Below are 457,257 nucleotides of genomic sequence, written 5' to 3'. Positions count from 1 at the left end.
GTTCAAGCAGTACCACCTATACCATCATATCATTCTCTGAGTGCCAATTTAACTAAAATTATGTCTTCTAGTAAGAGAAGTAAGAAAATTCAGAAAGATCACCAAATAAGTAGTGTTTTGGGGGAGGGCACGTGTAGTATTAATAGCATAGAAGATACTAACTGTGGCACAGATTTTTTTTCTTTTTCTTTTCTTTTCTTTTTTTTTTTTTAAGATGGAGTCTCACACTGTTGCCCAGACTGGAGTGTGATGGCTTGATCTCGGCTCACTGCAACCTCCACCTCCCGGGTTCAAGCCATTCTCCTGTCTCCACCTCCCAAGTAGCTGGGATCACAGGCACCCGCCACCACACTTGACTAATTTTTTGTATTTTTAGTAGAGGCAGAGTTTCACTATGTTGATCAGGCTGGTCTGGAACTCCTGACCTTGTGATCTGGCCACCTCGGCCTCCGAAAGTGCTGGAATTACAGGCATGAGCCACCATGCCCGGCCTCAATATGAGAATTTGAGGTATTTCAGAGAAAAGCATCACCAGGATTAGAAATTTAAGTTACATCAATTGAAAATATGAAAGGATTTAAGATTATGACCCTGAAAGAAAAGATTCAAGTTACTAGCAATCATATTCGGTTATTTAAGGGTTATCCTTAGAGCCCTGGAGTTGGGACATGCTGAAAGATTTAATAAGAAGAAAGGAGACTTTAATAGCATTGGGAGAAACTGACATTAGACCCTGAAGACTTTCTTGATTATAAAGTTATTGAATTATAACAAGTCACTAAGCAAAGCATGCTTACAAAACTGTACCTCAACTACTTGCTTAATTTACCTTAATGTTTAGAATATTCTAGACCAACTGGCCAAGAAAACTGGATCTGAGATCCTTCTGGTTGTTTATTGTGAAGTTCTGCATGGAAATAAAAAATATGCAGTTGTATTCCATTAGGATATTGTTTTTGGTAGTAGATTCTTTTTTGTTTGTTTGTTTGTTTGTTTTTCTTCTGTATTTCTACAATTTATTTGAGGTTTAAAAAAATAGCCATCTACTAGTTTGGGCTGACGACATAAACTCTCTGAACCTCATTTTTTTCAATGGTTATAATAATTCCTGCATCATAAGTTGGCTTTATAATCAAATATGATAATGAAAGTAATGTTTTGAAAAAGATAATTGTTGTTAAAATAAGCCTCCTACAAGTTTATATTATGGATTTCTATAGTTTTATTGCTGTATTGGGTTGCCTTTTTCCAAAGTGGCTGAAAGATGAAGAACATGCTTGCTTTTTATTGTTAGTTTTTTTACTTGTACAGTCGACTCTTGAACAACCCAGGTTTAAACTGCTCATGTCCACTCATGTGCAGATTCTTTTTTCAATGAAAGTTATACCACATATGCGTGCCTCTCCTGCCTTCCCTTCCACCTCCTTTACTTTTTCTCCTTCTGTCACCCCTGTGACAGCAAGACCAATCCCTCCTTTTCTTCCTCCCACTCAACCTACTCAATGTGAAGACAATGAGGATGAAGACCTTTTTGATGATCCACTTCCACTCAATGAACAAGTGAATATATTTTCTTTTCCTCATGATTTTATTAATAACATTCTATTTTTCTCTAGCTTACTTCCTTGTAAGGATACAGTCTATAATACATATAATGTACAAAATATGTGTTAATCAACTATTTGTTATTGGTAAGGTGTCATTAGTAGGCTATCAGTAGTTAAGATTTGGGAAATCAAAAGTTATATTTAAATTTTCAATTGTTCAGGGTTGGTACCCCTAACCCCCTGAGTTGTCAAAAAGACAACTAAATTTAATTTAATTTAAAAAGGCAATTTAAATTATTTTTTCTTTTGATAAGTTGAATGAATATACTAGTGAAACTTAACATTATTTAGCATGTCTTAAGGAACTAATTCACCATTAGAAGTGAACATAAGTATTCATACCAGAGGGTTTCAGGGACCCAGCCCGAACTCAGTGAGTCATACATTCTAAGGGTGGAATCCAGGGATTGTAGTTTGTAAAATCTCCACAAACAAAATGCATGTCCCCAAATGTGAGAATTCCTGACCCAAGAGTTAAATTTATTGCCTTTCTTCTGAAGCCAGATATGCCAGTCATGTCTGCATATTTAGACCTCAGGATGATTTTAGCTAATGATTGTTGTATTACCCTGTTCTCACATTGCTATACCTGAGACTGGCCGGGTGTGGTGGCTCATGCCTGTAATCCCAGCACTTTGGGAGGCCGAGGCAGGCGGATCACAAGGTCAGGAGATCGAGACCATCCTGGCTAACACAGTGAAACCTCATCTCTACTAAAAATACAAAAAAATTAGCCAGGCATGGTGGCAGGCACCTGTAGTCCCAGCTACTCAGGAGGCTGAGGCTGGGTGTGAACCTGGGAGGCGGAGCTTGCAGTGAGAAGAGATCGTGCCACTGCACTCCAGCCTGGGTGACAGAGTGAGACTCCTTCTCAAAATAAATAAATAAATAAATAAATAAATAAATAAATAATAAATACCTTAGACTGGGTAATTTATAAAGAAAAGAAATTTAATTGGCTCACTGTTCCACAGGCTGTATAGGAAGCATGGCTGGGGAGGCCTCAGGAAACTTACAATCATGGCAGAAGGCAAAGGGGAAGCAAGCATACCTTCACATGGTCAGTGGGAGAGAGAGAGTGAAGAGGGAAGTGCTACACACTTTTAAACAACCAGATCTCATGAGAACTTACTATCAGGAGAACAGCAAGGGGGAAATCCACCTCCATGACCCAATCACCTCCCACCAGGTCCCTCCCCCAACATTGGGGATTACAAGTCAACATGAAATTTGGGTGGGGACACAGAGCCAAGCATAGCAATTGTCGTCTTCACTCCCCAGCTTTCAGGGAGACTTCAGGAAGTTAATGTCCTTTGCCAACTTGTGAGCTGGCTACTCTGGCTAGCTACTCCTCCAAATTCAAAAGCGCGGATAGATTTTTGGGTCTTCTAGAGATTGCAGAGCCTAAACTTTAGGATGACCTTGGAATTTATCATCTATTTCTGAGTGATAGATGTGCTAATTATGCTAGAATAAGAATTGTGCTGGGATAATGAGTGCAAACTATGTCTGCTTGGAACAAACAAGGAGATATGGTCAGCCTGCTGAATTTAGAGCATGCTTTCTGGAATCATTCTGGAAGCGTCAGAAAGATCTTAACAAAACCTCGGTAACTGAGGAGATATACTCAATCAATCTCCTTGCGCCCCCCCAGATTTTGACTCACAGTCGAAAAAGAGGCCTTAGGATGATTTGAAGGGAGGATCCAGAGGGGTCCCAAAATTCAGACTGCTAGTCCTGGGAAGAAGAAAAATATCTTCTTCCCCGAGGACCCCCCTTTCACCATCTTGTTAAGCCCCGTGTTTTCAAACAACCAAAAAGTGTCATAAGGCAAAGTGTGCCCTGGGGCACCTAAGCTTTTTTTTTTTAATTTTTGAATTTTTGTGGGTGTATAATAGGTGTATACATTTACGGGGTACGTGAGATATTTTGATACAGGCATATAATGCTTAATAATCACATCAGGGTAAATGGGGTATCCATCACACCTGTTTCAAATCTGCAGCTGGCCTTTGGATATAGCCCCAAATCGCAGAGCTCCTCCCGTTCTATTTTTTGCTTTGTTGACTACTTTTCTCCTTTCTCAGCACTCCTCTGAAAAATCTCAAATGTTTTACAGGCCTAATATAATGAATCTTCCCAGATTCTTCCACTTTTTCCACACCTTTGTAGTATAGCATTGCCTTAACCTCTTGTTTCCAATCCTTCCTATCTGTTGACATTTCCATCTGTTTACTGTCCTCTTTTCCACATTATTCTTTCTATCTGATGCCATAACAGGACGCTTGACTAGAGGAAGGCCAAAATTAACATATGAGGACCTTATTGAAAGATGAAGAGATAAATATGGCTGGCGGAAAAGGAAAGTGATAGTTGAAAACTCTTATCTAGTTTAAAAGATCTTTTGGAAATAGGAGTAAACCTCTCAGTTTCAGATAAAAAAGCAGAGGAACAACATTTGAATCTCAGTGTTATTTTTGAAAATGTACGGATTTGTGGTGTGTGTTTGTCACACCACACACTTTATCTTTCCTAAATCCCGAGAGCAATCAAGAGATTGTGAATAGGCAAAATCCATCCAAACATTTATTTTTGATCATTTAGTATCAGCAACAGAGGCAAGAATGAAACACAAAGCCTAAGAGAACATGTCTTAGAATTGTATTTAAGAACCAAACACTAAGAGGGAGAATGTTCAATGTTCTCTCACATTTCATCTTCATGAAATTTGTTGTTTAAGTTGTTTTACTACAACTGTCTTAACCTTTTCATATGTATATATTTTCATTCCCTGCTGCAGTTCACTGTCTTACAAGGTAAACACATTATTGCTTCTCTCTTTCATAAACCATGAACTTCCTCTCCATTTCTAGAGATCAGAAAACTAAACTGCCTTTATTTGTAATTCATTTCTGAACTCTCACTAAAGCATGAACCCCTGTACATTATCACAACGCTAAACTCCTTGCAAATTACTTCCCTCCTTTTGCCTAAAAAAAAAAATGAAGAGTCTTAGACAAATAAGGTTAGCATTTCTAGAGGAGTGGCATGAACATTTCAAATAATAAAACTTGAAGGCAGGAAAGGTCATGCCACTGTGGATATCTTTGCCTATATAAAACATTTGCCATTTTTCAAGCTTTTTCATAAACTTAGCTGAGTTAGGGGCAAATTCTTGTCCTTTTCTAGGTAAAAGGGAATGATCACATTAAAATCATAAAGAATTCCATAATATGAGTTTTCCTTTTCAGGATTATTGAAGTTTGAAATAATGAATTCCAAAATTAAGGGTGCAAATTCTTAGAAAACCAAACCAAACTAAAAATAATGGAAACAAAGAAGAAGTTTATCACACATTACAGCAAGTCAGTTCTTCATTTTAGCAATTTCATTCCCCTGAACTTTATGATTTTACATAAATTACATATCTAGTAAAAGTAAAATTATTCATCTGAGAAAGAATTGCATAAAATATGACTACTTTACTGAACTAAATGTGGATGTTCAAAGTTTGACCAGATCTTTTACTAAATTGATTAATATTTTGAAACCCTACGACTATGAAAGCTTTTCTAGGAAAAAGTTTATATAGTAAAATACTTAGTAAAAACAAACAAATAAACAAAACCTCCGACCTTTGGAATTACCAAGAAAAAGATATTCAAGATATTGGCATATCCTGTAAAACATACCTGGGAATTTAATAATGTTTTACTTCTTAGCTTATTAGCTCCACTTCAATTAACAGTGATTGAAATACACTCTACCCTTTTCTTCAATAAACTTTTAATTCATTCACAAATACAATGGGCCTCTCCCTGGAATGAGACCTTTCATTTTTTAAAAAGCCCGCTTGACCTGTAAGAGTTTTCAATTAATCAAAGAAACAAAACAAAATGTGAAATACGCACCAATGAACTTAGGCTCCTTTAGCATTCCCTTAGAATAAACATTGTCACTTATCACAGACAGTCCTACAAATCCTTGGAATTCTCATAAAGTGAAGATTCCAAAATGTAATTGCCCTCTTAACCGACAGTTAACAAATCCATTAAAAAGTTAACTGGCTACCATACCAAAAACAGAGAGAGAGAGAAATTGGAGTGAGAAGCATAAGATTTGGAAGAAGTCAGACTGCTTTGCCTCTCTATCCCTTCTGTTTATAAGAAAGGAATAGTTGTTAATGAAGATCAGACCAAGTTAGAAACCAACATCTCTTGTTTGCAGGGTCAAACAACTCATGGGCCTTTAAATATTTAAAAAACAAAACAAGTTGCACAATCAATGTTTTGCTTTAAGTAATCTACTTAAATAATCTCAGAGCTGTTTCAGATTTCATTCCTAGAAATAAAATGAAATCCAGAAACATAAATATTCATCAAACAGCTTGATATGTTTGTAACATATATATACACTAAGAAAAAATAAGCACACATACAGCTGTCTTCCTTTCAATGTTTTAAGATTATACGCACCTGAATGATTAAACTAGAAGTGTTATACATCTGTTTTGATAGAATATGAAATAAAATCTTTACATATCCTTCAAGCATTTGAGAATACTGATATAGAAATTAATAAAGAAAAGCTTCAATCTCCTCAAACATCAGTAAGTCATCATTTTAAAGGTGCTACATACTTTCCATGGAGAGTTAACAGGGGAGACAAGAAGGCTCTCTCGGACCATGGAAGCCAGTAGAATGAAAACAGAGCAAGGTGAATGAGAAACCCATGCTTGGCTCTTTTAACCACATTACTTATCACAATAATGAAATTCTATCAAAAGCAGTGGTCAGGACGATGTATTACATGGCCAAATCATGAAGCATTGTTACCATCAGTACCCAAAGGCCTCAAGATTCTGGCCACCTCACAGATCAGCTTAACATTTGTCCTACTTGGTTACTAATGCCTCTGCACGACAGCAACTATGTTTACAACATAGCAGTGCTCCTTTGTTCTAGATATACTGTCAGCATGCTTGCCATTTGAAGCAATATTTTTTAACTCATGAAGTTGACATCTTTGCTCAGTTTAGGTTTGTGGGCTGAGCCACAGGACCTTTCTTCCGGATGACCGAACACCATGCCTGTGGCTGGCCACATACGTATTTTAATCATTGTGTTCAAATAAAGCTGGGAGCACACAGATGGCTTGAGACCCGGGACCAGATGTGCCTCCTTACTCTGAAATCTCTGCTGCAGTCCTTCTCCCTTGGCTTTCAATATTAATCTTCATGCAAGTCTAACTTAGCTGTTTCAAAGATGCAAGAGTACAAAGGTGTCTTTCTCCTTTACCTTGTGCCCATCCACCTTTTAACCAAGGACTGACAGAGATGACTTCCTGCAGTGAAAGGGGGTTCAAAGTGCAAATTGCTTTCAGTGAGCTAGCATTACTTTTTTCTTTCTTTCTTTTTTCTTTTTTTTTTTTTTTTTTTTAAGACAGGGTCTCACTCTGTTGCCCAGGCTGGAGTGTAGTCTGCAAATGCGGCTCATTGTAGCTTCGACCTCCTGGGCTCAAGGGATCCTCCTGCCTCAGCTTCCCAAGTAGCTGAGGCATGACTACAGGCATGCGCCACCATGCCTGGCTAATTTTTAGAAGTTTTTTTTTTTTTGTAGAGGCCGGATGTGGTGCCTCATGCCTGTAATCCCAGCACTTTGGAATGCAGAGGTGGGTGGATCGCTTGAGCTCAGGATTTCGATACTAGCCTGAGCAACGTGGTGAAACCCCATCTCTGCCAAAAATACAAAAAATTCACCAGACTTGGTGGTGCGTGCCTGTGGTCCCAGCTATTCGGGAGGCTGAGGTGGAAGCATCGCTTGAGCCTGGGAAGCAGAGGTTGCTGTGAGCCGAGATTGTGCCACTGCATTCCAGCCTGGGGGACAGAATGGGAGCCAGTCTCAAAAAAAAATTTTTTTTTCTTTGCAGAGATGGGGTCTCACTCTGTTGCTCAGGCTTAGTATTTTAATTCACACTACAATATAAAGAATCCTTTCAGTGCCTGAAACGTTAATAGGTAGAATTTGTGCAGGCATTGTAAGAAGCGCTTCATAATTACCTCACTCACTAACCATCCCCAAGAAACTGTAATTATCCCCATTATATAGTTAGGGACAATGAGGTTTAGGGGAGGTTAAGTAACTTGTCCAAGGTTGATATAGGATAGAGCCCAGCCTCACTCATATGCTTATAATTCTTTATTTTACCACCTCTTTTACTGTTTCCCTAAATGCCACCATCTCCTGCCTCATCCTCTGTCCTGTGAGAATCATCTATGAGCTCCATTCAGAATCTTTTTACTTTACACTTCGCTCTAGAAGATCAATTTCTTTCCTTTATTTACAGGTTCTTAACCTAGGATCTAAGAAAGAACCTTTAGGAGAGGAGCCTTGGGAGAGACAAATGACTTGAAGTTGTTCATTTTCATGTGTATGAACAGAAGTGCATTTTTCAGGAAGAGGAGTTCCCACGGTTTTCATCAGGTTCTCAAGGAATCTGCGACTGCAAAATATTAAACCCGCGACTTGATTCAATTTTCAGGGCAGAGAGGTAAGAGAGAATAAATCTGCCTGGAAAGTGGATTCTTGGTGAAATCAAAGTAGCACAAGTACAATTCACCGTGAACTCCACAAATCTGTTCTGAATTTTTCTAGAGGATCTGTTGTCAAAGCTTTGCCTAGTGCCCTCAGTTTAGCTCTACACATCTCAGGTGTGATCAGGAGCATGTCAGGTATGATACAACCTGTGGCAGGTATGTGAGGAGTGGGGATGGTAGAGCACGTAGGGGTATTTTTGATGTTTCTTTGGAAAAGGGATCTTAATTTCAGACTTGACTGCGAGGGCTACAGTGCCCCTGAGGCTCCATCCTGCTCAGTAAGAAGTTGAGGGAAGTAGAAAAGATGGTGACAGTAATGGTAGAGAGTGTCTGTGAGCTACAGCCTCCTCAGATCTCTAAAGATGTATTCAATAGCCTCAGTGTTTATGATGCAGTTCACCTGGTCAAACAGGACAAAATTACACACAGCTCTCAGATGAGGCCAGACTATTTTGATCATCATTAGCATGTTACAAGAATTGAACATAAGTGAGATCTAATGAAATTTAAGGAAGGTATTCTGTGGTGGGTGAATAAGTAGGAATGATTTCAGAGAAAAACTATACTTTTCAAAACAAAAACACTCAAATGCAAGGAAAAGAAAGATCAATGACTAATGAAGGAAATCCTAGTTTTAACTACTATTCGGATTTTTATAGTTAAAATTGTTACCACTTGATCTTGTACTTTCTCATTGTTAGAAAGCACAGTTAAATTTATAAGAAAAATAATTTCCCTCCACCGGGCATGATGGCTCATGCCTGTAATCCCAGCTACTTGAGAGGCTGAGGCAGGAGGATCACTGGAGGTCAGGAGTTCAAGACCAGCCTGGGCAACAGGGTGAGCACCACCCCCTCAAAAAATAAATACACAAAAAATAATTTCTTTCTGAAAAATAGTGGCTGTTGTTCTGGGGGTGGCAATGGCAGAGAGGTGGAGAGTGGAATGAATTAGATGTGATGGTATTTTTTTCTACTTAAAGAAAAAGGACAGATCTAAGGTGGTTTAACACATGTAACTAAGGTCTGAAGGACCTGTACCCAAAATGTCAATAAACATTGCAGAACTTTACCAGAGGAGGCTATTTCTGGCAGCTGAGCTGGATCCAAGTTGCTAGTCCCAAGCAGAAGGAGATCAAATCAGGAGGAGCCAGTGTGTACAATTAAAATTCCTGGAAAAAAAGAAAGACAAAAAGGAACCAGGAGCCCATGTATGGGGTATCTTTTGTGCCTATCTGTAGGGCAGGCAACATGGAGCAGGAAGTTAAACTGAAAGGTAGATCTTGGTTACAAGCTGAAAAGAATCTCCAGGACTAAGCTAATGAAGATGTAACCACCCAGTGGGTTCATTTTGCTTGCTGCCCAGACAGAGCCCATTTATTAAGACAGGGGAATTGCAATAGAGAAAGAGTAATTCACTCAGAGCTAGCTAAAAAGAGACTGGAGTTTTATTATTACTCAAATCAGTCTCCTTGAAAATTTGGAAACTAGAGTTTTTCAAGGATAATTTGGAAGGTAGGGGACCTGGGAGTGGGGAAATGATGATTGGTTGGGTTGGAGACGAAATCACAGGGAAGCTGTCCTCTTGAACTGAATCAGTTCCTGGGTGGGGGTCACAAGGCCGGTTGTCAAGTTTGAGTGGAGTCATCTGCCATCAGAAATGCAAAAACCTGAAAAGATGTCTCAGGCCGGGTGTGGTGGCTCACGCCTGTAATCCCAGCACTTTAGGAGGCCGAGGCGGGTGGATCACAAGGTCAGGAGATCGAAACCACCCTGGCTAACATGGTGGAACCCCGTCTCTACAAAAAATTAGCTGGGCGTGCTGGTGGGCACCTGTAGTCCCAGCTACTCGGCAGGCTGAGGCAGGAGAATGGCGTGAACCCAGGAGGCAGAGCTTGCAGTGAGCCGAGATCGCACCACTGCACTCCATTCTGGGTGACAGAGTGAGACTCTGCCTCAAAAAAAAAAAAAAAGAAAAGACATCTCAAAAGGCCAACCTTAGGTTCTACAAATAGTGATGTTATCCACAGGAGTAATTGGGGAATTTGCAAATCTTGTGGCCTCTGGAATAATTGTTGGTAATTATTTCACTACACCTACATATTAGTAGAATTCAGGCCCCTCTTATCTTCTTAGCTTAGTGGACTTTCATTAGTTTTACAAGGGCAGTGTAGCTTGGGGGAAGGACTATTATCATTTAACTATAAACTGAATTTCTCCCAAAGTTAGCTTGGCCAATGCTCAGGAATGATGGAAGACAGCCAGGAGTTGAGGCTAGAAGCAAGATGGAGTCCGCCATGTCAGATTTCTCTTACTGTCATAATTTTGCAAAGGTGGTTTCAAAGATATGTAGCACATGAGAGATATTATACTACAAGTTACTTTTAAACCTTGGCTGGGGCAACAAGACAACAGGAAACTGTAGTTTTAGCCCTTGGTTATATATGGTTTACATTACCAAATTCTCTGTGCACACAAAAGTCATACAAACTCATGGTAAAATGTGTTTTCTAGTGTGTACAAAACTATACAGAATTATATAACCTCTGGATACAATCTGTAACCTAAAAGTCTACATGACTCTTCCCATAATCCAAGTAATTTTCCCAGAGGCAACCAGTGTTAATAATTTTATGTGATGGGTGAATTTATGAAATTGTGCACCACACACATACACATATGCACACGATTTTTTTTCAGATCCATGTATGTATCTTATGACTCAAAGTGTATCGCCGTCTCCTCACCTTTTCAATTCATAATAGATCTGCTTCATTCAACTAAAGGCTGCACATTATTTTGAAGTATCAAATACTGTAATTTATCCCATCCTATCTTTAGCAGAAACCTCTCAGAGGCCATTCATTCATTCATTGGATTTTGGACATCACTATCAACATGGCCCCATGTCAAACATCTGATTATGAAGATGTAAGTTACATATACTTTATGCTCAAGGCTTAAAATCAAACAAAGCAGATAAGATTTAATTGTATTAGTATAGTTGTGAAATGTAAGGCAGTTTAAAGCCACCTTAAATTCTTTCTGCTCTAAAGCAGAAAGTGTTAGTAGGAAAGGAGTAAATAAACAAATAAATAACCAATTTGCAGCACCAGATAAATGTTTCCTGGGGAGCGTAAACAAAGAGTCACAGGAGTTTAGAGGCACTGGAGCTGGTTTCCAGCGGGGCTTCCCTGCCCCTGCCCTGCAGCACCACCAGATCAATCTTCCTGCCACAGCGCTTTGATCATGTCACCGCTCTACTCAGAAAACTTCCATGACCCTCTGTGGCCTGGCGTCTTTTCCCATCTGCTATGGAAGGTATTTCATCCATGTTATTTCATCCATGACACTGTCCCATTAGAATTGTGACATGGTTGAAAGCCCTGGAGTTGTTATTACCAGACCTGTGTGTGAATTCTGCTTCTGTTACTTTTTAGCTGAGTGAGCTGGGGCAATCCTTGTAACTTTCCCAGATTTAGCTTCTTCATTTGTCAACTGTTGATATTGTCCATATCATGGGTTTGGCATAAAATTAAATGAGATAATATGGGTGAAAGTTCTTTGTTAACTGTAAAGTGTCTTGTGAGCACATGCACATATGATATACACCTTTACAAAGGCACTCAGTAATCACCTATTTATAAATATGGCTAGTGCTTTCCTGTAAAATATGCCTGTAAGTCATTATACACCGCCGCCCACCTTGGAGTGGGATATTTGTTTTGGGACTCTGAGGGATGAAAGGAATTTGAGAAGAAAATGGGAGAAAGGCATTTCAGTCTCACAGAGTGGCATGAGAATATGTTAAGAGGTTTTAAGGCCTACAGTGTATTTGGGGAACAGCAAATCATCTGCTTTGCTCAAGTGCAAGGTATACCCAGAGAAAAATCTGGAGCTCACCTTGGAAAGAACTGGAATCAAATGTGAAGGCTCCCAAAGGCTGGGCCAGGAGGTCTGCGCTCAGGCAATAGGAGTCATGGGAGGTTTTTGAGCAGAGAAATAATTTCTCAGTCTTCTAAGGGATGGATTGATAGGAAGATGGTTAGAGGTGAAGAGGGTGCCTGGGAGGCTGTGGCTAGGGCAGGTGTCAAAAGATCAGTTGCTGAGGCCACATTCTGACCAAGGAAATGGAAAGGCATAAAGATAAGTTAGTGAGATTGTTGTGAAATCATTGGCTGGATTTTTGTGTGTGTGTGTGGTCCATGACTGAACCCTGGGGAAGAGGAATAAAGACAGATCGAAGAGGTTTTAAGCTTGATGGTGATCTTGGGTTGGAGAAAATTAGCCTATTGAGGACCAGAGAACATGAAGGTGATGTGTGTGTGGGGTTATTTATTTGCCTGGGATGTGGTGGTAATGGAAGAGAAAATAGAAAATGTAGCCAGCAGTGATACCTGAACTAGCTAGGGAGGCAGCAGCCTAGGGGTGGGACAGTGCCTCCAGTTGCTCACAAACCTCACTGATTCCAAAGCTGGACTGAGACATTCTCTAGGAATACAAAGTGCACCCAGAAAATTAATAGTAAAAACTAGACTTGGGGAAAGTCTGAAATTTTTTTTTTTTTTTTTTTTTTTTTTTGAGATGGAGTCTTGCTCTCTCGCCCAGACTGGAGTGCAGTGGCGAGATCCCGGCTCACTGCAAGCTCTGCCTCCTGGGTTCACACCATTCTCCTGCCTCAGCCTCCCCAGTAGCTGGGACTACAGGCACCCGTCACCATGCCTGGCTAACATTTTTTGGTATTTTTAGTAGAGACGGGGTTTCACCGTGTTAGCCAGGATGGTCTCGATCTTCTGACCTCGTGATCCGCCCACCTTGGCCTCCCAAAGTGCTGGGATTACAGGCATGAAATCTTAAGGGAACAGTTTTCAATAACCCACTTATTGGAAACAACAGACTTGTTAATTATAATTTATTCTCAAATTCCTTTTCAATTCATGAGTTTCCTTCAAAGGATTTGGCTTAGTAACTTTGTTAGCCACGTTTCAATGACCATATAGCCTGAAAAGGGATCCAGATGTGTTTCTTTACAAATAGTCTTCAATTCATTTAACCAGTTCAAACTCACTTTGATTTCTAATATGTTTGAATAAATAAGGCTGTGCTGCAAAGCTAATCTGTTTCCTGAGGATTTGAGAAATAACTTGGAAATCAACTATAAAGCACTATTCTCAGGAAAAACCCAATACTTTGCAGCCAGATGTCTGTCAAGGCCCTATAACTGAGAAAAAGCCTTCACTGGAATTATTCACCAAAGGAAATAAGAATTTCTCCCAATTGTCAAAACTAATAAAAACTTCTTTATGTGGGTTTGCTCCATTTCATCTTATGATCTACTATTACCTATACTGAAAGCAGTAACAAAATATAGTTCACTGTAAAAATAAAAGTAATTTGAGTATAAATGAGAACTTGTAATGGAAATAGATTCTCACATAGGGACAATAACTGGCATCGGGAAACTCAGTGGTATAAATCCCAGACTTAAAAAATATACAATTTTATATTGTCTTATTTATTACAAATTTGTACACAGTTTAAGAGAAGTATTTTAAAGGACTTAGATTTTTGTTGCAACCTTTAAAGTTAAAATTATATCGTTGAACCTTCTTGAAAAGTTACCAAGATAATTATAAATAACAGTTCAAAAATCTTAATACATTATACAATTGGGAGTGGTTATTAGATTCAAAAGCAGCGAGCATCTGTTGAGGGTAGGAAAAGCACTTTGGAAAAAATCCCTCCACACATGTAATGGAGTGTCAAGAAATTGATAGTCTTTTTGACCGGTTCATTTTCTAGCACCCACGGAGACTAATACCTGTCTTTTTTTTTTTAAGAAAAAGGAAAAAAAAATGTTCTCTGTAGAAGCCTAGTGAGGCCTGCTGAGGATATAGAAACATTGGAATGAGTGTGTGGCAAACGAATAAGAGCCATAGAGGTCTCTATCCTTATTCCATATGGTCTGAAGTGAGTCTGATGGGATTTCAGATTGTGACCAGAGATAGCAGAGGACTGTCCAAAGCTCCTGAATGAAAACTTCAGACTTCTGAATCAAAACCTCAAATTCAGGTCAAGTTTGCTGAGAAGTTTTTGCTGAGGCTCATGAACCTCTCCGTGACCTGCCTCAAGTCCTACACTAGATAAGGGAACATTTCAAATAAACCTGAGATGAATTATGGCTTAAGGTGGAAATCAAGTGAAATCCAGTTTCATCTGTGTTTCAGTTTAAATTTAGAATGAGGATCCACATAAACCAGAAATGTGTGCCATCTCCCAGCCTCTCATGAACCTCACAGAAACAGAAAACACTAAAGCTAATGAATGGCAGCTCAAGGTAATGAGCTTTTTTTAACAGACATGCTTTCAATGTACACAAACATGTAAATCAGCAGCTACATTGCTTCATTGAAATGTAGGCTTCAGGATTCTGAACCTATGGGTATCTGACATAGTACCTCATCCTATCCTGAAATAATTGCTGGTAGCTTGGAACAAAGCTAAGCATGCTGGGTAGTTACTCTTTATAACCCTCTGGCTGGCAGGATGCACAGACTGTCATTGCATGGATAGAGAAATCAAGGGGGCCAAGATCATGTGTTACTGATTGTAAGGCCCAGGGTCACATAACCACATAGGGAATTTAAGCATGGTAAATGAGTAAAGGCTGCCTATTCCTTGGCCCTCACCCTGTCTGCCCTGCCTATGCTGTCTCTTTAAAAAAATGAAGATGATATGATTTTATAACCATTAACAATGTATTGAGTCCCCCAGAGAAGGAAGGACTAAATTTGGGGAGGAGACTGGCTGTTGGAAAGATAATTTCCCCTGGAGAGGCAAGAGAAGCCTTAGCTCTGGCACAGAAACGGGAGGGAAGCAGAGTAGGGGAAGGCCACCGTGGGGCAGAGGAAACTCAGAAGAGCTCAGTGAGCATCAGCCACTGTGTGTGTTGTATGTGCATGTACACAAGCGTGCATACGTGCATGTGTGCATAGCAAGTTTGAAGACAGGAAAGCTCCCACATTGCTGAGACAGAGATAGGGAGAGAATGAATTATAGCAGCTGTAACAACTGCCCTCAGTACAGTTCAGGAGTCACTTGAGATTTCGTTGTGGATGGAAAGGGAGTTGGAGGAAATTGGGGTTTCAGCAGTGGCACAACTGCTGGTCCCTGAAATCAGCCACAGATCCTTATTTCATTGCCCTCATGTCACATGTATGCTTAGCTTTTTACCCCCTCATGCTAAGTGGCTTGGCCAACACCCAGAGCCTATTTGCAATATGCACCCCTCTCTCCCACCTACCCAGTACTTTATGTTTCATTAAGACAAGATTTGTGAGAATTTGAACATGGGCAGGGCTAGAGACTAGCTTGTATGATTTAAGAATTACTGTATAATAAGGCTGTAGATCAAATGCTTACATGTGAAGGAAGTGTTAAGTATCGCAGAAATATAGACAAATATTTGATACTTTTATTAAATTCTTTCCTACTTGCAGATCTCTTAAGGCCTTTTTTTGAATAAAACAGTCTTGCCAATTCTAAATAGAATGTGTGCTTGAAAAACATGGAAATATTTTACCTGTTTGGAGATGACTCCTCACTTTACACTCTTTCTCCTCCCTTCTTTTCTTATGCCTTTCCCTTTCCTCTGCCCTAAATGAAGTTGTCCAATTTGGGAAGTTTTTTTTTCCTTGTTTCAATCCATAAAACATACTGCCGTTTGCTGACTTTTGGGTTTCATTTTGCATTCCTGTATAAATAATTAATTAAACCATGTCTCCAATGTATAAGAACTTCAATGAAATCAACAAATTGATCTTGCTTCAATATAAAGGTAGAGGCAGGTTCTCATATATCTATTTTCAGGTGGGTGGCTTAGATTCCCTTTCACTTTAGCGGAATACTCCTAATACTGTCTAATGTGTTCGAACTCTAGAGTGGGGAGACAAACAAAGGAACTTGATTTATCTTAAGGTAGGTTAATTTCTGTAAGAATGAATCATTATAAATTAGAAATGGATTGAAATAAAATGAAAACTGGGTGCTAATTTAAACATAGGCTCATGTTGCATGAGACAGCTGCTGAAGACCTTTAAATGGTCCAGCACGTCCCTTAAAAACATTGAGATCTGCCTACAAACACTGCCTGAGTCTTTGCAGAGCACTGTGTGGGTAATCTTGAGAAGACACTAACACTCAGGCTTGGAATAACCCCAGCCTTAATCCCTAGCCTTCTACCTCATTCCCACTATTTTCTTGTATTGGGCCATTCTCATATTGCCATAAAGAAATACCTGAGACTGGATAATTCATGAAGAAAAGAGGTTTAATTGGCTCATGGTTTTATAGGCTGTACAGGAAGCATCTTGCTGGCATCTTCTTGGCTTCTGGTGAGGCCTTAGGAAACTTACAATCATGGCGGAAGGTGAAGGGGGAACAAGAACATCACATGGTCAGAGCAGGAGCAAGGGAGAGAGGGGGAAGTGCCACACACTTTTAAATGACCAGATCTCACAGGAACTCACTTACTATCATGAGAATAGCACCAAGAGGGATGGTGCTGAACCATTCATGAGGGTTCTGCCCCATGATCCAGTAACCTCCTACCAGGCCCTACCTCCAACATTGGGGATTACGTTTCAATGAGATTTGGGAAGAGACACACACCTAAACTATATCATCCCTGCATGCAGTGGAAATTGAATAAAGGCTATATCGTCAATTCTAGAATGTGCTTCCTCTTTCCCATTTTAACTTCTCTGAAATTGTATAGTCAATGACATCTTCCAATCACTGTTGGGCAGGTGGAAGTCCTGACACAATTGTCATTGCTTCTGTTCACACAACCTGGAATTATGCTGATGCTCTGTAAGCATGACTGGATCACTGCAACCCTTCAACATTTTAGTCAGAAAACAGTTAAAAGATAATTTGAGGAAGAAATATAAATTCTGGCTTTTGTCTGAAAACCTTCCCTTGAGGTCTGGTGGGATCAAGGAATTACAGCATTTGCAGAAACAGATGGCTAGGAGTTGAAAGACATTCCCACAGAAAACAGTGGAGCACTATTGTGCTGCAAATACAACATTTTTGATAGCACAGAGAACAATATTGTGTGGGTTGAAAATCCTGAATCAGGAGTGACGCCACCAACATGGTGCAATAGAAGCTCCTGACTCTCCTACCACCCATAGATCCATCAAATAAACATCCATTCACAGATAAATTCCCTCTGAGAGAAAATCAGAGACCAACTGAGAGACTCCTACCCACCATGCAACTAAGGAAACATCCACACTGAAGGGGTAGGAAAAGCTGAGGCACACTTAGGCATGAACCCCACACCAGCCGGGCTCTGCTCCATAAATTGGGAAAGAAATCTCAAACAACCAGTTTCCCTCCGAGGAAAGGAGGATCTGGACCTCACATACAGGACTGTAATGCTGTTTCCCCACAGTTTGACTCAATTCACCAACTATGGGAGTGGAAGGGATTAGACACGTGCTAGTTCTCTCTAGACTACATGAAAAAAAGTGGTGGTTTTATAAGAGTGAGTCTGCTCTTCCAAGGACTACATCCCTCTGGGAGCAGTGCAGAGTAGGAGCTTAAAAAACCATAGCCCTCACTGGGCACAGTGGCTCACACCTGTAATCCCAGCACTTTGGGAGGCTGAGGCAGGTGGATCACTCAAGGTCAGGAGTTTGAGACCTGCCTGACCAACATGGTGAAACCCCATCTCTACTAAAAATATAAAAGCTGGCCGGGCGTGGTGGTGCATGCCTATAGTCCCAGCTACTCGGGAGGCTGAGGCAGAAGAATCCCTTTAACCTCAGAGGCGGAGGTTGCAGTGAGCCGAGATTGAGCCACTGCCCTCCAGCCTGGACGATAGAGCGAGACTCTGTCTCAAAACAAAAAAACAAACCATAGCCCTCTGTTTCAGCCTAGAAGGGGTATAAAAAACATTTCTTTATAAAAAGTATTTCTCTAGTGGCTGTATAGTGACCTGGCTTCTAACTAACTTGCATCAGGGAGTTAAACAGACAGTCAATTTTTTTTTTCTTTTTTTGAGACAGGTTCTTTCTCTGTCGCCCAAGCTGGAGTGCAGTGGTACAATCTGGGCCCACTGCAGCCTCAACTTCCTGGGCTCATGCGATTCCCCTGCCTTGGCTTCTCAAGTAGCTGGGACCATAGGCACACACTACCACACTGCTAAATTTTTTTTATTTTCAGTAGAGACGAGGAGGTCTTGCTATGTTGCCCAGGCTGGTCTTGAACTCCTGTGCTCAAGCAATCCTCCAGCTTTGGCCTCTCAAAGTGCTGGGATTACAGGCGTGAGCCACCCCTTCTAGCCTTAGACAGTCAATTTTTAACCCACCACCAGTCTGGGAGGAGTTTTGCACTCACCCCAAGGACCCTAACTCTTACAATATCCACTTAAGGGACTGCATTCTAAATCTCTTAGCTCAGGGAGCTGAACGACTGGCATACACGTGTTTTTCTAAACTGCAGGGGGAAAATAAAAGGTTGTTTTATATGGGCATGCAAGCTCTTTAAAGGATTCCACACCCCTGGGAATAATGCCATTAAGGAACTTAAAAACACAGCCATTTCCCTCTGGAAGGGGTTTATGAAACACCCCTCCAGAGGCTGCTTGGTGGTCTGACTTCTAACTTGTATTGGGGAGTTAAATGGATAGTTAGTTATTAACCTGCTGTCAGCCTGGGAAAAATGTGCACTCACACTGAGATCCCTAACTTTTATACTATCCACCTAAGAAATGGCATCCTAAATCTCCAAACTGAAAGAAGAGACTGGCATACACATCTCTCCAGACTGCAGGGAAAAAGTCACATTTTAAAATGGGAGTACAATCACTTCCAGCGTCTTTATCCCCCTAGAGTGGTACAGAGAAAGGGCTTTAAAAACTCAACCCGGGTCAGGTGCAGTGGCTCACGCCTGTAATCCCAGCACTTTGGGAGGCCGAGGCGGGTGGATCACTTGAGGTCAGGAGTTAGAGACCAGCATGGCCAACATAGTAAAACTTCGTCTCTACCAAAAATATAAAAATTAGCTGGGCTTGGTGGCGCATGCCTATAGTTCCAGCTGCTCTGGAGGCTAAGGCAGGAGAATTGCTTGAATCTGGGAGGCAGAGGTTGCAGTGAGCTGAGATCACACCACTGCACTCCAGTCTGGGTGAGAATAAGACCCTGTCTCAAAAAATAAATAATAAATAATAAATAATAAATTAAAAAATAAATAAAACTCTGTCCCATGCAGTGTCTCACGCCTGTAATCCCAGCATTTTGGGAGCTGAGGTGGGCGGATCACCTGAGGTCAGGAGTTTGAGACCAGCCTAACCAACATGGTGAAACCCCATCTCTACTAAAAATACAAAAATTAGCCGGGCGTGCTGGCTCATTCCTGTAATCCCAGCTACTTGGGAGGCTGAGGCAGGAGAATCACTTGAATGGGGGAGGCAGAGTTGCAGTGAGCCTAGATTGTGCCACTGCCCTCCAGCCTGGGCGACAGAGCAAGACTCCGACTCAAAAAAATAAAAAATAAATAAATAAATAAATACAACGCAACCCCTTGTTTCTCTCCAGAAGGGATTTAAGACACACATCAAAAGCCCCAATAGTTTTTTTTTTGTCTTTATTTTTTCTTCCTTTTTGTGGAGAATGGGGTCTCACTATATTGCCCAGGCAGGTCTCGAACTCCTGGGCTCAAGCTATCCTCCCACCTCTGCCTCCCTGAGAGCTGGGATTATAGGCATGAACCACCGCACCTGGCAAAAGCCCCAATTGTTAAGCTACCTCCTGAAAGACTCCTTCTTAAACCTAGTAAATATGGGAACAGAAGGGACTAGTCATATCCAAGTCTCCCTTGATCACAGAACAAACCAATGGTTTTAAACAGGTGTCCAACCACTTCTAGAGGTTATACTCCTTTGGAACAGTGCAGAAAAAGGTTCAGAATGTGCAGCTCTAACTTTCTCTCTGGAAGGAATGTGTAACACACATTCCCAGTGGCTACTTGGTCAACTGGTCTCCAGTGAACATGCATCAGGGAGCTAATGGATCAAACAAACAACAACCCTTTAGTAGCCAGAGCCAGAGCTTGATATTTCACAAGACCTCCCCTGGCTCACCCCAGAGATAAATCTGTGCCTGTATATTCTTCCTAGAAAGAGTTCAACCATGCACCAAATCTCACAACTCCCACAGCTCCCATCTAAGAGACTGTCTGCTTAACAACCTAGCCATGGAAATTGAGAGTGCTTTGTAATTTTGAGTGACTCAAGATTATAGAAATCAAACAGGTAGATGTATAACAGGCACACTCCTAGCAGCTATCCCTCCAGGATCAGAAGGTGCAGCCTGAATTGTGAGTACAGCATTTTCCACAGATCCTCTTCCCAGCTTAATGCAGAGAGATAAACACCTTCACCCAGCCCCATCATGAAGATAGAAAGAACTGAAAGACACATCCAACACACCAACCTTTTCAGCTACAACTAAAAAGCCTGGCTTCTATCATACTAGTCTCAGGGTACTGATGACTTGGCATATCCTAAGCTCTAGAAGCCACCAAAAACAGAGATAGCACCCTGGACAAACACAGATTTGAGAGGCACCTTAAAAAACTTTGACTGCGGCCGGGTACAGTGGCTCATGCCTGTAATCCCAGCACTTTGGGAGGCCGAGGTGGGTGGATCACGAGGTCAAGAGATCGAGACCACCCTGGCCAACATGGTGAAACCCTGTCTTTACTAAAAAAAATACAAAAATTAGCTAATTAGCTGGGTGTGGTGGCACGCACCTGTAGTCCCAGCTACTCGGGAGGCTGAGGCAGAAGAACCCAGGAGGCTGAGGTTGCAGTGAGCCTAGATTGTGCCACTGCACTCCAGCCTGGTGACAGGGCGAGACTCCATCTCAAAAAAAAAAAAAATCTTTGGCTGCATATATTGGTGAAAACCTTCTACACAAGGCTAGTCTAACAAGGTGAAGAGAGGTAGTTATCTTATTTAATGTACAGAAACTAACACAGAGAGTCAAGAAAAATGAAGAAATGGGGGAATATATTCCAAACAAAAGAATAAAATAAACCTCCAGAAACTGACTCAAATTAAATGAAATTCTGTGATTTAACTAACAGGAAATTAAAGATAATAGTCATAAAGATGCTAAAGGAGGTCAAGACAGCAATGCAAGAATAAGCTGAGACCTTCAACAAAAACAGTACCAAAAGAAAACAGTAGATATGAAGAATGCTATAACTAAACTGAAAAAGTTGGCAGAGGAGTCCAACAATAGTCTAGATCAAGCAGAAGAAAGGGTCCTTTATTTTAAGACATATCTCTAGAAATCCCCCATTCTGAGGAGAAAAACAATGGAAAAAACATGAATATAGCTTAAGAGACTTACGAGAAACTATCATACGGAACAACTTACACGGTATTGACATGCCAGAAGGAAGAAAAAGAGAGGAAAGGACAGAAAATATAATCAAAGAAATAATGGCGGAAAACTTCTCAAGTCTGGAAAAGTAATTAGGAAACCACATTTAGGAAGCTGAAAGCACACCAAGTAAGATCCCAAAGAGACTCACACCACTATACATCATAGTCAAATTGTCAAAAGTTAAAGACAAAGAGGGAATATTGAAAGCAGAAAGAGAAAAGTAAATTGTCACATATAGGGGAATTCTCATAAGACTATCCGCATCCTTCTCAGCAGAAGCCTTGCAATGTAGAAGGGAGTAGGAGCATATATTCAAAATCCTGAAAGAAAAAGCCTTCAACCAAGAATACTATACCCAGCAATGCTGTCTTTCAAAAATACAGGGGTGAAAAAGACTTTCTTAGACAAACAATAGCTGAGAGAATTTATCACCACAGGACCTGTATTATAAAACATTCTAAAGGAAGTTCTCTAAGCAGAAGGAAGAGGATGCTAATGAGTCACATAAAAATATGTGAAATTATACAACTCACTCAAATTCAAAACACTCTGATACTGCAACAATGGTGGCTAAATCAATAATATCTCAGTATAAAGGTCAAAAGGCAAAACTATTAAAAAATAACTAAAGCTACAGCAATTTTCTAAGGGATACATATTTTAAAAATATAGAAACTATGACATTAAAAACATAAAACATGGGAGGAAGGGAAGTAAAAGTAGAGTGTGTATGCAATCAAAATTTAGCTATTATCTGCTTAAATTAACCTGTTATAAGATATTTTACGTGAGCCTCAGGGTAACTACAAAGCAAAAACAAGCCTAAAATTGATACATGAAAGATATAAAGAAAAGAACCAAGGCATACCACTAACAAAGATATCAAACCATAAATAAAGCAAGCAAGAGAGGGAGAAAGGAACAAAGAATCAACAAAACAAATAGAGACAACTAACGAAATGATAGGATTGAGCACATACCTATCAGTAATTACCTTGAATATAAATTGATTAAATTTTCTAATGAAAAGATATAGAGTGGCTGAATAAATAAAAAAAACAAGACCCAACTCTATGCTACCTACAAAAGACTTACCTTACCGTAAGGACACACATAGACTGAAAATGAAAGGATGGAAAAAAATATTTCATGAAAATGGAAATCAAAAGAGAGCAGGAGTAACTATACTTACATCAGATAAAACAGACTTTAAGTCAAAAACTGTAAAAAGAGACAAGATAATTCTATAACGGTAAAGAAGACTATTCAGCAAGAGGATATAATGATTATAAATATATATGCACCCAAAACTAGAGTATCTAAATTTATAAAGCAACTATTAGTACATCAAAAGAAAAAGATATACTGCCATATATTAATAGTAGGGGACTTCAAAACTCTACATTCAGCAATGGACAGATTATCCAATCAGAAAATCAACACAGAAACCTCAGAGTTAAACTAAATTCTAGACTAAATAGACCTAACATTTATAGAACATTTCATCCAACAGTTGCAGAATACACCTTCTTCTCATCAGCAAATGGACCATTTTCTAAAATAAACCATCTGTTAGGCTAAAAATAAGTCTCAATAACTGTTTTATTCTTTTCTTAGAGGTGAGGTCTTGCTATGTTGCTTAGGCTGACCTCAAAACTCCAGGGCTCAATCTATCCTCCTGCCACAGTCTCCGGTAGTCTGCCGTAGCTGGGAGGACAGGTACATGCCAGCACATCTGGCTTTCAATACGTTTAAAAAAAATCAAAATAATATAAAATATCTTTTTTTTCACTACAATGGAATAAAACTAGAGATCAATAACAAGAGGAACTTTGGAAACTGTATAAATACATGGAAATGTAACAACATGCTCCTAAATGATCAATGGGTCAATGAAGACATTTAGAAGAAAATTAACCCTTTTCCCATTTGTGGGGAGAATTCTTGCCCATCGCACTTGCAGTTGCATTGTTTACCCCAAGATAACGCTGCCACAAAATATCTCACTTTTATTATTATTTTCACATATATCAACTTTGGAAACAAAGTCATTATTCTATTTATAGCATTCTGTTTTTAGTAGTGGTTTTACATTTACAAAATATAGTGGTTCTCAATCACTGAAAATGTCAAATCCTAGGAAACGTAGCATTCCTATGTGATGCTAACATAGTTCTTGAACAGTTGTTGGCCAAAGATTCATTTGATGAATCCAAGTTTTTGAAAATAGATGATTCTGATGATCCTGACGATTCTGATGTTAGTTCTGTTTAGAAATAACTCTAAGAACAGTTTTTACATTTTATTTTTACATTGAAAAATCAGTCAAATTTGCTTTGGCCTCAAAGAGCATGTTTATGTAAAATTAAATGAATGCTAGCCGTGAGCTGCACTTTTTTTTTTTTCTAAACGGGAAAAGGGTTAAAATTTTTGAAACAAATGAAAATGGAAACACAATATACCAAAATCTATGGGATACAGCAAAAGCAGTATTAAGATGGAAGTTTATACCAAAAACTGCCTACACCAAAAAAATAAATAAATAAATAAATAAATAAATAAATAAATAAAAAAGATTTCAAAAAACCTAACAATGCACCTCAGGGAACTAGAAAAGCAAGAACAAACCAAGAAAAAAGCATTTGATAAAATTCAACATTCTTTCATAAAAAAACTTTCAACAAATTAGGTATAGAAGAAATGTAACAACGACGCCACATGTGACAATGCACATTAACATCATACCGAATGGGGGAAAGTTGAAAGAATTTCTTCTAAGACATGGAACAAGATTAGGATGCCCACTTTCACCACTGTTATTCAACATAATACTGAAAGTCCTAGCCAGAGCAATTAAGCAAGAGAAAGAAATTAAAGGCATCCAAATTGGAAAGGAGGAAGGCAGATTGTCCCTGTTTGCAAACAGCAAGATCTTATATTTAGAAAAACTTAAAGACTCCACTGAAAAACTGTTAGAACTGATAGATTCAGAAAAGTTGCAGGATACAAAATCTACAAAATCAACATACAAATGCGGTAGTTTTTTTTTTTTTCTGTGTGTGTCTGTGTGTAGTGTGTGTGGGTGTGTGTGTGACTGAGTTTTGCTCTTGTTGCCCAGGCTGGAGTGCAACGGCGCGATCTCGGCTCACCACAACCTCTGCCTCCCAGGTTCAAGCTATTCTCCTGCCTCAGCCTCCCGAGTAGCTGGGACTACAGGCATGTGCCACCACACCCGGCTAATTTTGTATTTTTAGTAGAGACAGGGTTTCGCCATGTTGGTCAGGCAGGTCTCAAACTCCCGACCTCAGGTGATCCGCCCACCTTGGCCTCCCAAAGTGCTGGGATTACAGGCATGAGCCACTGTGCCTGGCCCAAATGCAGTAGTGTTTCTATACACCAATAGCAAATAATCTGAAAAAGAAATCAAGAAAACAATCCCATTTACAGTAGCTACAAAAAACAGTACCTAGGAATAATTTTAACCAAGGAGATGAAAGATCTCTACAATGAAAACTATAGTACATTAGTGAAATAAATTGAAGAGAATGCACATACACACACACACACACACACACACACACACACACACAATGGAAAGATATCCATGTTCATGGATTTAAAGAATTAATATCCTTAAAATGTTGACACTACTGAAAGTGATCTACAGATTTAATGCTATTCATGTCAAAATACCAATGACATTCTTCACTGAAATAGAAAAAGCAAGCTTAAAATTTATGCAGAACCAAAAAGACCCTGAATAGCCAAAGCAGTCCTGAACAAACAGAAAAAAAGTGGAGGCATCAAACGGTCTGACTTCAAAATATACCACAAAGCTGCAGTAACCAAAACAGACACATAGAGAAAAGGAACAAAATAGAGAACCCAGAAATAAATCCATGTATTTACAGCCAAGTGATTTTTGACAAAGGTGCCAAGAACACACAATGTGGTAAAAAATATCTCTTCAATAAATGATGCTGGGAAAACTGAATCTTCTTATGCACAAGAAGGAAACTAGACCATTTTCTTTTACCATATATAAAAATCAACTCAAAATGTATTAAAGACTTCAATGTAAGGCTTGAAACTATAAAACTACTAGAAGAAAATTTAGAGTTAAATTAGTCAGGACATTGGTCTAGGCAAAGATTTTTCTGGATTAGACCTCAAAAGTACAGGCAAAAAACACCCAAAAATAGACAAATGGGATAAATGGGATTATATCAAACTAAAAATCTTCTACACAGCAAAGGAAACAATCAATAGAGTGAAGAGATAACCTACAGAATTGGATAAACTATTTGCAAACTATCCATCCAACAAAGGATTCATATCCAGAATATAGAAAGACCTTAAACAACTCAATAGCAAAGAAATATATATATATATATATATATTTGAGAAATATCTATTCAGATCATTAACCCATTTGAAAATAATGTGGTAGTTGTATTTTTAGTTTTTTGAGGAAACTTCCTAATAAAAAATCTATTTTAAAATGGGCAAATGATCTAAATAGATATTTCTCAAAAAAAGACCATAGATAAAAGACAATATCCAAAAGACATATCCAAAAGACAATAAATGACCAATGTTGGTAAGAATTGGAAGAAAGAGGAATTCTTATACACTGTTGGTGGGAATGTAAATTGGTACAGCCATTATGGAAAACAGTATGAAGTTTCCTCAATAAACTAAAAATAGAACTACCATATGATCCAGCAATCCCACTACTGAGTGTTTATCCAAAGGAAAGGAAATTAGTATGTTGAAGAGATATCTCCACTCCCATGTTAATTGCATCACTATTCACAATAGCCAAGATATGGAATCAACCTACATGTCCATCAATGGATGAATGGATAAAGAAAATATGGTATATATACACAATGGAATATTATTCAACCATAAAAGTATGAAATCCTGTCATTTGTGGTGATATGGATGAGACTGGAAGACATTATATCAAGTGAAAGAAGCCAAGATCAGAAAGACAAATACCACATGTTGTCACTAATATGTGGGAGATTAAAAAGTTGATCTCATAAAATTAGAAAGTACAAGGCCTGGCACAGTGGCCCATGCCTGTAATCCCAGCACTTTGGGAGGCTGAGGTGGGCAGATCAGGAGGTCAGGAGTTCGAGACCAACCTGGCCAATATGGAGAAACCCTGTCTCTACTAAAAAAATACAAAAATTAGCCAGGCATGGTGGTGCACACCTGTAATCCCAGCTACTTGGGAGGCTGAGGCAGGAGAATCGCTGGAACCCAGGAGGCAGAGGTTGCAGTGAACTGAGATAGCGCCACTGCACTTCAGCCTGGGTGACAAAGTGAGACTCCGTCTCAAAAAAAGAAAAAAAAAAAGTAGAGAGTAGAGAGTAAAATAGTGGTTACCAAAGGCTGGGAAGGGTAGATGGGAGGATTGAGAAAGAGGTTAGTTAACAGGTACTAACATTATAGTTAGGTAGGAAGTTATACCTTAGGTAGTTAGGTAGGAAGAATAAGTTCTACTGTACTGTGGCACAGCAGGGTGACTATAGTTAATAATAAGGTATATCTCAGAATAGCTAAAAGAGAGGATGTTTAATTGTTCCTGATATAAAGTAATGACAAATGTTTGGGGTGATGGATATGCTGATTCCCCCAAACTGATCTTTATCCATCATACTGATGTATTAAAATATCACTTATACTTCACATTTATGCACAATTATTATGTGTCAGTTTAAAAATCTGAATAAAAAATGACTAGGAAGAGTTAAATTATGAATAAAATAGCTTTAGGAATAGCTTAGTCTATTTATTTTGTTTGTATTTCCCTTTTTACCTATGTACAAGAGTGATACATGATAAAGAAATATCTATGTCTCAGTAAGCTTAAAGGAATTCTTTCACTAAGTACAAAATAAAAATTCTAAGTTAAAAAAAGCCTTGTGTCATTTAATTGGCATACTTTTCTCTTTTTATTATATCTATGGATGAGTCTTATAAGCAGCATTATCTTGGGCTTGATAAAATACAATCACAGTTGCACTCTTTGCAGAGGGGAAGAAAAAAGGAGAGGGAGTAAATAAAGATTGAGAGAGCAAGAAAGGAGAGATTTTTCTATGACTTTTCTGCTTGCCGCTATTTAGAAGTTCACAGCTGAAACTAGCCAATGGTTGTATCTAAAAATAGCAGAATAGTACATTACATGGTATAATAATTAAAACCAATGTGAGAAACATCTTCAAAGTAAGAAAATATAAGTAGAAGGCAAACGAATGATATTTATTTTATGACCTTTTAGTTGACTGCTACCATTTGGTGTTCCTGCAATGTGTTTCTTGGCAATTTGCAAGTGTGGGCTAATGAACATTTGAAACTGATGCTGATGGTTGTTTTTTCCACTTACGCTTTCCATTCTTACGAAAACCTAAGCCAACCAGTGCCTCTTTAAAGACTGAGTCAAGCTACTGAATGTTGGGAAATAACTGTAGTCCTCTGCTTCTGCCACTAGACAGTGTTCTCTCTCTATGTTCAATGCACTGACAATACTGTACTTCCTTAAATCAGAGAAACTGGCTATTCATTAGAAGAGGTAGCCCTTTAAATAACTGTAAACACTATACATAAATGGACTAGCTAATATTTACTACAGATCCTATCTATGTTGTTGTCAGTGTTTTAAGTGCTTGTCTCCCCTGGATTTGTTCCAAGAGTAAGAGAGAGGAGATTCCCAGGAGGAACATTGCATTCTATGGCAAACTATTTTTTCTTGGGAAATGAATGATCTAAATTGAATGAATTTATTGACTGTTTAAACTGTAGGCATTAGCTCCCCAACTCACATCACAGAAATCTGAAAGCAGAACTCTTGTTTCCTGGGAGGATGGAAAAACAGAACAGAAATGGAGCTTATACATTTTTTTTTTTTTTAGATGGAATCTGGCTCTGTTGCCCAGGCTGAAGTGCATTGGCACAATCTCTGCTCACTGCAACCTCCGCCTCCCGGGTTCAAGCAATTCTCCTGTCTCAGCTTCCCGAATAGCTGGGACTACAGGTATGTGCCACCAAGCCTCGCTAATTTTTGTATTTTTAGTAGAGATGTGGTTTCACCATGTTGGCCAGGCTGGTCTCGAACTCCTGACCTCATGATCCGCCCACCTCAGCCTCCCAAAATAGTGGGATTATAGGCGTTAGCCACCACGCCCGGCCACTTATAGATTTTTTTTAAGCAAACAATTGACACATAAGCAAACAATTGACACACAGTTATAAATAGAGGTAGTGAGGTGTAGTGAACAGAACAAGGCTTTGATGTCAGACCTGGGTCAGCACCAAAATTGTGTGGTCTTGGGCAACTTACCTAAACCCTCAGTCTTAGTTACCTAATCTGTTTGTTGTGTGGGAAGATTGCATGAGATAATTAATTATTGGTTCATAGTAGAAGCTCAGTAAATATTCATCTCTTTGGAAGACAGTGACTATTGGTATCATTAATTTTATAAACTACCTGTCCTTAAAATGTGTGATGTTATAAATAATGCTGCAATGAACATCTTTGTGCACAAATTTTTGTCAAATTCTTCACTTTTTTTTCTTAGAATTTGTTCTTGAAACTTTTCCATGAAATCACAAGGTCAAGGGTGTAAACACTCTCTTTTGTTTTGTTTTGTTTTGTTTTGTTTTGTTTAGACAGAGTCTGCTCTGTTGCCCAGGCTGGAGTGTAGTGGCATGATTTAGGCTCACTGAAAGCTCTGCCTTCTGGGTTCAAACAATTCTCCCTGCCTCAGCCTCCCACATAGCTGGGATTACAGGCATGTGCCACCACACCTGGCTAATTTTTTTATTTAGTAGAGACGGGGTTTCACCATGTTGGCCAGGCTGGTCTCGAACTCCTGACCTCAAGTGATTCCCCTGCCTTGGCCTTTCAAAGTGCTGGGATTACAAGTGTGAGCCACCACGCCCGGCCTGGATATAAACATTTTTTTTCAAATTTTAATACATTAAAGCCTTTCGAGAAAGGTTGCATCCTTTCATTGAATAAGAGAATATCTTTCTCATCTATGCCTCATAGGCATTATGTTTAATTTTGCTTGCTTGATAGTCAGTACCTTTTATTTTAATTTTGCTTTAATTAGTCCTTTTAGATTACTAATGAAATTGACCTTTATTATTCCTTAATAATTTGTATTATGATTTTTCATAAAATATTAATTTGTGGTATTTATTTCTTATTATGTTTTTACACATATTAAGTGTAAAACTTATTAAGTTTTTACACTGATTATGAATCAACTACATCTTCCATTGATCTCTTTCTAATCTTGTATTAATGTCATATTATTTTAATTATCACAGCTTTATGTTTGAGTACAGTTTTAAAAGCCTTAAGTCAGCCGGGCGCAGTGGATCACGCCTGTAATCCCAGCACGTTGGGAGGCCGAGGCGGGCGGATCACAAGGTCAGGAGATCTAGACCATCCTGGCTAACATGGTGAAACCCTGTCTCTACTAAAAATACAAAAAAATTAGCCGGGTGTGGTTGCGGGCGCCTGTAGTCCCAGCTACTCAGGAGGCTGAGGCAGGAGGATGGCGTGAACCCGGGAGGTGGAGCTTGCAGTGAGCCGAGATCGTGCCACTGCACTCCAGCCTGGGCGTCAGAGTGAGACTCTGTCTCAAAAAAAAAAAAAAAAACCTTAAATCACTGAGTGCTCAAAAATAGCAAGGCATCATAGGATTCTGGGGAGAAAGCATCAAGAGAAAAAAGAATTAGTGACACCAACACAAAGATAAAATGTTGGGAAGCCTCAATAAACTTCTCCATGGCTTGCATAAACCTGGAAGTAAGATTTGAAAACCTTCTTAAATCCATTATGGATCACGATAGAGAAAGAAAGACAGATGGAGAGAAAGATAGTTTTTTCTCTATGTCCTGATCAGCTATAATGACCAGATGCCAGATGACAAGTGGATCCCATTGTATATACATTCATTGTGATTTTTTATTCACCTGCAAATCTGATCATGTCACTGCTGTTTGGAACTTTTCAGTCATCTACCATTAGATGAAGAGTAAAATCTAAATGTGATTTACAAAGCACTGAATGACTTGGATCCTGCTTGTCTATCTAGTCTTGTCTCCCTCCAAGCCTCTGCCCAGGAGAGGAGAGGACCTGGATTTCCCTTGGTCTCCATGCCCACCCCTGCTCTAGTGCCTCTGTAGCTCTGGCTGCGGCCTCACTCACCCTTTTTCCATTCTCTTGATTTTTTTTGTCCAACAAATCCCCATAGTCCTTCAAGTTTCAGTTCAAATAGAAACTTCTTAATCAAGTCATCCCAGGCTCTCCTAGGTGTTCTGTTTCATACTGTCTACATCCCTCCATCATAGACAGCAATTGTTTCATTTCAAGTGTGTGTACTCCAGAGAGGGAAGGACCAGGTTGTTTCATCTTTGAATCTCTGGCATCTAGCATGGTTCCTGGCACAGAGTCAATGATTAATAAAAGGTTTATAAATAAATAATGAGGCAAGAATTAGATCTCAGATGCAATGTAACATGTATAACCACATTTTCCCCTGCCCTGAGGAATACTCCAGGGTTAGAAAGCAAACACAACATGGCAAACATTTCCCAATATAATCTTTTACTTTCTTTTCATTTGTTCTTTGCTACTGCAAGAAGGGCATATTTGAAGATTTTTCTTCACCTATCTTCACACATCTTATTGATGTGAAATAATCATAAAGCTCTTTTTGTAGAGGAAGTATATGGCTGGGATAAACATGGCAAATCCAAAGAAGACCAGAGATATATCCCTGAACAAGCACCACAATCATCCAAAAAAGAGAACTCTCACAAATCCACCCATTCATCAAAAACACAAGTAAGACAAAAACTATCAGTACTCTCTAACCACAGAACTAAATTATAAACTTCCAGCTGCCAAGCATCACTTCAGATAATCCTCTTCTTTCTGGCCTTTCTGAAGCTTTTACACACATCTCAATTTTCGTGCTAAAAAATAAGGTATATCTGAAGTCTATAGCTGAGTATCAACCCCCACTGGCCTCAAAGTCCAGTGGTTCTGGGGAGAATCCCTGGGAAGTGGGCTAGACAGGAAGCAGAGCTACCTCTCACTTCCACAAGTTGTAATAGCCTTCTAGATCATGTCTGTGGTCAATGACTGGCCAGAACTGGCCAGCCTCCAACAGGCTTGTTTAGACTACTTGATGAGTTGACACAAGGAACGACTCTTTCCAGTGCTATTAGTGTCTGAACATTAACAAGCAATAGTGTTCAGTGAGACTATTAAAGAGAAAAGGCATTTTAATCTTTGTTTTGGAAGTGAGCCCTCCAAACAAACCCGTGGTGAGGGAGCCCTTGTGAGCCAGTTTCTGGATGGCAGCAGAGGATGGCAGGGCTTGGGCTGAGTCATCATAGGGATACTCTGCTCATAGCCAGAATAACTGGGAGGGACAGCAGGGAAGGGACACCCCCATTCCATACCCTTAGAGAAAGAAAATGCTAAGTACACCATGTGATGAATTTTCAGCACTCTGTCAGCAATACTATACATTTAAATTCCAAGCAAATGGTTTGCAAAGGACTCCCTTACCATCACTAACTGCAAAGTAAACAAATCTCAAGGAGAGAGGGTTTCTCACCTTACAAAACGTCCATTGGAATTTAGAGACTGCAGGATGGTCTGGCAGAATTTAGAATTATGGTTCTGGGAACTGGTGCGGTTCCCAGGTATGTCACTCTGTCAATGACAATCTCAATGGAAAGTGTAGAGACAGTGGCAAGAATGTGACATATGAGGCTGGATCTGTCATCAAGAGTGACCATTCCAAGCCAAAACAAAGGCAAGTGGTTCACACACAAAGAAGAAATGTGTGTTCATCATTGTTTCTCTTCTCTTGTTTTGTTTTGTTTTTGTCAACAAACATGAAAACAGATAATCATAAAACTTACAGTTTAGAAAGTTCTTAGAAATCTTTTGCTCAAAGATCCATCTCTTTTACATATTATTAAGTTGTGGTTGGGGGTGGGCGGCAGATAATGAAGGCTCCAATTGTAGTTTTCAACATATAGCAATAACTGTCTAAGTTTTTTCCCTGAGGAGTTATAAACCAGACTGAGGAAAGTTAAATCTCTCAGCATTCATGAGCATGAATCAAGAATAGTTGGTAGGGCCAACTTACCAAATCAAGTACATACTGAGTTTATGGAGTATGCAACAGTGTTTATTGTTAATCATTCTTCTGCACTGTTTGCAAAAAGCAAGAAATTTTTGAATGTTCCACAAAATCTGTTTTCTTCTAACTATTCAGCTAACTGGGTCCATCATTAATTTGATTTACATAGCAGAGGCTGAAATGAAAAGCAAAGTTTTAAGTACAGTCTATCACCCACATTTAATAAAAATGTTTTAAAATGGGAGTGAGTGACAAATAAGTAAAACTATCATATATTCAAGTTAAAGAGGAAGGGAAATTGGACCTGCCTGTCCTTTCATCCTCCCCATCTACTACTGAGAACGATATAAATAGTGGATTGTGAAAGCCCAAATAGTAATCTTATAGAGATTTCTGATCTTGGAGAACAAAAAAGAGGAAGAAATGGTTGCATCCTCAATTATATTAGTGATTACAACTGGCGACGGCAAGCCTGTTGCAAATATTTCTATTTTGACATTAGGAATAATAGAAGAGATACCTGGTGTCTGTTTTTCTATTTTCAAGATAAGGAAGTGGATATGTGATGACTTAAGGTTATCAAAAAGGTAGTCATAACTGCTTTTTGCTTTACTTATCTGTATTTCTCAGGCATTCAGATTTTAGAAAGTTGGCAATTATTAGTGTAATTACCTCTATCTTATTCCCAGTTTAAAACTAGAACTTCAAGCCACCAGCCTGCTATTTAAGTCATGTGTTTATCACTGTGGTAGGTTGAATAATAACCCCCAACAAGTGACCTGGGTCTTGATCCCTGGAACCTGTGAAAGTTACCTTGTATGATAAAAAGAACTTTGCAGATGGGATTAAGTTTAGTTTCTTGAGATGGGGAGGTTATCCTGGATTATCCTGATGGGCCCTAAATGAAATCACAAATATTCTTTTAAAAGGGAGATTTGGCTGGGGGCAGTGGTTCACATCTGTAATCCCAGTCCTTTGGGAGGCCGAGGTGGGTGGATCTTCTGAGGTCAGGAGTTTGAGACCAGCCTGGCCAACATGGTAAAACGCTGTCTCTACTAAAAATACAAAAAATATACCAAAAATTAGCCTGGCGTGGTGGTGCATGCCTGTAATTCCAGCTGCTAGGGAGGCTGAGGCAGAAGAATTGATTGAACCTGGGAGGCGGAGTTTGCAGTGATCTAAGATTGTGCCACTGCACCCCAGCCTGGGTGACAGAGCAAGACTCTATCAAAACAAATAAATAAATAGAGGGAGATTTGACGAGAGACAGAAGAAAAGGCAATGAAACAAGATGCTACGCTGTTGGCTCTGAAGATGGAGGAAAAGTTCATGAGCCAAGGGAAGCAAGGAGAGCAACTCCAGCAGCTGGAACAGGCAGGCAGACGGTTCTTCCCTCCAGCCTCCAGAAGGTATGCAGTCCTGCTGACATCGTGGCTTAAACCTGGTCAAAGTATTTTGGACTTCTGGCCTCCAGAACTGTACAAAAATAAATTTCTGATGTTTTAAGTGACCCGATTTGTGAGAATTTGTTACAGCAGCCACAGGAAACTAATATAATTAGCTTTCTTTTAACTGGCTTGGTATCACTCATAAAATTAAGTTTTCTTTTTTTCTTAGAGATATGCAAGTGTGAGAAATCTGGACTTCATAAGAAGTTATGTCATAATGCAGCACATTAAATTGAGGCACTCTGTTCCTTTTAAATCAGTCATATTGGGAAGGATACTTTGGCTCAACTATTTTTTGGCTGGCAATTTGTAGCTTGTATCATATAAATCAAAGAGGATATATGATATAGTTTGGATGTGTGTCCCCACCCAAATCTCATAATGAAATGTAACTCCCAGTGTTGGAGGTGGGACATGGTGGGAGATGATGTGATCATAAGGGAGATCCCTCATGAATGGTTTAGCACCACCCACCTTGGTACTGTCTTTGTCTAGTGAGTGAGTTCTGTGAGATCTGGTTGTTTAGAAGTGTGTAGCACCTCCTCGGTCTTGATCTTGCTCTTGCTCTTGCTCCTGCCTCCATCATGCGAGACACCTGCTCTCCCCTTGCTTTCCACCATGATTGGAAGCTTCTGAGGCCTCTCCAGAAGCAGATGCCACTATGCTTCCTATACAACCTGCAGAACCGTAAGCCAATTAAACCTCTTTTCTTTATAATTACCCAGTCTCAGATATTTCCTTATAGCCCTGTGAGAATGGAGTAGTGCAATATATTTAAAAGATTAGTATATTCTTGACAAAATTTTTATTACTCAATATTTAAAGTTTGCCAGTTTGGAGACTGGGCAGTGGCTCACACCTATAATCCCAGCACTTTGTGAAGCTGAGGTGGTCAGATCACTTGAGCCCAGAAGTTCAAGGCCAGCCTAAGCAACGTGGTGAAAGCCTGTCTCTACAAAAGATACAAAATTTAGCCAGGAGCAGTGGCATGTGCCTGTAGTCCCAGCTACTCAGGAGGCTGAGGTGGGATGATCGCTTGAGCCTGGGAGGTGGAGGTTGCAGTGAGCCAAGATGGCACTCCTGCATTTTAGCCTGGGTGGCAGAGTGATATTGTCTCATATACATACATACAAATTTCCTGCTTAAACTGATTGTTCTTTTAAAACAAGTTAGTCTTTCTAGGATACTTTTCCCCACTTCCACCCAAGAAATTAAATGAAGCAGTGGTGGCAATCTATGTTAAAATGTTTGTCCTTTAAACTGTTTTCAAAAGTCTCTAGAGGCCGGACATGGTGGTTCACACCTGTTATCCCAGCCCTTTGGGAGGTTGAGGTGGATGATTGCTTAAGACCAGGAGTCCAAGACCAGCCTGGGCAACATAGCATAACCCCATCTCTACAAAAAAAATTTTAAAAATTAGCCAGGTGAGGTGGTGCACACCTATAGTTGGGAGGCTGAGGCAGAAGGATTGCTTGAGCCCAGCGGGAGTTTGAGGCTGCAGTGTGTTATGATTGCACCACTGCACCCACTCTGGGTGACAGAGAGATACCCCATCCCTTAAAAAAAATTCCTTTGAGATGGTTGCATTGTAAACATCTGAAACTCCATGGGACCATTAAGGATATAACTAGTGAGGAAGTGATTCTTGACAGAAGCATTGTAGAAAGATGAGACCATTGATGTACACATCTAATTACCAAGCCTCTTTTGGAGTATAGACCCTCTCCCTTACACACTGATATTTAGGTATGACACCTTTATGAAAATACCTTCCCTACCCTCTACTCTACTCAATTCCCAAATTGCAAAACAAAGAAGTGGAGATTGTTGAAGGAAAAAGAGCACATCCTACTCATACACTAATTTCAGGGAAAAGGATTCGATGCTCCAAATGGATGATATGTTTGTTGTCTGGTCTTAGTAGCAGAAGAGAGACCAAAACCCAAGTCTCCTCACTCCCATTCCAGCACCTTTCCCACTTGTTAATTGCTATTTTCCCCCTTCCTAATCTTCAACAGAACTTATTTTACTTCAGAGGGGAAATTAGATTGTAAGTATCTTTTAGAACCACAGGCTTTAAAAAAAATCTTAGATACAATCTACTGAAGTCTCCCAATTTCCTGAGCCAGGCAAGTTGCTCAGCTTCACACAGGTCACCAATGGCAGCAGGAAGCTTGGATTACACATCTCTGTCTCTCATTTTCCTACATGTGATAATCTCTCAGGTTCATTTCTTTTCCTCATTCCTCTCCCTTCCAATGATCTGAGGCAATCTTCAATGCCTAAAATTGAGCCTCTTGCTCTATAATCTTCTGTAAGGCTCTTCTGCCCTCCTAACAGGACAGCCTAATTCCCCTGGCCCACATCCTGACCAGAGAGTAGTGAAATAGGGATTGCTCATTCTTCTAGGAGTCTCTTCCCTCTGAGTAGAAATAAGATCTTGAACACATCAGAGGGTTCTTCACCAGGGATTTGGGGGTAGAGATACAATTTTCCTGTAATTCATGGGAACTGTACATGCATTCGTTGTTTGGAACTTTTAACATCAATTTCCCAAGAGCCCTCCAGCTATCTATGGGCCTCTGTGCACAGTGGCTTGGAAAGGCTAACACAATTACCTCATGACTACACTCTCTGAATTATTTCTCTGTGAAGCCCTCTCTCTTCAAGACTGAAAACTATCTGAAGTCCTAAATTATGCCTTCACTGCTTATCAGATTTTCATCTCATATGATCTTATTAACTCATCCAACACACATTAATTAGTACCCACTATGCCAGACAGTGTGCCAGCTACCAGAGAGACAGTGTTAAATGAAGCAGACGTGGCTCTTGCCCTCACGGAGCTTACCGTCTTTTCTTCTTGTCAAATTTAACTTCCCTATCACCACTAGTTAGCAAATATCCAGTGTTATGAATGTAGTTTTTCTTTCTATCCAAAGACACACCAGCTTCTAAATAAGTTGGTAAAATAATTCATGGTCTCTACATACAAAGAGTTGCTGAGTTTGTTGAGCTTGGAATCTCATATATAGAGAGCGTTATTTCTTTTTCTTCCTTATTAAATTTATAATTATTCTTTTAGCCTCTCTATCCCATAGCCACCTTGCTACTAGTTCATCCTTATAGTTACCTCCCAAATAATTCTTCAGCTGAGTGCACTTCAAAGCCCAAGGATAAAACTCTTGGGAGTGTTTTATGCATGGGTACTCTCCTGCTTTGTCCAACTTGGTCAGGAGTTTATGAGGATGGGTCTATGAGATTTCAAGATGAGCTAGATAGGAAATGAGAGAACTGCATAATTTTCCTTATTTGGTTTGCTGCCGAAGGCTATGTCATCAAGTCAGTGTAACAGTGGACATTTATTGAACACCTCCTTTGCGGTAGATACTGTGCTGAACACAGGAGTTCAGGAGATGTATACTTTATGTCCACAAGGAGCTCAGAGAACATGAATTTAACCAGTCCTTGCAAGATAATATGATTTATTTCCTCTTAATTAGTGTAATTCAAGCGGATGATAAATTAGATCACATGCACATGTGAAACTGTAAGCAATTGGCTCTTTATGCTTGGTAGATTGCAAGAAGGCCCACATTGGCAAGGTCCAAATGTTGGCAGCTGGTTATCCAGCTCATTGCTATGCCATTTGTTATTTCTTCTCTTGGTGATAAGTGTTGCTCGGGACCAATGATCATCTGTGCTTTTCTGCTATGTTCATTGGTAGTAATTGAATAAATGAACATGATATGGAGGGAAAAGGATTGGTTTTAGGGGTCAGAAGATCTATGTTATAACCCCAGCTCTGCTACTTGCTAGCTGTGTAACTTTAGATACATTTTAAAATTTCTTACTATCTTCATCTGTAAAAATGGAGATAAGGATATCTCTTCATAGTGCTTTTTAAAAAGGATCAAATAGAATAACACATGAAAAGCAGCTTCAGCAAAACCTGGGCACCATTGCCCTAGGCAGAACATAATAGTGCTCTTTTGGAACTAGGTCACCACCATAGACTGAGATTCTTTAGAGAGAGCTGATATTTCAGCTCGTGGACACTGGTAGGGCTGTGCTTGGTTTTTATGACTGGGATCATTTTGATTAGCTGGTGCTTACACTAGACCAATGGTAAAATATTTTGAATTTCACTCTTGCCTTGCAGGAAACTCTTTTCAGGGTAAAAGTTGTTAGTGTGTTAGATCTAGGGCAGTTGAAACAACCCTATAAAATCCAATGCTTCAGCTGGGAGCAGTGGCTCACGCCTGCAATCCTAGCATGTTGGGAGGCCGAGGCAGGCGAATAATGAGGTCAGGAGTTCGAGACCAGCCTGGCCAACATGGTGAAAACCCGTTTCTACTGAAAATGCCAAAAAAAAAAAAAAAAAAAAAATTAGCTGGGCCCGTGGTGGTGCGTGGCTATAATCCTAGCTACTCGGGAGGCTGAGGCAGGAGAATCGCTTGAACCCAGGAGGCAGAGGTTGCGGTAAGCAGAGATTACATCATTGCAGTCCAGCCTGGGTGACAGAGCAAGACTCTGTCTCAAAAACAAAACAGAACAAAAACAAAAACAGAAACAAAAAATCCAATGCTTCCTTTTTACAACAATACCTTTTATTATCCTAAAATATAATTCATAGATAATGCAACCTACTTACATATACCACCTAACTGTTATATAAAGGCCAACTAAGGAAAAGTAATTTATAACAAGAATCATACATGCCTCAATATGAATATATGGGCGTCAAGACACTGAAAGACATAATAAAGTGATTATATGCTTACACTTATTTATAATGAATAAATGGGAGTTAAGGTCAGCAGCCATTCTGCAAAAGTTGCTGGGAAAATTCAAGAGGAAAAGTACAAATTGATATAAGAATAAAAACTAGTGTTGGGATAAGTAATGACAGGCTATACATTTTTGTATATAATAATATAAAGAGGAAACTCATTTTAAGTATAGGAAAATGTCAGCCGGGCATGGTGGCTCACGCCCATAATTCCAGCACTTCGGGAGCCCGAGGAGGGTGGATCATGAGGTCAGGAGTTCAAGATCAGCCTGGTGAAGATGGTGAAACCCCGTCTGTACTAAAAATACAAAACTTAGCTGGGCATGGTGGTGGGCGCTTGTAATCCCAGCTACTCAGGAGGCTATGGCAGAGAATTACTTGAAACCGAGAGGTGGAGGTTGTAGTGAGCTGAGATCGCGCCACTGCACTCCAGCCTGGGCAACAGAGCGAGACTCTGTCTCAAAAAAAAAAGAAAATGTCAAGAAGAAATCGAGTCAAATTGTAGAACATGAAGTCCAATATTCTTGTAAATGAACTATTTTTTTAAAGTTTTATCTTATTTTTAATTGACACATAATAGTTGTACATATTTATGGGGTACAATGGGATGTTTGAATACATGTATACATTGTGTAATAATCAAAATTATGGTAATTAGCAAATCCATTATCTCAAACACATTATTTCTCTGTGGTGAGAACATTCAGAATCCTCGCTTCTAGCTACTTTGAAATGCGCCATAATACATTATTGTTAACTATAGTCACCCTACTGTGCAATAGAACACCAGAACTTATTCCTCCTATTTAATTGTAGCTTTGTACTTATTGATAAACCTCTCTGTCTCCCCTCTATTCCTACCCTTCCCAACCTCTAAGAACTACTATTCTATTCTCTATTTCTATGGGATCAACTTTTTAAGATTCCACGTATGAGTGAGATTATGCAGTATTTGTCTTTCTGTGTCTGGCTTTTTTCACTTAACACAATGTCCTCCAGATTCATCCATGTTGTCACAAAAGAGGATTTCATTCTTTTTAATGGCTGAATAGTATTCCGTTGTGTATATATACCACATTTTCTTTATTCATTCATCCATTGATGCACACTAAGAATGATTCCATAACTTGGCTACTGTTAATAGTGCTGCAGTTAACATGGAAGTACAGATATCTCTTCAACATATTGATTTCCTTTCCTTTGGATATATATCCAGTAGTGGGATTTCCAGATCATATGGTAGTTCTATTTTTAGTTTTTCGAGGAACCTCTACACTGTTTTCTATAATGGCTATATTAATTTACATTCCTACCAACAGAGTGTAAGAATCCCCTTTTCTTCACATCCTTGTCAACACTTGTTATCTTTTGTCTTTGATAATAGTCATTCTAACTAGAGTGAGGTGATCTCACTGTAGGTTTGATTTGCATTTCCATGATAAATAGTGATGTCGAGCATTTTTTCATATACCTGTTGGCCATTTGTATGCCTTCTTTTCAGAAATGACTATTGAGATTTTTTGCCCATTTTTTATCAGGTTTTTGGGGTTCTTTCTCTCTCTCTCTCTTTTTCCTTCTTTTTTTTTTTTTTCTTTTTTTTTGGCTATTGAATTATTTGAGTTTGCTGGGCCCTGCTTATAAATGTAATGTCAAAACAATTCCCAATGTTATGACATGGATTAGGATAATGACTAAATATCAAAGAAACTTCTATCTCCTATATGGTAAGAAGATAGAATTCCTTATAATTCATTTTCTGTTATTTTAAAAGTCCTTGGAGACTATATCTTTTGATAGGCAATGAGAAATAGAAGGTAGTTTGGGAAAAGAAATTGTAGTTCAAGAGGTTGTAGAAAAGTAGTGTGGTACACCGTAAGATTAAAAATAGCGAGCAACCCTCAAAATTGGCAAATACTATCAAAATGTAATTTTCACAATCACATCACATATTTCTTATTATTCTGCCTCAAAATTTTGATTATAAAATATAATCAGCATTATTAATAAATCTCAATTTGATTTGTGTGTTTTATATGTGTTTGCTAATATGATAATATTTCATGCTAAGTCCATTAAAGGAAGTCTCAGATTTTTTTTTTTTTTTTTTTGAGATGGAGTCTTGCTCTGTCGCCCAGGCTGGAGTGCAGTGGCGCAATCTCAGCTCACTGCAAGCTCCGCCGCCGGGTTCACACCATTCTCCTGCCTTAGCCTCCCGAGTAGCTAGGACTACAGGAACCCGCCACCACACCCGGCTAATTTTTTGTATTTTTAGTAGAGATGGGGTTCACCGTGTTATCCAGGATGGTCTTGAGTCTCAGATCTTGTTTATTGTGATTTTCCGTGACATCTCTAGATTCAGACTGAAACAATTTTGTTGTCCAGCAATTCAAGACTTTAAGCAGTGTGGAAATTGGTGGCCCAATTTTTCAAAATGACAACCAACTCTTACAAATGTTCTCAACAGAACGAAGTGATTTTTGGTCAGTTGTCTTCCTGAAAATTATGTGTCTATTAAAACTACTAAAAAAAACCTTTGTGTCTGTATATAAAGTAGCATTTGGTTTCAGGCTGAGATAATTATAAACAAATTTCTCACTTACATGACTATTTTCTGGGGTATTTAAAAGCTGTCCAAGCGGTCTGAGACTTCTTCACTGAGTGCTTCTTCCCCGCACCATAGGACATCTGGTATTCTTGCTCCATCGAATGCTAGAAGTATCCCCAATAACTGTGAAAACAGAAAATACTCCCACAAATTTCCAAAAAGGCCTCTAGGGGGAGGTACTATCTCTGCTGAGAAACAATGATCCAGATCCATGACCTTGCACTAGCAACAAAGACCATTCTCATCTAGCCTCTGAACACAAACTTTCTCCATTGTTTCTATGTTGCAATGTATAGGCAATTCTACAAGTGATCATTCCAGTTTTAATGGCAAAAGAACTATCGAAAAACTAAACTATTTCTTAAGGTAACTCTTGACTAGAAGTCTAGTCTGTTAAGACCTTGTTGTTACTATACATATATGTATGTATATGTGTATGTGTGTATATATATGTATGTGTATATGTGCATGTGTGTGTATATGTGTGTGTGGGTGTGTGTGTGTGTATATGATGGGATCTTGCTTTGTCCCCTAGGCTGGAGTGTAGTGGCATGATCATAGCTCACTGCTGCTTCGAATTCCTGGGCTCAAGGGATCCTCCCACCTCAGCCTTCTGAGTAGCTGGGAACCACAGGTGCGAACCACCATGCCCAACTAATTTTTTTATTTTTTTGTAGAGACAAGGTCTTACTATGTTGCCCAGGCTGGTCTTGAACTCCTGGGCTCAAGTGATCCTCCCACCTCAGCCTCCCAAAGTGCTGAGAATATAGGCATGACCACTGTGCCTGGTTCCTATTGTTATTCTGTACTCATAACACAACGGTTGTAACCCAGGGAGAGAGTTTTCCTTGTTGTATGTCTGTGCATGGGCACCACTGGAGAGATATGAGGGCAATAACCTGTTGAGGTCAGGGACTTGCCTCTTTCATGTCTCCATTTTCCCCTTCCTTCCTTCCTTCCTTCTTTCCTTCTTTCCTTCCTTCCTTCCTTCTTTCTTTCTTTTTTTTTTCAGAGTCTCACTCTGTCACCCAGGCTGGAGTTCAGTGGTGCAATCTTGGCTCACTGCAACCTCTACCTCCCAAGTTCAAGCGATTCTCCTGCCTCAGCCTCCCAGGTAGCTGGAACTACAGGCACAGGCCACCATGCCCGTGTCCGGCTAATTTTTGTATTTTTAGTAGAGACGCAGTTTCACCATGTTGGTCAGGCTGGTCTCAAACTCCTGACCTCGTGATCTGCCTGCCTTGGCCTCCCAAAGTGCTGGGATTACAGGCATGAGTCACCGCACCCGGTCTATGTCTCCATTTTCTAGGGCAGTGCCTGGTGCATATTTGCTGCTGCCATTCATTTCTGTTGGGTAAAGGTTGAAAGAGGCATGCTGACACACAGGTCGTGATGCAGGGTAGAGGAAAAGGGGATGGAGTCAGAGGTTAGCACTATATTCACTCTTTAGGGAGGATGGCCATTTGTAGAAACTGGTGACTGAGGGGCACACCAGGCTCAATCACAATCCTGGAGGAGGCTGTTAGCCCAGAAGGTGTGTGAGGTAGGTTGAAAGAGAATGGAGTTAGGAAGAGATGGCGTTCTCAAGGCTGGGGGAGCACAGTAACCAGGAGTCTTGGGAAGCCATGTAGGAGAGCAGGGAAACTGCTCTACTGATTCAAGCCTCCATAGCTAGTTTGAGACCCAAGTACGGGACTGTTTAGGGGGGCCTCAATAATAAAGTACAGTGCAGTCGTACTGGCATCACATTGGAGTTTAAGAAAATGCTTTAGATCTCAAGGAGATCTGAGGAAGGAAGCAGGACCCCAGGCTGGAAACTGCAGAACAGAATCGAAGGTAGTATCCCAGTGCTATGGCCTGAATAGGGATACAGGGACTAGGTATGGAATGAGTTGTGCAGGGGGATGATATGACCAACCAAGGGCCTTAGTCTCAAGTCTCAGATATGGCTGACAGCAAGTGGGATTTCAAGGGTAATGTCGTGGGACAGAGCCTATCATTTGGGCCCCTTGAGTGGGAAGAAAGGATGAATTCCAATGAAAGAGAACCTGAGGCTGTTTAAGAAATCTAGGGTTGATCTGGAAAGTAGGGTCAGGCTGGGCTCAGTTTTGAAGGACTGGATAAAGCAGAAGGAAGGGAAGTAAGCCAGGTGGGTGGTAGAAGTGAGGTGGGATAGACAGCAACATTTATTAAGTATAAAATTGGCTTGGGTGATATATTTTGACCTATAATGTACGATGAGGTGCTTGAATTATGATTAATTTTTACTATATAAGTAAATCACAGGAACTTACTAAGAAAGGTCTAATTCTTAGTGTCCCAACCAGAGGGCAAGCAGACCAAAAATTTCAGGTTTATTTCCAGTAACTAAAATGTTGGGGAATGGTCTAAAATGTTCCAGATGGAATGTAACTTGAAGTGGGAAGCAGGAAGTAGGGAGAAGTGTGTGCCGTTTCTCACCTTGACTTTACATCTGTTATTACTTTCTTATTTCCCTGAAATACTAGGCTTGTCTCCATAAAAAACAATTCCTCACGCATACTAGCTCCTCTCACCTCCCCTCCCATAACAAAAAGAAGGCAATGGTATAAATGTGAGGCCCTTTTGTTTCTCAACCTATCAATAGGATTGACTGTAATTGAACATCAGTTATCTTAAATTTCAATATTGCCATCTCCTCAAAAAAGTAATGACTGCTTATGTAGAAACAAATATCACATCACTGCTTAATGCCAGGGTTTGATGACAGGGCACTTCACTACAAACGAAAATCTCAGCATAACATTTTTGATGTTGTGGAAGTCTCAAAATTCTTGGTACATATCACTCCTGAGTAGGGTCCGTTGGGGACCACAACTTGTCTACAAAATCAGGCAGAAGTCACTATTTCAATCTGACATTTTTTTATAGATTGAAACAAAGAATGAAAGAAAATTGTTAAAAGACTAGACAGTAAACCAAGTAGATGAAATTTAATTCAAGATACCTGTCTCAAGGTCTAGGAAGACATGCTTGCTCAAGAATATCATAACACTTTTGTTGGTTCAAGTGTGGATTAGATTAAGAAGCAATAAATTTAGATTCTGGGGGTGTTTAGAAAGCAAGGATGAGATTTCCCACAGTGATACTTCATGGTGATCAAATAGCTGTGGACAAGGATCTATGACAAAATGCTGTGAACCTAATACAATAGCTGCTAAGGGCCAGAACTGTGCACTTGAATGCTAACTAGTGAAACATTGCTGTCACTCTATGAGTATCACTTCTCACTGTTTCCCAGACATCCCTCCCCCCGTTTTTAAAGTAAGTTTACAGTCAGGTTAACCTATAGTACCAAGAAAGCCTTCCACACTTAACAAGAACCATGACTAAAAAGTCAGTAAAAAGATACTAACCAGGTTAGATAAATTAAGATCATCATTACTATTTTGCAAGTAGAATGTTTCTCTTTCCCTTACCTAGAACCCCTTCTAAACACCCTCTACTGATCTAAACAACATGCCTCAAGGCCCAGTGTAAGTCATTTATCATCCCAGTCCCTGAACCTCACCGATTGCCTCCTACAGTCCTGATAGTCTCAACCGCATAATTCAACATGCACTTCTTTGTGTGTGGGTTTTTTTTTTTGTCTTGCTATCGTTTCCAGTATTAATCTTGCCTCCTCCACCAGTGCAAATATTCCCTTAAGGCAAACTTCATGTGGTAAGCATCTTTTGCATTCAACTGGTACAGAAATGAATTACTATTTTTGGCAAAATGACTTTACAATTCACAAAGCACTTTCCCATATATCCTCATTTAATCCTCATGATAATTCGGTGAGGATGATACTATCATTACCCCCATTTTACAGACCAGGAAATAGGCTCACACAGGTCAAATTATTTGCCTAGGATCACACCCTCAGAGAATATGGGACTAATATCCAACTCAGCATTCCAGGATTCTAAATCCTTGGCAATTTTCACTATATAGTCAGCCTCTTCCTAATAGGTTGCTCAGTGGACCTACAATTACTTTGCAGGTTAATTCTGTTTATAAGCGGGGTAGTTATGTTTATGATTGTTGTGTCATACAGGATAGAATCCGGTCTGAAAATTCAAATGTTTTAAAGGTTTATGTAAGAGCTTTAAGCACATCAGTATTGTAGGAAGAGATTGAAGTGAACTCCATTTTCCATTTGCATTGTTGACTGAAACATGTAGTTTTAGACATATGAAATATTTATATACTTAATATGAAATATGAAAATAATATAATATAGCTTTCATTTATTCATTCTACTACTGTGGAATATTCCTTTGTGTGACTAATTCCAAATTTATATATCCTCTCTATAAATAAATGTCTGTTAGTGGACATTTAGGTGACTTCCAGTCTTCCACAATGATAAACACTACTGCTCTAGATAAGCTTATATATGTCTCCCATGCACACATGCTAGAATTTCTCTAGCGTCTGTATCTTGGAGTGAAATGGTTGGGTCATTAGGCACAAGTATCTTTGACCAAGATAAGAGTTTCCATAGTTTCCTCACTAACATTTGTGTTATCATCTTTCAAAAATGTTTCCAGAATGATAGATATGAAATGGTACCTTCTTGTAGTTTAAATTTGCATTTTTCTAATTACTAATAATGTTGAGCATCTTTTCATATGTTTATCAAGCATTCCCATTTTATCGTCTCTGAAATTTGTTTATAGTCTGTATTCATTTTTCATTGGTTTGCTTGAGTTTTTCTTATTGATTTGGGAAGTTCTCCATAGACTGTGGATATGAATATTTTGTCAGTTATATGCATCGCTAATGTGCTCTTCCAATCTGTGCTATCTTTTTATTTCAATGATTTATTTTGGTCACAGTTTTAAATTTTAATATAGTCACTCATTAATCTTGTTTTCTTTATGATTTTGATTTCAGTTTATATCTCAAGATATCTTAAGATATTCTTCCAAAGTGAGGTCATAAGGATGAGGTCATAGTGTGTTATGTAAATATATTTACCCAAAAGTTTTGGTGCTTTTTTTTTTTCCATGTTTAGTTTTTTTTTTTTTTTTTTTGAGATGGAGTCTCACTCTGTCACCCAGGCTGGAGTGCAGAGTGCAATGGCACGATCTCAGCTCACTGCCACCTCCACCTCCTGTGTTCAAACGATTCTCTTGCCTCAGCCTCCCAAGTGGCTGGGATTACAGACACGCGCCACAATGTCCAGCTTATTTTTGTATTTTTAGTGGAGATGGGGTTTTACCATGTTGGCCAGGCTGGTCTCAAACTCCTGACCTCAAGTGATCTGCCCATCTTGGCCTCCCAAAGTGCTGGGATTATAGGGATGAGCCACTGTGTGGGCCTCATGTTTACTTTTTCATTCCACCTCAATTTTTTATAAGTATAATGTTCAGCAGGGATATACTTTATTTTTTCATTTGAAATACCAGTTGTCTCAGTACTACTTGTTAAATAATTCATCACTTGGCATTGATCTTTAGTGCCATTTCAACAAGTCTCCATGTAGGCATGTGTTTGTTTCTGGACTCCTTGCTTTGTCTCATTAATTTAGTTATTTATCCCTGTACTAATAACTATGTAACTTCTTATTGTTTTCCAAAAAGTTCCTTACTCTTGAAAATCACTGTGCTTCTGGCTGTTTGTTCTAGGTAAAATTTAGGATCAGTTTGTTAAGTTTCAGAAAAAATCCTGTTGGATGTTGATTATAATTGCATTGAATGTATAGATGTAATATCACCATATTAGAGAAAATTCAAACATGCACATATATGTATACATATATATGTGCATATGTGTATTTATTATTTATTTCCCACTAGAAAGTAACCTCCCTGAGAATAGGGACTTTGCCTGTTTTGTTCACTGCTATGATGATGATATTTATAAAAGTGCCTGGCACATAGTAAGTACTTAATAGGTATTTGTAGAATAAATGAATGAATAAATATAGGTGCATTTTCTTGTATTTTTTATAACTGTACTTTAAGTAGTTTTAAAACCATTATCAGAAAAGCTATACATTATTTTATTCCATGTAGATTTATGAAAAATAAGACGTTATGCTAAGGAAGCGTTTCCCATAGTATGTTACACAGATAGTAGACTAGCAGGTTGCTGTGGGAAAAGAAAGCTCAGTGGGCAAACATGTTTGGCAAATGCCTCATCCAATACTCCTCTCTTAGAGTTACCATGTACATTAGAATATTAAAGTTTCTGAGAAGTCTCGTAGTAAGAAAACTAGTACAACTTTTTCCAAAAATCATGTGATCCTCCTACCCTTTAAAAAAAAATAACAATCCTGCTTTTATACCAAATACAAATGCTGTTCTAAAGAACAAATTCTACTATATCTGGGAAAGTATGGAATTGAAAAATATTTGAAAATGTAAAATTATTTAAATATCTTCTCCCATGCAATTTAACATTTCCTGGGGTAATGCTGTATGCTATAGAAAAGATTAATTCATGGACTGACACATCCCTTGAGAAATGTCCATCTTTAATAATTCTTTTTTCCTGCTATTATTATTATTTTGAGATAATTTCTCTCTCTGTTGCCCAGGCTGGAATGCAGTGGCATTATCACATCTCACTGCAGCCCTGAAATCCCCGCTCAAGCCATCCTTCCACCTCAGCCTCCTGTGTAGCTGGGACCACAGGTGTACGCCACCACAACTGGTGAATTTTTATATTTTTTGTAGAGATGGGGATCTCTCTATGTTGCCCAGGCTGATCTTGAACTCCTGGGCTCAAGAGATCCTCCCACCTCAGCCTCCCAAAGTGCTGGGATTACAGGTGTGAGCCACCACGCCTGGCCTCCTGCTATCATTAAATAAAGTAGAAATGATTTGTTGCTGCTAACTTCCAAATTTCTATTAGTTCATGGGAGTAAAATTTACGCAGAATAAATATATTTATAAATATCAGTTTTCTTTTTTTTATTCCTGAAAGAGTACAAATTTGTAGACATGACCTTATCTTTGTGTGTCTTTGTTATTACACTGGTGTTGGCACGGCAGTCAAGCTATCCCTGAGATTTGGCTCTCTTTTCTTGCCCTTTGATTCCACCAGAACACGTCAGCTACCCTGACATTGACACTGGGTAACCCATCTTTAATTTCTGCTTAAGGGATGGGGTGGCCCTTTCCAAGCGCGAATTTTTTTTTTTGTCAACTTTTATTTTAAGTTCCAGAGTACATGTGCAGGATGCAGAAGTTTGTTACATAGGTAAACGTGTGCCGTGGTGGTTTGCTGCGCAGATCAACCCATCACCTAGGTGTTAAGTCCAGCATCCATTAGCTTTTCTTCCTGATGTTCTCCCTCCCTCTAGCCTCAACAGGCCCCAGTGTGTGTTGTTCCCCTCCCTGCATCCATGTGTTCTCATCGTTCAGCTTCCACTTATAAGTGAGAACATGTGGTGTTTGATTTTCTCTTCCTGCGTTAGTTTGCTGAGGATAACGGCTTCCAGCTCCATCTATTTTCCTGCCAAGGACAAATCTTATTCCTTTTCAAGGCTGCATAGTATTCCATAGTGTATACATACCACATTTTCTTTATCCAGTCTGTCATTAATGAGCATTGGGTTGATTCCATATCTTTGCTATTGTGAGTAGTGCTGCAATGAACATATGCGTTCATGTATCTTTATAATAGAATGTTTTAAATTTCTTTTGGTATATACCCAGTAATGGGATGGCTAGGTTAAATGGTATTTCTGGTTCTAGGTATTTGAGGAATCACCACACTGTCTTCCACAATGGTTGAACTAATTTACATTCCCACCGACAGTGTAAAAGCATTCCTTTTTCTCCACAACTTCTCCAGCATTTGTTGTTTCTTGACTTTTTAATAACTGCCATTCTGACTGGTGTGAGATGGCATCTCGTTGTGGTTTTGATTTGCATTTCTCTAATGATCAGTGATGTTGTGCTTTTTTCCATGTTCATTAGCTGCATGAATGTCTTCTTCTGAGAAGTGTCTGTTCATGTCCCAAGGGGGATATCTTAAGAAAACTTTGCACAGCAGTGGAAACATTTTTACATTTTTTCCAAATAATAAAGTAAGATTGTATGCTATTTTAAATTAATAGTATATCTTTCAAGGGAGCTCTTTCTGATATCTCTTTACATGATAATAACAAAAATAGTTCGCCCCCAATTGTGCTTTATGTGTAGAATCATCTTCTTGCTGAAGATGCTTTATTCAGTTGTTTTCCAAAGCTATAACCTGGAAGAGCTTAAGCTGAAGCCTCATGTGTACTTAATACAATTTTAAGCATAGTGAAATACAGATATAGATATGCATGTTGTAGGAACATAGTTATCTATTCTACTTATCAGGAGTTGCCCAGGAGGGCAGTTCTCATCATTCAGGAATAAGTTAATCAGATTTGAGGCCTTAGTAGCAAAATGATTATATTGCATATCCAGCTGTATAGTGACAGATAGACAAGACAGATGGATGTAGGTACAGATATATTTAGAGTATATAGCATATTCAGATGTAAATATAGATGATGCAAATATAGACACGGACACACATCAGCATTATATAGATGTTTATTTTCTATTTTAACACATGCGTTTAGGACAACTTAACAACAGGAGATCATTACTTTCATCTTTGAATGATTCCAATATTTTCCTCTTCCAAAATATATTTTGGCTGTTATATAAATGAAACCCAAGGAATGGTTAGGATTTACATTAAGATTACAGACTTCTTCCCATATACTCTAACTTGAGTTATGCATTTAGAGAATACTGATTTGGAAGGCTTCTCAAGGGTTTGTGCCCTACTGGCTCCCCAGTCTGGAGTGTTCTTTTCACAGAGCTCTAAGTTGCGTTCACTAATATCATGCCAAGCTCTGCATTAATTTCATCTACTCAGAGAGGGCTTCCTGACCACTCTGTCAGAAAGAGCAGACCCACTCCCAGCCCTTCTCCTCATCATTTTCTAATATTCTGCTTTGTTTTATTCCTTATATTTTGTCATTACTGATTTTTTCTTTCTTTCTCTTTCTCATTCTTTCTTTTTCTTCCCTCTCTCCCGTCCTTCTATTATTTCTCCCTCCCTCCCTCCCTCCCTCCTTCCTTCCTTCCTTCCTTCTTTATTTTTTCAGCTGTCTCTGTCTCTAAAGGACTGGAACTTCATTTGCTTGTTATGGTATTTTTAGTGCCTAGAATATTGCCTGGCACAGAATAAGTGTTCAAAATATCTTTGTTACATGAGCAAGTGAATGAATGAATGAATGAATGAAATCCATTCAATTTAACTCATCAGATAATGCTGCATGAAAGTCTTGTGACCCTCCATAGAAATAAGAAAAACACATTTTTTGAAGTCCAAGTATGTTGTGGGCATTGTGCTAGGAAAGGCTGGAAAATTATTTCACACAGTAACATGTGAAATGGACCTATTGTCATATTTCTTGAACAGAGTTTAATTTCTATGTTCGGCCCTTATACTGTTGGGCAGTGAAAAGTCGATCTTAATCTGTTTAGGATTCCATTCTGTTCTCTTTAGGGTCGTGCCTACATTTTCAAGCTTGGTGTATGTGAGTGGGAAGGAAGGGTTCTGGTGCTGCCAGGCCATGCTGGTGTCTGATGTAGCATCCTAGTTCCTCTCTGGTCCTTGGTCATTGGTCCACACAGGTTTCTTCAGTGTGGCTCTCTCAACTAATTCCTGAGAATCTGAGAAATGGGTGGCTGCCTCAAAGGCCAGGCTGAGACATCAGTAACTCTGCTTTCTTGCCTCTTTGAGACCCATGAGATCATTTTGCAGCATCTGAGTAGAAAAGATAGTTTAAAGACAGGACTTAAGGGAATATTTAGAAAACATACAGGAAAATGTGCTGTATCTAGAGCTCTAGAGGTGGTCCAGAGGTAGGATGACAGAATAGTATCATGGGAACCAAAGGAAGAAAGGATTTTATAAAAGAGAGATGTCAACAGCATCAAACACCAACAGAAACCGACTGGAATGGAGTAAAAGAGGCATTAGTGTCATGTCTACAAATGCCTAAACAATGATAACTTTTTTAGAAAAAAGGAGTAAAAGGAAAGATCTGCTAATATATGGTACAGCATAGACAAACTGACTTATTTATTTGTACATTTTTTCTTATTGAACAGTTTTGTGGTTTTCTTATAGAAACCCAATGAATGGTCAGGAATGACTTTTCCACTTTTCCATTGTAAGATCACTGGTCACTGGCTCTGCTTCCTCAGTTTTTAATTTAATGAACTTGGCACAATTCAAAAACAGTTAATAGTTCATCCTTAGATTTGTGCAGTTTCTCAAATGGCAATGACCTTTTGCTATGGTCAGTTTCTCATTTTCTTTCTGCCCATCCCCCAAAGGAAAAGGTTTTGTAGAGGCATTACACAGAACAGCTGCTTGGAACATGCATAGGCCAGTTTACATTAGGCTGTTTTTTCTTGAGAAAGTCATAGTTTAAACAAATGGTTGTGTCTATTTTAATCATTTTTGCCCTCTTTTGAAGTGTTTTTTCAAACAGAAGTTTTTTTTTAGAATAGAGTTTTGCATTATAAATTAGTCTGCTCTGTCATGTCCCTTTTAAACACAGCTGTTACTACAATGTAAACAGAGTTTTTAAAATGTAGATAAACAGTTACAAGAGGAAGAGTTTCAAGTGTTTTTAACACATGGTCAGTTTTTGCTTACTTGAATTCTGTGGTTTGAAAGTTGAATTCGAAATACACTTTTGATTTCACAGATGTCAAGCTATTCAATACAGCTGTTCATGGATGCCCAATTTTAATTTCACAGCTGGCACAGTTTTGACAATATCACATTTTTGAAGTCATATCAGTAGTAAACCTAGGATGAATATGGAAATTCTACAATGGTACACTACAATACTCCTTTGAGGCATAAATGTTGAATGTAAAAACTATCTAGTAGGCCTAAGCTAAATTATAAAACAGTTTTTCATGGTCATCCACCATATTTGCTATGAAATACACAGCAAATTTCAGTATCTTCATAGAAGGTACAGTTATAATCCCAAGAAGAGAAACAAGAGAATACTAATTCTTTAGTGTAATAATCTTATATTTTAAGAATTTATGCCAAAGTACCCACCTTAAAAAGTTAAAAATTACACATTATTTGGATGTAAAGCTTTTGACTGATCTAAGTTTGTTGTTTTGACAAAATTCAAACAAATGAACTTAAATATAGCATCTGTGTCATTTTCCATCAGCATAAAATGCAAGCACTAGACATAAGTACACAAGAATCACAAGCATTTGGAACTGGCAGAGTATTAAAACTAGAGCATTTCAATGTTTTTTGGGGGAAATGTAACAATATATTTGAAATGTATACTTCCATGATCTATCTAAAAATCTACTATCAAAAATATTATAATGGATGATTAAAGGTATCACTGTTTAAATTATTATCCAGAAATTCCCAAGTCGTTGTTTACCTGTGACTTCTATTACTTGAGTAATAAATTTTGGGACCACATAATTTTAGATAATTATTTAGCAAATGTTCTTTTAGCAAATGCCACATAAAGTAAAAATGAATGTAAAATTAAATTCTATCTAAAAAACAGTTTAGTTAGAAAATACCATCACTGAAATGTCCAAGAAAAACATACACAATTTCTATCCATATTGTTCCCAAACCACCAGGCCTGAGTTATGGATCTTAAGGAGGAAGCCATCTTACCAAACCTAATTACTCTGTGTTTGGCTTGGATAAATGGTTAACTGATTATTTAGTTATATCACACAACCCAACATGACCTCATTTTCAATAAAAACATATGATTTGATCCAGAGCTTTCCACAGTACTTCATAATTAGACACCTTATCCATCAGGCTGCAAGAAAACCCTGGTAAAGAGTAAAACAAGAATTTTCATGTGTTAAGTTATACACCAGAGGGAGTCCCATGAATATAATACAAACATACTGACATTGCCAAGGAAAAGTCAATTAAAAATTATATGCACTCTAAGAGTTACAAAGCTCAAAATGTGTTGTGTAATTCAGGCTGAATAGCCCTTGAGTATAAGCATTCATGAAAATTAGGCTTTATTTATTAATGTTTTTATCTCTAGGAGTTCCTAAGAACTTTCCTAAGTGAATTTTAGAACTGATGTTAAAAGTATAAACCACATTTTCTTCATCAGAATTTCAGATATGTTTGTAGGTATGAACACACATACTATATACTTATAAGTAATGCCATATTTAGAATCTTTAAATTTTTCCTAAAACATGATCATATATCTGATCTTTTAATGTACATAAATACTCTTTCAAGCTAAATTGAGTTAACTCCCTTAAATAAAAAATAATCTGAATTTCTTCCAAAAACTCACCTCTTATATTTATTCAGTGTGATGGCTGTCCCTCATACCTCTCTGAGTCATGTACATAAAGCCTGTACATGAAACCAGGATAATTTGCTTCTGTTTCTGCCAATTTTTTTCCCTTGGATTTCTCTTTCTTGTTGAGCCTTTACTGTACAATTGACATGGAGAATCTTGCCAAATACAAGTAACAGTAACTCTATAGGCTTCCATGGTTACAGTCCCCAAAGAGCTTTGAATAACACTTGAAAATTTAAGACCAAGGAAACCATTAATATCTTTGTAGGCTCTTCATTTACTTATTTATGTTTTTAAAAACAAGTTTCACTGGGTTTTATTTCACTTATTACTTCAACCCATTGATATAATTAGTATTAAACATGTCAAGTGTTATTTTATTAACATAATGCAAAAGGAATCTTCCAACCTATAAGCCATTTTTTTAATCTGTTAAGGGGAAAGAATTAGTGAAACCTTGGTAAAGAGTAAAACAAGAATTTTTCAAGTGCTTGAAAATTTTAGACAAGGTGTTAAATTGCCGCTGAAAATATAGAACCTCCTGGGCTGACAACTACTATTCTTTTGGAGATGCTAACTTACTGGTGGGCTTCCCTGTTTCTTTTAAATATTCTTAATGTGATACTGGAAGGGGCTGTCCCAAGGTCAGACATTGAAATGTAAAGTTGTGAGGTGATGACTGAAGTGGGAATATTATGAAATCTTCACCCTATATTATTTTAGTATAGCACAGCCTTAGGCAAATATAATCACTTCCACCAGATACTAATTCCTATTTTTGTGAAGAAAGTCCAGGATAACTCAAGGAAGGAGAACCTCTAGGGAATGCAATCTGGAAAGTGTTCTTTCCCCTGCCACTTCCCTGCATTCCTGACCAGCTCTCTCTTGCCCCAGTCTCCGCCCTAAATGGCCCCATTGTCCTTTCACTTACGCAGGTTAGCTGCCTCCAGTAGCTTTGCCCAACATCACCTAGGGACCTTCCTATTCCTTCCTCCAATTCTTTTCATCCCCCACTCCCCACAATCAATGTATTTTCTGGAGATTGGTCGGGTTGCCCTATCTTCTTGAAGGAAAACATCGGATTCCTGCCCACTCCTACCCTCCATGGAACTTTGTGGCATGGTACAAATTCCATGGTAGTGATGGCATTCTGGCCAAAGGATGAAATAATTTACACTTTCATGAAATAAAATCCAAATGTCCCTGGCATACAACCTCAGCTCAGAATGTTTATCTGCCCCATCCACCACATCATCTCCACCAGGCAGCTAAATAATTAAAATGATAATTTTCTTTTTTTATTTTATTTTTATTTTATTTTTTGAGATGGAGTCTTACTCTGTTGTCCAGGCTGGAGTGCAGTGGCGCGATCTTGGCTCACTGCAACCTCTGCCTCCCGAGTTCAAGCGTTCAAGCAATTCTCATCCTTCAGCCTCCCTGAGTAGCTGGGATTACAGGCACCCGCCACCACACCCAGCTAATTTTTGTATTTTTAGTAGAGACAGGGCTTCGCCATGTTGGCAGTGGCTTTAAGTGACAGGAAAAAAAAATCTAATTCAATCTTGCTTAAGCAACAAGAGAAATTTATTTGTTCAGGCAATTGAAAAGCTTAGGAGTAGGCTAACTTCAAGTGTGACTTGATTTAGGGACTTGAGTGTTGTTATCGAGATCCTTGATGCCTAGTTTTGCCTTTCCTTCTTTTAACTTCGGACTCCAGGGACACATATTCCCAGATGCAAGTTGAGAGGAAAACTCTATGTTTCTTCCTGGTGATTCTCACCAAAGTCCCAGAATTCATTCTTAATGGATCAATTTGAGGCAAGTGCATATTTGTGAGTTAATAACTATAATTCAGGGAGCAACAGTGCTATTGACTGGCCAGTCTTGGATCATAAGCTCCAATCCTGGAGTTGGGAAGAGAGGCCATCTAATCACGCAGTCTGATAGATGATGAAACATGGTCCCCCAAAGCAAGTTCTGGCACTGTTTCCAAATAAAGGGAGGATGAATGTTGGGCAGTATGATCTTCTCAACTCTAAGTAAAGACACAAAGCATCACAACCTGCTCTCAAGGTGGGCTTACATTTGGCACCAGGAAAATGAGGCCATGTTGAAAGAATATAAAAATCAGGTCTTATGCTTCAGTTGCATGCTTTAATGTCTAGGTGTATTTTAAATATTTCAGCAATATTTGCTGTTCCAAATCAATTCCTTCTCTTGAATTTCCCAATTCTGTAAATAAAAACACCACTCTCCTAACTTCTTAGGCTCAAATGATCCAAGGCCAGGCCTGTGGTGAAGAATGAGGTGAGGCACTTGCCTAAGATGCAAAATTTAGAGTGAACTCAGTGTGGTTGGCTAAAAATCAGCACATTCTCCCACCAGATAGCCACATCCTGATTCCTGGAACCTGTGAATGTTACCTTCTATGACAAGGCATTTGCAGATATGATTAAATTGAACGTCTTGAGATGGGGAGATTATCCTGGAGGAAGAGGGCAGGCCCCTACATGCAATCACAAGTGTCACGATAAGAGTGAGTCAGGAAAGCTTTCATTCTATTTTGTAGAATGGAGGCTACCTCAATTCATTAAAAAAAAAAAAAGTGAGTCAGAGAGAAACTTTACACAGACAGAAGAGGAGAAAGTAATGTGACCACAGCGACAGAGATTGAAGTGATGGAGGAATGCTGACAGCCACCAGAAGCTGGGAGAGGCAAGGAAAGCATCCTCTCCTAGAGCCTTCCAAGGGAGCGTGGCCCTGCCAACACCTTGATTTCAGACTTCTGGCATCCAGAATTGTGACACAGAATCCATTGCTGCTGTTTTAACCCACTAAATTTGTAACAATTTGTTAAAGCAGTCACTGGAAATGAATACACTCAGTAATCGCGATAAATATTTTAATGCAATTTTTTCATTATTTATTTTTGTAACTTTTATTTTAAGTTCAGGGATACATGTGCAGGATGTGCAGGTTTGGTACATAGGTAAACATGTGCCATGGGGGTTTGTTATACAGATTATTTCATCACCCAGGTATTAAGTCTAGTAGCTATAATTTTTCCTGATCCTCTCCCTCCTCCCACTCTCCACCCTCCGATAGGCCCCAGTGTGTGTTGTTCCTCTCTATGTATTCATGTGTTCTCATCATTTATCTTTCACTTATACTTTAGAACATGTGGTCTTTGGTTTTCTGTTCCTGCATTCGTTTGCTAAGGATAATGTACAATATTTATTTTCAAAAGTCAAAATTAATGCAAAAAATCCATGATGAACAAAATAGCAAAATTTTAAATGAAGACAGACTATCTCAAAGTAATTCTTTTTAAAAATAATGTTGACTTTTATTATAGATTAAGGGGTACATGTGCAAGTTTGTTATATGTGTATATTGAATGATGCTGAGGTTTGGAGTGCAAGTGATCCCATTCCCCATAGTACACAATAGGTGGTTTTTCAGTCCATGTCCCCACCCTCCCTACCCCATCTGTCTCCTGGTTTCCAGTGTCTCCCACTGTTTCCAGTGTCTCCTGTTCCCATCTTTATGTCTACGTGTATTTCATTGAAAATATACAGTATTTGGTTTTCTGCTCTTGCATGAATTCACTTAAGATAATGGCTTCCAGCTCCATCCATGTTGCTGCAAAGAACATAATTTTGTTCTTTTGTTTGGCTGTGTAGTATTCTATGGTATATATGTACCACATTTTCATTATCCAATCCACTGTTGAAGGGTACCTAGGTTGATTCTGTGTCTTTGCTGTTGTGAATAGTGCTGCAGTGAACATATAAGTGTATGTGTCTTTTTGATAGAATGAATTCTTTTCCTGCGGGTATGTATCTAGTAGTGGGGTTGCTGGGTCAAATGGTAGTTCTGTCGCAAGTTCTTTTCTCAAAGTAATTCTTAATTTTGTTTGCTTCCTTACTCCCCACAGCTAGTCAGCTGATTGGTGCTGTGGTTTGAGCACTGTAATTTCTCTTGACTTTCTCTTTTACTTATCTTTCCACTGGGGCCACTTTTCCAGTTCAGATGCTCGTGATTCCTCACGATTATGACTTCAGCAAACAGTAATCTACTTCGCCTGTCTCTATTCTCTCCTCCCTTCCAACCCATCTCATTACAGATAGGTTTTTCCTAAAACATATTTTGAGTCATGTCATTCTGTTGTTCAAAAGTCTTTAATGGATTCTCAAGGCCCTTGGGAATCTGGCTACAGCTTTCCAGTCTCATGTACCATTTTTCCTTTTCACATAGTCTTAGTTATGCAAATAGGTACTGCTCTTCTCTAGCCCTGCAGGATGTGCTGGGGGACAGCAGGACAGATTACACTTATGTAGCATGTGTCTTCTTCTCCTATAGGGAGATGAAGGGAAATATCTTTACATATTAGTCAGACTTTTCTGAGTTTGTATTTTGCCAAGTGCCAGATACTCCCTATGTAAATGAAATTATACCCTGTGTTATGCAGAATCATTTCCAGTTAAACAACTTTGATTCTTCATATTGCATCCCAGGATATTACATGGTCATACATGTTTTTGTCTTCTTTTGGTCTCTGGGTAGAGTCTCACAAATTTTGATTTTTCATTAATCTTTCTACTGAATTTCATTACTGTCCCCTCAACACTGGGGTTTATAGCAGCCTTAACCTCACCTTATAGCCTACGGTGAATCAAACTTCTCAAAAGACAAGTAGGAAGATTGCTAAGGTCTTCGTCGTGGAGGAAGGTGCAATGTCTGAGAGCTTCAGTCTCTGAGATTCCATTTCACATCCTGGTGTGGATAACGATTTGTTCAGTGAAGGAAGAAGAGGCACTTCAGCTCTTTTGAACTTTCTGTTTCCACTTGGAAAATCCTCAGCATTTTGGGGGTCTTCTTCTCTTTCTCTTTCCTCCATACAAAAACCCTTAAGAAGCAGGCCTGGATATGGAGTGACACAGGTATTAGGTTGGTAGTTGTTAGCGACAGGGGGCAGGAAAAGATAGAAAGGGAACAGTAGTGGAGCCAGGAATAAGGAAAACATAATGGAGGCAATTGTTCCATTTATATTTCCTTTCAATGTAATCTTAATCCTTGGTTAGAGCTTAATACATATTTGGTGAGTTAAGGCTTATATTTATTGCAGTCTCTTTCGCTTTGCAGTGGAGCATCAGTAACAAGAAGAAAATATGAATAATATGCAGACTTTCTTCTCAACAGCTGAGAATATGTTTTTCGGACTATTTCATTTGGAGAGAGAGGAAACAAAATTCCACATTCATAGCAACCTGACCCCTGGGCAAACAGGAACAAGCACAACATAATGTGCAGTAAGCTGGAGCTCCAGCACCGGCTGGCAGCGTTCACACCACAGAACGCCCTCCACTCTGCTTCCTGGGCCTTCGTGGGAGAATTCTCACACGGGAACATTTGCATAACCAACAGGAAAGGAAGCCATTGCCTAATAACTTCACAAAACATAGAATACCAACCTGGAGACTTGGCTTATTGGGAGGTCAATGTTTCGGCATCAAGCACAGCTCCTGCCGGCTATGTGTTATGATGTAGTGTGGACATCTGTTGTTTTTGTCTTCCCGACATCCAGCTTCTCTTCTTATGGTAACAGCACATCCATTTCCATTTGGGAAATCACTCAGTCACTATCGCACAACAGTATTGGCAGGACCAATATTTGACTATCTAAAGAGTGAGAATGAGACCCAAACTGAGACTCTCATATTTTTTTTTCTCCTGGGAATGTGACTGTCGAGTGGAGTGACACAATGAAGAAAAAGGACCAGAGTGAATTCATCCTGACTCTGGTGCCCTTACAATGGCTCATTAACACTTGTTACCTAAATATCCAGAGCCTGCCCTTTTTAAAGCCTGGGGTGGCAGTCTCCTTAATTCTGGGAACAACTTAAAACCCTTCTAAGAATCCCTTTGTTGATTAAATTAGCCAGAGTCAGTTTCCTTAGCTGACAACTGAAGAGCCTGAGGAAGTCATCACAGGACAAAAGTCAAGACACCTGGATTCCAGGCTGGACCCTGTCCTAAACCAGCTTATGAACTCAGAGGGGTCCCTTAATTTTTTGAGCCTCAGTTTCTAGGATTAGATGACTCTAAGGTCTTTTTATTTATAGTGTTCTGGAATTCTAGGTTAAAAAAAAAAACCTGTCTTCATAGAGTTGTATTCATTTGTAAACATAATTTATTGAGTTCCTGTCGCACTGGTCATTGGGATACATAAGTGAACTTGGGGTACAGAGGCTGTAATCTAGTAATAAAATAATTATAGACAGAGAGAAATGCTTAGGAAACAGCAAACAAGTTGAGATAGAGAATCAGTGGGGATGATCAGGTCTGAGAGCATGGCCCAGGAAGCCTCTCTCTGTGGTGGTGAATTGGGATGGAAACTAAAAGATAAGAATGAGTCAGCCACGTCATGAAGGGCAGGGGAAACTCATTCTAGGCAGAGAGAACAACAGTTGCTCAGGCCTGGAGTTAAGAAAGGGGCTAGATTCCAGAGCACAGTGAGGAGTGGAGGGGATGGTAGAAAAGAGGCTGTCAAAGGAGGGAGACCAAGAGCTTGCAGGATCGTGTGGGCCAAGGAAAGTGTGTCAGTCCATTTTCACACTGCCATAAAGACATACCTGGGACTGATAATTTATAAAGAAAAGAGGTTTAATTGACTCACAGTTCCACATGGCTGGGGAGGCCTCAGGAAATTTACAATCATGGAAGAAGGAGAAGCAGGCACCTTCTTCACAGGGTGGTGGGAGGGAGAAAAGTGCAAGCACGGGAAGTGCCAGACTCTTATAAAACCATCAGATCTTGTGAGAACTCACTCACTATCATGAGAACAGCATGGGGGAAACCACCTCCATGATCCAATCACCTAACACTGGGTCCCTTCCTTGACAGGTGGAGATTATAAAGATTACAATTTAAGATGAGATTTGAGTGGGAACACAGCCGAACCATATCAGAAAGTAATTTAAATTTTGTTCTTTTTGTTTGCTTGTTTGTTTTGGGGACAGGATCTCACTCAGTTGCCCAGGCTGAAGTGTAGTGGTGTGATTTTGGCTCACTGCAGCCTTGACCGCCTGGGCTAAAGCTATCCTCCCACTTCAGCCTCCCAAGTAGCTTGGACTACAGGAGCATGCCTCCATGCCCAACTCATTTTTGTATTTTTTTGTAGAGACGGAGTTTTGCCACGTTGCCCAGGCTGGTCTCAAACTTTTTGACTCAAGCCATCTGCTCGCCTCAGCTCCCTGAAGTGCTGGGATTACAGGTGTAAGCCACTGCATCTGGCTAAATTTTATTCTAAAAGATTCAATGTATACATTAAGAGAAGCTCTCTAGATGGTCTGTGAGGTTTAGAATGCCATGGGAGGGTAGAAAGACTATGTAGAGTTATAGCAATAGTCTAGCTGAGAGAAGATTGTGGCTTAGACTAAAAAGGTGTCAGTGCAGGATGGAGGGTGATGCAACCATGTGTTGATTAATGACCATGCTACATTCTGAGAAATGTATTATAGGAAATTTTGTCATTGTGCAATCTTTTCATTATGAAAATATCATAGACTTTACTTACACAAACATATATAGATGGTAGAGCCTACTACACACCTAGGCTACATGATATGGCCTGTTGCTCGTAGGCTACCAACCTGTACAACATGTTACTGTACTGAATACGGCAGGCAATTGTACCACAATGGTAAGTATTCGTGTATCTAAACAGAGAAAATGTATAGTAAAATTATAATATCATAATATTTTGTAACCAGCATCATATATGTGGTGCATCATTGACCAAAATGTCATTATGTGGTGCATGACTGTAGGTGGATTTGACATGATTTTGAAAGCAGTGCCAAGAGGACTTGGTAGCATTGGGTTAGGGAAGAGAGAGGAAAGTAAGATGAGCCTTAAATGTTTGGTTTAACCATGTAGGTGGAGATGGTACCCTTTATTAAAATACAGGAGTCAGGGGAGCAAGAGGTGTGTTGTACATAGTGATGAGAGAGGGTAAGAAGATATTAATTTCATCTGTATTAAAAGTTTGATATCCTTATTAGATCTCCAAGGGGCATGGAGATACTACATAAGAAGTTGAGTATGAATATCTGGAGCTCAAGGAAGGAGGCATGGCTGGAGATAAATATTTGAGAATCAACAGCATCAAGATAGTATTCAAAGGCATGAGAATAGATGTAATTCATTAGAGAGGGAACATAAATACAGAGGAGGGCTGAAGACCAAGACCTGAGGCTCTCCAGCATCAGAGGCCAAGTAGCAAATACGATTCCAGCCAGGAAGACTGGGAATCAAGGCCAGTAAGGGAGAAAAAAACCCCAAGAGAGTATGGTATGATTGATGCCAAGTGTGGGGAGTGTTTCATGAAGGAGGGAGTAGCCAACTGTGTTCAGTTCTTCCAAACATTCTGGAAGTGGGGTTTAGCAACATGGAAGCCATTGCAACTGTGACCAGAGCAGTTTCAGTAGGGTGGTGGTGACAGAAGCCAGAAAGGAACACATTGAAGAGCAAGTGAATGAGAGGTGACTCGGGTGCTGACAGCATGAGGTGTGAAGTCTGGAGAAATTTTGCTCTGAAAGGATCAGAGAAATGGGCCATGGTGGAACAGTTGAATACAGGGTCATGAAAGGATGATGCTAACATAGCCCTGTGGGAACGACTCAGTAGAGAATAAGAGATTGCTGATGCACAGAAGCCAGAATAGCTGGCAAAGAATTGTCCCTGGGAGGGCACTTAAGCATAAATGAAGGGACTTGTTAACCTTTTTGATATAGAGATGATTCTTCTACTGTAAAAGCAGGGAATATGCATACAAGGTCAGATAAATTGGTAAATGTGTAGGTTGGAATGTAGGGCAGGGATCCCCAATCCCCGGGCCTTGGACAGGTATCAGTTTGTGGTGTGTTAGGAAGCGGGCCACACAACAGAAGGTGAGCAGCAGGCAGGTGAGTGTTCCAGACTGAGCTCCGCCTCCTGTCAGATCAGCAGCAGCATTTGATTCTTATAGAAGCACGACCTCTATTGTGAACTGCACATGTGAGGGATCTAGGTTGTGCACCCCTTATGAGAATCTAATGCCTGATGATCTGAGGTGGAACAGTTTCATCCCATAACCATCCCCTCCCACCCTCACATCTGTGGAAAAATTATCTTCCATGAAACTGGTTCCTGGTGCCAAAAAGGTTGGGGACCAAAAAGGTTTGTAGGGATTTCCTTTTTCTCAGTAAAGATGAGACATGACCAATGCCTCAGGCAGGGAAAGTTTGAGGCAGCAGGAGTAAGTATTATATGGTAACCTGAAGAGTGAGAAAGCAAATTACTGAGGGAATGAGTTAGAACCGTTGGGCAGTAATAACAGACTTTTGGGATTTGGGGTCATGATTCTGAAATAGACCCTGTTGTGATATCTCATCCAGCAGCATAGCAGCATGGGTCCATGCACAGAGATGGAGGAGACTTGGGCTTAATTGAGGTTGGTTTTTTTGTTCTTCTTTGTTTTGTTTTGTTTTGCTTTAACCAGAAGAGTATGATGGGGGAGTGAGAAAGAAGGGAGCTGCGGGTGGGTGTTTACGATGATGCACAATGAAGTCTAAGCTGAGTAAATAAGGGAAGTGCAGACACGAGAGGCCATGAAGAATGTGACGGTTGTAGGATAAATGAACAGTGAATCAGAGGTGGGGCACTGACGGAGAAAATTGCTGTAATGAGAGGCATACCAATAAGTGAGGTGCAAGGTTAGGAGGTGGGATTCAGGGAATGAGTTTTGAAATCAAGATTTTGGAAGAGGCATGTTGGGCTAATGGATGTGTGTTAAGGACTGAAGTGGAGCAGACAAGCAGGATGAAAGTACTGTAGAGAGAAAGAGGCAGACCATCCCCTATTTTTTAATCTCTTCACATACCTTGTGCTGCCTGATTTTGAGTCAAATCCAACTGGTCAAATTTAGGCCTACTTTGCAAAACCCAAAGAGGTTAATCCAAATCTAACATGGGTCTGAAAGTGTCAGATTAAGATGATACTGGCTGCATTCAGATAGGAATGCATTTTGCTGCCAATAATAGAAAACTCAACCAACAGTGGCTTGAACAAGTAAATGATTATTTTTCTCATACGATAAGAAGTTCAGAGAGCGGCAACTATTGGCCCTGGCTAAGAACCTCTACAATGTGAAGGCCAGGTCTGTGATTCTTTTGGCTTTTTTCTCTTGGTCACGTGGTGGCTGTTGGATCTTCATGTATTACAACTTCCGGGCCAGCTTTCTGCTAAGACCAGGTGGAATCATTTCAGACTCTGGGAAAAGGATGGGAGAAAAGAATCAACTCGGGCAGTCAGCAAGGTCTATAACTCATTATTGGGTTCCTGACCCACTCCTGGTTGAAATAAGGAAACTTTCCCTGGAATCGTTGAATGAGTTCAAAGGAATAGGAAACTAAAAGTGTTTTTAATCCTTCATCAGCTGTTTTCCTTCCCTCATAATCCCTCCTCCCCAAAAGATTTATATATAAGTATGCAAACCAGATTAGTCGGAAACCTGTAATGTGGTTATCTTTGGGCAAATAAACTGCTCTATGCTTACTGTTGAAATTCTAGATATAAATGTAGAACTACAGACAGTCAAAGAAATTTGGGTTTCACCTATGAGGATTTTCAGGCCACTTCTGAAGCCTCACTTTAGGCAACCTTCTCCCACCATCCATAAGTCCTAAAGAATATCAAGTTTCTTATTGGAAGCAGATGGGATGCTTTCAGGAGTTGCCACTTCTATGTCAATGACTTAAGATTTAAGTGATTGGGGCATTTGTGGACATTCTAAAATGGATGAAGGGCTAATGAATGAAAGTTAATTAAAATAGCATACATACAATCGTAACCACTCAACTTTAGAGGAATCTTTATCTATTTTTAATTCTTCTAATCTGGCTTATCTAAAGAAAAAAAATCCTAGCTAGATATCTTCTCTCTGTATTGTTGTTTGATCTTTGACATTTATTGTTTTAGAAATATTTGATTTTACTATATTATATTTTATCATATTTCTGAATTCTTTACTGCTTTATGACTTCATGATAATCCATTATGTACATTTATTATTGTTAAATTTCACAGTCAAATTACCAAGGTGTGTGCCTTCTGCTGAGAGGATGGCATTCAGGTTCCTGCACATCTTTTGTTAGTGGTTGCTATGTATAAAATCTACTCTGCATGGAATTTTTTTTTAAAGCATAGATAACTCTTAAAATTGAATCCATGAGAAAGATCAGAATAGCAAAGAGACCTGTTCCAGTACAGGGGTTTAAATAACTGTTAATCTATGGTTTCACCAAAGTGGATTTCTCAGTGACTCTACACTTTTGCTGTTGACACTATCCTGATCAGGTCACCTTGTTATAGTCACTTTAGAAAGTGCTCTTTTTTTTTTCTTTTTTGGCCAGAGTGTTGCTCTGTCACCCAGGCTGGAGTGCAATGGCATGATCTCGACTCACTGCAACCTCTGCCTCCTGGGTTCAAGCGATTCTCCTGCCTCAGCCTCCCGAATAGCTATGACTACAGGCACCCACCACCACGCCTAGCTAGTTTTTTGTATTTTTGGTAGAGACGGGTTTCACTGTGTTAGCCAGGATGGTCTCGATCTCCTGACCTCGTGATCCGCCCGCCTCAGCCTCCCAAAGTGCTGGGATTACAGGTGTGAGCCACCGCGCCCAGCCGACTAGAAAGTGCTTTTAAATGTCAATTGCCTTCCTATCTTAACTATATCCACACTTTCTTTCTTTCTTTTTTTTTTTTTTTTTGAGATGGAGTCTCGCACTGTCACCCAGCTGGTGTGCAGTGGCATGATCTCAGCTTGCTGCAACCTCTGCCTCCCAGGTTCAAGTGATTCTCCTGCTTCAGCCTCCCAAGTAGCTGGGATTACAGGCATCCACCACTACAGCTGGCTAATTTTTTGTATTTTTAGTAGAGATGGGGTTTCACTATGTTGGCCAGCCTGGTCTCAAACTCTTGACTTCGTGATCTGCCCACCTTGGCCTCCCAAAGTGCTGGGATTACAGGTGTGAGCCACCATGCCCGGCCTATATCCTCACTTTCTATTCCAGAAAAAATAAAATAAAATAAATAAGGAAAGCCATAAAACAATAGGCAAGTTTAATATAAAATTTATATTTGAGACCTTAATGTTGACCAGTGGAGGCTCTAATTATTTTTATTTTTCTGTATCTACAGTGAAAGGGGAAACTTCTCTGATTTATGCTGTCCTTAGCTTACTAACACTGCAATCTCGAGACACCATAGATCGGTGTACCATCTGTAGTCATGGTCATAAATAATGGCAAAATCTGAAATTGCTGAATATATGCCCATAATTTCATTTTTGATCTCTCTTTTGTTAAAAATATGAATGACCACATCTACTTTATTCACCGTCATTCTAAAGGAAACTAAAAGACTTCAAGGAGCTTATGGAATAATGGAATAACCCATCATGTGGGTAGGATTTATAAGCTAATATGGAAATTCCCCATGAGCATTCAGAAAGACTCATATTCCTATTCATTGCTGTGTGTCTAGTCTTACGATACTGGAACGAGTTTAAATTTTCTTTCTATCCAAAGTTGCAATGGACAATTTTCATGCCGGTTTGAAATACCATCGACTTCTCCTTCTCTCATAGTTACCTTTATTTTTAACTATAAGAACTGACTTAGTGGCTCCAGATGTTGTTGAGAGAAGGGGGATTCAGGTTTTGAGGTAGAGCAGAGATATGGATGGTGTTTCAAAAATAAAAAAGATAGACATTGATATATAACAGAATGAAATATACTGAGCACCTATTTGAGGAAAGATACTGTGCTAAACACTGGTGACACCGCACAAGACAAACTCTTCTTGCTTCTTACAGCTCATCATCTATTGAACACTTTCCCAAGACTTGGGAGAATTAGGAAGGTGTAGGAAGGAAGAGAAAAGATTAGAGCCTAATGAATGAAAGAATTTTTGATGTTGCTTTTCTTTTCTTTTGATTAAAGGAATTGCAAAGGTTACCACACTTAGTAGATCAACAAGAAAACCACATTTTTAAAGTACTAATTGCTCTATACAGGATGCAGGTGTCTTTAACCAAGTCTTTGGACTACTAGAAACAGTTATCACCCTAGAAGACTAACAGATCCCGCTTTGTTGACAAACCATTAGAACGATTACCAGGTGTTTAGTGCTGTCTTTGACTTGAGCAGTTCAAAACCTAGCAGACGCAGGAAAGTGTTAATAGCTCTCTTCCCACGCTTGGTTGGCATGCCAGCTTGGGAGGCAAAAGATTCTTAGCCTTTCCATTCATGTTAATTCAATTCAATAATGTTCAATTCATTTAAAATGAATTAAGACATGACTTTGCTTTAGGTGTTTGGAAACTACTTCATACCCGGTCTATCCACTAAATCTAGGTCTAGCCAACTTCCTATTGGGCTTTTCCACATGGCTACCTCACAGGCTATCTCACCTAAAACTCAACATGTCCAAAGTTTGCTTCCACACACACTGCTTGTTCTGTGTTCCTTTCCTTATCTCAGAAAGTAGAACACTGTCACTGCAGATAACCAAGCTGAAAAATGAGCATCTCCTTCTCCTTCAACCCCTTATCAATCCATGCATCCATTCACTTAGTAAACATTTCCTGAGGAGGTATTATTCTAGCCCCTGGGATGTAGCAGTGCATAAAACAGATGGAATTCCCTACACTCTCGGAGCTTAATTCTAATTGGAGGCAGACAATAAACACAGGAAATAATGTAAGAAATGGATAAAATTGGTGGAGAAAATAAAGTAGTATAGTAAGAAGGATGGGGAGTATTGACTTAAAAAATTTAAAAATAGCTAGTCAGGTGGGTTTAAGAAAAAATTTGAAAATGATAAGGAACAATATTACGGGAATATCTAGAGGAGAAGCATTACTGAGAGAGGGTGTGGTGGAGCCAAAGACCCCAAGGCAGGACCAAACGTGGAGTGTTTGAGGAACAGTCGGGAGAGCAGATGGCTGGAGCTGTGAGCAAAACGTGAGGCGGGAGATGAATTGGAGACTGGATCATGCAGGACCTCGCAGGCCACTGTAAGGACTTAGATGTTTACTTCAAGTGAAGGGGGAAGTCATTGATGAGGCTTCAGTAGAGGAATAGAACATGATCTGTATACATTTTAAATAAATCATTCTGTGGTAGTTGATGATAACACATTGAATTAAAATTGAGTGGACATTGAATCCACCGTGAGAGTCAGGAGAAGGAGGAGGAGGAGAAGGAGGGCAGCAGGAAAGGGTAGAAGAGAAGAAAGGGAAAAATAAGGAAGGCGATTTTTTACTAAAACGTCTGTTACAAAATAGGAGTGAGAATATTTTAAAGTCATGATTTTGCAACTTCCAGTATAATAAATAATCTAGAAAAGGTTATTAGTAGATAGCAAAACCATTGGGTAAAAGATCGTGGATATTTGAAAGGTGTCAAAGTATCACCCCATGAATTTCTTACTAATTACAAAGAGGAAAATTTATCTTCCCAATGGAGAACTCTGGTGAGTTGATTCATTAGTCAGGTGATCAAACAGCATCATAAGCATTAGGACAACCTGACATTATGTGCCTCTTGATCTGATGCAATATGAATTATACAACATAATATATGAGGAAACTGACAAATTCAGAAAGTGTGGGATATTCTATATGAAAAAGTACATGTCATTTAAAAAGAAGAAAGATTATTCTAGATTAAGAAAGACTAAAAATATACAACAATCAAATGTGATCAAATTGCATTTGATTGGATCTTGGATCAGAAAAAGAAGCTGCAAAAGACATTTTATATTGTATTGTTCTTTCAAGTTTTCTGTATGCTCGAAAAGCTTCAAATAACAGGTTGGCGGGGGTGTTGCATCATTCTGGCTGCTGTGTAGAGAATAGACTGCAAGGGCCAGGGAGCAGCAGGTAGACAGGTTAGGAGCCTATTATACTAATCCAGGAGTAAGATGGTGGTAGCTTTGATTAGAGTGGTAGTGGTGGAGGTGGGAAGAAGGGATCTGATTCTTTGTAGATTTTAAAGTTAAAACCAAGGGCATGTGCTGATGGACTGAATGTGAAATATATATATATAAATGTATATGTGTGTATATATGTATATATGTGTGTATATATGTATATACGTATATATACACATATATATATACATATATATACACATATATATACACACACACACATAGGAGTCACCATTACATCAAAGTTTCAGATGTAAGCAATTGAAAGTGGAGTTGCTACTAACAAAAATGGAGAAGACTGAAGGTAAGCCAAGTTTCAGGGAAGGTCTCCCATTCAGATTGGGTTATAGTATGTTGAATAGCTCTGCTAAACATCCAAATAGAGGTGTTGCATAGACTGTTGAATATTCAAGTCTAGAGTTCAGAGATGCCTGGGCTGGAGATATAAATTTGAGTGTCATCCTGAAATTGGTTGTGATTGCAAGGAAGTGTGTGTTTCCAGAGAAAAGAGGAGAACCAAGGATTCTGCCTTTGGGGTGGTGATGGGGGTTGGGCTCCAACATTAAGAGTCTGATTGCCAGGACTCTAAACCACAGTCCAGGATTCATTGCCAGGTCCTATTAGTTCTAGCTCTATGCCCACTGATCTTGCTTTCATTCTGGCTGTACCCCATCTGCCTCTTGGATGACGATGATAGGCTCCTAACTGGTCTGCCTTCCACATCTTACTTTGCCCTCATCTAATTTCTCCTCAACTCTGGTGCAAAAGGTCTCATTTCACCCCTCTGTGGAAACAATTCAGGGCTCCTCCTGGATCTCAGGATAAAGCCCAAACTCTGTAGCTTGGCACACAGGTTCTTTAAGATCTAGCTCTTGACTGCTCTTTCCAATCTTATCCCTTATACTCTCCCTACAAATTCCCATAATCTGAACTTCAGTCACACTGGGCTATCTAAATAAGTACCACTATCTCCATAAGTGGAATACAAGGTAGACATCCTGTAAGTATTTGTTGAATAAATAAATAAATAAATAAATGTTCACTTTTAGAATGCTGAAATTGAGGTCAGTGGCATGTCTTTAATCTGGAAAAAACAAACCCATATGTTTATTGTATCCCTACTTAGACCAAAAAAGGGGCACTGTAGGTCTCTAAAAATAGGAGTTGCAAACTAGTCTAGACCAGTTTAATTATAATTCTGCAAAAAGCTGGGAAGAGGTGACTTCAGAAATGTACATTTCAAAGCACTGGTTACATGTTTCCGGTGTTACTCGCTCCATATTAAAACTCTGAGCAGCTGGGTGCCACATTACTGAATTTTAAAAGCTGCACTTCGGTGATCCATAGCAAAAGAGCCTATGAGTCAGGTGATGATCCATTCATCAGTCATAGGAAACATGAGGCACTGAAAATTTAATACAAAACCCCAAACCCACAAAAACTATCCACAGTTTCCTAACACAGGGGATGTGACTCATATCTCAGCAGGGGTACACATACCTTATTATAGTCACAAAAGAAAATGTTTCTCAAACAAAATTTTCCCCCCAACATCATTTGCACAGGGCAGTAATTTGGTGAAAATCTTTTGAAACTTACAAAGTAATTTATTTCTTTGTGGTTGGCCCATATTGCTATGCTTGGTTCTTACCACAATGACTCTTAATTTAGGGAACAAAATGATGGCAATTAATCCTTTAACTATATTCAGCTGAATCCAGAGTCAAATTGAGAAGGGATGGAAAGAAAAAGCCCTTGGTTGACCTAACCTCTGGACCTCCCAGAAAGTGCTCCCACACTCTAGGGATGCCCCCACCAATACCCAGAGAGAAGAGGTCCTGAGCCGGCCATCCCAGTCTCAAGTGGATTCCCATTAATGCACTGCTTTTCTTGATGATAGATAGGGAGGAGGAGAAAAGGAAGGGGTGTTGCTAATAGAGAGACATCACAAAATACATGTTTAGTACTAATCTGAATGTATAGGAGAGAACTTTTTCTTAAATACATCTTTAAAGTTGCGGTGCAGATTTGATGATTTTGTTCATAAAGGACAAGAGAAATAAATGAGTGAGTAGCATAGAGACCTCACTTACATGTCCACTCAGTTATTCAGCAATAATTAATTACATGTCTATTATGTGCCAGAGATTTCATAACAAATGGACTAGAACATGAGCCATGCCCTAGAGAAATCTCCTATCTAGTGTACATGAGACAGCCCTATAATCAAGAAATTATAGTGATATGATAGAATATTCATGCAGGAGCCTTACAAAAACATACAGTGTAAAAGTATCTAACTCTGCCCAAAGGTTAGGAGGGTCCAATCTGTAGGCAATTTTTGTAAGTTGAGTCTTGCAGCATAAATCTTGAGTTGTCTTAGAATACAAAACAGAGAAAGGAATTCGAGGCAGGGAGAACAATATATGCAAAAGTCGGGAGATAAAATGGCATAAATTGAATTCCACATACCAGATTCAGGGGTTTCAGAATATATTTGATACTGACTTCTTTTGACTGAACATTCTTTGAAGGTGTTTTGAGGCTGAGGTTATGAAAACAAACCTTCAAATGGGAACAGTAACATTAATGCATTTTTGTAAAAAAATGTTTTCTGAAGCAATTTTTCTTAAATCTTGATTGGTTTCTTGAACAGTTTAACAATTTCCAGTTTTTCCTTTTAAAATTTTATTTAAATTTTCATTGGGATCAATTCTTTCTTCTCTGGGTAAACATTTACAAAATTTGATTCATCAGTCAGTTTTCTGATCCTAATGATTCACAGATTGCAGTTTTTGCTAGTAAGAGTTGTGTGAGGGGAAAGTGGGAACAATTATTTCAATAAATTCAATATCCCAGGGACAAATTTTATAATTCTAAGTCTTACGGAGTATCACTTTAACTGTTGTTGATTTTAATTTGTGGTATTTCTTTTAATAATATTCATTAAAATTGAGTAAAAGATAGATAGCCATTTTTTAGTTAATCAGCCAGTCAGACTGAGAGAAGTTCTCTTGAATAGTCCGGAATTGCACTGTTATATTTTTCTTCTAGTTTTTTGATAAGCCTGTGTTCACTAACTGTCTTTGCTACTGCAATAGCAAATGATAAATGTTGTAAACAAAATGTCCTGCTTCAGATAGAGCCCATCCACGATGAGTCACATCCCTGCTTCTACCTATCAGATTAACCCCACAGACCAACTACAAAACACCAGTGTGCTTTTTGGAAATGCTAGGATCTCCCAGAACGTAGTCACTCAATTAAACAGCGTATACTGCTAGCAAAAGGATTCTTTAAGACCATATCAGTGACGATTTAGTCTTGAACTCGGCATTTCATTCTTCCTTGGTTCTCTGGATTCCATCCGTAAGCTCCAGGTGCCATTTGAATCAGTACCTTTCTGTGTTGAATGTATCTGTGTCAAGTTCAATTCTTCCTTATCATCTGCTTTGTTCAGGCTGTTTTCGTTGATTGATTTCTTAGGCCTCAACGTTTCCAGCTGTACTACTTTTCTGTACAATTTATGCTCCTCGGAAGTTATACAGAATTTATGATTTTTAAAACCTGAGATATATCTGCTTTTTATTTTCTCATCATTTCAACAATTATCACCTTTGTATATGATTAAATCTTCATAAACAGGGTCTTCTAACATCAAGCACCCTGATTAGTTATTTAGTCATTTCAAAAGGTTTTTAGTCAAGTATCCTTCTTTAATATGTATTGGTAACTCCTAAAACAGAGATTCAACATGTTAGGATTTTTGTAGGATGGGATATATTTGTACTTCTTTTTACTAGAGAATCAGGTCTAGTGTTTGAAGTCCAGTTCATTATATTTGCAGGCCAGGCGCAGTGGCTCACGCCTATAATCCCAGCACTTTGAGAGGCCAAGGTGGGCAGACAGCTTGAGCCCAAGAGTTTGAGACCAGCCCGAGCAACACAGCAAAACCTCATCTCTACAAAAAACACAAAAATTGGCCGGGCATGGTGGGGCATGCCTGTAGTGCCAGCTAGTTGGGAGAGTGAGGTGGGGAAGATCGCCAGAGCCTGGGAGGTTGAAGCTACAGTGAACTGTGATCACACTCCTGCACGCCAGATTGAGCAACACAGTGAGACCCTGTCTCAAACAAACAAACAATCCTCACCTGCAAATTATTTTCAGTTACAATCCTTGACATAAGTATATTCTCATGCCTCTATGTCAGTGTCATACAAGGAGAATCCATTAGGATTTTTCCCCTGATTAAATTTCAAGGTAAGTCTTGCCATCTCTTGCTTTTTCAGATATTGCTGCTTTCTTGCACACCCCATGCAAAGTATGATTGTCTTGAGACTGCTGGCCTCTGATTCAGAAAGAGTTCAGAGTTTACAGTTAATTAACCTGACAAAAGCACCTCGTACAACTTCCTTTTCACAAAACAACTCGAACTTCCATCTTCAAAGCATTAGACTTTATCTAAACGGTCTCAAAATCCTTAGGAAGGAAAAAGGAGAAAAGAAACTAGTTGATACTTCTCCAAATAACCCTGCATGGCCATATCTACAGTCTTTTAAAAGCATTTCCTAATCAAAGAGCTAGAGGCTTGCTCAGAGTCTTTAATATTGATTAGAAATTTAAATATTGAGATTTTTCAGAATATCCTTACAGTTTGAATTGGCACCTGGATTTTCAGTGTTGTGTGCTCTGATTTTGCCATGGGTGGAGGGGATTCTCAATGATTATTCTCCTGCATACACACATCAGGAGTTTCTGCAATGATGATCTTAGCATTATATAGACATTCACAACCACCACCACCCCAATTGTGTATGTGTGTGTGTGTTGGAAGAGGGAGTATGGTGTATTGGAGAGAAACAGAGATGGTTTTTATAGTCACCTGTTTTGTGTTGTGTTGCGACTGGCTGAGCCAGTAACTTGGCTGTCTACAATTCATCTTTTATCTGCAAGGCTCTGTAGTGCAACAACAAGAATATTTGCAGTTCATGTGCATATGACTTTGAGTGGGGGAAGGCGTAGCATGCAGTCACCATTTATAGCATTAGCAGTTATACTCTACAAGTGATTGCAGCATACAATGAAATAGCATTTTGATGATAACTCAATTTCCATTGATTGTTGAAGATTCAGTGATTATCTGACTCCAGTGAAACAAGAAATACTTCTATCTAAAGTCAGTTTAGTCAAGTTGTCTGCAACTTGACTGCAACAGACATTTAACAGTCCACTTAACAGCAGCAATTTCTGAACAAAGATATTTTTCAAAGGAGAAAAGGAGCAAACTGCTTATTGCAGGCTCAGGCAAAGGCCAGTTATTTTGTTTTTTAAAATATACTTTTAATTTTAGAATAATTTTACAGAAAAATTTATAGAAAAAATTGCAAAGGCAGTACAAGTAGTTTCCATATGCCCCACACCATTTCCCCTATTGTTAAAATCTTACAATAGTGCCATACATTTGTCCCAATTAATTAAACAAAACATATGCATTATTATTACTTAAAGTCCATACTTTTTTCAGCATTCCTCAGTTTTCCCCTAATATCCTTTTTCTTGTCCAGGATGCTATCCGGTATACCACATTACATATAATTGATAAGAAGACTTTTTCCCCATCTGGCTTTTGGACTTGTGTGAGTTGTTGTTACTATCTTATGACCATAAGGAAAAGAACCTGGCACCAAAGTCGACATGCTGAGAACGGCAGGAAAGAATCTAGGTTTTAATATGCTGTAGATCTCTGGGCCCACCAACAGTGGAATCAACCTTTCTCTGGACATCTTGATATGTGAACAATAAACCTCTAATTTAAAAATTATTTGAATTACTTGCAACCAAGACCATCCTAGTATGTTAGTATATAAAGATAACAATGATTAACTAAATGCATCTTCAGAAAGTACAGTTAAGTGCTATTGTGAAAAGGGCACTGGAATCGGAGTCAGGGCAGGTATGTTTGAGCTTGCACAACTACAACTACCTACAGGCTCTATGATATTGACCAAATGACTCTCTGCAATTTTCTCATTTTTTTCTTCTTCTTCCTCCTCTCTCTCTCCTTTTTTTTGGGGGGAGGGTCTCACTCTATGGCCCAGGCTGGAGTACAGTTGCACTATCACAGCTCACTGCAGCCTTACCCTCCCCAGGCTCAAATGATCCTCCCACCTCAGCCTCCTGAATAGCTGGGGCCACAGGCACACGCCACCACGCCCGGCTAATTTTTGTATTTTTTGTAGAAATAGGGCTTTGCCATGTTGCCCAGGCTGGTCTTGAACTCCTGAACTCAAGTGATCCACCTGCCTCGGCCTCCCAAAGCGCTGGGATTACAGGTGTGAGGCACCACGCCTGGCCAGGTTTTCTCATTTCTAAAATAAATATTTGAACAGACTGATCTCTGAGGCCTCTATCAGTTCTAGAATACATGTTTCTTGAATAGATCTAGACCAATCTCTTCTGTTACATGTAAGTAAGGAAAAGCTCAGAGACTTAAAACTTGCCCAAGTTCTTCAATAGATGGTACCAAAACCCTGTTTCTGATTTCTTGACTATCAGTCAAGCACAATCTTTTATGTATGCCTCCCCTTGAAGGTGTTTATTGGAACATCTGCGATTCGCACAAAGCTGTAAATTATTTTAGAGATTGTATTACTCAGGGTTCTTTGGTCTTAATGGACAGAAATCCAACTGAAACTAACTCAAGCCAAAAGGGAATTTATTGGTTGACATGCTGGGAGGTCTTAGGATTAATTTGGCTTCACGTATGGTTGGTTCCTGGGAGTTCAAACAACGCTTGCAGGTCTCCCTTTCTCTCTCTCTCTCTCGCTTTTTTTTTTTTTTTTTTTTTTTTTTGAGACACAGTCTTGCTCTGTTGCCCAGACTGGAGTGCAGTGGCACAATCACGACTCACTGCAGCCTCAACCTCCTGGGCTCAAGAGATCCTCCTGCCTCAGCCTCCCGAGTAGCTAGGACTACAGGCATATGCCACTACGTCTGGTTAATTTTTGTGTTTTTTGTAGAGATGAGGTTTTGCCATGTTGCCCAGGCTGGTCTCGAACTCTTGGGCTCAAGTGATCTGCCTGCCTCAGCCTCCCAAAGTGCTGGGATTACAAGTGTGAGCCACCATGCCTTGCCTCCTTCTTTTTTTCTGGGTGTCAGTTTCACTTTTAGTCAAGATCTCTCCACATAGCGGGTAAGATGATTGTTCTCAATTTCAGGCTTACATTGTTCTCACAGATGATGATCTTAGAGGAATCACCTTCCTTATAAGGGACATGTGTTGGTTGCTAAACAAACTTTGGGAAGAAGACCCATATCTTTTCTAATTTATATGATGGGGAAGTGGGGTGCAATTTCATCCTCTCACCTAGGGAGGTTGGAATGAGTTCTCACATTGGCGAAACAATTCCATTCCCCTGCCCACAACTACTGATTTAGGGAAGGGCCATTTCAGAGGCCTTCACAAGGAAGGTAGGGATTCAAAATTAAAAGGCCTATAACATTAACAAAAATTATAATATTAAAAAACTTATATGGCCTATCAGTTGCTTTATAAGGGAGCCAGTAGTAATAAAAATACCAATTTATGCCCCTCCAGATAAACAACATAAATCAATTCAGTAAAAGAAATTTACGAGATAGGGCTTTGACACCTATGCTTTGAAAATTTTGAAAGTTATTGAACAATTTCCCACTGGCTTGATTTTTTTTCTATACCTTGGAGCTCAAGTCACAGCTAATGACCTTAATGATTTTGAATAGCTCTTACTGTGATTTAAAAGCAGAGGCTCTCAACCTTGAGCCTACCTCAGAAGGTACCAAACTTGAGCCTACCTGGAGGGCTTGTTAAGTACATACAGCCTGTTGAACTCTTCTCTCAAAGTTTTTGATTCAGTAAGTCTGGGGTGGGGCTTGAGACTGCATTCTAACAAGTTTCCAAAGACCTTGCTGATGGTCTAGGGACCACACTTTGAGAATCACTGTGCTAGAGCATTCATGGGGGTTCTTATATGCACATCATTAAAATTATTACAGAACAGGAATCTTGTAAATACAAGGAATCATATTCATCATTACAATGAAAGAACACTCATATTTCTTATTCATTCTAGGCAAAGAATAAAAGTTAAAAAGTAAATTAGGTGTCATCTCGGAATTGGAGTTTTGAGAGAGGCTTTCCATTTGAACCTATCAAATGGGCAGTTTGGAAGTGGCCTGCCACTCAAGAGGCACATTCTAGCCTTTCTTCTTTGGGATTTAGTTGATTCCCCAACTTTTAGTTCAGGTGGAACCTTGCTGTGATGCTTTTGTAATTTAGGTTGAAATTTCAACCTTCCAAACACTTTGTGATTAAAGGACCTAGATGTTTGGATAATAAATCCAAGTCCTCTGGTGATTATTGGTCTTTTGCCTAAGTCCAAATGGCCTTATTCTTCAAAGAACTTGGTTCAAGCTATATGTAAAGCCCTTTTTGCCATCCAGTGGTCGTGTCCACTACAGCTTTGGCAACTGTATCTTTCTCCCTGACCCCCACTCCTGTTCTTATCATTTTACTCCTATATCCCCCAAATCTCTGTTTCTGGTTACTGTCTCCAAAGGACAAAGAAGTTGAATTTCCCTAAGCATTAGTGTTTATACAATTTAGGAGTCAACGTGATTTTTCAATCAAATCTTTACTTCCTCACTCAAAAGCCCACATTGGCTCCCTAATGCCAATCATATCAAATCTATCCTATTCTGCCTGAGTTTAAAAGCAATAATTTCTGTAGGTATGACATCTAGCATGCTGTGGATTTTTATAAGCTCCTTTTCGTATAGACACCAGGACTTATATTATCAAATACCTGGGTGGCCAGCCTGGCTTAGCATCCCTCTTGAGCTAAAAGCTGAATAATTTGAGAAAAGAGATCAATGGGAGGTCTCTAGCATAAAACCAAAGCTGACAACCATTTCCTCAAAAAGTCTTGATTATTTTATATCCACAAGGAACTGGCTACATTCTGTAATCTCTTTGCTTGAGTGACAGTGTTCCACTCCAACTAATAGGGGTGCATCTCTTAACTGGTAATAAATGAGTGGGAGTTACACAAAGACAAGTGGTACTCTAGTACATCCGATCTTGTGATTGTCAACATCTATGGTTATTCAGTTCAATGTTGAATTCAATTTATGTTGAATCACTTCAGGAAATCCAGAGAGTCCTCATTACACATGGTGAGTGTGTTTCCTCAAGGAGGTACAGTACTTGGCATCTCTTAGATGACTGTGACTCACTGCTTCGTCTGGCTGCTATACAAGTACGTATTGTTTCATTGAATAAGAGGGTAAAAAGTCACATAAAACATTGCATACTACAAACGGCCAGGGAATAATTTGACTTGCCTTGGTGCAACTTAATTTACACATTGGACTTCTAGAAAAAAAGACTGTTCCATAAATACAACTTCATCTGGGCACATGAACCATGAATGGCTTTGATTATTTTTGTTGTTGTTGAATTCTCCTTGCCATTTTTTGGATTATAATATTTTTTCAGACAGACTAAAGCTACTTTCAGGCAGGGAGAAAATTAAATAATATGAAAATAAGATAAAAGGGGCTTGTAGTAAGCAAAGTAGATGAGTAAGGCAAGTAATATAGGTTTTTCTCAGACTTTGAAAACATTACCATTTATTCTCAACCCTGGTGAATATAACTTCCTTCATCGTACGGCTGAAGTTTTTTAATTAAACTTCTGATTAGTAGCCATATTTAAGGTTTGACATGTTGTCTCCAGAAAGGAAATATAATGAACTTGTTTTACAAGCTCAGGTCACACCCAGGGGATATTGCTTTAAATAGAAGAAGCATGCTGGTTTTGCAAAGTATGCTTGTTCTGTATGATGTCAATATCCCTGGAATTTTACATATATGAGAATGTTTAGATAAATACTGTATATACAGAGATTCTAATTTGAGCACTTCTTTTCTTTTCTCTCTCTCTCTTTTTCTTTTTTTTTTTTTTTTTGAGACAGGACCTCACTCTGTTGCCCAGGCTGGAGTGCAGTGGCACCTTTACAGCTCACTGCAGCCTTGACTTCCTGGGCTCAAGCCATGTTCCCGCCTCAGCCTCCCGAGTAGCTGGGACTACAGGCAAGCACCACTATGCTGAGATAATTATTAAATTTTTTGTAGAGATGAAGTCTCACTATATTGCCCAGGCTGGTCTCAAACTTATGGGCTCAAACAATCCTCCCATCTCGGCTTCTCAAAGTGCTGGGATTGTAGGCGTGAGCCACCACGTCCAGCTGAGCATTTTTTTGGTGAAGGAAAAAACTAGATGACAACTAGAATATTATCTGGATATTTCCAAACATGACATGAGTTGCCCTGAAATATCCAGCTAAGTGATGCTGGAGTGTCTTCTGAGAGGCTACCTGAATTATTTGGAACATTTACAAGTGAATAGCGGATATGGCTATACATAGACTTAGTCTGTGTTTGTTTCCGCACAGAACCAAAATTAAGGAAAGGGGACAGTCACAAAACACATTCTAGAGCTCCTCTTGCTTCCCCCATAGCTTCCCTATGCTTCCCTGAGGCAAAGAAAACCTCGTTGTCAAACAGGATTCCACTACTGGGCTGAGTTGTAGGTACAAATTTCAGTCCTTTATTTCTTACACATTGCAAACTTTGTTTTCTGTATTTCAGTTTTTACTTTTTAAAACTTTCTATACATCAATGAATTGCATCCTCCAGCTCCTTTTCTGATTTAAAGGTTGACTGGGGTTGTGCTGTGGTCTCACCTAGTGCTGTTTTCTGAGATACCCTTTGGGTTGGAGATTGTCCCAGCTTGCATTGTCCCATCAGTTGTCTTCCTGTACCATGCTGAGAGTAGTGCAATCTTTGGTGAGCGCCAGGCCTTGGACCCAGCTCCGCTGGAGCATCTCATGGCCATTTTCCTTTATCTTCTGCCGTGTCCTTCAGATGGTGCAAGGAAAGAGCAGAAACCCACCCTTCTCCCCTTGAGTCGAAAAATGACTTCTAGGCTGGTCAATAGCACAGGCTGCTGCACGACGGGATTGTAATGGCTTCTGCGAGCATGCGTGTTCCTGAAAGGGAGCCAGGAAAAGGCGCCTTAGAGATGTTCTAAAAGCAGAGCACCTCTATAAGATCAAGCTTCATCCCCAATTAAACGCTGACCGCAGTTGGTTAGCTCACTATGCTGTGCGGCTGCTGAAGAGATGAGCTTGGCCAGGTTAAAGGTCACATGACCTGAGTATGGCCCAGATGAACCAGGTATGCAACCACAGGCAAAACCTAAGTGCATAGAGGGAGGCTAGTGGACTGATTTTTTTTTTTCCTGAAATTGTCCATTTAATATTTTCAGACTGTGGTTGACCGTGGGTAACTAAAACTGCAGAAAGGCAACTACTATATATCTATGAATTCAATCATCATGGACATCTAAAATAAATGGTGTATTTCTCTATTTACTTATGGAAAAAGATTTCCAAGATCATAATCCTTTATTTTTCAAAAAAAGCAAAATGCATTATTTGTATATAATATAGTAGAGTACCATTTTGTTTTACTCATATATCCATGTAATAACATATATTGAATGCCACTTATTTCCCACATTTTATATATTTTTCTGAAACATATAAATACATAAAGTTATCCTGTTTATTTTGAAAGATATGTTTTATAAGAAGTTTATAAAAACAAAGGAGAAAGCTATAGAAATATTTCATCTATGTGAAATTTTAAACATATAATAAATGTATTTTCTGTTAAACACCAAGTAATAAACACCTTCTTTTCTACTGATGTTGTTCAATAAAGGTACTTGGGAGTTAAACTCTGTGTCTTTCTATAAATTGAAAATGTCTGTATTTTAAACTTTTAGTAAATATCATTTAGTGGAATATAAGATCCTCATTTTGAAATTGTTTTGTAGGTTTTTTTCTTTCTTTCTTTCTTTCTTTTTTTTATTATTGGACTGAATTAAGAAGTGGATACCAGGGAGGCCGTGGTGGGGAAAATGGCGGCCGAGAAGAGGGGAGAGAAGCAGCCTGAAAAGTCGCAGCGAGCTGGAGCTACCGGAGGACCTGAGGAAGAAGCAGAAAAACCTGTGAAAGCTAAAACTGTTTCTTCCAGTAATGGAGGGGAAAGTTCCAGTCGCAGCTCTGAGAAGCGATCAGTGAAGAAGCTGCAGACCTCCCAACAAAGCCTACAAAGATCTCCAACTTTGGATTTGCGTTAGGTAGACGACAAAGAAAGCGTCAGCCATATCCATCAAACTTGGATCAAGTAAGCCTAAAGAAACTGTTCCAACTCTTGGCTCCAAAAATTTTCAGTAGCAGCAGCTCTTAATGAAGATGAAGATGGATACACCAACATCAGCTGGACCGAACTCCTTCAATAAAGGAAAGCATGGGTTTTCTGATAACCAGAAACTATGGGGGCAAAATATAAAATCTCATCTTGGAAATGTCCATGACCAAGACAATTAAATGATGTTTTGAAATTGGGGTGTGGGATGGGTGTAAAGTTAAAAGGAACAGTTTCTCTTTTTAAAGAATGGTATAAGACTATCTTTGGAGCCGCTTTTTTTTTCTTTTTCATTTTTTTAAAAGATTGAGTGGTACACTAATAAATGAGAGTTTGAAATTAGAGGTAATTTATGTTTTGTCTACAGATTTCAAGACATTTGCTAATTTTGTAGTTTCATGTGATTAGTTTCCAAAGGTTACAGATAATAAATAAATCAGAAATGGTATCTTTTTAAGAATTGCATTTTTTTTTAGACACAACTATTAGCACATTAAGAGGGAAACAAAAAGTTATTGTTTGTTTAAAACTGCAAGCACTTACTCTCTTAACTCCCTTATTACCTAAACTTGTCTGGCTCCCAGGAACAGCCTTATAGAGAGGAGTATTGTATTGGGAGGAAAATGCTACTGAACTATTGACTGAAAGTAAATTTAGATAAAATTAAAATATAGCTTTTTTTCCTTATAGGCATTTGTTTTGTTTCAAATCATCATAAATTAGGTATTGCATTGCTGTCAGTGGATACAGACGCGTAGCTCTTAAAAGAATTTTTTAAAAATGTAAACTGTTGAATATTTGAAATAGCCCACTTCACCTTAATGGGTCTTGTCTATCTTCATTAGTCCTCAAAGAAAAACCATTTGCTACAAAAGTAAATCAGTATTTTCAATTTGCTTCTCTTGTTTTTTGTTTATTAGCTAGTTCCTGTAAGCATTTTCACCAGAACTTGACACAAATCATAAGGAGGCGGTTTTTTAAAATACAAGCCACCACCAAAAATTTAAATGTACATATTGCTTAAGTATTTGGCTGTTTTTATTTTTTACAAGGTATAAACACCAAAAAAAAATTTAACATTGTATGAAGATGGAAAACAAGAAGATGCACTTTCTGTAACTTTGTCTAAGGATTTAATATGAAATCCAATTTGAATTGAACTTAACTACTGGCTTTCTTACTAGTAAAATTATATGGTTTATTTTAAATGTATACATATTGACCAATGGCCTCTCAAAAAGCACATTTTAGATACTGAAATAGAAGGAAAGGAAATGCATCTTCAAACATTTTTTGGAATCTTACCACATATACCTTGTTAGATTTGTGTATTGTAGGGTGTTTGTTTTTGTATTTTTGTATTGTATATGAACTTTAAAAAAAAAGTAACAAGCACATCTTTAAAAGCATTGTCACAGACAAAAGAAACATACAGTATAAAAATTTCCTTGAAAACTCCTACAGTATTGTATTTGGAGGCAGCTTCAGACTGTTTTATTGGTGGTAACTGCTTGCTGAGCTCTTTTAATCGGTAATAACTCTAGAGAAGCAGCCTGTGTATATTCCTAACACTTTGTTCACTAGCATTTAAGTTTAGAATAGGCCCCTAGTAAAACAATGGAAATATATATAGAACTCTTAGTTCTTATATGATTTCATTATATCAAGATGCATGAATTTAACTTACTTTAATGAGGCAAACTATCCATTTTTGTCCATTTTCTTGTTAAAGCAACATAGCTCTCCTACATATTCTTTTCTTGACCCAAATGAAATATTAACCTAAGGTCAAGCTGGGAGAGAGAAACGACTGAGATGAATGTCTTTACCAAAATACCAATAAATTTGTCAAATTCAAACTCAAACTCAAAAAAAAAAAAAAAGGTGGATTCACATGGCAGGATCCAGGATCCAATCAGTTTGAGCTCTGGCATCACCCCATGGCAGGATCCAGTCAGGTCATGCTTCTGGCATCACCTCATTGCAAGATCCAGTCAGATCATGCCTCATTACCCTATGCTTATAAAACCTGACCCAGCCCTTTGCTCAGACAGACACTGCTTTGGGAACTATCTCTTGTGTTCTCCTTACTTGTTACAAGTAATAAAATTGTCTTGCAAAGAAAAAGAAAAAGAAAACTGTCTTCCTAGCCTGGATAAAATCTTTCTCTCTTCAAACTCTCTCCTCTGGCATGTGCTTAGGCTTTTAGGAATAAAACCCAGGAAGTCCTGTCTCAGACCTCCCATAAGACAAGGGAGCCCAGGGTCTTCTATCTGCTTGAATGCAGGCAGAGAAAATACAAAATATCTCAAAATGTTATCGTGTCACAAATGTTGTCTTGCTTTTGGACTCTTTAGTTCCTGGGTCTGGACCATGGTAAATCTGATTTCCACAACATGACATAGATGCAAAGTGCTTGTGGTAGTTTGAAATCCAGCTTACTATAATGTTGATTAAGAAACATGAGTCTCATCTCCACACAACTGTTAGAATGACTATTATCAAAAAGACGAATGATAATAAGTATTGGCAAGAGGTAGAGAAGGGGAACTCTTGCACACTTGTGGTAAGACTATTAATTAGTATGGCCATTATGAAAAACAGTATGAAGTTTCCTCAAAAAACTAAAAATAGAATTACCATATGATCCAGCAATCCCACTACTGGGTGTGTATCCAAATAAAATAAAATCAGTATGTCAAAGAGATATCTGCACTCCCATGTCCACTGCAGCATTATTCACAATAGCCAAGGCATGGAATCCATCTAAGTGCCCTTCAGTGGAAAAAATGGATAAAGTAAGTGTGGAATATATACACAATGGGACACTCTTCAGCCTTTAAAAAGAAGAAAATCCTGTTATTTGCACAACATGAGTAAACCTGGTGGACATTATGTTAAGTGAAATAGGCCAGGAACAGAAAGACAAATACTACATGATTTCACTTATATGTGAAAAAAGTTGATCTCATAGAAGTAAAGAGTAGAATGGTGGTTACCAGAGGCTGGATGGGGGCAGTTGGAATTGGGGAGATGTTCGTCAAAGGATATACAATTTCAGTTAGACAAGAGGAATAAGTTCAAGAGACCTATTGTACAACTTGGTGATAATAGTTAATAATAACGTATACTTGAAAATTGCTAAGACAGTAGATGTAAATGTAGTAGTAAAATGTTCTCACCATAAAAAATAAGTTTGTGAGGTCACGCATATGTTAATTAGCTTGATTTAGATATTACACAATGTATACATATTTTAAGACATCATGCTGTACACCATAATATATACAATTTTTATTTGTCAATTAAAACATTTTTTAAAAAACACATGAATCTCATGGTACATGGACTTGCATTAAAGATTGGGGTTCAAATTCTGCCCCTTACTACTTACCTAGCATGGTAAGTAACGATCTTGGTGTTTTGCCTTTTCTTTCCTTTGCCCCATCTCTCTACTGCTATTTAGTTGAGACCTCCATCATCTTTCACCAAGATCAACATAACAGTCTCCTAACTGGTCTCTCTGTCTCCAATCTTACCCTCTACAGTCTGTCATCAATCCTAATGATAAATGGAAATGTGGTCATCCAAAGTCCTCCATCAAAACCCTTCAGTGACTCCCCATTGGCCAGAGGGCAAAGTTGGAGCTTCAAAGCAATGATTCATAGTTAATTCAATGATCTTTGTAATCCTTTATGATCAGTTTCCTCTTTTCACTCAGTGGCAGATACTTGTAGTTGTCCTCAAATTTCATACTCTCATTTTTCTTTATTAATATAACCACACATTTTTAACTGAGCTCATTGATCATCATAACAGAGTCTATTGAAAGTCCTCAGCAGGCGGTGTGACGATGTGACCAGCTCTGGCCAAGGAGCTGTAGGCAGAAGTGTCTTGCAGCAGCTCCTGTAAATCTTAAAAGACAGCTGGTGCGTGTCTTTTTTCCTTTTTTTTTCCCTTCCCCCTTCCTGCTGCGCTGAATATGGATATGGTGAGTGAATCTAGAGCAGCCATTTGGAGGTATGAAGAGATCTTGGAAATAGAGGCCATGTGTGTTGAAACAAGACCGAACAACTCCAAGTTCCTGAAGACTTCATTTCACCAACCCAGAACCTCCTTGATCATCACAGGTGAACTTATTCCTAAAGCAAACACTCTCATTTTCCTTCCTTCTCTACTTTACAACCATGCTGAACTGCTTGTTATTCCTTGAACTGATCACACAGTTCCGTGCTTCTGTGCCTTACCTCTTGCTGCTCCTCCACCTTATGCTTTGTCTTTCTAGCAAATTCTTTCTTATTAAGATCTACCTTGATTGCGCCACCGCACTCCAGCCTGGGCGACAGACTGAGACTCCATCTCAAAAAAAAAAACAACAACAATCCTACCTCTAGGGTTTCCAGCTTTGAGAAGACTACTCACTCACAGCCAGGCAAATTTGGTGATTCTTTCCATTTTCCATCATTGTATCTAGTCCATCTGCCTAACCTAATACTGATCACATGCCTATGTTTTGTTTACCTATGTGTTCTACATAATAGATGGTGAACTTCTACAGGCCATGCTTATTTTTTTTTTCATCTCTACATTTCTATTGCCCAGAACAAAATTGGGTCCCAAAGAATAGGGTGGCACAAATGAACAATTGAATAAAATTCTCTGAGTTTCTATTATTTCCTCCTCTGTAAAATCGAGTCATAATAATTCCCATTCTAGAGATTTTTGAGAGTCACATGAGAAGAGAATGAGAAGGTTCTCTGTAAACGTAACACATTATCAAGAAAACCAAGGCATTGTGTGTTTATCCAAATTTCTGTTATCTGGTCAATAACCTTAGACAAATATGTTTTCTATAGAATCCAGAGTTACTGATCTGTTTTATATCTACACGAAATGGAAACAAAGGATGAATTGGAAACAGGACACACTTCTGATCTTAGGCATGTACAAATTAGTAATATAACCAAGAGTTCTTAAGGTCAATTTAATTTTTATTGCTAGGTACTTGAATATATTTGAGTGCAACTATTCTACAAACCCTTAGCTCCAGGTAACCTCTTCAGCCACTGGACAAACATAGCTCCATTTAATGTAGTTGTACTTAAAACAAAAGTGATATGTATCAAGCTGATTCCACTTGCCGAAATCACTTCTAGCTCGTAGAATAGGTGTAAGAGCCAAGGGCTCAAGACATTCACTTTTTCTTCAAGTCAGCTGCTTTAAGAGAACACAGGATGGTCAGAGCTGGAGCTAGAGAAGCGGCAGGGTGTGCTCTTGTTTCTGCTGTATTAACCTAAGCAGCCAGGGAACTCTGGACATCCTTTAGAGAAAGTGCGACCAATGGAGCAATAGGCCTGCTCAGAGCATGCTGACTTCTCTCTTGGGACTAATTCTCTCTTCTGTTCTACGCTCTACACCCTCATGAAGTCATCCACCAGAGCCATCATGTGCTTGCATCCTGCTGTGTTCCTTCAACCAACTGCTGACTCTAGATCCTTGCTTTAGTCCTTTAACACTTTCCAGCACCAAGATCTCATGCCTGGGAGTCTAAAAGCACCACCCCCGCTTTTTTCTTTTTTTTTTTTTAAATAGCAATCAATTTGCTCCCACCACTCCCAGGGAATCCAGTCTCATTTTTGCCTGCATTTTCCTGTCTGGGGGTGGTGATGGTGGTGAGAGGGTGGAGGATAGTTTTAATGTCACCTCTTACATTATGAATCAGTGACATAAGCTTTTAAAGCCAAAAGTATTCGTAAGATCTCCTTTTAAAACGATAGAGGATTTAACTACCTTCACTCTCCTATTTAAACTGATTTCAGAAGGAAATGTAGGGTTGAAAATGAAGTTTGGGCTCTTCTCCTCTGTATATTTGCAAATGCACAAAGCTGGGTCTGTTATGTCCTGTCTGAAAGGCTATCTATTTGTACAGCTTTATGCATCTCTTCACAGAACACCCATGAAGTCACAGCTCATATTTCTGCTTTAAATATTCGATCTTTTGGCTTTAAACACCCATAAGGGTTATTTGTCAAAACGGATCTTAAACCTCGCCCCACAGCTCTGCAGCAGATCTTTAAAGTCATGCTGTTGGGGTGGGAAGGAAAGGATGGGGGAGACGGGGAAAGTCAGCCATTCAGCAAGCATTTATGGAGTGCCAAGTACGTGCAGAGCATATGGTATCTAGTAATAGGTGCTGTGAGAGAGAGAAAAAAGACATGGAGTACATGTTCTTGCTCTCAAGATGGAGACAGAAACATGAGCCCTGTTAGTTCAGTCCTAGATCTAGACACTTTAACCTTGTTTTCTAAAGATGTTTGCATGAACAGCAAAAGCCAGCAACCTCAGGCATGTAAGAACATGTTAGCAGCAGTGGTGTATGTGTGTGTGTGTGTGTGTGTGTGTGTGTGTGTGTGTGTGTGTCAGAGAGAGCGAGAGAAAGCATATGTTGGTATAGGGATAGGATTAGGATGGGGGCGAAGAAGAAAGAGTCATGCTTTATATAGAAGGTCCTTTCTTGATGTGTTTTCTCAATCATCTTCTGACCCAAGATGCCTTCCCTTAGCTTTCTGAGACCGCAGTAGCGAGTTCCCATGGCCCTTTTTTATAGCAACGCACTTGTAAGGGAGGAGACCACCCTTCATATTGTCTTATGTCCAATTTCTGCCTCCAAAGAAAGAGAAGTAAAAACTAAAAGGCAGAAATGAAATCCACAAGCAGATAGCATGGCGCCACACCCTGGGCCCTGTAGTTAAAGATCGACCCCTGACCTAATCGGTTATGTTATCTATAGATTACATACATTGTATAGAAAAGCACTGTGAAAATCCGTGTCCTATTCTGTTCTGTTCTAATTACTGGTGCATGCAGCCCCCAGTCACGTACCTCCTGCTTGCTCAATCGATCACAACCCTCTCAAGTGGACCCCCTTAGAGTTGTGAGCCCTTAAAAGGGACAGGAATTGCTCACTTGGGGAGCTCGGCTCTTGAGACAGGAATCTTGACAGTGCTCCGGGACAAATAAACCGCTTCCTTCTTTAACTCGGTGTCTGAGGGGTTTTGTCTGTGGCTTGTCCTGCTACACTTGCCCCCAGCACTTTCCTGACCCTTGGGATCCAGCTTGTTTTTCCAGATTTGTGTTTGTTTTGGTCTTCTTTGAAGGCAAACTTTCTTTATTGTGCCTAACCATTTATTTCTGCCACATACCTCTTTGGTTCTTATATTAGTCTGTTTTCACACTGCTATAAAGAACTGCCCGAGAATGGGTAATTTATAAATGAAGGAGGTTTAATTGATTCACAGTTCTGCATGGCTGGGAGGTCTCAGGAAATGTACAATCATGGTGGCAGGTGAAGGGGAAGCAAGGCACCTTCTTCACAAGATGGCAGGAAGGAGAAGTGCCAAGCGAAGGAAGAAGAACCATTTATAAAACCATCAGATCTCATGAGAACTCACTCACTATCATGAGAACAGCATAGGGGAAACCACCCCCATGATCCAATTACCTCCACTTGGTCACTCCCTTGACACATGGGGATTATGGGGATTAAAATTTTAAATGAGATTTGGGTGAGGACACAAAGCCTAACCCTTATCAGTTCTGAACTATGCTGTGGCTAGACACTTGGAAGGACACCTGTCATGTGTGGGCTGTGTGGGCCCAGGAGGGCTGTCCCCATGTGCTTAAGCAGGTGTGGCCTCCCTTAGCAGATGTGGGCCCCCAGGAGGCCCTACTAATCTGGTTCTTATGCTGTGAGTGACAACTTAGATACCACTGTAAGGTACTCTCAAATCCTTATGGAGGTGGAGTCAGACAAGCTTGGATTTAAATCCCACTCCCACTATTAGCTATACTATAAAAACTTAGAAAACTACATCGAGCCTCAGTTTCTTCATGTGTCCAGCGGAAATTCTCCCATAGTGTTATTATGATAGTTAAATGAATTAATGCATATAAAGGGCTTAACATAGTACTTGGTACATAGTAAGCACTCAATGAATGTTAGTATTATAATATAAATATAGTTTTCATTAGTATTCATGCATTTACTTTGAGACTTTTCTTTGTGGCCTAAGATATATTCGTTCCGTCCTACAAAGTATATGACTAAGAGAAAAACAGGAAATGTGACTTACTCCATCCATTAAACAAGCTTTTTTAAAGTGCTGACTGCATTTCCAAGTACTGTATTAGGTCTCTCCCTCCACCTCCCTTCATCCTTCCACAAACACTTATTGTGTGCCTATGAGGCACCAGGCATCGCACTGGATTCTAGGAACTAGTGGTGAAATAGACATATACGTTTCCTTCCATCACAGAGCTTATGCTCCAGGGAGAAAGACGATATTACATAAGTAAACCCAGGTATAGAACCAGGGATAAATTCTAGGTGCTACAGGTAGTGCTCATGGAACATGGAGACCTGCAGGGTCAGGGAGACCAGTGTGTTATGAATTTCTATTTATGAAGCTAATTTTCAAAAGGGTAAGTTACTTGGCTGCCATTAGGTCAATAACATTTTTTTATTATGTTGCTGCGAGGCATGGCTGACATTTTCGAAGGATATATAAATCAAACCCATGATTTTCCAACTCTGTATTTTAAGTGGCAAAATGTCTCTAAATTAGAAAATTTGAATATTATGCTTATTGACAAAAAGACATATAAAGTATCAAAACTTAAAAGAATGAGTTCACAGGTACAACCTCGTATGTGCTTTACCAAAACTTAACAGAGCATGCTTTTTATTAATACTTCTATTCTGAACTTAGTCACCAAGTCCAGACTTAACTAGATTATTTCTTTGTACATCACCTTGCATTAACTAAGACAAAAGCCAGAATATAAATGTGGTTCTAAAACTTCTCAAATTATATCTGTAACATCTTTTCTGCAGCCAATAGCTTCAACGCCATTATAGAGGGGTCAAAGGGATGGAGAACTCTATGTTTATTGATAGCCAATTATGTGTGAGTGCCAAATGTAATCTCATTTAATTCTCACAGGAGCCCTGTAAAATAGGTCTTATTTTTATCTCTTTTTACATATTAGAAAATTCAGGCCCAGAGAATTTGAAAAAATTTATTCAAGTTTGCACACAGGGCTCATATTCAAAGCTGAGACTACCTGATTCCAAATGGTAGTACCATTTGAAGTGGTATTCCCAATTGGGCATGAATGATCTATTTGCAGAAGGGCAAAGGAGTTTATTTCCATGCATGCGTGGTACATTTTAATTCACATAATCATGAGACAAGTTTAGATAACATGGCAAAACCCCTGTCTCTACAAAAAATACAAAAATTAGGCATGGTGGTGTGTGCCTGTGGTCCCAGTTACTGGGGAGGCTGAGGTGGGAGGATCACTTGAGCCCAGGAAGTCAAGGCTGCAGTGAGCCATGATTACACCACTACCCAGCCTGGGCAACAAAGTGAGACCCTGTTTCAAATAAGTAAACTAACTAACTAAATAAATAAATCACTGCAAATCTAAGCAGTCATATGATAATTACAGTTTAGCACATAAAAACCCCATTGTAGTCCGTATGTCACAAGTTGTGTGCAATTTATCCTGGGCTCTAAGACTCCCTTCTTAGAGCCCTTAAATCTATTTTTAAAATTCTTTCCATATACTACAGTTAAAGATAACAGGACAATGAAGGGCATTCAACATGTGACAAACAGGAAAAAATAATATATGTTCACTTTTTCTAAGATTATAATTTTACTTTACTTATTAAAAGCTCTCTTTTCAGCACAGTAAACTTGCCAAATTGGGCCTCATTCAGTGTTCCTAAAGTGGAACTAATCCATCTTCTTTCAGGACTAGGTTAATCTTGCCTCTTTCCTATTGCTTTCCATGGGATCATCTGTTTCCCCAAGCACCTGGGGTCAAATCTTTGTAGCCATCTTTGACTCCTCTCTCCTCATTCTCCTACATTCAGGCAAGCATCATTAAGAAAGAGAATGCCAGCCTGAACAACATGGTGAAAACCCATCTCTACCAAAAAAATACAAAAATTAGCCAGGTGTGGGAGTGCATGCCTGTGGTCCCACATACTCAGGAGGCTGAGGTAGGAGGATCACATGAGACTGGCCTCCATATATCAAGTGTCAGTTTACGTTCACTTTTTCATTTGTTCCAATCTTCATAGCAGCCACCCTAAAGTATTTGTTATCAATTCCATTTGTTTTCAATTCCATTGGTAGACGAGGAAACAACCTCAGAGAAGTCAGAAGCTGATAATTAATGAAGTGATTTGAACCTGGGCCTTTATATACTATAAAATACTATTCATTTTTCCTACATCATTGATCTTCTACTCATCTATTTCCTTTCATTACTCATGAACTCACCTTGAGTCTGACTTGCATTTTGTAAATGCTCAAATGAGTGCTACAGCTTGCTAGCCATTTTTCTTTCCCCAACTTCCATCCTAACTCTATGCCTTAAGCCAGATTTGTCTTCCCAACCATTCATCTTTCTCCACTACCTAATACAGTAGTTCTCAAGCTACTAAAAATCAAATAATAGTGATGTGTCACTGATTTACATAAAAAAGTTTATTTCTTTAAATTATGTTCTATTTTAAACATCTCTCCCTTTTTTTTCTTGAACTACTTATCCTGACCACAAGCTAATGTGAGTATATATGTTTATTTCATATTGCCTGCAAATAGTACTATGGCTTCTAAGACACTGTTGTGTCAATTTGAGAATCACAGCCCTAGATGATAAGGGCTGAAATGACATTCAGCTGCCTCTAAATCATTCCCTGTTTCCTACTACTCTTCAATCCAGCATGCTTCCTTGGCTGCCCAGGGCTGAAGTTCCTAGCCCAATACCTGGCACCCAGGAGGATTCACTCACTGCTTGTTGCCCATCGTTCCACTCATTACTCATGAAGCGTACTTTGCTACGGTCCATTCCTCTGCTTTGCTCATATAGTGACCCTTGGTCCCAACTTCTCTCTTTCCTCTCCTTTTTTTCCTCTCTTCCCCCTCCTGTTTTAAAAGATCATAGTTAATATTTGTTGAATGCTTCTAATGCTCTAGACATTTCCCAAGGGCATTGCATGTATTGACTCAGCTAAGCGTCTCAAAACTCTTCTGTTGTGAGTATTTGCAGGACCTTTTTTCCTGACCTCAGTTTCTGAATTTGCAAAATAGAGATTAAAATAATACTCACCTAATAAGATTGTTATGAGGGTTAAGTGAGTAAATACACAAAGTTCCTAGGATGTGATACACATTTGATAAGTATTAGTCATTATTTTTATTAAGCCACGTTATACTTTTGGAGCTTTAAGTTCGTGTTGATTAACAACTTGGAAGTAGCCAGTGCAGCTATTCAGGACTCAGCCATGTCTCCAGAGTCCAAACTCTCAAACACTGGGCTCCACCACCTCCTTTTTCCCTTTTTCCAACTCATTCAAATAACCCTCCCCCTCTAGAAAGCTTTGGCCACTCATTTGTGTTCCTAATATACCCTTTGAATATTCTGTGGTGTATAGCAGAGTGCTACACTCATATAGATAGTCCCTTACCTTCAGATAAGACTTCTAATTATTATGAAATAATCTCCATCTTTGTTTCAATTGTATTAACAATTGAGAATAGACCTGTGCTAGTGACATAATTTTCCCATTTCCTACTTGTATTGGGGACTGCCAAGACCATCCCCAGGGTCAATAATTAGCGAGGAAGACTTACAGAACTCAGCACAGAGTCCTAGTCAGGGCTAAGAGTTATTATAGCAAAAGGATACAAAGCAAAATCAGCAAAAGGAAAAGGTGCATGGGGCAAAATCTGGATGAAACGAGACATAAGCTTCCAAGAGTCCTCTCCCATCGGAGTCACACAGGATGCGATAAATTCCTGCAGCAACAAGTTCTGACAACAGGTATGAAATGTTGTTCACCAGGGAAGCTCATTAGAGATTCAGTGCCCAGTGCTTTTACTGGGGGCTGATTACACAGGCACTCTCTGCCTAGCATGTAATAAAATTCCAGACTGGGGATTCCTTTCCTTATTCCTTTTGGGAATCATGAAAGCAGGTGTCCAGCATGAACCACATTGCTTGTACAAACAGTTTAAGCACAGTGAGCCCTCTTATCACTTCTGGGGATAATGAAAACCCTCCTGTGATGGTTAATTTTATGTATTCACTTGGAGGGGGGTTTGGGATGAGATTAACATTTAAATCAGTGAATTTTGAATAAGGAGACTGCCCTCCAATATGTGGATTGGCCTCCTTCAATCAGTTGAAGGCCTGAATAGAACAAAAATACTGGCATCCCGGAACAAAAGAGAATTCTTAGCAGGCCACCTGTGGACTGAATTGGCTCTCCTGGGTCTCTACCTGCCAGTCTTTATTTTTATTTTTTATTTTTTATTTTATTCATTTATTTATTTCTTGACACAGTCTCACTCTGTTGCCCAGCCTGGAGTACAGTGGTGTGATCCCGGCTCACTGCAACCTCTGCCTCCCAGTTTCAAGCAATTCTCATGCCTCAGCCTCCCGAGTAGCTGGGACTATAGGCGTGAACCACCATGCCCAGATAGTTTTTGTATTTTTAGTAGAGATGGGATTTCACCATGCTGGCCAGGCTGGCCTTGAACTCCTGGCCTCAAGCGATCTGCCCACCTCGGCCTCCCAAAGTGCTGGGATTACAGACATGAGCCACCACATCTGACCACCCCAGCCTTTACACTGGAAATGCACTATCTACTCTTCTAGATCTCAAGCCTGTCAGCCCACCCTGTGTATTTTGGACTTATCATCATTGGCTTATAATCATGTGAGCCAAATCCTTATAATAAGTCTCTCTCTCTTTTGTATATGTATATACACATATATGTGTATATGTGTATATACATATATGTGTGTATGTGTATACACATATATATACACAAATATACACATATATTTACAAATGTATATAAATATACATTTGTATATTTGAATACACACATATACACATATATACATTTGTATATTTGTGTACACATATATATACATATATGTGAGTATATGTATATGTGTATACAAATATGCACATATATTTGTATATGTATATGTATATACACATATACATATCCTATTGGTTTTGTTTCTCTGGGGAACCCTAACTAATACGCCCCTCAAAATCCAAGTTGCTAGATGCCAGTCAAGGATCAACCTTGCAAGCAGGTCTTCCTAAGGCTAGCAGTCTCTGGCCTACTTTGTTAACCTTTTCTGTACACTACTAATTTTTATAGCAGTAGAAGCCATATGACAATAATGCCATGGAGCAGCAGAGCCTGTGAATAATCAAAAACTATGAGGTGGAGAGAAAGTCAGTAGAGAGAAGTTGGCTGGTAGTGACAGAAAAGTAAAAGCAACAGGCCCAGAGCCCTGGAGTGAAGGCTGCATTGTAAGAGGGGAGCATCCAAGGAGGAACAAGGGGAAGTCTGTGGCAGGGGAGAAGTTTGGGCAAGTCACTAGATGCTCCTTTACCCCACAAGACCTGACCATGTAATTGTGGTTGTGGTAGATTAAAGGTGTCTGGAAATTCTTTGCCACTCTTTACATAATGATATGGGATCTGTTTCCCCTCTCCTTGAATCTGGGTTGGCCTATGACTTGCTGTAACCAACAGAATGCTGCAGAAGTGACACTGTGGCTGTTTGAGACATGAACCTTAAGAAAACCTGGCAGTTTCTGCTTTTGTACTCTTGGGAGCCCGGGGTCCCCAGGTAATGGTAGTCGGCTGCACTGCTGGAGAAACCACTGAGAGAGAGTGAGAGAGAGGGAGGGAGAGACGTCGGACCAGCCCCAGCTGTTTCAGCCATCCCAGCTGTGGTGACATGCATGGGAATGAAGTCATTCTGTATTATTTGAGAGTTAGCCTAGTTGAGACTCTACATAATGCCACCTGCATGAGTGATTCCACGCAAGACCAGCAGCAGCATTGCTGCTGAGCTCCACCAAGATTACAGATTTCATGAACAAATAATAAAATGTTGTGGCTTTAAATCACAGACTTTTGGGGTGGCTTCTTTCCTAGCAATAGATAACTAATATGGTGAAGCAGCCGGAACTATCTGAGGACAGTGGCTTCATTGTAATAGTGAAGCACAGGAGTAGAAAGCAAGAGATGTCTGTAGCCGGGGCAGCAGGATGACTCTGTGACAGTCGACACAATATTTTATTTTCCTTCCAGTTTCCACTGTTTCACAATACTGACATGTGTCACTTTACAAAGAAAACAATCTGTACCCTTCTGAATTAGGCTTTACACTAGAATCTTTTCCAGACCTTCCCAACCCTCAAACCGAAGTTTGTGAACAGTGGAATGAGTTCCCACACACAATGAGTCATGTTTGTCTTCTGAGTGCCGATTGCCTTAGTGGAGACCTTAGATCATCAAATCGCATGCCCTGAAGCTTGTTTCTTCATGCAGGGAGCCAAAATCCATTGTATAACCTCATCTCCGGCAAAGATTCTCAACATGCGCCTGACTATGTATGTGCAAGATGCCAAATCAGTGAGTCCAAAAATGTAACAATTATCCCTGAAACCAGTCTGACCAATTTTATGGACAGAATTAATGGGTCATTTTGTGGTAGCAGAAACTGGACCTATGACCAATTGTTTCTAATATTTTTATGTATCTTTTATGGATGAGGAAACCAAGGGCAGGGGTGAGGGGAGAGAGAGAGCGCTCATGAATTATCAGAGCCATTGAACAAGTCAATATCGAAGGCAGGGACATCACCCATGGCTCCCAAATCTCCTTCAGGGCTTTCTCCACTATTGGCAGCATTAGTTTTCATTGGATGTATGTATATTGCTCTGCTGGAGAGGGCATAGTTACAGCCCTGCTTTTTTGTGTTTTTTTTTTTTTAACCTTAAGTAAAACATTTTTCTCCTTTGTGATATCACAGTTTTACCCCGGACACTTGGTTAGTTTCTTATGGGCAGTCTCAGTCATCTCTTTAAAAAAAAAATTCAGAAGTAAGCTCCCAAAAGATCATGTGTTGAGAAAGAACATTTAAACCTAGCCAGTAGGGTGGGAGGGAAGGAAGGGGAGAGTGTGGAGAGGCTCTCCCTGCTGATAATCTTGGAAGAAAGAATTACCTGACTTAGAAATGTGATATTTTTCTAGGCCACCTCGTTTCTTCTGATTAAAAATAACCACTTTCCATTATGTACATATAAGAGAAAAATGAATGAAAACATAGCTAGGAAGTAGCCTAGAATGATAAATCAGGGAGAGTATAATCTACACGTGCATATTCAGTCAGTAAACACTCAGTATTTATAGCATATGGAGAACTCATTCATTCATTCATTCATTCACTCACGTATCACCTGTCCATTGATCTGTTTACTTAACAAACATTGACTGAACACCTACTACAGGCAATGTCCTACAGAGACACGTAAGGTAAAGACCATATTTCCTGCTCTCCAGGGATTGCTTTTATAGTCTCATAAAGGAGATAAGACAAGACAAGAACACAAAGAACTATGATCAAGGTAATAAATGAGTAAGCACCATAGGAGAGAAAAATAAAGTGAGATGAAAGTTCAGAAAAGGGAGACATCATTTCTGGCCAAAGGAAATATAGAGTAGAAAGATTTCTTAAAAGTATAATCTATCACCCTGCAACTCCTAGTTTAAAAGCCTCACATAGTTATTAGCTCTGTGACCTTGGGCAAATCATAAATTTTCTGCTTCTTAGTTTGCTTATCTTTTAAAAGAAAGGGTTGGACTAAATGATCTTGAAGGTCCTTTCCGCTCTAAAGTACTGGGATACATAATTTTTCATGCGAAGACCCAGCTAAATATGTGACAAACTATTCTTTATACAACTAGAGTAACTCTTTAAACCTAAATAAGATCATGTTACCCATGGCTTAAAAACCTTTCATGGCTACATTTCAAAGAAAACCCAGACTTTTCAGATGGCCCTCAAGGTCCCGCAGCATCTGGCCCCACGCTCTCCAACCTCATCTTCCCATGTCCTCCTCTTACCCCGCTCTCTCCAACCTCATCCTCCCCATGTCCTCCTCCTACTGCTGCTCTTGCACTGCCAGGTCTTCTTTGCCACTCCCCTGAATGCACTGGTTAGGATCTTCACACAGGCTGTTTCCTCCGCAAGAAACGCTTTTCCTCTTCTCTTAAAAAAAATACATGTATGTGTGCGTGTGTGTGTGCATGTGTATGTGTGAGTAAAATTTTTATAAAAGGAATAAAAAATACAGTTTTAAAAAGTCAGATGATACTACCACAGGATTATAACCCAAACCCATAAGGTTGGCGCACCCGGAAGGAGAAGAAATCTTATGTTTCAATATCTACACTTGTGCTCAGACCCTTTTCTTTTGCACCTCCACTTCTTCTGGGGCCGGCATCCTGGTTGTGGAGCCACTCCAGTTCAACTTCTCCACAGAATAGTAAGATTCTGGCATCCTGGCAGGGTGAGGAGGAACACTTGCCTGGACCTGGGTAGAGGAGAGGGAAGAGAGGGTCCAGGGGTTTAAATGTGCTTTATACTGACTTTCAAACCATTCTCCTCATTCCTCCCCAGAACTCCACCCTTATCTTCCACAGACCAGGCACCATCAATGGCTGAGACTTACTAGGGGGGTTAGATGCTGTGACTTGGCTCCTTTGACATTGGCATCCAGTTTGCTCACACTTGGTATACAGCATTCTTACTTTTGCTCACTCCTCCTTCCACTTTTTATCTTCCAAAAATATGTTCACTCTTTGCAGTCACAATTCTCTCTCTCATCACCTGTTGTCTTTGTCCTTCTGAGTTTCTATCTCATTAGTTCCTTTTATACTCAATTTTAGAAAGGTCTGTGGAAAGGTTAAGAAAGAATGTCTTGTGTCTTCCATGTTTAACTGAAATGCCTCTTCCTTTATCTCATTTTAAAGCTTTTCATTCTTTTAGTATCAGCTTAAATTTGCTATCAGACTTCACTGACCGAACCATGTCTAAATAGATCCTCCTGGGATCATCTATGAGAGCATACTGTGTTTTACTTTCATAACATTTCTTATAATTTTAAGCTATCCTTATTTGTTGAGTTGTTAACTTTAAATAAATTTATTTATTACCTCATTTAAGGTCTGTTGCTCCCACTAGAATGCACACTCAGGGAAGGCAGGGACTGTGTCTGTTTTCTTCAGTCAATTTATGCTGAGTGCTTAGCACAGTGCCTCACCGTGACAGATGCTCAAGAATTCTGATTGATGAATATTGACAAACAAGGGAACCAAATCTTAGACTCCACTGACAGCACCTCCAGGGCAACAGCAGACTTGAAAGAAAAAAGACAAAGATGAGCAGACTGCACACAAGCGTGAATTCTCGACCCAGACTTTGTCCAAATCCCAGAACTACCACTTGCCTAGTGTGTAACCTTGCAGATAAATTGCATAAAAATGGAGAATGGAGATAATAATGGTACATCTACCTTATGAGGCTATTATAAAAGTTAGAATTAGTCAGTAGAGGTAGAGCACATAAAACAATGGCAAGCACGTAGTGCTCCATCAGTTTTGGCTGTTAGGTGTTAGAATACTTGGCTTGGGGTGGGGGTCTTGTTTTGGAGAGGAGCCTCCTTCCAAGTTTTGCTCTGAAAACTTAAAGCTAAACTTCCGTATATTACACACATGTTGGTATTGTTTGCCTGAAATGTTTAGAACTTTTTACTTCTGGATTCTACTTATGTTTTCACTGTGTTCATACTTATGTTGAGTAATTTGTAAGGTGTTTGGGAGTTCTGATAAAGCAGGGCCCCTTAGGCTATCCCCAAACAGAAGACTTCTCCATGGGAATGAGGCATGTCAGGGAAGATAGGGTGAAGGATTATAGAAAGGAGATAACTTGGCAGGCTTAAAAGAATGGAAGGTTTGGAAGGAGTGGGATGTGGAGGTGGAGAAAGGGGGTTTGGACACCAGACAGAATTTGGTTGAGATGCCAGTTCTACCATGACTAACTACATGACCATGAGCAATTTGCTAGACCTCTTGGTGCCTTCACTTCCTTAGCTATAGTAAATATTACATGAGATGATATACACAGAAAATGTAGGCCAGTACCTGGTATGGAGGAAAATACTCTAGTACTTAAATTATCATTGTTAGGAGTAGTCAAGCTTCTGCCACCTCTGAATCTGACTGGCAATGTGGCCTTGGAATATTCACTTTCCTTTTCTATGTCCAAGATGCTCATCTATGAAATAAAGGTTCTCTTTCTATTTCTTTGCCTCTCGTAAGTCAGAATTCTGCCAAGGGCTATCTTTGGAGACCTCCCCCTGACCACCCCCAGCAACACCCAACCACACAGACACAAGCTCCTGGTATCTTAGGTCTTTTCCATATTTTGCTAGAACAGTATTTCCATATTTTTGTCTGCTGCTGTACAAAGTTAAACTACATTACAGTGCAAAGGGTCAGCAGAAGCCAGTCTCCAAGATGGCCTTTGTTGATCCCCATCTCCTGGTATTCACACCCTTGTGTTGTCCGCTCACACAATGAATGGAGCTGAATAGTGTAACAAATACAATTTTTCAGAAATGACAGTGAAATTTCTGAGACTAGGTGGTGAAAGACATTGAGGCTTCCACCTTACTTCTTGGATCCCTCACTCTTGAGGAAGCCAGCTGCCATGTTATAAGGACACTCAAGCAGCCCTGTGGAGTGGTCCATGTAGTGAGGAACCTGGTCAACAACCAGCACTAACTTGCCAGATGTGAGAGTGAGCCTGGGCCACCCAGCTAAGCCACTCCCAGAACCTAACCCTCAGAAGTATAATATGTGTATCATCTGTGTGTGATAATACATGCTTATTGTTGTTTTAATCCTTTATGTTTTAGAATGATTTGTTATGCAGCAACAGATAACTGATACAGGGTTTCCTGGGAACATGCTATGCACTGTTGAGTCCAAGTGCAGGCCTTCTGGCTAATCTTGGCCCTGGTGGGAACTCTATGAACCTTTCCAAAATGTCACTAATTTCTCCTCCCTTTTAGGTAGCAGACCTCTTTCTCAGATCATAACACTTTGGATTACAGTTCCCTTTTGTTATTCTGAGTTGCTGTTGTTTTTTTCTTTCCAAGTCTTATTCTGAGATTTCTTAAATACCAAAGCCTGCTCCAGAGCCTGACAAGTTTCAAGGCCCTTCCCTTGCACAGTGATTTTCCAAGGCCCTCAGAGGGGCTCATGCAATGTGTTCACCTGATCACATGGATAATAAAATTTGTGAAAAGCAATATTTAACTATAATCAGTTAAGATCACTGTCTCTCTACTTCAACTTCCACTCTGTCTTACTCTCCCTAACATTCAGTGGTACTGGAGTGGCCATGGGCATTTTTAGCATACAGCTAAGGGGAAGTTTACTTTAATTTAGGCCTAGTGGGATGTACTTTTGTGGTTCACAGGCACTTTTTTGTGTGTAGGATTAAGCTATTTCTATCCTTCTCAGTGTTCAAATGGTTTCCAGCAACATTCCTACCACCTACTTTGCTGACACAAAGGTGCATAAACAGAAGTCCTATGGTAAGTATATATCTTGTACCATATCAGCCTGGGACCAGGAGTATAGGGACTGGGGAGGAGAAACAAGGTTTGAAATACACAAAGCCAGAAGCTAGTCTGTGAAAGTTCTTCCAATCTTCAGATATGTAGAGTGACTAGATCTATACCTAGTCAACACCAACAAAAATTACAAAAAAAAAAATCCAAGTTGTAATCATTCATGCCAGAATAAAGAATGAATTATTGTTCTGTTCACTGTATAGATAACTACATTACAAAGTCATTTTCCTGTAAAGAAGTGAATGGCCAATAAATGCACAATCAAAAAAAATTTAGCAAAATAAGTATAAAAGCGCATCAAGCAGTAATAGGGGTATGCCAGGCAGTTAATTAGAGCAGCCGCTATATTTTTTTCTGGATTTTGTCAGATTTGGGGTATTTGTCAGCTTTTAAAAATGTGTAATGGATTGTGATTTCTCTTTCTACAGTAACACACACTTTCAAACCTGATTTTGTATTTATAATTTGGTCATGAACATGGGATTTTGCCCATCAAACCTGGCCCTGTTCCTGCTGTGTCCCACTTAGCTCTAGATCCCTGTAGGAAGGATTCCTTCTTTTCTATGCTCCCTGACTCTGGCTTTGGATTTGCGCTGAGCTGCTCTTCTCTCGCCACTCACCCAGCCCTTGTTCCCAGCCAGTCTCATAGGAACTTCTGACTCCTCTTAGTCCTGAACCCTTCGTTTTCTGGGTGCACGCTTCCATCTTGATTAGCAAGTATAGCATTCTCTCTCATTGAAGCCCAGTTTATTTTTGAAGGCTTCATATTCTTTTTCTCCGACAGAAGGTAATGGCAACCCCAACTCATCCCCTAACAAGGAGGATCCTTCCAAGCTGCTGTTTATTTCACCTGCCTCATGACTACCATTACCCTGCCAGCCCCATGAGAGCAAGAAACACATCCATCTCCCTCAGTCATGCTTAGAACACTGCCGGCACACAATGAATGTTTGTTAAAGAAATAAATAGGTATATAAATTAATATCTATTGCCATAAAGATGAATTTTATGTGAGCAATCATAACTCAAAATTATAATTCAAATTCTAGCTCATAGTTCAAAATGTAGCTCCAACTAGGCAAATTGCCCCCTAATTCATAAGCTTTAGGGGAAAGAATATGTTTTCACCATAGAGATATCCTCTTTGCTTTTACATTGTTGAGACTTATCCTTAAGTTTTCTTCTCCTTTTTTTCCCTACCTTTTCCCCAGCCTCCCACTCCCACGTAACACACACACACACACACACACACACACACACCCCGAAATTGGTTGTGAATTGCTGGAGGCTTATGGTCAGAGTTATTTAATTTACCACTTAATTTTGTTGGCCTAGTGGCTGGCCAAGTAAAATCTGGCAATTTGGTGAGAACAGAGGAAATTCTGCAGTTAGCGATAAGCAATGCCCTTGTGAAGGTAGGAGAGGTCCTGTTCCAGCTGACAGTTTGCAGAAGATGAGAAACACTATCCTTAAAATGGGCCTCAGGAGAGAAAATGCATGTCTAGGAATAAATCTGTTAGTTTTCTCGTTGGTTAACAGGAAGGATGCCTTATTTTCCCAGTAATAATACATTTCCTTCATTGACATAAGCGACCTCTAGTTTTATTTCCTCGCAAACTAGATTATAACCCTCTAAAATGAAACACCTCACCCCATGATATTTCCTGGAATGGAGTGGAAAGCTGTTGTATTTGCCTGTCTAGTATCCATTACTTGTTATTCTGATAACAGTCCACTGGGTTTATGGTGGTGGGCGCTCACTCCATGCCTGGATCCTTGGGTAGGCTCAAGACTCAAGCTATGTCAGACATTTTTGCCCCAGAACTAAAACTTGGCAAAGTGCCAAAAAGTGAAAATTGGTGCACTTCTTTTATCCTAACCTCAGTGGCCTCAGGAAAATGTCCCATTTGTTCCTGGCCCAACTTCCTTGAAGCTACTCAAGTTCCTATACTAAGACCTGGTACTTGTGTTTTCACCTCTGTTCTATGTGTTAGTTCTAAACCTTTTTTTCTGTTCTTTTCTTCTCTTCTTAAGTGTCTAGAGGTGAGTTTCTCTTGTCTGCAATCAAAGAACCTAGCAGATACAGTAATAGATTAAATGGGCCTGAGTTGTGAAGAAGACCAAAATCTGGGACCAGACTCAATTATAATTGCACAGCAGGGAAAATTTGTTTCTCTAACTTTCCATTTCTTTTCCATTTTTGCCTTGCTTTGAAGCCAAAAATTCCTATCACCATACCACCACCTCCACAAACACTCAATGCCATGGCACCCTCTCCACTTTCCTAATAACACCTAGTCTCTGAAAAAGCACTGATCCTAGTCATCGTTTATTTGGTCGATCCTTTTTGAGCACCTATTATATGTCAGTTATTGTTCTAGGTTCTTGGAATATGTCAGCAAAACCCCTGTTGCAGTGGGGCTTATATTCTTATGGTCGAGGATAGACAATAATCAAGTAAACAAATAAATCAACAAAATAACTGGGGACAGTGATAAGTAGTATGAAAGGTGATGTGATAGAGATGACTGGGTGGTCAGGGAAGACTTCTTTGAAAAGTGGACATATAAGTTGAGACACAGATCATTTGTGGAGACCAACCATCTCAAAATATGACCGGTGGGGGAGGAAAGCTCTCTAGGCAAATAAAACAGCAAGAGATCAGGGACATATGCAGGGCATATTCATGGGCCAGATCATGCTGGGTTTTGTAGACCATGGCAAGAAGTTTGGATTTTATCCTCATTGTCATATAAAGCATTAGAGAGGAGTGACATGATATATATTTTTAAAAGATCACTGATTACATCATAAATAATCAATTGTCAAACAGAAACCAGATGAGAGGTTGTCACAGGAGATAATGGGACTTGGGCAAGAGTGGAGGTGGAGAGAAGTGAGATGATATACAACATATTTTGGACATGGAGATGCATGTGCTGGAATAGGAGGAGTGATGGCCCCATTTGCTGAGATAAGGACAATTAAAAAGGTAGTGGTGTGATGGAGGAGGAAGAATCCTGAGTTTTGTTTCGATTATGTTAAGTTTGAGATTGTTCATCAGATATCCAAGGGGAACTGTCTGGAGTCCTGTTGAAGAGTCAGGACTGATGTAAAGTTAGGAGTCATTAGCATATAGATGGTGTTTAAGGCTTGAATAAAATATCTAAGGAAAAAATATAAGGAGGAGAGAGGGCTCAGACTAAGCCCTGGGGCAGTTGACTATTAAGAAATTGAGCCATTATTAATAAATAAATAAATTTTATTAATACACTTTTCAATGTTCTTAATCAAGATCTTAAGCCAGATCTTTGACTTTGGATGAGTTCACAAACTAGCATAGTATTCTAAGGCATTTATTCATTTATTTTTTAAAGGTAGGATATTCCTCAGAAGAAATCTTAGGGCTAAATCTAACAGCTGAAATTGGGAGTACTCTGGTTGGGGTGTCAGGGGGTGGAGGCTGTTCCCAAGCCCTGCCCTGTTAGGGCCCCTCCACCACCCCCTTTCCATGAGTTATACTTGAAATGTTCTCTGGCTGCAGACCCTTCGTGAATCTCTATGGCTACATGTGGAACAGAGGGAAAAATCCCTCACCTCCTTCAAGTCTCTGCTCAAATGTCAACTTTTGGTAAGATCTACCCTGTACCCCTTTTTTACACTACAGAAAAACTGTAGCCTGTCACTGTCCCCACCTTAGTCCTCCTAATTCTTTTAGCCTGATTTTGTATAAAGCGTATATCAGATACTAACATACAATATGTTTTGCTTACTATTTTTTCTTTTTAAAGAAAAATATGTTGTCAGAGCATAAGCTCCATACAGGCAGCATTTTTATTTTCTGAACATTGATGTGTTTCCCTCACTTATAAATACTGTAGTGCCTGGCACATAGTAGCACTCAATAAATAGTCCTTAATGGATGAATGAACTAATGTTACAAAAGGAGTAGTTACTTAGTGGACACAGCATTTATGAATCCCTCAAGTATTTACTGAGTATCTAAATAACCTAAACTGTACTAGATTATACAAGAAAACCAAAGGCATTCAGAAAATTAAATTTTAAATAAAGCTTTGTCTTAATCTAGGCATCTTGGAGAATTCAATAGTTTAATTTCCAATTTTAGAGAAAAGTAACAATTTCTTTCTATTTTAATTTTCACAAGTAGTAGGTTGGAATACTAGGCTCAATTCTCCGTGCTCACCCTATAAAAGCATTTGCATCCACACGCCTTGTCATATAACTGCAGTGCTTCTGTACAGCGGACAAGGCATTCATCTCTGCCGTTGGGCTTTGCCATGTGACTTTTTCTGGCCAATGGGATGTGAGCAGATGTGTTCTGAACAGAGGCTTCATGGCACTTGCATGGTCCGGTTTGCGCTCTTGGGCATTTGCCATCTGCCATGAAACAAGCAAGTCCCAGTCAGCTACCAGAGTGAGAAATTAGGTAGAGCAAACCTGAACTCACCTAGAGCCTGCCAATGCACAGATCCTTAGCCAAAAAGTGAAACTTTATTGTTGAACCCACTAAGATTTCATAGTTGTTTGCTACCCAGAATTAGTATAGCCCAAATCTGACTAATGTAGCCACAAATAAACATAACTAACTTATTAATAGTAACTCTCCTACCTGGAATTTAATATAGAAAGAAAATTTCACCTTTCATTAAAATTAAAGTTAAAAATAAAAGGCATTTCATGGTTTTTCTAAAGCTTCCTTGAAAGTGAGCACATTAAAATATGAAAAGTGAGGTATATTTCCTAAGACAAACATGATTTAAGGCGCTGTTCTAATGAAGGTGAAATGTCTGGCAGTGAAAGAGCACAGGAGTAGGAGCAGAAAGTGTGTCCTAGCTAGATTTTATGCCCTGTCTTCCCCTGGGTGAGCCACCAAAAATCAAGAAATCCCTGGACATTCCTACATCTAGAACATGAGGACATCGCAGCAGATGGTTGCTAAGGTAGCTTTCTGCTCTAACATCTGATTTGCCATTTTCATGTAGAATTAGAATAAAAATTATCTCATAGCAATAGAAGAAAAGTACTCACTGATGGATGGAAACAAGAATTTTAAAAATATCCCATGGAATTGAATTATTCTATTGTACATAGAATTTAAAAGCAAATGAAAAGAAGGACAGCCTCAAATCAAATCACGTCAAAAGGATAAAACTCTTATAAGGCAGCTTATTCTACAGAATGGCTTGTGGCCATTTTTCTTTGATAAGAAAATAAGTGGAGAAACAGTGTCATCTTTATTTTTTATTTATTTATTTTTACTTACATTTATGTTTATTTAGGACTAAAGAGGGTTATGGAGATTATGGGGGAGCTGAAAACCTCATGGTGTTGGCTTCTGTTTTTTTTCTAATTTCAGTTTATATTTTAGATACAGGGGGTACACATGCAGGTTTGTTACATGTGAATATTGCACCATGCTGAGGTTTGGAGTACAGCCCCCATCACCAAGGTAGTGAACATAGTGCCTGATAGGTAGTTTTTCAACCCATGCCCCCCTCCCAGTAGTCCCTAGTGTCTATCGCTCCCATTTTATGTCCATATGTTCTCAATGTTTAGCTCCTAATGTAAGTGAGAACATGTGGTATTTGGCTTTCTATTCCTTCGTGAATTCACTTAGTACTATGGTCTCCAACTGCATCCACGTTGCTGAAAAGGACATGATTTCATTCTTTTTGTATGGCTTTGTAGCATTTCATGGTGTATATGTGCCACATTTTCTTAATCCAATCTACCGGTGATGGGCACCTGGGTTGATTCCAATGTCTTTGTTATTGTGGATAGTGCAGTGATAAACATACAAGGGTATGTGTCTTCTTGGTAGAATGATTTATTTTCCTTTGGTTACATACCCAGTATCAAAGTATCATTTTTATTAATAAGAATACAATTTAAAAAATAACAAGTCACTGGAAAGTAAATTTGTTGAAAGTTATTCTCATCCAACTTTTACGTAGCAAACGCATGGATCAAGTGTCTGGGTTGCTGTCTGTATTATCCATATTCACTATTCTTAGAACTGCTTCTGTAAAACTGATGTACTAGCCTCTCCAAGCTTTGCTCCAGGTTACAGCCTGCTTCTTTAGGCAGGAACGGAGTTGTAGAAATGGTTGCTCTCTGAAAGACAAACTTTATGGGAGGAATTCCTTTTTAGTGTCTTTTTTTAACTCCTCTTCAAGAAAAATGATCTGTCTTGGTAACATGTCTTGTCTTTTCCTGATCACTTTTTGCAATGTGCCTTCCCCTAGCAATCTGCTACAGCAATCAGCTTTTTCTGCGAAGGAGCCCTGTCATCTCTCAAGGCAGGGAGAATCATCAATGGCATCTCACTTCAACAAATTAGCCACAGTGTTTACACTGCAAGTCCTGGAGGCTGAGCTTTCTTGCATTTCAAGAAATTCCCAGGATTCTAATGTTTTTTCCAAGTGAGAATGTTTTGATCCAATGCATTTTACTTCTCTGGCTTAACATACATTATTCTATGGGCACCTACTGAATGCTTTAAGCCAAACTCTTAGAAATATTAATGCACATACACACATACACTGTTGATGCAAATAAAAAAGGCAGTGTGCTGCAGGAGAGAGAAACTGATTTGAAAGTTAGGAAACTTAGAGATTTACATTCTAGTTCTAGTTCAGGTAAGCCAATCATTAACTGTGTGACTTTAGGCATATCACTTCCCCTAAGATTCTCTTTCCTCCATTGTAAAATGAAAAACAAAGGGCTTGGGTTAGATTAATCCTAATAACTACTCCAGCGCTAGCATTCTATAACTTTAGGCTTCTAATTGGTAGCTAGATAGGGATAAATTGTTAAGGCAAGGCGGTGGAAGCCATTGTGCATAAGTCCTGTGATCAGCTTTTACCCCAAGCAGAAGCTGTAACTTGTCAGGGGCTTATTAAAAGAAGGGCAGCCCTGAAAGACTCACAAAACCCTTGCCTCAATTCTCACACAATATTATTAATATGGCTACAAAATAGTGGTATCACAAGGCGGCTTCAACTGCTGCCACTACTATATTTTATTAGTTGTATTGGTCCTCATGCAGAGCCCAAGGGTCTGAGCATTTGAAGAGCTCATATTATAGGGCTGAGGCTAAGGGAAGAATAATAATAATTAAAAAAAAAAACATAGTCAGGGGTGACCTAAGTAACTTCCTGAAGTTCCTTTCAGGCCCATGAGTTAATGTATAGGAAGAACAAGCTTATTAATCAAAAAACACTGATCTGCTCAATGTCTAATTATACCTGTCACTGTTGTTGCCCACACTTCAGGCCTGATATGTTTCTTCACTGAAGTCACGTGGCTGTATTTTCAGACCAGTTTCTAGTTGCTCTGTGTATTTTCTGTGTGACACATCTCTTCCATGTGACAGTTGAAAATTGTCCAGAGAAACACCAAAACCCCGCTATAGAACAACCCTGCAACCCAGAGACCATACAACCCCTTTCTCTTCTCCTCCCCCGCCCAGAGCCTCCTGTTAAATTTCCAGCCATCTCTCAAGGCCAAGCTCAAACCCTTCCTCCTCCGAGAAGCCTTTCTTGATCCTCTCCCCATCAGTCTTAATCCCTCCATTTCTTATACTCCCCAAGCACTTTGTACCTCTATTATTTTAGCACTTACTTACCAAAGTCTGTCTTACATTAAAGTTATTTTGTGCATATGTTTTTGCCATGACATTTCAAGCTTTTAGAGGGAAGAAACAAGTCTTATTTTTCCTTTCTATTGCCTGCAACATTCAGGAAAAGGGTTTGCTCATAGTAGACACTTAAAATTGTTCCATGAAGCGTGAAAGTAGAAAATGAGTGAAGCGAGAACCATGTCTTATTCATTCTTTCATTTTCACATTTTATTACAAAATGCTTTTTATGTAGTAAAATTCTTAAAATTGTTGGATCACTTATAAATGCATTAAATAATGTAAAAATACTAAAGTAGAAAACTAATTAGCCTTGTAATTTGCTCATATTGCCATTAAAATAAATTTAGTTTATTTAATCAATGTCAAGAATGAAATTTGCCAGTAATATTCCTTTAGAAGTAAATGCTCCTTTCATTCACCCAATGAATTTATTTATAACGAGTCTCTGCACACTTTAATTTGGAAGGAATGCATATATTTAATGAAACACTCAGAGTATTTAATTAATCATTTACAACAAGTCATAAAAGACATGAAAAACCATCTTTCCATTTATATGACTATTTCCTAGTATAACAAACTTTTCCAGTACTACTCAAAGCAAAGCTACAGTAATTTCTGTTACAGTATTTTACATTTTTCAATTTCACGATCTCCTTATTCTTTTTCTCCTTTCTTTTTTCTCCCTGCTCGATCAATTAAACCAAATTATAGGTTGCTAAAGTGATCTTGGTCTATCTCTGCCCCTTCCTTCACTAAAACTAATGTCAGAGGATCCTTCACATATACTTCTTAAAATTCTCAAAAATGTTCTTTTTTAGTTTGAGCTTTACATACTTGTAGAAAATTGCAATGTCTTGCCAGTTTTCACACTTCTTTTCTATTCTGGGTTCTGTGCAGTACCCTAAAATTCAAACCTCTTTGGATGACCTATGTCCTTTGGACAAGGTTAAGCAAGAAATGTTCTCATTCTCTCTCTTTTTGTTTGTTTGTTTGCTTGTTTGTTTGTTTTGAGACAGAGTCTCACTCTGTCACCCAGGCTGGAGTGCTGTGGTGTGATCTCTGCTAACTGCAACCTCCACACCCCGGGTTCAAGTGATTCTCGTGCCTCACCCTCCCTAGTAGCTGGAATTATAGGCATACACCACCATGCCTGGCTAATTTTTGTATTTTTAGTAGAGACAGAATTTTGGCATGTTGACCAGACTGGTCTTGAATTCCCAATCCAAGTGATCTGCCTGCCTCAGCCTCCCAAAGTGTTGGGATTACAGGTGTGAGCCACCACAGCTAGCTGAAAATGGCCTCATTCTCTAGGACAATTATGCATTGTCTTTCCTTACAGCAGGGCTATTATAAAATGCTGAAGTTAGTTTGATATTACCTAGTGCTTAATCTAATACTAATATAGAAGAGTTTCATTGGAGGAGGGATCCATTTTGTTTTAGACAAAAGACAAACATACTACATATACTACAAATTTCTGAGAATGACCATTCATTCAGAAAATAGTTGCTTGCCATTTATAGAGCAACTATTTTAAGGTAGGTGCTACTCTAAAAGGGCTTACAGTCTTGGGGAGAGATACGATCATCAAATTTTACAATACAATACTGTTAATGCTATCATAGAAGTGCATGCTAGAAATAGGGAAACAGGGATGAAAGTTAAAATAATCTATGGAATGTGAGCACATCTCACTCAGTCGCTGAGGGTGAAGTGCAGTGGTGTGAACATGGCTCACTGCTGTCTTAACCTCTTTGACTCAAGCGATCCTTTTGCCTCAGCCTCCTGAGTAGTTGGGACCACAGGTGCGTGCCACCACGCCTGGCTAATTTTTTTTTTTTTTAATAGAGACAGGGTCTCATTCACTATGTTGCCCAGGTTTGTATGAAGTTTTACAGAAAATTAATACAAACAGAAATCAGACCTTTAAGAGTTGAGAGTAAGTAGGAGAGTTAGGACTTGTACTTACTTAGCTATTATATAGTATAGAACCCATTGAGTACCAGAAGAAACATACAGTCATATTGTAGGGAGGATGCTTTCACATGGAGACAGGAGGGCAGCTTTCAAGGAAGAAGTGGAATTTGAGTTTAACCATGAAAGCTGAGTAAAGTAGAGAAGCATTAAGATGGGAGGGAAAGAGAGAAAAGAGGGAGTAGTAGTCTTGATGACAGCAAGATAACACACATGACCTTGTCCTGCTCTTCATTTTCCCAAGCAGGCACCAGATACTATAATGTTGCTTTTTGCTTTTAACAATGGTCTGTGCTACCAAATGTGCATGACCTAACCAGCCGTTGATTTCTCCTCTTTGACCTCCTCATCTGCTACCAATTGTGAGAAAACTTGCATTGGAGATAGAGCTTTTTTGTAGTCCTATTTAATAGCCAGGGAATAGAGAATGGCACCACCTGAGTGACTTGCTCATATTTTTCTATAAACTTATATCTCATGTTGTTTATCATAATTAAACAGCAAATGCACCAGGAAGGATCACTGTTTTACAAAAGAATCTCTATATTCTTGGCTCTTGCTCCTTCAAAAAAAGAAAGAGAAAGAAAAGAGAAGAGAAGAGAAGGAAGGAAGGAGAAAAGGGAAGGAAGGAAGGAAAAAGAAAAGAAAAGAAAGGAAAAGAAAAGGAAAGAAAGAAAGAGAGAGAGAGGAGGGAGGGATGGAAAGAAAGAGAGAGAAAGAAAAGGAAGGAAGGAAGGAAGGAAGGCAGGCAGGCAAGCAAGAAAGAAAGAAAGAAAAAAGGGAGGGAGGGAGGAAGGGAGAGGAAAGGAAAGAAAGGCGGCCTGGGTGTGGTGGCTCATGCCTGTAATCTCAGCACTTTGGGAGGGTGAGGTGGGTGGCCTTCTGAACTTTCAGAAGTTCACTTCCTCAGTCATACAAGCCACATTTCAAGTGCTCAACAGCTACACGTATCCAGTGGTTACCCTATTGGGCAGCGCAAATATGGAACACTTCTGACATCAGGGAAAGTTCTACTGAACAGTGTTGCTCTAGAGTCACTGTGCCCAGTTAGCGACCTTGGGCAAATTACTGTGTGCCTCAGTTTCCTCATCTGCAAATAGGGATAATAAAATGACTTATTTCACAGGATTCTATGAGGATTGAATGTGTTAATATTTGTAAAGAGCTTAGAACAGTGCACAGCACATGGTAAGCCCTATAAAGCATATGTTAAACAAATAAAAACACATTTTACGTATCTGAAATATGGCAGTCAAGTCCAAACAACATCCAACATGAATAAAAGGAGGTGGGGTGGGGAAGCAATTCCTATTGTTTCCCACCAGCTGAGGTTCTCTTCCCACCTCTTCCCTCAACCTCTACTCATGTTTGTTTTGTTCAGCTGGAAAGACCACCAAGCAGGAGCTCTTCTCTATTGCACAGTGAGTGCTTGATAAATATTTATACTAGAAATAATAATGATGTATATGGAAAAGAATCGTTCCATCATCTTGGAATTGTAGCCACTGCCAAGAAGTAGATGACTTCAAGCAACTCGGCTGTGCTCCATGGCAGATTAGGAGAGGAAGTGAAAAACTCAACTTGTTTGGGGATTTATGATGAGAAATAGTTCTAGTAACCAAAGTCTCTTGGATCCAACCCAGGCTGGTAATCCCACTTGGATACATATTTGGGTGTTTTATCATAAATACAAAAGAAAAAAAGTCTCTTTGCCTGAGATACTCTAAGTGTGTGTTGTTGAATGGAATTCTTCCTCACCTCCCACCCCATGGGAATGATGGACAGATTGTGAATAGAGAAACTGATGTCATTGGGGTAGATGTCCAAACTACAGACATAAACTTCTTCCTGCCTAGGCACTTTCTGTATCTGTGCAGACTATAAAATGCACCAATAACAGGCATATCCCTCTTTATCAAATAACAACTTGCTTTCTCTCATGCCATTTCCTATGCCAAGTTTGCCTTTTTTTCCACCACTTCCTACCATTCAAATTCTCTCCATCCTTCTAGGTCTTTGTAAAATATCCTTCCCTCTAGGAGGGCTTCTCTGATCAATCCCAACTGGGCATACGCACATCCTCTTTTGAAATCCTTGTGCCATTAACAAATTGCCACCATATATAATAGCCGCGTGCTTGCATGTTTATTTCTCCTATTGATCTAATGTGTTTTTCATCCTCTGCCTCTAGCACTGTATTTTTAACTTAGCAACAGTTGCTCAAAGTCTCAGATGGCTAGCTGCCTACTCCAACATCCCTTTCTTTCTTTTTATTTAGAAACAGAGCCCTGATTTTTAGCTGGACCTCTCTGCAGATTTTTTAAATTTTGTGTACATTCAACAGGTAAAAAATTGTGAGACTCCTTCACAGGTAGATGTGCCAATTTGTCTAAGTTCTTGACCAATAAGATAAAAGCAGAACTATAATATGAAACTTCCTGTAAGTCTGCATTTAAGGGAGGAGGCATGCCAGTATTTCCTCCTTCCTCGCTCTCTGCTGTTTAGAATGCAGATGTAATGGCTGGAGTTCTGGCAATTATATCAGACCAAGAGATGGGAGTAAGATGCTGAGATGGGAGTCTCAGCAAAGCCAGAAGCCTTGGTCCCCAAAGTCTCTGTGGAGTCACCATTCCAACTCCGGACTGCCTACTTCTAGGCTTATTTTGCATACATGAGAAACATATTCTTCTATCTTGTCTAAACCACACTTGTTGTTGTTTTCTGTGTTGTGTACAACTGAACTTAATCCTAAAGCATGCATTCAACAATTATTTTTATTAATTTATATAATTATATGATTATATTCACTTTCTGCTTCATAATAACTTTTATCTAGATTTTAAAATCGATTTAGTTTTAATTAATAAGTTTCATTTTTTACAAGTTTTAGGCTCACAATAAAATTGAGCAGAAAGTACAGTTTCCACATAACCATCCCCCAACACACACCCAGCCCCTTCCACCACCAACATGTCACAGTATGTTTTGTTACAACTGATGAAGTAATATTGATGCCTCATGTTCAACCAAAGTCCACAGTTTACATTACAGTTCGCTCTTTGTGACCAAAGCCCACAGTTTACATATGGTTCACTGTTTGTGTTGTACAGTCTGTGGGCTTTGACAGATCTATCATGCCATGTAGCTACCCTTTCAGTGTCATTCAATATAGTTCCATTGGCTTAAAAATCCCGTGTTCCATCTATTAATTCCTCCTTCCATCTTCCCAAAACCCTGGCAAACACTGATCCTTTACTGTCTGCATAATTTTACCTCCCCAGAATGTCTTATAGTTGGAATCATACAGTCTGTAGCCTTTTCAGATTGGCTTCTTGCACTTAGTAATATGCCTTTATGCTTCCTCCGTTTCTTTTTTGTGGCTTAATAGCTCTTTTTCTTTTTTAAGTGCTCAATACTATTCCACTGTATGAATATACTACAGTTTATTTATCCATTCACCTATTGACGGACACCTTGGTGGCTTCTAAGTTTTGGCAATTATGAATAAAGCTGCTATAAACTTTTGTGCAGAGGTTTCTGGGTGGACCTAAGTTTTCAACTCATTTGGGAGAATATCAAGGAGCATGATTGCAGAATGATATGATAAAAGTGTGTTTAGATTTGTAAAAAACTGCCAAACTGTTTTCCACAGTGGTCGAACCATTTTACATTTTCACCAGCAATGAAGGAGGGTTCCTGTTGCTCTACCATTTGGTACTGTCAGCGTTTTGGATATTAGCCGTCCTAATAGGTATGTAGCCGTTATCTCCTTGTTGTTTTAATTTGCAATTCCCTAATGATGAATAATGCAGAGCATCTTTTTATAATCAATTCAAATAATCATTCCTTCTTACAATGTTGTGAGGGAAGGTTGACATTCTTACCACTTCTACCTGGAAGTAGAGGACTAAGAGACTCAGAAAGCTTCCTGATTTGTTTACAATCTTTATAGGTAGGGAATGATAAATCACAGTTAGACTTCTCAGCTAATGGAGGCTTCATTGTTGAACCACCAAGGGTTGCTCCCTCTGTTTGATGGGGACGAGAAACTTCCCCAACATTCTGAGTGGTGACTATGTTTGGCCACGCCTGTGTCATACAGAAAAAAAGCGGCATTTGGTAAATCACCACCTGAAATGAAAGAGCAGTCACCAAGCAGTACACACCGGCTGCCAGAAGCACGTCAGTCTGGGCGGAACCACTCTGGCTCCTTTTCAGGCAAACCTCCTTTCCTCGATCTGAGAAACAAAAGCAAAAAAGCCTCCAGATGAAAACCAAAAACCAAAACACACAACACCGCGTCACACCAAGTCCCTCCCACAAGAAACACCATTTAGAGCAGACCCTCACAGCATTGCAAACAGCATTTTTCTGGCAATTTTTTTCCTCTTACACATTTCAGCTATGAATGCTAAATTCTTGTCCTCCAGAACAATGGAATTTCCTATACATTATTTTCAGTACTAAAATCTGAATTCCTTGGTTACTCATCAGCTCTGATTCTGGGCTTTGAGCTCAGGATGGTCGGGTTGAAGGGCACAGCAAACCACCATGGCACATATACCTGTGTAACAAACTTGCACATTCTGCACATGTATCCCAGAACTTAAAGTATAATACACTTTTTTTTTTTTAAAAATCTAACAGATGTAAAAGAAAAAAGTATCTTCAAATTAGCTAAGTTATAAAATATGACACACATCATAATTCCCTGCTCATGTATAATGAAAATTCTTCAAGAAGGGAAATTAGGATGGAAACGTTTGAAATAAAGAAATTTTAAAAATGAATGTGTTTCCATAGAGCAGGATTTTTCCTAGCCTTTTGAGTTGTACCATTTCCAGTCACTCGATAGTATTGGATTTGTAGTTTAGGATATGCAGACTAGAAGATATGCCAGTCTGGGAAGGCACTTAAGTTATCAGAGGATGTGAAATTTAGGCAGTGATGGTGGGGGAGGGGAGATGGTTAGATTCCTTTGGAGCTTAACAAAATTTCTGCTTATTCAATAAAGTCGTATTTTTCGATAAAGTCCTAACATTCCAAACATACATTTTTGGCACTGCTCTCAGATTATCAGCCAGCTTTCTTTTTATTGCTTTACCATATTGAAGAATTAAGTAACATCAGAATTGGAAAATGAAAAGGTAAAGAGGTTTTCTGAAGCCAAAATAAGACACAAAGAAAAGGGTAAGATTGTGGGAAATGAGAAAAAGAGGGAAGGAAACCTTGTGTGGAATTTGGAGCAAAATCCTCCTTTTCTTTCTCATGTTGAATTGCAACCTCCAGGATTGCTGCCTCCTTAGTAATGATGAGCATGTTCATGGCCTTAGGCTCTGCCAGTATTAGCCAATGAATTCTCAGACAACCATCAAGGAAGCCCTGGTTCGCTATTTTTTCCAAGAGAAATATGCCAGTGTACATCAGGGAATATCAGTGATTCGATATGACCAGAAGTCACAGGCCGTGTGTTTCTTTGGGGTTCTGTGCTCTATTGGAACACATAGCCACATTTTCACTGGGTGTATTTAATAGTTAGAAGGCTTTGGGCTGTAACAGAATATCCATCTAAAAGTGGCTTCAAGAAATCAACAGGCTCATGGTCTCAGGGTTGTTGTAGTGGCTCAGGGATGTCATTATGAACTCAAGATTTTTCTCCCCTTCCATCTTGTCAATGATACCATGGTGCCTTTGATCCTCAAGTTTGTCATCTCATGGTCACAAAATAATTGCCACAGTATGAAATGCCACATTCTTTCCCCACTATGTCAAGGAGAGAGAAGGGATAGCCAGAAAAACAAACAAGCAAGCAAGCAAACAAACAAACAAACAGAAAACACAACTCTCCTCCCATATTTCTCTCCTTTTATCCAAAAAGGAAAATATTTCCTAGCATCCTCCAAGCCAGAAGTGGCCACAACTGAGTCACATAGTCAATTCTAGGTGCAAGATAAGGCTGCAAAACTAGATGCCTGTTTGGAATTTTAAGTTTTATAGGCCGGGTGCAGTGGTACATGCCTGTAATTCCGGCACTTTGGGAGGCTGAGGCGGGAGAATCACTTGAGGTCTGGAGTTTGAGACCAGCCTGGCCAACATGGCAAAACCCATGTCTCCTAAAAATACAAAAATTATCTGGTCATGGGTGACACGCACCTGTAATCCTAGCTACTTGAGAGACTGAGGTGGGAGAATCACTTGAACCCGGGAGGCTGTGGTTGCAGTGAGCCGAGATTGTGCCACAGCACTTCAGCCTGGGCAACAGAGCAAGAGTTCATCTCAAAAAAAAAAAAAAAAAAGTTTTATAATGAGAAGTGGTCTATGCTAGGGAGGAAGGGATAAGAGAATGGAGTAGTCAATTTTGTATAGACAACCATTGCCACAAGTTCAGAAACATTGCTAAGAACCAACAGGAAAAATCCTTCCTGAAGCAAATGATATTTAGGGTTCATATTGGAAATCAGGGCTGTTCCCCAACCAAAGAATTCATAGTTGAAGAAAGGGTCAACTCAAATCCTATAATGAAAAAAGTCCACAATCTCTGATCTGATTGCTTTTGTAATCTTAATGCAGGAAATCATAGCACTGCTTATACAATGAAAGACTAACTTTTTGTACCATGGGGCTGATATTGCTATTCCTCTTGTTGCCTGTCTCCCATAGTTCTGTTTCTTAATTCTTCTAGTCCCAGATGGGATTCACTCTATAAAACTTAGCTCCCGTTGATTCCCTGAGGCCCAAATGCTTTTCACTGAACCATTAGAGTTGAATATTTTTACAAAATTTCCCATGGGGAGATGGCGGGTGAGAACCCATCCAGCCCAATAAAATCTGCCATCCCCTCTTCCAGGGCCTTCAATCATCACCAAGCTCAGAATACTGCAGCTCAGAAACACATTTTATTTGTACGTTTAAGGTAAAATGAGTATTTTGAAATTGCCAGTACTTCAAGACTGGATTCATCCTTGCTCAAAAGTCTCAACTAATTAAGAAGATCTTACCTTACTTGGTTCTATTCTTTTTATTTGCTTGAGCAATGTGTTTGTTGAGAATTTTAAATGCTAGGAATGCAAATATTCTTAGTTCTCATAAAATGATCTTCTCTTAATAAAAGAACAGAGGGATCACCCGCAAAACAAAATACTTAGTCTAGGTTCAACTTGAAGAATTGAAAATATTTGTGTTATCTTGGTTTTCAATAGGAGTTGCCCTGTGGGATCAAATCGCTATTTGTCAGGGCTAATATCCCCACCTACTGTTTAGCCAGAATCAGATGTACCAGAGAAAAGGAAAAGGAAAATAAAGAGGGAAAGTCAAGCCTATTGCAACTGGCTCATTCTGTAATATCCCACGCTGGATTGCGAGGTGGGAATTCCTTTTGCCCCTCCTTCCACATGTGATCAATTTACATCCTGGAACATGAGACTTCATTTCCTCGTATCTTTTTTGTTTTAGCTCACATAGCTTTAAATGTTAGTCATGCTCATAAAATTATCTAATCCTTCCTCAAATCCAACTCTACCCTGCCTCAGCAGCTCCCCATGGTAGTAAATGTCACAGGTTGACTATGCTGGTGGGTTGAATAGAAGTGGGTTGATTTGCACCTCTCTTTCTTCTATTTATATTTTCTACCTTCCAGGTGCAATGAATGTGTCCTGCTCTTACTTGGGATAGGTTCAAAAATAAATGCAATTGAAAAAAAATCTCCTGGGGCCAGGCGTGGTGGCTCACGCCTGTAATCCTAGCACTTTGGGAGGCCGAAGTGGGCAGATCATGAAGTCAAGAGATCGAGACTATCCTGGCCAACATGGTGAAACCTCATCTCTCCTAAAAATACAAAAAATTAGCTGAGTATGGTGGCACATGTCTGTAATCCCAGCTACTCGGGAGGCTGAGGCAGGAGAATGGCTTGAACCCGGGAGGCAGAGGTTGCAGTGAGCCAAGATCGTGCCACTGCACTCCAGCCTGGGTGACAGGGCTCAGACTCCGTCTAAACAAACAAAAAAAATCTCCTGGAAGTCCCATTTGATCTTGGTTACATGAGCTTACTAGAGAATTTTGTTGTTCCCAACATTAGCTGAGAAATGTACTCTAAGAAGTGAATAGACTAAAGTGGAACCAGGGTGCAGTGGAGAACGAGAGCTGTTATCTAGAAAACCTTTCTCAGGCATGTTTCAGCACACTCTGCTCCTGACGATGGCTCTATCATCAAAGAATTCTGTGGTCAGGTGTATGGGATATGCTGCATAGGCTCCCTATGAGCCTCCAAATTGTAAGTTAAAGGCTCTGAGAGCTTGGCAGTAAGTAGAAGACTCCTGGTCACATTTGTTTAACCCAGTGTTTCCCAAACTCATTTGGCCTTGGAACTCTATTTCTTGGGACATTTATTAGCTGCTGGTGGAACCAGTGTTCAAAAAATTACTCCCTAGACAATTTAGGCAAAACATCTTTTCTATAAATAATTTAGTCATTAGTCACTCTTATAGTAGTTATGCCTAAAGGCAAAGAGTACAGTATTTGGAGTCAGAAAATTTTGGTTCTAGCTTAGGTCAAAGAATGTAACAACTCTAAGTCCAGTTTCTTAAATTGTGACACAAAGATAGACTCATCAAGGTTTCTTAGAGAATTGAATAAGGTAGGGAAGCAAATGATTTGGGAGAACAGTAAAATATTAGGCAAATTCAAAAATTATATTCCATTGGTTTGACACTTAAAATATGTTATCTTGAATTCTTTTACTATTTGTATAATTTTCTGTTGTTAGTTGGGATAGGGTTACTACAAGAATAAATAGCCTTCAAATCTCAATGCTTTTATGTAATAAGAGTCTTATCTTTCTCACTGACCCTGTTCATTTCAGATGTTTCTGTTCAGATAATTCTCTTGAGTGGTTCCTCTCTAAGCAGAAGCTCAGGGACCCAGGTTCTTTCCATCTTGTGGCTCTACCATACTGTGGCTTCAAGTTCACCCTGGCACTATCCAGCCAGCAGACAGCAGGGGAAGCAAGAATTGATAAAGGAATATGTAAAATGATTTGGGGTCTGGAAGTGGTGCACACCACATCTGCTTCCATTTTGCTTGTCAGAACCAGTCATGTAACCCTTCCTCAATGCAAGAGGCCTTGGTATTCCTATGTTCCAGGAGGAAATGAAATAGCTGCATAAACACAAAGCATTGCCTCGGGCACAGGGCCTAATTCCCAACCAGTCTATAAACCCCTCCATTCCTAACATGCGAACCTTAGCTCCCAGTTAATGTTAATAATGAAACAAGTTAAGCAAGTTTTTCTTCTTGCATTGTTTACAATGACCTCAATCAGTTAACTTTTGGGACAAAGAGCTTCCAAGCCACTATGCACAATTACAGAGAAAATATAGGGAAGATACTCTCGTGGAAATGCAGTCTGATGAGGGAGAGAGAACCCACATAAATATATCTAAACACCAACTACAGTCTCTGCCAAATATTTGAAACCAACTGCAGCTGTGCAGAGGAAACATAAATCTGTAGAGAGTGAAAAAGGAAATAAAGGAAGTGGATAAGCTGGAGGTCTGAATTAATTGGAGCCAGAAGGAGATCATCTGAGAAGGCTAAACTTCATCCATTATTTTTCAACAGCATGTAATTTTCCTAATTACAAAAGGTACAAAATTTAGGATGCACAGAAAAATACAAAACATTTTAAAAATCTTCATAATCCCAGTACCCATCTATACTCCATATACCTTTTCTCTGTTGAGATAATTATAATCTACTTTTTGATGTAGGTTCTTCAAATCTCTTTTCTATGCATATACTTTCCCTCTCAGATTTGATGCTCTGCAGGTTTTATGTTTTTTTTTAATACTCACTAATACAATCTTGATATTTCCCAACATTCAGAACATGACTTATAATTGGTTGCATAGTCAACCATGGTTGGGCATAAATTGTTTCCAACTTTTTACTCTTATAAAAATGGTACATAAACATCTCTTCACAACCATCTTTTTTACATATCTCTGATTATTTTGTGCTCCAAAAGAATTGTAATCATGGGGACTAACATGTGTTGAATTTTATAATGTGTTTACTCTGAACTAAGTTCTTTATATGCAATATCTTATTTAATTCTCAGAACAACTGTTATACCAGTACTATTAATATTGTATTCATATTCTAGGTGAGGAAACAACGATTTAGGGAGGTTACATAGCTTGCCCAACATGACACAGCTAGTAAATGGAATAACTGGGATTTGAACCAGAACTGACTGACTTCAGAATCCAAGTTCCATCCATTGTAGAATACTCCACCCCAGGAGTCCACTTAAATTCTCACTAGCAGATTAACCTCCAGGGAAAGTTGACAGAGTAATGGATATGGCTCAAGATGGGGCATGTATAATCAGGAAGAGTGGTTTATGTGATACTTAGAGAAGAGAGTGGGTAGAGTTTTATGAGGGATATTAACTTTTGCCAGGTTGAAGTTAAAAAATATGAGCTAGTATGTCTAGAGTGATAAAATCATTTCAAATGAGGATCTCCAAGCCAAAGTTCAGGAGTGTTTAAAAATTATTTAAAGAGAATGGGAGTGCCTGTCCAGTTGTATAAAAGGGAGTGATGTCAAAACAATGCTTGAAAAAGATGTACTTTGTTTCATTCTTTGATTTAGGAAACTGGCCTTTGCCTTGTGGAATGAGATAAGATCGAAGTTTCAGAGACCTTTGGGGAGACCTTTTGTCACAATTTTCCTCCAGTCTGACATGTTCTCTGTGGGAATGCAACTCTCTTCACAGTAGCTGTAGAATTTGAAGGGAGCCTGAAAGGCATGACCTTGGAAGCCTCTTCCATTTCTAGTCTCCATGCACAGCCACTTCCCTGAGTGCATTCCAAATCCCAGATGGAGTCAGGGTACGAGCGTTTGCTGACAAGAGATAAGAATGTTGACCAGAGAACGTTAGGGCAGAGTATAGCATGGCGGTTATGAGCACAAGTTCTATCCCCACACTACCTGGGTTCACATGGTAGCCCCAACACTTACTAGCCATGTGACTTCAGACAAATTACTTATCCTTTCTGTGTCTTAGTTTCCTCATCTACACAATGGGATAATAATAATAATACTAATACCTACTTTATAGAGTCATTGTGAAGATTAAATGAGTTACAATGAGTCAAAAATGCTAGCTATTATTATCTCTGCAAGGTAAAGGGTTATTGCCAGATAATTTTTGCAGTTAGTCCTATATTTCAGCTCTTGAAACACTGTAGGTCTTCCATAGATGTGTATGGATTCAAACTGAGAGTCCAATTCTTAAATCAGTTAACTCATGTCCCCAAGTAACAACTTCTGTTTATTACATATCCTAAACATAAGTTCACAGAGTACCTGCTAAAACTTTCCTTTTCTCTTCTGAACTTTCTAGAGGTCATCACTGCCACTTTGTGAACAACACAAAGAAGTCTCAGACCAATATCTCTTCCTATCTCCTTTCTTGTGTGTGCCTCAATTTCCTCATTTCCTCATTGTTCACTGCTAAGTTAATCTCTGCATGCACATACATGCACACAATTTTAACTTCTTTTCTCTTTTCCTTTTATCCCATTTCTTGTCTTCTTTTCCTAATAGTGGTGGAAGTTGAGCAGGGGCCAAGGCTTTTCTCTCTGTTTCCTCCTTTAGTCATAAGTAAGCAGATGAAATTAAGTATCATCTATTTTTAGAGTTTCCAAAGTACGTCAAAGCCTTCTACAGAAATGACATAAAAGTCTCCAACTACTATCTCAAGTATCTATAATCGAAACTGGTTTTCCTGATGTCAGCATCTAAAACAGCCTCTAAATCAATCAGTTACTTTTGAGCCAGTTAACTAATAATAACAAAATTAAAATAATAATTTTTAAGTGCACAATAGGCTGCTACACTATGGGTTAAATAGCACTTAAAGGGTGGCCTGGGAACTAACTCCTATGGGTAGCACTGTTTTTATGGGAAAATACACTCCAAATTCCAGACAACTCATTTATCCACTAACTTTTGGAATATGACCCTTTAGTAAGTTGGAGACTGACTAAAAATACCTAATATTTTGGTGAATTTTTTATCAATGCATTAAAAATACATTCTTATGTTTTATCTTAATAAATTGAAGCAAATTCTAGCCTACTTTTCCATAAGAATTGCTTTCCTGACCTCAGAAGCATAATTGAAAGAGGGCTTGTGGATTTTCTGCAAAGAAAGGGCCTGGCTATTTTAATTAGCTTAACGTATGTAAGATCAATTATTTTGAGACAGTAGACAAACAAAATCATTCATAAGGTTGGCAGGTTTGTGCAAATGATTTCACAAGGGTAAATCATTTTCAGGTTACATAGGACAGATGTGTGCAGTGTATGTGAGAATGTTTGGAAAATATTTTGGATGCTTTTCAAAGGCATACACTACATGTGGAATTAACTGAAATTGGTTTCTTTAATTATTTCTTTCTTACCCACACAATAATGATGGGTTCCTACTTACAGGGTGATGTGACATTTATATGCCTAGAAGTTTCCTTTCCTTTTGACCATTTTTTAAAAGATGCAATATTTTTCCTTCAACATTAGAAGTTGGGTCCCCTGTAAGGCCTTATACAAGAGAATGAGAGTTGAAGAAATACATTTATGGTGGATAGGCTGTTTGAAACTCATTTTAGCTAAAACAGAAAAACTGCAGCTTGTGGAGTGGCAAGGGCCCAGAATTGGCCAGAAGTCATGAATTTTGGCTCTAACTCCTGAATTGAGTGGCTTTGAGCAAGTCACTTACCTCAGAGCCTCATTATTTTTATCTACACAATCAGGGGTTTGGCATCTATGACTTGAAATTCCTTTCCAGCACTATGTTTTGTTTCTGTGGTTGGTAACAATGTAAGAATTTTGGGGGACGCATTCTTCCAAACTCTTGTTTTTCCACTCACATCATTTCAGTAGAGAGCTGACTGCCAATATCACAATAACTTTTTTTTCGATTCATATCAACTTTAAAATGTGTTTTTAAAAATGGCAAGTTAGGTGTCTGTGAATAACAACTGATATTTTCCAGAATTTTTCCTTCCTTCCTTCCTTCCTTCTTTCCCTTCCTCCTTCCCTCCCTTCCTCCCTCCCTCCCTCCCTTCCTTCTTTGAAAGCCTTTTAAGAGGTGAACACAACAGTTTTGGCTTGGGACACAGCTCTGCGGGTCAGGATCTAACAAAGGGAAATCCCCGATGTGCTGGAACCTTACAGCTCCAGGAACCGGCTGTTTATGAAAGCTGAAGTACCGCTAGAGTGAGCAAAGAAGCCACTTGTGATTCCAGCCAATTGTCCCCAGTCCAGACCATTCAGAGGAAAGAGTTCTGCCGGTCTTCTGCATCCAGTTGCCAAAACCCAGGAGGTGCAGCACCTGCTTAGGAAAGCCATAGTGCATGGGGAAATGACCGCTGAGGGGGCCACACTTTCCCTTTTGCATTGGCAAAACTGTTGCTTTCTTACCTTTTAATACTCTTTCTCCGGATTTTGAGAATCCGACTATTTAAAGATTGCTTTCATACATTTAGTTTCTGCCCCACCCCACTACAGCCCCCTTAGGTTTCTTAACTTTTAAGACTTATGATAAATGAGGGTGGGACTGGGTGGGGAATGGGGTAGATGGGAGGGCTGGGAGGACTGGGAGAGTTGGAGTGGGGGATGGAAGATAAGGGTAGGGTGGAGCAGGAAGGGAAGGGTGGAGACGAAGGAATGAAAAAATGAATAACCCAGTGAAGCAAATGAATGGAGCAGCAGCCAAATAAGCAAACAAAACAAACATTTATTGACCGTCTGTCACTTGCTAGGTGTTGTGATAGACAGCAGGCAAATAGCTATGAGCCATGCAGCCAGGTCCTTGCCTTGTGAAATTTACAGTCCAAAGTGGGCGGATATCAAACAAATAATTAAGCAAATACTTTAATACTTACAACTGTGACACAATTGCCATGAAGAAATATAAGGGGCCCTCGCCCTAGTCCAGGAGGTGAGGAGGACGATGTTCAAGCTGGATTATTTCCATGCCATTTTCCAAATTGAAATCTCAAAGTAAATTATATTGCAATATGATGTATGTTTTTTCCAAGTGAAACCCAAGCACACATCCTGCTCTGCCCCACCCTCCGCCCCCACACGGGAAGCTCTCGGGATCAGCCTGGGTGTTCTGTGGTTCTGACGCCATCCTGAGAGCTCCACTGCCACACTCCTTCCCCTGCCTCCTAAATTCGATGTGGAGCGCCACCTAGAGTTTGGCTGACACATTCCCATAACCATAGGGTACAAGGATACTTTGAAATCTAGGATATTTGCTAAGTTTTGAAAATTGAATAAATAAATAATCCATTGGAAAAAATGAATAGCGAGTGAATGAGCAAAGCAGCAGGCAAATATACAAACAGGACAAACACTTTCATTCACTGTCATTGTCATCCAGCGTGAATTCAAAAGACTCCAAGTTTTCTAAAAAGAATGGCTTTCTCTAGGAGCTTTCCAAGATTTGTTTTGCAAAGCTGCCAAGGAGAATACTAGACAATGAATCGGAAGTAGCAAGTCTCACGGTGATATCCAAAGTGTTTTTCATCCAAACCTCAGAGCAAGAAGGTTCCAGGAAGATGCCTAAGTCAAATTAAGATGTTAAGTCAAATTTACCTCGTTCTAATAACTACCCAATAATTTATTGAACAGTCTATATTACTGAAATACCTATGGCATTAAGATAGAACCAACTGTTGTGATTTATGGAGTAGGCTAACATTGCAGCTGTTAAGGAAATGAAAAAATGTATGGGATCTGTCATTTTTAAATCACCTTTAAACAAGATATCCAGCTCTGTAACCACATTCCAATTAGTCTTACAAGAAAAGCCAAGCACAGTTACATTTCAAAAATGTTATCGCATATATAAAGAAGGAACTTATCTTTCTCTCTTACATTAGCCCTACTTTTCTCTACCAAAAACTTGCCCCAGAGAAAAACATATTCAGGTAAAGAAAAGTCATATCCATCCCCTCCATTCATTAATTTCATTTAACCAACATTTGTCGATCACCTCCGGTGGTACTACAGAGATGTTGGGATATCCTGCTTCATGATCTAGTTGGAGTAGATAGCAGATGCCAAGAAAGTGGACATGACAAAACTATGCTATTTCTAAATGCTATCTAGAAATAAGGAGAAGCACAAGGTGTCAAGGGCACTGCTGAGAGGCTCCTGACCAATTTGGAGCAGTCGGACAAGGCGTCTCCTGGATTACAGTGCTGTGTCTTCAAGTATCAACTTCCCGGAAGGCTAAGTTAAACAAAAGAAACTTACAAACCCAGAATGGTGAAGATATCACTTCTACTGAAAACTTTTCCATCTGAGATACAGTGATCTGGGCCAAAAGAACATAATGAAAATGAATAATTCTGAAATATAAGATCCAGGAGTATTGAAACGATTTTGATCTTGTCTGTCCTGTAGTGCTATCACTCTCCATATTGTCCAGCATATAATAGGTATTCAATAAAGATTTGTTGAAAGCTGGACAAATGCTGAACAGAAACCCCAATATGCATAGTAAAAAAACAAATCAGTCGATGTATATTTCAGTCATCTGTAGTTTAGTGACAGATGGTTTATCCACATGTTTTCTGAAAAGCCTTCAATGGTTATTTTATACTCCACCAAATTTCAGTGCTTCTGCCTATTTTTAAGTTGCCTACCTCAACCCAGTTCCTTTCTGTGTCTCCAAATGTGTTTCCTCCTACTCTTCAACATGAACTGCCTTTGCCATTCATGTTGGTTTGTTTATGGTCCCACCAACACTATGTGCATTCCTATTTGCAAAAATCCACTGTTTTGATTTCCCTCACCTAGCTGCATCCTCCTCTCCTCTTCTCCTCCATCCTTTCTCCAGATCTATGGAAATTCTCCCCATTCTTCAAGAACCATCTTGAGCTCACATTGCTTTCTCTGACTAATCCATTCTCTCTCAAATTCATATAAACTCTACAGTTTATGCCATATTAATGAACCTTCATTACATAACCCTCTTACATCATTCATTTTTATGTATGTTAGTCTTATTTTATTAACTAAACCCTAAACTCCTAAAAGGTTATGGTTCATGCCTTATTCTTCATCTATATCAAATACCCACTTGGCTGGCAAAGAGATTCTGAAATGAGGCAGTGGTGGAAGATAAGAGTGGAAGAAAAACTGGGTCTAAATCATGGAAAACCTTGAATGCTGTATCAAAAGATTGTCATTAGCCTTAAGGCAGAAATAAGATTGTGTTCCTCCACCATGTCAGTCAGAAGAAAGGAAAGCCTTTCCAAGAAACGTCCTTCTCCATAGTTACTTCACCATTATTGGTCAAGTACCAATCACTAGTTATAAAGACAAAGTATGGAGAAGGAAAAATTTAGTAAATACCTTCTCTGAGTTTTCAGCATCTTGATTTCCATGTTTCATAGAGTTTTCTGAAAGTGACTGTGTGTGTTAGGTAAGTAGTTAACTGAATATTCTGCACTTAATTTCTCCAGTCTCCATTATTTCAAAAGATTGGGTCTGCTGGTCTTCATGAGATTTCAAAGATCTTTGTTCCACCCAAGGTATGGAGAGAGTTGACAGGGCTGGTGATTCTGCTCTTGACAGAAATGGGCAGAGCAAGTGTCTAGGTCATTTGGGAGAAGTGATAAAATAATTAAAAATAAAATTAAATAATGGGCTAATAGAATTGTTTGTTTAATGAAGTCTTCTCTAGGGAGGCAAAAATTTCAGTAAGAACTTAATTAAAAAGAAAATTTTAAAACTTCATAGGTAAATGCTTTTGGTAAAAGCCCTCTTCTGTGTGGAGCAATGCCATAAACCAAAACTGCATCTTTGAATCCAGATAATTTAAATGAGCAAAACCTAAAAAAACATGTATTTACCAATTATCTGGTTTTTGCATTCAAACATTTAGGCTGAAAGAGCAATGTTTCATTTTTCCTCTAAAATGTGGGATTTTTTTCCTAAACTAGCTTAATAACTATGTCAGAAAGCCATCAAACCTCATTATTTATATTATAGATTTTGTAATTACAAATTTACCTACTCACGAAAATGTATTTGTAATTCTAAAATGAGTACTCTGAGAACTTTCTCAGTTATTCACAGACATGCACAGAATGACAAAAAAATTGAGCCACCCAACATTCATACTCCCAGCTGTGATTAAACAAGGTGACACTCTGCCTTCAATGTTTTAGCTTCCATACTATAAAGAAGTGTCATTTTCGTCACCTATTTAGTGTCAAATTTTTGCATTTTTGTGTTTTTTATTGATGATTTTGCTGTTCTAAATGGTCCCCAAATATCTGGTATTCCTAAGTGCAAGAAGGCTGTGATGCACTTTATGAAGAAAATATGTGCATTAGATAAGCTATGTTCAGGCATGAGTTACAGTGGTGTTGGCCATGAGTTCAATGTTAATGAATCAACAGTATGTATTAAATAAGGTGTCTTTAAACAGAAACACACACAAAGCAAAATTATACACTGATTGGCAGAAAAAAATGTGATCGGCAACTTGCAGGAACTTAACCCTGTCTTTTCTCTAGGAGCAGTGGTTCAGTACTCACTAATTCAGCGTTAATGATAACTTTGTAGAACATAGCTTCTGTGAATAGCAAAAAATTGCCTGCATATGAATTAAAAAGCTCCATAATTCATTTCCCATGATCAGGACTGAACATTGGGCAAACATTCCACACTAATGTAATGTAGTGCCAGAGCCTTCAGTTTTGATGTCAAACAGATTTGGAGTTGAATTTCAGATTGTCTATTCACTAACTGAGAGACTTTATACAAATCTCTCTACCTTTCTAAGGCTACATTTCAAAGTTATTGAGATAATTAAATGGAATGATGTGTATAGTGCCTAGCATATAGTAAGCCCTTGCTAGAGTGTTGCTACTGATTGCTCTACTTTATCTTTCAAGTAGTGCAATCTCTATCTCAATGGCTCATGACCTTATAAGGATGAGAATGACTTTCTATTGACAGTACTCATCCCCTGCAGTGGGCTCACAGAGTCCTTCTTACATAGAATTGTATGTTGAGAGCCAGACAGGAAGCTGGGAAACCAATTTTCAAGTTACCTGCTTACGGTTTTAACCTACTCCCAGACAATTTTGGCCTCAAAGGGAAATCTCTAAAATTTAATCATGCTTTTATCACTGGGAAAATTCACCTCCAGTTAGCATTTGTCCTTTACCTTGTTATTCTAAAAGAATGATGACTCCCCCTGAGCCTTGAGTTCTATTTGCAAAGTACCTCTTCTCTCATCTTACCTCAATCATGGGTAGTTGCCAGGAAAGGAAAGGAAAAGAAAACCCATCCCACCTCACTTGCTTTTCAGAAAGTTACCATTTTATCATTTTTTAAAATCTTGCTTTCTCCTCTCTTACCTGGTACAATGGATTATCATTTCTTGTTGGAGGTGGGGAGGGGAGAGATTAAGTAGACCCTGAGAACAAGGAGAAATATCACATATAGTCCCAGAATCTTTACTGATTGAACATTGCTGGGGATATTAATCGTGAGGGCTTATTTTCCAAAGAACATCAGAGCACATCTGGAAATTAAATAAAAATAATAAGAGGGTTTAAATCAACAGACATTTTACAGAGAATTCCTCAGGACAATTAATAAGATGCTGCCCACAGAGGCACAGAGAAACTTTGATTCTGTTGTGCCTAAACAAGCCTTAAAAAATAAGTATCAAAATCCCCCTCAAGTAGTTTGGTTTTTATTAACTGCCCTCTCTTAAGGAGCTCCATGTACAGAACTGGAATCTGCCTTCTTTGTGTTTGTTTCATTTGATTTCTTTTTGCCCACATTGAATGGATAGGTGGCTATTTCTAAGGGATCTTTTTGACAGTACAAAATTATGACAGCCTAAGCTAGGCTGAGCCCCAAGGAAGGAGACTATTTGCTTGGGGAGGCAAGGAAGTGAAGACCACATCCCTTGTGAGAAATTAATTAGGTGAATCTCTTCAAAGATCCAAAGTCAAAATTGAGTCTGGACTAGGCTTTCCCATGACAAGAGGGAGGAATTTATTTGGAGATCTTCTTTATCAGCAAGATGGTTGTTAGACAGTGCAAAGGCAGAGAAAGGAAGTGACTTCAACCTCTTCCTTATCTGTAAAAAGCAATGATTACTCCCTGTGGTTGGGTACAGCCTGCCTTTCAAGGACTGTGGAGTTGGGCCAAATCAAGGCAAGAGTAGGAAAAGAGCCAAGTCTGGACTCCACAGCCCCTTCACTCCTCTCCTCCTCCTTTGTTGTGTCTCCTCATCCTGCTGCCCTCCAGGTACCCAAGAACCTCTGACACCTTACCAAATGCTCTGGGTCCCCCAGCCCCATTTGAGCAACTTAACCTGGGTCTTAAGAGTTGAATTGATTCTCACAAAATTCCCGTGTTGAAGTCCTAACCCCTAGTACCTCAGCATGTCACCTCAGCATGTCACCTTATTTTGGATATAGGGTTTTTGCAGAGGTCATCAAGTTAAAATGAAATCATTAGGATAGGCCCTAATCCAATATGGCTTGTGTCTTTATAAAAATTAGAGGCAGAAACTTATACAGGGTTCAGAACACCAATGTAAACATGAAGACAGCTATCAACAAGTCAAGAAGAGAACCTTGGAACAGATCCTTCCTTCACTACACTCAGAAGGAACCAACTCTGCTAATACCTTGACTTCAGACTTCTAACCTCTAGAACTGTGAAACACTAAATTTCTATTGTGTAAGCCACTCAGTTGGTGGTCCTTTGTTATGGCAGCCCTGACCAACTATTATACTACTGAGCTATATAGCTCTTTTTGCTGTGCATTTGGTTTCTAAAGTGTGAAGCTCCAACCTAAGGGAGACTTGGAATTCTTGCCAGCTTGCTAAGATTTATATAGTCATGTGATCCTTAATTTAGAGCCATGTAAATATGCCGTGAGGATAACACATATAGATTGCTCAATGATTGTCCTTTGCATTCCTTTCTAGATTTAACTCTCTCTCTCACTCTCCCTCCTCTCTCTTTCTCTTTCTCTCTATCTCTGTTTCTCCTCACCCTATTCTAGCTGTACTGAGTACTGATCTACTCATTTCCTGGAGGGAAACCTGTCCTCTCACTACAGAACCTTTGCATATGCTCTTCTCTCTACCTTAAAATACCCCCACATATACCAAGTTCTGGCCAACTGCCACTTACACCTTAGTCACGAAGATGTGCTAAGTTGCCACATGTTTGCGGAAGTTGTTGCTGAACTCTGCCAAGATTTAGCTAGATGCCCTTCCTATGTGACCACACAGCACCATGTCTCACTTTTTTTTATATCAACAAAAAATCTTTGTTGATCACCTGTTTACTTGGTTACTTCACCCATTAGACCAGGGGAAGGGCTATTCTATCTTTAATCTCATGTTTGCAGCACCAGGCTCAGTGGGTAAAATGAAATTCATTTTCAGACATTACAATAATGCATCAAAACTTTTTGTTCTTATGAATTTCTTTTCTTTTCTTTTTTTTATGGAGTCTCGCTCTGTTGCCCAGACTGGAGTACAGTGGCACAATCTCGGCTCACTGCAACCTCCACCTCCCAGGTTCAAGTGATTCTTGTGCCTCAGCCTCTATAGTAGCTGGGATTACAGACACACACCACCACACCTGTCTAATTTTTGTTTATTTAGTAGAGATGAGGTTTCACCATGTTGGCCAGGCTGGTATTGAACTCCTGGCATCAAGTGATCCACCCACCTTGGCCTCCCAAAGTGCTGGGATTAAAGGTGTGAGCCACCATGCCCGGTAAATTTTCTTAATCAATAGATATGAAATGACTATATTGGGAAACCTCAGATTTTTTACTTTGAAAAGTGGTCCCCATCCTCAAAGGTTTGGAAACCATTGCTCTAACACAGAGGTCCCATAGATGCAGTCTAAGGGCCTAATCCAGCCTGCAGAAAGGTTGGTTTAGCCAGCCCAAGGCTGCAGGTGTCTCTGGATGTGAACACCTCTCCCTGGGTGGTGTGGGCTCTGCAGGCACCACAGGCTTCCCATCCCCCCTGTCTTGCACTCACGCCTTTGCTCATCAGTGCTACCTATCTGGTCCCTGAGCACTGGTTCTTTAAAAACGTTTCCCTCTTTGCCCCTGAGTTTTCATCGGAATTTACTTTCCTGAGGGTCTCCTTTCCCAAATGTGTTAATCTAAATTCTAAACAAAGGTTTAACTGGCTGACTCTTTTAGAGAAAATTCATATTTTATCCAGATCTGTGAGGGGGATTATTTGAGGTACATGTGGGCAGGGAATTGTTTTTTCTATAACCCTACAAAACAAAACTCTCAAAGGAAGGTTAACTGGTTACTCTTGGAGTTTCACCTTGTCTGGTAAAAGGTATACAAGGCCTGAAAACAGATACCTAACTGTGATCAAACTTTGCTTTCCTTCCCTGGGACCTGCTGGAGACACTAACAAGCAGAGGAACACTCAAATCCCAGGGAAGTTGAAGGGACGGAAGTGGTGGGGGGATGGGGAGAAGTAGGGAGTGCGGGGAAAGGTAAGAAGCGGGAGTGGGCGGGAAGTGGGTTGTAGGGGGGCATTGCAGCAAGGGCCACATAATCCCCTGTCAGAATTGTCCATCTCTAGGCAACAGGTTATCAAATCATCGACAGTGACATATGAAATACTGCTTTATTAATGTTCTTTCTTATCTGTAAACAGCTTCAGAAAGTGAAAAGGTAGTTTCATCTTGGAACATATTCCGATCATTCTGAGTTCACGCTACGTTAGGGTTTAAATAAATCAAATTGCTTGGTGGATTTATTTTGGAGACTCTCAAGAAAAAAGCAATGTACTATGTAGCTCAGGCTGACAACCAGGACGTGGTGATACAGTGCCCTTCCAGGTGGGGAAGTCCCCACAAGTAGAATCTGTCTGCTTATGGGTGAATTATCTCTTTTGTTCTCCTTACCCCTCCCCCCACCCCACTCCCCACTCCCCTTCCAGATAAACTTCCCAGAGGGACACCTTTAGTGTTCTCTGAAAGCTCCAGTTCAAATGCCAAGTACAGCTTCCCTCTCTCTCTTTTTAAAAATACCCTCTCACTTTTTTAAATCCCTTTTATGATCCTGTTTTCGAGGCTGACACAGCCTGTTTTCTGTCCATAGTTACCCTTTCTTTCCTCCCCTTTTGCCAGTTTTTAGTCCAATATGCCGATTGTCCTACACTTCCATGACTTCAGACCTTAAACATTTCAACCAACAGTGGAGAATTCTGTAGAGCGCTTTCTGAAAAACTTAGTCTATAATCTCCTCCCTTCCCCCATCCAGCTCACTGGGGCAGCGATTTCCTCAAAGAATTCCAACAAATTAGTTAGGCACGACTCCCCTTCCTGAAGTGATGTTAGCTGTCTTTAATCAAGCTTGCTTTTCCAACTGTTCCCCATTTGATACCTTAAAGTAGTTACAGAGTTTTTCCCTCTAACTAAAGCTACACTGACCAGCTTATCCTCTTACTCCCAGCATACCCACAAATATTGATAATATTTTGAAGAGAGGCTGTGGGTAATGAAGAGGGAAAGACTTCTTTAAGTCTTTTAACTTATCCTATTCTTTTCATAGACAGAGATGTTTTTTAAGCCCAAAGGTAAATGTTTAAAATCAGAATCCCAGAGAAAGGCATCTTAAAATCAGCCCTGGTGCCTTAAAAAATGTTACTACTTCTTCTATACATTGGAACAAATGTTTAAAGTAAGACCATCTTAATTTTTTTTAATGCCAATGGCATGAAGTTCCTACACTAATCATGCCTGGTATTTACTTGGTGTTTGCAGTGCCAAATCTCAACTTCTGAAGTCAAGAGGCTAAGTTATAAATACCCACCATTAGATAGCCATAAAATATTTGCCTGAAGGCTTTGATAGTTTAAAGCTCTCCATTATACATATATACAGATATGTATATTCTTGCAGATATGTATATTTTAAGATACATATGTATCTTCACAACACCTCATGTGTGGTCATGATATCCATCGCATAAACTTCTGCATTTTCCAAACCCTGGGATACAATTTCAAGCCATATATAAACTGACTTTATACTGCACACATGCACTGCACTGGGCCCTACCATGAAGATGGCATCATTATTTCTGTCTGATTCATGGTCCAAATCCAGGAGATGGTCTCAAGAAAAAGGCCTTTTAGGACCAGGCTTCCAACTTGAAACTCTCCATGGGAATTTCCAGAATAACTCTGATAGTTCAAGGGGAAAAAAAGTGAAGAAGGACTGAAAACCAGAACCAAAACCGAACAAAAGGAGCAGCATTAAAAAGTTATGTGATGAAGTGGGATGCTGTAAACTTTTTATTATGACTTGTTTGGAAAGAGCTTGCTTAACAAATGCAGTCATCCTTTATTCAAATGCACAGCAATAAAAGTTTTTATAGTCCACTATCACATGCCATAATGTGTACGAAATGGCTAAGCCCAGTCAGATCTTGGAAAAGAATGTTTTCTTTGCTCTTCTAGGAAAGTTTGCCTTGTAAAACAAAAAAAAAGTGAAGGAAGAAAGAAACTTCTACAGAGTTATGGGGATGGGGAATTGTCTGGAAATTATATCAATTGAGGAATGAGTACAGAGAAGGGACCCATCTCCTTACCTGGAAAAGAGAAAACTAATGAGGGAAATGAGAACTGTTTTCACATATTTTAAGGGAAATTACATAGAAGAGTTATTGATTGTAGAGTTATGATGTGAACTTATAAAGGACAGAACTAAGGCCAATGGGTAAACATTGGGGTGAAAGAACAGAGGTAGACTTGACTTTATAATAAAGAACCTTCTGACATGATGGCTTCTCAACAAAGGAACGATCTGCATTGAAAATTACTGAGTTCTCCATGCCTAGGTCAATTACCATCCAATTGTTACACACGTAGGGGATTCTTGCAACAGGTGGACTCTGAATGAGTTGGCCTCTATGATACCTCCCATGTCTAGATGTCTATGATTCCAAGATCTGCTTAAAATTCCAAATTGGTAATTGGAGACATTTCAAATCTCCTGTGAATCAGTATGCATCTGAATAGGATTTTCATTAAAAAAAAAATTAAAATTTAAAAATCTGTTCTCATTGTCTAGTGTTCCTTAAGAAGAAAGGCATTTATTTTTTAAAGTAGGAAATGTCAGAAGCAAAGGCTTTCAAAAGACTCAAGTTTGGAGCACAGGGTTTTTCTGTTGTTTATTCATATAACCCGTGTTGTCAAATGTTTTCAGGTTGGGAGTCACAGTATGTCGAAAGGCTGTGGGGCAATTGCAAAAGATTTAAAGAAATCAGAGTTGTCAGAATCTGAACAGAAATTTGATGTAAAATGCATTAGTAGATGCTTTTCCTTCCACAGGATCACCTCCGATTCCCCTTTTTCCAGATCACAGATCTGCCAAAGGCCCCTTTTTCTTTGACACCACCCTTTCTTCATGTTCACTTTCTGTGCCTCCTAGGTCTGTTCTTGTCTCCCTTAGCATATTTTCCTTCTGAAGCAAAACAGAGGAAAGCTATTCCTACAGCTCTCCCGTTAGTGGGAGAGACCAAACAGGCTCTCTGAAGGGATAAAGGATGAGAAAGTCAGAGAATTACTGAGCTAGTCTCATTATCTCACTCTTTATTTATTGTCAAACTTGCCAAAAAAATTGCCCAGGAACAGATTTCCTTCCCTATTATTTAAGCTGATTCTCTCTTTCTTCTACTCTCTTGCCAAACTTACTTCATGATATGAGAGATGGAAGAGGGCAGTGTAATAAGACCAGGATGAATTTCATCCTTATTTAGTACCTCTCATTCCTCAGAGTCCCCAGAGGCCTGGCAATCTATATTTCATGCCCTTCTCCTTCACTGCAGAAAGCTGGCCTCAATGCTGTGAAGCGGATGCCCAATGAAAGCAAAGTTAAGCTCTGTTCAAGTCTGACCATTACTTCCATTATGCATGAGCATTTCCATGACGCTCTATATTGGTCAATGTTATATTACTCAGTCTATAGGGGAGTGAAAGGAGTGTATTAGTAAATGGTATTTCCACACACTTCCCTCTCTTAACTTCTTTTTTGGGTTTCCTTTTCGGGTTCTGAATTTTCCCTCTCACATAGAATTCTTCTTGTTTAGTTCCATCAGAATCCCTTTCAGGAAGAAATTCTATGAAGACAGCATCCATTTTACAATGCACAAAGCAGGTGGCACACAGTGAAGTTTTCCTTTAAGTTTTTCATTAAATAGAAACACACTATGAAATAAAAACATTAAATACAAACAGTACATCACCCTACCTTAAAGGAAAATATATCTTATTTACCAAGTGGAGGAAAGAGGGACATAGTAACCACACCAGTTTAACCACTATCTATGAAAACATTAAAATAACTGATACATAAAGTATGTGCTTTATAGGTATCACCTGTTTTACATTTATTTTATTTTATTTATTTATTTTTTTATTTTTTGAGACAGAGTCTCACTCTGTTGCCCAGGCTAGAGTGCAGTGGCGTGATCTTAGTTTACTGCAACCTCCGCCTCCCCGATTCAAGCAATTCTCGTGCCTCAGCCTTCCGAGTAGCTGGGGTATAGGAGCACGCCACCACGCCCAGCTACTTTTTTGTATTTTTAGTAGAGACAGGGTTTCACCATGTTGGCCAGGCTGATCTCGAACTCCCGACCTTAGGTGATCTGCCCACCTCTGCCTCCCAAAGTGTTGGGATTACGGGTGTGAGCCACTGCGCCTGGCCTGTTTTACATTTAATATCTCATTTATTTCTCACGACCATGGTATTTCTTATCATGATAGAGAAAAACAAAACTTAACAGAGAGTAAGCAAGATTTGTTCAAGGTCATGCCAATTCTTTAAGTGATTTGAGTGCACATGATTCTGACTTGAGAATCAATTCTCGGAACCACCATTTCCCGTTCTTCCTCCCATATTTTTTCAAGGGCGAATATGAGAAAGAGGCCATTTCCACTTCGAGTAGATTCTTCTACCTGTGTCTATCTCTATTTTGGGTAAATGCAACTGTTCTCTGGTTCTGGCCCTTGGGTGAACCCCCAGGCATTTGGAGCTCTTCATTAAGGGGTGACTCCTGGCCTTCGACATCTTCATCCAAGCTTCACTCCATTTCCACTGCTCTTCTCAGGCCAAACATCTCTGAAGGGTCTGTGATTGAACTTGGGGGTGGTGGGGGTAGGGACAGCGCAGTACAAGCATACGCTTCTCACTGAAAGGGCAGCTGTCCACTGAGTTCACACAGTAACTTGAGTAGGTGTGTTACTTAATACGCCACAAGAAAATGCCCACCCTGAGATTCTGAAATTGTGGTTTTAATAGGCCTCCTGCTGCTGCTCGGCTGCCTTCCAAAGGCCTGTTGAATTGCTTCCTCTGCAAGCAGGACCTTCTGTCAGAGACTCTGGGGGGACTGTGGTTGTGGATCTGTGGTGAGAGGTGACAGGTGGCCACTCTGCAATTGTGGGATGTTAAAATGAATACTAAAACCTTTTTTCCAAAGGGTGACTAGAGACTAGGTAAAGAAAGAATGGCTATTTGGTACTGTGCCCCCAAGTTTCTGTGCCTCTGGAGAAGGTGTGCTGGCTCCTGCCCAGCTTTCCACACTCAGAGACCTAAATCCTCCCAAGACTCATTCTGGGAAGATCTTGGCATGAGGACACACTGGCTATGCCCAGGCTGGGCCTTCCCAGAGGTTTGCTTAGCTGGGACCCCTCACCCAACTAAGCCTCCCCACCTGTGTCAAGGAGGTGGCTCCTAAAAGAGCATAACTACCATTTTTGCAGAGGATCGTGCCTTTTTTTCCTCCTCAAGAATAGCAAGGAACTACTACAAATGGCCTCAGACATGGTAATTTAAGAGGCAATAGGCCTTTTTATTTTTGACCCAAGGCAGAGCAAACTTCATTTAATGACTAGGAGTTTTTAACAGCTTACCAAATGAATTTTTCCCCACTATGGAACAGTGGAAGTTGAGAAGTTCCTCAGCCCACGGAAAGTTCCTCAGCCCACAGGAAGGGCTTGGTACATGAACTCTATCAAACGTGCTCTGAAATGGGATGAGTTGAATCCAATTCATCTCCTAGAGACAGGGCATGGGCCATTTTTGGAAGCATTGTTTGTTGTAGAGAAGTGAGAAATGTTTTGAGAGTCCAACTAAGATATGTGTCATATGTTTTATATCAATGGCTATGCTTTTTTTTTTTTTTTAATCAGGTTTCTGTTGTTGAAACTTTTCTAGAAGTATCTGCTCCTTAGGCCTGAGCTGTGTTGCTTTATTACTGCTCTGATCTGTCAGGGTATTCCTGGGAGACTGTGCAGCTTTTCCTAAAATCAGGAATTCATTGTATAGACTCTGTTTTTCAAATACTTTCTTAAAGACTGAAAGCCAGGCTCAGCCTCTTATCTTTGGAATTAGCATCTATTAGCACTACTCTGTCATGGTACACAAATGTCACTCTTTTTGGTTGTCCAATAAACATCAGAACTTCTTACCCATATTTGAAGACTTCCACGCTTTAGGATTCTTGGTGGAAGCTCATGTTATCAACTAGTACAGAAGCTAAAAATGCTGCATACATACTTATTGTTTCCCAAATTTCTCTAGAGCTAGGCGCGAGCATGTGGCCCAGGTTCCCCAGTAATATGTACCTTTGCATACTTGGAATCTAGAAGTCATGATGCAAGAAGCTCGCATTGCAAGGAAGACTCTGGTAGTGGTGGCAGCTGCCCATAGAATCTAGGGATCATAAGCAGCTATGATGTCCTCACCAGAAAGGTTCTGCAATTTGATTCTGAGCATTGTTCCTGGCTATAGAGTTCAGAATCTTCTCTAAGGCACCTGGCAATTCCACGAGCTACTCAAAAGCCTTTTAAGAGCCGGATATGGTGGCTCTTGCCTGTAATCCTAGCACTTTGGGAGGCTGAGCCCAAGGGTTTGAGACCAGCCTAAGCAACATAGTGAGATCCAGCTCTAGAATAAATTTAAAAATTAGCCAGGTGTGGGGGTGTGTGCTTGTAGTCCCAGCGACTTGGGAGGCTGAGGAAGGGGGATCACTTGAGCCCAGGAGTTTGAGGCTGCAGCGAGCTATGATTGTACTACTGCACTCCAGCCTGCGTGACAGAGTGAGACTGTTTCTCAAAAAAAAAGTGGGGGCCTTTTAATAATTTTTTTCCTTAGAATGGCTGTCTGCTGTTTACAACTAAATATTTTCACTTAAAACAGTAGAAATAAGTTTTAAATAGGTAGAAGTTCCAATTTTTTGATAACAAAATCATCTTAAATTATAAAACTGTACACTAATGTGGCTCAGAGTCTTTGAACTTGAGAGTGCATTATGAATATAAATACACATATATTTACATATTCATGCAGAAATATGTATAGAAACATAAACATGTACACATGTATATGTATGTGTGTGCATGTCCAAGTCACACAATTCAATATGTCACATTAGAATTGGAAGTCAGTGGCTTCCAATGCCAAACTTTAAATTCTCTTCTGTAGTTGTTAGGTCACCTGCCTTCTCCACAGTCAATTGCTTTCTGTTCACTCCCTCTTTATTGAAAGAATGTACTTTATTTTTATCAAGCTGAACAGTGTTCTCCTCCTTTCCCAACCAATTTCAGCTGAGCTAATCACTGACACAAACTGAACTAAGACCAGTGTGGGCTATTCACCCACACCAGCCATGGAGTAGCATTCATTTTGAAGCAGAAACACTAAACATTAAGTGAAATGTGCAGTTGTTAAAAGGGAAGTGTGTGCCATATACCCTCAGGGACATGTGCTGTACTTAAGGAAATCTGGAGGCTCTGAAAACCTGGTTCACAAAGCGCACACACTTTTCTACAACAAGAAATCTAATAATGCAGAGAAAACTGAAGGAAACTTCCCTGGAATCTCCACGTAACTAAGTGCTTTCCAAAGCTCTTAGCCAAAGCATGAGAATGTTTTCTAAGTTTTCCCCCTTATAGATTATAGCATTTAATCTTCGCAGTGACTCTGGAGGGCGAACTAAGGCAGGCACTACTACCTCCATCTTAAAGATGGAGAAACCAAGGCCAAGGTCAACAGTAAACTAATGGCTCAGCCAGGACTAAACCTATGAATTTCTGGGTCCTAATTCATTGCTTTTCCCCCTTCACCATGCCATTTCTCAATGTTTCAGGGGTGGTTTTCTTGTTTCCTTCTTTTGGATGGAACTGTGTGTGTGTGTGTGTGTGTGTGTGTGTGTGTGTATTTATATTTGTATAAATATATATTTATATTATACATTTTAATATTTTGTTAAAATATATAAATGTACAAAATATATAAAATACTATATGATGAAGGACTTTCAGTCAAAGGTAAAGATCAAGAAATTGCTTATGTGTTCATCTTCAGAAAAGAGTGAGTAACTAGTGGCCTTTAGATGAGCCAACCGCAAGCCTGGACTCATCTTTGACATCTCCTGCTTCCCTCCATAATGACCGTCGTTGCTCCTCTTGCCCAAGGTAATCCCCGTTCATTCTCCATTGTTCAGCTTAAACATATCTCCTCCTGGGAAGCCTCCTCTGATCCCCCTGTTTAGGGCAAGGTCCTTTCATTATATGTGCTCTTAATAGTGTATTCCTTTCTCACTTTTTCATTCATTACATATGAGTTAGCATAACTACCTCTTTTTTGAAACAAGATTTTACTCTGTTGCCCAGGCTGGAGTGCAGTGGCACAATCATGGTTCACTGTTGCGTCTACTTCCTGGGCTCAGGTGATTCTTCCATCTCAGCCTCACAGGTACTACAGACATGCACCACCATGCCCAGCTACTTTTTTTAAAATTATTTTTTGTAGAGACAGGGTTTTGGCATGTTGCCCAGGCTGGTCTTGAATTCCTGGGCCTAAGTGTTCTGCCTGCCTTGGCCTCCCAAATTGCTGGGATTACAGTCATGAGCCACTGTGCTTGGCTGACTACCTCTTTAGTATCTGTTTTTGCATATAATTATATCCCAGAACCTAGCCCAGACACAGAGTGGGTTCTCACTCAATCTTTGCTGAAGGATGGCGTGAGAGCACAGGAGGAGGCACTTATCCATAGCAGGTGGCTCTCCTCAGTCAGTACAGTGCAGCAGGTAAGATGGGTTCTGTAGTTAGAATACCTGAGTTTGAATCCTGGCTCTGAGACCTCCTGGCTCTGTGACTAAGCAAGTTGCCTGAACTCTCTGTATTCAGTGGCCTCATCCAATAAAATGGTGATAATATAATTACTTACCACACAGAGCTATTTGAGAACCAAATGAGCTTATATATGTAAAGTACTTAGGACATTGCCTGTTATGTAATAAATGTTTACTAAATATTAACAGTGATTCCTTTTCATAACTAGATGGAGAAAATGGGTGTGGGTAAAGTCAGATTTATAGGTTCAGTGATGGGAAGATAGAGACTTCCCTCTTCTGGCCAAATTAGAACAAGATTGAGAGAAAGTTTGAGTGTCAGAGAGGAGAAGAGAGTGATTCAATTGAGGCTGCTGCACAGAAATCCTGAATATGTCAGTTCTGTCATGGAACTGCCTCTCACCACTTTTCCAGGCCTTCAATTCAGGCTTTCAGAGCCGGCTTGCCTCCACACAGGATGAGCAATCAGAGAAGTTTTGCTAATTCTCAGGAGTTGAAAGGTCAAAAGCCTAATGCATCTAGTACCTCAGAGCAATAACCTAGTCTGCAACACCAAGGCCTGAGAGTTTAATGTGAATTTGGAATGCACCAGGTGCACAATTAGGAAATAGCTTTTGTATTCTGGAAGAATCTATCCCTTTTGCAGTAGTTCTTAGTTTCTTGGAAGTTCTGAGATTTTATTGTATCCTTGGAGTGATCAACTCTGTTTCCTTAATGTGTGCAACGGCAGACATCCATCTGTTGGGACAGTCGACCTAACCTGTCACTGGGTGATGGATGTTTTCCTATTACTCTGCTGAAGAGCATTAAGTTAAAGCCTTTACTTTAGCTCCACAGATAGTTGAGACAACAGATGGCCTTTTTTTTTTTTTTTCAATTCTGGGGAATTGCTGCAATAGGAGGTTCAGAAGAGTGGCTTCCATTTGCTGATGGCTTAAAATAGACTAGGCAAATAAAGAACTATTAGTGTTATGTATTCCAGGAAGGATAGTAGCTAATGAGAGTGGAGCTGGAGGAAAGGAGGGAAAACTTGGTCTAGTTGCCTTCCTGACCTTGCAGGATGCAGTAAATTTAGGGTACAGTGTAGATGAGGGGAGCCAGAGAAGTTTTGAAGCAGTCAAGTTCTATCTATAATGCTCACACATTGAATATCTTTCTGGAGACAAAAGTGTCTCTTAATCAAACAAATACAACTAGAAGACAGACAATGCAAATCCATCCTCGAAAATTACTTGTATACTTCAATGAATACTTTAAAAATACTGGAGCCTGTATTTTTTTAATGACAGTTTGGAGGTATACACACTAGATTGAAATCATTTGTCCCATTTTATGAGATTTCTATGATCAGGTGAGGCCTTCAAATTATCTTGAAGCAAGCAAACTAAGGTATCTTCGATAGATGTAGAGTTTGCTTTTGATCATCTAGAGGACTCAAACATTCACCATGAGAAGTATTCTGTTTCAGGCTGGACATGGTGGCTCATGTCTGTAATCCCAGCACTTTGGTAGGCTGAGGCGATCAGATCAGCTGAGGTCAGGAGTTCGAGACCAGCCTGGCCAACATGGTGAAACCCTGTCTTTACTAAAAATACAAAATTTAACCGGGTGTGGTGGCAGGTGCTTGTAATCCCAGCTACTTGGGAGGCTGAGGCAGGAGAATTGCTTGAACCCAGGAGGCAGAGGTTGCAGTGAGCCGAGGTTGTACCACTGCACTCTAGCCTGGGCGACAGAGACACTGTGTCTCAAAAAATAAAAAAAATAAAAAAAAGAAGAATTCTGTTTTACGTAATAGTAGAATATTGATAAACTAATGGGATTATTGGCCGTATGCTGACTAACTGAAAGCAGTCATTATTCAGAGCTATAACCTCATGAAAGGAATGAAAAGCCTAGTTTGGAAGCTTGCTATTTATATTGCACTGTAGAAACCTTGCTGCCATCTTTTTTTTTTTTTTTTTTTTTTTTTTTTTTTTTTTTTTTGAGACGGAGTCTCGCTCTGTCGCCCAGGCTGGAGTGCAGTGGCGGGATCTCGGCTCACTGCAAGCTCCGCCTCCCGGGTTCACGCCATTCTCCTGCCTCAGCCTCCCAAGTAGCTGGGACTACAGGCGCCCGCCACTACGCCCGGCTAATTTTTTGTATTTTTAGTAGAGACGGGGTTTCACCGTTTTAGCCGGGATGGTCTCGATCTCCTGACCTCGTGATCCGCCCGCCTTAGGAACTTCTCAGATGGCAAGTTGCAGGATGGTCTCAAGCAAAATGTGCCCATTGCTTGAATGGGATTTGAAATTTGTAATGTCTCATAAAAGACAGTGAAACTAGCTTATGATACATGTTAGAAATTAAAGAGACAGCTTCTTACAAAATGCTCTCAACCACATGCACGTAGAGAGCCCTTACTAATCCCCAGGGTAGGAATTGCAGACTGTAATATCTCTAGCTTATCCAGCTATACCAGCCATCCTCCAGTGGCAGAGAATTACTCTATAATCCGCTCACAGATTAAGGATGTAAAGTGTAAAGGCTTTTAGCAGATGCTTTGGATCTTGAAGGCATATGTTGTTTATACTTCTTTTAAAGAAATCTCCAAAACTACTGTAGAATTTGAAATTATCTGGCATTTGGGAATTTCGGTTATCTTTTTTCATGTGAAAGTAAAACCAAGAGCTGGGTCATAAAAATACAGCCCAGTGCAAGATGGTCAGCAGTATACACAATAGAACTTAAATTCACTTAACATGCATGCAAGGTGAGCATGATCATCTGTGGATGACAATAAGGGATGCCAGCTCCATGTGTGGTGTCTTAGTAGGCAAAGTAACACTTCACAGTCTTTTCTATCAAAGAACTTAGACTTCAAGATAAAACACCACCATAACAGTGAATGCTGCTGGAAGGATGTGGTGAATGTGTTCTTTGATTTTATGCCTAGAATGTGGTAGGCACCCTGGTAAGCACCTGGAATACACACAACTTCATGGAGTGAATGTCCAAAAAATTGATTCCCATTTAAACAGCCTGGATGTCAAGAACTACAATATACCCTCCCTCCTAATCTCCAAAAAATGTAAGGTTCACAGGAGGAAACCATGGTCATTCTATTTAGATTTAGTCATTATATTCACTCACCAGAAATCTAGAAATGCACCTTTTGCTCTCGTGAGGTAAATGGAAAGATTTGAATATCTATTTAAGCAAAATGAATCAGTTACGTTTTTGGTTGCAATCATCAGAAAGAGATTCTGGTTAACCTAAGCAGAGGAAGGGATTTAATGGAAAGACATGGGGAAGCTAGATGAATTGAGGAAAAATTTAAACCAGTACTCAGAAAGGATACGAACCAGAAAGTCTTCAGAGGCCTGCATTGCAGGAACAAATGGTGCATATGGTCAGAACATCTTCAATAGAATATTTTTTTTTCTTTTGAGACAGGGTCTCACTTTGCGGCCCAGGCTGGAGTGCAGTGGTGCAAACACAGCTCTGCAGCCTTGACCTCCCAGGCTCAAGCGATTCACCCACCTCAGTCTCCTAAGTAGTTGAGACTACAGGAGTGTGCCACCACACCAGGCTAATTTTTGTATTAGTATTATTATTATTTTTTTTGTAGAGACAGGGTTTTGCCATGTTGCCTAGGCTAGTCTTGAACTCCTGGGCTCAAGCGATCCACCCACCTGGTCTCCCAAAGTGCTGGGATTACAGGTGGGAACCACCGCACCTGGTTGAATAATTTTTTTTTTTTGGTTCAGCTCTTTAATACTTACTTGTAAAACTGAAAAGGAAGATGCTCCCTGAACACTGCAGATCAAATAATAGAAGTTTTTGTTGGTGGTGGTTGTTTTTTTGTTTCCTAGAAGTTGTGGACACAATGTTGCTAGTATTTCATTAATAATGGCCAATCAGCCCCACACTTGATGTAAACTGAGGGCTGGGAGAGAACATTGTTTTCAATTAACATTCACATAGACCAAACATGAAAACAAATCCTCGACTTCAATTTCTGTTAAACCATAAAATAAAGGCCAGAATTTTAGGTTCACAAGAGGATTGTAGATTTTTTTAATTATAGATTTTAAAAATCTACAATCATATTTATTTACAGCTGGGAACTGTTTTCTGGGATGTCTTCCTGCCTAGTTAATGCACTTCTTCCACATGATAAAGGCCAATGGGAGAACCCATTAGCTCTGCTTGGCTCTTGGAAGTCCATATTTATTGAGGCCTTTGAGAGAGCTCAATATATAATAACTCTATTCCTCGCTAAGCTCTGAAGCAATTGAGAAATAAGACAAAATAGCAAACGAAGGCAAAAATTCCTCCCTGTTTAATGACAAAAGTGATTTAGGAGATTGCAGCTTGAATCTGTGGGGGCAAGTTCTTAATATTGAACACCAGAATCACAGACTTACCGAGTCATCTAATCATAACGGTCTAATCAGTTCAGACAGCATCTAATCATGTCTGTCTTCTCCACTATTTGGAAAAGGCGGACTATTCCTGTAAAAAAAAAAAAAAAAGTTATCAAAGAGGAACAGAGAAGAATACTTACAGCCCAAAGTCAGGTTGTTCCAAAGAGAAAGGTAGGAGGGAGGAGAGCTGTTTCTGTTTCCAAACTCATTAATCAGATAACTCAGTGCACTTCTCCTGGGAAGGAGTTATTAGGAATATGGGGAATGACCTAGTAATGGGTATTCCTCAGTAGAGATTAAACGTTATACCCTCCAACAAGACCCTAAAGTGCAAAGTCTACAGAGAGACAGGTAATCCCTTCCTGCCTGCCTAAAACCAGAGTTCAGAGTTCTGGTTTTCTTCTTGAGGACACAGCTCTTCTGATGAAAAACACAAGGAATGTTCACTTTTTCCAAGTAAGACTATGTCTACCTATACTGTGGCCTTAAGGTATAACTTTTGTCCCATGGAACTATCACCTAGAGTAAGGATAGTGTTTTGTTGTTTTTATCTCTCCTGTTGCAAGTGTATCCAATAGATATATTTTCTACTTCATTGGTTTTCTACCTACTTTTTTTTTATTTCAATAGGACTTTGGGGAACACGTGGTGTTTAGTTACATGAATAAGTTCTTTAGTGGTGATTTTTGAGATTTTGATGCACCCATCACCTGAGCAGTGTACACTGTACCCAATGTGTAGTTTATTAACCCTTACCCCACTCCCATTGTTCCCCCCAAGTTCCCAAAGTCCATTGTATCATTTTTATGCCTTTGCATCTGCATAGCTTAGCTCCCACTTATGAGTGAGAACATATGATGTTTGGTTTTCCATTCCTGAGTTACTTCACTCAGAATAATGATCTCCAATTCCATCCAGGCTGCTGCAAATGCCGTTATTTCATTCCTTTTTATGGCTGAGTAGTATTCTGGGGTATATATACCAAGTTTTCTTTATCCACTCAGTGACTGATGGGCATTTGGGCTGGTTCTATATTTTTGCAATTGTGAATTATGCTGCTATAAACATGCGTGTCCAAGTATCTTTTTCATATAATGAGTTCTTTTCCTCTGGGTAGATCCCCAGGAGTGGGATTGCTGGATCAAATGGTAGATGTACTCTTAGTTCTTTGAGGAATCTCCACACTGTTTTCCATAGTGGTTGTACTAGTTTACATTCCTGCCAGCAGTGTAAAAGTGTTCCCTTTTCAAAACATCCATGCCAACATCTTTTATTTTTTATTTTTTGTTTATAGCCATTTTTGCAGGGGTAAGGTGGTGTCACACTGTGGTTTTGATTTCCCTGATAATTAATGATGTTGAGCACTTTTTCATGTTTGTTGACTGTTTGTAGGTCTTCTTTTGAGAACTGCCTATTCATGTCCCTAGCCCGCTTTCTGATGGGATTGTTTTTGTTTTTCTCTTGCTGATTTGTTTGAGTTCCTTGTAGATTCTGGATATTAGTCCTTTGTTGGATGTATAGATTGTGAAGATTTTCTCCCACTCTGTGGGTTGACCATTAACTCTGCTGATTATTTCCTTTGCTGTGCAGAAGCTTTTTAGTTTAATTCACATCTCTTTATCTTTGTTTTTATTGTGCTTGCTTTTGGGTTCTTGGTCATGAATTCTTTGCCTAAGCCAATGTCTAGCAGAGTTTTTCCAAAGTTGTCTTCTAAAATTTTTATGGTTTCAGATCTTAGTTTTAAGTCTTTGACCCATTGAGTTGATTTTTGTACAAAGTGAGAAATAAGGATCCAGTTTCACTCTTCTACACGTGACTTGCCAGTGATCCCAGCACCATTCGTTGAACAGGGTGTCCTTTCCCCGCTTTATATATTTTCTTTTGCTTTGTCAAAGATCAGTTGACTTAAGTATTTGGCTTTATTTCTGGGTTCTCTGTTCTGTTCCGTTGGTCCATATGCCTGTTTTTATACCGGTACCATGATGTCTGGCCTTATAGTATAGTTTGAAGTTGGGTAATGTGATGCCTCCAGATTTGTTCTTTTTGCTTAGTCTTGCTTTGGCTATGTGGGCTCTTTTTCAGTTTCATATGAATTTTAGGATTGTTTTATCTAGTTCTGTGAAGAACAATGGTGGTATTTTGATGGGAATTGCATTAAATTTGTAGATTGCTTTTGGCAGTATGGTCATTTTTACAATATTGAATCTACCCATCCATGAGCATGGGATGTGTTTCCATTTGTTTGTTTTGTCTATGATTTCTTTCAGCAGTGTTTTGCAGTTTTCTTTGCAGAGGTCTTTCACCTCCTTGCTTAAGTGTACCTTAAAGTAATAAAAGCCACCTATGACAAACCCACAGCCAACATTAATACTGATGGGGAAGAGTTAAAGGTATTCCCCCTGAGAAGTGGAACAAGACAAGGATGCCCACTTTCACCACTTCAGTTCATCATGCTACTGGAAGTCCTAGCCAGAGCAATCAGACAAGAGAAAGAAATAAACGGCATCCAAATTGGTAAAGAGGAAGTCAAACTGTCACTGTTTGGTGATGACATGATCATATACCTAGAAAACCCTACAGACTCATCCAAAAAGCTCCCAGAACTGGTAAATGAGTTCAGCAAAGTACCAAGATACAAAATGAATGTACACAAAGCAGTAACCCTGCTATACACCAACAGCGACCAAGCTGAGAATTAAATCAATAACTCAACCCCTTTTGCAACAGCTGAAAAAAAAACCTTTGGTTTTTCTATTTTTAATCTGACTCAATCCAATTTGCGAGCAACCAACATGTATTTTCTGTCTTATATAGGGCTCCTTAATACTTTTTAATATTTTATTTTATAGTTTTTTAAAAACAGCTTTATTGAGGTATAAATATGAATGGTAAACTGGTACAATTTGTACAATTTGACAAATGTGTAAGCCCATGAAACCATTGCCACAACCATGATAGTGAATATCAATTGAAGATGAAAGATCAATATTTCCCCCCTGCCTTTTTGTAATCCCTCCTTCCTATTCTTCCTACCCACTCCTCCCAGGCAATCACTGACCCACTTTCTATTACAATAGATGTGTTTACTTAGTACTCTTTTTGGTTTAGCTTCTTTCACTCTGCATGATTATTTTGAGATTTATCTCAAAATTATTGTGTGTAAAAATAATTCATTCCTTTAAATTACTATCATTTCATACAATAGATATAGCACAATACATTTACCTATTTATGGACATTTGGTTGTCTCAAATAAAGCAGCTATGAACATTCATATATGCATCATTGTATGGATGTACGCTTTCTTTTCTCTTGAGTAAATATCTAGGGTACAATGTTTGGATAATATAGGAGGTTTATATTGAACTTTTAAAGACATTGCCAAACTATTTTCCAAATTGGTAATAACAATAATATATGAGAGCTCCAGTTCCTCTATATCTTCATTAGTTGATATGGTTAGTCTTTTTAAATTTTAGCCTTTCTAATTGGTTAACAGTGGCATCTTACTGTGGTTTTAATGTTCATTTTCTTAACAAAATGTGTCTATTCATTATTCATATACAGATTGAATATCCCTTATCTAAAATCCTTGGGATCAGAAGTGTTTTGTAATTCAGATTTAAAAAAAAAATTCTGGAATATTTGCATATACATAATAAGATACCTTGGGAATGAAACACAAGTCTAAACATGAAATTTATTTATGTTTCATATACACTTTATACACATAGCCCAAAGGCAATTTTTTATAATATTTTAAATTTCAGGTCAGATGTGGAATAGTTGTGCTCAAAAAGTTTCAAATTTTGGAGCATTTCAAATTTCAGACTTTCAGATTAGGGATGCTCAACCTGGATCTTCTTTGGGAAAGAATCTGCTCAAATATGTCTCCCATTTTTTTAAAGTGAGTTTTTAGTTGGGTTGTTTGGTTTTTATCATTGAGTTTTGAGAGTTTAAAAAATATATTCTAGAATATAAATCCTTTCTGAGATAAATGCTTTACAAATATTTTCTCCCATTTGGTGGTTTGTGACTTAATTAATGTCTTTCAAAGAGCATAGGTTTTAATGTTGATATTTTTAACGGTTCATCATTTCATGTTTTTCTTTTGTGTATCACGCATTTTATGTTGTATCTAAAATATCTGTGTCTATGTCTTATATCTTTATAGTCTGAGGTTTACATTTAGGTCTATGATCCATTTTGAGTTAATTTCTTTATATAACTATAGGTATTGATCCAAGTTCTCTATTATTTTGCAAAAGTTTTTCAGCATCATTTGTAAAAAGACTATTCTTTCTACCCTGAATTGTCTTTGTACCTTTGTTGAATATTACTTGTCCATATGTGTGGTACCCATATATCCATTGGTTGTCGTATGTATGGATCTGTTTCTGCACTGCCTATTCTGTTCCATTGATTAATTTGTCCATATTTACACCAATGCCAAAGCGTCCTGATTACCTTTATAATAAGTCTATATAAACACTATATAATAACTCTTTATAATAAAACAGTATAAGTCTTCTGATCTCGTTTTTCTTTTCTCAAGATGATTTGGCTATTCTAACTTCTTTGCATTTTGATATGAATTTTAGTATCAGTCTTTTGACTATTACCAAAAACAAAGCCTAAGATTTTATTGAGTATTTCATTGAAGCTACAGATCAATTTGGGTAGAATTGGCATCTAATAATATTAAACCTTAAGGCCCATGAACAAGGTATGTCTCTCTGTTGTTTAGGTCATAGTTCATTTTCCTCAGCAATATTTTATAGTTTTCATGTACAAGTCTTGTCCATCTTTTGTCAGATTTATTCCTAATTATTTTATATTTTAATGTTATCTCCAATATTGGGTTGGTCTAAAAGTAATTGCAGTTTTTACCATTACTTTTAATGTATTTTAATAGCATTTTTTACATTTCAATTTCCAAGTGCTAATATGTAGAAATACAATTGATTTTGGCATTGATCTTGTACTCTTCAAACTTGCTAAATTTACTTATTGGTTCTAGGGATTGTTGTAGATTCCATCAGATTTCCTACATAAACAATCACGCACTCCGCAAATAAAAACAATTTTGCTTTATCTTTCTTAACTTAAATGCAATTTTTTGCCTTATTGCTCTAATTAAACCTCTAGCACGGTGTTGAATAGTAGTACATCTTTTTCTTCCTTAATTTAGGAAAAAATCTTTGTATTTTTCACAATTAAGTATTATGTTTCCTCTAGGTTTTTCTTAGATACCTTTTATCAGATTGAGTGGAAGTTCTATTTCTGGTTAGCTGAGAGTTGTTTTTTTTTTTTTTTTTTTTTTTAGTTAGGAACAGATGTTTGATTTTGTCAAATGCTCTTTCTGCATCTGTCTTAGTCTGTTTTTCTGCTGCTGTAAGAGAATACCACAGACTAGATATTTTGCATAGAAAAAATGTATTTCTTAAAGTTCTGGAGACTGAGAATTCCAAGATTAAGGGGCTGCGTCTGGTGACAGCCTTCTTGCTCCATAATAATGGCAAAAAGATCACACGGTGCGAGAAAGTGCTGGCTTAGATCTCTCTTCCCTTCCTTATAAAGCCACTAATTATACCATGGGCACCCCACCCTCATGACCTCATCTAATCCTAATTACCTCGCAAAGACTCCACCTCTGAATACCATCGACATATAAATTCGTGTATTAACTTTTCAACACATGAACTTTTGGAGGATACATTCAAATCATAGCAGCATCTATTCAGATAATGATATAGTTTTTATATTTTCATGTGTTAATAGGATATATTACTTTGATTGATTTTTAATAGTAAGCCAAACTTTCATTCCCAAAATAAACCCTATTTGGTCAGGATGTATTATCCTTTTCATATATTCTTGGATTCAATTTTCTAAAATATGGTTCCAATTTTTGTGTCTATGTTCCTGAGGAATATTGTTCCGTTATTTTCTAATCTTATAATGTTTTTGTTTGGTTTTGGTATCAGGATAATAGTAACCTCACAAAATAAGATGGGAAGTATTTCATTCTCTTCAATTTTCTGTAAGAGTTTGTGTAAGATTAGTATTATATGTTCCCTAAATATTTGGGAGAATTCATTAGTGATGCCATCTAAGCCTGAAATTTTTTTTTTTTTTTTTTTTTTTTTTTTTTTGAGACGGAGTCTCGCTCTGTCGCCCAGGCTGGAGTGCAGTGGCGGGATCTCGGCTCACTGCAAGCTCTGCCTCCCGGGTTCACGCCATTCTCCTGCCTCAGCCTCCCAAGTAGCTGGGACTACAGGCGCCCGCTACTACGCCCGGCTAATTTTTTGTATTTTTAGTAGAGACGGGGTTTCACCGTTTTAGCCGGGATGGTCTCGATCTCCTGACCTCGTGATCCGCTCGCCTCAGCCTCCCAAAGTGCTGGGATTACAGGCGTGAGCCACCGCGCCCGGCCGAAATTTTTTATATTAAGGAATTATAAGTTCAATTTTTAATAAGTATAAAGCTAATCAAGTTTTCTAGTTCTTCTTTTGTGCACTTTGACACTTTGTATCTTTTTTATGTCATAGACTTCACAGCACATTGCTATAATTTTGTTTAAATAATCAAATATCTTTTTAAGAATTTAAATTTAAGAACATAAATCAAGTATAGTTTTCCATAGTTCCCATTTATGGTTCTCCTTGTTTTTTTAAGTAGATTCAGATTTTCATCTGGTACCATTTTTCTTCTACTTGAAGGGCTTCTTTTAACATTTCTTGTATTGAGGTGCTATTGGTGATCAATTATTTCAGCTTTTGTATGACTGAAAGAGTTTTTATTTCACTGAATATAGATGATAGTTATTTTTCCTTCTAAATATGTTGATCCACTGTCTTTCGCTTGCATAGTTTCAGATGAGGAATTTGCTGGCTGTCATATCTTTGTTCCTCTTATGTAATACATGTTCTTTCTCTGGCTACTTTTAAGATTTTCTATTTATCATTGCTTTGGAGAAATTTGATTATTATATTCCTTGGTGTAATTTTCTTTATGTTTCTTGTAATTAGAGTTCTTTGGGGTTGTTGGATCTGTGGGTTTATAGATATCATCAAATTTGGAAATTTCCAGCTATATAATGTCAATTTTTTTGCCTTCTCCCTACTGTCTTACATGTATATTATTACATGTATATTAATGATGTAATGTATATTATGTAATGTATGATGTAGTGTAATGTATATTACATGTACATTAATGAGTATCTCATTACATATTAGCCTGATAAAATTTGTCTCACAACTACTGAAGCTCTTATAATTATTTTAAAATATTTTTATTTCCTCTTTGTGTTTTGTCTTGAGTAGCTTCTATTGATGTTTTCAAGTTTGCTAATCTTTTATTCTGTAATGTTTTAACTGCTATAAATCCCATCTAGTGTATTTTTCATCTCAGACATTATAGTTTTTAGCTCTCGCTGTTTGATTTTTTTTGTATTTTTATAACATACTCTATATTTTTTTTAGCTTTTGGAATACTGTTAAATTAACTTTTCAAATGTCTGTGTTTAATAATGCTAACATCTGTGTCAGTTCTGGGTAGATTTCAATTGATTGATTATTCTCTTCATTATGGGTCTTATTTTTTCTGCTTCTTAGAATGTCTGGCACTCTTTTATTGGTTGCCAGACACTGTGAATATTACCTTGTTGGGTCCTGGATATTTTTGTGTACCTATAAATATTCTTGAGCTTTGTTCTGGGATATAGTTAAGTTCCTTGGAAACATTTTGATCCTTTTGAGTCTTGCTTTTTAAGATTTGTTTGGCTGGACCATGGCAGCATTTAGTCTGGTAATTTATTCCCTAGTACTGAGACAGGACCTTTCTAACTACTCTACCCAATGCTCCATAAATTACAAGATTTTTCAGTCTGGCTATTGGGAACAGACCCCATTCCCAGCCTTTTAACTGCTGAATATTTTTTATCTAATAGTTTCTCCAGCGTTGGACCATTTTCTCACATACATGTTTTAATCAGCACTCTGCTGAATACTCAAAGGGAATCCTCTGAGGATCTCCAGAGTTACTCACTCCTGTATCCCAACTACTCTGTCCTACACACTGTAGCTACCTTTGCAGTTGTTTGAGTCAGAGAGCTGAATCTGATCCCTGTTATTCCATCTTGGCTACAAGTAGAAGTCAATCATTTATTTTTAAATGAAATTTAAAGAAAATTGGCAAGATATGTACAAAAACTCCCATATCTCCTTACCCAAAGTTCCCAATTATTAACATTTTACCCCTTTCCTCCATCTCTCTCTCTCTCTCTCAAAATTTACATTATTCTGTTATAAACCATTTAAGCAGTAATTGCAGACCTGATGATTAATCACTCCCAATTCCTCCAGTGTATATTTCTCCAAAACAAATACATTCTCCTACATAACCACCTTACAACCCTCCAAATTAAGAAATCAACATTGATATAACACTGCTATCTAATTAACAGAACACTCTCAAGTTTTTCCAACTGTCCCAATAATATCTCTTTATTTTCTTGTCCAGGAGTCAACCCAGGATCATGCATTGCATTTAATTGTCATAGATTTTTAAATCTTCTTCATTCTGGAACAGTTCTTCAATCTTTCTATCTCTTCATTCTGTAGATATTCCTCTACCTAAGTTTATCTGATGATTCCTCATGTCCAGAATCAGGCCATTACTACTTTGCAGGAATGCTCTGATGCTGTACTTTACTTGGGCTATCACATCAAGAGACACATGAGGCCAATCTCTCCCTCCAATAGTGAAGTTGCTGTTCACTGGATCAAATTGACATCTACTAAGTTTCTCCATCATAAACTCAATGTTTTCCCTCTTCATAAGTATTTGGCAGGGAGATACTTTGATACTATGCCAATATTCAGCTCCCAATCAAACCTCCACCTTCCACATTCAACATTATTGATGGCTCACATTGAATTTCATGGAACCTGGACTTAACCCATATGCACTTAGTTTTCCAAAGGCATCGGCAACTATGATCAGCTGTTCCAGCTGTAACAGTCCTAATCTCCACTGCGGATCCATATATTTTTTTTAATTCCATAGTTTAGAGAAGCAGTTATATCCATCTAACCATCCAACCATATATAATTCATTCACTCATTCATTCATTAAACAAAAATTGTTGATATATCTACCATGTGCCAGGCACTGGAAATATAAAAAAAATAAGATGTCCAGGCGTGGTGGCTCACACCTGCAATCCCAGTACTTTGGGAGGCCAAGGCAGGCGGATTACCTGAGGTCAGGAGTTCAAGACCAGCCTGGCCAACATGGTGAAACCCCGTCTCTACTAAAAATACAAAAATTAGCCAGGCATGGTGGCAGATGCCTATAATTCCAGCTACTCAGGAGGAAGCTGAGGCAGGAGAATCGCTTGAACTCAGGGGGTGGAGGTTGCAGTGAGCCGAGATGGCACTACTTCACTCTAGCCTGGGGGAAAGAGCAAGACAAAAAATAAAATAAAATAATAAAAAAAAATAAGATACACTAATTGTACCTAATACAGTCCTAGCTTTAGTAGGGAAAAATGGCATGTCAACTAGTAATTACAATTTAATATGATTACAACAATATAATGCATTATTAAATATATGGAGTATCAAAAAAGCTTTATTAGCATATAAAAGGTTTCCTAAAGAGGTAATATTGGAGCTAGGTTCTTTAAGGTGAGTTATTTGTCTTTGGGTGGAAGTGAGGGGAGAGTAAGGATGTTTGAGATGGGAGAAAGAGGGAGGGCGGCAAGAAGGTAAGAGAAGAGAGACTGGTGATGGGGAGGGAGAAACAGAATGGAAAATTGTAGGTGGGCCAGGTCGGTGTGGGACAAATTGTTTTGATCATGCTTAGTAGTCCAGTTTTTATTCACTAGCGGTTCCCACTAAAAGTACAGATTCCTGGGACTCATCCTGAAGTTATTGAGTTAGAATCCCTGAGGAGGATCTGGGAATCTGTATTTTAACAAACATCTCAAGTTTATGAATCACTGCCATAAGCCAAAGAATATTTCAAATGCTTTAAAACAAAAGTGAAATAATCAGGTTTGTGTTTTTAAAAGCTCACAAAGGGACTTGTGGAGGATGACTTCGAAAGGGAGGCAGGTAGACACAACCATCTGTGTCCTCAGTCAGAGCACTCTACCAGTTATTGGCAACACACAGACTTCTAAATCCTATCTTTTCTGGAGCTTAAGTGATCTTAGCTGAATTTAAGGCATTTGTGGAGAGGATTTGATCCAAGCTACCAGCATTGTGTCTTGTGTTTCTGAATTGTTCAGGCTGTAAAGAAGATCCAGACCACTAAGATGCTCCAAAGTAGATTGTTAGAAGACACTAGCCGACAAGATCTGCCAAGAGTCTCATTGTTGAACATGTTCAACAGTTGAACTCTATGTTCAATAAGAGAAATTGTGGTGAATATGGTTGATTGGCACTCAATACCTATTCTACCCTCCTTTTAGTGCAGTGGCTTTTAAACTTTTTAAATAACTCAACCCACAGTAAGAAAAACATCTGATATTGCAATCCAGTATACACATATGTGTACTACAAAATAGTACTTGTGCTTACTGAGTTCATGATTTCTGATATTTTCTATTCTGTTCTATTTTCTTTCTTTTAATGTTCTCATGATCTGCTAATGATGGGTTCTGATCCCAAATTTGAAAGCCATTGCCGTGATGTGCAATGAAGACTACTTTTTCTCACACATTTCAGCTAAAGTCCCAGATGTATTTAGGCTTTGCAAACCAAATATCCTCATATTGCTTTTGCCATTTCTGCTGGCAGGTGTGTTATAAAGGTGTTTGGTCTTCTTGGCAATGTCAGCAGAGATTTGGTTGCTAGCATAGGTACCTTGCATGGGTATTTAGGAGAAAGGCAATGGACATCCATTTTTGCTAGTGCAGTTTGTGTCAGGAACAGAATGGTTCTGGAGTATGTAGCATTAGTGGCTTCATAATCCTGATACCTTTTAATCAGGAGGTTCTCTGATTGCAGTGGCTTTGTGATCAAGGCAGTGGCAATGTGGTGCTGGAGCCTGAGGAGCCCTGATCCTAGAGTGGCAGCAGCTCCCTTGGTTTCCAGTACTGTGTGTAACTGGGCAGGGCAAAGGAAGGTAACCAAAAGCTCACTCTATAGGCTGTGTTGTCTCTCCTTCCAAAAATTCTTTATGCCACTTAAAAACCTATAGTAAATCGCTACCTGCCTAAATTAGCTAGAGAGTATTCTGTTCTCTGCAACAGAACCCTAGACACAGAATAACCAGTCCTGCTGAATTACCAGTGAAGTACCAGCCGAGGGGGCTCAGGACTTGCTTAAGCCTTTATTCAGCAGAACTTATCTGGGTCTAGCCACAAAAATGAAGGAAGGACAACTGTGTCTAACAGCATGGGTCAATCTTAGAACCATAAGGTAGAGCAAAAATAGCAAAACACACAGTATATGGTTCTGTTTATATAAGGTTTTTTCTAAAACATGCAAATTAAACTATATTGCATAGTGATAGATCTAAAAAGAAAAGAAATATTTAACATTGATATGGTTTGGCTGTGTTCCCTACCCACAATCTCATCTTGAAGTTTAATCCCCGTAATCCCCACATGTCAAGGGAGAGACCAGGTGGAGGTAATTGAATCATGGGGGTGGTTTCCCCCATGCTGTTCTTGTGATAGTGAGAGAGTTCTCATGATATATGATGGTTTTACGTGTTTGGCAAGTTCCTCCTTTGCCCATTTTTCTGTCTCCTGCTGCCCTGTGAAGAAGGACATGTTTGCTTCCCCATCCACCATGATTTTAAGTTTCCTGAGGCCTCCCCAGCCATGAACTGTGCCATTGAACTGTGAGTCCATTAAACCTCTTTCCTTTATAAATTACCCAGTCTCACGTAGTATCTTTATAGCAATGTGAGAATGGACTAATACAACCATAAAATTCAGGATATGGGGCATGTGATTGGTAAGGTCATGGAAAGACTTCAGAGATGACTATGTTCTATTCTTGACCTAAATGGTCATTTCACAGGAGCTTGGTTTATGTACTTTTCTGTATGTGCATTCTATTTTACATTCTCTGTCACACACACAAAAGATTAAAAACTACAACAGAAAACAAAAATTTTAATTTGGATTCATACAACTTTGGAATTAAAAAATAATCTATGATCATCTGGTTCATCTACTCACCAGGTGTTTGACTCTTCCTACAGCCTTTGCATGGATGATTGTCTGTCCTCTGTTGGGCCCCTTCTGAAGAGTTGGAGTTGGGTAAGTGTCACTCATGAGAGCAGGAACACAATCAGGCAAACCACAGGTGAGCCTTCTAGCTTTATTTTCATGTAACTATGATTGTCCACTCTCTTCCTTCAACCAACCTGCTGTCAGGTCACTGCAGACCGTATTTAAAGAACTCAAAATGATCACAAACCTAATATTAAACCTTAGCACCCTAAGAATATAACTTCTCTCACCCTGACCCTTAGGTTATAGAACCTTTTTCATTTAGCAGGAGGATATCTATTTGTTATTTGTTGTTGTTGCTTGCAAGACACAAGTAAGACAGCAGTGATTAATATAACAGCAGAAAAAGAGATCCAAACCACATGGGTTATCTTCAAATATAAATCACTTTCTTTTTCAAATGGGCTGATAAGGTTTAGGGAAAGGTATTGGGAAAATAGAAATGAGGGACGGGGTGAAAGAAGACCCTACTTTTTGTGTAGCCTCCTTTCATGATATCTTAGAGCTCTCCAGAGTGACCTGAATTTAATAAGGGACACGTGGTCTAGATCTAAAAGTTCATTCAATAGAGGAAAATTCACAAACTGCAGCTCTGCTTCTCCGGTTTTCAAAGAAAGAAAAGGTTGGTTTTCTTCTGGGACTAATGTTGGTAAGATTAAATGTTAATGCTTGGAACATTTTCCAGTAAAAGGTGCTGTGTAAACTTCAAATAATACACTTGTTTTGCAGGTTAAACTTTTTGTTTTTACAGAGACGTAGCATTTCAGGAGAACTTTTCCAAAAGCTGTTTACTTTTTCCTGGTGCTTCTTAATACTTGAAAGATTTTTCTGCTAATTAAAGATTCCCAAATAAGTGGCATGATACAAAAGGATAATGTATCTTCTGTTTGTCCAGTTAAATATTGGCTGAATGAATCACAATGAACAAATGAATAAATGTATAAAAGAATAAGTAGCCATGTGGAATTAGGTGGTTCTTTTTGAAATATACAAAAGTTACATATTTTTATGGGGATGATTTCTGAGAATTACAGGTGATGATTTGATTATAACAAAAGACAAAACTAAATAAGTAGAGCTGCCTTTCTACTCCATGCAGAAAAACAAAAGTTGAAAAATGAAGCAATTATCTGGATAGTTCAGACAAAAAACTAACTATAGAGGGAACGAGGCCCTTTTTCGTGGCCCAGATTCATTTGAGCCATCCAATAACATGACCCACTATAGTGGAATTTGGCATTAAGCAGGCTTGTCTTGGCTCCTGTCCAGTGGGGTTTAGTTACTGAATTCCTTAAAGGACATTGTTCAAACATGGTCTCCCATGTAACTCGGTTCTAAGGCGTGAGCTGCAAGAACCCTGACATCACCATGTGACTCCAGGTCATTATTTCATTGGATCAAATTATCCAGAAAAACACTATCATTCCAGTTTACCTTTCTGGGTTAGGCAAACATAAAATGAATTGTCCAAGATTTGCTACATAACAATTACATGGAAATAACTAAAAGCTTTGCCTGCAAAGTGTATTAGTAAATATGATCCTGATTCCTGGATTCTGCAAATAGAAGCAAATTGGTATCTGCTAATTCTTCACTCACCACACCTGCCTTCTATAATCTTGGTTTCTCTGAACGCATATTTGGTTACTGAAATAATTGTGTTGATTTGATGAATGATAGAAATCACAACAGTTAAATTGCCTACCACTCCAACTGTCTGTCATGACTCTAACTTCCTCTCTGAACTCTTGTTTACCAATTCAAGAAAATGCAAGGATGTTTTGCAGAGGGTAAGCATATTGCAGAAATAGCAATGATGGTCTTTTACTTGCTTCCTCAGGACTGCCACAGCTTTGCTGGCCATGCCTGAGCAAGGTTTTTTATAAAACAACCTGGGACTGGGCATTCTGCCCATGCACACACCTGGCAAATCATAGCCTTCCCTCCTTGGGAACTCAGATGCACACTGGGTTCCCGTTTTCTTTGACTGCAAAACAGACAAGGACCAGCTGGTTAGTGCTGACAGGGTTCACACTACTGATGGGAACACTACTTAAGTGTCCTGCATTTGCTCATTATTTATCAATGGGGAGATATTTTTCTGGAGAAAAGCAAGTCCTTTGTCTTCTATAGAGCGGAAAGTCTGTTATTCCGATGGGAGATGACCTAGGAAGGAAAAGTTGATCATTCATTTCCCATGTGTAAAGTCCCAAGTGTAATTCCCATGTGTGAGATTTTATTTTAAAGATTTGAGTTCTAATATAAGAAATTAATTGTGGCCCTAGAAATACCAGATTCTCAACTTTTTTCTGTAGCAATATAATTTTTAATAGCCGAGTATGTCATTTTTCATTTACCAGGTTGCTTTTATCACTAATTTGAAGCATATATGATTGTTATAAGTATTATTAATTACTTGTATATAACTTTACACTGAAAATAACTTCTGACATCATTGGCCTCAAGACATCCAATAATGCCATGCCATGTTTAATGTGTGAGTATAGAGATAACACGTTCCTGTATGGGTGTGCAAACCTCATGTGAGCCTGGGGACTCTGAGAGATAGAAAAGTGGAGAATCAGGCACTTGGCTGATGAAGGGGTAAGGAAGGAACCTCTAATGCCTGTCCTGTTCTCTCCTCACTATTCCACCTATTTTCCAACATTGTGTGGGACAACATAGAAAAAAAATTAAAAATAAAAATTTCTACACCTTTACCTGAAATTTAAAACTCCCAAGCTTTTATTCTCTCCCTCCTCCAACTCTTCTGTTTTTTTTTTATCTCTACTTCTCTGTCTCCACCTCCTCCTCTTCTCTCCTTCTCTTGTTTTGCTCTTTTTAGTCTTGTTAGATCAAATATCAGGTTCTCTTTTGTCTTTATTACTCTGCTTAACATTGAATATTCATATTCATTCAAGTAAGCTCATTTTTGCATGTTTCCCAACCAAGAAACTAACAGAACATAATAGAAATGTAACTGATACTAAGCTATTGTCCTGGAAGCAGATCTCATTACAATTATATGTAAGAGATATTTAAAAATAGCTCTAAACCAGGAGGCATATTTATGGTCTTCTGAAGACGAACAGACTTATTTATAGGTGAAGAGTCATTCCATAAGATAAGCTAAAATTAATCATACCACTGAATTTTCAAAGAGGTTAGAGTCCAAATTAAATATAGAAGGGCAAACCAGTTTCTTCCTCTTATGTATTTTAATGAAGACTAGAGAGACTGGAGAAATATTTATATTCTTTTATTCATATTTTCAGGATTGCCTCATGTCTCAATTTTTTTCCCCCAAATCTCCCCCTTAAGTGAGGGTACTTCAAAGTGAATATGGGGATTCTCAACTCCTCATATCTTTTTGTTTAAAAAGGAAGAATTAATGGGACTAAAAATTTAAAACAACAGATGTACTAAACGTGTGATTACTGCTGTGAATAAGACATATGGGGGAGTCCCACTCCCTGTGGTTGAGGGCTGTGGTGGAGGTCTGATTCCATCCCAGAGGAGCTGAGCCTCAAGCCGCCACTAGGAAAGGACCGCTGATTTCCCTCAGCGTGAAGGAGATAAGGAGCCATTGCTGTCTAAACATAGCTATCTAACCGCTTGTGGTTAACAGGAGACCCTGCTAAGAATTTGGGGTAATTCAGTTAAGAATGACTATTGGAATGTGCTGTGTGGTAAGGGAGAAAATCTACTTCCAACTGACTTGCCACGTGACTCTGATGGAATTCAAGGGCAGAGAGGAACCAACTCTTCTAGACTCCTCTGCCGATGGCAACATGGTGAAGTGAGCTGCACTCCAGAATCCAGGGTCACAACAGTTCCAGTTGTGCTTAAATGCTATCTCTTCCATTCTGGCCCCAGATTTTTTTTTCTGTCTCTCGACAGAGCTACATAGCTGAGTCATGACGCCTTGAGTGAGAAAACAGCGTCTTCAGACAGTGCCTGAGATAAGAAAAAAAGTGAAGTAGAGTCCCCAGAACAGTGGTGTGTATGTTGATATCACTGAGTTATGGACTATTTCCTTTTAGCCAGTTTCAAAAGATGACTTAGATGACTTTCTCCATATGCAATTAATTCCACATATAACTACAAGAAACTGCATATTTTAGAACAGTTGTGTCATCAGTATGAATGTTTAAACAATCTCTGTGGTCTCTTTCCCACAAACTGATTTAACATGTATATAAAGAGGCTTTGGAATGAGCACTTTACATTTGCTTCTCAAACTTCAGCGTCTGTTTTCAGTAAATATTGAAGATGAAACTTGCCTCATTCATGCCTGGAGCACTGGCCAGTTACAACAAAGGAATGCGGTTGCTGGGCTTCTCATGAATAAAATTCTCCAGTTGTGAACCTAGCCTTTCTCAGGCCATGTCAACAGCAAAACAACAGAATGGATGTGGAATAAAGCATTGGTGGTCAGTCTGTTGAGCTGGCTACAGATTATCCTAATTAATATCCCAATGGTGGGAGTAACACAGACCCACGTTCAAATTCTGCCTCTATCATTTATAGGTGGGGTGCCCATGTATTTGAGTTTGCCCAGGGTGGTTTCAGCTCACTCTTACTGCTCTGGTGTAATTATTGATAGCAATTCCTTCCTATTTCAGATGTGTCCCAGTGTGAGCTATAATACATATGCTCACCCTACTCATAGCAACACCCCGCTGACTTCTCTGTGTCCCTGCTTTTTACGGGTACAGGAGTATGTGTTGGGGTTCTATTCTAGAGGCCCATTTCATATGACAAAGTCATCAAAACTGATTATAAAATAACTTAATTAAAACAAACTACATATGTGGTATAACAATTTATTAAAATATTAAGGTATGGTTTTTCTCCTCACACATTTTTTTCCTTCTTCGCTGATTTTAAGCAGGAACCTGTTCCTTGTATGCTCCTTTGCCTCAGGGACTTTTTGCAGGATGGAAGGGGAAAGCCCCTGAAGTCCTCCGTGACTATTTTTGTCTTTTGTAAAAGCCTAAGACCCTTGAAGAGATAATGTTAAGTGCCCCAGACTCCAAAAAAGAGAGGCAAAGTCACTGGAGGGCAAAGCGAGGCAAGAGAAGCTCTTTTGCCTAATAGGATAGAGAAGGAAGGCTGAAGACCCCTCTAAGAAAGCGAGCAGAAGAGCTGCTAACTAAACCCATTAGTTTTAGGATCAGCTTTATAATTTGCAAGGCCCAGTGCAAAATGAAACTGTGGAAACTTTTGTCCAAATTTCAGGACTTCAATAGAAGAGCATTAAAACAAACTCAGGGTTTTTCTGAGCAGGGGACCCTGTGAGACTACCCATGTCACTTGTGAATAAAGCTATCCCTTCCCAGAGGAGATGGCTCCTCAGGGCATCTAGAGGGAGGCACTTTCCTCAAAGCCTTCTAACCACAAATTGGCACCACCAAAATTCTGGGCCCACTGTGGGCTTCACAGTGGGATGCCAGTGATACCTTGAAAAATTGGAGGTTAGAGCTCCTTCCTCAATTGTCCTTATCCCGAGCAAGCTTTCCAGGTAGTGGTATGGTTTTGGGAAGGAGAGGGGGCCCTCAAAAGGATGAGGTAGATGTTTTTGCCATCTTTTAAGGATGGAGGCTGAGAGTCAGAAAATTAAATTGATTTAAAGAAATGAGGAAATTGATATGTTTTGAACACTTCAGTTTGTAGACTAAAATTTATTCAACGTATGCTTTTATAAATATTTAAGCATATAAAACCAAATGTTTAATATAAGATCCACATTGTAAATATTCCTTTGAGAGTATTTTTCTGCATGGACTGGAATGGCTGAGCTTCTTAAAATATAAGTCCATGAAATGGAAGGAAAGATGCCTGCTTTTCCTTCACTACTGCAAGGACCCTTGATCTCCATTTAAAATTCAGATTGTCACAAACATTTTTCTTGTCCATTTCATGTGCAAAAATGCTCTAAGAGTCATTGAATGGTAGGTTCTGTGAGATGAGAAATTTCCACGGCTTTGGTAACTGATTATAAATTTGAGCATCTCATTTAGGAGGGAGTAAATGTTTTTTTTAAAAGTCACAATTCTCTGTAATAGTGTGATATTTGAGCAAGTTCCTTAACCTGCTATATAGCGTTCTTATCTGTAAAATGAGGATCATACCTCTTGGGTTGTTGTGAGGACTAATGAGGTGACATACACTCTACCTGGCATACTAAATGGTGGATCCAGGACCTGACTCTGCTATGTTAGTCATATAATGGGGACACAATTTCTAGTTCATGGTTACCTCAAGCTGCTGCTGCTGCTGCTGCTGCTTCTGCTGCTGCTGCTTCCTCTTCTTCTTCTTCTTCTTCTTCCTCTTCCTCTTCCTCTTCTTCTTCTTCCTCCTCCTCCTCCTCCCCCTCCTCCTCCTCCCCTCCTCCTCCTCCTCGTCCTCCTCCTCCTCCTTATTCTTCTTCTTCTTCTTCTTTGGTTGTAAATAAGAGAACCCCCAACCACCATGAAGTGCTGGAGGTTTTTTTTGTTGTTTTAACACTAAGGTAAATTGCCTTGTCTGCAAAAGGACAAGCTAACGCCAATCTCCTTAGATGCCCATGGACCATGGAACAGATTACTTCATGCTGCTGTCAACCACCCCTGGCCTTGGGCATATATTGAATCATTGGGGATTACAATCAAAAAGGACCAGAGAGATCATTGCCTTCACTGGTCTTTGAAGTGCATACCTGGGAAGGGCTCTGTGGAGGTGATTTAGGGACTTTGCAGGGAGCCCAAGGGGCCTCCTAGCATATGTGGTCCCAGACATCTACTTCCCACTTTGCCAGAGGAAACGCCAGAGGTATCTGTTTTATATATTGGCCATCTAAGTAAGGTTTTAACAAAAGGGCTCTGCAGCCATGAACATTTGAAAATCATGGATCTGATCCAACCTTGTAATTTTAGAGTTGATGACATTTCGAAGTAGAAGACTAAGTGTCTTAACCAATATCACACAGCTAGTTAGTGGCAGAGCCAGGAGTAACCGAAGGTCAACTCCCAGTCCTGAACAGTTTTCCATCTAGCAGACTGCCTTTTGCTGAAAGATGAAGCTAAAATCGCAGATGTTGCAGGGTCAAGATTAACACCTTACAAATCAGATGTACAAAAACAGTAGCTTATTTATTTTCTGTAACTGATTTAATCTTGCTCTGAAGCTCTCATTTCCACCAATGGTGGAAATAAACTTGCTAAGTTACAGTCTCTTCCAGGGTGGAAAAAAAGGGGAAGAGGGCTTCCTTCACTCAATTTGATGCTGAAACTCCCTATCAGAGTCTATTCTCTACTTTCTATAGATCTCCCCTTCCCTCCTTCTTCCCAAAACAGTGTGTAAGTAATGGAGAAATTATGGATCTGTTAGTCTCAATCTCCTTTCTCAATGAAAGGAGTCTCAATCCAGACCCCAAGACAGGGTTCCTGGACCTCAAGCAAGAGAGAATTCAGGGTGAGTCCATACAGTAAAGTGAAAGCAAGTTTATTAAGAAAGTAAAGGAACAAAAGAATGGCTACTCTATAGCCAGAGCAGTGGTATAAGCTGCTCAATTGAGTATACTTAGAGTTATTTCTTGATTATTTGATAAACAAGGGGTGGATTATTCATGAGTTTTCCAGGAAGGGGTCAGAGATTTCCCGAAACTGAGGGTCCCTCTCCTTTTTAGATTATGTAGGGTAAATTCCGAATGTTACCATGGCATTCGTAAACTGTCCTGGTGCTGGTGAGAGTGTCTTTTAGCAAGCTAGTGCATTATAGTTAACGTATAATGAGTAATGTAGATGACCAGAGGTCACTTTCATCACCATCTTGGTTTTAGTGGGATTTGGCCGGCTTCTTTACCACATCCTGTTTTATCAGCAGGGTCTTTGCGACCTGTGTCTTGTGCCAACCTCCTATCTCATCCTGTGACTAAGAATGCCTGACCTCCTGGGAATGCAGCCCAGTAGGTCTCAGCCTTATTTTACCCAGCCTCTATTCAAGATGGAGTCGCTCTGGTTCAAATGCCTCTGTCAGGTTCTCATGGAGGCAGGAGGAGGGCTGTATAAACTTGCAGGTTGTCTTTCTCTGCAGGTTGCTGCTGCTGTGCAGCTGAGGTACAATCCCTCTCGTTCTTTGGGCATCAGCCTCTGTTCTCCCTACATGTGCTGTGTAAGTGTCTGCAGCTGGTGTAGTTTGTGGTCTGTTCTCTCAGCATGGGCAATCTATGGTGATAGCTCCCATGAAGCTAGGCCATCTCTCCCTGGGAAAATTCTAACCAGGGTACTGGTGCCATGGGAAGGCCATCTTCAGAACAGAACTGGCTGCTGTTTAGGGAAGCTTCTCTTTATCAGGCACCTAAGCAACTGAAAATTAACTAGAATGCTATACATTCTTTCCTTAACGTTTTCTTGAAGTAGAAAATTAAAAGCAGACAAATAATTATTTTGAAAAGTAAGTCTTCTTGTTAAAGACAGCAGAGTAAAAACACTTATGCCATTCCCCTTTCTAAAAATCCAATGAAAACAATAAATGGAACAAAAATAGAAGGACAAAACATCTCCCTATCATGAATGAAGTGAGGAAACAGCTATAATCCCAAACCACAAACTCTGAAGTATACCTGCCAAATATTGTGAGCATGGATGGAGATAAGGGAGACCCTTAATGCTGACAAATGCCTCTTTGGATCTCAAACAGGATATATATTTCTCTAAAATTAAGTGAGGTAAGCTAGAAAAGTCAAGCCAATTGTTCCTTGATTAGAGAGAAGGGCTTGAAGGGCGTGAATAAGACCAGGGGAGAACAGAGACTGTCCTTAGACATATACTGAGTTTGAGATGCTACAGATTATTCAATTTCTCCTTTGTACTTTTCTGAATTTTTTGAGTTTTTTTATGAATACTTTTTGCTGAAACAGTAGTCATTTTAATAATCACTAAATGCTAAACAACCACCCCCACCCCCCACCAAAAAAAGTAACAACTGGTTTTGTTAACTGTGCAGAAGGGTTAAAGGATAATAGCTACATTGGAAATCTTAGAGAAGGATAGCCTTTATTATAAAACCCTAATAGGCTATAGAGTATAAAAAGATAAATCAGACCAGAGTCTGGAAGAAGGGGGAAGAATAAACTGAAGGCCAAATTGTTCTGCATTTAAATATGGGCTCAAGTAGTAGGACTTGGCTGAGTTTATTACTCTCAAGAGTCAAACAGAAAGAGAAGGAGTGAGGAAACCAAGAAACAGTGGGGGTCAGGCTGGGAGTAGAGGAAGTACTAGAACTTGGGTTGGCAGAGTTCATCTTTGTAGTTCAAGAAGTCTGAAGTTTTACAGTTATTTGCATCACCTGGATAGAAGACTTTCTTGGCTTGCAAAGCTTTCTGCCACATCCATAAAGATCTTGTTTTTATTTACTTGTTTGTTTTCTTTATTTCTTTATTTCATGAGGCTGAATAGAAATGAAGGAAACCAAAGGAATAAGACAGCACTTGTGGGTAGGAAATGATAACAGAAGTCTGAGCTCTGAATCAGAGCTAATTAGGGAAGCCATGAGCAACTCCCATCTTCACCCCCAACCCATCCTTTCCCTATTCCAGACTCCTTCCCTATACTGCAAAGGGGTTTGAGCCACTTGAATCTGCACTTCAGCTGACCTCTAGATTAACTGCACTATAAGCTTTAGGTTGGGAAGGGGAAGGACAGCGCCGTTTTGACTGAGTCCAGCTAAAGGTCATTGCAAGGAACAGAGAAGAAGAGGCAGTGCAGGGAGTTCAACATGGCTTCTGTTCACAGGTGACCACTCTCCAGGTGAGGCCACCTGTATCCTATCTACCCACCCACTCTCACCCTTTCTAGACCACTTCCTTTCTCCCAGTTCATCAATCACAAGTAAAAAAAAAAAAAAAAATCCAACATGTGAGAAAGAGGATAACACAATGATTCTTACTGGTATTTGGAGACCTCCAAGGTCTCAGTCCTTGCTAAGATACCTGAGCAATGTTTTAAGTCCAGAACACATTCCTTCTCATTTTGAGGTCTTTGTTCTTCTGACAAATCTTCTGTCTTAAATAGTAACGGTAATGCTAATTGTTAAAAAAAACTATTGCTACTAAAAGCCCAAAGCTCAAAGACAAGCTATCTCCCAACACCCACTCCCCATTATGCAAATGTAAAGAAGAAACGGGATAACCAAGAATTTTTTTTAAACTTTCAGTTTAAAACATAGAAGAATGGGAAACACTCAACAGTTGTGAATGAGTAGCAAATAGCAAACCTTGGTGTATAGGGATAGCAATGAGACTTACTTGGTTGGTGATTCTAGAAGCTGCTCTCTGGGATGATCTCCTTGTTAATGATCCCCTATGGATTCATCTTTGATGGGCAATAAAGAATTGCTTTCTTGAGGGACGCACAGCTTCCTCAGACCTCTTCATGCTACTGCAGGTCTAGAGGCCTGGAATTTGTTTTAAAAATAAAAATTATACACTGTTTTCAGGCAGGCTTGAGGTGTCTTTGACAATGTGGTTTCCTAAAAATCTTAGTTGGCTTCTGTTCTATTTGCTTCCTATCAATTGCATATGTGTGTAGACACAGCCAAAGATGCTGTGTCCACAGTCTTTAAACCTGAAGATCCTTCCCCCTTTACTTCCAACATCACTGATCTATCCTTTTCTAGTTCTTCTTCAATGGCTACTTCTTTGAGACAATTTGAAATCATAGCTTCTCATGGGAAACACTCCCCTGAATCTGAACTTTTTTAATGGGTCCAAGGTGTCTTGCAGATAATCCTTAAATAATGGGAGAGGGCCCAGTGGGCATGCCTTACAAAATGATAGTAATAATAATAATGATAATAATAATGGGAGAAGGACTTAGGGTCTTTCTGGCTAAGGTTGCTACTTTGAAGTCACTATTTCTGCTTCTTTGGTGCAGATAAAGAAGCAGTTGGCCTTGTCAGTGTTTCAGTGCTCCATGTCATGGAGCTTCTCTCCATATTGGGTTGTGGCCACAGTCAAATAACACCTGCCTTGGGAAGGTAGTATTGGCAAGTTGTACCATATATAGTACTTTGTACATAACAAAATACATTTTGCCTTCTGTCTTCCTGCCTGCATTGAGCCCAATTCTGCATTTTTGATTCTTATAGATTTTAGATTGACCCTACTTTCATGGATGAAATTAATTAGTCTCTTTTCTTTCTTCCTTTTTTTCCCCTTTAGTTGCAAACTATAGAAACCATTTGGGCTGGTTTGAGCATAAAAGGAAATTACTGGGAGTTATTAGGTGCTCGGTGATTCATTGGGAGGTCTGGCAAAAAAGAAGCTCAAGGCTAAGCTCATAGGAACACAGCCCGGCATCTCACACAGAAGTGGCTTGATGAGGATTCTACTGCCTCCACAGCTCCTGCCATCATCTTCATCTGCACCATAGATGCTCAGAACCCAGTCTGTGTCTGCATGTTGCTGACTTCCAAATGAGAGCTTCATGAGAGTGTATTTGGTTGGTAGAACATAGGTCCCAGACCTTCTCCCTGGGAGCTGGAAGAGATGCTGGGAAATTCTGCCCTGGAAAAATAAAACTCACAATGTGGGAAACAAAGAAAATGTACAGCAGGGGTTTAACAGAATGACAGGTATCTGCTAAAGAAAATATTGATTTTTTTTAAAAAAAAAAAAGACAATTTTCCCTTTAGAGCCCCAGAAAGATTCAGGCCTTAGAGGCACTAAGTACTATAGAAAATGAGGCTGAAGCATGGGGCTGAAACTTGGTTTGGTTGAAGGTCTCTGGAAGGCAGAGCAGTTTAACCTCTAGGTTCCCTCATCCACCCCCATACAGCCAGACAATTATCCCTCCACCCTTCTGTTCTCCTCCCCTCTTCCCTTAGAAAACTTGAAGTTTATTCTCTAGAGAAGTTCCAGGCTCAGTGACACCAGGCCAAGGTGCTGGACTGAAAACAATTAGATTAAGTTAAAATCTGCTTGATAAGTGTACAAGTAATCTATTTTCAAAACCTAAGAGATGTTGTCAGCTATCTCTAACTATATGCCAGCAGTAGGCCTTCTAGGAAACTGTACTATGATTCCAGGAAACTCGATTGTGGGCTGGGGAAGGACAATAAAGTGGATTGTATGATCATCTGCTTCTGTTACTGGAAAGGGATCCTGATCCAGACCCCAAGAGAGGGTTCTTGGATCTTGTGCAAGAAAGAATTCAGGAGTCCATAAAGTGAAAGCAAGTTTATCAGAGAAGTAAAGAAACAAAAGGATGGCTACCCCATAGACAGAGAGCCCTGAGGGCTGCTGGTTGGACATTTTTATGGTTATTTCTTGATCATATGCTAAACAAGGGGTAGATTATTCATAAGTTTTCTGGGAAAGGGGAGGTTCCCAAAACTGAGGGTTCCTCCCCTTTTTAGACCATATAAGGTAACTTGGGTGTTGCCATGGCATTTGTAAACTGTCATGGCACTGCTGAGAGTGTCTATTAGCCTGCTAATGCATTATAATTAACGTACAATGAGCAGTGAGGATGACCAGAGGTCACTTTCATCACCATCTTGGTTTTGGCCGGCTTCTTTATGGCATCCTGTTTTATCACCAGGGTCTTTATGACCCGTATCTTGTGATATCAATCCTGCCGACCTCCTATCTCATCCTGTGGCTAAGAATGTCTAACCTCCTGGGAATGCTGCCCAGCAGGTCTCATTCTCATTTTACCGAGCCCCTACTCAAGATGGAGTCGCTCTGGTTTGAACGCCTCTGACACTTCCACTCTCAAGGAATGGTGTTTTTATTCTCTTCTCCCCAGAATGTACTTCTGGTCTGTCCCGCTGTTCCATTCCACAGCATTTTAGGAGGTTCTCAAGAGTGTCCTAAACAAGCAGAGAAGAATGGTGAGACTTACCCATTCCTAGTTTAAGAAATGAGTGAAATGGGGTCTGAGTTATATCACAGGTGAGCTAGACATCCTCGAAATAAAGAGCCAGAGTATCAGGCAAACCTTCTAATAGCTAAAATGAGCGTACTTCTATTCCTAGCTACAGTTTAGACTCCTGTGGTACAGTTGGCTTTCCCAGGCTCCCGGCGTCCATGCTGTCTCGGCGCTATCTCGCAGCCTGACGCCACGCGCCATCTGCTGGCCTTGAGCTGCATAGCTCTAGAGTAACTTCAGAGGCCACGGGGGAACAAAGAGCACTCGCCTACTTGACTGAGCTCCGACAGGCCGTCCCTCTGCTTCAGGTGTAGGCGTGAACAAGTCCAGACCACTACCTTAACAGGTATGAGGAAAATGAAGACTCTCCTATTTTGGCACGTATCTCAAAATTGTCATCATTCACTTAAAGTGCATAACCACAGAGACCTTCCTACTTATTTTCTCTGGTGTTTTGAAGTTTTGTCATGGGAAGAAAATAGCGCTTCTAGAAACATGAACTAGACTAATTACTAATGGATTCTTTCTCTTACATTTTGTACAGTGGAATAAGGGCTATTAATTCATTAAGCAGTTGGCTTGGAACCTTCTCTGACGACTCTTTGCAAAGAGAGAGAGGTCTAGAAGACTTGTGGGAAGGGAGGAAGTGGTGGTACCTGATATTTTCCAATTTTCCGCAGGTCACTGATGGGAACTTTGACCAGCATCCTTGTTCCTCCCTCAACTTATGGTCACCCTAAAAAAGCTAAGGCATAGATTTCAAATTCTGGAGCCAGTTTTTGTATTTAGGTCTCCAAGTACAGAGAGAAACTGGCAGACAGGGGTGGAGAAGTATTGAGAACGAATTCGGACACCCTGAAAGCGGAGTTCTAGATCCAGTGTTGCCAGCAACGAGCCAAGAGACCTTTCTTCACAAGTTGATTTACCTTTCCATGTTTCAGTTTTCTCATAATTCCTGCCCTTATTCCCTTCTCACCACCCCTGATCCCCTCCCCTTTCCTGATTGGGTAACAGGACAGGAAGCAGCAGAGCATTCTATGAAGCTTCCTCCTCAACGTCCTAGAGTAGCGGGTCTCAGTCTTCACTACACAGTCAAGTCCCATGGTGCATTTTTCAAACTTGCATACCTGGCCCTTCCTGTGCTGAATTCTGGTCTGCCCATAATTTGCTCCCTCCTTTCTCACTGTTTTCCTTTCTCCCTTCCTTGTTTTCTTTCCTATCCCTTGCTGTCTCTGTTAGAACTTCTTTTTCCTGGTATCTAGCCAATCTCTTAACCCTGTTTTACTTTACTGTCCTAAGATGCTGTCTTCTCATGCCTACATGTACTTTCTTTAAAAAAAAAACTGTTTAAAAAACATTGTGTGGGAGGAGCCAAGATGGCCAAATAGGAACAGCTCCAGCCTACAGCTCCCAGCGTGAGCGATGCAGAAGATGGGTGATTTCTGCATTTCCATCTGAGGTACCAGGTTCATCTCACTAGGGAGTGCCAGACAGTGGGCACAGGTCAGTGGGTGCACGCACCATGCGCGAGCCGAAGCAGGGCGAGGCTTTGCCTCTCTCAGGAAGCCCAAGGGGTCAGGGAGTTCCCTTTCCTAGTCAAAGAAAGTGGTGACAGACGGCACCTGGAAAATCGGGTCACTCCCGAATACTGCGCTTTTCCAACGGGCTTAAAAACTGGCGCACCGGGCCGGGCGCGGTGGCTCACGCCTGTAATCCCAGCACTTTGGGAGGCCGAGGCGGGCGGATCACGAGGTCAGGAGATCGAGACCATCCCGGCTAAAATGGTGAAACCCCGTCTCTACTAAAAATACAAAAAATTAGCCGGGCGTAGTGGCGGGCGCCTGTAGTCCCAGCTACTTGGGAGGCTGAGGCAGGAGAATGGCGTGAACCTGGGAGGCAGAGCTTGCAGTGAGCCGAGATCCCGCCACTGCACTCCAGCCTGGGCGACAGAGCGAGACTCCATCTCAAAAAAAAAAAAAAACAAACAACAAAAAAAAAAAAACGGCGCACCAGGAGATTATATCCTGCATCTGGCTCAGAGGGTCCTACGCCCACGGAGTCTCACTGATTGCTAGCACAGCAGTCTGAGATCAAACTGCAAGGTGGCAGCGAGGCTGGGGGAGGGGCACCCACCATTGCCCAGGCTTGCTTAGGTAAACAAAGCAGCCTGGAAGCTCGAACTGGGTGGAGCCCACCACAGCTCAAGGAGGCCTGCCTGCCTCTGTAGGCTCCACCTCTGGGGGCAGGGCACAGACAAACAAAAAGCAGTAACCTCTGCAGACTTAAATGTCCCTGTCTGACAGCTTTGAAGAGAGCAGTGGTTCTCCCAGCACAGGCAGACTGCCTCCTCAAGTGGGTCCCTGACCCCTGACCCCCGAGCAGCCTAACTGGGAGGCACCCCCCAGCAGGGGCAGACTGACACCTCACCCGGCTGGGTACTCCAACAGACCTGCAGCTGAGGGTCCTGTCTGTTAGAAGGAAAACTAACAAACAGAAAGGACATCCACACCAAAAACCCATCTGTACATCACCATCATCAAAGACCAAAAGTAGATAAAACCACAAAGATGGGGAAAAAACAGAGCAGAAAAACTGGAAACTCTAAAAAGCAGAGCACCTCTCCTCCTCCAAAGGAACGCAGTTCCTCACCAGCAATGGAACAAAGCTGGATGGAGAATGACTTTGACGAGCTGAGAGAAGAAGGCTTCAGACAATCAAATTACTCCGAGCTACGGGAGGACATTCAAACCAAAGGCAAAGAAGTTGAACATTTTGAAAAAAATTTAGAAGAATGTATAACTACAATAAACAATACAGAGAAGTGCTTAAAGGAGCTGATGGAGCTGAAAACCAAGGCTCGAGAACTATGTGAAGAATGCAGAAGCCTCAGGAGCTGATGTGATCAACTGGAAGAAAGGGTATCAGCGATGGAAGATGAAATGAATGAAATGAAGTGAGAAGGGAAGTTTAGAGAAAAAAGAATAAAAAGGAAGAAGCAAAGCCTCCAAGAAATATGGGACTATGTGAAAAGACCAAATCTACGTCTGATTGGTGTACCTGAAAGTGACAGGGAGAATGGAACCAAGTTGGAAAACACTCTGCAGGATATTATCCAGGAGAACTTCCCCAATCTAGCAAGGCAGGCCAACATTCAGATTCAGGAAATACAGAGAATGCCACAAAGATACTCCTTGAGAAGAGCAACACCAAGACACATAATTGTCAGATTCACCAAAGTTGAAATGAAGGAAAAAATGTTAAGGGCAGCCAGAGAGAAAGGTCGGGTTACCCTCAAAGGGAAGCCCATCAGACTAACAGCGGATCTCTCAGCAGAAACTCTACAAGCCAGAAGAGAGTGGGGGCCAATATTCAACATTCTTAAAGAAAAGAATTTTCAACCCAGAATTCCATATCCAGCCAAACTAAGCTTCATAAGTGAAGGAGAAATAAAATCCTTTACAGACAAGCAAATGCTGAGAGATTTTGTCACCACCAGGCCTGCCCTAAAAGAGCTCCTGAAGGAAGCACTAAATATGGAAAGGAAAAACCGGTACCAGCCGCTGCAAAATCATGCCAAAATGTAAAGACCATCGAGACTAGGAAGAAACTGCATCAACTAACGAGCAAACTAACCAGCTAACATCATAATGACAGGATCAAATTCACACATAACAATATTAACTTTAAATGTAAATGGACCGAATGCTCCAATTAAAAGACACAGACTGGCAAATTGGATAAAGAGTCAAGACCCATCAGTGTGCTGTATTCAGGAAACCCATCTCACGGGCAGAGACACACATAGGCTCAAAATAAAAGGATGGAGGAAGATCTACCAAGCAAATGGAAAACAAAAAAAGGCAAGGGTTGCAATCCTAGTCTCTGATAAAACAGACTTTAAACCAACAAAGATCAAAAGAGACAAAGAAGGCCATTACTTAATGGTAAAGGGATCAATTCAACAAGAAGAGCTAACTATCCTAAATATATATGCACCCAATACAGGAGCACCCAGATTCATAAAGCAAGTCCTGAGTGACCTACAAAGAGACTTAGACTCCCACACATTAATAATGGGAGACTTTAACACCCCACTGTCAACATTAGACAAATCAACGAGACAGAAAGTCAACAAGGATACCCAGGAATTGAACTCAGCTCTGCACCAAGCGGACCTAATACACATCTACAGAACTCTCCACCCCAAATCAACAGAATAAACATTTTTTTCAGCACCACACCACACCTATTCCAAAATTGACCACATAGTTGGAAGTAAAGCTCTCCTCAGCAAATGTAAAAGAACAGAAATTATAACAAACTATCTCTCAGACCACAGTGCAATCAAACTAGAACTCAGGATTAAGAATCTCACTCAAAACCGCTCAACTACATGGAAACTGAACAACCTGCTCCTGAATGACTACTGGATACATAACGAAATGAAGGCAGAAATAAAGATGTTCTTTGAAGCCAATGAGAACAAAGACACAACATACCAGAATCTCTGGGACACATTCAAAGCAGTGTGTAGAGGGAAATTTATAGCACTAAATGCCCACAAGAGAAAGCAGGAAAGATCCAAAATTGACACCCTAACATCACAATTAAAAGAACTAGAAAAGCAAGAGCAAACACATTCAAAAGCTAGCAGAAGGCAAGAAATAACTAAAATCAGAGCAGAACTGAAGGAAATAGAGACACAAAAAACCCTTCAAAAAATTAATGAATCCAGGAGCTGGTTTTTTGAAAGGATCAACAAAATTGATCCTTTGCTAGCAAGACTAGCAAAGAAAAAAAGAGAGAAGAATCAAATAGACACAATAAAAAATGATAAAGGGGATATCACCACCGATCCCACAGAAATACAAACTACCATCAGAGAATACTACAAACACCTCTATGCAAATAAACTAGAAAATCTAGAAGAAATGGATAAATTCCTCGACACATACACTCTCCCAAGACTAAACCAGGAAGAAGTTGAATCTCTGAATAGACCAATAACAGGAGCTGAAATTGTGGCAATAATCAATAGCTTACCAACAAAAAAGAGTCCAGGACCAGATGGATTCACAGCCGAATTCTACCACAGGTACAAGGAGGAACTGGTACCATTCCTTCTGAAACTATTCCAATCAATAGAAAAAGAGGGAATCCTCCCTAACTCATTTTATAAGGCCAGCATCATCCTGATACCAAAGCCTGGCAGAGACACAACAAAAAAGGAGAATTTTAGACAAATATCCTTGATGAAATTGATGCAAAAATCCTCAATAAAATACTGGCAAACCAAATCCAGCAGCACATCAAAAAGCTTATCCACCATGATCAAGTGGGCTTCATCCCTGAGATGCAAGGCTGGTTCAATATATGCAAATCAATAAATGTAATCCAGCATATAAACAGAACCAAAGACAAAAACCACATGATTATCTCAATAGATGCAGAAAAGGCCTTTGACAAAATTCAATGGCCCTTCATGCTAAAAACTCTCAATAAATTAGGTATTGATGGGACATATCTCAAAATAATAAGAGCTATCTATGACAAACCCACAGCCAATATCATACTGAATGGGCAAAAACTGGAAGCATTCCCTTTGAAAACTGGCACAAGACAGGGATGCCCTCTCTCACCACTCCTATTCAACATAGTATTGGAAGTTCTGGCCAGGGCAATCAGACAGGAGAAGGAAATAAAGGGTATTCAATTAGGAAAAGATGAAGTCAAATTGTCCCTGTTTGCAGACGACATGATTGTATATCTAGAAAACCCCATTGTCTCAGCCCAAAATCTCCTTAAGCTGATAGGCAACTTCAGCAAAGTCTCAGGATACAAAATCAATGTACAAAAATCACAAACATTCTTATACACCAATAACAGACAAACAGAGAGCCAAATCATGAGTGAACTCCCATTCACAATTGCTTCAAAGAGAATAAAATACCTAGGAATCCAACTTACAAGGGATGTGAAGGACCTCTTCAAGGAGAACTACAAACCACTGCTCAGTGAAATAAAAGAGGATACAAACAAATGGAAGAACATTCCATGCTCATGGGTAGGAAGAATCAATATCGTGAAAATGGCCATACTGCCCAAGGTAATTTACAGATTCAATGCCATCCCCATCAAGCTACCAATGACTTTCTTCACAGAATTGGAAAAAACTACTTTAAAGTTCATATGGAACCAAAAAAGAGCCCGCATCGCCAAGTCAATCCTAAGCCAAAAGAACAAAGCTGGAGGCATCACACTACCTGACTTCAAACTATACTACAAGGCTACAGTAACCAAAACAGCATGGTACTGGTACCAAAACAGAGATATAGATCAATGGAACAGAACAGAGCCCTCAGAAATAACGCCGCATATCTACAACTATCTGATCTTTGACAAACCTGAGAAAAACAAGCAATGGGGAAAGGATTCCCTATTTAATAAATGGTGCTGGGAAAACTGGCTAGCCATATGTAGAAAGCTGAAACTGGATCCCTTCCTTACACCTTATACAAAAATCCATTCAAGATGGATTAAAGACTTAAACGTTAGACCTAAAACCATAAAAACCCTAGAAGAAAACCTAGGCATTACCATTCAGGACATAGGCATGGGCAAGGACTTCATGTCTAAAACACCAAAAGCAATGGCAACAAAAGCCAAAATTGACAAATGGGATCTCATTAAACTAAAGAGCTTCTGCACAGCAAAAGAAACTACCATCAGAGTGAACAGGCAACCTACAAAATGGGAAAAAATTTTCGCAACCTACTCATCTGACAAAGGGCTAATTAATATCCAGAATCTACAAAGAACTAAAACAAATTTACAAGAAAAAAACAAACAAACCCATCAAAAAGTGGGCAAAGGACATGAACAGACACTTCTCAAAAGAAGTCATTTATACAGCCAAAAAACACATGAAAAAATGCTCACCATCACTGGTCATCAGAGAAATGCAAATCAAAACCACAATGAGATACCATTTCACACCAGTTAGAATGGCAATCATTCAAAAGTCAGGAAACAACAGGTGCTGGAGAGGATGTGGAGAAATAGGAACACTTTTAACACTGTTGGTGGGACTGTAAACTAGTTCAACCATTGTGGAAGTCAGTGTGGCGATTCCTCAGGGATCTAGGACTAGAAATACCATTTGACCCAGCCATCCCATTACTGGGTATATACCCAAAGGACTATAAGTCATGCTGCTATAAAGACACATGCACACGTATGTTTATTGTGGCATTATTCACAGTAGCAAAGACTTGGAACCAACCCAAATGTCCAACAATGATAGACTGGATTAAGAAAATGTGGCACATATACACCATGGAATACTATGCAGCCATAAAAAATGATGAGTTCATGTCCTTTGTAGGGACATGGATGAAATTGGAAATCATCATTCTCAGTAAACTATCGCAAGAACAAAAAACCAAACACCGCATATTCTCACTCATAGGTGGGAATTGAACAATGAGAACACATGGACACAGGAAGGGGAACATCACACTCTGGGGACTGTTGTAGGGTGGGGGGAGCGGGGAGGGATAGCATTGGGAGATATACCTAATGCTAGATGACGAGTTAGTGGGTGCATCACACCAACATGGCACGTGTATACATATGTAACTAACCTGCACGTTGTGCACATGTACCCTAAAACTTAAAGTATAAAAAAAAAATTGTGTGTATGACTGGCTGGGCTCACTGAAAAAATGTTGGAATATATTGTAAAGCACATAATGAAGATGATGATGATGACGATGATGAGCTATGGTTTACAGAGCACTCTCTTTTTGCCAGGCAATGTTGAAAGTCACTTCACGTGTATTCATTCATATAACACCCTGCCAACTCCATGAGGTAGAGACTATTATTATTTCTATCTTGCAGGTAATGAAATGGAGGCACAGAGATGTAACATAAAAATGAAAGCTAAAAATTACCCATAATGCCATGCTGAGAATTCAAACCCACCTAGCATCCCTATTTCTAAATGAATGGTATGACTCTTCCTTCATGCATACATTTATTCATTCAAAAACCACTTATGCCACAACTCTACATTGCCCTGGGGCCAGTTGTGGGGATCAAAGGACCCTTTCCAATAACTGCATTTGAAATGTGGCCTTTTGTCACTGAAGGCAGAAGGAACATCTGGTCAGTGGAAGGAGAACTTTGGCTGACCCTGATATGCATCTCTATAGGTGAAGATAAAATTCACCACTATCCTACATCCTTACTTCCATATCCAGCCATATGACAAAAATTCAAAAAAGGACTCAAGGTCTTGCCAAGAATGGGCTGTCCAGTGATGGCAGCAACCATAACACACACACACACACACACACACACACACACACACTGCATGTTTAATATCATGGAAAAATGCTTATGATGTATTAAAGGAGAAAAGAAGTCAACAAGACAGAAGGTGCAGTGTGACAGCAAACATTATAAAAAAGCCCAGGATCGGTGGGTGGGGAAGTGCAGGGGCAAATGCACCAAAAAATAATTTAAAAAAAAATGAGTGATTCTGCCTAAAGAAAGCTGATAGATTTTCTTTTTTGAAAAAATTACCTAAATTTCTGCAATGAAGATGCATTACTCATATGTTTAGGAAAAAATATTTAATCATGTTATATTGTTAAAAAAAAGTTGCACAAATTGTTTAGGAGTTAATGTCAACAAATTATATTCATGTGAAATTCAGAGTTTCTGATTATATTTTAAAAGGGAAGAAAACTAATATTTATTGGCTAAGCATTTTCCTTTTTTTTTTTTTTTTTTTGAGACAGAGTCTCACTCAGTCACCCAGGCTGGAATACAGTGGCATGATCTTGGCTCACTGCAACCTCCACCTCCTGGGCTCAAGTGATTCTTCTGCCTCAGCCTCCCGAGTAAGTGGGATTACAGGCACTCACCACTATGCCCAACTAATTTTTTTATATTAAATATTTTTACTAGAGACAGGGTTTCCCCATGTTGGCCAGGCTGGTCTCGAAATCCTGACTTCAAGTGATCTGACCACCTGGCCTCCTAAAGTGCTGGAATTACAGGAGTGAGCCACCCCACCCAGCCTGACTAAACATTTTCTCCTACATTATTTTATGCAAGTTTCAGGGCAATCTTGTTCAATTGTTTTGGGGACAGTAAGTAATGTACCCAAGGTCACTCAGCTGAAAAGGGTCAGAATGCCCAATTCCAGTCAACTCCCAAACTCAGACTCTGTTATCCAGGCCAATGGTGTTTCCCCATTTTATTTTTTAATCTGAGCATAATATACTTTCATCTGTAGCAGTGGCTTTTTTTAAGTAATGTTGGAGGCTAAGGGGTGGGGAGGGAGGCAGGAGGTGCATATCAGGGTCAGCCAAAGGCCCCCAGGTGATCCAGATATGCTCTTACTCTGCCCCCAGCCTCTCTAAGAGTGTAGTATTATCATCAGAGTACTGATGGCCTGCAAATTTGACAACTTGATTTCCAGGGTACTGGCAATGCCCATCATGCCAGCAAAATACCTCCCCAGAGACACTCTTTGGCTCAAGGTTCTTTGTGCAAATGTCTATGAACATAAAAATGCCTTAAACCACATCACTCCTGAATATAAATAAGTTTGTCAACTTATCTCCCAAGTAGTGAAAGAGAATGACTATTGAACATCCAGAGGAAGATAGATACTGTGAAACGCAAGAAGGACATTGAAAAGCTACTAGAATCTACACGTCCTTCTTCACGGTCCTGCCAATGGCTGGACTTGATTATAATATTTAGGTTTCGATGTTTATATCCTGTCAAGGGAAAGTAGAATATCACATTCTATCAAGTCACTTGAAAAGAACCACTGATTTACAACTCCAAGGCACTAACAGAGTGTTTGATTTAAAGGAGTGTGTCTATGTAACTGGAATAAACACACCACACTCCAGAAAGTCTACAGATAGCTTCTCTCTGAGTAAATGGCAGAGAAGAACTAAGACATGTTTATATTCCTTCCCTTCCCTAAGGGTTATCAGGACCTTTTTCATCACCTTGGATGGAGAACAAATGATCAAAAGATGGATGACCCCACGTCCCTTCCATATCTCCTTCTTGGTATGCCAAAAGGCTTTCCAGCAACACAGGGCAAGCTAATTATTTTCTTCTAATCAATCAGCTATTTTAATGATGTGTGACACTCCAGATCTATCAGTACCATTAAGATAATGTCTGTTCTGTTAGGCAGCAGCTAGTTTATAGACAACTCACTAGCCAACCTGGACCTTTAAAAACTTTAAACTCATGTTCATCTGAGTATGTACTCCAAGGCCTCAAAGGAAAATCAGGCCCGGAGGCAGCATCTGTGTGGCCGTGACTCAAGGATTATTACTAAATGCAGGACTGCTCCAAAGGCCTCCCTCAGGATTTGAAGTTCCCACTGGTTCCACTGAATTTTTTCTTGACCTTCAGGAGAAGTAGCTGTTATTGTTATTATTTTTTAAATTTGTCCCTGAGCATTGGGTAGGCGTTGCCTTCCATTCCACAGGACCTCAGAAACTGTTGTCCGAACAGCTGCTTTTCAGCAGCTTGCAAAGAGATAGAAAGATCTGGAATGTTGCTGGGGTGTCCCAGTCCTCTCCTTGGGGAGAGGGATGAAATGGACAGGAGAACATGAGGGTCCTTGGGAGGCAGGTCAAGAGAGAGAATGTTAAAAAAAAGTTGAGAAGTCTGGCAGAAATGTGGACCTAAGTTAATTAAAAGACATTCAGTTTTGATGCTCACATTGCCTTCGAAGATGTAGAGCTTTCCTCTCAGACTCTCTGTACCTGGCAGGGAACAGTGCCTCATTTTCAAGGGCCCGAGTTCCCGACCATGAGCTAAACAGAATCCAATGGTGGCCACTGCGGGGAAGGAAACGTGGTGAGAAAGGGCCTGACAGGCTGTGGGCTGCTGCTGCTCCTCCTTCTTCTCCTCCTCACTTTCTCTGCTGCTTGGGCGCCTCTAGCTGCCCCACGCAATCAACTGGCAAGCTCACAGGTCTCTGTCTTACTGGCTGACAGTGACCCTGAACAGATGTTTCACCTGAAGCCTTTACATCCCTCTCCCATTAGGCAGTAACTGTACTAGGGCCATAGGGAGAGGGGCGCTGGTCTGCTTGGCCACTGCTGGAAGCAGCTTTTGTTCTGGATGGTTTCAGCTTGAAAATCTGCCTGAAGAGTGCTTTCCTTTCAAAGGATGGGGAAATCCTATTTTGGCCGGGGCACAAGCTGCCTTCACTTCTGAGTGGGGCAGGTGGCGGGGAGGGAGCATCCCATGCTTCCTGTTCACAGACCATCCTTTGTTCAGCAGGAGGAACCAAGGGCAGGCATCGCCACCAAGGAGTGGCCAGCTTTCCCTGGCCCTTCTCTATGACATGTATAAAATCTGTAGGCTCCCTACGCATGTGTATATCATGTGAATATCATGTTCTGCACTAGGGCTGAAAATGGAAAGAGGAATGAGATAAGCTTTTTGTCCTCAGAGAGTTCACAATGAAAGGGAAGGAGTACAGGAAGATACACACATAATTACAAAACAGAGGTCTATGTGATAGTGTGAAGACACAAAAGAGAGAATATAAGAGAAGACTTCACAGAAGGAGAAAGTGTGGTGTTGGTTCTGGAAGCAGAATCAGTAGGAATTTGGAGATCAGCCAAGGGGAAAAGGCAGCCCAGATAGAAGCAACTGCATGTGGAAAAGCAGGGAGGTGTGGGGAAGTTATGCCCTATGCAATCATCCCTGCTTTCTGTAAGAAAAATTAAGGAGAAAGTCAAACTTGTATTTATTCCTTTAATATTTTTTTACATCATCTTAAATTTCAAGTGCAAGGGTGTGGTGAGTAACCATAGATTTACCCTACCTGGATCTTGCAGTTTATTCCAAGAGACAGACAAACAAATAAACAGGTGCATGCATTACAACCCGGGACAGGTGCTTTGAAGTAGGCAACCAGAGTTCTGTAATAGAGAACAGAGGAGGGTTTGCCCCAGTCAGGATGCTAGCGAGGCCTCTTGGAGTTGAGGGGAAGGATCAGCTATGGAAGAGCCTTTCTGTCTAAAGAAACAGCCCCTATGCTATGGTCCTGAGGCAGAAAGAAGCTTGGAAAGTTTGGGGGGATAAGAAAAGGCCAGTGTGGTTGGAGGTATAGAGTAAGAGGTTACATATAGGAGATATCTTTGATGAGATGTTAGGGACCAGATCATGAAGGGACTTCTAGGTCAAGGCAAAGGGTCTGGGGTTTCTTCCAAGTGCAAAGAGAAGATGTGGAATAGTTTTAAACAGGAAAGAGACATAATCTGAATTTATCTGAAAAAATGAAAACTGCTGGCTTTTGTATGGAGAATGCATTTGAGGAAATCTAGAGAAAAAAATTAGATCAATAAAGAGGACTTTGCCCGTATCCTAGGTAAGAGCTGATGGTGGCTCCACCAATGGTAGCAGCAATGGAAATGTATGAAATGAATGGGTTTATGATATTAATTTGTCATTCCGGTTCTGTTTCTGGTGTCACAATACTTTCTGTTTTTTGGATGTCATAATTTAAGCACCTCAGAGAGTAACACATCACTCATCTTTATTCTTCTACAGTAACAAGTACTTGACACATGTCCTTGGTCTAGAAAGGATGGAGGAGCCACAGACAGCTGAGGTGCAGGCTCCAGCTCAATGGCCTGTCATTACAAGAGGCTCTTGGAGTTTCTGATCTTCTTCGCCTCTCTCTATGCCCAACCCTGTCTAGAGTGCACCTCAGCATGATTTTAGAAAACAGCATGGAGAAAGAGAAGTTGAGGCCAGTCTTTCTCCTCCGATCACCAAGTATCTATTAAAAGCCATTCCCTCCATAGAGCCTTTTCTTGCTTCCTGAGATCTCATAGAGGATGCTCCTGGGACCAACCTGCTCCAGGCATTTCTGCAGGTGGTCAGTGCTGGGCTGTTACATTGTCTTCTCTCCATCCTTGACCTTGAAGCCTTTCAGATTATCCTCCAAGCACTGCTCCAAAAGCCCAAGAGTGCATACCAAAGGGGATCAAAAACACTCAGGGTGGTTTATAATTTATAATCTAGCTCCTTCCAAAACTCTCGAGGGAAGCCTTAGCCATCCTCAGGTTCCTAACTCACTCCTAAGAAAGTCTCCACACAACCTCCCCTTTTGATAAATATGACGATTTAATTTATGTCATGTTCTCTTTGATCCAACTTCATTAATCTTTCATTACACTTTGCAATGAATGGAAGACAATTGTGCGTGTGTGTGTGTGTGATCTTCAGTATATAGAAAACATTAGCATTTATAAAGCACTTTCCCATGCATTTTCTCATTTAGTCCTTGCTACAACCCCATTTTACGGGTGAAAAAATGACTCTCAGAGAGACAAAGTTATTTGGTTATCAGCATACAACTTATAAATTCCAAGAAAGTAGAGGCTGTGTCTGCATTGTTCTTCATTATATCTCCAGAGTCTGGCACAGTGTCTGACACATAGTAGACATTTGATAAGTATTTGTTGAGATAATTAACAAATGAATTAATGATGCCTTGACACAGCTGGGATTAAAATTCTAAATTCTAACCTCTGTATCCACCATGTATTGATTCCCTCTGATAAAACAGTGGGTCTACCTACAGAAATCAGAATAAATGAATTATTCAACTCTGTCTTGTTGTTTAGAAACATTTTTATGTTACACACATCAAAGCCATACCATGTATTAGTAACTCTACCCATTTAGTAATTTGTAGATTGAATGAGGCCAGGCAGAGAGGAATTCCCAGCCTGTGGGTGTCTGACTGTGCTCTGGCTTCAAGTCCCTTTGTGGCACGACACATCCCTTCTCCCAACTCCAGCCCAAAAAATATGCATGTGTGCTCACATAGTTTTCAACACCATTTTATGCAGTGCACAGTCAGACTCCCTGCTCAAGTTCAAGATTGTCTTTGGGGGCTTTTTTGCCAAAAGTAGTGTTTTAATGCATAGTAAGGGGCCAGGTTCAGTGGTTTATGCCTATAATCCCAGGGCTTTGGGAGGCCAAGGTGGGAAGATTGCTTGAGCCCAGGAGTTTGAGACCAGCCTGGGCAATATAGTGAGACCTGTCTCTACAAAAAATAAAAAAAAATAGCTGGGCATGGTGATGTACACCTACAGTCCTAGCTCCTTGGGAGGCTGTGGCAGGAGGATCATTTGAGCCCAGGAGTTCAAGGTTGCAGTGAACTGTGATTGCACCACGGCTCTCCAGCCTTAATGACAGAATGAGACCTTGTCTCAAAAAAAAAAAAAAAAAAAAAAGCATAGTAAGGGCCTCTGATAAACTAATGTCACCATAATGTTCACAGCCAGTGCTAGCTTTCCAAAAGGAAGAAAGAAAGGAAGGAGAGACGGGTTCATAAAAAGTGGTACTCTTTATTGCATCAGTAGAGGAACAGGCAGGTCACCCTTCTACTCAAGAAACCTCAGAGAAGCTGCTGCTTAGTTGACTAGTTTTTCATTTATTTCTGTAGAATGAGAGAAGGTTGATTGTACATTAAATCCTTGCTGACCTGTGGCTAGGAGCTGAGTAGGCTGACACATTGCATCAAGTCTTGGTTATTCATGTAAATATAATCTACTTAATGATTGATTTATCCTCAGAGAATTTTGAGTCCCAGGCCATTTTTTTTCTTGCCCCTTTCCCCCACTAATATTCTTGGTAAATAAAAATAGAGTGGTTTTATAAACACTCTTTTAATAAACCCCAGAAATTGAGCCAAGACTAGCATCTACAATCCCACTTTCGGGAACAGGCCCCCTTTCCTCAGATCATTATTCCTTGTGAAAATACCACATTCAGTTAAACAGACTTGCTGGTGTGGTCAAATAAAATGGTAAAACAGAAAATAAAAAACCTTTTGTATGTAGGAATGAATGAAGTAAAATAATTCTCCTGCCAGCTCAAATACATCTAAACATCTCTGGAGTTCCATGACCTTCAAAATAAAGATGAATTTGTGAAGATTAGCAGTGACAGCCATGGGAAGGAGAGAAGGATAGCAGAGCCCAGCCAAGCCTTTAATGAGGAAAAAAGAATTCAACCATTGAGAAGTCAGAGGCCCCAAATCCTGCATATAGCAACTGAATATAATATAAGCTTCCCATATCCTGCTTGTTACCACTGTGCCCTCACTTTAGAAAGGCCATATTTCTAAAACAGAATGAAAATCTTATGCTATCCATATATAAAACATATTTTTTAAGTTTTGAAAGAAAATATATGACACACATATAATAAAATACATTTAACAAAATTATGTATATTAAAATATGTGTTAACATATACCTATATATAGGACACATATATAACCTAATAAAATATATTTAACAAAATTATATCTATTAAAATATATGTTAACATATGCCTATATACATAAAATGTATTAACAAAAAAGTTTAATATGTAGGCAAGCTGAAAATAAGATAATGATGGCAAAAACATATTTAATGCTTGCTATGTGTCAGGCACCATCCTCAGTATTTCGCCTATATTAACTTACTTGAGCCCCACAACTCCATGAGAAAGTTATTACCATAGTTTTATAGTTGAGAAAACTGAGGCATAGAGATATTCAGCAACTTCCCCAAAGTTATACAGCTAGTAAGTGGCAGAGCTGTTTATTTTAATTCCAAGTGGTCAGAATATAGATTCTAGGCTTTTAATCATTACTCAAAGAGCTCAAAATGGAAGTTGAAAATAAAATTTCTTATAGTCATGTTGGAACTGGAATACTCCTAGGGCTTAAGGAAGTGTCAGCTATGCAGGACTGATGTTGAAAGCACATACCCCATGTGTGCTGCAAAGCTAGATCCTAAATTCTGCCTAAATCCAGGTGCTGGGAAGTTCTGTCTTGATAAAACACTAGGAAAACTCTATCCACCAGGTCAGGTATGTGGCACTGCAGAAGAGGGGAAAGTCACTTATGAGAAACAGAAACCCCAAGAGCACTCTGTTCAATGGCAGGTTACATATTCATGCTACCTATATAATACAATAATGAGAAATTAACATAAAAACTGGTCCGCAAGCAAACTTTGGACCTCTTCAAAGAGATGCCCCCTATGAAAAATAGCACTCCCTGAATATGAGCTCAGAAGCACATAAGAAAACAAACTTCCATGAAAGACTCTGAGCAAATGCACAAGAATAGAAATAGTTGAGAAATCAGAAAGAGATTTTTAATATGCATTTAAAAAATATTCAACAGAAAAAGAAAGAAATGTGCAAAAAATTCTTTGAAAAAAAGGGAGATTTTTTTTAAATGGCAAATATAGGTTCTAGTAATGAAAAATATATTCACTAAAAATACTTTAGAGCCTGAATATATGAGTAAAACAGCAAAGTGACCTCCTGACATTTACCTCTAATTTACTAACTTTCCCTCAGGGAAACACTTTTCAAAGAGATAAAGACATTAAGCATATAAAAGAGAAGATAAAAAGATATGGAGATAGAATGAACAACCCAACATGTGGGCAAGAGGTATTTTTAGACAATGGTAGAAATATTTTCAAACTTAAAGAAAATTATAAATCCTTAAGTTGAAAAAGAACATGGAATCCGCAAATGATAATTAAACACAAATCTGAACCTAAACACATATCACTGAAACCACACTACATGAAAATAAAGATAAATATTACCAGAAAGAAAAGACAAATTACCTTTAAAGGAAAGATAATTAGATTATTAACAGATGACTTCTCATAAGCAACAATGGATTCCAGAAGACAATGGAATAATATCTTCTCTGTGCTTATGGGATATGATTATTATTTTAGCTTTTTATAATCTGTTAAAGTTTCACTCTTAAATGATACAAAAATAAAGATATGTTCAGACTTCCAAAAAACTAAAAATGTTTACTACTAAGGCCTTCATGGAAAGAAATACCAAAGGATATATTTTAGCAGGAACAAAATTTAACCCAGAAAAAAAGAATGAAGTGCAAGAAGCATTGATGAAAAAAGAAACATATGGAGAAATTTAGGTAAGCATTGTTGGTGGAAATGCAATGCCCTATCAGCAATAATACAGATGAGGGAGAGTCAATTTGGTCTTAAGAAGTCCTGAGGTACTTGTCTAATTCAGAGGAAAAAGAGACATTGACAAACTTCACACTGAAAATTATGTCATAAATGTAACAGGGTAAAATATGCTAATTGAAAACAATAGTATTTTCTAGTCTGTTAACCAATCATTTCTGAATCCTTTGAGATATTTTTAAAAAATATGGATTTCCATCCCCCTAGATGGTTCTCATTAAGTGTATTTTGAGTAAGCCTCTGCTTCTGTTATTTTTTACTCCACAACCCACACCCACTAATTTTGCTGAGCAGTCATAGTTGTGACAAACTCGGTCAGTGGGGCACACATCTGGGTTCTTCCTCCTTGGGTCTCCAAGATGCAGGGACAAGCTGTAAGCCAGAACACTCTGTAGAAACCAGTGCGCCATAAGGAGAAGCTCCCTGGGCAAGTGTCCTGAGTTCGTAACAGGGAAAGTCTTTTTATTCTCCCTGGCACTTAATGTTTTTTCAGGTGATAGGTTTGAGGAGGTAATTTAGTAGATCCCAATAATCGGAAACAAATTGTTTTGAAGTGACGATTTAAATTGGGTATTGGCAGGAATTAAATATTTAGGCATAATGAGTATAATTGAGTATCAGGAAGTGTTTTTTACAATGATGTAATAACTGTTGGCATTCTGTGTGTAATAGCAGGAAGGTTTAAGTGTTTGAAGTGTTTGAACAGCCACTGCTTGTGAGAAAGTGCTTTTAGAAAATATGTAAAAGTTATTAGCTCCCTTTTTAGCCTGTGTGAGAAGCAAAAGTCAATGCCTGAAAGTCCCACGAAAATACAGCTTGGCTCTGACTAAAATTCTATGTCACTTACTGGATCCTTGAGTAAAAGTCTCATGACCTATTTATAAAGAATTTCAATTGGTGGGGCCCAACTTCCCCAAACTCAGCAATAGATGCCCTACAAATGAAGAGGCATGCAAGGCCTACATGAAAATGCAAATCCACTTCTTTTTTTATACTGGTATACTGAATTTGGGAGATTTTTTAAAGTGTTTAGTGTGTTATACTAAAGCCCTCCCTCTTTATTTGAAGACCTTGGAGTATGGAGCAGTTGGAATTTAGAAACCATGACCTTTGCCTATAGGGTTGAGATTAGAGAAGAATGACCCCTCAGTTCTTCCCATTGTAAGCAACCCTAAAAAAGCAAAGTCCTGCCAATTCAATCACAATGTATTGCTATTACTACTATGAGTGTTTCTGCTCTCACCAGACTCTGAATACCTCAAGAGTGGGAGATTGGTCTTGCCAATCAGAGAAGCTCCAGGGCTAGCCTAGTGCCTGGCACATGGTGAGTACCCAATAAATTTATGTTTTTGAGTGAGAGTGAATGAATGAAGCCCCCAGGTCAATGTGCTTATCGTTATCTCAGAAAAAAAAAATTATTTCCTCTCCTCTTTAGTAACCTTCTGCCCTGTGTAGCTTGGGCTAGTTCAGGACTTGGTTCATATAGATCTGTGCTTTCCAATATGGTAGCCACATTTGGCTATTTATACTTAAATTAATTAAAATTAAATAAAACTTCAGTTCCTCATCACACTAAACACAGTTTAAGAGCTAATAGCCACATGTAACTAATGGCTACCTGTATCCAACAGCATAGCTATAGAACATTTCCATTATTGCAAAAAGTTCTATTAGATAGGGCTAGTAAGACTCCTAACTGAGACCCCTGGAGCTCTTCACCCATCTCTGACTCTACTAGTTATTAATTGTATGACTGGGTGAATCACTCAACTTCACATGTGCGAGCTGTTCCCTCTGCCTGAAGCACTCTTCCTGCCTGTGGTATCCTAGTTAATTACTTCTCATCTTTTAAGTCTCAGCCCAATCATTATATCCCCAACTAGGTCAAGGCCTTTCATAGTACCTTGTCCAATTCCTTGTCAAGGTTGACATTTTATGTATTTTTATGTGACTACTTGATTAATATCTGTCTCTCAGATCAAATTGTTAAGTTTGGAAGGACAGGAGCATGTCTGGTTTTGTCCAGCATTGTATCTCCAATGCCTAGCAGAGTAAGTGGCATGTAGTGAGGGCACAATATTTATTGTACAAATCAATGAATAAGCCATCAGTGTCTTTGCCACAGCCACTGCAAGTGATTGGTGCTCTGCTGGACTGATACTCAGCTGAGACACTCAGGTAAGGTCACATATTTTTCACAGGATCGTCCTTTCAATTGCTCTCAATGTTCATTACCTTTCCTTTTTGCTTATGTTAAATATTCCTAACAGCACTCCTGCTGGTTCACCAGCACGGTTAAGACTTTCAAAGTGAATAAATTGACCGTGCCAGTTGAACATTCACAAAGTTGGAGATGAGCACAGCATTCCATTTAGGCTTTGAAACAGACACTATTAACCTTTGTATCTAGAAGCCACTCATCCAAACTCTTCATCAAGTCAGAAACCTGACACTGATATCCTGAATGGTTTTCTGGAAACTCCCTACTTCCAGGGTTTAACATCCAGCCCCACTCTCAGGATTATATATGGGAAGTTAGAAAACATATACGTCAATGCTCAAAAATTCTATTAATAGCCACATTTCTTCCAAGTGCCCCAGAGGTTTGCAACTGTCTGAGCAATCCTGAACATCATCCTAAGTCTCTTGTTTTAGTGGAAACTACAGGAAATGGGGGTAGTTCCAGCTGAATGTCCCCTCAAGTGTTCAGGTCTGCACATACCACAACCGCTGAGTACAGGCAGACCAAAACAGCAACAGAAAGGTCCGCCCACTTGAGCTCCTGTGAGCCTTCACGTCTGAGTTCATGTGGCTCTCACTCAGAAGCGGAAGTGGAAAACCAAATAAAGTCAACTCCATGGAGGTCCTGGGGACTTAACACTGAGCAGCCACACGAATACCAGAGTGATGCATCATGATTCATGTTATTACAATAAATGCCTAAGAAAGAAATAAGGATTTGGCACTTAGTATAAAGCATTGGCAAGACAGCTCAAAGTTTTCTGCCTGTTGTAAAGCATAGCCTGGGACATTTTCTTTCATTGAGCAATATGCATTAGCAATGTTATCTAGGGTAGTAAAGGAGTTACTCATAAAGCTTTATTAAGTGATGTCAAGACTCCTTCCTCCCTGCGTTCTTTTCTTCTCTGGGACAGGCTATAGAAAAGACATTAAGTTTTTATTTTCATTTTTTTCCCAGTGTGTCTATGCCAGCCTGATATTAGAGGATGAAACACATACCTAAAGGATTAACAATCTAGAAATCACCTTTCCCAAAGTGATTCACATTGGGAAAGAAGTGCTGAAAAGCAAAACAGGTACCCTCTTGACTTAATACTGTTCATATTAACAGAATAGGCTCTGTAAAATACAGAAACAAGTCACGTCAGAGAGCATTCTTTACAGCAACATTTAGGGAATAATGGGGAAAAAACGAACTCCAGCTAGTTCTCTAGGTCTTCATGAGCAATGGAAAGGGTGTGATGCCTCACCAGGAAAGGGTTTTTTTTTACTTAGAAAAACAAAATAATTAAACTTTCATCTCCACGGTGGCTCAGCCAGCTGGTGGTGGCCCAGCAAACACATCCATGCTGGTGCATTTATGATGGACATATCATTGCTGCCAAATCAACTGTGTGATGACTTGTGTCACTCTTCAAGGCAGCTGACATACATAGGGAAGGTGTAGGCTATTTATCTTATACACAGAGTGAACACCTCCCTTGTGGATGGCCTGATGGGGTGTATTCTTGGTTTAGAATCAAAGACTTGAAAGGGACCTTGGGAAAAATTCATCTTCTTTTCTCCCTTCTAATGTGAGAGTTGCCTAGACAGCATCTCCCACAGTTTTGCCGATCTACATTCTCAATCAACATGAGTCAGAGGAGAGATCAAGGAGAAGAGGAACATATTTGGAGGGCAATGGCTGTCCACTGCAAAGAAAGGCCTTCCACCTTCTCTCCCCAGGGTTCCCCACTTCCTCATGGTCTTGCCTGCTTCTAGGTTTTTGCATGTGCGGTTCTTTCTACTTAAGACCCACTCCACCTCCAATTCATCAACATCCTTGCCTGGCTAATTCCTACTTTCCTTGTAGGCCATCCCTTCTGCCAAGAAGCCCTCTCTGACTTGGCAAGATTAGTTCAGGTGCTGCCACTCCTCTGACTCTTCCCACTAGGGTGACCAACTGTCTGTTTGCTTGGGACAGAAAGACTTCCTGGAATGTGGGCTTTTAGTGTTAAAATCAAGATAGTCCTGGACAAATCAGAACAGTCACCCCACCTCCCGTGTTCCCTGTGCTTACCTTCCTCAGACTTAGCATCTTCTATTGTCACTGCCAGTTTGCTTTTAGAACTTTAGACTGTCAGTTCTCTGAGGGCAAGGATGGTGCCATTCATCTCTGTAATCCTGCTAGCAAAGGTCTGACACATGAACAAGTAACCAAAAGCCACAACTGCAATAGCTCCTCAGTGCTAGATGAATGAATGAATGAATGAATGAATGAATGAATGAATGTAAAATCCACATCTTTTTCCAAGAGGTCTCTCATTCCTGCTTCTTGCCTTTGCAGTCCTTCCTTAAATGCAGGCATGGCTCCTAAGATGTGCTGTGGTACCTCCCCAGCCAGCACCCAGAACAGCTCATGTGCGCTTGCCAGAGGCTCCTACATATAAATAAGGCACTCTTCTTCCCTACTCCCAGCCATCATTTACCCGTAGTTACTAGCATAAAACTAAGGCCTAGGAAACATTTTTATTATTGCTCATTTCTTTGGCTACCATTAATTGAGAGTGTATGTGTCAAGGACTATGCTAGGTCCTGTCATTCATTTTTAGATACAATACACCATTTTCCAGATAAGGACTCTGTAGCTCAGAGAGTTAAACAACTTGCTCAAGGTCCCAGTGTAATAGAAGATATGGTTACAGGTGACCGGGGCTAGAACCCAAGCCGAAACTTGACTCTGAGCTTATGCTTTTAGCCACTACCCTCTACCGCCAGATGCTTCCTGTAGCTCTGTGGGGAGTCAGTCCAGGGAAGACTTTTCTGTCCAGTCCACAGCACGGTAAATTGAGGCAAGGGAAACACAGGGCCTGTTTCTTCGTCCCTTGTCCATTACCTAGACTGTGCCTGGCCCCTTTTGGTTGAAAGGAAGCATGGTTCAGAAGAGTGTACCACTGAACTTCAGGGAAGCCTGACGCAGAGGTCTTTTGAGAGAACTGAATAAACAGCTGATAAAACAGGAAGGCTCTCAACCCTTTTATCTGATGATAACTTCGAAGCTGCGATGGAGCAAGGGTAGTCCTTCTGACCAAGGTAGCAAAGCCAGACAGTGGCACCGACAGGCCTGCAGCCCTAATCCCCTGACTTCCTGCCCATGTTTTCTCCCCACTTTCTACCCCCATTCTACGACTATAAAAAACACACAAGGCTCTCTTTACCACATTCCTCAGGTTTTAAAGCCACTGCTCCCGCTGTCCTGCCTCCCCACTCCTAATACTTTTTTCTTTCTTTTTAACATTTGAGGAAGAAAATGTTATGGTTAACTGCATTTGAATTCCACAATGTCACTGTAACATGTAATAAATACCTTTTATTATTTATTACCAAAATGCTTAGGGGCTGTGGAAGACTAAAGGCTATTCTGTTCTTTCTGATGCAGCTCTAACAAGTATATTCCAGTTACTTGGGGGAGGGGGCACAGCGGGCTTGGTAATTTAATCTTCTCAATGCCACAGGCCATGTCTCCGTGATTCTGCTAGAATTGTATGTGACTGGAAGATTTGTTTTAGCTCAATCTTTGCAGCCTTGAGGATGGCGGGTTCTCAAAAACACCTATCCAGCCCAGCAGCACTACCTGAATGAGCAAGGGGGAAACCCAATGAGCAAGGGTCTGGGTCGCCCCAGAATCCACAGCAATCAGACAATTCTGTCTTAGGGTAAGGGCTGCAGAAAGCACTGCACATTCAGAGTTAGCTGGGCAAACTCACTTTGGGGATATTTTTGGCACTTTTAAAAACGGTGGCTAAAACGACCCAGAGACTATGAGCCCTCCACACCCCACCCCCCATAGCTTTTCATACCTGCAACCCAGGAATTTTGCTTGCACTAAAAAGGCATCTTCCAAGAGGACCTATGAACTTAAAACAAATGCTGTTTAATTTGCCATTCATTAGGGGTGTATCTGGATTGATTTATTGCACCCTTCTGACCCCATGTCTTTGGAACAGCATTCCTTCACGATTACACAGGGAAAGGACTCAGGCAGGACTTCCAAGGATAAGCGTAGAAGGCCACAATAATACTTCAGATTGCTGTGTATCGGGTAGCCCGAAGGAAATGCTTCGCCCAATTCAACGCACAATGCGAATGAGCCAAAAAAGTTTGTAAATTTTTTGACCCAGGTTTCTCGAGCCTTTCCTAAGGGATGTGGCCAGCACAGACGACTATTATCCAGATTATGGGCTTTTGAGTACTTCCACATTCAGGATATTCTGAGAATGTCTAACCACACACAATTGATCACAGAAATTGCAATCCCTTTTGATCCTGAGGAAGGAGGAAGTGAGCTCTTCCTGGTAACTACCCAGCAGCAGCAGAGACAGGAGGAGGGAGGGAGAGAGAGAGAAAGAGAGAGAGAGAGAGAGAGAGTGTGGGGAGGAGGGAGAAATGCACCAGGGAGAAAATACATTTCTACTGGCAGCTCAATACGCCAGTGGTAATCAGAAAATGAGAAAAACTTTGTAAAGCTCTCAGAAGAGCCAGGCTACAACAATTGCCCTTTAGAAATGAGATCAATGGCCTCTCTTGTGGGTGGCACAAGTATAATTACAGCAATTAAGAGAAAAGACTACAGTCTATTTTTTTTTTTTTTTTTGCTCTTAATGTATAAACAAGCAATTCCGGCACTTGTAAGCCAAAAAGAATTGGTACATGGCTTAATACTATCTACTACTATGACTCTCCTTGCTTTAATTGGCTTCCAGGAAAATTTCATGAGCCTTTGTGGTTGTGGTTTAGTTAAATACACACATTTACCTAGAGGCAGGCTGGGGGAGGAGAGCAGAGTGCTTTCACTGACTATCCAACTCCCAGCAGACCAGTTAGCCCCCAGGCTGCCCGATCAGAGTCCGTGAGGCTGGGAGGAGAGGGATCCTGGCTGAGGGCCTGTGCTCCTGTACTTCCCGTGATGCCTTGAATACTGTGTTCCCCTTGGAGCAGCCATAATTTCATGTGACCTCTACGTCCTACATTCCTCTCCCAGTCTCCCTTCCTCCTACCCCTAAATGGCTTGTGTTGGGGTGTCTAGCAAGCATCCAACTCTTGTTTTGTTTTTCCACTGAAGCCCAATGGCCATAGAAGAAGTAAAGAGGAGTCTGAGGCAGTGGATGAGCTGGAAAGTTTCTCATTTTTTGTGGTTGGGGGCTACTAGGAAGCCCCTCTCAGCTCCAGCCTCCTCACCCAGTGGCTAACATTCTACTATTTGTGAGTGGCTTCCCTAAGGATTGCTTAGGATTTATTGGTGCAGTTAAATAAATGAATCCCTGGCTATCCACCATGGAACGCAGCTACATGGAACTGCTGCTGTGAAAAGAGCTTGATTGCAAATCAAGGCCTGCAAATTCTCTAGAGGATGACTTCTGACCTCTCCCTGAAGAATTTGGTGCATGCTTCATAGTCTAGCTGTAACTCAGGTCATCCTAAACATAGTCTCTGCACATAGTGACAATCCATCCAGCTATTTTCTCATGATGCAATAACGGACCAGCAGACAGAAATTTAATTTTATTGATAGAAATTTATTTCTTTTGTTTAAGAATTGCCTTACATTGCATTTTTGAAATGCAAATGCCTTTGCTTTCCTATTTTGGTGCCCATGCAAAATAAGAGGAACTTTTCTCAAGATGAGGCTGATAGGGGAAATGTCCCTGGCTAGGTTGGGAGACCTGAGCCCTCCTACCACCTCTGTGGCTGTTTGGTTAGGGAACCAAGAAGCTGCCTATGTGGGCTTTCTCATCATCTTGTACTCCTAGGGCAGCTCTTTCTTGCTTATCCAGGCTGTCTTTCTTACTGAATTTTTACAGGAAGCTCTCACTACTCCCTCATACTCTCACAAAGCTCACCTAATGGTCCTCTTGATGATTCAAAAGAGGCTAGAGCTGGTCAGGAACAGCTGGTATAGGATGGTGGACAGAGTGATCCCTGGCCAGCTCTCTGGCATGAGTTGAGGGCCAAGTCAGTATGACCCACCAGAAGGTTCAGCAGGGAGGGCTGAACTGAAAGCCTGAGCTAACCCAGGGTAAGGGGCTGAGCTAGCATTTCAGAGGAAAGAGAAACCAGAGGCCTAGTAGGAACTGGGAGTCACCCAGTGCAAGAGAATTATGGTGGTTTTTCCCTCTATACCATCCATGAATGCTTAGGTGGCACTGTGGCCCACCAGCTCATTCTGGCCCATTTCACAGTTGTCACCAATCTTCAAAGATGACTCAATATGGTGGTAGATGGGGTAGGAGGGAGTTGAAGAGTATGGGCTCTACATGCTTCCAACTGCCCCATCCTAAGCTCCTACCCTATTCCTTCTATCTTTTCTGGCTGGCCTCACCCTCAAACTCTTCTGCCATTCAGGCCCCTTTTGACTTCATAATTTTTGCTCTGCATCATTTGATTGAGAAGTCTTAACATCTTTGGTTATTCAGTGTCCTTTCTCCATACAACCTTCCTAGGTCTATGATCTTGGAAAGGTCCTTAACCTTTCTCTGCATTTGTAAATGGTGCTAATTACACAACCTCCTTTGCTGGGTTGCTGTGGAATTAAATTAAGAATATGAAATGAAATTATACACATATGTATATATATTTTTTAATTTTTATTTATTTATTTTTTGAGATAAAGTCTCACTCTGTCGCCCAGGCTGGAGTGCAGTGGTGTGGTCTCAGCTCACTGCAACCTCTGCCTCCTGGGTTCAACTGATTCTTCTGCCTCAGCCTCCCGAGTAGCTGGGATTACAGGCGCATGTCACCACAGCTGGCTAATTTTTGTATTTTTGGTGGAGATAGGGTTTTGCCATGTTGGTCAGACTGGTCTCAAACTCCTGACCCCAAGTGATCCACTCACCTCGGCTCCTCAAAGTGCTGGGACTACAATTGTGAGCCACCACATCCAGCCATATATATATATATATATATATCTTTAATAGCTACTGAATACCTAGCTGCTATTAGAATTATTAGAATTAATATTAACAAACACTGTACTATGTCTTTTTGTTCATTTCCTCTGAAAATAACACATTTGTGTAAAGGTGCCAAAGATGTGCCCAAGGACCATCCTTTTCTTTAAAATTTATTTAGCAGCCAGGTGTGGTGGTTCATGCCTGTAATCCCAGCACTTTGGGAGGCTGAGGTGGGTGGATCACAAGGTCAGGAGACTGAGACCATCCTGGTCAACATGATGAAACCCTGTCTCTACTAAAATACAAAAAATTAGCCTGGCACGGTGGTGTGTGCCTGTAGTCCCAGCTACTTGGGAGGCTGAGGCAGGGGAATCGCTTGAATCCGGGAGGCAGAGGCTGCAGTGAGCCGAGACCACGCCACTTCACTCCAGCCTGGTGACAGAACGAGACTCGATCTCAAAAAACAAAAAAAAAGTTATTTAGCAAATCTGCCTTGATTTATGTCAGGCACCACCTCTAGGAATTACAGTCTAAGCCATTCACTTAAGTTTCTAGCTGACTGCTGGCATTCACTTAGCACAAAGTGCAACAGAGAAGATTCCAGGAATGCATCGTAAGAGACTGCTCATGTACCCAGTGACAGACCTAGCAGAGGGGAACGCATTTCTGACAGTGGTTCCACCAAGTAGTAGGAAGAAAAAGAGATGGAAATAACAGAAGAAAAGCAGCAGAAAATTGCAGAAAAGGCTTAGAAAAACATGTGGAGAGTGGCTTTAGAGGGGGTTGGGATCTTGGAAACCACATGAAGGATTATCCTGCAGGACTGGCCCTGAGGGCCCCTGGTGAGGAATGGAAAAGCCTGAATGGAAGGACTCTGCCTTCGGAGCTTGCTCTGAGATCTGGTGTGGAGTTTGGTGACCCCTGGAGCACAGGATAAACTTTTGGCTTCAAGTCAACCTGCACTTCATTGGACAGAGGAATACTTAAAACTAAGTGACAGGACAAAGCTATTTAGTGTCAGATTTTTGCCAGATCTTTCCATCTTGAAGCTTAAATTCAAGCCAGGGCCAGAAAGAAAGACTCGCTGTAGGGTGAATGTGGCGCAATGAGGGAGTAGGAGCTTGGGAGTTTCACCACCAATTCACCATGGGACAATGAACCTCTTGGAGAGCCTATTAATGATGACAAAGCTAGAGAGAAAAATCTTTAGCACCCATTAAAAGCAGGGCCATTCCAAATGGTTTATGACAATTTTTCTGGGAAAATAATGTACAATTGAAATAACATGAGAATCAATGAGAAAATGCATAAGTACACAAGACTCCCCTCCATCCCCAACACCCTATAATGTCATATCACATCACAGAAAAGAAAATAGAAAGAAAAATGTGTCTCTGGAGAGTTTAGCAAATCTCAAGCCTATTTGTCCCAGGAAGAAAATGTTTACATTGTATATCCAAAGCGCCATATTAGGAAATTGCTTTCTGCAAGGTTTTTCTCAAATGGGTAATGGGCAAATGGATCCAAAATGATTACAAAAAAAATTATTTCTGTGGTTATTCAAAGCCTTTTTACAACTCTCAGTTCCCATCTCAATGTGCAGGCAAGGGTGGGGTGTCTGAATAATGCTCGCTCTTCATGGGAAAAAGAAGGCAGGAAAGGTCCTGGGACTCTAGTGATATCTGTGGAAGGGTTCCAGCCCCTCTGAGGAAAAATCAAGCCACCCAGCAGGGGACATGCAGGGAGAAAGAGGCCTTTTGATGCTGGCCTAAATAAGTTGACTGGCAGAGAATTGGCCAAGGTCCTGGGTCCCTGCTCAGTGAGAAGCTCTACTCAGCACAGAGACCTTCCAATGAATATCTCGATGACCAGCAGTGTAAATGATGAGAAGGTTCTCTGGGGCACTTTGCTGGGTTTGAATTTCACCTCTACCACACATTAGCTGCATTGCCTCTGGTGAATTACTAAACCTCAGTTTCCTCAAATGTAAAATAGAGATAATGGGCCAAACACGGTCGCTCATGCCTGTAATCCCAGCACTTTGGGAGGCCGAAGAGGGTGGATCACCTGAGCTCAGGAGTTCGTGACCAGCCTGGGTGACATGGCGCCTCATTTCTACTAAAAATACAAAAATTAGCCAGCTGTCATGGTGCACGCCTGTAATCCCAGCTACTGGGGTGACTGAGTCGGGAGAATCACTTGAACCCAGGAGTTGGAGGATGCAGTAAGCTGATGTCATACCACTGCACTCCAGCCTAGGTGACAGAGTAAGACCCTGTCTCAAAACAAACAAACAAATAAAAAACACACACACACACAAAACACGGAGATAATGGTGCCTACCATTAATACACTTAATAAATATGAAGCAATTATGACTAGCACCTATAACAATGACTTGCCCATAATAAGTGCTCCATAAATGTTAACTATTCTTGCTATTTTTATTAGCTTGGGTTGCCGTAACAAAATACCATAGACTCAGCGGCTTAAGCAACAGAGATTTATTTTCTTACAGTTCTGGAAGCTAGAAGTCCTAGATAAAGGTGCTGACAAATTTAGTTCTTGGTGAGGGCTTCCTGGCTGGCAGACAGACATCATCTCAGCTATGTTCCTTGGTGTGTTTGTGCCTAGAGAGAGTGATCTCTCTATTCTTATAAGGACACTAATCCTATTGGATCAGGGCCCCACCCCTTATGACTTCATTTAGTCATAATTATTTCCTTAAAGTTCCCATCTCTAAATACAGCCACATTTGAGATTAAACCTTCTTCCAGTATATGAATTTTGGAAGGACACAACATTTAATAACACTGATATTATTTTTATTATTGAGATTAGTATTATTCTTACAAAAGTGTACTTGTCTTGTCTTCAAAGATGTCCCAAAGTATGTGTTTAAAAATCTTGGGTTGGGTGAGCCCATTGCAAAACTGTGTAGTAGGTGAAGAGGGCTTCTGCATTCCCTGGGTTGGGCCAAGTTCAATTAGCCATCAGAGACACTTGACCAGACTGTCAAATATCTTTAAGCCTCTAATGGCCCAGAATGTTCCCTCCTGCCTGCCTACAAAACCAACAACTACTACCACACACAAATACACCTCAGCCTCTGAGGCCTTTGGTTTATTCCTGCTCCTGATCTTACTGACTATGGGATACAAGGTATTAGGAAACTTGTCTTTATGGGACAATCCACATTACCGTGGTTAAAGGCTTCTGCATGTACAAACATCTCCTACCTTTTAGGCCTCAACAAGACAGAGGGGAAGGACTGGTCTACCTCATGGCTCTCAGGCTCCATGCTATATGGAGCATGTTTATGGCTGCTTTCTCTGGGCTTACCAATTTCTCCCCTATTGATAGAGAATACATCTGGAAGGTCAGGGCCAAACTCCTTAGCATCCCAAGATCCTTTACAGTCAAGTCTCTGCTTAAGTCTTCTGGTTCATTACCCACTAGTCCTCCCCACAGACATGCCTTGCTCCTCTACACTCAGGACACCTTGCACGCCGTGCTGCTTATATCCAGAAGGCTCTTCCCACACTCCTCTTCCTGGCAAGTTCCACTGAAAAGCCACATCTTTGGTGTACTTTCCTACACTTCCTTTGGTAGAATTAGATGTGCGCTTTGCTCCCATAACACTTATTATTAACCTGTGTGACCATCTTCCCAATCAGATCACTTCTTGATGCTGTCCTCAAATCCCTACCAATAAAAACTGTGAATGTAATAGATGCTTGTTAGGGATGAATTCTTTTAAATTAGCTTTTAAATTCTGGAGAAGCTCCTGGCTTTTGTGAATGGTGCCCACTGGAGGTGTATGGTGCTCAGCCTGTGTGGCCATTTGCAGTAGCTCATTGGGTGAGGCTTTCCTGATACCTACAATGATGCAGGCGGTACCCCTGCTTTCTGTAAGCGAGATCTCTGCAGACAACATGCAACCCTTTCATAACAACATTTTAGCTCTCACTTTTAAGTGACATGACATTTTAATGACTATAGGCTTAATTCAGTCTAATTAGGTTTATTCTCTTTCTCTGTTAAGTATTTCATTTTGAAAGTCTTCTGCTCACTCATTGACTTATTCCAATTCCAAGTAACTTTGTTCCCCTACACTCTCCACCTTTTGTGAGGAGAGGGAGAATTTTTCCTTTATAAATGAGTATGAACCTTGATTATTCATTCATGCTCTAGTGAGTCACAAATGAGTTCAGTTTGATCAGGTGAATCTTTTGCTACTTTGAGTCCATTCATTCATTTAGAAAACCCAAATACATCTGTGCTGGGGACTGGGCCAGAGATGAAGACATCTTCTCCCTGCGGTTTTCCTTCTGGCTGCCTGGCCCCTCCGTTCCTTCAGGGCAGCTGGCTCACCAGTTCCTAGATCTGGGAGGGAACCTATTTCAGCATTAGCAAAGGGAGATATCTCATCAGAAGGAACTCTCAGGAGCATGGTATTTTTACCTTAGGCTGAGCTGATACCCTGTTTACAGAAGCAACACTGAGCTGCAGTCAAAAGCAGTGTTTTCTGATAAAAAAAGAGAACATATAAGTCAGAGGAACAGAAATGTTAGGGACAATCAAGCCATAATTGTGCACAGCCTCTGGTCCCCTCTAGGGAGGCCATATATCTCTCTTCAAGCCGAAAGCTCCTAGTACAGTGCAGACCATGATGCCTTTTGGGAGAAACACTGATGAAATCACCCAATGCAAGGTGCCCAGCCAGCATTCCAGTCATTGTTGCTGCCTAACAAATCAGCCCAAAGCTTGGTGGTTTAAAAGTTGTTACACTGTCTCTCTAGGTTCTAGGCTCAGCTAGATGGTTCTCACGCAGGCTTACTCATGCAGTTCAATGGCTGCTAAAGCTGGAGTCATCTCAAAACCATTTCACTCATAAGTCTTGGGTTGATGCTGGCTATTGACTGAGACCCCAACTGGGGGTGTCAGCTGAGTACCTACACATGGCCTTTCCATGTGGCCAGGGCTTCCTCATAGCTTAGTGGCTGGGGTCCAAGAGGGAGCATCTCATGAGGACCAGGTGGAAGCTGGATCACCTTTTATGACTCAAACTCAAAATTCACATAGAGTCACCCCTACCACATGCTATTAGTCAGCCAGATTCAAGGGGAGGGTACATAGACCTACGTCATGGGAGCAATCAAAGAATTTGTAGACATTTTAAAACCACCAAAGCTAAGCAGAGGAAATCATTAAGATATCATGGGATGACTATGACCAAGTGAGGAACTTTTGTCTAATTGGTAAAATAAAACCAAAACACACGCTTGGAACAGAGGTTGCAGATTTTAATGTGTTACATCTGTTGCCCTTAATTCTAGAAGGTTAGAACAATGGGATGACTACTGGCCTGGAAAGTAGATTATTTTCATTCCAACACCACTGTTTGCATTTACCATTATTAGTTGAACTTGGGCAAGTTACTTAACAGCTATGAATCTCAATTTCTTTATCTCTTTGATGAGGATAATAATACTGTCTATCTTGTGTGGGTCATGGATATTTACAAGAAAGCAATGAGATAAAGAATGCAAAAGAAGATTGAAAACGATGATTTCTAATTAACATAAGGAATCTAAAATATTTTAGGAATTTTATTCTTACCCATCCTAGGCCTTGGTCTTTACAACAAAAAAAAAGTCTGTGATAATGACGTGTTGGAATAGGTTAGTTTCTCAAACTTGGTGATCTAAGGACACATTTCAAGAGAAGAATAATTTTCATAGACTCCTGAAAATACATCTGTGGGCACTGAAGGCTCCATGGATCCTAGTTGGACAAACAGTGACTTGAGGAACTTTTGCCAAGAAATGTCTCTCAATTGTAAATCATTAGTGCAAACAAGAGGATCTTTTTTTCTCCTTTATAACCAGTAAAATACGTTTTAGATTATAATCAAAATGAAAACCACAAAATTAAAAGACAATTACTCTAGAGCTCTGTGACCCTGGAGAATATGTCTGTGAACCTGGACCAGATGATATTTCAGATGCTGTCCATTTTGCTGCATAAGTCTGTGGTTTTGTAGGGTGATTCACAGAGCTGGCTTTTCCGCTAAGACATAAGTTCCTGGAGAGAAAGGATGTGTCCCAGAACTCTTTGAATCTTTCAAGGCATTTTGCATATAAGATGTTCTCAGTAATTTTTGATTGAAAGGAAATATAAATGGAGAATGGCAATGAAAATAATAAATAGGATAATATATGGACTTTTAAATTCCATCTTTCTCCCAAGCTAGTGCTTTAATATTGGCCCCACCCCCAATCCAGCTCTTCAGTGGAGAATGCCAGCAGTCTTGCTCTGAATTGGCTGTTTCAGGATCTATAAGGCTGGTGCAACCCATTAATGGCAAAAACCACAATAACTTTTGCACCAACCTAATAATTCGCTCAATGATAGTGTGTTGCATCCAATCCAGTTGACACTAGTAGAAAGTGCTTTAAACAAAACTGATTGGAGGGAGAATTCAAAACACAAAATCTTGCTCTTGGCCATCAGGTCCTGCATGATCTGGGCTCTCCCTGTCTCTTGAGCCCCACCTGAACCCACTTTGCCTCACCCCTGCTGTTCCCTCTGTCCAGAAGACAGTTACCCCCAGCTCTTTGCTTGCATATTTCCTATCTATCTACCAGGCCTCTGTTTCAATGTCTCTTCCTTGCATCCTGAGCTCCTCAATCTAAGTGAGGCCCCCTATTGTATGTAGTCCCTCTTAGAACCCTATATCTCTCATTTACATGCACTTATTTATATTAGTTTTGGGATTTGTTCAATTTCTGTTTTCCCCACTAGACTGTAATCTTCATGAGGGCAGGAATGAAGTCTATTTTGCTCAGGATTGTCTTCCTAACAGGTACTAGCATAGTACCTGGCATAAAACAGGCATCTAAATGAATATTTGGTGAATGCATATGTCAAACAACAAAAGAGGAAATTATTAAAGCATTGCATGTTTGTGCAGCACTGTGTTAGTCGTAAGAAATTGGTAAGTTTCTCAGTCTTTTGAAGGAAAAGAAAAAAGCTTCTCTAAAACTAGGATTTCTCTTTTAAAACCAGCAGTCCAGCCTCTGTTGCCTGTCAAGCAAGTCTGTGTAGGCCAGATTGATTCAAACCAGATCTACTTCCAGGCCCTGTTTCACACCGTTTCCAATAGGATATGAATCAGACAAGATACCATCAACCAAGCATTCAGTCAGGAAACAGGGCCCTGGTCAGACTTTTGGGGTGACCTGCCTTACACGGCCAGGATCCAGCTCTAGTGACAGCATCTATTATAATGCTGAGGAATGGGAACACACTAAAAACTCACAAAGTGTGCTTTGGAGCCAGGCGGCCGGCAGCCATGGGAAGCGTGCTAAGTGTGGAAATTCCTTCAAGCCTTTCAAGCAACTCAAAGTCATAAGCTAAGGAGAGATTTCAAAACTCCAAAGAGAAATTCCACTTTCCTTTTCCTCAGCTCCAGTCTTTCCATTCCAAACACGAGTCCTGCTGGTTTGAGCCACTTCATGAATGTGGGATTGTTAGGGTCGTTGCAGAGACTTGCCACTATTTTTCTTAGGTTAAAAAAAAAAACAAAAAAACAATTTGGCATACATGTTCTCTTTCATTTGCCCTGAAGAAATCAATATCCCAGTCTGGGGTTACCAGCTGTGGTTCACATATACCCTGAGGCACAGCTGCTTTATTTTATAGCTGCCGACATTCTTCTCCAGAGGCCCCAACCCTCTCTCTGGTCCAAGCTCAAAGATGGGCTTATTATGTAGCCAGTGCTTTGACGAGGTCCTTCCTTATGAGCGGTTACAAGGACTTACCGTAAGAACCCAATTCCCACCTCCCACCTCCACTCACTTTTCCCTGTCTGCCCTGAAGCCATTCTAAAGAGGCAGAATGCTATCTATTTTGCTTTAAAAATTCAAGGAAATTAAATTTGATTTCCTTACTGGCTCCACCAATTGCTAACTATGGGTTTGGAGAGAAGTTATTTTTCTCTCAAGGCCTCAATTTCTTTACCATAAAATGGAAATAGTCATTGTACATACTTCATAGGGCTGTCATAAGATAAAAAGCCATGCTGCAAGAAAAGTGCTCAGTACAATATGGTAGAATAAAGATGGTCACCAATTCTTTTTCGCCTTTTTCATTGAGGGGTAAAGTCTTATTCCTCTCTCTTTGATTATGGACTCGTCTTGATGACTTGCCTGATATGTAGATGTGGTGCAATTGATATTCTGAGACAGCCAAGGTTAGGCCATAAGAAACCTTCCAGCTTCTGCCCAGTCGATTGGAGCCCTCATTCTGAGGAAGTCAGCTGCCACGTGAGAAGTCCAGCTACCCAGAGACCGCTGTGCTGGAGAAGCCCCAGTTAGCCACATGGACAGGCAGTGTGGAGAAAGAAAGGAGCCTGGCTTTTCCAGCTCTTCCAGCCCAGCACCGGGCATATGAAGGAAGAACGTTCATTTCATTTCCAGAAGATATACCTTGCAGAAGAATCAAGGAGCCCAGGGAACATCCAGAACCAAGACCCCAGGGACATGGCCCTAAGGAAGCCATCCCAGCCATCTCCAGACATTCGAGTCACCCAGCTGAGGCCCCAGTCAATGTGGAGCAGGGACAAGAATTGTGAAGCTGTCCCTGTAGTGCCATGCCCAAATTTCTTACCCACTTAGTGTAGTTTCATGTCACTGAGTTTTGGAGTGGTTTGTTATGCAGCAATAGAAAGCTAGAACACACAGTAAACCCCCAACAAGTGGTCATTATTACTTAATAAAATTATTATTATCAGCATTTGCGGGAGATGTCATGAATGCTCCATTAAATTCCCAGCTTTGCTAACTGCAAGACACAGGCTTGTTGAGGGCACGTGGGGTCAGGAGGATTATAAAGCCACAGAAGATCTCAGTATTCTGCACTGGGCTTGGCATTTCACAGATGCTCAATAAAACACCATTCTTTCATAAATGGGTAAGTATCATTGATCATGAATTCAAAATGTCATTATTTCATGAAAGAGTGACAGACATCATATATCTTGATATGGTTTGTATCTGTGTCCCCACTCAACTCTCATATTGAAATATAATCCCCAATGCTGGTGGGAGGTGATTGGATCATGTGGGTGGTTTCTCATAGTTTAACACCATCTCTCCTTGGTGCTGTCGTCCCGATAGTGAGTTCTCATGAGATCTGGTTATTTAAAAGTGTGTGGCACCTCCCCAGTCTCTCTTTTGCTCTTGCTCTGGCCATGTGAAGTGCTGGCTCTCTCTTTACCTTCTGCTGTGATTATAATTTTCCTGAGGCCTTCCCAGAAGCCAAACAGCTATCAGCATCATGTTTCCTGTACAGCCTGCAGAACCGTGAGCCAATTAAATATCTTTTCTTTATAAATTACCCAGTCTCAGGTATTTCTTTATAGCAGTGGGAAAACAGACTCATCATTTTGGAATATCAATTTTACTTCAAGATTATTTTTTCTATCTAACAGATTTTATAATGCAATAGAATATAAAAGTCTTTAAGATAAAACATGAGACTGCCAAAAATTACCTGGCAGGTTGGCCATTCAGGTTCTGAAGCTGCTCTGTATGGTTATGATTTCCCTCTTCCCTGCCATTGGCAGTAGCTATGTAATTTATTCATTTAATAAATAGTTGAGTGCTTACTCTGTGCCAGGCACTATTGTGAATGCTGGAGATAGAGTAGTGAGCAAACAAAAAGTACCTGTCTTTTAGAGCTAGCATTCTAGATGGGGGAGACAGTGAACAACAACAAAAAAATCAGGTAAGTGTGTGATTTTGAGTGCTCTGGAGAAACATAGAGCAAGGGGAGAAGGATACAAAGTGCTAAGAAGGGGTAAGGATTTGCTGTTGTTAAAGGATGGAGAGCAAAACCCTCCTAGGTAAGATGATATTTGCGCAGAGACTCAGGAGGCCTGGGAGTGAGTCACATAGCTTGACTGAAGTGGGTGCAGAGCACAGGGCACAGCACTGTGAAGCCTATGCAAGGAACAGGCAGGGGATAGGCAGGGGATCACTGTGCCTGCAGTTATGAGCATCTCAGGGAATTGCAGGGGAAGAAGGCCAGAGAAGTGGTTGGGCTGGGGGCAGGCCTTAGAGCCCCTTATTTTGGGCCATTGTAAAGACTTTGGCTTTTATTGAGAGAGAAGTGGCGAACCACTGGAGGGTTCCCAGTGGAGAAACAATGTGAATTGATTTTCATTTTAAGGGAGTCCCTCTGGCTGCTGGGTGGAGAATAAACTGGTGGGAGTTGGACAAATGCAGAAAGAAGGAGAGAGGTTGGGAAGCTATTGCTGTTGGGAAGCTGGTGGAAGGGGATGGTGACTTGATGAGGAAAAAGCTGAGGAACAAAGCTCTGGAAAATAAGAGCCCCCACTCCGACTCTGAGTGTGGCGAAACCAAAGGAGGAATCTCCATCTCTGCAGTGCCCGCCTCCTTGGAGTCTTACCTAAAATTAGAAAAGCAGCAACAGTGTAGACATTTCCGATCCCTTGGCGGGTCCACCAGAACTAAGTCACACATGCATGCATGATTTCAGCACTCCTGATTCTCACCATCTTTGAGGGAGATACTGGCATAATTGATTTTTATTCGTAGCCGGTCAAACACTGTTCACATGCCAGAGAGGATAGTTCCTTTCAACGGCATCCCAGGAGGCTCCACTATTTCCAACCATGTTACTATCATTCAAAACATGTTGGCCATACAACCTCTTTTGAAATTGCCCTCAGGACTTGCATGTAAGCCTCAAAGGGAAACCAGTCACATTGCTGTATAAATGGCACTTTGTTTTTTTTTTTTTTTTTTTTGAAGAAAATAAAAAATATTTTCAGGGAAATTAAAGCAAAAACTAGTAGAATCTTCATTTTCCTAAGATACTTTGAGAATGCAAAAGTAATAGCCAACATTTATTGAGCATTTACTATGTACCAAGCACTCTTCTAATTGTCTTACATGAATCAACTCATTTAAACCTCATTACAACCCAATGAAGTAGGTCCTGTTATTACCCCTATTTTATTTTTTATTTTTTAATTTAATTTTAAGTTCCGGGATACATATGTAGGACGTGCAGGTTGGTTACGTAGATAAATGTGCACCATGGTGGTTTGTTGCACAGATCAACCCATCACCTAGGTATTAAGCCCCTTATGCATTAGCTATTTATCTTGATGCTCTCTCTTCCCCATCCCCCACTGCCTGCCCCCCACAGGCCCCAGTGTGTGTTGCTCCCCCTCCCTGAATGACACCTTTTTTGACTCAACAGGATTCTACAGCTTTGTCACTCATCTCTCTTCTGAGACGCAGCTCCTTTTGGCTTTTTAGTGTTTCCATTTGCTGCAGAAGCTTTCTCTTCTGTTTTTCATTTTAGCACATCCGTACGTATTTTTAGATTTTTGAAAGTTTCAAAGAATTGAGGTATTTATCTCCCTAGCACCTAGTACAGTACCTAGCATAAAACAGGCATCTAAACAAATTCCTGGTGGATACATGAAACAAGCGAACGGGGATTTTTTTGCAGCACTGTGCTAGCTTTTAAAAATTAAGTTGAATCATCTGGACAAACTCTGGGATAATTGGCTGGCCAGAAAGGGAAGAGAGAAGATAGAGCTAGTGGGAAATGTGGTACAGACAGATGAAAAGGAAGAGTACTGAAGTCTCTGTCCCCTTGGGCCTGTGGTAAAATGTAGTCTCACTTAATGCTAAGAACAAATTAATTGACTGCCTCCTGCTGGGTGAGGTTTAGCTGGAGAGAGAATAAAGAAAGAAAGAATGGTAGGATTGTCATTTCTGGCTGGTGGTTAGATGGATAGGCTGTTCCAAAGGCCAAGCTTCAGTGCCTAGTAACAGTTACATACCAAAGGGGCTGCTTGGAGGCATGTCAGTGGTGGCAGCACCAGTGACTCAACCATGCAGGCACAGGGCTGGTAGAACAGGGTATAGGGTGTTTTGGTCTTCTATCCTTACATCACAAACTACTCCAAAACTTAGTGGCTTAAAACAGCCATATATTATTTCTCATGTTTTGAGAGGCCTACTAGACTCAACTGGGTGGCTCTTACTTGGGTTCTCTCATGCTGGAGTTATCTGACAGCTCAACGGACTGGGCATGCAAAATGGCTCATTCACATGGCTACAACTGATACAGGCTGTTGGCTGTAAGTTCAGCTGGGGGCTGTCAACTGGAGGGCTTCCTTCTGGCCCCTTGCCATGTCTTAAGTTTTTCATAGTTCGGTGGCTGGGTTCCTAGGAGAAGTATCAAGATTGAGTGATCCAAGATATAGGAAGTAGAAGCTGCTAGTCCTCTTAAAGGAAAGGCAAAGAATTGTCCCTTTTGCTATATTCTATTGGTCAAAACTATCACAGGTCAGCCCAGATTTTAGCAGATGGAAGATAGACTTCACTTCTTAATTGGGGTGGGGCGGGGGGCAGTGGAAAGAGCATAGAGGGAGGGAAGAAATTGACGCCAGCCTGCTTTGAAGACAAACTACCACATGGGTTGTCTCCAGAAAGTACCACCTTGATACAGCAAGGGTCCCACTGAATGGACTGAAACTGACTGCCAGAAAATGGAATAGTTATGAAGAAAAATTAATACATAAATTTAAATAAGCCCATTTGTTAAAAACAAAAAAACTCAAATCTGCCTTCTCTCCTTCCCAATGTTGCTCCCCACTCCCCAAACATACACCTGGAGGCAGAATGAGGTAGGTCAGAATTCCAGCAAACCAGCTGGTGGAGCTGAGCTGGAAGTAATGGACTTATGTCATTGTCTTATTATTTGACTATTCCCTCAGGCTGGTATAGCCTGGAAAATTACTTGCTGCACATAAGAATGCAGACTTAAAGGACTACGATTTACCATCATCAAGGCAATTCAAAAGAATGTACTAGAGGTTTGAAGACAATTTCCAGAGAGACATGCATTCTCAGAATGTTTTCAGTAATGTCAAAATCATTGGAATAAGGGGCTGAACTCCTCCCTGGGGGACCATGCTCATTAAGATGTATGTGCTCAGGACTGTTAAAATTCCAACTCATTACCTGATAGTTGTACCTTATGCACTTGGATACCTCTAAAATGCTTCTGGCCCTTCCATTTCAGTTATAACAACCAACTGACAGTCTCCTATACCTTTGAGAGGCCTTAACAGAATATTGCTTTAGCAAAGTTATAAAGGAAAAGGACAAAACTCAAGAAGTAAGTACTATTGATAATCCTTTCTGTTCATTTTCTTTGAAGTAATCTAGGATGCATGCGGAATGAATTCTTCCCAGCTTTGGGGTCAGTGCTCAAGTCTTCATTCATTCTTTTTTCTCATTAATTTGAACATTCCATCCGTGAAAAAAGATAATTCAATCTCAAGAACAATTCCAGAGCCGAAGCCAACAGTGTCTTGGAGGCAATGTCAACCAACATTCATTAATAACTAACATTTGTTCTTCAGGCTGTAACCCAAGCATCCCTTCCACTGGATGCTTCCTCTAATCCCTCTTTCCTGTGGTGGAGTCAAATCATTCCCATCACCATGCTCCCTTTCCTCTTCTATGAAATCATTTAACTCTTCCCTCACCCCCAACTTCTCTCTCCCTAAATTTTGAGCAGCTTGAGGTCAGGGACTATATTGCATTTATCTTTGATGCCAAGTTGGGCCTGCAGTCATAAAGGCTCAACTAGAGATTGAGGACCCATTTCCAAAATGTCACGTTCATATGACTGCCGAGTTGATACTGAATGCTGACAGAAGGCCTCAGGTCCTCAACAAATCGACTTCTCCATAGACAGCTTGAGTGTCCTTACAGCATGGCAGCTGGCTTTTCCCAAAGTGAGTCATGTGTAAAAACAAGGCAAGCGTCACAAAGTCTTTTATGACCCAGCCTCGCAAGTTTTTTCATCATTTCTGAGATATCATATTGGTGACATCCCTGTTCAGCGTGGGAACAGACTATGCAAGGAAAGACTCTTTGTGGACTAATTTGGAGGCTGGACACCAAAGGTGGCATAATTTTCAAGAGCCATTTATGGTAAAAGTTTGTTAGCGGAACAGACAAGTTTCCTGCTTTTATAGAGCTCATGTTCAAGGTGAGAGGAGACAAAAACAACGAAGCGAATTAGTTGAGAATTTCTTCCAGTGTTGAATGTTCTAAAGAAAACTAAGCAGGTAAGGTGAGGTGAACAAGGGTACTATTCTGTAATGGATGGTCAGGGAAGGCCTCTCGGGGAAGGTGACATGAATTAGGATATGAATGAAGAGAAAAGATTAGTCCTGCAAAGATTCAGGAAAGAGTGTCCCAGACAGGAGGAAGAAGAGCCAAGGTCCTGAGCATGTATGATGTATTCAAGGAATGGGCAAAGTAGCAGGCTAAGCACAGAAGAAAGTAGTAGGAAACAAAGTCAGGGGTGTGGCAGGGGCCAGAACAAAGAAGCTTGTAGGACAGAGTAAAGAATTTGGACTGTATTCTAAGCGTATTGAGAAGCCATTGGATAGTGTTAAGCACGTAAATGACATGATCTGATTTACATTTTCTATAAACCACTTTAAGAGGGAGATCCTTTATGAGGCAATTGTAATAATTCTACAAGACATTAGTTTGCACTAGGACTGCAGCAGAAGTGATGGGAAGGTGGTAAAATCAGCACATATTTTATGCTGGATTCCTAGACGCATCCAAGATTGAGTGATCCAGGAAGTAGAAGCTGCCAGTCCTCTTAAAGGAAAGGCACAGAATTGGTACAATGTATCTTTTGCTATATTCTGTTGGTCAAAGCAATTACAGGTCAGTCCAGATTTTAGCAGATGGAAGATAGACTTTACTTCTTAATGGGGGGTAGTGGGTTGTGGAAAGAGCATAGAGGATGGTTGTAACAGAGAAGAATCAATGATAAATCTACAGTTTTTAATTCGACAAATAGGATGGTGCTGCCATTTACAAAATGGGAAAGACTGGTAGATTATCAAGTTTTGAGAGGGGAAAATCAAGAGTTCTCTTTTGGACATGCTGATTGGAGGTGCCTATAGGTTATCTAGGTGAAGTCAAGTAAGATGTGAGATAGATCTGTATAGAGAACAGAGGACATAATCTAAGCCTGGTGTGCATCTTCATGTGCACAAATTAAGAGAAATCTTGGTTGTATGATTTCAGAAGAGAGAGAGTGCATATTCCCACTGGGCATATTATGAAGGATTCATGGAGGAGGTGGTGGCATTGGGGCTACCCTTTCAAAGGGAATTTGCCAGTGGGAATCATGGAGGAAAGTTTAAAGACCAGAGGAACAATTTTCAGGGAAGTAAGAAGGCCAGTTAGGAGACTTACAGTAGTGGATTTGAGGGCTGATAATGGAAGGGACAGTGATGGACAGCTGGAATGAGAAGGAAAACATATATTCCATGCACCTTACAAAGGCAGTTGAAAATAACATGAAAGTTGATTAGGCTGAAAAGAAGAGGGAAGAATCAAAGAAGACAGAAGCTTTGAAGTGAAGAACAGTGTTATGTTAGGGAGATGATTTGGGTTTTTTTTTCTGTGGAGGGAAGGGATGAGGAGAAGAAGTGGCTGGGGAAAATGAGGAGTCTACAATGCCAGCAAGATACCGAAATGGAAATGCCCACTTCTGCTACTCCAGAAACAGGATTGGAAATACAAGCTAGGGCTTTTGCTACCTGAAAATGTTCCTGAAGGTTAGAGGAAAAGACATGGTTAAGAGAGGAAGAGAAGAAGAATAGCGCTTCCCTAGGCTAGTTCAGGTGGGCACGGCCAGTCACTCAACTCCACAGACCACAGGCAGCTCTCAAGGCTGATCCTTTTGGCTCTCTACTCCCTGGGGCTCATGACTCACTTATTCTCTCTTAGCACATAGAAGGTGCTCAATATGGAATAAATTTCCGTGAGAAGTGACTATCATTCTGCAGCTGCAACTGACACTGGCGTCCCCTATATTCTGCTGTGGCTTCTACCATTGTCACTCCTGAAGCTGGGCAGCTCCTTGCTACTCCTGGAGACCCCAGCATTGCCCTTTGCACTCCTCGGAGGCTTCTCCTTCTATCATTGCTGCTTCTCACAGGGGGTATGGATTCTCTCTGAGCTGCCTCCCCCTGCCTGGGTGGGGGTGGAGATGCTAGCTGTTTAATTTAGACCCTAACTCTCTCTCATCTTTTGTGGTTTGTTACTTGTCCTAGTCCTCTATGCATTGGGCATGTGGGGGCAAGAAGGGGGCTCCACAAGTTAAGTTGAAGGAGAGAGGCCTAATGTCATGCTGGGCACACTGGGCACCTTGGTTCCTCCCCAGGTACATTAAAATGAGGCATGTGCATTAAATGTTTATGTTTGGGTGGGGAAGATTTATCCTTAGCAACCCCACACATTTCTCTTACTTACATAAAAATGAAAAAGAAAATGCTTTAGCAGGAAACTACCCCTCAGCGTCAAAAGATACTGGAGTGAATAAGACAAATTCATGGAATGTTTTACTTTAGGGAGTTGGTCTGGGCATTAAGATATTGCAGCCCCTGCCTCAGACATGGGTTAGCTCCTCAACAGACATGACTTGTTATAATGTAGTATCTGTCACAGTGTGACTTGATTTGCCCCTGGGAAAGTGACTGGACTGTCACATCACACCCTACAAGTTAAAACTGCTCATGTTTCTTGGTTCTGACCCAGGGCCAGTGAAGCCTTCCTTTTCAGCAACGTCAAGATGGGAGTTTGAGGGATCGCTCTGTCCTTTCTCATGAATTCCCATGTCAGTTTCCTCAGGGGACAAAGCAAAGGCTTTGTATGAGTTGCTGTTTAGGTTCTAGTCCCTAAGCATGTCCCGCTCCTCATTTTTTCTTCCTGTTGGACTGCTGTGCAAGCCGTCTACTGTGAGCCTTATCAGATGATGCATCTCTGTTTTTAGTTCTGCAGAACAACTTGTCCTCCTCTCCAACAGCATCTGAGCATTCAAATCAGGGGGGCAAAAACGTATCTTTCCCATTTTTGTTTTGAGACATCAGGGACTTGCGTTCTTTAGTGAATTCTCCTGCATCTTGCATGACCAAGTCCTCACTGGTAAGCTCCACTTTCTGTTTTTCCTCAGGCCTCACAACTCCTGCTCCCTCTCCTGTAGTCAAAGGTTAATATCCAGTTCTCTGGGAAAGAAAAATGCCATCTTTCCCTGCTCACCACTCTGTGTTAAGTTTCTGAGCAGAGTTGGGCCAGATCCCATCCACAATAAGGGGAGATGGAGGAACCCTGTAATAGTTTGCTGGAATTGCCATAACAAAGTACAACCAACCAAGTGACCCAAACAACCGAAATTTATTTCACACAGTTCTGGAAGCTGGAAATCTGAGTTCAAGATGTTGGCAAGGTTGGTTCCTTCCGAAGGGAAGGATCTGTTCCAGGACTGTTTTTGGCTTATGGATGGACATCTTCTCTCTTCACACTCTCTTCCCTCTGTCTATGCCTCTGTGTCCAAATTCCTACTCCTCATAAGGACACTAGTCACACTGGATTAGAACCCACCCTAATGAGCCCTAAGCCCTTACTTTAACTTAATTACCTTTTTAAAGGCAATTACAAATACAGCCACAATGTGAGATACTAGGGGTTAAGATCTCAGCAGATGAATTTTTTGTAAGGGGATGGGAAGGGGTACAATCCATGCATAACAGATCCACACTAGACTCTTGAGGCTGGATCTGGGGCCAGGCTGAGTGAGCCCTGCTTTAGCAATGACCCCATCTCCGAAGCCTACAGTTCATGCCCCTACTGCTCTCCTGCTGCCACAGCAACTTCTTGCACCCACTTGCCTGTCCAGGAGTTGCCTTCCCACTGGGGAAAAGCTCATGACGCTTGTGCCTCTTTCAACTCTGAAAGGTGGATTATGTCTCAAATCCCTGGGATAATTACCGCTCCTTTACAGTCATTGGAGGAAGAAGTAAAAAAGGTGAGAAAAAGCCCATGAAAGGGCATGATGTCACATCTCTTCTGGGCTGTTCTTTCTTTTTTACTTACTCATTGGACTACACTGAAGACAGGGGGTGACAGCATGTGGCTTGTGCCTTTTGCCTGAGTTCAAATCCCCTTCTTAATGAAGCCGTCCCTGTCTATCTCCCACCCACACTCCCACCCTGGCAGAAAAATCCACTTTCTCCTCTGGATTCTTGCATTCCTTATACATGCATTTACTTGAACACTGACCATATCACTATGATGATTTATGTATCTGTCTATCAGTGTACACCTTGTCCGTGAGAAGAACAATCTCTGTGTCCCTGGCATCAAGCACCCATGACACATTTATCCAATGTTGAATGACTAAGAGTGAACAATGGTCCGTGTATCTAAGAAGGTGTTAGTACTAATACAGTACAGCCGTGGTAGAAAGCCCAGTCACTATGTGTGTAACTTCGGGTCCTCCAAGAAGCAGACACCAAGACAGGGATTTAGACACATAAGAGGTTTACTGAGGGAAGTGTATGTGGGAGAGAAAAGGTTGAAAGGAAGATGAGCAGAATACACAGGGAGAGGGAGGGGAGGACAGAAGGGGAACAAGGTAGGAGAAAGTCGCAGGCTGTAGCACAATTCCCAGGAGCTGCTGCCAGGCTGATGGGAAGTCTTTGAGCTAAAGTCGTTGCTGGAGGAGTCCTAGCTCTCAATGAATGAGCTTGTGTTGGCATCCATACCACGCTCCATCAATGGCCTGGAGCAGCCCACAGGAAGCATGGCCTTGGGTCAAGCAGAGTAACATGGTGAGAATGTGGATGTGAACTTAGAGTTTGGCATCTGGGGTAATCAGCCAGCTACTCTCCATCACTCTCCCTGAAGCAAGGGGTCTGAGTGTTACCAATTCATGGCAGCCACAGTACAGAATACTAATAATAGCAATAATTAATAATAATAATTAGCACTTACCAATATGATGCTACGTGTTTTCTATGTATGATCTCATCACCGCTCACAACAACACTAAGAGGTAACCCATTTGACAAATAAGGAAATGCAAGCATAAGGGTTTCTCCCTCCAGAGCTCTCTCCACTGAGCTGGCCAGAACCCAGTTGGCATCCATGTCACTCAGCTATCTGATGCCAGGAATAAACAGGGGATGGCAAATGCCTACTGTCAGCCTCAGCCTGCCGCCAGCAGCAACTCAGTGGCTCTGCTAGCCTCTGGACTCACACCACCCTTCCATGGCTCAGCGTAGGCCTGAGCCTGTGCCTACATCCTTGCGCACATTTTGTGCGGTCCTCAGAAATGTGCCTTCTGAGGTCCGCCGATAGGGAGAGTGTGCGCTGCTGCCTGCGCTAACAGGATTGAGCTTTATATGACAGGAAGACTAATATGGGCCCTGAGCCATGTGCTGCTGGAGAGGAGTGTGGATGCTCTTTGTTAAGCTCCTGGGGTCTGGAAGGAAGCAGCTATGCTCTTGTTTAATTCCATATGAGCAGCTTTTTTATTTTTACAAATAGTCCTCTTGCTGTTAGGGAGTGAGTGAGCGACATAAATCATCATCATGTATTTGGCAGCCAGGATTTCTTGGGCATGGTCCTCATTAAAGTCTTTAGTTGCAGGGTTCCTGGAGAACTTCCTTTGATATCTAAAAACATCAAACTGAAAAGGCCGTGGTTATGAGGAGGAGGAGGAGGAGGAGGAGGAGGAGGAAAGGGGGTGGAGAAGAGGGGGCGGAAGCTCACGAGGACCCCAGAATTGCTATTGGGAAACAGCAAGGCAAAACTAGGACTATTATTCACAGTTACAAAAAAAAAAAAAAATCAGGAGCAGGAGCAGCAGGAGCTATAAAACCACCCTGCTGAACAGAATCCAATATGCCGAGACAAAGAGAGAAAGCGGCACAGGCCAGGCGGGAAGGGTGGGTTCTTTAGGTGATTCACAAAAAAGGGAAAGTTCTCTGAGCCTTTCCCTCCCCAGACCTCAGCCCAGCAGGCCCTGGCCGTCAATGAACTAACCTTTTCCTAAGGCCTTGTCTCCCTGCTGGGCGGGAATCCAATCCCCGGGCAAAGGTCACTGAAAATACCATCACGCTGTTGGCAGTGGCTGTTCATTCACAAAATGAGCCCCTTTGTGATAAAAGCGGGGAGAGCAGACCCGAGGCTTGTGTGCATTCCAAGCCGATGGAGGAGAGCTGCCAACGCGCTCGTCAGTGGGAGCACATGCGGCTCACTTTACACGATTGATGTGGCCCTGCAGAACCATGTACATCGAATTCCTATAAATCAAATCGCATTTTAAATGCACCAGGGGAGCCGGCCATTTAAAGGAACCCTGCAGTGAATCCTTTTGAAAAGTGAAAAATCACTGCTGAATTGATCTATTTTGCCACGAAGTAACAAATATTTACTGAGTGCTTATAATGTACCATGCAAAGTACTAGGCGCGGTGAGCGTTTCTTAAAATGGAGTGTCCCTGAGCCAGGGAAGAGCCCTTGGAGAGGGTTGTTTTGGGTTTTGGTTAAACCAGGATGAGCTAAGTACAGAAGCAGGAGGAGAGACTCCAGCTGGAGCCATATCCTCATGTCACGGCTAAAGGATCCACCAGTTGGTCTCCCTCTGGATAACCAGGCGATATTTCTCATTCATGATGACAAGCAATGCTTAGTGTCTTTTTAAGATCCGAAGGAGGTTATGGCCAGAGGCCCAGGGAAAAGGCCAGGCCCTCCTACCAGGGCATACAACCTGAGTCAGTGTCTGAATCAATATCCACCAGTACTGGCAATCAACTCTTTCTGTGGTTCTTTCTAGGAAACTCACTGCCAAGCTTATTCTTTCTGGGCTCCTATATATTGTTTGGTATACATAGAAAGAGATTTGCATATAACTTGAGTTAATCATATCTGCAAGACATATATAAGTTGTAGCCTCTAACATTTGGGAAATGCATCGTGCTTGAAAACACCTTCAAAAGAGACCCTAAGATAATTGAGGCTGTGGAAAAACAAAACCAAACAAAAGCATTTTCCTGGAATGAACCTGGGCAGACTCAGGTATGAGACTGCCAGCATTGGAATCCCAGATCTATCATGTTATTATATGACCTCAAGTAAGTTATTTATCAGCTTCATATTTTAGTTTGCTTACCTGTAAGATGGGGATAAATAATAGAACCTACCTCAGAAAATATTTGTAAGGATTAAATCAAAAGTGATTTTACGTCTAAAGGCTTAGTACATGCTCAATAAATGTTCATTATCATGACTTTGTAGTTCATTTAAAAAGTAAAACCCTAGGCATACGCTGCATAGTTTTAGAAGTCTGACTGTTTGGTAGGAGCTGGTTGTCAATTGGATGAAGCATCATAAAGGAGGGACAATACGTGCACTAAAATGTTGCCATTGTTTGACTTTATATGTCTCCAAAGGAAAATGAACTCTGTGCAATCCAAGCAGTGTTTTTGCAGACACTATTTAGAGAAGCATCTTTGGCATTTAGAATGGAAAAGGGATCTTTTAAAAAGATCACCTGGTCTAAACTCTTAACTTCATAATGAGGAAAAACAAAACAAAACAAAAAAACCAGAAGTAAGAGATTTAGCCAGGGTATACATCTTGGCTAAAATAATAATAATAATAATGTCTATGACCTTCCAATCCAGGATGCTTCCTGGTTTTAAAAAGGGTTTTCTCCAAAGCTAGAATAAGATGCAATGTGCTTCATCAGATCACCTTTCTTTCCTTTGGTAAGTATCTAGGTTATGAGTAGAAACTGTCAACAATCCCTCTAGATACAATCGGTGGGCAGGGCAGGAAATAATATACTGTCTCCAGGAAGAGAGAGAAAATAGATAGGTAACAGGTTTCGTGATAGGGTTCTTGTTTTTAGGGGTGAAAGTTTGTTTCAAAGTTCTAAGGAGAACTTTGATGTTAACAGTCCTCATCTGACAAAATCGGTAAAGAATACAATGAGATGTTGGTGTTCCGCTGACACAGTGTTGGTGTTTCCCACACATGGAGGAAACTTGTCGCTGGACAAACGTAGATAACATTCAAGGCACCACCCCACCCAGCCAGGAATCAGAGCAGGACAACCGGCAACAGCACACCAGTTCTACTCACATGGACCATTACAGAGGGGGGATTGTTACTACTCAACCTGAACCTCTTACCATGAGCAGAGAAGATTTAGTGGCAATAAATCCACATTGGCCAAGCAATTGTGGATTTATCATGAACAGAAAGAATTTTTTTTTTTTTTTTTTTTACCTATAGCAACTCTGTAGGCTGCACATGCTCCCCAGATGCCGTCTTCTTAAATGTTCTTTATTAAAACAGAATGTACTGAGATAATGTCTCTTGGAAACCTCTCAGGCAAAGCACAGATCGCAGGGAATTCCCAGAGACCTTCCCTTGCATCTGGATTGAATCCACGATGCCTTGAGGAATCTCCCTTCCTCTCCAGGTCTTCTAAAACATGTCATCCCCAGCACTGAAGCAGAGACTTGAGCTCATTTATAACCAATGACAAGGTCATCTCTGGGCTGGGGCTCCCACCCGCATTTTCTTCCAGAGCATGCCTCCATCTGAAAGTCTTTCTCATCCAACGCCCCATGAGCTCCATTGGAAAAGTGTCCCAGCTACATTTAACTGTGCTTGAAAGTTAAAGTCACAGCATTCAAGGTACAGTCAGCCCACCACATTCACGTGTTCCCTATCTGCAGATTCAACCAATTGCAGATGGAAAATATTCATAAACAAAAAAAGCAAAACAATAAAAAATACAAATAAAAACAATATAACACAACAATTACTTTACATAGCATTCACGAGATGATTTAACGTATACTGGAGGATGTGCCTAGGTGATATGGAAATACTGCACCATTTTGTATCTGGGACTTGAACATCTACAGATTTTGGTATCTGCAGGGTGTCCTGGAACCAATCCTCTGCAGATACTGAGGGGCGACTGCATACACCAAATTGAACAATAGACAAAATGATGTCTCCAGTCAAAATAGAAAAAAACAAGGCTTGGACAACCCGGCCCCAGAGCCAGACAAAATCAGAATACAGATGCCAACATGAAGAGTTAGACTGGCAAAAAGTGCAATTCAAAAGTATAAGTGACAAAAATTCAAAGGCAGTTGGAAATGCTGCAGAAGGCAAGGAAGAAAGCAGTGCATCTTCCCTCGTGGGGGCACTAGGAGGTGACCAGCATAAGAGTTGAGACAGAGAAATAACTGAACTGAGTTTATCTCCCTCTGCAGAATAACCCATGTGGGAAGCTTGAAAAGTGAGAAAAGGCTGAGGAAAGCAGCTATGTATCGGATGGATGTGCTGTGTCAGGGAGACACTGTTGGAGAGTGAAAAATGTGGCTGTGAAATTCTTAGGGTTGATATTCAAAGAATGAAAATCATAGGCCAAGCTCCAGAGGGATATGTCTGACCTTGGTACTAGCAGGAAGCAGGAGAGCAAATCTTGCTGAGGTGCCCAGAGGAATCCTAACTTCCCGCAGAAGCATGAATGTCCATGGATTGAATGCCAGACTCTACATCCGAAGAAAACCAGACCCAGACCTACACTGGATGGCCACGTGGCACTTCTCTATGTTTTTGCCTTTGTCTCCACCCTGCCCTTTGGAAAGTCAAGGAGCGCAATGGCCAAGTGACCAGGGACTCGGTGCCTCCTTGCAGAAGACAGTGACCCAGTGGAGAAAAACAAATCATAAGGCTCTCAAATCCTAAGAAGGGGCTTTGATGTCAAACGGATGGATGCAATGCAGGGAGGAGATGAAAATGAGGAGAACATCTGGAAACATCAGTGGACCACAAGCTTTTGAAAAGTAAAGGTGGTGTCTTTCTCATTTTCATATACCTTTGCCTCTCCTGGCTTTCCTGCTTTGCGAGGAGCTGCTAAATCTAATGTCATGGAGGGACACTGTATATGGGTCTTGTCTAGGGTTGGAAGTTATTTTTGCATTTACCAGTCAGTGGCTTCAGGCAAGCCTGTTTGAATCTGTGTTTCAACTTTCTCATCTGCAAGGTAAAAAACCATGTCCACTGCACAGAGGTGTGGTGGGAATGATAAGTAAAGACTTTTATTTATAGTGTTGGCTCATTGCCTGGCACAGATAAAACTCGACATCCTCTTTCTCTTCATCATTGCCATCTTCCTCCTAGTTCTCCCTCAAGCCCATCATGGATATGTGTTTCAGGCAGGAACTGATATTTCTACCCAAGAAGAGGGGCAAGCAATGTCTTCCGCCTATTCCTTATGTAATAACAGCAATAATGACTAAGTACCTGTGTGTCTGCTCTGCTGAGTTCTAGAAGGAACTCCTCCCAGACTGCTAATGTGTGAAATTGCCACCCCATCTCCCCACTCTTGCCTTGCCCTCTCTCTGTGCAGTGTTCTGTGCAGTTGCCTGGGAACCCTGCCCCTGTCTACACACACCAGGACAGGCAGAGAAGGCGAAGGAAAGAAAGAGCAGGAAAGTACCAAAAAGTGTAATCCCCGACACCAGCCTTTTCCACCCTCATGGCAGAGGCTCTCATCTCTACAGCCCAGGCCTCAGCTTCCCTCATGGCCCCTTGATTCCGGCACACCCCACCCACTCCTGTGAGGAAACACCAGAAAGAAAATCGAGTCTGGGTTTTCCCCAACCAGTCTTGTAGGCGACTTCAGGCCTTCACATCTCCAGAGTGCCATTATTATCTCTAGGGGAGTAATTCTCCTTGCCTAGGTGGTCTAAGGGAAAAAGGAGGAAACAGGGTGAAGGGGAAGGCTTCTTATGCCTTGCCTGTTTCCTGTTTTTGTTGAGATACAGACCCTTAGAAAGCCTCCCTGTGCTCAGGGAGGTGAGAATATGAGACTGACTTCTGTTTCCCCTCCTCTCAGAGTGCGGCGAGGCCATGTCGAGGATGCCTGTCCGAAGCAACAGGTGGAGGCTGTGTAAAGAGGAGCAGGCAGTTCATTCCTTGTGGTTCCAAGGGGAAAGGGGAGCTGAAGGCTAGGGCTGAAGCAGGGAATTCGCATTAATGAGGTTCTCCTCACCCCTCCCGACCAGCTTTGTCCTGTTGGCATTCTTACCCAAATCCCTCAGAGTCTGGGCTCGTGGCTCCTGAGCTGGCAGAGCCCCCAGGCTGACTGTGCCGCTAGAAGCATCACGAAAACAGAGAGAAAGTGCTTGTCTCGCTGTCTGGGCCAAGGCTGGAAGGCAGTGTAGGGCTGGGGAGGAGGGATTATGGGTCGCCTTCTGCCCAGGCTGAACTCAGGAAGGTATTTGCCAAGGCGATGCTGGGAGTCATGGTAATCAGGCTCCATAGCCTAGATCCTGAGAGCACCAGCCTGGAAACCCAAGCATGCTTGACACAGCACATGCTCTTGAGATCAAAGAAAACCCAGAAATCTGTGAAAGGGCATGTTTTCTATCCTGTTGATTCTAGTGACTTAATCAGATGGAGAGGAGGACCAATCCACAGAGTTTTAGGAAAACAAAGACTCAAGGGAGGAATGCCTCTTATAAGAGTTTGACATAGCCACAGTTATACTTCCAAGAATCTCTCCTAAGTCAATAATCAGAAATGCATAAAAATGAATATAAAAGATCATCCACAGACCATTGTCTAAAGAGAGAAAAACTGGAAGCAACCTAGTTTATCAATGGGGCAGGATCAGGTTAGTCTTGGTATGTTTGAACAATGAGGCATTATTCAGTCAATCTGCAGAAAAATGTTTAATAACACAGAGAAATGCCTAGAATGTATTAATAAAAAGTAGGATACAAAGCTATATGTTTAGTATGATCTCAATTATGTAGATATTTACACGTAAAAGACCAGAAAAAAATACAGGAAAATATTCACAGTGATTTTCTCTGGGGCATATGGATTAGGACTGATTTTTTTCATCTTTATATGATCCTGTATTTTAAGATTTCCTATGATTAGCACATTTAATTTTTCCAATTATAAATGTGTTTTAATTTCTAATTAAATAATGATAAAATTTTTTTAAGACTGAGAAAAGTCCCTTTTTGATGACCAGATGGGGCTTCATTATTTCTTCCTTCAATGACCAATCTGCCAAGAAAACAGGGGCAAGTCATTGAACTCCCTCTGTAAAAATAAACAGCATTGGCTTTAAATTTTGTAACTTAATTACTTTTAAGGTCTGTATCTGAGTTCTGCTGCCATGAGAAAACCCCGTGATTTCCACCCCCTACAAAGAGTTAGCACTGAGGTCATTTCTAAACCTCCTTTATCCAGGTACTTGGACAGCTGAGGTCATGTGAGTATTAATATTTATCTGAAGTTATGTGACTTCCAGAGAAAGTGCTAAGAGCACCTCTGCAACCTTGAGAAACTCCCTTTGGGCATCAGGACAGCCTCTGTCAGTAAACAGCATGCTCTTCAGGAAACCAGCAGTTCCAGAACTCTGAAGGACCCCAGCATTGATACCAACAGCAGACACTATTCGTGCTTCTTTTTTCAATCTGAAAGGACCAAGATTGTTATTATTTTTAAATCCCTCTCTCCTTTCTTTGTCCTGGCCCTTCTTAGGGCCACCTCACCTACCTCCTTCCAATGTGGTACCAGTAAAATATAGATCTCCAGATAAATTTGAGTTTCAGATGAACAATGAGTAAAATTTTTGGTATAAGTATGTCTCAAACATTGCTTGGGACATACTAAAAATTATTCACTGATTATTTAAATTCAGGTTTAACTGGTGTCGTGTATTTTATTTGCTCAACCTGGCAAGCTTCCTCCCCGACAACCTCCTGCCCCCAGACCCTGCTCCCACCCCCATGCCACTCTTGCCATTCTCTAATGTTGAGAAATCACAAGAATAAAATTAAAACCCTTAAGGAAACCAACCAGTTGCCTTATAAACAAAAGAAGACAAAAAATCCCTTTGCTAATCAGGAACTCCCATGACTAGGTATTCAAAACTTTAGACTTCAAGAAGAGGGAGAAATAAGTTCTCACTGGGTCCCTTCTAACAGCTGAAATTACCATTAACATTATTTTGAAAAAAAAAAAGAGTTAGAACCATTCTTTAAAACAACATTAAACAGTGTTGTGATCCAAGCTGGCACATTTTGGATTGCTTTGAATTAATTCTTCTTTTATTAGAGCTGCTTCCCAGCATACAGTTTAGGAATAACCAGTTCTTGCTCACCTGTGCTGCTAAGCGCTAATGCGTCAGCACAGGTATTTCTGCCACAGGACTGACAATAGCCATCCCAGACCACTGATGAGTTTTCTTGCAAAATAGGTAGGCCTGTTCCTGATAAATACTGTTGTTGTTGTTCTTGTTATTAGTAATAATGACATTTTTATCACCTCATGTATGTAAGGCTGTAACAAATCTTCCAGTTACTCTGCACCAAATACACTGGGTTCTTTATAAGTTTTCATTGGACTGAAGAGACTGAACAATGTCACCCGGCCATCCTACTGCCTCTGGAAAGACTGCATTCAAGTCATGCCAGCATGACTTGAGTCTCCTTAGCTGTGCTTTAGTCTCCTCAGTTGTGAAAAGGTCATGGTGAGGATGACATGAGTTAATGTATGTAAATTTCTTAGGACAGCGCCTGGCACAAAGATGAGGTCCACAAGGGTTAGTGATTATTAATATCATCCTTTTACATTACTCTTATAGATTGTCTCAACGTTTCAGAAAACAATACATCAATGTGTATCAAAAATCTTAAAGCTGTTCTTACCATTTGACACAATTATTTATAATTTTGAGAAATCTACCCTAAGAAAATAATTGGAGATGCAGCCACACAGATAGGTACGAAGAAATTTGCCAGACGATATTATTTTTTTGTGGCCAGACACTGGTAGCAGCCTAGAGTTTAACACCAGGGAATGATCAAATAAACAGCGGTATATCAATATGATAGACTATTTGCACAGACATGAAATACCATGTTTTTAAGGAATACTTATTTAATGTCATGGGAAATAATTAGGATTAACTAGAAAAAAAGGATAATAAAAATAGTTTCGTTTCATCCCATAACCTACAGTGACAGACCCTGGTTATGACTACAAGGCAAGAACTATTAGCTATGTCTTTGTTTTTTAGATTGAGTTATACTCAAGATAAGGGGCAGAATCCTTGGCAAATTACATATGTGTATTGAGTCTAATGGAGCAGACAGGAGAAGCACAGATGACTACAAGGACACTAACACGTTCACAAGTCCAAGAGAGGTAACAAGTCAAATGGTGTAGACAGATGGCTAATGGATTTTCCCCGATGCACTGCTCCAATTCAATGAGAATCATTGCCTGCACAATGTGTTCAAAGTGACTCTGAGACTCTGTCCCTGTTCATGAGAAAATGCACTGTGTTCAATTAGTAATGTCTGCTGTGGACTCAGAAGAATGTGCTGGCAACAGGTACATTGTGTATTTGCCATCCTTGGCACTAATGATAATGGCAGCTAAGGAATCAAAGAAAGGTGAATTTATCCAAGAAAGATCTCAAGGAAGATTCCAGATTCTTCATGAAATTAGTCTAGAACCTTTAATTGTAAATATATAACATGTCACACGGAACATGAGCAAATGATTGATTACATTAGGAAGAAAAGCTGGAGACCACGTAGGTTAGCCTGGAGACAGAGAACAGGTGTATAGAACACATTATTCACCACGTTTGTTGGGAAGTCATGAAAAGCCAAGGTTTGGGGAAATCTTTGTCAGGACCAAGGAGAGTGCTGGTAGCAGGAGTCAAGACAAGGACAATTGAACTTTATCTCTTTTAATAATCTCAACTCCTTCGTATGGTAGAAAATGTAGTCCTTATTGTACCAAGAGGAAACCAAGGCACAAAGATTTTAGGGTCACACAGCTAGAAATGTGCAGAGCTCTCTTTAATCACAGGTAGGTCAGATGACAACGACTGGAGTTTTTCTAAGCCTCCACCCACTTCTGTCTGACAATAAGGCACGGCCCACTACCCCTGGATTATGGGAGGATTTTGCCATAGGATAAAATCCAAGGCAGAAACCAGATATCTAAATATTCCTAGTTTGACTATTTCTCTAATTTGCTCTCAACACTATATTTTCTTATCAATGTTATCTGATTTGGCTAAATCAATTAATGATCAATTAATAAGTTTTTAATAGCCACTGAAATAAACAGTGATCTCATTGAATCTTCACAACCATCCTAGACAGAATGCCTAAGAGCACAATGATGGTGGAGAATACCCGGTTTTGTCCACCAAGGTGGGAGGTGAGGTATGTACTGAGAAGGTCAGAGAGAATCCTCCATGCCCGCAGGTACTAAACAAGCCCAGGGTAGACCTGAGGACCTGGCCCAGCTCTAGCTTTTCTCAGTGTGGACTCAGCAGCAGGGTTGCCAAAGGCCAAATCAGATTCAGTAAACACAGACTTCTGCGAAGCAAGTGCTCTTGCTTTCACTCAGTGTCAGCTGGGGGCTGCGTGTGCCTTGAGTACTAAAAAGTTCTGCAGAGAGGCCAAGTGCAGAAATCTGTGCCTGAGATTTTCTGCTTTTACAAGAAGAATGAGCATATGGGGCGCTCAGCCAAGGTCAACCTGGAATTGGAAGGCTGAGTCCAGGCTCAGAGGAGCCAGAGCCAAGGTGGAAAGCTCCAGGCGCTGGGAGGGCAGGGACAGGGGGCTGGAGTAGAAGGCCAAGTGCAGGAATGTTTATTGAAAAGAACCCAGCCCTCACACCTCAGGGATTTGGGAACTGGCCGTCTGCACTTGAGAGCCCTGCCAGATGAGTTCAGCCATTTCCACTTCATAAACGTCTTGGTGCAAAAATGAATGGCAAACCAAGCCATGAATGTGATTTCTAAAAGAAGATTATTGAAAAAAAATCATTCTGCTTTTTCAACTCTCTCTTCTGGTGGTCAGGAGGAGGAAAGGAGGGAGAAAAGTCTCTGGACACTTGCAGACATCCCCATCAGATTCCACAAACTACTATGCAGAACAAGGGAGTGTCATATCTTCTAAGATTTCTCACCAGAAGGAAAAGGCTAAAATCTGAGCCTAAATGAACCTGAGTATGCATCTGGTTGCCAGGAGAGAGCAGCAGGGATAGGAAAGAGGAAGAGCCATCCCTTTGTGAGCCCAAAACAACATGACCCCCAATTGCCCCCGGGTGACAGAACTTCAAGGCTTACATTAGACAAGCAGCTCGGGGAAGAGACATACTGATTACATATCTAATTTTCTGTCACTATCTGCATGACATCACATATGTCACTGTGGTTTTCCAGATTACTCTCGACCCTGTAAAGAAATATTTTCCCTGATGACTCAGTTTGAATTTTTTGTTGGCACGGGTTTCACTTCCTTACTTCCTGTTGGTCTCACTCCTTAGATCTTTGTTGGGGTCTTCAGTGCCTCCCAAACCCCCAATCTACAGGAATTTTTCCAGACTGCAGAGTCTTCTGGCATTTCTCCCTCCTGATCACTCAAAATGATATAAAGCCTCACCAAATGATCTGGCATTGCTGCTTCTGGAGATAGCTATAGCCGAGCTCCCCACACCGCAACCCCTTGATCTTTTTCACTGTGTTCAAAACTAGGCTGAAGTGAAATCATCACAACTGCTCTTTCAAGCTTAAGGAATTTGATAAATGAAGTTGTGTGGGGTCCTGGCAGGCAATACACTTGAGCAAAGCACAGTGATCATCTGCGGACCACTCTTTATCCCTTTATTGTAGACATGTATTCAAGTTAAAATTGCTTTGTTAAACTTTTTTGTGTGTCTCTCTTTTTATATTTCAGCTTTATACAATTATTCCCAAATCTTCTAAACTGACAGTGAGGGAGAGTAATTTGAAAGGACTGCTCAACTCAACGTCATTTGAAGATTTGCACCACAGCTGCATTTTTCCAATTTCCTGGCATCTATTCTGCTCTCCTGGACTTTTCAAAAACAATTGTAAGTGGATGAATAAATATAATAACTGATTCCATTGATACTCTTAGACCATCCTTTGGACTTTCTGCTTTTGGACATTTTACAGTTTAAAATTTATTTATCATCTATCGATGTTTCCCAAAGAAGGACTCAAAGTACACATTGTCAAAGATCTCATGGATCTAATTAAGGACAGGGAACAGGTACAGAATCATACATTGTCTCTACACAGAGGGGATAATTTCTGAAGGAAAGAAGAAAGTAAATTCCTTAATCACCCTTATGATTATAACTACACAATTGAATTTGTTTACTTCATCAGCTTTGGGAATAAAGTAAGGTCCTACACTTTTCAATTTTTCAAAGAAAATGTCCTGTCTTGTTATCAAGAGAGCAAATTTTCTTTTTCCCTCCCTGGGATCCTTTCCCCTCTTGTGATAAATACAACCACTGATGGTAGGTCTGATCCTAACTATCCCAGAGAATTCAGTTTAATCAGCAGAGGAGATTTCGGCTCCTGTACTGTGGGCGGCATCTTCCGGCCTCGCGTCATCCCTGGCGGGCCAGCAGCTTTGCTGCACTCAGTGCCTCAGACATGCATTGTCAACTCCAGTGGAACTGGAGCTGGGTTCTGACACTACCTGCAAAGGTCTGAGGACTCAAGTTCTTCCTTTATAAGCCAAAACCCCTTTCCTTCTGCCATCAGAAATGCTACTTCATTGGATCGGATTTTCACTGAATTAACAGGTTAATTTGGGGAGAATTGATATCTTTTCATATTGAGTCTTCCCATCAAAGAACATGATATGCTTCTGACTTTATTCAGGATTTCTAGCATGTCCTTTAGTTATAATTTTCTTCATATAGGCCTTACCTATTTATTGCTAGATTTGTTGCTATGTACTTTAGAGTTTTTGTTCCTTCTGTGAATAGAGCCTTACTTTCCTTTATTTTCTAATTGAGCATCACTATATACCCCAGATAGCATATATCTGACTACCTTGATGAACTATTTTGCTGGCTCTAAAGGTTTTTTCACTTGCACTTCTTGTGTTTTCCAGATAGATAATGTGCTATTTCCAATAAGCATACATTTCCATTTCTTATATTGTTGCAATGGCTAGGACCTTCACCATAATGTTGCATGATAGCAGCGTAGCTGATATTGCCTTATTTTCACTTTAGGGGTCTGCTTTAGTATTTCACCAGTACACATAGTTTTTATTGTGGTTTTATTGTAGCTACCCTTTATGGAGTTTGAGAGAGAGAGAGAAGTCTTTTTAATCCCAAGTTTGCTAAGATTTCTTACTAGGAAAGATGTTGAATTTTATCAAATGCAAAATCTCATGAAACACAGGGCTTTCATAACGACTCTTGGTAATTCAGAATAAACCTCATTTTGGCCACAGTTTTTTATGCTTTTGCAACCTTTCCAAAATAACTGATATCACAGCAAAATATCAAAATATCTGTAAATAAGTGTACTTCTTGGGAAAAGTGGACCTTTTTCTTATCATGATGGAATTCTGTTTTCAGAGTTTTTAGTGGGGCATGATGCATAAGGAGTGTGACTTATTGTTCTAGATGAAATCCATAACAACAAAATAATATAATATAAAAATATCAAAATCGTGAGTACTAAAACCATTATAGATATCATTTCATGCTCTGATGAAGAGAAGGGCACTTCAAATCCTGCATCTATAAAGCTAATCAATTCCCCTCAATCTGAGTCTTAAAATACTTTTTCCCTTCACAATATAATTTGTCTCTCTCCAACTCCTAACTCCTCAGACCTAGTCTCAGAAAAAGGACCAGCTAGAAAGAAAGATTGTAGTTCTCCTCCATACCCAGGAATCATACTTCACTTAAAACAAACAGTTGGTAAAACTCCAGACCCAAAAGGGATGGAACACTCAACAGCTTCGCCTTTCATGTGGAGAAGAGGGAAATAGGCTGTTGTAGAATGGGGACCAATATTAGCCGATGTCTGGAAATGTCAAAACGATTAGCATGAAATACTAAACTCATGTGAAATCAGGGCTCTAATGGTGTAACTCCTGAATGCTCTCTGTACCATATTGCACACCAGGATTAAGAAAACAGTCCTTGAGTGTTTCACAATAGTGCCCTCTTCACAGCTGACCTTGTGTGCTTTCCAAAGTCCTTAATTCTGCCACTTTCAGCATCCCTGTCTCTGTGGATTTATGATGTGTCACCAATATTATTACTTTCCCTGTTTCCACCCCTTCCACCCCAAATATCGTAGGCATTTTAAGTAACACATTTCCACAGAAGGGCGCTGAAAAGTCAAGAAGCAGAATTTCTCAGCAAGAAGAGCTTGTAGGTAAAGGGGCTCCTCCTCACCCTCTGGCTGGCACTCAGGGGGCTTTGTAGACTATAGGGAAAAATGGAGTAGAGTGAACAAAGACATCCCAAGGGAGACAAAGACACTTAAGGGAGGAGATTGCCCCCCACCATTTCCCAACTTGGTGAGTGCCAACCAGCTCTGGCAGCAAGAGAGCTCCTTGAATTTTGTACACATGATTCCCTTAGCAAGCAAACCAGTGCTCTAACTTCTGGGCCTGTGGGATACCTGGTAGCATGGAAGAGGATTTGTTCATCTGTGCCATCACCAAATCAACCTGTGCAGTGGAGAACCAGCCAGTCCTTCTAGTCCACCATCACCTTTGTGAGAAGTCAAAAACTGACCGATTATGAAATGACTTTCCATGAAAAATTTCCGTTGACCCTTTTGGGAAAGAACTGCTATCGTCATTCTTATCTCTCTCGGATTATATAAATGTGGGGGCTCTTTTTACTCTCTGGATATAAAATAAGTACTTTTTGACTGACTGATTATTCCTCCCTTGCTGATAATGCAAAGTAAAAGTAGGTCAAATGACTGCTGGGCTAATATCCTGCTGTAACCTGATAGATAATCTCAACCAGAAACTCTCTCAATTCTGCATCAGGTTGTGGCCCTTGTGGTGGATGCTAGGGTGCCCAAGCTAGGTCACCAGCCCCTTCAGGACCAAGGCTTTCAGTCCGTCTGCTTCCAGGAGTGTTGATTGCAACATCTCACAGCTGTGTTTCTAAGAATTGCCTTCTGCTGAAGGAAGCTGCCTTGTCCGAGTCTGCAATGTCTCACTGGGGCCAGCTGATATCCAATGCCTGGCCAATGGGGTGGGTACAAAGGTCTGGCTTCCTCATCTCTATGAGGACAAGTCTGAAGGGCCAGTTCAGTTCCAGAATTCCCCATGGGATCCACTGAGGCCTCTGGTGCAAAATGTGTTGCAATTTAGCTTCTCCCTTTGCCCCATTCTGCTTCTTTCACTTGCTCACAGATATTGGTCCTGCAACTGCATGCAAATTTCCATCTCAGAATGGATGCTCCAGGGTACTAAGCATAAACCCCTTCCTCCTCCTGTTGTTTGGTTTCCAATTTCCTGTCTGTTACTCCTTCTTCTTATAACAGATATCTCTATCTATACATACCTATATATCTTGTGTGTGTTTGAATTGCAGGAGTTGCAGGGACATACAGATCCCTTTCATATTTAGTCAATATCCAGTCCAATCAGGGACTGTTTCCAATGATAAAAATCTGACCTGAGATGGCTTAACAGAAAGGCTCACAGACTGGGAAAGCCCAAGAAATAGTCTGGCTTTAGCAGCAGTTTGATCAGGCATTCAAATGATGTCACTGTGACTTATTTCTGTCTCTCTATTTCTTAGTCTGTCACTGCCCTGTTGGCTGAATTCTAAAAGAGCCTGTATCAGTTATCTATTGTCACAATAATGCTGCCTAATCAGCAACCACAAAAATATCAGACGCATTCAACAATGAGCATATATTTCCCATACATCTGCCAGACAGCTGATGTCAACTGGGCTTACTCGACCCTATGGGAGGGCTGGCACGGTGAGACTCTGCTTCACATGAGCACGGAGTGGCTCTGCTTCACATGAGGCTCTTGCTAAGCTTGGCTCCTCAAGGTAGGTTGGGAATTCATCTTAAGGTCTGGCTGACAGGGCAGGAGCTACCCTGAGAGACTCTTCTCATAGCCACCGTAGAAGCTCAAAGAGCAAGCCCAATGGCACCAGCACATTTCACGCTTCTGTTGCGTTACGTCTGCTGGCATCTCATTACCCAATGCAAGTTACATGGATGAACCCAAATTTAGGGACTACTCAGATAGCAAGTCACATGGCCAAGCCCAACATCAGGGCAGTCAAGAGGAAGTGGGTGGGGGGAGGAAGGTAAATATGTAAACAATCATCAAACCTAACAGAGTCCTTCTCCCATTACAGTCCCAAAAGACACAATGTCCTCAGCATTTACCTCTTCCTAACTTCAGGTCTGAGGAGATGAATGCCTGTCTCAAGCCCCAGCCAAAGTCTCCTTGCTCCTCACTGGCCCTGGTACATCCTCAGCCCTCCCTGCACCAATCACTGTGACAAACGGGATCACAGGCACTGACTCCCCAGGCACTGACCAGAGCTGGGGAGGTGGATCACCTCATTCAGATGGCATGGGTTAAATTCCACAGATGAGTCAGAACACAGTTACCAGAATGACAGCCAACACATCTTGGGCTGCAAGAAACCACACGTGTCCACAGTAGAGACCTCATTCTGCCTGCCCCCAACCCTCAGTTCCCCTTCTGCTCTGAATGCTGGAGCTGTTTCTCATTGGCTTGTGTTCATAACACTTCCATTCTTCCCTCGGGGTCTGCCCAGGAGAACCTTGTTGGGACTCCGGGCGCCCGGGCTTAGCCTCCTTGGTGCTTGCCTCTCAGGTTGCCCTCCTCAAATATTCCCGAAATTTCTCTTTCTCTTAGCGTTTTTTCTCCAGATGGCCAATCTCAGGGCATGGATTTCTCTATGGGCCCCTAACCTGGCTCTGCCCCCTGGGGTCAGAGAGCTCGCTGACATCAACCATCTCTTCCCTGCATCATATTGACACCCAGGCACACTCCAGCCTCCCTGACACCCAGGTCTCTGGACTTTTGGCTGCCCTGGGGCCTCGTCCAGGTCTGTTTTATGGGAGAGGGATTTATTTCCTTGATGTTTTAGGGTGGGAAAAGACTTGCTTCCTGGAGATGTGCCAAGAAGGAGGCGATCCACCCAGGAAACAAACAAGAACCTTTTCTCTGTAGTCTTCCCTGCTTCCCCATGTCAAACACTCCCTGCTCCCCCTGAGTAAAAGGAAAGCTGTCAGGATCAAAGGCCTGTATTTGTGATAAACTGCTGCTGGCTGGACTCAAACAGGAAGGACTGTAAGCACTTTAACTCCTTGTTACCCACTGTGTGCTGGCTGCACTCATAAGACTTCTGAAATCACATTTCAATAAATGAAACATCTTTTTATAAGCAGAGAGCCATGCCAATTGGAAGGTTTGAAAGAATGATTAAGGACTCCAAGGGCAACAAACTGCCTTGGAGTATTTCTTGATCTCCTCTGTTGCTTTATAATAGATGATCTAATATATTTGCCCCAGAAGAGAGAAAAGACTAAGAACATGGGTCCTGGAGGCACTCCTTAGCTAGGAGACCTTAACTAAGCAGTAGCCTCTCTCTACCTCTGTTTCTTCATCTGTAAGTTAGAGCTAAGAATTATAGGGCTCATGGTGTAGTTGGGAAGAAAAAGTGAGATACTTTATATGACACATTTACCCCAGTGTCTGGCATATAATACAAAAGTGTCATTAGCTTTCACTGTGGTTATCATCATTACCATTTTCATTATTCCAAAGGAGAAGAGTGGGCAACACCAGGCTTGCTCCCTCCCTTCAAATGCAAAAATGACAAGATGTGCCCAGCATAATCAGGAATCACACAGGCTCAGAGCCCAGGGGCCTTCAGGTTCTATTACATTAGCATGTGACAGGAGCTTTGCTATGCCTCCCAAGACAATAAAATGTGATCATTTTCCGAGGGAAGAATGAGTTACAGCCTAAGATTACTAAGCAATCATGCAGGCAGAACTGGGAGGAAGACTACACCATGGATCAGCCTCAGAACTCTTGTTCCCTAAGTACCTTCTAAGGACTCTGGCTTCATGATACAGCCATGAACAAGAGGGGTTTGCAATTGAATGGAAGAGACAAATACCATAGATACATTGCTAACTCTATGTCTGTCCTGAGGGCTACAGAAATATAAATCAACACTCTGGAAGGATTTTGCAACTCTGCACTTGCTTATGGGTACTTGAAATTCTTCATTGCAGAACTCATTTTACATTACTGCTAACTCAGGGCAGAGTTAAGTAGTTGAGAAAGCACCCAGTGTTTTTGAAATCCTAAATTGTTCCATTAAATTATAAATAAGGATAAGATGAAACTTTGGTAGTTTAGCCCTGGCAACTTCCAAGACATTTCACTTCTTGTCAAATAAATTTTTTTAATTTACTTCCATGGGGTTCCAGCCATTAAACCTTTCTGATACCACCACCATCATTCAATCTCTGAGTCTGGAACTGTTACGAACCATAACACACCAAATGAGGACAGCCACAGTGTCTGAGGAAACCACAGTGAACCACATGTCACTTGTGGTTATTTTCCTAGAGCCAAATTAAGGAGAAACAGGATGGTTTCAAGAAACAAACTGTTAAATTTATGGAGTGAAAAAATATCTTACTTTTAATTATAGTCTAGACTGCCTATCTTGGCAACCATCTCCCCCAACAGAGAGTAATTTGCTGAATGTGGGGTCAGTAAGACAGCAACAAATGAGAGACCACTTGTCTTAGCACCCTGTGAGAAACCCACTTCCTCTCCACTTGCTGAACAAGCCAAGTAGATAGAAAATTAATGAAGGGCAAAATATTGAGATAAGACTCTTATCTAGAAATCCAGTAGAAATGGCAAAATGGCAATAATAGTACTTCAGATTCTTTACTTATTCCTATGATATTTATTTATTTATTTAACTTTTATTTTAAGTTTGGGGTACAAGTGCAGGTTTGTTACATAACTAAACTTGTTTCCTTACTTACTTATGGGGGTTTGTTGTACAGATTATTTCATCACCCTGATATTAAGCCTAGTATGTCCCTATAATATTTAAGTGAAAGTGAGAACTGCCATCATGACTGGACTTAAAATACTGTCAATTGGAATAACATTCTTTGTTGATTGTAAGAAAACCGCTATACTTAAGATCCTCCAATTCTCTCTTGCACCGACCAATTTTAAAATGTTAAAGCATAAAGGGAGTTGATCTATTCAAAGAATTCTGGCAGAAAGTCAGATTCAAAAAACATTGGACACTTCAGCTTTGAGAAATGTAGGCATTGATGAAGAGAAGTAACACAGCTATCAAGAGAGTCTTTCCTCACTAAAAGGCTGGAGGAGGAAGAGGAAACAGAATAAGAAGAAAAAGAGAAAAGGGAGGGGCAACAGAAGAAAAGGGGTGATGAGGAAGGAGAAAACAAGGATTCAAACAGATTAATAATAAAACCACAAAACACCTTTTTAAAATTAATTAATTAATTAAATTGACAAATTATAATTGTATATATTTATGGGGTATAATGTGATGTTTTGATATATATAAAATTATAGAAAGATTAAATCAAAACTATTGAACATATCTATCACCATGACACTTTATCATTTTCTTGTGGTGAGAACATTTAACATCTATTACCGATTTTGAAATATATAATTATTATAAACATGGTCACCATGCTGTACAGTAGATCTCTCTAAAACTTATTCTTCCTGTCTATCTGAAACTTTGTACCCTCTGACCAGCCTCTCCCCTTTTCCCATACCTCCTCAACCCAGAGCCTCTATGAACCACCATTCTACAGTCTGTCTCTGTGAGATCAACTCTTTTAAATTCTACATATAAGTGAAAGCATACAGTATTTGTCTTTCTGTGCAGAGATTACTTCATTTAGCATAATGCCCTCCAGTTTCATCCATGTTGTAAATGGCAGGATTTCCTTCTTTTTAAAGGTTGTATAATATTCCATTGTGTATATATTCCACATTTTCTTCTTTTATTCATCCATTAATGAACACTCGGGTTGCTTCCATATCTTGGCTATTTTGAATAATGTTGAAATGAACATGGAAGTGGAGATATCTCTTCAACATATTGATTTCAATTCCTTTGGGTATGTACCCACACAAAGCACTTCATTTTAATCCATTTTCTTCTATTGTGAAGTTTTTCCTGTTGCCACTAAAACATCCTCTTACAAAGAAAGACCCATGATTTAGAGAGAAAAAAATGAGTAGTAATTTACAATTCAAGGATAATTGAAGGAACATTGATTTGATACCTGCCAGACAGCCATTCAATGCCACAGTGGCAAAAGATAAGACATCTGGTAAGACCCAAAGCTCTTCATTGGTTGCATGGACCCTAAGTGAAAGAGAGCTGTGGTCAGACCTGCCACTAACTTTTTGCAGCCCTGAAGAAAGATAGAGGCACTTATACCTTATAAATAAATATTTTAAAGTTTTAAATCAAGCTCACAGACTCTTACATAAAATAATTTTCTGTTTCACAAATTTATTTCCATAACATTTGACAAATATTGCTTCATAAGAACAAAATTTTAAAATATGGGTAAATATATTTTTTTATGATGAAAAGTCAGTACAATAGCAAAAGAGTAAATTTTTTTGTTATTGGTCAGGTATGGGTATTCTATTGGTGGCCAATGATTTTAAGGTGCATAATAAAATGAAAACATACATAATTCATAATTTATTATGTATGAATTTCATAAAATTGATGGTCTTTACCTTTAAGTAAAATCTGTGTTCAATTGATAGTAATGATATGAAGGATTAAAATATAAGTAAAATCATGTTCAACATCTAGAAAATTTGGACTTTTTCATCAAAATGTATATTAAAGTAAATGTTAAATATAATTCAAATTATCTTTAATTTATAAATTCAAAAGTCACCATTGACATCCAATATTATCTCTTAAATTTAAAAAGCAAAATATAAATTATAATTGATAATAAAGTTTTAAATCATACTTATTTGAGAAAAGCTGAGTTTTTATCTAACTTTTTGAAAATCTTTTTAAAAGCAATTTTCTTAAGCCAGGTGCAGTGGCACACACCTGTAATCCCAGCTACTTGCGAGACTGAGACTGAGTCAGGAGGATCACATAAGCCCAGGAGTTGAGGGCTGCAGTACATTATGATTGTGCTTGTATACAGCCACTGCACTCCAGCCTGGGTAACATAGTGAGATTCCATCTCTAAAAAAAACAAAAATTAAAAAACAACCCACTTTATTGAGATATAAATGATATACAAAACTGCACATATGTAATATATACAGTTGGATGAGCTCAGACATATGCACATGCCCAGGAAATCATCACCATAATCAAGGCAATAAACATATTCATCACCTTTAAAAGTTTCCTTGTGCCCTTTTATTCATTTTTTATTTTGCTTGTTTTTTGTTTTTGTGGTAAGAACACTTCATGTGAGGTCTACATTCTTAACATATTTTAAGAACACAGTACAGTATTGTTAACTGTGGGCACTATGCTTACAGCAGATCTTTAGAACTCATTTATCTTGTATAAAGGAAACTTTATACCCATTAAACAACTCCCCATTCCCCACCTCCACTCCCTACCCCTGGCAATCACCATTCTATTGTCTGCTTCTATGAACTTGATTGTTTTAGATACCTCATATAAGTGGGATCATGCAGTATTTGTCCTTTTGTGACTGGCTTATTTTACTTAGCATAATGCCCTCCAGTTCATGCATGTTGTTGCACATGGCAGGATTTCCCTTTGAATGATATTCTATTGTATGTATATACCACACTTTGTTTATCCATTCATTCACTGATAGAGATTTACGCTGCTTCTATGTCTTTGCTACTGTGAATAATGCTGCATAAACATGGGAGTTCAGATAGTTATTTCAATTAGTTTAGATATATACCCAGAAGAGGGATTGCTGGACAATATGGTAGTTCTAAGTTTAATTTTTTTAGAAACCCCCATAGTGTTTTCCATAGGGGCTATATCATTTTACATTCCACCAACAGCGCACAAGCGTTCCAATTTCTCCACATCCTCTTCAACACTTGTTATCTGTTGTTTTGTCTTGTTTGATCATGGCCATGCTGAGAGGTGTGAGGTGATCTCTTATTGTGGTTTTGATTGGCAATTATCTGAGGGTGGGTGATGTTGAGTAACTTTTTGAAAATCTTAAACCTTATTCAACACTTTTCTAAAAGTAAAATTAATTTTATTAGTTTTATTAGCTAAAACCAATTTTAGCTAATATAGTGTCAATTAATTGCCAATGTAAATAATTAGAGTTTTGTTTTGTGCATTTCAAGTCAAGACATAATACATACAAATTCAACAGAAATATGCATTGTTTAATGGCATAAAATATTCCTCAGCCACCATGTGTAACTGTTGTGAATACACAAAAACTTATAAGCACTTGTGGAACCACCTTTTAGGACACAAAATGAGGCAAGTAAATGGACCCTCAGGGCTATGAAAATGACTTTTCATTAGTCGTAATCAATAGATTATAAATGCATAATCTATTGCACTCATGCCAAGAAAGAAGGATTTGAAAAGTTAGTGAAAATTGTGTTCTCCCTAACCTGGGTGCCACTGCCTCACTCCTTCCTTCATTCAGATGCAGTGTCACCTTCAATCTCAGAAGTAGAAGGAAACACAGACCTTCACAGCATTTGAACCATCAATCATTGTTCACAACAAAGGGAAAAAAATATAGAGAATCCATTTCCTGGGTCCTGAACAGATCATGAGAACAGAATTTGTTTGGGGTGGCAGGTTGTATTGTCAAATACTCAGCATCAGATTCCAAGAGACCAAAGTGCACAGTTATTTGTGATATGTTGGGGCTTCCAAAACCCAGAGCAGGATCATCTTGCCTGGGTATAAGGAAGGTATCAGTTGTGGTTCAACCTCAAGGCAAAACAAAGGAAATTTAGGTTGGATTGTAAAATTGCATATGCTCTATCTATTCTTTTATAGTTCTTTAGACTTTGTTTTTACCTATATATTTTTCCCTACATAATTCTTGCAGTGAATAGTTAATACATGAAATTATGACCACCCAGCATGGAACCTTGGGCCAGTCACTTTTTCTTCTGTTTTCCCATCTGTAAATGGAGACAGATAAACTAACTATATAATTTTTGTCTTAACATTACTAGCTTTTGAGTTGCTATCTTCTTGCTTAATAAGAAGGAAGTTTTAGTGGCGGAAAAGCAAGGGGCTGTAAAGTCAATGAGACCTCATTAGCTCTGTGATTTGCAGCAAGTTATCTCATCTTTCTGGACCTCAGATTTCATAAAATAGAGAAATTTATGACTGCCTTAGAGGATAGTGTTCAGGACTAAATGAAGTAATACGTACTAAGTGCCAAGCAGAGTGCTGTATGCACCAGCAATGTATAGCAAAGCTCACATTTGGAAGAGAAAGCAAGGAGAAATGTGTGCATGTGTTTATGTATGTGTGCACGGTATGCGCATGCCTGTACATACACATTTATTGGAAACACTGAGGACATACAGCATGGGATCTGGGGTGGGAGTGGTGGGGAGTGGCTTGGAACTCATGGAGCTAAATAAGAATTTGCTGATTTCAGAACCTCATTTTGTATTTGGAGAAAATCTCTCTAGAAATTATGGGAGGAACATCTATGTTTCTGAGTAAACTTTTTTTATTGAAATGTAACATGCACGCAGAGAAGTTAACAATTCATAAGCATAAGCATGCAGTTCAAAACATTTTCACTGAGTGAGCACACCTGTCTCAGTTCATTTTGTGCTGCTATAAGAGAATACCACAGACTGGTTAATTCAGAATGAATAGAAATTTATTGGCTCACAGTTCTGGAGGCCAGGAAATCCAAGATTGAGGGGCAGCATCTGGTGAGGTCCTTCTTGCTACACCATCCAAACATGCAATGACAAAGAGGGTAGGGAGAGAGAAAGGGATTTAACTCACTTTTTTTTTTTTAATTTGAGGCACAGTCTCACTCTGTTGCCCAGGTTAGAGTGAAATGATGCAATGATGAATCACTGCAACCTCTGCCCCTGGCTCAAGGGCTCCTTCTGCCTCAGCCTCCCAAGTATCTGGGACTACAGGTGCATGCCATGATGCCCAGATAATTTTTGTATTTTTTTGTAGAGATGGGGTTTTTTTATGTTGCCCAGAGCTCAAGCAATCCACCCACCTTGGCCTCCCAAAGTGCTGGGATTACAGGCATGAGCCATGGTGCAGAGCCACTCCTTTTAATAACAAAACATGCCCTAAACAACAGGATTAATTCATTCATGAGGGTGGAGCCCTCATGTCCTAAATCACTTTTCATTTGGACACACCTTCCAACACTATTGCATTGTGGGTGACATTTCTAATGAACACTTTTGGGGCAACATTTAAACCATAGCAACACCCATGCAACCAGCATCTAATAAAAAAATAGAACATTTTCAGCACTTACACAAGCTCCCCTTGTGACCCCTCCTACCTAGTCACCGACCACTGCAACAGCCCATGTCAAAGCTAACCTCTGATCTGATTTCTATCTCAAAGATTAGCCTATTTTTGAACCTTATATAAGGGAATTGTATAGTATGCACTCTTTTGTGCTTGGCCTGTTTCTCTGAATATTATGTTTCTGAGGTTTATCCATGTTGTTGCGTACAGTTGTAGTTTTTTCATGCTCAGTGTTATATAGTATTTCAGTGTATGAATATCTCTCTATTATATTTATATATAATAATATATAATATAGAGATACATAATAGAGAGATATTCACACACTGAAACATATATATCCCTATATCTCATTCCTCTCTTGTGACTAGAAACATTTTAGTATATATCTTTTGGTGAACGTGCTTGGGGTACACACCTAACAGTGTAGTTGAGTTATAGGGTATGCATGTATTCAACTACTACATATACTGCTGAACAGTTTTCCAAAGTGGCTACCAATTTACACTCCCACCAGCAGCATGGGGAAGTTCAAGGACCTAATTTTAAGATTCTAACTGAGAAAAGGACACCTTTGCTTCTTGTGCTGTTGGTTTTGGTGTTGAATTATAAGTGACTTTTCTTTCATTTCTCCATTTGGCTCTCTATGCCATGTGAAAACACACAAAGCCCTCCCTACAAACCTTCCCACATCCTCTGTTGCAGTGTTTGCCATTGAGTGTGTTTGTGGCAGTGGGCAGGGGAGAGGGGTCCCTCTCCACTTTCCTAAAGTTGAAAGTCCTCTTTGGTGACTGTATTAGTCCATTTTCATGCTGTATTAGTCTGGTGGCCTGTATTAGTCCATTTTCATGCTGCTGATAAAGACATACCTGAGAATGGGTAATTTATAAAGAAAAAGAGGTTTAATGGACTCACAGTTCCACACAGCTGGGAAGGTCTCACAGTCATGGCAGAAGGCAAAAGGAACATCTTTTTCAGATAAACAAACAAACAGAGGATTTACCTTCAAAAGACATTGACCAAAGAAACTTCTAAAGAATGAATGAACTTCAGGAGTAAGAAAATGATCTCAAAAGAAAGACTGAAGAAACAGGAGAGAATTGTGAGCAAAGAAATTAGCAAACATGTAGGCAAGTTGTCATTATCTTTATGTGTAGTTAGTATAATAGTGTTTATTTTGTGAGGGGGAAAAATAACGGAACTAAAAGTGTATTACAAAAATATCCAAGTTGGGAGGAGGATGCTCAATGCTAAAGTACACTAAGTTTGTTGAGTTGCTCCAGATATTGAAAAACCCAGATATTGTTAAGTTCATTACACGTAATAAATTCCAATGGCAACATTTTAAAAAGAGAGGTTATGGCTTTCTAACTAGTAGGACACAATAAGTGAAAAAGCAAAGAAAATCGATTTTTCCAAAAGCATAGCAAAAGCAGAAAAATATAAAGCACAAAGTAAGATAGTTTAAATGAATTTAAATATACCAATAGTCCTAATATTTATACATATATTAACTCAAAAGAGATTCTGAAAATTGATTTAAAAAAAGAACAGTCCCCCTACCTACTATTTAAAAGAGACTTACTAAAATATAAACTAATGGCAAGATTCAATGTAAAAGGTATGTTGAAAAAAAAATATGCCAACCTCTATCCATGTTCATGGGTTGGAAGAATTAATATTGTTAAAATGTCCATGCCACCCGATATCATTTGGCTCTGTGTCCCCACCAAAATCTCACATTGAATTATGATCTTCAGTGTTGGAGGAGGGGCCTGCTGGGAGGTGATTGGAATATGGGGGTGGATATCCCCCTTGCTGTTGCATGATAGTGAGTGAGTTCTCATGAGGTCTGGTTGTTTAAAAGTGTAGTGCTTCCCCCCTTCACTCTCTCTCTCTCTCCTACTCTGCCATGTGAAGATGTGCCTGCTTCCCCTTCACCCTCTGCCATGATTATAAGTTCCCTGAGATCTCCCAGGCATGCCTCCTGTACAGCCTGCAGAACTGTGAGTCAATTAAACCTCTTTTCTTCATAAATTACCCAGTCTCAAGTAGTTCTTTATAACATTGTGAGAATGGACTAATACAGAAAATTGGTACCAGAGGTGGGGTATTGCTATAAAGATACCTGAAAATGTGGAAGCAGCTTTGCAACTGGGTAGTAGGTAGAAGTTAGAATGGTTTGGAGGGCTTAGAAGAAGACAGGAAGATGTGAGAAAGTTGAGAAATTCTTAGACACTTATTGAATGGTTTTGGCCAAAATGCTGATAGTGATATGGACAATGAAGTCCAGGCTGAGGTGGTCTCAGATGGAGATGAGGAACTTATTGGGAACTAAAGTAAAGGTCACTTTTGGTTATGCTTTAGCAAAGAAACTGGTGGCATTGTGCCCCTGCTCTAGAGATCCCTGGAACTTTGAACTTGAGAGAGATTATTTATGGTATCCGGTGGGAGAAATTTCTAAGCAGAAAAGTGGTCACGATGGGCCTGGCTGCTTCTAAAAGCCTATGCTCATTTGCATAAGCAAAAAATTAAAAATGACCTGAAACTAGAACTTGTATTTTTTTTTTTTTTTTGAGACAGAGTCTTACTTTTTGCCTAGGCCAGAGTGCAATGGCATGATCTTGGCTCACTGCAAGCTCTGCCTCCTGTGTTCATGCCATTCTCCTGCCTCAGCCTCCTGAGTAGCTGGGATTACAGGCACCTGCCACTGCGCCTGGCTAAGTTTTTGTATTTTTAGTAGAGACGAGGTTTCACCGTGTTAACCAGGAAGGTCTCGATCTCCTGACCTCGTGATCCACCCGCCTCGGCCTCCCAAACTGCTGGGATTACAGGCGTTAGCCACCGCGCCTGGCCTAGAACTTGTATTTAAAAGGTAAACAGAGCATAGAAGTTTGGAAAATTTGCAGCCCAACCATGCAATGGAAAAGGAAAACCCATTTTCTGGGGAGGAATTCAAGGCTGCAGAAATTTGCATAAGTAAAGAAGAGCTGAATGTTATTAGCCAAGACAATGGAGGAAACGCCTCTGCGGTATTTCCAAGATCTTCACGGCAGCCCCTCCCATCACAGGCCTGGAGGCCCAGGAGGGAAAAATGGTTTCCTGGGCCAGGTGCAGGACCCTGATGTTCTATGCAGCCTTGGGACATGGTGCCCTTTGTCCCAGCTGCTACAGCTCCAGCTGTAGTTAAAAGGGGCCAAAGTATAGCTCAGGTTGTTGCTTCAGAGGGTGCAAGCCCCAAGCCTTGGTGGCTTCCACATGGTGTTGGGTCTGTGAATGTGCAGAAGGCAAGAGTTGAGGCTTGGGAGCCTCCACCTAGATTTCAGAGGATGTATGGAAACATCTGGATGTCCAAGCAGAAGTCTGCTGCAGGGTTGGAGCCCTCATGGAAAACCTCTACTAGGGCACTGCAGAGGGGAAATGTGGGGTTGAAACCCCAATGCAGAATCTCCATTGGGCCACTGTCTAGTGGGTCTGTGAGAAGAGAGCCACCATCCTGAGACCCCAGAATGGTAGATCCACTGACAGCTTGCACCATGCACCTGGAAAAGTCACAGGCACTCAATGCCAGCCTGTGAAAGCAGCTGTGAGGGCTGTAACCTGTACAGCCACAGGGGCAGAGCTGCCCAAGGCCTTGGGAGCCCACCTTTGCATCAGTGTCTCCTGAATGTGAGACACTGAGTCAAAGGAGATTATTTTGGAGCATTAAGATTTAATGACTGCCCCACTGGGTTTTAGACTTGCATAGGGCCATTAGCCCCTTTGTTTTGGCCAATTCACCCCTTTTAGAATGAGAGCATTTACCCAATGCTTGTACCCCCATTGTATTTTGGAAGTAACTAACTTGTTTTTGATTTTACAGGCTCAGAGACAGAAGGGACTTGCCTTGTCTCAGATGAGACTTTGGACTTGGACTTTTGAGTTAATTCTGGAATGAGTTAAGATTTTGGGAAGGCATGATTGTGTTTTGAGATGTGAGAAGGACATGAGATTTGGGAGAAGCCAGGAGCACGATGATATGGTTTGGCTCTATATGTCCCTTCCCAAATCTCATGTTGAATTATGATCTTCAATGTTGGAGGAGGGGACTGCTGGGAGGTGATTGGATCGTGGAGGCAGATTTCCCCCTTGTTATTCTCATGATAGTGAGTGAATACTCATGAGATCTGGTTGTTCAAAAGTGTGTAGCACTTCCCCTTCACTCTCTGTCTCCTGCTCCACCATGTAAAGGTTGTGCCTGCTTCCTCTTCACCTTCTGCTATGATTATAATTTTTCTGAGGCCTCCCAGGCTGTATTAGTCCATTTTCACACTGCTATAAAGAAATACCTGAGACTGGGTAATTTATAAAGGCCAGTACCAGTCTGTGGCCTGGAAGGTCGGGACCCCTATACTAGAAGATATGTAAAAGAAAAGAAAGTTTTATATAAGGTTGTATGTTGCAACGAAAAAATGGAAACAATCCAAATGTCCATTGACAGAAAAATAAATTTAAAAATTGTGGTTGGTGGGGCACAGTAGCTCATGCCTGTAATGCTGGCATTTTGGAAGGCCAAGGTAGAAGGATTGCTTGAGGCCAGGCATTCAAGACCAACCTGGCAAACATAGTGAGACTCCATCTCTAAAAAGCAAATTGTGGCACAGTAGCCACACAAAGAAATAGCACACAGTAGTAAAATGAATGAAATATGGTTGGAAACAAGAAGATAAATGAAACAGAAAATATTTAGTGAAAAATAACAAGTCACAGACAACACAGCATGATACCATTTTTATAAAGCACAAAATTAAACAAAGCTACATAATATATTGTTTATGGTTACTTATATATGTGATACAACAATTTACTATTTTTAGAAAATAAAATAAGATGGCAAAAAATACAAAATTCAGACTTGGAGTTACCAGTTGGAGCAGGAAAATGAAGGCAGAGGAGAAGAGTCCATACATAAAATTCATAAGTATTAGTATTGCTCTAATTCTTAAATTGGGTGATGGGTTAAAATGCTCATCTTAATATTATGCTCCAAAACTTATGTATGTATTACATTATTTGTATTAAATATTACCTTATAAATTATACTAATCCTGTATAAAGAAAAGTGAGATTCCTGAGTCCTCCTCCCTGCCTGCTGTAATCGAGTGACTTGCCCACCTCCAGCCTCACCAATGTAGGTGAAAGGAGCAGTTGTACCAGGGAAACTCTAGACTCAGGGACAGCAAGAGATTGGAGAAAAACTACATCACCACAGAGGAAAACAATAACAAACTGTTTCCCAAAATAGTTGTACCAGTTTATACTCCTGTCAAAGTAAAAACAATCAAACATGTGGAGTCACACAAAAAAGAAAAAAAAAAGGAGGAGGAAGAGAAAGAGGAGGAGGAAGAGAAAGAGAAGAGGAAGGAGGAGAGGAAGGAGGACCGCTTCTACCATGAAACCCATGGGTCAGCAAACTTCCATCAGACATAATTGACAGTTTGATGTTTCCCTGTTACTGGAACTGGACAGCCAAGGACCAGTAGGATCTTGGGGAACATCTCCTCATAGAAGACGTGGGCCTATGCAAATTGAAAAGGCACTCAAAGAAACACAATGCAGAGTGGAGAAATAAAACATTTTTAAATTATCATGAATTTTCTTAGAAAAATGAGAAAATAACATTCATTTTCTTTTTTTTTTTATTTGACAGAGTCTCGCTCTGTCACCCGGGCTGGAGTGCATCGGTGTGATCTTGGCTCACTGCAACCTCCGCCTCCCGGGTTCAAGCGATTCTCCTGCCTCAGCCTCCTGAGTAGCTGGGACTACAGGCACATGCTACCATGCCTGGCTAATTTTTGTATTTTCTTGTAGAGACAGGGTTTCATCATGTTGGCCATCTACAAACCCTGTCTTGTAGAGACAGGGTTTCATCAGTTGGTCTTGAACTCCTGGCCTCAAGTAACCCATTTACCTCAGCGTCCCAAAGTGCTGGGATTACAGGCATGAGCCAAACAAAAATATCATTTTCTTAATAAGAAAAGGATGTAAAAATGGAGCAATGAGGGAACAACAGCTCTTGGAAATGAGGGGAGAATATATGAAAGATATATATATATTACATATGTATATGAATGATAGGTGTAAAAAATTTTAAGTAAAATGGTTGTAAAATAATGAGCGAGAATTTCCTAGAAAGGAAATAAAAAGAATGATGTGATGGAAATGCAATGAAAATTAAAAAATTAAATCAGTCCTGGAAATATAACATCTGACTAATAGAAATTACAACAATAAAGAACAGAGAAAACAAAGGATAATGACAAAAACATAATATGAGAACATTTCTCAGAATGGAAGGACACATATCTCTGATTGAAAATCCTACCAAGTGCTTGGCAAAATGAATGGGAAAAAGCCTTCACTGGTCATATCATCTTTTCCAAACTCTTACAAAGGATCAGACTCTCCAGTGGATATCTCAACAGTAACCCTGGAAAATACAAGTCAGTAGAGCAATGCCTCAAAATTTGAAGGGAAAAATGATTTCCATTTTGGAACTCTATACTCTGTGGAAATACTAATAAAGTGTGAGAGCAGGATAGACTTATTTTCAAACATACCAAATTACAAAACTTTTAACCCTGCATGTGCCTTTTCATAGGAAACCAGACAGGATGTACTGTACTGAAAAGAAGGCATAAATGAAGGCATTTGGTAACAAAGGACCCAGCACAGGAGAAAGGTGAAAAGAATGCTTAGGACAATGGCAAAACAAGGATCCAGGGCATCATCTATACAGAGGATCTAGGAAGCAACCAGTACAAACTGGAGCACAGAATTGTGAAGTGTGTGTGTGTGTGTGTGTGTGTGTTTGTGTGTGTGAGAGAGACCTCAGGATGGGTATTTCTTGGAATAAAATGTAACTAGTATATTTTCTGACATATTTGGGAAAGTAGAAAAATGTTTTAGAAGTTATTTTACAAAGCTATCTGCTATGATTTGAATGCTCGCATTCCCTCCAAAAGTTATGTTGAAACTTAATCCCCAAGGCAACAGTGGTAAGAGCTAGGGCCTTAAGGGGGGTGATTAAGTCATGAGGGCTCTACCTTCATAGATAAGATTAGTGCCTTATAAAAGGGTTGGAGGGAACTAGGTAGGCCCCTTTTTGCCCTTCTGCTCTTCTACTATATAAGAACACACTATTCAACCCAGCTAAAGGACACAGCAACAAGGCACCATCTTGGAAGCAACGATTGGGTCCTCAACACAAGTGAGAACTGCTGGTGCCTTGATCTTGTACTTCCAGCTTCTAGAACTGTGAGAAATAAATTTCTGTTCTTTATAACTTACCCAGTCTCAAGTATTTTGTTAAAGCAATACAAACAACTAAGACAATGTCAGAAGATGTAGAAAAGCTTAACTAGAGAATCAATGAAAGAAGTAGTTTCATTGTTTACCTATGAAGAGAGAGTGACATGGGAACCAAGGCTCAGTAGTTGGAGTAAGGATGTTATCCAACAGGCCCTGCCTAAATTCCCACAGTACTTGTGTATTTAGGGGCACTATTAAAATGCAAATTATATCTTGGAGATATTATGATCACCTCTGTTGTTAAGCTCAATAAGTTCATATTAGAAGCCCAGAATAGCACAAATACACATGACATTGTATCGGGAGGTAGGGAAAACTTTAAAACTAATTATAACAACTTTTATCTAAAATAAGAAAAATTAAATAAAATATGCTTTGCCAGTATAGGTAGTCATCACTTTGCATGATTCCATTATGCACAAATTTTAGTTACAGCTTTATTAAATAATACTAGTCTACTAGCAACACAGCTCAAATTTCAATTACCACAGTAGATTAACTGTGAGCAACCTCATAAGGTATTAACAAATAGGAAAATGCAGCAAAGAAATGAAAAGTGATAATGCTGGAAATGAAATAGAATCCAACATAAATGGCATTATAGAAGAAACAGGGGACCATGGATGTCCACACTGCCACCCTTTGAGACACTCTAGGTTTGCAGCCAGAGAATGTAGTGAAGGCAAACTTATTGACATAAATGAGGAAAGTGGAGGTGATGAAAAGGATAAAAATGCCTCAGAAGAAGTGACACTGGCAAAAGAAAATAAAAAGTCTCCTTAGAGCACCTCTTGGAGATACTTCACAACATTGAAAGGTAAAGTGTTGGAAGTGGACCAAAAGTAGAAAGGATATGACCATTCACCCAGGCATAGAAAAGATGGTCTCTCTGCAACTGCTTTTCCTGCCCCAGGGACAGTAACTACCATAATCTGAAAAGAAGACGGTGGCAATATCAAATAAAAATGGATGGATGCAATCCCAAGCAAAAGGTGTTATCTGTGAATATTCAAAGAATAGAATTGCAAGTCAGGGCACATTCAACAGACTGGGGTGGCCCCTGGTGGGTCCAAAGAACAAAGGAGAAGGTTGAGCTTTTGTAAGGAGAGAGAAAAACTACATAAATTGTCTTGAAAGAAAGTTTGTTAACACTTGTGGCTATGCCTGAGCTGGGGAGCTCTGGTTGGCCAGTGGTGGCAGTTACTACCACAGTAAAACTAGTTTTGGTCTGGTGTGGTGGCTCATGCCTGTAATCCCAGCACTTTGGGAGGCTGAGGTAGTAGAATCTCTTGAAGCCAGGAGTTCAAGACCAGCTTGGGCAGCACAGTGAGACACCGTCTCTTAAAAAAAAAATTAAAGAATTAAAAAATTAGCTGGGAATGATGGCACGCGCCTGAAGTCCCAGCTACAGGTGAGGCTGAGGTGAGAGGATCACTTCAGCTTGGCAGGTTAAGGCTGCAGTGAGCAGTGATCATGCCACTGCACTTAGCCTGGGCAACAGAGAGAGACCCTGTGAAAAAAAAAAAAGAAAAGAAGAAAAAGAAAGAAGAAAGAAAGAAGGAAAGAAGGAAAGAAAGAAGAAAGAAAGAAAGAAAGAAAGAAAGAAAGAAAGAAAGAAAGAAAGAAAGAAAGAAAGAAAGAAAGAAAGAAAAAAACTAGTCTTGAAGTCACAACAGGTTGTTTCAATTGAAGTGGTCCCCTTGTAACCTGCATGTTTTTTTCAAGGCCTCTTGACTCTATTTTAGTTGGATGTGACAGTAATGCCTCCACTTTGTATAATAAATTTTCACAATGGTCACAAACTAAAATGTATTTACTGAAAGTAAATGCAATTGGAAGATGCAGACACAGCATGGTGAAGATGTGAAGAAGCAAGTATTCCAACAAATTATATAGTGCAGAAATTTCCTTTACAGTTGCATTAAGAGTAGATGTTTCTAGCACATCTTGGCTTATGGTATTTGCTGCATTTGTTTCAATAATGCATAACTTTTTTGTGTGAGCCAATAAAGAAAAGATGGAAATAATCAATTTAATAAACATAATGCTTTATGGCAAACTCTGTTAGGTGTGGCCACCAGTGAGGGGGCTGCCTTGGCTGGAGTGTTGGGGAAAAGAATGTTCCATGAGATTCCAGATTCCACAAGATTCCAGAATCCATTCTTTCCAGATTCCATGAGAAGGTTCTGGAAAGGGTGCTGCATGTGAAAATCATCCAGTGCTTTATTTATTTGTAGACAAATGCTCAGCTGAGGGATTGAGGCCAGAAGTGCTACTGTGTATGGTTAATTTTAGAAATATAGGTCATGGAAATACAGTCAAATCTTTATAATACCTTGCAGTGAGATAAATAATAGCTATGAAAATATTTTATACTTGCCAGCTATTTCATGGAAGGGTTATCATTCATCAAGATGAGTTCTTTTTAAGAGTTCCAAGAAAATATTTTATACTTACTGGGCCTATTTCATGAAAGGGCTAACAATCATAAAAATGAGTTCCAAGTTAAAATTTAAAATTTAAATTTAAAAAGTTTAAAAGTTGCAAATTTTCCAACATTTTCTGTGATGACAAGCATCTGCCAGTAGTGTGCTATTTAAAAATTATCTTTGAAAAATACATTCAATCCATTCCTTTCAGGTAAAAATGCCATCTCAACAATGAATAATTGCCGCTGCTTTTTTTTTTTTTAAAGAAAATCAGATCTGGAGAAAATATTTTGAACATGAATGTTTGGAACTGTTTCCATTGTGTGATTTTTTATTGAAGAAAAAGATGTTTGTGTCTTACCTTAAAGAATCTCATGTTTGGGCCTTACCTTAAAGAATCTTATGTTTGCGTCTTACCTTAAAGAATCTTTCATAGCTTCATGCTCAAAAAACTTGAGATCAGAATTTTAAAACCTGGTTTTAATGGTGTTCAATGGCATTTGAAAATTTTTCAAGTATTTAAAAAATACCTTTGAATAATTGTCAGTCATACTTATTGACATCTGAGAATATGAAGATCTGCTAGCCAAAATTCCACATACACCATTGTACGCCAGCATTTGAGATTAAAAAATGAATATCATGATCTGTAAGCAAGCCTGTCATGCACCTTTCCATGTGGGACATTGTTGTAGAATGCAGTTTTCAGTTATGTCAGCCACTTCAGCAAATATTAAGATAAATCGAATTTAGATTCAGACCTTTAAACACTGTTTCATAAATTCTTAAACCCAGGTTTTAAAAAATAATAATGTACTCAAATCACACTGCTGTCATTAAAGATATTATTAACATCTTTTTATTTTAGTAAAGGTAAACATCTTTATGCCATCTTAAATAACATTAAAATTACTTTAAAATTCATGTTTTAAAATTTTTTTCTCATCTTTTAAAATTGTTCACTTTTGCATGTATTTTAGAATTGAATACTATATTACTTTAGTGGTGAACATACATAATTTAAAAGTGAATGTACATATTAGCTGGACATGCTAACATTTTTTATTTATATAGAGGTGTAGGACCAAAAAGTTTGGAGACCTCCATTTAAGAGTATAGGCGTTATAGTCAAATGTCTTTGCCGGATGCTTTCTAGATACATAATTATGGTGAAGTTATTTGCTTCCTTGTGCCTCTATTTCCTCATCAGCAAAATAGGGATAATAATATTACCTACCACAGGGGTTACAAACCAAATGTCTACAGGAGATAGGTAGGTTTTTTTAAAAAAAGTCCTGTGGCCTTCATACTGTATATTTATTTTTCCATTTTGGTAGAAGCAGGGATACAAAATATTTGCATATTTTAAGAAACAATGAAACTGTGCAGATATAAAGGCAAATGGGAGCCCATGGGAAATGGCAAGGCTTGTGGCAAAATGGAAATGTCATCCTCACCTCAAGTGTGCAGCTGCCACTTGGCACTACCTGGAAGCTGCCCAGAACTGCCAGATTCCCTCTGTATTCCAAATAATCAAAAAAGTGGGGTTTTGATGTGAGATCTCCTGGTTTTTAAATATTGGCAAAAAGATGTACTAACAGAAAGTCAAATATCACATGCTCTCACTTATAAGTGGGAGCTAAACAATGTGTACACGTGAACATAGAGAATGGAGTAATAGATGCTGCAGACTCAGGCATGTGGGAGGGTGAGAGGCAGGTGAGGGATGAGAAATTACCTGTGGGGCACGATGGACACTATAGATGACGTTTACACTAAAAACCCAGACTTTGCCACTATGCAATATATCCAAGTAACAAAACTACCCTTGTACCCTTTAAATCTATTTTTAAACATATGTTTTTAAGAAGATTCAGGCAAAGAAAGCTTGCATTAAACCTCCGGTCTGTGACTTCTGTGTTGCCCAGAAGACTAAATGAGATCATGAATGTTAGTATGGGTCTAGCCTTTAATAAACGCTGGGGGTAGGTGGTAGCTATTTTCTAGCAGATTAAGCTTCTAGTTCTCTGCGCATTGCTCAGAGAACAGATCTACATGGGGTATTACAAGAAAGGATAGGATAAGGCAAAGAAAATGAGAGAAAAGAGAAGTGAAAATGAATTTCACCAGCTATTTTGCTTAGAATGGATTCTAATTACCTTTTGTTCCAGATATTGATTTATTCAAAGTGTTTTTCCTCAACAGGAGCTCCAAATCTGGTGAGGGAGACAATTATTCGAAGTGATGAACTCTAGAATCAAGACCTGAACAAGTGAGAGTGGGAATACAGTCACTTAATGATGATACATTCTGAGAAATGTGTTAGGTGATTTTGTTGTTGTGCAAACATGATAGAGTATACTCAACAAACCTAGATGGTATAGCCTACTGCACACCTAGGCTATTTAGTATAACTCATTGCTCCTAGGCTACAAGCCTGTTCAGCATGTTACTGTACTGAATACTGCAGGCAATTGTGACACAGTGGTATTTTTGTATCACAACATACCTAAACATAGAAAAGTAACGTGCTGTGCTATAACTACTACAACATCAATAGGCAATGGGAATTTTTCAGCTCCATTATAATCTTAAGGGACTATGGTCACATATGAGGTCCGTCATTGACTGAAATGTTATTGTGCATCACGTGACTGTACATTTACGCCAGAGAAGGAAAGGAAATTGGCAATATACGGCATGAAAGAGATGCTATTGGAGTCTGGATTTGAGGGATCCTTGAAGCCTATGAATCAAAAAAGGCAAAAGGACATTTCAGGCAGAAAGCATTATATAAAAGGATGTGCCACCTTCTGTGCGTAGTAAGAGTCTTCAGTGAGGAAGAAGTGGTGAGAGAGGAGCCAGGACAGACAGGTTGTAGCCAGACTGTGAAGGGCCTCTGTAGACTCAACTACAGTTTGTCTGCACCACGTCCTACAGTGGATGCCAGGTGCCCAGATTTATAATTTCAAAAGGTCACTGGCTTCATTGTGGCGGCTGGGAGGAGGGGAGAGAGCACAGAGACAGGAAGCCAGTTTGGCAATGCTGCAGAGGTCCAGATAAGCTCATGATAGTCTGCCCTGAGAAGAGGGAGTAGAACAGAGGTATAAGCAGGTACGAAGGACCTTACAGAGTCTGCTTTCTTCTTAGATGTGGGATGCAAAAATGGAAGAAATGGCACGGAAGCCTCTCCCTAAGTTCCTCCTCCTCCTCCTCTTCCTTTGGTTGTCTCTCTCTGTATATATACATACAAGGTATGCTTGTATGTATGTATGTATGTATGTGTGTGTATATATGTATAGGTGTCCATAGACAAACACACATACATATATATATACACATACATGTATGTATACACACACATACATACATACAGGCATACCTTGAAGATATGCTATGTGTTCAGTTACAGATCATGGCAAGGAAGTAAATATTTCAGTAAAGCAAGTCACACAAATTTTTTGGCTTCCCAGTACATATAAAAGTTATTTTTATACTATTGTGTAGTCTAGTAAGCCTACAATAGCATTATGTCTAAACATCGTACAAACCTTACTTAAAAATACTTTATTGCTAAAAAATGCTAATGATCATCTGAGCCTTCAATGAGTCATAATTTTTTTTGCTGATGGAGGATCTTACCTCAATGTTGATGGCTGCTGACTGACCGGGGTGGTCGTAGCTAAAGGTGGGAGTAGCCATGGCAATTTCTGAAAATAAGACAGTGGTGAAGTTTGCTGCATTGATTGACTCCTCCTTTCATGAACAATTTCTCTGTAGCATGCGATGCTGTTTGATAGCATTTTACTCATAGTACAACTTCTTTCAAAACTGGAGTTAGTACTCTCAAATCCCACTGCTGCTTTATCAACTAAGTTTATATAATATTCTTTTGTTGTTGGTGTCATTTTAGTATTTTTAATTTTTGCTCTTTTTCCTATCTATGTAATTCCTTGTAAAAGTTTATGTAATGTTCTAAATCCTATATTGTAATTTCAATAATGTTCACAGCCTCATCCCTGGGAGTAGATGCCATCTCAAGAAACCACTTTTCGCGCTGGATGCAGTAGATCAGGCCTGTAATCCCAGCCCTTTGGGAGGCAAGATGGGAGGGTAGCTTGAGCCCAGAAGTTTGAGACCAACCTAGGCAACATAGCAAGAGCCTGTCTCAAAAAACAAACAAACAAACAACAACAACAAAAAATCACTTTCTTTGTCATTTGTAAGAAGCAACTCCTCCTCTGTTCAAGCTTTATCATGAGATTGTAGCAATTCAGTCACATCTTCAGACTTCACTTCTAATTCTAGTTCTCTTGCTATTTCCACCACCACCGTAATCTGCAGTTACTTCCTCCACTAAAGTCTTGAACCCCTTAAAATCATCCATGAAGGTTGAAATGAACTTCTTTCAAATTCTTGTTAATGTTGACATTTTAACTTTCTCTCATGAGTCATGAATATTCTTAATGGCATCTCAAATGGTGAATCCTTTCCAGAAGGTTTTCAATTTACTTTGCCCAGATCCACCAGAGGACTCACCGTCTATGTCAGCTATAGCCCTACAAAATGTATTTCTTAAATAAAAAGACTTAAAAAATTACTCTTTGATCCACGGGCTTCAGAGTGGATGTTGTATTAGTAGGCATGAAAACAACATTCATCTCCTTGTATATCTCCATCAGAGCTCTTGGGTAACCAGGTACATTGTCAGTAAGCAGAACTATTTTGAAAGGATCATTTTTCTGAGTAGTAGATTTCAACTGCAGGCTTAAAATACTCTGTAAACCATGATGTAAAGAGATATGCTGTTATCCAGGCTTTGTTGTTTCATTTATGGAAAACAGGCAGAGTAGTTTCAGCATAATTCTTCAGGGTCCTAGGATTTTCAGAATGATAAATAAGCACTGGCTTCAACTTAAAGCCACCGGCTACAGTAGACCCTAACAAGAAAGTCAGCCTGTCCTTTGAAGCTTTGAAGCCAGGCATTCACTTCTCCTCTCTAGTGATGAAAATCCTAGGTAGCATCATCTTCCAATAGAAGGCTGTTTCATTTACACTGAAAGTCTTTTTTGGTGTAGCCACTTTCATTAATTCCCTTGGCTGGATCATCTGGATAACTTGCAGCTTCCCCATCAGCACTTGCAGCTTCACCTTGCATTTTTACATTATAGCACTATTATATTACACCTGGCACTCAAACCTTATGAACTACCCTTTGCTAGCTTCGAACTTTTCTTTTGTGGCTTCTTCACCTCTTTCAGCCTTAATATAATTGAAGAGAGTCAGGGTCTTGCTCTGGATTAGGCTTTGGCTTAAAGAAATGTTGTGGCTGGTTTGATCTTCTATCTAGATGACTCAAACTTTCTCTGTATCAGCAATAAAGCTGTTTTGCTTTCTTATCATTCATGCATTCCCTGGAGTAGCACTTTTAATTTCCTACAAGAACTTTTTCTTTGCATTCACAACTTGGTTAACTGTTTGGTGCAAGTGAACTAGCTTTAAGCCTGTCTTGGCTTTCGACCTGCCTTCCTCACTAAACTTAATCATTTCTAGCTTTTGATTTAAAGTGAGAGACATGTGACTCTTCCTTTCACTTGGACACCTAGAGGGCATTGTAGGGTTATTCATTGGCCTAATTTCAATATTGTTGTGTCTCAAGAAATAGGGAGGCACAAGGAGAGGGAGAGGGACAGAGAAATGACTTGTTATTGGAGCAGTCAGAAAACATACAACATTTATTAAGTTTGCCATTTATATAGACTCAGTTGGTGGTGCCCCAAAACAATTATGAGAGTAAGATCAAAGATTACTAAATCACAGATTGCCATAACAGATGTAATAATAAACACTAAAAAGTTTGAAATATAGCAAGAATCACCAAAATGTGACACAGAGACATGAAGTGAGCACATGCTGCTGGAAAAATGGCACCAAAAACTTGCTTAATGCAGGGTGGCCGTAAACCTTTAATTTGTAAAAAATGCACTATATGTGGATCACAATAAAGTGAAGCACAGTAAGATGAAGTGTGCCTGGATATATATACATACATGTTTTAAGACACATATATATATATATATGTCTTAAAAGGAGAGGGGGGAAGCAAATGGAAAAAAGCATCTTATGAGATGATCTTAGACAACAACTACTTATCAAAATAATCAGAAATGTGTTTGAAAAAGTTACAGATCACACCCCAATTGTTTCTCTGAACCACCTTGTTTTCGTCTCTCCTATGTGAAAGACTACGTAGTTTTCAAGACCCAGCTGCACTTTCATCTCTAAGTGAAGTTCCTTGACTGCCACTCTCCCTGCTTCATCCCTTTTCTAGGGGAGGATAATTCATCCTTCTCCCAGTTGAGTTTTCATTACATTTTATTCACACTTCTGCATAACCCTATGCAACATGCCAGTATTATGCATAATTAGCTGCAGGTCTGTTTTTCCAGCTAATTGCATGACGCAGGGAGTCTTATTCAGTTTGGGGTTTCCTGTGCCAAGCATGGTACCTGGTACCCTAGTACGTGCTCAATAAATCATGCTGAATGGATGAACTCCATATACTAGAGGGATAGGCTGGAAACAGAGATGGTAGTTGGCTTTGTTTGTAATTTTTATTGTTGTTGTTCTTTGTTTTGTTTTGATGCTGTTGGTTAGTAAGGTAAAGTTTGTGATAGTACCTAGCAGGGTAAAGATTTAGCATTTGTAAAATTTTGACATGATCTGCAATCCATATTAGAATTCTGGGATTTGGTAGTGAGGAAAAAACACTGAGGAGATTTGAAGAGATCTCTGTTTCTTCCCTAAAGTTTCCCTGTCTTTTCCCTAAGGGCATAAATAGAAGCCTTGGGCATAAAGAATCAGGAACCCCACTGGCCATGTGTGGGCAAAAGGCCCCTCCTATGTAATTGGATGTAAAAAAAGAAAATCTCTTTTAGACAGGCACAGGGTTTTGGCTGAAGTTCAGCGACATACCTATTCTAAGCTGAATTCGGGTATAGCCCTAATAATTACAGTTACTCTTTAGAGAAAGAGCCCAAGAGGTTTACCTGGAGATTTTTTCCAGATGTAAGCAGGTATGCGAGAAGCCAGTAATAAAGATGTAAACCGGATGAGGCCATTTTGTGCCCCATAGTCTTTCCTCCAATCGTTCGAATGCTAGGAGATGTTCCCCAGCAATCATAAGGATGATGCAACACAGCCGTCTAACAAACACCAGATGCCTGAATAGCCTTATAAGCTCTGGTGTTAAAGAGAAGGGGGGTAAAACCCCAAGTTTGAATGCCTCTGCAGTTATCAATCTGTCATGAATTGTAATCAAACAGAAACAAACCTCTTTATTCCATCAGTTCCTGGGATAGGTCCATCATGTGTCCTGCAGACATGCTCTGAGTGTGGTGAGAGCCCTCACGAACCTGTCCTCCTTCTTCACCCTCCCATGGTAGACTCTGACTTAGTGACATTGGTAAAGCCACCCCACCCCCACCACCTGGGCTTTATATCTTTTTGGATGAGAAAGGATGAGCTGGATCAGCTATGCCAGAAACTGAATATTTTGGTTAAATGCATCTTTAGTATCACCTCTATTCTTTCTTTTTTCTATATGAATCCAGAATAGGACTTTTTTTGCTGTGGTAGTTAAAATTCTTAGGAGTGTTACTTGGGTGATGGATGCACTAAAATCTGAGAATTTGCCACCATAGAATTCATCCGTGTTAGCAAAAACCACTGGTACCCCAAAAGCTATTGAAGTAAAAAAATTGTTTTAATTAAAAAAAAAAGAATTATTAGGAGTGTTAAAGTTAGCCCTTTGAAGAAAAATATGAAACTTTCTGTCACCAAAGTGTAAGAAAATCAAGACGTACGAAGGCTTAATTAGGCCTCTCTGAAATAACACAGTCACAATGCAGAATGTGTTTCGGAAGTGTGAATTGCAGTTAACTTGAAACAAATAAGAAATGCTATATACATTTTTCCCCCAGGTTCAAACCCACCACAGCTGAACACTATCCAAGTAGCCAGTGTCCTACATGGGAGGCAGCCCAGAGTGGAGCTAGGGGCTCAGTGTTTGAAGTCACAGGAACTTGGATTTCAATTTTAGCTTGGCCATGGACTAGCTATGTAATTTGTCTTAATTTTTTGAGCTGTTAGCACTATCATCTGTAAAATGAGGATAAGACTACCTACCTCACAGTAGAAATAATGGATCAAGTGCCTGACTTATTGACAGAGGTTATTCAATCCACAGTATCATTAAGGTAAAAAGAAATCCTGTGGTGGGATTGAAGGCCATGGGAATAAAGTTCAGGCAACTGCAACTTAACAATTATGACTCTCTCCTGGGCTGTATTTATACATAAAACCTCTTTTACTTTGCTTTCTAGTTATTTACGCTTCTATACCTTGCCCATGTCGGGGCTGTGCTGAACTAAGCACTTATTAATTTCTGACTGACTTTCCCTTCTGCTTATTCCAGAAAATTTGTCTGGTTCCATGATAATAAGGGTGAGTGAGTATATGCTTACTGGGAATAGCAGGGTAGACACTGCAGGGAGGAGCGTTGAAAACCTTGAAATAAGAATGAGGCTCCTTGGCTGGGCATGGTGGCTCACACCTGTAATCTTAGCACTGTGGGAGGGCGAGGTGAATAGATCACATAAGGTCAGGGGTTCAAGACCAGCCTGGCCAAGATGGTGAAACCCCATCTCTACTAAAAATACAAAAATTAGCCAGGTATGGTGGTGCCCACCTGTAATCCCAGCTACTCAGGAGGCTGAGGTGGGAGGATCGCTTCAACCTGGGAAGCAGAGGTTGCAGTGAGCTGAGATCATGCCACTGCACTCCAGCCTGGGCAACAGAGCAGTGAGACTCCAAAAAAAAAAAAAAAAATAGAGAAAGAAAGAAAGAAACTAACTCCCTGGCATTCATAATCTGACAAGTTGGTATGGTTTTGTAATCAACTAAAAATTAGGAAAATCTCATGTGGGCTAGGAATCTGATTTGGCTACCAAATTTCAGGTCACCATGGTTTTATTTCATGATGGTTCCATAAAAGCTCTTTACACCCACAGGACAGCCTTTCAGGTGTTTTGGGCAAGGGGTGTCAGAGCTGCCTCATTCAGAGCTTACAGTCATTTTTGGGCCAATTCCTCCTAGACTGGCCCACAAGACTGACCTCTTGGGAGTAAGTGTATGGGAAGCATTCTTGCCAGAATATTCTTCTATGGCAGAGGGCTTTTTCAGGTAAAAAATCATCAAAATATGGTGAAATTTCAATCTGCTGTGTAAAGAACCATGAGCTCTGGTTTGAAACCTGTATGGGGTGCTAGTAAGCTTGTCCCAAACACAGTTTTTAAATTCAACCTTTTTCGAATGTCAGTATCTTCCAAAAGTCGTTTTGTTGTTAAGATCTAGGTAACAGCAGTTTTCTGACAAAAAGAAAGAGTTGAAGATTTGGGTACATGGCACCTTTGAAGAAATATCTTAAATGGTTAAAAAAAATGATGATAATTTTGAAAGGAAGTATAAGAAAATAGAAGAGATGAGAAAGGTGATATGTAAATTTATACACTGAAGTCTGCTCTCTAATTCTTGGAATTACTGTGATGAACCCTGCCATGGACATCCTGTGGTCTAGAAAGGCACTGGGAAGCACCACTGGGCAGCCCAGGCTCAGTCCAGAAATGCTAATAGGAATTAAAGTGGTGCTAGTGAATGAGGACAGACTAGTCCTCCTGGACAAGACAAATGGGCAGTGAGGGACGAGAAGCGCTACAAGGCATGACATTTTGGAAAAACTATCCACCCACCCCTATAGAAAGAAAAGGACTGATGAAAAAAAAGTCGTTTTCGAGGGTCAGATATAAATGCTTTTAAAATTAATACTAATTGAAGTTTTCTCACTAAAAGTTCCAAGGCAGTGGTTAAGCACAAGAATCACATGGAGGGCTTTCTAAAATGCAGATTGCTAAGGCCCCAGCCCAGAACTTTTGATTAACTTGTATTTCTGGCAAGTTCCCAGGTGATGCTGATACCTCAGTGTCTGAGGACTACACTATGAAAAGCAGTGCTCTAAGGTATACTACATAAAGTTGCTGGCCTGTGAATTTTAAGATACCAGGAGTATGACTTAAAGAATTGGCTGAAGAACAAAAGTCTTCATCATCCCACTTCTGCCTCCTAAAGTAAATAAATCAACAATACAAAACAACTCAACATTTCAACAACAAATAATACAATACCAAAACTTATCTGTAGAGATGGCTTTTATCAGTGAAATCATCTGTAAGCAGTGGAAAGCTCCTAATATACTTCCACAGAGAACAACCCTCAATGATAGTGTAAGTTTCCTGTCAAATTTTTTAACAGAAGCCAAGGCATCAGCGTGGTATCATTCCTGCATTTTTACCCACAGAGTTTTATGGTGGAACTCCCAAATCCATATTTTAAGCAAGAAACATACACAAGCTGCTGAAGATTTTGCTGAGGTGAGGTGAAGGTTGAGTAATTCTGCAAATGTTTCCCTTTCCTCCAGTCTTTCAGATCCCTGGAGGCCTCTCCCAGGGCCTGTGGTGTGGAGAGTTGGACTTGACCCTACTGTAAGAGACCCAACTTCCAAAGACTGCATCAGATGAAAGGCTCTCCATATAGACTACAGACTTGTCAGCTGGTTAAGGAGGCAAACAGAACAGTCTGCTACAAACTCCAGTCCATGTATCTGTGCTGAAAATAAAAGGAGTCTTCAGGAATCAAAGAAGAAAATATTTTTATAAAGAAATTTTATTGCATAATTCTTGTATACAATAAACATAGGAAAAGGGTTTTTAATGAAAATTCATGTCATTTTTCAAAAGTGTTGAACTGTCTGGAGAAAAATTATTACAAAGCTATCTAAGGCAAAAATAATATTTAACCATCTAAACAAAAGATAATCCCCTTTACCATTTGTTTTGTATTTAAAGCAAGACATTTTAAACACAAGTAATACGGAGAAGTTTTCAAATTGCTACGTCATTTGCATTAAGAATTTAAATGCATCTAAGAAGTGAAGAGTTTAAACACATGGGAATGTTCTCTAGTAACAGATATTGCTGCTTTCTTCAGATCCATTCTGCTTGAATGTAAGGCTATACTTTTTGCACACCAACAGAATTCTGCATCTTCTAATGGTACAGTAAGAGCTGGAGTGCAGAGAGGGAAAGTCCCATGCACTTCCTATGTTAAATGGCATAACTCCCACAGATCACATACACCTTGCCATATTGACTCAGTTCATTGCACTCCATATCCTGCAAAAATAAATCTAGTGCTTGACAGCTGACATTATTGCTCACTGACGTTTTAGTAATATATTTCTTTCACATAAGACAGAAATATACTGAAATTTGATACCACTTAAACCCAAAAGCAATCTGGAATTAAACCACATGCATACACCCCACTTTTTTTCAATAGATGTTGCATTTTTCTTAAAGTCGATCCTGGAAAATGTGGTAGAAGAAAAACTGGCTTTCCTTGAAACAAAGACTAAGGATTAGAAAAAGAGGGGCTTTTTTTTGAGTGAAATGTTAAGCCCTACGATATAAATGAAGGAACAATGACAATCCAGTCTCTGTGGAGAGGGAAGAGGCCTCTCACTGATCCTCCTTGTCTACCTCAACACTGTGGCCCGCGTCCCACGGACCCCAGGGGAGGCTATCCTACAGAGCTGGAGCAGCCGAGAGGTGCTGTGTGTGCCTCTGAAGGATGGGCTGGAGGCTGTGGCAAAGCCCTGAGAGACCTATTTCTTTGGCCACCCCAACGTGGAATCCTGGGGTCACTGGGAAATACTAGGGCTTTCTCTGTGAGATTGGGAAAGACTTCTAGGATGGTCTGGACGCTGATGGCTGAGGTCTGGTCTTAAATTTTACACGTCATTTCTAGAGAGACGTGAAGCCTACGAATTCCAGAGTGAACCCAGGGCCTGGGGTGAAATGTCTTGGAACCTGAGGGAACATCTGGATGCTCAGATAGAAACCTCTTATCTGAGCATCCAGATAAGACCAGAGCTCATCTGGAATCAAGTGTACATGACTATAAAGAGTCCACCGGGATGTCAGGCTTCTTAGAGAGGTGCTTGTAGAGAGAGACATGTAGGAATGTGGACATGGCCACACTGACGCTGTTTGTCACAGATTTTCATTCTAATTTCTTGTTGTTTCTTTAAAATTGTCAAATGTCCCTCTTTCTTTTTTTTCTCTTAGTGCTTACAAGGAAAGCTGTCAGTCTTCATAAACTTTCAAAGAGTTACAAAAATACGTATTTTTTAAACTACAATTCAAGATTAGCATCCAAACCTACAAACATGATGTACATTCGTCACACACCATACAACCTTCACACCTGGCTACAGCAATGTTGACTTACATCACCATTGTTTATACTTGTGAAAACTTTATTGTGCACAGTGACATCCATTCCGCCAGACTTAATGTTATAAAGCAGCTGAGCAGAGCTTCTCAAAGTAAAACTAGCCGTGTTGCTACAAAGGGAAATTCTGGCTCTTGGCCCAACTGTTTCCATACCAATCAGCTAAGTCAGCCTCCTCTCTGCTTCTTTCCATTTCAAATGCCTGGGCTTTGGCCTTTGAGGCAATTAGAACCAGATCAGTTTAATTTTACAACACTGATCTCAACTGTATAGCAATATAGTGAATTTGCCCTGAGAGTATCAATACATTTTACAAATATTATGAGTCCCAGTTTATGCATGAAGAAATAGGCACAGAGAGGCTACATGGCTTGTCCTTTGTCACACAGAAGATTATGTTGAGTATGAAACTTGAGCTTCCGTTTTAGCTTTCCATGTGAATGCCCATGTCTCTCCAGAGGTCACCTGGAGCTCTGTGCACAAGGGCCACCCCACTTGGATTCTGTTTGTTACTTGTACTGCCCTGTCAGTTTTTCTGCCCAGCACTGAATTTTTCAGTACCCAAGACTTCATCCTTGATCTTCTCTGCTCTCTCTCATTCCTGCTGCCTTGATGAAGTGTGTTGCCCCTAATATTTTATTTTACACAGTGGAATTTGTGCCCTTCCAGCTGCAGCTGCTTTTAGGTGTGGAGAGAAGGACTTATAAAAAGGCGATGGACAGGCGTTCTTCTTTTTGAATTTTAGACCAAGTGGGGCTCAATATTTTACAGTTGTCTTACATTTGAATGCTGCTTTCTTTTTCTTTTCTTTTTTGACAGGATCTCACTCTGTTCAGGCTGGAGTGCAGTGGTATGAGCTCAGCTCACTGCAACCTCCGCCTCCCAAGTTCAAGCGATTCTCCTGACTGAGCCTCAGGAGTAGCTGGGACTACATGCATGCGCCACCATGCCCAGCTAGTTCTTATATTGTTATTATTATTATTTTTTGAGATGGAGTGTCACATTGTCATGTAGGCTGGAGTGCAGTGGCATGATCTCGGCTAACTGCAAGCTCCGCCTTCCGGGTTCACGCCATTCTCCTGCCTCAGCCTCCTGAGTAGCTGGGACTACAGGTGCCCACCACCACGCCTGGCTAATTTTTCGTATTTTTAGTAGAGACGGGGTTTCACCATGTTAGCCAGGATGGTCTCCATCTCCTGACCTCGTGATCCACCCGCCTTGGCCTCCCAAAGTGCTGGGATCACAGGCGTGAGCCATTGCACTGGGCCTCCAATGCTTTCGATGGAAAATAAAATAAAATAAAGGCCTAACAGTGTGGTAATGTTTACTTCTCTGCCACAACACTCAGTATGCCCCTTTGGATCTGGCAACAATTTAACATAAGGAAAGACTTTAGACCTTCACACCCTTTCAGTGAGAAAAAAAAAAATGACCTTAGCTCAAACTTTCCACAAAGCTGAACAGTCTCATTAAAACATCACTCCAACCTTATCTTAGGTGGGTCTGTGCAAAGGCCTCAAGGCCATGTGTCTTGCAGGTCTCCATGCCCTGCACTGCCCAGCTCTGGTCTCTACACTGCAGAGGAGATCTCTATTTTCATGTTTGAAGACCATGAACCCTCTGCTTCTGAATCAAAGGGGGAAAAACTGCAAAAGAAGCCATGTGCTCAAAGAAAAGAATGCCAAAGGGTATAAGTGGCTTGTGAAGAAGTTTCACAAAGCTGTCTCCATTTGCTAAAGCTATAAACAGTTCTTGATCTAGTCAATTGCAAAATACATGGATGGCCAGGGCTTCTGTTTAAGCAAAAGAAGAAAAAATATCAATAGCACAAAACTGCCCTTATAGTTTTTGAAAAAATATATCTATTAAGATAACAATTTTGATTTTTTTAATAAGCTGTGCATTAAGTACACTTTGTTTCCATCACTCTCCATTACTCTAGAGCTCCGCTTTGTCTGCCTGGGCCGGGCTGGCGACCCCACTGCCTCCCTCGGCGGTGCCACTGCTATCCGCAGGTGTAAAAGACAAGGCAGCCGAATTTATGCAGTATCTTTTCCCAGTTGGACGAGGCCCATCATCAAAAATGTGCCCAAGGTGAGCACCACACTGAAAGAGAAGAACAAAACGTCAGGGAAAAGCATGTACAAAGCAGGCTTTGAGAGGAATTCACATTAAGCAGTTTAAATGGATGACCAGCCTGTAGAGAAATGAAGGAAACCATCGTGGATGATTTCTAATCCGCCTGTCAATAGCCGCAAAGATGGTTTCTGGCAGGCTTTGCGCCACATGCTGAGAACAAAAAACACTAGAATTGTGCATATCAGAAATCATTTAGGAGCCACGTATTTTTTGATCTGTGAAGTCTCTCAGCCAGCTGAAAAATGACTGCAGTAATTTTATGAATCAAGTTGACCCTTGATCTTCCCTTGTAAGAAACATGGCAGCATAAAATCTTTCCCCCGGCATTACTTTTGGCTTTGGATGGGTGGGTTTCAGATATGCAGAAGTCCACTGAAAAGATACTGTTTAACTGGCCATGACAGAGGTGATGTTTGCTTTCATGGGCAGTAAAACTTAACATCAGACAAGTATTGGATGTTCTTGGAACCCAGCGAAGCAATGGCAAGGCTCAATAGATTTATGTCACAGTCACCAGGGCTGCAAATGTAGCAAAAGGAAACATCTCTAGCACACACAATTGTTTTTTTCCTGGCTTCCAACAAGTAGTGTCATGCTGGCTTCTTTATCCAAATGAACTCTAATATAAAGAAAAGCAATAAGCTGTTTAGCTAAAATCAATTTTACTGACTATTCAAAAAGCTGGGGAAGAAGAGACCTAAGGTCTAGACAGAGGCAGAAGGAACATCATGTTGGTGTTTGAGAGAAATAAAGCCCAGAGAAAGTTTCTCCAAAAAGGCTGGCTCAGTGAACACCCCTACACTAACTGCGTTGATGCTGGGTACAGCTCCAGGAGATGAAGGTACATGTCACACTTAGATATCTACTGCCCTTTTCCATCAGGGATGGGGCGAACGAGATGGAGACACTGGTGCACCATATTCAAGCAGGCTGTGAAAATCCATCATTTATCATGGATCAAAGAAACCAAAGCCTGGGGTAAATGACTTCCATTCATTCGTTTATTAATGGAGTGCCTGCTATATGCCAGGCACTGTTTTAGACTCTGGAGTACAGGCAACAATCCCTGGCCTCATAGAGCTTACATTCTAGTGGGAGAGACAGACAGTACACAAGAAAACAAGTGAACTATAAAGCATGGAAGGTAGAAAGCAATGCTAAGGGAGCAAAAAAGGAAGGTGATATGAAATGTTAGATAGGGTGGTCAGAAGAGGCCTACCTGGGGTGACTTTGGAATAAGGACCTGGAAGAAGTGTATCTCTAGGGGAGGGCATTTCGAGAAGAGGGAAGAGTCAAGATTTAGGTAAGAGTATGAGAGAAAAAGCATATCAATGATTTGTTAATTCTCACTGTGCTGATTTGGTGTATAAAACACTTATAAGTTTCAAGGAAAGAGTATGAATTCACAAGGGACTGGGGATGAGACACCAAATGGAGATGAAGAGAGAAAAATGAGAGAAAGTGCTCATTACAATGAAAAGCACTAGAATCTTAGTTTCCCTGTTGAACATGCTAAGCTCAATTCTCAAGTATTCCCTAGTTATTAATAAATAGCAGAAATAGCAACTTTGACTGTATGGCACTTCCATGTTAAAAGTGCATTCTCATTTCACTGCCAGCAAACTCTGTCAGTTTATTAAAGAGCTAAAAATGAACCCTGAACTGATTTGATCTATTGCCTAGAAAATATGAAACAGGCCTAAAAAACAAATCTTGTATTATTTTACCACATTCGATGCAGGTTTAGGTAATATCAAGGCTGACAGGTCAGACTGCTTTTCCTTTCTATAAACAATTGATGCCAAATTTTTAGGCATCCACAGCTAAGATGAACCAGTAAAAATACATATGCTTGCCCAACGGACACAGGAAACACCCATTTCTGCCTACCAAAATAGTCAAGGTGCTGTCCAACAGGAACCAGTGCTCTCAGTGACCAGTGTGTGTGCACAATTACTGATCTCAGATGCAGCTCCAGCACTTGGATCACTTGGCATTTAAGAGATGAAGTTTTCATATACCTAAAAGCCTTAGGGGTGTGTGTGTGTGTGTTTAATGAGAGAATGCAGCTATCTGGGAAAAATAAATGATATTGCCTTTGCTAATAATCTCTTGAGCATCTTTAGAAAATATTTCTATTTATTCTACACCAAAAATAAAGCATAGTGAGGATATATTTGAAGGTGTTTAAGAATGAGTTATATGGTCTTAATTTCCCAAATCATATTTTAAAAATCCAAATTACAGTAATTGAATCTGTTGAACTGGGTGAGTTTTCAACCTGTAGTTTCATTTGCTAATCTGGTACTAGTATTCTGGTTAAATAGAAAGGAAAACACTGATTCTAGGTGTGTCCCTAATCCAAGGCAAAAAAAAAAAAAAAAAGTGAGGAAGAGAAATTATAGTTAGAAAAAGACTATGAAAACTATTTGCTAACAAATATATGGGTTGAGGATGGGGGTAGAAAAATCCTCAGAAACGGTTTGAGTCCCCTGAAAATGATAGTTATGGCTTCATTATACTTGCCACAGGGTGTTCTGGAAGAGTCATAGCAGCCTTAGGTTACTAAGGGAAGAGCATCATCTCAAAACATAGAAAGGTGTTCATCTGTATCTGTGGCACCACATACATCCCCGCCCCACTGCCGGCAAAGCCATTTGTCTGAGGGAAGCCTAACCACGCAGTGCCATTCGAGCCTCCTCCCAGGTAAACCTAGTCTCCCAGAAAGGACTGTTACCCGGTTTCTTTGAAAAGCGCACAAGCCTTGAAGGCTCCTCCCTGAGAGTACGCGCACGGAGCCCATTCTTTGCAGCTTCTAGCCTTGGGAAAGCTGGGAGGATAAATGGAAGTTGCCAGAGGAGCATTGTTTCTTTAGCTGCCTGCAAGCTCTGCCTCCCAGGCCCCAGCCAACTGGCAATGTGTTGGGGTTTCTCAGTACACCTGGTTGTAACTGAAACAAACTGGTTGCTCGATGAAGAAATCTCTGAGACCTGCTGTTAATGATTTATTTCAGGATAGAATCTTTAGTGTGCATTTTGAATGTTGTTTTTAATGGTTATGTGTTTCTTTATTTCACAGGTAAATGTACCTGAATATACTGGTCTTCATTCTGAAGAGCATCAGATGATTGTTCAAAAGAAAAAATTTGAATTCTCACAACAATCCTTTATCACCTAAGCCTCCCACTCAGAAAAGCTGGCAGCTAAAGAACCTGCAGAGAACCAAGGGAAAGGACCCCCTAAAATAAGTGTTTGAGCATCAAGTTTAACATAATTCCTTAAAATCTGACTGCAGTTCTCAATTGTATACATAAGAAACACAAATAGTGTATTCAACACAGTTACATTTTTCTGCACTGATGTATTTCCCACTGTCTTAGAGGTTTTTCTCCTAGCTATTCCTAGGATGTTTGGGCTTTATTATTGTCATTTTCTCTTAAGTGTTTGATCTATGAAATGAAGCATTTTCAAAGCAGGGCTTTTACACTTGGACACATGGGGCAGGATGGGAAAAGTTTTAAGAAGAAAAGCAATTTACTTTGCCAGTAGTATTCTGTTTTCTCCCACTGTTATTGAAGACACTTGTGTGTAAGTGGGGGCTTTTTTTCCTCTGTGCTTGTGATATTAATCTTTTGCCAAGGAAATGACTGTGAAGTCACCAGTTTAGCATTATGATTTTACTGAAAGATCAAGAAAAAGAGAGATGGGCTGTGAGTCTGAAGCCCTATTGTAACACATGTGTATCTTTAATCATCAGCAATATGTGAGTTGTCATCTGTAGAAGATTAATAAGGTTTGGGGTTTTTACCAAAAACTGCTTAACTTTTGAAAAATACTTTCTATTGGTGCATATTTACCTTTCTGTTGATTTGGCTGACTTAGAACAAATTAATAATGATCTTAAACAAACTTAAGGGACTATACCATAGACTCAAGCAGTAATAGCAGCACTCATAAATAGACTCCAACGTGGGTAAATTCAGAGATCTGATGGTTTCCTTAAAAAAATATTACAAAAAGTTAAGTGATTTATTAGTCTCCCATTTGCTCCAGCTGGAGGATTTTGATCTGAAGAAGGAAGAATTCCCCAAGTATTCTAGAAGGAACTTACTTCACTGAACTGCAGGTTAAACTGTGGAAATCTTACTTCTTTGCACTGAATTTAAACTCCTGACAAAGCGTTGCTTAACAGGCTGGGGTTGGAGGATTAGGGAGAGGCTGTTGAATAATTATTCATAGTAGTCAGTGAAACTGGAATAGAAGCAATGTATTTTATCACTAGTTGAAAATATAAATTAAATCAAGGAAAATTCTTTATAGCTGAAAATTGTTACAAGATGGCTGCAGCTGGAGGGAAAATACATGTGCCCACCAAAGCGAGTAAATTTAAGATGAAGATCCTCTTTGGAAGAGATAACTGAAATGTAATTCCTCAATTCAGTAGGTGGAATAACAAAAGAGAACAAGTAAAATTGCAACAGAAATCAGAATATAACAGGGTACCCATAAGCAACAATTATAATGAAGACAGTGAAGAATCTCTCCGACCCTTGCTTGTTTTCAGTGCTGTCAATGCAAAGATTAGGCAGTGTGCTGTTTCCTACACAACAATTCTTTTAGAAGAACCTCACTGCAACACTTCTAGAAAAAGTGGTGATAGGACTGAACCAATCTGAACTCTCTCAGTAAATCTTTACTAAAAACATTATCTGAGAAGTCACTGGACACATGGACAAACCTCTTTACAATGTACTGTAAAGCGGTGGTAGGCTATTGGCTCCCAATGAGTCTACAATTCCTATGCAAATATGAGGCCTAATTCACTGTATGCATGGTGTCATCCCTACCACAATTTTTTTTAAAAAAGGATCCTAAGCACTGAAGTGAGAATTAGGTAGGAACCAAAAGAACAATGAAATATTGCCATATTGCCAAACTGCTGATCAGGTTGAGTTGATTCAGGTTTTGTCCATGAAGGCTCAGTTCATTTGTAGAAGTTGGCAGTTAAAGGTTCTTCGTATTTAGATATTCCATCTTTACCAAAAGGAAAGAAATACACCACATAACACATCCGACTGAAAATGTCTACAACACACTAAAAGCATCTAATAGATTTTTTATAACACAAACCATATTGAGGCAACTCAGTCCAGAGAAAAGACAAGCCACGTAAATTAAGAATACAACAAGAATTTTAGAAAGAGAGCAAACCAGAATAGTTTCCCACATTATCTCACCAGCAAAATAATAATAATAATAATAAAATAAAACTCTTAAAAAATGGGAGAAGCTGGCTGCATAAATGTCTTCTTTTGAGAAGTGTCTGTTCATATCCTTCACCCACTTTTTGATGGGTTTGTTTTTTTTTTTCTTGTAAATTTGTTTAATTTCTTTGTAGATTCTGGATATTAGCCATTTGTCAGATGGATAGATTGCAAAAATTTTCTCTCATTCTGTAGGTTGCCTGTTTAGTCTGATGATAGTTTCTTTTGTTGTGCAAAAGCTCTTTAGTTTAATTAGATTCCATTTGTCAATTACACCATGGAATACTATGCAGCCATAAAAAAGGATGAGTTCATGTCCTTTGCAGGGACATGGATGAAGCTGGAAACCATCATTCTCAGCAAACTAACACAGGAACAGAAAACCAAACACCACATGTTCTCACTCATAAGTGGGAGTGGAACAATGAGAACACATGGACACAGGGAGGGGAACATCACACACCAGGACCTGTCAGGTGATTGGGGGCTAGGGGAGGGATAGCATTAGGAGAAATACCTAATGCAGATGATGGGTTGATGGGTGCAGCAAACCACCATGGCACGTGTATACCTATGTAACAAACCTGCACGTTCTGCACATGTTTCCCAGAACTTAAAGCATAATAAAAAATAATAAAATAAAATAAAATAAACGGGAGAAGTTCTGAGCAGAAGAAGAGACTACATGAACTGAAAAACTGTAAGGTAAAAGAAGATAAACAGATAATGAAAAAATAGTGCTAAAAATGAGAAACTAGGAAGTAAAATACAAGTGACTGCTCTAGCATGGGAACTACTAAATCTTTTATTTTATCAAGTCAAGGTAAAAAAAGATGCCTGAGAAAAAGGAAAATTTTAAAAAAAGAAAGAAAATTATAAAACAAAAGGAAAATAAACGTGAATGGAACACACAAATAAAAGACAGAGAAATTGAAATGAAAGATACCCAGTCCACTTGAATTCAGTACGCTGTTTTTGTGCTTAGGTGGCAGACACCCCCTCCTCCATCCACAAGGGCAAGGGTGTGGCACACATACCATTCGTTAGTGCTGGAACCTCATTCTCTCCTGCATAGAACTTACTTTACTCCAAAGCGTGTATTTTCATACATGCCTTAGCGGAACAAATTCCTCTCCCTCTTTTCTTTAAATTTAAGAGTTCTATTTAAGAAAGAGTCAAACACTTTCTAAATATGAAAAGTGAAGGCTGTGGAAAAAGAAGCCAAAAGGGAGCAGGTCAGTGTTGGTTCATCACACAACTGTTAGGAAAGAACAGGAACAGTCACCTTGGGCTTTAACTGAGGGGCCAACAGCTATGCTTGGTTTAGCCTGACTTCTTTTAGGAATGTTGCCTAATTTTGGCATTGTTTGTGGGTTTCATTTCTCTTTGGTCACTGTAGGACATCTTCATAATGATCTTTCCTAGACTACTACTGATGTTATCTATGTGACTGGCACAGAGAAAGAAAGAAGCTTATTCCAACAGTGAATTATAAGAATTTGTCACAAAGAGGTTAGAAAGTAGGGCCATAAGTAAAGTTAATATCTTATGCTTCATTTTTCTGTGCCTTTTAAATTTAGTTTTCATAAGATTCAATGTTTGAAAATGGGTTCTGAGTGAAAACGAGTTAAAACGATCACGTAACAGCATTTGTAGCTTGAAAAAGAAAATAAAAGAAACAACGATTAGTCTTAAAAGAGGTTTACTAAATACTGTGTACCTAAGTTACAAATTAATGTAAGCCATCCTACTTATAGTTTACCTTTTTGTGACAGTTATAAAATCATCAATCAAATTTAATTGAATTTAAAACTAAATTGCAGGCTGGGCACGGTGGCTCATGCCTGTAATCCCAGCACTTTAGGAGGCTGAGGCAGGTGGATCACTTGAGCTCGGGAGTTCAAGACCAGTGGGGCAACATGGTGAAACCCTATCTCTACCAAAAATACAAAAAATTATCTGGATGTGGTGGTGTGTACCTATGGTCCCAGCTACTTGGGAGGTTGAGGTGAGAGGATTGCTTGAGCTCGGCGGGTGGAGGTTGCCGTGAGCCAAGATCATGCCACCACACTCCAGCCTTGGCAACAGAGTAAGATCCCATTTCAAAAACAAAAAAAACCCCAAACTATATCGCATTAAGCCAACTGCTGGAAAATCATGAGATTTTTAAATTTTAATGACTCTTTTCAACCTGTCTATCTATCTGGGCACCATAAAGAGCTCTGGAGAGTACCCCAATTCAAGTCTCAGCTCTGCCACTTAAATCCACATAAGCTGACCCAAGTTTAATTGCTCTCTTTGTGCCTCAGTTTCCTCAACTGTAAAATAACAGAGAGAAAAAAGGACCTACCTCAGAAGGTTATGGTGAGCACTAACCAGAGGAGCTTTTAAAAATGCTGCTCCCCACACTAAACCTGTCCAATTACATTAGACCCTCTGTGGGTGAAACCCAGCACCAGAAAGTTCCACTATCACCATCAGAGACTCCACTCTGAGAAACAAGAGTGAGCTGAAAATGTGATTCAGATAAAATATGAAGTCTAATTTTCAAGAGAGAGAGTAGTCCTCACACTTGAAGGACAGGAGACTTGCCAGTCTTTTTTTTTTTTTTTTTAATAAAAACAAAAATTCATCAGAAGGTTAGGTTCAAACTAACCTCCCTCCCTACTTGGTAGTAAATATGCCACCTACTCCCTAAACATTTTGTGCCTGGTGGAGGGGGTTAAAGAAAAATGGATAAAGGGCAGGTAAAGAATGCTGAGGGAGGCCCATATGGCAATCACTTTGCTATTACAGCTGCCTGATCATGCTCCTGTACCTCTGATATGTCCAACAGATTCCCCAACAAAATACCCTGTGGTGTCAATAACTTTCAATGCCACAATATTGCAGACTTTACATTTCACTTATTTAAAGCAGGTTGAAAGAACAAGATTGCCTTCCATAGAATATGCAGCTGCTCTTATTCCATGTAGATGGAGATTCTATGTCTCTGTGTTTAAGCACAAAATACCCACAAGTTCAAGTCTCTCGATTGTGGGTGTCAGATTAACTATTTTTGCCTCCTCCTCAACACATGCTCATTTGCTTCCTTAGAGCCAGCATTAATTTGGTTAAAGCAGATGGACAGAACTAATTAGGAAATTATTGGAAATGAGGATGTCTGTATATCAGGAGAAGCAGAAAAGGAATTACCTTATCTCATGTAGCCAACCTACCACTGAACTTTCACTTCCTACAGCCTCTCTTCAACCACCTTCCTCACACCCACCTAAGAAAAGCCATTTCTGAGGTCTTCCTTGATTGTGTTTGGATCACTGCCAGTAGAGGCATTCTGACTGAACAGTGGGTACACAGAACTGCAAGGAGAGGGAGATTATCAAAATATCAGGTTATTCAAAGCCACATAATGAAATCTTCATATGCCCCAAGAACAGCCCACTCTTCAATTTACTGAGCCAATTGAAGATGATATTTTTCCTACCAATGATTTTGTTTAATAGTGGTGAAGCCAATAACTGACATTTTATTTATTTATTTATTTATTTATTTATTTATTTATTTAATTTATGAGACAGGGTCTTGCTCTGTCTCCCAGGCTAGACTACAGTGGCATGATCACAGCTCACTGCAGCCTCGACCTCCTGGGCTCCAGTGATTCTCCTGCTTCAGCCCCCCTGAGTAGCTAGAACTACAGGCATATGCTACCATGCCCTGCTAAGTTTTAAAATATTTTCTGTAGAGACGAGGTCTCACTAGGTTGCCCGGACTCGTCTTGAACTTCTGGCCTCAAGTGATCCTCCCCACTTGGCCCTCTCAAAGTATGGGATTACAGGCTTGAGCTATCATGCCGACCTTAACATTCCACTAGACTTGCTAAACACCTGAACATAGGCATCCATCGGACTTCATATAAACTTCGTCATGCTTGTCTGTCCTTCTTGTGACCAGTCGCTTGGCCTTAGTTGCTATATTTAGCACAACCAGGAGTCCTGAAAGCAATGTATTGGGTTTTCAGAAAGGATGAACTCACCTGAGAGCAGCTTGTTTCCACCCTGTGCATCCCATAGGAAAAGTCATCTGTGAATGTGATTGCCTCAGAATTGATCACATCGTGGAATGAAGGCCAACCTGGGACACAGCAGGCACAAGAATCAAAGCAGAGAGGAGAGATACACAGCCTTGGGTTAGAATGCATTTTAAAGAAATACTAAGCAAATAATGAAAATCCTTAGTGTATGTTTAACTTTTCAACCTGAAAAAAGAAAGGTCAAAAGCTGAAGGAAAATATATTTTGCAAGAGTACAGTTATTTTTTAACCCTTTCCTCATATTCAGATTACAGTTGCATTAGGGTTTGGTGCTTCATGAGACATTCTTAGACCATCCAATAGTTTTCTAGAGTATCCTTGAACTTAGAAGGCTCTCTCTCACCACTCTTTCTCTTGTCTTCAGAGTCACTCAGCATGGCCCTGAAGCACTATGAATCTTCCATTACGATGTTTTCCAAAACACAATCAATTGGTCTGGCTGTTAACTTTTCAACTATTCCATGCCTCCTTAGAAAGCAAGCTTTTTCAGTACCTAGTTTGGATAGTTAAAATTTTGTTTAACAAAACGACTATCCTGTTGTCACCATCCTCATCTAATTTCCTGGAAAAAGGGTTATCTGGAAATCATAGCATCTATCTATTTTTATGGGCAAGAAGCTTGTTCACTTCATAAGAGACTCATAGAGCATCAGTCCTCAGACATCTCTGGGCAGCACCTTATCTCAAAGAGCATCTAGTTCAAAGTTTTATTTATTCTAGTGATTTTAAAAATATATGCACACTTTAAGAAACTTGATGGTAAATGGATCATAGGATTGTACAAATGTTTTGAGTGTACAGTCAGGTTTTATGTTCAGTACTTATGGGCATGTTTTTATGTTTCCCCAAAATATGTCTGGAGTTACTGAGCTGAAGCCTGAATCCCCAAAATGATGAAAGAGGGGCGATGTTGCTGAAGTGCTGGTGCAATTTTTTTTTCTTTTTCACAAGTCACATTTACTTCTGCAGAAAGGAAGAAGCCCGTTAAGAACCTGGTGCTTTGTGTTAATACACCTATTGAAAGAAAACAGAATGCAAACTTCAACAACATGATTTTTAGTTTCAAACAAAACAGATTAGGCCAAATCCCCAAAGCTCCCTCATCCTCCACGATGCAAGAGTATAGTATTGATAGTCAGTGCTAGATTTAACACCAAGAGTGTTAACACCTTCTAATTCCTTGATTTGAGCTCAAAATTGCTACAAAGCACCAGGAAAACCTTAAACTTCCAGACTATAACCTTTCACAAAAATTAATTATGCTGAGACATACTAGCATTCTTAAGAAAATGAATTTCTTCCCATTTTCTAAATTCTGAAGAGAATTTGAATATATTCTAGGCTATAATATTTGGTTTACAATGGTTACTTGACACATTTAGGGGTTCTTCTTTGTTAATAATAGAAGTGCCAATTGCTAGTGAAAACAGGTTTAATGGTGATATTTGAGGACATTGAAAAATAAAGTCATTTATCTATGAAAAGAAAGAAAATATTCTGTATTTTCCTTTTTAACCTTCAAGGGCATAACTCATTTAATTGCAATTTAAGGCAACTGATATTGTGGGAGGGACACACTTGATTTAGTAGTAAACAGGTTTAGGAGTTTCATTGTTGTATTAAATTTACCATAAAGCTACCTTACCCCAGCACCACATAGTCCTATTTCTAGAGTTCAAAATAGGTATGGAGAAATAGATATACACATGTATATATTTTTCCTTTATGCTACATTGCATCTTATATTTATTTATCTTGTTCTAGGCATCACCCTGGATTTGTAATTTATTTTCATGCTTTCCTCCCTTACTAGTTAGTGAACACCTTGAAGGCAGAGTCTAAATTCATTGACCTGAGTATTCTCATTGCCTAACACAGTGTCCAGTACAAAGGCACAACTCAAATGTTTCTTAAACTGATTTCCAGTTAGCCTTAAATAAGCAAATGAGATAAACAATTACAGCACATCAGAGAGTTCCACAAGAAAGAGAGAGAATAAAATCATACTCCTTACAGACTAATTTAGGAAATATCAATGCTAGTTTCTCACTGCACTGTCCAACGTGGCTCAATCACTGTGATTACGCCTCTTTATGTGGGGGAGAGGTTTACTTCTTGTGTATTTAGGAGAGGAGAAACATGAAGTTCATAGAGTTCACTCATTTTACAGGGTTTTGGGGGTGGGAGGGAACAGAAGGATAAGTTACTTGCCAAGGTTACACAGGCAGTAAGTAGCAAAGCCAAAACTAGGATATGAATATTCTGACTTTAGGACTCTCTTCTTATGTTCCACTTTCTTCCTCAATTTTTTTCTACCTGAATTAGATATGCACAGGATTTTCCAGAAAACTATATTGAAGAATAGAGCAGGATGAGGGAGGTTGAAACAGAGTGCAGGTCTCAAAAGATTTCAGTGTTTCTGGGAAACTGTTGATGCTTGAATAGTTTGTTGTTTACCATGGCATTATTTAAACATTAGAAGAGACAGTCAAAAATAAAAATAAAAATAAATAAAGATATTTCAAAACTCCCCAAAACTCACAATGTCTCTTTGCCCTGTAGAAGAGATGGCAGTTTTCAAAATGGAATATTCAATATGTCAACCCAAATCCTGATTAGTGGAGATGGACACGAAAAACCACGCTGGAGACTGTAACTCACTGTGGTGGAACGCATTTCAAAAGAGAATCATGGCTAACTTTGGCCAATAAGGTTAACAAAGGAGAATGCTGAGTTGCTTTGCTAGACTTCTCAGAAAAAGTGACATTCTATACAAAGAGTACATCAGAAAGGTAAGTACTTAATGACAATCAAACTAAGAAGGACCTTCCCCCAGTAATAAACTGCCTTATGGCAGAGAAGCCACAGTGATGACAGCACTTTGAAAGCGGAATTCCCTCATCATGTGAAAGTATTTAAAGAAGGAACTCTTCACTGCTGTAAAAATCCTCAAAGGAAACCTTGCCCCAACTCCTAATAATAAGGAAAGTGCTTCAAAGGGTAATAGGCAGAGACTAAAGCAATCTGCGTCTTGTTGAGAAAATTATCTTGAGTAAAAGGGTGGGGGAAGGGGAGTGTGTTTATGTCAGTTTTGACATTAAAGAAAGATCATCCATCCTCCTTTCTCTAGGATTTTCCTTTTGGTCTTCTAACAAAACATTATTTGTTTTGGATGCATTCCATGCACTTTTTAAAAGAAAAGTCATGTGAAAACCTGTATAAACAGACTCAGTTCACCCCACCCCCAATACATCCCTTAGTTTCTATTTGATGAGATTGGATTAGGCCTATTATCATTTCATTTCAAAGAATATAAACTGTACTTTTTAGATATTAGCCTATTATTATCAAGGATGCCTTATTTTCAATAAATAGTTTCACCCTTCAAAGAATTACCATCTCCAGATAGCAAATAAATATATGTAGTACAACTGAAGCAGGCAAGTTGAAATATGGCTGTTCTGCCTCAATTTTATTCACCCATCAGGCCACATTCATCTGCAGATATAACGTCATACTACTCATGTCATGTGAAGCAACTCCAGAATATGCTCATTTTCATCTCAAATATAAGAGAAAGTGATCCAGATTAGTTGTTGTAGCGTCTTTGGTGCTTGCTATATCATCTACACTAGAATGGATTTTTTTTTTAGATTGCAGCATAAATAATCATTCCCCCTCCAACCCATAATGTAGCTTAATAAATCTGTTTCAAGTCTACTTGAGCCCATAATTGAATAATGGCATAGCTCTCCACAAGTAGTATTCTGTTGACAAATTCTAAATGTTTCATGCCAACTGCCTCATAAGTAAAACTTTCTTAGCTCTCCATCCCAATCAATTCCACCTTCTTTAAAAAAATCTGTGAAACATGTTGTTAAAGTTAGCAACAGAGTGTAAACAAGTTGAAGCCAATTCTATCTGTACCATATCTAGAAAATGTGGCCCTCATTGTCCTATTCTTAATTTAACAAGAATTGCTATACAGCTTCCACTTCCCCTAATCCTTCCCCACCCTAAAATAAAAATTAGAAACCTTGCTAGTCAGCTACATGACTCATCAACAGAACCCAGCAGAAACTACTCATGAATGAGAACTTATTGAATTGAAAGGTAATTACACATGTTTTGTTATTTTCAAATGTAAAGTAAGTTTGAACGCAATGAATCCCACTGGGTTTGGGTGATGGGTCAATAATGATGATACATATTTTAGCACAGTTTTGGTGAGACAAGCTGGAGGTACAGGTCTTTATTTGTGTGTGTATCAGTCCTCACAGCTCTCTAATTCCAAGGCCATATTTCAAAATTTGTAGTATTCAGATTATTTGTAGCTGGAATCTGCTAACCTCACTGACCACAATTTACCTTATTACCTAATTCAAAATAAATAATCCAACTCTCTATGTAGTCCCCCTGCTAACAAGAATTGTTTGAAACTTAGAGTCCTGACTCTTGCCAAATTATTTAATATTCACTCTGGGGGGGTGGATCATGAGGTCAGGAGGTCAAGACCATCCTGGCTAATACAATGAAACCCCGCCTCTACAAAAAAAAAAAAAATACAAAAAAATTAGCCAGGCGTGGTGGGGGCTGCCTGTAGTCCCAGCTACTCGGGAGGCTGAGGCAGGAGAATGGCATGAACCCAGGAAGTGGAGCTTGCAGTGAGCCGAGATCGCACCACTGCACTCCAGCCTGGGCAACAGAGCAAGACTCCGTCTCAAAAAATAAAATAAAATATTCACTTAACTGATGCTTCAGGTATAAAGTCTATCTCATTTAAAAAATGATTCTTTAATCCCCTTCAAAGACCCATTTGGTTGCAATATAGTCTTCCAAAAATTTAAGTGGCAATCAACCAAATATGGGCATGTGGTAGAAAATCAAACAAGATGGCTCATAATGAGACATTCCCTGTCAATTCTTCCATACCCACAGGAAACCATGATAAATAGATTTTCTGTTTCTTTAAAAATGTGCTTATGCTGCTGTCTCTTGATTATTTCATTTTAAACCTGTGCTGTCCAATACAGTAGTTATCAGTCATGTTATTGTTTAAATTTGAATTAATTAAAATTAAATAAAATTACAGTTTCTCAGTCACACTAGCCACATTTCAAGTTCTCAGCAGTTACAAGTAGCTAATGGCGACCATATTAGACAGCACAGATATACATATGGAACATTTCCACCAAGATTTCCACAGACATAGAACATTTCCATCCTTGCACAGTGCTGTTTTAGACATTATAAATTCATTTCTTCTTATGAAAGATTAAGATTTAGTACTTATACCTACATAATCTCCCCTCCATTCCCCTTTCCAATCTTTTAATACTCAGGTTATTTTTAATTTCTTTAAAACCTAATTGGGTAATGTCTGCCTCTTGAACTAGAATGTAAGTAAAAATAAAAGCAGGGAGTTTGTTTCATTTACCATTGTACTGGCAACAAACTAAAAAAGTGCCTGCTACATAAAAGGTGTTCCAAAAAAACTATCTCATAAATGAAAAATCGAATGCATGAATATCTAGCTTAAGTAGATATTTAGTAGCTTAAGATAATACCATTCAGCTCCCCACTCTGTAAGACAGCCTTAGCACCCTCATCTTCCCTCCACCTATCCTTTGCCCCACTCCAGTGACCAACCATAATTAAGTCTTCTGTGCTTTTCTATAGATTCTAAGAGCTGAAAACTAATAAACATTATTTGTGTTATTCTGCCAAATCCTTACTGCAACAAGTAATCCTAGGAGACCGAAAATCAAATTGATTTTCCATTTTTTATACAGCAACACTTGTTAAAAGGCATGCCACACTTCTTTTTATTTTTGTTTGGATTATGACTTTATTACACAACTGTACAAACTTCTGTATTCAAAATTTTACTTTTTGAGTTTTTAATGACAAACATTTCAAGCATATGCAAAAGTATACAAATAATGGACTAGGTATCCACAATTTAACAGATGTTCACTGCCCAGGTTTCACAGATACTACCTTGTTTTCTATATTGGCTTCAGGTTTCTTTCTCCCCATCTTTCTCTAACGATTACAGCAGATCTGCCTCTAACCTTGTTCCCTACTCTTATGCCTCCTAGTACTCCAAAGACAATTACTCACCTACCATTCCGACAGTTATTTTGATTAATCTTCTACACATGTCTATATCCAGAAACAAAATATACCATTTTAAATGTTCAGAATTTTATATAAATGACATTGCATTGTAGGTATTTTTTTGGCAACTTATTTTTTCACATTATTCTTACCTCTGGCTTTCTTGGTAACAGTATCATCTTATTTTATAAACAAAGTATCTTTTCAAATATTTCTGAGAATATTAACTAGAGAGTTGTTTTATTTTAGTTTTTCTATGATTCCCTAAAATATCTCTGCTCCTTCTGGGAAATTGTTCTCTTTATCTTGATTTTTAAATTTCAAGCTCTTAGTTTCCTTCATCTGTCTTTGGGGATCTTTGATCAACAGTTCCTATTTAAACATGGAGGCCAAGGTCAGTTATCCTACACATCTGATGGAGGTTTTCTCTGCCATTAGATGTAGTATGGGTTTGTATCCTTAGCAAGCCTTTCCTCTGAATATAAAAGCTGCCTGGGAACTCCAGGACTGCTGTCATCACTTGCTGATGGACAAGGCTTCATCCTGGCGTTCCCTGAATACCTCAATGGGGAATGGTTTACTCTGGAATATCAACACCTCAATAGCAACCCCAATTATCCCAGACAAGCTGTTTAATATCTTAAGAGAGCAGTCTTCCAGGCTTGTTTTCTTGTGGGTAACTAATGATCTGTCATTCTAAATATGAAGATAAGGAAAATGTAAAACTAGTCTAGTTGTTATTTAGACTTTCAGTTAAGCACCTCGTTGTCAGGTCCCCATTTTGCTCTTGTCAATTCTGAGTTCTGAGCCTTTTTGTAATTCTGCTGGGCATCGGCAACAACTCTTGTACATATTTTGGGCTGCAACTTTCTTTAATTGGTCACACCCATTAATGCATTTCCACCCATTTTTTTTTTCTTGGGAAAACTTTGAGCTTCCTTTTCTAAAGGCTCCCTACCCCACTCCAATTCTCTTTGCAATGGATTTCTTCTACTTTTACTCCTCCTACTCCTCCTCTTCTTTTTCTTACTCTCATTTTAAAGATATCTCTTGGGAGAGAGGGGAAACAAACATGTATGCTCAGTTTATCATCTTGAATAAGAAGGCAAGATTTTTTTTTTAATAAACTGCAGACTTTAGTCTCTTCATCTAATATTTCATTTGAAGAAGCAACAAATTTGACGCATCATAATTTTTCTACTAACTACAATTACATTTTAAAAATCTTGATTAAAAATATCAAAATCAGTGTAAGTTTTAGCCGCTTTAACTGGCTCAGATTTAACTCTGTGGCTAAAAACGGATTATGGGTTAGCTGTATGAGATTAACACAAACTTTTATGACATCTGCAATGGCATCTGAGTTAGAATTGGTAGGTCAGAATGGTCTCTTCATTGCCTACTTAAGTGGAAAGGAATTTCTTAGACCACTTTTCAAGTTTATATTTGCTTTGTATTGTTTGAGAATTTCTGTATTTCTTCCCTCCTGCCATTGCAAATATAAGGATGTGTCCCCCATATGCTGATGACATGATTTCATTACTTCAAACCAACAATAGTCTCAAGAAGCAAACTAGTTCAGTCCAGACAAAGAGTAAACATGACAAAAAGAAAATCATTAGTTTTGGCAAACATTCTCCCATGCTTCATTCAGCTTTATTAAGAGGTACCTGAAATAAAAATGATATTTAAAATATTTATCTTGGCTGGGCATGGTGGCTCACACCTCTAATCCCAGCACTTTGGGAGGCTGAGGCAGGTGGATCACCTAAGGTCAGGAGTTCGAGACCAGCCTGGGCAACATGGTGAAACCCATCTTTACTAAAAATACAGAAATTAGCCGGGCATGGTGGTGCATGCCTCTAGTCCCAGCTACCCTGGAGGCTGAGGTGGGAGAATCGCTTGAACCTTGGAGGTGGCAGTTGCAGTGAGCCAAGATTGTGTCACTGCATTCCAGCCTGGGCGACAGAGTGAGACTCTGTCTCAAAAAAAAAAAAAATTATATATATGTGTCTTGAAAAGTAGGGAATTTACAATATACATGAAATTAGCATAAACCTATAGACTCTAAAAATTCATGCAGATAAAAATGCAAATAAAATTTAAATACAATATACTATTCAAAAATTAACTTTATTTTGGTTACCAGTTATCCTGCTTTCTCATCTAGCTGTCCAGGAACCCAGTAGTTGTAAATGGTGGTGGCACTGCTGCCAGGGGCATTCTAGATAAAATGATGATTGGGGGCCACCTGAAGGCTTTTAAGCAGCCTAGTAACATGATCAAATTTGTATTTTAGAAAAATGGTTCTGAAAGCAGACTGGAGGGATTCGGGATAAGAGGGAACATGGAAACGTATATATCAGATGAGAGACTGTACTGGAACAGAAATAATGAAGCTTTAATGGGACTGGGAAGCAGGGGAGAGTTTATAGAGCAATCAAGAGAGCAAAGTTTACTGATTTTGGTGATTGCAGTACATGCAGGGCAGTGAAGAAGGGCAGGATCACATTATTACTAGGTTTCCAGCTTGTGTGACTAGCTGAATCATGCTAGAGATACATTTTTACAGAGAAAATAACAAAATCAGTTTCTTGTGGATCTAGGAGACAAAGGAATATGTGGGCTCAGAAATGAGAGCCAAGCTCAAGATGCAGATTGGAAAGTCATCACAACATAAAAGACAGTAAGGTCCTGGATAAGGATATGTAGGAGGGATGAATATAAACGGAGAGGAGAACCAGGCAGGTATTTAAATGTTAAGCAAAAGAATAAGAGTCAGTAGAGGAAAAGAAAAGAGCATTTCCAGAAATAGGAAGAGGACAAGGGAATCAGGACAGAGTCTGAAAAAGGAGAAAATTGCTTAAGGATGGAGGACAGACAGCAGTCACATAATCTAGAGAAAGGACAAGTTAAGTAAGACCTGAGAGACACTGCAGATTTCAACAATGAGTATTAGATTGGAAAGCATAGTGAAGAAGACAGTGAACAGAGACTACTCTTTTACAACCTGCAGGGAAGGAAGGCTACAGGAAGAACACAATGAGGTTTATTTTAAGATATTTGGAATCAAGGTCCCTATCACTCATCCCATCTTTCTCTGTTTTCTGAAGTGTTCAAATGTTACAATATTACTTTCCTAATGGAATTTTTGCAATAAAATTAGTGATATAAAAATATTTAGACATGTTAAAAAAAACTTAAGCATTACTCAAATGCTCCAAAGGATACTGAACAGAAGCCATATTTGAAGAAAGACTACAAGAATCTTTTTGATTTTTATTTTATTTTTAATTTGTTTGTTGTTGTTCCTAATTATCTTGTGGTCCACCAAACTGAGAGTCAATGGCTGTAATGCCTTAAATGACCATTGTAATCTGTTTTGCTTTTTGACACAAAGTAGGTGCTCAATCAATATGGCTGGAGCTTTAATTCTAGGTCAGGTTCCCAGGTCAAACATGTTTGCAGCACCCAGTAGTACTTTCTTTCCAAGCCATGTATCATGGTTTGCAATTATTTATTTATATGGGTAATTTTTGATTAATGTTTGCTTCTTTCACTAAGTACTATGAGACCATGATTACTTTATTAACTACTACAACTTCAACACCAAGCTCATGGAAATATTTCTTAAATGAATTATAAAGAAAATATCACATATTTCATTATTTACATTATATTTACAATATATGACTGAATTAAAAGGTAATAACTTCCACTTAGAGCAGTCAAAATTACAGAGACAGAAAGTAGAATGATAGTTGCCAGGGGATGGTGGGAAGATGGAAAGGAGCATTATTATTTAGGGGTCCAGAGTTTCCTTTTTACAGGATGAAAAGAGTTCTGAAGTTGGATGGTGGTGATGGTTGCACAACAATGTGAATGTATTTCATACCACTGAACTGTACACTGAAAAACAGTTAACATGCTAATTTTCTTATGTGTATTTCACCACAATAAAAAATCAGAAAAAAAAAATGATGATGACTGCCTATAAGCCAGGATAGAGAACCCTCCCCGGGAACTGAATCAGTGAGCTCCTTGATCTTGGACTTCCCAGCCTCCAGAACTCAGTGAAGTAAATTTATTTTGTTTAAGCACGCACACACAAAAAGATAATCACTTAGCCTGAATATGGCTATCACTGGGTCAAGTGGAAAAACATTTTTAAAAATAGGCAAAGAATTTCTACTGTTTTGCTTTAGACATTTTTTTTACAAATATCAAATTTATCATGTTTACTTTTCCTGCCTATCAAAAATAGTGCATTTCTTCAAAAAATTATTAACAAGTTCAGATGTACAAACGGTGTAGCCTTATCACCCATAATCATTTCAGGCATTTGAATCTGTTTGAGGACAATATGACTAAGGCTGTCAAGAACACTGAGGTGTCCTTGGGCACTGTGAACATCTGGTATCTATTCTCTTTGGAGATTAATAATGTAGCTGTACTGCAGCAAGCTTTACTAATTCCTTTGAGCCCTGCACAACATTTTTAAATGGTTCCAAACACACAGGATCTCTAATTGGTATGGATTTCATCCACAGTTTTCTTGCAATCTCAAAATGTCTCGGCAACTCCTAAGCAGGAATTGACAGGGGCCAGCTTCCCTATTTCCCTTTGTGAAGGCAGCTATTAATAATATTTTTTCAGGTTCAATAAAATTACTGAACTCAAACCATTTCAACCAAAAACCTGGAGAGGGAGATTTTATTTTCCCTGGCCTGAACACTGTCTCTTGCTACTTTAAATCACAGTTAATGTTTTTAAAAATACATCTTACACAGAAGTCAGTTGTAGACCTTTAGCATCAAAGGACCTGAGCTACATCACATGTAACAGCCTGATCTTTAGCCATAATTTCTAAGTGCCATTAAAAAATGTCTCTCAAAATGGTTTCAAATTTAGTGTTGACCTAGTAACCTTGATCCAAAAACATTCAACTTTAGATGATTATTTTATTTTGCTTCCAAAAGCTCTTCAGTCCAGTGAGGCATCCATTAGGAAGCTTCACAAGGAGTTTGAAGTTTGCTTAGAATTTATTAGCTACATCAGACAGGAAGATGGTGATGTGGGTTGCTTGCTGAGCAAAGATTATTTACTGTGCTTAACTGACCTTAAAAATACCAAGTGAGATATAGGATGGGGAAATTCAAAGAAATACAGATTCTACTCCCAGCAACATGCAATTCAGACTAAAAATGAAATAATGATCCATTCAACTGCAGTTCTCAATTAGGGCTATTCACTACAAAGCATTATTTGGGACTCTAAGACAAACTATTACTTACATTTTTTGGTTGGGTACTTATCAAAAATGTCAGAGTAATTCCTCTCATAAATATATGTACCTGATGAAAATGTAAGATTACTTCTGAGGGGCAGTTAAGTCTCAACATTCTTTCCCTTATCTAAATTTTCTCCTGACATTTTTCTCTAACTGAAACCTCTCCAACTTCTGAATAGGCTTTAGATCTTTATTCTATTATATATATTTTAAGTGCTAAACCTGAATTTCCCTGTTTTCATAAATCTTCTATGATCATTCACTGATCTACAACACCTTTTTATGATATGTCAAAACTTAGTCCACCTACTAAAATTTAAATTCTGAAAACCATTCTTGAAAATACAGTTTTCAACTATCTTTAGAAACAGAACAGATTGCTCAGAAAAGCTATTAAGAACAAATATTTTAGGACAAAATAATTACTTAGAATTGTTTATATGACAAATGGTGTTTTGCCTTTGTGGCAGGCAGATACATGGCAAAATTGAAGCAATTTAGCAAATACTGTACATTCCCTAATATATTAAATTTGTTTAATAGATTACATCGAAAAGGCATGAAGGAACCTTCATCGAACCAAAGCATACTCTATTACCACCCCTTCTTTTTAAAATCCTTTAGGGAAATCTTTGCCAACCCCCAATGCTCTATTTTGTCACATATGTATCACTTTCTAATATATCATAACTGTTTATTATGCTTTTTGTCTCCTGTCTTTATTTTCCCAGCTAGAATGTAAGCTCCAGGAAGGGAAAGATAATTGTTTTGTTCCCAGTGTATTCCAAACTCCTCAAATACATTTTGGTTGAATGAATTTTCTATATACGTTCCTGTTACTCTGGAAATCTGGAATTTAAAGACAATAGTAGCTTTGGTTTTAAAATACACAGATACAAGTCTTTGTAGCCGAATTAGTTACAGAGTCTCCAGGTAACTTATTAATATTTGTTGAAGAGTTTAGCACCTGATGACAGTCTTCTCTAAATCCCAAACAACTGCCTACATTCCAGGAAACCTCATTGAAGGTAACCTACTTACCACTCCTCATATTGACAGCTCTAGGAGCACCTCAGAGAACTACAACTAAGTTCATAGAGCCGGGGTCCTGCATCAAGACCTGTAGGTACAAGGAGCCCTTGCAATTTGATGGTTTCAATGGCTTTAAAACTGACCACTGACAAGCTTAAAATGCATTAAAATTAGATGTCATCACATGAAGAGTGTTGAATCTCAGACGGATAAATTTGGCAAAGACACTATGGTACTGTAGTCATATTTAATGTGTCCACCGGACCTCTGTTACCAAAAAAAAATGAAATTCAATAAAGGTCCAAGCATACCCATAATATAATCCATGACCTACACTTTGACATATTATTTTGTCAGTTGGGCAGTAATATTTAAGTCTTACTCCACTAAATGGTAAATGATTAACAGGCAAAAGATATAGCTCCTTAGTACTGAGTAGGCACTAAATAGATAACTTGTTAAATAAGTGAGCCAACCTGGGGCTGAAGAAAATATTAACAAAAATTGTGAAAATGTTATTACAATCAATCAATGTATATATTTCAGATATTTGTAATAAACATCACCTCTCAAGTATTTATTACTACTTATGTCACTAGACCAGAGTAATCCATAGGTTACTATTTCTTGGTAGTATACTGTGGGCACCTATGAAATCTCTGTTGGGTGGCACAAAAGTTTGGAAGCCTTAGTCAGCATCCACAAACATAAAGCACTGTAGCACTATTATAGCATTATATAGTCTTTTGATATTTGGCTTCCTTTTAGTGTTTAAAAAATTACAAAAGTCTCAGGAAGGTATTATTAAATTCTTATGCATTGTTATTTGTAATGGCTGTTTCACACAATTAAGAAGAAATTGTTTTCTTCTTAATTTTCTTAATTGATAACAGTTTTCTTCTTAATTGATAACAGTTCTTTGTAAATTACAGATATTAATTACTAACATCTGCATTATAATTATTCTTCTATATCTATTGTTACTGTATTTGACTTTGCTTTTGATTATTTTATTCAAATATGCCTGTCCTTTTTTTTGCGGTTTCTGGGCTACCAGACTTAGTTAAAAAGAGTTCCTCCCCCTGAATTATACATACAGTATCCTATATTTTCATATAGGATGTTTGTTTTGCATTCAGATCTTAATCAGGAATTTCACTAAGTATATGCTATAGTATTATAATTTTATTTTCTTCTAAACAGAATACCAATCGGGCTACCAATAAGTTTTAAACTGTTCATTTTTGATTGAGTTGAAATACCATGTTTATAAACTGTCGTTTACACTGTTGTCTACGAGTCTGCTCTACTAATCTATTTGTCTATCCCTATGCCAATGTAAGTTTATTATGGTGGCTTCACAGACTGGTCTTATATCAGGAAAGGCAAGTATCTACCACTGTATTTCTTTTTTGTAAATATCATAAATATTTCTGCTCTAGGTTTTTTTCTTTAACCAGGTTTATTATGAGTTAATCTATTTTTTTGATCTTTCAAAAAACCATCTTTGGATTCACTTATTCTTTCTACTCGTTTGATGTTTTCTGTTTCATTAGTTTTAGCTTTTATCTTTATTCCCATCTTCCTAGCATTTTTATTGTTCTTTTTATAAAGTTCCTTTATTTTTCATCTTTTTTCTATAATAATGAAGGTATTCAAGATTACAACATTTCCTTTAAGTTTAATGTTTATTGTACCCCATAGAGTTAGATATTTATCTCTAGTTTCATTGGATTATTATAAAAATATGGGCTATACGAAATCTCTACTTTCTAAAATTTAAGATTTTCCTTGTAGCCACATACATGATATATCATCTTCTAATGTTCCATGAGAATACAAAATTATATTTCTTATTTGAAAGATGTTTTTTATTTGAAAGATACTTCATCTATTAAAAAAAGTTGATTGTACTATTGGGTTATCCTCTATCCTTATTTAGTTTGACTACACATATGTCTCAATCTGAGAGAGAGATCAAAGTTATCCACCGTAACTATGTATTTTTAAATCAAGTTTTCTTTCATTTCTAAGATTCTTATTCATATATTTATTATTTATGTTAATTTATTCCTGTAGGTTTATGATTGCTTTGTACTCTTCATGAATAGTACCTTTTTATTATCATATAATTCCCCTTTATCCTCTGTACTTTTTAGCTTAATTTTCACTCCGTCTGATATTAATATTGCCATTTCTGCTTTCTGTTTTGTTTGCCTTGGCCTAGTATGTTTTAACCATAAAGCTTTCTTTATACTTTGTTTGCTTCTTGTAAGTAGCAAATAACTAGAACTTAACTCAATCTCTGACAATCTGTCTTGTAATGGGAGAATTCAGTTCATTCATATTTGACTTAACAAGAGACATACCTATTTTCCTTTCATTTTTCCTTATATTTGTCCATTTTATGTTGTGCTTGTCCCCCTTTTTCTGCTATTCAGATGAAATTCCTATTCATTCCATTCTTGCCCATTATTACAGGATTTTCCTTTGTGTGTGTGTGTGCTCACAAACAAAGAATTATCTGCTGTTATTGGAAAATCAGATACCATTTCCTCCATAAAGACCCATTGTCTTCCATATCAAGATGCTATATCCTCCCTTTTCTGCTTCCCTTTCCTCCCACCCAAGTAAAATAAAGCCTTTGGAAAACTCTCATTTTCCTCCACTCTGCCTTCCTCTCCTGTAGATGTTATCTGTAGATGTTATCCTGTTGTCTTTCTATTTTCCAGGATTGCAGATGAGAAACTGAATGCTAACCTAACACTTCTATTGTAAATTTGGAAGGTTATAAGATTTTGTGTTTATCCTTAAAGTTCGGGAGTATCATCTTGCTAGGCTTTACCTTCCTCATTAATCCTATGTAGAATTTAGTGAGCCTATTCAGTCTGTAGACTTGAGTTCCTCTATAGGTCCCCCAAAAAAGTTTTGATTATTTGCATGTTAAGCCTCCTGGATCTATCTTCCAAGTCTCTTAATTTTTCTTTCAAGATTTATACCTCTTTGTGTTTTTGCTCTGTGCTTTGAGATATTCTTCCATTTGATCTTCTAGGCAACAAATTTTGGTCTCAGCAGTGGCTTCCTTCAACTCACCTACTGAATTGTTTAGGTGGGAAATCATGATCTTTTCAAATCTCCAAAACACTTTTTGGGGACTAGACATGAATTCCCTTAATTGTATCAGAAAGAATTTTTCAGCTGCAAGAAATAAATAACACAAATAAAAGTGCCTTACACAATAAAGGAATTATTGTTTCACATAACAAGGAATCTATATTTAAGTGGTTCCATGTTGGTCAAGTCAGTGGCATAATTATCTCATCAGGGACAATGTCTGCCCTCCTCACAATGTCAGTGATATCCCCCTCATGGTCACACAACGGCTACAGTAATTCCAGACACCACAGGCAGACAAAACAACATCTAGTGAAAAAGGGAGCACTTCAGCCAGTGTGTCTCATTTTGTTAGTTAGCAAAACTTCTAGCAAAAATCTCTCAGATCCAACTGATCAGGAATGGAGCATCTGTCCAACTGAAATCAACCACTGACAAGGGAAATGGAATTTTATGATTGGCTTAGATCAATTATTATTCATTCACCTGGGGAATATTCACTTCTGCCCTGGCAAAAGGGATGAGTATAACTGGATTAGGCAAACAGTGTCATGACAGCTGGCTTTTTTTTTTCTTGGTTTAGTTGTCGTCTGTCTACTGTAGGCACTCTGTTTTATCAGATATGTGTCTATTTGTTCAGACTGATCCTGTCTCACTGCAGGACTCACTTAGATATGTTGTTATTTTTCTTTTTTGTCTCACTTGGGTTCAGGCCTGGTTATTAATATAATCCAAAAGCTGGTAGTCCTACAGGTAGTGAAAATCCAGACACAGATGAACTACCAGATCTTGCTGAGAGAATAAGAGGATAAAGAATAAGAAAAAGCCTCCTGTATCCAAAATTCCTGTCACGAACAGTGATGCAGCTCAGATGTTTAGCCGCTTCTTAGTCTCCGGGAGCAAGAAGGCTGAGTACACTTAGAAGTGGCTATGCCGATCTCTACTCTTGAAGTCCATAAATCTCCTTAAGTCAAACTCCTTCCATGATCTGTCACATTCAAAATCCTGCCATCATGCTTTTTGACACTGCTCTCTGGCCCCTTAGTCCACGGGGCAAAAACTTTACTCAAGTTGTCCATACCAAAATTACTGTCACTATTTAGCTCAAGAGGTTCAGAAAAACTGGAATAGAAAGTATAAGGCCACACACAGGACCATCTCCAATGAGTATTATTGTTATTATTTGTGATGTTATGCTAAGTGCTTTACATTTATTGTCGTATATATTGTGTACACATCCTATTTATTCCCATTTTACAGGTAAAGAAACTGGGGTTTAGAGATTATTATGTACCTTTCACAAGGCCACTTTACTGTGCACCGTTAAGTGAAGTTGGCATGTAAATCCAAGATTGTCTCCAAAATTCTTTCTTCTAAATCCTACACCAAACAATCTCTGTGGCAGCTCAGAGAGTTGACAAGTTGAGACAGTCTATTACAGAATATAACTAGTGATGAACAGAAATAAAATAGTAAGAAGCTAGAAACATTTCTGAAAGCTAGAAAAGTTCACATTCTACCAGATGATTAATGATTTTTGTAAATTTTCTTCTCAATAAACAACATTATGTAATGAAATCCTGAATTGCTTAATGTTCAGTGAATTAAAAAACTCTAGAAATGATGAAATGATGCTATAACACCCAAATCAGGGTTTCTTGAATTTTTATTGTTGTTCCAGACCCTTTGGAAGTCTGGCAAAGCCTACAGGAAAATGTTTCTAAATGCATGAGAACAAATATATGGGATTACAATGGAAAAATGATCTTTAAATACTGCTATCAAAATACTGAAAAAAAACAAATGCGTTATATAGTAAATATGTGCTTCTTTATTAACACATTACATAACAAGCTTTAATGGTGGATCTACTAATTATCATAATTTGGAAGTAGTAATTAGTGTAAATGTTATTTTGAGATATCTGTGATGACTGTATTATGATATGAAAACATTTGTGGTTTCTATTGGTGACAAACTTATAGGTACTTCTGTGGGTTATCTGTAACATATATCATAATTCAAGGAAATTGTGATTAGTGAAAATAAAATACGGATTTTTTTCCCATCGAAATTCATGGATCTTCTAAGTTTAATTCAAGGACCCCAGGTTAAGAACTCCTTATCTAAAGCCTATGCCTGAATATTCCAGGGACACTATATTGAAACTTCTCATTCCTACCTGGGGTGTACTACCATGACTTTTCCTAGAATATAATCATTTTTCACTATCTAACTTTTCTAAGTAGGATGTATTAAATGGAAAAAGCATGGAAGATACAGTTTAATTGTATGCCACATCTATTATTGAAAAAATGGACAAAATATCTGGACTCTCCCTAGAAAAAAATTAATCCAAATACATATACCAAGCTTCAGGGTTCACAGACCTTGGGTTACTAACTCTAGCCTTATCTTTTATTGCTACTTTGATAAATTCCTTTCTTATGAGAAATGAATGTCAAGACCTTTACCTTTCAGAGTAGAAGAAATGTTGCCTCCAAGTCTATCAAATCTTTCCTAGAAATCTCCACAAAATGTTATCAAAATCTTTCAAAGTGCTTTATAGAAAATATAACCTGAATCTGGGTCATCAGTGTAGTGTAACATTATACTGCTGTGAACAAACAGGTGTACAAATTTTAAGAAACTTGATGTACTACTCTTTGTTCAAAATCAATATTGCTCAGACTATAGCTCTGACAAAATATTATGACCAAATCTGAATTTAACATCAGAGAGACACGTGGAGAAGCTGGCAAAGATTCAGAAAACAATCACAAATATAATAAAGCATTAAAAACATCCCTATAGAAATGGCTAAATAAACTAGCAACTAGGATTACGTAGCCTGGCAGAGAAAATACTAAAGAGTAAACTCAAAACAGTCTTGAAACATATGAAAAACATTTTAAAATATAGATTTGATCTTGGCCAAAAGATGGAAAAGCAACAAAAAATTTTAAACAAGGTGCAATGAGTCAGAAAGAGATCTTTACCACCTCTTATACAACAAAAGAAATGGGCTTCAAATTACAAATCAGGGACTTGACTTACATATATGTTCCTGTCTCTTAATTATGGCATCACAACTCTTTCAGTTACCAATATTCAAAGCACATATGTGGTACTCCTATATCCACTTAGTCATTAAGTGCCGTGGAGTCTACCTCTAATTTCCATCCCTTCCTCTCCATTCCACAGCCACCATCAAAACTTGGAGCCTCACCATTTTCTGTGTAGATAACATCTAACTGGTCTCCCAGACACAAGATTCTCACTGCCTAAATCGATCCCGGCTCTACTATGCATGAGCAATGAAATTTCTGGCAAGATACTTAGGATGTGATTTACTCATCTGTGATTTTACAAAGCTGTTACAAAGACCAAATGATATAATTATATCAGTGCATTTAAAATAGCTAATCACCACACAAATGTAAGGAATTTACATGATAGTAACCTCCAGATGGAAACAATCTTTAAGAGCCTCCTATTTACTATCTCATTAATGGAAGGAAAATAGAGTATTTTGAGGAAATCTTCATTGTTGCATCCATATGCCAAGCTCCTTCCCACCTTCTTCCGTCATTCATGTTCCTTCACTGGACTGGAATTTTTACAACTCCAAGTCCCAACGCTTATTAATATCTTTTTCAAGTCCCATCTGTTCACTGAAGCTTTCCATAAATATTCTTCACTATTTCTGAATGGCTATGACACCTATCAACACCTATTATACAATAAAACTTACTTGGTGATAGTTCATATTATTGTCTGTTGTCTTACCATGTTAGACTTATCTTCTCAACTAGATATTAAACTGCCTGCACCCTGGGTGGACAAAGTGATCTAAAGGATATTCTAGAACAGAGGTAGACGGGCAGATCTCAGCCAAATCCTATAGGAGACAGACACCAGAGTTGGGGCAGAAGGATCAAAGGAGGAATGCCAATTCCAAAGGAGCTGGACTGAAATTAGGGGGTTGAGTCAAGAACTTGAAATGAAATGTAGACATAGATGTGTAGGTCTAGCTCCTAGGTGTGGATACAAAGCAGACAGTAAGATTCTACTTGTCTAATTTTCAAAAAAAGAAAAAATGGAGAAAGGACGGACCCCATACACTAAATGAGGAGCCCTTAAGCCAAAAGATTCCAGAAAAGACTGCTGCAAGGGTAATTTGTTCACACTTAGAAAAGTAAGCACCTCAAAGTGCAAAGACTCTCCACCACTGAGGATTTCAAAAGAATATGCCAAGATCTTTGAAAATAAAGGAAGAGATCAAGTACTCCCTGCAGATCAGGTGGTTCAGAAAACCTGAACTGCCACATCTAGTGAGGCACCAGAGATATACAAGTGGAATGGGTCGTCTCTTATTGGGCTGCAGGATAGGAAGCTAAGAGAGAATCTTGGAGACATGCAAAATATAAACCCAAATAGCAACCCTGGGGAAGGGAGCAGTGTAGAGACTTAAAGATTTCCCTAAGCAGAAACTAAATGAAACAAAATGAATTTTTGAAAAGACAAATATTTTCTCAGTCCTGAAAGCTAGGAAAGCTATCAATATCATACAACAACCTTGGAGAAAGACCATCACAGTGAAGCAGGAGGGTGATGAAATTCAGAAAGGCCAGAGTGATAATTCCCAGGTCTGTGGGCCATGGTGTAAAGTATCTCCCTCACACCATTCTGTGCATGATGGTGTGAGGTACTGCAGAAGACTGAGACCAGAAGAACTACTGAAATTTGACATTAGAAAATTGTGGTTGCACTGAATACCATGGACAATTAAAAAAATTTTTTTTTAATTCTAAGAGGAACTTGGAGAAAAAAGATGAAGTTTTTTTCTGGAAGTTTTATCCCAGAAAACAGAAAAGAAATCAAACCACAAATACTTCACACTCTAAAGAAAATTTTAACAGAATATGACTCCATAAGAAATTTTAAAGAAAGATAAATTTGTAACAGAAGAAACTAAAATGAAAAGAGTCAAGGAAAAAAATACCTTTTGGCTACTATGAATAATGCTGCTATAAACACTGGAGAAAAAATACTTGTTTGAGTCTCTGCTTTCAATTCTTTTGGATATATAACTACAAGTGGAATTGCTGGATTATATGGTAATTCTATGTTTAATTTTTTGAGGAACTGACATATTGTTTTCACATTAAGTGTACCATTTTACATTCCCACTAGTATAAGATTCCAATTTTTCTACATCCTCTCCAACACTTATTATTTTGTTGTTTTTTAATAATAGCTATCCTAAGGGACTCAGAATATATTTTTAATGAGTCACTGACAAATTCACAAATCCCTTTATCTCAGATTTACTCATAAAAGGATTAGAGGTACAATATTTGTCTGGAGAAAGACCTTTTCCACTGCATAAAAACGCTCACATTGGCTATCTAACATGTGGCCCCAGCATCATTAGCAACATACTCAAAGCAATTAAGCCAACAGGCTTGAACCACTGCTTCTCTGACTGGTACAGATCTGTCTCTAACTGCTTTAAGAACTAACTATTCTAACTAATGGAAAAAAACATCTGTAAAAAAAAAAGCTACAAATGGGGATGGCGGGGGATGGGGAGACAGGCTGTAATGCCAGATATCTTTGTTCCTATCTTCATCTGCTAAAAAGGTGAGTCAATCCATTTACCTTAGTCAGGATTAGAAGAGCTAGGAGGGGATATAGATAAAGAAGGAAATTAATTGCTTTAATTGTCAGCTTGTGTTAACATATATATCTCTAAATCCCCATTTCAACTCTTATTTTTTGTGGAACCATCAAGCTTTTCCCCCCTTTTAAAATTTTGGAATCCATTCATCTTTCCTTGCCACAAAACAGTCCTGTGCCAGAATCTGGTTCTTTTCTCAAGGGTATAACATTTCAGCTTGTTATAAACAGCATATGGATATAGATTATGTAATGATAATGTGTGCTACATTCCAAGGACTTACATTTTCTGCATATATGTGAATAGCAAGTAATTTTGCATTGATTTTTTTCTACTCTCAAAATAATATACTAATCAACTAAAACATTAACTTGGTGTATTCCTTTGTGTTTTATAGACAGAATCCCTTCTTTTATTGATTTAAAAGTTTAAAAAAGTTATGTGTTGAAGGAGCCATAATACAAATAATATATAACTACCTAGCTTTTGGGGTAAAATTTTAGATTTGTTCTTAAAGAAACCAAAGATACTGAAGTCCAGTGAAAGATTTCCTAATAACCAACTTCCGAATAATTTGTTAGTGTCAATATTCTACTAGCCTTACATTTTGTGTTTGTCCCATGCTGTTTGAATGTAGCCAAATAGCACATCCAGACTTAGACTTCAGTCTCTTCTGTGCATACTCAGCTACTGCCATTTATAAACAGAAGAGTTAGGCATTATCTTTTAAAACACACAAAGACTTGTGCATGCAGATGAAGCTCTGCACATAAGCGGAGTGTGTATTATAATAATCACTAAGAATTTCTGAAACTCGCATGTCAAAAAGTATCATGTTCACTTCCCAGGATTTTTCAAATAGGAACACACAATGGTTCTGGCTTTCCACTATAACCTGACTTTCACCTCCTTCAAAAAGAACTTTAAAAAAAGAAGAAGAAGAAAAAAGTAAAAGGATATCTGAAGACATTTCTCATCGATAGCTACATGGTCCAGTATATTTGTAATTCTATCCCCTTTTCCTTTATACCAAACGAGTGATGAAAACCTGACAGGAAAGGCAAGAAACATACTAACATTAAATCGCTGGGATGTATTCACAGAAATAGACAGAAACGGGCCTAAGTAGGCACAAAAAAATTAATGCTGGAAACTGTATAGGCAGCAAGTGAAAACCTCTCTGTCATGACAGGAGGAGGTTAAAAAGTTTAAGAAAATTTCTGAATAAAATTACTAAGACTAAAGCAATGAAAGAGATTGATTTTTCAATTTTCTTGAAAAACAGGAGTCAACCTGTGACCCAGCTCCCCAGGTATTACATGCAGGCCTCAGGAATACAGTCATTTAGGAAGTAACTGCTTCAAAGAGTCCAGCTAAAACTACAAAGACGTGAAATTCCAATCAGACACCAGAAATTCTTTGGGGAATAAAAGAATTTTATGACTCATAAGATGAAAATCTCCTGAATACTCACTAAAGTAATCTAATGAAGTATTGTCACTAGGAAAGGAGTTTGATGAATTTATGTGTTATGTAGGCAAATTTTAAGCAAAACAAGAAATTGAGCAAACTTGAACTTGTATTCATTTCTAAGTTTTCCTCTCAGGGTAAAACTAACTTTAAGGGCACCAGACTTGCCTGTATGAAGTGGCATTCTGTAGGATGTCACATTTTTAACTTCTAGGATTCTAAGCAAAATTTCACATCCATTTTTAAAAACTAGAACAGGTCAGCTTAGGAGTAGGTCCAGGATTCAAATGTGAGTCATTTTGAAGGTTCTTAGTCTTCAAATTTAATACAATTTGAAAGAAGCTATAAGAATTGAAGGCAAAGGCTTAAGACAGATGCCAACGTAATAAGAAAGAAGGAGGTCAAGTTTTTCCTGAGGAAATTAACAAACAACAAAAACTAGAGATGCGATCATTTTCTTGACTTTCAGATGATGCTTAAGCATAGGAGAAAATCAACACCAAGGAGGCTACCCTGACCTTACTACTTTTTCCATTTATTTTTAACTTAATTCCAATTCAAAATTTTGCCTGTTCTATATGAAATTCTTTTCTAGTAACAGGCTGTAAAAATACAGCAAGCAATGAAAGCCCTCTGTTTAATCTTTCCCAGGGACAAACAGAGTATAATGTACAATATGTATTATAACTATGTGTTAGATTGCAAATTACTCTTATTTAATTTAGTCTAGTGCTTAGCTTCACCTCTGAAATATCAGTCTGCATCCTTCTATTTTGGTTTGATTCTATAGTCCACTTAAAACAGTAAATGTTTACATTAAAAGGACAAGAGAATGTGTGATGTATTTTAACTGTCAGAAGTGTTGTGAACAGCAGCAGCTGGAAGAAGAATGTGTCGTCCACTTCACTGTTACCCTGAAGCCTTTTAGATTCTTCAAACCAGCACTTACATCCTTCAGTGCTCAGGAAAGAAGGAAGGAAGGAACAAAGAAAGAAGGAAGGAAGGAAAGCAGGCAATTCAATTGTCATCTCTGAAAAAAAAATGTAGTAAAATTTCTAGAATTTACATGTGATCTTTGCATTGGATTCTACACTAACTTTCTGCTAGTGCAGGGACTGAACTGGTCACTGGAAATGGAGCTCTTCTTTCATTATTTTAGGTTGCTGGATCATACTGAGATAAAAACCAGAAGCAAATGAAACAAGCTCTAAGCTTTACTTAGAGGTCTGTATGAACTGTGCATATCCAGTTCCTCTGCAATCATCATTCACATCATCCTGAATTCATTATGATATAGCTGTTGTTAAAGGCCTACTCATAAGACCAAACACTGAAAACAATTTCCTTCCTTTAATATTTCCAGATCTGGTAAAATCCCACTAATAAAACTGGAGAGAAATGTATGACACTCTTACTCTTATTGCAGTGGGCCCAGTGGGAACATGGCTGGAGAGAAATGAAGCCTAAGGATATGCTGGAGGATAAGGACAAAATATGCAGAATTTGATTTCAGGCTTGACACATTCAGTTCAAGAAATATTTGAAGGTGGACAAAAACCTGCATGATCCAACTCCTGCCTACCTCTCCAAACACATCTCAAACCACTCTTCCCCTTGTGCTTCAACCACACTGGTCTTCTCTTGGTTGCCGTAACATATCAAATACTTGCTTTCTCTTCTGCTTTGAACACTCCCCCAAGCTCTTTGTGTGGTTGTATTCTCATACTTTCGACCTTGGCTCAGATATCACCTCCTCAGTAGGCTTTCCCTGAAATGCCTATTTAAATGAGCGTCTCCCTCCACCTACCACCATCATTCCCTATCATGGGATCAACAATATCAAAGGGTTAAATAGATCCTTTCTATTTCCTGCATAGCTCCTATCAAATATCATCCCATTTATTTGTTTCCTTGTTTAGTAACTCCTTAATAGCAGGAGCCCTGTCTGTTTGCCACTGTATCTCCTGTCCCTAAGGCAGTAGATATTGACTTAATGGATGTGTTTAAAACTATACTAGAGGCCAAGGGTAAAACAAGAGGCAACCATACAGTCCCACCCTCAAAAAAATTATAAAGACAATAGAGACTGGTAAGTAATCATAAGAGAGCTGTTTTACAAGGGGCATATAATTCTAGTAGAAAGAAACCCCATGTCTATCTTATGGGGAAAAAAAGGATATTCCAAGGGAGGACACCCCATATGTAGGGGCACGAAACAACAATAACAGCACAATGCATTCTGGGGAATTAGTTTAGCGTTTTCTAAAATACCAATTGCTAAAGATGGGGGTGGGAAGTAGAGAAATTGAACATAGACAGAGAAAGGTCTAGGTCATGAAAGCCTTTGATTGCATGCAAAGGGAGGGATATTTCATCCCATAGTCAATTAGAAGCCCTTGGAAAAACTCTGGGCAGAGGGGTTACATGATTAGATTTGCTAGTGCCAATAATGTCGTACTCCTGTTTGTAAACTTATTTTAAAAACTCACTTAATTAAGGAAGGGCCTGAGTCTATGCTGTACCATATATACTCAATGCCCAGTCCATTAGAGCAAGTGTTGAATTGGTGTTTAAAAGAATAAATGAATAATAGGGATGTAACCACAATGGCAGAGTAGGAGATATCAGCTTTCTCCCTTTAGCACCCCCAAAATAAACATAGACAGCTATCTCCAAACAAAATAACCCCAGAGAGTCCCCAAGATCCTATTTAAGATTTTGCAACAATACAGTGGAGCAAAAAAAAAATATACACACAGAAAATAAATAACTGGTAAGATCAGTATACCTGAGATGCCAGGATATTGCCCAGAACAAAGAAGAATAGCAGAGGTTGTCTGAATCAGCCATGTGGTGAAAACCACCATGGTCCTCAGCAGCCTGCTCTGCAGATGACAACAATATCTTTTGCCACTGAAATAACAAACCATTATTCTTCACAGGGAACCCCAGAGAGGAAGACACAGCTACACACACCTCACCAACCCAAGAAGTGGCCACTGTTGAGCTGCTTTGGGAAAGAAGCCACCAACTCTCCAAATCCCCTAAGTGCCTCAACTCTGGACACCTCTTGAGTCCTCACACTCTAGACCTGGGTCCTGTGGCTGCACTGGGTTTGTCCACATTTCAGACACTGGAGCATTTCAGACACTGGAGCTTACTAGCAAGCTAATTTGTACTCCAGAACCTAGAGTTAAGCTCTTGCTGTGCATGGCTGCACTCCAGGCACCAGCTCAGCCACCACAGTGAGCTAGGCCCTGCTCTGACTCCAAAACCACTGTAACTACACACATTTGTGCTCTAGTTTTTGACTCCCCGGCTACTTTACAAGAATCTGAGCTTTACATACTGTTATCAGTGTGGCAGTGAGAGTGCCTGCACACTGGACACTAGTGCCATTACACCCCAGAGCCCAGAGCCATATTCCTTCCTTTTGTGCCTGTGCTTCAGGCCTCAGCTCCATGGCTGCTCCATGGGCACCACTCATCAGACACTAGTGCCACACCAAACTGCGAGTGGGCCTGCAAGCCAAATCCAGTGCCAAAAGAAATCCCCTCAGCCACAACTTCCTCAGTGAAAGAAAAAGAAATCAGGAGGCCCTTAGCTGCCATTATCATAGAAAACTCAGAAACCCTCACTGCCACTGTGGACAATCCTCACTGCCACTGCCACTATGGACACAGAAAACCCAGAAACCCTCACTGCCACTGTGGTATCAGCTGCTGAGTATCACTGCAATCTCCATCAACAATGACCTCAGCTGACAGAGCTGCAGAGACATACACAGCTGCACCTTCACTGGTGCTAGAATTGCTACATCCCCCACCCAGCAAGTTCCCTGGAAGCCCCCAATAAAAGAAGGACTTTCCACAGCAAAGCTAGCCCATAAAATCTAGAAGAGGTGACTGTTCCACCAAATGTGCAAAGATTAACATAAGGCAACAAGAAACATAAAAAACCAGGGAGACATACCACTACCAAGAGAACACAATAATTTCCCAGTAGGTGACCCTAAAGAAATGGAGATATGCAAACTGCCTGACAAAGAATTCAAAACAATTGTTTTAGGAAAGCTCAGCAAACTTCAATACAATATAGAGAAATAATTCCATAAGATTAGGAAAACACTGTAAGACCAAAACAAGAACTTTAACAAAGATTAAAATTATATTTAAAAAAGAAATTAGGGAGCCAAAAAATACAAGGAATGAAATTTAAAACCCATAGAGAAGTAAAAAGAACTGATTAAGCAGAAGAAAGAATCTATGAACTCAAAGACAAGTTATCTTAAAAAATACAGTCAGAGAGAATAAAAGAAAAAGAATGAAAAGGAATAAAACCTTAAGGGATTTATCAGATAGCATCAGAAGAGCAAATATTCATGCTATAGGATTTGGGGGAGAATAAAGAGACAAAGAGCCAGAAAGCTTATTTAAAGAAATAATAGCAGAAATCTTTCCAAATCTAGGGAAAGATACAAATATCCAGGTATAGGAAGGTAATAAATATCATCAATCAGATTCAATCCAAGTAAGACTACAGCAAGACATACTATAATCAAACTGTCAAAAATTAAAGACAGAGAGAATTCTGAAAACAGCCAGAGGAAAGAAGCAATCACATTTAAGGGAGTTCAAATAAGGCTAGCAGTATACTTCTCAGCAGGAACCTTACAGGCCAGGAAAGAGTGGGGTGATATAAGTGCAGGGGGAGGACGGGACTGCCAACCAAGAATGCCCAGGAAATCTGTCCATCAGAAGTAAAGAAGAGATAAACACTTTCCTAGATAAGCAAAAGCTAAGTGAGTTCAACATCACCAGACCCTCTTAAAAGAAATGTTAAAGGAAATACTTTAAACTTAAAAAACAGACAAAAAATAGTAACATAAAAACACTAGAGGCTGGGCGCAGTGGCTCACACCTGTAATCCCAACACTTTGGGAGGCTGAGGCGGGCGGGCAGATTGCTTGTGTTCAGGAGTTCAAGACCAGCTTGGCCAACATGGTGAAACCCCCTCTCTACTAAAAATAGAAAAAATTAGCCAGGCGTGGTGGCACATGCCTGTGGTCCCAGCTACTCAGGAGGCTGAGGCAGAAGAATTGCTTGAACCTGGGAGGTGGAGGTTTCAGTGAGCCAAGATCACACCACTGCACTCCAGCCTGGGCAACAGAGCAAGACTCCATCTCAAAAAACTAAAACAAAAATTACAGTATGAAACTCACAGATAAAAGTAATTACATCCTCAAATTCAGGATACTTTTATAATGTAATGATGGTGTAGAAATCCTTTAAATTTTTAGTATGAAAGTTAAAAGACAAAACTATTAAAAATAATAGCTACAATAATTTGCTGAGGGATATACAAAAAAAAAGATGTAAACTGTAACAGCAAAAGTATAAAATGTGAGAGAGATGGGTGAGGCAAAAGTGTAGGATTTTGTAATACAATCAAAGTTAACTTGTTATCAGCCTTAAAATAGCCTATTATGACTATAATATGTTTTATATAAGTCTCATAGTAGTCATAAAACAAAAAGCTACAGTAGATATACAAAAGATAGAGAGTGAGAAATCAAAAATACCACTAGAGAAAATGATCCACTTACAAAGGAAAGTCATAAAAGAGAAAGGAAAAAATGAATCTACAAAACAACCAGAAAATAATTTTTAATGCCACTAATGAGGCCAAACCTATCAATAATTACCTTGAATGTAAATGAACCAACTTCTCCAATCAAAAGACAGATTGGCTAAATGAATAAAAACACAAGACCCAACTATATTCTGCCTACAAGAGACTTACTTCACCTATAAGGACACATATAAATTAAGAATAAAAGCATGGAAAAAGATATTCCATGTAAATAGAAACCAAGAGAGTATGTGTAGCTATATTTATATCAGATAAAATGGATTAAAAGTCAAAAACTGTAAAATGAGACAAAGAAGGCCATTATATAACGATAAAGCAGTCAATTCTTCAAGAGCATATAACTACTGTAAATATATATAATATACATATAAAACCAAAACCAGAGGACCTAAATATATATATATAGCAAATATTGAGATATATATATATATATAAAGCAAATATTGATACAAATGAAGGGAGAGATAGACTATAATAGAATAATAACAAAGAGTTTCAATATTTTCACTTTCAATAGTGGACAGATAATCCAGACAGAAAGTCAATAAGGAAACACCGGACTTGAACTACACTTCATACCAAACAGACCTAACAGACATGTACAAAACGTTCTATCCAACAGCAGCAGAATACATATTCTCTTCAAGCACAAGCGGAACATTCTCCAGGACAGATCATATGTTAGGCTACAAAACACAACTTAACAAATTTAAGAAAACTGAAATTGTATCAGGCATCTTTTCCAACCACTATAATATGAAACCAAAAATCAATAATAGGAGGAACTTCAGAAAATTCACACATGTGAAGAAGTTAAACACATGCTCTTAAACAACCAAAAGGTCAAAGAAGAAATTAAAAGAAAAATTTAAAAATATCTCGAAATACACAAAAATAGAAACACAACATCCTGACACTTATCGGATGCAGCAAAATCACTTCTAAAAGGAAAGTTCTTAGCAATAACTGCCTCCATCAAAAAAGAAGAAAGATCTCAAATAAACAGCCTAACGTTACATCTCAAGGAACTAGAAAACAAACAAACTAGGCAAAAAGATAGCAGGAAGAAGAAAATAATAAAAATCAGAGCAGAAATAAATAGAGACTAGACAAAAAAGAAAAGTTCAATGAAACCAAGTTGGTTTTTTAAAAAGGTAAAACAAGATCAACAAACCCTTAGGTAGATCAGGGAAAAAAAAAAGACAACAAAATCAGAAATGAAAAAGGAGGTATTACACAAATAGCACTCAAATACAAATGATCATGAGTCTACTATGAACAGTTATATGCCAAAAAATTGGATGACCTAGAAGAAATGAATAAATTCCTAGACACATACATCATACTAAGACTCAATCATGAGGTAAAAGAAAATGTGAAGAGACCAATCACAAGGAAGGACATTGAATAAGTAATAAAATGTCTCCCATCAAATAAAATCCCAGGATCTAATTGCTTCACTACTGAATTCTACCAACCTTTTAAAGAAGTACTAATAACAATCCTTCTCAAACTCTTCCAAAGAATTGAAGAGATGGGAATACATTTAAACATATTTATGAGGCCAGCATTACTCTGATACCAAAGCCAGACAAGACATTACAAGAAAAGAAACTATAGGCCAATATCCCTGATGAATATAGATATACAAATTCTAAACAAAATATTAGAAAACTAAATTCAACAACACATTAAAAGAATGATTCATCATGACCAAGTGAGATTTTGAGGTGCGAGGATGGTTCAACATAACCAAAACAATAATATGATATACCACATTAACAGAATGAAGGACAAGAACCATATGATCATCTCAATAGAAGTAGAAAAGGCATGGAACAAAATTCAACATCCTTTCATGATAAAAGCTCTCAACAAATTAGGTATAGTAGGAATGTGCCTCAACACAATAAAGGCCATATATGACAAGCTTACAGCTAAAATCAAACTCAAAAGTGAAAAGTTCTTTCTAAGATCTGAAACAAGACAAGGGTGCCTACTCTCACTACTTCTATTCAATATTGTACTAAAAGTCCCAGTCAGAGCAATTAGGCAAAAAGATGAAAAATAAAATACACCCAAATTGGAAAGGCAGAAGTTTAACTGTCCCTGTTTGCAGATGAAATAATCCTATATATAGAAGACCCACCAGGCACTGTGGCTCATGCCTGTAATCCCAGCACTTTGGGAGGCTGAGGAAGGCAGATCACCTGAGGTCAGGAGTTTGAGACAAGCCTGGTCAACATGGTGAAACCCCATCTCTACTAAAAATACAAAATTAGTCAGGCATGGTGGCACACACCTGTAATCCCAGCTACTCAGGAAGCCAAGGCAAGAGAATCACTTGAACCCAGGTGGCAGAGGTTGCAGTGAGCCAAGATTGCACCATTGCACTCCAGCCTGGGCAACAAGAGTGAGACTCTGTCTCAAAAAAAAAAAAAAAAAAGAAAACCCTAAAGATGCCACCAAAAACCTGTTAAAACTAATAAATTCAGTAAAGTGGGTGGATACAAAATCAACATACGAAACTCAGTTACATTTCTATACACTAATAATGAACCACTCAAAAAAGAAAGCAAGAAAACTATTCCATTTACAATAACAAATAAAATACTTAGAAATAAATTTAACAATGGAGGTGAAAGATCTGTACCCTGAAAACTATAAAACATTGATTTAAAATATTGAAGAAACAAATAAACAGAAAGATATCCTATGTTCACGGATTAAAAGAATTAATATTGTTCAAATATTCATACTACCCACAGCCATCTACAGACTTAATGCAATCACCATCAAAATTTCAATAATAATTTAATTATACATTTAAAAATACCTAAAAGGGTATAATTGGATTGTTTCTAACACAAAGGATAAATGCATGAGGTGATGGATACCCCATTTACCCTGATGTGATTATCACACATTGTATGCCTACATAAAAATATCCCATATACCCCATAAATAAATAAATAAATATATATATATATATATATATATATATATATATATATATATACTATGTACTCCCAAAAATTAAAAATTAAACATTTTCAGGTCCTAAATATCTTTGTTAATTTTCTACCTCGATTATCTGTCTAATACTGGCAATGAAGTGCTGAAGTCTTACCCTACTATTGTGTGGGAGTCTAAGTCTCTTTGTAGGTCTCTAAGGACTTGCTTTATGAATCTGGGTGCTCCTGGGTTGGGTGCATATATATTTGGAATAGTTAGGTCTTATTGAATTGAGCCCTTTGCCATTATGTAATGCCCTTCTTTGTCTTTTTTGATCTTTGTTGGTTTAAAGTTTGTTTTGTCTAAAAATAGGATTGCAACCCCTGCTTTTTTCCGATTTCCATTTGCTTGGTAGGTTTTCCTCCATCCCTTTATTTTGAGCCTATGCATGTCGTTGCATGTTAGATGGGTCTCTTGAAGAAAGCATACCATTGAGTCTTGTTTCTTTATCCAGCTTGCCATTCTGTGCCTTTTAAATGGGAAATTTAGCCTGTTTACATTCAAGGTTAGTGTTGACATGTGTGGATTTGATCCTGTCATTGTGTTGTTAACTGCTTATTATGCCAACTTGTTTGTGTGGTTGCCCTGTAGTGTCACTAGTCTGTGTACTTAAATGTGTTTTTGCATCAGCTGGTAATGGTCTTTCCTTTCCATATTTAGTGCTCCTTTCAGGATCTCTTATAAGGCAGGTCTGGAGGTAAAAAAACTTCCTCAGCATTTGCTTCTCTGAAAAAGATCTTATTTCTCCTTCACTGAAGAAGCTTAGTTTAGCTGGATATAAAATTAAGTGTAAAACCCAAAACTATAAAAACCCTGCAAGACAACGTAGGCAATACCATTCTGGACATAGAAACTGCCAAAAATTTCATGATGAAGATGCCAAATGCAATCACAACAAAAGCAAAAACTGACAAATGAGATCTAATTAAACTTAAGAGCTTCTGCACAGCAAAAGAAACTATCAACAGAGTAAACAGATAACCTACAGAGTGGGAGAAAATATTTGCAAACTATGCATCTGACAAAGGCCCAATAGCCAGCACCTGTAAGAAACTTAAACAAATGTACAAGAAAAAAACAAACAACCACATTAAAAAGTGGGCAAAGGATATGAACAGACACTTTTCAAAAGAAGACATGTATGTGGTCAACAAGCATGAAAAAAAGGTCAATAGTGCTGATCATTAGAGAAATGCAAATCAAAACCACAATGAGATACCACCTCACATGAGTCAGAAAGGACATTATTTAAAAGTTAAAATATAACATGCTGGCAAGGTTGCAGAAAAAAAGGAATGCTTATACACTGTTGGTGAGAGTGTAAAAGAGTTTAACCATTGTGGAAAGCAGTGTGGCAATGCCTTAAAGAGCTAAAAGTGGAACTACCATTACACCCAGCAGTTTCACTACTGATATACCAAAGGAATATAAATCATTCCACCATAAAGACACATGCACACTAATGTTCACTGCAGCACTATTCACAATAGCAAAGACACTGAATCAGCCTAAATGCCCATCATTGGTAGATTGGATAAAGAAAATGCGGCACATATATTCCATGGAATACTATGAAGCCATAAGAAAACAAGACCATGTCATATGCAGAAACATGGATGGAGCTGGAGGCCATTATCCTTAGCACACAAGAACAGAAAACCAAATACTGCACGTTCTCACTTATAAGTGGGAGCTAAATGATGAGAACACAAGAACACAAAGAGAGAAACAACAGACACTGGGGCCTACTTGAGGGAGCAGGGCAGGAGGAGGGAAAGGATCAGGAAAAATCACTATTGGGCACTAGGCTTAGTACCTGGGTGACAAAATACTCTGTACAGCAAGCCCCTGTGACATGAGTTTACCTATATAACAAACCTTCAAGTGTACCCCCAAACTTAAATAAAAGTTTTTTTAATTAAAAATTTAAAAAAATAAAGATTTTTAACAATTCCAGTGACATATTAAACAGAAATAGAAAAAAAAAATCTTAAAACTTGCATGAAACCACAAGTGACTCCCATATAGCCAGACCAATCATAAGGAAAAAAAAAATAGCTGAAGGCATCACATTACCAGATTTTAAAATCTGCTACAAAGCAAGAGTAAACAAAACAGCATGGTACTGGCATAAAAACACACACATAGACCAATGGAATAAAATAGAAAGTCCAAGTTTATGCTCAATTTATTTTTGAAAAAGATGCCAAGAACACACAATGAGGAAAGGATATTCTCTTCAGTGGTGCTGAGAAAACTAGATATCCACATTCAGAAGAATAAAATTAGAGCCTCATCTCACACCATACAAAACTCAAGGTTATCAGCAAAGCCTGAGTCCTCTCTTCCCGCTCTCTTCCCCAGACAGCATGAGCTTCACCACTCGCTCCACCTTGTCCACCAACTACCTACCCATCCCTGGGCTCCATCCAGGTGCCCAGCTATGGCACCTGGCTGGTCAGCAGCACAACCAACGTCTATGCAGGCACTGGGGGCTCTGGTTCCCGGATCTCCATGTCCTGCTCCACCAGCTTCCGGGGCTGCTTGGGGTCCAGGGGCCTGGCCGGAGGGATGGCTAGGGGTCTGGCAGGAATGGGAGGCATCCAGAATGAGAAGGAGACCATGCAAAGCCTGAAGACCGCCTGGCCTACTACCTGGACAGAGTGAGGAGCCCAGAGACCAAGAACTGGAAGGTGGAGAGTAAAATCTGGGAGCACCTGGAGAAGACAGGACCCCAGGTCAGAGACTGGGTCCATTATTTCAAGACCATCGAGGACCTGAGGGCTCATATCTTCACAAATACTGTGGACAATGTCCACATTGTTCTGCAGATCGACAATGCCCATCTTGCTGCTGATGCCTTTAGAGTCAAGTATGACACAGAGCTGGCCATGCGCCAGTCTGTGGAGAGCGACATCTATGGGCTCTGCAAGGTCATTGATGACACCAGTGTCACTCAGCTGCAGCTGAAGACAGAGATCGAGACTCTCAAGGAGGAGCTGCTCTTAATGAAGAAGAACCATGAAGAGGAAGTAAAAGGCCTACAAGCCCAGATTGTCAGCTCTGGTTTGATCTTGGAGGTAGATGCCCCCAAATCTCAGGACCTTGCCAAGATCATGGCAGACATCTGGGCCCAATATGACGAGCTGGCTCGGAAGAACTGAGAAGGGCTGGACAAATACTGGTCTCAGCAGATTAAGGAGAGTACCACAGTGGTCACCATGCAGTTGGCCAAGGTTGGAGCTGTTGAGATGATGCTCTCAACAGATGAGCTGTAACATACAGCCCAGTCCTCGGAGACTGACCTGGACTCCATGAGAAATCTGAAGGCCAGCTTGGAGAACAGCCTGAGGGAGGTGGAGGCCTGGTACACCCTGCAGATGGAGCAACTCAACGGGATCCTGCTGCACCTGGAGTTGGAGTTGACACAGACCCGGGCAGAGGGGCAGCACCAGGCCCAGGAGTAGGAGGCCCTGCTGAACATTAAGGTCAAGCTGGAGGCTGAGATTGCCATGTATCACTGCCTGCCAGAAGACATCAAGGACTTCAGTCTTGGTGATGCCTTGGACAGCAGTAACTCCATGCAAACCATCCAAAAGACCACCACCCGCCAGACAGTGGATGGCAAAGTGGTGTCTGAGATCAATGACACCAAAGTTCTGAGACATTAAGCCAGCAGAAGCAGGGTACTCTCTGGGGAGCTGGAAGCCAATAAAAAGTTCAGAGGTTAAAAAAAAAAAACTCAAAATGGATTAGAGATGTAAAAATAAGATCTGAAACTGTAAAACTACGAGAACAAAACAGGGAAAAGCTCCATGACATTGATCTGGGCAATAATTTTTTTGGATATAACTCCAAAAACACAAGCAACAAAGGCAAAAATAGATAGCATTATATCAACTAAAAAGTTTCTGCACAGCAAAGGAAACAACAAAGAGACAACCTATAGGATAGAAGAAAATCTTTGCAAACCTCACATCTGATAAGAGTGTAATATACGAAACATAACATAAGGAACTCCAACAAGTCAATAATAAGATAACAAATAACCCAATTTAAAAACGGGCAAAGGACTTGATAGATAACTTCCCAAAACCCTGTTTCTACTAAAAATACAAAAATTAGCTGGGTGTGGTGACTTGCTCCTGTAATCCCACCTATTTGGGAGGCTGAGGGAGGAGAATCACTTGAACCTGGGAGGCAGAGGCTGCAGTGAGCCAGGATCATGCCATTGCACTCCAGCCTGGGTGACAAGAGCAAAACTCCGTCCCAAGATCCAGTGAAGACGTGGAGAAAAGGGAACCTTTGTACACTGTTGGGGAGAATGTAAATTAGCACAGCCATTATGATAAAAAATTGAAAACAGATCTACCATATGATCCAGCAACCCACTACTGAGTACATATCCAAAGGAAATGAAATCAGTCTGTTGAGATATCTGCACTCCCATGTTTATTGCAGCATTATTCACAATAACTAAGATGTGGGAATCAACCTAAATGTCCATCAGTAGATAAATGGATAGAGAATGTGGTATATAATCACACAAGGAAATGCTATTCATCCTTTATAAAGAAGAAAATCCTGTCATTTGAACAACTTAGAAGAACCTGAAGGATGTTATGTTAATTGAAACAAGCCAGGCACAGAAAGACAAATACCACATGATCTAACTTATATATGGAATCTAATAAATTTCAACTCACAAAAACAGAGTAGAATGGTGGTTACCAAGGGTAAGAGGAAGGAGTTTGGGGAGATGTTGGTCAAAGACACAAAATTTCAGTTAGGAGAAATAAGTTCAAGAGACCTATTGTACATCATGGTGACTACAGTAAATAACAACCTATGGTATGCTTGAGAATTGCTAAGAGAGTAGATTTTAAGTATTTTCACCAAAATAATAAATATGTGAGGTAATGCATATGTTAAAAATAGTTTGATTTAGCCATTCCACAACACATACCTATATCAGAACACCATGTTGTACACCATAATTATATACAATTTTTACTTGTCAGTTAAAAAAGGAAATTAACAAAATAAAATAAGCTATTTTAATCTATTATCTTCTTATTAACACAGTAAAGGTTAGAGATAGAGTTCTCAAGGACTATTCCTCATTTTCCTACCTGCTAATGTCATTAATTCCCTTAATGAGGGGCAAACACCAATTAGACTAAGTATTATAGGACAAATATCTGAGGCAGAGGTAAAATACTGATTACAATTCATAATAAAAATAAATAAACCATGATCTTATAGTTGAACAAATGTGTCTTGATTTGGAAAGTAGTAAAGAGGGTCTTCTAGAATCAGAAAGTAAACTAGAATCTATTAAAAAGGACACAGTACTTTTTCATTTTATTAAAGAAAGAGGTACATTGTGTCTGTAGTGCTTGTGTTGTCTGAGCAGGGGATAAAATGGATCATATATGTGACTTCACCAATACAAACCAAGATGTACTGAAACCCAAGCAGGGCCAAAATAGAAAGAGAATCCAAGGCTACACACTATCGAGTTGGCAATAGAAGGGCAACTGTAGGCCTTCACGTTTCCCCACCAGTACATATTCCTATCATAAGTGTCACAAAGGATTACATGCTAAGTAACAACAGTTAGGTCAACTATGGACTGCATATATGATGGTGGTACCGTAATATTATAATGGATCTGAAAAAGTCCTACACCTAGTGACATCTTAGCCATTGTAACGTCTTAGTGCAATGCATTACCTTTTCTATGTTTAGATCTGTTCAGATACATAAAGACTTAACCAGTTACAACTGCCTACAGTGTTCAGTACGGTAACATGTTGTGGAGGTTAGTAGCCTAAAAGCAATAGGCTATACCACAGAGCCCAGGTGTGTAGTAGGCTATCCCATCTAGGTTTGTATATGCTCTCCAATGTTCACACAATGACAAAATCACCTAATGAGAGACTTCTTCAGACGTACTCCCATCATTAAGCAACACATCTATACATTGTTACATGGGATCACAAAGATTCCTGCAGTACCTAATGGATAGGTGTTTTTCAAATTCCAGGACTCTGTTTAGAACGAGGAGATAGAATCACAACCAGGGTAAGTCTTCCTGTGTTCTGAGCAGTGGAGAAGAGATGTATGTACACAGGCAAGAATGATATGGAGCTAGCAATTAATGGGGAACATTTCCCCAGGTGTTGATTTAGAAATGGGAAAAAACAAAGGCAAAGTTGTACCAAAGGATTGGCTTCCTTTAAGATGTATCCAAGTTGACTAAGACAACAAGCAAACCATTTGTAAGATGCCTCTGGGCTGCTTCATGCCTTATCCTCTGTAACTGTTGACTCACTTTGTATATATAGTGAACTTTGTCCACCTCCCTGGAGATCCCACCTTACCCAAGCACACACACAAATAGTGCTAGATTTTGACTTGGCATTGCTCTCTGGACTTTGATCTGGTGGCCAGGGATGCAATCCTTAGGTGTTGGTCTTAGAGTTTGCAAACCACAACTTGGCACTATAAGCCTGCCAGGGGCAGAAGTGAGGGTTAAATCCATCAGTCTTTTAAGGTCATGAAAGGCAGTTGATCTAGGATGGGGCTGGTAAACCCTTCCAGGGACTATTCAGTCTACCTTTCTTTCAGTCTAATTTTTGGACCAGAAAACAGAAGAGAATCACACCCTTGACACAATGGTAGAAGCATATTGAGTATACAACCTTATATTTTACCAGTTCAACAAATGCTTATTCCAATTTCCCTAAATTCTCTTGTAAGACCAGCAGAAATTTCATTTACCAGTTCAACAAATGCTTATTCCAATTTCCCTAAATTCTCTTGTAAGACCAGCAGAAATTTCAATCTTGTGCCTCAGGACCTACACAGTCTGAAACAGTGTTGATCAGGACCCTAACCCAGGTGCTATCTATGGGATATATGAATCTGTCCTTCCTGTAGGTTGCTAGCTACAAACTTCAAGAGTCTATGGCCTTCTGTCAAACATCTCTCAAAACTCCAGACAGCCATCTGAGGCTGCTGTCAGAACAGGTGGAGAGACTCTAAATCAGCTTTCTCATAGCTCATGGAAAGAAATTCCTCTCCTGAGAAACCAGGAAATTCAGTAAAATTGCAATGACCTCACTTGGAAGCAGAGGGGTTTGGTCAAATTATAAAGCATCCTAAAGAGTATGAGCTTACCACTTTTGCTTGGAAGATACTGTTGTCTTCTTGAATTTCCTCCTATCTCACAGCTACTCCCTCCCTGTATCCTTTGCTGGTTCCTCCTCTTTCCCCAACTTCTAAATATTGCAATGCCCCCAGGCTGACTCTGATCCTGATCTCTAACAAAAGCCTTTCCCCAGTGGTTATCTTAGTCACTCTCAGGGCTTTATATATCACCTGTATATCTTATGACTCTCAAATTTTTATCTCTAATTTTCTCTTCTAAACTCCAACATTTATATAACATTTCCATGGGGATGACTTATAAGCACCTCTAAATTAATATGTTCAAAACTGAATTACTGATTTCCCTCACCACTCCCCCAGGCCCCACCTGAACTTATTCTACCTGAAATCTTCCTCATTTTAATTGCTGCAATTTCATATTTCTGGTTGCTGAGGCCAGAAACCTTGAGGTTTTCCTTGACTCCTTTCTCACACAACTCATTTCCTATTGGGAAATACTATTGGCTCCATGTTTAAATTACAGTCACATGTTGCTTACGGATGGGGATGTGTTCTGAGAAATGTGCTGTTAGCCTATTTTGTTGTTATATAAATGTCACAGAGTAAATTTACATAAACATAGACGGTATACCTGCTACACACCTCGACTACATGCTATCGCCCATTGCTCCTAGGCTACAAACCTGCACGGCATGTTGCTGTACTGAATACGGTAGGTGATTGTAGCACAATCATAAGTATTTGTGTATCTAAACATATCTAAACATAGAAAAAGTAAAGCAAAAATATGATATTATAATCTTATGGGACCACCATTGTTATATGTGGTCCAGTCATTGACTGAAATGTGATTATGAGATGCATGACTGTCTATCTGGAAATCTACCATACCTCATTCCTATAGCTGCTACCATCTGATGTGAGCTACCATTCTCCCCAGGCCGTATTACTGTAACAGCCTTCTAATTATTCTCTATGCTTTCATATGTAGCTCTCTATAGCCTATTCTGTATATAACAGCCAAAGTGAGCTTTTAAAGATAGAAGTCATACCATGTCACTCCTCTATTCAAAACCATCTGGTGGTTTCCTGTTTTACTCAGAGTAAAATCCAATGTGTTCACAGTGGCCTAAAATGCCCTACAGGACCTGACCTTCATTTCCTCTATGACCTCCTGCTACCCTCCTCCACCTCCCTCAACTACAGCAATACTGGCCTGCTTCTCTGTTCTTCTTAAAAACCAGGTATACATTTATCATAAGGCCTTTGTACCATTTTCCCCCAGAATATCTACATTGTCAGCTTCCCTTTCTTCTGCATATGTTTGCTTACATGTCTTCTTCTCCCTGAGACCTACTCTGACCTATTGAAACTGTGACTGTACCCCTGTCTTCCCTAGCATTCCCAATCCCCCTTACTCTGCTGGGTTTTTTTAATAGCAGTTACCTCCTAATATGTTGTAAAATGTAGATATTTAGTATGCATTTCTTTAATTGTCTGCCTGTCTCCTGCCCCCAACTAGAATTTAAGATCCACAAGTGAGGAGATTTTTGTCTGTTTTGTTTACTAACGTACATCAAGCACCAATAACAGTGATTGTCACATAGTAAAGCACTGAAAAAATATTTAGGATTACTGAATGAGGGATGAAATTAATCTATGAAGAAAGACTAGAGTTCATGGAGCAAAAGAAGAGAATAAGCTAAAACAGGAACGAGAACATCTCAGAGCCAAAGAACAGTACTAAAAAGTTATCCCAAGTTATATCCTTTACTGAGGGCTGTCAGGCAACAACTAATCAGGCATTTGCTTTTATCATAGGAGGCCAGGCAACCAAGCAAAGAAGGATGCTGACCTCAAGAGTATTTATGACAAAGCACCTACTATCTGCTAGATATTCATGGAGTTAGCATAAAGATGATGGAAGCAAATATCTTGGCCTTTCCACATAAGAGATATATGCCACTAAACACTGGTAGCTTAAGCCTGCCTTTTCTCTCAGTCAGGAGATGGGTTCATCTTAATACCTTATGTACATTCTGACCTTTTAGCAATTTGAAGAGACACTGTTGACATAGGGTAAGCACTAATTACCAAGAGGTGAGTGTAGGATTTCTTAAGAACAACTGATATGGTTTGGCTCTGTGTCTGCATCCAAATCTCATCGTGAATTGTAATCGCCATCATCCCCACGTGTCAAGGGAGGGACCAGATGGAGTTAACTGAATCGTGGGGGCAGTTTCGCCCATGCTGTTCTCATAATAGCAAGTGAGTTCTCAGAGATCTGATGGTTTTATAAAGTGCTCTTCCCCCCTCACTCGGCACTTCTCCTTCCTGCCACCTTGCAAAGAAAGTGCCTTGCTTCCCCTTTACCTTCCGCCATGATTGAAGGTTCCTGAGGCCTCCCCAGCCATGCTAAACTGTGAGCCAATTAAACCTCTTTCCTTTATAAATTACCCAGTTTTGGACAGTTCTTTATAGCAGCATGAGAATGGACTAATAGAACAACTTACCATAGAGACTGCCAAACCATACACCTCTCAAAGAGTGGGAAAGAAAATTACTAGGTTGGTGCTAAAGTAATTGCGTTTTTGCCATTCTTTCAATGGCAAAAACCACAACTACTTTTGCACCAACCTAATAGTATTATCCAGGGGGTACAATGATCAATGTAATTACACAGAGCTAGCTGTATTTTTAATATGTTGTTTAATAAGAAAGATGCAGCTATTAAAACATCATTTTCAATCTTAACTATTGAGCCCAACTTAACTATGATGGTCTTGAGTTCCTTTGAATACAGCACACAATTTGAAAGTCCACAACAGGCATGTGGCAGGACACCTCCTGAAGGGGATAGGTGAAGGAGAAATAAAGTAACTACTTATTCTTCTATTAGGGCCATAAGATGGGAATATACGTAACACTGCAAGTACCAGGGTGGTTGTTTTTGCACATTTTCAGTGAAAGCAACCTTAATTTTTTTAATAGCTTCAGTGTCTAATAAGATGGCTCTTGTTTAAAGGAAATCTGTCAAGTTATTGAATAGGAAAATCTTGAACTGGCTTAACCATGTAAAGAAATAACTATGAAATTAAAAATAAAGTTAAAATAAAAAGGGCTTGAAATTGAGTGAAAACATGACTATAGTCATAGGAAGTGCGGTCTCATGAACACAGCCCTGGATTCTTCAATAGGTTCTCCCACATGAGATCTTGAGTAAGCTATATGCTGCCTGTCTAAGCTTATTATTTATAAAATGAGAGTGTTGTACTATATGATCTTTTATGTTCCTTTTTCAAGCACTAGCATTCTGTTCCTGTAAAAACAAATAATGAAAAATCACATCCTATGTTTTTTATATACATATAAATCTAAATATTAAATAAATCTATATAAAAACATAAGTATATAGTATAAATTTATAGTCATATTACACATATTATATTTTAGTATATATTAAATATAAATATACTGTATATATATTATAAATCTAGCTTAATTCTGCATTAATAGACTGAGTAGCAATACAACAGTGATTCTATCTTACTTCTATTTCATCAATAACCAATGTTTTTTTGCCTTCCATAAGGCATGAATGATTGAATGCCTGAAAACTACAAACAGCTTATAAAGAGAATTTCATGAGGATTTAACCGTTTGCTAATCTAACGATCATAAAGATATGGTGATTATTGCAAGTTTTTCAAAGGTAAAAGAGTACAAATTTTACATTCCTTTCTACTTGTGAGGTTTTAAAAAGGAGATCTGAGTATAATGGGTAGCATATGTACAAAAGTTGCACTGGTGGTCATAGGAAGGACATATTTTATTCAACCACAGAATAGACAGATATGTAAAACATATAAAAAGTAACAACACAAGTAAGACTTCCCCATGGAAGGCTCACATTCCCATTCCTCTAAACTTTTGGAAGAGAAAAATGTCACTAATCAAAAAAATAAGTAAGGTCTTCATGGCATATTCAGAGCTGGAAACACCCGTTTATTCACTTGATGTATGTCCCACTTCAATAATTGCCACTGTTATATAAGTAGGAAAAGAAACTTAGTTAAAGTATACACTGAATCTGAAAACAGGCCTCTATTTACTGAGCTTTATTTACATATTTGAAAAGTATACCTAAATGAAAACCTACACAAAGAGTATTCAACACATTCCCAAGACATTAAACAAAATGAGAATAAGATTATATATCAAATACGCTACCCCATAAAAGGGTGGGGGTGGGGTAGTTTCACAGAGGGAAAGGTACATGTGAAAAGGCCAGAGAGGGCAGCAAATATAACTTACATATTCATTAATTTCACATCATTCCCTTTATTTCTGCTTTGGTCACTGTTTAAAAATATACAAACAGTAACAGCCAGAAATGATTGAGTGTTTACTAAATTATGACAGATATTATGCTAAACCTTTTAAGTAATCTCTCTCAACAACCCCATGAAGTTGGCACTATTGTTTTATATCAGTTTTAGCAAGAGCTAAAAGTTATTAAGCAATTTCCCAAGATTACACAATGAGCAAGTTGCTGAGCTGGGGTTTCTTTTTTGAGACAGAGTCTCACTCTGTCACCCAGGCTGGAGTGTAGTGGAGCGATCTTAGCTCACTGCAGCCTCAACCTCCTAGGCTCCAGCAAGCCTCCCACCTCAGCCCCCCAAGTAGCTGTGACTATAGGTGCATGCCACGACACTCAGCTAATTTTTTGTATTTTTTTGTAGAGACAGGGTTTCACTCTGTTGTCCAGGCTGGCCTCAAGTGATCCGCCTGCCTCGGCCTCCCAAAGTGCTGGAATTATAGGCATGAGCCACCACACCTGGCCTGTGCTAGAGTTTGAATACAAAGTCCATGCTCCTAACCATTTCCCTAACAAAATGCCAACAAGCATTGATCTGGTGCCAAACAGAAAACAACATAAATAAATCTAAAAACATATCAACCAGATAAAATAAGATGATCTAATATCCTTAATATATAAAGCAATCTTACAAAGCAATAAAGTACATAAATACCCCAATAGAAAAATACACAAATGACATAAACTGGCAATACATGAAATAAAAAAAGTTGAATAATTACATTATAAAATTTAAACTCAATAATTAAATAATGCAATTAAAACATAAATGACAAACTAGGTTTCAAATACAACACGCCAGATATCATAAAGAATGAAAATATTCAATATTGAAAAAAGAGGGAATGGAAAAATTGAAACACCCATAAAATCCAGATGGAAGTTAAATCAGCACAAATTTTCTGGAAAAGAATTTGGCAACAATTACCAAAAGTGTTTATAACAAGGCATGGAAGTACTCATTACCACTCCTGTTCTGATTCTAAGCATTCTGTTTCTTAAAAATCAGAATATAAAGCTCAAGTAGATGACTTACTAAGGAACAGCTATGATAAATAAAACTCATAAAAGTTATTTTTATAATAAATCTAGATAACTCTTGATAATATGGCTTTGAAGTATAATGTAACACATAAAAAGGATTGTATAGATGGATGAGGTATTTTGTTAAGAAAAAAATTACTAATAATCTGGAAGCAAATTCTCAATTATTTTAAAGAACCTGAAAAGGCAAAAGAGAGGAAAAGGTAAAATTATACAGTCATAATGCCACATAATGACATTTCAGTCAACAACTGGAACCACATATACAACAGTGGTCCCCTAAGATTATAATGCCATATTTTGACTATACTTTATCTATATAAGTGTATCTTGTGTATCTATATAAGTATAGATACACAAATACTTAACACTGTGCTACAATTTCCTACAGTATTCAATACAGTAATATGGTATACAGATTTGTAGCCTAGGAGCAATAGACTATATTACATAGCCTAGGTGTGTAGTAGGCTACACAATCTAGGTTTAAGTATACTCTATGATGTTTGCACAATGACAAAATTGCCTAACAACGTGTTTCTCAGAATGTATTCTGATGATTAAATTATTCATGACAGTGTGTATGTGTATGTGTGTGTGTGTATATACACACACAAACACACACACACGTATATAGATATATAGGTATAATATGTATTTTGTGTATATATATATATAATATATTGCTGTAATTAACAGATTGCTGGAGGTTCAGTGTGAGCAAGTTTAAGAGTTTAAAACTCCAGAGAGGCCCATTTTTGGAAGGAAGGGACACACTTTCATATGTTTTACCTCTAGAAGCCCTACCAGGTTGTCACAGTGAAGATCACAGAAAAGTCCGCTTGTGATTCCAGCAGGGGGAAGGGGAAAGTAGCCATTTTTAAATACACCCAGATGATTGTGTTATTTTTAACAAGGCCTGCCCTCATGAGAAAGTATTTTACCAGAGCCTAATCAATTTGTCATTTATTAGAGCCTAATCAATCTCAGAGAAAGAAAATACCCAACTCCAGCCCACTCCAGCCTTCTCTGTTGGGGAAGGGAAATAACCAATTCTGGCCCTTTCTAGCTTTGTTGTCTCATCAAATGGGGAAGGGTGAGACTGAGAAGTCACAGCCCAAGGGCGCAGGCTCACTGAAAGTCGGAGACCTAATTGTGGGTCTATAGAATGCACTCCCCGTCCCCATATCTTACCACAAGATCAGAAGGGCTCCTGTATAATAACAAAAGATTACAACCGAAAGAACTACACATCTCAAACCATATTTAAGAAGTCTCTAGCCACAGAAAATAGTAAATGCAGTCTACCTCCTAGTCAGATAAACATGAAACTTCACACTAAAGGCCTACTACCTCAGTTCCTTTTATCCAGTATATCAAATTCAGCTTTCAACAACAAAAAAGATAAGGCCGGTGGCTCACGCCTGTAATCCCAGCACTTTGGGAGGCTGAGGTGGGTGGATCACGAGGTCAGGAGTTCGAGACCAGCCTGGCCAATATGGTGAAATCCCATCTCAACTAAAAGTACAAAAATTAGCTGGGCATAGTGGCAGGCATCTGTAATCCCAGCTACTTGGGAGGCTGAGTCAGGAGAATTGCTTCAACCGGGGAGGTGGAGGTTGCAGTGAGCTGAGATCGCACCATTGCACTCCAGCCTGGGTGACAGAGTAAGACACCATCTTAAAAAAACAAAAAGCCATACTAGAAGACAAAAGCACATTTTGAAGAGATAGAGCAAGCATCAGAACCAGACTCAGATAGGACAGAGATTTTCTAATAATCAGACCAGGAATTTAAAACAACTATAGTTAACATGCTCTAATGGAAAAAAAAAAAGCAACGTTGCAAGAACAGATGATAATGTAAGCAAAGCAATGGAAACTCTAAGAAAGAATCAAAGAAAAATGCCAGAAGTCAAAAGCACTATGGCAAAAATGAAGAGTCCTTTTTATGCGCTCATCAACAGACTAGACACAACTGAGGAAAGAATCTGGGAGTTTAAAGAAAGGTCAATAGAAACCTCCAAAACAATAAATGCAAAGGGAAAAAAGTGAAAAAGACAGAACAGAATATCTAAGAACTGTGGGATAATTTTAAAGGGGTGTCACATTTATTTAATAGGAATAGCAGAAGGAGAAGACAAAAAGGAACAGAGAAAATGTTTAAAGTAATAATGGCTGAGGATTTTCCAAAATTAATGACAGACACCAAACCATATATCCAGGAAGCTCAGAGAATACCAAGAAGGATAAATACCAAAAAAATCTATGTCTGGCAATATCGTATTCAAATTGCAGAAATCCAAGACAGAGAAATTTTTGAAAGAAGCTAGAAGGGAAAAAACACTTTACCTACAGCTGGAACAAGGATAAGAATTGCGTCAGACTTCTCCTCAAAAACCATACAATGAAGAGAGCAGAGTGAAATATTTAAAGTGTTAAAAGAAAAAAAAAAAACATACCAGGACAGAATACTGTACTCTGAAAGATTTTAAATTGAGAAAAAATGTGAGAAAGTAATAAAGACTTTCTTAGACCAAAAAAAAAAATTGCGGTTTTTCAAAACCATTTATTGAAAAGACTGTCCTTTCCCATTGTGTGTTTTTGGCATCTATGTCAAAAGTCAATAGACTATAAATGCATAGATTTAGTTCTGGACTCTCTACACTGCTCCATTGGCCTATGTGTCTGTTTTTATGCTAGTACTATGATGTTTTGATTAGTATAGTGTCTTAGCCCATTCCCACTGCTATAACAAAATATCTTAGACCAGATAATTTTATAAAGAACAGAAATTAATTTCTCACAGTTCTGGAGGCTGGGAAGTCCAAGATCAAGGCACTGGCAGATTCAATTTCTAATGACGGCTGGCTCTCTCTGCTTCCAAGATAGTGCCTCGGGTGCCAGGTCCTCACACAGTGTAACACAAAAAGGCAAAATGGACCTAGCTAGTTCCCTCTAATTCTTGTATAAGGCATTAATCCTACACTTGAAGGCAGAGCTTCCTAAATGACCCCAGCTCTTAACATTATGGCATTGGAGATAAAGTTTCAACATAAATATTGGGGAGGACACAAACATTCAAACCATAGCATAGATTTGTAGTAAATTTTGAAACCAGGTGGTGTGATGCTGCAATCTTTGTTCCTTTTGCTCAAGATTGCTTTGGTTATTCAGGGTCTCTTGTGCTTCCATATAAATTTTAAGGTTATTTTTTCTATTTCTGTGAAAAATGTTATTTGGATTTTGAAAGACATTGCATTGACTCTGTAGATAGTTTTGGGTATACAGACATTTTAACAGTATTAATTCTTCCAACCCATGAACACAGGATATTTTTCTATCTAATTGTTCTTCAATTCCTTTCATGAACGTTTTATAGTTTTCAGTGCACAGACCTTTCACTTCTTTAGTTAAATTTATTCCTAAGTATTTTAGCTTTTTAGTAGCTATGGCAAATGGGATAGTTTTCTTGATTTCTTTTTGGATAGTTTGTTGTTAGATTATAGCCATGTGGCAGAATGAAACTGGACTCATCTCACACCATATGCAAAAACTAACTCAGACTGGATTAAAGACTTAAATGTAAAACTTGAAACTGTAAAACTACTTGAATAAAACACAGAGAGAAAGCTCGATGACACTTATCTGGACAGTGTGTTTTGGATATGACTCCAAAAACACAGGCAACAAAAGAAAAATAAACAAATGGGATCACATCAAACTAAAAAGCTCCTGCACAGAAAAGAAAGCAATCAACAGAGTGAAGAGACAACCTATAGAACAAGAGAAAATATTTACAAATTTTATATCTGATAAGAAGTTAATATCAAAAATATATAAAAAACTCAAATAAGAAAATAAATAACCCAATTTAAAAATGAGCAAAAGACATGAATAGATATTTCTCAAATGTAGACATACAAATGGCCAACAAATATATGAAAAAAATGCTCAACATCACTAATCATCAGGAAAATGCAAACCCAAACCACAAAGAGATATCATCTCATACCTGCTAGGATGGCTATTATCAAGAAGGTGAAAGATAAAAGTGTTGGTAAGAATGTGGAGAGAAGGGAACACGGTACACTGTTGGTGGGAATTAGTATAGACCTTACAGAAAACAGTATTGAGGTTCCCCTAAAAATAAAAAACAACTACCATATGATCCAGAAATCCCACTACTGGGGTATGTATCCAAAAAATATGAAGTCAGTATGTTGAAGAGATAGTTGCACCTCTAGGTACACTACAGCATTACTCATAATAGCCAAGATATGGAATGGAATTATATTGTTCTCTTTCAATGAATGACTGGATAAGGAATATGTGGTGTATATATATATATCATATATGATATATATATATATGATAGAATACTATTCGGCCTTAAAAAAGAAAGAAACTCTGTCATTAGGGACAACAACATAGACGAACCTAGAGGACATTATGTAAACTTAAGCCAGGAATGGAAAGACAAATACTGCATGATCTCACTTATATGTGGAATCTTAAAAAGTTGAGTTTATAGAAGTTAAGTAAGCCAGGTATGGTGGCTCATGCCTGTAATCCCTGTACTTTGGGAGGCTGAGGCAGGCAGATCACTTGAGGTCATGAGTTCAAGACTAGCCTGGTCAACATGGTGAAACCCATCTCTACGAAAAATACAAAAAAATTAGCCAGGCATGGTGGCGCACACCTGTAATCCCAGCGACTTGGGAGGCTGAAGCAGGAGAATTGCTTGAACCCAGGAGGCTTTCAGTGAGCCAAGACTGCACCACTGCACTCCAGCCTGGGCAACAGACTGAGACTCTGTCTAAAAAAAAAAAAAAAGTTGAGTAGAAGGTTAGTTATCAGGGGCTGGTAGTCAGGGGTTGGGAGGAATTGGGGAAATGTTGGGCAAAGTATACAAAATTTCAGTTATACAGAAATAACAAGTTCTAGAGCTCTATTGTGCAACATGAAGACAATAATTAATAACAATGTATTGTATACTTGAGAAAATTGCAAAGAGAGTAGATTTTAAGTGTTCTCACCACAAAGAAGTGGTATGTATATATAAATTAGCTTGACTTAGTCATTCCACAATGTATACATATTTCAAAACATCATGCTATACACCACATAGAACAAAAATTTTTTAATTGAAGTAATTTGTTGCCAGTAACCTGACTTGCAAGAAATGTTAAAAGACATTCTTCAGAGAAAAGGAAAATGATATAAATCAGAAACTCAGATCTATGTAAACAAAGAGCATTAGGAGGAATAAATGTAGGTAAGAAATGTTTTTCTTTTCTTTATCTAATGGATAGCAGTTTGTTCATAATAATAATAGTAAATACAAGTAAATCACTTGCATTCAGTGTTTATAACTTACTGATGAGTGAAATGAATGACAGCAATGACAAAAGGGATGACAGGAAATATTTGGGAATATTCTGCAATAATGCATTTTGTTACCCACAAAGTGGTATGGTGTTATTTGAAAGTGGGTTTGGATTAGTTGTAAATGTATATTGCAAACTCCAGGGCAACCACTAAAAAAGTTAACCAGAGCTGGGCACAGTGGCACACCTATAGTCCCAGCTATTTGAAAAGGTGAAGCAAGAAAATAACTTGAGCACAGGAATTTGAGATTGTAGTGCACTATGATTGTACTTGTGAATAGCACCTGCCCTCAGTCTGGGCAACATGGTGAAACTCTATCTCTAAAAAAGAAAAAGAGGTGGCTGGCAAGATGATCAAATAGGAACAGCTCCGGTCTGCAGCTTCCAGCGAGATCAATGCAGAAGGCAGGTGATTTCTGCATTTCCAACTGAGGTACCTGGCTCATCTCACTGGGACTGGTTAGACAGTGGGTGCAGCCCATGGAGGGGGAGCCGAAGCAGGGTGGGGTGTCACTTGACCCAGGAAGCAGAAGGGGTCAGGGAACTCCCTCCCCTAGCCAAGGGAAGCCATGAGGGACTGCGCCATGAGGAACGCTGCACTCTGGCACAGATACTGCGTGTTTTCCATGGTCTTCACAACCCACAGACCAGGAGATTCCCTCAGGTGCCTACACCACCAGAGCCCTGAGATTCAAGCACAAAACTGGGTGGCCATTTGGGCAGACACCAAGCTGCTGCAGGAGTTTTTTTTCATACCCCAGTGGCACCCAGAACAAGAATGAGACAGAACTGTTCTGTCCCCTGGAAAGTGGGCTGAAGCCAGGAAGCCAAGTGGTCTAGCTCAGTGGATCTCACCCCAATGGAGCCCAGCAAGTTAAGATCCACTGGCTCAAAATTCTCGCTGCCAGCACAGCAGTCCGAAGTTGAACTGGGAAGCTTGAGCTTGGTGGGGGGAGGGGCGTCCACCATTACTGAGGCTTGAGTAGGCAGTTTTCCCCTCACAGTGTAAACAAAGCCGCCAGAAATTTCAAACTTGGCAGAGCCCACCGCAACTTGGCAAAGCCACTGTAGCCAAGACTACCTGTCTAGCTTCCTCCTCTCTGGGCAGGGAATCTCTGAAAGAAAGGCAGCAGCCCCAGTCATGGGCTTACAGATAAAACTGCCATCTCCCTGGGACAGAGCACCTGGGGGAAGGAGCTGCTGTGGGCACAGCTTCAGCAGACTTAAACGTTCCTGCCTGCCAGCTCTGAAGAGAGCAGCAGATCTCCTGGAGCAGTGCTTGAGCTCTGTAAGGGACAGACTGCCTCCTCAAGTGAGTCCCTGAACTCTGTGCCTCCTGACTGGGAGACACTTCTTAGCAGAGGTCGACAGACACCTCATACAGGAGAGCTCTGGCTGGCATCTGGCGAGTGCCCCTCTGGGATGAAGCTTCCAGAGGAACGAACAGGCAGCAATCTTTGCTGTTCTGCAGCCTCTGCTAGTGATACCCAAGCAAACAGGGTCTGGAGTGGACCTCCAGCAAACTCCAGCAGACTTGCAGCAGAGGAGCCTGAATGTTAGAAGAAAAACTAACAGGGAGGAATAGCATCAACATCAACAAAAAGGATGTCCACACCAAAACCCCATCCAAAGGTCACCAACATCAAAGGTAGATAAATCCACGAAGATGGGGAAAAACCAGCGCAAAATGGCTGAAAATTCCAAAAACCAGAATGCCTCTTCTCCTCCAAAGGATCACAACTTTTTGCCAGCAAGAAAACAAACTGGATGGAGAATGAGTTTGATGAATTGACAGAAGTAGGCTTCAGAAGGTGGGTAATAATAAACTCCTCGAGCTAAAGAAGCATGTTCTAACTCAATGTAAGGAAGCTAAGAACCTTGAAGAAAGGTTACAGGAAATGCTAACTAGAATAACCAGTTTAGAGAAGAACATAAGTGACCCCGATGGACCTGAAAAACACAGCGCAAGAACTTCGTGAAGCATACACAAGTGTCAATAGCCAAATCGATCAAGTAGAAGAAAAGATATCAGTGACTGAAGATCAACTTAATGAAATAAAGCATGAAGACAAGATTAGAGACAAAAGACTGAAAAGGAATGATCAAAGCCTCCAAGAAATATGGGACTATATGAAAAGACCCAACCTACGTTTGACTGGTGTACCCGAAAGTGATGGGGAGAATGGAACTAAGTTGGAAAACACTCTTCAGGAAAATATCCAGGAGAACTTCCCCAACCTAGCAAGCCAGGCCAACATTCAAATTCAGGAAATACAGAGAACACCACAAAGATACTCCTTGAGAAGAGCAACCCCAAGACACATAATCGCCAGATTCACCAAGGTTGAAATGAAGGAAAAAATGTTAAGGGCAGCCAGAGAGAAAGGTCAGGTTACTCACAAAGGGAAGCCCATCAGACTAACAGCAGATCTTTCTGCAGAAACTCTACAAGCCAGAAGAGAGTGGGGGTCAATATTCAACATTCTTAAAGAAAAGAATTTTAAACTGAGAATTTCATATCCAGCCAAACTAAGCTTCATAAGCAAAAAAGAAATAAAATCCTCTACAGACAAGCAAATTCTAAGAGATTTTTGTCATCACCAGGCTTGCCTTATAAGAGCTCCTGAAGGAAGTACTAAATATGGAAAGGAACAACCGGTACCAGCCACTGCAAAAACATACCAAATTGTAAAGACCATCAACGCTATGAAGAAACTGCATCAACTAATGGACAAAATAATCAGCTAGCATCATAATGACAGGATCAAATACACACATAACAATATTAACTTTACATGTAAATGGGTTAAATGCCCCAATTAAAAGACACAGACTAGCAAATTGGATAAAGAGTTAAGACCCATCAGTGTGCTGTATTCAGGATACCCATCTCACGTGCAAAGACACATATAAGCTCAAAATAAAAGGATGGAGGAAGATTTACCAAGCAAATGGAAAGCAAAAAAAGCAGGGGTTGTAATGCTAGTCTCTGATAAAACAGACTTTAAACCAACAAAGATCGAAAGATACATAGAAGGGCATTACATAATCGTAAAGGAATCAATGCAACAAGAAGAGCTAAGTATCCTAAACATATATGCACCCAATACAGGAGCACCCAGATTCATAAAGCAAGTTCTTAGAGACCTACAAAGAGATTTAGACTCCCATACAATAATAGTGGGAGACATTAACACCCCACTGCCAATATTAGACAGATCCACAAGACAGAAAATTAACAAGGATATTTGGGACTTGAACTCAGCTCTGGACCAAGTGGACCTAATAGACATCCACAGAACTCTCCACCCCAAATCAACAGAATATACATTCTTCTCAGCACCTCATCACACTTATTCTGAAACTGACCACATAATTGGAAGTAAAACACTCCTCAGCAAATGCAAAAGAACAGAAATCATAACAAACAGTCTCTCAGACCACAGTGTAATCCAATCAGAACTCAGGTTAAGAAACTCACTCACAACTGTACAACTACATGGAAACTGAACAACCTGCTCCTGAATGGCTACTGGGTAAATAATGACATTCAGGCAGAAATAAAGAAGTTCTTTGAAACCAATGAGAACAAAGACACAGTGTACCAGAATCTCTGGGACATAGCTAAAGCAGTGTTTAGACGGAAATTTATAGCACTAAATGCCCACAGGAGAAAGCAGGAAAGATCTAAAACCGACACCCTAACATCACAATTAAAAGAACCAGAGAAGCAAGAGCAAACAAATTCAAAAGCTAGCAGAAGACAAGAAATAACTAAGATCCGAGCAGAACTGAAGGAGATAAAGACACAAAAAACCCTTCAAAAAAATCAATGAATCCAGGAGCTGGTTTTTTGAAAAGAATAACAAAATAGATAGACCACTAGCCTGATTAATAAAGAAGAAAAGGGAGAAGAATCAAATAGACACAATAAAAAATGATAAAGGGGATATCACCACTGATCCCACAGAAATACAAACTACCATCAGAGAATACTACAAACACTGCTACAAAAATAAGCTAGAAAATCTAGAAGAAATGGATAAATTCCTGGACATATACACCCTCCCAAGACTAAACCAGGAAGAAGTTGAATCTCTGAATAGACCAATAACAGGTTCTGAAATTGGGGCAATAATTAATAGCCTACCAACCAAAAAAAAAAAAAAGCCCAGGACCAGATGGATTCACTGATGAATTCTACCAGAGGTACAAACAGGAGCTAGTACCATTCCTTCTGAAACTATTCCAAACAATAGAAAAAGAGGGACTCCTCCCTAACTCACTTTATGAGGCCAGCATCATCCTCATACCAAAACCTGGCAGAGACACAACAAAAAAAGAAAATTTCAGGCCAATATCCCTGATGAACATCAATGTGAAAATCCTCAATAAAATACTGGCAAACCAAATCCAGCAACACATCAAAAAGCTTCCCCACCATGATCAAGTCGGCTTCATCCCTGGGATGCAAGGCTGGTTCGACATGTGCAAATCAATAAACATAATCCATCACATAGAGAGAACCAATGACAAAAAACACATGATTATCTCAATAGATGCAGAAAAGGCCTTTGATAAAATTCAACACCCCTTCATGCTAAAAACTCTCAATAAACTAGGTATTCACAGAATGTATCTCAAAATAATAAGAGCTATTTATGACAAACCCACAGTCAATATCATACTGAATGGGCAAAAACTGGAAGCATTCCCTTTGACAACCAGCACAAGACAAGGATGCCCTCTCTCACCATTCCTATTCAACATAGTATTGGAAGTTCTGGCCTGGGCAATCAGGCAAGAGAAGGAAATAAAGGTATTCAAATAGGAAGACAGAAAGTCAAATTGTCTCTGTTTGCAGATGACATGATTGTATATTTAGAAAACCTCATCATCTCAGCCCAAAATCTCCTTAAGCTGATAAGCAACTTCAGCAAAGTCTCAGGATACAAAATCAATGTGCAAAAATCACAAGCATTCCTATACAACAAAAATAGACAAACAGCCAAATCATGAGTGAACTCCCATTCACAATAGGTACAAAGAGAATAAAATACCTAGGAAAACAACTTACAATGGTTGTGAAGGACCCTGTCAAGGAGAACTACAAACCACTGCTCAAGGAAATAAGAGAGGACACAAACAAAGGGAAAAACATTCCATGCTCATGGATAGGAAGAATCAATATCATGAAAATGGCCGTACGGCTCAAAGTAATTTATGGATTCAATGCTATCTCCATCAAGCTACCATTGACTTTCTTCACAAAATTAGAAACAACTACTTTAAGTTTCATATGGAACCAAAAAACAGCCCTATAGCCAAGACAATCCTAAGCAAAAAGAACAAAGCTGGAGGCATCACACTACCTGACTTCAAACTATACTATAAGGCTACAGTAACCAAAACAGCATGGTACTGGTACCAAAATTGATATATAGACCAAGAGAACAGAACAGAGGCCTCAGAAATAACGCCACACACCTACAACCCTCTGATCTTTGACAAACCTGACAAAAACAAGCAATGGGGAACAGACTCCCTATTTAATAGATGGTGTTGGGAAAACTGGGTAGCCATATGGAGAAAACTGAAACCGAACCCTTCCTTACACCTTATACAAAAATTAACTCAAGATGAATTAGAGGCTTAAATGTAAGCACCTAAAACCATAAAAACACTAGAAGGAAATCTAGGCAATACCATTCAGACATACTCATGGGCAAAGACTTCATGACTAAAACACCAAAAGCAATGGCAACAAAAGCCAAAATTGACAAATGGGATCTAATTAAACTAAAGAGCTTGTGCACAGTAAAAGAAACCATCATCAGAGTGAACAGGCAACCTACAGAATGGGAGAAAATTTTTGCCATCTATCCATCTGACAAATGGCTAATATCCAGAATCCACAAGGAGCTTAAACAAATTTACAAGAAAAAAACAAACCCCATCAAAAAGTGGGCGAAGGATATGAACAGACATTTCACAAAAGAAGACATTTATGCGGCCAACAAACATATGAAAAAAAGCTCATCATCACTGATCATTAGAGAAATGCAAATCAAAACCACAATGAGATACCATCTCACACCAGTTAGAATGGTGATCATCAAAAAGTTAGGAAACAACAGATGCTGGAGAGGATGTAGAGAAATAGGAATGCTTTTACACTGTTGGTAGGAGTGTAAATTTAGTTCAACCATTGTGGAAGACAGTGTGGCAATTCCTCAAGGATCTAGAACCAGAAATACCATTTGGCCCAGCAATCCCATTACTGGGTATATACTCAAAGGATTATAAATCATTCTACTATAAAGACATATGTACACGTATGTTTATTGCAGCACTGTTCACAATAGCAAAGACTTGGAACCAACCCAAATGCCCATCAATGATAGACTGAACGAAGAAAATGTGGCACATATACATCATGGAATACTATGTAGCCATAAAAAAGGATGAGTTTATGTCTTTTGCAGGGACATGGATGAAGCTGGAAACCATCATTCTCAGCAAACTAACACAGGAACAGAAAACCAAACACTGCATGTTCTCACTCATAAGTGGGAGTTGAACAATGAGAACACATGGACATAGGGAGGGCAACATCACACATTGGGGCCTGTCAGGGTGTTGGGGGCTAGGGGAGAGATAGCATCAGGAGAAATACCTAATGTAGATAATGGGTTGATGGGTGCAGCAAACCACCATGGCACGTGTATACCTATGTAACAAACCTGCATGTTCTGCACATGTATCCCAGAACTTAGAGTATAATAATTAAAAAAAGAAAAAGAAGTAAAGAAGTATAATTGTACTTTTCCAAATGATTATGGTAAGTGTATAGAGAAAATGGAATCATACAAAATGCTCAATTAAAACCAAGATAGGCAGGAAAATAATGGAAAACAAAAGAAAAAACCAATGGCAATAAACAAAATACAATGACAGATGTAGTAGATATTAATCCAACTATGGTGGATTACAAGTAGCAATGCAAGTTTGCTATTACTAAAGTGATTATATCAATAATCACTTTAAATGTCAATGGTCTAAAGATGCCACTTAAAAAGCAGAGATTGTCAGAATGGTTCAAAAAACAAGACCCAAATATATGCTGTCTACAAGAAATCCACTTTTAATATAACAAGAGATACAGATAAAAATGAAAGGAATGAAGATACACATATCATGCTGACACCAATCAAAAGATAGCTGAAGTAGTTGTATTAATTTTTGACAGAGTGAACTTCAGCTCAAAGAAAATTATCAGGGATAAGAGGGGAACTATACAATCATAAAGGGGTCAATGCTCCAAGAGGACATAACAATCCTTAATGTGTGTGCACCTAACAACAGTGCATCAAAATACACGAGGCAAAAACTGATAGAACTTCAAAGAGAAACAGACAAATCCATTATTATAGTTAGAGACTTCAACACCCCTCTATTAGAAATGGACAGACCCAGCAGGTAGAAAATTAGTAAGGAAATAGTTGAACTTAACAACACCATCAATCAACTGGATATAATGAACATCTATAGACTACTTTATCCAACGACAGCAGAATACACAGTCTTCTTAAGATGAAATATTTACCAAGATAGACCACATCTAGACCATAAAACATATCTTTGCTGGGTTTTCTTTCTTTCTTTCTTTCTTTCTTTCTTTCTTTCTTTCTTTCTTTCTTTTTTTTTTTTTTTTGAGATGGAGTTTCACTCTTGTCACCCAGGCTGGAGTGTAATGGCATGATCTTGGCTCACTGCAGCCTCTGCTTCCCGGGTTCAAGTGATTCTCCTGCCTCAGCCTCCTGAGTAGCTGGGATTACAGGCATGCACTGCCACACCCAGCAAATTTTTGTATTTTTAGTAGAGACAGGGTTTCACCATGTTGACCAGGCTGGTCTTGAACTCCTGACCTCAGGTGATTCACCCACCTCAGCCTCCCAAAGTGCTGGGATTATTGGCGTGAGCCACTGCACCCAGCCCATAAAACACATCTTAACTAATTTTTAAAAATAGAAATAATACAATGTCTGCTCTCAAGCAACAGCATAATTATAGAAATCAATAACGGAAAGATAGCTAGAATATCAGAAAATGCTTGGAGATTAAACAACATACTTCTAAATGGCACATGGATCAAAGAAGAAAATGCAAGAGAAGTTTAAAAATATTTTGAACTAAATGAGAATGAAAATACAACTTATCAAAATATGTGGGATGCAGTGTAAGCTGTGCTTATAGGAAAATTATAGCATTGAATACATTTATGAGAAAAGAAGAAAGGTCTATAACCAATCATTTAAGCTTCCATCTTAGGGAACTAAAGAAGGAACAGCAAACAATCTACAGTAAGCAAAAGAAAAGAAAAAAAATTAGAGCAGAAAGCAATGAAATTAGAAGTAGGAAATCAATAGAGAAAATCAGTAAAACCAAAAGCGGGTTATTTGAAAAGATCAACAATATTGATAAGCCTCTTGCTAGGTTAACTAAGATAAAAAGTGAGAAGGAGAAATTAGTAAAACCAGAAATGAAAAAGAGGTCATCACTATTGATCCCATGGACATTAACAGGATAAGAGAATATTATGAACAATTCTATACCCACAAATTTGATAATCTAGATAAAATGAACAAACTCCTTAACAGATACAATCTATCCAACTCACACAAGAAGAAATAGATAATCAGAACAGGTTTATATCTATTAAAGAAACTGAATCAATAATTAGTAACCTTACAAAACAGAAAGCACTAGCCCTATATGGGTTCACTGGTGAATTTTACCACAAATTTAAGAAATTAATGATACATATTTTCTACAATCTCTTCCAGAAATACAATTGATTTTGTATAGATCTTTTATTCTGCAACCCTGATGAACTTGTTATTATTTTTAAAGCTGGATTCCTTAGGATTTTTTTTTTTTTAGATGGAGTCTCACTCTGTCACCCAGGCTGCAGTGCAGTGGTGCAATTTTGGCTCACTGCAACCTCCGCCTCCCAGGTTCAAGTGATTCTTCTGCCTCGGCCTCCTGAGTAACTGGGATTACAGGTGCTCACCACTATGCCCGGCTAATTTTGTATTTTTAGTAGTGACAGGGTTTCACCATGTTGGTCAGGCTGGTCACAAACTCCTGACCTCGAGTAATCCGTCCACCTTAGCCTCCCAAAGTACAGGGATTACAGGTGTGAGCCACCATGCCCAGCCAGGATTTTCTATATACAAGATCATATCATCTGCAAATAGAGATAGTTTTACTCACTCCTTTCCAATCTGAGTGCCTTTTCTTTCTTTTATTTTTTTTCCATTTTCTGTTCTTTTCTTTTTTCTTTTTTGGCCTAATTGGCTAGAACCATCAGCATAATGCTGAACAGAAATGGTGAAAACTGACATCTTTGTTTTGGGGAAAGCATTCTGCCTTTTCACCATTAAATATGGCATTAGCTGTCGGTTTTCATATGTCCTTTATTGAGTTAGGAAGTTTTCTTCTATTCCTAGTTTGTTGAGTGTGTTTATCATGAAAGATTGTCAGGTTTTGTCAAATACTTTTTCTGTGTCTACTGATACAATCACCTTTATTCTTTTGGTGTAGCATATTATATTAATAGACTGTTCAATGTCAAACCAACCTTGCATTCCTAAGATAAATCACACTTGGTTATGTTTTAAATGTTGCTGTATTTGGTTTGCTAGTATTTTGTTAAGGATTTTGTGTATGTATTCATAAAAGACATTGACCTACAGTTTTCCTTCCTTGTGATCGTTGTCTGGATTTGCCATCAGGGTCATAGTGACCCTGTAGAATGAGTTGGGACATGTTTCCTCCTCTTCTATTTTTTGGAAGAGTTGTGAATAATTGGCATTAATTCTTCTTTAAATATTTCACAGAATTTATCAGTGAAGTGATACTGGCTGGGAGTTGTTTTTGTGGGTAGTTTTTTAAGCACCAATTTAATCTCTTTACTTGTCTATTCAGTTACAAGTATATCCTATTTCTCAAGTCAATTTCAGTAGTTTCTGTCTTTCTAAGAATTTGTTCATTTTATCTAAGCTATCTAATGTGTTGGCATTTGCTTGAATATTTTAAATGAATGTGTTAGTTTTATTTTTTATTACGTAAGTAAAACAATTATATCCTCTTGAAATTTTGCTTGAAGTTCTAAAATATCAAGCAAAAATGTTTTGAATAAAATAAAATTAAAATTCAAGCATAAAGAAGTCTTTGATAAATATACGCAAGCATATAGAAGCATCTAATTCATATATATGCATACATACAAACATGTTTTATATAAATGGTTTCATATTCCATATATAATTCAGTAACTAGATAATCTTTCCACCAGTCTACATATTCCTACTTAGAGTATAGAGTAATTTACCTTACTTATTTATAAATACCTTGTATTAAAATGTATTTTAAAACCATAAAGGGATATTATGGATAAATATTTAGTGGCATAAATATTTAGCAGGTTACAAAGCAATATACTCAAGATAAATTCATTTTTATTAAAAAAATTTTTTAAAGAATCTAGAAGTACCCACATCCATACCCACACATCAACAATAACACTGAGTCATAGGATTACGGGAGATTTTCTGTATTTTATAATATTTGTATTATATGTATATGTGTGTGTATGTATGTCCTTTGTAAACAGGTAAATACACACACACATATATATACACAAAACAAGAACAACAAACACAAACCATAAAATAAGATGGTAGTCATTTTTTTTTTTTTTTTTTTTTTTTGCGACGGAGTCTCGCTCTACTGCCCAGGCTGGAGTGCAGTGGCGTGATCTCGGCTCACCGCAAGCTCCGCCTCCCAGGTTCACGCCATTCTCGTGCCTCAGCCTCCCGTAGCTGGGATTACAGGCGCCCACCACCATGCCTGGCTAATTTTTTGTATTTTTGGTAGAGACGGTGTTTCACCGTGTTAGCCAGGATGGTCTTGATCCCCTGACCTCGTGATTCACCCACCTCGGCCTCCCAAAGTGCTGGGATTACAGGCGTGAGCCACTGCACCCGGCTAGCATTTTTTAAAGTGTCTCCCTTATAATAAAACGAAAGGTTGAAATTCTTCAATTTGAAAATAAATATTCTCATAATGGATAAAAAATAAAAATCAAAATTCAGCTATATTATATTTCTAAGAGGCATGCATAAATTTAAGTGACAAATATGGTCAAATATAAGACAATAGCAAAGGTAAATGCATACAACATAAAGAAAGTAGGGATAATACTATCAAGAAAAAAAAATGAATTCCAACAACAGTGACAAAAATAAAAAGGAATATTTTTAATAGAAAGGAATAATTCACAAGACATAACACTAAAGAATTTTTATTTACTATAGAGCAGTAAATCATATAAAACAAAAACTGTTAGAAATACTAAGAAACTTTGTAATCCTCAAATATTGTGGGAGCTGTTAAAGTACATCTTTCAATACAAAAAATAAAGGTAAAAAATGAGGAAGAAAATATAAATAATATAATTAACAAGCCTTACTGAATAATAGAACTCTTTCTGTGCATTTACAACTACAATTCGTTCCAGAGCAACAAGTCAACAAGAGGGAGCATGAAATGGAAGAAACAGAACACACTCTTGAGGAATCTTGGAGAAAGTAGTACTGAAGAAGTCAAAACGTCAGCCAAATTTACACGCTCGCAACTACTTGGCTGAGATTCAGGGGCAAGATTTCCAAGATTCTGGATCTTAGAAAGTGAGTCTGACTTGAGAGGATCGCATTTCTTGGCAGGTTCCTGACAACAATGACTGAGAAACAGTAACCAAACAAGAAGGACTGAATTGGGGTACCAAAGGTATTACTTGGGAATCAGACAAAAGACCAGTTGTACAAATTGAGACACAGTCAGTAAAGGACTAGCCATAAATTGTGCCCTAATGCTGAACTGTAATATATGGGATTAGAGCTAGTTAAATCCACTCATTCCTCAGTCCTTGATTCACTCTTTTATTCAAGCAAATATTCATTGAATTTCCATTAATAATCAAGAAGTATGCTAGATGCAGAGGTAAAATGGTAGAAAAAATAGACATCCACTATTTCTACCCCTGTGTAATTTATTACTACTTCTAAGGCTGACCAGCAGTTCACCCCTCCTTCTACATGTGCATTAGAATAATCTAGGGAGCTTTTAAAACAATGCCAGTGTCTGGGCTCCAACTGCAGAGACTTTGAGTTAATTGATCTAGGATGGGCCCAGGCACCTCTGTTTTCAAAAAATTCCTCACATAATTTTTATGTGTGGCTAAGATTCAGAAAATCTGTTCTAAATGCAATTTGACCTGGTAACCAAAGTTAGGGTTTGGCTTAAAGTGAGTGTAAATACTAACAATTCCAGGTGCACGTAACAGTACTACTGTAGCAGGAAAATCAGGCAGGCCCTTGAGAGTTTTATCATTCAAGGAACTCCACTTTGGAAGTCTTCAATTATCCTCTTCTCCTCTCCATCTGTGGATTCCTGGGACACTCTCCCATTTTCTTTTAGCACTTGGCTCAAATTTTCTCTTTCTAATCCAACTTTTCATGATCCTCTATGACTTCAACAATTATATTGATAACTCTTCCAGCACTCTGGCTTCTTCTTTAAGTATATTATAGGTTAAAAATATTTAGTGAACTAGCCTTAAAATCTAATTTTTCTGTTATGTTGTTTCTATAGTAAAATGTACTCTAAGTTCAAAACAACCAACTTACAAATGAACTTTTGAAAAACAAGCTATTCACCTTTTTTGAGAACATTCTGTTTATCACTTACTGGCCATTATTTGATATGACAGTATTACTTGTATGAATATAAATTACAAACAAAAAACAGAGCCAGGGGACCCACATAATAAGTTTCAGTCTACATCTGTAAAGTCAGAAATTAAAAGTCTACAACCAGAAGCACATATCCTGGATATCTCTGTTTAACCAACAGCAGCAGCTTCTTGCCTCTGAAGAGAAATACTCTCCTGTCACTAATCACTTTCTCACATTTTCTGGGGAAGGAGCCAACTCATCTTTACTTTTAACTAAAGGCTGTTTGACTGTTAGTCTTATATTCAGTGAAAATATTATGAGACAATCTACCCATTATTGATGTGAACCTACCTCCTCTTAGCTTGAGATGATTGGTTCCCTTGTTTCAGGTTGGTTCTCTTCCTTCTCCTTTAATGCTTCCGCCCATCATTCACTGAAGAGTTCCTCTTTTCCTCCTCTAACACTTTGTGCAGGTCAACATGTTCCTATCGTTCAAATACTTGATGGAAAACCCTGTGCAAATCACATTCCCTGTCCTTTTCATCATGAACATCAATACTACATAAAAGAAAATTTAAAAACAACTGGAACATACTGAAAGCTTATGGACATACAAACACTGTTTCACAAAAATTCCTACTCCATTCTTTTGCCAAAGACAAAGACAGTGGGGGTAGAAGGATTAGGAATTAATATATATACCTTTTATATTTCTGAATACATGTTCTTGTAAATTAAACTAGAAAATTATAGAAAACTATAAGAAAGATAATAAATCAACTGCAATCTTACCACAATGAAATAACTACCATTAAAATCCAACAGGGATTTGGATTTTTTCCATGTAGAGAGTATGGTACCTTGCCTGCCTCTGTTATTGGACATTTAGGCTGTTAAGGGTTTTTTTGCCACAATAAATAATGTTCTATGAACATTCTTTCACTTTTATCTCTGAATATTTTCTTCATGAAGTCTCCCAAAGTGGAATTACTGGTTTAAACAATTACCAAATTGCTTTTCAGAAAGATTGCATCAATTTATATTCCCACTAGTAATATTCAAGAGTAAACATCTCCCCATACTCTTAAATCCCTAATTTTTGAGTAAATATTCTTATAGTTGATGCAATTTGCATTTCTATGAGTAATAGTGAGGCTAAACTTTTGCAAATGCTTATTGGCCTTTAGTAATTCTTCAGTTTTCCTTTGATTTTTTTTTATTAGGTTATTCCTATGAATAAAAGAAAATACAAACAGCGTAGTGTACTGAGAACCTTAATTCCAGTGGAAAGAGGAGATAAGAGTTAGAAGAGGACAAAGCTGAAGGAGTTGCGTTTGGGGTTTTGTTTGATTTTCTTTTTAAGACAGTATGACTTGAGTTTATCTTCAGGCTGTAGGGAAGAAGTAAGCAGAATTAAAGAGCTTCAGGAATTAGAGTAAATGACTGATGGAGTAACATCCCAAAGGAGAGAGTTGAGATGACTACTTTGAACTAGAAAAGAGGACATCTCTTCCTCCAAGCATATAGAAAGGAGGTTCAGTGTAGATATAAACGTTTGTTAGTTTCAGGAAAGAAAAGCTCAAGCTTCATAGTGTTAAATTTCTCTATGAAATAGGAGGCAAGATGATTGTTCAAAAAGAAAATGGTGGTAGAAAAGGGGATTTGAGAAAAGTGATAAAGACACAGAAGGACTGCAGAATAGTGCCAAGGGGCAACCTGAAATTGAAGACCATAAATCTTTAGTGGCAATTATCCCATAATTATACTCTTTCCTCCAGCAGGGCCATGCAGCCTGTGTGAAGGAGCTACAACTGAAAGCAGATGGTTGAGGATTTTTCCGGGGAATTTAGCATAAGGAAAACAAATCCAGGACCCAGAGAGCACTGGCAAAGGTGAAAAATGGTCACCATAGAGTCTAGGATGGATGGGCAGGGAAGTAAAATGATGAAGTACATAACAGACTGGGAAGAAAGGGAAGGGATCGGGACATGGAGGTTGAAGACACTCAGTTGTTGATTGGACGGTCCACATGGTCACTGAAATCACACGTGAGGATAGCAAGAATTAGAGTGGAAAACTAAAATCCTCAATAAATGAAGGGCATTACCAGGGAGCTAATAAATCACAGCAATGATGAAAGTTAATAAGTGGCTGTGTAAGGAGTTCTTACATGAGAAAGGAAAAGTGAGGTTCTGAAGGAGGTAATGAAGAGTTATTGCTTGTACTCTTGCAGCTGCAAGAGGGACCTTGGGAGAGAAACAAGTCTCAATTAAAAAAAAATGAAGAAAACATTTTGTGAAGAGATTTGAGGATAAAAAAGAATGTATTTACAATGGAATCACAGCTCCAAAGAGCACAGTAGAAATGACTGTGAGGATAGTAAGAAAGAATCATGCATAGGAAGCTATGGGGTAATATAAGGGCAGGAGAGAGGAACACCACAGGATGGTTATGTACAGTTGAAGGGTGAGACTTCTGCAGAGCACATTTTGCTGGATACTCCACACAATGCTGATCAATTTACCCATAACAATGAAGACATGAAAAAGGGCATGGCCCCAGATATGTCATTAACATCATTATTTACGAGGAGGAAGAAGCCATCCCTTAAGAGCTCATGGATTAATAAACAAGGTAGAAGAAAAGAGGGAGGCATATTTGTACCAGTGCTCTCTTGCTTTTTGCTCACAATATTCAAATTAAAAAGCTTTTCTCTTCTCTTCTCTTCTTTTCTTTTGACAGGGTCTCACTCTGTCACCCAGGCTAGAGTGCAGCGAACGATCATGGCGCACTGCAGCCTTGACCTCCCTGGGCTCAGGTGATCCTCCCACCTCAGCCTTCTGAGTAACTGGGACTACAGGCACCCACCACCATGTCTGGCTAATTTTTGTATGTTCTTGGAGAGACGGGTTCTCACTATGTTGCCCAGGCTGGTCTTGAACTCCTGGGCTCAAGCCATCCGCCACCTCAGGCCCCCAAAGTGCTAGGATTACAGGCATGAGGCACTGCGCTTGGCTTCTTTTCTTTTATAAAAGTGCCTGGATAAAAAGCTGCTCAATTTAGTTGAATTACACAAGTGGATTTAGATAAAATAATCATTAATTTCTCAAACTATTTCAAGAACCATTTTGAGATAACACTGAAACACAGTCCCATCTGATAAAGTGGTGCACTCTGGGCAGTGCACAAGGAACCTGGTGGAAGAAACAAGTGGGAGCTGAACTCCGGATCCTGTTCCCCTCACTGCCAGGGCTGTGTACCTGCCTTGACCCACAGGAGTCATTTAGCTGCAGTGTGGGCAGGGGTGTGGGGGTGGGAAGGAGAGGACCCTTTTTCTCATTCATTGGCCCAAACACAACGTCATTTTCTGGTGGACACAAAAGCACTGTAGAGAATAACAGAGACCCTTCCTAAATATACAAATAATCTAGGGGAATGTATTGTCAGTCTTAAAACATTTTTTTTTAAACTTGTTAAATATGTGAACTAATGTTTCTGGATTTCTTCAACAACAGTGAATGCTAATATTTTCCTAAAGAAATAGAAAGATTACAAATTATTAGTTTCTTTCTTAGTCTGTGTAACTAAATTTGATGATTCCATTTAGAACTCAGTCACATTCAAAAACACTTTCATCATATTTTTATACTCTTTGTTGTGAAGAACAATTTTCTTAGTATAAACCCTAAGTAAATACCATAAAAGAAAGAAAAGACTGACATACACTAATTACAATTATTTTTTATTTTTGTAGGAAAAAAAAATCAAGCAACCAACTGGGAAAATATTTCCAGCTTTATGTCTTATCAGCAGCAGCATCATTAATGTATACCAAGCACTTTGCTAAGTGATTTCACTCTATGTTATTTTATTTAATTCTCATAACATTGAGGTAGGCATTATAATTATAAATATTGTTTTACAAATGAGGAAATTGAAGCTCAGAGAGTTTATATTATATGCCCCAAGTTACATAGTGCTTAAAAGACAGAGCCAGGATTCAAATGATGGTCTGTCTGACTCAAGCCCTGCTCTTATTTCCAGCCTCACCAAAGAAAAATAAGTTAATAAGCAATTCACAAAGGAATTATAAACAGTCAATGTACATAAGAATAAAAATATTCAACCTCCCTAGTCATCAAAAATGCAAGTTAAAATAATGAGATTCTACTTTTTACCTATCAGATAGGCAAAGAAAATACAGATAGAAATATTCAGAGCTGGAAAGAAAAAAGATAATAGTAACACTCAGCGACTGTCAGTGTGTCCAAGGGGGAAAAAAAATACTACACACAGTGGTGAAAGGAGAAATTGGCACAATTTTTCTGGAAGGCTATTTCACAGTAAAAGTTAAAAGTCATAAAAATGTGTAGACTCTTTAGCCATTATTTGCATTGATTTTATATTTATTTATTCATGTTGCTGATTTTTTTATTTCCCCTTGTTCATTGCCTTTCATTCTCAAACTATATTCTTTGCTGTGTCAAACTTACTCCCTGAGTGTTTTTAAAATGAGATACTGCTGTTGTACTGTAATCCTGTCACCCATTAGCTCTACAATAGCCTTACATAAATAAACTCAGAATTGAAATAATGAGATAAGACCAAGAAATATCAGGATATATAGTCTATATTAAAGGTGCATGTATCTGTGTAACCAATAATTCTACCCTTTCACTTATGACAAAATTGACATGAAAGGTCTTTGCTACATTAGTCTTTGTAAACTACAAAAACAAAGTAAAATCCTGTGATCCTTTGAATTGCTCTAACATGTTGTTAACTAAGTATCCAGACATGGTAATAACATTTAAAAATTGATGCAATGTGTATTCTGATTTAATCAAAGATGATACTGTTTCTTTAAAATTTAATTTGTATGTATTTAATTTAAAAATACTACTCTTAAAGAAAAAAAAGAACCAGCAAGCTCAAATTTAAGCTACAACATGAAAAGATGCATATCTTAACACGCTAAACCAGGTATCTATTTAATATGTTCCTTCTCAATACTGGATATTTATTGCATGGAAAAGATGCCTATGAAGTATTTGTTTAAGTGTATTTTTAACCATATGATACCTAACAAATTCCTTCTTTTCTCCAAGAGAAAAATTTTAGAAAATGAGTTATAAACTAAATTTAAAGCATACCTATAAAAAAGTTTATCATTCAAAAGAAAAAAGAGTCCACCCTTAATGGAAGCAACATAAAGATCCCAGAATCATGTAAGTTCTCTTTACCAATAACTACTCTTAAAGAATACATGTGTAATGGTGTGTCTTCTGCCTCTAATCCTTTCTGATATCATGAGAGTTGTAAATAAACAATCTGCATATAAAATAACCCAGATATTTGCTATCTAGAACCATTTCTGAAAGAATAGCCAAAGAAGAACTACAGCACAATGAAAAATAAGTCTAAAAAAGGTAAAGACAGGATACAAGAAACAGTAATGAGTAAATAAATAGGTAAAATTAAATAGTTAAGTTTAAACAGGAGTTAACAATGATGCTGTAATGCTTAATGGAATTCTTAAAAAATGATTTTTAAGTAAGTAGAGGCATAATGGGAAACATGCAGGGGTCAGAGACAAAAGTGTACTAAAGTTCTCATGCTGAAATGAAGGAAGTTATAGATATTAATTAATTCCCAATATTTACAGAAAAAATACAAGGTCAAATATGTTTGTTAGAATTAGATGGTAGACAGAATAAACAGAAATAGTATATTTAACATATACCTAGAAGTTTTCTTAAAAGGGCAAAACTTTAATCCAACTAAAGGAAAGAAAAAGACCACAAGGAGGCATAATAAAGAGGAAACAAGATGGCAGAAGTAACACCAAATATATTAGTTTTCACAATAAATATAAGTAAGCAAATGTAAGCAATTAAAAATTAATTCATTTTAATTTTTTTAGTGCTGGGGATAAAAGTAACAGATAAATTTAACGGGCCTCTGTCCCAAAAGAATTCACAGCGTAGCAAATTAAAGAAAGCTATTTTATTTAATTTTGTGGGAGTTTAAATTTAGAAATAATGAAAATTAAAAGCAGATATAATTAAGAGAAGGTAATACATTCTTTTTCCCATACTGGAATTATAAATTCATACATATGGCTTTCCAGAAAATGGTGCTATAAGATATCTAATTAAAGATTAGCTTCAGATTTCTGTCAGAAATCAATACCAGTTTTCCTAACTATGAAAATAGGAATGAATAAATACGCAAATAATAATGAAAATTAAGAGGTGCTGTAACAATGTCGGGTGGCATTGAAGTGATTCCCCTAAGCAGAAACAATCAGAAAAATGTAACCAATTTTTAAAGGGATTTAATAACAGTTCATATAATTTGCCACATATTTTTGCTTTGGTCTTATCCATCCTCCTCCTTCTCCCACCAAATAAAACCCATATCGCTATCCTTTCGGAGACAGGCTGATGTATTTGTTTAAGATGAATGGTATCTTTAGACAAAACAGACTTCCTTCTATTTGCTGTTTTATGTAGTATTTACACATAACCTCAGTGAAGGAGAAAAATGAGGGATTAAAAAGACTTCCTCTAGGTAAATATGACAGAGATTGAATACACATCATTATCTTTGGATAAAAAAGACAGAGCCACTAGAATCAATGGGCAAAACTCCAACATTAATACTTATACATGCCACCTATTTATGCACTTAGAAAACATTTAGAGTTAAACTTTCTAAAATGGCCTGTTTCCAAATGATGAAGATCTGCCTAGCTGTAAGAATAAATTTTAAAAAATTACACACTGACTGAAGTGTTACCCTAATTGAAAACATAATCTTAGATCTTTTATGTTAAACCTAGTAAATATTAACACTTTAATGAATGTATTTAAGAATATCACAAAAGCTATATTTCAGTTAAAATTTGTTTTACATTTATGCTATTTTTGGCTAAAAAGAAGGCACAATTTGATAAGGTAAAACACGACTTCAAGAGGATTATGAATGATATATTTTTCCTATAATATTTTACTAGTTGTAAATTTTAGGGTAGAAACTTAAGATAGAGGTCATTAAAAACAGAATGTGAAAATATTTTAATCTTCTTCAGTCATTAATCATGTCATTTTTACCAGATTGCCCTGCTAAGTTATTTGAAACAGATTAAAACATTTTCTAAACCACAGCTTTCCTGTTTCTGATCATCCTATATAAAGCCATCCTGTTGACTCTTAGTAACAAATGTAGATAACAGATAAATATAGAAGCTTTCATCTTTTTGTTACATAGACTCATTACTTGTATGGTGACACATAATAGATATCAAAATTCATATGAATTGGGAAATATCTTTCGAAAAAATCATGCCAAAAGAGGAAAATTATTAAATCTACCAGTAAGAAGAATAAAATAGAAAAGGCAGTTCCTATCAATCTTTTTATAAAAGATATAATGTCCTTTGAATTTCTACAAAATAAATTAAAGTACTTTGAAAATGCATAAAATATTATTTCTTTAAAACTGGTTACAAAATAGGGATTACATTTAATCACATTTAAGAATATAATCTGTCTTTAAACATTTCCCTCAAAATATACAGCCATGTATAGTAAATAATAAAGCTGATTGTTATCGAGCAGCATATCTCTACATTTAAAATAATTCAGCCGGGGGCAGTGGCTCACGCCTGTAATCCCAACACTTTGGGAGGCCGAGGCGGGTGGATCACCTGAGTTCAGGAGTTCGAGACCAGCCTGGCCAACATGGCGAAACCCCATCTCTACAAAAATACAAAAATTAGTCGGGTGTGGGGGCACATGCCTATAATCCCAGCTACTTGGGAGCTGAGGCAGGAAAATCACTTGAACCAGGGAGGCGGAGGTTGGAGTGAGCCGAGATCATGCCACTGCACTCTAGCCCAGGCGACAGAGTGAGACTCCATCTCAAAAAAAAAAAAAAAAAATTCTACTAACAATGCATCTCTTTGTTCATTTATGTGATTTCCTACTTTAGATAAAAACATCCATTTATTGTTACCCATACCACCAAGAAATTTACAAATACTAAAATACTGTGAACAGTAAATAGCTGTTGAATCAACACTTAAATTAATGGCATAATTAAAGTGACACTGGGATCTGTGATTACTTTTTCCTTAGGTATGTGTAGGCATGCAAGCAAAAAATAATCAAAAGTCTCCCCTGGCCTTGTTAACTACAAAATAAACAGGCTTCAGAAAGAGGCAATCTTCTTTCATACTTATCACAATCATGAAAGACTACCCTACCATTAGTATATTTCTACACCAAGAGTTATTTCTGCTAGGCACTAAACTATTTTACAAATTTTACAGCTAGCTTGTTCAAGGCAATGCACAAAGCTCAATCAGAGTGTGTGATCAACAAACATTTGTGAAATTGAGCACGGGTAAATTAAAATTACAAATTCATGAAATCACATTCATTTTGACGTTAAAATTTCCTTTTTGATTTGTACATTTGATCATAAAAATTTATATCATTTTAATAAAAAATCATAATGTACATATAGTTCTATGAAGTTGCTTCCATATTTGACATAACTATATTTGCTAGTTATAAAATTCTTAAATTGCATAAAATGCATACTAATTTTGCAAAGAAAACTTTTGGAAAAAAATCATATTTCATCATAAATAAATTTAACCTGATTTTAAAACGTTTGGGAGGAAATTTTTATTCACATATATATCCATATATACACACATATATGCATGTATATATATACACGTGTGTGGTGGGGGTGTGTGTATAACATATATGCTGGAAATTATAGGCAATTCTAAGTTCTAGATATGTAGTATTCTTCTACAACCCTGAAAAAATAAAACCATATAGCTAGAAAAAATAAATATATTAGTACATTACTTAAAACAACAAAAAAAGCCCCAACAAATCTAATAAATCAGTAAAAGCCACATATCATCACAATATTTCAAGGGATACTGCTAACTAAACAGGTGGTCGTGATGAAAAAAAATTGAATAAATTCCTAAGTAGTATAATTGAAAAAGCAAATATGTAGATAAAAAGTGATATCAAACAAGCCACAAAATACAAGAAATTTAAACAAATTCCTAAAAAGATAATTCTACTGTATAAATTTAAATGAATTTTAATGCCACTTTCATTCACACTGTAAAAATGTATTTTACTATTACTATATAACAACACAGGGGAAAATAATTTTAATAGACTATTCTAACATAGAAATAAATTTAAATCTAAGAATAAAACTCCAAAGTCTATTTTTGATTGACTGGGGAGGACCTGAGGGTTACTATTTTTGGTAGAAAAACCACTGATAGGCCATAAAACTTGAATCTTTACATTGTTGTTTTGTGTTCCTATGTTCTGCCACAAAATATTTTTGTTGTCATTAAATTTTCTTGTCTCTTTTATCTCTCACCATCTACATATAGCCTTCCATCCACAATGTGAATCATTTAGATGCAAGGTAATATGGTAATATATAGACAGATTTTGTGAAGAAAGGGATGATATTTGTTAGCGTCAAATATTTCACATTGGTTGGAAATGGCAAAACATTATTCTATATGTCATTCATTCACTTATGACTTATTCAATAAACATTATTACATGCTATTGTGTGAAAATATAATGTCAATTATACATCTTAAATATATATCAATTAAGTATGTCTTTAATATTAACAAAAACAAAAGTACAAGTATAATAGAAGTTTACTAATTTGCAACATCGAATACAATATAGGCCATATGGCTATTTAAGTTCTTAATTAAGGAATAATACTTGAATATCTAAAACATAGATATTCAAAATTCACTAAGACTAGCAATCATTAAGCAAAAATTTACTTTAAATGTGTTAATTTTTTACTCCTATCCTGGGAAATTAATGAAAAATCAAAAGAACCTCTTATAAAATGTTCTTAGGATAGTTCTATAACACAAAAGACTCGAAGAAAAATTTATCAAGACATAAGAACTAAAAAGTCATTATCATTTTAAAGGATTTTTACTAGAATATTTTGATACTATAAGCAAATAACTGATAGTTTTGCTACATTTGTACATGTTCCTTAATAAATAAAATACTTTCATACTGGAGCAAGATGTTAAAAATCTTAAGCCTGCAACCAAGTAATGTGCTATAGCAAAATTTTCTACACATTGCAGTTGAATGTAGCTTATTTCTGCCCAGGAATGAGCAAGATATCTCAATTATAATGAATAGCCAAACAATCCTTGTTCTGCTGCCCAAAGAAGGTGACCATGATCATCGATTCATTCCAATTTATAAATATCTATCAGTACAAGGTAAGTACTTTCACCTCCTGTCAAAACCATAGTAAACTGTATTAATTGTATTATGTTAATTTTGATCTATGTTAAAAATAAAGCCTTAGTCTAAAACAAATTATTATAAATTCTCTAGAACCAGTTAACTCTTCCTTATCATTTCTTTGCAACAAATCCTTCATGAATATCTTTCTCAGCAGGAAATTTAATGCTGGGGGAATAAATGCATGTTATTTTAATTAAAATTCTTACAGTACCTTCAAAATCTATTTCTCAACAGACTACTGAATCCGAGTAACTACTTGGAGGGGGAGAAAATTTCTGCAACTACATGTGACTGTGTGAGCAAGTATGTCATGTGGGAATAGGGTGTATGACTAAAAAAGCATAAAACATTGTTTTCATCCCATCAACTCATATTATAGGTTTTTATACTGCATATTGGTTAAGACTCTCGAATCGGACTACTTAGGATCAAATCCCAGTTCTGTCACTTACTAGCTATGTGACCTTGGGCAAATATCTAAACTTCCTGTGCTTTGGTCTATTCATTTATAAGATGGGAATAATAATGTATGGTCTATGCAAATTAGATGAGTTAATAAATATTAAACACTTAGTACAGAGCATATTACATATTAGGCAGAAAATCAATTTTGTAATTGTTTTGCTGTCATTGTCGTTATTATTATTGGCCACAGAGTTAAGTACCAATTCTTTTTCTTTTTGAGACAAGGTCTCACTCTGTCACCTAGGCTGGAGTACAGTGGTGCGATCTTGGCTCACTGCAGCCTCCACCTCCCGGGTTCAAGCAATTCTCCACCTCAGCTTCCCAAGTAGCTGGGATTACAGGGGTGCACCACCACACCTGGTTAATTTTTGCATTTTTAGTAGAGATGGGTTTTCACCATGTTGGCCAGGCTGTTTCGAACTCCTGTACCTCAAGTGATCCAACTGCCTTGGCCAAGCCTGTGGTTTCTAATAGACTCCCAACTATATCAGGACCCCCCAACAAAAATACTCCAGTTCTGGCAAGTTGGTTTACTTACTGTTCCTCAAATACATTTAGCAATTACGTCTCTGTGCCTGACCTTAAGGGGCCCTCTATTTAAAATTATCTTCCTCTTTATTTATATCTATCCATATTCTACCCTTGATTATTTCAGTTCTACCTCCACCGTGCAACTGCCCCAATCAATCACCATACTCTAAAGTAATTCATGTCTTCTAAATTCTTTTAGGACTCCATTGCTGAAACCATTCAAATTACCCTGAACCTACAGATATCTTCATATGTATATATCTCATCTCTTTAATTAGATTATAAGCTCCACAAATGTAGAAACTGTCTCATACTCATATGTCCTTCGCCATGTCTTAAATAGAGTAAGTGCTCTACATGCACATGCAAATTGACTGACTGATCATGACTGATCACTGAGTCAAAGTAAAAATGCCTACACACTGGTTCAATATATTAATAGCAGTCTTCTGGACCTGAGAATATTAGAAACCAAGACTGCTCAGTAAACACAACTGCATCAATGGTAGCCAAACTTGGAGCAAAATATACTTCCCAATTTATACTACTCAGCTATAACTATTGATAACGTACAAATAACATGAATAAATCTCAAAAACATGATATGGAGCAAAAGCCACCATATAAAAAAGAGTATATACCATATAATTCTATTTTATATGAAATTCAAGAACAGGGAACTTTAATCTGTGGTGACTGAAGTCAGAAGAGTGGTTACCTCTGATGAGTGGGGACTGACTGAAGAAAGTTATAAGGGAACATAATAGGTGGAAATGTTCTATATTTTGATCTATATACTGACCTTGTTCTACACGTTAATTTAAGTATACTGACATGATTTGTTAAACCACTAAAATTTTAATATTTATTTCAATAAGGTAGGAAACATTTAAACTGTAAATTGTCAGCTCTACAATCGCTTCCAAGGTCTGCTCTGTGAATTTGGAAACAAGGTCTTAGGCAATGAATTTGCAGTATATTGTCCAGGTCCAACAGCAAGGCTATCTTTTATATAGATGGATGGGTAGATGGTGGATGGGTAGATGGATGGATGGATGGATGGATGGATGGATGGATGGATGGATGGATGGAAGGATGGTTGAATGAAGTTGTGGCCAATTAAATTTAAGTCATAAGAGGTCTCACTAGCCAGGACCATCCCTATTTGGAGATAGATAATTGTTAACTTGAACTCATAAAACTAAACATTCAATTTGTTTTCTTTGTTCTTAGTCTGTACTCAACAGCAATCCTCCATTTTGATTCGACTTCTCAAAGATATCTAGCTTTAGGCTGATATATGTTACAGTAAGGAAATTTCAGTCATTAATGATTTATGTTGGTAAACTGATCAAGTGAATTTTTCTTGCGATTTTGTGTCTCATATAGCTGGATTACTTACAAAAAAAGAAGACACTGATCATGCAGATGTAAGTATTCTCACTCATGTGAAAATTACATTTCTCATTATAAAGAAATACATAGCATTCTGGCTTCATCCATCAGTCTTCTGGGTTTGTCCATGTGAGCCCATCCCTGAGAGATAGTGAAACATCTAGGTTTCTGAGCCTGAAAGTTAATAGCCAGATACTAGACACAAAAAATTCACCAAGGCCATTAACGCTACTTTTTGTGTGTGGCCAGCAACCTTTTTAATGGCCTACTAATGGCCACATCGCAACCATATACAAACCTGTATGTACTACATTTTATATTTTCAAGGTGTTTTATAATCATATCATTATGTGCTTGCATAGTTGGGCTTGCCCTCTTATCTTCTACCATCATTGACAAGTGTGGAACAGACCTGGACCCAACCTGCAACTAGCATGTGCCAGCCAACACCCAACCAACCCATAGACATGTAAGCATGAATAAATGATTATTGTTTCAAATCACCACTTTTTGAGGTGACCTATTATACTGCATTATTGTGATAATATGTAGCTGATAGGCTTGATGACTATATAGAACATAGTATTCTATTTTTGTATGATCCTTGGTTTAAAGGATCATCTTCAGGTTAGATAATGTAATTCCTGGCCACTCATTCAATCATTTATCCAAAAACTATCCAGGGATATTTGCCACTAGATAATAATTACAGGCAAATAACTTTTTGCCAAGGACTAGTCTAAGCACTGGGCTAGTCAACGTAAGTAACACTAGCTGCTATAATAAGTGATAGAAAAATCTTAGTGGCTTATCATAAAAAAATTATTTCATAATATATGAAGTCCAATGAAGATATTCTAGGATGAATGGCTCTCCTGCGTGGATCTCCTCCAAGTATGATGTATGGATCCAAACTCCTTCCACACTGTGATGGCATCATGTTCAACATGTAACTATGAGTTAACCTCAGAAGAGGAAAAGTGATATAAGGAAAGCATATTGGCTACTTAATCCCCTTAACCTAAAAATGACATACATTCTACTGCAAAAATTAGTTACATGTCTCCACATAGATGCAAAGGGCCTGGAAATTGTCAACTCTGGCCCTGTAGCCACTTCCCAGCAGCAACCCAACACTATAAAAGGGGAGAATAAATCTTCCATCATTAGTTATGTATTTCTATTACTATTAAAGAACAAAAATTTCCAACTTCATGGAACTTTTATTTATTGAGTAATTATCTCATATAAGACATCAAGACTATAGACCAGGCGCTGTGGCTTATGCCTGTAATCCCAGCAATTTGGGAGGCCGAGGCAGATGGATACCTTGAGATAAGGAGTTTGAGACCAGCCTGGCCAAAGTGGTGAAACCCCATCTCTACTGAAAATACAAAAATTAGCCAGGCATGGTTGCAGAAGGGCGGGGGACGGAGGAGGGGGCAGGGCGCCTGTAATCCCAGCTATTGGGGAGGCTGAGGCAGGAGAATCGCTTGATCCCAGGAGGCAGGGAGCCAAGATTGTGCCACTGTACTCCAGCCTGGGCAACAGAGCAAGACTCTGTCTCAAAAAAATAAAAAATGATATCAAGGCTATAAAGGAAAATGAGACATGGTTCTTGCCTTTAAGAAATTCACAGACTTGGAGAGAGAGAAAAGATCCACACAAATAACTACTGCAGATGATAAGTGCTACAAGAGTCAGCATTTGCACAAAGAAACAGATGGCTGACTGCTGGGAAGGTGTCAAGGAAGGCTACATTTAATTGATATAGTAATGTTTGAGGTGAGCATTAAAAGGTAAATAGAACCTTGCCAACAAGATGGAGTAGTCGGGGGACGATCTTAAGTGGAGAAAACAAACATTTGAATCATATAAAGTCTCAGAGCCTCTTTCCTTATAAAGCTATGAGATATGAGGGAGGAGGAGAGCACTTGTATTTACAGGTGGTAATTGCAGCAACTTCTTGCTTCACATATGAGTTTGGAATAATATGTTTCCTCTTTGCAGCAGCCTTCATTTCTTTCTTTCTTTTATATATATTTTAAGTTCTTGGATAAATGTGCAGAACATGCAGGTTTGTTACATAGGTATACACGTGCTATGGTGATTTGCTGCACCTATCAACCCGTCATCTACATTAGGTATTTCTCCTAATGCTATCCCTCCCCTATCCCCCCACCCCCTGACGGGCCCCTGTGTGTGATGTTCCCCTCCCTGTGTCCATGTGTTCTCATTGTTCACCTCCCACTTATGAGTGAGAACATGCAGTGTTTGGTTTTCTGTTCCTGTGTTAGTTTAGCAGCCTTCATTTCTATGAGCATTGCTTTGCAGTAATGTTCTCTACAAGGAGACAAGTGTAACGCATGTCCCAAGTAAATTGGCTGCCACCAGACTTATGGAGTATGTGGAGCTGACAACACAGGGATGGTAATATCTAAAGAAGCAGAATTCAGGTAAAATAAAAAATGACAATCCCAGCACTTTGGGAGGCCGAGGCGGGCGGATCACGAGGTCAGGAGATAGAGGCCATCCTGGCTAACACGGTGAAACCCCGTCTCTACTAAAAATACAAAAAATTAGCCGGGCGCAGTGGTGGGCGCCTGTAGTCCCAGCTACTCGGGAGGCTGAGGCAGGAGAATGGCGTGAACCCAGGAGGCGGAGCTTGCAGTGAGCCGAGACGGCGCCACTGCACTCTGGCCTGGGCGAAAGAGCGAGACTCCGTCTCAAAAAAAAAAAAAAAAAAATTACAAACTCATTCCTTTCACTGTCCTTGTCAGATAAAATAAAAACCAAATAAATAATGATACAAAGGATTAATTATCATGAATCAGGTTGTCTAATAAATGTCCACTGAAGCCTTTACATTGCAGAGAATGTAGTTTTCCAACAAAAAAGCCACAAAAATTAAATACATGGGAGGCCAAAAAAAAAACTTTAATAAGTACTGAATAATAGACTTTCTAAAAAGTAGTAAGGCCAAATTCTTTGACTACCAAACAATAAAACTGAAAAACATTAATAAAAGTAGAAGGTAGAAAATTTGGAAATTTAAAAAAAAAAAGCTTCCTAAGTAACTATCATGTCCAAAAGAAAATCAAAACTGCATTTATTTAAAATACAATATTGGGCTGGGCACAGTGGCTCATGCCTAATTCTAGTGCTGTGGAAGACTGAGGCAGGAGGATTGCTTGAAGCCAGGAGTTTGAGACTAGCCTGGGCAACATGGCAAGATCCAGTCTCTACAAAAATGTTTTTTAAATTGGCCCGGCATGGTGGTGTGCACCTGTATTCCCTGCTATTTGGGAGACTGAGGCAGGAGGTCACTTGAGCCCAGGAGTTCAAGGTTATGGTGAGCTATGATCGTGCCACAGCACTCCAGCCTGGGCAATAGAGACCCTGCCTCTAAAAAAATAATAAAAATAAATAAAATATTAAAACTCTAGGACTCAACTAAAGCTCCAATGAAGGAAATTCATAGCTTTTAAATGCTCCAGTTCTAAGAAAAAATACAAAATGTAAGTATGTGACATAAGGGTACATATGAAATCTGAGAAAATCAATAGAAAATTATTCGAAAGAGAGACTTACATCTATCTGACCCAAACCTCAGCACTTAGCCACTATGCCTTGCTGTTTCCTGGTCAAGTTAGTTTAGAAAACGGGATGAAGAGCCGTGTCCCCTCTACTTGATTCTATTCAATCAAGAAAGATTGATATAGGCCGGGCGCGGTGGCTCACGCCTGTAATCCCAGCACTTCGGGAGGCCGAGGCGAGCTGATCACGAGGTCAGGAGATCTGACTAACACGGTGAAACCCCGTCTCTACTAAAAATACAAAAAAAAAAAAAAAGCCAGGCGTGGTGGCGGGTGCCTGTAGTCCCGGCTACTCGAGAGGCTGAAGCAGGAGAATGGCGTAAACCTGGGAGGCGGAGCTTGCATTGAGCCGAGATCGCGCCACTGCACTCCAGCCTGGGCGACAGAGCAAGACTCCGTCTCAAAAAAGAAAGAAAGAAAGATTGCTATAGAGAAGGTTGCCTGATTTTTCAGGCTAATCTTGAATAGGATCCTGTAAAAGAAATAAACAAAAACAAAGAATAGAACGGTATTCACAAATATTTGTCAGTGTGTTCTCATCTAAGTTGATTTTTTAAAGATGATAATCAAATGGAAAATGTCACTCCTTATTGAAAACGCTAGAAAAATTACACCCTAACCATTAGCATTATTAGGCTGTTCTCTTAAAAGTCTGTGGAAAACAGCATGATATCGCTTGAATACAGTAAAGAAAGGTGAATTTGTCTAAATCTAAAATAAATTGGCTTATGTTTAAATATCAAGAGGTCTTTGACTCACCATTTAGATTTAAGTTTTAGTCTTGTTAGGCCTCCTCAGTTAAGTATGCAGGTAAGTTCATGTGAATTTGTATAATGGACCATGGACCAACCAACCAGCATAAGATTCCATGACAGAAGGAATTGTATCCACCCTGTTCACAGCTATAACCTCAACATCTGGCATATGGTATGCCCAGTAAATATATGATGAATGAATGAATAGATGAATAGTCAATATTTTTCTTATTTCTGCTGATAAATGATGCCCAAATGCAGATTTCAATATTCTTATATAAATATTTATATTTTATTTCCTTGTTCTTCAATGTTATGAGTTTAAAATAAGAAATTTAAAATGAAGAAATTAAACTGTATGGCTAAAAACTATTGTCAACATATTCTCATGCTAACAAGAACTGAAAATATTTTCCTTATTAATAGTTCTTGAGGAAAGTTTACTATGTTAGGCAAATTCTCTCATTTGTTAATAAGCTTTCAAAACTCTATTTCTACTACATTCAAATTCCTCATTTCCCTTCAACTTAGTGACTACCTTAACAGCCCCACTCTATTTTTCCCTGCCCTTATGTTTTTGCCTCAAGCTTTAACTGATTGTGTTCTTTGATTTCCTTACCCTGGTGTAGATTCCTTTTTAACTACAGATCCTAAAAGCGACACTAGCTGCTTTTTGTTCCTTGGATTCCGCCCTCCCTCCTTCAGCATAATTATATTCTGTTGTGCCTTTTATAATCATGTCTTTTAGGATCTCCTAACCTTCTACACTCTCGGCTTTATTTAATAGTGAGCTCCCTCCTCAACTCCGCACACTAAACCATGCTCATTAGGTTTCTTAATCCTCCATAATTCGCTTTCATGAAATCTTATACCTTTGAGTTGCTGTGTTCTATGAGCCCATTTCCTTAGTATAGCTATTCCAAGCAGCCCAGAATCAACAAGCACTAAACATAAGCTTATTCACTTTCTCAGCCAACATGACTCTATAGAAAAAAAAAATCTTTGTTTTGAATGTTTATGGACCATGAATCTATACCATTTAACTTGGTACTTCATTTTCTCACCCAAACATTGCCTGATAAGGTTGGGACCACAGAATTACGGTACAAGCTGTCCTTCACATCCAGTTATTAACTTATAAATAAGTTAATAAGTTAAGGTTAACTTATAAATAAGATTCTTCTTGGTCAGAAAGCTATTCTACTTTATTGGAACAGAAATAACAATATCCTGATGTTATATTAGTGACTAGTAAATTCCACCTATATCCTTATACCCAGAATTCAGAAGAGAAAAACATCTTTTTTCAGTTATTTTGCAAGAGCTCTGCTTTTCCAAATGGCTTGTGTTTGAGAGACGTGCATGTTCTTGAAATTTGGCGACAGAGCCAACTCCTGGTCTTTTCACCCTCATCCTTCACTTTTTCTTCCATCCTACTCATTACTAGTCCATTACTCTTTGCCAATGGATATGTACAGAGGGCCAAGAGAACAAATATTTTGGATTTTTTAAAAACTTCCCAGAGACTTTGGTTTTTGAAAGTATAGTTAGCAGTGGATTGAAAGAGTTAATGAAATTTCCAAAGGTGCCTAGCTTATTTAAGCAAAGTTTATACTTCAATCCTGTGCATGTTAACTTGTGATCCTCCCCATCCAGATGATAGAAAGCAAAGCCAGTAAGTTCTTTTATTTAATTGGTTTGCATCCACACACTGACCTCCAGGGCTCTGTTTATATAGCCTATCATGCAATATGCTCCACAGTTCTCTGCCTCTTTCAAAAGCATGTTTCTCCTGAAATTTGATATATGGCTTTCATGTTTAATCACTACATTAAACTCAATGCTCTGCTTCCTCCAGCATCAACTAACTTCCCTTCTTGGGAGGTGGGGAGAAGAGTATAGCTTCTTGCTACTTCTGAACATAAAAGGAAGTCTGTTTTACTCTATTAGTAAAATCACCAACTCCACACAATCCTAGGCAAGCCAACATTAGTACATCAACTAGGAAAAGGTATAAAATGGAAACCTTAAAACTCCTTTTAAAAAGAAGGTAAGCTGACTGTTCTCAATTGGCAAAGCCAAAAACTTTAGGTGATTGAGTTATAAATCAACAGAAAAGGTTTTTAGTCAGTATATTACTCAGTACACAGAGACCACAGCTAAATGGCAGCTGACATTTTAACTAATTTTGAGAATAGAAAATTTCTGGAGTTCTCAGGTCAGAATTAATTCAGGGCCTCTGCCTTCTGGTTGAAGGTTTTCTTAATTATACAATTCACCACAAATAGGACTTTCAAAGAGTTTTCAACTGGATGTGGACATGAAAATGCCACGATCCTTTACACAATGACGTGTATGTCACTCAAATTTCTAAAATAGATGAAAACCTCAAAACTTTAACGCCTTTTAATAAGTCAAGACCATCTATAATTTCTGGATTGTAAAAATCACATGAAATGTATGTATTTTGCTTTAAAATATTTCAAGCAAAAAAAGGTAAAACAAATTCGGCAAATAATTAACAAAAGTAACATTTAGAGGATGACTATATGGGTGCTAATCACACTATACTTTCTACTTTTATACATGGTTGAAATTTTTTGATTATAAAAAATTGTTAATTTAAAAAGCACAGGAGGTTGAGGATTTGCTTTTGTAAAAAAAAAGAAAGATGCAATTCTGATCAGAAAAAATTTAAATCAATTTCTAGGATAATCATTTGGTATACATTCAACAAATGAAACTTTTTACCATGTGCTGGCAATGAAAACTTTCCTTCCTTTCTCATGAATCTCACTCCACAGGCTAAAACTCATTTACCTAAACTAAAAATGTTGTGCGGTAAGCTCTGCATAAAGTTGGGTACTTTCCTTGATATACTTTGTGTGTGTGTGGTGGGGGTGTGGGTGTGTGAGTACACACACACACACACACACACACATAAAATTTAACTTTGAAATCCTTTCCGTTATGGCTGGTCACTGACCATAGTATTTATTTTTTATGGTTTTGTTTTTCCTAGTAAGATTGGCATATTCCTTCATTTAAAAATCTTGCTTTGTCAGAGCTGTATACAACATTAGACAGACCTAGTTTACTTTCTGTATTTGATGCACAATAGAGAATCTGAACCTATTTAATTGTTCCAATATGCTACCTTATTTCCTTTTTTTTTTTTTTTTTTTTGAGATGGAGTCTCGCTCTTGTCGCCCAGGCTGGAGTGCAGTGGCAGAATTTCGGCTCACTGCAACCTCTGCCTCCTGGATTCAAGTGATTCTCCTGCCTCAGCCTCCTGAGTAGTTGGGACTACAGGCATGTGCCACCACGCCCAGCTAATTATTTTGTATTTTTAGTAGAGATGGGGTTTCACCATGTTAGCCAGGATGGTCTCGATCTCCTGACCTTGCGATCTGCCTGCCTCTGCCTCCCAAAGTGCTGGGATTACAGGCATGGGCCACTGTGCCCGGCCCTATGCTACCTTATTTCTAACCAAAATTTTCATGATATAGGATGCCAAAGAATACATTTCTAGCTTCCTTTGTCATGATTCTTTCAGTCATAAGCTAAAAGGAGCTTATAAGAAAAAATAATTCCGTTTCTTAATTTGAAAACATCTGAATTCTTTCCACAACATATTTAAGTTTAATATTAAAAGAACAAATAAACTTTTAATCAGTATTCCCCTTTAAGACTTTTCAGAGTACAGAACTTTGTAGTTTTCAAAGACATGCAGATGTTGTCCATGATAGATTTTTTTTAAATAAGAACTTGAAAAAAAATAAGTCATGCATAAAATCTTTGGTCACAAGAGTGAAAGATGTGTGCCTGTACAGCTGTTATAACTATTTTCATGATAAATACTTACCTTCAGTACAGGAATTTAGCAGCACACTTTAATTTGGATTTGAAAAGTTAACATAAATTGTCTGACTTTGACAATAGCTGCCTAATATTTCAGTTTTGTAAACTACTTCCAGGTTCTACCTTCAATTCTACCTTCAAGATGAACCTAGTGGACGTATTCATTTTTAAAAGCTATATTCCAGACCCTGTACCCTAAAACCAGTTTCTGACTTGATGTTTAGGGAATTACATCAGATCATAATGAAGTGGGTTCTTAATTAATATTTGGTGACTGGCAGGGAAAAAAGAGACATGTAATTTTTAGGTAAAATTACACTCTCCATCAACTTTATTCATTTATTTTTAAATTATACTTAAAGATTTTAACTTAAAAAATGAAAAAGATTTTTCGTCTTATTTTGAGCCATTTGTGAATCAAGGAGTCAAACAGTTGACACAATGCCATCCCACCTTTAGTCTCTATATAGTCAGCGTTTTCAACCAAAAATGTTTATCTTATACTACCATTCATACATCTGATTCAGAGGCTGCAGAAGACACAGGATCCAAAGATTTCTGGAGTTACCAAACTAGGTAAATTTGTTAACTCAAATGTATAGACTTCATAGTTAATGAGTCTCACCAAATTCACAAAACCATACAATAAAAGAAAGAAAAGGCTTATAAAGAAGAAAAAGTGTGTTGTCTCCTTAACACTACTATCAAAAGGAATATATAGCACTTGTTCCTTTGTGAATATAATAAGTAAAAACATTTTTAAAGTTACCATATAGTGAAACTTGAACCAGAGTAAAAATGTTACTTGTAAATTCAACAAGTTATATATTTTTCTGTAAATTATTTTCTCCTGGAATTCAAAAATTAATGTTTATTTATCTGTTAACAGTCTACCAAAGGGCATACGTAATTCCTTTGTATGAAATATGAGGCAATTTTTGTGCTTTAATTGTAAATGCCATCAGAAACTTTGAAGCACATAAATCTCAGCAAGTGACATAATGACATAGTCAAACCTGAGAATTATATAGCTACATTTCATGCTTAATGAAAAGAAAATGTCTAAAGAGGCTGATATGCCACTGCTTGTGAGAATGTAAATTTTGTCTTAATAGATTCAAAATAATGGCTTAAGGTGACCTTCATTTTCTATCACCCATCTAGCAATAAAACTTTTTTAAGAGAAAACAAGCTAATAAACCATAGACAAATTTCTATTTCTATTGGCTTGAACTCTCTATAGTTTGCTGAATTAAATGCATCCATCTCCCACATTTGGTGACAACCTAAAGAGAATTTTCAAATCACTCAGGATGCTTTGTCCACTGAGAAAATAATAATCTACTTTGAGCAATTAGTATGTATAACCCCCACTTCTGCTTTTAAAATGAAACTCTGCAGATATAGGTCATGTAATGCTTATTGCAGAGCTATGAAGACTCCAAAGTGAACACCTCAAATTATGATTTGATGCAGTCAATAGCCCTGCTTTGAGGTGGGACTCACATTTTGGAAAGAAACCGCCTAGTCTGTTTAAAATCAAAATGGTTCTTGATCTGATGATTTACTCCTCAGAGAATAATGTAAATAAAATATATTCAGAAGAGCATTATTAATGTAAACATACCTGAACCGGAGTCAAATTTGGTTTCTGACCTGCAAAGAGAAAGAAAGTTTTTACAATATAAAAACTGTTTGTAAAAGAACAATTATTTCATGGGGGGGGGGGGTGTGGTTGGGAGGGGAGGTAATAGTTACATTTTTCAGTGTATATTTCTAAAATGTTAATATATATGTATTGTAATCATTTTATATGCATGCATTACCCTAGGCCCTCTAAATATGCAAATATCAATACAGATAGCACAATATGGAAAAGACATTAACTTTTTAAATTTGTTTTTGGGTGAAACAGGATACAATACGGTTTTTTAAAAGGCACCTGATCTTTACAGATTAACTTGTTTCAGTAAGATAATAAAGCAATACAAAACCAAATTCATAATTATTCTCTTTATTATTCAAGGTTTGAAATTATTCAACACGAAGTAACTTTTCACTAAGTTCTTAGCACACAGCAAATGAACCTAGTAACCCCATACATTTAATAAGAAGGAGAAAAAATTCTGAGCTCTTGTGGGAACATTATGTTTCAGATATTGGTTAATACTGGTTGTAAATTCAGAAGCCTTTGAAGCTCTCAGTTCGGCTGTGGGAAAACTTCTGTTAGGTAATTACTCTCAAGATGCTGCTGATGTGCTGTCAAGCAGAATTAACCCTATGACTAGGCCTATCTACACAAGCTACTATAAAACAGCATTGTCTATATCTAGCTCTCAAACCAATTAGTGGGCATGCTCCAGTCGGATTTATATCACACATCAACAATCAATAGTATATATGTTCACAGCTGCCACAGCAAGATACAAGAACCAACCAGCGGGAGTCCTGTTAAAAGGATGTTACATTGACAGACAAGACTTTTTTTTCCTGGAGAAATGTAGTTAACTAAGTGGGAAAGGAGATTTCTTTGAAATTATGCCAGGGTTCCAAAGCACTTTTGGAAGCGGTGGCTTTCTGTACCTAAATTAGCCTCAAGAAAAGTCATCAAAGGAGGAAAGGGAAGGATAAGCAAGAAGCTTCCTTGGTCATAAACATTCATTTTCTGAAGTCCTCCCAAACAAAGTTTCAGCTGATGCTTATAATTGTATGATTGTGTGTATGTGTGTGTGTGTATATGTATATGTAAAATATATACACATATATGTGTAATATGTAATACACACATATACATGTACACGTAAAATTGCATCCATGGTTACCAATCACCACTGCCGTAATCCTGGTGCACATTTTCCCTAAGTCCTGGCCCTACCATAGTCCTCATCTCAACCTTTGTCTTCCATGTCCCTGCCTTCTATTTCAGGTACAAACCCATTTTCACATTTTGCCCTCTCTCCAATTCTGCAAAGCCTTGTCTCATGCCCTCCCCTGTGTTTCCACCATCTCTTAGCACAACTCTAACAACACTTGCCACATGTTATCTTGCTGGTTTCCTTATCTATCTCCCCCACTCAACTATAGCCATGCCTTATTAACCTCTGTAGCCACAACACCTAAATTGTGACTAGAGTTTGTGTTCAAATGTCTGTTAAGAGAATTTTTTGCATCTATGCATGCCCTTTCTCCTTCTTAACTGTATAGAAGCCAGAGGTGTTCTTCCTTCTGCTTAAGCTTCCCTCCTCCTGGGTCCTAAAATGCATCTCTCATCTCCTTTGAAACAAGGCTATATCAATTACTCCTTTTCTCTGCCATATATTCAGTATCTGGTTCTCCACAGGTTCCTCTTCCCTTCATCATATAAGTGCTCCAGAATTGTTTTTAAAGGCCTCCTTCAAATCTGTGCCTTGCTTTGTTATCCCTCTTTCATCTGGCTTTACAATCAAATTATAATGTAAAAAAGATGTATAGACTATATCCTATATCATCTATCTCCCTTTCCTAATCTCCCAACATATTCGGTCCTTGAATCAGTGCAATCTGCCTTTGCTAAGGTTTATCAGAAGCTTCCCAATGTTAAATGCACAAGCCGTGTCACTGTCCATACTTTACTAAACCTCTCTCTTTCATTGGACATACTGCCCACTTCTTTCCAGTGTCTGTCTGTCACTTCCCCTCCTCCTCCTGTCCCTTAAGTATTGGTGAGCACCAGAGTTCAGCCCTCAGGCCACCTGAAACACTGTTCCCACTCTCTAGGGTACCCATGTGTCTCAAAATCACCGCAGGAGTTTGCTCACCTGCAGACTCCCAGGACTTCTCCTGGTGATTCTGATTCAGTAAGTGGGGCCTAGAAATTCCCATCTTAACAAACTATCCAAATGAAAACACTTCTTTGACCATATCTTGACCCATATTTCCAAATAATAAACAAAATACTACCTGAATGTCACACTGTGGCCTTAAATGGCACTCATCAAAAATGATGGCATTATTCTAGATTTCTTCTGCACCCCCAATATCTAATTAGTCATCAAGATCTGCGGATTCTACATCCCTCCCCTCCTCTCTATCTTCACTTTCACCATCTTTAGGCCTTTCCTTGGCTGAATAACCTCATAACCAATGTTCTCCTTCCCTTTAGATCCACCAATGATGAGCAAGAAGCTTTTGCTCTGGCCTTCCTCTGCCTGTGCTGTTTTCCACCAGCCAGGAAGTTCTCTTTTCCACCTGAATCTCTGACTACCAGCATCACCATCATTCTCTACCCAAATGGCCTTAAGTTGCTACTCTGACCTACATGGGCCCCTTCTTCAGGTCAGGTAGTACTACTAGCATGTGTGTACCTCCAGTCCAAGGAGTGGCCAAAAGTTGTCAGCTGAATGAAAGAGCCTGGACCTGAGGGCTGGAGGGACCCCTTGGCCCTAAAAGATGGGAAAAAGGTGTGGCATAGAAAGCAGGGGCCCCCTGTCTCAATACTTCTTCACATTCCTGCTCAGAGAACTCTTAATGCAAACCCTCCTGTGAGGGTGAGTGGCTGAGAGCACCTGGGGGCCAGAGGTTGCCCTTGGACTGGATTGTCATGGACTAGATCACTTTGGAACTCGATGCCTGGCTGTTGGGTATAGAAGGAGCAATGGGTGGGGGCCCAGAGCCTCTGGCAGAAATGAAAGCACCCCTCCCCCAAAAAAGAGCAAGAGAAAGGAGGTATTTATCTACAGATTCCATGGCCATTGGAAGAGAAGGCTGAGTGAGCCTTTCCCTCCTCTCCCCCAGCTTGGCCCAGTTACCACTGTCCTGGCATTTCCTCAGGGTAAATTCATAGTCTTTTGGTGGAAGACAAAATTAATTTTAAATTTGCATTACTCTCAGTCATTTGGTATCATTTTTCATTATAAGGTGTATGTGTCAAGATAGGTTGGTATATCCTTTTCTAACAGTTTTTTGCCTTGAGTTTTAACTATTTAGCTATACAGTATGTATCTATGCTACCATTTGTCCTCTTGCCCAGGCCCTGCAAATGTTAGGTCCAGGCCTAGTAATAAGTCACCATGTAAAAACATATGCATTACTATGGGTTGTGGACAAAAAGGTTTGAAAGCCACTGACCTGGCGACATTAAGTGCCCACTCCTCTGCATGGCGTATAAAGGGTCCTCCATGATCCAGCTCTCCAATCCATCTCTAACTCACACTTTGCATGTATCACTCCCATCAAATGGAACTATTGCCATATTATTTCTCAACAATCAAGGCTCACGTGAATCATGTCAGCATCCCGCCTGCCCCCATTGCCTCACAAGCTCCTTTCTTCCCCCTCAGTTACCCCACAGTGGGGGCCTGGCACAACACTCCCCACATGGTGTGGCATTGACACGAAGCTGAGTGAGGTGCACACTGGGTCTCATGCATCCTCATGCTCCCAACACTGAATGCAGCACCTGAGACTTAAGAATTATTAAAAAGGTGTAGTATAAATTAACACACGAACAAATGAATCTGTATATTAACAGAAGGCCAAAAACAAGATAAATGATCAAAATGTCTATAGAATACCTAATTCTGAGATACAAAAAAAAAAATCATGTCAGAACACTTTTATTCCTCAGATTATCTTATCTTCTCCAGGGATAGCTGATCAATACATAAAATATACACGTAAGGTGCAGAGAAAACATCTTCACAAACCAATTAATGGCCTTGGGTATCAATTTAAAAAAATCTGCAGAATTCTCAGATACAGTACTGAACACTCAAAAGAATACAGCTACTCTATTGATAATTAAAACATGATAATAGAAGTTAAAACTGTCAATTTGGGGATAGGGAAAACTGGTCCTTTGTTGTTTTAAGTTAATTCAGATTCCTATTAGATTTTACATACAGACTTAAACACACAGAGATACAAAGTACTCCTCTAACATACTATGAACTATGATCACCTCGACTCTTAAATCCCCTTTGAGAAGGGAAGTGAAATATGGATAAGGATGAATATACGGCAAATGTAAAAAGAAAGATACATATCTAATAAGGATTGCACAAGAAAAGAAAAGAAGGATGGTCATTCATTCCAAACATATTTTTACGTGTTTATTTTTAGTAGTATACTATGCTAGATGGTAGGGATACAAAATTGCATAAAATAGGGTATAACATGCATAAATATAATTGTGTCTCCACAGACACCCATTTTACCCCAAATTATATACTCACATCTAAGTTCAAAACTATTCAACCGTTTCTTTTGGCAACTGCCAAAAGATGGTGATTATAGCACAGAATGTTACTGCCTTCCAATATTCATCCTCCCCCTTTTAATTTTAGAAAATCTCTGAGTTTTAAGTGGGCACACAGACATATTTCCACATTATTTCCCAACTGCCTTGTTGCTAGTTGTACCCATATGACTAAGTTCTTGCCAAAAGGATACAAGCAAAAGTGAGGTGATAACATCTGAGTTATTCCCTTATAGGGAAGGAATGTACCCTTCCCTTCTTTCTGTTTCTTGCCACTGGCTGGAATGTGAATGTAATTCCAGGAGCTGAAGTAGCCATTCCTAGATCATGAGGGAAAAACTGATATTAGAATAGTAAATCAATAAGATAGAAGGCACCTATGCAACTGCCATATGAATCTCCAACTGTTATTTTGTTTTTTGTGTTTGTTTGTTTGTGTGTTTTTAAGACAGAATCTCACTCTGTTGCCCAGGAACATGTTATGAGCTCAATGCAACCTCCACCTCCCGGGTTCAAGCAATTCTCCTGCCTCAGCCTCCCAAGTAGCTGGGATTACAGACATGTGCCATCACACCCAGCTAATTTTTCTATTTTTAGTAGAGACGGGGTTTCACCATGTTGGCCAGGCTGGTCTTGAACTCCTGACCTCAAGTGATCCGCCTGTCTCATCCTCCCAAAGTGCTAGGATTACAGGTGTGAGCCACCACGCCCGGCCCCAAGCTGTTATTTTTTTTTAAGCCACTATTATTTTGGAGTCTTGTCAGAACAGTTGAGCCTGTATCCTATCCACCATAGCAATATTGCCACATTTTACAAGATTTAAATAAAAACTTCCAAATTTTTAAACATGAAAATGAAATTTTCATGAATTGTAAGCCAGAAAGGGTAGACACTAGGAGAATTCGAGTATCATGAATGCTTTTTAAATAATTAAATTATGTAATATATGCATTCTTTTGATAATAGAGTTGCAAATTTTCAAAAGAGGTCACTTTTAGTCATTGGTTACAGCTGTATACTCCTGGACAAATTTATAAAACTACCATTTTATCCTTGCAGAGAATAGCCCAGTGTCCACAAAAATTCTATGTGTATTGAAGCCAAAAGATATTTTATTTTATTGTCTCTCTGGGGAAACCCACAAAATCTCAGAGAACATTGTTTTTCATTTAATGTTCAACTGTATCAAAAATTTTAAAATGGGAATCATGTAAGTATCAAGTACAGAAATTAGCATTGCAGAAGGTGTCAGAGAAGTGAGGGTGCTGTTCTTAATGTTTTTAACTGATATCAACTAAAGATTCTAGCTGCAGGCAACTGTTAGAAGGAGCAGGGGTGACAGCCTGATTTTTGTCTGTAAGCGCATTATATATGGCAACTCTACAGCAAGAATTTTGTAAAACAATCCAAGTCAAATAATCTGCTCTGTTGTCCCTTCAACACATGGAAATTTTTCAGAAATTCCAGTATTTCAGCATCCTACTTGTAGACCTACAAGGTCTACCAATTTCTTCTACCCCTAGAAGTAACTCAAAGGCCTTCACCGACCAGTGACTAGTGAGAACAGCAGTGAATATTTATGTGCCCTTTCAATTTACATGAACACAATATGCTTCCTCTGCGTGGAATGCTTCCTCCTCCCTCCCCCACTCTACTATACCTTAACCCCTTTGCCTACCTAACTTCTGAAACTTTCTCCACATCTTAGCCTAATTATCAATTATTTGAAGAAGAGTGGGCAGGCTCGATTAAATCCCTTTCATTTCATAGCACCAGTCATTCCTTTGCACTCATCAGAGTTGTAATTGTACATTTGTGCATAATAGCTATTTGATCATACTAAAGGAGTTCAGTAATAGTGGCAGACACTATTAATTGCCTACCTAATAGCCTGTCTTAAAAACAGAATTCCCATTTTGAAGAGTGCTAAAAAATGTGCACTCCCCAGGGATGAATCACGATTGGACTAAGCCAATCATGGCAACCCTATTTGTTGTCAGTGACTGGTACAAGGAGAAGCACTTAATCCAGTCCTGAGCAGTGAGAGGAAAGGTAAAGTCTGCTGGTGATGCTTCTCAGAAAGGATTTTTCTGCATGAAAATGAGAGAGATGATTTAGGGAGAAGGCCCTTTTTCTATCTTTCCCTCTTTCCTGCCTTTGAAAATACCACATAAGGATATGCCACTTAGAACTGCTATAGCAATCTTGCAGCCCTGAGAGGGACACCAAGAGAATCACAGAAATCCCAGCCCACAACTCTGATATCATTTCTATTCCAAACCTGCCTTTCTCTAGAGTCCTCACTGAATTAGATAGTAGGGTCTGGCATTGCCAGTCCACTTTTACTTGGGTATTTCTATCCTTTTAACCCAACATATTAACTAAGCAGCAGTAGGTTATGAGTTAGCTATTCACTGTGTTTAAAACTTAGGCCTCTATGTTACATTTCGATAATAATGATTTAAATAAAAGGTGCCCATTAATTTTACGGTTAATTTTTTAAAAAACTGAAAAAAATAGAATTTTAAAACCCAGAAATTTAGAAATCAGGATAATCATGAGCAAAAGAACAGCAAGAATTCAGTCAAGCCACTTTGAAAACATGATACAATTACAACTATTATGACAAATCATGTGGTTTAACAAAATATAGTATTATACGTCTTTTAACTTTAATGTGAAAATGAGATTTATGGTTGTTTGGTTAAGATATATCACTAAATTAAATCACGCCAAAGTCTTAAGATTTGCCAATATCAAGAAGGAATAAATCATGTTCCAAGAAGAAGTCTAAATTCATTACAAAACATTAATATCTGGGAGAACAAATTGAGACATAAAAATGACTCAAAGAAACTAAAAGAGCAAAAGGTATATAAAAATATATTTAGAAGCTGTGGGCCACATTCATTTTTCCACAAATTGACCTCTGAGGAAGCAGGCTCTGTGTAGGCATCAGAGGTACACATCGTAAGCAAATAGGTCTATTTCTTGTCCATATTCACGTAACAGTTGTGGGAAAGGAGCCAACAGAGACAAACAGAACAAGCTAAGTCCCAGCTCTCCCACTTTCCACCCTATGCAACTTTAGAGAAGTCAATGACCATTTTGAGTCTTACCATCTATAAAACAGGTAACATATTCACCTTTAAAAACGTTTGTGTGGATTAAATGAGACGATACCATAAAGTACCTAGGTGGTCCTGACACATATTAGAAGTTGAGTAAAAGGTAGCTTTCATCGAAACAATGATGCTAAGTGAAGTTTACCTATGGCCACAAGTACAATTAGTAATATCATACTTGTGGTACAAGTACTAGTAAAGCTAAGTTTAAAAAAAAATAGCACTATATTATAAAAGAAAGAATTATTACTTTGGTTAAGATCTTATGTGAGGCGAAACTTTAATATGGATGCCAAAATTATGTAGGAAAAAAATAAGAGAATAGTAATAAAAATAGCTGAAGAAATTGGAAATGTTTAAGAGGGAAGGCTAATGGAAAATAACACAAATGACCTAATTATGCAATATGGAAAAGCAATCTTATTTGTTCTTAAAACACAAATAAAACATTCTCCCACTAAAATAGTGGCACAATGCACTTGAGTGCATAGTGCAGTAAGAATCAGAAGACCTGGATTCTAGGTCAGAAACCTGGACAAATCATTTAACTTGTGAACCCCATTCTTCTCATTAGTGAAATTAAGTTACTGAAGTGAGGCAATGTTGCCCCACACAAGCTATCCCATTAAAAAGGTAAATTACCTACTTTTTTTCCCTGCATTCCCAGGAATAAAGAAAGAGGAAAACAGAGAGAAGGGAACAGAGGAAAAAGTAAGTGTGAGGGGACGAAAAGGTGCATCTGTAGAACTCAAACCTACAGATAGAGAATGCTGAAAAAATAAATAATTTGTAAGGCCATTTTTGGCTCCCAGCTTCTACAATTCTTCCCTAGGCCTTGTTGATATTCACCTTCTCTGAATTCCTGTCTATGTGATTTATGTTTCCTCTAAAATAATGTAATTGTTTCTTGTGTATATTTATATCTCCACAGAGAATGAGGCTTTTTAAAGTCAAGGCCTTTTATCTACTGAGAATAAATTCACAATGCTAAGAAAATAACACTAAAGAGAACAGAGTATACCTTCATGTTATTGGATGAATTATGTTCCCCCAAAATTCGTATGTTGATATTTTAACCCCTAATATCTCAGAATGTGACTGTATTTGGAAAAAACATTTTTAAAGAGTTAATCAAGTTAAAATGTCATCCAGGGGGACCCTAATCCAATGTGACTAGTGACCTTATAAAAAGAGGAAATTAAGACAGACACACACAGAGACAAGGCCAGGGGAAGACACAGGGAGAAGATAACCATCTACAAGCCAACGAGAGACCTCAGAAGACATCAGACCTGGTGACATCTTGATCTTGGACTTCAACCCTCCAAAACTGTGAGACAATAAAATTCTGTCAAGTCTCCCAGTGTGTGATACTTTGTTATGGCAGTCCTGGCAAACTCATACATTTCACTTCTTCTACAGTCAGCCACTTAGCAACCCCAAACCTCCAATAAAAGCCAAAAACCTAGAAGTTAGCCAAATCAAACAAAACGTATACAGTTCTTCCACACTTTAACTCATTTTACAAAATGTGTTTTACTTCCCTACTCCTCATCACTATTTTCAAACATATTCTGCCAAAGTGCTTAACCTGAATTTTGGCCATTGGGCAGCTGCTTCTGCAAATTACTGGAGACCACCAGTAGCATACCAGAAGATTCTAATCAATGGGATCTTTGTCTCTTCATATCACTTTGTGACAATTTCCAATGCATTTATTTGCTTATGCATTTGTTTCTTGGTCTTGTCTTTCAAGATTGGTGTTGTGTACACACTTGCCATGTGTTCTCTGGGGGATGAAGCAGATTAGGGGTTAGTAAAATTTACTCTACCAGTTTTATACATAATATTTATTTTCTTATATTCCCTGGAAATTTTCATTTCTGCCTTAGGTTGTAATCAGGAATAGAATAATAGAAGTTATGGCTAGCGGGCTAGTTCTAGACACAATTACTGACAGACTCTAAAAGTTTAAAGCTGTAAAAATCTCAGACAAGAGCAATACAGAGTTGACTAGCACTTTGGACACTTCAATAGCCTCTGAGGACATAAATGTGGATGAGAAGATAAAGGAGGAGCATGCTTTTCACTTTACAGAACTCTCTAGAATTATTTAGAAGGCAAAGAGAGTCCTATGTAGCTCATTAGGGCCTAAACGCACCATTGTTATATAACTTATTATATATAATGGTAACTATAAGTTATAAAATTGATCATTACATTATTCCTTTTAGTAAGGAAGGTAATACTATTTAGACAATACTACATTAAAAATCATTAGTTAATAATTTGGGGGTTAAAATTAGGAAGAGGGGAGGGGGAAGAAGAAAGAAAAAAGGCAGGGTGACGGGAGGCCAATGCATCCAGGAAGGAATGAATGAGACAGAGAATGCTAAGAGATAAAATCATAGAAGCAGGTAAGGGTAGACCACAACTTTAAACACCATTGTAAGGAGTTGTGATTTTGAAAGATATAAGGATAACCCATCACAGGTTGCAATATAATTTAAATGTACTTAAATCTTCACCCTGTTATGTGGAGAATGAACTACAGGGGAAAAAGTCAAAGCAGAGAGGCCACCTACCATTCAGATTTTGGTTTCCAACACTACTCTCTAATAAAGAAAACCAGGACTCCTTGAAGAAATGGCTGATTCTAGGACTAGGGCAGGAAATATACAAGATAAACCTGGATCATCAAGAAGTGCCAAAAAGTAAGAGGCACTCAAAAACACAACAAAAAAAATACACCCCACATTGATGGGAATACATCAAAGGGACAAAGGAGCCAACTGAAAAAGCTCTCAATGGCCAAACCTGGAACAATATGAGCAACAAAAATAAATAAAGTAGTATTGATTATAATTCAAAGTATAAAATTAATATCCATGAGTCTATACTGATATAAATAAGTGATTGATTAAATAAAGAAAAGACTTGAGCCCAGGAGTTCAAGACCAGCCTGGGCAACATAGCGAGACCCCCTTCTCTATAAAAAAAAATAAAAAATTAGCTGGGCATGGTGCTGCACACTTGTAGTTCCAGGTACTCGGGGGGTTGAGGTGGAAGGATCACTATAGCCCATGAGTTTGAGGCTGCAGTGAGCTATGATCATGCCATTGTACTCTAGTCTGAGTGACAGAGTAATACCCTGCCTCTAAAAAATGAAAAATAATGATAATAAATAAAAATAAAAGAGAAAAAGAGACTTCTCTCGCTTGTAGAGGAATTCCAAATAATTTATGTAGAGATACTCTGCCTTCAAGGATGGGGAACATAAATCCCTACTCTTTTTTAAGTGTAGGCTGTGTGTAGTGACTTTCTTCCTAAGAATACACTAGGAAAAGGAGGGGAAAAAAGTATGTTTACAGTGAAGAAACCTAACAAACACTACCTCAGCCATGTGGTCAAGGTCAATATCAAAAGTGATGACGTGTTGTTCGCATATACCTTTAATATGATGTGATGAAAATGGTACTTAACCTCTGTGATCTTCCTCCAAAAAAACCATAACCCCAATCTAGTTATGAGAAAAATACCAGACAAATTCCGGCAGAGGAGCATCCTGCAAAATGCCTGATCATGACTCCTCAAACCTGCCAAGGTCATCAAAAATAAGAAAAGTCTGAGAAACTGTCACAGCCAAGAGAAGACTAAGGAGACAGAAGGACTAAATGTGTGGTATCCTGGATAGAATCCTGGAACAGAAAAAGGACATTAGGTAAAAACTAAGAAAGTATGAAAAAAATGGGCTTTAGTTAATAATTACGTACCAATATTCATTTATAATTATAACAAATATTCCACACTAATGTAAGATGTTAATAGGAGAAACTGGGTGAGAGGGTATATGTGAACTCTCTGAACTATCTCAATTTTTCTGTAAATAGAAAACTGTTCTAAAAAATGAAGTCGATTTTTTAAAAAGCCAAAGAAGACAGGCTTATAATAGTTCAGGTCAAAGCGGATAAAGATGATGGTGGCTTAGACTAGAGCAGGAGCAATGGATATGAAGAGGAGTCAGACTCAGGATATATTTTGAAGGTGCGTGGAGGTGGAGCAAAATGCATTGGTAGACTAGATATGGGAGGTGAGGGAAAGAATAATTAAAGATGACTGCTAGGCTTTTTGCTCCGGTAACTGGGTGGATAATGAGTAGTACCTTCATTTAGTATATGGGGAAGAAATGAAGGAAGAGTAAGTTTTGTTCCTTTGGAGTCATTTGCCACTTCAATTTGTTCCTTATTCCTGGTTTATTCTCGTGAGCTACTAGGATCAATAAGAAAACTTCAAGCTGCATGGTCCGACACAGGATATTAGATTCATATAATTTTCTTGTTTTTAAAAAAATCATAAGGATACTAAAAGCCTACTTTATAATAGAATAGTATATAACTGCCTTGAAAAGAGATAGTATAAAATGTTTCTTGACTTAACTTGGGGACAGAAAATCTGTACTAAACCACTTGTTCCCTGGGCCCAAATCAATAATTCAAGAACATGTATTATTATCTGAATTACATTAACCTTTTGAAAAGCACAATTGAAGAATTTGGAAATCTATACTTTTAAGTTCTCTAGCTAATCCTGAGAACCACTAACCTGAATGTTCTTTTAAAGCTAAGAAAATCTCACCTATTTAAAATAGAACATTCTATCTTTCTAATTACTCCAATTTGTTTATATTAGTAATTTCCAAAGTAACTTTTTGCCTAATGAGGAAGTAAAATATGTCCCCTCACCAAAATCCCACAAATCACCACTAAAGAACTTACTCATGTAACCAAATACCACCAGTTCCTCAATAACCTATGGGAATAAATTTTTTTTAAAAAAGTCCCCTCACATTGTATAAACTTTCACATTGAAAAGTTTTTAAGCAGCACTGTTATAAAGTTGTCTTTGTGAGAAGCAATGAACTAAGAACCAAACAAGTGAAAAATCCATCAGAAAAAGACCCAGCCCCGAGGCAAAAAATAATACATTTGCTACTTTCTTGGTGAACTTATTAAAACTATTATTTTATTTTTCAGCTATTATCTCTGAACACATGAATCAAATTATAAAACCTTAGATTCCATTGATTACTCAGGCAGGGCCAACAGACCACCTAAAATAATTCATCACTAAAAAGATAAATTTTCTGTGGTCAGTAAAATTACACTATAGTAAGCCCCCAAGCAAAACTAATAAGAAAGACAAATATTCAATATCAAGAACCCTTCCTTCAAATCTGGAAAGCATGAAAAGAAGTTCACTGGAAGGTCTAAACATTCATTAAGTCATAGTCAGTCAAGAGCATTTATGGAGTGCTCACTATGTGCAAAGCACTCTATTTGAAGGAAGAGGTCTTGCTTAAAGTATCCATAATTCAGCCCATAAAGCCCTTTATAGTTTAAGATCCACAGTTTGAACCTCAATCAAGAGCAAATGGATAGCTCGTTCATACTGAAAGATGCAGGTATATTTGGTCAGTCAGTGCTGCTGGGTTTTCTTAAGTTCAATGGGTCTTTGCAGTCTGTGTAAATTCAGACTTCTGGGTGGTCTTCCAGAGCAATCTCAAAGGGGCATACTACAGAGGTACTGGAGTTAATTTATGCTTATGCAGACTATGAGTCATGCGACTGCCATTAACACTATGTACTTAAGTGAGTACATAGAAGTAAAATGTGCAAATCTCCAGCGGCATAAAGCAAGTTTCCTTAGAATAAAAAAAATTGCAACTAGAATGACCACTGAAAAACAAATCAAGACATGAATGAACAAAAGTATAGGTTGTTTCAAGTACAATGCAAGATAATGAAGATGAAATATAAACAGCAGAAGGAATCATGGCCAGCCAACTTATGATTATGAAATGCAGTACTGATAAACCAAATAGAGTTAGTTATCTGGTTTGACCTTAATGGACTCTCTTTTGTCTACTCACTGGTGGTGGTAAGAAGCAGTAACATGTTCAAATAGAGAAAATAACAGCACCACTAATGAGAACAGCCATGTATTGAACTCCTACTCTAGGCAAGCATACTTGACACTAATACACAAGCTAAGAAACTAGCTAATCCAAAAAACGGAATACTGAAAACTAATCTCATAGATTGACAATTATTAATCTAAAAAAATCTAACACAATTATTCATCTAAAAAATTTCCTATCCCCCAGAAGGAGAAAAATTAATCTCCTTTTCTAAAGTTTATCCTACATGTTCTTTAACCTCTTTCCCTCATTTCTAGCACCTTATATGCATCTCTCTTTACACCTTTTTTCAGTTTATCCAAAAAATTAAAATCTTTCCATGAATCTACTTCCCCTCCTATTATAAGGAGTTAGCTTTACCACTCCTACTTTAACTATAGTAGCATAACTATAATGACTACGTTTTCTGGGATAATTCCAATTTTAAATATTTTAACACATTGTCTCCATTTCAGCTTGTGGTTTGAAAACATGAGATTGTATCCTAACATCTTCAAAATCTTACTTTCACTACTACTTCCACTAAAATTGCCTTTTCTAAATTTTCTAATATTGCCAACTCAAATGACTGGTTCTTATTCTTGTGAGTCTCTGCAGCATTTCACTGCCTTATTCATTCCTTCCATGAAACCTATACATCTACCTTTGGCCTTTGTAGTAAACTTAAAGATCTTTCTTAAAAAAAAATTAAACGAATGGCTAAATAGAATAACCAATGCCGAGAAGTCCTTAAAGGACCTGATGGAGCTGAAAACCATGGCAAGAGAACTACGTGACGAATGCACAAGCCTCAGTAGCCGATTCGATCAACTGGAAGAAAGGGTTATCAGTGATGGAAGATCAAATGAATGAAATGAAGCAAGAAGAGAAGTTTAGAGAAAAAAGAATAAAAAGAAACGAACAAAGCCTCCAAGAAATAAGGGACTGTGAAAAGACCAAATCTACGTCTGATTGGTGTACCTGAAAGTGACGGGAAGAATGGAACCAAGTTGGAAAACACTCTGCAGGATATTATCCAGGAGAACTTCCCCAATCTAGCAGGGCACGCCAACATTCAGATTCAGGAAATACAGAGAATGCCACAAAGATACTCTTCGAGAAGAGCAACTCCAAGACACATAATTGTCAGATTCACCAAAGTTGAAATGAAGGAAAAAATGTCAAGGGCAGCCAGAGAGAAAGGTCGGGTTACCCACAAAGGGAAGCCCATCAGACTAACAGCTGATCTCTCGGCAGAAACTCTACAAGCCAGAAGAGAGTGGGGGCCAATATTCAACATTCCTAAAGAAAAGAATTTTCAACCCAGAATTTCATATCCAGCCAAACTAAGCTTCATAAGTGAAGGAGAAATAAAATCCTTTACAGACAAGCAAATGCTGAGAGATTTTGTCACCACCAGGCCTGCCCTAAAAGAGCTCCTGAAGGAAGCACTAAACATGAAAAGGAACAACCAGTACCAGCCGCTGCAAAAACATGCCAAATTGTGAAGACCATCGAGGCTAAGAAGAAACTGCATCAACTAACGAGCAAAATCACCAGCTAACATCATAATGACAGGATCAAATTCACACATAATAACATTAACTTTAAATGTAAATGGGCTAAATGCTCCAATGAAAAGACACAGACTGGCAAATTGGATAAAGAGTCAAGACCCATCAGGGTGCTGTATTCAGGAAACCCATCTCACATGCAGAGACACACATAGGCTCAAAATAAAGGGATGGAGGAAGATCTACCAAGCAAATGGAAAACAAAAAAAGGCAGGGGTTGCAATCCTAGTCTCTGATAAAACAGACTTTAAACCAACAAATATCAAAAGGGACAAAGAAGGCCATTACATAATGGTAAAGGGATCAATTCAACAAGAAGAGCTAACTATCCTAAATATATATGCACCCAATACAGGAGCACCCAGATTCATAAAGCAAGTCTTTAGAGACCTACAAAGAGACTTAGACTCCCACACAATAATAATGGGAGACTTTAACACCCCACTGTCAACATTAGACAGATCAACGAGATAGAAAGTTAACAAGGATATCCAGGAACTGAACTCAGCTCTGCAACAGGTGGACCTAATGGACATCTGCAGAACTTTCCACCCCAAATCAACAGAATATACATTCCTTTCAGCACCACACCACGCCTATTCCAAAACTGACCACATAGTTGGAAGCAAAGCACTCCTCACCAAATGTAAAAGAATAGAAATTATAACAAACTGTCTCTCAGAACACAGTGCGATCAAACTAGAACTCAGGATTAAGAAAATCACTAAAGCTTTGTTCTTTTGGCTTAGGATTGCCTTGGCGATGCGGGCTTTTTTTTTGGTTCCATATGAACTTTAAAGTAGTTTTTTCCAATTCTGTGAAGAAAGTCATTGGTAGCTTTATGGGGATGGCATTGAATCTGTAAATTACCTTGGGCAGTATGGCCATTTTCACGATATTGATTCTTCCTATCCATGAGCATGGAATGTTCTTCCATTTGTTTGTATCCTCTTTTATTTCATTGAGCAGTGGTTTGTAGTTCTCCTTGAAGAGGTCCTTCACATCCCTTGTAAGTTGGATTCCTAGGTATTTTATTCTCTTTGAAGCAATTGTGAATGGGAGTTCACTCATAATTTGGCTCTCTGTTTGTCTGTTATTGGTGTATAAGAATGCTTGTGATTTTTGTACATTGATTTTGTATCCTGAGACTTTGCTGAAGTTGCCTATCAGCTTAAGGAGATTTTGGGCTGAGACAATGGGGTTTTCTAGATATACAATCATGTCGTCTGCAAACAGGGACAATTTGACTTCTTCTTTTCCTAATTGAATACCCTTTATTTCCTTCTCCTGCCTAATTGCCCTGGCCAGAACTTCCAACACTATGTTGAATAGGAGTGGTGAGAGAGGGCATCCCTGTCTTGTGCCAGTTTTCAAAGGGAATGCTTCCAGTTTTTGCCCATTCAGTATGATATTGGCTGTGGGTTTCTCATAGATAGCTCTTATTATTTTGAAATACGTCCCATCAATACCTAATTTACTGAGAGTTTTTAGCATGAAGGGTTGTTGAATTTTGTCAAAGGCTTTTTCTGCATCTATTGAGATAATTATGTGGTTTTTGTCGTTGGCTCTGTTTATATGCTGGATTACATTTATTGATTTGCATATATTGAACCAGCCTTGCATCTCAGGGATGAAGCCCACTTGATCATGGTGGATAAGCTTTTTGATGTGCTGCTGGATTCGTTTTGCCAGTATTTTATTGAGGATTTTTGCATCAATGTTCATCAAGGATATTGGTCTAAAATTCTCTTTTTTGGTTGTGTCTCTGTCCGGCTTTGGTATCAGAATGATGCTGGCCTCATAAAATGAGTTAGGGACGATTCCCTCTTTTTCTATAGATTGGAATAGTTTCAGAAGGAATGGTACCAGTTCCTCCTTGTACCTCTGATAGAATTCGGCTGTGAATCCATGTGGTCCTGGACTCTTTTTGGTTGGTAAACTATCGATTATTGCCACAATTTCAGCTCCTATTATTGGTCTATTCAGAGATTCAACTTCTTCCTGGTTTAGTCTTGGGAGAGTGTATGTGTCGAGGAATTTATCCATTTCTTCTAGATTTTCTAGTTTATTTGCATAGAGGTGTTTGTAGTATTCTCTGATGGTAGTTTGTATTTCTGTGGGATCAGTGGTGATATCCCCTTTATCATTTTTTATTGTGTCTATTTGATTCTTCTCTCTTTTTTTCTTTATTAGTCTTGCTAGCAGTCTATCAATTTTGTTGATCCCTTCAAAAAACCAGCTCCTGGATTCATTAATTTTTTGAAGGGTTTTTTGTGTCTCTATTTCCTTCAGTTCTGCTCTGATTTTAGTTATTTCTTGCCTTCTGCTAGCTTTTGAATGTGTTTGCTCTTGCTTTTCTAGTTCTTTTAATTGTGATGTTAGGGTGTCAATTTTGGATCTTTCCTGCTTTCTCTTGTGGGCATTTAGTGCTATAAATTTCCCTCTACACACTTCTTTGAATGTGTCCCAGAGATTCTGGTATGTTGTGTCTTTGTTCTCGTTGGTTTCAAAGAACATCTTTATTTCTGCCTTCATTTCGTTATGTATCCAGTAGTCATTCAGGAGCAGGTTGTTCAGTTTCCATGTAGTTGAGTGGTTTTGAGTGAGATTCTTAATCCTGAGCTCTAGTTTGATCGCACTGTGGTCTGAGAGATAGTTTGTTATAATTTCTGTCCTTTTACATTTGCTGAGGAGAGCTTTACTTCCAACTATGTGGTCAATTTTGGAATAGGCGTGGTGTGGTGCTGAAAAAAATGTATATTCTGTTGATTTGGGGTGGAGAGTTCTGTAGATGTCTATTAGGTCCGCTTGGTGCAGAGCTGAGTTCAATTCCTGGGTATCCTTGTTGACTTTCTGTCTCGTTGATCTGTCTAATGTTGACAGCGGGGTGTTAAAGTCTCCCATTATTAATGTGTGGGAGTCTAAGTCTCTTTGTAGGTCACTCAGGACTTGCTTTATGAATCTGGGTGCTCCTGTATTGGGTGCATATATATTTAGGATAGTTAGCTCTTCTTGTTGAATTGATCCCTTTACCATTATGTAATGGCCTTCTTTGTCTCTTTTGATCTTTGTTGGTTTAAAGTCTGTTTTATCAGAGACTAGGATTGCAACCCCTGCCTTTTTTTGTTTTCCATTTGCTTGGTAGATCTTCCTCCATCCTTTAATTTTGAGCCTATGTGTGTCTCTGCACGTGAGATGGGTTTCCTGAATACAGCACACTGATGGGTCTTGACTCTTTATCCAATTTGCCAGTCTGTGTCTTTTCATTGGAGCATTTAGTCCATTTACATTTAAAGTTAATATTGTTACGTGTGAATTTGATCCTGTCATTATGATGTTAGCTGGTGATTTTGCTCGTTAGTTGATGCAGTTTCTTCCTAGTCTCGATGGTCTTTACATTTTGGCAAAGCTGGAGGCATCACACTACCTGACTTCAAACTATACTGCAAGGCTACAGTAACCAAAACAGCATGGTACTGGTACCAAAACAGAGATATAGATCAATGGAACAGAACAGAGCCCTCAGAAATAACGCCGCATATCTACAACTATCTGATCTTTGACAAACCTGAGAAAAACAAGCAATGGGGAAAGGATTCCCTATTTAATAAATGGTGCTGGGAAAACTGGCTAGCCATATGTAGATAGCTGAAACTGGATCCCTTCCTTACACCTTATACAAAAATCAATTCAAGATGGATTAAAGACTTAAATGTTAGACCTAAAACCATAAAAACCCTAGAAGAAAACCTAGGCATCACCATTCAGGACATAGGCATGGGCAAGGACGTCATGTCCAAAACACCAAAAGCAATGGCAACAAAAGACAAAATTGACAAATGGGATCTAATTAAACTAAAGAGCTTCTGCACAGCAAAAGAAACTACCATCAGAGTGAACAGTCAACCTACAAAACGGGAGAAAATTTTTGCAACCTACTTATCTGACAAAGGGCTAATATCCAGAATCTACAATGAACTCAAACAAATTTACAAGAAAAAAACAAACAACCCCATCAAAAAGTGGGTGAAGGACATGAACAGACACTTCTCAAAAGAAGACATTTATGCAGCCAAAAAACACTTGAAAAAATGCTCACCATCACTGGCCATCAGAGAAATGCAAATCAAAACCACAATGAGATACCATCTCACACCAGTTAGAATGGCAATCATTAAAAAGTCAGGAAACAACAGGTGCCGGAGAGGATGTGGAGAAATAGGAACACTTTTACACTGTTGGTGGGACTGTAAACTAGTTCATCCATTGTGGAAGTCAGTGTGGCGATTCCTCAGGGATCTAGAACTAGAAATACCATTTGACCCAGCCATCCCATTACTGGGTATATACCCAAAGGACTATAAATCTTGCTGCTATAAAGACACATGCACACGTATGTTTATTGTGGCATTATTCACAATAGCAAAGACTTGGAACCAACCCAAATGTCCAACAATGATAGACTGGATTAAGAAAATGTGGCACATATACACCATGGAATACTATGCAGCCATAAAAAATGATGAGTTCATGTCCTTTGTAGGGGCATGGATGAAACTGGAAATCATCATTCTCAGTAAACTATCGCAAGAACAAAAAACCAAATACTGCATATTCTCACTCATAGGTGGGAATTGAACAATGAGATCACATGGACACAGGAAGGGGAATATCACACTCTGGGGACTGTGGTGGGGTGGGGAGAAGGGGGAGGGATAGCACTGGGAGATATACCTAATGCTAGATGACGAGTTAGTGGGTGCAGCGCACCAGCATGGCACATGTATACATATGTAACTAACCTGCACATTGTGCACATGTACCCTAAAACTTAAAGTATATAAAAAAAGAAAAGAAACTCACTCAAAACCGCACAACCACATGGAAACTGAACAACCTGCTCCTGAATGACTACTGGGTACATAACGAAATGAAGGCAGAAATAAAGATGTTCTTTGAAACCAATGAGAACAAAGACACAACATACCAGAATCTCTGGGACACATCGAAAGCCGTGTGTAGGGGGAAATTTATAGCACTAAATGCCCACAAGAGAAAGCAGGAAGGATTTAAAATTGACACCCTAACGTCACAATTAAAAGAACTAGAGAAGCAAGAGCAAACACATTCAAAAGCTAGCAGAAGGCAAGAAATAACTAAGATCAGAGCAGAACTGAAGGAAATAGAGACACAAAAAACCCTTCAAAAAATCAGTGAATCCAGGAGCTGGTTTTTTGAAAAGATCAACAAAATTGATAGACTGCTAGCAAGACTAATAAAGAAGAAAAGAGAGAAGAATCAAATAGATGCAATAAAAAAATGATAAAGGGGATGTCACCACCGATCCCACAGAAATACAAACTACCATCAGAGAATACTATAAACACCTCTATGCAAATAAACTACAAAATCTAGAAGAAATGGATAAATTCCTCAACACATACACCCTCCCAAGACTAAACCAGGAAGAAGTTGAATCTCCAAATAGACCAATAACATGCTCTGAAATTGAGGCAATAATTAATAGCTTACCAACCAAAAAAAGTCCAGGACCAGAGGGATTCACAGTCGAATTCTACCAGAGGTACAAGGAGGAGCTGGTACCATTTCTTCTGAAACTATTCCAATCAACAGAAAAAGAGGGAATCCTCCCTAACTCATTTTATGAGGCCAGCATCATCCTGATACCAAAGCCTGGCAGAGACACAACAAAAAAAGAGAATTTTAGACCAATATCCCTAATGAACATCGATGCAAAAATCCTCAGTAAAATACTGGCAAATCGAATCCAGCAGCACATCAAAAAGCTTATCCACCATGATCAAGTGGGCTTCATCCCTGAGATACAAGGCTGGTTCAACATACGCAAATCAGTAAACGTAATCCAGCATATAAACAGAACCAACGACAAAAACCACATGATTATCTCAATAGATGCAGAAAAGGCCTTTGAGAAAATTCAACAACCTTCGTGCTAAAAACTCTCAATAAATTAGGTACTGATGGGACATATCTGCAAATAATAAGAGTTATCTATGACAAACCCACAGGCAATGTCATACTGAATGGGCAAAAACTGGAAGCATTCCCTTTGAAAACTGGCACAAGACAGGGATGCCCTCTCTCACCACTCCTATTCAACATAGTGTTGGAAGTTCTGGCCAGGGCAATTAGGCAGGAGAAAGAAATAGAGGGTATTCAGCTAGGAAAAGAGGAAGTCAAATTGTCCCTGTTTGCAGATGACATGATTGTATATCTAGAAAACCCCATCATCTAAGCCCAAAATCTCCTTAAGCTGATAGGCAACTTCAGCAAAGTCTCAGGATACAAAATCAGTGTGCAAAAATCAAAAGCATTCTAATACACCAATAACAGACAAACAGAGAGCCAAATCATGAGTGAACTCCCATTCACAATTGCTTCAAAGAGAATAAAATACCTAGGAATCCAACTTACAAGGGACGTGAAGGATCTCTTCAAGGAGAACTACAAACCACTGCTCAATGAAATAAAAGAGGATACAAACAAATGGAAGAACATTCCATGCTCATGGGTAGGAAGAATCAATATCGTGAAAATGCCCATACTGCCCAAGGTAATTTATAGATTCAATGCCAGCCCCATAAAGCTACCAATGACTTTCTTCACAGAATTGGAAAAAACTACTTTAAAGTTCATATGGAACCAAAACAGAGCCCACATTGCCAAGGCAATCCTAAGCCAAAAGAACAAAGCTGAAGGCATCATGCTATCTGACTTCAAACTATACTGCAAGGCTACAGTAACAAAACAGCATGGCACTGGTACCAAAACAGAGATATAGACCAATGGAACAGAACAGAGCCCTCAGAAATAATGCTGCATATCTACAGCTATCTGATCTTTGACAAACCTGACAAAAACAAGAAATGGGGAAAGGATTCCCTATTTAATAAATGGTGCTGGGAAAACTGGCTAGCCATATGTAGAAAGCTGAAACTGGATCCCTTCCTTACACCTTATACAAAAATTAATTCAAGATGGATTGAAGACTTAAATGTTAGACCTAAAATCATAAAAACCCTAGAAGAAAATCTAGGCAATACCATTCAGGACATAGGCATGGGCAAGGACTTCGTGTCTAAAACACCAAAAGCAATGGCAACAAAAGCCAAAATTGACAAATGGGATCTAATTAAACTAAAGAGCTTCTGCACAGCAAAAGAAACTACCATCAGAGTGAACAGTCAACCTACAGAATGGGAGAAAATTTTTGCAATCTACTCATCTGACAAAGGGCTAATATCCAGAAACTACAATGAACTCAAACAAATTTACAAGAAAAAAACAAACAACCCCATCAAAAAGTGGGTGAAGGATATGAACAGACACTTCTCAAAAGGAGACATTTATGTAGCCAAAAAACACATGAAAAAATGCTCACCATCACTGGCCATCAGAGAAATGCAAATCAAAACCACAGTGAGATACCATCTCACACCAGTTAGAATGGCAATCATTAAAAAGTCAGGAAACAACAGGTGCCGGAGAGGATGTGGAGAAATAGGAACACTTTTACACTGTTGGTGGGACTGTAAACTAGTTCAACCATTGTGGAAGTCAGTGTGGCGATTCCTCAGGGATCTAGAACTAGAAATACCATTTGACCCAGCCATCCCATTACTGGGTATATACCCAAAGGATTATAAAACATGCTGCTATAAAGACACATGCACACATATGTTTACTGTGGCACTATTCACAATAGCAAAGACTTGGAACCAACCCAAATGTCCAACAATGATAGACTGGATTAACAAGATGTGGCACATATATACACCATGGAATACCATGCAGCCATAAAAAATGATGATTTCACGTCCTTTGTAGGGACGTGGATGAAGCTGGAAACCATCATTCTCAGCAAACTATCACAAGGACAAAAAAACCAAACACCACATGTTCTCACTCATAGGTGGGAATTGAACAATGAGAACACATGGACACAGGAAGGGGAACATCACACACCGTGGCGTGTTGTGGGGTGGGGTGAGTGGGGAGGGATAGCATTAGGAGATATACCTAATGTTAAATGATGAGTTACTGGGTGCAGCACACCAACATGGCACATGTATACATATGTAACAAACCTGCACGTTGTGCATACGTACCCTAAAACTTAAAGCATAATAATAATAAAAAAAAGATCTTCCTTATCTACTTTAGCATTTCCTACGTGTGTTATCAGGAACATTAGCTTCACAACATTTCGTCAATTATAAAAATTTTCTGTGGTGAAAAAATTCTGAAAGTGCTACATATGTATTACTCCTGGAGCTCTACAATGAACATTAGTGTGTTGTAGGCTCCATGAGTTTTATGATAAAGCAACCATTTGACTTATTTTAATTCGGTGTTTCCCAATGAGCCATCTTTTATTTTCCTAGTCCAATGACACTCATTTTTTTCACAGAACACAATATCAACATGTCCTGGGACTAGCATTATGTAGATGTAATGGTCTGATGAAACAAATATTCAGTGGAACACACTTTGGGGAAGACTGATATACCTGAAATTTTATGTTAAAATCTCAAATCTATCAGGCTTCCAAAACTGAATTCATCATCTTCCTTTCCAAACTAGGTTTTAAACATCAAATTAATCTTTAGGAATAGCTTTTCACCAATCTCGCATTCAGACAATTGATAAATCTTTTCAGCTCTCCATGCCTATTGTTTGTAGTGTTTGTTGCATGACTACTGACATCACCCTAAGGCAGGGCTTCCTTAACCTTCGCCTGGACTCATGGGAACCAAGCATAAGAATTATGGGAGAGTTTTAAAAAGAAAATTCTAGAATCCACTATAATCTTGCTACATCAGAACTTTGAGGAGAGACTTGGAATGTATGGTTCTAATGGACAGTGAGGTTTGCAAATTACTGAAGTAGACCCTGACAGCTCTACGACTTTTCCCCTTGAGCTAAGCCTTTTCAGTTCTCTTCCATTGTCTTTTCAAAGTGACATGGTTTTGAGTCTCCTAACCATCAGCTGCTCTTCCCTGAATGTAGCTTTTTGCCCAATGGGGAAGTAAAAAAATGTCTCTTCACACCGTATAAACTTCCACATTGAAAAAGCATCACTGTTACAAAGCTGTCTTGGTGGGAAGCACTGACCTAAGCACCAAACAGGTGAAAATCTAGAAAAAGACCCAGTTCTGGGAAAAAATAATACACATACCACTTTATGTCTATAAACCTTTTAAAGTGAGGGTCTCATATTGAACCACACAGTGCTCTGGATGTAGGCTGGCCATTTGGTAAGCTATTAAAACTATCAATTATCCATTGTCTCCTGAGTTTCTCTAGATCTCTTTTTACTCTAAATAAGCAAAATTGCTCTTTTCCCCACCCACCCCTGCAGCAAATTATTACCAGTTATCATCAACACCAATCGGCAATAACCAGAACTGACCCAGAATATGACCAATAACAGAATATGATGCAGTAAACAAACAAACCTTCCCAGAATTTTAAAGGAGTACTTACCTAATAGATCTCCAGTCTCTATTCCAACAAGCAGCATGCCTCCCTTTCACTGATGAACCTTTGTTCTGAAAACTACTGTGTATACCAATCCTTACACTGTTCAGTATCAATGCTTCACATTTACAGTGTTTTTTCCACTTACAAAACATTTCAACATTATTTACTTAATCCTCTCAAAAGTTCTTGTGACAAGGGTATTATCCTCATGTTACAAACGAGGAAATTAAGGCTCATAGAGGTTAAGTAGCTTATTCAAAGTCACACACAGTAAAGTGGGGAAAGTTGTGACTTTAAACCTCACATGTATTACACCTTAATCATAGCTTTTTCCACTTTAAAATCCAAGTATAGTCATTGGCCATTATCAGAAAATTAGCACCAATTAACACCAGAGTGTGATAGCTACCAGATGGTGAATTACTCAGCAAAAAGAAGAATCAGCCAGAATACAGGGAAGCATTATAACATAATATTGAGCTAGGGAAGGGTGCCTTAGGGGCCAGACAGACATGAATCTATGTCCTAGCTCCATCTCTTACTACCCGTGTTACCTTGAGCATATTACATACCCTTTGTGAGCTTTGATTTTCTATTTAAGTTGTAAAAAATAAAGGAGACAATTTTCTTTAAAGTGCTTAGCAAAATGCATGGTAATTTCTCAACCAATGGTGGCTTTAAAATATTCCCAATTTTAAAATATTCAAACATGATAAACAGTTAAAAAAAATCAATCCATTTGAAAATAAATGCAAATCTAACTTTGGTGTCCCGCCCTTCATTGATTGCCTCTAGGCTTCTGGGAATAGGACAGTGTAAGTGCTACAGGAAGATGGAAGGTAGTCATGAGGAGGGAGAAAATTTGAAACCAGAAGGTTTAAGCAGTTTAAGCTTCCGGTGGCTACCTTTCATTAGGAAGTCATCACCATTACCAGTCACTTAGGGATAAAAAAGGAAAGAAGCAGCAACAACTTAGAAGAGATGGCAGTGGGCAAAGTATCTACCACGAATGTGAGTAGATGGGCAATATGGATTTTGGCCTTTAAAAATAAATGTGGAACTACATTCTAATTCATTCTTTCAAATTATTATTGGGAAAAGATAAATTTTGTCATAGAGAGATGATGTGTTTAAAGTCAGTTTTTAAAATAAATTGTTCAGTGTTTGTAACACATTGAGCAAAGGTAATATTAAAATAATTAGTGTTTTTCTGATACCCTATAAATACTTGCTAATTTTAGAAAAACTTAAAAGTACAGATTTTAAAAATCACCTATAATTGCACCATCCAGAGATAACTACTGTTAACATTTGGTACAAAACCTTTTAAACTATTTCCTATGCATATATTTATAGGTATGCATATTTCATAGATATGGGATCATATGTTAATACTCTTTTAGACTTATAAATGTATTTTAAATCTCTTTCCAGATAATTAAATGTTCTTTTGCACTATTATCTGAAATGTCAGATATATTTTCACCATATAGCTCATTTACATAGACTCCTATTTTGGACATTGAAATTATTTCTTGTATCATAAGAAGAATGATTAAGAACATTCTTGTAGCTATATCTTTATGCATAAAAATGATTTTTGGAATAAGTTCCTAGAAGTGTAATTGCTAGACCTATGGCATGCAGAATTCTAAGACTTTTAATAATTTATTACACTGCTATCCAGAAAGGTACTACCAATTCACACTCTACCCTGTAGTATTTGAAAGTGCTAATTTCCTATACTCTGACCAATACTTAATTTGACAATATTGGAAATCTTCACTAATTTGGTAGGTAAAAAATTATTCATCTTTTTACCTCATTTTTTATTATTAAGAGGTGAAAGATTTTTTCCTAAGTTTGTGGATCATATGTATTTCTTATTCTGAAAAGTATCTGTTTATATTTTCTGCCCATTTTTCTGAGGTTTGTCTTTCTCAATTGATTTTGATATGAATCTTTTGTCCATCAAATGGATTGCATATATTTTTCCCAGTTTGCTTTTTTGCCACTGCTGTTGGTTTTTTTTTTAATAATATACTCTATGGTGTTTTTGAGCTATAGAAAAGTAAAATATTTAGTAGTCCAATCCAATGTCTTTTATCTTTTTATTTCTGCTTTGGGAATCTTGTTTAGAAAGGCCTACATCACCCCAGTGTTATACAAGTTCCCACTTCTATTTTCCCCTAGAACTTGTATTGTAGTAGTGTTGAGTGGTGAGAGACAACAGAAAAAAACACTTTGGTTTTTCTTCTATACCCTTACAAATGACTTCTTAGATTTAATGAAACATAGTATTCATTTATACTAAGAGGTTTTTAAATTAAAGAATACATTTTGAATGTGTATAAAATCTCTTCTGAGTACATATTAAAATGATTATATTTTTCCTAAGATGTCCCAGTATTGAACCATTTGTACATCCCTGAAATAAACCTTACCTTGTCATGACATGTTACTTGTTCAACATATTGCTATATTCCTTTTACTAATATTTTAGTTAAGATTCTTACATCTATTTTCTTTTTTATTTTTAATTTTTGTGGATATATAGTAGGTATATACTTATGGGTTACCTAAGATATTTTGATACCAGCATGCAATGCATAATTACCACATCGGGGTCATTACTGCAAGCATTTATCCTTTGTTTCAAACAACCCAATTATACTCTTTTAGTTTTTTTTTTTTAATGTACAATTATTTTTTTACTACAGTCTCCCTGCTGTGCTAGCAAATTCTAGGTCTCATTTAGTTTTTCAATTTTTTGTTCTTCATAACCATTTTTTGTACCCGTTAACCATCCTCCCTTCCCCCCAACTGTTCCAGCCTCTGGTAACCATCCTTCTACTCTCTCTCTCTCTCCATGAGTTCAACTGTTTTAATTTTTAGCACCCACAGAAAAGTGAGAACATGTGATGTTTGTCTTTCTGTGTCTGGCTTATTTTACTTCACATAATGAACTCCAGTTCCATCCATGTTGTTGCAAATAACTGAATCTCATTTTTTATGGCTGAATACTACTCCATTGTGTATATGTATCACATTTTCTTTATCTATTCGTCTGTGATGGACACTTAGGTTGCTCCCAAATCTTGGCTATTGTGAACAGTGCTGCAATAAAATGTGAGTGCATTTTATTTTCATAAATCAGATAGGTCTATAGTTTTTCTTTGATTGAATATCTTTTTATCAGATCTTGATTTTAGGAGTACTTTACATTTGTCAATAAGTTGATAAGATTTATTCTATTTTCTTTAATTGATACAGTTTATAATAGCATAGGAATAATTTATTTTTGTGATAACTCAATTTCTTCTGAGGTTGCTGGTCTATTCAGGTCTTGTAACTCTTCCTGAGTCAAATTTTGTATATTATTTTATTTTTAGAAAATTACCCACCTCACTGAGATTTTTAATTTATTAGAATTGGGTTATACATAGTATTCTCTTACGTTAAAATAGTTTTTTCCATCTCTGTGGTTTTATCTTATTCTCATTTCTAGTGTTTTAAACATTATACTTTTCCTCCCTTCTTTCTTGACTACACTTGACAGAAATGGTCAACTTTATTGGTCTTTTCAAAGATCAACCTCTAGAATTTATTTAACAGTTCTACATTTTTTATTTTTCATGTTAATTTATCTGGATGTTTTTAAGATTTTCTCCTTGCCTTTGATTTTTAGCAGTGTGATATAATAAGATATGGTTATTCATCCTGTTTCAGATTTCAAGCACTTTCTCAATCTGTAGCTTGAAGTTTTTTTCTAAGTTTGTGAGTTTGAGAAAATTCTTGGCAATTATCTCTTCAAATATTGCTTTCCCATCTTCTTTTCCCTCCCTTTCTGTGGCTCTAATTATATACATGTTATAACTGAAACATATTTCTTATCTATAATTTTTTCTTGCCCTCCTAGCTTCAGTCTGGATATTTTCTACTAACCTGTTTTTTGCTGTTGCTGTCTGCCAGTCCTACTTTCTTGTGTGTCTAATATGCTGTTAAATTCATCTGTTGTGTTTATACTTTCAGTTATTGCATTTTTCAGCCCTAAAACTACTTAACTCTTTACAATAGATTCCAGCTGTCTGGTGAAATTCTCCATCTTGTCATCTATTTTCTTGGATATATTAATCACAGTTATTTTAAAGCCTAACTTAAATATCTGTATATCTGGGCTGTGTATAAACCTGTTTGTTTTGTCAATTTATTTCCCTTGATCCTGTACTTTGGTATGCCTGGTAATTTTTTATGAATGCCAGGCTTTGTGCATGAAAAATTGCACTCCAGATAATTTAATCTTCTTCCAGAGAGGGTTCATCCTATCCTCTGATAGCCAGCTAGACTGGGGAAAGGAGGTGAAAGATCACCTTAATCAATTTGGGGACTGAGCTGACTGGAGGCTGGATTGCAGTTTTTGTTAAGTTTGGTCTATCTTTTGTTTGCCCCCATTACAGTGGTGTGCTGAAGCTTAGGAGAATCTATTGTTATCATTTAAGGAACCTGTTGAGCTAGCTGCTAAACATAGCCATTATTAAAAATAAATTACGTAAATTTATAATTAAATGAATTATATTAAAAACAAAGAAAATAAATATTCAAAATTCATCTCTTCCCAATTATTTAACTACACTTAACTACATTATTTACAACTGTCATATCTGTATTACAGAAATACTGTGTAATGGTGTTACCAAACATCTCTTCCCAACCCCACATTTAGTGATGTCATATCTGTACTTGAAATAGCCCACAGTGGAAGTATCTGCACCACAGAAATCAGAAAATACTAAAAGTCAGTGTTTGATTTATTATTTGTTGATTTAGAGCTAGATTTACCATTCTGTTGGTTGTCTAGATCAGCTGTTCTCAACAAGAGACAATTTTGCCCCAGGGAATATTTGAGAATGTCTGGAGGAATTTTTGTTTGTCACAAGTGCAGAAGAAGTGGGGACAATGCTACTGGCATCTAGTGGAAGGTCAGAGATGCTACTAAACATCCTACAATGTATAGGGCAGCTCCCCGCAACAAAGAATTGTCCATCCCAAAATGTAAATAGAGCTGAGGCTGAGAAACACCTTTCTGTTAGTATGTCTGCCTCTTAGCAGTATGTCTCTGTCTGGAATGTCTGGAATCTTTTTATTTTTATTTTTATTTTTTTGAGACAGAATCTTGCTCTGTCACCCAGGCTGGAATCCAGTGTCACAATCTTGGCTCACTGCAACCTCCGCCTCCCGGGTTCAAGCAATTCTCCTGCTTCAGCCTCCCAAGTAACTGGGACTACTGGTGCATGCCGCCACACCTGGCTAATTTCTTTTGTGTTTTAGTAGAGACAGGGTTTCACCATGTTGCCTAGGCTGGTCTCGAACTCCTGAGCTCAGGCAATCTGCCTACCTCAGCCTTCCAAAGTGCTAGAATTACAGGCATGAGCCACCGCGCCCAGCCTGGAATCTTTACCTCTCTTCTCATGCCTAGAATTGGCAAATGCCTGGAGGAAAAACGTGGACATTTTATCCCAATTTCTTTTATTGATTTTGTTGTTATTTTTCTAGCACTTTGAGATGAAGATTTAGTTTCATTATTTTTAATCGTTCTTATATTTGATAATAAAAAGGCTCGACTATGAATTTTTCTTCTAATGTAGCTTTGGGTGGTTGATCCTATTTTTTGTGACTTTTTGCTCTATTTACTGTTTTGTTGTTAAAGGTCCTAGCCATAGACGTCGTCATCACTCCCTTAGGTGAGACAGGTACAACTTTACAGTTGCAAGCAATGCTATTGTTGTAACAAGCATCTACCAAAAGTAAGTTCCAGGAGTAGTATATTAAAAACAAAGATAATAAATATTCAAAATTCACCACTTCCCAATTATTTAACTACATTTGACTACATTATTTACAACTGTCATATCTGTATTACAGAATACTGTGTAATGGTGCTACCAAACGTCCCTTCCCAAACCGACATTTAGTGATGTCATATCTGTACTTGAAATAGCCCACAGCAGAAGCATTTGCACCACAGAAATCAGAAAATACAAAAAAAAATTATTCAGAAAACATGGCAGGGAATTAATAATTATGGGAATCCAGTACCAAGTATCTATTTACATTTCCGCCATCTTAGTGTCAACTTGAATCATTTTCAGGCAGGTTATTGCTGTTATTCTTATCAGGATTAAACTGTATTTATTTAACAAATAGTCAAGTACCTAGGATTTGCAAAATCCAATGCCCGTGTAATGGAGTAGAGGTGGGGGCTACAAAAGCCCTATATCATAATCTATTATCTCAAAAAGTTCATAGTTTTGTTGGGGAGAGAGATTTGCAAATGACAAATGTATTAAAACTCTGAGTTACTCATGTAAGTTATATAATTTGGAGAATTTAAAATCCACACTAAAATATTTTTAAATTATTCAACAGAAACCAGAAATATTTTGGATGAGATGGATCACTGTGTCAAATAATATATTATAAAATATGCAATAATGTTGACATCAAAAGCCAGTTATACCGACTTAGTTTTGAGAACTTCAGATTTGCATGCTGTTTATGGCTTACTGTGTACATTTATTTAAAGTGGCAGTTTTCACAAATCTTACTTTATACTTCCAACTTTATATCTTTTCTAGCATGTTTCTGTGATCCTTTCCTTCGATACGGTAGGGTTATGAATTAGAAACAGTTGATGTTATTCTCACTATTAACAGCTGAAAAAAAATGAGATAGAAAGTTAAAATAACTTGACTATGGTTATGCAACAAATTTGTGCTGAAACTTTTTTTTTTTTTTTTTTTTTTTTTTTGATGTAGTCTCACTCTGTCACCAGGCTGGAGTACGGTGGTGTGATCTCGGCTCGCTGCCATCTCTATCTCCCGGGTTCAAGCGATTCTCCTGCCTCAGCCTCCCAAGTAGCTGAGACTACAGGCATGCATCACCATGCCCAGCTGATTTTTGGTTTTTTTTTGTTTTGTTTTGTTTTTTGTTTTTTTTGAGACGGAGTCTCGTTCTGTCGCCCAGGCGGGAGTGCTGTGGCGCGATCTCCGCTCACTGCAAGCTCCGCCTTCCGGGTTCACGCCATTCTCCTGCCTCAGCCTCCCGAGTAGCTGGGACTACAGGCGCCCGCCACTGCGCCCGGCTAATTTTTTGTATTTTTAGTAGAGATGAGGTTTCACCATGTTGGCCAGGATGGTCTTGATCTCTTGACCTCGTGATCCGCCCGCCTCAGCCGCCCAAAGTGCTGAGATTACAGGCGTGAGCCACCGCGCCCAGCCTCTGCTAAAACTTTTAAGACACGATGTTTCCAACTGGTGAGCTGGATGGCTTCTGTATCTTTGTTTGACAATGTTATGTGATGGGTTCTTTATCCACGTGTAAAACACACTGAAGATATCTATCTGATTAAAATTTGTGCAATTCTTAATAACTATTTTTCAATAAAAGAATTATTCATTTACAAAAAAAGCTTTGTGAATTACCTCTGAAGTACTTGCTAAAACTTGCACATTATTTTTTATAAACTGCCTTTAAGTAATTTCAAAGTTTGTAAACTGGAATAATATTAATTTTCTGATTCATGTTTATTCAAACAAGATAAATGTACATGAATTACAGTTAAAAGTTTTCCCTATTATGTTTCCCAGTTTATTCTAACTATCCATTCTAATTCACTGTGAAAAATGTAATCCATTTGGAAAATTAACTGAAGAACTAAGATTGTTATTTAGGTAATACGAGGCAAGGCAAGATTGTTCTTTCCTCACTTTCCTTTCCCCAAATAATACACATACACACACAACTTCACACACCTAGGTATTTTTGTATCTATTGCTTCAGTTCTTTTCCGTGTGTATATAACTTTTTAAAAAGAAAAATGCAGTTATAATTATCTTTGTATATTGTTATACTTTGAGTCATGCCTTGCGATAGTTTTCTAGTTTCTCAAATGGAGTTGTTCTTTCCTTTTCTTATGCCAAGCTTTTATGTTCTTTTCTTTCTTCTAAAGTCATGCTTTGGCTGTGTTTTTACTCCCTGTCTCAAGCAAGTCCTTTTCTTCCAATCCAGCTGTAGTTTTTCTCTGAGTTTTCAGTTGAGTTGAAGATAGAAAAGTAACTGTCTGTATTACAAATACTTTTCCTATAAATCATTGTATGGGGACAAGACAGGAAGGGTCAGTGGGCTGAGAGAAGTCAATTTTATATTCTCTTCAAAATAATATATTACTTACTCAGCTATAACACAACTTTAAGTAAGCCACCACTCAGAACTCTAGTTTATTTCAGAACAGTTTCTTTATACTGGAAAGCTTTCTTCGTTAAAGGATTTTGAATAAGGTGAGAGGCAATTCAAATCTTTTAAAATTCAAGTTAAATGTACTTCGTTAGAGGTTAAGAAACATTTTCTGGAATTATGAGCAATTTCCAGCTAGAGTTCCACAAAAGAAAGCTTAAGTTAAATTCATGTTACTCTCCATAACAGAATTCCACAGTGACTGAAATGGTTGTTAAATATCGTAAGGAGAGTTTTAAAAGGGTTGAGGAGACGGGATTTGAGTAGAGAGGAAAACGGGAAAACTCTTATCTTCTCACTGTGCTCTTACATCCTCCCCCGCCACACACACACACAAAATTGCATCACAGAGGGAAAAGTTCATGTTGAAAGTCTCTTTTAGTGGTGAACAGAATAGCATGCATGAAGTAGCACAGTTGAGTGAACTGTGTGTGGCACTGGACTGGAATTTTCTCAGTGAAAGGGCTTATGTTCTTAAAGAGCTGAAAAATGGCTTAAATTTTCTGGTAGCCTAGAATAAAATTGCACAGGAGGCTCATGTGAAATGTAGCATGTGTGAACAGTCTTGCAGCAGAGTTCCATTTGAAATGTAGCAACACAGCTGGAGCTGTGACTCATCACACTAATATCCACTGTTAACAGACAGACCCTGTCTAATAAAGCCTGTACTTTCTCACATTGTAAGGATTTTTTAGGCTGCTGTGATAGTATGATATGTTCCCAAAACTTGGACAGGCCACTTGTATTTAACATTTGTTGAATACCTGGCATATTCGAGGCATTTTTCTGCATTTAGTTTTTACACCTGTTTGGTGTTATTTACCCCATTTTACAGGTGATGAATCTGAGATCACACATCTGGCCTGATATTCAGCAGGCGCCACTAGCTGCTGTTAGTCAGTGCCTGTTCTGATTGTTTGATAAAGATGAAGGGACACAAAAATTTCCAGTAGTAAGATAGACATTTACAATAGTTCGTGTCAGTTGGCATCAATCTTCTCAAAAAATGTAGAGAGAGGATTTTTTTAAAGAAAAGATTAGTGAAAATTTGGAATGCAGCTATTTGAGAAAATGTGACAGGGAGTCAATAAGTGAAAATAAAATGACCTCCCAGTTTCAATTACTAAAATCCTGCCCACAAATCCAGCTGCTGCCCTAGCTCCCAGATGTTGAATGGCCTGATGACTTCCTGAACATTGGCTCCATTTTCTTGTCAGGATTCCAAGGGACTTCCCTAAGGACAGATAATAACCTGCCTGAAACTGAGTCCTTCTTGATGACCTGCCATGATGGATCTCATTACTTTTGGGCTAGCCCTTCCCACATTGAGACACTTTTCAACTTTCAACTTAAGTACTTAAGTACTGTGACAAACAGATTTTTCAAACAATTGAGAGATGTGTGTGTGTGTGTATGCATGTTTCTGTGTGTTCCATTTGTTCCAACGATGCTAAGTGAAATAACCAGAGTGACTAAAATAAAATATTAAAATTTCATTCTACTATAATTCTTTAACTTTCTTCTTTTTTAAATGTTTGAGTGCTACTATTCTAAATCCATTTGTATACTGGCTGTGTGATCTTCACAAGTTACTTATCCTCTCTCAGTTTCCTCATCTATAAAATGTGTTGCTGTGAAGATTAAATGAGTTCACATATATGAAGCACTAAGAACCATGCCTGACATATGGTAAGTGCTGTAGTAAGTGTTAGCTATTGTTTTAGCATTATTATCATTATCATTAGTGAACCTATAGAAAATGAGCTATTCAGTGGAAGGCCTGCTGAATAAGTGTATACAAAATATTAAAATGTCCTATGTGGTTCCTCAAGGTCTCAAACAAAATTATCAGAAGCTGATTGCACATGCATAGTGTTGAGGTTTATCCGCTAACAAGGAAAAAAAAGAGTTCCCACTGAGGCTGTTAATTAACATCCCTATTTCCTTCTTTTTCCAATCCCAGAATCTATCTTGTGCACTGTTATGGCTTACATCTCATTTTCATCACGCTATTACCTCACTATCTATCTAACAGAGTTCAGATATGCATGTGATCAACAACTACGTATTTGGTGATTATTATGTGCCGGGGCTATAAATATAAATATGACTAAGGTATGGCTTTGCCATTGTGAAATTCACTCCAAGAGGGTAGACAAGCACATAGACAGATAATTATAAAACAAAGTAGAAATTGCAATGATGGAAGCGCATTCAAAGTGCTATGGAGCAGAGATGAGGGACATTCACGTTCACACTAGAAGGATCAGATAGGGCTTTATGGAGGAAAAGATTCCAAGGCTTAAAAGATTTCTAGTAGGAATTTAGATGCCTTCTCTGGCATCCAAGGACTTCCTTAATTGGTCCCCTGTAACTCCCCAGCCATATTTCCCATTACTCCCAACATAACCCACCTTCCCACTCCTATTGGACTAGTGTTCCATATCCTTGAAAAATCCACTTTTGATTCTATCTCTGATTCCTCTTCTCATATGGTATTCTCTACTAGGCATCCTCCACCTGGGAAAAACTGAACCCCTCTCTTGGCCTGGTAAAGTGTGTTCTCATCTCCCCCAAGAAGTCTTGCCTGAGTTTGATGTAGTCATATTCCTTCCTATTACATACAAAAGCATTTCAAACAGGCACATTCAGAGAGACACTAGCATTATTTTGTCATATTTTATAATGGTTTGTTGTGTTTTTCTTACTATGCCAAAAAAGTAAGTACGTTGAGGAAAAAAATATTTCATAAATTTATTTTATTTATTCCACAATACCTAGGAAAGTGTCAACCAAAGCAAAATATAAATGGTCAAAAATACTTTCTGAATTATTTTCCCAGTGTTTTCTTTGGTTTATCTGATGTGCAATAAATTCACTTTATGAAGTTTTAAAAGTTCAAATAACCAGAAGAGAAAACATTCTTACTTCTGTCAGTTAATTTACTAACTGAAAGTCAGTAGTACTATATGAGAAATAAACTAGCTTGGTAAAATTTGTAAATGTGAAGAAAATGTGAACCATGGAATAAATTATACATTAGGTTTATAAGAAGGCTGTGAATGAGGTTCTTGTACTTGGTAAGCAGTAAGAAAGCAGTATATTGTTCAGAGAGGAAATGTATTTAGAGTACAAGTTTGAAAATGAAATGAGAATAATTGAATAGCCTTTTTTGTGAGGAAGTAAAATACACACAGCAGTCAAGTAAATGATGAGGATTATGCTCGTATATGCATGCACACACACATATACTTTAAGTGTGAATAAAATAACAGAAATAGCAGTGGGGGAAATGATCTTTTCTTTTTTTTATTATACTTTAAGTTCTGGGGTACATGTGCACAACGTGCAGGTTTGTTACATATGTATACATGTGCCATGTTGGTGTGCTGCACCCATTAACTTGTCATTTACATTAAATATATCTCCTAATGCTTTCCCTCCCCACTCACCCCACCCCACAACAGGCCCCGGTGTGATTAGATACTTGAAATTCAGCACTCTTCTTATTTCTTCTGTATTATCTATTTCCCTCCCACTAGTATTTCTCATACGGTTCCTCTAGTTAATCTGTTCTGTCTAGTTTTCTACCCTCACTCCTTTCTAACAAACGGAAACTCCACACACTTTTCATACACACACACACACACACACCTCAATTGTTTCCTACACTTTTGTTCAAAGCATAAAACCAATTACCTACAGGGCCCCTGATAGTGACATTAATTTACTAGACTAGTGAGTGGTTTTGAAACTTTTGCTCCTGAACCCCTAAAAGAATTTTGATATTAAAAAATAGACTTTGTGCTCAAATAAAGTTAGAGCCTCTCGCCTCTAAATCCATCTTCTTTGCCTGCTCTGCTAAAATGGGGCTGGGCCCTTTAAATACTTCTTTCTTTGTCAGCCAGCATGAGGTCTAACTTTGCCAGCTGAGGGCACAGGAGACAGACTCCAGGAGCAAAAGCCCTTTCCTTTCTGGTTTCAGGATGCTTGCTTAACAAGCTCCTCTAGTGCTTGCAGCATATTTCACATCCAGATCCCACAGCCCATGCAGTTTCTCTGCTTCCAGGCTTTTGCAATGTGGGCAGCTTCTCTAGTGCCAGGCTCCTGTTATGTGACTGGACTCTCCTGCACCCATCTCCTCCCGTGTACGCAGCTTTTCCAGCAACCAACTCCTGCAGAGCACACAGCTCCTTCTGCACCCAGCTTAGGTAGCATACTCTGCTTTCCAGCTACACGAGTGGCTTCTTCAGTGCCAGGTGCTGCTTTCTGTGCACAGCGATGAGCAGCACCCAGCGGCTAGCAGCTTCCCCTGGCGCTCCGCTCACATGGTTTGGTAGTGGAGCGCCTCCACTGAGATGCCCTGCAAACAGCTTTCCCCAGCATCCCAGAGGGTAAATTTCCAGCAAATTTCAGATTTCAGGAAAGCTCCAGCAAGTTGCACCATCATGGCACCATAACAACTTCTCTGCTGTTTAGTGGCAACAGCCATGCCCTCTCCAACAAGGTCTAGCCCTCAGCCCTGTGTGTACGGAGGGGTGCAGAGGATTCCTAGGGCTATCTATCTCAGTTCCTAGGAGTCATGATTGTTTCTTATGTCTGCTATTCCTGTATTCTTTAGAATTTCTTTTCATTTCTTACTACCCAATCCCTTATTACCACAATCCTCTCTTACAGTTCATAATTCTGTAAACCTTACTGTTCAAAATACTGTGTATTCTGTGTCCTGACTGGGTGCTGACTGATACATGCTTCCTCATATATTTAAATTAAGTTAAAATGTCTTATCAGAAATTTTTTAAATTGCAGAAGATTAATTTTCTGGTGTTTTGTGTACTTTACACATACGTAAAATGTAGATTTGACAAAACCTTAGAGATACATATTTAGATCACTGAGCAGATGAAGTCCACCATATAATTTACAAAGCCAGTCCTCACTGTCAAATTAATCAACCAAATCGGATGTATTCTGTGTCCGAAAAAAAGACTTCCAATTATTTCGTTTTTGTTCATTTGAATAAAGATATGAATACATGTTCTCATGGCAGCCTTCTCACTTAAGTAGGCTAGTAGAAAATGAATGGACAGTCAGCAGATGGAGAGACAGACAAGCAGGCAGACAGGGAGGTGGACTGTGCTGTGCCAGGAGCCTTGCCAAGGTGAAATACGATTTCACTATTTTTTACCAACACTTTTTTAACCTTGCTTTCGAGTCTCTTTAAAGTTGCCGAACTGTCATTTTGTTTGATGCCCTGGAGATTGTACCCCAGGGCAATACATGGTAAGATTTGGGCTGGGTGAAAGGTATGTCATCTTTTGTGAGGTGGGAGAAGGGTGGTCATGATAGAGGAGATGGGAGGAAGACGCAGCCAACCACAGACTCTCAGACATATCAGTTTCAGGAAAGTACACATACAGAAGTTGGCACTAGACCAATGAGCTACTCGACTACATTCTCCAGTGAAGGATACAGCAAGGAATTTTTCCCAAAATAGACAAGAAAGCAAGTAAAAAAGAAGCAAACAATTAAAAGAAGAAAAAAGTAGAATGAAAGTATTAAATCACATTCCTTATAAATGTGGAAAATAAAAGCTCTCCTTGTAAGCACAGAAGTAGATGAAATAGAGGCAATATCACATCAAATGTGAAACCTGACTCCCACTAGCATCTATGTTTGGATAAGGGTCTTGCTTTTAGGATTTGTGACTCAAAAATCTCACAAGGGTTAAACCCTTCATTTACAGTGGTTCTGTTTCTTATTTAAAACAGTAAGTTTTCTTTAGATCCCATACTTTAGTGAATCACATGGTAGGGAAGGGGATGGAGAATCTGAATCAAAAAGTAAAGGGGATGTGGCCAATTTTTACCATTTGGGATATTAACAAGTTTAACATGGCTCAGCAACTATCTTAAGTGTTATATCAACTATTATGACATAAGCTAAAGGTGTTGAAACATTATATACGGAGTGTGTTTTCTGAGAGGAAATGGGTGACAATTTGAAGGGTCGGTTTTTTAACAGAAGGAATACGTAAGAATTCAGAACAGATTCTCAACCAATGGTAATGTTCAATAAGGTTTGTGCAATGTAAGAAACATTTTTTTAATTTCAAGGAAACCACTGTTTCCTGTTATTTCTGGAAAATCAGTAAATGCTGGTTTTTTAAAAGAGAAACATTTATGGAGAGATATTAAGTGTGTTTTAGCTACAAGTATCAGATCCTTGTTTATTTATTTCCCCTAAGAAACTCTGTAATTCCATTTTAAATAAATGACATTTACTTTTTTTTTTTTTTTGAGACGGAATCTTACTCTGTCGCCCAGGCTTGAGTGCAGTGGCACACTTGGCTGACTGCAACCTCCGCCTCCTGGGTTCAAGTGATTCTCCTGCCTCAGCCTCCCGAGTAGCTGGGACTACAGGCGCACACCACCATGCCTATCTAATTTTTGTATTTTTAGTAGAGATGGGGTTTCACCATGTTGGCCAGGCTAATCTCGAACTCCTGACCTCAAGTGATGCACCCGTCTTGGCCTCCCAAAGTGCTGTGATTGCAGGCCTGGGCCACCACACCCAGCCAATGACATTTACTCCCAATTAAGGTTTCTGCCTTTTTATTCCCCCAAGTCAGCAACCCATGGGAAGCATAGGGCTTCTAGAATTTTCTCCACCTAGATAAATAAGTTTTTGGTAAAGATTTCCCTTTCTTGAATAACATCCATAATCTCCAGAATACACTATCTGAATGAACTATTTTAGTCAGAAAGTCCAGTGTGCTGCCTGTTTTATGGTAAACTGTTGGGATCTTTAAAATAAAGATTTTGAATCTATGCAAAAACTGTTAACCTCATATTACATAATTTGCTTACCTATGTAAAGGTATGTTCCCATGTTACATTCAATACAGGTATTTCCCTTCATTGCAAAAGTATAATCTACTTGGTGGATTTTATTCAATGTGAAGTATATACATGAAGAACTTTTCATTATGTTCCAATAAATATTTAAGGCTGTCATTTGAAGATTTAAAAAATCAGTAAATGCATAAACATTTCTATGCTTGCCAAAATCTCTTTCACAGCTCTGCTAAGCACCATGGTTACTGACATGAACAAGTTAATGTTGGGTATTTTAAAGATCCAAGTAGTGCAAAATCAGCCAGTCTGTCACACTGGTAATTTACCATGAAATCAATAATTACTTTTGTTTTGTTGGGGGTAAATGGAAATAGAAAAACAAACAGAAGAAAATTCAGCAATGGAAAGATTCTAAGATGAAAAAGCAATAACTAGTTTGCTGCCATCTATGATACAGCCATACCTATAGGTTTTCAACATACTTACTTAAACAATGGAGTTCCACAAACAACACATTTATATATTCCAGGATCTTTGTGATGTGTGTATTCTCCTTCAAAGGCACTGATAAATAAACAGATCATTTAAAAAATTAAAGTTAGCATTATTTCTTACAGAATGTATTTGCTTAAAATATATTTCTCTAATAAATCTTTCAAGGGCTTTTTGTACTAGAATGAAAACAAACCAAACATATGGAAATCTGAACTTTACTAATATATTTCAAATCTATATAATAAAATGTGCATATAACTACTCCAAACTAGTGCAAGTTACATAAAAAAATCAAGCCATCTAGTTATGTAATGCTTAGAAAAAGATTTTTTTCTATTAAAAAAAAAAGCCTGTAGTTTAGATTCACAGAAAGAACATTACATAAGATTTTGCTACTTTACAGTGTGCAAGAGTATATACCAGAAAATGCAGAAGGGTCCAAGACTTCAAGTGGAAGGAGTCTTATTTTTTGGTTTGAAAAGGAATATTGCAGCTTTAAGGGAATATTTTTCTAAGTTAACAATCTTAAAGGCTAGGAGGTCATTCAGCTAATACAAATCAGCTGTGCTAGCCCAACAAAAAGTCTATGTGCTCTGCAGCTTGTTTTTATTATCCTTTCACCCTCTTTATGAGGTCCAAATTTTTTATAAACAGAATTTTTAAGAATGACCTAATCTCTGGTTGTTTGTGTGCATTAAATCATTTTGCTAGTCATGTACACAACAGAACGGATAGAAATCCTCGCAAGCTGAGACTGAAGTCCACTGCTAGCTCATTGTATGCTAAGGTTGGACTTCGTCAGAGATTCAACATTTGGTAAATTCAGTAAACAGTAGATACTGTGACAGGAAGAGAGTGTTGCCTGTTAACAGGGATCCCATGTGTAGTAGAGAGCTCTTTCAGTTCATGAATGAAAACAAGAAGTTACATCATTAATAAATTTGGATCAGAGGTAAGCTACGGTCTTACGCCAAGCTCCATGGTATAAATTAGACAACAAAGTCGTCGGACCTTGGCAAGTTACCTTTGAGCTGGAATCAGCTGAGAGAGGCTTTATTCACTAAAAACAGTCTTGGAAGTGAACAAACTCTTTTTTCAGGACTTAGGGCGAACTTCCAAGGACCAAAGCCATGTGAGGGCAGTTATTGAAAATTTTTGACATTCCAACCACAAATGAGCCAATAAATACTTTCTCCACATGTGCTTCAAAAAGAAATTGGAGTTGGGTAGAAAAGAACTAAATTATGCTACCTTCTTTTTGCAGCCAAAACGTCTATACTTACAATGGCCACCTTCAAAATTTCAGCATCCTGGCATAGTGCCAAGTCCCTCATGGTTTTGCTTACTGTGATGTCTTCCCAAAAAATGTACCTAAATCGCTGTTACTTCCACACATTTTGTAGTAAACTAAAAACAGGCCCTTAACAAAAGCTTTGTGACTTTATATCAGATATGCAGTATTCATTAAATGGAGAAAAGAACAAATAAAACTTAGTCTTAACCTAAACAACACCATTTTAACCTTTTCAAGGATACTAATTCATAGACTTTAGCAAGTAAGTATAGAATGCTTTAAATTAATTGGCAAGGAAAAGCACTGCAGAGGGCAGGGGGAGAAGAAATCTAGCTCTTAATGACTTTTTATTAAAGCTCACCTTACCTTTCGGTCCCTTTCTCCTGAGTGACATGGTACTGCAGGGGTGTTAGCCGCTTCCTCAGTTCCTGCTGGGAAAAGACCACCTTACAGTTCTTTTTATCCCTACACGACCCTGAAAAGAGAGAGGATATGGGAGAAGAAGCCTTTTTAGCTTGAATCCTAAATAATTGCTTTGGCTGACCGCCACAGCACAGCTTCTGCAGTCACTTGTCAATGACCAGACCAGTCTCTAATGCACTGGAAATGCTTACCTGAACTGCAGCTGATTATTTCTCTACGTTTAAAATGAATGTTTCTTAAGATTCAGATGATTCCACTGGAGCAGTGACAATATGCTACAGCCAGTCTCTAGCATGTGATACTAAAAATTCACTGATCATTCACAAGGTACATGCTTTATAACTCCCAGTATCCTGAAACCCTTTTTTTTTCAAATAAATTCAAAAGCATAAGTCTATTTACAAACATTTATACTGTATATATAAAATGATGGGCATATTATGTTAAACCGTAAGTCTGCAATAATTTTGCAACTTAGTAGAATAGCCTGAAACCATCAAAATTCCATTTCCATTGTGGATGATTTAACTACCATCCTATTTTTGAGCCCTAAAAATATATTTTTCTATGACCAGGAATTACTGTTCTCCATGATTCCATCAGAAACTTCACTAGATTCTGTATACTCCTTCAAAGTATAAAGATTCTGTATATCTCTTCAAAGACTGTATCTTACCATGTTAAATGGGCAGCAAGAAACTTTCAATAAACTACAGGAGAAGGCATTTTCACTAATGCAGATTCAAGAAGTTCCAAAGAAAGAGTGGGAAAAACAGAAAGGGAGAAAGACAAAGAAAAAAGGAAATGTGAATATTTTTAGAAACCTACATTTTCTTTTTGCAAAGTATATCTAGGAAGACTTTACTGATTAACTGTATTTGAATGGTGAAATAATTCTAATGTGATTCTAATAACAATGGCAGCTTTTATTTCAACCTATACAGCCTGCAGTAAAATGTTCAGACAACACCTGTTTATATGTAGTATTTTATTTTACATGAGCAAATGACTGAAAAGAAATATAACTCCAGGACAGGGTAGCCATTACTCACTGCAGTAAAATTGCTTTTCTTTGCCATCCATCACAGTGGGAAAGAGGCCTGCAGATGGTCCTAAATGTAGAGAGTTCTTGCCATGTTTTGAAGTTACTAGAAGAAAGCTTGCTTAGTTTCCCAAATACTAAACGCAACTTCTTTTGAAATATAAAGAAATATGATTAGGAGTGGAAATGCTTCCCGTTTTTTTTACGTTCAAGGTACCTAATGTCATAGTATGAGATCGCTGACCTTAAACTAGGAAAATATTGTCTAGCCGGTTACCCTGACTGTGGTGTTGAAGAAGGATATCAGCTTGCAGAATCCGGGCCACCAAGATAGAGCGGTTGATTCTCCACAAGAGAAAATGGAGGCAGCAAAAGAGCAAGCCAGACCCAAAGAGCAAGATACACCTTGGAGTGGGCCTGCAGGTTGTCAGACAGCACCTCTGCTGACCTTCCACAAATACTTCAGCCCTTCCCTGGCCTGCAAAGATCCACAGGCACAGCAGGCATGTCACTAATGGCATGTTGATCTCTCATCTCACTGGACCCCGTCTTATCCTAGGCTTTATCCAAATACCTACTACTTGTATTTTTGCTGTTATCAACGGTTAGGTAGAAATGTTTCCCTGAGAAATGTCTGTCCTATCAGAACAAGCCTCTCAATAGCTTGAATGCAAAGTGGCTCTTTCTTAAATAATCAGTCAACAGTGATAGGTGAGTTTCTGCTTAATTCAGTACAGACTTCTTAAAAATTATTTTATTCTCATGTGTTTGTTGGAAGGGTTGTATCTTAGTTAATACTGTCACAAAATCATTAAATGCAAACTTAACATGACAAAATGACTTGGTTAAAATTATTCTTTTCAATGGCATAATTAAAATATGTACAATTAAAATCAAACAATTCTATCCAAAATATTTTTGTTAATATACGTTCATTCATACAAAAAGACCAATTGTGTTCCCAAAGTTGAGAGAACTAAGCTACCCATCTGTATGTCATTTAGTACAAGAGAAGCAACTGCAGGTTTAAATTACATGGTATTGGATTGCAATTTCCTAACATTGGATGCTTTTCTGCCTTTTTACCTTGAGTCATTTACTAAGGAGTGTTCATAAAAAGTAGCTTAAAGCACAGATGCTTGCAAATCATTTAGGCAAAGATGTTTCTCTCTTTTTCATTCTCCCTCTCTCATGAATCTCTCTTTTCCGAAGAGAATAAAACCGTTGGTCAGTATTGATGAACCATGTCAAGTATTTGTACAAGAAAAAAAGGTAAAATTGAAAACATCTGATTGAAGTAAATAATACAAACATAAAAGCTTTACTAGTGAATGAAGGGTATTGAAGAGACTTTATTTCATAGATTAGAAATTACTTTTGATCTAAACATTCTTAAAAACAGATTGTTTTCCACTATGAAACATCTCATTAACTGTGCTACAGAGACCTCGTTTTAATGGCAAGCCTTGAAAGAGTGCTGCTGTACTCCTTTGTTAGTCTCCGTCTTATTTGGGAGGGGAATAAAGATTTCATTCCAGCTTTCTTTGTTTGTCTTTCAAGAACCACTAAAGCAGTATTCACACAAATTTTGTAGGAATGTGCCCTATGTCATAGCCTACAAATTATTTGGTTTTGGTGCACTTAAAGGTCATCTTCCAAATTAGCAAAATTTTTTTACATCCTGGCTTTTCAACCTTAAGTATAAATATTGTTTCCTAACTGTAAGTGAGGTTTGTCCTTTAAGAAATACTAGTGATTATTTAAAGTTGTCAAACTTTGTACATTTTCATTCTTTGGTTATACTATATTCTCAAAATAATTAGGTTTTCAAAGTATATCTAATACCAAAAGGAAATATATGTAGACTAGAAACAACTATTGTGATTTTACATTAAACAATTCAATGAGAAGTTGGTCAGATTTTAATAAATATCTTGCCACACCATTTAATAATAATAATATACTTCCTGGACAATTTAAAGCTATACTATTACATTAGCCCTTCTATCATCAGAACCAAATATTGGTATATATAAACACAGAAAAGCTTCACTTTTGTCTCTTATTTCCCTTCTCCCTATCAGACTCACTTTTCTAAAGTCATATGGTGCCACTGTTAATCTTGAAAAAATCATTTCATTTTGAAATTCTGGAGTAATTCATTGGATGGTTTCCCTTTACTATCTTCACTTAGGTACTGTAATTTTCTTATTACACAGGGTAATTTAACATTAGTATTATATGACATCTGTTCAATGACCTCTAAATTGGCTTAGAAGTATGTTTGGGAAAGATTTTTCCCTTTATTTAAATGTTTAATAGTGTCTTTTGAAGGCACAAGTGAGTGTGTGTGTACACACATGTAACACAATTACATATTTGAGGAGATAATATTGCCATTTTGGTATCTAATCATAACACCGTTCCTTACAGAGTAACTTTGAGATAGATCAGTTCCATCTTGAACATAGTCCAAGGATATTTTATTTATTGAAATATGTCCAAAGTCTCTTTTTATAGCGAAGCTTGTCCTGTGTTGTTGCCTCAAGGCCAGTATTGTTTCGAAGCCCCAGTATGAAGCTCTTGCTATTAGTACAAATAAACGTACAGCAACAGTTTGCTTTGTGGCTCTGCCTGCTTCCCAGCCACGTGACCTGAAGCAAGTCACCTTTGCTATGTGTTGCCACCCTCAAAGATCTGCTATAAGGATCACAGCCATTAGCACTTACTTCATTTTGATTACAGTGAATTCTGAGGTTAAAATTGTATTTTAAAAGATAGCCAGGTCCAGTATTTAGTGTGCAGCAATCTTTTATTGGTAATTCTTTTTCTATAATAATTCCCTGGGAACAGTATTTTCCTCACACCTTATCTTGTTTTTATGATTAAAGTGGGAAATGAAGGAAGAAAATAAAACTAAAATTTGAGTCCTCCTACATGCCAGGCACATGTCTAGGCACTTTCACATAAATACATTTAATCTTCTCAATAATTCTAGAACGTGGCTGTCATGCCCATTTTACAGATACAGAAACTGAGGCGTGGAGAGGTTATAACATACCTTATTAAGGACAAACAGCAAGTAGACTTATCAACTCAAACCCAGGGCTGTCTGACTGCAAAACTCATAGTTGTTATATTTTCTTTCTTCTTCTTTTTTTTTTTTTTTTTTTTTGAGATGGAGTCTCGCTCTGTCACCCAGGCTGGAGTCCAGTGGTGTGAGTTCAGCTCACTGCAACCTCTGCATTTCGGATTCAAGCGATTCTCCTGCCTCAGCCTCAGCCTCCAGAGTGGCTGGGATTACAGACGCCCACCACCACACCCGGGTAATTTTTGTATTTTTGGTAGAGATGGGGTTTCGACATGATGGCCAGGTCTCGAACTCCTGACCTCAGGTGATCTGCCCGCCTCGGCCTCCCAAAGTGCTGGGATTACAGGTGTGAGCCACCACACCCAGCCAGTCATCATATTTTGTCAGGAAAAATTATGTAACAACTTTTCTTCTTTCTTCTCTAACTATACAATAACTTTCAGCTTAAAAACTAACAAAATAATAAGGGGGAAAAAGTAATAATCACCTCAGTACATCAGAAAAGTTACATACATTTATCTATTAGCCAATGTCTCTTTTCCCTGTATTTACTCCTTCAACATAGGGTCAGTGACAAGTTTCATACAGGATTCTCACAAAGTCTATGAAACGTTGAAAGGCTTTTTTAACTTCCTATTAAGAAGTAAATTAGATCTGTTACCTAAACCTTAGAGTACTTTTAAGTCATAAATTTTATATTTCGGTGTGAAAAATCAAAACAAAACAAAACCTAAGGATCCCATAACTTTAATTTTGGTTCTAGAATCAGAAAAAACGAAACTATTAAATATTTTCCCAAGATAATAAATGAATAAGAGATAAGAATGTCTTGTTTTGCTTTGAGTTTAGTAGGTTAAAACAGTAAAGTTCATGTTGAAATACCTTGCTGCTATATTTAAAGGTGGTATACTTTATTTTTCACTGTAAATTTGGTTGGTTATTAGTTTGTCACTGGAAAACTAAGCAAATTTTTACTTCAGGCATAGTATAGTGTTAGAATTTCTAAATAATTGGCCATTTGGAAAAGTCAAATTTAGACCATTTTTTAGAATAAAATATAAAATATATACCATAACTATCATTTTTTGTTTGTTTGCATTCTAGTAATTCAATAAAGGCTTTAAGATAAGACAAACCTACAAAGCATGGAGGAAGAAAAGCTCCTATATTTGTAGAACCATACCTAATTCTGATTTTTCTCTCAAAGTAGACATATATAGGAAAAACATTCCTGAGATTAACATACAGTCTAAGATGTCAGGACACTTTTGCTTCAGTCCTCTGGTTTCCACAAAACTAGAGCTGCAGGGTTTACTTTGAGGACCACTGATCCAAGATTTTTTCTTAAATTAAGTCATCAAAAATGTTGAGTGTTTACAAAGTGTCAGACACTATGCTAAGTAAGATATATACATTAGTTCAATAATTATTTATTGAGTACCTATTATCTGCTGGCACTATTCTAAGTACTTAGGATACTTTCCTGGAGTACTAAATAGATCTAAGTACTTAGATCTACTTTCCTGGAGCTCCCATTCCAGCAGGAGTAAGGGAAGACAGACAAACTACAATGAAAATAAGTAAGTAAATTATATAGTCTCTTAGAAGGTGGTAAGTATTCAGGAAGGAAAAAGGAAAACTGGAGGACTGGGAGTGAAAGGAATAAGGATTATAATCTTAAATAGAGTGGCCAAAGAAGTCTCACTGAGGTGATATTTGAGCAAAGCCCTGAAGGAGGAGAGGAAGGTGTCTGTGCTGATCTCTGAAGGAAGAGCTTTCCGAACACATGGCAGGAATGATCAATGCAAGAGATGAAAACACTAACAAGTTCATATTCCAGTGGCAGAGACAGAGACAGGTAACCTCAGTGAAAGTGCTAAAACCTGAATATGAATAGATAAGCAACAATTTAAATATATAAGACATATGCTTTTAAACCAGGAAATTTACAACTACGTATCTTAATACAGGCATTGTTTAGCATTACCTTTTTTTACTTCCAAGAGAAAGTTTAGTGAATATCCATTTAGCAAAGTGCTACCCTCAAAATAGCTCTCGGAAAGTATTTTTCTGGCTGAACTTTCAACGTATGATCAGAGTGCAGGTTCTGCTAATTTGCTTTGTCCACTTAAAGTCATCCTTTTTAGACTACAGATCATCATTCTCAACTTGGAGTTATATCTGAGAGGATACTCAATGGCTGTTTCTGGTGATGAATTTTGGATGAGCCTAGAGAACAAAAAACCCTTTGGCCAAACAATGCTGTTGCCCTTCTGAAACACTCCAGTAACTCTCCCCTTCAGAGTAATCTTCTGGCCATGGCAGGAAACATCCATAACCAAAGAAAGTATAAAATTAGTACCTGTTCTATTTTTAAAAAACATTCTTAATTTTTACATTTTGTTTCAGTTTTATTTCATCTGTTCTCCAAGCCCTAAACATAACACACACAAAAACAAATCTATGAGTTCTAGGACTCAGAAAAAAGATAATTGTTTCTTCTTAAGGTAAAGATTTGTTCTTTTCTATATGTAAGAAAAATCATATCTTTATATGTCATAATAATAATCACATTTAATGCCTTCTTGCTGTTTTACTTCACATAAGACAATTCCACGAGATCAGTTTCAATTATATTCTATAGATGTATGCACAGAGTTCTAATTAACATCAATGGATATTATAAGCATGCCAAGGCAACATACCATTGTAAACTTCTTGAATTAAACAAGACCATATGTTTTAGTGCTGCATAGTTGAATGATAAAAATGGCCTTCAGTGTGGTTCTCATACTGAAGGTTTGAATAAATACACTCAGAAGACGTTGTCAAGCAAGTTTTCCTTCCAAGGCTACACATCCTGATAAGTTCACCGCTATCAGCACTTTTAGTATTAGTGTATTTACTCTGCAAGGTACTACTTAAATGGGCAAATACAGTATTATGCAATTATTCTCAAACATCTTCATTCATTTCTGCTTTATTTTCCCAAACACATTGTAAATTCTTTGAAGATAAAAACTGTTGAGCCTAATATTAATTTATACTTTCTACAACTATTTATTAAACATCTACAGTGAATCAAGAACTGTGATGAGCACTGGAAAGTTAAAAATAAATAAGGTAGTGTTCCTGCTCTAGGAGAACACATATTTTAGCAGGAAAGATAAGAAAAACAATCTATACAATGTGCAGTCTTACAGTAAAGGTATGTGCAAAGTTTTGTGTAAAGAGAGTTAACAAAAAGGATGTTAACACTTTAAAATTTTTCCCACCTAGATTTAATCATATCTGCTTATAAATGAAATATAGAAAACTCAAATAATACCAACAGCATTCACAGGGTGCCAGAAAAGATCCAAACAGAAAACTACATCTAGACATCCCAATAGATATAGTATGATCAAATGTGCACAAGTCAAGGTGGTCATTACCCTATCCTGATGAAAAGTATGCAGTCTTTCATGTAAGAGTAGCAGCTAATTTAACAAACCAAAAAAGAAACCAGGATAAAATGTAGGTTCAGATTTGAAAAGGGAGAAATTGGGGAACTGAGAAGTAAGGCAGTTTTAAAATTAAGGGGAAAAATGTGCAAACATTTTCTTACTGTAAGTCAAGGGGAGTAAATGTATTTTTCACAGTACTGAAAGGTTATTAACGTCCTTTAAAGTTCTAACCTTAATAGTAAAATCTCATTCATGAAGCTACATTATTTTCTTGTTGGGAAACAATAGAAGTTTAGCACTACATTCATCCTGATGAAACATTCATTAATAATTCACCCGAATGACTGTACGATAGAAGCCACATTTTACTTTTCTATCTTTCATTTGTGTTATAAATTTTTAATTGTTGAATTCATGTGTAGTAGTCATTTTATTAGTATTCTTTAAGCACCATAAAAAAACTAAAGAGTATCTTATCAACTCTTCAAAATTTAATGCAAATACTGAGAGCAACACTTTTTGTGTTAATGTGGACCACAAAGCCTAGAGTTTAGGGAAATATTTTTAAAATGTCTTGATCCAAAGAGCATTTTCTTGCTTGCAAGGCGTATAAATAAGAAGAGAATTTTTAAAGGCACTGCCATCATCAAGTGACAACAGTGGAAGAGAAAGTCACTTTACTTCAATTCTATCTGATTGCATGTGAAACGTCTGACAAACTTGGAGTTCCCTGTTTTTAATTTTTTTTTCCAGTATGGGTCTTCACTAGAACATCATAGCCCATAAAAAAAAATTAAAAACAGACAGGCTCATTTCCATTCTACATTTCACATGCAATCAAAAAGATCTGCAAAAAATAGCTCGCTCTCTCATCCTCCTTCTCCCCTTGGGAGCACCGACTGCTAGGGAGATGAGCGGTAACCACCCACAAAAAGGAAGGAAAGGAGCCCTCTCTTAGATTATCATGCAAATTTTATTTAAATGTAACATTGAGTATACTTCACCAGAAACAAAATAAAATATATATTGTCAAAAACTCAGCTTTGCAAATTTCCAAAATTACATTACCACCCAAATCAAATTTCAAATATAAATTAATTAAGCAAAAGGCATAGAAAACAAGTCTTCAGTTGCCACTCAACAAACAGCTAAATCTGAATCTATATATTCCAGAAAAATCTGAGGAGTTCTGGAGAAAAAAAAAATCCACTTTACTTTTTCACTCAAATTTATCAAGAAAAGCCATGTCTTGCCCTGACACGGGAAGACATTATTCAATGTCTTCTTGAGAGACAGTGCTCACACATATTTTAGTCATCTTTGCATCCTCAGCACCTAGTAATGTGGCTGAGAAAAAGGAAGGACTAAACGGGTATATGTTGTATTTAAATACTTACTCAATTCTCCACTTTAATTATTGCTATTTAAATCTTCTTTCTAAAAGATGTTTTCTAAATAATGATCTTGGCTATGTTTCTTAGAAATTAGTTTAAAAACAGCAACAATAACATTTGCTTAATAAATCAGTGAAATTTTAAACATAAATAATGATAGAGTAAAAACATTAATTCAGTAATTCAGATTGCTACTCTGAATCCTATGTTACCTCTCTAGGGTTTCACATTCAACTCTTTTATTATAACTAATATTTGATTAATTCTCTGGATTTAAGACTATAAGATTACCTGATCCAGCATTCCTCAAAATGCATTCTCTAAAACACTGGCTCTGAAAAAAATGCTAACATGTTATTCCTCTTGCAGAGTGAGAAGGGAAAGGTTCCACTGTCAAATCAGATTAGGCAAATCTAGGTGACATGGGTTTCTTGAAGACCTTCTCAGAGATTTTCTTATGCTGATGTGCACTATTAAATATGTGGTCATTTGATACCCCATTATTTTATGCTCCACTAAAAAGGCGGGGAGAAAGTGGCCAAACTATAATACATTCTTGTCACAATGATTTTTAAGCTGCATCCAGATTACCAAGATGGTAAAATGGTAAAAGCAGTGCATCTTAGAATTTATGCAATAGGGTAGTATGTAGGGTTTCTCAATTTCATGATGAGATCCATTTTACAAGGGAAAGTTAGTAGAATTAGTGTCCCTCAGATTATAATTTGGGAAATGATGAATTTCTAGTCCAAAGCCCTCAAAAGGAAATCAGGGCCCAAAAAAGTTACTACTCATGGTTGCATACCTGGTTAATGACAGCCAGGTTCTCTTGTCTGCAGCCTTCCTCCTTTAGTTTATTTGTCCATTCTGTTTCTCTCTTGAACCCATGCTTGGTTGCACTCTACCATACCTATCTATTGCTAACCCATGTGCCCACAATCCACCCCTACCCCCATCTTCTCATCCTCCACTCCTACCACCTCCCACTAATTACATCTACACATTCCTTCAATATCCTTCAGAAGAACTGTCATTGCTTGAAATCCTATTCCGAGAATCCAGTCTGACATTCTGGGAGGAAAGAAGCACAATGCTTCTCACTTCTTCTACTCCCTGCCTCAATGGTAAAACAAAAGAGAAAGTGTTCATATAGAATCGTCAAACCTTCAAGTATATAACTCCTTTCATCCTATAGATAATAAAATTTGAACCTGAGGTGGCCATCTTTCTCACCAGAATGTAGATCCCTTAAGAGCAGAGATCACATTACTTGTAATGTGACATTATTTTGATATATAAGATGATGTTACTTATTCACAAGCATTCATTCATCCAACAAATATTTATTGAACACCTATTATGTGATAGACACAACTGTAGTTGCTGAATTGTAACAGTGAACTAAACAGACAAAAATTTCTACCTTTCTGGAGCTTGCTTTGCAGGAACCAAGGACTTTCCATAACTGAAACAGATTTTGCCTGATCAAACCCATGACATTTCCCAGACTTTTTGGCGTCCTCCCTTCCACCCCCATCTTTTTTTCCCCAATTTCTTCTCCCTTACAACAAGGCACTTAAATTGCACAGAACAAACTTTTGGAAAATGTCAGCTAATATGTAATATAATATAATATAATACAATAACCCTCACCTGAAGGTCATATCTTTTATAAAAGATTTGACAAGAATGTTACAAAATTCTCAGTTTACAGATGCAGAATAGGAATAAAAGGTACAAAACAAAGATTCCTGGGGCCAGAAAGCAAGTTGGTGGTAGAAACAAACTAGTAAATACAGATCAGTGTCTAATCTCTTTCTTCATCAATACCAATAATATGATGAGAAGCTCTGAAATTTGCTGTGAGATTATCTAAAATTTGCAGAAGGAAGATTAAAACATTAATCAAGTGGAATATAATATAAACAGTTTTATCTTTCTGCGCTAACATGTATTTCTGCAACAAAACAAAATCCTACAAAGCTATAGTTACAGGATTCTGAATTTTCTTTGCTTGCCTCAAATTCAAATACTCTAGTGATAAAAATTAACATTCCATTCCTTCCTTGCAACTATGTGGCTCAATATAATAAATACATCTAGTACTGAAAGAAATGCTTATCATAAAAGTTAATACATAAATTTAAACTCTATAAAAGTATATCTCTTATTAACCATCTAAATAACTGATATCTTTTGTCATTTCATGGGTTTTTTTTTTTTTTTTTTTTGAGATGGAGACAGAGTCTCACCCTGTAGCCCAGGCTGGAGTGCAATCATACGATCCCGGCTCACTGCAACCTCTGCCTCCTGGGCTTAAGCGATTCTCCTGCTTCAGCCTCCTGGGTAGCTGGGATTACAGGCGCACCACCAGGCCCGGCTAATTATTGTATTTTTAGTAGAGACAGGGTTTCACTATGTTGGCCAGGCTGGTCTCAAACTCCTGGCCTCAAGTGATCTGCCCACCTCGGCCTCTCAAAGTGCCTGGATTACAGGTACGACCACCGCGCCAGGCCTCATGGTGTATTTTTTATAACACGCATTTTTAAATTACTAATACAAGCGTAAATATACTAAATGTTTTAAAAAATAAAAATATATAGGAAATTGAAATAAATGAAATAAGGATTTAAAATTTTCAAGTAAATCGTTGATTTCAAATGCAAAGGCACAAAAGGTAATTTCAGATAATTTATCGTTGCATCTTAATACAATCTATTTTAAAGAATGTTAAATTACAGTATACCTAGCAGAAGCAGTTATGAGAAATTCAATCTCTAAATAAAATGTTTAGGATGAAATTGTAAACTAGGAAAGGATGATAGTAAAAATTCATCAAATATCTACCCACAATATTACTGAATCTGTGAGCTGTCATTCATGGCTCATTCCTTCATTAAACTTGTGTTTGTTGAGAGCAAGAGTTAGCTCATTTTAATAAATCCTTCTACAATCTGTCACATAACATTATTGTGAATATGTTTAGATAAATAAGCATCTAATTGCCTATATGATTCCTCCAAAGTGCATATTGTCTAGATATTCTAACCCTGTAGAATTATCATTTGTTTTCAGAATTTATGTTTTACACACTGTACAGTCATTGTTAACTAATGAATTTCTCAAACAAAACTAAGATTTAATTGTTTTTTTCATGCCTATTTAAACTCTCTTGTTACTAGGTGTTATGTATTTTATAATTCTTAAGGTATATAAAGAATTTATTCCATATTTACCAGAAAATCAAGAGAATCCACACTTAACAAACCATATGCCCAACATCTTATTCATACAGTCTTATTGTTGTATAACAATTTAGCCTTAACTAATATCCATTGTCACAGATAATTAAAAGTTCATCTGGTAATTAGATGCTGCACAGCAACTTTTCAACATTAACTAAAACTTTATTATATTATAGGGCTACTAAAACAGTTTGTTTTAGAAAAATATAGCTGCATCAGAGTACTCATTTAATCAACATTTTAAATATAATTTTTCTTAGTTTTCTAAAATATTTTCATTCATGCAAAAATCGATTCATGCTTAACAGTCAACATGCTAAACTAATAACATTTTCAAGATTCTATAAAAATTCAAAACACAGCAAAACAAAATGTGAAATTTTCTTTAATTCTTGGGTGGTCTGCTGAAGAAAATTTAGCTGCATATAAAACTATAAATGACTGTTAAATCAGCTATTTGGATACAAGATAATTTATGAAAACTTGTTTCAGTTTATAGAAAGTCTACACATGAAAGACAATTTCAATGAGATGGCCAAGCATAAGGGAGTCAGAATCTTATTGAAAATGGAAAAAGGTTTTGTGCTCTACAAATATTGTTTGAACATAATATAAGCAGAAAAATTTGTGGATTATAAATCCATATGTTCTTAACTGGCTATTCCTTATATACTTTTGTTTAAGTTTTCACAATGCACCTATGTGCTAATATCAATAATCATTCATGCTATGAAAGAATGTAAACCTAGTGCCATCTACTGGAAAAAGTGGATACCATTTAATCAACTAATTGCAAATTATTTTGTGAATTACGGGTTGAAATTTGTATGTCCTTTTTTCTATTTCTTTAAAAAAAATCCTCTCCTCGGCATTTTAATATAATCAAAGAAATTAGGTAAGATAAAGTTAGGTCAGATGTTGGGTAAGAATGGTGAAACTGGAGAACTGAGGGCATTAATCTGAACACAAGGGAGAGAATTCCTTTAGGGACACCAATACAGAAATCAGAAACACGGTGTTCTGATCCGAGTTTTAGATTGGGTTCATGTGCATCTTTTAGAACAGAGGTCCTGAATATGTGGTCAAAGAACCCCCTTTGAAGAGTTTCAGAAGACTTAACAAAAAATTTCTTGAAATTATATGAAAACATGTGTAGATGCATATATGTCTTTTCTGGAAAAGAAGGTCATAACTTTTATCAAAGCACTATGTAGGTTGTCCATATTTTTCATGACCCAAAAAAGATTCTGAAGAACTAATATAGAAAGTCAATGCATTCAGTAAGTGAACAGCACACTGACGATTCTGATTATCTTTTAAGTACATCAGTTCTATTAATGAACTATTGCCAGCTCAAATTGAATAAGTACTTGTTACTGATGGATGTGGCTTTAATGTGTATCTGTAGTATTTCCTCTTTACAAATGGAGACTTTAAAGCACAACAAACAATAATTTGCTGCAAAGAAGTGATCAAAAGGGCCAGAGTTCTTAAGTCTTATGCTAAGTATACTACGTACTTATTCACCGCCTCAAACAGTTTACTACCAAAACTCAAAACTGTTTGCAAGAAAAGGTAAAAGCAATTCTGGATAACATGCATTGAATCTGTTGCCACTTTTGTTTTTTGTTTAGCTACAATGTGATTTATACCTATGACATCCCCTGTATTGTATTAATGCAATAAAGTGAGAAAAAATTGTCAGACAATAAATTCAAAAGTAAACCAAACTATGAACTTCACTTTTAATCTTCCCATATAAAGGAGTTTCAAATAAATTTGTACTCTCTTACAGCTATGACTTCACCTACACATAAACATTCCAAATGTTTACTGATTCATTTAACATATATTTATTAAGTGCCAGGCACTGTGTTAAGCTCTGGAGCCATAAGCCGCTGATTCATGGAGTTCTAGTTATACAGATGATAATCAATGACTTTCTAACACCATTTGCAAAATATCTCTAAGACTTCTAATTGCTACATTAGAAAACTATGATATATTTATAAGCTACAGCCATGTGACTCTTCAATTCATGGAAACTATTAAATATGCCAATAATGTCAAATAAGAATCACAACCACAAATTATATGTATGAGGGTAGAAAAAAAGTATAATTTATCACTCTAATTAGTACTATTTAGACAAATTTTATTTATTTCACCCTCACTTGGCTGAAAGCTATCATGATATCTAGTCTAAGCTACAATTACACTTAATTTTTATCTAGCATTAAAACTATGTATAAAATTGGGCTTCCTGATTCCTCCTCAGATAATGCTTCAGTCTTGATTAAGAGGCAAGGAATTCTAATGTTCAAACATGGAAACTGTGTCCTCCCACCACAACTCAGCAGACTTCTCTGTATAAGTTCCCAGCATTAGTTAGTACTGAGTTTTAAGATCTGATTAACCTAAAGTCAAAAGTAAAAACAAGTGACAGTTAATAAAATCACAGAATTTAAGAACTAAATATACTATCTAATTTTAATTCCTCATAAAGATGAAGAGACTGTGATCAGGAGAAGTTTATTGATTTGTTCAAGGTCACGCAAGTTAAGGACAGAGCTTTGGTTAGAGTTTTCTAACTCCTAATCCAGTGTTCTTTTAATACATTAAGGAAACTGTTGTAAGAAATTAAGAAGAAATTCTGCGAGAGAAAAATTACCTTTAATTGCAAACATGAGTGAACCATAACTCAGATGCACTTAAAAAGCTCCAAATTAAAATTATACTTTATTAAAAAAATAAGACGTAAAAAAAGTCAAAGCTGAAAAATAATAGATCACTCTTCTGGGATATAGCCTTCATGCAGGTCAATCCAGTTATAATCAACTTTAAGAGCTTGCTCCAATTATATTTTAGTTCTGGAATTATTTCATATTGAATAATACTCAAAATTAGTAGGGTACTGGTTAGGGAACAGACATCTTTTTGATTTACAGAGATTTCTGTTGTAATGGGTTTTGACCAGCAACATTATATTAAAGCAAGACTTCAAACTTTCACCTTCACTTCCTGTATTTCCAATTTTGGCCTCTTCTCTTCCCTACCTGTACAAACTAATAGGGACTAGAATTCCCATTTCAATTTCATCTTTATTTTTCAAAATTTAAGCAGTCTGTTTCATTACTGTTGAAGTTAATTTCTTCAACATTTCTATATATCTAAGAGCAAAATCCTGTTAGAGAAATTGATGATGATACAGATTTTGCTAAATCCAAGTTATAAAATATGTAGACACCCAAAGACTGACTTTCATAACACTTTAAAAACTAGTGGTGCTTGAATGGTCGAGAAATTATGGAATACTATTCTAGTCAACTCATTTTTCAAATTAAAATGGGTTTACAAGCCCTAGATAAGAAAGATGAGAGTTTCTTTGGGCTTTTACCAGTACTGGGTAGTAAGAATAAAAGAAATCTCTTGTATATTTATAGGACTTGAATTCTGGTTCAGCAGGGTGCATAAGTAAAATAAAGAGATCAGAACAACAGGTCAAGATGGTTATTCCTCAAACATAAAGTGTATTTGTGAGTCCCATGAAAGTAAAAAATAGTTAAATGAAACATAGGACATGTTTAAAAGTTTGAAAAGTCTGTTGTATTGGAAAAACATAAATCTATATTAATACAGATACATGAATTTCCATATTGAACATAGTGAAGACATATATGGTGTTTACTAAATGCCAGCCACAGGTTTAAGCACTTTTCACATCCCAATCTATTTAATTCTCACAGCAACCCTTTCAGGTTGGTACTATTATTATCTCCATGTTACAAACAAGGAAGCTAAGGCACACAGCTAGTCAGTGGCAAAGTCAGATTTTAAACTCAGTCTGACCTCATACAGAATTTGTGTGCTTAAGCACTGTACCATAATGGTTAATTTTTTAAAAACTATCAGCTTTGCTGAATTTATCTTTGAATCATTTTATCAAAATTTAAAGATATTTATATTTCAGTTAAACAATCTCATTATGAAACCCTTTAATCCATGACTGTCATATCTTGAAGAATACACTGTTAATTAATGTGGTTTCTATAAACATTTAGCCTCCCCTGTATTTGGCAAACCAATGTTACAAGAACTATGCTGGGTACTTTTACACATTGGAGCTTTTTCCAGAGGAAAACATCATTATGTATAATCTAAATAACCTCCATAGTCCACCTGTGATATGTACGGTATAGCATTGAAAAGGTTCTGCAAAGCACAAGAACTAGTGGTTGAGGTTCTCCCTCAAGGTCGTATACAATTCAACAGACAAACCTTGTCAGTTCTACAGTCTGAATCTCTCCCAATTACAATCTTTCTTTTCAACTCCACTGTAATGGCCACAGTCAAGTCTTCAGCACTTCACATGTCATTCCAGCCTCACACTCCTCCAGTACTCTTTATGGTGGCAGTGCAGGGGGATGTGGGGCTAGGGGGCATACTGAGAAGAGTGGTTGGGGCCTCTATACATTAAGCTTCATTAGCCCCTCATGTCACCATAAACAGACATAAGATCTACTTTTAAAAAAAGTGTATTTGCTATTTAAATATAGCTTCAAGACAAATACCTTACTCCTTCTAATCAGGTTGCCATCCCAGCCTCTCTCACAGAAACATCTGAAAAACCAGCACTGACCTCCTACCATACTAAATCAATAATCTTTGTAAAATGCAAATGAAGTCATGTGATTCCTGTTCATCTCCCCAAGACTTAAATTCCTTAAAACATCATATAAAGTGCTTCATGATTTGGCTACCTTTCCTTCCTTACCTCTTCTATTTGCCCTTGCACATCCAAACCAGCCATATGAATAACTGTATTTCTCTGAACATGCCTTGCTCTTTCAGGCCTTCATGTTTTCCCATGCTACTCCTTTTGTTAAAAACGGCCTCCCCACCACCCTGCTTAGAAACCAGGCTAACTGTGCTACCAGTCTGAGATTCAGCTCAAGCACCATATCCTCCATAATGCCCTCCTTAAACTTCAGAGATCTTCCCTTCCTTCCAACATTTCTTCTCCTAAAGAAAAGATCTAGGAACAACCTCCTCTGAATTACCATAACACACCAAGTATAAATACCTCTAGTCTAGTCAGGTCAACATATGATTTAATGGTCCTCACACAGTTCCATTTCCACCTTGTACTTGTTGAAAAAAATCAGCTTTACCTTATTTATCACTGTATCCTCACTGCTTAACACAATGCCTGGCATGCATAGTTAACATCTAATGAGTTGGAATTAAATTCCTTACACAATGTAGTGATAGATATGTACACTAATGGAAAAATGTAAATAATATTGATAATCACGCTCACAGAAGTAAAATATTTAGCCATTGTGGTTTTCATAATAAAATTAAAATATTAAGCTTATGATACAGGCGCATATAAAATTTTGGACTTTCATGCCTCACTTATTTAAATTCTTAAAATCACATTTTTAAAAAGTACAGTGGTTCTAATTTAAGAACCCACTGATGCATGCTATATTAGTTCTGTTTATTTGGCCATTGTTAAGTAGAACTTTCTTTCTTTTTAACTACAATAAATTGGTAACTTAATCATGCTAACATTGTTCATTTTCATTTTTTCCTAAAGGAATGACCACATGTGGAATGAAAAGCATTTTCATTATCCTTTAACAAGATGAATGTCCTATTTTGTGTGATTTGGGGCAGTTTCTTACTCAGACTGCCAGCCTCTTATGAACGTTATGATTTGCAGATGTGTAGTGTGCATTAAAGAACAAGAAGATATGAAATATTAGTGACAATTATACACTGGGCAAGGAAACTGGACAATGTTCCAAGGGTTGTAAGGATTGTGGAAATGAATGTTACTCAAAGTAGAGTGGTGATTTATAACCAATTTCCGTCTTCAAATTAGGGCCCAAGTAAAAGAAAATGAAATTTAGCAAAGCATGATGGTGTATCATTTCCTGCAGCAGAAACACCCAGTTGGCCCTGTGCCTTCACTATGTACAGTACAACAAGCAGCAACCTGAGGGAAGCCCACAGGCTCGAAGGGCTACTGGCTGGCTCTTTGTCACCAAATGCAGCAGGTTGAATGCAGACATCACTGTGATATCTTCACCAACAAAACGAGAAGCAAAGAACAGGGGCAAGAGCTGAGTAGGAGAAAAAACAAAAACAAAAATCAAATTAAAACATCACAAATATTAAACACATTCATTGCACAACTGATGGTTACAGTTTTATCTGGAACTGAACACATGCACATACTGCTAATAAATTTCAAACGCCTATTTTTCAGCCCGTGAGCTTACTTTCAATCTAGCTTTATTTGTACCTTAGAGGTAAAATACACACTACATGATAGCAGTGCAATCTGTGAACACAGTTTACAAGAGGTTGAGAAAAGAGAGGAAGTTTAAAAACAGTTGAAAGGAATTCACATTTACTGAGTTCATACCATGTGACAGGAACTGTCTGGAGCCTAATATACACGTTGTATCATTTAATTCTTACAATAAACCAAGGAGGTAGGTTTTATGCCCCAATACGTATGTGAAGAAACTGTGACTCAAAAGTCCAAGGGCACAAAGCAAATAACCAGTGGAAAAAGGACTAAAAAACCCTGCTATACTGACTGCAAAGCCATGTTCTTTCCTTACACCATGCTGCCTTCTTCCAGCAATTATTGGCAAATCTCCCTCCCTGGAGAAGACTATAAAATAATAAGATTAAGAGACACATTTTGTTAGAATTTCATTTTATAAAATAGAGACCCAGAAAACCTAAGGACAATTAAGGGACTTCACTTTCAAAACAGCGTTAAGTTCGAATAAAGCATGGCAAATATGAATTTTCATTTAATTATATGATTTATAATTTCTAGGTCAATCCTGTGAATAATATTCATGATTTAGTAATTCAAAAAGTGTAAAAATGTTTTTTAATGTCTTTGGAAATGAATTATGTGGAAGAATCTAAAAATTGTGTAGATATTAAACTTTAGAGAAAAGTTCAATTCTTAGGATTTTCTTAAAAGTTTTTTACAATATTTCAATTGGTAAAGATTAACTTTAAATGCAAATGGAAAATACTAGATTAATAAACTTCATATATGTTGTTTCAAATTAGCATTTTAAGTGACTTTAACCATTAAATGTCCAAAAATTAATATAAAATTAATGTCTTGTTCATTTCCTGACCACTTCCCCTGCTTCCCGCCCCAAAAAAAGTCTGTTCCGGACTCTTCTGACCTCCTTGAAGAACAAACATATAATAAACAGTAATATATTTTACTAAATCACTCTGGAGTATATCTGACAGAAATCTGCTTGTATTAACATGCCTGAACTCTGACTTCCCCAAACTAAACTCACTACAAGACTAAAACATTTTTGTGTTACTAACTGCAGACAAAGAGGAGGGAAAAGGAAGGTAAGTATCACAATGCACAGCCTGAAAGAACCATTAAACATAAATAAACATGTCATTTTCACGAGTGACTGCAGAGCAGGGAAAAGAGAGCATTCCTTTGGAGCAGACTACTGACTAATAAAAGATCAAAGGTCTATACCTCACAACACTATAAATAAAAATGTATTTTTTCCCTGTGACCCTTCTCTGTGAGGAATAAAGCACACACAGTAAATGTAATTACTTAGCAAAGCTGCAGTCTCACTGTGCTTCCACAGCTGACCATAAAACGTCTTCCTATTCTGTTTCATCAACTCCTGTACCAGGCAGCCTGGGCGCCTACCAACCACGGTGGCCATCTGGCTTATGTCAAAGCCAGCGCACAGGAAGAGAGGCAGTGATGTCACTCTGCAGGTCAGGGAAAGAACAAAGATGCATTCTACAATTAAAACCTGAGGGCCACAAATACCGGGAGCCCTCCAGCATGATATGACTGTGTGATTTAATATTCTGTTGCCTGTATTTCTACCCAAATAGCCAGGGCTCCATCTAGTGGCAAATTAGTTTTGCCCAGCTTTTTGAAAATAGACCCAGAAAGTACATACATTAGCACCAACAAAGTGGGGCAACTAAAATGACTACTTTTAGAGCAGTCTAGTCTTTCTATACTGAAGAATGCAAAAAGCACAATTTGTCACACTGTTCTCCATTTTCTAATCCTAAAAGAATGTGTTTCATAGGTTAGGATTTGATATTATCCGAATTATTTTAATGCCTGCATGGATAGTAGAAAAGGATTGAAGTTTGCAAAATGCATGCAAAGTAGCATTACTCATAAACCACTCTGAAAATATGTAGCTGAGACATAAAGTGAAAACCAGTTCTAAAGAATGGATGTATGCATCTGGATGCCTTGGTTACATCAAACTAATACTCATACTTCCACAGAACAAAAGAATCATAGTTAATATGGCTCTAACATGTATTTTTATACTGAAATGATTTAACAAAATTATTTTAGCTCATGTTTTCCACCTAATTAATGTTTGCGGTAAATAAAATAAAACACTTTAACAAACAGATCTAAAATACATATATTTGCATGAAAGATGGGATATCACAATGGATGTGTGTGATCCGTGAACACAGACCATCTGGGTTTGAATGCTGGTCATGCCCATAGCCAATTCTGTGACCTTGGACAACTTGCTTACCCTCTCGGGGCCTCAGTTTCCTCACTTATAAGATAATGATTAAATAAGTTAATTGGTTAAAAGTGCTTGGTACAACTCCTGGGACATAGTATATGCTCAGGAAATGTTAGCTATTATTATTTAAATATGCCAAATATTTGCTAGTTTTAAATGCATGAATTAGAAAATTGTAACAGTACATTTATATCCACTCCTTCTTAGAGTTAACAAGCTATTCTCCAAAGAATCCTATTTAGGCCAGAAAACCACTACTTGATAGGTTTCCACAGTAAATTATTCTAATGAAAACAAACAACAGAGAAATCCTAAAGATAACAGTTGACTGTGCACACAGCATGTGCCATGCACTGCTCTAAGCATTTCACATTTATTAGCCCTTTTAATCCCCACAACCTCATGAGGTATATACTATCATTTTCCCCTTTTTAGACACAGAGACTGAGGCATAGGGAGGTTAAGTAAATGGCCTAAGGTCTTACACTTAGTAAGGGGCAGGGACCTTAAGTAATTGGGTAATCTGATTGATACATGTGAACTCAGGACATTCACCTCCAAAGCCAGTGCTCTTGACCACTACACAACTGGCAATGAAAAGCCTTATGATGCACCAACCAACTCTAAATACTCTGATTCCATGTTTCCCCACTAGGTAGTATGACGAACATGTAATAAGGAAACTTAATTCAAGAAGATTACTTGATGGCCAGACGAGGTGGCTCACACTGTAATCCCAGCATTCTGGGAGGCTGAGGTGGGCAGATTACTTGAGGTCAGGAGTTCCAGACCAACCTGACCAACACGGCGAAACTAAAAGTACAAAAACTAACCAGGCATGGTGGTGGGCGCCTGCAATCCCAGCTACTCAGGAGGCTGAGGCAGGAGAATCGCTTGAACCTGGGAGGCAGAGATTACAGTGACCTGAGATTGCGTACTGCACTCCAGCCTGGGCAACAGAGAAAGACCCTGTCTCAAAAAAAAAAAAAAGAAAAATAACAAAAAAGAAGAAGATTACTTGAAGATTCTCTCCCTTGACATTCTCAGATTTCTAGACTTGATATTTCTAGTTCCACCACATGCAACTTCAACTGCTTTCAACTTCAACTTTTTCTTTAAATTCTTTGGAAATACCTTCACAATCTGTAAAGCTAACTCTATGTTAATCTACCAAAACTTCAAAATGTTGACAATGTACTTTTGAGGACCAAACAAACTAACAGCTACTTCCACTCTCAGATCACCTAAATTGAAGTTTCAATTCGGCAGCTTTCACCCGTTTGTATTCCCTGAACTGTCTGAGTGAAGGCCATTGCCAGAAACAATCCTAGTCCTGAAAGCAAAAGCTTAGCATTAAACACCCTGTAGAAATCAGCATTGAGCAAGGATCACCAGAAAATCCATAATTCTCCAAGTTTATTCTCAACTTCCTCACTTTCGCATTGCCTTTTATTCAATTAACTACATGGATGAATGACATTTACAGATAATCCATCCACCTCGGCCTCCCAAAGTGCTGGGATTACAGGCGTGAGCCACCATACCCAACCTAATCAACATGTTATTTTTTTAAAAGCCAGACAAGATGTCTCATGAATCTTCCTAATCTCCCAAAATATCTGGTAGATAATTTTGAAAATAGTGGGCATTTAAAAATACTGACTGCACAATACCTAATGAGCAGTATCACATTATGTGTTAAGAACAGAATTAGATTCCATAATTGTCTATAATTTCCTGCTTAAAACATTTTGATGATTCCCCCTTGTATATCACAGGGTTCTCCAAACCATGTTCTGAGAAACATAATATAGCCGCTCCTTCCACAAGTTTAGCAGTCAAATAGTCATGGAAATGCTAACCAATATAAAGGGTCTGAGAAGTCTTCAATAGATATGGCTGCTTAACTTCGTCTCAATTGGTGCCTCTGAAATGTTTCTCATCATACAAAACCCCTTTCTGTCCTATCACCCAGCCCCCAGAACACATTCTGATAAATCCTTCTGATAAAGCCCAAATTCCTAAACAAAGCATCTAAAGTATCTAAAGTTCTACACTCAGCTGCTGCTGAACTCTTCAGCCTTTTCCCTTGCCATACCTCTACAACCCACCGCACCCCACACTCCTGCCATACTAACATGGTGGTAATTTTTGTAATAGGTCAGCTGTTTCCTATTTTCACCTCCATGTCTTCGTTCCAGATCCTTACTATCTTTGCCACCACTTCCAACCTCCACCATTCCTAACGCCTCCAATTCTAGTCCCCAGTATAGCACCAAATACGCTATCACATCCCCTATAACAACTTTCAGGGCACTGATTTGCTTAGATCTCTCCCTCTTCTAGATTATAAACCCCTTAACGACAGTGACAGTGTCTTTTATCCCTGCATCCCAGTACCCGGCATTTATTTATTGAGTCATTCATTTATTGAGTGAAAGACTATGAAAATGACCGATTATATGTTCAGGATATGACTATATTGTTCAGGATCATCATTTCCAATGCTTCTATCTCTGCCATCTCAACTGCTAATAATGCTTAAAGGTAATAATTTGAATTAAAATATATTATAAAATTATTAGTTCCTATGAAGAGGTGGGAAGTTGCAAATGTAACCAGACTTGAAATCCAAAAATAATTCAAATGCCCTATTTTGGTCAAAAATCTCTACTTCTTCATCTCCCCCGTGAATTCTAACATCCAAAAATTTGATTAAAGTTAATCTGCTAGGGTTTTGTTTTATCTTTTTTCCCTTTTACTTTTTTCCCCGTAGTTGAACACTAATCTTCCAAAAAGAGATGGTATAAAAAGGAATCTAGAGAACTCACAAAGCTGATAATTAGCTCCAGAATAAATGAGCTGATTGTACTAGTAGTTTTAAAGTGTCAAACCTAAAGGTCGAATCCCTTCCCAATAAATGCCAAAGGAATGTCTACATCAGTGGTTTTTCACAAGCTAGTAAAATGCTCCCCTCCACCACACCCAGAACTGTAGGAGCCAACAGTTTTGAGTTTTGTCAAATAATGACCAAAAAAAAAGGCTCAAAGCCCTAATCTCACCATAATATCCGAAAAGAAAGATTATGTTGACACCAACAACTAAGAAAGCGATCTCAAGATAAAAAACATTCTTTTAAGTAGAATATATGTAGTTTTGTGGGGGAGAAGTTTCATTGTCGCTATTTTTTCATCTTATTATAAACAGAAGAAACTTCATCATGAGAACCACTAATCTAAGTGTCTACTATAAAGTTCTATAAAAAAATCTTTGTTCTTATCAACCCAGTGCCTAGCAGTTTATGCTCAACTGGCGTTTGTTGAGTGAATTGATCAACCATTTAGCTACTGCTTGAAATCCATAGCTCATTGGCTGGAATTTGGCATTCCTTTTGTTAAACAGAGATCCTTTTGTGATTGTATTTGTTTTAAGAAACAGAATCCTGGCTATTCAGAATGCTTACTCGATCTTTCAAGTGATTTTAAGAGGTAATTTTTTTTAACTTACTCAATTCATCTATATAAATTCCTACTACATGGAAAACAATGTATCAGGTGCTGATGAACATGAAAAGATGTAAGACATAGTCTGTGCTGTTAAAAAACATTAGCTTAAGTGGGAACATTAAGTGGGACATAAGCTAAATGAGTTAACAGGGGTAGAAATTAAGAATTACAGAATTTCACAGGAAAGAGAATTGCTTCCAGCTTTAGGAGAGGGAGTGGCAGGGACATATGGGAGTTTGGTACCAAAGAGAAGCTGTATGAAGGAAGACTTTTTATTTGTATTCTTTCATCTCTATATCTTTACGGTTACCCATTCTCAAACTTTTGGATCTCAGGATTCCTTACACTCCCCAAAATTATCAAGGGCTCCAAATACCTTTTGTTTACATGATTATAAATATCAATATTTACTTATTAAAAATTACAGCTGAGAAACTTTTTAGATATTTGTTTACTCCATTAAAAATAAATAAAAAATAATTTACAAAATGACTATTCTTAAAATAGTAAAACTTTATTTTAACCTGAAAGCTTAAATAATTTATAAAAATGACATTTATAGTGAAAATTAACTATATTACCCAAAATAAAAATATATGTATAATGGAAAGAGTTCTATATTTTTGCAAATCTCTTTTTATTATCTAGCTTAATAGAAAACAACTGAATCCTCATCTCTGCTCCTGCAATCAATGTGTTGTGATACGTTGTTTTGGTTGAAGTACATACGTGAAGAAAATCTAGACTCACACAAATAAGTAGCTGGAAAGTGGAGGAGTATTTTAATAACCTTTTCAGATAATTGTATGTTTTATTCTTTTGTTATCACACCGAAGATCAACAAATGGTAGTCTGAAACCATATCAACGAAATTCTCATACTGTTACATTAAAACCCATTGGTCTATCTTGCGTTTTGAATGGACCTTCTAACCTTCCATGATTTTGTAACATCCTGCACTGTTCCTTTGGAAAACATTGGTTCACCGAGTTATACAGATCTTTCTTATGTTGAAACATTTCGTAACATGGTATCAAAAAACCATACTCATTAATATCATCACTGATTTCATCAGAAAAGTTTTTAAATATTGAGAAGCTGTCAAGCTCACAGTAGGAAATGCAAGTTTTCCAAAATTTCCGTGTAGATTTTACCTATTCTTACAACTTCAACCATCATTTCTTGATAGATGAATACAAAGGTCTAGCACCAACTTTGATCCAAGCTCTAATGCTTTATCTTCTAACATCTACTAGATATCAACTTGCATTTGCACAGTATGTTATTATTTACAAGGCATTTTCGTATATGTTATGATAGTCTTATAACCTTATAATAAAGCCTTTAGTCTCCATATATATTATTTAATATTTGCATGTATACATCTATAATGAGATTAACAATAATCATTTTTGAGCACCTGTACTGTGTGTATGTGTATGTGTGTGTCTGTGTGTGTGTATATATGTGTGTAACCTCATTTAATCCTCACATCAACCCTGAGCTAGGTACTCCTATAGGTAGTAGTCATTATTACTCTGTACACAGTATTTCTGGCTCTCCATTTTCCAGGCACGTGGTAGGAATGCACTTCCTGGCCCCCTTGTGGTTGGGTAGGAACATGTGGCTGGCTAGCTCTGGGCAATAAATTGTGAGCAGAAATGATTATGTGTATTGCTTCCAAGCCAGAGTACTTAGCTGTTGGTGTGAGACCCTCCAGGGCTTTCTCTCCCTCTGCAGCAGGGAACAGCAATGTTCTATAATTAGATGGTGGCTGCTCCATTAATCACAATTCTGGGATAAGGAGATACGGGGCAGAGCTCCCATCTGAACCACAGTGAACAAACAGTACAAAGAAGAACTAAACCTTCAGCATTTTAAACCATTGGGATTTGGGGGCTATTTGTTCCAATTGAAACTGAAGCTTAGAGAATTACCTGCTTGAGGTTAAATGGCCAGTAAATTATGGAGCCAGAATTTGAACTAAACTTTATTTTAATCTCTTCTACTACATTCCAAACTCCTCAAGGGCAGGGGCCCTTGTGCCCCCAGATTGATGTCCTTGTTTTAGAAAACAACAGAGTCTGGAAGGATGAGAAGTCTAATGCCAAGGACAGTGAGACCACTTCCAAAAGTCTATAGTTTCTCTCTCATTAGTCATCCCTTCTATCCTAAATATCCCAAAGAGATTCTTAATTTAGTCAGAAGATACGGCTGCCCTCTCATATTCCCACATTAAAGGCCAGGAGACAGCTACTTGACTTTGATCACTCAGAGCTCATAAACTTGTCTCAACACCAAAAACTAAAGATTTTCCTCAGCTGCAAAAGTGACTGAGTAGCTTCTGGTCACAATAAAATGACGATGTGAAGATCTTATTTCCTGAAGCAATTGAAAGTTTATTGGACACTAAGCACATTCACTGTAGAAAGCTAGTGATCTAGCAAGTCAATGCCTAAATCCAGACCTTACAGATACAACTTTTGATTTTAAATCAATCAACAAATACAAGGAAAATCAATCCATTTGCCATGATGATAGAAAAATGTCTGTTTCTTTCAACAGCTGAGATCATGACCCTGGAACTAATGAGAAGGAACCACATTAATAGCTCACATTGTGACCTGGAAGTAATCGATGTGCACATAGTCATAACAATATAAGCTTTTAGAGACAACCTATGGACAAATATTTGACTGTGATTTCAGAACAGACTGTAAGCATTAGCAAGTTCACATTGTGAAACAAAAACTATATAGCAACAAAATGTAAAGAAGGCTGGAAAGAAAGGTGGAGGAAAGACTCAGGGTATCAGTGTCCTCCTCTTATAAAGTAGAGGGTTAGAAGACACCAACTAGACTGGAAAACGCTAACTGACCCCTAGAATCCATACTCCCTTCTTCTTATTAGTAATAGAACCCCCTGAAATTTTAACTGAACATACAGCCTCATTTCTCACCTTCCCTTGCAGCTAGATGTGAACATGATACTAAGTTGTGGAAAATGGAATGTAACTCAATGTCATGTATGATCTTTCAGCTCATCTCCTTTAAAGACAAAGTCACTTGCTTTGGATTTCCTCTTCCCTCCTGAGAAATGGCAGCAACTGCATCAGCACACTTGAACCCTGAGAAGTAAGGCACTTGATGAGGAAGACAAACCTAACAGGTCATGAGGCAGAGCTATTCACCAGCCCAACCTTGGACTAGTATATGAAAGGGAAACTTCTACTTTCTGTAAGTTGCTCCACTTGTAATCTCTTTGTCAGAGCAGCTTAGCCTGTTGTCTATTAAAGTCTAACAATGGTAAACAGAAAGGTGAAGAGACAGCAGATAAATACTTATATTCTGTAACTGGTTATTATCTGAAACTGATGCATCAATAAATAGCACTATAACTATATTAACCAAAATTATGAAAGTAACTACTAGAATAATGATTTTAAAACATGACTTCAGAGGAGTGAGACAGAAATAGAAAGAGGTGGAGTTGCAGGTAGTTTTTTTCACCTTAGTTCCCCTGTACCAAGAGCCATGTGCAGGTTTTTTATAAAAGTAAAGCTTATACATAAAAAAAGATCCAGTGCCTCAATGGGCCATTTTATCTAAAGAAAAAACCTGGTAATGCAAGCTGACTAAATCCTATGCCTGGGACTATAAACTACAGTATCTATATCACTAAAAGACTATTTTTAGTGAGCTAAATATAAGCCTTAAAAATACATATCCTTAAATCATATTTCATATATTTTAAGTCAGAACTTTGCCACCCATTCATGGAATAAAAAGTTTTAGCACTGGAAATTACAAGTAAATATCTGCTCTTGTATCTGAATTTTTGTATCCCTCCCCATAGAAAATAGAAAATTATTAAATAAAATTATAATGATGGCTTGCATCTGATATAGCAGATAAAAGAGAAGTTTTATGAAAATGGACTCCTTATATTCCACTAAAAGGTATATTTAATGACCTCTATCAACTATCCTTTGACATCATGTTGGGCTTAGGAGAGAGGAAAAGTCCTGAATGAGATCATAAAGTAGAAGAAATAAAATATTTTGCAAAATTTCTACTTTGTCCTATACTGTTTTTCTTCGTGAATTTTAGGTGATTAAAAGATGTTTTTCAAAGAATCTGAGCATTCCATATCTACTTCAAACTGCTTATTATATCCCAAACTCAATTCATTTATTACTTTCTTTCTTCACTAATTATTCTGTCTGTATTTCTTTGTTAGAAAGTAGTCCCATCAGCAGGGTGTGGTGGCTCACGCCCATATTCCCAGCACTCTGGTAGGCCAAGGCAGGAGGATCGCTTGAGCTCAGGAGTTTGAGACCACTCTGGGCAACATGGTGAAACCCTGTTTCTACCAAAAATACAAAAATTAGCCAGTCGTGGTGGCATGCACCTGTGGTTCCAGCTACTCGGAACGCTGAGGCGGGAGGATTGCTTGAACCCAGGAGATCAAGGCTGCAGTGAGCCAAGATCAGGCCACTGCACTTCAGCCTGGGTGACAAAGTGAGGCCCTGACTCAAAAGAAAAAAAAAAAAAGTAGACCCATCTATCCAGGCACTAAAATCTCAAACCTTGGAGTCACCACCAATTCCTTTCTACTGTAACCATTCATATCCAAACAATACTAAGTGCTGTCAATTTTATTTCCAAGATACTGCTCAAATACATCCCTTTCATCTCCCATCTACCATAAGTAATGGCCTCTTATTGGTCTTTCTGCCTCCAATCTAATTCCCCTCACATTCACCCTCCACACTACTGCAAAAGGGCTGTGTACTAGTTCTGACCATGCCATAAGCCTGCATAACATGCTTCTATGGCTCATTAGAACCTACAGGACAGGGGAAAGAAATCTAACCAATGTATCCTGGTATTCAAGACCCATCAGGTTTGTTTCTTTTCCTAAGTATAGAACCTCAATCCTCAACGCTCTCTGGTACACTATATGCTTCATGAACTTACTTGTCCCTTACTTTATTTCTACTACCTAACACGATGCCTAACCTTAGCAGGCATTCAGTAAATATTTGTCAAATAAATATAATGTTCTGATGATAGCCAACAATTTATAGTTTCCCATACAGTCTTGTCTACCCTCACCATATGACCCATATCCTCCATCTCATATGCAGAATGGATTCTATTTTAATTTTTATTTTTATTTTAAGTTCCGGGGCACATGTGCAGGATGTGCAGGTTTATTACACAGGTAAACATGTGCCATGGTGGTTTGCTGCACCTATCAATCCATCACCTAGGTATTAAGCCCAGCATGCATTAGCTATTTTTCCTAATGCTCTCCCTCCCCTCACCCCACCCTCCAACAGGCCCCATTGTGTGTTGCCTCCCTCCCTGTGTCCATGTGTTCTCATTGTTCAGCCCCCACTTATAAGTGAGAACATGTGGTGTTTGGTTTTCTGTTCCTGCATTAGTTTGCTGAGGATAATGGCTTCCAGCTCCATCCATGTCCCTGCAAAGGACATAATCTTGTTCCTTTTTATGGCTGCATAGTATTCCATTATTTTTTAACCTTCAAACACAGTTTAGGTATTATCTCTTCTGGGCAGAATATTATTTACAAATCATTTATATTTATGATACATTTAGATATCATTTCTTTCACAGTTGTCCCCCACTTCCTTCTCCCTATCACTTCCATGAGAAAATTAATCAGTTCTTCCTCCACACTACTTCCTACTTCAGGATCTCTATTATTGCAGTTTGAAGTTTAGGTTCATAAATCTGTTTCTCTTTTAAACTCCTTGAGAGTAGTCAGTGGTCTTTCACTTCTGTAAAATAAAGGCTCAATAAATGTTTTAGTATCACTGAACAAATGGCACTTCCTGTTTTCCTTCATCTTTGTGCGTAGTGTCCTAGTTCCCAGGGACTAGGGTATCCTGTATTGCTGTCTAGGCAGTGCAGTATACAGGAAAGAGTCCAAACTGGGTTCAAATCCTGACTCTATCACCTAACCAGCTGATATATTTTAAGCAATTTAGTTACTCTCTAAGATCCTCAGCTTCCTGTGGATCTCTATAGATCCTGTTTCCTCACTCGTATAATGTAGATCATAACATGTACTTCATTAAGTTTTGGAAGAGTTAAATGAGAGAACGTTTTTGAAAGCATCTAGCAGCATGCTCAGTGAGTTTTACTTCCCTTATGGAGATTGAAAAGTAAGACGAAGTTTAAAAGAGAGAAAGAGAATGTATGTGTGGCTGTGGTGCATGCATGCATGCGTGTGAGTGTTGGAGGGTTTAATTAATTTATTTTTGCACAGGGAAAGAATGAGGTGATTGCCTAACAGACAACTCAACTAAGATTACTTTTTCCATTTCAACAATTATGTTTTAGCAACTGTCAGAGAAATCATTATATTTGACAAAAAAGAAATTTCAAATTTTGTGACCAACTATTTCAATGAATCATATAGAGTGATGTAACTTTGTGTATGCATGAAGAAAATACACTAATAAAATGAGTATTTGACAAAACAAACTGCTGGTCAACTCCAATGTGAATAGCACAATAGAAATTATAAAACATTTATTGCAATTCAACTAAAACTGCCAATATTGCTTACTCTCATTCAAAAATAAATCTGTTCTAGGGCTTATAACTAATTGTGCATTGTGACCCTGAGAATTATCTATGACATTACAGGTCTTGAATTCCTAGCAATAACCTTGTGACTGATATAATTTATCACCTGAATTTGTAGTAAATTCCTTTTTTCCTAGGTTCTTATTCTTATAGAATGCTAGCAACATTTTATATTCCATAATTAAAATATTATTTGCTTTTAGGTTATTCTATATAGGAATTTTACAGCCTCCCAATTATGCTTCTTTGTAATCCTCCTATTAATTAAATGTTGTTTTGCAAGGGAGATTTAACATGTTATATAATAGTCTTTAATTTCCTCAGATAACAGAAGGGCTCAGGAAATAAACAGCCATACATCTTTCCCTACCAAAAAAAAAAGGGAGACATCAACTCAAAAATGTACTTTAGCCAAATGATGTATGAATCAAATATCCTTAAGGATAGTTAAATTAACATTAAAAGTTGTGGTGGTAGTCACTGAATGCAGTAAATGTTGTATGATTTAATGAAAAAGATAAAAATAATCCTTAAAAGGGAGAACGTATAATACAAAATCATATAGAATGTCAACTATTCGACAATAGTCATGTGGATCTACAGGACCCACTCTAGCTAACAAAGGCAAGGCAGAGAAAAAGACAAGAATCCTAAGTTTCTCCTGTAGAAAAGAGTCAAATGCTACTGCATTTTTTACTTTTTCAATTTAATACTTAGGTAAGGCTCAATGATGTTTTTAGATACTTTTTCAAGGTCATAGAACCTAAAATAAACCCTATGAAAGAAAAAAGTGAATAAAACATGGAAGGTCAGGCACAGTGGCTCACGCCTGTAATCTCAGCACTTTGGCAGTTGCGGCAGGAGGATCACTTAAGGCCAGGAGTGCAAGACCAGTCTGGGCAACATAGTGCCATCTCTTCTGCACATAATTTTTTTAAAAAAGTAACCAGATGTGGTAGGCATGCCTATAGTCCCAGGTATTTAATACTTGGGAGACTGTGGTGGGAGGATCACTTGAGCCCAGGAGTTCGAGGCCACAGGGAGCCGTGATCACACCACTGCATCCCTGCCTGGGCAACAGAGACCTTGTCTCAAAACAAAACAAAACAAAAAAACCCACAGAAACCACATGGCAAAAGATTGAAAACCAAGGTGGAAAAAATCACAAAAAGAACATAAAACTATAGTACAAAGAGTGTCATCAAATATGTCCATAACATAAAATATAAATGACTTAAATGTGCCTATTAAAAATAATGTCTCATATAAAGTTACAATACAAAAAAATGGCCTAGAAGGATTTTTTTAAAGCAAAGAGGAAAACAAATTGCTCGCACATGCATGTGCACACATGCACAAGGACAAAGGTGGCAATAAAATAAGTACCTTTCAAAAGAGAGCTCACCCATGTTCTTCCTCAGTCAGATTCCCACCAGTTCCCATCAAAATGATAAGTATAAAAATAGGGGAAAACCTACATCAGCATTGGAAACTAAAAGAATAAACCCACTTTGAAAAACTGCTGCTATCGTGCAGAGAGGCTATATTGAAGAAAAGGCCAACTCCTAACTCATCTCATGCACAAATATTGTTACTGCAAGTTAGTGAGATTCAGGAGATTCCCAGTGGGATTCTAAATAGGATGAAAGGCCAGAGGGCAGGTAGGCCATGAGGTATGGAGCTTAAAACTCACAGGGTCTATCTGGATCCAACAGGAGACACTAATAAGCACTTCTGACGTTGGAAGCCATATGAAACAAGGGTTCTGTGGCAATGCTCATGCCTAGATTTCAAAGGATTTGGGAAGCACTGCCATGCTGCCTCTTGAAAAAGACAGCTAACCTAAGAAATACTGGGGGCACTGCCTGGAATTCCTGGATAGCACTCCAATCAGAAAAAAGAAACTTCAACCCCAGAACACTATCTCCTTACTAGAGCTGCCTTCGAATGATGCTGCTTCCTTCCCCTCTACCTGGAGGCCACAGGAGAGCTCTGAAAGTAAACCTACAGAAAACTGAAACTTTTCTGTTCTCCTCTTTTGTCACACTGAAAGATTAAAACAAACACACACCAACCCAGCCAGAAGGCCTCTCATTCCCCAAAATGGGCATGCCCATGCTGCATTTATTCCTCACTCTATTTAACAAACAGAAGCTGGGGAGAAAGTGAGAAACAAGATGCCATGGTCCCTGCCACCATGAAGCTTACGTCTTAGTGAAGCAAAAGACATTATGAACAAGTGCAGTAAGGATGACATAGAAGCAGAGTGGGGAAGATCCTATACAACAGAGGGATGTACTGTAGCTTGTGGGGCATGAGAAAGCCTTCCTGGAGGAAGTAACATTTAAACTAAGAATAAAGGCTAAGACTGTTGCCCAGATTAAGAATAAGGAAAGAAGTATTCCAGACACGGGAAAAGATGAGCAGTAGCCCTGAGGTAAGAGTGTAGCTTATTGAAGACTGGGAAAGAAGAGCAGTGTGGTGGAGGTGTCAGTGAGGAGCAGGGGAGAAAATGATAAGGCTGACAGGTGCAAACCTTAGAAGCCAGTATAAGAATTTGGAACTTCGTCCCAAAAAGAAAGGGAAGTAAGTGAAGGAGAACATAATCAAATCTGCAAACTAAAAAGAGAAACATGACTAAAAGGTGGAAAATGGATGGGAGCGGTGTAAGAACAAAGGTGGTGAGACACTTTAGGAAGCCATTGCAGAAATCTAGGCAAAGAAATGACACAGGACATGAGATCAATAAAAAAAATTTAAGAGGACTTCAATTCTGGCTCAAGTAACTGGGCAAATAGCAGTACCATTTATTAAGCTAGGTAACAAGGTGGGGAGGCTTAAGTTCAGGCAAAAAAAGTTCAGCTTGTGATGTGTTTATGGTATCTAAGACACAGCCATTTAAATGGAGATAATATAGAGGCAAATGAATACATGGAATTCTGCTTTTACTTTTTACTTTTCTCATTTAGTACACGTTCTTAGACAATCTTATTTATTCCATGGCTTTAGTTCTGTCTGTATATTGAAGTTTCTTTTTTCTGATTGGAATGCCATCCAGGATTTCCAGGCAATGCCCCCAGTATTTCTCAGGTTGGCTGTCTTTTTCAAGAGGCAGCATGGCAGTGCTTCCCAAATCCTTTAAAATCTAGAAGAGCACCACACTACTCTTCTTTCCCAATCTTCAATGAGCTACACTCTTACCTCAGGGCTGCTGCTCATCTTTTCCTCTTTCTGCTCAGGATTGAGAACTGGGCTGAGCGGTAGATGTGGACAGTTGATTATATACAGACAGAACTAAAGCCATGGAATAAATAAGATTGTCTAAGAAAGTGTACTAAATGAGAAAAGTAAATATCAGAGCCCTGAGAACTTCAACATTCAGAAGTGAGTTGAAGGAGAAAGAACTAGCAAAGAAGATCAAGAAGGAGCAGAGGCCAAAAAAAGGAGAGGTCAAGGAAAGTGTTGTCCCAGAATGATGATGATGATGATGATGACGATGACAATGACAACGCTAGTTAACTTACTGGGAATTAACTCTGAGAATTACTGTGCTAAGTAATTCACATATATCCTCCCATTTCATGATTACAATAACCTATGTGGTAGATACAATATTATCTCCATTCTATAAGTGACAAAACTGAGGCACAGATAACTAATTTGCCTAAAATCATGTGTCTAACAATAACAGAAACCAAGAGAAAAGACAATTTCTAGAAGGAATGGGTGGTCAGTGTATCAAACGCTCTGAAGTCAGGAAGACAGGGACCAAATTGAGCTCACTGGGCTCAATGATATGAACACCATTAGTGGCTTCAACCAAAACTGTTTCAGTGGAATAGTATAGATGATTCTTCTCTTTTCCTTAGACTTTATATCCAATCAGCAAGGTCTCAGTTCTGCCACCACCACTGTGGTCCAAACCATTATCAATTCCTATCTGAACCACTGAAGTAGGCCTAAATGGTTTACTGCCTCCACTCTTGGCCCCTACAATCCGTTCAACACAAAGCAGCTGGAGTTATTATTTTAAAATGCAGATCAGATCTTGCCACTGCCTACCTAAAATCCTCTAATGGCTTCCATCACACAGAACACTATCTAAACTCCTCATAATGATCTAAAAGCCCCATATAATCTGGTCTTCTTCTTTGCCCTAAACTCTAACCATGCTCTCTCTTGCTCCTACCACAAAATAGTCTACTTACTCTTTCTACAACATGCCATGCTGGTTCCAAACTGAGAACGAAAGACCCTGAGAATGAGGTCCTGTGTTTCTCTGGTCCATACTGTAACCTCAGATTAGATAAGTTAGTGCCTGACATGTAACAGGGCTCAATACATATTTTTGGAAGGATGGCAGATAAACAGAAACAGCAAGGATGTAAGCAACTTGTAAAATAGATTGATCGTTGGGTGGGGGCAGGTTTGAGCAGGCTTTTTTTTTTTTTAAGATGAGAGATATTTAAACATGTTTAAATAAGGGATATTAGGAAATTACCCAAGAGCTTGGAAAAACTTTAAGACATCAAAAAAGCCACAGAAGCTGGCTGTGGAAACCAAGAGAAAAGACCTGTAATCCCAGCACTTTGGGGGGCCGAGGTGGGCAGATCACCTGAGGTCAGGAGTTCAAGACCACCCTGCCCAACATGGAGAAACCCCATCTCTTCTAAAAATACAAAGATTACCCAGACATGGTGGCAGGCGCCTGTAATCACAGCTACTCAGGAGGCTGAGGTAGGAGAATCACTTGAACCTGGGAGGCAAAGATTGCAGTGAGCCGAGATCGTGCCACTGCACTCCAGCCTGGGTGACAAGAGTGAGACTCCATCGCAAAAAGAAAAAAAAAAGAAAGCCACAGAATACAGGAAAAAAGATAATTAGCTAGCTACCTTAGGAAAAAATTAAAGCTGTAAAAGAAAGTTGTGTTACAAAGTTGTGGTACATCTCTGCCAATGTTTCTTCTGTAATTTGAGGGGTTTGGGTAAAATCAGTAGTTTCCAATCACTATCAAAAACTTTATTTCCCCTCATGAACTCCCTTGGTTATTTCATACTGAAAAGGAGTTCTGATTAGCAATTATATATGTCTGATTTTAAAATATTCATTACTTAACAGATGCAACTTACTTGAAAAAGTCAAAGCTCAGGAAGATTAAGTGATTCATCTAAGGTCATATCAATATTTTTCAAAAGAGGAGGGCATTGTCCAAATATGAAGAAACTAGTCCGAACACACAAAGGAAATCAAGGGAATCAATTCCAAACCACAGACCAAAAGTAAAAAACTGAAATATTTTAGAAGGATAACAAATAAGGCATACTTTTCCCCCCAGTTAGGAAAAAGAAAAGCAATAGTGAATCCCAGAGAATTTTTAAAAGACCTGTAGAACAAAATCATGGAAAATTACATTGTGTCATGGCTTTGAGCAACCGGTGTCGTACAGTAGAACCCATTTGAACATCACACTAGGGCCATTCTCTTTTGAATGTCATAGAAATGTTTAAATATCTTAAAAAGTTAAATGGGAAAAGGCATAATTAAAAGAAAAGACTACATAGGAGTCAAAGTAGTGGAATGATTACAAACACAGACTCTGGAGTCAGACTGCCAGATTAAATCACAGTCATACAAATTACTGAACACTCTTGCCTCAGTCCTTAATCTTAATATATGATTTATCATGATGATATTGTACTTCCTTGATAAAACTGTAATAAATAAATATTTAGAATAGTGCCTGACACATAGCACATATCTGTAAGTGGTTGGTATTATTATCACTATTATCATCACTATTATTATTAAATATATAGATAATGAAGCTTGAAAGTAATAGGAGAAAATACAGATTTGACTCCATAGGAAAACACAAGAATCCTAATGGATAAATGTCCAAGGAGCATAAATAAATTAAAAAGTAGAAAAACATATGGATAATAAATGCTAAGTTTTAGAAAGATGAGTTATATACACCAATATAGATAACATAAACATAATTTTGTGGGGGATAAAGAAAACATGGTACACATACATCATGGAATACTACATAGCTATAAAAAATGTGATCATGGCCTTTGAAGCAACATGAATGGAACTGGAGACCATAATCCTAAACAAATTAATGCAGGAAAAGAAAACCAGATGCCACATGTTCTAAGTGGGAGCTAAACATCTAGTACACATGGATATAAAGAAAGGAACAATCGACACTGGGGCCTATTTGAGGGTGGAAGATGGGTGAGGATTGAAAAATTACCTATACCATACTGATTACCTGGGTGACAAAATTATCTGTACACCAAACTCCCATGACATGTACTTTACCCATGTAACAAACCTGCACATGTATCCCTTGCACCTAAAATACAATTTAAAAAGATAAAAAATGCAGGTCACAGAGGATACACAGCAGATGATAACTTTTATTTATTTATTTATTTTTAGATAGAATCTCACTCTGTCACCCAGGCTGGAGTGCAATGGCACAATCTTGGCTCACTGCAACCTCTGCCTCCCGGTTCAAGCAATTCTCCTGCCTCAGCCACCTGAGTAGCTGGGACTACAGGCACGTGCCACCATGCCGGCTAACTTTTGTATTTTTAGTAGAGACAGGGTTTTGCCTTGTTAGCCAGGCTAGCCTCGAACTCCTGACCTCAGGTGATCCGCCCACCTCAGCCTCCCAAAGTGCTGGGAATACAGGCGTGAGCCACCACGCCCGGCCAATAACATTTATATAATGTTCTAACATATGCAAAACTGAACAATATGATATAGAGACATACATCTATGATAAAACTATAAAGAAAGCAAGGTTTATCAGTTATTTGTGTTCAATGATAATCACAAAATATAGGACTATGGGTACTTCTGAGTACAGGAAATGTGTGTCTCACAGGCATCTTTCACATTTCATTTCTGAAGCTGGATGAGGGTACCCAGATTTTTTTAAAATATTCTTTATACCTTATATAGACACTATATATTCTTTTTTGTGTATAAAATATTCTCTCATAAAAAGGACAAATCTTATAAGTGAATTTTACAGGCAAGAGAAGATACTTTTTAAAATCATCAAATTAGCCAAGTTTTTTTCTTTAAAACTCACAGTGAAGTTTTTTTTAAAAATAAGACCAGATTAACCAACCTTAAGAGTTAAATATATTTAATAGGGTAATCAGAGGCAAATTCCAATGGTAATATATCCTGCTAAATGAGGACTTTTCTCATCTGAAATCTATTGTCAAGCATAAATAAGCAATTCCCAGCTGTACATTTAGAAAGACATAATTTCTAGTCCTTAATACCATTACTTCAGATGGGATATTTAATATGATGCTTCTGATACATTGTAATCTATTCTTTAAATACTAAATCTTTAAAAGGGTTATGTAACTTTGCCAGTAGCTCAAATTACTGGGCACACTAGGCTACGAAGTTCAAACATAAGATCTTAGATGCAGTGTAACACTTATAGTGAATCGCACAAGATAGTCAACTTGAACAAAATATTTTTTAAAAAGACATAATTTTGCATACTGTATTAACTATATTTTTCCATTAAAAATTACAGAAAGTTGGAGACTTTAAAATAATCCTTAAATTACAGAATCTTTTTTTTTTTTTTTTGCGGGGGGGACGGGGTCTCGCTCTCTTGCCAGGCTGGAGTGCTGTGGCATGATCTTGGCTCACTGGAACCTCCGCCTCCCGGGTTCAAGTGATTCTCCTGCCTCAGCCTCCTGAGTAGCTGGGACTACAGGCACACACCACCACGCCCAGCTAATTTTGGTATTTTTAGTAGAGATGGGGTTTCACCATGCTGGTCAGGATGGTCTCAATCTCTTGACCTCGTGATCCGCCCGACTCAGCCTCCCAAAGTGCTGAGATTACAGGCAAGAGCCACCATGCCCAGCCTACAGAATCTTAAAGCAACACCAGGTATTACCCAGTCCAATTCATTCATTTTGCAGATATGAAAACTGAGGCACAAGAAGCTTAAACGACTCAGGCAAAAACAAGACTAGAAAAACCTAGTTTTCCAATTCACTGTCAAATGTTCTTTTCATAATACTACACTGACTCCCCTGCAACACAAACACATACACAAGGATGCAAATATGTAAATGAGCCTATAATTTTTCAAGTGGCTCTGCACGCAGGTAAACATGCTCTGCCCTCAACCCTCCTCTTCCTGGCCCCCTAAGGCGATCTGACTAGAAGGCATATTCACACCCCACAAAATCAGAAACAAGGGGGACTACAGTGCACTTTTTCCTTTTTGCTCTCAATTACTGTGAGACCAGAGTTGCAAAACAACTTGTGGCTTTTCACCCATTTCCCTATCTAATCTGGACTGTTACAGGAAGATATGACCTTACCTTTCCTTAGCTACACACCACTAATCTAAGATAAAATAAGTATTCACCTATAATAGGCCCTATAGTTCTCTCTCAACCCCAACCAAACTCAGGTTCTCTGACAATCAAACACAATAAAAACAAAAGAAATGTACTGGGCGTGGAGGCTCATGCCTATAATCCCAGCACTTTGAGAGGCCAAGGTGGGAGGACTGCTTAAGTCCAGGAGTTCAAGACCTACCTGGGAAACATAGGGAGACCCTATCTCTACATAAATTTTTTTTAAAAAATTAGCCATGCATGATGACACAAGCCTGTAGTCCTAGCTACTCAGGAGGCTGAGGTGGGAGGATCACTTGAGCCCAGGAGGTCAAGGCTACAGTGTGCAGTGTGCTATGATCCTGCCATGGCACTCCAGCCTGGGCGGCAGCCAAAAAAAAAAAAAAAAGAGAAATGAAAGAACAAACATAAAATTTAGGGCTATCTAATTTATACAAAGACTGTCCTGAGTTGTTTTTCGGTTTTTGGTTTTGCTTTTTTTTTTTTTTTTTTTTTTTTTGAGAAAGGGTCTCGCTCTGTCACCCAGAATGGAGTACAGTGGTGCAATCATAGCTCACTGTAGCCTCGAACTCCTGGGCTCAAGCGATTCTCCCACCTCAGCCTCCAGAGGAGGTGGGACCACAGGTGCATGCCAGCACACCTTGCTAATTTCTTTTTTTAATTTTTAGTAGAGGCTAGGTCTTCCTATGTTGCTCAGGCTGGTCTCGACCTCCTGGCCTCAAGTGATCCTCCTTCCTTGCCTCCCAAAGTGGTGGGATTACAGGCATGAACTACTGTGCCTTGCCTGAGTGTTTTTTTTTTTTTAATAGATTCTACCATGTAGCACAGGCTTATTTTCAATAATGCCTTAAGTCTTACATATGTACTGAAAGATGTTTTTGTCTTTAAATAAAATAAGTGACCCAAGAAACCATAAGGATTTGTTATGTAATTTATAGTAACAGAAGACATGTCACGGCTATAACAGAGACCTGTAGGTGTATACTCACATGCAAATCAACTAAATTTCACTTTAAAATAGCACTGTAGTCCCAACAACAATGCTCATATACCTAAAAATATAATTTTTAAAAAGTATTTATTTATTGTATCTGACTTCTAATCCATGAGACTATTTAAAAGTCCAGTCTTAGTATAAAGTACATTGTCTGGCATAACATATATAAATTTTATTGTAAGAGGATTCTGAGAAGGTGTTTCCCTGTCATTCCAAAATTTCCGCTATGGCTCAAATTTTCAAATAGAAGTTTTCCCCCATACCCCACATTCTAAAGTAAGAGGACAATGAGATACTCAAAGTTGAGACCAGAACTTCCTGAGAGTATCCATAAAGCAAGAAATCAAGTGTCCATAGACTCTATAAGTCATAATTTCCACATGTATACTTTCCAAATATATGAGAATTTTTTTTACATTTACAAGAACTTATTTCAAAGTTTTATAGTAGCTTTTGCTGTTACGTATTTTCTCAGTCAACAGATACTAAAAACATAGTTACTACTACATGAAAGGGTCTCCATTATTTTTAAAGAGTTGGAAATTACTCAATACTATATACTGTATGTAAATGTGTCACTTTAGACAAATGTTATGAATAATATACTATTTTTATAAACCTAGAATCAGGATATACCATTCGCCTGGGAACTAGACCCTAAGAAAACACTTCCTGGTTTTTTGGGGATTTTTGTTTGTTTTCTGAGATAGGGTCTCACTCTATTGCCCAGTCTGGAGTGCAGTGGCACGATCTTGGCTCACTGCAACCTCTGCTTCCTGGGCTCAAGCAATCCTCTCACCTCAGCCTCCTGAGTAGCCAGGACTACAAGCATGCAACACAATGCCCAGCTAATTTTTGTAGTTTTTGTAGAGATGGGTCTCACTACGCCGCCCAGGCTGGACTCAAGTGATCCACCCGCCTCAGCCTCCCAAAGTGCTGGGATTACGGGTATGAGCCACCAAACCCAGCCGAAAACACCTCCTATACCAGCATTCTTTCTCTGTTTCACCTATATTCATCTCCACATTTTATAAACCTCTTTAATCGTGTAAATAAAGCCCTCTCATAAAATACATTCCCTCAACTTTCCTTTAGGAAACCAAGTATCAATAAATAGCCCTGAGGTTTCCACATCAGCACAGCTGGGTAACCCAATCACAGCAATGCCCAGTAACAATGCTGCTCCAGGCTACCACGGCCAAGTGTCAGAGATCAGGGTATAGTGACCGGAGTGGCCAACTCAAGTAAGTGTACAGGAACCTTGCAGTCAACACTTGAAGAGATAAGGCAAGCAAGGAATTCTGTAAAAATGAGGGAAGTATGTGATTTATCATTATTTTTCATTTTACATTAGGAAGTTATCAATAATTATTTTATGGATAAGAACCTGACCATGGCCACAAAAAGTAACCATAAAGGACCCCAAAAAAGTATAAAGAGTACTCCATCTGGTGGAAATCATATCTTCTTCACATTCTGTCCAGTCTTGGGGAAGAAGAGTGAGGAACGAGGAGGAGTGTGAGACACAATGTGTGTTCAAATTGGTGATGATGAAGACATTTAGGAGTCAGTCCTTTATCTGAAGAAAGATAAGAAGCCACTGAGGGAGGGTTAAGCAGGAAAGAGGGGAAATGATTTTGTAGTTTAGAAAGGTCATTCTGGATGCAGTATCCTTTGTCCAACACTTCCCATGTATTATCTCTCAAGTTAGTAAATGTGATGTCCCCTCAACAAGGAAAGCTCGTGAACAGAATGCCATATACCGACTCGGCATCTTTTAAAGTCAGATCAAATTCTCTCTTCTCTATGATGCTTTTCCTGTACCCTTCCTTTTACTCCAGCTAACAAATGCTCTCTTTTTCTCTTTATTTTTAACTCTCCTTACTCATACATGTTTTATTTCCAGCCTTGATCTCTCCCTCCAAGTTCCAGTTTCACACTTCGGATTCTACTACACATCTCCACAGGAATATCCTACCAGCACCTCAAAAGCAAGAGATCTAGAACAAAACTTATTTTTACCTCCACCCACAAACCTGCTGAGATCACATTCTCTCCATCACCCAGGCTTAACATCTCATGTCACCTTTTATTCATCCCTTTCTTTCCCAATATCCAATTGCTTATTTCTGTCCAATGTACTTTAGCAACACTTCTACTGCGGTGCCGCTATTCTCGTTAGGTCTTCATTCCTTAAGAGAAACTCTCAAAACACTTCTTTATTGGTCCTATGACTTATTTCCCAATTTAATTAATTATCTAAACTATTGGATTATATAACCTATAATTCACCTCTGATTATGACATTTCAAGGATCAAAAATGTCAGTCTCATAACTTACTAACCCAATCCAAGTTCCCTAACAGCATTAAAAGCCTTCCACTTAATTTTCCATATTTGTACTTTATTGTCCCACTATTCCACTTTATACATGCTCATTTTCTTCTACACCTGTCCTCTCTATCTGATCTGGTAAATTCTGGGTGCTCAACAAAAGCTGATTTCCTTCTGTATGAGTTGCTGTCCTCTCCTTCCCCCTGCCATCTCAGTTACAGGAAAGCATCCTATCATTTGTATATTCCCTCTTCATACAGGAAATTAGTGTTCATGGAAAAGCATGTAAAATCTAGGAAACAGACAAGTATTAAGAAAGAAAAGCAGAGTGATTGAACTCCAATTTCAAAAGAAGACAGCAGCAAGCAGGATACCATAAAAGCATCAGAGTATCTGAAAAAGTCAGAATTGTTATACCTGGAACAATGGATGCTCAGAGCCTATCAGAATTCTTCTAGCTGAGTGCAGTGGCTCATGCCTGTAATCCTAGCACTTTGGGAAGCCAAGGCTGGCAGATCACTTGAGGTCAGGAGTTTAAGACCAGCCTGGCCAACATGGTGAAACCCCATCTCTACAAAAAAATACTACAATTAGCTGGGCATGGTGGCAGGTGCCTGTAGGCCCAGCTACTCAGAAGGCTGGAGTGGGAGAATCACCTGATTCTAGGGAGTTCGAGGCTGCAGTGAGCCATGAGTGTGCCACTGCACTCCAGTCTGGGTGACAGAGTGAGATCCTATCTCAAAAAAAAAAAAAAATTCTAGGTGATTCACTGACATATGGAATTTATAGTTTAGTGAAGTTGAATATATATGGACTTAACTACAACACAAGACAATATAGTAAAACTTGTACTCCAACCATGGTCCAAAACACCTTAGAAGCACAAGGAAATTACAAATTCTGTGGTATGAAGAAAATGTCACAAACTACCATCTGACAGAGGCCTTAAAGACTTCAACCTGTTGTGATAGAGAAGAGGTCCAGGCAGTAGGAACAGCCTAAAGGAAAGGTAGAGACAGAAAATGTTAGATATGTGTGAGAAATAGGAAAACAACTGATAAATTCTCAGTCCCTAAGCTATTACTGTTTCAAATATCTCTACCACTTATAGTTTTAATGAACTTATCCTAAAGAGCCACTGGAGGTCAGCATTTTATTCAGTGAATTCCTGAAAATATGCAGATGATTATTTGCAGAGTGAATTAGTTGTTATCAGAGAAAATGTTCACAATTCATTTTAAGGACTATAACCTCATAACATAAAATGGAAAAATGCAAAATCAAACCATCTACATGGCTGTACTACGTACATCAGATACTCTAGAATTAGAAGAGACTTTAGGGAAAATCTAGGTCAACCATGTGACCTAAACTGTGTCTATCAGGTTCTACCTCCCAGGAATTTAGGATCAAGGCTCAATAATATAGTCCCTCCTTATGAAGGGACACATAAATACTCAGGAGCTGCTGAGCAGCCACATCTAACCATGAAGAGAAAAAAAAAAAAAAAAACACCAGCAAAGAAAAAACAGTGAAGCAAACTAGAGACAGGGAATGTTCTAGATTTTTCCAGTCCCTTATCTCAGGCCCTAAATGAGGTCTGCCTGCATTTGACTTCCAATGGTTTTCCAACAAATTCCTTTCTTCCTTTTTGCTAAAACTAGTTCATTTCTGTTACTGCAATAGAAGCTTAAATGAGGCAATAACCAAAATCTTTCATAAAGTCAATTGTTCGATGCGTTTGTTTGATCTTTTCTATACTTTCCTTTTTTGTACTTCCCTTAAAGCCATAAACATGACTTCAGCATACTATACAGACAAATATATGAACATGGATGAGGGACTGTGCTGAGCAATTTTTTTTTTTTTTTGAGACAGAGTTTTGCTCTTGTCGCCCAGGCTGGAGTGCAGTGGCATGATCTTGGCTCACTGCAACATCCGCTTCCCTGGTTCAAGTTATTCTCCTGCCTCAGCCTCCTGAGTAGTTGGGATTACAGGTGCCCACCACCATGCCCGGCTAATTTTTGTATTTTTCATAGAGACAGGGTTTCACCGTGTTGGCCAGGCTGGTCTCAAACTCCTGACCTCAGGTGATCTGCCTGCCTCGGCCTCCTAAAGTGCTGGGATTACAGGCGTGAGCCACCACACCCAGCCTGTGCTGAGCATTTTAAAAGGAAAACCCATCATGGGCAGGAAAGAGAAAATACAGAATATTCAAAGTAAATCCTTGAGATACAGCAAGAAGAAATGCTAACTAACAACTGGCAAATTAAATAGCTGATTACCCTTCCATCCAAATCCAGTTTAATTCTGCTAAATCAGATAGGTAGATCCAATTCAATCTTCTCTGAGGTAAGATCAAAAGGTGATAACCCATTATAGGCTATTTCATCTGGAATGCTCACAGATAACTAGCCTTCCCAACCACAGAAATGTTTGGATGCTCTCTGGCGGTATCCCTAACCCAGACCTAAATAACAAAACTGAATATCAAACTGTCTTAAGGCCTGGGCTTAACTATCCCCAAAAACCAGTTAGGCATTTACCCTATGACATAATCAGCACTTTCTGCTATTAGATGAGGAAGAAAAAGTGATAGAAGCTTAACACGGAATCTGTCCAGGTATGTATGTATCTTTGTGCATGTTCCAGGTATTAACACAATCCTGAGACAGATCCGGACTCTCCAACACTGGACCACACCCATCACATCTGGCTAAGGTAGGCCAGTTTGACATGTATAGCAAGTCACAGGCTGACAATCAGAAGTTTGAACCACATGTAGTAGGTGGCTCTGAAGAGTTACATAAACAAAAACAACATTATAGGATCTTGGAGTTAGAAGAGACATGGAAACTGTCCAACTTAATAATTTTACCGAGAAGCTAAACATGGGAATCAAATTCATCAACCAAATCCATAACTATGATAAATTAATTATACAGGTGCAGATAAATTAGAGGGATTGTGACCAGATTATGACAGAACCAAAAATGCAGTGGTGTGATCACGGCTTACCACAGCCTCGATCTCCCTGGCCCAAGCAATCCTCCCACTTTGGCTTCCCAAGTAGCTGAGACCACAGGAGTGAGCCACTATGCCCAGCTAATTTTTTTTTAATTTTTGTAGAGACAGGGTATCCCTATGTTGACCAGGCCGGTCTCGAACTCCTGGGTTCAAGCAATCCTCCCACACTGGCCTCCCAAAGTGTTGCATTACAGGCATGAGCCACCACACGTGGCCTTAAAATCTATTTTTAATTATTAAATGGCATATGTATTAGAAAAACTGATGAACCTTACTGTTGGGATAGTCTTTGGATATTCTTTTGAGTTGAGCAAAATAGCAAGGATTTCTGACTTAATGGATTAACATCTTAGTTAAAATATTAGAACAAGCACTTTTAAAAACAAAAAGCAGTGTGTTGATTCAAAATCTAAATTACATTGTATGCTGCAACCTTGCCATACAAGCAGTTTAAGCACTGTGACAAAATTCTAGATAAGTAGCAAAGAGCTACTTATCTTAATATAAAAATTTCCAGATATTCATATAGGGCCCTAATAAAAGTCATCAGAAATTAGACTGATATATCAGCTGGGACCGGAATTAAAAGAATATATGTTTAAATGGTCCAAATATAAACTTGATGTTCAAAATTACTGGCAAGGGGCCAGTACAGTGGATTCTGGTCTTCGAAGGCCGTTTCACCACAAGTATTAGGTAAGTCAACACATCACTGAGGAAAAAGAAAGCATACATATGTTTCCTGGCAATAAAATCCACTCTTCACTATCCAGCACAGTATTTTTTAGAAATCCATTGAAAAATGTGAAATTAGAACCTGTTGTATTTCCCAAGAAGTGCTATTAAAGTTACTTCCAAAATATGAATCTATAAAAAACAGGGTTTTTTTGAAAAACAATACTATGCAGAAAGAAACATGAAACTGATATCACTGCTCAAGTTACTATTTACAAATTGCAAATTGAATAAAGTTAAATATTGTAAATATCTGCCATTAATCTGAACTGACAATTTTATAAGTTATATGAACCCTGAAGTTTTTTTATAGACAAAATTGTTTTTGAAAATCGATCTTGCCACCAGCGCTGCAAATGAAAATATGAAGAGATAAACCAGAGAGTACTGAATATAATCTATGCTTCATAGAGTCATGTTTCAACTAATTTATGAGTCCTAGTTTGCCATATCTTATTTGACAATTTAGTCTATTGGTAGAAAAAACAAAAGCAAACTAAAATCTCCTAAGAAATCTCAGCTCTAAGGAATTATAATTTATATTCTTCCATTCCCGATAAAATTAAGAAGCAAGAAGCTTTGACGACTACTCATCACAAACGTAAAAGTCCATGCAATTTCACATTTACCTTTATCCCTACCTTTGTACTTTAAAATAACTGCTTTTTAAAATAATAATCTGATATTAAATTCCCCCCAACAGTTCCCACATGATTCAAGAAGATTATCTTATAAAGTCTTACTGTAACGACTTCATAACTGCCACTTCCGATAGCTATTAGCCCTAAACCAAATAAGGCAGGAACAGCACTTTTCATTCATATAGTTTGACTCGAAATAGCCCAGTGTAAAACTTCAAAAATAGACTTGGATGCCTTTTTCTGCTTAAAAACAAAGCAAAACTGATACCTGGCAAACTCGGGGTTCTGTTCGATTTTGGCCTGTGAAATGCCAGGCGGGCCCGCTGGAGTCTGGCCCAGCAGCGGGGCAGCAGCGCAGGGAGGGCGGGCGGCGGGTGCGCTCCCGGGTGCGCCCCTCCCTGCCGCCTGCCCGCCGCCCCGCACCCCCGTCCTCTCCGAGGCGCGCGGCGAAAAGCGCAGGCCTGGCGGGCCGGTTCCCACGCCTCGGGCCCGTTATCTGAGCGGCAACCCCGGCAGGGTCGACGCACAGAGCAGAGGGCTCCGGGATGGACCCCTCCCCTGCCTCCCGCGGGCTGCCCCGCCAGATCCCTCTCTCCTGGGCCCGCGCGGGGCGAGAGGCTCCCGCGGGTTCAGGTTCGCTCCCGGGACAGGATAAGGTGTCAGTGAGGCTGCCAGACGCCTCCCTTCGGCGGGTGGGGGGAAACCAGCCCTGACCTCCTTCCGTTCGGCCCCTCACCGCTGGCGCGGGGCGCAACCCTTCTGCTCCCCTTCTCGGCTGAGGCAGGGGCTGTCCCCGCAGGTGGCCGAGGGGGCGCAGCAGGCGCAGAATGGAATCCCGGCTCGGGGTCACACCCTAACGTGGCAGGGTCGGGGTGGGAGGGGTGAGGCGAGGAGGAGAGGGGAGGGGAGCCCGAACTTACCGGACTGCGCACTTCCCAGAGCCGCGGCCAGGCAGAGGCAGAGGCAGAGGGAGAGGCAGAGCGAGAGGGGGCGCGGGAGGGTCCGCCGCGGGCTCATGGAAAGGCCAGGCAGCCGCCGCCGGTGTCCGAACCTCGCTCCCTCCCTCCCCGGCTCCGGGCGACGGACGGGGCGGCGGGAGGCATGACGGGAAATTCCTGGGCACGGGCAGCCGAGTCCAAATATGAGCATAGGAGACGAGCGAGGGAGGACCACGGAGCGCGCCGGCCGCGGACGGGGCCCGCTGCCCGGGGCTCGGCGGCCGCCAACTCCCTCCTCCTCTGCCCTGTCCTCTTCCTCCTCCTCCTCCTCCTCTGCACCGTCCTCCTCCTCCTCCTTCTCTGCCCTGCCCTCCTGCTCCTCTCCTCCCCCTCGTCCTCCTCTGCCCCAGGGCTGCCGGCCGCCTTCTGCCTGGGGGCATCCCTTTCCAACTCGGGACCCCAGAACACAGCCAAGCGCCCACCTGGCGTGTTCCACCTGAGACCGCTGAAGGAGTGGGAAACGGACAAACCAACACGAAGAGACCGGACAGCGAGCCAGGGACCTGTGGGAAGACGTGTCAGGGGTTGTTGAGAGCGTTGGTGGTGAGGGGATAAAAAGTTGTGGGAGAGTGAGGCAGGAGCAGGGCTGCCAGTTAGTTACTTGGCCATCCTATACATACAGAACGAGCACTCACTGTAATACGGAGAACCAGCCGCCTGCGTTCCAGGTGAGCGGGCCCTCTCTAGCAGAGGAGGGTGAGTGTGTGTGTGTTCTTGGCCAAAATTGCAAAGGTGCTCGTCCCAAACTTATATTTGAACACCATATATGGAGCCCAGGCAGGCTGGCTGAACAGTAGTTTTTCACAACAAAATGCTTAAGTTTACACCGGTCTTTCTCTCCACCTCCAATCTCTATTCATGTCCACCCCCCAACCCCCTCCACACACTTGTTTTGTATGTACCGTAGCTTGTCTAAAATGAAATGGTGTAATTCATTCAGAAGGTGCCACCTCTGATGAACAAAATGTCAGTCCTAGATGTTTAATTACAGGCCCAAGCCTGTAGTTGCCTAATTTTCCTTGGCACTGATAACTCCTTGGGTAATCAAGTCCAAATGACCCTTAGCTTTTCAAGACAACATAATTATGTCTTAATTACTATAATATATTTTTTCCCTCAAACTAATGGGACAGGACCTGGATATGTAGGGTATTAAGTAGTTACTTACGAACATTTTAAGATGCTAGATGATACAGAAATGATTTATTGATCCAAAATACTTAAGGGGTAAATGTCAAACAGATTTAGAGTGTGGATTATTTCAACGTGAACTAAAGTGATGGTAATTTGTACATCACACTATTTGTTTGAAAATGCTGTATTTGAAAATCAAGAACGTTGTTTCAAATCAAACTCAGTTCTGGCAAACTATTAAAACACATACACCAAAAAACAGTCCATTGCAAGTGGCTCCCCTCAAAACATCTGGTACTGAAAAACACCACATCCTGTGAATTACATATAGCAAATGGGCAAATGTCACCCTTAATGCATTGGCAATTATAATGGGACTAAGGGTAGATGACCCAGATAAAGTAATGGTGAATAAATTGTAATGCAATGAATAAAGGATTTAAATGACACATAACATGACTATTTAATTAGGTACCTAGAACCTAGGTAGTTGGAAATACTGAAGAAGCTCTTCAGTATTCCCTCCGTTTCCTCTTTTTTTATAGCCTTGTGTTACATAAGTGTCTGTTTTTCTACTTCCCCCACAACACTTTGCAAAGTTCTTTGCCCATAGTCCAAATGTTTGTTTAAAAACAAAAATAAAATGGGCACAGCCATTTGTAGAAAGGAATTTAGAAGCTCCCTAAGTGTAAAGCATGTTTCAAAGGATTGCAATAATTATGCCTATATTTAAAATATTTTAGTGAAGAACCTTACATACAAAAATATAGAATTATAAAAAATGCAATATCATTACAACCCAATTCATGTTAGTAAAAATAGAGAGTTCATTGTATCAACATAGCTGACATCACTGTCAGCAATGCCAACCACTATTCTAAAGGCTTGAATAAATATGCTAAGAGTGGCAGAAAAGAACTAAAGTTACTAAGTGCATGATAAGTGCCAGACACTGTGCTAGATGTTTTTTATAACTGATATCTCATTTAATTCTTACAAATATCTCTGAGATTATTTTTATCCCTATTTTACAGCTAAGGAGACTGAGGCATAGGTAAGTAATATGCTACCAGGAAGAAGTGAAGTAGTATTAGAATTAAATCCTCATTCTAAAGTGCATATATACTTTTACCATACTAATCTGTCTTATTTTCTCTACATTAAAAAAAAGTGGCATTCAAAAACTGTATTCATTGGGCGCTTTTGGTTTTAAGTAACTGGTATGCACTCAGGTTACCTCAAGTAACCAAGGTAAAGAATACATGTGGAAATAAGACCAGAGGCTTACCTGGCTTGTCAGATCATCCTTTGTAGGCATGGTGGGCGGGGCCTGTGCCTTTGAAAGCTAGGGGAATGGGAAAGGTACTACCCCCTTGACCACATTCCTATAAGTTTTGTAGTTTAACCATTGATATTTTAATCATGTATTTTACAATGCTTTTTAAATGTCTTCTTTATTATAGCCTTAATAACAATCATGTTACCATATTCCATTCAACATTGATTTTAAGGGTAAAGACCCAGAGGAGGTAGCTGCTTCTGCCTGCTTCCTACACCATCCCTCCCCCAACCCAGTGGTGTGCTGGTAAACATTTAACAACCAGATCTGGATGAAAGGGCTAGGGGCCCTGATCTACAGTATTAACCAATTCACATGGTACAAATACTCCCACCAACCAGATGTCTCTGAAGGCAGGGTTGGGAAGGGATCCACACAACCAGTTTTTGGGGCCGTAGAGCCAGCTCTGGCATACCACAGCTGCAACTCATGAAATGTCTTCAGAACACACAATAATTCAAGTTGTGTAACCACAGCTCTTTGTCTCTCTGCCTGTATTTCCACTTCTGTTCCCACAACCAGGTGCCAACTCTCTCCATATATCTCATAACCAAATGCCCCAGGGGGGAGAATCTGATTCTATCACCATTCTTATATTGAGTCTGTCTCACAAGCCACTGGCCGCCCCCGATCCAGGTGCTAGTTCTTCAGTTGTGGCTAAGATGGGAAGGTCACATGCCAACAGAACATGGCCACCCATCCTAAATAAACAGACTGTGTTGCTGTCTTTTTATAGGGCTGTGCTTGGGGCAGCCTCTTTCAAAAAGAATAGGTAAACATGAAAGGCATCTAAGCTGTAACCTGCCCAAGGTGCTATTCTCAGCTCTTTAATAAAATCTCCTCAGACACTGCACAAAGCCTTGGGACAGCCCCCACTTCACATATACCAAGAAACATCTTAGGTGGATGCCAACAACTGCAAAACAAGTGCCACTGTTCTAAACCAATTAATACTCAATTGGAGAGTGAGAGTAATACCTCTTAGGGGGATGTAATTCTTCAAACTACACTCAATACAAACTCCCCAAATTCTGCTTTCCTATAGTGGGAAGTGGGCGGTCAATACTCTCACCTCTGAGAACACTGCCTTACACTGATAGAAGCATACCTCTTGCCTCAATGTGCTACAGTGGGAATAGGGTTGAGAACTGTCCTCAACAATGTCGGGGGCACACCGTGAATACTGACTGGCTAAGGGAGACATCTGAATTTTTCTCTCAGATTCTGAAAAATGATCTCCATTGCCATGACATCATCCAGCCCCCAGTCACCAAGTGTGTTAAAATAATAAGCACTCACTACCAGGAAATCAGGTGGGATTCCTAAGCAGAGAGAGAAGACCAAATTAAAGTAACCATTGTCCTTCTTTTCACAGTAAAGTTATTTGCCTGCATCTCCGATGATGGTATTTTCTGTTTGACACAGTCGAAGCTATCCCTTTTGTTGATTAATTCTGGAGGAAGTTGAAGCCTATACTCCCGTGATTGACATGCTGCCTGACTCTGCCAGATTTTGCTTTGGATATGCTGCAGTAAGTAATAAATATTTAACAAGATTTTCCATATTATGGAGAATTAAGTAATTGTCTCTAGACCAGCAAAGCTGTGTGGCTTTTGGCAAGGTTTTATAACGTAAAGTGGAATAGGCAAAAATCAACTACACACACACAGAACAGGGCAAGGAGAAGAATTAACTTTTTAAGTGGTACAGAAGCATTCTGATAGGAGACTTGATTCTGCTCTTTATTCACTCAGTCTCTGTTCCAAAGTGCTTCTTGTATTGCCAGCATCTCACCTTATGGGTATGTATGTCCAATTCTAAAAGTGTATATTTTTCAAACAACTTGGCCTTAACTGCAGATCAGTTCTTTTATCTGTTGTTCAGCCAAAATGGCTACAATCTGGTCCAGTGGTAGAGGAAACTCTAGCTGTGTTAGGTTTCCGGGAAAATGGCATGTTGTTCTCCAAAATGGTGCCTCAAGGGATTTTCACCCTGCAAGCTGCTGTTATAGCCCAATGGCCACATAAGAGTCAGGACCACTCAGGAGTCAGGGACTTGGGCTTTGGTATCAGACACATCTATCCAAGAGTGGCTTCTACCATGAAAACTTTGGGACAGTGGGCAAGTAACTTCTCTAAAGCCTTGATACTTGTGTCTATAAAATGGAAAAGTGAAAGTACCTACCACACATGGTGCTTAGCACTTAACTCCATGCAAGCATATGGTACGTCCTTAATACATATCAATATGGTACTAATACTAATTTTTATTATTGCCTCCCAACTTTCAATCACTGCAAAGTCATTCTTTGCCTTTAAAGCCTTATCTGATATGATTTTCTCTGTCTTAAATGACTCATGACTCAGTTTCTCTTCACAGCTCAGAGTCCTACATTTGTATTCATAATTACCTCTTAAGGAAATCTGTTCAGATTTAGTAATCTCTTCAACACATTTTTCTTCAAAATTACTTTTTATATTTATACCTAAAGTTACTAACAGTAATTATTTTTATAATTTTAAAAATTTTTTAACTCACTCAAAGCAATAATGTTAGAAGACTACACACACATTTAATGATTATTCAAACTATTTTGTGAAAACCACTTTTAGAATTGCCATCAAAATATATGATGCAATTTTAAAAATATCTTCAACAAGGGAAATCATCTTTGCAGTCATTCATTCATTCACTCAAATATCTACCAAATGTTTGCTATGTGCTAGATAGACAATAAACAAGATAAATCAGTAAAATATTTAGTAAGTTAAAGAGTAGTAACTACTGATAAGATAAATAAGGCAGAAAACATTGCTAAAAGTGTTGGGGAAGTGAGAGTAATGACGTGAAAGAAGAAAGCAAGCCATTCAAATACCTGGGAGAGGAGGGAACAGCAAGCAAAAGGCTGCGCCCAAGGTGAAAGCATGCCTGCTCCATAGGAGGCCCATCCTGGAGGCCAGGTTAGGGAGTAGATGGTAAAAAGGGCAGTGAGGAGATGGGGAGAACATTAGGAGCTGTGGCCTGGGAGGCAATCTTACAGGATCTTATGGGTCATTATAAAGACTTGGGCTTTTATGGGAGATGGGAGGCTATCATAGCGTTTTCAGTGGAGCAGTGACATTACTTGACTCACATTTTAAGAATAACTCTGGCTATTCTGATAAGGCATGTACAGACTTTGTTAGGAGGTCTTGAAATAACCCAGGTGAGACAGGAGGTGATTGGAGTAGAGAATACGCAGTGGCGGTGGTGGAAAGTGATTAAATTGCAGATATATTTGGAAGGAGAGGCCCACTGGATTTGCTGACAGACCAAATGTGGAATGTGAAAGAAGAAGGAAAACTTAAAAGTTTACATTAAAATGCTTAAAATGTGGTATATAAGTACACACTGACTGGAAGTCACTTTGGAAAGCAATAGGAGTCATCATAATTTATTGGGTGGAAGAGAACTTAATGAAAGTAGCTTCTAGCCAGGTGTGGTGGCTCATGCCTATAATCCCAGCACCCTGAGAGGCCAAGGAACGAGGATCACTTGAGTAGTTTGAGAACAGCCTGGTCAACACAGGGAGACCCCATCTGTATAAAAAAATAATTTTTTTTAATTAGCCAGATGTGGTGTAGTGTCTGAAGTCCCAGCTACTAGGGAGGCTAAAGTGGGAGGACCACTTGAGCTTGGGATGTCAAGGCTGCTGTGAGCCATGATTGCACCACTGAACTCCAGCCCAGGCGACAGAAAGACTGTCAAAAGAAAAAAAAGAAAGAAAAAAGGAAGAAAGAGAGAGAAAGAAAGAGAGAGAGAGAAGGAAGGAAGGAAGAGAAAGAAAGAGAGAGAGAGAGAAAGAAAGAGAGAGAGAAAGAGAGAGAAAGAAAGAAAGAAAGAAAGAAAGAAAGAAAGAAAGAAAGAAAGAAAGAAAAAGAAAAAGAAAGAAAGAGAAAGAAAGAGGGAGGGAGGGAGGGAGGAAGGAAGGAGAGAGAAAGAGAAAGAGAAAAGGAAAGAAAACAGTTCTAAAAAATGGGCGGTGGAGAAGATTGGAAGAAGAGTAGTGTTGGGAAGCTCACCCAGGCAAGTATTGCAGATACCCAGACTTGAGATGATGAGGACCCCTAGACTAAATGGTAGCAGTGAGACTCAAGATGAACAAGGAGATATGGTAGGAAAAAAGTTGCCGGATAAAATGCAGAGTACCCAGATACATTTGAATTTTAGATAAAAATCAAAAACATTTTTTAGTATAAGTATATCCTAAGTATTGCATGGGGCAAACTTACACTAAAACATTATTCATGGTTTACCAGAAATTCAAGTTTAACTGGGCATTCCACATTTTTATTCGCTAAACCTGGCAGCCCTAGAGAGAAACTGGTAAACTCACTCACACCCCATAAGTCCCCATATTTCAGTCAGAGGCAAATTCTGAAACAAACAAAAAACTTGTGTAATGTGACCAGTGTGAAATGGAGAGAAATTCATTGTTAGTCCAGCTCTCTTGAAAATCTTGAAGAGATCAGTAAAGATGTCAGTTTTCTTTACAGATCTATTTATTTTCCAGCCAGGGCATGAGCTTTATTAGTATCGTGGATACATTCTGTTCTCAATACAGGTTTGATACTATGCTGTATAATCTTTATGAATGTGTATAAGTGTGTGCATGTGCATGTTTAATGTATGGGTTGGTTAGCAAAGGAACCCTAGGGTCAGAGTTCCTGCTGGAGGGAATATTGAATAGGAAACATGGATTGGAGGACCCACAGTCAGTTCACCAATCATCCCCCGACCTACACACATGAGCGCGTGCACACACAGACACACACACACACACACACACACACACACACACACACACACAGAGAGAGGCAGGGATATTTTTCCCAGTGTGGTCCTCGCAGCCCAAACCTGTGGCCTTACTTGATTGGACAGTGTATGGTATGGGTGGGAAGGAAGAAGGGCTCAGACTATAAGGCTCCTTTCAGTGGAGGAGTAGGGACAGTTGAAAGATTCAAAGAAGGGGATCCATTTGGAGTAATAACTTGAATCTACAGCAGGTCAAGCAGAAGCATTCAGGAAGGTGACTCTCTGTCTGAAACCATAAGACCCTTGGGTGATACAAGGGGAAATTCGAAGTAGAGCTGCAAAACTTTAACCCTTGTCTCTCCTACTTTGTAATTCTGTTCTGGAATCACCTTACCAGGCCCTGGTGTCTAATTTTGTGGAGACTGAAAGGTCAAAGCAGCAAGAAGAAGAGGTATGGTTTCCACCCACTTGCAGATACAGGGAAAGACTGTTATTCACAATTGATGATTGACAGTACCCAAGAACAGCCCACAGTAAAGCTAGAGGCCACAAAAGGCCTGCAGTCCACATCCCTGAGGAGTATTATTTCTTTTTTTTCCTGTTTTTCTTTCTTTCTTTCTTTTTCTTTTTCTTTTTCTTTTTTTTTTTTTTTTTTGAGGCAGGGTCTGGCTCTGTTACCCAGGCTGGAGTGCAGTGGCATGATCACGGCTCACAGCAACCTCCATCTCCCGGACTCAAGGGATCCTCCCACCTCAGCCTTCCAAGTAGCTGGGACCTCAGGCCCATGCCACCATGCCTGGCAAAATTTTTTTTTTTTTAGATGGAGTTTTACCATGTTGCCCAGGCTGGTCTCAAACTTCTGGGCTCAAGCGATCCTCCTGCTTCGGCCTCCCAAAGTGCTGGGATTACACCAAGTGTGAGCCACTGTCCCTGGCCTGTTGAGGGTATTTTGGACTAGACAAGTGGAAGAGAAAGTAAGGCCAACCTTCATGGCCAGCTTGTGGCCTAACGAAAGCTGCTCCTGAGCAAAAGTGAGCCATGCTCACTTTTGGATATGTGGATAGTAGAGATATAGGGAAAAACTTGGCAGGACTTGGATACTGACTGAAATCTCAATAGTAATAAAGAGATTTGCAAAGGAAGTGAGAGTCTGCCTCCTTTCGTGACTCCTCAAAGGGTAAAGA

General features: G+C 38.7%; 1 protein-coding gene, 7 long non-coding RNA genes and 2 pseudogenes across 18 annotated transcripts, besides 7 other annotated features; 4 read left to right on the top strand and 6 right to left on the bottom strand.

Moving 5' to 3' along the window:
- Positions 7,131-7,425: a silencer, noted in NCBI's record as "tiled region #9176; K562 Repressive non-DNase unmatched - State 22:ReprW". NCBI's record gives its function as "represses a minimal TATA promoter and a strong SV40 promoter by Sharpr-MPRA in K562 cells {active_cell/tissue: K562}" and the evidence as "EXISTENCE:reporter gene assay evidence [ECO:0000049][PMID:27701403]".
- Positions 69,969-71,168: an enhancer, noted in NCBI's record as "P300/CBP strongly-dependent group 1 enhancer chr12:66050206-66051405 (GRCh37/hg19 assembly coordinates)". NCBI's record gives its function as "activates an origin of replication core promoter dependent on BRD2, BRD4, P300/CBP, MED14 and CDK7 cofactors, with strong dependence on P300/CBP, by STARR-seq in HCT116 cells {active_cell/tissue: HCT116}" and the evidence as "EXISTENCE:reporter gene assay evidence [ECO:0000049][PMID:35650434]".
- Positions 81,106-83,283, top strand: PCNPP3 (PEST containing nuclear protein pseudogene 3; annotated as a pseudogene).
- Positions 85,222-260,777, top strand: MSRB3-AS1 (MSRB3 antisense RNA 1). Of its 4 annotated transcripts, none has more exons than NR_120433.1 (5): positions 85,222-85,555; positions 114,317-114,415; positions 157,546-157,603; positions 188,833-188,910; positions 227,510-228,015. It is a non-coding gene; the product is annotated as an MSRB3 antisense RNA 1 (long non-coding RNA). The 4 variants fall into 4 exon arrangements; NR_120432.1 differs by lacking the exon at positions 188,833-188,910 and adding an exon at positions 100,909-100,982; NR_120434.1 differs by lacking the exons at positions 188,833-188,910; positions 227,510-228,015 and adding exons at positions 140,142-140,251; positions 168,780-169,695 and having other exon boundaries at positions 157,526-157,603.
- On the bottom strand, positions 97,735-105,298 carry LOC105369806 (uncharacterized). Its single transcript, XR_945028.3, has 4 exons — positions 105,229-105,298; positions 98,536-98,738; positions 98,052-98,274; positions 97,735-97,913 (listed from the first exon to the last, which is right to left on the bottom strand). It is a non-coding gene; the product is annotated as an uncharacterized LOC105369806 (long non-coding RNA).
- On the bottom strand, positions 114,607-124,725 carry LINC02454 (long intergenic non-protein coding RNA 2454). Its single transcript, NR_146529.1, has 3 exons — positions 124,613-124,725; positions 121,365-121,566; positions 114,607-114,902 (listed from the first exon to the last, which is right to left on the bottom strand). It is a non-coding gene; the product is annotated as a long intergenic non-protein coding RNA 2454 (long non-coding RNA).
- LOC105369808 (uncharacterized) lies at positions 166,596-170,682 on the bottom strand. The gene is made up of 4 exons (XR_945035.3): positions 170,464-170,682; positions 168,923-169,124; positions 167,865-168,013; positions 166,596-167,622 (listed from the first exon to the last, which is right to left on the bottom strand). It is a non-coding gene; the product is annotated as an uncharacterized LOC105369808 (long non-coding RNA).
- Positions 170,129-171,328: an enhancer, noted in NCBI's record as "BRD4-independent group 4 enhancer chr12:65950046-65951245 (GRCh37/hg19 assembly coordinates)". NCBI's record gives its function as "activates an origin of replication core promoter dependent on BRD2, P300/CBP, MED14 and CDK7 cofactors, and independent of BRD4, by STARR-seq in HCT116 cells {active_cell/tissue: HCT116}" and the evidence as "EXISTENCE:reporter gene assay evidence [ECO:0000049][PMID:35650434]".
- Positions 170,283-183,356, top strand: LOC105369187 (uncharacterized). The gene is made up of 3 exons (NR_135033.1): positions 170,283-170,513; positions 170,597-170,836; positions 183,103-183,356. It is a non-coding gene; the product is annotated as an uncharacterized LOC105369187 (long non-coding RNA).
- Positions 190,114-191,313: an enhancer, noted in NCBI's record as "P300/CBP strongly-dependent group 1 enhancer chr12:65930061-65931260 (GRCh37/hg19 assembly coordinates)". NCBI's record gives its function as "activates an origin of replication core promoter dependent on BRD2, BRD4, P300/CBP, MED14 and CDK7 cofactors, with strong dependence on P300/CBP, by STARR-seq in HCT116 cells {active_cell/tissue: HCT116}" and the evidence as "EXISTENCE:reporter gene assay evidence [ECO:0000049][PMID:35650434]".
- LOC105369809 (uncharacterized) lies at positions 239,347-253,134 on the bottom strand. Its single transcript, XR_945036.3, has 2 exons — positions 252,085-253,134; positions 239,347-239,590 (listed from the first exon to the last, which is right to left on the bottom strand). It is a non-coding gene; the product is annotated as an uncharacterized LOC105369809 (long non-coding RNA).
- Positions 260,687-448,911, bottom strand: MSRB3 (methionine sulfoxide reductase B3). 8 transcript variants are annotated; one of them, NM_001193460.2, is made up of 8 exons: positions 448,729-448,911; positions 420,568-420,731; positions 418,939-419,065; positions 400,660-400,768; positions 398,991-399,068; positions 358,568-358,596; positions 273,769-273,866; positions 260,687-264,439 (listed from the first exon to the last, which is right to left on the bottom strand). In NM_001193460.2, the coding sequence occupies exons 3-8, from the start codon at positions 419,012-419,014 to the stop codon at positions 264,272-264,274; spliced, it is 558 nt and encodes a 185-aa protein (NP_001180389.1). In that variant the 5' UTR covers positions 419,015-419,065; positions 420,568-420,731; positions 448,729-448,911; the 3' UTR covers positions 260,687-264,271. The 8 variants fall into 8 exon arrangements, with proteins under 8 accessions (NP_001180389.1, XP_024304687.1, XP_024304686.1 ...); XM_024448919.2 differs by lacking the exon at positions 448,729-448,911 and adding an exon at positions 448,523-448,637; XM_024448918.2 differs by lacking the exon at positions 448,729-448,911 and adding an exon at positions 448,077-448,472.
- Positions 295,862-297,061: an enhancer, noted in NCBI's record as "P300/CBP strongly-dependent group 1 enhancer chr12:65824313-65825512 (GRCh37/hg19 assembly coordinates)". NCBI's record gives its function as "activates an origin of replication core promoter dependent on BRD2, BRD4, P300/CBP, MED14 and CDK7 cofactors, with strong dependence on P300/CBP, by STARR-seq in HCT116 cells {active_cell/tissue: HCT116}" and the evidence as "EXISTENCE:reporter gene assay evidence [ECO:0000049][PMID:35650434]".
- On the top strand, positions 307,525-308,927 carry KRT18P60 (keratin 18 pseudogene 60; annotated as a pseudogene).
- LOC124902954 (uncharacterized) lies at positions 363,004-369,257 on the bottom strand. Its single transcript, XR_007063350.1, has 2 exons — positions 367,892-369,257; positions 363,004-363,495 (listed from the first exon to the last, which is right to left on the bottom strand). It is a non-coding gene; the product is annotated as an uncharacterized LOC124902954 (long non-coding RNA).
- Positions 448,162-448,471: a silencer, noted in NCBI's record as "silent region_4633". NCBI's record gives its function as "represses an Ori minimal core promoter by ATAC-STARR-seq in GM12878 lymphoblastoid cells {active_cell/tissue: GM12878}" and the evidence as "EXISTENCE:reporter gene assay evidence [ECO:0000049][PMID:35858748]".
- Positions 448,572-448,701: a silencer, noted in NCBI's record as "silent region_4632". NCBI's record gives its function as "represses an Ori minimal core promoter by ATAC-STARR-seq in GM12878 lymphoblastoid cells {active_cell/tissue: GM12878}" and the evidence as "EXISTENCE:reporter gene assay evidence [ECO:0000049][PMID:35858748]".

The sequence above is a fragment of the Homo sapiens genome, chromosome 12, assembly GCF_000001405.40.
Source record: "Homo sapiens chromosome 12, GRCh38.p14 Primary Assembly".
Taxonomy (NCBI): domain Eukaryota; kingdom Metazoa; phylum Chordata; class Mammalia; order Primates; family Hominidae; genus Homo; species Homo sapiens.
Note: the sequence above shows the minus strand (reverse complement) of the source record. Positions and strands in the feature narration are given on the sequence as shown.

Excerpts from the sequence above, each read along its gene's own strand:
- MSRB3 (NM_198080.4), bottom strand. The coding sequence starts at position 448,825 with ATGAGCCCGCGGCGGACCCTCCCGCGCCCCCTCTCGCTCTGCCTCTCC. Across the intron at positions 399,069-400,659 it reads CAGGAGAAAGGGACCGAAAG|TGCCTTTGAAGGAGAATACA; the intron begins GTAAGGTGAGCT and ends TTTATTTATCAG. Across the intron at positions 273,867-358,567 it reads CAAATTTGACTCCGGTTCAG|GTTGGCCTTCATTCCACGAT; the intron begins GTATGTTTACAT and ends GCTGTGTCCCAG.